A 576,716-nucleotide genomic window follows, 5' to 3' on the forward strand; every position below is an offset into this window, starting at 1 on the left:
ATTCTTCTAAACTCCAGAGAATAGAAGCCCAATTTAGACAGCCCGTCACCATAGGACAACCCCATCATCCTAGGGACCAATCTAGTGAATCTTCAATGTACTGCCTTCAATGCAAGTATATCCTTCATTAAAATGGAGAGCAAAACTGTACATAGTGTTCCTTATGTGGTCTTACCAAAGCCCCGTGCAATTGCAGCAAGACTTCTTTATTCCTGTGCTCCAACACCCTTGCAGTTGCCTGATATTGTATCCATTCAGTACCCACCCTGACACACTGCACCTATTGCCACTCAGTACTCACCCTGATACTGCACCCACCCGGTACCCACCTTGAAACAGTGCACCCACCGTGACACATTGCACTCACTCACCCAGTATGCACCCTGATACTTCACCTACCCACTACCAACCTGATACTGCACCCACCTAGTACCCACTCTGACACACTTCACCCACCCAGTACCTACTATAACATACTTCAGCCACCCAGTACCCACTCTGACACATTGCATCCATCCAATACCCGCCCTGCTACTGCACTCATCCAGTACCCAACTTGACACACTGCACCCACGCAGTATCCATGCTGACACATTGCACTCACCCACTATCCAACCTGGCACGCGACACACAACCAGTATTTGCTCTATATGCTTCACACACCTGCTACCACATGGTGCCGCCTCATAAACAATACTGCAGGGACACCTGCCGGTTGCCATCTCTCTTGAGGCTAAACCCATCCAGAACCCATCTGCTGCCAACTGGTGCCTGCACTAATATACTGAATCAAAGACATAGCTTGAAATAAAAACAAAAAATACTGGAAATACTCAGCAGGTCCAGAAGCATCCATGGAGAAAGAAACAGAGTTCATGTTTCAGGTCAATAACCAGAGAAGAAGGTGAGAGAGACTTTTTTTAAGGTTCATTTACATGATGTGGGCGTTGCTGGCTAGGCCACCATTATCACCCATTCCCAATTGCCCTTGGGAAGGTGGCGGTGAGCTTCCTTCTTGAAGACCTGCAGCCCCTGTGGTGTAGGTACACCCACAGTGCTGTTAGGGTGGGAGTTCCAGGATTTTGATCCAGCGACAGTGAAGGAATGACGACATATTTCCAAGTCAGGATGGTGAGTGGCTTGGAGAGGAACTTACAGGTAGTGGTATTCTCATGTATCTGCTGCCCTTGTCCTTCTAGATGGTAGTGGTAATGGGTATTGCTAACTCAAACTGAGTTTCTGCAGTGCATATTGTAGTTGGTACACACTGCTGCTACTGTTCGTTGGTGGTGGAGGGAGTGAATGTTTGTGGAAGGGATGCCAATCAAGCAGCCTGCTTTGCCCTGGATGGTGTCAAGCTTCATTGAGTGTTGTTGGAGCTGCACTCATACAAGCAAGTGGACAGTATTCCATCATACTCCTGACTTGTGCCTTGTAGATTGTGGACAGGCTTTGGGGAATCAGGAAGTGAGTTACTGGCCACAGGATTCCTAACCTTTGACCTGCTCCTATAGCCACAGTATTTATATGGCTAGTCCAGTTCAATTTCTGGTCAATGACAACCCCCAGGATGTTGATAGTGGAGGATTCGGCGATGATAATGCCATTGAATGTCATGGGGTGATGGTTGGGTTCTCCCTTGTTGGAGATGGTCATTGTCTGGCACTTGTGTGGTGCAAATGTTACTTGCCACTTATCAGCCCAAGCCTTGATATATTTAGGCTAAACCCATTAGGAACTCATTCCCAGGATTTCCCTTTTAACAATATTGGAGACAATCACTCATTACCTTCACATTATATTATCTCCTCTCAAAACATTTCCAATTTTGGTGGTGCCCTGCACTCTGTCTTGGTCCTTCAAGTAGCTTTCTCATTAAAAATTGCTGATGAAGGTTTGGAAATTTAGATGGTTTGTGAGTTACTCCTAAGTGCTTCCACTAAAGATGGACGCAAGCAGAATGTGAATATTTGTGTGTCTATTTCTGCTCACCTCCAATTCTGGCCTTTTGCATATGCTCAATTTCCTCCTCTCCGCCATTGGTGGCCATGTCTTTAAATGCCTAGACCCTAAGCTCTGGAATACCCTCCCTAAAACTTTTTGCCTCTCCACCTCTCTTCAAGTTGCTCCTTGAACCCTACTGCTTTGACCAAGTTTTTGGTCACTTGTCCTAATATCTCCATATGTGGCTCAAGTCAAATTTTATTTGGTTACACTCCTGTGAAGTGCCTTGGGACATGTTGCAATGTTAAAGGTGCTATATAAATAAGGGTTGTTGTTGTATGTGGTTACACCACTTATTATGGAGTGGGAAAGAGTCTGAAGATCTTGGTTGAGATCTTTAACCGTGGGTAGAGAGAAAGATTTATGCAGGTATATTTCTATACAGTGGCAAGTGCATGGCATCCTGAGCCAGTCAGGGGTCCTGACCAGATCCGGTGAAAGGTGACCTACACAATGGTAATAGCTGATTCTTGATTCTTTTGCAACTAATTTCATATTACGTTTTGCAAACATGCTTTTTCTCAAACATGTGCAGATTGGACACCAGATTGATAGGTAAAATTTAGTATTATTGTCCAGTAAATTGTATAGGCCACTCCTATGGACATAGGCTATTTTAATTTTTGTTGGCAAACATGCTCACTTCTCAGTTGCTAGAGATAGCAGAATATACTTGTTACCTACAGGCTGATTTTGAAATCTGGGGATGGAGGCAAATTGCAGCTTTTTTATAGGAAAAGTAAGGAATCAATAACCTAATGGACTGATATATCCCTCACTCTACCATTACCACATAGCAAGGGATTCAATAAGGAGTGTAGAAGAGCACAGCAGGAGCAGCATCAGGTATCCCTAAAAATGAGATGCCAGCCTAATGAAGCTACAACAGAAGACTGCCATTGATGCTAAACAGTGGAAATAGCATACTACAGACAAAGCTATGTAATCTCACAGCCAACTGATCAGATCAAAGCTCTGCAGTCCTATCACATCCAGACGTGAATGGTGGTGGACAATTAAACAACTGACCAGAAGAAGAGGCTGCACAAACAACCCCATTCTCAATGATGGCAGGCCAGTGCAAAGACAAGGCTGAAGCTTTTTCAAACATCTTCAGCCAGAAGTGACAAGTGCAGGATCCATTGCGGGCTCCTCCTGAGGTCCCCAGCAACATAGATGTCAGTCCAATCAATTCAATCAACTCCATGTGATATCAAGAAAATGCTGAAGGCACTGAAATCATAACCTATGGGCCCTGACAATATTCCTGCTGTAATAATGAAGACTTGTGCTCCAGGACTAGCTGCGCCCCAGCCAAGCTGTACCATTACAGCTGCATCACTGGCATCTAACCAACAAAGTGGAAAATTGCCCAGGTATGTCTAGAATTAGAACAGGTGCAAGAATTCAAATGTTTAGGAAGCATAACATCTGCAGATGGATGATGCAACAAAGAAATAAGAACAAGGTTAGCATTGGGAAAGGCCAAACATTGTCAGACAGCTGTTAACTGGAAAGCTGAATAAATAATTCAAGAAGTGACTTTTAAAGAGCTTGATTTGGAGTGTTGTTTTGTCTGGATGTGAGACTTGGACCTTTACAGAAGGATGAGACCAACTTGCTAAATAGCTTTGAAATGTTGGTTTGAAGGTTAAAGAAAAGGATTATCTGGACAGAAAAAGTGACAAATGATGAAATGTGAGGAGAGTGAATGAACAAAGAATTTTGTTGAACATAAGTAGGCAAAGACAGAGGGCAGAATTTTCCATGCATTTTGGCATTGGGCATCATGTGGGCGTGAGTGGTCAACATGTGGGAAGGCCAAAAGTTAGTTTTGTGACGTCGTCAAACCCATTTGCAATCATCTGCTCCACCCATCAATGGTGGGCTGCGTTTCCCACACCGCACATCGGGAATTTCATTTTACAACACCTGCATATCATTCAAGGCCCAGGTTAAAGGATCAGCTGGGCTCATTGACATGAATGCACGCCAGCATGTTTCACAACTGCATTTATAGGGTGTGCACCTGGTGAGCTGCGCTTTGAGGGGAACTCGGTGTGGAGTGCACAGTAACATTGTGCAACGCTCACAAGAATTGCCTGCTGGACCTCAAAGTTGAGGTGCCGTACATTCAGGCGAGGGTACAGGCAAGTCCCTTTTTCCCGGTTGGCTGACACTGGTGCCGGGGCAAGGGCTGCCCTGCGGTTAAGGCAAGTTGGCGAGAAGGACGAGGACTGCACTGTGGTTGAGGGGAGTTGGGGGGGGGTGTTGGTGGGCAAGGGCTGCACTGTGGTTGAGGTAAGCTGGGGGGTTGGGCAAGGGCTGCACTGTATTGAGGCAAGTTGGGGGGCAAGGGCTGCCCTGCAGTTTAGGTGAATGGGGGGGGGAGCAAGGGCTGCACTGTAGTTGAAGCAATTTGGGGTGGCAAGGGCTGCACTACAGGTAAGGTGAGTTGGGGGGGCAAGGGCTGCACTGTGGTTGAGGTGAGCTGGGGAGTGTTGGATCCAGTGCCCTTGGTTGTTTTGAGGTGGTCGAGTTGGTACAGAGACAGAGAACATCAGAAGATGATTGTTAATACTGCTTATTTACAAACTAAACTCAGCAGCTACACTTGTGCTCACAACATAAAACTCTGTCTTCACTCATCAGTGTCTAACTCAAGACTCTCTCACAAAGAGATAGCCCACACTACCCTGCTATTGGATATTAAGATCATGTGACCTTAAATTACGATACTTGTCTTAAAGGTAGATGACATATCAGATTATGACAAGGGGGGGGCAAGGGCTGCAATGTAGTTGAGGAGAGTTGAGGACAAGTGCTGCACGGTGGAGGCAAGTTGGGGGCAAGGGCCTCACTGTGGTTGAGGTGAGTTGGGGAGGCAAGTGCTGCACTGTGTTTGAGGCAAGTTGGGGGGTGGGGCAAGGGCCTCACTGCGGTTGGGGAGAGTTGGGGGGGGCAAGGACTGCATTGCCACTGAGGCAAGTTGGGAAGGGGCAAGGCGGAACTACAGTTGGTAGTAGTGCACAAGCACGTGCCGGGGGTTGGTGGGGAAAGGGTTGAAGGAAGTGGCCACACATTAGGGACACCTTGTATAAATTGACCAATCCTCTGCAGCTGAGACAGTTCAGACACAGCCACGTTGACATGGGGGAGGTGATGGTGTAGTGGTATTGTCACTGAATTAGTAATCCAGAGACCCAGGGTAATGCTCTGGGGACCTGGGTTCGAATCCTGCAATGGCAGATGGTGGAAGTTGAATTCAATAAAAAAAAATCTAGAATTAAAAGTCTAATGATGACCATGAAACTATTATCAATTGTTGCCCCTTTACGGAAGGAAATCTGTCTGGCTTATATGTGACTCTTCAATATCCTCTGAAATGCCTAGCAAGCCACCCAGTTGTATCAAACTGCTACAAAGTCACAAAACAATCTCAGCCCTGTTGACCCTGCAAAGTCCTCCTTACTAACATCTGGGGGCTAATGCCAAAATTGGGAGCACTGTCTCACAGACAAGCCAAGCAACAGCCTGACATAGTCATCCTCACAGAAACATATCTTACAGATCATGTCCCAGACACCACCATCATCATCCCTGTGTATGCCCTAACCCACTGGCAGGACAGACCCAGCAAAGTGGCAGGTACAGTGGTATACTGCTGGGTGGGAATTGCCAAACACGGGCAAAGGACCCAATGGCATATTACCATGTACAGCCCTCCCTCAGCTGATGAATCAGCACTCCTCCATGGTGAACATCACTTGGAGGAAGCACTGAGAGTGGCAAGGGTGCAGAATGTACTCTGGGTGGGGGACTTCAATGTCCATCACCAAAATTGGCTTGGTAGCGCCATTGCTGGCCAAGTCCTAAATGACACAGCTGTTAGACTGGGTCTGCAGCAGGTGGTGAGGGAAAAACATATTTGACCTCATCCTCACCAGCCTGCTGCAGATTCATCTGCCCATGACAGTATCAGTAGGAGGGACCACTGCATAGTCATTGTGGAGATGAAGTCCTGCCTTCACACTGAGGATAGCCTCCGTCATGTTGTGTGACACTACCACACTAAATGGGATAGATTTCGAACAGATCTAGCAACTCAAGACTGGGCATCCATGAGGTGCTGTGGGTCATCAGCAGCAGCTGAATTGTACCCAAATACAATATGTAACCTCATGGCCCAGCGTATCCCCCACTCTACCATTAGCATCAAGCTAGGGGATCAACCCTGGTTCGATGAAGAGTGCAGGAGGGCATGCCAGGAGCAGCACCATGCATACCTAAAAATGAGGTGTCAACCTGGTGAAGCTATAACACAGGACTACTTGTGTGCCAAACAGCATAAGCAGCAAGTGATAGAGTTAAACGATCTCACAACCAATGGATCAGACCTAAGCTCTGCAGTCTTGCCACATCCAGTCGTGATGGTGGTGGACAATTAAACTACTCACTGGAAGAGGAGTCTCTGCAAATATTTCCAATTTCAGTGATAGAGGAACCGAGCACAGCAGTGCTGAAGATAAGGCTGAAGCATTCGCAACAATCTTCAGCCAGAAGTGCAGAGTGGATGATCCATCTTGACCTCCTTCAGGGATCCCCAGCATCACAGATGCCAGTCTTCAGCCAATTCGATTCATCCCACGTGATATCAAGAAACGGCTGAAGACACTGGATACTGCAAAGGCTATGGACCTAGACAATATTCCAGCAATAGTACTGAGGACTTGTGCTCCAGAACTTGCAGTGCCCCTAGCCAAGCTGTTCCTGTATAGCTACAACACTGTCATCTACCCGGCTATGTGGAAAATTGCCCAGGTATGTCCTGTACACAAAAAGCAGGACAAATCCAAACCGGTCAATTACCGCCCCATCAATCTACTCTCGATTGTCAGTAAAGTAGTGGAAAGGGTCATCAACAGTGTTATCAAGTGGTACTTGCTTAACAATAATCTGCTCACTGATGATGCCCAGTTTGGGTTCCACCAGGGCCACTCATCTCCTGATCTCATTACAGCTTTGGTTCAAACATGGACAAAAGAGCTGAACTCCTGAGGTGAGGTGAGAGTGACTGCCCTTGACATCAAGGCAGCATTTCACAGAGTGTGGCATCTAGGAGCCCAAGCAAAGCTGGAGTCAATGGGAATCAGGGGGAAAACTCTCCACTGGTTGGAGTCATACCTAGCACAAAGGAAGATGGCTGTGGTTGCTGGAGATCAGCCATCTCAGCTCCAGGACATCACTGCAGGAATTCCTCAGGGTAGTGTCCTCAGCCCAACCATCTTCAGCTGCTTCATTAAATGAGCTTCCTTCCATCATAAGGTCAGAAGTGGGAATGTTCGTTAATGATTGCACAATGTTCAGCACCATTTGCGACTCCTCGGACACTGAAGTAGTCCATGTCCAAATGCAGCAAGACCTGGATAATATCCAGGCTTGGGCTGACAAGTGGTAAGTAACATTCGTGCCACACAAGTGTCAGGCAATGACTATCTCCAACAAGAGAGAATCCAACCACTGTCCCTTATGTTCATTGGCATTACCATCATTGAATTCCTCACTATCAACATCCTGGGGGTTACCATTGACCAGAAACTGAACTGGACTAGCCATATAAATACTGTGGCTACAAGAGCAGGTCAGGGGCTAGGAATCGTGTGATGAGTAACTCAACTCCTGACTCTGCAAAGCCTGTCCTCCACCTACAAGGCACAAGTCAGGAGTGTGATGGAATACTCTCCACTTGCCTGGATGAGTGCTATTCCCACAAAACTGAAGAAGCTTGACACCGTCCAGGACAAAGCAGCCCACTTGCTTGGCGTCACATCCACAAACATTCACTCCTTCCACCACTGACACACAGTAGTAGCAGTGTGTACCATCTACAAGATTCACTGCAGGACTTCAAGGCTTCTTAGACAGCACCTTCCAAACCCACGACCACTACCACATATAAGGATAAGAGCAGCAGATAGATGGGAACACCACTACCTGGAAGTTCCCCTCCAAGCCACTCGCCATCCTGGTTTGGAAAATACATTGTCGTTCCTTCACTGTCGCTGGGTCAAAATCCTGGAACTCCCTAACAGCACTGTGGGTGTACCTACACCACACAGACTGTAGAGGTTCAAGAAGGCAGCTCACCACCATCTTCTCAAGGGCAGCTAAGGATGGGCAATAAATGTTGGCCCAGCCAGCTGAGCCTGCATACTGTGAATGAATTTTTAAAAATGTTTTGAGTCAGACATCTAGCTTATCTGCATTCTCAAGCCAAGCTGAGGTCTGAAAGTGCCACCAAATACTCCAGAGCTTTTCATCTCTCGGGCACAGGCTGTAAACTAATGATCTTTTAGTGGATTGTTGGACAATAGGATGACTGCGCATGTTATGCAATCTCTTTGATAAAGCTGGCCATGGAGCAGTCACTGGTGGAGGAGCTCACAGACCCTTGCAATGTCATCATCCCGGTTTGGACCAGTGTCCCCCATGGTTCAAGCTAACAATGCAGCCTTGCAGTGCAGGTTAGGAGAATGTCTGTGCCTGAGCTGAGAGCACAGCATGCAGTTCAATGGGCAAAATTGCTGCCAATCGGTCAGGTGGAGTGGGGCAGAGGAAGGTGGAATTTTGGCCAGCCATGCAGCGCACTAAACTCTGACCATCCAAGTGGTGGCCAGCACTCTCCGGGATGCGTTAAGGGGCATTCAGGCTTAACCAAGAAAGGTTCTTAGAATACTCAAGCTAACTCATACATCTCTCTCTTTCATTCTGCAGGATTACATCAGGAGCATGGAATCTGGTGACCTAGCTGTATGCCTCATGGCTTACAGAGAGTGGGAATGAAGGAGAAGAGAACGATGGAGGTGCGTGGTTAGGAGCAGCACCCTCAGGAAGAAGGGGCGGCTGGGACTCTCGTGCACGCTGCTGAAGAGCCACAGTGAGCTGTCGCTGGTCGGCACCTAGCTAGACCCAGGGTCTATAGACAGCGCTTATCATTCCTGCATATGTCCGAGAACTAGTATCGCTGAAGACTGCGCAGGTCTAGGGAACTGGTCGGTCACGTCTGCCACCTGCTGCAGGATTTGGTGCCACAGGGACATGGAGGGCATCCTCTGCCAGTGGCAGTGAAAGTGACCATGGCGCTCAATATTTACGCCAGTGAGTCCTTTCAGGGCTTCACAGGTGTCCTCTGTGGGATATCGTAAGCCTCCACCTACAAAGGCATCCATGAGGTCATGAATGCCATCTTCACGAAGGCACAGATCTTTGTGCATTTTGCCTGGGATCCAGAAATTCAGGATGCAAGAGCACTGGGAATTGCCCAGATCTTGGGTTTTCCACAGATACAGGGTGCCATCAACTGCACTCACATGGCACTCAGATCTCCGTGGCAACAAGCGGTCAATTATGTCAACTGAAAGCGATTCCACTCACTGAATGTTCAGATGGTGTGCAACCACCACAAACACATCCTGCAGGTCTGCACAATGTTCCCAGAGAGCGTCCATGAATCCTACATTCTCAGTCGGTCTCAGGTCCCTGATGTCTTCCGGGGTCCAGAGAGACTGCAGGGTTACCTGCAGAGGATGTGGCTGATGACACCTGTGCAGTGGTCTCAGAGTGCAGCAGAGTGAAGGTACAATGAGGCTCATGCTGCAACTCGCACCTTGGTGGAACAAATCATCGGAATGTTGAAAATGAGGTTTCAGTGCCTGGACCGGTCTGATGGAGCCCAGCCCGGTCTGATGGCATTCATGACCTCATGGATGCCTTTGTGGGTGGAGGCTTACGATATCCCACAGAGGACACCTGTGGAGCCCTGAAAGGACTCACTGGTGTAAATATTGAGCGCCATGGTCACTTGCACTGCCACTGGCAGTGGATGCCCTCCATGTCCCTGTGGCACCAAATACAGCAATACAGTCCACAGAGTGTGTCACACATCATTGTCGCCTGTTGCATCCTTCACAACCTGGTGCTGCAACATAGAGAGATGAGCTGGCTGAGGAGGAGATGGAGGAAATGCATTTCTCCTCCATTGAGGAGGACGTCGATGGGGATGGGAGTGAGGAAGTCTTCAAAGGGAAGGATGAGGGCGATGAGGCTTTTGAACTGGCCAGACGAGGCAGGCATGCTCGAATCTAGCTGCTAGATTCATGGAGGATGATGATGACATGCAGTGATGCCATAGATCCTCACATTACATCTGTGAATATTTGACTCCTGCCTGGCTGATGGCAGCACACATTACCTCTGTGATAAGGCTCCTGTCATGGAGACACAGAGGATGCCCATAGTTCCTACATTCCAGGAGGATGATGACAACATGCAGAGGGAACACTCCAGACCTTCGCATAGCTTTATGTGAATGTCTGACACCTGTCTGGCTGATGGCACCTCGTTTGCACTCTGTGAACAGGGTCATATCATGGGGATGCAGCTGGAAACTTTTACTTCTTCTGATCCTATGGCATCCTTTGTGAGCTGAACCTTTCAGGACCACACTGTCACCGAACACAGATGCTAATGAAATGAGGGACCTCAAAGGTGCTGGGAGCACACAGAGAGAATGGCAGAACTCTGTGCCGCTGGCCTAGGACATTCTGGCAGCAATGATAAATCCCATCAAGTTGCAGCATGACTAATGTGACCACTCACAGTGAAGGCACACATCAGTGTGCTGGGAAGGTTGCACAAAGCACAGGGAAGAGGCTCTGGACTGAGACATCTGCCTTTATCTTGTGCAGAAAGGTTTCACATCTGAGTGACACAAACGCTTCTCATCAGAACAAGGAGCTGTAGGTAAGGAGACATTCTTGGGAGTTTATTAACAAAGTGAACAATGTGATTAACACCTGTGTTCAGGATGTGTAACTACATCTTCTTCATCTTCCTAACCCTGCAGCTATGTCTTGGTGCTCCCCAGACATCCACAGCAGAGGCAGAGGCAGCCTGCTGACTGCTAAGCTCTGTCTGTGATGACCTTGACAGGCGTCCTCTGGAAGGCTGAGACTTGGAGGGCACTGGCCTGCTTTTGGGGCCCTGCTGTGTGGCAGTGGCACCCTCCTCGGCCTGTGGAGCTGGATTTGCTGGGCTCAGATGAAGAGGGGATTCAGATTGGCTGGATACTCCTTGAGTCACCTGGGTAGATGGCGCTGGGGTGTGCACCTGCTGAACCTCCTCCTTACCTGCCTGAGGGCACATGGCTGACTCCTTGAGAAGAAGGGGCAACTGGAGTAAGATCGAGCTGCCCCACACTCCTCTCACACTTTTGGAGGCCAACTATGGCATCAGCGATGGATTTGAGCCCACACAGCAGTGCAGGATCGATGTCCTGGACCAAGGTCTCCATAATGGTCGCCATCCTACCAGTGTTGACCTCGGTACATTGGCATGCCGGTGCTATTACCTCAGACTGAAGGTGGATGGACTCCTCCATCATGCCTTGCAATCTGAAGAGTGCAGTGGACATCCCTTCCTAAGCCTTTGCAGCTCCAGCAACTGAGGTATGACTGAGTCCAGAAGCTCGTCATCTGACTGAGACTCAGCAGATTTCTGGTCTCCAGCGGTCCTACGAGTGCCAGAAACATGGGAAGTCCCTACCTCTGCGAATCAGACAGTGCAATGTGCTCACCAGGTTGTGACCCCGAGGCTACTGTAAAGCTTGGTCCCACTTTCTTCTGTGTCTCTGCACTGGTGGAGGGTGTGGGTGGGCGCTGGGTCAGATCTTCAATGATGGTTTCAGCAGATTCCTCTTCTGAGGTGTCTTTGGGGCTTGAGTCAAAGACCTTGACAGTGGACTCCCAGGTGTGCCTGCAAGAGCAAGGGGGCATAATTAGTGCATGGCAGTGGACTGTGAAAGAGGACACATTGCTCACAGCATGGTTGTCTGATGGCTGTTGTGCTGCTGGATCCTCACTTCTTAGAGTGCCGCCGACCTCACCGTCAGCCTGGCATGTGTGGGCGGTGAATGGTCCCTTGGGATGAGGACAATGAGGATGTGTTTGAGAGAGTGAATGGTGATGTCCCTTCAACTGGCAGTGAGTGAGATCCCTGTGGATGTGTGATCGGTTTGTGAGTATGTGAGTTGAAAGTGATAAAAAGGGTGACTTACCCTGGTGGAATGGAGGAGATCACTTATCCTCTTTCATCCCTGGGTAGCTGTCCTCTTTTGCAGGGCGTTGGCATTGACCACCAATGCCACCGCCTCCCAAGCCAGATTCTAATGTTGTCACACCTCCTGCAGCCAGAGAGGATGTAGAAGACATTACGGTGGACCTCCACGATGTCTAAAAGGTGTTCCAGGGATGCGTCACTGAATCGGGGGGGCTGCAGTCTTCTTGCTTTTCAGGGCTATGTCTTCTGTGCAACAGTCCTGGGCTGGAAGAATTGAGGGGTGAGCGCGCAGTTGCACTTTAAAAATAGCATCCGGTCTAAGAAAGCAGCGAGGTGACTTTTATGACACAACTGATGGCAAATGCTGAGTTGTTCAAATCCCAGAGGGAAACTTGAAACAACTGGTATAACCTATTTTGCAATCTGTATGTTTCAAGAAGCAGGCTTTGAATTCTGTAGTAATAAGACACCGAATCTGAAGAGGATTTTATAAAACTAAGTTAAACATTTATTAATACAAGAAAGATTGTAGGTACATACATATGTCTACAAGGTTACTAATATAATAACTACAAAAATCCCCTAATTAATCTGATTCCTAGTTAAAACTCCGTTAAGGCAACAGTAAAACACAAATTTAAACAGACCCCTGGTAAAGCACACTTTGGACAGTCAAATTCAAAATGAGTTTCTTTCAGTTCTAGGTCCTTGCAGACAGCAGCTTGAGGCTTACAGGTTGGAGGCTTTAGATCTTAAAATCTCTCTCCCTTTTACCAACAGCCTTCTCTTCCTTTACACATATTTTTCCCTTTGAATGCAAATTCTCATTGTATCACTAGGCTTTTTGAACGTCATCTCTTCTAACAATAAAACCCCTTTCATAGCACTAATTTTATTAGTGAGCTTCGGGGAAAAAAATAAACCCATTGTTTAGCTTATTCTGGCTAGGTGTGATATTTCACCCATTCTTTTATATAAAAATACAAATTTCCCCCTTTTCACTTCACCTTGTAACTTCCCTATGTTTACATAATTACCATTTCAAACCTTCTATACATCATGGCCTCTAAACCAGCTGGCTTTAAACCAGTTAAGACACACACACATATACATAAGCACAGACACCACTAAACTCTACTTAAAAATAATTTCCAATAACATTATTACATCTTCTTGACATGATGGCGTGGTGGGTGAATTGGAGGCTGCCCACCAATGAAACGGCGTGTTTCCCAGGAATGCCTGATTAATGAGGCGGGATTGGGACAAACAACACAAAAAGCTGCCATTGTGGCTGGCAGGTAAAATGTTCTTTTTCCCACCCGCTACCACACCTAGTGCAAATCTGGGGCAATTCCGTGCAGAGAGCCTGGGTAGGGCACATTTTAAGAAGAAATTGATATGTAAGAGATGTTATGGAGGGAAGATTCCAAGGAAAAAGAGGAAGAGGAAGGAAGAGAATATTAATGTTGGATGGCTTGAAAATTGAAGAAAGTTATTAGAAAATGAAAAGACTGGCGTAGGTTAGAGAGATATGGAAAAACAACTATGATCCAAGGACCTGCCTTCAGGCAGAGCACACATGATGATGATGATGATGTCCGGTCTACAAAAAAAGGACAAATCCAATAGGCCAAATTCTGTCCCATCAGTTAACCCTCAATCATCAGCAAAGTGAAGGAGGGTGTTATCCACAGTGCTGTCAAGTGGCATTTACTCAGCAATAATCTTATCACCAACACTCTGTCTGCCAGGGCCACTTGCCACCAGACTTCATTAAAGCCTTGGTACAAACATGGATAAAAAGTCTGAGTTGTACAGGTGAGGTGAGAGTGACTGCCCTTGACGTCAAGGCAGCATTTGACTGAGTGTGCCATCAAGGAGCCCTAACAAAATTGAAGTCAATGGGAAGCAGGGGGAAATCTCTCCACTGGTTGGAGTTATACCTAGCACAAAGGAAGATAATTGTGGTTGTTGGAGGTCAATCATCTCAGTCCCAGGTCATCGCTGAGTTCCTCAGGGGAATGTCATCGGCTGAACCATCTTTAGCTGCTTCATCATACCTTCCCCTCCATCGTAAGGGCATAAGTCATAAGGATGTTTGCTGATTATTGGAGCGTTCAATTTCATTTGCAACTCATTAAATAATAAAGCAGACCATGCCTGCGTGCAGCAAGACCTGGACAACATTCAGGTTTTGACTGATAAATGGTAAGTAACATTTGTACCACACGAGTGCTAGGCAGTAACCATCTCCAACACGAATCTTACCATCTCCCCCTCACATTCAATGGCATTAATATCCCTGAATACCCAACATTAAAATTCCTGGGGTTACCATTGACCGGCAAGTGAACTGGACTAGCCATATAAATACTGTGGCTACTTGACCGGGTCAGAGGCTGGGAATTTTTTAAAATTCATTTTCGGATGTGGGCATCGGTGGCTAGGCCAGCATTTACTGCCCATTCCTAATTGTCCTTGAGAAGGTAGTGGTGAGCTGCCTTCTTGAATCGCTGCAGTCCACATGGTGTAGGTACACCCACAGGGCTGTTAGGGAGGAGTTCCAGGATTTAGACCCAACAACAGTGAAGGAATGGTGATACGTTTCTAAGTCAGGATGGTGAGTGGCTTGGAAAGGAATGCCCAGTTGGTGGTGTTCTAATATATTGTATCTGCTCCCCTTGTCCTTCTAGGTGATAGCGATTGTGGGTTTGGAAGGTGCTGCCTAAGAAGCATTGGTGAGTTTCGGCAGTGTATCTTGTAGGTGGTACACACTGCTGCCAGTGTTGTCTGTGGTGGAGGGAGTGAATGTTTGTGGAAGGGATGCCAATAAAGCAGGCTGCTTTGTCCTGGATGGTGTTAAGCTTCTTGAGTGTTGTTGGAGGGACACTCATCCAGGCAAGGGGAGAGTATTCTGTCACACGCCTGACTTGTGTCTTGAAGACAATGGACAGACTTTGGGGAGTCGGGAAGTGAATTACTCATCACACGATTCCTAGCCTCTCACCTAATCTTGTAGCCACATTATTTATATGTCTAGTCCCATTCAGTTTCCGGTCAATGGTAACACCCATTGATAAAGGGAGATTCAACGGTGGTAATGCCACTGAATGTCAAGGGGTAATGGTTAGATCCTCTCTTGTCGGAGATTGTCATTGTCTGGCACTTGTGTGGCATGAATATTGTTTGCCACTTGTCAGCCTAAGTCTGGATATTGTCCAGGTCTTGCTGCTGTTGGACATGGACTGCTTCAGTATCTCAGGAATCGCAAATGGCACTGAACATTGTGCAATCATCAGTGAACATCCCCACTTCTGATCTTATGATGGAAGGTCATTGATGAAGCAGCTGCAGATGGTTGGGCTGAGGACATGACCCTGAGGAACTCTTGCAGTGATGTTCGTATGTAAATTGTACCACTGTAGCACCTTCTCATTAACCAGCATGCAGACTAGAAGCTCCCATATACATCTGTATGATTCACAGGCTGGGTTTCTGATGCACAGGGTGTGTGTGTGTGCGCGCTCTCGCCACTCACGTGACTAGTTTGTGCGTGGGCCGCAATGGCCCATGGGAATTGTAGTCGTTCACCTATTCGCGTGTTGATAAAGATCGTTTCTTGCCCGGGGTCCAACTCCGCCTTATTTACAAAGTATAAAAATGTTCCACCCGTCGGTGTGTAAAATTAGGAATGTGAAAGTAAACGGAATTTAAAGCAACTACACTAGACAGAATGCAGTGCGGAAGAGGTAGTTAGGTCATGACGTAACTTCCACCGTGGAGACGTGGCCTAAAAAAACGAAAAGATGGTGAGAGGGAGAAGAGCCGGTTCCCTGGGCATTGATAACAGAGAGGAGCCCGGCCCACAGTGACTGCACTGACTCGGGGGCTGCTGATTAACGGAGGGACACCCCGTTCACAGCTCCCGTCCCGGAGAGTGTGCGGGGAACGCGCCTCGCGCTGCTCCCGTCCCGGAGAGCGTGCGGGGGACCCGCCCCGTGCCGCTCCCGTCGCGGAGAGCGTGCGGGGAACCCGCCTCGCGCTGCTCCCGTAGCGGAGAGCGTGCGGGGAACCCGCCTCGCGCTGCTCCCGTAGCGGAGAGCGTGCGGGGAACCCGCCCCGCGCTGATCCCGTTCCGGAGAGCGTGCGGGGAACCTGCCCCGCGCTGCTCCCGTCCCACAACGGGTGATTGAGGCCAGGACTCTTGAACTTGCTTCGGCGTCTTCCCGGTAACTTTGTGGGTATTCTGGGATGGAGTGCCTAAGGAACCTTCTTCATTTGAAGCTGAGCTGTGAAATCTGCTTAAAGTCTTTTATTTTTGAGAATTATTTTTGTTTCGCCATATATTTCAGAATGCTAACTATTCGGTCACTATTGATTTGGGCGTTCTAACTTCAGCATCTCCCATCCTACAATAATTTTGAATGAAGACAGATTTTCAGTTTTTTTTTGAAGCTGTGTATATGTGATTGGACTTCTGTATTGCGTATGAATGTGGCCTTTTAAAAATGCTTGTTCCATCTGATTTTGGAGTACAGGGGAAGCTGTATATGGCAGCACTAATTGTAAATCCCTTTGCTTCTGTGAATGGACATCCAAACTTGGGTTAATGGTATTAAGGTTGCTTTGTGGTGTTTGTGGTGTGCACAGTGAATTTCCAGTGAGTATGAATCCAGTTCAAAATCAGGAAGACAGAACCTAAATAATAATAATCTATATTTATATAGAGCCTTTAAGGTAGAAAATGTATCAGTGTGCTTCACAGAAGTGTAATCAGCCAAGAATTGACACTGAGTTTGAGGAGGAGTTATCACTTTTTGGCCATTGCCATAGGATTAGCTTGCTAGTTTGGCCACTTGCTGTTTTGTTTGATCTAGAGCTGAGCTTCAAACCCCAGTCCCAACCATCACCACTACTGCTGAAAGCATTCTGCTGTCCTTGGATCCTATTTCTTTAATGTTTTACTTAACTCCAGCTTGCATCCTCAATAGACTAATATATACTGTTTTAGTAACAATCTTGCTATTGGAGTCTGTTGTGCAACCTTGCAAAAAGAGGATTCACCTCCAGTTATTTCATAAATTGAGGCTTTTAAGCCTACTTGGCTGCACTCTATCCTGTTCTTGAAGCTTAATGCGAAGCTTTTTTATTCCCTGTGACCTGTACCTCTACAACTTTTAGTCCTTTCAAAATACTTTGAGAAGGATCTGCCCGTAATGTTGGGTTATATCGATCTAATGTCTTCATTGAAGTCCTTGTGAAAATCACCTGAATCGTGAGAGACCCTCTCCCATGGGGTAGTCTCATCACTTCAGCTTCATTATCCTTCAAAAGGAATGTTTGCTATCATTAACAACTTTTAATGCGGAGCCATGACCTCCCCCACAGATTTCTTGTGAAAATTTAAGTACCCTGTAGTACTGAACACTAGGGAAAGAGCCTTAAATATGACCCTGAAAGAAAATAATTTCTGTTACTTCAACAAGTAGTAGTCTCAAATCAATACACAGCTGACTTAATCTTTGCTATGGTATTGGTGTAGGATTTACTTTTGGTTTGATTTTTTGCTTTCTGTTTTCACCTTTACCTGCCAATGGATGGAGAGTGACTGAGCCCAGGTCTTTACAGCTGCCACAGAATAGCCCATTCACACTTACAATACAGTTTTTCAGGTCTCCTTTCATTTATCTGTTTCAAAAAAGTTAGAATAGCACCAGGTGAGTTCAAAAGTGGTCTCGTGATTCTTGAAGTTTGGAAATAAATTCAGCTAGGCTGCATGCTGCTTGAAGTAAATCAGTGCCAGATCATTAGGAGGCATTCATGGAAGAGATGGTGAGGGTTCAGAACAAGTTTGTTCCCCTGAAAAGAAAACACAGGGCTAATAAATTCAAAAGCCTCTCTGCACCAAGGGGCTTAAAAGAGAGGATAAGGTAAAAGGGGAAGCTAATGGCAGATCATAGGATCCAATACTGCAGGAAACCTATAGAAAAGTGTAAGGGTGAAATTAAAAGGAAATTGAGGACAAAAAATATTGGTAAGTAAAACCAAGGAAAACAATTTTTATATAAATGCATAAAGATCTTGAGGATAGTTAAAGAATTAGAGACTGTGGGTAAACTCTGGAGGTAGAGGACATTGGTATTGTTCTTAATATTTACTTTGCATCTGTTTTCACAAAAGAGAGGGAATGTTGCAGAGATTGCAGTCAGCCAGGAGGAGTGTGAAATAATTAAATGAAGGAAGTATGAAGTGTTTTAACATCTTTTGAAAGTGGAGAACTCCCCAGGCCTGAACAAAATGTCTCCTAGGCTGCTACAGGAAGAAAGAGGAGGTTCTGAGCATTATTTTCTAATCCTCTGGCTGCAGGTGTGGTGCCAGAGGACTAATATACTGTTGTTTAAAAAAGGAAAAAGTAATTGCAGGTCAGTCAGCCAGTGGTGGGAGAATTATTGGAAATATTTCTGAGGGACAGGATAACTCATCATTTAGAAAGACATGGATTAACCAAAGAAAATCATAGATTTGTTAATGGAAGGTTGTATCTGACTAACATGATTGCCATTTTTGAGGTAACAAGGAAGATTGATGGGGGTAGTGGATTTGTTGTGCATTTGAATTTTAGCAGGGCTTTTGATAGGGTCACACATGGCAGATTGGTCACAAAAGTAAAAGTCCATTTGATCTGAGGCAAAGTGGATCAGAGGCACAAGCAAAGGGTAGTGCCCGATGGGTATTTTTGTGACTGGAAGGCTATTTCTAGTGAAATTCTGCAGAGTTCAGAAAGAGGTGCCTTGCTTTTTGTGGTATATATATCAATGATTTGGACTTGGATGTAGGGATATGATTAGGAAGTCTGCAGATGATGCAAAAATTGGCCTTATGGTTAATAATGAAGAAAGCTGTAGACTGCAGGAAAATATCAATGGACTAATCAGGTGGGTGGAACAGTTGCAAATGGAGATCAATTCAGATAAGTGTGAGGTAATGTATTTGGGGAAGGCTAGCAAGGCAAGGAAATACGCAATAAATTGTAGGATACTGAGAAATGTGGAGGAACAGAGGGACCTTGGAGTGCATCGACAGGTGGTCAAAAAGGCGTACGGATACTTGCCTTTATGAGCTGAGAGGTTATGCTGGCACTATATAAAACGCTAGTTAGGCCACAGCTGGAGTAGTGTGTGTAGTTCTAGTCACTACATTATGGGAAGGATGTAATTGCAGTAGAGAGGGTACAGAGGAGATTTGAGGAAGTTGCTTGGACTGGAGAATTTTAGTTATAAAGGAAGATTGGACGGGCTGGTGTTGTTTCCTTTGGAACAGAGGAGGCGGAGGGGAGATCTAATTGGAGTTTATAAATAGTGATGGGTCTAGGTAGTGGATAGACTCTGTTCCCCTTGGTTAAGGGGTACATAAGCAGGGTGCATAGATTTAAAGTAAGAGGTTTAGACTGGATTTGTAAGAAACCCTCATAACATTTAAGAAGTACTTGGCTATGCACTTGAAGTGCCCTACGGGCCGTGCTCAAAAGTTGGATTTGATTGGATGGCTACTTGTTGGCTGGCACTGCCACCATGGGCCAAATGGCCTCTTTCTGTGCTGTAAGTTGCTATGATTCCTATTCATTGACCCCTGATATGCACGTGGATATCAGCTAAGGACAGGATTGGCTTTGGTAATGATGTTTTCCACAGTACAGTGACCTTCTCAAGATTTACTGTCTAACCTGATGAAGAATGGTAACTTGGACAAGATAATGAGAATTAAGGCATTTATGGAACTATAGAGTGTTGTGTGTACCACTGATGTGGTATATTAATTGCATACATGTTTTTGTTTTTCAGGAGCTGGAGGCTATGACTAGATACACAAGCCCAGTCAATCCTGCTGTCTTTCCACACTTGACAGTGGTTCTTCTTGCAATTGGCATGTTCTTTACAGCATGGTTTTTTGTGTATCCTTTTCAGACTGTCACTGGTTAATGCACTATGTTGATGACAGGATGATCCAGTGGGTTAGGATATTCACCTTTCACCCCTGGGACTGAGGTTCAGTTCTAACCTAGAACAATAGACAGAAGATTCTCCCTTGGTTGAAATGAATTTACTGTGCCCTCAACCTAGTTGTTGGGTGACAGTCTTTGGCACAAGCTTTATTTATTTCTCACCTACGTGCTGAACTCAGTGACATCATTTTCTTTATTCATTCATGGGATGTGGGCTTCGCTGGCTGGGCCAGCATTTATTGCCCAGACCTAATTGCCCTTGAGAAGGTGGTGGTGAACTGCCTCCTTGAACAGCTGCAGTCTTTGTGGTGTAGGTACACCTACAGTGCTGTTAGGAAGGGAGTTCCAGGATTTTGACCCAGGGACCATGAAGGAATACTTCCAAGTCAGGATGGTGAGTGATTTGGAGGGAACTTCCAGGTGATGGTGTTCCCATCTATCTGCTGCCCTTGTCCTTGAAGGTAGTGGTCGTGGGTTTGAAAGGTGCTGTTGAAGGAGAATTGGTGAATTCCTGAAGTGCATCTTGTAGATGGTACACATTGCTGCTACTGTGTGTTGGTATTGGAGGTAATATTTATGGATGTGGTGCCCATCAAGCGAGCTGCTTTGCCCTGGATGGTGTCAAACTTCTTGAGTGTTGTGGGAGCTGCACTCATCCAGGCAAGTGGGGAGATGGACAGGCTTTGGGGAGTCAGGAGGTGAGTTACTTGTCACAGGATTCCCAGCCTCTGACCTGCCCTTGTAGCCACAGTGTTTATATGGCTAGTCCAGTTCAGTTTCTGGTCAATGGTAACCCCCAGGATGTTGATAGTGGGGGATTCAGTGATGGTAATGCCATTGAACATCAAGGGGGCAATGGTTGGATTCCCTCTTGTCAGAGATGGTCATTGCCTGACACTTCTGTGGCACGAATGTTACTTGCACTTGTCAGTCCAAGCCTGGATATCGTCCAGGTCTTGCTGCATTTGGACATGGACTGCTTCATTATCTGAGGAGTCGCGAATGGTGCTTAACATTGTGCAAGCATTAGCGAGCATCCCCACTTCTGACCTTATGGTGGAACGAAGGTCATTGATGAAGCAGCTGAAGATGGTTGGGCTGAGGACACTACCCCGAGGAGCTCATGCAGTGATGTCCTGAAGCTGAGATGACTAACCTCCAGCAACCACAACCATCTTCCTTTGTGCTAAGTATGACTCCAACCAGTGGAGAGTTTTCCCTCTGACTCCCATTGACTCCAGTTTTGCTAGGGCTCCTAGTTTCCACACTCGGTCAAATGCTGCCTTGGTGTCAAGGGCAGTCACTCTTACCTCACTTCGTGAGTTCTGCTTTTTTGACCATGTTTGAACCAGAGGTAATCCAAAGCTCTGTCTGAAAATGCAACATCAGTTTTCTGGTCCCTCTGGTTTCGACCCCCAATTCTACCTCAACACCACCTCTTGCCTCCTCCACTGTTGCTTAAATTATCAAACTATTTGTCCAATATCCAGCATTGGAAGAGCAGAACTTTCCTCCAGTTAAATCTTAGGAAGACTAAAATAATTGTCTCCAGTCCCTGCTACAAACTCTGTTCCCTTGCTTCCAACTCCGTCCCTTTCCTTGACAACTGGATGAGGCTGAAACCCGTCTTTTCACGACTTGTGTCATATTTGACCTTGAAATGAGTTACTGACTACGTATCCCTAAAACTGCCTGTTTCCACCTCAGTAACATCTCTGTCCCACCTCAGCTCATCTGCTGATGAAACCCTCATCCAAACCTTTGTTACCCCTAGCCTTGACTATTCAAATGCACTCCTGGCTAGCCTCCCAAATTCTACCTTCCATAAACTTGAGGTAATCCAAAACTCTGCTATTTGTTTCCTTACGCCAAGTTCTGTTCGCCCATCACTTCTGTACTTGTTGACCTATATTGCTTCTGGTCAAGCCACTCCTTGATTTCAAAATTCTTATTCTGTTTTCAACTTCCTCTATTGCCTTGCCTCTCCCTAACTCTCCCTCTCTAGACCCCTCAGATAAATGCATTCATCTAATTCTGACCGGTTGTGCATCCCGATTTTTAATTGCTCCACCAATGCTGGCAGTGCTTTCAGTTGCCTTTGCCTTAAGACCTGGAATTCCCTCCCTAAACCTATCTACTGTTATTTCCTCCCTTATGGCATTCCTTAAACCGGAACTCTTTGATCTAGCTTTTGACCATCTTCCCTCATATAGTTTTAGGTGACTCTGCTAAAGCTTGCTTTGTACAAAGTGTGAAGCACTTTGGGGCATTTTATTATGTTCAAGGTGCTAAATAAATATACGCTATTGAAAGTGCTTTTTGCTAAAAGTGGAATTATTCTATTCCTCAGCAATGGCCTCCCTCATGTCATCTATGATCAGCATAATTTCACTGTTGCAGATATTGTCAAAATTACTTTGAAAGGACTTTTAAATCTGGTTACTGAATATTTAAAAGTATTGTAAATATGGAATGGCTCCATGAACAAATATCACTTATATTATTGAGTCATACAGAGCAGGAAGATTCCTAATTTAGCTGGTCTCCGGGCAGTGAGACTGCAACCTTAGGCCTCTGCATCATGTACTACCAAAGGCATAGAGTCAGCATTCCCATGCCTGGAAGTACTTATGTAGGCTTTGGGTAGGAATAGGATCAGACTTTGACACTATAGTGTTACATAGCTGAGTAACTTGTCCACACTATCTAGGTTCACATGAAGAATTGTGTGGTAGCACACAGGATGGCAATGATATGTGGATCCATGGTTCAGTCTGAAACACTATCTTCAGTAGTATCCTGAGAGGCTAAAAAAGTGGAATTCATGTGAAGCTTTGGGGATTTGATTTGTAGGATGTTTATGTCCTTATGTGTATTTTTGAGGTGCATCTTTTGCATGTAAATTTTGGCCTGCACTCTTTTTAAAGAGCTAGTTATTGCTGGTTTCTTCTGATCTTGGGAAGGATTCACAAGCAGATCTCACCTACAGAGAAACTTCTCCAGCAGCTACTCTCTGGATGTGCCATGTGGCCTTAAAGACACAGACCAGGTTGCTGCTCCATCCTTAGCAGCAGAATAATACACTGTATTGCATGGTACAATTCTCATGTTCATATGAAGTATCGTATCTTCTGAGATACCACGGGCAATAAAGAGGAGATTTTCTAGTGCTTACAATGCCTGCTCCTCATTGCATATGGTACTTCCACCAGAACCTGAGCTGCAGAAACGAAATCCAATTACCAACCATTTTTCCTGAATTGTTTTATTAGATATGAGGTAACATCTACCAAATACACACGGGATATCTACAAAGAACTGCTGATTTCCCTAGTGGCTTCTCTTTTTATGGGATTTGGAGTACTTTTCCTTCTCCTATGGGTCGGGATCTATGTTTGAGGACAGCTGTAAGTGTGCAAGGAAGGTAAGGAGCAGCTTCTGTTTCCTTTTATGACTATAAGCCTTCAGGTGATTGTGTAATACACTAACAAATTGCACTTAAACCTGGACACTTGAATATTGTGTGGAATGTTACTTGAGTGCTATATTGCCCTAATGTCCAGTTGTAATGTATTAAGGCCCTAGTTTTCCTTTTTCAACCCCACACCACAATTTTCTTCTTTCCTGAAGGTACTAGAGTATGTGTTTTCGGGTGTCAGGGTGCAGACTCATAGGTTTTGGATGGCCTTTGGTACTTTGCACAGTTGTGATCTCAGAGGCTAAGAATAGAGTTTTTGACACCGAAGGGAATCAGAGCTGAGTTACCTGATGTCTTTGCATGCACACTTTCCAGCAGGGGTCACTGGATAGTGAAAGAGGGTGGGAACCCAGAGCCATCAATCAGACTAATTGCATTTCCCCCAACTGAGATCAGCCAACTGGGAATCAAATGGCACGCTCCTCCTATCTTTTACAAGTAGTAATAAAGCAAGTTTATTTTTACTGCATGCATGACTGAAAAACTAATTTCACAATAGGTTTACTAATTCTGCTTTGAAAGTTGTGTGCTGTTTCTAAATGTACTTGTATTTTTTCTTCACTAAATTTGTCTATTATGCCAGCTCTGTATGGCTTGTTGTCAGTCACTGTGTCTGAAAGGGTGTTGTGTCGATAAGTAGGTGGGTAGAAGTGCCCAGCTACAATCCACATTCGCAGTAGTTGTCCTGATGAGGATGATAGTCCTTGTGGGGTTAGCAGTCCTGATGGGTTGTTCAGTGCCACTCCATATTGCCAGTTATATTTGAAACATACTACTGTAGATATACTGGGGGTGGGGAGGGCGGTATGTGGGAGAAGGGGGCTTGAAAATTGAAGATAGTTGCCTATTTTCACACCCTTTGCTCCTAGTCATAAAGTAACTACAGCATTGGGCTTAAGGGCCTGTCCTCTTCCCAGAAAATATTTTTTTAATTCATTCATGGGATTGGGCTGTGCTGGCTAGGCCAGCATTTATTGCACATCCCTTGTTGCCCTTGAGAAGGTGGTGGTGAGCTGCCTTCTTGAACTGCTGCAGGCCCTGTGGTGCTGTTAGGGAAGGAGTTCCAGGATTTTGACAAGGTGATATATTTCCAAGTCAGGATGGTGAGTGGCTTGGAGGGGAACTTCCAGGTGGTGGTGTTTCCATCTATCTACTGCCCTTATCCTTCTAGATGGTAGTGGTCGTTATTTTAGAAGCTGCTGTCTAAAGAGTCTAATTCCTGCAGTACATCTTGTAGATGGTACACATTGCTGCTACTGTGTGTTGGTGGTGGAAGGAGTTAATGTTTGTGCATGTGGTACCAATCAAGCAGGTTGCTTTGTCCTGGATGGTGTCAAGCTTCTTGAGTGTTGTGGGAGCTGCACTCATCCAGGCAAGTGAGGAGTATTCCATCACACTCCTGACTTGTGCCTTTGTAGATGGTGGACAGTCTTTGGGGGGTCGAGGAGGGCTACTCATCACATGATTCCTAGCCCCTGACCTGCTCTTGTAACCACAGCATTTATATGGCTAGTCCAGTTCAGTTTCTGGTCAATGGTAACCCCCAGGATGTTGATAGTGGGGGATTCAGTGATGGTAATGCCATTGAAAGTCAAGGGACAATGGTTGGATTCTCTCTTGTTGGTGGTGCATGATGCTGTATGATTAGGGTGAGATGAGAGTGGAAAAGAAAATTTAAATGCAGCAGTGATAACTCGTTTGATAAATCCGCCACCTAGTAAGGGCCTAAACCTGTCAGATCAGACCGGCCCAGATCAATGCTCCAGTTAGTCGATTTCTCATTGGGTAGCAGTGTATTGTAATTGGCCTCAATGCCTCAAAATAGAGGAGCAAGAGTAGGCCATTCAGCCCATCGAGCCTGCTCTGCCATTCAGTGCGTTCATTGCTGATCTTCCACTTTAATGCCCTTTTCCCACACTATCCCCATATCCCTTTGTCATTGGTATTTAAAAATCTCGCAATCTCTCTTTTAAACATATTCAATGATAGCTTCCATGGCCCTCTGGGGTAGAGAATTCCAAAGACACTCAAGCCTCAAAGTAAAGAAATATTTGCTCATCTTGTTCCTAAGTGGCTTCCCCCTTATTTTGAAATTGTGTCCCCTGGTTCTAGACTCTCCAATCAGAGGAACACTTTACCTGCATCCACCCTGTCTATCCCTTTAATTATTTTGTAGGTTTCAATGAGATCACCCCTCATTCTTTGAAACTCTAGAGAATACACGTCCAGTTTCCCCACTCTTTTTTCATAGGACCTTCCTGCCATCCTAGGAACAAGTCTGTTGAAGCTTTGTTACACTCCCACTATGACAGTAATATCCTTCTAAGGTAAGGGGACCAAAACTGCACACACTACTCCAGGTGTGGTCTAACCAAGGTTCTCTATAATATGATTGAAACAAAAAACATGCCTGATCACAGGTGAAGATAAGTGAAGACAAGTGCAGATTCGGCTGTGATGCCTTTTGCTCTCCGATGTCCTCCAGGTGGCTCCAGTGTGGGTTTCTCTGTAAAAAATGGTCTTATAATACATACTGAAGGACTGCCAGCATCTGCGGGACTGTGCTGCAGTGCAAGGCAACACCTTTAGAATAAGTGGAGAGAAAATTGGAGTGGAAAAGAGGCATATCTGATTCTAAAAGTGTATTGCTAGTTCTGACGAATGAAGAGTTTAAAAAAAATACATCTTGACAAAATGTAATGAACAAACTCAATGAATTGTGCTTTTTTATTTCCACCCTCGTCTCTAACAAATATTTTTGATATTTATCCTGACTGGTTGTGCTTTTGTTTTAATCCTTAAGTGTAAATCTCTCTCTAGTCTAGCCACTTCATCTCTAATCTCTTACAGTGCTACAGTCTCCGAACTCTGTTCTGTAGACTCTGACTCTGCATCCCATCTCCCTTCTAAAGGTAGCCATGACTTCAGCTGCCTATGGCTCACCCTGGAATTTCCTCCCTAAGCTCCTCCGCCTCTATTTCCTGCTTAAAATGCAACTCTTTGATCGAGTATTTTGTCACTACTCCTAATCCTCTACCCTTTGGCTCACATTTGTGTTCCCATGAATCTTGGGTACATTTTTCTATATTAAAGGCAACATTAAAGCACAAGTAACAATTATCCATTTTTAACTTGTCTGTTTTCTATCCTGTATAGAAATATGAGGGACCATTCCAGCAGGAGGTGCTGTTTCCACACTGACTTCACTGTAACCCCTATGTAACCAGCTATTAAAGAACGGGAGCTCTTCAAGAGCCATTGAGTAGCACCTGGACTTTGTACAGAATATGTTCTTATAAAACCAAAGGATAAAAGCTTTGACATTTTTGTTTGCTGTTTATTTTGAAATGTTTCTTGCTGTTCTGTCTGGTTTGTTATGCCTTTTAATTAGTTCCTCTTTCAAGATCTGAGGCCACATCTGCCATTTCAGGTGGACATAAAAATGCCATAGCGCTGTTTTGAAGAAGTGAAGGGGCATTTCCCTGGTGCCCTGCCCAAATTTTATCCCTCAACCAACATCACTGAAGACAAATTCTGATCATTATCACATTGCAGTCTGCGGGATCTTACTGTGTGCACATTGGTTATCATAGTTCATTCTAAGGAGTGGATGATCCATCTCTGCCTCCTTAGGCACCCTCACCCTTTCTATCTCAGTAATCTCAAGCAGCTCTTCAAAACCTCAAGAACTCTTATGTACCACCTCCAATTCCACATTCTGGAATTCTCTCCCTGAATCTCTGCCTCCCTCAGACTTTCTTTAAAACTTAACTTTGACCATACCTTTGGGTACCTGTTCTAATATCTCCTGCTTTGGCTTAGTGTCTGTGAAGCTTGCTTGGGACTTTTTGTATTTTAAGGCATTATTTTAATGCAGTTGCTGGTGATGTTTAAGAGCCAAACAGACCATCAACTCCACTTCTTTAGAATGTCTAGTCTTTTCTCCCACCTTTAACCTTGATATGGCCCTGCTCTAGAAATTTCAGCCTTTTAATTGGGCATCTCAAAACAAAGATGTGCTATGCCAGGTGAATGGTGAAAATGGAGTATTATCACCCATAGCCAATCAAGAGACTCTTTCCCCCAGGCTCTATCAATACATGGATATGTTACAGATACTGAGTGTCTTTGTAATTCCATGTTAGGTGCATTTTTAGGCATCTTTAACAACCTTAGGTCAACCCACAGTGCAATTTATCCAATGCTTGACATGGAACAAGCAGGTCGATAACACGGACAGTGGAAGGATAAACAGATGGTGGAGAGATGGAACTGGGTGTTGTCAGAAAAGGTGAATGCTATCTCCATACAGTTGAGGTCGCCAAAGGGCAACACAGAGGAGTAAGAGGAGTGCCCAAGGATAGAAACTAGGGAAACCTCTGAAGGTAAGCCAATTGGACAGCATCACTATGAAGCTGACTAAGCAAGCACAGTTTTGTTAGAAAAACTTCTTATAATTTGTGGTTTTGCATTGGTGTCAGAATTGCATAGAATATAAACCAGGCCATTCAGCCCAATTAGTTTGTGCTGGTGTTTATACTCCATATGAATCTGCATCATCTCAGCCTTTTAGCACATCTTTCTATTCCCTTTTCTCTCGTACTTGTCAAGTTTCCTTTGAAAGCATCAAAGCTATTTTCCTCAACCACTTGCGATGGGCAGTGGGTTTTGCATTCTAACCACTGAATAAAGAAATTTCTCATTCCTTATTACATTTATTGGTAACGATCTTGCATTTATGGCTTCTAGTTCTGGATGTTTTAACAAATGGAAACATTTCAAATTTAATCTGTCAAATCTAATTTTAAAGAGCTCTATCAGGTCTTTCAAAAGGACCCAATCTGTCAGAATAGCTGGAATCTCTCCGTTCTGCTATCATCCTTATAAATCTTTGCACCTTTGCCAGTGCATCTATGCCCTTTTATAGTCGAGACCAGAATTGTATACAGTATTAAACAAATTTAACATAACTTCACTACTTTTGAATTCCATATTCCTAGAATTAAATCCCAGTGCTTTGAGTTTTTTTAATGCTTTGCTGACCTGTGATGCTGCTTCAATGACTTGTTCAGCTATATCCATAAATCCCTCTGTTCTACCCCATTCTGTCTTATTTTCGAAATGATGTTTCTGTTTATCCTCTCTGCATCCCCTCAGAATTATCTATGTTAAAGTTCGTTTGCCACTTAACCGCCAGTCTGCAGGTTTTAATATGAATTAGGAGCAGGAGTAGGCCACTCGGCCCCTTGAGACTGCTCCAGCATTCAATAAGATCATGGCTGATCTCATTGTAACCTTCTGCCTACCCCCGATAACCTTTTACCCCCATGTTAATCAAGAATCTATCAAAGGCTTTGCTTCCACTGTCTTTTGAGGAAGAGAGTTCCAAAGACTCTCTACCCTCAGAGAGAAAAAAATTCTCATCTGTCTTAAATAAGTGACCCCTTATTTCTAAACAGTGACACCTGGTTCTAGATTCTCCCACATGAGGAAACATTCTTTTCACATCCACCTGTCAACACCCCTTCAGATCTTAAAGGTTTCGATCAAGTTTTTTACTCTTCTAAACTCTAATGGATACAAGCCTAATCTGTCCAACTTTTCCTCAGGACAACCTGCCCATTCCTGGTATTGGTCCAGTAAACCTTTTCTGAACTGCTGCTAATGCAATTACATCTTTCTTTAAATAAGGCGACCACTACTGTACACAATACTCCAGATGTGGTCTCACCAGCACCCTGTACAACTGAAGCATAACCTCCCTACTTTTGTAATCAATTCCCCTCAATAAATTATAACATTCCATTAGCTTTCCTAATTACTTGCTGTAACTGCATACTAACCTTTTGTGATTCATGCACTAGGACATCCAGTTCCCTCAATTTCAGAGCTTTGCAATCTCTCACTATTTAGATAAGTTTTTTTTTATTCTTTCTGCCAAAATGAACAATTTCACATTTGCCCACATTATACTCCCTTTTCCAGATCTTTGCTCACTCACAACCTATCTATGTCACTTTGTAGCTTCCTAATGTCCTCATCACAATTTACTACCTATCTTTGTGTTGACAGCAAATTTAGCAATCATTCCTTCGGTCCCTTCATCCAAGTCAATTATGTCAATTGTAAAAATTGATGCCCCAGCGCTGATCCCTGTGGCACATCACTTGTCACATCCTGCCAACCAGAAGACCATTTATGCCAAGTCAGCTCCCTGTTAGCTAACGAACTTTCTATCCATGCCAATATGTTACCCCCTGCACCATGAGCTTTTATTTTCTGTAATAACCTTTGATGTGACACTTTTCTAACATTTTCTATTTTTATGTTGCATTCTTCCTCAGTGTTAGCTAAAGAACAATTTTCCGGTAGTATTTTCTGACTTGCTAACCGGAAAAGATAGCAAGCAGTTTTACAGACGTTTCACTTGTCATCTTTTCCCTTGCATTCTAACCCAATTCTGGTCATGCTTCCTGGTTACGATTCTATAGCACTAGTAACCCTAAGACAATTTCATGGTGAAATCGAGAAGCAAATTACAGTATATCATGTTCTTAATAATTGAAGCAGCAGCCAATCAATGCTAGCATGTAGAGCTGAAGAAGATTACAGAAGAAGGAGGCATTTGAAGACAAGGATGGAGATTTTGAAACTAACAGTGGAGAAAGAGTCAGTGTAAATGGATGAAAAATGTGATATTTAATGCAGGATAGAATGTGAGGTGCTGAGTTCTGGGTGAGTTGGTGTGTGCAGAGTGGAGCTGAGAAGATTATCTACCCCTATAAAACATGGGAATCCTGCAGATAGAGGTCTGAATGGTGCAGAGCATTGCCAGCAAATTTGAAAGGTGTGGATTCTCAAAGCAAATCAACATCAAGAGATATAAAGATAATATGCTTTATTGTTAAATGCCAAGTAAAAAAATTATACAAATCAACTTCATAATTAACGTTTCAAATTAAAATCTTTCTTCAATAAGAGATGTAAAAAAAAGGCTTAGTGGTGTGTGTTATCTCAAGCTATAATTGACAGTTGAATATATCATGAACCACAGGAATGTTTTATTTAAAAATATTTATTGCATATTAACAATTGCAGTGCTATTTGGTAAAAGATAATGAACATATTCAACAGTCACAATGTGTTTTGTCAAAAGAACAATTCCTAGTGTTGCAACAGAAGGGGTGAAACAATTGGAGTATATAATAATGAACCACCTTTTTCAAATAATTAGCCACCTTAGCTAGCTTTGTGGTCCCACCTCTGCATTAATACTCTGGATTCGATTAGCAAAAAGTTAGTGTTTGATGGGTGGGGAGGTAGAACTATATTTTTTAATGTTTCTCCTATTCCAGAAGGAGATAGATGACTGTTCTTTGGGGTACAACTGTACAACTCCATTGCATTATTCCAGTTTTCTGACCGTAAATGACATAAGAATTTGCTGCCTTCTATGCTGCATAATGCAGGCTGGATACATTGTACTGTAAATAAAACAGCAGGAACACACTCATTGACAAAAAATATTCTTTTACAGGGGATTTTAAGTGAGGATTCCTTTGTTCTTTTAGGGAGTGTACATGATATGTTTTTGCAATGCAATGAGTTGCATTTTGACAAAGAAAAGCCTTTTAAAAACTAATAAAAAAGGATAGCCCCTTTTTAAGAAAGGAAACCTGGCCATCTTTCAGTGGTTCTGAAACAGTCATCAGTCCACTTAATCCTGTTTCCCGCCTTTCACCAGTGTACAACAGAACCATAGGGGTGCTTAGATATTGGGGGTTGTAAAATCTAGCATGGCTGACTATCAATAGTATCCTGCACTTGTTATTTCATCCCTAATGTTTAGACACACTATTGAAAGAAAGCTTTGCACTAATCCGAGGGTCTCTAATCACACACACAGATAAACAAAAGCAGTCAGCTGTCCAGAAGTCAGTAGAGAGCAATAAATATATTTGCAATAATACAAAGAACCTCAAATACATTGAAGCTAAAAAAGACTAGCAGAAATGTATCTGTAAGCCTAGCTTACATACAACCCACAGCAAAAAACACAGAAAATCCTATTAACAGGTAAAAAAAATCTAACATACGTACAGTGATTAACAAGTGATTGTAAAAATAAAATAAAAAATTAGTGCTTTAAGAAATGATTGCAACAGCAATTAAAATACATAATATTTACAGGAGCTTTGAGCTATTTTTTTATTTAGCAATTTATATTTTTAAAGGTACAGTTATTGTGAACTTTAAGCAGTGGGGAGCAGTGAAACCTGCTAGTGTTAATCAAGATGCCACATAGCCTGACCTTTTCTCAGCAGTCAATTGACCTCTTGCGATTGATACAATCTAGTTTTCTTGAAAATCTTCATTTATTTTTTAAAAAAGGCCTTTATATGTAAGTCCTTAATGTGAATTTATTTTATAAGCCCCCTCCATTCACCTCCACTTTTCTTCCCTCCTGAAGGTGTCAACTTTGGGCTGAGGCCCACCCAAGTGACCCTTCCTCATGAGTGAGACCAGAAATCATCAATTAAAATCACATTATCAAAAAGAAAAATTAAATTAATATGGTGATGGAGAAAATATGGAACATTTTTGGTAGAGGCACAATGTGAAATTCGCACCAGGAATAAGATGGGCAGATATCAGGGAAGCTATTAGACAGGGCTTTCCAGTGCAGCATAAATGTGTGGTTCAGTTACGAGGCCCAAAGGAAGGAATGCCCAAGTAGAGGAGAATTCTGGATTGTTGAGGAAGAAGCAGCTTTTCTTTCTGCACTGACTTTCCCCTCCCTTTCGCAGTTTTCTCCTCTCATTTCCTGAAGGTGCTGTCTGCCTCTGGGATTCCAGTTCCACAAGTGCCAGCTGCCCTTGAGTACCTTGCCCAAGCAACAGTGTTTATGTATGAGGCTAGACAGTGAGGGGTATGGCCATGGAGAATATTACAGCTAAGTCTGATCCCATCTTCAACTTATGTCTCTACACAAGCACTTTCCAACAGGATCATTGGATAACAACAGGAATAGGAACTGGCTGACAGTTCCTTTCTCTGAGTCAAATGGTAGCATCCCTACTGCTAAGATTAGGATACTAGGAATTCAAAACTATATGTTCTCACACTCAAACAGGTCACTTGCTCCCAAGTAAGACTATTAAAAAAGGGGATTAACAAATTCTTTGTTACAACAAAGGAAAGCTAAAGCTAATCCATTCTGATTCAGTAACAGTCACATTATATGCACTGGATATAGTATCGCGCGAGTTATTACACTCTTAATAACTGGTGTTCTTTCCTTTAAAATACCATTTACATTAGGGAATATTTACAACAGTCACTCTAGACAGTAGTTAAAATTATGATATCCCAGATTCACAGGAATGGAGGCTAAATCTATTCATCCAAACAGGATTCATGGAATGTTTCACAGGCACATTGAGAAATAGAACCTGCAGGGTGACACTGTTCTTGCAGGTTATTTGAAGCAGTAATGTAAATTAGGCAAAGGGTAAATTTTTTCTTAACTCCCTCCCACCCCCTTAATATTTTTCAATGACTTTTTGTGAATGTTTGTGCTTATTGAGGTGAGGAAGGTTAGTGCTGAAGAATTGGAACACTTTCTACATTGGGAATCAGCATCAAATTCTCCAAGGAACACTCAGATAAGGATTAAACCTCCCCTCAAGTCTGCTTTGGTCCCTTGCCCTGGATTGCAATTGCTCAAATTCATTTCAAATACAACTGTTCCAGCCAGGAGACTGAGCCTTTCATCCCATCAGTTTGAATCTGGGCTCAAGAGGTGAAAGGCCAGTGTCTAATCCTCACTGCCACCCAGTTACCAATTTAATTGATCTTTGAGTACTTGTGCCCAAAATGCCATTGGACAAAGTGGTGCTAAGACCTATACATTTTATGAAATACATAGTCTCTGCAGATCATTGCAAGAAGTATTCCAGTTTTGCAACGTTCTGCACATTCTCAATTTATAAATGTGAGATAAGTCTCCATCCATAAATTTAATACAAATAAGATTTTATGATGTTTTTAGGACGATGTGCTAGAAATAATAACATGTTCAAATGAGTGATGTAACCCGTGATAACCCTGGAGGCCAATGCTGTCACAAAATACACCACAGTATGAATGCATTGCAATGTCAACATAAGTGTCCCTATGTTCCAGAACATTCTAAATTATTGCTGTGTACATAAACCATCTAGCATGGTTGACTCAACTACATGGAATTATGGAAGGATTTAAATCATTTCAACATTTTCCTTGTAACTCTTTTCTGCTCAAAGGTACTTTTTTCTTGTGGGGACTGTATCAACAGTCAGAGCAGCAGTTTTCAATCCCTCCTGACTAGTGTAAGACTGTCAGTACTTTATATGGACCCGTTTACTGCTTGACTGACTGAAATCCAAACAAGCACCCATTACTTCATCCCTCCTCCATTGATAATTGGTAACCCCTACTCCCCTTAGCCAATACACACCATTCTTATTCCATTGTCAATTTTCCTGCTATCTTTGAAGGATGGATTCTCGTTGGACTGCGTGTCTGCAGGTTCCAATATTCCTTCTAATACCTCAGCCAAGTGGCCAAACTTCACCTGTGAGCTTAGACGGTGAACGTTGACAAGTAATTTTACTGTGGAAGTCATTGCTGCTTATTCCCGTCTCCATAAATGGACTTTGGAATAGGGTCACTGGACAGTGACTGGATGCTGGGTCAGCAACTTTTGACTTTTTTTTCCCCTTGTTCAGGGCACTGCAACTAATAGTGCCACAAATATAGCTGTGGCAGAGATCAACGCAAACTATTTTTAATACCAACATATGGACCATCTTAATTTTGTGTGATGGACTGAGTAAGGTTAATGGTGACACCTGCTAATTATACAACCTCCATACTGTCACTGCTATTTAGTGCACAGCTGGGAAAATTTGGCTTTAATGCTGCAATTTCAAAGTGTACACTACTTAAAATCACAATCTACAAAAGCTCTAAGATCCATTTGGTCTGAGCCGCCAAGCAGCACAAAATCATTTTCTTTGACTATCTTTTCACTAAACTGTGTTTTTATTACAACAGCCTGTACTGCACAAAGTATTTCATCCCAAAATTTATTTGCAGGAAACAGAAAATTCCCCCCCCCCCCCCCACCCCCACACACAAAGTGTAAAAGCTCCTGTCCCAGCAGGAAGGTGAAGTGGTAAGTGCAGGTTGTGGGTGTGTGATGTGTAGAACTTCTTAATCACACCAAACATCTCCTTTGGTCATTCTGAATAACTATGTTGTCCTGGACCAGAAAAGATTCCTCGTTGACAGTGTATCTCTTCAAGAGGAGAACTAGTGATCCATCTCATGAGGGAGCCCTTTTCTGTTCAATTGCAGACTCTGTAGAAGTGGAAGCTGTATTGTGTGAAGGTCTCTCCTGCAGAGGTGCTCTCGCTGTTGCATGTAGCCTGGCTCTGCTGAGAGGATGAGATAATGTTGTAGTCTGGTCCGCACAAACAATCACAGCAAAGTGCAAGCAATACAAGACTACAGCTGAGACTGTGTCATGTACGAAGAGTGTGTTGCAAACAAGGCAACAGTAAGATGGGATCATGCCCACTGCTGCTCTCAGTACTACCCAAACTTGAGATCATCAGTGGTTGGCCAACAGATAGCCAAGCCATTAAGGCGCATTTTGGGTGCCTGCCAGTCCCAAGCTGCCAGAAACTCCAATACCAGAGAATCCAAAATGTGCCATCTTAAGCCCCATAGTTAAGGTTTCAAAAGTAATTTTACCATATTTGGCAGTCCCTGGTCTGCTTCCCCTCACACCTGTTGGGCCCATTTGTACCATTCTGCATACCAATATACTTCATTTGATAGCAGCAGCAAACCGTTGGAAGTTTCTTGACCACCCCATCAGCCCGGCTGGCCTGGTAAGGGGCAAATAGAAGCTACTTGGATTTCCTATGAGATTGGGATCCTTTTCCTGAGGCATTCTGCCAGATCCCAATCAGAATGGCTGAGGGAATTTGACCAGAGGTTAACAGAAAGCTGAAACTGATTTATATTTAGGATAATAGGGACCTGGGAAATGTCCTATGTACAGGATAACAGAGCTGGGGTTTATATAAAAGATATCAGGGAATGTGTTAGATTTAATTTAGCAGGGAGCTAGAAATGTTTTACATCCAGGATAATTGGCATTTGAGAATTTGTTATGTAAAGGTTAGGGGAGCTAGGACTGCAATATGGATAGGCCAGAAGTGAGCAGGGAATGCTTCATATTTAAAACATCAGGGAATTGGATAGTGTTTTATGTATAGAATAGTGGAGCTCAGACCATTTTATGGTGGAAAATTTCTCAGGTACATCCTGGCCAAAATAAGCAACACAAATTAATCCAGTTAATTTTGTTTTCTCTCAATCATCGGCAAAGTGATGGAAGCAGTCGTCACCAATGTGGCACTAACTAATAATCTCTCTCTGATGCTCAGTTTGGGTTCCACCAGGACAACTCGGATGCAAACATTGGATAAAAGCTGAATTCTGCTGGTGAGGTGAGAGTACCCTTGATGTCAAGGCAGTGTTTGAGCGCAAATGGCATCAAGAAGCTAAGATGTAAAGGGAATTTGCATTTTTAGATAGATGAAGGGGGATTTAAATTTCAAAGGGGTTAATGAGAATAGTAGCAACATAAAAAGATTATATTGTGAAAAAGGTAAAAGTTCCAAAGACATATGGAAACAATGGAATTTACATATTAAAAAGGGAGAAATGTGTATAAAAGGAGAATGAGGCTATGTTTCTGGGGAAGGCATTGTAGAATCTAGCAGAAGTGTGTGAAGCCTCCAGTTTTGGTGCATAAAGCTGCTGTCTACAGAAACCAAAGCTAAAGAGACCCATTTTGAATTCCACTCTCCAGGGTATTATGTTAACTTGCTTGGATCTGTTTACAATCTAAAATCTATTTTTGGACTGTGCCTTAAAGGGGGTGTAACTGGGAGTCAGGTTAATTAGGGATTTTAGGAGTTATTACAGTAGTCATTTGTAGACCTATGTATGTGCTTGAAATCTGTTCTTTTGTTAATAAATATTTTAATTTAGTTTTTAAAAAAATCTCAAGTCTTGGTGGACTTATTACTTCTGAATTCAGTGCACAGATCTTGAAATTAATACAAATTGCAAGACCGTTGTGATAGCGTGATCAAGTTTCCCTCGTGGATTTGATATGACTTGGCAGATGTGTGCCAGGCAGAACAATGGGTAGGAGGTAGGCAGAGTTAAAACTTGCAGCACATTCACTTAAAAACCTAAATCAGAGGAATAGAACCTATGTTAGAATACTCCACACATGGGAAAGTAGGAGATAGTCCGATAAAATGGTGAGGTACATGGAGAAGGAAAACCATATAGGAGGATCAAAGGATTGCAAATTCCCTTCAGGACTGTATTTATGTTAGAGATTCACTGGGATACTCACAGGATCAGCCACACGGAAGTGATAGGTGATGTCATAGTATGGTGCAACCACCAGTGACCATTTATGTGTTGTTCCCTGTGGTAGAAAGAGGAGAGAGTAATGGTAAATACAGTGTTAACCCTAATGAGATTTCAAACCCCATTCTTTTGCCTTTCTTTAATATCAACTATTTAATTCAGAATTGTTGGCTTCTTTACCAAAATGTTAGCTGACCATTTATGGCATTGTTCCCATATTATTGGCAGTGATCTTTATTTCCATGAAGCAATGTTACCAACAAAAACTGGCTAATGCAACGTAATCTCCACTTCTATTTATTCAGTGTTAAAATACTATGAAAACCCAGACTGTGTTTATATATTTAACTTGGATAATTTATCCAAAACCTTATTTTATTCATCTGATGTCAACAGGTGATTGATGGTTGGAAGTACCTTGGCATAGATATGCTAGCTGACAAAATGGGGTTCAGTATGGCTCCTTGGTAGGAAAAATGGAGGAAATGGAACTCAGCCCTGCTTCAGGAAAATAATTCTCACTGGGTCAGAATTATAGCCAGAAACTTAGGTGAGACACTTCCAGGCAATGGTCTTGGGTGTAGATGCCGAAAAGTAGTGGAACACCTGGGAGAGGTGGAGCTCAGCTTTAGGGTGAGAAACCTCAAGATGCAGCCAAGTTCCTCAGTGAGATACCTCAAAGTGATAGTTCAGCCAGCTTTCTGGGTGGGATATCTGAAGGAGATAGAGTTCAGACAGGTTCCTTGGTCATTACCTGAAGGTGGTGCAATCATTCTGGTCCTTAGTGTGAAATCTTTGAGGAAATGGATCTTAATTGGGATTCTGGGTGAGATTCCTCCTGGAATTGAATGTGTGATGTTCCACAGTGAAGTCTCAAAGAGACCAAGTGTCACGACTCACTGGGGATAGTGCACTGTAATATCAAGCCCCACTGTTCCCTGAGCTGTGACAACTGTGAAAAGTTTGACCAAACCACCAAATTTCCCCAATTCTATCCATCTGTTTAATTTAGGTTAGCAGAATACAAGCACCAGGTTTGTAAACTTAATGAGTAAATAAGTAAATGAGTTTATTGAACAGTTAACCAGTGGCAAAAGAAAGAAATATGAACTGCTAATTTCTAACTTTATAACCTAAATTCTACCCCTTCTTAAATCCCTATATACATACATACAAACAAACAAAAAATGTGGATTTTAAGGGTGGGATAAAACAATTCAACAGCAACAATTCTGGAGTTCAGGATTCGCTGGATTGATTTTGATCAATACCTTCCAGACTCCTTTCAGTTCTTGTTGATGACACGAGGTGGTCTTCCAGCACTTTCAGTATGTAGTTCACTGGTTGAGCATTTGCCTTTCAATGTCTCTAACAGTGATTTTCCCCTTTGCCTCTTAACAGGGGTTTGAGAGAGCAGGTTATAAAGATATGAGGAGAAAAAGCCAGCTAGCTATTATTGTGGAATTACTGGAATCTTCCACTTACAGGAGAAAGAGGTTTTAGGTCTTGTTCCTTTCAGGCTAGGAGATATTCAGCTGCACTGCTTTCACACAAAACCTGGTCACCTGGTCAGGAGCCAATTTAAATGTTGTTACCAGACAGCTCCCTTCATCCAGGACTCCTTTCCGGCATCATCTTGTCTTTCATGGTACACTCTGTTCCAGGACTGCAACATTGGGTTGAATCTCCGGCTCGGTGGGCAGGACTATGGCCCACTTGCCGAGGCGTAAAATGACAGGATGATGTCGGGCATGTGTCCCGATGTCACCACGCGTCATTTAGATTTTCAGCTCAGCAGGCGCACAACCAACTCGGCTGTACGCCCGCTAAACTGTCAAAGGCCTGTTAAGGCCGTTAATGAACTAATTAAGCCCATTGAGAAAGCTGCCCATCTAACCTTAAGTTTTTTACGGGCAGGCGAAAAGCCCTGGCTGCCTTTGCATTTTTCATGGAACCTCATCCACGGGTGGGATGAGGTTTCACGAAGGGTTTATAAATTAAATAAATTTTTCCATTAAAGTTCATTGACATGTCCCAGCTCATGTAACACTGTCATATGAGGGGACATGTCTTAAAAATTTGTTTTCTTTATTAAAATTGTTGGAACTTAAACTAATATCCCTGAGGCAGCTCTGTGCAGGGAGATTTCTGTGCTCCTTTGCACGCATGTGTGAAAGAGTGCAGGCCCTGACTCAGGGAACCCCCACCCCACATAGGGAGCGCTCAGTGCTTCCGGGTGCACGTCACACTGGGCGGGCCTCAATTGACCCGCCCACGTAAAATGGCAGCGTGGACCCGGTTAGGGGCGCCGATCCCCCACACAACCTATCCGATGGGGGGAAAGTTCTACCCATTTTATATATCTCTCATCCTGTTCCAGTGGACATGTCTTTCAAACTGCAACCATTGTAATTTTAATCCACAGTCCAAGAGAAAATTAAAAGATATGTTCTTTACAACAGTCCAACATAAATAAAAAGATATGTTCCTTACACTAAGCTTAGAAGGGCTTCTGAGTGGAATACCTTAAGGTTATGGACCTATAAGCCCCTTAAAATATATGCTAACCCCACCAATTTAATAAGGAGCCCCATTTCCAGAAAGGTTTACTCACCCAGCTCTTGTAATGGCCAAAAATACAACAATGTTTTAAAGTGACAGGGAAAGCATAAAAAATGAAGATTAAACATATTGTATGTTGCAGCTTTTAATCTACCTGGGTCATTGATATTTCAGTCTTCAAGCCAGTGTTTGAAATACTCCCACATAAATTGCCGTAGTTGACACTGCACAGGTAAATAATCAGAGGCAACGAGGTCCTATCAAAAACAAAGGAAAAACATTAAGGGTAACAGGATGGAAAGAGATACTTGGGTATGTTCCGCCTTTGGGACCTGACCTTTAATCTCATCCAAACAACTCGAGAGGTTGAGAAAGTAGTTAATTAGGCATTTGGGATCCTGAACTTTATATAAATAGAGGCACAAGGTACAAAAGCAAGGAAACACTGTTTTGGCCTCAGCTGGAATATTGCGCCCAATTCTGGGCGCCACACGGTAGGAAGGATGTGAAGGCTTTAGAGGGGGTGCAAGAAAAAATTACGAGGATACTTTCCAGGATCAGACTTCAGTTATGAGAATAGATTGGAGAAACTGGAGTTGTTATCCTTAGAAAAATTTGTGAGGAGCTTTAATAGAGGTGTCTCAAGTCATGAGGAGTTTAGACAGAGTAGATAGCCAGAAACTGTTCCCTTAGTAGAAGGCTCGAGAATCAAAAGATAAAGATTTAATGTGTATAGGAAAAGAACCAAAAAAGTGACGAGAAAACATTTTTTATATACATCAAGCGGTTAGGATCTGGAATGCACTGCTTCAGAGGGTGTTGGAGGCAAATTTGATTGTGGTTTTCAAAAGGGGAATGGATATTCACCTGAAGATAAAACATATGCAGCACTATGGGGAAAGGGTGCATAAGTGGGGCTAGCTGAACTCCTTTTGCAGAGATCCAGCACAGACTCGATGGGTCAAATGGCTTCCTTCTAGGCTATAACCATTCCATGATTCCATGACCTGTCTGTTGGCAATCAGGCTCCAATGTGAAACGAGTCTGACTCCATCCCAGTCTAGTTCTTACTAAATCTGCGTACAGAATATAAAACACTCATAATATGACACAAATTGTCTATCTCATTCAGAAGTGCAATATGGTCAACTGATGTGATATAGAAATATAAACACTTCTGCAAGGTGCTATTTTTAGGTTAAATTTGTTAGCCGTTGAGGCAAGATCAATTCAAAATGTCAAAACTGAGATCGAAAGACTTTTGCTAGGTAAAGATATTAAAGCTTATAAAGCCAAGGTGGCTAAAAAGCGTTAAGATACACACCAGCCATGATCTAAATGAATGGCCTACTGATGTTTCGATGTTACTGCTGAGCACAGAGAAACTGTATCTAACCTATGTATTCTTTGTTTTTTTTAAAACTCAGAAAACCAGGTGAAGGATCAAAGTTCACAGTGCAAGACAGCTCCAGATATGAAGAGAGTCAAATAGAAGGTAAATCTGGAAGCAGTGACAGTTTACAGACTATAAAAGGAGTTAGAAAAACCTCAGTTACAGGGCCTTCATTCCCACCATCTGGATGTCTACACTTACATAACTTCATTATGAACAGCCCATGTAATAACTTCGTTCTCAGTCAATGACGTATCATATTGGTTAAGAGTAATACAGTGGACCTAAGGTGACAAGACTCTGAGACCCTTGGAAGATTATAGTGGAATTTATTTTTCCAAAAGTGCCCAGTCATCTTCCCCAATGCCTAGTGGGCAAATATACCAGAAAGTATATCAGCCAGAAGGTTTAATTCATGGCCTCTGCAGAGTTGGCTGATGTCAGCCAAAGTTGCAGTGATGTTCCTACAATAAGGTTTCCTGATCCTATCCAGTGACACCTGCTGGAAAATCCAAGTGTGAAAGCAAAAGAGGACAGGATTGGGCTTAAGATTTCTCCCATAGATGACAACCTCAGTAAACTACGCTTAGTGTTTTTAACATTGCAAAACATCCCAAGGCTCTTCACAGGAACATTAGATAAAATTTGGCACCGAGCCATAAGGAGATATTGGACGTGTGGCTATTGTCTTCAGTCCATGCCAAAAACTCCCTTCCCTCTCCATTGACTTCACCCTTCTCCTTGGTAACTGGCTGAGGCTGAACCAGACTATTTGTAACCTTGAACTGGAGATGAACTTCCAACCACAAATCCCCACCATCACTAATTCCACCCCTGCCTCAGCATATCTGCTGAAACCCTCAACCATGCCTTTGACACCTCTAAACTTGTCTATTCTAATGCAGTCGTCGTTGGCCTCTAAACTTCCATCCTTCATAAAATTAAACTCATCCAAAACTCACACCAAGTTCTATTCACCTATCATCCCATGCTCACTGAACTGCATTGGCTACTGGTTAAAATGCCTAAATTTTTTTTCATTCTTCAAGTGCTGAGATATTTTCTTGTGGACTTCCGGGGAGGGGATTGGGGGGCTACTTTCCTGTTGTCAGGCATTTAATGCTGGGACTCCGCATCAGGAAGGGAGGGGTCTGCTGAAAGCACCCTCCTCAGCCTTTGCCTCCGGCCCCTGTGACTCCTATACAACCCCCACCCCACCCTCACTCACCTATGACCTGTGTCCCACACAGATCCTGGGCCTCTGGTGGGTGAATTGCTGGAAGCTACCACCACTCCTACAATGGCCCTGCCTGCAATGAAGACCTGCCAGCCTCTGATTGGCTGGCAACTCTCGGGGGTGGGATTTCCAACCCTGGAGTCCTTCATCCTGGGAAGGCCTGGCACTGGCCACTTAAGTGCCTGATTGGTACTTAATTCAGTTGGGGGCCTTCCCCAAAGGGGATCATGCGATGCTCTCGTCGGCTGTCTAGGTGGTGGGCGACATACCGTCACTTGGATTAAATTCTGCTCAGTGGCTGCTTCCCCTACTCTGACTTAATTTTTCTCATGACTACATATCATTTCCCAACTTTCAAACCACTTATCAATTTTCATGGTTTATCCTGAAACTCCACATTTTGAATTTTAAGTTTTTCATGTAGAACTTGATCAAAATCCTTTTGTAGTCAGGATACACCATAGCATTGGGTTTACGACAATACACTCAGGTTGTCACTTTTTTCAGAGTAGTCAAGGAGGTCAGGCAGGATTTTCATCTTGTGAACTAGATTATTGTTCGGATAATCCTTAAATTGGTTCCTGATAATTGATTCCATCACTTATATGAAATGGAAGTACTTCTATTTGGTCTGGACAAAAGCTTTGGCTCTTTACTACAACCATTATCACTCCCTTTGCCTTTTGCTCCATGACATCTTTGTCATTTAATCTCTTCTGCCCTCTACCCTATCCCAGACATTCCATCTTGTTCTTCCTCCCTTTCCCACTTTTGACGTCATAAAACCCATTACATTTCTACCCTCCTTCAGTTCTGAAGAAGTCATATTCAACTCAAAATGTTAACTCTGTTTCTTTCTCCACAGATGCTGCCAGACCCACTGAGTGCTAGACTTTCTGTTTTTATTTCAGATTTCCAGCATCTGCAGTATTTTGCTTTTATTAAAGTCTATTTGGTCCCTAGTTGTCTATGTCTGCTTTGCCACCTTTTTTGAAAATAGCCATCACATTTGTCCATTTCTAATCTTCTGATTTCTCCAACCCCAATGTCCAAAAAGACTCCCTTGTAATGGTTATCAGCAGTTGATAAATCTCTGCCCTGGTCTTTTCAGCACTCCGGGATAAATACCACTGATAAATGCCAGGTATTATTGAGTTAGCTCATCTCAACCGGGGAAGCAGCAGAGGGCTTCAATTGACCTTAGTACTCTTGAGCTAGGGAAGGCAAACATAGTCATCTCCTGATAGTTAGACAGCAATTTCTGTTTGGAAGTCAATGTCCGTGAATTCTGGGGAGGAACAGGATTGGCTTGCTTGTGATTTTCAGTTAAATATCCTAAGAATTGATATGATTTAGGCTCATGTGAAGATTTGCCGTTTTGTTGAAGCATTGCCATCTGGCAAGGACCAATGTATTTATCCCTGAAAAGCTAAAGGTTTTTGTTCAAATTTACAAGGAGCTCAAGAGACACATCAACAACCGAAAGCTCAATTTTCAAGAAAACAACTCACTTACTTCATTTGAAGAGTGATGGTGACATCCATGGGTGTGGTCTTGCTGACTGGGATTGAGTAAGTGTAATTCCCTGAGCTACAGGAAAGAGCAGAGAACAGTTAGTGCGCAAACAGGCGATGGCAGCTGCAGACACTGCAACTCCTTTTTTTACAATCACAGTTTTGGGCTGTTTTGTAACTTGTTTGGGCATCAGTGCAGTAACCATTATATTTGATATATAAATACAGGATTGATAATACTGTCACTGCCATAGAACCAAATGGATCACTCTGGTAAAAGCTGCATTTCTGCCTTGTCCCGATCCCCAAAATGAGGAGGCAAGTCCTTTTAAAACATCTGGAACAATGATCATGCAGTTCCTTTCCTTATTTCACATGCCTTTTTGTGTTTCAATCAATTTTCTCAATCTTTACTCATTACAGATACCAACTCCAGTAGAGATATAAAATTGACCCAAGCTAACCTTTCAAATCATGTCATCAATAAAGTTCAGGGACAAAACAACAGCTTTCTCTGAAAATAAAAGCAAAATTCTGCAGATACTGGAGATCTGAAATAAAAACAAAATACTGGGAAAACTCAGCAGATCTGGCAGCATCCGTGGAGAGAGAAACAGAGTTAACGTTTTGAGTCCAATTTGACTCTTTTTCAGAACAGCTATCTCCTGGTTTCTGCTACTGAGTGCACATTTTCTAAAAGATACAAATACTTTAAAAGATGCTGAAACACAACAGCGATGTTGAGCTTAAATAGAAAAAAAAGCCCAGGCTTCTCTATCGGGTAATCTATTGTTTTAACTTAACTCAAATATTGCTGTCTTCTACAAACTCTTTCATCCACTCTGTGCATCAATAGGGAAACTAATGCACCATACAGCATCCATTAAGTGTATATAAAGTAGCATATGTAAATATAGAAACACCAATAAATATAATACACCCTGTCAGTGTATAAATAGGGCCACTGTTCTAGTGTACATGTAGGTTTACTGATCCATCTACCACCCCAAATCCAGGTATTTTTAGTGAATCTTCTTTAATATACCACATCCAGTCTGTGCATACAGGTACCCTGAGCTAGTGCACCCAGTCATTGTGCAAACGGGACTCCGATCCAATAAAAGCTGATCTATAAAATGCTCCATCTAGTACCCTGACTGAGAACTCAGGCCTGAATTTTCGCTCCCAAGTTCAAAGTGCAGAGTTGGGAAAATTCCCCAATTCTGCAAACCTGAGTTGGGAGAAAGTGTCCCGGGTGGTCTGATTTTGGGGGTGGGTTCCGGGGTGGGGAGGCATTGGAGGTGGGTGTTAACGGGAGTCAGGCCTGCTAACACCATAAACAACGTGAAGGGAGTCAGAGGGACTGCCAGGTGCAAAGGCAGGCTGTCTGAAAGGCTGGCCTCAGTGTTCCGGCACTTTGGTCCAGCTGTAAAAAAAAACAAAAATCAGCCCTCTAGCCCTCACCCCCAAATTCTCCCCAAGCCCCATACATACCAACCCATGCCAACTCATGGCCCCCACCCACCCAATGGTCCCTCGTACCCTCTGAGCTAACCTGTGCCCTTTCACCCAACCCCATAACCCCTCATACCTTCCATGTCAATGTACCCAGTAACCCCATGGGCTGTGATGCAGAGATGAAATAAAGTTTTCAGAGTGTCTACAGATAATAATTATTTACAAAAAAATCTCATTGATAAAAACCCATTCACTATATTTAATTTCTTTCAACTACTTAATCCTTTATAAAAACAAACATTTGTATTCATCGCCTCACATCAAAGACTTTATAACCATTTGGAGCTGTCATTCAAAGTGTGAATTGACTGGCACCCCACTGATAATGATAGGTTGTGGAGTCAACCATGCAGCACAAATCCTATAACAACAGTGATCGGGCTCATGTCAGAGTGAAATAGCAAGCACAGATTTTCTTTAAACTACAGATTTAAATGTTTTGACAGCTTGACAGTTCTAAGGAGATTTAAATGCCTTTACAGCTTCACAGTTCCAATGTGTTTATTCACTTTTTATGCATATTTATGTCTATATTTTAACAATTCTAAAGGGCACTTGACCTATCCCAAAGGGCATTTGACCTTTTCCATAGGGTACTTGACCTCTCCCAAAAGTGTCCCTGGACCTATTCAAAATAGTTCCTTACCCTTCAAAAGGTTATCCTACCTCTCCAAAGAACTCCAGTAAGTTTAGAGCTTCTCCTGAAAAGTGTAAAGTGCACAAGTAATGTTTTGGGCATCCCGCTAATGAAAATTGGGCCTGTTTGAAGGCAGCTGCACCTTAACATGTGAAACTGCCTCATGAACCATGGATGTGCAAAGTATAACCTGCCTCTGTTCTCCACCTCCCATCCCCGCCAACCTCCCAGCCACACTGGTGAAAATGATGGGTGCCAGTTCAAGGGTTGGACTTCCAGAATGGGTGCCATTTTGGCCAAGCTGGAGACCCTCTTCTTCCTTGTAAAAATTCAGGCCATATTGTCCATCTGCATATATGAGCACACAAATTAATATGCCAAACCTGTCCCTGTATGTGTACATATGGGGCTTCATCAAGCTTATTACACACATTGATTGTGTATACACAGGTCTGGTATATCTTCTGTATTTGCTTCCCCGTCCCCTCCCCAATGTATGAAGGAACCCTGATCCCATATAGCTAAACTGTGGAGAGTTCAATCTTCTACCCTGACTGAAAACTCAATTCTCCTCACTGTTATTGTCCTGCTTTGACACTGATATTTGACCGCATTCCAGCCGCCACAAGAATCTGATGCTGTTGATATTTCTTACCTGCAGGATCCTTGCTTCAGACAGTACTGGTCTGAGATCACCAGGCCATTCTCAATGATCTGAGCGGAAGCCAATGTGGTGTTCTTCCCTTTTGGGAGGAGAAATGGAATAGTTACATTCTGCTCAGAAAAAAATATGCCTCTGTGTACAATGTGTGACACATAGGGTGTCTAGATGCAGTTGTTTTAAGGTAATGTGTATATAATTGTGTGCATTAATGTGTGCTGTATAGTTAATGTTGAATGTGTAGTGTGCAATGAGCTGGTGTTTTCAGCGTGTTTGTATTTAGGAATGGAGATATATACTTATTGCATTTGCAAATCCAATTAAAATATGAAAAAAATAAAAGAATGATTCATCAAAGATAAATCTACTCCTCTAATTCAGATCTCTGCAGTCATTTCCCTACAACTACCTACTGTCGTATTGATAAGAAAGCACAGATATGTTTCCTTCTCAGTCATGTACAATTTATCACATCTTAGACTTTACCCCGGCCTTTTAATCTCCTGATCCCCAAAGATAATCAAGTAAATTGCAGACATGCCCCCAGTAGCAATAGGAAGGTTAAACAGGTTTTGCATGTTGGGAATGAAACACTTTTCCATTACAGGCACCCAGTGTAAGTATCCAGTGCTCCCCGGATCAGATATAGCATTGTTTTTGCAGAGTAAAGCTCCTACTTTGTCCCAACACTGCACCTCAGTCCTAACCTCAACCTACTACACTGATGTGACATTTTTCCATTTCCCACCACAGCCAGCCCGTGACCTCTCTCTGTGCGATTGCTGTTTGATGCCAATTAGTCCCAATTAGAAGCAATTTTGTACTAAGGTCCATGCCCATGGAGAACTGAATGAAAATTGTGCAAATTTGCACCAGACCAATCTACTTGCTATCAAGACCAAACTGCATTGGGCTAAACAGTTGGTTGTTCTGCAACATATACTTTCTCCTCTAACGTACACCATAGTCAAGCACATCAGCAATAGACAAATGTGCGTAGCATCAATATGGATATAGCTCACGGTCTGGGTTGCTGTTGGTAGGTTCCATTTGCTCTGTGCTTCTTTGTCTCCTTGCATGCAAGCTGGGCAGTTTATTCTGCGTACTGGCATAACGAGGAGGAAATTTTGATTTGCCGTGGATGTTGGTGATCTGCGGCGGTGGAGGACTGTAACTGTTTGAGCTGGATCCAGAGGCGCTAACCCCATCCCTGGGAGATGTCTGCCTGCCATCATAGCCATTCTTATTCTCATTTATTGAAGATTTTGCTTTGATGTTGCTGGTGAAGGATATGCCAGTTTGATCTGGAATTACCAAGGATAGTAAACAAAGAACACCAGTGTTTTGTTTTTAAACCGTGCACCACACAAAAGAAAATAAAGTGTTTATTCCTGGAGAGGGAAAGGCATCTGCACTTACCAGCAGTGGTACGGTTAGTGCTAGATGAAGAAGAGGAGGTCAGTGGGATGGTAGTAACTGGCAGGATGCTACTGGCAGGTGGATTTGTAGAGTTAAGGGGGCAGCACAGTACTTCACACGGATGGGTGTAGCAGATACTAAGTGGCCGAGGGAAATGGGACGCAGGAGAAGCAGGTGAAGGCATATAAACTGCAAATAGAAAGAAAATGTTTGTAACATAAAAAGTGATGCAAATTTAGCAATGATTAAAAATCTATATAATTCCAACTATGAAATGTGAAATAAAACATTATATACTAAAGTGCTTCAGGAGGGACAGAAATACATGTACTTCTCCATGCACATCATGCTTAGTGTGAATCAAAGGAAATGATTCACACCCTCCCAATACTGTACAACTTAAATATACTCTGTCAGCTCCTGTACAGTATGCCACAGTTAAAAGGAAATGATTCAGTCTATTATTACAGCGCACGTATACCTCAATGTTAGCTCCTATATCTGTGTCGGTACTTCTACAAGGAAAGGAAATGGGGCTATTGAATTTGTGTGCAGCCCAGATAGAGGAGTAAATATCTACTTTGTCTGCTGGATGCATTCATCTTCTCTGATCAATGTTGGGGCAGTCACAGAATAGCAGAAAACTGCCAATTGTTGGGGCACAGATTTGCATTAAATTAACAATTTTGTCAGAGACCACAGATAGCCATTAAAGGAAATGACTGACAGTCGGGTGTGCTGTTTTCATATTAATGGTTGGGATGGTTCAAGGAGCCGAATCCCAGAATCTCATTGTTTCTCCCTCTCCTGCTTCATGCTGTCTTATCTGTTTGATGTGCAGTAGTTATTGATTGGAATGCCAGGAAAGGGACATGCCGAGGGCTTCAAGCCATACATCTGGTAATTAGCATGAGGTCCCAGAGACCTCGGCAATTTCCATCTCACTCCCTCTAGTTTTCCTTTACTTCATCAATGTTGGGGTTTTACGAAAGCTGTTTCAGTCCGAGTAAGTGGCTGGAAGAGGAGATGGAGTGTCTGACTAAGAGTGGATTTTACAAGGGCCCAAAAACAGTGATTTTGATCTTCCTGAAGTTGAGCTGAAGGATGCTGTTCATTGACTAATATCAGACTTGCAGCCTGACAGAGGTGACCACTGCTGTTGAGGGAAGTAGTGAGGAGGTAGAACTAAGTGCCACCATTATGTATTTAGAAGCTGACTCAGTGCCTATGGGCAATGTTACAGTAACAGAGTATATAGTTCCACTTTGGTCAGGCCAATCTTGATTCTGTCAAGAGGACAGAAGCCAAACTAAAGTGGTTTGGGGAGAGGCGAGTATCTTTGCTTCTATATCCCCTCTTCCTTCATCTTTCCACTAGTCCCCGCCCTCCTATAACCCCTTTCTTCCTGTCACTTTGCAAATCCCTCCCCCTTTGAACTCCCTGCGGACCCCAAGTATCCTTTACACCTTAAGAAAATGCAAAATACTGCAGATGTGGGAAATCTGAAATAAAAACAGGAAATGCTGGAAAAACTCAACAGGTCAGACAGCATCTGTGGAGAGAGAAACAGAGTTAACGTTTCGAGTCCATATGACCACAGCCTCAAACGTTAACTCTGTTTCTCTCTCCACAGATGCTGTCAGACCTGTTGAGTTTTTCCAGCCTTTTCTGTTTTTATTATCCTTCTCACCCTCTCACTTTGCTTTTGTACTATTGCCCTCATGCCCTATTTGCTTATCTTGAGGGTAAACAATGAGGGGCCAGAAACCCTTAAGCCTCTACCTCTTGCTCTCTTATCTTACTTTCCTTTGCTCCATTCCTCTTTTCTCTCCCTTTTCCTAACCCCTCACATTGTACCCTCCGTGCTGTCCCTCAGCCTTGTAACTCCTTGTTACCCTACAAAATTATCCCCTTGCTGATTCAACCCCCTAACTCGGGCAATCCTCTCCTACATTCCTAACCTCATACTGGCCCATCTCCCCATCTGATATTCTCACCCATTCAACCAAAAGAACGTGAGCAAAGCCAATTCCTCAACAGTAAGCTAAGAATTTGTTTTGGAAACACTATAAATCAAACACAGTACGTTGAATGCTTTCAAAATATAATTCCCTGTATGCAGATAAGAAAGCATTGAAGAGCGAAGGCTGAGACTGGACAGGGATTGGGGATGGGTGGCTCAAGATTGGGTGGGAGAGCTCGAATGGCCAAGCAAGGGAAGTGTAGATTAGCCAGGGAGGGCAAGAGAAGCAGAGAGGCTTGAACCAAAGCAGTAGGATTAGACATGGAGCAAAGGTGGGCAGCAGAGACATGATAAACTGACTTGAGACCCAATCATGGAGCTACAGAAGGAGAACAAAGCTTGAAGACAGTCATTGCCAACATATATCTTTTAATTAAATGATATAAAATAAGGTCAAATCTCTAAATCATGTTATTATAAATATCTACAACAAATTATATTTATAATAGCACCTTTAATGTAATAAATATGCTTCATGTGAGTGTTATTAAGCAAAATTTAATACCGAGCCATACAAGTCCATCTACAAGATGCATTTCAGGAATTCACCAAGGCTCCTTAGACAGCCCCTTCCAAACCCATGACCACTACCATCTAGAAGGACAAGGGCAGCAGATAGATGGAATACCACTACCTGGAAGTTCCCCTCCAAGTCACTCACCACTCCGACTTGGAAATATATTGCCATTCCTTCAGTGTCACTGGGTCAAAATTCTGGACCTTCCTTCCTAACGGCACTATGGGTGTACCTACAATACATGGACTGCAGCTGTTCAAGAAGGCATCTCACCACCACCTTCTCAAGGGCAATTAAGGGTGGACAATAAATGCTGGCCCAGCCAGTAAAGCCCACATCCCTTGAATGAATAAAAAAAAGGCAATATTAAGGCAAATGGCCACAAGCTTGCCAAAGGGGTAGGTTTTAAGGAGGGTCTTATAGGAGGAAAGAAAGGTTCAGAGACAGAGTTTTAAGGAGGGAATTTCAGAGATTAGGGCCTAGGCAACCAAAGACACAGCTACCAGTGGTGGGACGATTAAATTCAGGATGCTCAAGAGACCAGAATTAGATGAGCACAGATATCTCGGAGGCTTGTAGGGCTGTAGGAGATTACAGAAATATGGAGGGGTGAGACCACGGAGGAACTTGAAAACAAAGAGGAAAATTTTTACATAATACAATGCTTGACCAGGAACTCATCTTGGTCAGTGAGCACAGGGATGATGGGTGAATGGGATTTGGTATTAGCAAGGACATGGGTAGCAGAGATTCCGATGACCTCAGGTTTACGGAGGGTAGAATGTGGGAGGCTGGACAGGTGAGCATCGGAATAGTCAATTCTAGAGGTAACAAAAACAGGATGAGGGTTTCAGCAGCAGACAAGCTGGGGCAGGGCAAAGTTGAGTAAAGTTACTGATATAGAAACAGGCAGTCTTAGTGATTGTGTGAATATGTGGACAACAGCACATTTCAGACTCAAATATGTCATCAAGGTTGTGATCAATCTCTTTATGTTGTTTAGATTGTTAATATTACAGATGGAGATGGAAGATCTAGTATTGGGTGGTTTGTAAGGTAATTACAGTGGCAAACATATGAAGTCATTCTTAGTTTAAAATCATTTCTTGGAGTTAAAGCCAGTGTGACTGGTTTCAGTTTAAAAGTACTTTGTAGGCTCCTCCCCCATGAGGGGTGCATGATTACAGCATACAAATCAGTCCTGTTACCCTGGCATGATTGCCAGCTGTGTAGGAATTGTGATGCAGAAAGTGTAATAAATTGGGTGTGTGCACTCCAACCAAGAGTTTTAAAGTGTTATAGATATCAATGGCCAATATTCCAAATGCAGGTTTACAGCAGGAAACCTTGCCCACAGATTGTGAAATCAGAGGCATGATTTTCCTTCTGATAATTTTATCAAACAGGAAGCTGTCTGGACAATGCCCATGTTACGGGTTCCAGGCTCTAGGAATGGACACTCAGGACTTTGGCTCTATGGTATCCCATTCTCCAGCCCCAATTTCAGCTTCAGTTGGTATCATACAGGGTTAACCTACCCGGCTGCTGAGCTGTAATTGTGCCCTGTGCTCCTAGAGGCGTCGGCCAATGATTTTCTTTCGAGGTTGTATCTGGATTGATATTTTCAAGTGGTCTGCACAGCAAAAAAAACATGTAACACTTATCATAATGGTGGGTGATTCGATAACCTGATGAAGCTATTGACAGCATAACCTCAACTAACATTATTGAGAGAATTCTCATGGATAATGGGAGCCTACTGGGAGTTGAAGGTTTCCTGAATTGTTCTTTTCACTTGCTTCCATTGCTCCTGTTGATGAGGTCCAAAACTCCAATTACAAGACCGATTTCTGACCTGTAAGAAGGTCACTTCAAAGTTTTCCACAACCATCCTCATGTGATGGACAGTGGCAACATTTTCCTTTGGGGAAAGGTGAGATGGCACCTGGTCATGTATTTGGGATTAATTCTCTTATGTGAAGAGGAAGCCGCTCTACAGACAGTTTTGCATGCTTTATTAAAGAAAGCAAAGTATTAAGTGCTTCACAGATAAAGACGAAATGTAGTGACTGTTATGGAGAAATAATACAACAGTCATTCTGCACACAGCAAAGTGCCTCACGATCCAAAAGGAAAATGACCATTGCTGCATTTTGTTACTGAGCTCATGTTGTCCTGGACACCAGCAAGCTCTCTGCTTCATGTTACCTCCATAGTATCTTTCAACGTTCACCAGAACTCACAGGGCTTCAGTTTGATATCACATTCAAAGCCAGCATCGCCGATAATGTAGCACTCCCTGAGTACTGACAGCCTAGATTATGTGCTCAAGTCTTGGAATGGAACCTAAATCGCCAATGCTGTCTCAGACTGTCACATTTTTAAAAATGTCACATTCAGTGCACCCACAAACCTCAATCTACAGCCCACTTTATGTTAAGTAATGAGATATTTAACAGGTTCCCTCGAATTTGTTGTGTCTATGATCTTCCATAATGATAACTTTATGAAACAGAACAAAGAAATAATATAAATCTAGAAAAGGAAAGTAGATTCCAAGTATAGACATACCTAGGATAAACATAGGAATGGGAGTAGGCCATTCAGCCCCTTGAGCCCATGTTGTCATTCAATGAAATCACTGCTAATCTATATCTGAATTCCATTAATCACCTTGGCTCCATATCCTTTAATATCCTTTTCTTGCAAAATTCCACTGATCTCAGACTTAAAATTCTTAATTGAGCTACTATCTTTTGAAGAGTTCCACACTTATACCATCCTTTGCATGAAAAAAGTGTTTCCTAACATCTCTCCTGAATAGTGTGGCTCTGATTTGAAGATTATGTCCTTCTGTTCTAGACTACTCCATATCATTTCCTTTCAAAATCCTAAAAACCTCAATCATACCACCTCTTAACCTTCTATATTCTAAGGAATACACACCTATTTTATGTAATCACTTCTCAATCTAATTCTTGGAGCCCTAGCAACACTCAGGTAAATCTGTACTGCACTCCTTCCAAGGCCAATATATCCATCTTAAGGTGTGGTGTCTGGAACTGTACACAGTAGTCCAGGTATAGTCTAACAAGGGCTTTGGATAGCAGGAACAAAGCTTCCCCCTATTATATTCTAGCTCTTTCAATACAAATGGTAACATCCCAGTAGCCGTTTTGTTTCTTTTTTTGTACTTGACCACTATATAATTACTGGCCAGAGACTAAGTTCTCCCCATAGTCACTGATGTCCCTGTTCTCTGTAAAGGAGATAATGTAGACTGTAGCCATGTTGACTACATTGTAGGGACAAGCCAGTGGTGACTGCATAGATAGATATACATGAATGTTTGGGAGGGAGAGAGGGAGAGGAGAGAAAAAAGATTAGAAAAATTAATGCATAATTAAAATAACTGTCCATGTGGAGCTCCAGAGCAGTGTTTTTGCTTAAACTCTAGTTAGACATGGCGTTATGGGCAAGTACCAGAGAAAAGCAGGTGCAATAAGACACAACTGGTAGCGGACAGCACATCAATACATAATTACAATGCTGTCTGGATGGCAGTTTTAATATTCAAGTTTTTGACATTCTCACTGTACTAATTTCTTTCAAAGAGTATGGACCAGCAGACAATTATTTAGACTCTGACTTGGTAACAGTGAGGGCTTTAGTAAAACTAATATTTGCATTAAGATACATTGGAGAACTTCATCTAAGAGATCGAGGTTTAAAACAAATGGGGAAAAATGACAACATCATCCATTGCCCGATTTCAATAGCAAGGCTCGAGTTGATGAAGACTTCAAGTTGATTTCCATGAAACACATCATGAATCCATAAAAGGGCAACAATCATCTTGATCTCTCTACAATTTCCTGCTCATGTATTTCTTGACAAGAGAGTCTAAAGTCATCTCACTCCTCTGAGACTCAAAGTTCCATTCCACCTACCCATTGCCATCTGTCCCATCATCATTGCGTAAGTTCAGCACGTAGAGGGTTGACATGGATATTACACTGATGAAGAAAAAGACACCAGTTTAATTCAAGACTCAATTTAAGAAAACTTACTCTGGGCTAAGTTCATTATTCCTGTCACTGGAGGACTTCAGCATTCTCAAAAACACTCAACAGCCCAATATTTATAGCTTTCAGAAAATGGTAATGAAAATGATTTTGGAGGCAGTGATTTTTCTCGATAGCTGGAATGCAATAAGCTGAAGCTCTGTCATGTTGGAGTGAGTGTCACAATGAGTTAAACACTTTGATTTCACTTCTGGAAACAAACTTAAGTCCAGCCCAGACTATGGAACAAAAAAGTGGGACCATGTGGGGATGTTCACTGATGGCTGAGCAGTGTTCAGTTCATTCCTCAGATAATGAAACTGTCCATGCACAAATGTTGCAAGACCTGGAAACATTCAGGCTTGGACCGAGAAGTAGCAAATAACATTTGTGCACAAAAATGCTAGACGAACCATCTCCAAAAAAGAGAGAATCTAAACCCATTCCCTTGACATTCAATGACATTATCATTGTTGCATCCCCCACCATCACTGTTCTGAACTGGACCAGTCGTATAAATACTGTGGCTACAAGAGCACGTGAGAGGCTGGGAATTCTGCAATGAGTAACTCACCTTCTGACTCCCCAAAGCCTGTCCAGCATCCATAAGGCAACACTCAAGCAGCTCAACACGATCCAGGACAAAGCAGCCTGCTTGATTGGCAACCCAGCCACCAACTTAAAGATTCATTCCCTCCACCACTGGCACACAGTGGCAAGTGTGTACCATCTATAAGATGCACTGCAGGAACTCACCAAACCAGCTTCAACACCTCCTTCCAAATCCACGACCTCTGCCACCTAGAAGAACAAGGGCAGCAGGCACATGGGAACACCCAAACCACATCCCCCTGTGTTGGAAATACATCACTGTTCCCTCACTGTCACTGGGTCAAAATCTTGGAACTCCCTCCTGAACATCACTGTGGATGTACCTACACCACACAGACTGCTGATGTCAAGAATCAGCTCACCACGATATTCTCAAGGGCAATTATGGAAGGAAAATAAATTCCGGTCTTGTCAGTGATGCTCACATCAGTTAAGAGAATTTTTAAAAAAATGACTGCAATGTGGGATCCAAAGGGGCTGGGATGAGGGCTCCAGTGTGATAACAGGGCTGGGATGAGGGATCCTTTGGAATATAATAGCTGGGATGTGGGATCCTGTGTCATTTTGTGGCTGGGATGTGGAATCCTGTGGGATATCCGGGCCAGGATATGGGATATCAGGATTGGAATGTGGGATCTTGCAGTGGTTTTTGTGTAGAAGATCTCACTATGCCTTATATAACTGTGACTGTTGGTGTCTTATAGTGAGCCAGGACAGGACAGTGTTGGAAATATACACATTCTGAGTGTTTCACAAGGCTCTTCTTGAAACCCGAGTGCTGCAGGATACCTTACAAGGCAACCTTACACTTAGACCTGAACATTGCAAGAACGAGGCTAAATGTGGAAAGCCTTAATCCTTACCTGAAAGCCATGATTATAACGAGAGCTATGATGGTGCCTTGGAGGAACCTCTGGCTGAGGCAACCCTGTTCTGTTGGGTTAGAGTGAGCCTGGAGATAGAGACACACAAGTGTTACCTTTGGGAGATTGTCTATGTTACTGGATGCACCTAAATTATAATTGCAAACAATTTGAAAAGTCATAGAGCTGGTGGCAAATATGACTGTGATCCTAATGTGAGAGATTCCAGCACCTGGAAACTTTATTCTAATTTTCTTTCTCATTTATCCTGTAAGTGTTAATGCTGTCTAGTATGGGTTTCACAGGCACTAGACACACTCCAGTACTTCATCCAAATCTCCATGCTTCATGTGTAAGACTAGACATTGAGCATCAGACTATTTTGATCTGAGCACAGCAGAGCCAAATATATGTGTTCGTCTGATGACCACATGTGCTTTTGAACTGGAGTGACTCACAGGATCTTAAATCTTGGCTCAATTTTGTCTCTTTCGCAGATCCAGGGCAGCAAGGACAATTTTTATCACATGAACGGTTATGGTTATCTAATCCAGCAGTGACCAGAAATCAAAAAACTGGGATATTCTGTCCTGCATGGCCACAATAGGCAGTGCATTTACTCACTGAGCCAGAAGGGGTGGGTGGGGGGCACTAAATGGAAAAAGGCATCAATCACTTGTGGTCAATTCAGGTTGAGCACCTGAAATTCTGTTCATCAGCCACAATGCATTCTGGTTCTGGTTATTTTGAGTTTGTTTTCCATTTATGATATGGCTCATTTAACTTCTGAACAGATTTTCAATGAGCAATTATGTGTGGGTCAGATAGAACTAAACAGAAAAAGACCAAGATATACTTATCCCATAGAGATAGAGGTCTAGAAAAATTGAGGCACAGGTACAGTGAAGTAATTGCAAGCAAAAAGTTCATTCTCAAGATGTGGGCATCATTGGCAAAGCCTGCAATTATTGCCCCATCTCTGTTATCCTGCTTGATGCAACTAAGTGGCTTCTTAGTCCATGTCAGAGGGCAATTAACAGGCAACCACACTGGTTTGTGGCTGGAGTCACATATCGGACTGGACCAGGTAAGCACAGCAGGTTTTCTTCCTTAAAAGGACATGAGTGAACTGATTCAGTTTTTAACAACAATCTGACTGATACTAACTTCCCAGATTTTTAAACTGAATTTAAATTCTCAAACTGCCATAATGGGATATAAAACAACACAGAGATATAGTGAAAAACTAAAAGATAGAGAGATTGAGGGAGACAAAGTCCGACTGACTGAAAAAAAATTAACTTCTTACCATTCTTATGGATCCATACCTTATTGCCAACCTTTGGGTGCCTTTTCTTATGTGGCCCACTTCCTGCCCGACTAAAATGACTGCCAGCTTGGCTGTAAGTGAACAGAAGCATTTCCTAATTGCACAGTTCATGGAAGTGTATTCTTTTGTAATGAACACAGTGGGGCCGATAGTCTGATAACTGATGCCCACTGTTCTGAAGTGTATCACTGCTGAAGAACCCAGTGCTCAATGTGTCAACTGGGTGTGAAGGCCTGAGGCCTACTCTGTGCCCAATGTACCCAGCGTATTTGCAGCCAGAGTGAGCATAAAGCACTGGGAACCTGGGCACAATCGGTGAATTGGGTTCATATAGATCTCAAACCCTGTTCAAATTAGGGCTGCTCCCCATCACAGGTACTGAAGGGGGAAACCTAATTTAAAGTTATTTTGCTGCATGGCCTTGACTAAGCACTAGGGCCATTTGGCCTACCTCCAGCTGACCTGTCAGGTCGCAAAAGATTCCTCTGGCATTGTGCTATGCACTCCTTATCAACTGCACTTTTGTCTATAGGCGCCAGTTGCCATTTATGTGCCAATATCCTGAGATCCGATCGACAGTGCCCTTGTGGTGCACTGCCACAGAGTGAGGTAGTTTCATTCAAGCACTTGCACTCATGGTGCTTTGTCCTATGGTATAACCAGGATTGTATTAATGGCCCCAGAAACAACAAATATAAAAAGGATACTCTACACTGGATAGGTACAAACTTCTGTCAACTATTACTGCATAAACACTGAAAAGTGCTCATATTAAATTCCTCTCTAGGCTATTTTAACATAAATGCTCTCATTAAAATAATGGTGAGCAAATTTTGATGCAAATATATTAAGCATTCATATAACATTGTTGACAAGTAATTTTTATCTTTGTGTAACTTTCTCACGAGACAGGTTGTAGAACATAGATGCTGCCCCATATTCAGCATTATACACCAACATTTTTGTCACATCACCATAAAGCAGTGTCATTTTAGCTTTCCCAGTAGCCAGTGGTAGATTCTGGACAGTGCCACAGGATTCTCAGATAGATATTCCATCCTCCCATGGCACCCTGTCTGAGAGGACGGGGTTGGGAATGGGGGCAGGCCTTTTCCTGCATTGGAAATATGGTCATAACCACACCCAATCTTCCAGACTTGCAGCCATTCGCACTTTAGCCAACCTCGGGCAGACTTTGCTAGAGCAGGTCTGTTGCAGTCTGGGGAATGAAGGCAGCCTCTGTTCTGCCTGAAAATGTGTATTTTAAAAAACAGGTTCTGGGGGCCATTCTTCAGGCAGCAGAAACCCCTGGGAGGAGCTACCAAAAAAACTACTGGGTCCCCACCACCTCCAGGAGAACGCTGGATGCCTGAACCTCACAGGCATCATGTGCCCAGCATTCAAATCGGAAGAAGTCTATAATATATGGGCATCTGTGTCTATTATCATAGGGCTCAGTGTGTGAAATAAGAGTAGGGGCTGCAGTCAATACTATAACAGCTTCTCCATGGGCCCACCTGCTTCAGGGTCATTGAAAAATTAACAATGGTGGCAGAAAAGCTGGGTCATTAAGTCCAAAAAGTACAGTCCAGTAGTCTGAAGTAATTCACAGACTCTCTTTTAACCTAGAGAAGGTTCTCTCTATATTTTTGCTGCCCTCTACTAATCACATCCGTGGAGATCTTCTTTTCCATTTTCCCTTTGGTTTCTACCTTAAAACTGTGGAAACCCCTCACCTTTTTCAGTCCAACAACTTTTGAAACCCAAGCGTAATGCCACCTGATCACTCCTTCCTGACCTACTCTACCTTTTTACCGTTTTTTCAACTTTGGCACTTTCCTCCATTATGATCAGAGTCCTTCATCTAGGTATCACAATTCAAAAACACTGTGGATAATTGTAGTGACTGTAGCCAGTACTTACCTTCACAATGTTTGTTTCATATGTTCACACACACACACCATTTGATGAATAGTAGGGAAGTGTTGGAAGAATTAACAGACTGATTATAATCCTGTTGAATTGTGTCATGTACAGTCCTTCCATGGCTAGGAAGTCCTGGAGTGGTATTGGAACCTGGGGCTCCTGGCTCAGAGGCAGGGGCAGGGGCACTACCTACCGAGCTACAGGACCTCACACTGATAATATCCTTACTAGTTAGCTAGGTTATGAGTGAGAGAAACAGTAACCTGAGTAATATTCTTTGCTTATTTCAACAGTTCTGTTCCAGACCTCTCAATGCATTCTAGTACTAGTACCTGAGAGTCCCTCCACTGACTGTGGATTTCATACTGTCCAGTCGCTTCAGTTTGGCCAGTTTTCTGCTCCACGTCTCCAGCTCGTTGATTCGTGTCTCGAGGTTATCAGTCAGCTTGCAAAGTTCTTTGACAGCCCCCACATTCTCCATGAAAATCCGCTCCTGCATGGAACAAGGAGGATGAAAAGAAGAAACTTATATCCATCAGGTATAACACTCTAACACTTATAATGATATTGCATAGTTAAACTCACATGAAAAAACAAGGATCAAACTTGCTCTTTAGCCAACATATTATCACGGATTCTACTGCGATCAGTATAATCTTCTGCACAAAATTGCCTCAAAAGGTAAGTTAAATAACCTCATGACCTTTAAAATTCAGCTCCATCCAACCTTATTTCACAGATGAGATTTCCTAGGACTGTCACACTTTTACATTACTATAAATACTAGAACAAATGACTAAGCTCCTGTGGCACACGGACAAAATTAAAATTAAGATGCTTCTTCCTTTTTGTAATCGAGCCCTTGCTTATTTTTTCATCGCTTCACTGCATCTTTAATTGGCTAAAAGCTTGGCAGCATTGAAAATAGTGACTGCTGGGACCAGGAATAATGGATTCCCAGTTATTTTCAATCCAGCCAGCAGAGGCCACTCTACCTTATTAACCACAAGGAAGTTCTCAATGGTCTCTCCGTTGGCACACACCACATCCCCCGACTCCTTCACTGCCTCGGGCAGAATTTCCTTCACCTCTTGTGCGATAACACCTAATGGGAAATTACATTATGTATCAACATTACTAATATTAGGATATTAAAACAAACCCCACTAGAATTCTACCAGTATTTTTATCCGTCTTCTCTGCGGAAAGGCTGAAGAAATGGATGACATTGGGAATAGTGCAGGTATATGCTAGACAGTTTCACTCCAATTAATGGCTTACCCAGAATCACAGAACTATTACAGCACGGAAGGAGGCCATTCGGTCCATTGTGACTGCGTCAACTCTCCGAATGTGCGATGCATCTAGTGCCATATTCACCCAATGTTGGTCCTGTCAGCTTTAGGACTGGTGTGTTTCATTACATCATGTACTCCCAGCACCTCCACCACCACCACCACCACCACCCTCCATCCCTCCTACTCCCCCCTCCTCTCTCCACCCCCCCACCCCCCACTGCAACTCACAGCCAACCCTCCTTTTCCTTTTCCCTTCTGAAGGTACTGATTATTGCTCGATTACATTTCCAATTGCATACACACACTCATGTAATATTCTTGCAGGGATGGTCAGCTTGGCTATTTACCTCTCTTGGGCACTGAATCAAAGGGGAGCCTAGTTGTGATCAGCTAACTCCATGCAGAATGAGAACTGAATCTCAAACATGCCCAGTTTGTAAAGCTCAGAATTTACTGAATCTACCGAAGACCCTCGGTTTATCCTCAAGAGTTCCCCACCATTTCCTGGCTTGGGTGACTTGCTCCCTATGGCTGTCAGTCAGTTGATAGCAACTGAGAGAGAGAAGGTCTTGGGTCACTTGCCTGCCACTGGACATGTCAAGTCCAGGACCCCAACTCCATAAGGAACGGTGGGCCCAATATTGCACTATTTCCCACCCACTTTCCAATCTGTTGGTGCCTACCTGTCTCGGATGCATTCTCTATGCCTGCTGTGGCAGCAAACTCGGGTTTGTATTGATACTGAACCAGCCGCATCTGTGTGATCCTCCTCAGCTGCTCTGTGGTGTCTACCTGCATTAGCAGAAAGGTAAAGTTGGAGCCAAAAGCAAGACTGTTTTAATGAAATCTTCAAACTGAGGTTGTGTCTCTCCCTAACCAATGACACTGGAAAGCACATTAAGTGGAGACTGGATGATGCAATGGCACAGACAGTGGCTTTTCACATCAGGGAAATGGGTCAAAATCCAGCCCAGATTAAAAGGGATGATAGAACAACAAAAATGCCATAAATGCATCTCAGCTCCATCAGCAATATTCCCTCTTAGCTACACAGGTGCGTGGCTGCACAGCAATCTGGAATGTACTGCACAGTACAATAAACAGGACACACAAAACCAATGTTCCCTCAAGATGTGTCAGTGCACAGTAATAAGCAGGCCTTGCACGATGAGAAAAAATTAGAGAGCACATTTTTCATCAGTATCTGTAAAGAGAAAAGACATTAATATTTCAAGTATCACCTCACACATGGGCTAGGGCTTTTCCTATGGCAGGCGGGCTGGACAGGTTGGGCGGGGTTGGGCACAGAGCCAATCGCTGCCTGCGATCAGCTCCGTGCCATCATTTTATGCGGGCAGACCAATTAAGGCCAGCCCAGCGTAATATGCAGCCGTTAGTGCTCAGCGCTACCTGTGCTGGCGGGTGGAGGAGTTAGAGTTAGGGCCTCTGCTCTTTCACGCATGCGTGCAAAAGAGCGCAGCAATCTCCCTGAGGCACAGAGTACCTCAGAGAGATTGAATGGATATTAAAATAATTAAAGAATCGATTTAAAAATTTATTTAAACGTGTCCACGAGTGGGGACATGTTTTTATATGTATGAAAATTAATTTATTTAATAAAAGCTTCAGGAAACCTCATCCCACTCGTGGATGAGGTTTCCTAAAAAACATGAAGGCTGCTTGGGCTTCCTGCCTGCCCGTTGACTTTAAGGTTGGATAGGCAAGGTTCTCAAGTGGCTCAATTGATTTCTTAATGGCCTTAAAAGGCACTTACATTTCAGTGGGTGTGCAGCTTTGGCGAAAGCCTATCGAATGAAATATCGTGATGACGTCGGGACGCACGCCTGACATCATCGGGCATCATTTGACATGTCAGTGTGTCAGGCCCCTCCCACCCCGCATGCCTACCAGAAAATTTTGCCCATGATTAGCCTGAAACATTAACCTGTTCTTCTTTTACAGCTTTTGACAAATAAGTTTTTTAATTCCTTCTTGGGTTATGGGCGTTGCTACCAGGCCTAGCATTTATTGCCCATCCAGAATTGTCATCGAGGAGATGGTGGACCTTCTTCTTGAATCACTGCAGTCTGGGTAATGATGAAAGTAGTGCTGAGTAGGAAGTTCCAGGATTTTGACCAAGGAATGATAAAGAATAATAAGAAAATGAGAAATAGGAGCATGGATAGGCCATAATGACCTTTGAGCTTGCTCTGCCATTTAATAAGGTTATGGCTGATCTGCTACGTCATCTCCATTTCCTGCCTTAATCCCATATCACTTGATTTCTTTAGTATCCAAAGGCCAGGACTTTCCGTGCCCACCGGTGTCACGCGTGTTTGGTGGCATGAGCGGACAATATGGCATGATCGGTTTCATGATGGCGTGAAACCAGTTTGCAATTGTCCTGCTCAACCCATTGATGGTGGGCCGTGTTCCCCGCCCTTGGACATCAGGAACCTCATTGTAATGCATCAGCGTATCATTATTAGGCCTGCCCACCAGAATTGTTTCCTCCTCCACCTCCCCACCACCCGGCTGGGTCATCCACCTGCATCAGCAGGAAAATACCGACGTGCTTCACAACAGCACATAGATGATGTGCACTTGGCGGGCTGCACTTCACTCAAGGCTTCGAGGTTTGTTTGCCTACCTTGCTTCGGTCAGCACTCACAATCACCAGTGCCAGGCTTCACAGATAGCACCACATCACTTTTAGGGGTAGCTCACGGCCAGGCCTCTATCTACCAGATCAGCAATATATGGGTTGCTTTTCAGTGGCTGCAGGGCTAGGGCTTGCTTGGCGAAGGGGGAGAAGTGGCCTCAGGCAAGGGAAGAGGCTGCAGGGCGAGGGCTGTACTGGGGAAGGAGGGTATCCCAGGGTGTGTGAGGGGGCACATGTTGATCTGTGCAAGTGGCCTCAAGATGGTGAGGGCTGAGGAGGCAGTCTCCAGAGGAGATGAGGCCAGATGGACACGTGATGGTATGTGTGTGAGAATTGGTGATGATGTCCCTTGAGCTGGCAATGAGCGAGATGACAGTGAATGTGTGATGGGCTTGAGTATGTGAGTTGAATGATGAGATAGTTGCCATACCCTGGCTGCATGGATGAGATCATTCATCCTCTGTCTGCATTGGATAGCCAACCTCTTCTGTGCAGCACTGGCAATGATCACCACTGCCATCGCCTACCAAGCCGTAGTGGTAATGTTGCTGCCCCTCCTGCGGCCAGAGTGAGGGTAGAGGACATCATAACGGTCCTCCGTGTCATCCAAAGGGCTTCTTGTCTTTCAGGGCCATGCCTTCTTTCCTGCAGTCCTGGGCTGGAAGCAGTGAGCATGGCTGTACTTTAAATGTGGTGCCTGATGTGATGAAACAGTGAGATGATGGTGTGGTAGGTGAATTGGACCCTGTCTGCCATGGAAGAGTTGTGTTTCCTGGCAATGCATAAATAATATGGCGGGTTTGGGATATGGCATGAAAACCCACCTTCGTGGCTGGCGGCCGCCCACTACTGCACTTAGTGCAAATCTAGGGCGATTCCACCCAAAATTTTTCGATCTCGGTCTTGAATATACTCCTCAGCTGAGCACACATAGCTCAGTTAGAGAATTCCAAAGATTCACAAACCTTTGAGGGAAGCAATTTCTCTTCAGCCTTCCAGCATCTACGCTGCCAAGTCTCAAGGATTTTATAGGTTTCAACGAGATCACTTCTCACTCTTTTCATCTCTTGGGAATATAAGTCTATCGTCTACTAAATCTCTCTTCATAGGACAACACCTGCATCCCAGGAATCAGACTAGTGAACCTATGTTGCATTCCCTCTAAGGCAAGGTAAGGAGATCAAACAGTGCACTGTACTCCAGCTGTAGCCTCATCAAGATCCTGCACAATTATACAAAAACATACTGACTCTTATACTCCAACCCCTTTGTAATAAAGGCTAACATATCAGTTACTTTCCCAATTGCTTGCCATTCCTGTGTGCTAATTTTTTGAGATTCATGTACAAGATCACCCAGATCTTTTTGAATATCAAAATTCCCAATCTCTCATCACTTAAAAAATGTTCTGTTTCTCTCTTTTTCCTATAAAAGTGGATAACTTTGCATTTCTACATACTATATTTCATCTTCCACATTCTTGCCCACTCACCTAATTTTTATCCTTTTACAACCTGTATGTGTTCTCCTCACAGCTTACTTTCCCATCTAGCTTTGGATCATCAGCAAACCTTTTTCCCTAGTCTAATTTATGGATATTGATTGTAAGTAGTTGAGGGCCCAGCACTGATCCTTACAGCACCCCAGTGGTTACAGACTGTCAGCCTGAAAATGACCCATTTATTCCTCGTCTCTATTTTCTGTCCATGAACCGATCCTCAGTTCATGCTAATGTATTACCCCCAATCCTGTGAGCGTGAATCTTGTAAAACAATCTCTTGTGCGGCACATGGTTGAATGCATTCTGGAAATCTAAGTATACTACATCCACTGGCTCCCCTTATCTACTCATTCTCATCCTCAACAAGCTCTAAAAGATTTGTCAAATACAACTGCCCTTTAATAAATTCATGTTGACTGAAAATGCAGCACATAACATCACTAAATTTGGCATTAATTGGCAATCTTATTCAGAAAAGCCAAAGGATAGGTGATGTGGAAAACAGAAAATGTCGCTTGAGAACAATGAGATCTTTGGTGTGAGGCACATTTTGGAGCAGTAGAATCATTGAAACATAGGGCTTGATTTTTAATTTGGAGTCAGGAATGCAATGTTTCCGGATCCTGACACCCCACTGCATCTGCATTATTCAGATGATGCTATCTTAAAATGTAAATGCCCTAATTGGGCTGGAGGTGAGTTTAGCACCCAGTAAGTGATGTTGAGCATTACCAAAAGGCAGGAGTTGCCTTCAAAGTGCCAGCAGCAAAGGTAGATGGCAGCCATGATGAGGCCTGACACTGCCTTGCTCAAGAGAGGAGGCAGTACAGCAGAGGGTCAACAGCTTCAACACACATAAGTAGCCAAAACAGCCAAGTGAAAAGGAAATAGCTTGATCTGGTGCAAGATCACCTAGGTCCCAAAATTTTTAAGCATATAAAAGAAAACCTTTCACTTATGTCTGCATTGAACCCAACAGCTGTGTACTAATGTGCACTAGACTGTTTGGGTTCGGTGATTTACAAATTGAAAACCTCCTTCTCACCCTCCCCAGCCCATTAACAAGCCCCTCAAGGAGCTTAACAGGCCATTAAATGGAAGTGTGGGGGTTTATGACACTCCCCCAACCCCCCTCAATTTGCATCCTGGAGGCAAAGGGGCACTAACACACCATCAGGGAGCACTATTTTCAAAGTACCTCCTTTCCTGTTCTTGTCCCCATGGGCAATTGAAAATCCAGCCATAGAATTTTACAATGCAGAGTGAGGCCACTCAGTCCATCGTCATGTGGCTCATGTGCCACCTCATTGAAGGAACTAGCCAACCAGTTCCACTCCACTATTCTTCCCCCATAGCCCTATGCTTTTTTAACTATATATTCAATTCCCTTTTAAAAATCATCATTGAATCGGCTTCAAACACCCTTTTAGGCAGTGCATTCTAGACCATAAAAACATAAGTAAAATAATACTGTTGATGTTAATTATTCTAGTCAATATACACTCCAAGACTGGGTTGCCAAGTGCAGCCAGAAATGTTCCTGGAGGTATGGTAAAGGGAGTTTGACTCTCACTCTAACCCTCCAAACAGAAAACTGCCAACAAATTGGGAATTCCATACAAAGAGGCCACAGAGATGGCCTGGGTGCCAGTTAAGTTTGTTCTCAGCTATCTCAAATATACACGTCTACTGTTTACCAAGCTAGCGAAGTGAAATACCAACTGTTTCATCACGGTGAAGATACTTATTACTGGCTGCAACAAAATGTCACCAACCTGAGACATTGATCCAACCTTCTTCCCTCCAAGATGCTGCCTGATTTGCTAAATATTTCTAGCATTTTCCACTTTTAAAGCAGATTTCCAGCCTCCGCAGTATTTTACTACGTTGTGTATTCTACCTCTGTGCAGAGAAACCTCTCCTTGACCTAATGAGAGAGTGGCCAGGGGCTATCACTCCCCTGGTGAATGAGCCTTCCCATAGCTTGAGGTCAATGTGCCATCAGCCTGTAAAATATTGACAGGCACAAAGTGTGTCTGACAAGGTGGCTACTCTTGTTGAACAGACAAAGGTTGGATTGAGTGGACTGGAGGCACACCGCAACAACTCAAAAGGTATAGCCAATGGCCCATATTAGAGAGGGCCAAGTGGTTATATAGCTTGAGGGACACCACTCCACATTAAACACAAGGAAGGCAAGGAGGCTGGCATCCATGAACTACAACAGCAGGTACAGGGTTTGAACTTACATCATTCTGTATTACAATCTAGCCATCTAGCCAACTGAGCTAACTGACCTCCACAGAACAAGTTGAAAACAAATAGTATTTTCAATGTTTTTTTACTTTACTTCAGGATCCTCTTGAGAAATTTGATTACTCATACCTTTATTTAAGGAAGGCCTTGTGGCGCATTGGGTAGTGTCCCTATCTCTGAGCTAAAGTCCTACTCCAGGACTTGATGATCCAGGAAGATATGTTCATAATATGGCTAAACAGGTTGAGTATCAACCTGTAAATCCTTTCAACACACAATGGCAGGTGGGTGAGATTCCTGGTCAGCCATGAAAGGAAAGTTGGAGCCTCTACCATCACTATCCATTGCTCCAAACTACAACATGCATGAAAAAGTGCATGTTGCCACAGCAACTCAGACTCCCTGAGTGAACTATAACACACCACCACCTTTATTTAAGAAATAGAAATTCCCCTCTAGTTTAATTACATCATAACTGATGAACGTTTTTATGTGTGGTAAACAGGGTACATCAGTGACTGACACCCTCTACTCACCTCCTGGATGTTCTCCTTTGCCCGTGCATCTGATGGGTGCATTAATGAGCCCATGACTTTCACGTTGCCATGGACGACCAGCGCTTCATCGGGACGGTCTGTGTTAATGCCAACTCGGCCATGATGGAAGACAGTATCGGGAAGCTGACCACGCTGCCACAGGACATCTGTGTCACTCTCAAACTGTCCAGGGTTTGAAGCCTGTGGAGAATATGGACAAAATGAACCTGGACTTTGTTTCCCAGCTAACCTCAAAGCAGTACTCAATCTTTTTTCCTGTAGGCCTGATTATCTCCTTAGATTTCAGAGGCCCGGTTTCAGTTAAAATTAGCTACCTGTAAAGCTCAGGCGAATTGTATAATTAACCATATCAACAGAGGGTGCTGGGCTTGATCCACCTTGAGTCCTTGCTCCATCTGCTGAATTTACCTCAGGAAGAACATGGACGGCTACAATTAACTTCAGCTCCCCCCACCCCCAACCCTGGCTTTGGCAGTGAAAAGCAGCCAAAGTCCCTGCTCCTCGTCATCAGCAAATGGCTCTTGCTGGAAGTGGCAGGTGCAATGGATATCAGGGATTAGACATAACTATGAGATCTTCCCTAGTCAAGTAGCCTATCAGTGTTCACTGTCTTGGCTTAGACATGAAACTGGGGGAGGTGCCAGAGGGCAGCCAATATCCATGGAAACATAATCAGACAAGATGGGAGAAAGGGTGTGTTAGAACATACCAACCCTGCACCGAATAGCATCATGAGTGGGCACACTCCAAGATGAGACTGTATCCAACCACAACAAACCAGCAGGAGTGCCCTGACCCTATTGGCACATCCCCAATAAGTAGACATTTTTACCCGATTTACAACCACATAAATGGGATGAATCATTTCAATGGCAACAAGAGCACTTTTTGGTACCTTGTTGCCAACATGGGGTAATTTATTTTCAGCTGTATACCAGTAGAGTTTGAACTGTGCCTGTGAGGGCTGGTGCACAGCAGAGGACTAGTTACAGGTTGACAGCATTTAATTTTAAACACTTCCATTAAGAGACTTTTGATCTTGTAACTATACTACTGGAAACATTTTATTAATTAAAAAGCAGAATAAGAGAAAAGGAAATCAGTTGGTAATTCAATCTTTAAATACAGCCAAGAGATTGGAGTCCATTTTAAAAATAATTTATCATTCCAATTTATCAGAAGTCTACAATATGACAACAGGGAAGAGTTTTTCTCGGGTGGCCCCCCCGCTGCTAGATTCTCAGCAAGAGGAATCACCAGATTTACACTCATCTGCTGACAGTGCTGCCCCCTGCCTGCAATTAGTATATGCAATATGCTGATATCAGATTGTCAAAGTGTCTCACTAAATACATTACTATGTACACGGTGAATACCATCTCAGCAGCTTCCAAGCTGACACCATCTACTGGTGCAGTCTGGGAGGCAGAAGAGACCAGTCACATCACCTGTACACATCCATAACAGACAACTAAACTGCAGTAAGCATCCAGTTCATTCCAGAATGTTAACAGAGCACAGGACTCTCCCCAGATCGGGGCACAGGAGGCACATTTGATGCAACAGGCACTCCCCTTATCTGCTTTTAAAAATGCACTGACTCCATGAAAAAATACTTAGCAAACTTTTTTTAATTATATTCAGGCAAGGAGAGATAGACAAGTCATGTTCCAGTTTGATATTATACACAAACAATGCAACAATGTGCTTAAATTTTGTTTGTGCCAGTTTTCAGTGATAAACAAACAAAAACAAATTGGCCAAACATTTTTTGTGAATCCATAAAATCCCTTGAAGCACCTGCTGAGTTCTTTACTGGTGAGTCAAAAGTTATCACAAGATGCCCAATATGTCACAATTACAGGGCAGTAGCAGCAGCAACACAGGGCTGGCTCACATTCAAAGCTGCAGGATAACACCATTCTGAAGGCATTTTGTTGAAGGTCTATATGCATGTGTGTAAATTGGTTAGAAAGGGAGACATACAAAAATAGCAAGAAACGCACATGCGCACACACATGATAGGTGACAATGACAGATGGAAGGTAGGAAACACTGACAGATGGAAGTTGGTGTTAAGTATATTGGATACAATTATTTGTTGTACACAATTCTCTGCTTTTACCTGCAAAAAAAAAAATGGAACCAGTAACTTGAAAGTTTACCATCCCCCTCAAACCCACCCATAGCGACTGATAATTAACCTCCTCCCGTGCTATAAAACTCTATATCTGTGCTAAGAAACTCTCCAGATCCACAACTCATAAAAATGTCTATAAATCTGCATCGTTATGAAGCCCTTCAGAAGGGTTTATGAGTGTGGATGTAGGGCACATGCTGCCATAATTATGTCACTCTTTCCAGCAAGCACAGTGAAACAGAACTAGGATGTTACTATCTGGATTCTTTCGTTTCAACGCAGCATGTGACTTAAAAACATGTCAGGGAATCTGTTGGTGAATGAACTATTAAGTTTAGCAGAGAAGAGTTTATGCTTGGACTCTGGCATGGCTATGTTGGCCTGTCCACAAATCTGTCTATACTTGTACAAATTGTGATGCTACCCAGGAAACAGCCACTCTTATAAAAAGTACATGGTGTTTGTTCACTTCAAAAGAGGCAGCATTATGGATAGTGCAATAAACTACCAATACAAATGAATATCTGATTAGGATCAGGATTATGTATTAAGGGTAAATAGAAAGAAAGATAGAACCAACTGCTGTGTAGAACATGGTGGTTCCTGGGTTGCTGAAAGCATGGAAATGTAATGTTAAGGAAAGTGGGTCAAGGAGGAATAATTTAGATGGTTATTGGGTTCTGGACTTCTGTGAGATCTATCTTTTTGAGGAAGGGACAGTGAGGAATGTTTTCAGAACATTCCTCTGGAGATTAAATGTGTTGATAGCAATTTGATAGGGTAGAATGTACATGGCCCCAGGTTTTGCGGTCAGTGGCAAAGTGACAGTATTTGCCACGGACCTTGAAGAAAGCTGACCATAAAGATTTAGTGATCTCTGTGACATGGATTTCCCCTTTCCTGACATTAATTTTATTCTGGTGCCAGCTACAAGGGATTTCAGGCATCCAGCAACAGTGATGTCATCAAACAGGTTAAGCAGCCAATCACATTGAAGAATTCTAATACACAGTAAACCGGAAGTAACAAGTAGGTTTTAGCATTTTTATAATTTGACAGGAAGTGAAATAAAGATTGGGACATACACATGTAATTAAGGTAGAAGCTGAAATATCATAAACAAGCTTTTAAAAAATTTTCAATAATCTATGGAATTTTTAGCATGAAATGGAAAAATCTGCCATTCTGCAAATATAAAAATTAGTTAGGGCCAGATAGATGTTCAGGAGTAATTATGACTCAGTAACCTGTTAAAACCCCAGATACACCTTATTCTACAAGGGTTATATGAGACTGATGACATAAAAAGCGGAAGTTCTTGTCAGATCAGTGCTTTCTAATTGATTTCAAGGATTTTAAAAAAACACACCCTGTGGAGAAGCAACTTCTAGGGCTGAATTTTTGAAGGTAGAGGGGTTTCTCACCCCTCCACCTGAAGAGTTGGCGGGGAACACATTCATGCAGATTCCCACAGCCCCGCAGCAATTGGCTGGAGACGAGGTTCCATCTGTCATGCCTCAGAGAGCTATCAGCCAATATGATTGCCTGGAAACTCTGTAGTCCCAGCAGCACCATCAGGTTCCAAGTCCTGGAGCTAGGATGGAGCTAAGTGTGTGGGTGTCTTGATGGGAGTGGAGGTGCTGGGGTAGGGGGTGGGAGGGAATAGTGGAAGGTCTTGGGGGGCATGCCAAATGTGGAAAGGGGGGGAAAGAGAGTGAGCAGGCTGATCTGCTGTTCTTCCCCCTCTCCCACCCACCTCTGATCTCCTCCCACTGGCCTCAAAATCACTGCTGGGTGGGAAGCAGCTCTTAAGGGGCCATTAATTGGCCACCCTAGGCCTCGCCTGCCCCTACTCCCCCACCCATAAAATTGAGGACAGATCTGAGGCAGGTTGGAGGGCGTCAGGAAGGCCACCCAGGGAATTTTATGCCTCCTCCAGCTGCAAAGCCGCCATCAGGGAATGCTAAAATTCTGCCCTTGGATTTCCATGTTCAACTTCCAATGTGTGGACACTAAATTACTGAGAGTTTCACAAAGTATTGTTGGTAAGTGCTGACAGTTGCGCCATCATTATGCCTGCAAAATCCAGGCCCATGGGCTAGGGAAGGAACATTGCTGACAGGCTGAATGGGCTATCTCCATTCTGTGCTTCAGTATGGCCTTAATGCACACATTGTGTTGCAACTAAACCCCTTATGTAATAATCATTTGGCTACCCTGACACTTCAGTTTAAGAATAGAGTAACTGTTTGGCATTTTCTCCTCATTCCTTAGCTGGATATCTCTGCACCACACCATAACCATAGCTGAATAGTTGGGACAGAAATCTCCTTCTTTGCTAATGTCTTCTTCTAGGAATTAGGAGGAGCAAGAACGCAGCCTGAAGTGACTCTTCCTTTCTCCCTGTGGAAAATATTTCAACACTATCAACAGTCCACCGCCTCAGAGTTGGTTGAGGGGGTTTTGGATATGGCAGGCAAAAGCATGCTTTAGCCATCTCAGACTTGCCATCCAATCACAAGAATCCCTTTAGAACGTGAGAGTGATCCTGCAGGCGGCAGCCCCAGGTGTCAGCTGTCAATTTTGGAGTTTGGAATCACCCTGCTGTCCGTCCCAGATTTGATTCCATCAAAAGCTTGTGGCATCAAGGGACAGTTTAATCTCTGTTTGGATTTTTGTGTCTAAAGTTATGGCAGGAATCATTAGTCATTAAGAATTTGCTGGCTGTAAACTACCGAGTCCCACCCTGCTACCTCAGACAAGTGACAAGTGAGATTGATTGGATAAAATAGAAACAATTTATAAATTGCTTACAATGCAGTGGGACCATTGGTTGTTAGATCAGTGATTTGTCCCCCAGTTGTCCACTCATTATACCAGTTTGACTAATTCCAGTTGGAGGAGAGATAGGACTTAACCACAAAGAAGAGGGAGATCAACAGAAGCATTAACATGCATCTTAATGGCTGGTTTAGAATGCTGTCAGGCTTGGGTCAACATAACCAAACATCCAATTGGAGGAAAACATGATAAAAATAACATTAAGAAGTTTGAAATGCAGGTTGGAGAATGTTCCGGTATTTTTGGCAATATAAGGCTAGAAATGATTATGGTGGACCAAAGAGTCAACTGAGTCTAGATTAACCTTCCCCAGCTATCTGGTGAATTCTGTTTACTATTTTACTTGCTGACTGTGCATCCAAACAGTTGGCTGCATTTTGGGGCAATGCTGGTTTGAAATAAGGGTTAGACATGCAATCCATGTGTAAACTGACAGCGTTGGAAAATGGTGCAAGGATTATTGAAGTGTCAATTATGCTAGCGTTAGTGAGCTCAACAAGGATAATGTCAAGCTTCAGCATTATTGCAGTGAGAACCCATTTCCTATCAACATTAGCAGGTTAATAAATACAGTTCAAGATGAGCTGCTCTGTATTCCCATATTTACTAGTGCTGGAATTTCAAATAGTACTAGCATTTATTTCAGCAGTATCAGTAATTGTCAGGCTATAGTTTCACAGCTAGCCTCTGAACAATGACCATCTCTACAAACTTGAAATAGAGGGTGGAATCTATTTATTAATGTTATTCAGATAAACAAGTACAGGCTGTCTTCCTCTTCATCCATCATGTTGACTCTCTAATCTAATTCATTCTTTCTCAGGATGTAAAAACTGTGGAACTCTTTACCTCCCTGAATGCTTTCTTCTTTGTATAATCTACTAGCTTTTAAAACTAAATCTAGTTTCATCTAATCTCTACTTCCTTATTTCCCTTACCTTCCATGCTACTCTTTTCAATTTTGGTAGTTTATAAGCAGTATAAGGATTGCTCCTTCGCTGGAGTTTCTCTAAAAATAAATGCCTTTGAGGTCATGGTACTAGTATATCAACTATAAAGAAAGATTTTCATTTACATAGAGCCTTATCACATTCTTCAGAAACGTCCTAGCTCACACAAAGAATTACATTGTGCAGTTGCTGTTGTTGTGCAGGTATACATGGTAGCCAATTTTCACACAGTAAAGTCACACAAACCACAATGGGATGATGGCAAGTATGTTGCTTAAGACTGGAATGTTGGTCAGGTTTTCCATTAACTTCAATGGGACAGAAATCAGGCAGAGTGTAAAAAATTATCAAAATATGATTGAAATATTCAATATACTTTTCAGATACCACAGATGACAGTGGACACTCAGGTCACCTGAGCATCCTTTGGAAACAACATCCTGAATATTGAGAAACTGTATGCAGGATGCCTCCATGACTTGCCAACGTTTAAATGAAGTATCGGCCTGTTTTGAGTCGTTACTTCCTATGCCAATGGTCACCACCTCAGAAAACAACATTCTATAATGTGCAGAGTTTTAATTTACTCTTTTACATGGGGCAGCCAGCAGCAGAAAGTCTCAGCTTATGCGTATTTTACAGTGCATGAATGAGATTTTCCCATCAGCACAATCCCTATGGTTTGTAGGGTGGAGTGTGAATCACATCCACCCAATGTCACTGACCCTGTCTGAATTTCTAAGTCCCACACTTTAATATTTTGGGCAATCTCCAGGCTTCAGAGAGACTTCTGATTGGGCTCTCACCTGTGGAATGTGAGAAATAGTTTACAGCTACAAGGTTTAAAGGCCTGCAGTAAATTGAAGAGGTAGGCATGACTAGAACTGATTTTGTTGGATTTGGAAAAAAGGTGTATCCAGTCAGAAGAAAGGTGGTGAGCCTCCACATTCCTCAAAGCAGATCAGGTCAACAAAAGCATTAGACACAAGGCAAGCTGCCCAAGAGCATTGGAAAGAGATGAAAAGACAATGACCAGGATTTTCTGGCCCCACTGTGGAGGGACCCGCTGTGGGAGGTTCGACTGCCCAGCCAAAAGTCCATTGAAAATCCCGGCGGTGGGTGGGACTGAAAAATCTCACCCAATGAGTGCAAAATCAACCACCCCATGGATATTTACTCAGCATGTGGAAAAACATTTAATAACAGCTTAGACTGAACCCCTTGTTGCCTCGGGTGACCTTCGTCCTCTAGGTCTCTTGGTAAAACAATACTGTGCAGTATGCAGCACACGAACACAATCTTGGAACCCCTACATGACCATATTGTAAGGTACACTCAAATCAATCAATGCATCTGAGATGCTCAATTATTGTTCCTGTGCATGGATGGACCTAGTCAGTATTCAGCTCAAGTCCTGGTAAATGCTCAGGTGTAATCATACATGACTGCAGAGAATAGCCATGATGTCTCAGAAACCAACCCGAGGTTTTCCATTAAGGGTGAGGGAGTACTAACAAAACGGTCACCTTCAAATGAAGGCATTGCGGCATCCCCCATGGAAATAACAATTCGCTTGCATGATGTGATTACAAACAAACTGGTTTCACCAGGCTGCACATTGAAAAATTGGAACCCTTTACTGTTAATCTAGATAGTGGCATTAAGCAAGGGAAGTCAAAATAGTTGACAACTGCAACAAAAAACAAAGTGAGCCAGAAATACAATGTGAACTGTATAAATGCTGATGTTGGACTCTTTAAATTCTCTTCCTCATTATGTCAAGTGTCTAAGAACTTGAGGAATTATTTCTTCTCTTGCCTGAAGTGAATAAAACAGTGCAAATGAAGCAAAAATAATGATAACCCAACCTAGAATGCCTTCCATACTGTGTTTTTTTCTTAAATTATTATTGAGAAAGCCAAGTGAAACAGCCAAGGCAAGAAATTACCAGGTTTGCAGAGAAAAGATGATGAGGGAAATCAGAATGTAGCAGTCAAGTGACAGCAAGGTTGGGTTTAAAAACCCGTAGACTGTAGAGAGAAGGGAAGATTGAGGAGCATGAGGAATTTCACAATTTCTAGGTTCTAAAAAAGATGAGTTAGGATTGGCGCCAATATGTTGAGTCTTCATATCTACACAGTAAGGGAGAAGGGAGAAATTTTATTTGAAGCTTAAGATGATCAAGAAAGGAAAGTTGGAACAGCATTGATCATATAGTACCTATGCAACAGTCAAACATGCAAGACAGAAAGAGTTTGATTAGAGATGAGAAAATTGACCACTTAAGATCTACATATGCTTAAAAAATATGGTTAAATTGGACCTGAAACAGCTAAAAGAAAGACCTTCTGCATTACAGGAGAAAGAAAGAACTCTGTATTACAGGAGAGCGCCAAGCCCCACTGCTAGAGTCAGAAAGATCCATATTACAGCAGAGAGAGAAAGTTCATTATTGTAGGGGAGAGCCAAGTCCCATTGCTACTGCCTTACTCTTTCCAAACATTTATCTAAACTTAGTTTCCTTTTCCAAACATAGAGTCCTGTTCAGGAAATGTAGATATAGAGAGATTTCCTACACAGCTTCAAAAGTGTGGACAGGAAATCTACACAGTAGCTTTGGTCCTATTCTGCTGACAGGAGACCGACCTTGCCCTATTTCCAGAGTGAAAGGGTTTCCCTCCCCCTCAGACAGCTGGTAATTATTAACAGCCATAATTTGTCTGTGACTTTATAAAAAGCCAAGAACACGAGTGTTTATATATTGTTTAGGGCTTTTTAAAGACTCACTTCTGGCTGTTACCATCCCATTAATCTATTTGCACTGGAGCTGATTCAAGATTCAATCTGTCACTCCATTGGCAACAGTACAATATAATCTTTTCTCACTTATGGATCTCCCCATTTGAACTGTGTATGTGTGTCTAGAATTGAAGCCTCTCAGCCTCATCTAAGCTTTCTTTTCTTCATTTTTCCCCATTTCCTTTCCTGATGACGATTGGGCAGATTTTTTGCACCTGAATGTCTGGATGCAATGCAAGAAAGAAAATCTAGTGGGAAGAAATACTTTAAAGGCCATAAGGAACTCAACCCAATGCCATGCCCATTTAAACCACTGAACAAGAAAATCAGGTGAGTTCCTATGTATGCAATCCTGGGCACGCAATTCTCCATCATATACTGTGTCCAGACAATTGAATGTGTTGACACTAGGACAGAAAAATTTTCCTCAAAAACTGCTAGATGGATATGGTTCTTGAGTGTATTTATACTCTGGGGCATCTCACCCAGGTGCAGTTATTCTTACTGCTTGAGTTTAAATAGTTAAGTTAATCAGAAAACCAACTTTGGGAGGTATTGCAGCTGTGTTGTCCTGTCCTCACTTGATGTTCATAGATGTGTACTTTGCAGCACACCTGACAGATTTTCTCACCCTTTCACTCAATTGCAGCTCCAAGCCAAATCAGCTAACTCACCACAGAAAAGAAGATTTTGTGGTGTTTATGATTCAGCAACATGAGGGGGTAGGCAACAACCTGCTTCTGGATCTCTGCCTGTACTGATTTTCCACGGGAGCAGTACAGGTTCCCTCATACCCTTGATTTCTAAATCACACTCAGTAAAAGGGGCTCACTGCTGTGTCTGCACACATGAACATGAGAGAGAAGGAAGGAGGCAAGTCCTATAGCACCAATGGCCAGTGAGCTAGGATAACAGACCACACTATCAGAGCCAACTCACATCTCAGGTATTTTAATCCTAGATTGTTCATAGTATAATAGCCCAAATTCACATGTGCAACTAGTGACATGACTCAAGAGAAATCAGACTAATTTAGAACTAGAGCTGGACCCTTTACAGCAATTTCTTACAGGGTGGGTAAGAGATTGAAGAACTTGTACAACTGTTCAAAACAGTGGTGAAAAATTAGCAAAATCCTTAGTCCTACAGATTGAGAGCATGGACTACATTTCTGCCACAGCAACACACAGAAAAAGAGGTAATGAGAGGGCAGACAGGAAGTGATAAAATCCAGAAAAGAAAAATGGAAGAATAAGGAGGAAGAGAGATGCAAAGAAGGACAGACAGAGAGAGAAAGCCTTGCAATCTTAAAATACATGGAAAGAGAAATGGGGAGGGAGAGCAAACTGGAGTGAAAGAGATGGATGGAATGATATGGAAAAATATGAGACACACAAATGGATAAATAGAAAGGCAGAAAGAGAGAAAAAGAGAGAGAATGAAATAGATGGAAGAGAAGAGACAGAAAGGCAGAGGTAAGAAACAAAGGGTGGGAAAGGAAAGAAACAAAAGACAGCAAAATAAGGGAGAGTAAGACACAAGAGAGACAACACATGGACACAAGAGGTGAGAGAGTGAGAATATGGAGGAAAGAACACAGGGAAAGGGAGAACGAGAAACAGAGACGAGAAGAGAGATCGAGGATAGAGAAAAATGAGAGGTCATGACAGGGAAGATTGTGCCCCAGAACTTGAGAAACAGGAGTCAGTGATAAAGAGATGAGAGAGACAGAAGGAAAGCAACAAAAGTGAGAAAAGAAAGATAGGAGTGAGGGATAGAATGAGAGAGACAGGGGAGAAAGAAGAGGACAGAGTAGGAGAGGAGTTAAAAATGTGATGAAGGAAAGAAAGGACAATGAGGAGAAATAATGAAAGGGCAGTGAGAGAGAGAGGGAAGAGAGAGAAAAAAAATAAGCGAGACAAGAAAAAGCATGTTTAAGGACAGTCAGACTACTAAAGCCTACTGAAGCTTTATATTTATGTTGTTGTTCTGTTACACAGAAAAGCCCTGATCTTGGAGACATCCATTCCTTGTATTATTATAGCGAATACCTACTCCATCACCAATGCTACTTGTTCTGCTCTCAGATTTTGATGCATTTACTATGGTATGCCTGAAAGTTACTAGATTTACAACATACTATTAGATGCCAATGAGGTATCAGGTTTTATTGAGTAAGTATTGTTAAGGAGCTGTATCAAAAAGTACACAAGTGATGTACCAGAAAGGAGTGAATTGTCAGATTATTGCCAGGGCTGTACAGTAACTTTGAACAAAATGCCTTCAGTGCAGTGTTAACCGATACAGTGGAGCCTGTTTATTATCATACCTCTATATTCCATCACATATAAATTGTTCCAGAACATGAGACCATTGCTGTCATATTATCACAATCATTGAACCAGACATTTTTGCTTTCAGTTGCTCAGTTAGCCACATTGATGTAATGCTCTCTATCGTCTGATCTTTTCACCCATTCTCTGACAGGCATATAGAAATTGCCTGCATTTCTCACCTGTTAAGCAATATTTTTGCCCCCTCAGTTCTGAAACTTACCTCCTTCCTGTACAGCTCTCTTTAGTTACTGATAATAAAGGGCTCCACTGTACCTACGCTCTGAAATAGTCTCCTGTGTGAGTGTTTTAGCATTAAAATGTCTCACCTGTGCCGTGTTCTGTGAATGAAGAACAGAGGAATCAGAGACAGCTGCAGATGATGCTCTACACACAGTCAATAATAATCCAGGGCTAGGAACTACCCCTTATTATTATCCACCCATTATCTGTAACCCCATCTGTTGCTGGCAATAACTGTACCTATGAATTATTAGTAATTTCATTACTAGTATTGATCCACTGTTCATAATAATACTTAGTCACAGTGCATTATTACTACAAACCCATTGTTAGTAACCACCTATTGCTGCTAATAAATTGTTAGTAACTCTTGTTATCCAATCATCCAATGTTACTAAAATTTTGAAGTAGCTTCAGCTATTAACAATTTGTTGGTAGCAACTGCCCATTGTTAGTAACTATCCAATGCTAATAACTATCTAGTAACTTTAATAATGACTAATTGTTAAGTATCCATTGCCAGTGATAATCCATTCTTAGTATTAACCCACACTTTTTAACAACTCTGTGTACAACTAATCTATTTTAGTTTCTTTGATTTCCAGTTATTTGGCATGTTCATTTTATTTTTCAGCTTTTTTTTTACAATGTATTTGTTTTTAGTAATTGAACAGCCAGGCATGTAATTAAATCCCTCATTGTTTTTAGGTAACAACATGTTTTGCACACAGGAATGTAATGTCTACCCAATTCTGGGTCACTTGATGAATTCCAACAGCATTTTATTAAGAACAGTCAGCCTGCCAGAAGGAGGACATGTGTCAATTGTATAAACTTCACCTGTAGCATCCATTCCCATTTTAGGGAATTCCCATGCCCCCACCCTCCATCCCTATCCTTTCCCACCACCACTGTAGCCACTGGACTATTGTGGCTTTCAAAACAAACATTTGGGTGAGCCACCAGCGCCAAGCTCCAACTTACTACATCTGCTCTCCAGATTCATTGAGAGGAATGAAAGTGAAGAAGTAAAGGGAAGCTGAGTCAGTGAAAATGGACGGGACAGCATAGATATGGAGAGCACAGCAAACTCATTAAACACTCCTGAGCAAAGTGTATTTTATTCACTCTGTGTGGGAGTTATAAAAACTCCACATCCACCACTTATAAAAACCAGACATAACCAAGTCACCATATCTTGTGCATGATCTAAGTAATCCTGGCAACTGATAGTGCAATGATCCATAATGCTAAATCCAGTAAAAACTGATAATTCACTCTCATGTAGTGATGTATAACTTGTGAGTGACTCAATGTTAGTTCCTGAATGTGTTAAGTACTGGGCAAAATGTAACGAATGAATTCACTCCTATCAGCTTTAAGGGTTTGTGTGTGACTTGGTGTCAGCTTCTGGACATACACAGTGCACACCAGCTAAAAAGAAACTATTCACTCCCGTCTGATACTGCATTGCTTAAGTGCATCTTAAAGTCCGCTCCTGCACAATACTCAGTAGGCTGGATAAGGTGTGTATGTGCTCAGGTAATTATATTGGAAAGCAGTACATGATATTTTCTTAATGAGGGAACAGTAGTGATTTGCATAGACCTCATAAATGCAGCAATTAAACATAGAAGAAAATGTCCAGCATGCAGGTGTGAGTATTCTCTATAAAAGGGGTTTATTCCTACTGTCACTGTCAGCTTCTACATGTGGAAACAAAAGGGGGCCCCAACTGAAATTGTAGGTATGATCTCCACTAGTGGCTCAGTGTATTAAACACCTCTTGCTTTAGTACTGAACAGGACAGACCTGAAATGTAACAGGTTCCAAACCACATTGTGCTGAGATGACCAATCTCAGCCAGGGCAGCAGTGACAGTGGTTAGTCCTCAATGTGCACAAGTTAGGGAGGGGAAAAGTCCACCCAGGTCCTCTCTCAATGGATATATGATGACTCCTTCTGGAAAATATCTCTATGTGGGAATCAGGTGTGGACAGAACAGCCTTAGCTGAGATGCTTCTTACAGTAAAATAGTCTGTAGATAGTCTCTGCCCACACTTGTACAAAACTTGACACTCAGATGAAGTATCAGAGAGCTAATAATACCATAAGATCAGCAAGAAGGCACAACCTGCTGCCAACATGGTCACGGGAAATCATATGCTGCTGATGACATCCCAATAGTCTCACAAATGTTGACACAATGTAACATCCCATGGCTGATATCCTTGCTATCCCATGATTTCCTGCAGACAGTAGCAGGATTCTACTGGAAATATCCTGCATGCTCACGTGACATATGCATTAGCCCACACACAGTTTACTGAGTAACAACTCTCAGAGCAACAACAGAATAAGGCATAACCACTGATACAGTTGGTTCCTAATGTTGTATACTATCACTCAGAAATATTTCAGAAAACAAGAACATTGTGAACAAAGAATTTGAAGGTACAGTGACAGCTGTGACCTAAGATCATGTGGTATTCCAGAAATCACTAAAATAATAACCAGGCACAGAGTGCTGTCATTTAAATTACATAGACCATACATCTGTAAGTAAGAAATAGTCTTACCCGAACAATGATTCTTTCAGAGATCTGAGCAGCCACGAGGTGATTCTGATTCTGGGCCTGAACTTGAAGGGCTACCACCAGCATGAAGTACCTGTGAGGGGTGGGGAGGGAAACAAAAAGAGGGAGAGATGAATGAGAAAAGGAGTGGGAGGAGAGAGTCAGAGACAGATTCAGAAAAGGGATCATGAGATAAGAGAGAAAAGGGAGAGAATGGAAGAGAGAAAGGTGGAAATAGATCAGATGTGGAAATGAGGGTTAGAGATGCATGGAGTGAGACAAAGGAAGAGGGAGAGAGAAAGCAATAGGGAATGAATGAGTGAGAAAAAGGGTGAGAGGATTGACAGTACAAGAGAATATAAATAAACAATATCTGTATAAATAACATTTATTGATATATATATATCTGTATGTGGTTGGTGGGTGGCGTGATTAGGTCAACTGTCCAATATTCTTAGCAAGAGACCTCAGTCTTTCTGATAATGTGACCATATTTACATTGGATTGTTGAGCTGTAAGCACTGAACAGGGATCACAGATTGTGGAGTTTGGAGGAGTGGGGATGCAGGGGAAAGAATTTGGTGGGTGGCAGTGGAAGTGGTGAAATTTGGCTCCTTTATGGAGCCAAGCTGCAGGGCCCCGAGTGGGGTGTGAGAGGACCCACAAAGGGACTGGCCGTGGGTTAGAATTCATCTTTCTTTTATCCTCACCAAGATTACTTTGAAAATGTAACTGTACTGTTTCTATTGCAGATAACCTACATCTAATAGCACTGGGTGGAGGATGTGTAGCACACATTCCGCCCATTGATACTTGAAATTCCTGGTAGCGCTTTCATATCCTTAGGAGATCCCAGGAGATCCCAAAGCGCTTAAAAGCAGCACTGAAGATACGCCAGCATTCATGAACCGAAAGCCCAGCACAAATCATCACCTTCAGGTTCCTCAGTAGCAGCTGAAGATTACACCAGGGTCCTGTCAATTTGTCACAGGATCCCATTCCACCAGCCAATGTGAGATCCATGTGTAGGTCTGCTTTGAAAGCATATGGTTTAGGAGGAGGTCACCAACATTGGGGACACGATTTTCAAAATGTTCATCACTCCAATTCCATGCTTCAAAAATCAGTTCCATGAACCAAGGGATGTCTGCCATTTAAATCTTAGTTTTCATGGAACATGGTTCACGTCTGAGAATCCTGAGGAAATGCAATTTAGACAGATTTACTTCGCGCCTAACTTTACTAATCCTGCACCTCTATCCCATGAAGCTCTAAAGTATTTATCTTAATTCCTCTTTACTCATTTCTGTTACTTTTCTCTCTTCTGATGTTGACTCTTGCTGGGGTATGGGCTCATGACTGCTGGCTGCAATCCTGACACCTCTTCTAGTGCTTTGGGATCTCAAGAGGATGTGAAAGTTCTACATAAGTGCAAGTTATTCCATTCTACATCTGCAAACCCACCCAGGGAATGTTGGCTTAGTATTTACACATGCAAGATATCACTGGCACAGGAACGTAACTGACGTTTCGTCTCCATGGAACAGGGATGCATTGACTTTCTTCCTGGTTTACAGTCATATAAACCAGGGCACATCAGTAGAAATGGGAATCCAAGCAGCCTTTGCAGAATACAATGACACCCATTATAGTATTCACCTCTGGTCTGGATTGGGTTTGCCTTTCTTCCTCATGTTGTTAGCTGTTGTTTCACTGAAATGTAACCTTCCAACAGTGACCTTTGTGACCTGATCAGAAGGGATGTTAATCCTGTGAAACCAAAAACATCCATCAACATCTTATATCTCTCAATATCCCTTAGTAAGTGATTATACCATCACCGTCTCTCCAGATCCCTTAGAATTTCACAAAATCCGCCACCATCTCTCGTTATCCCACAATATCCCTATTTTTCCCACATCATCAATAGTTCTCAAAATCCCTAAATATTCATCAGCATTTCTAAGCATCACTCATTCATATGCACCTCTTATCATTCCTGCCTAATCTTCAAGTTCACTGATAACTTAGACATTCTTCAATAGCCATGAAAGTTTATTGTTTACTTTTGATCTTTACCTTTCTGTACATTGCCCAATTTCTCATTTGAAAGCAAGGAAACAGTCCATAATGTGCAATATAAAAGGATAGTATCATTGCTGAATGAACTTAGTGAAGTTATCAACTTTCCATATTGTGTGTGTTCTTTGTAGCTACTGGAGACAACACAAGATATTACCTGTCACTCCCAACAACAATGTAACTGTTTTGAGTTGACTGAGGGGTTTAAGGTCCATTCAACTCCTCATTCTGCGAGGGTAAAGTGAGGGAGACTGCAGCCAGTGCTGGTCTATGCATAGCAAATAGCTGGTAAAAGAAGGTTTTAAGGACTAGGCTCTTGGTAGCTTAGTACCATCTGAAAGAAAGACTTGCATCTCTTAATTCATATCCCTTAAATACCACAAAGCTCTTGGATTCCTTTGAAGAACAGTGACGATTGTACATGGGCAAAAATATCAACCATTTTGGGCACAGTAATATCCCATATCAATAGCAAGGTTAGTTTCAAGTTAACCTCCCTCTTAGTTGTAATTTTGAGGGAAAAATCTCGGCCAAAAAACCAGGAGAATTCACTACTCTTGCTCAAAGAGAACCATTTGATCATAACACCTTTAAACTTCAGTTTCACCAACGTTGCAATCAAAAAAGCTGGTCAATAGAGCAGTACTTTAGTATCACAGCATTGGTCTGAATTTCATCCTCCAGGTAGGTAGCAGGAGTTAGGAAATTCCCAACTCTACCCGCCTGCCTGGGGAGAAAATGCCCACAAGAATGGGATTTTCATTGTGGGGGTGTGGGTGTGGGCTGGAGCCAGGCCAGCTGACCTGGAAAAAAGTTCAGAGGCAGGCACAGGGGCTGCTGGGTGCAGAGGCAGGCTGTTTAAAAGGCCCGCCTCGCTGCTGTGGGACTTGGTCCGAGTTAAAATAAAAGCAGAAAGGCCCTCCAGCCCTCAACCCCAACAACTCCACATACCCCAACCATATCACCTCTTGTGTCCACCCACTGTCTATAGCCCCTCATACCCCCATGCCAGACTGTGTCCCTCCACCCACCCTTACAGTCCCTCATGTCTCCCTGGCCCCTCATGCTCCCATGCCAAGCTGTGGCACTTCCATGCCCACTGACCAAGGTTAAGAGGTTTCAAGTGCTTGCAGTTTCAGCTTTTGAAACTTTACATAGTCTGGATGATTGACACTTTTATCTCGCAGTAGTAAAATATTTTCTTTAAACATAGTTGAAAGTTATGAATGAATGACTTTTTTAAAGCTTTTTTAAAATACATCCTATTGTCACTATAGAGTTCTTGGTTCTATACAATTTATCATGGGTCAATGGACATGGAAGTGCCTTAGCTTGGCATAGGGGGCATGAGGGGCTATAGGGGTGGGTGGAGGGGCACCTCTTGACACCTCTGAGGTGCTGTGATCTACAATTCATTGAAAACCTGGCCCAAATCCAAGAAATTTGCAGAGGACTAGGGCATGCCTATTCCCACACTGGACCGTGCCAGGCACGGTGTGGGCTTTTGACCCAAACCAGCCCGCACCCTTAAAAGGCACTCCTGAAAATTGGAAATCCAAGGAATGGGGTTGGGAATCCCGGAAATGGGATCATTTTTTAAAGGGCTCCTGAGTCATTCCGACCCGATGAAAATCCAGACCGTAGTGTCTGCTTGCAAGTCCTCGAACTGGGCTTGAACCCACAACCTTCTGACAACTGTTGACTGAGCTAAACTGGTATCTTTATGGGCAAATAAAAGTGACTCTCCATCGATAGGAAGAGTTGTTCCAATTCCTGAAATGCACAATGAATGTGGCTTGTACTTACGTGACTGGATTGAATGGCCGTTTGCTACGATCTGACTGTGACTGTTCAATGTTGATACTCTGGTTCATTGCCTCCAACTACCAAAGAACAGTATTAAACAATCAGCAAAGAAATATACATTCTTGCTCTTTTTCAAGCTTACTGATCTGCAAAAGAACTCATTTCCAACTAAACTAATTTAATCCACAGGGATAATGTGAGAAAGGGCCTTGAAATAGTTCGAAGGCGACTGTCTCCTGTCACTTCAAGGGGCAACAATTCCAATCTGATGAGTAACTTCAAAGTGAATTTGCATCTTTATTTTATTTTAAATTTCCAATCCTGCAACCTTCATGAGAAATAATTAAAGTAGCTTACAATGGGCATTAAGTGGAACAGCATACTGCCCTTATCACCAAGGGACATGAGTTTAAAACTATTCCAAACTAATGATAGTTAGGTTTCAGTGTCGGCTACATGGATTTACAACCAACTCGACAATGAATTCACAATCTCACTAATTCTCCCATCCAGCTCCTTAAACATTAATTCTGTCCACCATAGTGGCTGGACTATAATTAAGGTGCACTGCAGCAACTCTTCAAGGCTTCATCAAAAACACCAATCAAACTTGCCACCTTTACCACTCAGAAGGACATGCATGGTAAAACCATCACTTCAAAGCTGCCTCCAAGTCATACCACAACCTGACTTGGAAATATATCACCATTCCTTCGTCATCATTGGGCCAAACTCCAGGATCTGCCTCCTCATCAGCACTGTGGAAGTAACTTCACCACACGGACTGCATGCATTCAAGAAAGCAGTTCACAACTACCTTCTCAGAGACAACTAGGGATGGGTTAATAAATGTTAGTCTTGCCAATGAAGCCCACACGATGGGAATTAATTAAAATAAAAAGAGGCCACAGGATGGCTGTGTGGGGAGCAGTAAGATGTCACACTGATGGAGCAGCATGCTCTTTCAAGAGCAAAATGAACCAAGCATGCAGTGGACGAAGCAATTGTACCATCTGCCCAAAGGCAGTAACCAAAATCATTTTCATAATCGGGCTTTACTTGAATTTACTTGGCAAGCTATTGATACTCAAAGACCGCTAACATGCAGTTTGTTGATCATGGGAGATTGTGGGGCTGGAAATTTGGACCAGTTTCCCACATGTTGTCCCTGGCTAAGGTCACAACAACTTTCTGGACAGGCAGTCATTCACAAAAATCCATTTTGTCTTCAGACTGACTTCTTTGGTAAGATTGGTAAATGGAGGAAACTGCACTCAAGGGCCAAATATATCCATAGCAAAGCTCTCTTTCTCCCACACCTCCCCCACTAACAAGTATAAGAACATAAGAAATAGGAACAGGAGAAAACCATACAGCCCATTGAGCCTGCTCTGCTATTCAATATGATCACATCTGATCTTGGGCTTCAACTCCACTTTCCCACTCGCTCCCCTGAATTCTTGATTTCCCAAGAGACCAAAAATATGTCTATCTCAGTCTTAAGTATATTCAATGGCAGCGCATCCACAACTCTCTTTGGTAGAGAATTCCAAAGCTTCACAATCCTTTGAGTGAAGAAATTTCTCATCTTAAGCATCACCCACCTTTACACCATGCAACTTCAGGAAGAAACAATCAATTGGTTTGAGGCCCTCAGGGGTTTTCACATATTTGGGGTCACCCATCATGCCAACATAAACAGTGACCTGGAAGTGGTTCTTCTTCTGGCAAACAAAAGCATCATCAGGTACAGAGAAGTTAAAGCCTTTGTCAGCATCTACTCTGTAGCTAGGATTGGGTCTGTAAAAGAAACAAAGAAATTCAGAACAGATACTAACACCATTAATATATAACTATAGGCATTGGCTCACAATGAGTTATATTTACATATTGCCTTTAATGTTGAGAATGTCACATGGGGCTAGATTTAACAGAAAGCCAAGGTTGCTGGTCTCCTAGCAGAAAAGTTGGGGGAAGGTTGGCCCCTACTGTGGTGACTCAGCCTGCAGGCATTTAACTCAGAGGGGTGTTAATTGATTTATGATAAGACTTCTACCCTCTGATCTGTGGAGGAAGTCAGCCAGCCAATCAATCAATCAGCAACTTTACAGTCCCAGAGGCACCACCAGGAGCAGTGGCCACCACTGTGATTACAACAGTCTCCATTGCCAAGAAGCCCGAGCCGGAGTGAAAGGTAATAACCAGGGGAAGGCTATTACTGAGGCCAGGAAATGGGGGGAGAGGTGTTGGGCGCTAGGGTAGACACACACCAGGGAAGGAGGGGAAGCTGAGGAGGGGGAAATGGCCTGGGGGTAGGGCCCTTGGATGGGACCAAAGGGCCCATTAAGGAGATGCACCTGCTTGCCCACCATCTGTCCATGCAGTGACAGTGCTGGGCTGGAGACTTGAGAGGCTCAATTGGCCCACAGGCTGATGAGCCTCCTACTGATTCCCCCGCACTTGTTAAAATTGTAATGGGGTAAGGATAGGCGAGTAGGCAGCAGGCATGGTACCCATGGCATTTTACGGGCCTGCCCACCTTCAAATCCGCCACTGGGAGCCATAAAATGCAGCCATGGTTTTTTATAGGCATAAGGACTAAAGCTATGTCACTTTTTCTGAAAATATCTAGATGAACATCAGCGCAACCCAGGGATATTAACAAAAAGCCCTTGCTCCATACACCAGCTACTAAAATATATCACCTGTTGACATATGATTCTCCTTTTTTATGAATGGCAGACTAGATGAACACTCTTATTAATTTGAGAGATAGGCATGAATCAACATATAGTTTTTGATTGCAATCGAAATGAAATTGGCTGGTTTCTATAGCAGGGAGATCTGCAAAACCATTTTTGGTTTTACAATGTGCAGTGGTATTGTCACTGGACTGATATTCCAGGGAACTAGGGTAATGCTCTGGGGACACAGATTCCAATCCCACCACGGCAGTTGGTGGAATTTGAATTCAATAAAAATCTGGAATTAAATGTCTAATGATGACCATGAAACCATTGTCATAAAAGCCCATCTGGTTCACTAATGTCCTCTGGCCTACATGTGATTTCAGATCTGCAGTAGTGTGGTTGACTCTTAAACGCCCTCTGAAATGGCCTAGCAAGCCACTCGGTTGTATCAAACCGCTATGAAACCGGGCCAACCACCCGGCACTAACCTGGGCACTGGAAATGACAACGCAAACCCAGCCCTGTTGAGCCTGTAAAGACTTCATTACTAACATCTGGGGGCTTGTGCCAAAATTGGGAGAGCTGTCTCCCAGGTTCGTCAAGCGACTTCCTGGCATAGTCATACTCACAGAATCATACCTTACCAATGATGTCCCAGACACCACCATCAACGCCCCTAAGTATGTCTTGTCCCACTGGCAAGACAGACCCAGCAGAGGTGGCAGCATGGTGGTATACAGTCAGAAGGAAGTTGCCCTGGGAATCCTCAACATCGACTCCGGTCCCCATGAAGCCTCATGGCATCAGGTCAAACTTGGGCAAGGAAACCTCCTGTTGATTATCACGTACTGCCCACTCCACCACCCCTCCCACCACAGCTGATAAACCAGTACTCCTCCATGTTGAACACCATATGCAGGAATGATTGAGGGTGGCAAGAGTGCAGAATGTACTGGGGATGGGGGACCTCAATGTCCATCAACTGGATAAAAACAAAAAACTGCAGATGCTGGAAATCCAAAACAAAAACAGTTCTGTCGAAGGGTCATGAGGACTCGAAACGTCAACTCTTTTCTTCTCCGCCGATGCTGCCAGACCTGCTGAGTTTGTCCAGGTAATTCTGTTTTTGTCCATCAATTGGAGTTGCTTGGTAGTGCCATGATAGACCAAACTGGCTGAGTCCTAAAGGACATAGCTGCTAGATGGGGTCTGCGGCTGTGAGGGAACCAACAAGAGAGAAAAACATTCTTGACCTCATCCTCACCAACCTGCCTGCCACAGATGCATCTGAGCATGACAGTATCGGTAGGAGTGACCGCCTTACAGTTGTTGTGGTGATGAAGTCTTGCCTTCACATTGAGGATACCCTCCATCGTGTTTTGTGGCGCTATCATCATGCTAAATGGGATAGATTTCGAACAGATCTAGCAACACAAGGCTGGGCATCCATGAGGCACTGTGGGCCATCAGCAGAAGCAGAATTATACTCAACCATAACCTGTAATCACATGGCCCAGCATATCCCCCACTCTACCATTACCATCAAGCTAGGGGATTAACCCTGGTTCAATGAAGAGCGCAGAAGGGCATGCCAGGGGAAAACCAGGTATACCTAAAAATGAGGTGTCAACCTGATGAAGCTACAACACAGGACTACTTGCATGCAAATAACATAAGCAGCAAGTGATAGACAGAGCTAAGCAATTCCACAACCAACAGATCAGATCTAAGGTCTGCAGTCCTGCTACATCCAATCGTGAATGGTAGTGGACAAGTAAACAACTCACTGGAGGAGGGGGCTGCACAAATATCCCCATCCTTGATGATGGAGGAGTCCAGCACATCAGTGTAGAAGATAAGGCTGAAGCATTCACAAAGTTCTTCAGCCAGAAATGCCGAGTGGATGATCCATCTCGCCTTCCTCCAGAGGTCCCTAGCTTCACAGATGCCAGTCTTCAGCCAATTCTATACACTCCATGTGATATCAAGAAATGGCTGAAGCCACTGGATACTGCAAAGGCGATGGGCCCTGACAATATTCTGGCAATAGTACTGAAGACTTGTGCTCCAGAACTTGCCTCACCACTAGCCAAGCTGTTCCAGTACAGCTACAACACTGGCATCTACCCAGCTATGTGGAAAATTACCCAGGTATGTCCTGTACACAAGAAGCAGGACAAATCCGAACCTGGCCAATTACCGCCCCATCAGTCTACTCTTGATCATTGGTAGAGTGATGGAAGGGGTCATCAACAGTGCTATCAAGCTTGGCAATAACATGCTCACTGATATCCAGTTTGGGCTCCGCCAGGGCCACTCAATTCCTGACCTCATTACAGCCTTGGTTCAAACATGGACAAAAGAGCTGAACTCCAGAGTTGAGGTGAGAGTGACTGCCCTTCACATCAAGGCAGCCTTTGACCGAGTGTGGCATCAAGGAACCCTAGTAAAACAGAAGTCATTGGGAATCAGGTGGAAAACTCTGCACTGGTTGGAGTCATACCTAGCACAAAGGAAGATGGTTGTGGTTGTTGGAGGTCAGTCATCTCAGCTCCAGGACATCACCGCAGGAGTTGTTCGGGGTAGTGTCCTAGACCCAACCATCTTCAGCTGCTTCATCAATGACCTTGCTTCCATCATAAGTTCAGAAGTGGGGATGTTCACTGATGATTGCACGATGTTCAGCACCATTCTCCTCAGATACTGAAGCAGTCCATATCCAAATGCAGAAAGACCTGGAAACATTCAGGCTTGGGCTGACAAGTGGCAAGTAAAACTCATAACAAAAACAGAATTACCTGGAAAAACTCAGCAGGTCTGGCAGCATCGGCGGAGAAGAAAAGAGTTGACGTTTCGAGTCCTCATGACCCTTCGACCGAACTCATGCCACACAAGTGCCAGGCAATGACCATCTCCAACAAAAGAGAATCTAACCATCACCTCTTGACATTCAATGGGGTTACCATCGCTGAATTTCCTACTACCAATATTCCAGGGGTTACCATTGACCAGAAGCTGAACTGGACTAGCCACAGAAATACTGTGGCTCCAAGAGCAGGTCAGAGGCTAGGAATCCTGTGGTGAGTAACCCACCTGCTGACTCCCCAAAGCCTGTCCATCATCTACAAGGCACATGTCAGGAGTGTGACAGAATACTCTCCACTTGCCTGGATGAGTGTAGCTCCAACACACTCAAGAAGTTGACACTTCTAAAACAAAGCAGGCCACTCCATTGGCACCACATCAACAAACATTCACTCCCTCCACCACATTCACTTCCTCCACCACTGACACACAGTAGCAACATCTACTGTGTACCATCTACAAGATACACTGCAAAAAGTCACCAAAGCTCCGTAGGCAGCACCTTCCAAACCCACAACGACTGCAATCTAGAAGGACAAGAGCAGCAGATACATGGGAACACCACCACCTGGAAGTTCCCCTCCAAGGCAATCACCATCCTGACTCGGAAATATATCGTTGTTCCTTCACTGTCGCTGGGTCAAAATCCTGGAACTCCCTTCCTAACAGCACTGTGGGTGTACCTATGTCACATGGACTGCAGTGGTTCAAGAGGCAGTTCAGCACCACCTTCTCTAGAGCAATTAGGGATGGGCAATAATTGCTGGCCCAGCCAGCAACGCTCACATCCCGTAAATGAATAAAAATATCCCGGGTAGCAATTACCTTACTGCATGAAAAGAGAAATAAATAAAATACTAAAAAATCACTCCAACTTTCTATTATAATCATTCTTGTTTCTATATTATCAAAACGTATATTTAACGTTTCTCTAATTTTGTCATGAAGATGTGTTTTATGCCAAATAATGATTATTAATCCACTGGTTGGGAGCTTGAATTGAACTATTAAAGACAGACTTTTTAAAAATACACAGCCTAATGTGATTTGAACTTACAGCCCAGGATGGCTAACCCCAATATGCATTACTATAACTTTCCACATTTCAGTTCATTGTAGTGGAGCCAGTCTATCTGTAATATCCATCAACGCCAACGGCTTCAGGGAAGTGTGAAGGACTTACATCTCCTATCTCATTAGCAAGGCATCTATGGCAATCATCTGAGGTATTCAGCAGTTGGAGATGGGCCATTTAGACTGATTGTTTGGACAATGGAACCCCAGCTAAGTTAGCTTCCAGATATAAGATAATCAAGTCACCTTTGGTATAATGGACAATGTCTCTTTCTTTTGAATTCCCCTGGCAGTTGGAGAAGGAAGGTCAGATGTCAAGCCAACACTTTGTATTTTTCAAGCAAACATTTTCTCAGCAAAACTGAGGACAAGTAGCTTAGGGAGAAGATCTAAGTGGAGTCCCTCCTGCCTCCCTTTTTCCCTCTATATACCTGGTAAACTTTGAGCCCTGTTTGTAACTGTGATCATCCAGGGACAGACATCCTGTTGTAGACAGAGATTTCTTAAAAAATCCAAACTAGAACTACCATCTCCCAAAGAACAACCAACTCAGTCACCTATATCTTTAAATTGGAAGCATTGAGACCATCAAATTCAGCTTGAAGACAGCCAAGTCACCAAACTACAGGCTGTATACTCTTTTACTTATTTTTAAATTGACTCTAATTTGGCCAACCAATCCTTCAAAGCTGGGAAATCTGAATTTGTGTCTGTGTGAACTTCAAGTGTGTGTGCATGCAAAAATTGTTGCAGATTTTATTATTTTACTTTGATTGGTTTACGTATAATAAAGCTAACCTCTAATAAGTATCTTATAGGCTTGGGCAAGGCTAACCAGGCAACTCAAGCTCGCTGCTGGAGAGCAGGTGAAATCAGCAAATTACGTAACTGGCCTAATCTGGCTCTGTAATTGTCAGATTCATCTGAATCTCAGTAGTATAAGTTAGAGAGTTTAAATGCAAAGTCACAGAGTGTTACTGGGACACAGTAGAATTGCTGTGAGTTCGGTGAGGAGGGAGTTCAGTGAGGAGGGGAGGAAGTGGCTCTTTTTTTAATTGTTTCTCTATCTTTCTCAGCATGCAGGAGACCAGGGGTTGAAAAACTGCACAAGAGGGCTGAGCTTTGAAAACATTCAAGAGTGACATCACAGGGGAAACATAAGTTCATTGGTTGGTGAGAAACTGCTGTTTAAGGAGGGTCTTCATGTAGCTGAGAATTAGAAAGACACATTCTTTTTAAAAGAAGGGGCTATTTAGATTTCAGTAAGATACACAAGCAATAGCAAAGTTAAGTTGAGGCCAGGTAAATTAAAGTAGTATAAGTAAACCAAAGTAAAATTAAGTTAACATAAGGGAAGTAAATTGAAGCCATGGCAGGACACCTCGGTCATGTGGAATGTGTATCCTGTAATATGTGGGACGTCCTGGACACTACCACTGTCCTAGACGACTACATGTGCAGGAAGCGCCACCAGCTACAGAACCCTGAGCTCCCAGTTTCAGAGTTTGAGCAATGGCTGGAGTCACTGTGGCACATCTTTGATCCTGAGAGCTACGTGGATAACATATTCAGAGAGGTGGCCACAATGCAGCTTAGGAGTCTGAAGGCAGAAAGGGAATCGGTGACAGCTATGCAGCCCAAGAGAACTAGGCAAGTAGTGCAGGAGTCCCCAGGGGTCCTGCTCGCCAATTGGTTTTCCGTTTTGAATACTGGCGAGGGCGTTAGTTCCTCAGAGGAGTGCAGTCAGAGTCAGGTTTGTGGCACCACAGGTGACTTTGCTGTACAGGAGGGGAGGAAGAAGTGGGGAAGAGCAGTAGTGATAGGGGATTCATTAGTTAGGGGAACAGACAGGCATTTCTGTGGCCGTTGAGGTGACTCCAAGGTGATATGTTGCCTTCTTGGTGCCAGGGTCAAAGATGTCACAGAGTGGCTGCAGGACATTCTTCTGGTGGAGGGTGACCAACCAGAGGTTGTGGTCCATGTTGGTATCAATAACTTAGGTAGGATGAGGTTCTGAAAACAGACTTTAGGGAGCTAAGAAGGAGATTGAAAAGCAGGACCTTTTAAAGCAGTAATCTCAGGATTACTTCCAGTCCCACGTGCAAGTAATTATAGAAATAGGAGAACAGAGTTATTGAACACGAGGCTGGAAAGCTGGTGAAGGAGGGAGGGCATCAGGTTTCTGAGGCATTGGGACCGGCTCAATGGAAGGTGGGACCTGTATAAACTGGATGATTTACACCTGAACAGGACTGGGACAAATATCCTCGCAGGGAGGTTTGCTGGTGCTGTTGTGGGGGTTTATACTAGTTTGGCAGGGGGATGGGATCCTGAGGGCAAATTCAGAGTAGGGAATGGGAGAAGGAGAATTAGTGAGTGACTCTGAAAGACAAGCAGCACAGGTTAAAAGTGTACAGCACAGGAATTTGGCAGTGTTAAAAGGTGTACATGTGAATGCAAGGAGTATAGCAAATAAAGCCGAAGAGCTGAGGGCATAGATAGATACATGGCAGTGTGACATCATCACTATAATGGAAACTTGACTTAAAGAGGGGTAAAAATGGCAGCTCAACATCCCTGGATGTAGACTTTTTAGGCAGGTGGAGAGAGGGCTAAGAAAGGTTGGGGTGTAGCATTATTAGTTAAAGAAATAATTACAACTGTGAGGAGTTATTAAATGAAGCATCAAATGAGGCCATATGGTTGAGCTCAGGAATAAAAAAAAAGACAGCCACATGGCTAGGAGTGTACTATAGATCCCTAAATAATGGAAAAGAGTTAGAAAAGCAAATATCTAGGTAAATTTCTGAGTGCAAAAATAATTGGGCAGTAATAGTTGGGAGATGTCAACTACCCTAATATCAATTCGGATACAAACAGTGTGAATGGCCCAGAGGGCACAAAATTCTTGAACTGCAACAAGTACTTTTTTAGCCAGCACATAACAAACTCAATGAGATGGAGCACAATTCTAGATTTAATCTTAGGAAATGAAGCTGGGCAAGCGGATGAAGTAACAGTGGGTGACTTTTTTGGAGACTAGTGACCATAATAGTTAGATTTGGCATCATTATGGAAAAAGACAAAGATAAAAAAGGAGTAAAAGTTCTAAATTGGGGAAAGATAATTTTTACAAAGCTGAGAGGTGAACTGGCAAAAAGTGGACCGGATACAGCTACTAGAAGGAAAACAGTGTCAAATCAGTGGGATGCATCCAAAAGTGAGATTCTCTGTGCCCAGTGTAGACATGTACCCAATAAAGAAAAAGGGCAGTACAGCCAAATCTACAGCCCTGTGGTTGTCCAGAAGCATACAGGGTAAGATAAAGCAGAAAATGAGAGCTTATGACAGTCACAAAAAGCTTAATACTGTGCAAAGCCTAGGGGAGTATAAAAAGTACAGGGGTGAAGTAAAAATGGAAACTAGGAAAGCAAAGAGAGGATATGAAAAAATATTGGCAGGTAAAATCAAAGAAAACCCAAAGATGTTTTCCCAGTACATTAAGAGTAAGAGAATAACTAAGGAAAGGGTTGGGCCTATCGGAGATGTACATGGTAACTTGTGTGGATGCTGAAGATGTGGGCAGGGTTCTCAATGAGTACTTAGTCTCTGTCTTCACTAAGCAGAGGAATGATGCAGACATTCTAGTTAAGGAGGATGAGGAGGAGTATGAAATACTAGATACAATAGGCATAGTGAGAGAGGAAGTACTGGAGGGACTGGCATCCTTGTAGGTGGATAAATCACCAAGGCTGGATAGTTATATCCCAGGTTGTTAAAGGAAGCCAGGGAGGAAATAGCTGATGCTCTGAGGATCATTTTCCAATCTTCACTAGACACAGGCGAGGTACTAGAGGATTGGAGGTCTGCAAGAGTTGTACCAATATTTAAAATTATAGGCTGGTCAGTCTGACTGGTGGGCAAATTATTGGAACTAATTCTGAGAGGTAGGATAAACTGTCACTTAGAAAGGCACAGATTGATCAAGGATAATCAGCATGGTTTTGTTAGAGAAAGATTGTGGCTTACTAACTTAAAATAATTTTTTGAGGAAGTAACAAGTAGGATTGATGAGGGTAGTGCAGTGGATGTTGTCTTCGTGAATTTTAGTAAGGCATCTGACAAAGTCCCACTTGGCAGACTGGTCAAAAAAGTGAGATCCCATGGGATACAGGGAAAGGTGGTGAATTGGATACAAAATTGGCTCAGTGACAGGAAACAATGGTTGATGATGTTTTTGCGAATGGAAAGCAGTTTTCAGCTGTGTTCCACAGGGCTCAGTGTTGGGTCCGTTGCTGTTTGTTGTATGTATTAATGATTTGGGCTTAAATGTGGGAGGCATGATTGGGTAATTTGCAGATGATACAAAAATTTGCCATGTATTTCATAGTGAAGAGGATAGCTATTGCTTCCAGAATGATATCAATGGTTTGGTTGAGTGGTTGGAAAAGCGGCAAATGGAATTCAATCTGGAAAAGTGTGAGGTAATGCATTTGGGGAGGGCAAACAAAACAAGGGAATGCTCAATAAACAGGAGGACATTGAGAGGGGTTGAGGAAATGAGAGACCTTGGAGTGCATGTCCCTGAAGGTGGCAGGACAGGTGGATAAGGTGGTAAAGAAAGCATATGGAATGCTTGGACGAGGTATTGAATAGAAAAGCAGGGATGTAATGATGGAACTGTATATCACGCTGGTTAAGCCACAGCTGGAATTTTGTGTACAGTTCTGGCATATTGCTGGAAGCAAATAATTGCTCTGGAGAGAGTGTAGAAAAGATTTACAAGAATGTTACCGGGGCTCGAAAATTGCAGCTATGAGGAGAAATTAGATAGGCTAGGGTTGTTTTCCTTAGAACAGAGATGGCTGAGGGGTGACCTAATTGAAGTGTACAAAATTATGAGGGACCTAGATAGGGTAGACAGAAAAGAGCTGTTTCACCTTGCTGAGGGATCAATTACCAGGTGGCATAGATTTAAGGCTATTGATAAAAGGATAAAAGGGGACATGAGGAAAAACTTATTCATCCAGAGGATTGTGGGCATCTGGGATTCACTGCCTAAATTTGTGGTTGAGGCTGAAATGCTCAACTCATTTAAAAGATACCTGGATCTGCATCTGAATTGCAGTAACCTGCAAGGCTATGGATTGGGTGCTGGAAAGCGGGATTAAAAATGAGCAGCTAGTTTCTTTTTCTCTTTTTTTTTGCTGGTGCAGACACGATGGGCTGAATGGCCATTGTCTGCACTGTAACTCCTAAGACCATAAGACTTAGGAGCAGAAGTAGGCCATTCGGCCCATCAAGTCTGCTCTGCCATTCAATGAAATCATGGCTGATCTGATAATCCTCAACTCCACTTTCCGGCCTTTTCCTCGTAACCTTTGATCCCCTTACTGATTGAAAATCTGTCTATCTCAGCCTTGAATATACTTAACAACTCAGCCTCTACAGCCCTCTGTGGTAAAGAATTCCACAAATTAACTACCCCCTGAGAGAATAAATTCCTCCTCACCTCTGTTTTAAATGTGCTCCCCCTTACTCTGAGATTATGCCCTCTGGTCCAAGACTCTCCTACGAGGGAAAACAACCTCTATGCACGTACCCTGTAAAGCCCCCTAAGAATCATTATGTGTTTCATCAAGGTCACCTCTTATTCTTCTAAACTCCAATGAGTACAGGCCCAACCTACTCAACCTCTCCTCATAAGAAAATCCCTCCATACCCGGGATCAGCCTAGTGAACCTTCTCTGGACTGCCCCCAATGCCAGTACATCTTCTATGGTTCTATTTGTCAAACTCAAGAAAACCTGTCTTATTTGTTCTCTGATGATCATAGCATGTAAGTTGCAAGTATATAATTTTCAATCAAAAAAACTTGCGGTCAAACGAAGAAGGGCAAAGAGGGGAGCCATTCGCCCCACCTCACCTGGTCATAACAACTTTCTTCTCTCACACTTTCTCACCTGCAAGTACCCCAGTTTCCACACTTCCTTCTTCCATTGTCATTGCATTGTCTCCTACTATAACCCATTATTCCCAAAACTGAAAACCCCCTCTGTCAGTCTTCTCCTTCTCCTCTTTTAAAACCTAAGCTGGGTTTTCCATAGCCATTTCTTCCTGATTTACCCCCTCATGTGTCCTGATCTTTTCAATTTTGGTGGTATTGTGTGCTGTGAGCTTTGACCCTTCAAGTGGGCTTCTCAGATAATCTTCACATCCATATGCAGGCAAAGCTCAATGTCCACCCAGGAGAGAGTATTAGATTTATTGTAGAAATTAAAGCTAACTTTACAATAAAATAGGCTCTTGACCTTTATAAAGCAGAATGATTATTTCTGACCAAAGTCAGTAACTGGGCAGGATCTAATTCCATTTTCTTGTTGAATGTGAGGACCCTGTAACTGAGAGGAGCTTTGTGGATCAGCAACTCTCAGTCTATATAGTCATTATTCTGAAGATATCCAGTTTTACTGTGCGATCAAAACAACATGTGGAGATCAAAAGTGGTTTGTAGCAACACTCAATGATATATTGGGTCACAGAAAATCGTACAGGCTTTGAGATTGCCTTTGTGTGGTTTCGCAATAAATAGCTGCAATGGAAACAACATGATGCCATTTATTTTGTCCTGTGCAGTTTTATAGTACTCTGTACTAGAACATGTTAATGCACTAAAGCAAAATAGTGCAACATAACCAGATTTTATTTTGACAGAACCAACTTTTCCAAAATATATACTTGCTAAGTTCACCACCTTTAAAATAAAGAGGTGCAATATGGGAACTGTCAGGCCCAACACTTAGGGACTTGTATTGGAGCATGACATGATGAGATAAACCTCTGAAGAGCAGCTCGCTTCAACACTAGACACACCAAAACAGGACACACAGCCCATCATTTCCATGCAGTCTGACTGAATAATCAGTTCCATTGCTAGGCAGGCAAATGAGTGTATTAACTCATTCCTAGATTAATACTAAGTATAATCCACAGACAAGCATTGCAGAGACCGTCACATATATGGGATTGCATTATAGGCTGGAAGTTAATTATAGGATTCAAATAGTTTATATGTATGTGTGTATATATACATATATATTTTTACATATATATCGGGGATACATTTTGGGAGGCCTCAGTTGGGATCAGAGAAGGGAGGTCTAAATTAGTTTAAAAAAATGCAAAAGCAAATAGAGGTGAAGTGGATCCCTGGAAGGTCAGTTCATTAATGATGTAGAAATATTTGACAGTTCTGTCGAGAGTGGCACTGCACCCAAAAAAATGCAAGGAATGTTCCTACAGCAAGTTCACAACCAGTTGCTAGGAAACCAACCCCAATATTCCCCAGACCAGCCAAGAAACCACAACTCCAATGGGAATGTTTAAGCTCACATCGAACCACACGTCAGCTATACAGACAGCACTGAGCATGTGTTCTCTGTCAATCAGCAGCATTTAGAACAGACTGCCAACCAAAAAGAAAATTACAGCTAAGTCACCAAACAGTTCCTCAAACAGGCCACATACAACACCGACAGACAGCCAGGAGTTCACATGCAGCCATTTGTCATGTAGTCACTCTACAGAAAAACTCAGAGGGTACCTTCTTGTTCATTCCTCTTTTTCTCCCTTTTGCTCTCTCTCATTTTTAACCTGTTTAAATACCAATTGCAGCTTTCAACCCTCAGCTGATGTACATTTTCAAATTCTTCCTGTTCCAAGCTGGATTAGATTACCTTTTGCAGTTAATTTATTAGACATCACTAAGTTTGTGTTCGAGTTACTCAGGTCCTGTAGCAGCTTGTGTCAACTCCTGCACATGTAGTACACAACAGGTATAAGGGAACAGTTCAGTTCACCGCTGCCTCATACTGTATGGCTCATGTGCGCCTTAATGTTAGTTCTTGCATGTGAACAGTACAAGTGATAAAACAGAGGCCAGTGATGCATCTGTCTGCCCTAAGTATTCATTTGGCCCCTGCAGCTCCATTCAGTTTGCTGACAGAATTATGTATACTAGCACAGTGCAACCACAACACAGAAAGCTGTGAATTCTGGTTAAAAATTCTTTCTCCATCAGGACTTTGTCAAACTTCATCTCTCACTGAGTGTTTGTAGAGGAAAAGGTGATGGGATTTAAACCACATACTGCAGCCCCCATGTCCCATGTGTAATGCACATTAATAAATGGGTATGACAGCAACAAGGAGCAGCTGTGTGGAAACTCTGAGTAGCAACCTCAACAAAATCAGCGAGCAGTCAGTCATCACTATGCTGATCTATAAAAGGTTTAGGATGAGGAACGCACATGCTGAGCAAAAGAAAAAGGGGAAGGACAATGAAAGGTGTGAAGAGAAATTTAAGAAGCGGAAAGAGAAAATAAAGGAAAAAAGAAAGGGGGGAAAAGAGAAAGGGAGGTCACTGCACTCAGTGCCTGATTGAGGGTCCTGTCATTGGGGTGGGGGGGGAGGGTGGGGGTAGGTGGTGGGGGGATATTCTGCTGAAAGCCACCTCCCTGCCCTCATTGCTGACCACCCCCTCCCTCTGGCTGGCAACCCCTCACCCCACAACCCACTCTCACTCACCTGTGGCCTGTCTCCCTTGCCAACCCTAGACCTCTCACTGGGTGTATTACCAGCAGCTGCCACCACTCCCAGTGGCATTGCCAGCAATGGAAAACTGCCAGTGTCTGATTGTCCAGCGGCATGCGGGGCTTGGTAGGCAGGGCAGGGGGACTCCTACCCCAGGGTCCAGGGTCCTAAATCCTAGCGATGGTCCAACACTTGCCAATTAAGTAACTATCGGGCACTTGTTCCATCAGCCCTCCCCAACAAAGGCGATGCAGGACTCGATCCCACTGGTTCTCCGACCAGCAGGTGAGACCCCCATTGCCAGAATTAAATTCCATCCATGGTGTGGGTTGGAATACACGCAGCCGAGGCTGTGTGTAATCTGGTTTAGTCTGAGATTGTGAATGGCTTTTGGTCTTCCCAGCCTAACAAGTAGTGATGTCACCAAGTGGCAGTATGTGGGTGACAAAGAGGTGTGGTCATTGATAGATCCTTGGGGGACCCCATGGCTGACAGTGTGGGGGTAGGGAAAGGAACAATATTCGAAATACTCTGACTGTGATCGGACAGGTAAGAGTGCAAGCAAGCTGAACAATGGAGATAGTTATCGGTGGAAGTGAAGAAGGAGGAGGCAGAGAATGAAGCAAAAACAATACCCAGGTTTGGCCGACAAGCACAGCGGGAACCATGGCAGCAATTGGTGGGAGCAGGAGATGATGAAACAAGAGCAACTTGTGGCTCAATTAAAACTTGCAACAATCAAACTGAACAACCGAACAGTCTCCATTAATGACATTTTCTGAACCATGCAATTAGATCTCAGTCTCTAAATGACCTGTGGATATTCCTGACTATCCATTAAGGTATATATAAATCATTGAAACTCTTCTTTACAATTTTAAACAATCCAATCAAGACATGTGACCCCCTTAATGTGTTGACTTGAAGAGGCGTTGTCTTTGGGAACATGTTTGGGATCTTTATTTCGGCTTGAAGAAGGAAAAGAATCAGGCTAGCTTTGTATCATTTTTCTCACTTTGATGGCATCTACAAGTGATGTAATGACATGTTTCCAAAGCAATTTATGTCACGATACTGTCCTCAAACACCGGAAAGAGCTTTTAGCAAACATTTTAATATAGCTGGATAAATTAATCATTATGATTAATATCAGTTGCTAGCAATAAGCACTGTCAGAATTGCATCGCATGGTATCTCTTTACAATTGTTCACACTAAAACATTGGGCGATCAACAAGAAATTACTCCCCACCACCCCCCACCCCACTTGTTCTAACAAACCCACAGGAATTTAAGGAGTTGTAGGGAGGAACATCTCCTTAGGCTCTGCTGATCGCTGGGTGCCTGTGTCTTTTCATCCATCATTCCCAGACATTATTGTCTCCAGGTTTCTGAGAACTTCCTGACATAATCCTGGGGCCGCTTTACATTTTGCTCATTTTTAAATTTTTTGCTCAAAAACATGCTTGGGAATGAAATAATTTATTTTCCACTCGATGTCAGCATCAAGACTCCCCGCTCATGTTCATTTAAGAATTGGGTGGAAAATGAAGTTCCCTTTGCACTAAGCCCTCAAATATTCTTGGGTTAGCCAAACAATATGCCAATGTTAAATGCTTCTACTTCCCACACCAACTATCCTGTGGCATCTGTCATAATGGGACTGAATCTTCTGGCTGGCGTACGGGTGGCGGAGCCCGCATGCCAGTGCGTAAAATGTCGCACGAGCGACCCGACGCTAGCGTTGCGATATTTCGGTCAGCGGGTCCATTATGCAGCGGGGCGCCATTAATTAAAGGCCTCGTTAAGGCCCTTAACTTGCCAATCGTCGACGATTTTGAGGGGCCCGTGCGAACTTTGGCTTGGCTCACGGGCCAACGGGCAGGTGTGTAGGTGATTTTTTTTACAAACCTCATCCAGTGGCAGGATGAGGTTTGATAGCGGTTTTAAAAACATTTAATAAAGTTTTTGTTTATTTCGTGTGACATTTTCACATGAGGGGGACATGTTAATGAATTTTTTATTGTTCTATTTTTTATATTTGTCAGCCTTTCAGCGCATGCGCGTGAAAGAGCTCACTCTGACAGTTGGGGAATCCCCCACCCCCTGCACAGGAAGCGCAAAGTGCTTCCCGTTGGGCGGCTGGCTGGGCGGGCCTTAATTGGCCCGCCCACTTTAAATGGCAGCGGGGCCCGTTTTGGTGGCAGCGATTGGCTGCCCGCCCGCCGCCGAGCCGGTGGGGCCCGCCCACCCATCAAGGGCAAAATTCTGCCCATAGAATACCAATCTGCTGTCAATTATTGCTGAGTTAAGAGCAAGTGTTATTCAGTGCCCGAAGGATCAGGTTTGAGACTGCCCAATTTTATTTCACATTACTCTGCTACAGTCAATGGTGAAAGGAGATTTCAATTCCATAATTCTGGGCTGAAATTGAACCTTGTTCCCAGAGCCCATGGGATCCAAAGCAATTTGGCAAATTGGATCCAGAATTGGCTGAGTGGCAGGAAGCAGAGGGTGATGGTCGAGGGGTGTTTTTGTGACTGGATGCCTGTGTCCTGTGGGGTTCTACAGGGATTGGTGTTGGGTCCCTTGCTATTTGTGGTATATATAAACGATTTAGACTTGAATGTAGGAGGGTTGATCAGTAAGTTTGCGGATGACATGAAAATTGGTTGGGTGGTAAATAGTGTGGAGGATAGCCTTAGATTACAGGAGGATATAGACAGGCTGGTCAGATGGGCTGATCAGTGGCAAATGGAATTTAATCTGGATAAGTGTAAGGTGATGCACTTGGGCAGGACAAACAAAGCACGGAAATACACGATGAATGGTAGGACCCTGGGAAGTACCGAGGATCAGAGGGACCTTGGTGTGCATGTCCACCGGCCCTTTAAGGTAGCAGGACAGGTAGATACGGTGATTAAGAAGGCATATGGGATACTTGCCTTTGTTAGCCAAGGCATAGAATATAAGAGCAGGGAGGTTATGCTGGAACTGTATAAAACGCTGGTTAGGCCACAGCTAGAGTGTTGCATGCAGTTCTGGAATCCGCATTATAGGAAGGATGTGATTGCACCAAAGAGAGTGCAGAGGAGAGTTTTAGTTATGAGGAGAGATTGGATAGACTGGGGTTATTTTCCCTGGAGCAGAGGAGATTGGGGGGAGACATGACTGAGGTGTATAAAATTATGAGGGGCATAGATAGGGTTGACAGGAAGGAACTTTTCCCCTTGGTGGAGGGATCAATAACCAGGGAGCATAGATTTAAGTAAGGGGCAGGAGGTTTAGTGGGGATGTGAGGAAGAATTTTTTCACCCAGAGGGTGGTGGGAATCGGGAACTCTGCCTGAAAGGGTGGTAGAGGCAGAAATCCTCATAACATTTAAAAAGTATTTGGATGTGCACTTGCGAGGCCATGGCATACAAGGCTATGGACCTAGTGCTGGAAAATGGGATTAGAATAGTTAGATACTTGTTTGACTGGCACAGACAGAATGGGCCGAAAGACCTTTTTCTGTGCTGTAGACCTCTATGACTTCATTACTCTAGGTGAAAGGTTAATATCTAAACTGTCATTCTTTATTTTCTGTTCAAATTTAGATTTCAAAGAAAGGTGACAATTTTTTCACTCTGTGGGATTATAACGTGTATTGTGCATTGGTTTCCTCTGGCAACAATGAAGTTGCTTGGCAACATCCACTTAAAACTTGGCTGAAATCTTCTTCTAAATTCCTGAAGCACAAACAATATTGTGACAATGGAACATAAAATGGAGGTTGAGAGCAGAAGGTCTCTCCCTAATTCTGGACTGACACCCACCACGTGAATAGCTGCAATGGAGTTATATTGGAGAAGCTCACACTGGCTGTTACTTACAAGTCTTTGCAATTGACGTCACAGAGAGTGGTCCACTTGTTCTGCTGGTGTGGCTGCCATTTTATGCACTGGTAGTTGGGGTCCAGGTAGGAGCCATTCAGACTGTCGTTGTCCTGCATCAACCCTGAAATAAGATGGGTAAGTAAGAGGCTTGATATCACAGTAAACCAGGATAAAATGTTTGTCAATGGCTGAAATTTGTTCCCCTGAAATTATAGTTTCCAAGATTTAACATTTCAGAGAACCTCCAGTGTGACTGCCTTTTCTGACAATAGAGGTTTTTTTCCCCCCAGATTTCTTGAAGCTGGGATATGATTCCATAGGTGTTAGACACTCTTTGGTGTCTTTTCCAATCATCCATTCTCCGTGTATGAGCCCAGACAGTGAGACATGAATGTTCTCGGTTGGTCCATTAACAGTAGGGTTGTTCTGACACCTTCCAAGGTAACTGTGAACTCACTGCCATAGATTCCCAGAACCCTTGTTATCCAGGGCAGAGCACTAGGGCCCCAATAAAGGCTGCAACTAGCAACATGAGAAATATGGTAGAAGGAGTAACAGCTTTGGGAGAGCTGGGATCCTCCAGAATTTTTTATAAAACAGTGGAGGTGCTGCTGGCAAAAGGGAGTTCTAGGAGTGACAGTCTGATGGACACTGAGACTAGGAGGCCTCATAAAGAACTGGTGTTGGCTGTATAAAGGAAGATGGCAGAGGTAGTGGGCATAACCTTCAACATCCTAAGAACTGCTGACAATGCATAAGGAGATTCAATGACCTCAGAAGAATGGCCAAGATAAGTCAAGGCTCTGGTGCCAATACATATCCTCCACTATTCATACAGCTTTTGTCACCTCTTTACCTATCATATCCTTTCTCTCTCAGCACTTAGGTGTCAGGGCAACTGTTCCAAACACTCATGTATCTTCTTTGCAAAACCAATCTCTTAACTCTCTGTCCTTGCCACAAGGACATCTGCTAGTTTTCAAGGACACTTATTTTAAAGGAACCATGAGTTTTCTTGTAACCAGGCAAACTGCACCTCTCATAATAATGGCCTGACCTCTTCTAGGGCAAGTCCCCATGACATTCTGAGGTTTGTAACATCCTTCCAAAGGAAAGAAAGGACACACAATCAACACAGAAGGACAATCAGAGGAAAATCATCTAGAATCCAGGAGGAAGGGAGGCATTTACACAAGAGAACCTGTAGGAGAGAAAAAGGTTGATAAGTGTAATCCTAAATTATCTTATTGAAGTTGGTTTTAAATTGTGTTTGCTAGAAAAATGCCAGGGAGAAACAAAATGGCGGCATGTCCAAATATAGGCTAACTGGGCTATAGTGTCACCGACTGGCAAAGTGAATGGTGTCATAGTCACATTAATGTTATATAGAGTTGTGGTATATAAAGATCTGTCTCAAGAATAGTTGAAGTCAGAACAAATGATCAGAAAGGATTAACACATGGTTGCCTGATCTCCAAAGGATTGGGCAAAATATTGATCATTTGTATTTAGTGCCTTGTTACCACAGGTGAATTGAAAATATATCTTAAGTGTATTTAGTAATGGGATGTGGGTGTCATTGAAAGCATTCATTGTTCATTCCTAATTGCTCTTGAGTAGGTGGTGGTAAGCTGCTTTTTTGAACTGCTGCAATCCATGTAGTGAAGCTACTCCAACAATGATGTTAGGTGGGGAGCTCCAAAATATTGATCCAGTGATATTATAGGAACAGGAACATATGTCTAAGTTAGGACAGTAAGTGATCTGGAGGGTAACGCGGAGATGATGGTATTCTCACACGTTCTTGCTGAGCTTGTTCTTCCTTGTGGTACTCATCTTGGGTTCAAAGCTGCTGCTGAAGAAGCTTTTGTGAGTTGCTGCAATACATCTTGTGAATGGTATACACTGCAGCTACAACGTGTCAGTGAGGGAGGCAGTGAATGTTTGAGATGGCTGATAGAGTGTAGATCAAGAGGGCTGCTTTGTCCTGGATGATGTTGGTACTGCACTCATCAAGGTAGCTGGAGAATATTTCATCACACTCCTGACCTGTGCCAGGCGTAGAGTGAACAGGCTTTCGAGAGTCAGGAGATGAGCCACTCTCCACAAAATAACCAGTCTCTGACCTGCTCTTTTAGCCACAATACATATATAGCTGGTCCAGTTAAGTTTCTGGTCAATGGTGATATCAAGGATGCTAATGATTGAGAACTTATATGATGTTAATGTATTTGAATGTCAAAGGGAGGTGGTTAGACTCTCTCTTGGTGGAGATGATCATTGTTTGCAGTGGTGTAGCATAAATGTTACTTGCCACTGATCAGCCCAAGCTCGGATGTTGTCCAGGTCCTGCTGCATATGGGCACAGACTGCTTCATTAGCCAAGAAATTATAAATGGAACTGAACACAGAACTGATTACTGCCATATTGGTTGTCTTGTTGAAGTGATCTACATCAAGTCTGAGAAAGGCTCATTATGTGCAGCTACAATTTCTTGTGCTTTCTTAAAGTATTTCAATGCCCTGAACACTGACATGCAATGTCTTCAAATGTTATAAGTTGCACAACTAACAAAGCTCTTATGGCTTTTACATCATACAGGATGCCTTGGAGGAAAAGGCTAACTCAATAACTGCTCAGGCACTTTCATATCCACAGCTGCTGCCCCTTTATCCCCTGATCCATCCAATCCACCAAGGCCTTGCCTGTGCAAGTACCAACACAGAGCAAGTACCCATCTGTGAACATTTATTTTGACAGTTGAATGTTAAAACACTGAACGCTAGTGAAAATGAGGACCATGGAATTGTAGTATAAGGGGTTAATTCTAACTGTGTGACAGGTTAATAAGACAGTACACATCATCTCAAGAAGTGATGTAATGTCTCTCATATTAATGTCATGACAAGGAAGACATTGTAAGGTGTTTCTTGATAAAATTAATGTTTTCTTTACCTCCGAGAATCTGTAAATATTCTGTTAGCACAACAAGACCAAGAAAGGTTATGGAAGAAAATAAAAGTTCATAGTGTAAGGGGTAACATATTAGCATGGATAGAAGATTGACGGACTGGCAGAAAACAGAAAGTATGCATAAATGGGTTTTATTCTGATTGGCAGGATGTGGTAAGTAGAGGGGTCTGTGCTGGGGTGTCAACTTATTACAATTTACATCAATGACTTAGATAAGGGGAGCAAAGGCATGGTAGCTAAGTTTGCAGATGACACAAAGATAGGTAGGAAAGTAGGTTATGAAGAAGACATAAGTAGGTTGCAGACAGATATAAATAAGTTGAGTGAGTGGGCAAAAGACTGGCAGATAGAGTATAATGTGGGAAAATGTGAAGTTGTTCATTTTGGCAGGAAGAATAAAAAAGTCAAAGTATTACTTAAATGGAGAATGGCTACAGAATTCCGAGTTGCAGAGGGATCTAAGTGTTCTAGTCCATGAGTTACAAGAAGTTAGCATACAGGTACAGCAAGTAATTAAGAAGGCTAATGGAATGCTATCCTTTATTATGAGCGGAATTGAACATAAAAGTAAGGATGTTATGCTTCAGTTATATAGGGCATTGATGAGACCGCATCTTGAATAGTGTGTGCAGTTTTGGTTTCCTTATTTAGGGAGGAAGTAAATACATTGGAGAAAAGTTCTCTTTAGCCATCCTTCATAAAGCTACAGGGGCCTGGAGGTATAGAGCTCAAGGTTATAGAATAGTAAATGCGTTGGAGCTCAGAGGAGGTTTACTAGATTGATCTGAAGAAGGGTCGTATGGAATCGAAGCAACAACTCTGTTTCTCTCTCCAGAGATGCGGTCAGATCTGCTGAGTTTTTCCAGCATTTTCTGTTTTTGTTTCAGATTTCCAGCATCCACAGTATTTTGCTTTTATTTTACTAGATTGATACCTGGAATGAGTGGGTTGTCTTATGAGGAAAGGTTGAACAGACTGGGCTTGTTTCCACTGGACTGAGAAGTGTGAAGGGTGATTTGATTGAAGTATACAAGATCCTGAATGGTCTCAGCACGGTGGAAAGGATGTTTCCTCTTGTGGGAGAGTCCAGAACTAGGGACACTGTTTTAAAATTAGGGGTTGCCCTTTTAGGACAAAGATGAGGATTTTTTTTTCTCTTTGGACTCTCTTTGGAGCTCTCTGCTTCAGAAAGCAGTGCTGGCGGGGTCATTGAATACCCAAAGAGAAGGTGGAAGTATTGATACGTTTATAACAATCTGTATAGATATGCAGAGAATGTGAATAAGGCAGCTTAAAGGAAGAACTAATCTGGTAAAGAAGGAAATGAATGGGAAGAATCCACTGTGTGCAAATGTTTCTCATGACCTGCAGGACACCTTAGGATCTGTGGCAGTCCAGGTGAAGGTGCCAAGAAAAGCTTCTGGAATGCCATCCACTCATGCTTCAAAACATGCTTTGAGCAGAATAGCTTCACAGGGTTTACAAGATATAACTGGGACTATTTAATCTGTGACAATACCAGTCAGAAGCATCTCTGTGCCCATACCCAGAGCCAGTTAGATGCAAATGTCACTGTCAATGGACCCACTTCCTGAAGGTCTCCTTACAACTGTAACCGCCAGGTTGATGGAAGTTGGTCCTCCTGAGCCAACAGCCACCCTGAAATTAGCCATCTCAGGTCTCTAAGGTAATCCTCCCAGCCACCTGCTGCTTAATCTCATGTAGCTCAAGGAGCACTACATAGGACTAGCAGATTAGGAAAAAGAGTAAGTAAGATAGCTAGCGCAAAGGGTAGCTACAATATTAAATGTCTGCAAATAGGGATCCTCTGGTATGTTCTGGTGAATGGTATGGTTGAAAGTTATCACAATTTGATCAACATATGAGTTAAGAGTTCATTTCTGTGTCTACTTTCAGCTTTTGGCAGTTGGACAATACCAGGGAAATATAAACTTCTGCCTTATGAAGGACTTGGCAGAAGTTTTGGATAGTGATGGTCTTTGTGCAAGGGTGTGGGAGCAAAACAGATAGATATGAATGGATTTTATTTAGCGAGTCACCTCTTAATTATTCAAAGTTCGAGATGCTCATTCATACTTTCCTTCCTCTGACAGCAAGCTTCCTTTCCACTTACTGTCCCCTTCCAACCTGCTGATGCAATGGGAATACTTAAGAAAGACCCTTCTAGTCTGTAGAGCCTGGTGAGTAAATGTATATGTTTAGGGAAAAGGTAACATTGGTGTTGCCTTAAGATAAGAGCCTCCAACCTATCCTCTTCCATGTGTTCATCCTCCTCCTCTTCATAATATCAGAATGATGCATTCCCATTTGGAAATCCACAGTTAGAGTGGAAAACGTTATTTTGAATACAGCCAAATAAAAGTAGCAACAAAAGTCCTGACTTAACCTTCCAATGTACTAAAATGAACACTTTGTAGGCAAGGAAACATCCACAACACTGTCTCCTCAATATGCCATCTGCCTCAGGATTGCCACAGCAGCCCTTTACACGACTGATAATTATTGAGTTGCAGGGTGGATGGGACATGGCGGTGGGGAGAGATTGGCATAGAAATGGAAGGAATTGGTCAAGTCAAGCCTCATCTTTTTGACCTCATTTTATGAAGGTTCATCAAACTAACTCCTCGGATGGAGTGATTGTACTATGAGGAAAGATTAAATAGATTGGGCCTTTATTCTCTGGAGTTTGGAAGAATGAGGGATGATCTCATTCAAACATACAAAATTCTTTCAGGGCTTGACATGGTAGTTGCAGGAAGAATGTTTCCCCTGGCCGAAGGGGTCTAGAAACAGGGAACATAGTCTCAGGGTAAAGGGAAGGCCATTTAGGACTGAGATGAGGAGGAATTTCTTCACTCAGAGTGGTGAATCTTTGGAATTCTCTGCCCAAGAGGGCTGTGGAGGCTTAGACATTGAGTAAGTTCAAGGCTGAGATTGATAAATTTCTACATCTTAAAAACATCAAAGGATATGGGGTTACTGCAGGAAAATGGTGAGGAAGTAGATGATCAGCCATGATCTCATTGAATGGTGGAGTGGGCTCCATGGGCTGAATGGCCTACACCTGCTGCTATTTCTCATGTTCTTATATTCTTATTTTAATGTGGTGGAATAGGCTTGTGGTGGGCCTTAAAGGGAACTGTTGTTTTTTGAGGTGGTAGCCTTTAAGAATGCAATTTCCTCCGTTTATCAGTTCAAATTCACCCCAAAATGGGGAATAGCTGAGAGGAGAATCCAGGCTGTCAGTAGGGCCATTACAGACAAACTTGTTCCGATCTTCATCTAACATCCATTTGCACTTGCATTCCTGAAAAAGTTTACTGGATAAGATTAACAGGAAGAATCCTGCCTGACTAGCTCCCTTCCTAGCCCATGAGCACTTATCCCCTAACTGTGAGGAATCAACTGCAACCTTAGCTGACATTAGCTAGCGCAGCAGTGATTGAACCTGAATCTGCTTCTTCTGTGGCTCAACACCACATTGGCCAATGCATTTAGCACTGAATTACTAGAGAAGCTCTACATCAGCACATTCAATGATAAAACATCGACATCTCCTCTTCCCTCAACTGAAAAGTAAATATGTCAGGTAATTATTACTCTAAACTAGAGCTGAAGTCATTACCAGCTGGAATGGAAACAAGGATGAGGCTCCTACCTGGCTCCTGCTTTATCATTCCATTCAGTATCTGAGTGTTTAAAGTATTTGGAGGAGAGTCTGAATGTTTCCGCTTCTTGGCTGGATGCACAGGAATACCACTGTAGAGACGAGATATCATTAAGGTCAAATGGCAGAAGGGTGTGGCTATGAGAGTGAGAGATAAGTCAAAAGATATGTCTAAAGACAAATTTCATTCATGCGTTCTTATCAGAAAGCTCTTCCTTACTGGGCCCAGAATTAATGATCATTAGCAACTCAGATGCTTCACAATATTCACTCCAAAATCAGGACAAATAGGATGGATTTTACAAAAAAGTCAGGGCAGCTCCCAAATTAGCTGCAGCAAAAATGCTAACAGCATATCAGTAATGTTATTTAACTGTTCAGTTCCCTTTTTTGCTCTCGATGGGAACAAATACACTCAGACTGCAATCAGGAATAATAAATATTCGAAGTTTGATGATTGTGAAGACTACTGTGTGTTGAGTGGTTGAATAAAAATAGTAGTTGGTCTCAGCAGCACACAAACACGCACAAGCGCCCACACACACACACACATACATACACACCCCCACACACTCACACACACTCCTCAGCTGCATCTTACTCTGATCCATGATGTTGCAGAAGCTGGTGAAGCATTTGTGACTGCTGGGCTTGATGGAGCTCATTTGGAGATATTCCTGATACTGGATACTGGGGCATCATTGGCTCAGGCTTCATGTACATCTCCCGTGGCACATTGGGATAGTGGGTGTTGGGTGGCTGATGAGGGTGTGGTGGTTGGAGATGTGCTTGTGCAGGATGTTCCAGACGAGAAGGAGGCGTCATATGACATAAATGCTCAGGGGTCATAGTGCGAAGAAGATGAGACTCTGCTGAAAGAGATAAGCAAGTTTTAATGCTTTATGAATTTGTATACTTGAGCAACTTCCTTTCATACTATGTGTCATTGCATTGTGGATTTGTTTGTAACAGGTTTAAGAATTGGACCTGCAAAATGACTGACAGTGTCCACATTGCTGTTACCCTGGGTGATTCTAAATGAGTAACAAACTTGTGAACATTAGAGCAAGTTAACCAAGGCCTGAATTTTCACTTCTGAGCCGGGAGTGCAGTGTCAGGAAAATACCTGACTCTGCAAACCTAACTCGGGAGAAAGTGCCTCAAATGTTCTAATTTTCCATCCTGGGAGTGGGAGTGAGTGAATGTTAATAGGAATTGGGCCTGCCATTCTCAGAAACCTTATGGAGGCAGCCAGAGGGACTGTCGGGTGCAGTGGTGGGCTGTGTGAAAGGTCAGCCTTGGTGCTCCAGCACTTGTAAGAAAAAGATTAAAACAGACAAAAGTCTCTAGCCCTCACCCTCCCCCACACTCACTATGCCTCATCTATGTCAACTCATGCCACCTCATGCCCCTCTACCCATGCCCAAGGACTCTCACACCCTCCATGCCAACCTATGCCCCTCTACTCACCCCTCTATGGCCCCCTTTAGCCTCCATGAAAACCTAAGCACCTCTACCCAACCAATCACCTCCTTTACCTTCCATACCAACCCATGCCACTCTACCCACCCAAGGTCCTTAACAGCCCTTATGCCAACTTAAGACTAACTCATGCCAACCCATGCCCTCCCACCCACCCTTTGCCCATACAGCCTTTATGCCAACTCATCTAGTATCCACCCTGGGCATACCTCAGGACCCTTGCAGAGATTAGAAAAAATAAAGTTCTAAGTATCTATTGATGACTTCACTATTTAAAGAAGACAATTTCATTGATTAAAAACTCATTCACTACATTTAAATTATTTCAATCACTTAATCCCTTATAAAAACAAACATTTCCTTCAAATACTTAATCCCTTATAAAAACAAGCATTTGTATCCATTGCCCCCATTATAAAGTCCAAGACTTTATAACTACTTGGAGCTGTCCATCAAATTGTGAAGTAACAGGTACTCCATTGTGATAATAATAGATTGTGAAATCAGTCATGCATAATCCTATAATGATAATCCTCAGGCTTATGTCAATAGCCAGAGTGAAATAGCAAGCATTTATTTTATTAAACTGCAGGCTTTTTAAATTTTATGGTCAGGAAATTTAAATGCATTGACAGCTTGACAGTTGCAATGCATTTATCAACATTTTACACACATTCATGTCTAATTCTAACAATCCCAAAGAGCACTTGACCTCTCCCAAAGGACACTTGACCTCTCCCAAATGGGATTTGGCTTCTCCCAAAGGTGTCCCTGTACCTGTCCAAAAGGATCCCTTACCTCTCCAAAAGGTTACTCTACCTCTCCAAAGAACACAAGTAAGCTTAGATCTTCTCCTGAAAAGTGTAAAGCACACAAGTTGCACTCTGGACATCCCACTAATGAAAATTGGATCTGTTTGAAGGCAGTTGCACTTTTACATGTGCAGCTGCCCTCGTGAACCACGGATGTGCAAACTACAACATGCATCTGTTGCCCTCCCTGGTGAAAATGGTGGGTGCCAGGTTCAGGGGCAGGAGTTCCAGAATGGGGCATCAGTCCCATTTTGGCTAAGCAGGTGACCCTTTCCATCCCTGTGAAAGTTCAGGCCCAAGCCTTGACCAGTTTATACAATGCAACTCTCTTCCAGAGCACATGGACGCAACCCTCTTTCCTGTTAATCAGTTCCAATCATATCCAAAGATTCTTTTGGAGACTAGGTGTATTGGCTCCAATTAGTTTCTCTATAAAGTTTTATTGTCTTGTCAATTTTCTCCCCTCTGACTGGAAGAGTGCTGATTCCTTGGTTTCATAGGAGCTAGAGTCCTCCAATTCTCAGGTGTGAGCCTAGACTCTGAATGTTGCTGAATTGGTGGGGGGTGTGTGGAGATAGATGCACAGGAATTGCAATACATTCAGGCCTAACCCAAACTTCAACCACAAATGCATACTTTGTATCAAGGGCAATGGCACCAGTTATAGTATCCCACCAACCACCCTGGCTCAGATTAGTTAATCAGTCCAAACTACAGGTACAAGCAGGATTTGTATTTTAGTCTTTCCCCAAACTTTTCTCCTGAAGGTGCTGGCACATGTTGATGCATGATACTTCACACGTGACCATTCTTTAAGTCAGAGGATAGACAGTTAAGTGGTGGTAGTCTATTAAATCATAAAGGCCATCATAGCTGAACCTTGTCTTGTAGTCAGGTAAAGCTCACACAGATACACTTACCAGTCAGAATCACTATATACAGTGATCATGAATGAAAACCCCAACTGAGCTTCTCCTCTCTAACCCAGGGTTGCTGAGGCCAACTTTAGAACCACAATGGTTGCCATGATTGAGATCAGTTAACTCACTACAGAGTGACAATCGAACCTGAGACCCAGGTCTATATGGTGTAGTATCATACCATTATTATTATTATTATTAGACAGTTATTCACCCAGTCACTGAAGGAACATTCTTAAAATGTTCACATGACTATTTCTGTGTAGCTTAAGCAGAGAAGCTCCAAAAGCAGTTCTACCTGAGATCAATTAAAGCCCACTGTCCAGTTGTGCTGGAACTCGTACTGAACATCCAGAGATGTTCAGTTGCAAGAAAGCAAATCCAAACTATTGTTTATCTTCACCAATCTACAGCATCTTTCCACACATGGAACATTATTGTTACTCACGCTTAAGGGTCACACTTGAAAATGATGTAGCATACAGCACAGTAGATTGATGGAACCTGCGTTTGCATCTGATACTACTCACATGCTAAGCTCCTATTTTCAATCATGCCACTGTAGGCAATTGTCAAGTGCTCATTTTACGTACAAGATAATGATGCGATAGCCCCATCTCTTGCTTTCCCTGACTGAACAAAACAAGGAGGAGGCACAGCACTGACTCCTAGCTTCATTAGGAGCCAACTGGGCTATGAGTGAAGCTCCAGAAACAACAGTGAGGAAGTCATCTGATGAAGGCCACAAGTAAGGGGGAAAGAAAGGTGTAGGAGTGGATTTTGGTGGGTGGGAACACTGAGAGTGGGGGTTGCCACTAACAAAAGCACTGGCAGGAGTTTTCTCAGGGGCAGGTTTATAATGGACAGAAAGGCACAGAAGATTGGAGTGGAAAAAAGGGAGCAGCAAGTGTTGGCAGAAAGGAACAAAAATAGAGGGAGATTAGGTGGCTGGTAGCGGAAATTACAGTCACAGCTAGGTGGAGGGGGTGGAAGAAGAGGATTGATTTCTTAAAAGGGTCTTCCCAGCAGTGACTTGGAGGAACCCATCTGATTTAAAACAGATACTGCTGAGTATTTATTTGAAATAATATACTTTGTTTCACCATGTCACTGCCAGGAAAATGCTCTGAACAAGTTTCCACCACATCCTAATATAAAAAACCCCTCCCCACCATAACTGACCTCAAGCTTTGAGCCACAAATCATGGTGACATGGACAGAGTCAGCAGCATACAGCTATAAGCCCAATTTTAGAAGCTTCAAGGTGGGAGCTGGTATAGAGAACAGTGTCAGAATGCCACCTATTGTAAGGTGCGGCTATGACGCCTTCGAGTTAAGTAAACAACAGCATGACCTGCCTTGGAGGACTGAATCCAAGGTTAAGTAAAACGAATAAGTAACCTTGGTTATGACACAGAAATGACAGAGAAGCTGGATTGGCAGACAAATAAAAAGGAAAGATTTGCATTTATTTAAGATGGACACTATTGTGATAGAAGTTGGATGATAGAAAACAAAGCTGTTAAGTGATACCTGATAGGATGTATGCATCTAGGCAAGGCTTTTAATATATTATTAGTAATTTGCATGTTGTGGGGTATTTTTATATACAAACTGGTGATGTAGTTGGCAGAGATACTTGCTCCAATGGGTGACTAGAGACTAACAACAGTGTGACAGTTGGCAAAGTAAAATCAAATAGAAAATGTTGATGTTGTGATTTAGAATGGTATATGTTTTCAGGCATGGATCAAAAATCATAACTATAGAAAATAATGGCTCTCAACAGAAAGTGTATGCCCCATGTAAATATTTAGGCATTGCTGCAATGCAAAATGGGATATTTAATCAAGGCGTCTGATGAGCAAACTTTTCTTTCCCATGTCTTTTTCGTGTGATATCAATTAAAGAAAAATGGCAGGTAGCTTTTTAGTTTGCTTTCCAAACAAAACTGTGTTGAAGACTTCCCTTTTAATGTTGACTATGATCTTCAAAAAAGGTGCTACAATTGCTCAGTTGTGTAACTGTCTTTTCGATGAGACGGTAAACTGAGCTACCCTGCTCAGCTGGGTGTAAAATATCCCATGGCACAATTTTGAAGAGCAGCAAGGGAGTTGTCACCATTTCCTGGCCAATACTTATCCTTCAAATCTACATCACAAAAGCAGATTGTCACATTGCTGTTTGTGAGAGTTTGCTGTGCACACATTGGCTGTTGTGTTTCCTACATTACAACAGTGACTACACTTCAAAAGAGATTAATTGGTTGTAAAGTGTTTTGAGATGTTGGTTCACTGTGAAAAGTGCTATATAAATGCAATTCTTTCTCTTTATACAAGTGAGAAGGGCTCTGTTTTAACCCAAGTTCTGTACTAGTCTGAGCTGAGCTGGTGCTTGGTTTCATTCACCCTGGAAGGGTGAGGAGGGAAAATAATCACTGAGAAACTTCCAGTTCAAGTGCTGAACAGATCCATGGGAGAGGAAAGCTTCCTTTAATTGATCTGTTCCCACGGGGTAACTATCAACTGACCCCAGCGGAAAAGTGGATGTTGGTGAAGGACAGGAGTAAACCTGGCTGCGATGAACCCAGAATCCAAATGCCAATACCCACAAGTTGAGTTTCATACATGAAAGGTAGCTATTTAGGTGGGGAACCAGAGGATGAAATCGTGAAGAGTTTGTTTATTCAGAAGAGGGGAAAATATATATTTCTAAAATCTTGGGTGACTATAAAATAGATTAAAATATGTTTTTGTATCTAATCCAAATGGGGAGGAGAAATGCAAGCAATATCAGAAAGCTGGAGCAATTTGTGGAAATTGCTATGAGGTTTACAGTATCCCAAATTTTATTATGTTTGTTCTGGCTCTCTGCCAATCTAACGCAGGGAGTTTTTCCTTGACATTAGCACATTACAAAGTGTACTGTTTCTTATCATTCTGAATAACTCTCTCACTTTTAAAAACACAGTTTCTTAAACAAACAGTTGTTATAAATTGCCTCTCTAATCTGGATAAACCTCTTAAAAATACTCTTGCAACAAGTTCAGGGAATCAGTTCAGATTCTCAACATCTTTCTGAATTTTTTATTCTTTACCTTAGTGAATTCTGTGCATTACAATGAGTGTCATTCTGTTACGGAACAGAACTGGATGCCCAGTAGAAGAATCAAGCACTCCCAGGTCATATACAGCAGATGTGAAAAACCTGTGGCGTGCATAGGGCTAGAGTCTGGAACTCCAAAATTTCGAACCCCCCCCCCGCAAGAAAATTAATCCTGTTTGCACTCACACTTTAACCAATGGTTTGTCTAGTTTGTATTTCGTGGAACCTGATGTTCAAAAAGGACTTTTTTTTTTAGTGCAATTGCCTATGTAGCGGTTAAATGCGAAAGCAGAACACCAAGATCTACTAGCATCTGCAATTTGTGATATAGAAAGGTTATTGAGAACGTGGATCCAGGATCTCCCCCACCCCTGCCATGGCTCCATGCTATACACCTGTGGGGCTCCATGAAGATAAAAGATTGTCCATTCTTGAGGAACAGCACAGTTTACAAAATGAGTAAAGATCCTCTATCTAACAATGTGCCTTTGCTCTATCTCTAATGCAGCAGAGTGACATTTTTATTTTCTCTACCTTTCCATAGTCCTTCTAGACATTATCTTCAAATTGGTGACAATCAATGGTAGCTTTGTGGCATAAGGAAGTGGTTTGAGACTTCTCAAACCCATGTGCAAGGAACAAAGCGCTAGAAATTTTGGTGCCCTTATTTTTGGATGCAGAGGTCAGAATTTGCCCACACCGGTTCTGATGAGCAGCACCTAAATTTGGTGCAGCAACTTCATTGCATGATTGCAGCATGTCCTGTGATGCTTCCTTCTTCTTTGCACTGCCTCTGAACTCAGTAGAGAGGCAGGCATTAGGCCCTTAAGGATCACCCATAGAAGAGAATGGGAGCAGGTGGCCAGAAAGTCAATTCCTGGTATCTGGACCTGAGGATCTGGCACGAATAACATTTCCTACCCACTACATCCCCAGTCTCTCAATGCACAAGACGCCCCCATCACTCACCCAGCAGCCATCCCTGGCACTCAGGACTCATGCCTAACATTCAGATACTCCATTTCACCCCACACACCTACCAATGCTTTCAGCCTTACATCCACTTCCCAATGCCTCCACATGCCTCCAGCTATTGAACTGTGGCAGGCACCCAAACACAGTGTTACACAATCACTGATATTCTGCCCTCTTCCCTGCAATTAAGGTGGTGTATGATAGAAGAGAGCAGATACAGTGGGAGACAAGGATTCTGCAAGTCCTGAGCCCTATGGGGGAGATGGCTGCCAGCATCATGGGGTTGGCTGCAACAGAGCCCATGGCATCCAGTATCTCTGAGAACATTGAGGAGGATGGTATGTTACTGCCTTGTGCCCCTTCTCGACTCCCAGCTCAATTGCATCTTGATATCAGGCATGATGAGCAATCTGCTGATGGTCTGACCATGGACCCTTCCCCTTCTGATTTCCTGCTTTCAGATACCCAAGACGTGTTGCCTGTCCAGCCACAGCAGCCCAAGGAGGAAGACAGAGCAACAGCACAGTGCTGATGAAGAGGCCCTGCTACTTGATCTGATACTTTGAACCACCAGCTCAGGCACTGGCACTGCATGTTCCTTGGAGGCAAATACAGAATTGGTGTCAGCATATGCAAAGTGTCTATAAATATGATTATAGAGTAAGTAGCAGATTCCAAGTCTACCATCCATTTCCCCGGTTAGCCTTAAATGGATTTGACTGGCTGATGCAGCAGTTAGACACTGGCCCTTCCTGTCTGGAAGTGAGTTCAAATCCAGTCCACACAGATGGTATTAAAGTAACACTGTGGGAAATGTGTTTGGGATAGCCTCAATCTAGCTCCTAGAGAGCTCAAAGCTGAACCAAACTTCAACACAAATTGATGTTAACTGGACGTTACTGTTGGTTGCAAGTTAGACATTCTGGTGCATTGAAATTAAGACATGATGTTGGGGCAGTACAGACAAAGCTTTACCTGATCCTGACCTGGCCACAATCGATGGGTGATGTAGGGGGAGTTTTATTGTTCATTTAAGCACATGCAGAAATGGATGTCAGGGTGCATAGTTTGCTAGTGAGAGCAAAACTTGGGAACATTTTCCTACATTGATAGCTCTCACTTGATGAGTTCAGTAAATACTAACACCCCTCACATCAGCCTATATGCACATATACACCAATACAGTTGATACAGAGGTAACATTATAAGGTACAGTAGGATAGTTTTCCATTTCCAACACCAGCCGTCCCATGGTCTCTCTGAGTTGAAGAATTTGAACTCTTCCTGATCCATGGGAAAGCAGATAAAATGAAGGGTTTCTATGCTCACCAACTTCCTGGTTTAAGGGCAGATAAGCTTCCTGTCAAATTTTGATGAAATCTCAATAAATAAATTAATATGTACATTTACATACAAATCAGGATTCATGACATACATGGAACCCTGATGTTAATCTGACCATCCCCTGAGTAGGGCATTGCCACAGCTGCCCTCGAAGGAAAGTTCTCAGCTGCCAGTCAGGCTCTCTGCTGTTCCTTCTCTTGGTTCCAATGGGTAGCCTTTTTTTCTTTATTCTTTCATAGCATGCCACTAACATTTGTTGCCCATCCTTAGTTGTTCTTGAACAGAGTGGCTTGCTCAGCCATTTCAGAAGGTAGTTAAGGGTCAATTACATTGCTGTGGATCTGGAGTCACATGTAAGCCAGGCTAAAGGACATTAGTGAACCAGATGGGTTTTTATGACAATTGCTGATAGTTTCATGGCCACCATTACTGAGACTAGCTTTATATTCCAGGTTTATTAACTGCATTCAAATTCCATGAGCTTCCATGGTGGGATTTGAACCCATGTCCTCAGAGCATTAGACTGAGTCTCTAGTTACTAATCCAGTGACATTGCCACTACACCACCACCCCCTTGGAGTGTCCATGCCTGATCTAGCATGGGCACAGTGAACAGCTGTCAAATGTATGCACAGCAAGCAGATCATGGTAATTTGATGTCAGTACTTCCATTTTGCAGCTCAATGCTCCAGCTAATGCCCTCTCTTAATCTTGGACAGTGGTATGTACATTCAGCAGCAGGGAGGATTCCTCCACATATGCTATTTAAAGGTATTATTATCTACTTACAGTTTGCTTGCTGGTTGATTTCTTCTTGCTGTTGCTTTGATTCTACAAGAATCACATAATTGTTACAGTGCAGAGTGAGGCTGTTCAGCCTGTAGTGTCTGCACTTGCTCTCTGAATGAGCAATTCAACTAGTGCCACCCGCTGCCTTCTCCCCATAACTCTGCACATTCTTCTTTTTCAGAAAATAGTCTAATTCCCTTCTGAATGCCTTGATTGAACCTGCTTCCACTGCACCCTTAGGCAGTACGTTCCAGAACTTAATCACTTGCTGGGTGGGAAAGTTTTCCTCATGTCGCTTTTGCTTCTTTTGCCAATTACTTTAAATCTGTGCCCCCTCATTCTCAATCCTTTCACGAGTGGGAACAGTTTCTCCCTATCCACTCCTTCCAGATCCCTCATGATTTTGAACACCTCTATAAAATCTCCTCTCAGCTTTCTTTTCTCTAAGGAAAACAGTCCCAAATTCTCCAATCTATCTTCATAACTGAAGTTCCTGGAACCATTCTCATGAATCTTTTCTGCACTCTCCCCAATACCTTCACATCTTTCCTAAAGTGCAGGGCCCAGAACTGGACACAATACTCCAGCTGAGGCCAAACTAGTGTCTGATACAAGTTCAACATAACCTTCGTGCTCTTGTACTCTATGCCCCTATTATAAAACCCAGGATACTGTATGCTTTATTAACCACTCTCTGAACCTGTCCTGCCACCTTTAATAACTTTTGCTCATATACACCCAGGTCCTGCTGCTCCTACACCTTCTTTAGAATTGTACCCTTTATTTTATACTGTCTTTCCATGTTCTTCCTACCAAAATGAATCACCTCACATTTCTCTGCATTGAGTTTCATCTGTCATCTGGTCCACCCATTCCACCAACTTACCTATGTTCTTTTAAAGTTCTACACTACCCTCTTCACAATTTACAATGCTTCCAAGTTTCGTATCATCTGCAATTTTTGAAATTGTGCCCTGTACACCAAGGTCTAGGTCATTAATTTATATCAGGAGGCGCAAAGGTCCCAACACTGACTCCTGGGGACTCCACTACAAACCTTTCTCCGGCTAGAAATACAGCCACTACTGGCTGTTTCCTGTCGCTCAGCCAATTTTGTATTCATGTTGCTACTGTCTATTATTCCATGAGTTATAACTTTGCTCACAAACCTGTTGTACAGCATTGTATCAAATGCCTTTTGGAAGAGCATGTACACCACAGCAACAGCATTGCCCTCATCAACCTTCCCTGCTTCCTCTTCACAAAACTCCAGAAAGTCAGTTAAACATGATTTTCCCCTAACAAATCTGTGCTTGCTTCCCTTAATTAATCCGCATTTGTCCATGTGACTATTAATTTTGCCCCAAATTATTGTTTCTAGAATTTTCCCTACTGTCAAAGTTAAACTGATGGGTCTGTAGTTACTGTGCTTATCTTTACATCCTGTTTTTGAACAAGAATGTAACATATGCAATTCCCTAGTCTCCCGAGTCTAAAAAAGACTGGAAAATTATGGCCAGTGCCTCCGCAATTTCCACTCTCATTTCCCTCAGTATCCTTGGATGTATCTCATTTGGTCCTGGTGCTTTATCAAATTTAAGTGTAGACAGCCTATCTAATACCCCGTCCTTATCAGTTATAAATCATTCTAGTGTATTAGTTACCTCCTCCTCTTTCACTATAGCCTGGGTAGCATCTTCTTCCTTGGTAAAGACAGATGCAAAGCATTCATTTAATACCTCAGTTATTCCTTTTGCCTCCATGCGTAAATTCCCTTTCTGGTCCTGAATCAGTCCCACTCCTCCTCCTACCAGCCTTTTGCATTTCATGTGCCTATGGAAGACTTTGGGATTCCCTTTTATTTTAGCTGCCAGTCTTTTCTCATACATCTCTTTGCTTCCCTTACTTGCTTTTTCACTGCCTCTCTCAACCTTCTATATTCAGTCTGTTTCTCTATTGTAATATCCACCTGACATCTGTCATAAGCATACTTTTCCTTCTTCATCTTAATCGCTATCTTTTTTGTCTTTTAGGGAACTCAGGATTTGTTTACCCTACCTTTTCCTTTCGAGGGAATATGCCTTGATTGTGTCCGAACTCTCTCTTCTTTGAAGATAGCACATTGTTAAGCTATAATTTTTCCTGCCAATCTTTGCTTCCTATTTATTCAGCCCAGGTCCATTATTACCCCAGTGAAGTTGGCTTTCCCCCAGTTAATTATTCTTGCTCTAGATTGTTCGTTGTCCTTTTCCATTGCTAACCTAAACCTTATGATACAATGATCACTGTCCCCTAGATGTTCTCTGACTGATATTTGCTCCACTTGGCCCATCTCATTCCCAAGAACCAAGTCCAGCAATGCCTCCCCTCTCATTGGGCTGGAAACGTACTGCTGTAGAAAGTTTTTGTGAACACAAAGTGTTTGGTACTTTCTATAGTTGTTTAAAGTCGCCAAAGTATAGGGAGTTTTGTGACAGGCGCTGAAGGAGCTTTTGCCAACTTCTGCATGAACCAGCTGCTTCCAGGCATGTACACACTAGATACTCCCCTTAGAACCCAGCACAACTTGGAGAATGAACAGAGGCCACACATGGCGGACAAGCTACTAGAAGAGGGAGGATGAGACGGGTAAAATAGCTCTCTGAAAGGAGCAATGCTTCTACCTCAACCTCAGCAGGAAATAATGGCCAGGATTTTCTGGTCCTGCTGCCAGCGGGCATTGTCGCGGGTGGGACAGGAAAATTTGGAGAGCCATTGACTTTTAATGGCTCTCCAAATTTTCCTGTCCCGCCCGTGATGGTGCCTGCTAGCGTCGGGGCCGGAAAATCCCGCCCAATATGTGAGGCATCTGTGCTTCACTATGGCGTCCTCACTGAAATCTGCCACCTGCAATCTCAGAACAGGGCGAGGGCTGCATTGCCATTGGCTGTGAAGATAATCCTGGTGATGAAGTCTTACACATCAGGCTCCTTCCAGGCTAGAGCTAGAGGTATTCACAATACCTTACAGTTTGCCATCCACTGTTGCATGAGAGAAATCACAGACATTCTCTATTCATTGAAAGCTCACTACATTTCATTCTCTCTAAGAAGAAAGCAGATGATTAAGCAGGCTGCCCATGACAAGCATACAAATGGCTTTTGGGCACCTCATATTAACTCTGAGATCCGCCATAACTGGAATGCATTCCAATCACTCAACATCCAGCTAGCGTGCGACTACACGTAGTATATCACGCAGGTCAATGCCAGGGACCCTGACAGCAGTCACAATGCTTTCATTATGTGCCACCTGCATTTGAGCCACCATAGCAAACCAAAAGTTGGCCACTGGGCAACAAGGACTATCCACTGACCATATAACTGATGACTCCAATGTGCAACCCACACAGCACATGCACAGCATGCAGGCAATGAAAGCCATGTTGCCATGGGAAATGTTATAGAACAGAGTTGAAACAATGCTTTCACTGCCCGGATCATTCTGGAGTAACCCTGCAGTACTCGGCTGACTGTGTCTCAAGATTCTTGGTGGTCTGTTGGATGCTGTATCTCGCCATCATAAAGGGATGGTCCTTGTCTCCAACTATACAGCAAGCAGCTCAGGGGCAGGAGCGTGAGGAAGGGAGAAACCTAGGCAACCCCTTTCTGGCCAGGCTGTCCAAGAAGCACTCATCTGAATGTGATACCAGTAATCACAATCCCAATTTCCCATTTACTAACAGTTCCACATCTTATCTTCTCTCTGTCACTAATCACCACAGTGTCCATTTGATCATAATACAATAAAGCCAACACAAAATAAACATTCCAAACCAATTTCTAAATCAAATCATGCCATATTGCTTCAAAATATCAACTAATTACCCTTGCACATTTCCTTAGTGCCTGTCTTCCATGTGCCTTCCCTGTCTTTGTGCAACTACACAGTGCTACCCAGTGGCTGCAGAATGCCTGGGGAAAGGCTGATTAATTCAGCAGGGGAGACTGCAGGGTGCCATGGAGAAGAATCTTGAGCAGCTCTGGCTCCAGAAGGCCCAGCCATAGACTGCAGCATTTTGATATTGATAGCAGCTGCCTGGGCTGACTGGCTGACAGGAAACAGCCAGGGCACTGGTCGGGGGTGGGGGGATGGGGCAGTGGTGGGAAGACAAATGCTGTCATCCTGAGAGGGGGTAGCAGGGTTGTGCTCCATGAAGACACTGCTACTCCCTGAGAGCAGCACCTCAGCAATCCTAGTAATCTGTTGGCGGACAGAATGCTGAACTGCTGTAACCCCCTGACTGCTGGACCCTGCGAGCCCCTTTGCATACTGCAATCTACTGCAGTCTGAACTTACACTACAATAAACAACCTTCTGGGTGGAAGCTGTTCTGCTGTCCTGAAAGTTGAGACATTGGCCATTAGCTGCTGCATCATGTTTGGGTCCACAAGTGTGTTGATACAGTTGGCTACCACTTTCATGTTGGACAGGACGGGTCCCAGGTTCTATGTAAAATCTTGTGTCAAGTCGGTGCTAGATTCCTCCATACCACTGACATTGAACACAGACTTTCTGGCAGGCCTGTCAATGCACCAAGCATTTAATTGTGCATACCCATCAGCTGTCTTCAGTATATTGCCAGATCAACGTGCTCACCTGAGTCCTCCACAGCAGAATTTGTGTGCAACTTCACCCTCTAGTGAGCTGGCACTTGTGTTATCCTTGCCCTGTGCCCTGGCTGCAGGTTACTCATTCCCTGTGTTTCACCACATGCAGATTCCACTTCTATAATATTCTCTAAAGTATGTGTGGTGTCAGTATGTGAGCTGGTGACTGCGAGATTGAAATTTATTGCCCATCCCTAATTGCCCTTGAAAGTGTTCCTCCACTGCCGGGCCATGTCGTATCTCTTAGGTATCTGAAAGGAGAAATAAATAAGTAAGATTATGGTGAAGGGAAGAAGGAAAATAAGAGATGCATGCTTTCACTACCCGCAGCTTGTAAATAAGAGGAGATTGTGGGATGAGGGAGAGATGGGATGTGAGATGGAGGATTATGTATGACTATACCATCATCTTTGATGGTTTCAGCACCTCCGTTGTCCATGGCTTCAGAAATGGGTGTCACAATATTGGCCAGCATTGGGATAAGGACAAGAAGCCTTGCCTGTTCCTGTCCAGTTAACTTCTGCTGCCTCTAGATGTACAGCATGAGAGGAGAAAATGTGTCAGTGAGTCTGATACAATCTGTTTGGCTGATGTAGATGTCATACTTGAATAGCTGGCAGTGTAAGAAAGGTGTGGATGTGAGGTTTGCAGCAATGTTAAGTGCATGAAGGTACAATGAAGCATATGGAAGTCAGATATGAGTAATAATGTTAAAGAATGTTGATGGGTGAGTGATGAGGATAATCTTATTGAATGGTGGAACAAGTTCGAGGAGCCAAGTGCTGCTGCTAATTCATATGTTCTGATGGTATGTGATAAATTGAGCAGTATCTGAGGCTAGTGGTGCAGTTGGTGGGATATGACATTTGAAGGCGCATTCACTAACCTTGCCATTCGAGTGAGGCCCTGAGCATTTTGTGGCACCACATCCAGGTCCTCGGGATCTGACTCCCGGCATTGACCTCCACGGCTATCCACTCCCACTGCCTTCTGAGAATGTTTCAGGAGGGTCTCCTGCCTCCTCTAGATACAGGACACCTTTTCTCCTTTGCAGCTCCTCCACCAAGACCTCTAGTGTAGCATTTGCAAACATTGGAGCCCACACTCTTCCTTGGTGTGCCATATTCTTCTGTCTTTCCCAGGTGAGATTCAGTCCGTACAGGTGTCCAAGCACCTGCTCCAGCCACAAGGCACCTTTAGCTAGTGCAGGCTGGCTTTAATCAGTGCAGGCTAGCTTTAACTTGTGCTAGTCATTCACACCATTGGCTCTTGCTCAGGTGTCCAGCCAATCAACAGAATGATTAATACTGTAAATCCTATAAAACAGCAGGCAGCATGAGGTTGGGGTACTGCCAGTCAATGGGCATTGGTTAATTGGGGATCCTGATTCCTGCACTAGGTTTTGGGGGCTGTCGAATTTAGCCTCCTAATATTTGGCTGTACATATGTTACCTACAGTCCAGGCTCTATCACACCAAAGTGCTATACCTGCTACTCTACCAAAGGTGCACTTTCTGCTGGTGACCCTTCCTGAGGGCTATGATTCCCACAGGCATGGATTCCCTCCTCTACGTTACAGCTAGTGACCTTCCCTGAAACTGCAATCACTTCTGTGTTACTACTTGCCCATGCAACTAAAACTGGGACCTCACCGACAATGGGTTAGATTTTTGTCTTTATTACCTGGGCATTGTGCATCAACTGCTGAGGGGGAAATCTTATAGGGAGGACCACGCACTTACACCAGAACCTGCCTGATTTTCCTTCCATTTAAATTAATGGTACTCTGGCAGGTCCTGCAAAGGGCGTGTGATCCTCCCTTCAAGGATTTCCTCCCTGCATTCCATCCACTCAATCTACCTCCGTATCTCTGCATTCATTTGCAACTCCCAACTAGAGTGTCAGCTTGACACAATTGCAGCATTCTCAGGGGATACTATTTGAAATGTGTTTGAGGAGGGCCTTGCAGCCTACCTGAGTTCATCCATACAGATCTGTCATCGTGACATCCAATTGTTTCTTTTAATGATTCAAAGTTTTTGCCATCACTGCTTTATCCAGAAGTCCATTCTATTATTGATTATTCTTTGCCTGAAGAACTTTCTGACATTATCCTGAGTTTGCCTTTTAATAAGTTGAACCTTGGCCGCATGACACTGTCGCAGTTTAGTTTGAAATAATTTTCCGTACCTCCTTTCTCTCTACTATTTATTAGCTTGTACATAAGGCAGTTCTTGCTGAAAAGTTCAATTTCCTCCAGTCGGGCCCCATTACCTCAAATTTATGTCATTAGAGATCTGTTTTGTAGCTCACTCCTGTATCACCTCTGAGGCCTGAATGTCTTCACGGTACTTCATGGGGCAGGCTAATTGCAGTATTCAAGGTGTTGCTGACCAGGGCACTGTATCATTTCAGCATAACTCCCTATGAATTATCCTGCATTGGTTTGGTTCAACATTCTGTTTGCCTCATTGGTTCTACAGTGACATCCGTGTGTCAAAAGATTCAAGGTTCAAGCTCTAGTGAAAGACTTTGACACATTAGATGGCTCTCCGCTGCAGTACTGATGGACTGCTGTACTGTCAGAGGGGTCACCCTGCGGATGAAATGTTGAACTGATGCCCTATCTGCCTGTTCCATTGGTTCAGGTAGATGTTACCCATGTGCCATTGGAGGAATAGAAAAAAGTTTTTTCTTGTGCCCCCCCAACGACACCATCAAAAACAGATTAATCAATCATTTATCTGATTATTACTTGTTACGTGGCTGCCATGTTCACCTACATGACAACCGTCTCTGCACTTTAAAGTATTTCATTGTGATGTGCTTTGGAACATTCTGGCAGGCACGATAATGCACAACATAAACACAAGTCTTTCGTTTCTGATTTTTGTGTTTGCAACCAAACATCTTAGAATTTTAAAATCCATTAGAGAAAGCGTACTCCCTGATCAAACTCTAATTTCATCGATAATGCCACATTGCATATCAGGATGCGAAAGATAAAACCTGCCCCACTCTCCCTGCAACTTGCTGGCTACGTGCAAGTGATCTCCCCCACTGCCAGCCTGCCCTCCCTTTGAAATATTTTGCTTGTTTTAGACTGCTGCACTTTGCTGCTGCCTTATTGGGACTGGAAGTCGGAAAATACTTGTAACAATTGACACAGAATGCAATAATGGTCTTATAGATGACTCACATTTCCCACAGAATTAACAGTGAGCCCCTCTGCACTTCTCCTGCTCTCCAACATCAAAAAATTAATTGCATTCCCTCCAATTACAACAGCAAGGCCCAAGTTTTCACAAGCGCTACTATCTCCTCAAAGGCTGATATCCCACACAACAGGGCTGTGTACGTTTTACCCACTGACAGAAACTGTACTCTTGTGACCTCGTCTACACTTCCTTCTATTGGTTCTTTTTTTCATTCCAAGACTTTGACTTCCTTTGCCTCCTCTCTCACTCTGTCCTCGCGCTCTCTCCATTTCTTCTCACTCTGTGTTCTCTTTTCTTCTCCCTTCTGCTTTCTTCCTCTTATTCTCACCCACCTTTCGATCTGTCCCTGCCTTTATTTTTCCTATCTTTCCTCCTCAATCAATTCACATCGCCCTTCTCTCGCCAGGGCTTAAACTTCTTACACAGATTCACAAAGACAGGTCAATAACTTGCCAACAACCTTGAATTTGCAGGATATCTGACAAAAAGAATATTCGATAAGCATAGCAACACAACTCAAACAACACAAGAAGCGTGGGCAAAGCTCAATGAAGCCATAAGAGTCAGTGAAAGGTACTCGCAACAAGCAGAAACTCTTACTTACCATCTAGGCTCTCTTTTTTTTAACTATTTTGGCTTTTTCCCTTCAGTCTGCAGCACACCATTTCAAAGAGTGCCACTGACCAGTAATTCTCTTCCCTACAGGTTCCTAGTGTTGCTACTGCAGTTTTTCTCATTTGCTAGCATTGTTTACTCACTAATTTTAGCATGGCAAGCCTTTCAGTGAACTGCAGCACTAAACAAAAGCTGAGAGCTTTGATAATATTTATAAATGGCTGCTTTCACTGATAATTCAGGCATGCGGTCACACCTTTATTCAGACAGAAGCTTGGTAGAGCCTAGAGCAAACCAATTTCAAACAGGAAGACATGGAGCTTACCATTCACCTGTTGAGGGGAGTAAGGCTCGGATCCAGAATCAGGAGGAGATTCAGGTAAAGTGCTGAGAAGACAAAAGTGTTGCACGACATTCAATTACACGATAAAAAATAATTAAATGCTATGACTTAACAGGTAGCCTAACTTAAAAGAGATTCTAACAGATATAATATTAAATACTTAACCCTTTCTTGACCAAATGGCAGGTTGGAATTGCATTCCTACGTCAAATTTAGGAACAAATTAAACCATAGGAATATCAAAGGCCACTTAAAAAATAAATGTGTTGTTGTGTTTTCTTTTAATTGTTTCCTCCCTTTTTATTTAGAACCTAAAACTGTGTACATTCCTTTTAGCTTCAAAATTTTCTTCCTTGTGGCTATGGCAATCTTTAAAGTGACAATGTGTATGGGCAAGGGCTGGGCTGTTCATAAAGCTGCCTGTTTAGGACAACAATTCTCACAAGATTCCTGATAAAAGGAACACTCAGTAAGCATGGCACAAGGGTCTGGCTGGTCAATCAAGCGGATGGACAAGCTTTGAGCCAATGATCCTTCCCATTGTGAATTCTGTATGGTGGTTGATTTGACATTGAGACTGACAGGCAGACAATATTAAGGTGCCCACCTTCCCTCATGTCTAGGAGTTACTGAAAGACACAGAAGCAGGGGATGTTCAAAGTAGGAGACAAAATAAATTTCTAAAAATGGCAAGGCGAGGAATGGAGGCATGGTGCCAGACAGGCTGGATTTTAACATGGTAAGTTTTGAACAATGTGTTTTATAGGGTTCTCAATCTTCTTTCAAAACAAGTATTGAGACATTGAAAAGGAATTTATCATGCAACTCCCAGCAACCTGGCTCAACCTTTTTAATATTGAGAAACCTAAGTGAAAGTATTTATATTTCACTAAGACCCGAGGTGCAGATTACCAAGATTAGGAGAGAAAATGGATTAGGTCAAGGTAGGTGAAATCAAGTGTTACAACCAGGATGGGAGGAGTGCATGAATTATCAAGCCTTACTACTCTACAGGCCGTACCATTAATCTAAATATTTAATGTTCTCACTATAATAGCCAATTGTATACCTATACCTCTGGTACCCAGAAGAAAAAAGAGACTCTGACAGGCTTCTTTCAAAAACTCAGAATGATTAATTTATTTTAAAACAAGACTTCTTTTAACAAGTCTCAAGTACTGGTTAACACACAATTGTAATCGGGAAGCATAACTATCTATCTCTTCCTAGAGAATTCCCCAGCACACATACGCAAATAAAGGACAGACAAAGTGGGGGGGCTCTGCAGAGGTGGGCTTTGGAGGATGAGCTTTATAAAATAAAGATTAAAGTCTGCAGGGTCTTAACGTTGTTGACCCGGAGCTTTCACATGCGAAGACGGGCTGCTGGTCCCTGTGGATGCCTGGAAGTTCTCACCACTGATCTCAGCTTTGCAGGTCCAAATGCAGACTGGTTACACTCAGATGAGGGTTCTCTGGTTATAGGTTGACAGCCACACAATTTTAGGCAAGGTAGAGAGAGGGAGCCAGTCAAGGTAGCCTTCTTTCCTCAATCTGTTCTCCAATAAAAACTACCTTCAAAACAAGTAGGTTTCTTTTCCTCTCCCATGTGATTGCCTTTTAGTCTCCCAGCATTTGATCAATTAAAGTTCTTAGCAGTTCAACACAAACAAACAACTCCTTCTCAAGCACCATATAGGTCAGGTGATTTCTTGGAAGAGGCCTGCTTGTTTACAGTTCCAAGGTGAAAGTATGACCTTCTTTTCAAAAAAAATCCCAGGTTAGCATCCACATGTCCAGATCATGCCGAATACTTCCATTTTGTAAAATAAAACTTCAGTCCAGAGAGATATGGTTTTAACACCAGCTTGGGCTAAACTGTCCAGGGGAGAGTTGTATCAGTCCTAATGAAGCAAATATGGAGTCAGGCAGTAAAATATATGAAAAATGGCCAGATCAAACCTTGAAATTTGGATCAAGCAAAGGAAGTAAATGCCAAAAGTATCATTAGAATGATTTGAACTGATTTATCACAAAATAGCTATTTACATCCACGTTACCAATTCTCTCCATTAGCTCCATGCATTACATTGATCCAGATGAGAATGGCTACACTTTCTGAGTTTCTCTTTCCATTGTACAATGATCAGAATCTGGAATTGTCTTTGTTACTTGGACTCCTATGCACTTTCTCACCATCTTTGTATAAGTGCAGTGCCCCAATCTGAAGGTGATACATCTGCTGAGAATTTCCTCATGACTTCTCCCAGTTGACTGCTGTTTACACATCTAACTAGTTACACTGGTTAATTGGGAAATTCCACGAGCAAGTTCCTGCTGCATATTTGGACTAATTAATAAAGTGTTTTATAAAGAATTAGCATTAGTTCCTTAGATTCACTGGTGACAATTTTAACTTCTGGCACACTTTGAGTGTAAGTGCAGTAATCAGGCTGCCATCCAATAGCATTGGAGAGGTTCACTCAAATCTGACTGGAGCACTGCCTGCATGTTTCCATAATGATGAACAGCTCACTGAAGGACAGGATTTCTAGTGACCCTGGTATTTAGTTAAAGAATGCTTGAGCCTCTTAAAAGCGAGCAGTCACTAGTTCTGCTGCAACATTTGTTGCAAGTTCAAGATGTGGGGTGATAGATATCATTTTCAAGAGCACCAAGGTTTAGTGACTCAGCACTGGAGTCTTCATGGGGTAGGTGAGAGCTCACAAACTATGTCTCTTCCCACTGATGTCAAGGCAGACACTGAAGTAGTCTTGGACTGAGATAGCAGACAATAGAAATGACAGAAGCAGCACTCCCGGAATATGGGATCAAGGCTGCATGAGGATCAAGGAGCCTACCCAAACAGCAAGAGTGAGAAATATGTTTTGCTGTATCTGTTTTTCAGCATCATCAGCACGTCCTTCCTCTCATACTCCAAACACTTCCCTCCCCACTCTCCTTGCTTGCCCTGCAATCACATGGGCCTGAATTTCCCCTCGTCGGGCGCATGCAGTCAGCAGGCCCAAGAACAGTCAGGAAATGGGCCGCTGACCACAATTGGCATTGCACTCCAGCCCGTCCAATTAACGGGCAGCCAGCATGAAATGCGCACTAAAAGGCTCAGCGCTGCTGGGGTGGGGGCAGGAAGATGGCAGGCAGCGACGTCACCGCAGGTGCAGGTGTGGGTGAACGCTTCGGGAGAGCTCCCTGACGGCAGACAGCTGCCCCAGGGGGCTGCTGACCTGCAAACAATAAAATAAAGTTCTTAAAAGCTGCAAAAAATGTCCATGCAGCACAATCAAGCACCAGAGAGCATACCTCATAAAAATGCTGCCCCCAGATATTTCTTCTTACTTTATTCTGGAATGGACATTTCATCCCACCCTTGGAAGAGATTTCATCAAAAATGTAAAGGCTGCCTGGCCGATTGGTCCGTCTGCCAGCCATAAGGTTGGATGGGCCATGAAAAATTGTGCCATTGATGGGCTTAATTGCACATTTAAATTGTCAGCAGGTGTGCTTCCACCTGCCGCACATGCCTGCTGAGCAAAATATCGTGCAAGTGTGTAACAACATCAGGATGCTCACCTGATGTCATCTCACACAATTTTACCCCCGTTCGGGTATGGTGCCTGCCCGCGGAACATAAAATTCTGCCCCATGAAGATGCTGCACCGACCTCCTCATCCTAATTGCACGTTCACTTGTTTTCTTCCCAACTGCACAAATAGCATCTGCTTTAGCCGGTAGCAACTAGAAAGCCTCTGTTAGCTCTTCTCACACAGGAGCCACTTCCTTGCACAATACCTACTCACATATTGCTGCATCCTCCCTCTCAGTATACCTCCTAACTGAAGATGCTCCACACATCTGCACAATCCTTTACAGGAACCAGGCACTAACTCACTACTACTCTTTCTGCTGGATAAACTAACCCAAAAAAGCTGGGAGAAGACCTGAACTGACAGAGGGTCAGCCTTCGCTTAAGGTGCAACTTGACTGCAGACAATCATACCTGCACTTGCGGGAGGTCTGCTATATTAGAAGAATCTACAGCCCTTTCCTGCTAGCTCCTGGTGTTCCTGAGGAACACAATACACTGGTTGGCCTTGACAAAGAGGGTTTCAGTTACTTGCTCGATGCAGTCATGGCCTGTATACTGAGCAATATGACTGATATCAGCTGCTGGAATCTGGAAAGTCCTTGAGGCAAAATGATCTGAGGGCTGTAGTGACTTTCACTGCTCCAGGCAATGTTTGGCCAACTGTGGGAATGAGGTACAGGTCTTGCCATACGTGGTTTCATTACCTTCCTGATGAATAGTAGTCTCCTCATCCAAGCAGTCTCCTCCTTTATGGATTCCTAACTGCTCCAACTGCAACTTCCTGAGATTCCCCCACTTGATGCCGTTGCTCTTCCTCCAACCAGAATGGAGGGACCAAGACAAATCCCATCTTCTGAATATCCAGAAACTCCCTGAGTTTCTTGAATTCTTTGTAGCAAATTGTACCATATATCCATCACTAGTAATGTCTGCAATATCATTACGAAGCAAGAAAGGTTTTTTTCTCCAAACAAATGCCAATGACCCAAGTACTCGCAGTTGAGTGGCCCTTTAAATAGCACTTCAAATGGTTTCCTCTGGTTTGTGCCGATTTCAGGCAAAAAAACAGCTTCAACCTTGTGAAGGCCCCAATCAAAATAAGGATGGACTGATTGGGAAGGAAAGTCGGAAAGTTCAGCACTGTGATTTTTGAGCAAGAGAGGCTGTTCACACCTGGTGGAGGCTTTGAAATTGAGCCCCACAATCTATCTATCCGGTAATTAACACACCCAGAATTGTATTTGTGTTCTGTTCCTCACTGGGGAAGCTTCGATGCTTCGATGGATAGCCAAGTATTATACCAGGGATTTTTTTGTACTGATTTCATTTAAGGGTTTGCTCTTCAAGCTGTAATCACATTTGTTATTTTACTGCCAATGTGTGCTACTTAATATCTTTCAAATTTGTATGTCATCTATGATTCTTCTGTTCTATAGTTAATTCTCTATTTTCCTGTACTCGTCTGAATCTTATCCTTTTTTTTGAGCCCCCATATAATTTGGTGTCAGAGACATTGTAATCTAATACTTTATAAATATCATGATCGGTAACAGTTCCAGCATTGTTCACTGGCAAAAGCCCTATAAAGCTTATTGATTGCTGTCCTTGTTTCCTATTAGGAAAGTGGTTTCTCAGCTTTGAGAGCTCAGGAGAATGAACTAATCTGGGGAAAGGTAAGAGGTGAGCAAAGTTCAGTCTGTTCTATGATTTCTTTAATTTTGCTGTGACCTCTCCAATGTCCGTTTCCTCTCACTCCTGGGCCATTGAGATAGAGAAAATCCACTCAGGAGGGCCTGCAGAAAAAATCCAGTGCTTGAAAAAAAAAATCAGTCAGAATCAGTCTAATTGAAAGCTAGTAATTCAGTTAGAGCTCCACGGGTTAAAAGTATCTGTATAAAAATTGACCCCTTTAATTAATTGCACTTAGACCACACAGTCTGTTTTGATTCACGCTCTATGATGTAAAGGTCTATCAGATATAAGGTTTTTTTAAAAGCAATGTTTGCATGGTGGATACAAGTTAAACATTGGGAGCTAGTCTGTACCAGGCTAACAAAGTGGACTTAATCTACATCCCTCCACCAGTGGGGGAGGGGAAACTTCCTTTAAAAGCACCATTTCTCAATTGTATATGTCCAGGTTCAAAGTTTAAAGAACAAAACTACCACTACATAAAACATACAGAGGATCTCACATAGTATTCTGGTCATCATACTTAGTAATAGTTATGAAGCTGTCAGTCCAGAGATTCTCTGACAAATAGTTTCCCACCAGAACTGCAGCAGCAGGAGGCCAGTGAAACCCCCAGCTAATCAGTGGGGATTTGGTTGTGCTGGTGCTCCAGTTTCTGGGTGGCCCCTCAATGCCTTGTTAGGGGCAGAACAAGATAAATTACAGGGTGGGCAAGAAAGGTCTCCTCAGGCTCAATTGGGAGCCAGCATTGCAGCGACAGAAGGTATGATAAGTGAGTGGAGGTGTACTGGACTCCACATGGGCAGATCTTGGCCCACTGATAGGAGTCCAGATCTGGCAAGCAACTTGGACAAAAGAGTCTCAACATAAAAGAGTAGGGCAGGAAAGTGGAGATGATGTAGAAGTTCAGCCAAGATGTTATTGAATGGTGGAGCAAAAGGTTGTGTGTCTTGAGTACTTACTGACCTTCCAGCTAGGCTCAGAGCCATAGTGCTGCTGATGATTTGTCAGCACTGATGCATGCTGTTTCCTATGTCAATGAGCCACTGGCATTGGCTGTTGAGGTCAACAGTGCCTGATCTCTCTTTTGTCCTTACAGCAGAAATGGGCACATAATGCCTTAGGGAGGCCCAGACAGATGGGGGGACTCCATACCTGCACGTCTTCACAACAATGGAAGAGGGAGTCATGGAGATCAGCAGGGTCATTGACCATGAGAATGTTGGGGAAGGGAAGATGGACATCTGTGGTGGAGAAGGTGATTAGAGAGTGCAATGTGTACTCTAAGGAGATTCACTGCACTCCAGCCCATCCAACAGCTTGCTGAAGACTCGGCCGCATTGGGGAGCCTCAGCATTGCAGAGACATCTGCTCTCAAAGGCTCATTCTGCTGATGTTAAGGCGCTATGATCGACTCTGTCACCATCACTGAGCCAATCTGCTACAGCAGACCTCAGAACAGCTCCGTCACATCTTACAAGTGCACTGTTCACCAGCATAGATACAGTTACCTCAGTGGGTCCTTGTGCCTGTTTAAATATGGTGGCACTGGGTGATAAGCATGTCATGAATGTGCAGGAGGAGGTGACAGTGCCAGAAACAGCAATGGACTGTCCTCCTTGGAGGATGTGTGAGAGTGACTGCTCTTGACATCAAGGTAGCATTTGACCGAGTGTGGTATAAAGGAGCCCTAGCAAAATTGAAGTCAATGGGAATCAGGGGGGAAACTCTCCACTGGTTGGAATCACACTGAGCACAAAGAAGCTGGTTGTGGTTGTTGGAGGCCAATCATCTCAGTCCCAAGACATTGTTGTAGGAGTTCCTCAGCGTAGTGACCTAGGGCCAACCATCTTCAGCTGCTTTATCAATGACCTTCCCTCCATCATAAGGTCAGAAGTGGGAATGTTTGATGACGTTTGCACAACGTTCAGCACCATTCACAGCTCCTTAGACACTGAAGCAGTCCATGTCCAAATGCAGCAAGACATGAAAAATATTCAGGGTTCAGCTGATAAGTGGCAAGTAACGTTCATACCATACATGTTCCAGGCAATAACCATCTCCAACTAGTGAAAATCTAACCATCTCCCCATGACATTCAGTGACATTACCATTACTGAATCCACCATTATCAACATCTGGGGGTTACCATTGACCAGAACCTGAACTGGACCAACCATGTGAAAACTGTGGCTACAAGAGCAGGTCAGAGGCTAAGAATTCTGAGGTGAGTAACTCACTTTCTGACTCCCCAAAGCCTGTACAAGGCACAAGTCAGGAGTGTGATGGAATACTCTCCACTTGCCTGCATGAGTGTAGCCCCAACAACATTCAAGAAGCTCAACATCATCCATGGTAACATAGCATACTCGATTGGAGCCCATCCACCAACTTAAGCGTCCACTCTCTCCATCACCGATTCACTGTGGCAGTAGTATGTACCATCTACAAGATGTACTGCAGCAACTCACCAAGGCTCCTTTGACAGCCCCTTCTAAACCCGTGACCTCTACCACCTAGAAGGACAAGGGCAGCAGATGCATGGGAACACCACCACCTGCAACTTCCCCTGCAAGGCATACACCCATTTTGACTTCGAACTTTATCGCTGTACCTTCACTGTTGCTGGGTCAAAATCCTGGAATTCCCCTCCTAACAGCACTGTGGGTGTACCTGCACCAGATGAACTCAATTGTTCAAGCAGCAGCAACAGGCATGCTCCCTCACATCAGAGTTCCCTGAGGCAGTGTGGGGTCATGTGCTGAGAATGGAGAAGTCCATTCAGTTCATGTGCATCACCACGACTCAGGGCTTTGAACGCATGTGCTCCGCTATTGAGAGAGTGGCCAACATCATTGAGAGCTATATGCAGCAGCACTTGGAGTGAATGAAGGAACTGAGCACTGGCATTAACAGGATGTAGTTTTGACCAGTGAGTGGCACTAATGGTGTAGAGATATTTGGCATGTATACCAGTTTTGACCCAGCTGGTGCTCTGGTCTAGCAATCCAGAGTGCCACCCAAGGGCTGTTCCATGGCCACAGAGGATGAGGGTATTATCCCTCATGGGGCACCATTATCATTGGTTTCCTTGGCCTCTCTGACTGAGGGATCATTTGTCAGTAAGGCCTAGTGACTGAGGCTGCCCCTGCACTGATGCTGGTGGAACAGCCTCTGGTGGTGCCCCCACCAGCACTCCACAATGAGGATGACCAGTACGTACATCTCAGCCTTAAACAGAGACACATGCGCAGGCTACCTTCACCTCCTCCCAGGCCACATGGAGCACATCATGTAGAAGTGGCTGAGAATGGAGGACATCACATTGAGCAAAACACTGAGTGGGTCACTGGGGTGTCTATCACTTGTAACTATGCACTTTTTGTCTTTTGGAGCACGCTGTAAATATTGACATGTGAAGCCAGACTTGTGAGCCTCCTTTTATTAAAGCCATTAAAGAAAAAGGGATGAAGTGGTGCAATGGTGACAGTGAAACCTCTGGACAGGTGTGCTTCCTTCATTAGTGGTAAGAGTTTATATGCTCTGTGTCTTCAATGGATGTGTTCTTACAATCAGTTAGAAGCGAGTTCCACACCATACGATTCCTCCTCGGTTAGAAGGGATCAGTTGAAACATGCCTGGATTGAATGATCCATCTTGTCGACAGTATCCTGACAAGGCATTCGATCTCCAGGCAAGGCCCAGCCAGTTCCCTCTGCAGCCAGGGCACCCCTTGTTCTAAATCTTCCTCCTCAGCTTCTTCTTCCACCTCCTACTCCACTTTCTGCCCCTCTAAGGGCAGAATCTTCTGGAAAATGACACGCAGTGACGTCGGACAAACGTCATTCTGATCTTCCTTTCAGCAGGCGGCGCACCGGCGTCGGCTCCTGACCGGCCCACCCGACGGGGAGAAAATTCTCCCTTGTCCCTTAGAAGTGATGTGGTTTGGGGGATAGAATGAAGAGCTGAAGCAGCCTTGAATGCCAGAAGATGAAGGAGTCATGACAGCTGTCAGAAAGAGCACATATATGCAGGAAGCTCTTGTGGTTGCAAACCAGTTGAATATTGATGAAATGGAAGCCCTTCCTGTTGATGAATCACTGGGTGCCTTGAAGGGCAAATGGGTACAATCGGTGATGCCCTGCACCTGGGGAATCCAGCAATGGAGGCCAACATCACTGCCCTTGGTACCTGCATAGCACTGTCAGGTATTGCATATACTGTCCAGGTTTTGCAGAGAACATCTGTGACCTGTGAGATGCAACGGTTTGCGAGACACCACCAAGGTCCTCAAATAATACTTGGGAGAAGCCAGAGACAAAGAAGTTGAAGGCCACATTGACTTTGCCGGCCACTGGCAGGCCATGGCAAACAAATGCTGCCAGGTGTGAGGTTTTTGACCACAAAGACACAAATCTCTGCGACCATCTGCCTGGAGAGTCGCAGTCACGCACTGGTTCTCAGTCATCTCAAGGTAGCTCCATCTTTGAAGGTAGATCCTCTGCTGAGGATATGGACTGCACGTCCTTCTTGTCTCATGTCCTTCCTGTCTCTTGTCCATCTCCTCTACAGCCACCTCCCCCCCACCCCCAATGCCCAGCGCTCTGCCCTTTCTGCGGAGCTTGTAGTTTCTCATTGCCACTGGACATAAAAATCTGATCGTCGTGCTTCCGTTACCAGCTCCTGCCTTCCTTGTGCTCAGGAGCACCCTCACCACCCACCCCCCTCCCCCAATTGCATTTGGAATCATTGCTCCTTGCTCTTATGCCCCTGCAATGCCAGGAGGGTGATGTCATCCTGCTCAAGCACTTACTGGTCATTCTCCCTGCAAACTCCACTGACCCGATGGGAGCTGTGTGACAGTGGCAGATTCCCCTCGACACCATTCTCTCTTTCATGGGGTCCACCTAATTCTCTAGACTGGCCTTAATGGCGTCCCCACTGTGTTGCTGCCTCAATGCACCTGACCTGCCCAGACACGCATCCAGGAGCCCCCATCAAAATCTGAACATGGCCCTCAGTGAGCTGTCAATGAACTCTTCAACTATCTTAATTATCATTATTACTGGGTCAGGCAGGATTTTTTTTCTTTATTATTTTCATGGGTTCTGGGTGTCACCGGCAAGGCCAGCATTTGTTGCCCATCCGTAATTGCCCTTGAACTGATGGCTTACTAGACTATTTCAGAGGGCAGTTAAGAGTCAACCACATTGCCGTGGGTGTGGAGTCACACGTAGGCCAAACCAGGTAAGGAAAAGGCATTAGTGAACCAGGTGGGTTTTTCATGACAATCCATGATAGTTTCATATTCACTAACTAGCTACCAACTCCAGACTTTATTAATTGAATTTAAATTCCACCAGCCTCTGTGGTGGGATTTGAACCCATGTCCCCAGAGCATTAATCTGGGTCTCTGGATTACTAAAACAAAAACAGAATTACCTGGAAAAACTCAGCAGGTCTGGCAGCATCGGCGGAGAAGAAAAGAGTTGACGTTTCGATTCCTCATGACCCTTCGACAGAACTTGAGTTCGAGTCCAAGAAAGAGTTGAAATATAAGCTGGTTTAAGGTGTGTGTGTGGGGGCGGAGAGATAGAGAGAGAGAGAGGTGGGGGGGAGGGTGTGGTTGTAGGGACAAACAAGCAGTGATAGAAGCAGATCATCAAAAGATGTCAACGACAATAGTACAATAGAACACATAGGTGTTAAAGTTAAAGTTGGTGATATTATCTAAACGAATGTGCTAATTAAGAACGGATGGTAGGGCACTCAAGGTATAGCTCTAGTGGGGTTTTTTTTTAATAATGGAAATAGGTGGGAAAAGGAAAATCTTTATAATTTATTGGAAAAAAAAGGAAGGGGGAAACAGAAAGGGGGTGGGGATGGGGGAGGGAGCTCACGACCTAAAGTTGTTGAATTCAATATTCAGTCCGGAAGGCTGTAAAGTTCCTAGTCGGAAGATGATCCGACTAGGGACTTTACAGCCTTCCAGACTGAATATTGAATTCAACAACTTTAGGTCGTGAGCTCCCTCCCCCATCCCCACCCCCTTTCTGTTTGCCGCTTCCTTTTTTTTCCAATAAATTATAAAGATTTTCCTTTTTCCACCTATTTCCATTATTAAAAAAAACCCCCACTAGAGCTATACCTTGAGTGCCCTACCATCCGTTCTTAATTAGCACATTCGTTTAGATAATATCACCAACTTTAACTTTAACACCTATGTGTTCTATTGTACTATTGTCGTTGACATCTTTTGATGATCTGCTTCTATCACTGCTTGTTTGTCCCTACAACCACACCCTCCCCCCCACCTCTCTCTCTCTCTCTATCTCTCCGCCCCCCCACACACACACCTTAAACCAGCTTATATTTCAACTCTTTCTTGGACTCGAACTCAAGTTCTGTCGAAGGGTCATGAGGACTCGAAACGTCAACTCTTTTCTTCTCCGCCGATGCTGCCAGACCTGCTGAGTTTTTCCAGGTAATTCTGTTTTTGTTTTGGATTTCCAGCATCCGCAGTTTTTTTGTTTTTATCTCTGGATTACTAGTTCAGTGACACCCGCTACACCATCATCTCGGAGTCTCCCGCCCTGGTGAAAGTCACCGGTGCTAGGAATGGTGACAGGAAGTTGGTGCCAGTATTTTCACTGCCTCTGTTCCCACCTTGGTGGATCCTCAAAATTTAGGCCCAGTTCTCCATTTTCATTGTGTTGCCTTTAGATTCCTGGAACTTCCCTTGAGGAGAAGTAGAGTGTATGTACCTAAACAGGAACAATCAAAATATTGCTTTGGTAACCGCAGAAAAAAGTCTTCACGTTCACTGGCAGGCTGACGAGATGAAGGGGAGAAGACAGCAGGATGGGGAGGAGGCAAAAGGACAAGTGAACCTATTTTTTTCCCCAGCCACCTCATGGATCTAAGGACAACAGCCAGGTGGCTCTGTAACCGAAATGGCTGTATATCTGACGCCTGTTTCAAGGCACAAGCTCTACCAGGGAGTGGGCCTGTGTCAAAGTTATGTCTGACATAGGGTAGTGAATTGAACTCAAAGAAAAGTGAAAGAACCTGCATTTATATTGCATCTTTCACAACCTCAGGATGTCCCAAAGCACTTCACTGCCAATGGAGTATTTTTTTAATTGGAATGTCGTCACTGTTGTAATGTAGCACAGCAAGGTCCTACTAACAGCGTTGTGATAAGGACCAGGTAAACTGATTTCTGCTAATGTTGGTTGAGGGACAGTGGGAGAACTGCCCTGTTCTTTTTCAAATAACGCCAAATTATCAAACGTCCTCTTGAGAAGGCAGACAGGGCCACAGCTTAATGAAGAATTTCCCTGCTCTACCCAGAAATAGGAGTGAATTCAGACCATTGTATCTAGAACACCCTTGATGTGTGCTTTTCATGCCTGTTTCCAAGCAAAGGAGAGTCAGGAAAATCAAACTCTACCTGCTCTTATTAGAAAGAAGATATTCTTTTTTTCCAAATGAGGAAGTGAGTTTTAATACATTATTCTGCTGTGAGAGAAAATGAACCAAGCCCAATCAAAACTTCATCTGATATCAACATACATCCATTTTCTAGAGACTATATACAAATGAATAATTAATATCCAGTTTATTACCCATAATCTGGGACAACTAACAAAGCATTCCCATATAAAAATTGGAAGTAGGTACCAAAAGTACACATTGAAATGGACACCCATCCCTCAAGAATGAGCATTCTAAATACTAATCATTCTTCATAATTGGACTTTGATTTCAATTTGACAAAGTCAATATGAATTGAAGATTGTAACAGATGTGAAAACTTCTGCAGTAATGCTTATGTAAAACTTAAGTAAGAAATAAATACAGGTGTATGTTTCTTCTTTTAACTTCTCCCAGGCATTAGGTTGCTTCTGGTAATGATGTTCCCATGCCTTTTCCACTCCATATCTAGCTACAAGAAGCTTGGAAAAATTGGCTCATTGTGATTTTCTATCCAACTCCATGAGGCAGTCCCTGGCCTCTGTGATTCTCATTGCTTACTTTTTGGTACTGGAAATGTGTGGGAAAACAGGGAGATGAAGACTGATCCTAGCACTCTGTCCGTGTGTTGGACCTAGTGCTTCAATTAAATATTTTTTTTCCAATTACATATTTTTTAATTCATTTTTAGTTCTTCCAAATATTGTGAATTTAAATTGGAACATTTTGGCTGTACTCTGAAAGGAACTCTTTGGTCTAAGGTCACTAGTTATAGATAACAGCTGCAGCTAACAATTAGTTTCAAAGGAAAGGCAACTCGCCTCATATTAATGTTATTACTCATAAACTAAACCCAAGCAGAACTGGGCTGTCTGACTAATACCTTGGACTTGTGAAAAAACAATGTACATAAATTTGTCACTGAAAGTTGAAATTGAGCTGTGATTACTACAACTGAAGGGATTATGCCAGATGGAATTTGCAAAAGGCTTGGGGCAGACCTGGGGCAAAATTTTACAGCACCGTCATGGCGGGGGCAGGGCCATAAAATGCAGAGAGGTGTTCAAAAGTCCATTGGCTTCGACAGGCCCACAACATCCCGCCCCTGAACTCTTGAGATAGTTGCAAGAGTTGGGAGTCTCATTCCCACCTGTTTGACTGATAGAAATAATTATTATAAATATTGCCTGTTGAGAAAGACCACATTTTCAGTGTGAAAGGTTTCCCTTGAGGCGCAGTGTCGAAAGCTTGCTTGAATTAAGTGTAGCTGGCTCTTCACATTCTGCAGTTTAGTCGTTTCCATCATTTATTTAAAAATCACAGCAGAAAGACGGAACCCCAAGGGTGCAAAGATGTGTACGATCTGAGGATTCACAGACTCAGTTGAAAGATTCTTAAATTCTAAGTAACTTGTACTTATAGCCTGGAAGATATGGTCTGAAAGTGTGATATGCTTCCACCCGTCAGAGGGAACAGGATTGCACCATAAACCACATAGCCTCGGGTGTGAAGTATCCCAATCAAAGAGCAATGGTTAATCGTGAGGCATGGAACAGCTTAAAATTAAATGGAAAATTATCCTCTTCAGTATGGAATATCTTCTGCATGTTTGCAAACTTCCACAAATCATTTCCCTTTGCACTGTTTACTAAGATTGTAGATTTCAGATCATAGTGAATAAAGACCCAATTATTGAAAGTGTAAATTAATGCAAATACAAATAAAAATAATTGGGTAAAAGCCAACTTTGTCATAGAAATGATTATGGCAACAAAGAAGAAGGAACATGATTTCCATAAGTCCTTCATGTGCTCAGGCAATTCAAAAGAGTTTCACAGCCAGTTAATGACTTTTGAAACACAGGGCAGTATTTAATGGAGGTGTCGGAGTTCACACATTTCCTCCTCTCGGGAAGGCCTGCTGTATTAAGTGCTTCCTAGGCACTTAACTGAACAGCACTGCATTAGATCAAGGACCCTGGTGGAAATCCTACCCCCAAGAGCTACCAGCCAAACAGAAATGACGGCTGTGCATTGTTTGGCAGTGCCAGCGAGAGGGTGGCTGCTGCTGGCAACGCACCCACCTGAGGTCCAAGATCGCTGAAGGACCCAGGCTACAGGTGAGTGATGGCGGAATGGGGGTCACGGGAGAGGCAGGGACAGCTGTCAGTGGGCACCCCCCCCCCACCGTTCCTGATGCCAAGCCCCTTGATCAGGCACCGAGTGCCTTTGAACGAGGGACCCCCAACACCCAACCCCACCCCCCACCCCCTCAAGCCTCCCTTGGAAGCTCACATGCAACCCTTACAAGATTTGATTTTTGGGCTTCCTGCATGACAAATTCCCTGCCTACTGCTGCGTTAATACCAGTAACAACAGGATGAGGCCCTTAAGCAAGCATTAATTGACAACTTAAGGACTTGAATTGGTGGCAGGGTGGGAAGGCTGTCCATATGCCTTCCTGCCCTGGATTTAATTGGGGCAGAGGCGGGAAAGCATGGGATCTCCACCCACCACCTGCCCCCTGCCACCAAACCTGCCATGGGGTTAGGGCACTAAATTCCGTCCATGGTCACTGATATTAACTAGGCAAACATTACAGCTATGTGCACAGGGAAAGTAGTTAACCAAAGAATAAATGTTGCACATAACAAATTCTGTGCTCTTCTTTGAATGATACCATAGGATCTTTTATGTCCACCCGAACATGCATCTGTGCTTAATGTCAAATCTGAAAGATGACATTGCCAACAGTGTAGCACTCCTTTGTATAGCAATGAAGTGTCAACCTAGCTCATCTGCTCAAATCCCTGCAGTGCGATTTGAATCTATGACCAACCCGGCTCAGGCCTTAATGCTAGCAGCTGCTAACACACTTTTTGTTTTACCTGTACTGTCCCAAAAGACAACTAACAATTTGGTTCCACTTCCTTCCAGGTTGCACTGCCATAATGTTACTGCTCTACTTCTCACCCATGGAAGTTTCTGTTACTGCAATTTGATCAGACTGTGGACCAGCTTGGAATTTAATAGCAGTTAATAACTATAATGTTTGCATATTTTAACCACCAAGAAAACAAGGTGGATAATTGGTGATAATTAGAAACTTCCTATCTGCTTTGGAAATTCAATTGAAAAAAATTCAGAATAGAATGAGGAAAAACCTTCTCTCCTGCTTGGTCTCCTCTCAATCTCCCCTTCCATATGTCTGTCAGCCTGGCTTGCTCTGTGATAGCAGGAATTAGAATGTTTAAATTTTCTGTACACATTATAGAACTTATAATTTAAGACTTTCTGTTAAAAAAAGAACTAAATTGTTTTTTTTTCCTTCTAAAAATGAAGTAAAATAAGGATGAGTAAAGGCACACTGGGTGTGAAATGGCCTCAATGTCAGAATTTTATGCCCTGTGGGCAAACGCGTGCCTGACCCGAACGGACGTGAAGTAGTGCGAGATGGCGTCGGACAAGAGTCCTGACATCGTTGTGCACACGCATGATATTTCGCTTGGCAGGCACACCCATTAATGATACAATTAACACCGATTTTACGTGGCCCATTCACATTTATGGTTGGCGGACAGGCCATTCTTCCAAGTGGCACTCACATTTTTGCTCAAGCCTCAATCCAGGGCGGGATGAAATCTCCGTGGGGAAATTAAATAAAAAGAAATAGCTGGGGGCTGGTTTTTTATGAGGTATGCTTTCAGGTGCTTGATTGTGCTGCATGGACATATTTTGCAGCATTTTTGTCATTTCCTTCAGCCTGTGGAGGTCTGCAGCTCCCTGGGGCAGCTGTCTGCCTTCAGGGACCTCACTCGAAGTGTTTACTCACACCCTTAGTTAGGTTGACGCCCGCCCTCTTTCCACCTCCATCCCTGCAGTGCTAAGCATTTCAGGGCGTGTTTCATGCTGGCTGGCCATTAATCGGCCAGCCGGCGTCAAATCGCGATCAGGGGCCGATTGCAGCCAGAGGCCCATTTCCCGTCTGCGTCTGGGCCCGCTGATTGTGCAAGCCTGACAAATGAAAATTCAGGCCCATGTAGCTGTGCTATAGGGGACATGCATCTTTCTACTTGTTTGCTCCGAACCACCGGCTACTTCTTGCAAGGTGTTGTGGATATGAAGGGCAGATGCAGGCTTTGGCCCCCTGTGTCCACTGGAAGACTGTGAGCCGGCTGATGTGATGCAAGGATTCCACATTTGGTCAATGAATACGCAGGCAGATTCTTTGTTATTCACTCTGCAAACAAAGGTGAAGCTGCAAGATGGGCCCTGTCCCGGCTAGGGCCAAGCACCCAACTTGCAGCAAGGTAATGATTTGGAACATTTTTGATCACAAAGTGTCTGGATGTACCCTGGAGTGTTCTTGGAAGTGTATTCCTAAATCGTTCCTGCCATAGAGTGTTGCTGCATCCTCATAGAAGCGACCACAGGATCAAGTAACCTGTGCACACAACGGCTTCAACGGATAGGGGGCAGCAGTGGTAGTGCCTCTGGATCTACTGCATTTCAGAGAGATGGAGCAGATGCTGCTGAAAGCAAGTCCATTCCTTTGTGTGGTTAGAGCCAGACTTCTCCATGTTCCTTGATAGTGACAGGAGGCAGTCTGGCAGGTTAGCCAATGCACCCAGCAACTTGGTGTGATTGCCCATTTAGTGTGCTCTTGTATTGTGCACATCAATTTCCTAATCTGAGTCCTCCTCAAAAACACTTGTCTGTGACCTTGCCCTCCAGTTAGCTGGCAAACAAACTATCCTTTACCCTTGGCCTGGTTACAACCCACTGTGCCTAACCATGTGCTGATTTCAACTCTGTACCAGACTCCAAGGTAAGTGCAGTATCAGTGTCTAAGTTCGTAGCTGTGAGTGCCGGATCAATGCTGTGCTGATGTTCTCTTTCCCCCTCCTGGTGCTCATGAGGCTGGACAGGCAAGCCTAACAGGCTTGGTTGTCTGAAAGCAGGAATTCAGAAGAGGAGAATTGGTGTCTGGGAAGGGGATTGGGGTGGAAAGCAGGAGATCCATGGCCACACATCTGCAGAGGGGAAATAAGGCAGGAACATGCCATCCTCATCAAAGTTCTCAGGAATGCCAGGGGCTCTGTCACACCCAGCCCTTTGATACAGAGAACCATTTCCCCCATAGAGCTCAGGAGATGCAGGTGTCCTTGTCCCTACTTGCTCTGCTTTGCTCCTTTCTATAGTGTGCCACCTTGTACTGCAAGAGAAGACAGAATGTCAGAAATTCTATTTCACTGTACTGTTCCTGACTTAGCTGAATAGCTGGAGGTATGTGGAGGAAATGAGAGGTGGTGTGAGGCTGATAACATTGGTAGGTGTATCAGTGTGAGGTGAGATATCTGGATGTTAGGTGTGAGTCCTGAGTGCTAAGGAGTGCTCCTGGGTGAGTCACGGGGTGTTGCGTATTGAGCAGCGTGAGAAGCTGGAGATGTCATGTAAAAATACATTCATTGATCTTGACCACCTGCATGAGGCAGGGCCTCTTGGGTCCAAATGGTGGGAATTGACCTCGACCTCCTGCTCCTATTCCCTTCTGAGGGTCTCCTAGCTCTGGAGGGAACATAGCATCTCTCCTCCTGTCCACCTGCACCACCAATTCCTCCAGCACCACATCCATCACCACATAACTCTCTCTGTCTCAGTCTTCATTGTAAAATATTTACATTGCAGCAATATTTAAGCGGCTTCCCTTTTAAGTCCAGCCTGTCTTTAAGAAGAGCTGTATCACGTATTCAACAAATAATTCTGCTGGTACCCCCTGCTGATCACAGATGCAAGCAATCCACACCCAAAAGGCAGGGCTATCCAATGTCTAGCTCGCTCTCTCTTTCCCTGCTTAGTGACCCTGAATGTCTGTGGGGGTTCTAACAGCCTTTTACTAAACTCTGCCAAGAGGCTGGAATAAACCCCGTTGAATTTCAGGGTTGATTTATTTTTTGTAGTTTATAGAACCAAAAATAGCTGATAAACAGTCATTCTCTTAAGTCTAGACACCATCTCCATTTGTCATTAAAAACATTCAAACAAAATTTACATGAAACAAGCTTTTGAAGATTGTCATGGATTTTATTTCAAATATATTTTGAAAAACAACTAAGCCAAAACTGTTTGGAGTTACGCTACACATGCTTAGACTACACAATCTGCATTCATAAGAACAGGAATACGCCATTCAGTCACTCGCGCCTGTTCCACCATTCAATCAGATCATGGTCGATCTCTACCCCAAATCCATTACCCATCTTTGTTCCATATCCCCAAAACTATTATTAACAAAAGTTTATTCATCTTGGTCTTGAAGATTTCAGTTGACTCAGCATCCACAAGCAATTTGGGGGTGGGAGTTCGAGATTTTCATTATCCTTTAGGTAAAAGGATGCTTTTTTTTATTCTTTCATTTGGGCGTTGCTGGCTAGGTCATCCCTAATTTCCCTTGAGAAGGTGGCAGTGAGCAGCCTTCCTGAACTGCTGCAGTCCATGTGGTTTAGAAACCCAGATTTTGACCCAGCGACAGTGAAGGAATGGCAATATAGTTTCAAGTCAGGATGGTGGGTGGCTTGGAGGTGAACTTGCAGGTGGTGCCCTTGTCTTTCTAGGTGGTAGACGTCGCGGGTTTCTAAGGTGCTGTCGAAGGAGCCTTAGTGAGTTGCTGCAGTGCATCTTGTAAATGGTACACACGGATGCCATTGTGTGTTAGTGGTGGAGGGAATGAATGTTGAAGGTGATGGATGTGGTGCCAATCAAGCGACCTGGATGGTGTTGAGCTTCACGAGTGTTGTTGGAGCTGCACTCATCCAGGCAAGTAAACATAGAAATATAGAAACTCGGAGCAGGAGTAGGCCATTCGGCCCTTTGAGGCTGCTCCAACATTCATCATGATCATGGCTGATCATCCAACTCAATAGCCTGCTCCCGCTTTCTCCCATACCCTTTGATCCCTTTCGCCCCAAGAGCTATATCTAACTCCTTCTTGAAAACATACAATGTTTTGGCCTCAACTACTTTCTGTGGTAGAGAATTCCACAGGCTCACCAATCTCTGGGTGAAGAAATTTCTCCTCATCTCTGTCCTAAATGGTCTACCCCGTTTCCACAGACTGTGACCCTTGGTTCTGGACTCCCCACCATCGGGAACATCCTTCCTACATCTATCCTGTCTAGTCCTGTTAGAATTTTATAGGTTTCTATGAGGTCCCCCCTCATTCTTCTGAACTCCAGCGAATATAATCTTAACCGACTCAATCTCTTCTCATATGTCAGTCCCACCATCCCAGGAATCAGTCTGGTAAACCTCTGCACTCCCTCTATAGCAAGAACATCCTTCCTTAGATAAGGAGGCCAAAACTGCTCACAATATTCCAGGTGTGGTCTCACCAAGGCCCTGTATAATTGCAGCAAGGCATCCCTGCTCTTGTACTTGAATCCTTGCTATGAAGGTCAACATACCAGTTGCCTTCTTTACCGCCTACTGCACCTGCATGCTTACCTACAGCGACTGGTGTACAAGGACACCCAGGTCTTGTTATACTTGCCCCTCTCTCAATTTATAGCCATTCAGATAATAATCTGCCTTCCTGTTTTTGCTACCAAAGTGGATAACCTCACATTTATCCACATTATACTGCATCTGTCATGCATTTGCCCACTCACTCAGCTTGTCCAAATCACACTAAAGCATCTCTGCATCCTCCTCACAGCTCACCCTCCCACCCAGCTTTGTGTCAAATGCAAATTTGGAGATATTATATTTAGTTCCCTCATCTAAATCATTAATATATACTGTGAATAGCTGGCTCCCAGCACCGATCCCTGTGGTACCCCACTAGTCACTGCCTGCCATTCGGAAAAAGACCCGTGTATTCCTACTCTTTGTTTCCTGTCTGCCAACCAGTTTTCTATCCATCTCAATACACTACCCCCAATACCATGCACTTTAATTTTCCATGCTAATCTCTTATTTGGGACTTTGTGAAAGAAGTCCAAATAAACCACATCCACTGGCTCCCCCTCATCAATTCTACTAGTTACATCCTCAAAAAATTCCAATAGATTTGTCAAACACGATTTCCCTTTTGTAAGTCCATGCTGACTCTGTCCGATTCTACTACTGTTTTCCAAGTGCTCAGCTATTAAATCTTTTATAATGGACTCTAGAATTTTCCCCACTACCAATATCAGGCTGACTGGTCTATAATTCCCTGTTTTCTCTCTACCTCCCTTTTTAAATAGTGGGGTTACATTAGCTACCCTCCAATCTGTAGGAACTGTTCCAGAGTCTATAGAATCTCGGAAGATGACCACCAATGCATCCGCTGTTTCTAGGGCCACTTCCATAAATGCTCTGGGATGTAGATTATCAGGCCCTGGGGATTTATCAGCCTTCAATCCCATCAATTCCTCCAACACCATTTCCTTAATACTGCTTTCTTTCAGTTTGTCCCTCTCACTAAGCCCTGTGTTCCCCAACATTTCTGGTATGTTATTAGTGTCCTCCTTTGTGAAGACAGAACCAAAGTATGTATTTAGTTGGTCAGCCAATTCTTTGTTCCCCATTATAAATTCCCCTGCTTCTGATTGTAAGTAGAGAGTATTACATCACACTCCTGATTTGTGCCTTGTAGATGGTGGACAGGCTTTGGGGAGTCAGGAAGTGAGTTACTCCTTGCAAGATTCCCAGCATCTGACCTGCTCTTATAGCCACAGTATTTATATGGCTGGTCCCGTTCAGTTTCTTGTCAGGATGTTGATTGTGGGGGATTCAGTAATGGTAATGTCCTGAATGTCAAGGGGAGATGATTGGATTCCCTCCTGTTGGAGATGGTCATTGCCTGGCACTTGTATGGTATGAATGTTACTTGCTATCAGCCCAAGCCTGAATGTTGTCCAGGTCTTGCTGCATATGGGCATGGACTGCTTCAGTATCTAAGAAATCAAGAATGATGCTGAATGTTGTGCAATCCATCAATGGATCTCCACTTCTGACATTATGATGGAAGGAAGGTCATTGATGAAGCAGCTGAAAATGGTTGGGCCTAGGACTCTACCCTGAGGAACTAATGCAGTGATATCCTGGGACAGAGATGATTGAGGTCCAACAACTCCAACCATCTTCCTCTGTGCTAGGTATGACACCAACCATTGGAGAGTTTTCCCCCTGATTCCTATTGATTCCAGTTTTGCTGGGGTTCCTTGATGCCACACTCAGTTAAGTGCTGCCTTGAGGAGAGGCTGAGACCTTCAATAACAAAGACGTTGAAAGGGACCAAAAGGACAATTCAATGGACAAATCTAATCATGTTATTGTACTTGTGTTATTTTTCAATTTTATTTGATGCTATATGACAGGTGTAGGATTTTTGGTTGCTACGAAAACCAGAAGGTGAAAATGACTTTTTAAGCATTTAAGCATTTTGAATGATTTGTGGTGTAACAGTAACAGGCAATGGATTCTGGTAAGTCTAAACATTTACATTAGAATTTCCATTAAAATGCATTCCAGTGTCAAGCAAATTCCGTATTTTCACTTACCCGGGTGCATAGGAAGGCTTTGGTTCCACTTTGATAGCAGTTGTGTTGCAAAGGGTGCTGGGATAGCTTTTGGCTAGCATTCCATTGTTGCCATTGCAGTTCACGTGGCTGCTGAGGTTTGGGCCACAAGATATAGGGTTTGGCACAAGACCGCCATGTCTAGCTGCAACTGGAATACAGCTGGTGGTTACATGACAAAGATGGTTGACTCCACTGGTGGAAGGGCTGTTTAAATGGCCTGTGTTCACAATGGCGCTGGGGATAGCATGGCCGACTGGAGCACTGCCGGATGCTTGGGGGTTGGAATAACTTACTGAGACTGGAAGATCTGGAAAACAGCTGCAGAGAAAGAAATCATGGAATACAGCACCATTCTTTAATAAATAACAAATATAACTACTGTATTTAACAAAGATATACTTCTGATGACCTCTATTTCCTTTTAACTTTAGGCTACCTATGCCTTATCTAAAAAGCTGGAGACAATTGCCATAGTATCACCAATCACAGAACGATCTCTGTAATTGGTGCAGAAATTTTTGTTGGCCAGTCAAAGTAGGCACTGATAACATATTGTCATTGGCTATTCTCCACTTAAAGTTGTAACCATTTTTTAAAAAAAGGCAGGGATTTAAACTTCTGTAAGTAAGCCACTTCCATTTAATAAAAAATCTTCTGCATGCAAAGGCAAAATCTGCCTTATACTGCAAAGGGTTTTGTGCTTGTTTTCACTGTTGATTTCACATCTCCACCATGTGGTCTGGGGAACTGGGCTTGAAAAGTTAAGGTTCTTCCACAAAGAATCTTTGACAAAGTCAGAGGAACAGTCACTCTGTCATTTATGAACACCGCCCCATACCTAAAGTGGTGGAAGGTAAAGAATCACTGAAAAAAATACATTGATATTAACTGGCATGAATAACCTCTAAGATTGCTACACCCTTATCCATATAGGTGCTCATGTGTCACGGTTTCTCCTAAGGAAGAACGTTTGTTTTTCAAAATGCTAGAAATAAGAATTGTCAGTCCTGGTCAATAAGCACCTTTATATGACACCCTTTGTCGGCTATTTTAACAGAGACCTTAACCTGTTTGTATTAAGTGCAGCACATCTACCAAAGAAGCAAAAGGAATGTCATATGAAGACGCCAAGTAATTTTTCAAGACCTGATTCAAACACAGAACATTACTAGCAATGAATGTGGGTAGAAAATCGGGGGTAATGTTGTACACCCATTCCCACTACTGCAGTCCCTGTTGATAAGGCTTTGCGCCAAGTGTGGTGCATCAAATAAAGTAGTCTCCAAAGTTAACAGACAAGCCTGGAATGATTAACTAATCCTGTAACTATTAAAAGATACTAATTCTTCATGAAGAATGGTTGCTGTACCATGTTTCAGTGCCAATTGTCAGATGACAGAAAAGTTTTTGATGACAGACTGAGGAGGTGATTACTATGTACATGTTTAAAAGCCAAAACCTTGAAGATATCTGAGACACACAAGCATGGGTACTGCCAAGCAAAGAAGAAACTATAGTGCTCATTTTCCTGACCAGCATATGACTGCACCCCCTGCTGACTCCCCCAATTACCCTCAAGCCGACTACTCCCCCCACCCGCTCCCACAATCACCAGCTACCACCACTGATGCCCTGACTAACTGCTGCCCACCCCCTGCATCATTGCCCTCCTGGCCACACTACCCCCATGATCACCCGACTAACCCCCGACCAGACCTGACTACTCCCTCCACACAGCTACTCCCCCGCCAACCTGACATGACTAGCCCCCAAACTGACTACCCATTCCGACCCGACCAAACTATCCCCCGACCTACTCACCTCACCCACTTGGTCCATCTGCCAACTACCACCTCACATAACTGCCACCCTACCCGTTTGCCACCTCACCCACTTACTATGCTAATCCACTTGCCACCTCACCCACCTGCCGCCCTACCCACCTGCCACCTCACCCACCAGCCACCTTACCTTCGAGCTCACTCACAACCTCAACCAGCTACCCACCCAGCACCCTACCCATTCATCCACTCATTCATTCACCAACATTCAAAGTGGGCCTTTAAACTTTCCATTCGGCATCTACGCTGTAAAAACGGGGCGTGTGTTGCCTTCCCAGACTTGACAGAGCTGGGACGGAGCTCTCGGAGGTTCACTACACTCTGAATTTAATAAAGCTGGGCTCGGAAGACCCAGTAAGAAATGCGGATCAGTATTGAAACGGGGGAAAGTTCGAGCAGAGTGGCAATCCCACGATGACTGCCGCTCCTTGGAAGATCTGGGCAATCACCTCAAAACAGTTAAACTCTTTACCTCCTTTTAAAATCCAAGCTTGTGTTAGAATGGCCGGGGTTTTCAATTTCCCACAGGGCTGGAACAAGAGCGGGTGCATTTTGAAAAGTGCACTCCTGCATGGTGTGCCAGTGTCCCAACAAGTCCAGGATGTGCCCGAATTTTCGAAGTGAGGGTGGGGAGTTGGGAACATGCCTCACCTCCAACTGATGGCCTTTTGGCTCAACGAGAAGCTTGTTAGTAGGCTGGGGAGATCCAGAAGGGGATTTTCAATTTGTTAATTGCCAAACCATCTGGTGCAGCTTAGTGCACAGCTGCTAAGTTCAATGCAGGGAGAAGTTAAAGGATTTTTTCTGCTGAACAATTCTGGGACCTACAGCATCTTGCACAATACCTTACATTTGGCCATTTTGGCCACTTTTGTGTGCACTGAATCTGCTGGCCCTCTGAGGTACTGCCTCCTCTCTTCAGCAAGGCAGCAGCAGGCCCCATCATGTCTACCATTTGCCTTTGCCACTTGTGCTCTGCAGGCAGCTCCCACCTTTTGGTAATGCTTGGTACCACAAATTGGGCACCAAGCTCACTTCTTGCTCAATTAGGTCATTTACATTTGAAGATAGCATCGCATGAGTGACACAGATGCAGCACGGGTCCGGATTTTGAAACTATCTGGGTGTCGGGTTCCAGACCCTGAATTAAAAATCAAGTCCATAATCACCACTTCTTGATTTATTTTATTTCTTCTTTTTGATCTTGTGAAATTGGTGTTTCACTACAGCTTATCAATTTAAGAAAATGAATTGTGCAAGTTCTAATGATGGTTAGGTAGCATACGCAATAAATGATTAAAGCATCCTCCCTGCTAGCTTTTACGTGGTTACAGCCTTGGTGGCAGTGTAATTTTGGTGTAGCCTTGGTATCATTTCAGTTGACATCTTGCCAAATATTCTGCTGTAGGTGATCTATTGTCATAATATCAAGAACGTGTAATATTATCAGTCCCTTCCCGCACTTTGAGTGATTCAGCTAATAAGCACATTGCTTAGCGTAGACATAAGTTAAACAGACCAAACAGTCCAATGTTCTGAACTAGCTGATTTAAGCCAGGGCTTTGAGCTGTTATAGTTGGAAATAGTGTCATTAGGGTGGGGAAGAAAATATTTAGGCAGGACAATTGCTCCTAATACTGGAAATTGTGCAAGAGTGGTGTAATATAAGAACATCACTTGCATTCATATAATGCCTTAAATGTACTAAATTGTCCCAATACTCTTCACAGGAGTGTTATCTAACATATTTTGACACTGAGCCTCAATAAGGAGATATTAGGACATTTGACCAAAAGCCTGGTGAGAGATAGGTTTTAAGGAGCATCTTACAGGAATGGAGAAAAGTAGAGAGGTTGAGCATGAGAATTCCAAAGCTTAGGGCCTTGGAAGGTGAAATGTGGAGAGGTGGAATTTGGGATTGCACAAGAAACTGGATTGGAGGAATGCAGGGACCTTGCAGGGTTGTAGTAATGATAGAATTAACCATAATCCAATCTATGGTACTCAGCATGAAACAGCTTCGAGAGAGGAGGAAACAAGCAAGGAATGACAAGCAACTATTGCTCTCACTGATTCCTCAAAGGCGTCAGAAAGGGAAAGGCTCCAATAGGCCCATAAGTTTGCTTTTGTGATTTCTTTGGTGGAGAACAGGAAAATGTGTTCATGTCATGAATGGAACACATCAGTCAAAGGCATTACCCCACAGATCAACCAGACATGTATGTGTTGCCTGAGGCCTTGGCAGCAGGCTTGTTACTCCCCTTACCCAGGGAAGGGCTGACATAACACCCTAAATCAAAGAGTGAGGGAAGGGACTTCATCTTGCAGCCAGTGAGGTGGGGTATATTTTTTTCTAAAAAAATGCTATGTAGCATAATGCTGATTGCTTTATCTAACAAAAAAAGAGACCTAACTGCAGAATTCCTGCCATCATTTTGAAGTATCCTCAGTGATTGCTTTTGCTATAATTATCTTAAATATTACATTAGGAGGGAGCAGAATATTTGTAAAATGCTCCAAACTCAACAAAACCATGCTTTTAAAATATAATTACTTTGAGCCAATCAGAACACTCCTGTTGGATTAAGGGAGAAAGAAAATTGTCAGTACTAGAATCTAAAATAAATGAAAAAAGAATGATTTGTATTTATACACAGTTTTCACAATCCCCTGCTGAGATAATTATAGCTTTTGAAACTTAACCAAACATTCATAATGATATAACTTTTGGAGATATGTCAATGAATCCCTCTACTGAAACTGCGCAAACATAAATATATTTTTTTCTAACCTATACCACATGGCAATTCATTCAAAGCAGCCTGACAGGATTTTTTTAAACTCTCACTTACAGTTTCAGCATTTTTTAACATATAAAGAGCAGGGTATTTAAAAAAAACTTCAGATCACAATACTTAAACAGGCCTTATCTGCCCTTCAAGAGTGTTAACATATACTCCATCAATTCATGACTCCCACACCACAGGTTAAGGTCCTTGCAACAGCCAAAATGGGGTCTGTTTGAACTCAGCACTAAGTTCAAGTGGCTCTGCTGTGCTCTGATTCCCCGCCTGTGTGATTCATTCCCTGACCCCTTCGCTGCCAGCAAAAAATTAGATCTGTTGGAAATGGGGGCTCGACATCTGCATCTGGATCCTGCACATTTTTAAAGGTCCAGGGAGTCTTCCCAGATCAGTGATATCTGGCCTCAAGTCACAATAACACTCCAGTAATAACCCCAATTGGTTATTCTTCATGTATAAGCCAGCAGTGTGATTGTTGGAAGGTAGTTTGACCAGGAACAACTTCACAGATAAGACTGGTCCTATTATTAGTCAACATCCACCAATTTTCCAGCAGGAGTCACTGAGTAGCTAATATTAGCAGAAACACAGGCTATTTTTTACCTTCTCTAGTCCTGGCCCAAGGATGCCGTGCCTAATTGTAGCATCCTTATTATCATCTTCACTTGATCAGCTAAATCAGCTTGAACTAAATATCAAACTTACTGGCCTCTGAAGTTCAGTGACACACAGCATTTACTCACTGTGCTCTCAGAAGCCAACAGGGAACTGTATGCACACTGCAGCGAATGTCAGTAAAAGTTACTTTCAGTGCTGTTAAATGCCTGTCTTAATATGCTGTCAAACCCTTCATCACATCTCCATAAAACAGCAGATATTAGACATTAATATTACTTACTAATAAAAACAGAAGCTTTAAAACATTATTTAATGACACGTGTATGTGTTTTAGCGACAGAAATTTTAGTTTATAGGTTTTCTTTTGCTTTTTGAGCAGTGTACCTTATGTCCTCTCAATGTTTTCTCATTGTATAAATCTTTTTAGTAATTTGATTGGTTTTGTGACAAATGCCACTAGGTTAGAGGTTATTGTAGCAGATTAATGCTTAAATGCCAACCTATAAAACCAGCAAAACTGACCATTTCCAGAAACGTCCTTTTAGTACCATATTTGCTAAGATTCTTTGGGAACAAACTAAATAAAACAAATGTAACTGCACCTCGCAAAAACCTTCAGCTCATCCTGAAAGCTTTATGCCACAAGTTTGTGTTCAACCAACAATGAGAGAATGATTGGCTTTGACAGCATTCATTGACTCTAATTCAACTGATTGCTTCTTAGAGTCTCCAGTTCTTAACTGATCTGAATGGTTGATATTGATGACCTCTAATCCCAGTGTAAAAGGTGATTTTTCTTGTGAATCATTATAACTTTGGCAAAAGATGGGTGATTTTCCAACTATGCGCCTTTAGTGGAGTGCTTCACCTGCTGGTGGAATTTCAGGCACAGTCATACCAATATTTTCAATCTGCACTTCCAGCAAGCAGGCTTTCTGTCAAGATTGCCTCGTCTGAAAATTGCCCACTTGGTTTGAAATTCTGTCATCTTAAAATGCTGATGGTTGGCATGTATGCCAAGGTAGTTAGTTACCCCAGGTACTGAATCTGATTTTGAATGGGTGCAAAGTGGGTTTGTACAAAGTTAAATTTTTGAAAACTGCACTACACTACTTTAGTTGGTAAAACATGCAAATATTTAATTTACTTTGTAAATACTCAACTTTTAAATAAACATTTTTAAAAATTATATTTTTGTAAGTGCTCATGTTGCATTTGTAAATTGCTCTTCCACCTCGCAGGGGCATGTGAGGAGCAGATGAATAATTCTAGTAACGGCCAGGAAGAGCAAACTTGGTGGCAACGAATGGGAGTGTGCCCAGTCAATAGCATCCCCACAACTCTGGGTATCACATTCTGTATGCAAACAGTGAGGTTCCCCTGAAGACTATTAACGTGATATCACCAGAACAGAAAGCCTCTTTGGTAAATCTTCCTCTGCAATGATATTTATTGCAAGGGGAATTGAATACAAAAGTAGAAACATTATGCTTCAGTTGTACAGGGCACTAGTGAGACCACATCTGGAGTACTGTGTACAGTGTTGGTCACCTTATTTAAGGGAGGATGTAAATGCGTTGGAAGCAGTTCAGAGAAGGTTTACCAGACTAATACCTGGAATGGGTGGGTTGTCTTATGAGGAGAGGTTGGACAGGCTAGGCTTGTATCTGTTAGAGTTTATATGAGTTAGAGGCAACTTGATTGAAACATATAAGATCTTGAGGGGACTTGACAGGACAGATGTGGAGAGGATGTTTCCTCTTGTGGGAGAATCTAGAAGTAGGGGTCACTGTTTCAAAATAAGGGGTCACCCATTTAAAATGGATACGAGATGAAATTTTTTCTCTCAGAAGTTTGAGAGTCTTTGGAATTGTCTTGCTGAAAAGGTGGTGGATGCAGAGCCTTTGAATATTTTTAAGGCAGAGGTGGATAGATTGTTGTAAGCAAAGAGGTGATAGGTAATCGGCGGAAGGTGGGATGCAGATTTCAGGTTTCTATCAGATCAGCCATGATCTTATTAAATGGTGGAGCAGGCTCAAAGGGCCGAACGATCTACTTCTGCTCCTTGTTGGTACGTTCGTATATCATCGGTATTGAATATGTGTGACATAACTGCAGTGACTATCTAATGAGAGGACATGGGCCTAATTGTTTGCTTCCAGGTTGGGAGCACAGAGTCAGGATAATTCCCGGCTCCTCAAAGATGACCCTGGAAAAAATGCCCCGATGGTCAGATTTTCATTCTGGAAGGGCAGGGTCAAATGGAAGCTGGGTCTTCCGCCCTGGAAATAGTTGGGCCTCAACACATGGGCTGTCGGAGGCAGAGACAGGCTGGGTGAAAAGGCCTATCTCAGCATTCTGGCATGGCAAAAAAAAAGAATGAAACCAACAACAGCCCTCCAGCCCTCACCCGAACCATCCCACACACTCCCCATGCCCATGTCAACCCATGCCATCTTATACCCCCAGCCCTGCCCATGGCCCTTTATGGCCCTTATGCCAACCTGTGCCCCTCCACCCATCTCTTTGGCCCCTTATAGCAACTATGCCACTCCCTACCAACTCCCTACAGTCCTTCATACCCTCTATACCTTTGCCCCTCCATTCACACCCCATAGCCCTTTCAAGCCAAATTACTCCAACACACCAACCACCCTTTTTCCTTACACCCTCTATACCAATTCACCCAGTATCAACCATGAGCACCCCTCGAGACCCATGCTCAAATTAAAGTTCTTAAGTGTTTACTGATGAATTCACTGTTTTAAAAAATGCTCTCATAGATTTTTTTAAAAACCCATTCAATACATTTAAATTCATTTAATCCTCTATAAGAACAAGCATTGGTGTTCATAGTCCCACTTCAAAAGCTTATTGGTACTTGGTGATGTTAATCAAATTGTGAACCGACAGACACCCCACTATGATAATGATAGGTTATGAAATCAGTCATGTAGCATTGGAATGGTGGCCCTCAGGCTTTTGTCAACAGAATGAAATAGCAAGCATTATTATTTTTCCAATATTGCAGATAGTTTTTGAAATATTTAAAAGGCAGGAGATTTAAATGTCTTGATGGCTCCTTTTTACAGCTGCTTTGACAATTCCAATGAACTTCCCAGTTCCAATTAGTTTATTCATCTTTTACGCATATTCATGTCCAATTTTAACAATCCTAAAGGGCACTTTCCCTCTCCCAAAGGGCACTTGACCTCTCCCAAAGTGTCCCAGTACCATATCCAAAAGTGTACCTTACATCTCCAAAAATGGTACCCTATCTCTCCAAGAACTCTGATAAGTTTAAACCTTCTCCTACTGGGTCTAATGTGCACGTTATATTTCCCACTCCGTCCTTAAATCAGATCAGACTGAAGGCAGCTGCAATTTAACATGTGAAGCTGCCTCCTTGAACCACTGATGTGCAAAGTTTGACCCATGCCTATTTCCCCTGGGGGCTGAGTTTGGAGGTGGGACTTCTGGATTCATGCTTCAGAAGCCATTTTTAAAAAGATGGAGAGCTTCTCTGTGCAAAAAGTGCCTCTTTACATTTCAGAACTCTATTTAAAGATTTCCTATTTTAGACACTCCCAAATCCAAGAGGATTTTTTTATAAACCTTTTTTGGTGAATTTACTATTTTAAAAATAGGTGATCATCTTAAAGATGTTTGTTAAAGTTGCCCATTGGTTTATAGTCAATTTAAAACTAAGTAGTGCACAACTTTAAGGCCAAATCTTTAGGATCAATGGGGGTCAGGCAATAGTTGATACAATGGTCAATACAATGTTAAAAACACCATATCCCATTATGGCTTAGTTTATAAAATCACTGCCAGGCATGGTATCAATCCATTCATGTCATGTCATAAGGTCACTGGGTGGACTTACATGTCTGTGGAGTCTTCCTTACTGATGTATTCCTCCAGAATACTTGTATCAATGTTGGATGTATCAAGAGCCCCATTGATTTCGTGTCCTTAAAACAGAAAAATATATTGATGTTACCAGAAGGGCTAATGAGATAACCCATCAGAGAAGCAGGATGGCCTCTTACTGACCATGAACATTGTCCAGATCAGGATCAAGTTAAGCTTGTGTTTTTTTTTGCCCCCAGCCAGCATTGCTGGGGACATTTTCACATTATCTGAACTGGTGTCACAAGGAAGAGGCCAAACAAAGTTACGAAAGAATGGAAGTTTTATCCACCTTGTCTAGTTTGGATTTGAGCCCAGATCCTAGAAGTAGAAGGATGGTGATTTGAGCAATAAACATGAAAGGGACGAAGAAAGTCCACAGCTCATCAAGCCTTGCACAGGCTAGCCATTTAATTTTATAAGGAAAGAGTGTGCAAACTTCTACATCCCCTCCCAAGCAAATTCAGTTCCTCTCCATCATTTATTAACAATTCATTGCCCTCTTTTGCATAATGCTTCCATGGTTTGAGCAACTCAGGAATGATTTTGTTCCATGTACTATTAATCATCACTTTCTCTCAGTCCTCACACCAACCTCCAAAACTAGCAAAAGCTGAAACAGCTTCAAATGAACTGAAAACATATAGGAAGCTCTGATACATAGGCCAATCACATGTGACAACAAATAGTTACATCAGAAGTGCGGAGTGAAATTGGATTGTTGTGAATTACACTTTAGTTTTACCTAATATTCAATCACTTGAGTGAGAAGAACAAAAATTAAATACTTGTAGCTTTTTTATGATTAAGCACTGATAACACAAGGTATATTTGCTTAGAGGGACCATAGGATACATAACATACCGATATGTGAAAGCATTTAACACTTTTTAGTTACATATGAACTCTATTATATGATATTTTTCAAGCCAAAAATAGTTCATCCTGCATAAGATACAGGTATTTTAAACATGAAAATAAAGACATTGTTTACACTTCCTACAACTTTACAGGGTCCAATTCCTATACTTTGTATTTAAATCAATGTGGCAACCATTTGCATTTTATGTAGACAGCCAACATTGAAGCATTAACATAGATTTAAATCCCCACACTGCTCTTAGTTCAATCTTAAAAATGAAGTGAAAAAAAAACACAAAGCGAGATACTAGATCACAACTGATTCTCTTTTGCTACCATGAAGGACAGGATGACTTGCAAAATCTCAGAACAGGACGAGATAGCAAGAGGTAAGAGTGGTATCAAAGTGGAAAATAACAGAGAACCTGGTACAACACAGGAATCCAGGAATGGAATGGGTAGGCCTAGATACAGTCCAGCAAAATACTTAAGATTTACACAAATTAAGTACAGACCCATCACCACCCAGTAAATTAATAAGACTATTGGGAAACCGGCATTACATCTGTTCCACAAGCTGCAACAGGCTCTCTTTGCCATACCGTCTATTTATTCCCACAGACTATTATTGCATAAAAAATACACTGTTTGCAATGGGATCCCAATAATTATAGACATTCTGCTAACAGGCTTAGGCCAATCTCATGACATTGAGCAGGAACAAACTGCAATGAAACAATAACTCATTGCCTCACAACCATTCCTGCAATTTCAGCAATATTTTGTTATGTTTGAAAAGCTTCTCTCTCTCCTCAACCCCTCCCCACCCCACTCTGCCAGTAACACTTACCCCTTGCCCAATCTTACAATGCAAGGTCTCTCATCACTAACAAAATATAGGGCTTTGTCATTAACCATTTTTTATTATGGATCTGTGACTGATGAGGCCTTTAAATCTCAGCTGAGTGACTGACAATTCCTGATGCTCTGGGAACATGTAAACCAGTAGCACATCTACAGATAAACTGATCCACTGTAGATCATGGGAAGACCTCAGGAACCTGTATCCTGGATATATTCACAAAATGTGAGCAAGTGAACACCAGGTTTGAAACATACATATACAATTATTCACTTACTCTAAGATTCCTTTAAAATCATTATAGCTTTCAATTAACTCTTGAAATGGCATGGTACTTTTGGACAGGAACAATGAGCCCTTCAGTGGTGCTCAAAACACCAACTGTTATATGGTTGTTCCCTAACTATCCACCCAGAGGCACCTTTTCCCTCCAATTCCTCTGTTCTTAGAGGTAGACTTACCCCACTTTGTACATTGAGGCACCTTCCTTCCCAGATCACAGGGGCTCCCAGTTCATTGATGCATAATTTATTTCTTTCTCCTACTGTGGAGACATTTCCTCAATAAATGAACACACTCTCTCCCTATCCCCCTGTACCCCTCCTCGGATCAGGCACTCTTTATCTTAGTTCACAAAGGCAGCTCCCCCCACTCCATTCACAAACACACATTGCCACCCCCAAAAGTTCACAATAGCATTCTTCCCCACTCCCATTCTTGAGTCCAAAAATATTTTTAAAAGCTACATAAACATTTATTGATATAAGTGATGTAAAATCAGTTTGCAATACAAGTGCAGCATAAATGTTACACGTATGAAGCTACACTAAGTTTGCTTCATCCCCTTGCTATCCTGGCCCAAGGTCTGCTATTATGCCAATGCACCAACAGGAAGAACACTGCAATTATGATAATGTCAAAACGCTTGCAATGACGGAGTATCCTTGAGAAAACCTTGCTTCAGAGGAAGGTCACAAATAAAAGTAATTTAAACTCTGGATTCCTGTGAGGGTGAGTTCTACATATGGACCTTCATGGTACTTTCTCTGCACTTTCTCTGTACAACAGCAGCTTGCATTTATATAGTGTCTTTAATAGGCACTTGACCAAACATAATCAATCAAAAATAGATAGCTGGATACATAAGGCGAGTATACTTTATCCGAAACTCTTGGGGCTAATTGCGTTTCCATATTCAGGTATTTTCAGTTTTTGGATCTACCTAATATAAGGTAGGTCTAGGCCTCCTTACATTGTAATAGCCTAAGCCTAGGCTAGCCATAGTCTACAAATACCATGTTGTTTCTCTGTTGGCCAATTCTCACACATCCTACTTTTTAACCTGTTAACACTTATTACACCTGTTATATAACATTATATTGCTTTATTAACATACAAATTAACCGCATAGCTGTTCAAGAAAAGTTGTTTTTGGATGTGTTTGGTTTATGGATGTATGAATAAAGGACATTCGACCTGTACTAGGACAGGTGACACTGCATTGATAGATGGCTGGGTAAGGTACAGACAGTGCCTATGGAACAATACCACAGTGAAGCAGAGAAATTCGGAGGGATTTAGTTTCTTCTGTTTTCTCCTTTTTCCATGAAGGTGCTAAATCTTTGCCAGGATACACCTCCTCAGGACAAAAACAGAAACAGAAATACCTGGAAGAATTCAGCAGGTCTGGCAGCATTGGCGGAGAAGAGCACAGTTGACATTTCGAGTCCTCATGACTCTTCAACAGAACTTTTTTTTAAAAAAGGGTGCAGTAAGTTCAGAGAGAGACAGGTTAGAATGGGTGAGAGGAGCAGAGAAATTGAGACAACTAATGTCACGCTGACAGTTCTCAATGAAAAGATCAAGAGAAGGTAAGAATCCAGAGGGAGGGGTCCAGGTGGAGGGAGAATATTGGAGGTGGGTAAAAGGATCCGTTGAACGGGGAGAGGACTCCTGCCCAAAGAAGTGAGCACGGAGATGAAAGCGGCGGAAGAAGAGCTCAGCATCGTGCTGAGCCCGAAATTCATTGAGATGAGGGCGTAAGGGTATGAAACTAAGTCCTTTGCTAAGCACTGAATGTTCAGCATCGGAGAGGGGAAGGTCAGGGGGTATAGCGAATACACGGCCGGGGTTGGGATTGGAAGACGGGATGGGGACAGAGGGACAGGCAGGGGTGGAGGATCCTGGATGGGTGTTGGTGTCGATGAGTTGTTGGAGCTTGCATTCCTTAGCACTTGAGAGAAAGAGAAAAATTTTCTTGTTGAGGCATCGGATAAGACGAAGAATAAAATGAAACTGGGGGCGTGTGCAGCTTTGAAAAAGGCTGCGGTGGTGCTGCTGGAGGGAGAGGTCGAGTGTGTTCATATGGCGGAGGATGGCACTGAGTGTGGATCTCAGAATGCGACAGGAACAGCAGTCTGAGGAACGTTGTATGTCCCAGAGATACCTGTAATCCTGGGTGGGTTCGAAACATGAGGGATGGAATTTCTCTTGAAATTCACGTGAGGTAAGTCAGAGATGGAGACAGTCACTGAGAAAGGAGATATGGCTGTGAAAGCGGGTTTTAGTAAACACCTTGTCAAACACCAGGAGAGAAATGGAAAGCAATGAAGGTGAACAAGGCAAAAGAGAGATACGAAAATCCTGACGGAGAGTAGAGCAAAACTTCTTCAAAGTAGGCATTTCTTGAAGAGAAAAGGCAGTCAATAAACACAGAGATAAAAGCAAAGAACTGCAGATGCTGGAAATCCAAAACAAAAACAGAAACAGAAATACCTGGAAAAACTCAGCGGGTCTGGCAGCATCGGCGGAGAAGAGCACAGTTGACGTTTTGAGTCCTCATGACCCTTCAACAGTACACCTCCTCAGGCTCTGGGCAACCTCTTTGTACTTTGGCAGTGGTCAACATTCAGCATTGAGTGAAGGCAATGAGTATTTGACCCAGCTACTCGATGGATAAACTCAAGGAATCATTAGAGGAACTGGAAAGAATTTAAAAATACAATATCAACTAACTATTCTTTCTAAAAATTTGTTAAGTCTCCAAGCAGGGAGAAAATTATCCGACCATAAAATTCCAGAATATTGAAGGTTTCTATTTTGCCTTATCATGGTATATATTTACAGATTTGCTATGGTTAATCAGTTATTTAATCTCAAAAGTCAGGTGACAGAGTGACACACACCCAAGTGACTTACGAAGGTCACCTGCTAAAAATTATATTACAGCCTCATTTTCTTTTCTATCTGTTGTGGGATATATAATGTAGTTGAATAAAATAAAAATAATGCCAATAAAGGTTACAATAGGATTATTGTGCGGGGTGTACTTTAGATGTTAGCGTGCTACTAGTCAGCATCAGTTTGAGTCATGGTCTGCTCAGTTTCTATTCTAATGCACTTTGAGCAAACAGAGGCTGCCTCATCTTTAACCAGAGCAGAGAGATGTGGGTTAAAGAATTCATCCCAGGAAGTCTCTGTCACATTCATTCTGGTGGCTGGCAACAGCAGTCATTGACAGTAACTGGGGAAAATGGCCAGTACCCTCCTTCTTTAGTCAGATGAAGAAAGAAGAGGGAGTCTCATTGAAAAACCTTGTACTAAATGGGCTAATTGTGGAAGATAACTGTCCTGTCATCACCACTGGATATTACAGCCATATGACTCATACGGGGATGTAGTAGAATAATGCAAATCTTGTAAATTATTAGATTGATAATTACTTACATTGAGATTGGGGTCAACTACATTTACCCACTCACTTTCAAAACAAAGTCAGTTGTTTTAACTAGTGGATCTCCCATGGCACAGCTCGCAGTATGCCAGGAAATATGTTTCTTTACAACAAGAAGTGTTATATTATGTAATGCACAATTCTGCTACTGATGTGTTTACCCAGATCTGGCCTTTTACCTATTGTAAATCCTGAGGCCAATTAGTGGTTAACTACAGTTGAGGAGCGAAGATTGCAGATAGACTGGTGTTTGTAAAGTTGCAGTTCCAGATGAGATGAAATCAGCATAAATTTGACCTGGAATTTTTGTTCTCTAGATATTAAAGTGTGAAAGGGATATATGCATGACTTTTATAACTACTAGCAAATTTCCCATGGTGAGTCAGAGGATATGCCTTTTTCATCCATGTAATATCTAAAATAGAATCAGGGCCAATGATTTGTACTGATAAAAACAAAAAACTGCGGATGCTGGGAATCCAAAACAAAAACAAATACCTAGAAAAACTCAGCAAGTCTGGCAGCATCGGCGGAGAAGAGCAAAGTTGACGTTTCGAGTCCTCATGACCCTTCAACAGAACTCGCATGGGGAGGTGCCGTAGGTGGGGGTTGAGGAGTAGGGGTTGATGGAGGAGTGGACCAGGGTGTCACGGACAGTTCTGTTGAAGGGTCGTGAGGACTCGAAACATCAACTTTGCTCTTCTCCGCCGATGCTGCCAAACCTGCTGAGTTTTTCCAGGTATTTCTGTTTTTGTTTCCAATGATTTGTAGTAATTGAAAAGCTAAATGGATTGTTAAGCACAATGGATTGTAGTGACATTACTGATGTTTTTGGATTTGAACTTCTGGTTCGAAAATTTCAATTTAAGCTTATGACAGATGAGATTCCCTGCCAGGAGACTGAATTCGTAACATTACCCCTTTAATTGATTTTTTTTATATACTGAAGATTTTGTACATAGCCTGGTACTTAATATCTACAAACTATACTTGCTTGCTGTCATGAGTTTGAATTTCATATTTATGTCACCATTTAACATTAAAACTTCATGCCAACATTTATGATGGGAAAATCACATCTAAAGAGGCAAACATTTCTTTAACCATTTGAATTTGAAGCAAAATGCAGGCGCAATATTTCCTGCAATTCCTAATCTTCAATTCAAAAACTAGGTTTTTAAACAAAACTTTTTCAGAGTTCGTAATAGCAGGATTCAAGTTGGCCACAGAATTGTATTTTATGCCTTTTAATAGCTACTGTAAACTTTTACTTCTAGACCTTGGCCTCTCTCAAATGGCTATTATTACCTCACAACAATGAGAAAGATTTCGTTCTGAGCATTTGCTGTTTGCAGAATTTCCCAGCATGTAATCTGTATCACTACAGGAGCCAAAGGATACAAGAACATCTTCCTTTATCCTGTGGGGATTTGAGAGCTTATTTGCTTTTTCTAAAAGACCTTAAGAAATGGAAGATTGAGCCCTCAAGTTCTATTTCAGGTGGATGGTGACTTCTATTACAAAAATACTGTTTCCTGTTATGAACTGCTCACAAGCAAAATGTGTGAGAAATGGCACTTAACAAATAGAAACACCTGTTATTGTGGTTTTTTGTTATTAGGAAAGATTGCCAAGATAGAATAGATTAATATTTATTGTTATTGAAAATTCAGTTAAAAAATTCACTTCTAAAACCATTTTTGGACCTTAAACTTAAATTTGGGAAACAAGAAACACAATGAACTTCTGAGTATATTACTTACCTTTTCTTTGTTTAAAAGAAATTTATATTTCCTGTATACTGTGTAAACTAAGTAAATTCACTAGTAGTGCTCTAGAGGGTATTCTGTCTTTCAAGGGAGGAATTTTGCGGCCCCAGCACAGCGAAAGCAGAGCCAGGGCTGGAATATAAGGCGAGCCTTTTTAATCTCCATTAATTTCAGAGGGAATGGAATATCCCACCAGCGGGAGGGGCCATAAAATTCGGCCCCATGTTCCTGACAAAAATCAGGAGCCCATATCAGAAATCTATGCACTCCCAGGGCCATATTTTTGTGCATTAATTTTAAGGTGCAGAAATTTAATCATAAATGTTTTAAGGCAAGAAGATGCGAACAAGAACCGGCTGATGAGGAATTTTGAAGCTATGGCAGACAGGTTGAGATAGGAAACATATGGGAGGAACATGGTAGGACATTGGGGTCAACAGCAGCAAAGAGCAGTTTGCATCCCTTTCTCTTGAACCCCATCCCCCAAAACAAGGAATACTGACCCAGCTCTCTCACTTCATTAAAATAAAGGGCCTTCCCCTTTACATTCCCAGAAGCTATTTTGCAGCCCCTCACCTCAGTGCTCAAAAACTTCCAATCCCCATTTTCAGTGCCCCTATCAGGAATACTCCCATAATGCAAGACTCCTCAATGAACCCATACCCTGCGAACATCAACCTTTCCCTCAAAATACTACTCGACCCTGAGACTCTCTACCAGTAGTGCCAAATCCCAGGGCCATCCTGTGCTATTTGGCATAACATCAATGTTCATACAATACCTATAACAACAGTCAACAATGCCATGGGTGAATAGTTAGTATATTATATAAACAGATACAGTCAGGAAGTGGGTGCCAAAGACTGTTTCTCAATGAGATATGGGAAGAGGCATGACCCCTGAAACTGCTCTAAGTGCATTTGAAAACTACATCGACAAAGTGGTGTACTGGAGGTAGAATTGTTTAAGGTTCATGAAGTTGGAATGTAGGAAGAAAACAAGTTAAAAAGAGAAAACTTTGTGATCAAATACAAAAATAATTAATAGGATTCAAAATAAAGAGCATTGTTTGGCCACCTGGGCATGCCCACTGACAATTAAAAGACCTATTAAGGCCATTAAAATCCCAATTAGATGTTATTTTTCACTGCCTGTCCGACCTTACGGTTGACAGGCAGGCAAAAAGGCCAAGCAGCCTTTGCACTTTTTAGGAAACCTCATCCACCAGAGGGATGAGGTTTTCTACAGCAATTAAAAATAAAATAACAATGTCAACATTTCACTAAGAGCATGTCCCTGCTTATGTGACAGGAAGGAAGGTCATTGATGAAGCAGATGAAGATGGTTGATGGCACATGAGAGTGAGTAAGGATGTTAGGATCATGAGAGCTCTCTGGGAAGCACGCACACATCTGCACGATCTGTTTGAGGTGATCACAGAGCAGCTGCACACTGAGAGATTCGAAGCTCTTTCAGTTCATGAAGGCCATCAGATAATCCCAGGGAGTTCTTAGCACCACATGTGTGCTTGCACCTGGGCAAATCCAAACATGGCACCAAATGCCACAACTCTGGCTGCGAAGCTCTCAGAGTCTGTGGTGAATCGTACAAATTCATTGGCTCTTTTCAGCAGGACATTGGTGACCTCCCTGATGGATTTGCAAGTGGCTGACTGTGAAGTGCCACTGAAATCCCTCCTCAGCCCCGGGAATGAAATGGCAGCATAGAAATTCAATGCCATGGTCACTTTTAAAGCTACAGCAATGGTTGCCTCCCAATCCATGAGGACGTAGATTCTGACCCATCTTGTCAGCCATAGGTGAACTATAAACACAAGGAAATCAAAGACCTGGTCAGCATAGTCTTTAAGGCTGCCCCTCCTGACCTGGGCACTTTTTACCAATGGTGGGCCCTATACTTTGCATTGGCCACACTTTGCTCTCCACCCACTCCACTGTGAACAACTCCTCCTCGACCTGTACTCCTGGAAACTTCTTCTTGTTGCAACTATGTCCTTGTACACTCCCATAGTGACCCAGTAGCTGGAAGCCATCACCTTGCATCGTTCCTAAGTCACCTTTGACCTTTCCTACATCACCCCAACCCTTGCTCCATCACCCTTGCCCTACCTTCAATGGCCCTTGTCCCACCCACCGTCATTCTAGATCAACTATCTTTCAATCTCAAGCTGCCTTGTGACACACTGGAACTATTCCGCCCTCCAACCCCCATTGAACTTGACCTGCCATCTGTCATCCTTGACCCTCCCTCTATCACCCTTGACCTACTCTGAACCTTTAGCTTTCAAGACCTCACCATTGAACCTCCCTCTGCAACCCTTGATCTCCCTACCATCATGCTTGACCACCCCCTGTAGAGATTGACCCTCCCAGCTTCCTCCTTGTGTCCCCCATAAGCCTTTGTGTGTTTACCACCTCCCTCTGTCCCCCTCTTGGTCAGCCACATCCTGGTCTCCTTTCACAACCACCAGCCTCCTTCCCTTGTTTAGCCATGCCCTGTTCCCCTGCAGAGCAGCCACCTGATCCCCAAGCATCAATGTCTCCTCCCCCGGTTCAACAAAGCTCCCCATACAAGAAAAGCAACTCCTACTCAGTCTAAATCCGTAAGGAAAACTGCTTCTCCAACTGCACGCCATCATTAATCAGTCATGAGTCTGAAGGCATGTATGTCTCGTTTGCTGCAGCCTTAATGGCAAAGGCACAATTTAATCCAGCGAATTAGTGTTTGCAAGTTTGCACGACACACTAATAGATTAAAAATAGGTTCCTGTCACTTGCTGCTGGGGTGCACGATCCTCCTTCAATCCACCACCAACTCAATTGCCAACTTTCACCCCGCCATCAGGAAGTTGACATTTCACCTCCCGCACAATTAAGTGCGCTCGCCCGCCTTGGTTCCTGCTCCAGGCAGGAGCACAAGATTCCAACCAAACTCTTAAGGTCAGGACTAACATAAAGAATGGTAATTTAAGTGTGGGTATAGATGGTAATCAGCCTCAGTGAAGCTGGCTCCTTGAAAGAATCGGGGGAGGAAATTGGAAAAGAAAATAAAGGAAAAATACTTTATTGTCCTGTGAGACATTTTTTCTTCATCTGCAGGCACGGTGCTTAAATGGTGATATAGTGAGCCTAATCTATGGGTACTGATAGGAGCCATAGCATCTGGCAGACTGTCTGAAGTCCAGCCAGGATTTCCTTGGAGTTCTCAGCACTGTTAGTAAACACTATGGTGCAGAGTTACAGAGTCTTGGCTTTAACAGCAAGAGCGGAATACTCCTCTCCACTAATTCCCCCACAAAAATTGAGCTCAATTTCAATTGTGAATTTTTTTAACTTGCCTAGCTGTTTCCTTATCTAAAGGCCAATTTTCTTCTCCCTGCTCAGGCACCAGGCTGTAAATTGGAGGGTGTACTTTGCCTATAAAGGATTGACAAAATTTATCAACTGTTTTGTTGACTTCGCTGGGAACAGAGCATTCTCCTGGCACAGCAAAGAGGAACATCATCCCTCCACTCTCATTCCCCAAAGGCTCAGTTCATAAATGCACAGCCAGGCATGGAACTTAGGTGCACACATCAAGGTTCCAGCACCCAAGTCATGAGTTAGTTGTTCTCTGGGCTGGCACTCATGGTATCACAATCAAGCTCTGTGTTCCTGAGCTTGGGAGTGAGAATCATAAAGGCTCCTGCTCCTGATTGCCAATTTCTGCTGGATGAGGTGAGGACAGAATCAGATGAGGAAAGAAACAGATGAGAACAGAATCGGGCTGAGTCGTGTAGCCCCACATGACCAAATAGTCAGTCAATGTTAATGATCCAACTCATGCACTAAGAATTACCATTTGGATAAGGTATGCGGTGTGTCAGTGCCCATGAAATCACACCCCACCACGTTCGTGCCTTCAAAGAGGGGAGTTTTTTCTCTAAAAAAGTCATCTTTCCTTCTCATTTTACATGATTTTCTTAGAGGTTCTAGCATTTAGGGTGTTTCACTGGGATTATGAAAAGACATGTACCTGATTCACAATGCAATTGAATCATCACAACCCCCAATTATGTCTGCATTAAGAATAAATACAATTTCTTGATAAGTGCACTGCACAGCCAAATAAAAAGCACATCAATATGTTTGCATTTTATTTTGTCAATACTAAATGCTTGGGACAGTGAAAATTGAGTTTTTGGAGCAGCCATGCCTTCCTGGTTCAACATGTAGCAGTCAGTAAATGTTTTCAACACGACTTAAAGCAAAAGTTGTAGCTCCAGGTGTAAGCTGCATAGAAAATTTCACTATATTGGCAGCTGGATAACAGCATGTACCTTGACAACAAGCATCAAGATCTGCAGAGCCCAGAGTAAATGCCGCTAATTTGTTTGACCTCCCTCAAAAACAATGGTCTACACTCAACAGGACCTGCACTCTCCATGCACATCTCCTAAACAAATGGACTTTCAAGAACAGCCCAGCGGATGACTGTGGTTACCCAGATCAGACTTTTCCTCACATTGTGAATGACCTACAAGACTTTGCCACAGGATTCACAGGATCAGCCTAACAACCCACTGTGCTGTGACTTAACTGTTCAACTTGGACTTGAACTTGTAAAGCTAAGACATCATACACAGGGAGGAAGGAATTGCAACATTGTCAGATATTGATCATTAAGGTACTGATTCCATCTTACACAAACTGATCCAAAACATTCAAATTTATATCTTTAGAATTGTTTATTAATGTCCTTTGATGATGTTCCATAGTCCCTTTGCTGCTTCCTCTAGGACTACATTGGAGCACAGATGATAACCAAGTGCGATCCTTTGGAATGCCAGCTACCAAATTCAGTATTTTATGTTCCCATATCAGATACAGGATGGAGAGATACACTACACTGTGTCACGATCATGTGACCTGTGCATGAGTGATATCAATCTGTAATTTCACTGGCTGATCAAACATATATTGAACTGTTTAAAAAGGACTTGTTAAAAAAGCAAAGAAAGACACTGGCTTAAGATGGCTGCCAAAAGTTACCTAACATCTGGTATTGCAAGTGGAGTTTCTGGAAAGTTCCAGAGTGAATTACAATTCAGACATGCCTAAGCATCCTCATGGAATTTCACACTTGCTGACGTCAAGAACTACTTCAAAAGGATTTACTGGAAACTGTACTGGACCTCACATTTGCATTTCTATAAGGTTATCTCTCAAGCAAGACAGAAAGCCTACTAGGACAATAGCTATGTGGAAAGGTGTTTTTCCTATCTCATCAAGATGGATAATGAATCATTGAGAAGCTAATGACTGGGACATTATAAGCCATGGGACAATAGCCACAATCTGTTCAAACATCAGCAAGGTAAATATCTTCTGAAATCATTATGGGGAGAGATGGCATGTGACTGGAATAGCCATTTTTGAAATCTCTTTTTGTTACAAGATGCAAGCTACTCAACAGGAGTCTGAAAAAACTGTCAATGAAGCAGCAACAATTCCCTTCTCTTCTCTCCCAAGTTAAGACCCTATCTCTTACAGTTTAAAACATCTAGCACAGAGATAGTGAATTTCCATCGAAAGGAACCTCAGGTACAAAAATCATTGACTCCTGGAAAAGATGGATCAGGTTTAAAAAGGGAAATTGCAGTTTTACATGGCCTTCAACTCCTGAAATCTCAACACCACCATGGAGAAAAATCTGCTGCCGCCAAGGACTCAAACAGTGAACTGTCAATTTTTTTTCACAACAGAAACAAAAATACCTGGAAAAACTCAGCAATTTTTTTTAACCTTTCAGCAGTGAACTTTAATTTAGTTAAGAAAGTAACTATCCACTGTATAGCTTGTAATTCTGTGTGTGTGTGTGTGTGTGTGTGTGTTTGTGCATGTGCGTGCACGTATTGCAAAGGTCAAGATGCAGGTTTACCTTCTTAAATATTTTTATCTCTTTACTGGAGAAATGCAAACGTAGTTCCATTGTTTGAAAAAGGATCAAAGTAAATGCCAAACAATTAAAGGCCAGTTAGTCTTACATTGGTGGTGAGCAAATTAGTGGAATCAACCCTGAGAGACAGGATTAACTGTCACGTGGAAAGGCATGGACTAGTCAGGGATGGTCAGCATGGATTTGTTAAAGGAAGATCTTGCCTCCCAAATTTGATTGAATTCTTTGAGGAAGTGACAAGAAAGGTTGATGAAGGTACTGCAGTGGATGTTGTGTACATGGATTTTAGCAAGGCATTTGACAAGGTCCCATATGGCAAATTGGTCAGGAAAGTAAAAGCCCATGGGATTCAGAGTAATGTGGCAAACTGGATAAAAGGTTGACTTTGTAACAGGAAACAAAGGGTAATGGTCGATGGATGTCCTTGCAAATGGAAAGTTGTCTCAAGTGGTGTTTCACAGGGCTCAGTGTTGGGACCCTTGCTGTTTGTGTTATATATTAACGATTTGAACGTGAACATGGGGGGCACGATTGGGAAATTTGCAGATGACACACAAATTGGTTGAATAGTGGATAGTGTAAAGGATAGCCAGAATCTCCAAAACGATATAGATGGGTTGGTGGAGTGGGTGGTAAAGTGGCAGAAGGATTTTAACATAGAGAAGTGTGAAGTCACACATTTAGGGAAGTCAAACAGTTACAGGGATTACAAAATAAATGGGTATATACTAAGAGGGGTTCATGAAGTGAGAGACCTTGGTATACAAGTACACAGATCCCTGAAAGCAGCAGTTCAAGTAGACAATGTTGTAAAGAAGGCATATGGAATGCTCTCCTTCATTGGCAGAGGTATAGAATATAAAAATAGGGATATAATGTTGTAATTGTATAAAACACTGGTGAGGCCACAACTGGAGTATTGTGTGCATTTCTGGTCACCACATTACAGGAAGGACATAATAGCTCTGGAGAGAGTGCAGAGGAGGTTTACAAGAATGTTGCCAGGGTTAGAAAAGTGGAGCTAAGAGGAAAGATTGGATAGGTTGGGGTTATTTTCCTTAGAACAAAGAAGGCTGAGAGATGACTTGATTGAGGTGTACAAAATTATGAGGGGAATAGATACAGTGGACAGGATAAAATTGTTTCCCTTGATGGAGAATTCTAGAAACAGGGGACGTAGATTCAAGATAAGTGGCAGAAGGTGTAGGGGGGACATGAGGAAGAACTTTTTTATGCAGAGGGTAGTGGGTGTCTGGAATTCACTGCCCAAGTTGGCGGTAGAGGCAGAAACTTTAAACTCTTTTAAAAAATACCTGGATCTGCACCTAAAGTGCTGTAAGCTGCAGGGCTATGGGCCGGGTGCAGGAAGGTGGGATTAGAAAGGGCACCTGGGTGTCCTCAGGCTGGCATGGACAAGATGGGCCGAATGTCTTTCTTCTGTGCTGTAACTTTTCTATGGTTCTATGGTACTGGATGGGTTTTTATAACTCAATAAAACCAACTCCTTTTTTGTTTAAAACTAAAGAAAAGCCTGCCAAACTAGTTTCTTTGCAATCACCATGTGAATGGTTAAGCACAGACATTGAATAATTTCTCTCATTCTCTCTAAGTTCACCACAAATACCCTCTTGCTGTCAGATTTTGAGTGGTAGGACAGAGGAGTCATTTTTACCCTTCCTCATGTGTTCATAACAATTGTCACATCAAGCACCTCTGGTCAGGTACAGCACAATCAAACATAGAGAAGTTACACGAACAAAGAAAAGTACATCACAGGAACAGGCCCTTCAGCCCTCCTAGCCTGCGATCATCATATTGCCCGTCAACTAAAACATTTTGCACTTCCGGGGTCCGTATCCCTCTATTCCCATCCTATTCATGTATTTGTCAAGCTGCCTCTTAAACACCACTATTGTACCTGCTTCCACCACCTCCTCTGGCAGCGAATTCCAGACACTCACTACCCTCTGCGTAAAATACTTGTCCCGCACATCTCCTCTATAGTTTTCTCCTCTCACCTTAAATCTATGTCCCCTAGTAATTCACTCTTCCACCCTAGAAAAAAGCTTCTGATTATCTACTCTGTCCATGCCACTCATAATTTTGTAAACTTCTATCAAGTCATCTCTCAATCTCCGTCGCTTGAGTGAGAACAATCCGAGTTTCTCCAACCTCTCCTCATAGCTAATAACCTCCAGACCAGGCAGCATCCTGGTATACCTCCTCTGTACCTGGTAAACCTCCTCTGCACCCTCTCCAATGCCTCCATATCCTTCTGGAAATGTGGCGACCAGAATTGCACGCAATATTCCAAGTGTGGCCTAACCAAGGTTCTATACAGCTGCAGCATGACTTCCCAGCTTTAAACTCAATACCCCTGCCAATGAAGGCAAGTATGCCATATGCCTTTCTGACTACCTTATCCACCTGCGTTGCCACTTTCAGTGACCTGTGGAACTGTACACCCAGATCCCCCTGCCCGTCGATGCACTTAAGGGTTCTGCCATTTACTGTATAATTCCTGCCTGTAATAGACCTTCCAAAGTGCATTGCCTCGCATTTGTCCGGATTAAACTCCATCTGCCATTTCTCTGCCCAAGTCTCCAACCGATCTATATCCCATTGTGTCCTTTGACAATCCTCTTACCTGTTACTCTGCCCCAACAAAGTGGCCAACCTCCAAAACTGTGCACAAGTTCTAGCATCAGTGAAAAGCCCCCAGTTTTCCAGTATGGCATTTTTCCATTTCTCACACCAGTCCAAACATTTTAATCTAAATCCACTGGGTGGGTTTAGGTGGAATGCTAGTTTCACACCCCATTCCAATATTACCCTCCATTTAATATTTCCCAAATGACAGATTAGGTTAAATTGCTGGTGAATGGATTCTGAATGGGATGGCCAGTGCCTGTTTCTAATTATAGGTTTGCATTGGTGAGGCTCCCCTGGGTGGTTCAGTGAGTAGAAACACTGTGTGGTACTCAGTCATACAGACCAGAGGGGCTCCAGGTCTGACTGCTGGTTTGAGCTGAATTAGCACAGCTGAGGTGAAGCTGGTTGCAGTTTATTTTAGATTGATTCTGAGAAAGGAGCAAGTTAACAGGTGAGGACGAGATTAGATTTAGAACATTTATGCTCCTAGGTTATATAGCACACTTTCTAACTCACTGTCAAAGCTTCTAGGAGAATCTTGGCAGAAATAAGGAGGTCAGAGTTTACCAAGTTATTATCAGGGGAATCAGAAAAAATAATGAAGTTTGTAATTTGTGCAGTGAGACTTTGGTGAGAAAAAACAAAAAGTCACCAAAATATGACAAAATTTTGATTTTTGCTTTTCCATCAGTTCCCAAGTGTGTAGTTATGTGGCTGTAGGTCAACAGCCACAGTACAAATAATGTTCAGAGAGCAGTCACGAGGTGCTCCCTCTTCTGAGTAAGACTTCAGCTGTTTACATTTCTCCAGGGCAACCATCCAGCAATTCTTGTGGCAACTTGAAAGCCACAGATTGGTAGAATAAAATGACAGAGGGTTCACCAGTTAGGAGAGAAATTCAACCTAATCTTACACATCTGTTTGCAGTAAAATGAGGGAGAAAAGTATCAAAATCAGGTCATGATTTTGTTCAGCTGGCCCTCAGGGGCTGCCATATTAGATTGGGCAACTTCAAGCCTTCAGGAGTGCCAGGGCTCTAAAGACTGGCATGGCTCTATCAGAGGCTCGAACATGTCATTTTTCTGCTTGCTTTACTCACCAAACTGGAAGGATCTATCAGCACATCAGTTATCTCATCTATGTTGCTGGCAGCCGGGTTGTGCCAAGAGGAGATAACTTCCTGTGTTATGGATGATCTTCAATAACCTGCTACCAAATCTTGACCAATGCAATCAGATAAACAGCCACTAGGAGCCATTGGAATACTTTAAGCAGTGAAAGCCACTTAATGCCTCACGGCACAGTGAATCATCAAGCATGACTGCTTAAAGCTGACAGTCTGCAAAGTAGAGTGCATCAGAAAGCCAATGAGTGGTGCCATAGGATAGAAGGCACTTGGGTTCAAGCCTCCACTGTATTTCCCAATCTTGGTTATACAGCTATGGTCAAAAAAAGGGCAGTAACCTTCCATGGAGGCAGGAGGATGGATTTGGAGGCAAAGACAACTCCCTGGAGCACTCTTCCCAACTGTAGAAAGGGGAGGCAGTGGCATTGTGGTATTGTCACTGGACTATTATTACAGAGACCCAGGGTAATCCTCTGGGGACCTGGTTTCAAATCCCACCATAGCAAATGGTGAAATCTGAAGCCAACAAAAGTCTAATGATGACCAAGATTGCTGATTGTTGTAAAAACCCACCTAGTTCACTAATGTCCTTTAGGGAAGGAAATCTGCTGTCCTTACCTGGTCTGGCTTACATGTGACTCCAGACCCACAGCAATGTGGTTGACTCTTAAATGCCCTCTGAACAAGGGCAATCAGGGATGCGCAATAAATGCTGGCCTAGCCAGCAACGCCCACAGCTCATGAATGAATTTAAATAAAAGAAAGTACAGGGCTTGACAGGAAATCCAATAAGTGGAGAAATGTTGGGTTTACAAAGTTACATACCTTAAAGGGAAGATCTTTTCTCTGAATAAAATTCCAGCATTTATATATAACTGCTTTAGAGCAAAGAACACTAGGAGCAGTGAACAAGTCTTTCAACATTCCTGGCATATGTTACAGGGACAAGGGAATGATCTAAATCAATAGACTCCATTTAAGTGAAAATATTCATGATCTCAAAAAAAGAGGAGATAATTCCTTACCTATATAGCCTTTAACATTCTACAAATGTCAACATTGGTAATTTCCCTCCCCACTCCCTTGGAGCTAACTCTCTACACCTCAATACATAAAAATCATTTTTTTTCCTTTATTTCCCGCTCTAGATGGCACTGCCCCCTGCCGGGGTTTGGTTCCACAATCTAAGCTACACTCAGGTGCCTTCCCAAATGGTCATTCTCTGGGTATCTACCTAAGAAATGTCCACAGTATATTCCATTATGGAGGTCATTGCAATGAGCCTGATCATGTTTACCCCCAACATTCACACAATGCACACTTCCAGCAGATATCAATAGATAGTAATCAGGAAGGTAAATTTTGGCTGGCACTCTCCTCCCTAACTCAGTTGTGCCCTGGCTGAGATTGAGAGCAGGGTATTGCTGAAGTAAGTTTTGATGCTCTTCACTAGCACTGCTACAAAATAGTTGAGCATTTTTAAGATAAGTAAATTCCAGGGGCTGAATAAGATGCCCTGAGGATCCCTGATGGAATAAGAGAGGAAATTGCAGGAACTCTGGCACAATTCATCCAGAAATTACAGAATACTGGAGAGGTGCCTGGGGAGTGCAGAAAGGCAGATGTTACTCATTTCATTAAAAAAGGTAGAAAAAAATGACTCAAGGAATGAACATGGGGTATTTGGATAGAAATAAAACATAAATGATATCTAATATGGATTATAAAGGTGATTCCCTGTCAATGGGAATCAGGAGGAAAACTCTCCTTTGGTTGGAGTCAAACTTAACACAAAGGAAGATGATTGTGGTTGTTGGAGGTCACTCATCTCGGCTCCAGGACATCACTGCAGGAGTTCCTCAGGGTAGTGTCCTCATCCCAACCATCTTCAGCTGTTTCATCAATGACCTTCCTTCCATCCTAAGGTTAGAATTGGGGATGTTCACTGATGTTTGTACATTGTTCATCACCATTTGCAACTTCTCAGATACTGAAGCAGTCCATGTACATACACAGAAAGACCTGGACAACATTTAGGCCTGGGCTGATAATTGGCAAGTAACATCTGTACCACAGAAATGTTAGGCAGTGACCATCTTCAACAAAAGAGAATCTAAACATCTTCCCTTGACATTCAATGACATTGCCATTGCTGAATCCACCACCATCAATAATGTGGGGGTTTCCATTGACCATAAACTGAACTGGCCCGGCCATATAAATACTGTGGCTACTAGAGCAGGCCAAAGGTTGGGAATTCTGTGGCAAGTAACTCACCTCCTGATTCCCTCAAGCCTGACTGCCATCTACAAGACACAAGTCAGGAGTGTGATGGAATACACTCCACTGGCCTGGATGAGTGCAACTCCAACAACTCTCAAGAATCTCAAAACTATCCAGGACAAAGAAACTTGCTTGATTGGCATCCCACCCAGCACCTCAAACATTCTCTCTCTCCACCACCAACTCTCAGTCGCAGCAGTGTGTAGCATCTACAAGATGCACTGCAGCAACCTCACAAAGGATCCTTTGACAGCACCTACCAAACCTGGGCCCCCTACCTTGAGAAGGTCATGGGTAGTGAAATCAAGGGTCAGTGCCAGTCCTGTGAAGGTAACCAGCTATTAAAGAGCTGAAATTGCACTAGTAAGTAGAGGCTGGAGTGCAGACTCGGAAGTCCAGGGGTATGGAGTCTCAGGAGATGAGATTGAAACCGTGGGAGGTGTGCAGTCGTCGAGATAGTCCAAGTTGGAACAGTTTTGAGCAAATTCGGAAGTTTGTTTTTCAGAAGTATAAAGTTTGAATTCTCTCGTGAGGGAGGCAGAGTTTCAACGAGATTGGTTGGCTCAGAGTGTTTACTGACGTCTGGGTGGGTTGCTGAGAAATCCATGGGATCTGTCTTGGTCACATTTGCTATTTATTTGCTGTGTGGTGTGTCCACCAGTTTGCCTGTTAATTCACATGTACCTCATATTAACTCTGAACGTTAAGAGTATAAGGTTGATTGTACATTGCTTTATCTTTTTGACCTTGTATAATAAAATTTATTCTTGTTTGTTCAAACCCTATAGAATCTTGTGGCTTTATTCTAATAGCAAGTGTCTTGAATCTCAAACTTTGTCTACTTTAAACAAACATTACTGGTCCCTAACCTGATCTTACTAAAATCTTGGGGGTCTGGTCTAGGATTGTAACACCAGATAATTGGTTTTGTGATGTTGTTTAAGGGATAAATATTTGCCAGGACATATGGGAGTTATCCCTGTTCCGCCTTGAATTACTGCCCATGGAATCTTATACGCCCGCCTGAGAGGGCAGTTAGGGCTTTGGTTTAATGTCTCATTTGAAAGACAGTACCTCTGATAGTGCAACATTTCCTCAGTACTACACTGGGTGTCAGCATAGATTTTTATTCTGAAGTGGTACTCGAAACACAACCTGCTGGCTCAGAGGCAAGATGCTACCAGTTGAGCCCTAGCTGCCAATGTAAAACTTCCATCCTCTACATTTGTTTTATTTGTTCATGGGCTGTGAGCATCACAGGCAAGGCCAGCATTTGCTGCCCAGACTAATTGCCCTTGAGAAAAAGCTGGTGAGCCACATTCTTGAACCCCTGCGCCCTGTCTGATTTAGGTACATCACAGTGTTGTTTGGAAGGGAGTTCCAAGGTTTTGACCCAGAGATGATGAAGAAATGGTATGTGACTTTGAGATGATATTGCAAGTAGTGGTTTTCCCATGTGTCTGCTGCTCTTGTTCTTCTAAATAGTAGAAGTCACAGGTTTGGAAAGTGCTTTTAAAGAAACCTTATTAAGATGCTGCAGTGCATATTGTAGATGGCACACACTTCTGCCACAGTGTGCTGATGGTGGAGACAATGATTGTTTAAGGTGGTGGATGGGTTGCTGATCAAACGAGCTGATTTGTCCTTGATGGTGTTGAGATTCTTAAGTGTTGCTGAAGCTGCCCTCATCTGGCAGTTGTAGAGTATTCCACCACACTCCTGACTTCTTGTGTTTTGTAGATGGTGGACAGACTTTGAGGAGTCAGGAGGTGAGTTACTTGTTGCAGAATACCCAACCTCTGCTCTGTTCTTGTATTTATATGGCTAGTCCAGTTCAGTTTATGGTCAATGGTAGCCCAGGATGATGATGGTGGGGAATTCAGTGATAGTAATGCAGTTAAATGTCAAGGAGAGATGGTTTGATTCTCTCTTATTGGAGATGATCATTGCCTGGCACTTGTGTGGCGCGAATGTTATCAGTCCAAGCCTGAATGCTGTCCTGGTTTTGCTGCATGTTGGCAAGGACTGCTTCACTATCCAAAGAGTTGCAAGTGGGACTGAACATTGTGCAATCGTCAGCAAACATCCCCACATCTGACCTTATGATGAGAAAAGGTCATTGATGAAGCAGTTGATGATGATTGGACCTTGGACACTGGGACTGAGGTGATTGGCCTCCAACAACATCTTCCTTTTTGCTAGGTATGATTCCAGCCAGTGGAGAGATTTTCCTCTGATTCACATTGACTTCAATTTTACAAGGGCTCCTTGATGCTACACTTGGTCGAATACTGCCTTGATGTTAAGGGCAGTCACTCTCTTTTCACCTCTGAAATTCTGCTCTTTTATCCAAGTTTGGACTAAGGCTGTTAAGTGGTCTTAAGCTGAGTGCCTACTGTGGAATTCAAACTGAGAATCCTTGAGCAGTATATTGCTGAGTTAGTGCTGTTTCATTGCACTGTCGACAACACCTTCCATCACTTTGCTAATGATTGAGAATAGATTAATGGGTTGGCAATTGGCCAGACTACATTTGTGCTGCTATTATGGAAAGAACATACCTGGGTAATTCTCCACATTGTCGGGTGGATGTCAATGTTGTGGTTGTACTGGAACAGCTTGGATTGAGGCATGGTGAATTCTGGAATGCGTCTTCAGCATTACAACCGGGATTTTGTCACGGCCCAGTGTCTTTGCTATAGTCAGTGCTTTCACCTGCTTCTTGATATCACTTGGGGTGAGTCAAACTGGCTGAAGACTGGCATCTGTGATGCTGGGGACCTGAGGAAGAGGCCAAGATGAATCATCCATTTGGCACTTCTGGCTGAAGATATAGCCTATTTTGCACTGATGGTCTGGGCTACATCATTGAGAATGGAGGTGTTTGTGAAGCCTCCTCCTCTCCCATTGGTTGTTTAATTGTTCATTACCTTTCACAACTGAATGTGTCAGGACTGCAAAGCTTTGATCTGATCCATTGGTTGTGGGATCACTTAGCTCTGTATATAGCATGCTGCTTCCGCTGTTCAGCATGCAGGTAGTCCTGTGTTGTAGCTTCACCAGGTTGGCATCTCATTTTAGGTATGCCTGGTGTTGCTCCTGGCATACTTTTCTACACTCCTCATTGAACCAGGGTTAGTCCCCTGGCTTGATAGTAATGGTAGTGTGAGGGGTATGCAGATTATGAGGTTGCAGATTTTGGTAGAATACAATGGTAGAATGCTGATGGCCCACAGCACTTTATGGATGCCCTTTTTTGAGCTGTCAGATCTCTTCTGAAGTCTATCCCATTTAGCAAGGTAGAAAAACCACTCAGCACAATGGAGGGTGTCTTCTATGTGAAGGAGGGACTTTGTCTCCACAAGGACTTTGCAGTGATCACTCCTAACAATACTGTCCTGGATAGATGCATCTGTGATAGGTAGATTGGTGAGGATGAGGTCAAGCAGATTTTTTTCTTGTGTTGGTTCTCTCACCACCTGCCGCAGCCCAGTCTGACAGCTGTTTCCTTCAGGGTTCATTCAGGAGTGGTTCTACTGAGCCACTCTTAGAAACATAGGAACATAGGAGCAGGAGTAGGCCATTCAGCCCATCAAGCCTGTTCCACCATTCAATATGATTATGGCTGATCATTCACTTCAAGGCCCTTTTCCCGTCACTATCCCTATATCCCTTCAAGTCATTGGTATTTAGAAATCTGTCAATTTCTACTTTAAACATGCTCAATGACTGAGCTTCCACAGCCCTCTGGGATAGAGAATTCCAAAGATTCACAACCCTCTGAGCAAAAACATTTCTCCTCATCTTGGCCCTAAGTAGCTTCCCCCTTATTTTCAAATTGTATCCCCTGGTTCTAAACTCCCCAACCTGGGGAAACCCCTTACCTACATCTAGCCTTTCTATCCTTTTAAGTATTTTGTAGGTTTCAATGAGATCACCTCTCATTGTTCAAAACTCTAGAAAATACAGGCCCAGTTTCCCTAACCTCTCTTAATAGGACAGTCCTGCCATCCCAGGAACAAGTCTGGTAAACTTTCGTTGCACTCCGCCTTTGGCAATAATATCTTTCCTAAGGTAAGGGGAGCAAAACTGCACACACTACTTCAGGTGCGGTCTAACCAAGGTTCTATACAACTGAAGCAAGACTTTGGTACGTCTGTACTCAAATCCTCTTGCAATAAAGGCTAACATACCAGTAGCCTTCCTAATTGTTTGAAGCACCTGCATGTTAGCCTTCAATGATTTATATGATGAAGACATCCAGGTCCCTTTGTACATCTAATTTCTCATCATTTAAGAAGTACTCTGCACATCTGTTCTCCTGTCAAAGTGGATAACCTCACATTTTTCCACATTATATTCCATCTGCCATGTTTTTGCCCACTTGCTAAGTCTCCTTAAAGTCCTTTTGCATCTTCCTCTCAACACACATTTCCGTCTAGCTTTGTGTCATCCGCGAGCTTGGAAATATTACATTTGGCCCCCATATCCAAATCATTGATATATATTGTGAACAGCTGGGACCCAAGTACTGTTCCTTGCAGTACACCACTACTCACAGCCTGCCAACATGAGAATGACCCATTAATTCCTACTCTATTTTCTGTCTGTTAACCAATCCTTAATCCATGACAGTATATCACCTCCTATCCCATCTAATTTAATTTTGCTAACCAACCTCCTGGGGGGCACTTTATTAAAAGCCTTCTGAAAATCCAAGTATACTACGCCAACCGACTCCCCTTTATCAATTCTGTTAGTAACATTCTCAAAAAACTCCAACAGGTTCGTCAAGCATGATTTCCCATTCATAAATCCATGTTGACTATGCCCAATCAGATCATTATTATCCAAGTGTCCATTTATGTCACCCACGCAGAGTAAATTCTGTGTCCTTGCTACCCTCAGAGCTTCTTCCAAGTGCTGTTCAACACATGGAAGAGTATTGATTCCTCAGCTGAGGGAAGGCAGTAGGTGATAATTCACAGGAGGTTGCCCTGTCCATGTTTGACCTGATACCATGAGACTTCATGGCATTTGGATGTTGAGGACTCCTAGGGCCACACCCAGGGATGGGGATGACAGAACCTGGGATGTTGACTGAAAGGTTTCATTCTGTGAGTTTGTCTATGTCAGACTGTTGTTTGATTAGTCTGTGGGACAGATCTTCCAAGTACCCAGGTATTAGTGAGGAGGATTTTGCAGAGTCAACTGGGCTGTGTAAGCCTTCATCATGTCTGGTACCTAAGTCGATGTCAGCTAGTCTTCCTGATTTTATTCTTAGTATACTATATGTAGTAGATTTGATGCAACTCAGTGGCTTGCTTGGCCATTTCATATGGCAATTAAGAGACAAGCACATTGCTCAGAGTCTAGAATCACATATAGACCTGACCAGGTAAACATAGCAATTTCCTTCCCTAAAGGGCATTAGTGAATCAAATGCACTTTTAAGACAATCTAGTAGTTTCATGGTCACCATTACTGATGGTAATTCTTTTTTAAATTCCAGATTTATTTAATTAACTGAATTTAAATTCTCTAGCTGCTGTGGACTCTGGGATCATTAGTCTGGGTCCCTGGATTACCAGTCCAACCACATGATCACTGTGCTACCATATGGACTCCCCCACAAGTGGAAACATCTTCTCTATGTACAACCTATTAATCCTCTTCATGATTTTAAAGGTCTTGATTGGCCTTCTCCAACTCTCATTCCCATCTCTCAAATCTGCGCTCCTGGAACGCAGTCTTAATAGATTTGTCCTCACATCACTGTGTCCCTGTCTTTTTTTAAACTTAAGCCGGGTAGAGGGTGAACTAGATGGACCTTGGACATCCGTCACCTAGCTATGCCTATGCTTCTAACAGAGCAGAGCAGGGATCGAACCTGGCATTTTGTGGCTCAATATCATGCGAGGCAATGTCTTCATTCAGTAGACCGGCACAGGAGCCTAATTGCACTTGTCTTAAATGAACCACTGATATTACTTGGATGGAATATATTTATAGATTCAATTTCATGAAGCTCAAGATGGTGCCACTTTTGATTGCTGCCTCAACTATGGGTTCACAGAGTGAACATCTAATGAAAGAGGGGTGATGCAAGGAAAAAAAAACAGCAAATGAATAAAGTGTGGAGAGTGTTAGTAACAAGATTTGTTCTGAGAAGATAAGCATCTGGTTCCTGAAACTACGTGGCTCTTCCAGCAGAGTCCTGTTGTAACTTACTCCTTCCCAGGATCTCAAGTTGTGGAATTCCTCACCTCTCTCCATTTTCCCTTTCACCTGTGATTGCAGGCTGCGGCAAATCAGATTGGGTGGAGAAGGAATGGCAGGGTTGGAGGGCTCAGCTGTGCTATTTATATATAATGGCAGTAGGAAAAGGGGACCTAGCTAAAAGAAAGATAGAAACAAAATCCATTTGAATCGAAATAAAAGATATGGGACCAATCAAGCTAACAGAGGTATAGTACAGACCGCCCAAAAGTGAAAAGGAGATGTAGGAATAAATATGTAAGCAAACATGTGAAATGAAAAATGCCATTAAATAATAATCAGAGATGATTTTAACTGCCCCCAAATAAACCGGCAAGAAGATGTAGTGAAAAGGCTACTGGGAATGGAGTGTTACAATATTTGCAGTACTCCATTCTTTCCCAGTTTGTAAAAAGCCCAACAAAAGAATGGCTACTGCTGAATCTAGTAATGGAAAGAAAAGTAGAACAGAAAGAGAAGTAAGTATAGGGAAACATCTAGGCAATAGCCATCAACAACAACCTGTGTTTGTTGTAAAGCTGTTTGCAATGGCCTGAGGTCATGAAAGGCTTTTTATAAAAACATTTTTTTTATTTATACGGTGTTTTGATTGTATTACAAGGTCCCAAGACACTTCATGAGTGTTATAAAATGATATTGAGCATGGGTTTCCAAAAGGAAGGTCATGCTTGACCAATCTTATTGATTTTTTTTGAAGAAGTAACAGAAAGAGTAGACAAAGGTTATATAGTAGATGAGATATAATTGGACGTTCTAAAGGCCTGCAATAAGATAACTGTAGACTCATGAATAAGGCCGGAACATGTGGGGCCAGATTTTCAAAGCAGGGTCAGGATTCTGACATCTGGATGAATCCTGGAGCTTGACCCTACAGGATTCATGCAACAGGATCCAGAGATGATCCAGAGTTGGGAACATGATTTCTAAATTGAGCCTGTGCAATATCCCAGCCCTGCTGGCAATTGAAAGTCCAGCCCGTGGAGAAAAGGTTTAACTAGCAGAATGGATAGCAAGCTGGCTACAAAATAAAAGGAGGAATAGAGGTTAAAAGTTATAATTCAAATTGTCAAAAGATGGCAAGTAGTGTTCCACAAGGATCGGCGCTGGAACCACTGTGGTCTACTAAAGGATTTGACTTAGAATGTCAAGGTGCAATTTCAAAATTAGCAAATGACAGTAATTGAGGTGTATAGAGGAGGACTGTGACAGGTTACAGAAAGACCTTAAGAAATTTAGAGAATGGGCATGTATTTGGCAAAGGACCTTCAGTATATGTAAGGTGATGTATTGCAAAGAGACCTCATACCCTTCAGAAAATAAGTGTCCAACTGGGGTAGAGGAGCAGGGGGATCTGTGGGTACAGATACATAAATCAGTAAAAGTAGAGGTACAGGTACATAAGGTCATTTAATAAAAAAACACTGATGTTCATTTTTAATGTGATAGAATTGAGAAACAGAGATGCTATGTTAAAGTTAAATAGAACCTTAGCTAGACCACACTTGTAGTACTAAGAGCTGTTCTGTTCTCCATAATGATAAAAAGGACATAGAGGCGGTGGAGAATGCACAAAAAAGAATTCTAGGTTGATACTAGAACTGAGAAGTTATACCTGTCAGGAAAGATTGAACAGGCTGGGGCTTTTTCCTAAAGAGAAGACTGATAGAGGTCATCAATATTATGAAAAGGTTAGATAGTGGAGAAGTAGATATGATGTTTCCACTTGTATGCGAGACCAGATGTAGGGGCCAGAAATACAAGCTAATCACTAACAAGTCCAAATAGGTAATTCAGGATAGACTTCTTCACCAAGAGTTAATAAAATGTGGAATTTATTGCCACAAGAAGTATTTTAGTTGAAATAGCATAGACACGTTTAAGGCGAAAATGGGTAAACATATGAGGGAGAAAGGAACAGAAAGATATGTTGCTGGGGCTAGATGAAGAAGAATGGGAGGAGGCTTGTATGGAGCATAACCACCAGTATAAATCTATTGGCAAAAATACTATGTAATGGTCCATCGGCTTATAAAACCCAAGCCTGGCATTAACAAGCTGCCATTTTCTAATTTCTCTCACCTCCCCTTTTGCTTTCCTTAACCCCGTTGGTGCCCTTGACCCATCACAAGTTGATATGAATGAGGATGGCCGTTTTGTCGTTTATTCATTTAAATTGATTCCAGTCTCCACATCATGCTATCCAATTGTTTTTCTGAGTGATTAGAGGGTTTTTGCCCTCACTATCCTGCCCAGAAGAACATTTCCTGTGTTGATCACCCCAAAAGACTGATAAAGAAATCGCATCTCTCCCTCACTGCATTGTCATTATTCAAATACATAACCCTTGCCCCAAATACATCAGATACATAACCCCTTCCCCCACTCAAATACACCAGATAAATAACCCCCTCCCCCAAATACCCACATACATAACCCCTTCCCCACTCAAATACACCACATACATAACCCCTTCCCCACTCAAATACACCACATACATAACCCCTTCCCCACTCAAATACACCACGTACATAACCCCTTCCCCACTCAAATACATCACATACATAACCCCTTCCCCACTCAAATATATAACCCCCTTGTCCACTCAAGTGATACATAACCCCCTCTGATACATAACCCCCCCCCAGCCAAATACACCAGATAGATAAATCCCCCTCCCCCACTCAAATACACCAGATAAATAGCCCCCTCCCCCAGTCAAATATACTGGAGGCATAACCCCTTGCCTCATTCAAATATGCTAGATACATATATCCCTCCCTCACTCAAATATACTGGATACATAACCCCTTCCCTCACTCAAATGCACCAGATACGTAACCCCCATCCCCCACTCAATACACCTGATAGATAAGCCCCTTCCCCAGTATACCTGATAGGTAACTGCCCTTCCCCACTCAACTACACTTGATAGATATTGCCTTCTCCCTCCAGCAGACTGTGATCTATCATGTGGTTCCTTGCTAGCTATACTGGTGCAGAAGCATCACCCCCTTTCTCTGCCGCCTTGGCACCAGAAGCTTCACTCCTTCCCATCCAACTTTGGTTCCAGAACATCACCTCTTCCCTACTACACTGGTGCCATACTGACACCAAACCTCAATCCCATTACACTGGCAGCATTTAAAACATTAAATCTACATTTTCCAAATCCGAATCAAATCTTTTCCTACTTCTTGCTCTGGAGCTGAATCTCTTTACATTCCAGATGCCTGACACTTACGGAATTAAAAAACTCAGTGATTGAGGGAATTAAATGTTGGATAATTTTTTCTGGGCTGTGTGCCCTGGAATATTGAAAGATTAAAAAGTGTTTTGCAGATTCTCCAGTTAGCATGAAATGGATTTTCTGATTTGAGTTGTGCAGTCTGTCTCTGTCTCTGGCCCACATTCAATAAGCCCAGTTGTCTATAAATAAATTTGCTATGATACTTGTCAGCTTTGGACAAAATAGCAGCAATGACTTCAGAAGAACTGCAATTGATGAGACAGAGCCTGAGAAATCAGGTATGAGATCTTCAATTGTGAGTGTCAAACCTGGGGAACTACCTCATACCAAGTCGTCAGACCCGATTTTAACCTAACTTGTGGCAGATTTGAGTCGGACACCCAATTCACACTCTGTCCAATTTTATCGCCGATTGAAGATATAAATCTGGTTAAAACAGAGAAGCTGCATCTGTCAGTGACTCCAGGAGACAGCCAAGTAGTATTATTCAGTATTTGTCTTCCCTCCGTTATGAACACTTTTACTTTGAAAATCACAGCTGAGGGCAAACATGCCATCAAAAGAGAGACAGCGTCCTATAATATTTAACAGAATCTGCCTGAGTGATGAGTTTTTACAGCAAAGAATGTTTAATAGAAACATTGATGGGTATATGTTTAATCCATTTTAATCTCCTCTCATCAAGGCACCTAACACCAATTATCAGCTGAGATTCCTTTTCAGTTGTTCTCCCTATCCCTGATGAAGGCAGCGATTCCTGCTGAGCCTTCAAAATGGTCATTCAAGCAGCATGAAACTGGACATGAGTGTTACAACTTCTGGTTTGTGGGGGCCTGCTCTCTTTATCAAGTCTCCCAGATAACTAGGCATGGGCCATTGGTTAATGAGGGATGGACAATAAATACTGCCTTTCCAGCATTCCCCACAGAAGTTTTTTTTAAGGCACTTTTCAGTGGGGTCACTGTCTAGCAATAATCAATGAGAAGTCTGGGTACTTATCACATTCCAGCCTGTGAGCAGTGACAACAATTGTCACTTCTCTGAGATCAGTTAACTCAACAATAATCAGGATGAAAACTGGAAACTCTCTGGCCCGAATGCCTTGTATTGTTCCTTTAGCTATCAGAGAGAGCTGAAATCATGATGGAACTCCACTGTCAATGGATGAAATTAAGGCATTTAAAGTTTGTTGGTTATTTCTTATCTGATCAAAAGATTCTGATTGCACAACAAATAATTAAAGATAATTCTATGTCATTGTAGTGCATTTGGAAATAAATGAAAACACATCTTCATGAATGTATATTCCCTTAGAACAGTATCAAGAAAAATAATTGTGAATACTATGCTCATCACGATGAACAGTATTGGTATTCAGGAAGGGAACACTTTTTCTATTTTATGCACTTAGAATCTCCCAAATCAGTCTTCATATCTGACGAAGGATGTACACCCAAAATGCCATACCATGTTTTTATTCTCTTTATCAATGCTGATTAACCTGTGTACAACATCTACAGTTCTTTTTCTTTTTCACTTGCTCAAGCCTATCCTCAGAAGAGCGCCAATATAACCTATTCCATATCAGCCATCCTAAGACTTTGTGGAGTGAGAGTGCATCTTACTTTGGGCCCACAATGGAGACTTTAAATCCAGCAACCTAGGCGGGATTTCAAACAAGAGATGAAAGAAAGGCCACAGATCAACCCACAGTGCCAGGACATTTTTTTTTAACCTGCAGCACTGTCAAGGTTTTAGACAAAGTGCTACGTTAAGTAAATTAAACTAGTCTGCACTTCTAGTCCTTCTAAGTAGGAGTAAGTGTCAGAAATCGCACTATATTGTTATTACATAAAATTCACAGCACAGTAACAGGCCATTCAGCCCACCTGGTCTATAATGGTTTCATTCACAACATGAACCTACTTCATCTAACTTTATTGGCATTTACTTCTATTCCTTCCTCCTAATGTACTTATCTGGCTGCCCCTTAAATGAATTTATGCTATTAATCTCCACTAGCTCTTGTGGTAGTGAGGACCACATTCTAGCCACTCTCTGGGTAAAGATGCTTCTCCTGAATTGTATATTAGATTTATTAGCAACTATATTACAATTGTGTCCTGTCGTTTTGGATTGCCCACAAGGGGAAACATTTCGATGTTTACCCTATAAAACTCCATCATAATTTTAAAGACCTATTAGCCTGCTCGGACACGCTTTCTCATGTAGTGAATCTGCTTTACTAGAGTACAGTCACATCACTGTCACTGTCTTTTTACCCTGACTGCTGTACATAGACAATAGGACTGTTGTGAATTGAGTAATTCACTCTGATTTCTTGTTGCATGATAGCTGCAGTTTATGTACAATACAAGCTGAGCAAAGGAGAATGAGTCAATCCCATCTAGCACTGCACAGTTTGTGTGTGTGTGTGTGTCTGCAAAGTAAAGGTTAATCTGTGGCAGGAATGTGCACTGAGAAGGAGCTGGTGATGTGTGATTGCGGTGAGTTATTGCCTCACTGTACAGATTAAACACTCAAGCTATTGCTGCTCACTGAAGTGACATTCATATGAATCCTGTTTGACTCACACTGGATGGGGCCTTCCATTAACATTCCATTCCAGCTTGGCTTCTTGTACAGGCTGCTCCAGATTTCAACACAAAGATGTTAGGGGTTTCCCACACTATATTATAGCTGAGCGACACGGATAAAGGTCTCTTTCTCTTTCTTCTGTTCCAATTGGGCATGTCAAACTGTACCAATTGTCAATGCCTACTATAAATCGAGCTGAGATTCGCTCGGTCTGATTTTTCTTTAAATCAGAAAGACAGAGAGCGAGAAAAGGAAGTGCTCATCCTCTTATACCTGCTCTCTGGGTTGAAGTTTAACCCAGGTTGCAGAGGTGAAAGATAGGAGCTCAAATCACTGTGCTACTGAGTCTGCCTGGGCGAAATCTGTTTGGATTGGAATTTAATGAAATTTGACAAAGTCTTACATGAAAATCTGCTAGTGAGAATTCAAAATATATCTTGGCAACGTTGGAAAACGTAGGCTGAAAGGCAAGATTACTTCTTAGAGGAGTTATGTCGGGGTGAAATTCTGAGTGGCATGCCCAGGGATTGCTGTTCTTAATGTGCACTAAAACCAGGATTCAGAATATTGATGCAAACTGGTCAAATTTGGAGAGGTTGTTAAATCTCGGATGGCTTGGGAATATGACATGAATTGGAAAAGCTGGAAGAAGGATGTGGAGGTGAAATTTAATATAGACAACTAGTGTAATGAATATAGGAGAAAAACTGAAGCATTTCATGCATGGTGTTAAAAATAGCAACAGATAAAGTTGAAAGGGAACTGAAGTTTTACTGAAGTTGTCCCAACATGGTAGAATGGTAAACCAAATTCAGTCATTAAAATACTGAACTATGTAGCCAACGGTAGAGTGCAAGACATGGAAGAAGTCATGCTCAAACAGGTCAGACGGCACATTCAGCGCTGTGCCCAGTTATGGTCACTAAAACAAAGGAGAAACATTCAAGTCCTTCAGGCAGTGCCAAGAACAGTCACGAGGCTGATCCTTCAGCGTTGGAAATCAGAGTTATGCGGAAAAATTGGAGAGAATTTGGCTTTTCTGCCTTTAAAGGAAGTGGCTTAAAGTTGATCTTTTTGAAGTCTTTACAAGACTAAATGGTATGAAAAAGTATATCCAGAATTCCATTGTAAACTAACTTGATGGTAAGCTAAGGGGATACAAACTCAAACTAGTAAAAGGAATTCTTAATGGAGTATCTGAGGCTAAAAAACTTGGAATTATTTAAGAAACAGTTAGATGACATGATTGAAATTTTAGAATGGGAGATGTGAAGGACATTTGCATTTTTAGATAAGCCCAAGTAGTGAATTTCAAAGAGATGGTAAGGCGTTACACCTAGACAACAGAGGCTAAGCCAAACAGTGTATTTATTTGTCCTAAAGACTACTGATAATATGAGTGCTATGAAAGATTTATAAGGGTAGGATGGGAAGTGACCAGTTATCTGCTCCTTGGGATACAGCTTCCTCTCACTGCTAACTGCTTAGTGAAGCCAACCAATTCTATGACATTCTGCCAGCTACAGTGAGCGCTCTGTGCATGGGTTTAAAACCATTGCACCCAGGAAGCTTATTCTATTCTTATATTACTAGGATTTGTTTTGATTCTTAATATAGACCATTTTGGATATTACTACCATACACCATGAAGTACAAACTATACAACCCGCACTGGAAGTTGCGTACATGTGCTGGTGACTATTGGCTGCTGTATTACTAAACTTTTAAGAACTGAAAAGTGCAGGTTTAAAACTCAACGGAGCTTATCTTGAGCAAGAGCCTCAGAGCCTCTAATCTTGGGAGTTGGAAGGCAGGGGGGTTCCAGCTGTTGACTGCAATCCTGGTACTCCTGTTGGAATGTGCATCATCACGAGTGGGATGAGGTTTCCTAAAGCGTTTACGAATTAAATTTAAAAAAATTCTGAAAAATAAAACATGTCCCATCTCATGACACAGTTACATGAGGGGACATGTTCATTAGATTTTTATTCCATTTATTTTTTTTTCTAAAGCACTTCAATCTCCCTGAGGCAGCTCTGTGCCTCAGGGAGATTGAAGCACGCGAGCGCAGGACCCGATTCTCCCTCCTCCCCCCGCCCGCACAGGTAGTGCTCGCGTTTTACCCTTAATTGGCCCGCCTGTGTAAAATGGCGGTGCAGAGCCGATTGCAGGCGGCAGTCGTCTCCGCGACTGCCCCTGTCCACTCCCGCCGACGCAGGTAAAATTCAGGCCTAGGTGATGTCAAAAAAAATGAATTAGGCAAGCAAAGGGGGAGTAAGTTATCATGGACCATAACAAAATAGTAAGATATTCCTACAGGCATATAATTAAAAAATGAAAGTCTAGATGAAAATAGGACCAATGAGGTGGCCAGGTTCAATCAAAGGCAACACTAGCAAAATGGCAGAAATATTAAATAATAACTTTGGTTCAGTGTTTACCAGGGATAAAGATCAGGTGGACATGACATCAGAAGTGGTTAGAAATGATATAACTACATCTAAAAATAGAGATAAATATTAAATGAACTAATAAAACCTAGAGGATAAACCCTGGTCCAGATGGATTGTATCTGCACATTCCAAAAGGAGGCACTATTACACATTAGAAAAGGGTGTTGTGCCTGAGGACTGGAGAATAGCTAACATCATACCTATGGTTAAGAAAGGAGATAGAACATGCCAAGTACACTATAGGCCAGTCAGCTTAACTTTGATTGGAGGAACAAATAATAAAATCCCGGCTTCAAAGTGGTGGATGAAATGGCTTCTGTTCCCAAACCTTTATAAACCAAGGATGACATCAGACATCACATGACTATGGCAAGCCTAAGGCCACATTGCACAAAGGCACTTCTCCAAATATCCTCCTTTTCATAGAAAACCCTGCGTATACTATCATTTCCAGTTGCAAGTCAGGCACATGAACGGTCTACAATGAAAACCATCATGTACCATCATGTACATAAAACTGGTCATTCTTGCCTGATTCATTTTCGTTTGCACACATAGGACAGGATTTTGTGGCAGCGGGATTTTACATTCCCGCCGAAGTCAATGGTGTTTAGAATGGCTCACCATGTTTTACGGCCACCTCCCCGCCCCAACTGGGCCATAAAAGTCCAGCCCATAATCCTTAAAGCGTTCAGGACTCTCTCTTATAGTACGCATGCAGGGTGTTATTGGCCGTTAGTCTGGTGTCTGCTCACTCCTGAGGTGATGTTGCCTCTCCGGGGAATTTCGCTGCCATGGCAAGTATTACTGCCCTGGTAACTGTTTAAATGTTCTGGATGCTATTTGGGAGGTACAGATGATTGCATATGCTGTTTGGCATTTCTACTGCTCTTGAAGAGAATCAATGCCAACAGCATGAGATAGTGAATGATCTTCCGGGAGTGGAAGCATTCGTGGCTCATCCGCTAGTCTGTGGATGTGGAGTTATGATGAAAGAAGCCATCGCAGACCATGATCAGAATCTAGTGAGACTGCCAGAGAGAGCTCACCAGATGAACCTGAAGCTGAATAAGAAGAAACTGCAACTGATGATGAGTGAAGTCAAGTACATCGGTCATGTACTGACAGTGAAAGGAGTTTGCCCTGATCCTGATAGGGTGAGAGCTGTAGCAGAGGTGCAGCAACCAACAGATTTGAAGGTGGTGCACCTACCAAGCAAAGTTGTTGCCCAATTTGTCATCAGAGTGTGAACTTCTGCACAAGCTCACTGCAAAGGATGTTCAGTGGGACTGGGGCACAGAACAAGGAACCATTTTCACTTGCATCAAACAACTAGTGATGACAATGGCAGTGCTGAGGTACTACAGTGTTAATGATGAGGTCACCCTGCAGTGTGATGCCAGTGAGATAGGACTTGGAGCAACCCTCAAGGACAACCAGATGCATTTGCATCCAGAGTGTTAATGCAAATAGAACGATGCTACACACAGATCAAGGGAGAGTGCCTGGCTATTGTCTTTGCTTGTGAGCAGTTTGATCAGTACCTATTTGGGAGCAACGAAGTGACTGTAGAGTCTGACTACAAGTCACTTTTCAAAGCATCCTTCTCAAACCACTTCTATCTGCTCCAAAGTGTTTGCAAAGTATGTTACTTCGTTTGCAGAGATATCATCGATAAGTGAAGTACAAGCAGGGGAAGTGGATATACATTGCCCACATGCTGCCAAGAGCTGCAATTCCTCTGAAGAAAGTTGCTGATGCTAGCACAGAGTGTGAAATCTTCCAGATTCAACAAGAAGGAAGAGCACAAAATTCTCTGGAAGCCCAACCCAGGAGAGACTGTAGGCCTCAACTTCCAAGCTCCTAAATCGTATTGGGGGTTACCCCAAAGCTGCCCTGGGGAATCCCCTTCGTAAGTTCCCAGGTAAGGTTTGCACAGCAATTGCCAAGAAGTGCAAAGCTCCCCTGGGCAATTGCTCTACACTGGGAGCCATCCAAAAATGTGATTTAAGTCACAAACTTGGAATGGATGCACATTGGAATGGCTACATCCAGTGGTTTAGTGGGAAATTTTGAGGCGCAGGAGCTCTAAGAAAATGTGTTGGATGTATCATTTCTAATCTAATATTATGTTGTTTTCCTATGTATTAATCAATTGAGTCCACAAACATCAGTAAAACTATGCTTTTTAAGTGAAAAATATTAGTGCCGGTAGGCAGTAGGCATTTGATTTTGAATCGTGTGGCATTTTGAACCATTAGTCTTTAGTGTAGCTAGAATTTCATTATTCAAGATTTTACTAGTTGAATATCCTTTATCCAAAATCCTTGGGGCCAATTGTTCTTCAATTTCAGATTATTTTGGTTTTCGGATACCACATTTAGGCCTGGGCCTACTTGCATTACAATGGCCGAAGCCTAGGCTAGCTGTAGTCTAAAGTAAATAAAATGGCTAGAGAAGTAAGATGTATCACTGATTAATAAATACAGGGTACCTGTAATAAGTTCCCATCCATGGTGCCATCTGCGATCCTGCTTGTAGGTGAGGGTTCACAGTGACGATGTACTCTTTTGGGAGGCATTCTTGAATAGTTCTACCAACTACAACTGCCTCATCAACATTGGTTTTTGTTTCATAAGTTTGCCTCTTACTTTGTAGATTGACAATATTTATTGCTCACTTATAAATGCCTGTTGCTCGAGTGCATCTATCAATTCGTCATCTTAATAATATGGGCACTTTCTCTACTGGATTCATTGTGTCATCCTCATCATCACTGTTTTTATCATTTACATTTCATGGCCCGAAAATTGCCTTGGTTCATTGGCTGAATTAGTGTCGTAACGTTGGGTTTGGAGATTTTAGAAATTGTCCTGTTTCCTGTCAGCAGTTGTTAGCAACTCTGACTGAGGCCTTTCTCCCTTCAGGCTGGCAGGGAGTATGGAGTAGGCCAGTGGATTTTACACTGTTTTATTTTATAGGCTGTTAACCTGCCACTTTGAGGTGTTAAGAGCCAGGAGTCAGGGGAATAAAGACAAAATACATAGGCCAGAATTTTTCACTCTTCGGGCGGGCGCGTGCCTGATCCAAATGAGTGTAAAATGATGCATGATGATGTTGGGCGAGCATTCCGATGTCATTGCAGCACTCGCGGGATGTTTCAGTCGGCGGGCACATGTGAGAGTCAGCAGCGTGCCTGTTGCCAATTAACAGGCCTATTGAGGCCATTAAAGTTATAATGGAATTAAATTAAATGGCAAAAAGGCCAAACGGCTTTTGCATTTTTTAGGAGGCCTCATCCATGGGCAGAATGAGGTTTCCAACAGCAATTAAAATTTAAATTAAAATATTAACATTTCATTAATAACATGTCCCTACTCATGTGACAGAGTCACATGAGGGGACTTCTTAAAAACATTTTACAATTGTTTATTTTTAATTTTCAAAACTCTTCATCTCCCTGAGGCAGCTCTGTGCCTGAGGAAGCTTTTCCTGTGCGCACCCGCATGCATGCGCTAAGTTCCACGTTCACCCTCCTCCCCTCACCCCATAGGCAATGCTGCAGCGCGCGTTTCACATTGGGCAGGCATTCATTGGTCCGCCAGTGTGAAATGGCGGTTGCGGCCTGATTGTGGACAGCAATCGGCTTCCCGGCCACTTCTACTCACCACTGCCACCCTGCCTGACAAGGGCAAAATCCTGGCCACAGATGCTAAACGGGCAACCCAGCGGCGCCAGAAACAGAAAGTAGTTTTGGCACGTTGTTCACGTCGAGTGTTTCAATTGCACCTTCAGCAATTACTCTGGATTTCCACATACACTCAAGCTTCATCTTCCAAGCACGCTTTCAGCGAGGTGAGAGTAACTGCCCTTGACATCAGCGCTGCATTCGACCGAATGTGACTTCAAGGAGCCCCAGCAAAACTGGAATCAATGGGAATCAGGGGGAAAACTCTCCACTGTTTGGAGTCATACTTAGCACAAAGGAAGATGGTTGTGGTTGTTGGAGGTCAGTCATCTCAGCTCCAGGACATCACTGCAGGAGTTTCTTAGGGTAGTGTCCTCAGCCCAACCATCTCCAGCTGTTTCATCAATGACCTTCCTTCCGTCATAAGGTCAGAAGTGGGGATGTTCGCTGATTTTTGCACAATGTTCAGCACTATTTGTGATTCTCCTCAGATACTGAAGTAGTCCATTTGGACATGGACTACTGGACAATACCCAGTAACATTTGTGCCACACAAGTGCCAGACAATGACCATCTCTAACAAGAGAGAATCTAACCATTGCCCCTTGACATTCAATGGCATTACCATTACTGAATCTCCCACTATCAACATCCTGGGGGTTACCATTGACCAGAATCTGAACTGGGCTAGCCATTTAAATATTGTGGCTACAACAGCAGGTTAGAGGCTATAAATCCTGTGGCAAGTGACTCACCTCCTGACTCCCCAAAGCTTGTCCACCATTTACAAGACACAAGTCAGGAGTGTGATGGAACAATCTCCACTTGCCTGGATGAGTGCAACTCCAACAACACTCAAGGAGCTTGACACCATCCAGGACAAAGCAGCCCGCTTAATTGGCATCACATCCACAAACATTCACTCCTTCTACTGCTGAAGCACAGTAGCAGCTGTGTGTACCATCTACAAGATGCACTGCAGGAACTCACCAAGCCTCCTTAGATAGTGCTTTCCAAACCCATGACCACTACCATCTGGAAGGACAAGGGCAGCAGATAGATGGGAACACCACCACCTGGAAGCTCCCCTCCAAGCCACTCACCATCCTGACTTGGAAATATATCGCCGTTCCTTCACTGTCGCTGGGTCAAAATCCTGGAGCTCGCTCCCTAACAGTGCTTTGGGTGTACCTACACCACATGGACTGTAGTGGTTCAAGAGGGCAGCTCACCACCACCTTCTCAAGGACAATTAGGGGTCGGCAATAAATGCTGGCCTAGCCAGTGAAGCCCACATCCCGTGAAAGAATTAAAAAAAAAACATAAATTCAAGTCCGGTTCCAGTACTTCAGCATATAATCCACACTGAAACTTCAGTGCAGTCCTGAGGGAGCACTGCACTACTTGAGGTGTCAGAGTTTGGTCAGACATTAAACTGAGGCCCCATCTGTCCCCTCAAGTGAATGTAGAAAAGAGCAGGTGAGTTATCTCCCCCATGTCAGGCCAATATTTATCCTTGAACCAACACCTAAAAAGCAGATGATCTGGTCATTTGACGCACCGTTTGTGGGACCCTGCTGTGCGTAAATTGGCTGACATGTTTCCCATGTAACAACAGTGATTACAGTGACTTTATGAGAAAGATGCATCATTCGTGGCTATAAGCAAATTAAGAGTGGTAACTGGATGTATAGTCACTCCCTCCTGTCAATCAATCACAGGTCATGTGAGGGGCTCCGACCAGTGAGCTCTTAATCCGTGCTATCTGCAGAGCGAGGTTTTTCCAATGAGAGATCTGAGCAAGTGTGCAAACACTGAAAATATCATGTAATAAACTGTTTAACAGTTTGTTGATGAAACCAGTTGCTCCATAGAGTCAACACGTTTGGCAGTGAGGGTAAAATGACTCTGTACCTTGTCCTGTTACTGTGAGTAAATCAAATTTTTAAAAAATTGGCCACCAGTCATGCTGCTGTTTGGAAGAATCGACCCATATGATGCTAATATTGAAAGTTGGAGCCAGTATGTTGAGCGCCTCGGATTTTACTTCGTAGCAAATGAAATAACCACTGAAGAAGAGTGTAAAGTGATCCTCTTACGTGTGTGCGGCAGTAAAACATATAACTTGATTCGTAACCTGACTGCCCTGATTGCACCAAATTCCAAGTTAAATAGCGAATTAGCAGACCTAGTGAAAACACACTTCCAGCCACAGCCATCTGTGATAATGCAGTGCTTTAAGTTCAATTCTAGAGTTCGGGCTCCAGGGGAGTCCATCGCAACCTATGTAGTGAGCCACAAACAGTTAACAGAATATTGCGACTTCAGAGACATTTAAACAATATGCTGTGGGACCAATTGGTGTGTGGAGCCAAGGATGACGCCCTTCAGTCCCAATTGCTTGCCAAGGTCGATACCGATTTTAAACATGCCCTAGAAATCTCCCTCGCCATGGAAAGAGCTGCGAGGGACTCACAGGCTTTGCGGCACATGGATAATGGCGCTGTACTTCATGTTGGGCGGGAACCTCTCACCGAACGTGGTGCGACAGCCGGGCCTGCAGAATTAAAGCGCAATTCAACGGCCACTGTGAGAAACATCAAGAAGCTTAACAGAAATGTTTCATTGTCGGTTTCAAGACAAAATTGCTATCGATGTGGAGGTGACCACGGAGCAGATACCTGTAAATTCAAAGAGGCAGAATGCCACTACTGTCATAAGAAGGATCATGTGGTTAGGCAATGCCGGAGAAAGTTGAAGCCATCTGCGAAACAGAAAATAAACATGATAGAAGTAATGGGTACAGCAAAGGCTGAAGGTGCTGCTCCTGATGTTTACTCCTTATATAATGTAACTGCTGTGAAGACTGAGCCTATTATGGTGACTGTACAAGTGAATGAGGAGCCACTAACAATGGAAGTGGATACTGGTGCTTCAACTACAGTGTTAGGAGAGCGCACTTTCAGGTTCCTTAATGAAGGAAGACAGCCAATAAACTTGGAGTGGGCAACCACTCACTAAATTAAGAACTCACACAGGAGAATCCGTTCAAGTAAAGGGCATCGCCACTGTCCCAGTCTCTTACAACAGACAGCCCAACTGCCTGTAATAATAGTGAAAGGAGAGGGACTCAGTCTCTTGGGTCAGGATTGGCTACAGAAGATTAAACTAGACTGGTCTGAGATACTTCACCTAAAATCAGGAATCCCAGAACCACTAAGAAAATACAACATGGGTTCTCAGGATGAGTTAGGGAAAATGGAAGGACCTTCACATGCTACAAGGATCTCTCAGGTCTAAGTGTGTTCCTCTGGAAAATTATGAAGAGAAGCAAGATGAATTTAATGCCACTCTGAACAAACTGAAGAAACAGTTGACAGAGAAGACTCAGCAATATTCATTAGTCCAGGAGGAGGCTAAGAGATACAAGAAAGAGAGTGAGGAACTGAAGAATCAGCTGAATGAAACAAAAGAGTCCTTGAAAGGAAAAATCGTGGAACTTTCCAAGATGCGAGTGGATAATGAAGCTATGAATAGCACAATTACAGAACTGAAGCTAGCTAAGAATTCACAGGAGAGAGACCTGGCCAACTGTGGAACCAAAATGAAGGACAAGCTCTGCTGCAGACAGAGAAAGAAAAGATAGAAATAAGATTGGAAAATGTAAATCTGACACCGAATCTCACGGAGCTGGAATAAAAAGCACTGAATGCCTCAAACATACTGAGAACCATTGAATTGTTCAACATGAAATGGCTGAAATTGTGAAATAAGTGGAAGTAAAGGTTCGATTTTTGAGACATCTAGCAGAACATGACAGATACCGTGGAAAAAGGGAAATGCCAAACCGACAAATTCCCTGCAGTAATTATGGTTTTATTTAGCATCCAATATAGCTTTAAGGATAATATGTGTTAAGGAAGATCACATGATCTGTAGTAACCAACAGGAGAGTAGTGCAGGCTACCTCATTGGGCAGTGCAGAGATGGAGTTGGAGTTAAAGGCACACATGTGGTTCCTGCTGAGTATATTGTAAATAAACTAAATGTTTCCACCCAAGAAGTGTCTGCTGATCAACTGTATCATTAATAATACAACTCAGCCACCCCACAACAAGTTGGCAATGAGGGTAAAACAGGATTGAATAGAAGAAATCTAGTTAAAAAGCAAGGATGATATGCTCATCAGGTATGCTGTCGCTTTAGGTTAAAGAAAAAAATAGGCCCTGATCTAAATTTATGAGAAATCTCCCAGCACACTCCTCATATTGAAAGAATAGTACCAGGGTTGTAGGACCCCAGAGTGAGAGTCTACAGGATGGGTGAGCAAAACATTGGAAAAGGGAGAGAATCTGTACTTACATTGTGGAGTGGGTGGCAGCCCCGCAGGCTCAGTGGGTTGGAGAGGCTGGCGCACAGCTTGCAGGTTAAAGGGAAAGCAATCAGAGAAGGAAGCAGTGCTGCAGTTTTAAAATAAAAGAACACAGCCAGCTTTGTCTCCTGAAATGAGGGACATCCATCATCAAAACAGCCTGTGGAATAAAAGGAAAAAACCCTGCAGAATTGCCCAGAGAAGGGAGAAGAAATTGCTGCTGTGTTTTTTTTTCAAACAGGGACGAAGTTTTACAAAGTTAGAAGAGAGGGACACTCACGATCATGGGGATCCCGCCAAAACTCAAAAAGTGCGGGAAACACAGCAGAGGAAAGCCGACAGCTGCAGAGACAGCCCGTGTTGAAAAAAAAAGTGACTGCTCTTAAAGCGGCAATACATTTAAAGTGGTAAATACAAGAAAAATGGCTATGGAAGGAAAATTAGAAGAGAGCCCAGAGAGGCCAACTCTGCCGAAGGGAAGAAGAGACCCCAGAGAGGGAGCAACTCTCTCGAAGAGGACTCAGGAGAAGCCCTGGTAATCCAAGGGGGCTCAGGAGAAGCCCTGGTAACCAGAGAGGGTTCGCAAGAAGCCCTGGGAGTTGTGTATAGCTGGGTCCAGCCAGGAGACAGGAGTCTGGATAAACTCCAAGGCAGTGCCAGCTCAGTGAAGCGAGCTGGCAAGCAAAGAAGAATCAGCTAAATGAAGCCAAAGAGGCTTTGGAAGCAAAAGTCACAGAATTTCCCCAAGAAGCAGACAGATAATGGAATTTTGGGAGACTCAGCCACTGAGCTCAGACAAGTTGAGCTCACATCTGAGAGAAGTCTGGCCAATTGTGAAGTCAAAAAGAAGGCCGAGATTAAAGTCTGTGCTAGAAGGAAGAAGGCATGTAGAAAGAAGATACAGAAATACTAATAGCGTCTCCACCTGGTTGAGGAGAAAGTGAGAGCCATAAGAGAGGCACCTGCACCAAAGAACGCCTCAGAGCTCAAATCGTTCCTAGGAATGATCAACTATTAGGGCGGTTCTTGCCCAATTTGTCTACAGTGCTGGCCCCCCTGCATTCCCTACTCAAAAAGAACCAACTTTGGTCTTGGGAGGCGCCCCAGAAAGAAGCTTTCATAAAGATGAAACAATTGTTGCAATTGTTCAATCTATTAGTGCATTACGACCAGATGAAAGAATTGGTGCTGACATGTGACGCATCTCCCTACAGGGTGGGAGCAATGCTCTCTCATCGGACGAATGATGGCACGGAATGGCCAGTAGGCTATGTATTGAAAATGCTCACCAAAGCGGAAAAGGGATATTCGCAGATAGAAAATGAAGGCCTGTCCAGTATCTTTGGTGTCAAGAAATTTCACCAGTATGTACATGGCTGTCATTTTACAATTGTTTCAGACCACATACCATTGCTAGGATTGTTCAGTGAGGACAAGGCTATACCACCCATAGCCTCAGCAAGAATATGATGGCCTTTCATTCTGGCAGCATATGAATACACTTTTGTATATAGGCCTGGCAAGCAAATCGTAAACGCCGATTCCGTTAGTCGTTTGCCTTTACAAGAAAATGATGAGCACGTGCCAGTTCCACAGGAACTTGTTTTACTGCTAAATTTCTTAGATTCCTCGCCGGTATGTGCTCAACAGATCAGAGACTAGATAAGTTGGGACCCAGTCCTATTTGAGGTATGAGAACAAATGCTACATGGTTGGTTACAGGAGCCCATATCTAATGAAATGAAATCGTACTTCAACAAAAAGACATGAAATAACCAGCCAGGATGGCATCTTATTGTGGGGAGCACGAGCCATAGTTCCTCTAAAGGGAAAGGAGCCACTTCTAATTGAACTATGCAATGCCCATCCAGGAATTTCCCAAATGAAGGCCATAGCACGCAGCTATCTATGGTGGCCTGGGATAGATGGCAAAATATAAAGTTTAGTAAAGCACTGTGTGCAATGTCAGCAACTGCAAAAGTTGTCAGTGACACCCATGGGACACCTAGCTCCGTTACACCCATGGGAGTGGCCAGGTAGACCCTGGATATGATTACACATTGACTATGTTGGACAATTCCTGGGAACGTTTCTGCTCATTGTCGATTCCCATTCAAAATGGTTGGATGTATATGAGGTGAAGTCACCAACGTCAGCCGCTACAATTGAGAAACTACATCAGAGTTTTGCCATTCATGGACTACCAGAAGTAGTCATTTCCAATAACGGCACGGCATTTACGAACACTGAGTTTCAACGGTTTATCAGCCTCAATGGTATCACTCATGTAAAACTGCACTGTACCACCCTTCCTCAAAAGGACTGGCCGAAAGGGCGGCTCAAACGTTCAAGACAGGCATGACAAAGTTAACTGATGAATCCTTAGCAACCAAGTTAGCATGCTTTCTTTTTGATTACAGGACTACCCCTCACACAACAACAGGTGTCACACCTGCGGAGTTATTGTTGAAACGTCATCTCAGGATGGGATTGAGCTTAATAATGCCGAATTTAGAGGGGAAGATGGAAAGGAGTCAGGAAAGCCAGAAAACTAGACATGATTGGTATTGTCGTGAGAGGAAATTTACCATGGGAAAGCTGGTATACTTGAAAAATTTTGGGGAAGGACCAAAGTGGTTACCGGGTGAAATAAGTGCAGTGATTGGACCTCTATCTTATCACATGGAGATGTAAGACCGGATCATTCATATGTGGACCACTTATGGAAGAGAGAGACAAATGACCAAGATTTGGTTCTGCCAGTGATCATGACCGGGTCCGTGTTTCCTGCTGAGAATACTCAACCCAGGACTGACATGCCTGATGTTCCTGGAAAAGTTGAGGATAGAGAATTGCAAGTGCCCACTGAAGCATCTGATGTTCAGGCAACTCCAAGAAAGGAGGTTCCTGACAAAGAATCTGAAGCTGTGGAGCTGTGATGTTCCAAACGTACCAGGAAACTACCTGAAAGACTGAACTTGTGAATTCCTTACCCACTGTAAATATGTTGTCTTAAATAACACGTATAGCCGAGTTAAAGGGGGAGGGATGTAGTAATTATGGTTTTATTTAGTGTGCAATGTACCTTTAAAAAAATTACTTGTTAAGGGAGGTCACGTGATCTGTAGTAGCCAGTAGGAGAGTAGCACGAGCTATCTCATCGGGCAGTGCAGAGTTGGAGTTGGAGTTGAAAGCATACGTGTAGTTGTTGCTGAGTATATTGTAAATAAACTTAATGTTTCCACCCAAGAAGTGTCTGCTGATCAACTCTATCATTAATAGTACAAATCGGCCACCCCATGACAATCCCCCAAAGTGACTGAGAGTGCCGTTCTTCCAAATGTGACAGAATGTGTTCTAGAAGGATTGTCTGGGCTCTGGGAGCCATTGTTTCAGAGACTGGTCCATTATCTTTCCAAGTACAAGTGGGAGATGGAATCATCATAAGCACATAGATCACATCCATGCCAGAGAGACATTCCAACAATTAACTCATCAACCTGAGATTAATGTTGAACTGTCGACTTCTGAAGTGTGTGATCAACCTAGAACAGACATTCCAGAAGAGTTGCCAAATCCTGAACTGCCCAGTTCCGATGATGTGTCTCATAGTGCAACTCCAGATTCTGTCAATCCTGTTCAAGAACGTCCAGCGGTAGAGCTACGCTGCTCTAACTGTTTAAAAAGAGCACCTCAGAGATTTGATTTATAATCACCTGAAATTGTATATGTTTGTCTAAGAAGAGCACCTCAGAGATTTGATTTATAATCACCTGAAATTGTATATGTTTGTTGGATTGTTTAAATGTTTTTCTGTAAAGAGTAATTGTGAAAAACTAAAGGGGGAGGATATGTGGTAATTGGAAGTATAGTCACTCCCTCCTGTCAATCATGGATCATGTGGTATACTGTGGAGGCTTCGAACAGTGAACTCTTAGCGCAGGCAATCCGCTGGGCGGGGCTTTTCTGATGAGAGACCTGGTCGAGTGTACAAGCATTGAAAACATCTCTGTAATAAAGTTTAACTGTTTTTTGATAAAACCAGTCTACTCCAGAAAGTCAAAACAAAGGACTTCAAAGATTAGGGGTAACCAAGAATATTGGGAAAATTTTAGAAGCCAGCGAAAGATGACTAAAAAAAATAAAGAGGAAGAAATTAGAGCATGAGAGGAAGCTAGCAAGGAATATAAAACCAAGCAGTAATAGCTTCTACCATTATAAAAAAAGGAAAAGAGTTGCTAAAGTGAACATTGATCCTTTAGAGGGTGAGACTGGGGAATTAATGAGAAACAGGGAAATGTTAGAGACTGTGAAAGAATATTTTGTATCTGCCTTCACAGGAGAAGATATAAAAAGCATCTCAAGAATAGTGGAAAATCAAAAGGAAAAAGAGAGGGAGGAACCTAAAACAATTACAATCACTACAGAAAAGGTACTGGCAAAACTAATGGGACTAAATACTGACAAGTCCCCTGGACCTGATAGCCTGCATCCTAGATAGAGTCTTAAAAGAGGTGGTTCAGAGATAATGGATTCTTGGGCTGTAAGCTTCTAAAATTCCCTAGATTCTGGAAAGGTCCCAGGAGATTGGAAAACTGCATATGTAATACCTCTATTCAAGAATGGAGAGAGACAGAAAGCAGGAAACTACAGGCCAGTTAGTCTACCATCCATCATGTGGAAAATGCTAGAATCCAATATTAAGGAAATGTAGCAAGACATGTCGAAAATCTTAAAACGATCACACACAGTCAACATCATTTTGTAAAAGGGAAACAGTGTTTGACAAATATATTGGAGTTCTTTGAAGATATAACAAGTAGGGTAGATAAAGGGGAACTCGTCGATGTGGTATATTTGGATTTCCAAAAGACATTTGATAAGGTAATACATAAAAGGTTACAGTACGACATAAGCAGAACTGGCTAACTATCAGGAAATAGAAACAAAAACAAAAACAGAATTACCTGGAAAAACTCAGCAGGTCTGGCAGCATCCAGGTAATTCTGTTTTTGTTTTTGTTTTGGATTTCCAGCATCCGCAGTTTTTTTGTTTTTATATCAGGAAATAGAGTCAGGATAGATAGGATATTTTCAGGTTGGAAAACTAACTAGTGGAGTGCCACAGGATTCAGAGCTGGAGCCTCAACTGTTTACAATCTATATTAATAACTTGAATTAAGGGACAGACTTTATTGTAGCCAAATTTGCTGATAGTACAAAGTCAGTTAGGAAAGCAAGCTGTGAGGATGATACAAAGTGTCTCCAAAGGGGTATAGACAGGTTAAGTGAGTAGGCAAAATTTTGGCAGATAGAGTAGAACATGGGGAAATATAAGGTTGTCAACTTTGGCAGGAAGAATAGAAAAGCAGAATATTATTTAAATGGAGAGAGACTGCAGAATGCTGCAGTACAGAGGGATCTGGGTGTCCTTGTAGATGAATCACAAGAAGTTAGCATGCAAGTACAGCAAGTAATTAGGAAGGCAAATGGAATATTGGCCTTTATTGCAAGGGTGATGGAGTGTAAAAGTAGGGAAACCTTGCTATAACTGTATGGAGCACTGAAGTGAGACCACACCTCGATGACTGTGTACAATTTTGGCCTCCTTACTTAAGGGGGGATATACTTGCATGGGAAACAGTTCAGGGAAGGCTCACTAGGCTGATCCTTGGGATGAAGGTGTTGTCTTATGAGGAAAGTTTGAGCAGATTGGGCCTGTACTAATTGGGGTTTAGAAGCATGAGATGTGATGTTATCGAAACACGTAAGATTCTCAGGAGGCTTGACAGAGTAGATGCTGAGATGATGTTTCCTCTCATGGGGAATCTAGAACTAGGGGGCGCAAAAGGGGTTGCCCATTTAGGATGAAGATGAGGATGAATTTCTTCTCTCAGAGGGTCGTTAAGTCTTTGGAATTTTCTTCCAGAGAGCAGTGAAAGCTGAGTCATTGAATATATTCAAGGCTGAGTTAGACAGATTTTTGATCTACATGGTGGTGAAGGGTTATGGGGTCAGGCAGGAAAGTGGAAGTAAGGCCATAATCAGAGCAGCCATGATCTTATTGAAAACAAAAACAGAATTACCCGGAAAAACTCAGCAGGTCTGGCAGCATCGGCAGAGAATAAAAGAGTTGACGTTTCGAGTCCTCATGATCCTTCAACAGAACTGAGTGAATATTAGGAGAGGGGTGAAATATAAGCTGGTTTAAGGTGGGGACAGTGTGGGTGGGGGGAGAGAAGTGCGGGGGGGGTGGTTGTAGGGACAAGCAAGCAGTGATAAGAGCAGATAATCAAAAGATGTCACAGACAGAAGAACAAAGAGGTTTTGAAGGTGGAGATATTATCTAAATGAATGTGCTAATTAAGAATGGATGGCAGGACACTCAAGGTGCAGCTCTAGTGGGGGTGGGGTGGAAAGGCTAACAGGGCATAAAAGATATAGATTTAAAAATAATGGAAAAAGGTGGGAAAAGAAAAATCTATATAAATTATTGGAAAAAACAAAAGGAAGGGGGAAGAAATGGAAAGGGGGTGGGGATGGAGGAGGGAGTTCAAGATCTAAAGTTGTTGAATTCAATATTCAGTCCGGAAGGCTGTAAAGTGCCTAGTCAGAAGATGAGGTGCTGTTCCTCCAGTTTGCGTTGGGCTTCACTGGAACAATGCAGCAAGCCAAGGACAGACATGTGGGCAAGAGAGCAGGGTGGAGTGTTAAAATGGCAAGAGACAGGGAGGTTTGGGTCTTTCTTGCGGACAGACCGCAGGTGTTCTGCAAAGCGGTCGCCCAGTTTACATTTGGTCTCTCCAATGTAGGGGAGACTGCATTGGGAGCAACGAATGTAGTAGACTAAGTTAGGGGAAATGCAAGTGAAATGCTGCTTCACTTGAAAAGAGTGTTTGGGCCCTTGGACGGTGAGGAGAGAGGAAGTGAAGGGGCAGTCGTTGCATCTTTTACATGGGCATGGGGAGGTGCCATAGGTGGGGGTTGAGGAGTAGAGGGTGATGGAGGAGTGGACCAGGGTGTCCCAGAGGGAACGATCCCTATGGAATGCCACCGGGGGGGGGGGTGAAGGGAAGATGTGTTTGGTGGTGGCATCATGCTGGAGTTGGCGGAAATGGCGGAGGATGATCCTTTGAATGCGGAGGCTGGTGGGGTGATAAGTGAGGACAAGGGGGACCCTATCATGTTTCTGGGAGGGAGGAGAAGGCGTGAGGGCGGATGCGCGGGAGATGGGCCGGACACAGTTGAGGGCCCTGTCAACGACCGTGGGTGGAAAACCTCGGTTAAGGAAGAAGGAGGACATGTCAGAGGAACTGTTTTTGAAGGTAGCATCATTAGAACAGATGCGACGGAGGCGAAGGAGCTGAGAGAATGAGATGGAGTCCTTACAGGAAGCGGGGTGTGAGGAGCTGTGGTCAAGGTAGCTGTAGGAGTCGATAGGCTTGTAATGGATATTGGTGGACAGTCTATCATCAGAAATTGAGACAGAGAGGTCAAGGAAGGGAAGGGAAGTGTCAGAGATGGACCATGTGAAAATGATGGAGGGGTGGAGATTGGAAGCAAAATTAATAAATTTTTCCAGGTCCCGATGAGAGCATGAAGCAGCACCGAAGTAATCATCGATGTACCGGAGAAAGAGTTGTGGGAGGGGGCCGGAGTAGGACTGGAACAAGGAATGTTCCACATACCCCATAAAGAGACAGGCATAGCTGGGGCCCATAGCCACACCTTTTATTTGGAGGAAGTGAGAGGAGTTAAAGGAGAAATTGTTCAGTGTGAGAACAAATTCAGCCAGACGGAGGACAGTAGTGGTGGATGGGGATTGTTCGGGCCTCTGTTCGAAGAAGAAGCTAAGGGCCCTCAGACCATCCTGGTGGGGGATGGAGGAGTAGAGGGATTGGACGTCCATGGTGAAGAGATCTTATTGAATGTTGGAGCATGTTCAATGGGCCGAATGGCCTCCTCATGCTCCTATTTCTTATAATCTTATGATTACACTTTAAAAGTGCCTCCATGTGTCCTGCAATTGTGAAAGACGCAAGTTTTTTTCTTTTTAAATAATGAGTTAAGCAAAATAGATATGAAGCTATTCAAGGAGGTGAAAATAATTCAAAGTTTCCAGGCAGAAGTGAAAAACTCCTTTAAGAAGTCAAATCTTAAAGGCCAGTTGTGGGCGTTTTACATGGATAAGCAGCAGTGGGGACAAAGGAGGTAGGAGAACACTCCAAAATAATAAACTTCTGTGTGAGACATGTTAGTACAGAAATTGAAGGGTGATTGAGCCTCATGCAAGACAGCAGGGCAGTCCCAGTAAACGGTAAGCTATTTTGAATCATGAAATGCAATGCACTGTGAACTGGGAACGCAAACCTCTGTGCCAATTCTGTGGCCCACACTTGCAGCCATGCAACAATTACCATCTAAAAGTTTATTTTTAAATGCAAATCCACTTTTTTTTCTTATGCCTATGCTTTCATGTGGAGTGTTAAATATTAGCGTTATATTATATTTCAGCACAGTGCAAATATCAAAACTCACAGTGGTCCTACCTATTCCCCGCCCCATCATGATTCAAATTTAACAACTTGAGAGAACTTCCCATGACCAGCTGGGCAACATCTTGTTTTTTAGTCTTTTTTCCCCACTGCCATCTTAATTGCAGCTCCTGAGATTTCCAGAAGCAAATCAAGTGTGTCTCAGCTAAGAGAAGGCAGATAAACTCCTGCTCTACAACATAACTACTAATAACACCAATCTGGGGCATATTATCCAGTCTCAGCCTGATCAGTGGTCATTGAAATACCCCTAAACTAGGAAGGGAGACATCATCCAGGGATCCTGATGCTTGAGGGACAGCACACTTGTGACTGTCACGTGATAACAAGATTGATTTTGGCTATGATGCCGCTCATGGTCAGTAAGGCAACGAACACTAACAGTTGCTCATAAACATACCCAAGCAAAAACCCTATGTTTTCAGGAGAGAAAGAGAGGGAAGGAAAAAGCACAGGCAGAAAATGTGTTTGTCCGTCATGGGGTTAACAATGTGATTAAGTACTTAACATTCACTTGAGTGTCATGTGTCTGCTGATTGGGTACAGCTAGTGACACAGAGAGGATCAGCATAGGATCAGGGTCAATGAGATTAGGGTACAAAGCAACTCACATCTCAGCCTCACTCAGACAACCCAGCTGAAAGAAAACAACAGAACACACATGAAGTCAAATTGCCCCCAGAGTGGCAGGTCACTCAGCATTCCCAGCAGGATTCCCATTAACATCCCATTCCACACTTTACTAGCATTGTACAAAGTCAGACCTAACTGAGGGAGGGAAGGAGTGTAAGTGTGCAGGGACACACACACACACAAATGACAGACAGACTAAGCAGCTAAGAGAGCTCAATTTCAGTATTCAAACAGAACCTGTTTATCTCAGAATCTAATTTTTCTCTCATGACCAACAGAATTTCAGGAAAACTAAAACTAAAATTTTGCTTAATTCATGCATTCTTAATTAGTGTCATTGGTAAAATTTGATACATTGAAGAAAGTAAAATGGCCATTGCTAGGTTGTTGGCATTGAGACCCCTCAATGACAGACCTGCGTCCAGCAAGAATCTCACTTGTGCGACTCTGATCGCCCATACTCCCACCTCAGGATCGTGATCTCACGCCTGCATGTATCAGGAATTCTCAACATTGCTCTTGCTGGAGAGTAAAATAAAAACACTGACAACCATCTGTGAGAAATAGTAGAAGACAAAAGAGTGACTAAAGAAAGACAGAAAAAGTGAAAAGGGGAGAGGAAAATGAAGAGGTATCCAGATTGCTTTTGACCTTCCATCTGGCCCACATGATGGGCAGAGCCTTTATGAATATTTATAGGCAAAATATTGCCGTTGGCGTGTGGGGGTGGACCCAACATGGCGACGTGCAAAATGATGCGCGATGACATCGAGTGCGCACCCCGACATTATTGCGCATCCTTTCGACATTTCATTTGGTGGGCGCACCAGAGGCAGCTGCGCATCTGCTGAGCTGTCAACAGCCTACTAATGCCATTAAAAAAGCAATAAACCTTGTTAAGAACGCTGCCCATCCAACCTTAAGGTTGGCGGGCAGGTGAAGAGCCCAAGCGACCTTTGTGTTTTTCAGGAAACCTCATCCACGGGTGGGATGAGGTTTCTTGAAGGGTTTATAAAATAAATAAATAAGTTTTGCAAGCTTCACAAACATGTTCCAGGTCATGTGACACTGTCACATGAGGGGACATTTTTAAATAACTTTTTACTTTATTTATTAAAAAGTTTTGTTGTCTACTTAATCTCCCTGAGGCAGCTCACAGGCAGTAATTGGCTCTGCGCCTGCCCCCACCTGCTCTTGTCCAGCTTGCCCGCCATAGGAAAAATTCTCCACCATCTTTTAGATGCTGAAACTTGTTGGAGTACAGTTGGGGTTATTTTAACTTTGAACAGGGGTGCAAAGTGAATAATAAATTAAAATGGCAGCTCAGTTGACATCCCTCCTGAGCTTCCCTTCTATTGACTACTACACTCACACCTGAAGAATGGTAATTCAAGCAAAGCATCAGAGGTCAATGTCTGTGGAACCATATACCAGCAAGGAGCCAGCAACTTCACAGGGAGAATTTGGGGAGGGAGAAATTAGAGGAAAAAGCAAAGAATTTCCTTAAGTGTTAGGCTTTCATTTGATATTGTAGGGAGAAGTTTCCTGCTGAGCTACACTGTTTTCACATTTTAACTTGGGTGGAAAATTAGGCAGACCTTTCCCACTGGTTCACTGCCCATTTCTGACCCATTTAGCAATCTTCTGGTGTCACTTTCACCAAGAGCCTGAAGTGCCCTCCAAAAACAGGAAAGGGTAACAAGATAAGGTAATAACAATAATGTGACAGCATATGGAACCTTCTCCATTGTCCAATCATAGCAACACTGGAGACTGGTAACATCAGCAATGTAACTGGCACCCAGCATTGAGAAGTTCAGCATAATAGGGAAGGCAAATGGAACGTTGGCCTTTATTTCAAAGGGAATGGAGTATAAAAATAGGGAAGTCTTGCTAAAACTATACAAGGCACTAGTTAGACCACACATAGAATACTGTGAACAGTTTTGGTCCCTTTATCTAAGGAAAGATACATTGGCATCAGAGGCAGTCCAGAGAAGGTTCACTAGGCTGATCCCAGGTATGGAGAGATTTTCTTATGAGGAGAAGCTGAATAGGTTGGGCCTGTACTCATTGGAGATTAGAAGAATGAGAGGTCACCTTATTGAAACATATAAGATTCTTAGGGGGCTTGACAAGGTAAATGCTGAAAGGTTGTTTCCCCTTGTGGGAGAGTCTAGGACCAGAGGTCATAATCTCAGAGTAAGGGGTTGCCCATTTAAGATAGAGATGAGCAGGAATTTCTTCTCTCAGAGGGTAGTGAATCTCTGAACTTCTTTACCACAGAGGGCTGTAGAGGCTAGGTCATTAAGTACATTCAAGGCTAAGATAGACTGATTTTTAATCAGTAAGGGAATCAAGTATTACGGGGAAAAGGCAAGAAAGTGAAATTGAGGATTATCAGATCAACCATGATCTCATTGAATGGCGGAGCAGACTCAATGGGCCAAATGGCCTATTTCTGCTCTTATGGTCTTATAGAGAAAGCAGGTAGAGGTGGGGAACCTCTTAAACATGTAAAAGCCCACCCCAAAGAATGAAACTAAGTTGATTGCCAAAGTCCAACAGTAGCAGGGACTTTCCACAGCACATCCCACCCCTTCTCCTTACCCATCCCATAACATTCTCCCCAGCACAGACAGAAATCCTGCCAGGAGTCCACCAAAAATATCCAAATTAACTAAGCCAGAACATTCTGAGACCAGTAGTAGAACTGTTGGGTAGGCCCAATTCATGTCCCATTATACTAGAGAGAAAAGCTGGAAAAATTAAGTCATCATGTCTGCCAAGTTTCTAAAATGGCCATCAAGATTGTTAGAAACTTTTCTTGGCCAAGAAACACATGGAGACAGTTCAATTATTCAATTATTTTTCTTCATTTTAGCAGTGAGCCCCATAAAGTGATAACAGAACAGCTTGGTCAAAAGGTAGGTTTTAAGGGGTATCTTAAAGGAGGGAAGAGTGGTAGCAAGGTAGGTGAAGAGGATAGGGAGGGAAGTCCAGAGCTTATAGGGCTCAAGCAGTTGAAGACATGATCACCAATGGTGGAGTGGTGAAGTTGGGAATGCAGAAGAAGCCAAAATTGGAGGAGTGCAGACATCTTATTGTGGGGGGGGGTGGAGTTGTAGGGCTGGAGGACTTACAGAGATAAGGTTTGTGCCTGCAGGTTCCCTGGATAGCGACTTTCTAAACTCAGCAAAGGACAGCACAAGATAGAGGTTAGATATAGAGTGAAACTAATCCAGGAAATAACTCCTATGTTGATAAATAGAATAGGAAATTGCAATTACAGGAGACCCCATGATTAAGGAATAACAGGGGCAAACGAAGGGGAAAGAAGTGAACAAAGTAATGAATTATATTTCTCATTAGAACAGTCATTCAGATAATTAAAGGACAGTTCCATTAATAACTGTAACCTCACTACTGATAACACTCTTATTTTAATCACCATAATATGATATGTGAAATATCCATTGTTCTCCTGTGTTTATCTTATTGCCACCTGACCTGCTCAGGAGAGACCTTATCAAAGTTCTGTACAAATCATGTTTGCATTTGAAGGTCACACAATCATTCACACCCCAGTTATACTGAGACTTAATTCTAGTTCAACTAGCTGTCATCAGACCCAACTGACCTCTATTCTGCCCACTAGTGCTCAAGGAACTGGCTTGTGCAATTTGTCAACATCAGACAATAGGCCAACCTGCTGTAAAGGAGGTAGTGCAGAGCATGCAAAAACCAGATTCAAATCCACTTACTTATTTGTTTTCTCTCTTTTATTTTCTCTTTTCCCTCTTCTCCTTAATTAAAGCACCAAGCCTCATTGGGGAGAGGTACAGTCCCACAGGGAGTGGTCACCCTCCAGTCCCTGGTCCAAGTTTCCATACTTTGTGTCAATCAAAATAGTGAATGTTCACAAACTGCACAATAGAATGAGGTTATCAGATCCAAGTTCAATCCAGTATCCCTATACTTTGAGAGCAATCAGGTGTCAAATGCAATGTCCATCAGGCTGGTCAGAAGAAGGAAATCATCAGTCAGGACTTGAGAATTCCTCTTCCTTGTAAAGTGCCCTAAGAGAGCATCAGCAGCCATGGATTTCCATGCTTGGCAAAGTACAGCAGCTGTTTGCCATTTGCTGTATTGCTGACTAGGGCACTCTCCCATTCTTGCCACCTGCTATCAGGAAGGATTTACAAGCTGATAATCAACCTTTTTGGCCACATTATGAACACACCTTCCATAGCCTCAAGTGGGATTTGAACCCAGAATTTCTAACCCAGAGGCAGGGCTGTTACCACTGCACCAGAAGGCCTCCCTGATTTGGAGCTAAGCTGCATAATGCAATGGAATCAGGGTTAAAGGAAAGCAGTGTTGGAAGATTATTAGATTTGAGATCTTACTCTTTGGTATATACCACACATTTTGTCCTTTGCTGCCAGCCACTCAAACACACTCAAGCACATATACACATATATATCTTGAAAAAATAGGAATGTAGAGGACCAAAAGCGACCAGCACTGTCTATTTCTGAGCAGTGTTTAATTTGTGATGAATCTGCTATTTTTCTCATACAATGTGATAAGTTTTGAGGGGTTAGCCCAATGTTCCTTCTCCCTGGCTCTTGCTACAGCATGGCTTTTCAGCCACTTAGTCCTTCAGTACTTCAGCCAAGTGGCCATTCATCATATATAAGCTGAGGGAACAGTAAGCTATTAAACTTTAGCTGGTATCCCGGGCAAGCCTGAGTTTGTCCTCATTGCAACATCCACAAACACACTTTCCAATATATGTCATTGAATGGTGATCAACAGCAGTAACTCTGGTTGATTTTTTTTTAATTACACGTTACCAAAGATAGCATCTATGCTCCTGTATGACTGAGATCAGAGATTGGGTTTAATACACGGGTGTATTTACCATCCGTGGAGCTCCTAATGGCTATACTTAAGCTTTAATCTGCATCTAAGGCTTCAAACCTAAATAAAAACAATCTTGCCCTCAACTCTGACCCTAAAAACTGTGAAGGTTTTCTTTTGCTTATATTTCTCCCAAGTCAGGCTCTCAATGTAACTAAGCATAAATGTCATATATACACACCCTTCTCCTGAAATCATGCATCTAGCTTTCACATAGTACTCCACTCTGTTTAAGAATTCCAGGAATCCTATTGTTTATGTTGGATCTCTCTGGTTTTCCCTTGAAACTTCTAGACTCTAAATAATGGAGCTTAGGAGGGTGTTGCTACAGTACAGTTTCAGGGATTCCCGCAATTCCTTGACGGGCCCTCAATTAGTTCCAGGTGACACCGTAAATATTACGTGGAAATGTGCATACCGGAGTGGACAGATCATTGAATCAATCCATTAATCACCCAACATTTGTTACCATTTAGATATTTAACTCACCCACCACCTGAGAGAGGGGGGTGGGGTGGGTGCAGAGGACATTGACATGGTTCTTCATTAAGCTGTGAAGGAAATAGAGTGGGGACTTCCCGAAAAGTTTATTATATCCCGCCTAACTTACACTATTGCCTATTGCAAGTATTCTTCTCCCTCTTTGACATGAGTTGCCTTGTCCATCTTGCCCACCTCTGAATAACACTGTGATTGACTTTTCTATATATCCAGGCGGGTAATGGTGCTATCGTCAGGCATGATGTACAATACACCTGCATCTCTCTGGGCAAAGGTGCAATGGTTGATTGTGTTCTCAGATACGATAAAATCAAAGTGAAAAAATACGCAGGGCAATTTTTTGACTCCCCCTTCTGGTGCTAAAGAGCCTTTGAGGTGGCCAAGATGGGGTCATGAGCTGAAATGTTGATTTAGCCCGCGTTTAGCACAAGACACCATTTTGATAAAGGAGTTTAAGATTGTACAAAGAACAGCCACTCAGACATTTGTTAAGGGGCTGATTGCAGTTAAATTGCCTGGTAACTCATTAATGAGGTTTCGCACCATTTTGGTGGAGAGTGTGCTTGATCCAATGCCCCTAACAGCTGCTTGGGAGTAATCAAATCACTGCTAAGGATTTTGAGCACAAGTTAAAGGTATATTGTCTTTCACTGTTCACTTGCTGCTGAAGATTTGCAGGGGACTTTTAAAGCACATTGGGAGTCTTTGTGGGACACTTTGTCAAGTCTTCAGTGACGCTATCAATATTTAGTCCAAAAACCTAATGAGGAATTCCTCTAAAAAGCTGAAGTACTGCTCTACCTTATTGGACACCTTGTAGGAATCACCAGGAGAAAGGGAGTACTTGGTCATGGGCACCTTCCTACAGTTCCCACTTGGTTGGAGTGAGGAATTGGAGTAGGACATGAACGCAGGTAGAGCAGCACCAACTCCTCCCCCACCAGTACCTCCAGTGTCATGTCTGAGAACCTGTGCATTTTCACTCAGACTCTGAGCCATCTGACACTAGCTAGTGTGTCAGCCTGCACACTCTACACATTCAAAGGAAGTGGCTGTGTGGCGTTCACATAAACTGCTCAATGAAAATTGCATCTACCCAGCACTTGAATGCTGAACCTGCAGGTGTCTGATTTAGCACCTCCAGCAAGTTCAAATTATGATAATCAGCAATTTAGGCCCACAATTGATGCTAAAACCATACGGTCCTTCGCCCAACTGATCCAATTTTAATTTGGCAAGTAAGATTGTCAGCAGGGTCATCAGCTGCAGAAGGGGATGGGGTCACTCACAGCCACACTTGATCCTACCTTCCTTCTAGTGTTAACTTCCACTGGTTTCCATCACTCTCAGCATCCTGAAACACTGGCCAAATTCCTCTTCCCCAACTTCCCAGCCCAGAAATGCTGTGGCCATTCGTAGTGCCAGGCTGCATCCTCACCTTAAATCAGGGTTCAGACCTGGGTCTTCCATACTCTGTATGTGTTCACACAGATGTGTGGAAGAAGTTCCCAAGGTGGGCATTTCAAATGAATAGTACAAATGAATAATTAGATGTTCTTTGGGAGAGAGGAGAAATTGGATGTTGTGCTATGAAGGTAAGTTTAAAAATTAGTCCTAATCGTTTCCATTTCCTAAAAATTCTTATGTTATTATGCACTTCTCCCCAAAGTGCATTATCCATGAGTTCCAGGGAACCTATGTTATCATACTAATATCAGACTCATTCCAATTTGACCACAGCACTGGTAGGGCAAACGTCAGTGGAAGATATGTTGAGCACATCACAAAAACTACATCCAAACATGTAAACTGCTAGACATATAAATACCACAAAAGGTATACTTACACCATGCAAACTGTAAACTGTACATAACATATGTATATCTTGAAAACTACAGATTCAGACGCATTCTCATCCCACATACTACACGTGATCTAGAATTGATAGATGGGTAAATGTAAGGGGAACTCTGTATCCCACTTTGTTACTCTTCCTATTCAAGTGTTATCTAATTAATCCTTAAGTGTTGTGTTGGGGCAGGATTTTGCGGATGGCAGGTTTCCTGCCCCAGCACCTGAGGAGGTGAAGGGGAATGCATCCCTGCTGATCACAGCAGCACTACAGATATTTGGCTGGAGACGGGATTTACGCACAAGACAGGGGCAGAATTCCGCCTCAGAGAGCTGCTGGATTCTAAGTTCCAGAGTCCAGGAGCAGATAACTGCAGGTGGTTTTATGGGGGGAGGGGTCGGGTGAGGGGGGGAAGGAGAAGTGAGGCCTGGGAGGTGGTGAGGGTTAGACAGAAATGGGATGAGGGGCTTGATGCAGAGGCAAGGATGGGAGAGAGCACTCGCAGGGGATGGGGATGCAGACCTTGGGTTAGGGTAGGTATCCAATGTGCAAAAGAGGCCCTTGAGGGAGACACCCCCCACCTGCCCACCTGAGGCCAGAGCAGGATGATCCATCAGACATCCCCCTTTCCGCCCCTGAACCCCTCCTGCCGGCCTCAAATTGGAGGAAGTGGCCCTTAAATGACCAATAAATGGCCATTTTATGGCCTTAATTGGTATGAGGACAGGTAGACCTTCTGCAGTCCATGTAATATTGCAGACTGGTTGGGGGCGTACAGGAGCCGATGGGGGACTGTAAAATTCTGCTTTTGGTGTCAGTAGCCACTTGATAGGATAATGTATGGCCAGCTGAGTATTATATCTGAATTGCTCTGTGCCTAACCTGGGACTGATTGAAATATACTTGCACTGCTTTATGTCTGACCTGCGGGTGCTTTTTGCTCTTGTTTTGTAGAAATTCTCAGATAATTAAGCAACTTTGTCTCTTTAAATATGATCAACGTGTTGAAATATTGTGGCATCCATAGTGCAATAGCTTCTGTGAGTAGGATAATGAGTTAACCAGCAAAGTCTTGAAGGAAGAAGCATATTGCTATGGTTACACTTTACAGTGTCTATAGCTCCAATATATGTTTATTTTTGTTAGTATGAAAACCGGGCTTCACTAATTTCACAACTGTTACACCAGAATTGTGTCAGTACATCCAGCATGGATGCCTTATGGTTGGGTTACATGCCTGGCTCCTTCCTGACATTCAAAGACTTGAACCTGATTAGAAACCCCCTTATCATATGGCACAACCCCATTTCATGGCACTACCCATCTAGAACCAGACCACACCTGTGGGAAGACATCTGATCTGTCAATTCTTCAGTTAGTGCAATGCAGCCAGTATTTGCAATCCACTTATTTCATCCTGACTCAGTACAATAAAACACTGCACTATCTGTGAAGGGTGCACATCCTGTATCAAACTTCCTTAATATGGCTGACCAAACTGATGTCTCCTGCACTGTATCAGACAGGTCAATATACCCGATGTGCTGCTCCCTTCACACCAACATTGTTGTGGCTAATGATTTCAAAGTCTGCCTGAATTTTTACGAGTTCGCACAGTTCCTCCTGAAGTTACTGCAGCTGGGTATCTTAAGTTGGGTGGAGAGGGCTGTAAAAGTGGACACTTGCCATCTTGTTCAATGACCAAGTAAGATTACATTTTTCAATGACGGAGGGCAGAGGACTGTCATGAGGGCAGAAGGGGGAAAAGAGTAAATCGAGGATAGCAACAGAAACATTTTACAAACAACCACTGATGGCATCCAGCTGCTTTGCTTATCTACCAGCAACTTCCTGAGCTTGAATTTACATAGTTATCTAATTCAGCTCCCAATTCTTCCAAACCCAGTCTCTTACTTGTTTGTCTTTATAGCAACAGTGACTGAACTGCAAAAGTATTGTATGCTCCAAGTAAATAACAGTTCTGTACTCTATAAATACCACAGACACAGTCTGAATAGAGACAAGATTTATCTGGATTGTCTGCCCATCTACCATGCCCTGATCCATGTTTCAATCACTGCCTTCACTGCAGGACCCCTTCATGTTGCATGTATGTGTGGGCAGATATGCTTTTTGTGCATGCACAGCACTTTTGGAAAACATGTCTACAATCCAGGCCTGAATACTAGGATAGAAATTCTCACACCTATCCATCTTGGAGGCCAATGTCCTCTGCCAAAAGAATGCATGAAAGACATCTGACCCAATATTTGATCAACTTATTTTTCAGACAACTTTAATAGATGTTAGGTCTCTTATATTTATAAATGGGGGGCCTATTTTAGGCCCCTTTAACCAAATTGGACACTGTGGACCAGGAGCCAGTCCTATTCCACCTACTGGGATTCTTTGGTAACTGCATGTCACTAAAAGATTATTATATAAAAAAAAAACGTCCCTGTCGAGCCAGGAGATACAGAAGTGCTCCACCAATTTAGCAGTATCTTAATTGGCTGAACCTGCACCCATTGCAGCTCCAATCCCCTGATTTTATCTTCAGGTAGCAGCTGGTTGGTTAAGTGGTCCAAAATTAAGCTTTTTAAAATGGGTGAGTTGCTTTTGGAGATGCAAACCCAGCTCACCCAGGTAATGTTAATGAGGTCTGTGGCCTCTCAGTCAGGACCCAGCCCACTTCAGGCCTGAAAACAGGCCAAGAGAATTATCACATCGTGTTTTGTTCTAGTCTGGCTTTCAACAGGGCAGAAAATGGCCATCCTACCCTTCTGTAACAATATGTGTTTGTTGTTCAAAATAATAGTTTGTATGGTCTTTCTTTTTCACAAAGGACAGTAATGAAGATGGTATAATTAAGTGTAGTGGTTGCAGTACTGAACTAGCAGTCCAGTGGAGATGATCCAAATCCATGGCAAATTGTGAAATTGAATTCAATAAATCTGTAATTTGTGGACTGGCTTTGGAAAACTGCCAGATTGGTGTAAAAGAAAGAAGAGAAAACTTTATATAATACCTTTCACTTCCTCAGGACATCCAAATGTACTTTACAGCCAAATAAGTCACTGCTGTAATGTAGGAAATGTGATGGCCAATTTGCACTGAACAAGCTCCCACAACCAACACTGTGATAACGATGAGATAATCTGTTTTTAGCAATGCTGGTTGAGGAATAAATATTAGCTGAGACATTGAGGATAACTCCCCTGTTCTTCAAAATACAGCCACCCACCTGAGGGGGCCTTGGTTTAAAAACTCGCCTGAAGGACAATCCTTTGACATTGCAGTACTCCCTCAGCAAAATTATAGGACCAAAGATAGACAAATTTCCAGGACCTGATGGTTTCCATGTTGAGGTCTTAAAAGAAACAGATGGGGAAATTGCAGATGCATTAGTCATCATGTGCCAAAGGTCCCTAGATTTGCGAATTGTGGCTTTGGATTAGAAAATTGTAAATCTCACTTCATTATTTAAGAAAGGTGAGGGGAGAAGCCAGAAAGCTTACAGGCCTTTCAGTTTCACATCAGTTGTGGGAAGTTACCGGAATCTATCATCAGGGACAGAGTGACTGAGCGTTTGGACAAATATTAGCTGATTAAAGAGAAACAGTATGACTTTGTTAGAGTCTACAGGAGAAAAGGGGATTAAATTGGAATAATACAAAATTTAAAAAAGGAAACTAAAAGAACTGGACCCACTTATTTAGGGAAGCTGCCAGTACATAACATAGATAAGCCTATTCCAACACATTGACTGTTGACCCCTCCCCCAGTTTTCATGTTTGATCATTGGCAGTAAATATGCCCAGTAACTCCAACAGCGCCCAGACATGAATTGAGCAACTGGGCAACTATAACTAATGAGGAAAAAAAATTAGTTTCGTCCTTAGCTCAGTGAAAGGAGTAATTATTGTCTGAAGAACTTTAAGGTCAACAAGCATGGATCTCTGATAAGCAAAACTACTTGATGAGCCCTTGGGATAATGAGTTGGGATTGTGCACAGTTGACGCTATTGATACAACGGAGCAGGCGTAATCTGAAACTGGGATGATACTGGAGCCTCTACTTACAAGAATCTCGCCTCTCCCTACAACACGGCTGATATCTCGTCTCCCACTGCCTCACCAATCCTCATTAACCACCGTCTTCAGGGTTAGCAGGGGGATCGGCTGACAGCTTTTCTTGGTGCCTGGGACCCACTGTGTAACAACTTCCAGATGTTTGAGTGGAAAAGTGGCAGCGCCTCAGCCTACTGACACTGGGAGAGGTCATAGGTCAGGAGTTAGCAGCCAGCTCTGCAAGGAGTGCGGTGGCTGCTCCTTGGGTCGAGAGCTTTAACTAGCTGAGTGCTGAATGATACATGCACAGGAATCGCAGTAAAGATTTGTTTACAGCTTAAAGCTTCTGATTTATACAGTGGGTGTAAGCAGTTCCACAATCTGAGCCAGTTCTCATGCTTCTGAGCTCCCCCTCCCCCACCCTCTCTATATTGTGAGCCAGATATTTGACAACCTTGGAACAACAGCATATGGGCAAGATTTGTGAAGTTGGTTAAAAGTCAACTTTACAATTCTGACCAATTATGCTAAGGAAGGAAAATCCCTGAAGATTAGTTAACCACTCAGGGGTCTGAACCTACCGGCTCAAAATCATATGATCGTACAGCACAGCAGAGACCTCTCAGCCCATCGAGTTCACGCTGGTTCTTTCAAAGAGTAATCCAGTTAGTCCCACTCTCGGAAATGGGTCCAATCCAGATCAGTGCTTGTGTCAGTGGCCTCAAGCTTTTCCCTTCTGGTACATGTGTTTTTTTCAAAATTCAGTGTCAGGGTGTATTTTCTTCAAAAGTTGTGTGACCTCCCTGATTTAACTCCAGCAAGCAGAGAAAGAAAATTTAATGAGAAGCTGTTCCATCAGTTCCACACCAGCCAGCCTGTGCATCAAATGTGCCCATCCAGCTTTAGATAAGTATAGTATACCAAAATGTGCTATACTATAATAAAATAAAAGCAAAATACTGCAGATGCTGGAAATCTGAAATAAAAACAAAATTCTGATATAACTCAGCAGGTCTGACAGCATCCGTGGAGAGAGAAACAGAGTTAACATTTTGAGTCCACATGCCTCTCCTTCAAAGCAGTGTATTACTGGCCTAATTCTATAGAATAGGGTAGTTGATTTAAATTTATACAGCCCCAAGGAAGTGTAGGCTATAAATGGACAACTAATTACACTCCCTCTGCCCCAGCTAGTTTTGTCAACGTATTTTTAAAAGATTTCTTTGCTGCCCTTTGCCCTTCCAAGCACAGTTAGCAACCTTAATGGTGTTGAAGTCAGCAGGAAGATCCCATGTTCCTTCCCGGTGTGGTGATGTGTTAAACGATGTCAGGTGGGCAGCTGTTGTGGTGCTACAATTGCCCCAGGGGTTAGAGAAGGCAAAATCAAGCAAGGTTTCTGCTCTGGATCATTATCCAGTGACTTCTAATGGAAAGTGCATGTGTGTAAAAGTCAAATAACTCCAGGATCGGGGAGAGAGAAAAATGCAGGGGAAGAGTCAAGAAAAAAAAGGGGAAAAATAGTGAGTGCAAAAGTTTCAGCAATTCGGCAGCTTAATTTAAATGATTGGGAACTAAATGAGGCCGTGAAGTCTTTCATCTCCTTCACAGTCTCACACTCGAATGGAACGCAGAACACCCTCTGCACAAAAATTTCCCCAACCTCCCAGCCCCCATATCTGTTAGCGAAAGTGACTTACAGTCTGTATTAGAGCTGTGTTTGTGTGGCTCCTTAAGCATCCTGGATACGTACACAGACAGATAAACACACCCTGGACTTGAGCTTTCCTGCAAACTCAGCACATTTCTGATTATTGCATGCTAATCCCATTCACTGTGACCACTGACTGGAAGCCGTCCTGGAACATGTACTCAGACAAATGACAGCCTGTTCCATGGGCCTGTCTCACCCCCTCTCCCTCCCCCTCCCCCAGTATAAAACAACTAGTCCATAATATCAGGCTAGCCAGCTACTGAATTCCTTCCATTATGGCATGACATCGGTTACTGTGCAAAATTCCCAGTGTTTGAATATGTGATTACGAATATAGTAATATATAAATTTATTGCGTCTGCCACATTGTTTCACGCCTAATTGTGGCCTCCCATGAAGATAATAAATTCTCCACCATCTCCACATAAAGCTGCTGGAGAGTTAAATGATCACAGCTCTGCACATCCCCTCACACAGTGCATTAGTTTTCAAATGAAGGGGGAGTGAGTTGGACAGAGGGAATAGGAGGAGAAGTGAGAGAGGAAGTGAGAGGGGCTGGGAGCAGGAGGCAGAGTGCAAGTGAAAGGACAGAGTGGGATGGAGAGGAAGACAGTGGAAGGAATGAGAGACACATAGGAGAGAGAGCGTAGACCTTAAAAAGAAAGGAGAGTGGCCAGAAGCAGTGAAAGGAAGTGGAAGAGTGAAAAAGGAGGAGATGGAGAATTGAAAAGGAAAGTGGGAAATGGGAGCAAAGTGAAATGGAAAGTGAAATGTGGAAGAGAGATGATTTAGGAGAGTCGCTAAGAAAATGACGTGGGAGTGGTGGATAGGAAAAGGAGGGAAAAAGAAGGGATAAAGGAAAGGAAGAGTGAGGGAATGAAATGGGAGGAATGTAAGAAGGTGGGGTGTGAAAGTAGATGAAGCAAGAGGGAGGAATGAGAGTGAGGTTGGGAAAAGGATGGACAAGAAGTGTGAAGAAAAGGAATACAGAGGTGAAAGAACAAAATGGTGAGAGAGGAGAGATAAGGTGAGTAAAGAAAGGGCAACATAGGAAAAGCATGGGTAAAAAAGAAATAATATGAATAGGTGACAGATATGAGGGGGGAAATAGCGAAAAGGAGGTGGGAATGGGAAAGGAAGCATGGCAGAGAGTGAACGGAAGAGATGAGCAGAGGGAGAGAGAGTGAGTGGGAGGGGCCGTTATCAGAAGTAGGAGCTGCGCTCACAAGAGGCAGAACAGCTGTGTTTAAGCAGAGCTCCAGAATACTGACTGGACGATTACTGAGTGTGTGACAAGCACAGACAGATATAGGTAAAAAAAACCTTTCACTCTGGAAAGTATTCTGAATTTCAGTTTAACTTCCGGTGATACATTGTTTACTGACACAGCAAAGGCTATGGGCTTCGACAACATCCCAGCTGTGGTGCTGGAAACCCAAACATCAGAATTAATAGCTTTCCTGGTCAAGTTGTTCCTGCACATGTATGACACTGGCATTTACCTGACAGTGTGGAAGATTGCCCAGGTATATCCCATTCACAAAAAAACAAGTCTAAGCCAGCCAATTTTTGCCCCATCAGACTACTCGCAATCATCAGTAAAATAATGAAAGGAGGCTTTAATTATGTCATCAAGCAACACACACTCACCAACAACTAGGTAACTGATGCTCAGTTTCAGTCTGCCATATTCTACCACCTCCAGACTTCATCACAGCTTTTATCCAGATACAGAAGCAAGCTGAATAACAAAGGAGGGCTTAGTAGTTGTCCTTGAAATCAAGGCAATATTCAACCAAGAATGACACCAAAGAGCCCTAGTAAAACTGAAGTCAATTCAGGTCAAAGGGAACATCCTACAATGGATTGTTATATCTGACGCTAAGGAAGATGGTTTTGATTCTCAGATGTCAGCTATCTCTGCTCCAGGCAGGAATTCCTCAGGGAAAGGGGATAGATTCTTGGTAAGCAAGGGGGTGAAGATTATCAGCAGTAGGTTGGATGCAGATTTCAGGTTATTATCACATCAGACATGATCTTATTAAATGGCGGAGCAGGCTCGAGGGGCTGAATGGCTTACTCCTGCTCCTTGTTCATATGTACCACTGCCTGGAAGTTCACCTCCAAGCCACTCACTAGCCTAACTTGGAAATATATCGCTGTTCCTTCACTGTCGCTGGGTCAAAATCCTGCACTCCTTCCCTAACAGCACTGTGAGTGAACCTACCACCACATGGCGGCAGCAGTTCAAGAAGGCAGCTCACCACCACTTTCTCAAGGACAATTAGGGATGGGCAATAAATGCTGGCCTAGCCAGCATTGCCCACATCCATAAAAATGAATTTAAAAGTGTCCTTGGCCCAACCACTTCAGCTGCTTCATTAATGACCTTACCTCCACAATAAGACTCAGCACAGAAGGAGGCCATTCAGCCCATTGTGTCCGCACCAGTCAACAAAAAGGAGAAGTGGAGCTGTTCACTGATGATTCAGTAGTGTTCAGCTTCATTCACAGCGCTTCTTATTATGAAACAACCCTTACCAGCTTACAGCATATTATGAATAATATCCAGACTTGGGCTGACCAGTGGCAGGTAACATTCACACCATATAAGTGCCAAGCAATGACCATCTCGAATAAGAGAAGGCCCAGCCATCTTTACTTTCACCAACAACACATGACTGACATCACCTCCTTAATATCAATATCTTGGGGGTCACTGGTGACGAGAAGCTGAAATGGACCAGCCATAGATGCATTTGGTTGTTATGAGTGGTTCATGAGTGGTCTTGATTCCTCAAAGTTCCTCCATCAACTTAAAGGCTCAAGTCAGGAGGGTGATGGAATATTTAATTCACCTGGTTGACTGTAGCCGCAATAAGACCCAAGAAGCTCAACACCATCCTGGCCAGAGCAGGTTGCTTGATCGGTGCCCATGTCACTGGACCTCAAAATCCAGCCCCTCCACCACCAGTGCACTATGACTGCAACTTGTGCCACCTACAGGATGTAATGCAAAAACTTACCAATGCCATTGGGACCCAACATGCATATGTAAAACCAAATAGGCCTGCTGGCTTTGAGTGGGGGATGTCCTTTCTGCCTTCTCAGTCAACCAGATTAAATTTTAGAATAATGATTTCCTGGCAACTTCCTGGTGGATAAGGAACCTGGACAATTTTACCTACCCACCTACCCAGTGTCCACCACGCAGCTAGGGATAAAATTGTTCCATTGTATTAGTAGGTCCCAAATGGTTAAAGTTACAGAGAATTAAGATCACATAATTCAACACCCCACCACCAACCCCACCCCCTCCCCCCACCCCCCACCCCCTCCTCTCCCCCAGGCCTGCTGACACCTGGCTGTTTTGGCTTGAGTTACCCCATTGTCACTCACTGATTCTCTGTCCTGGCCAGCACACAGGCCTTTTGTCCAGCTGCTGAATTTTCTAGTCACTGTCATCGTGTCAAAACACTGCTTGTGAATTGAAGAAAAAATGCACCATTATCAGCAGCAAACAAACAACTGTCAACATTCCCAATGCTGCAGCCTGACCGCCTGCTGCACCCGCCCCCTCCCCCACCCCACCACCACACCTCTCCCTTACAGCTTGTGGAGAGGCCATTTAACTTCTAACTGACTGGATGCTCACCCCATTTACTGAAATTAGAATGAGGGCTCGAAGTACAGGATGCACCAATAATGCCAGGGCTGGCAAAAGCACGGCCACATTAAATGAGGCATGACAGTAACACAAGGAGTGACCATGGGTGTCCTGCATTAGTAACCTGAGGCATAATACACACCATAGCATGGGTCTTCTGCATCAGTGTATAGGAAGGCAAATGAAAGCACCGTCCTTTTGTACAATGGAACATGAACCTGTTGTAGCCTTGCGTAGTAGGACTGTGACAGTCTCAAGATCAGGCCCTACATTGGTCCAAAGTTGTCCAAAGGTCCCAGGTGGTTCAAAGGATTTTTTCTGGCCATCCATGTGAACCAAGTACCTTAGGAAAACAAGACTTTTAAATAAAAGATCAATGAGAACTCCTTTTTTTTAATGGGTCACACTTTTAAATATAAGTATTTTCCTTGACTTTCCTTCCTATTGCTAGGTTACAGTTCTGCAAACACCAGCCCCTCTCTGGTACCCAGCCTCTTTCATGTATAAGACTGGAAAATGCGTGTTGACTAGCTCTTTTAACACAGGGGTAATGCATGCTTTCTGCATCTGATGTCCACACAGATGCTCTAGTAACTGGAATAACTTTTCCTCTCAGCTCATTGTAGAATCCCACCTGTTTCCTCATCTGATACCAGCACAACTAAGAATTGAACCTCAGCCATTCCAATGTGTATGTCTTAGCATTCACTAACTCAGCCATTAGGAAACACAGAACTGTGTGTTAACACTGCTGCAACAATTTAAGTTTGTTCACATAGTGTAGTTGCCTTGGTTTTACAGTTTAATACTGCAACAGCAATGCATTTCTCTCCCTACAGTGACAAGCTCTTAATAGAGGTGGCAAATTGTGCTAGGAACCTGAGCCAATATTTTAATGAGGGCCAACTGTGGTTTAGAACATTTTTCTACTTTAAAGACACTATGAAAATGCAAGTTGTTGTCATTGCCATCTCTACATAGATACATAGAACCCTTTAAGAGGGAATTCATTATTCAGTGAAGCTGAAGCCAGGCAAATGGAGATCAGTGGGATTGGTACTGAGGTGAGCTGAGAGAGGGAGACTGGGGAATGGAGTTGGGGTGGGCCAACACTTCCTGCACAAACAGCAACAGCAGCAACGTTATGAGTGGGAAGGAGAGTGAGAGCGCTGCAGCCTGTTAATGGGTGAGTGAACTCCTTCCAGGAGTTGAAGGTTAATCACCAGGCCACTGCTTCGAGCAGCTCACCACCAACCCCCGCTCCTGTTGCTGGATTGTCCATCCATGGAGGGAAAGCATGCTGACGTGTTTCACAACAGCACATATGCGATGTGGAACTGGGGGCCTGCACTTTGAGGGGAACTCGGAGGGGAGTACACAGTAATGTTGTGCAGAGCTCGCCAGAGTCACCTGTTGGTTTTCAAGCTTGAGGGGAGCTGGAGGGTCGGGAATAGCCCTACCATTGGGCGACTTGTGGGTGGGGGGATGCAAAGGCAGCCCTTCCATTGAGGCAACTTGTGGGCAGGGGGTGGGCAAGGGCTTGCCGCTGAATATAGCGCACAAGCATTCGGGGTGGACGGTAGAGTGGGCGAGGCAAGAGGCCACGCATTAGGGAAACCTAGATAAAGTGACCATTCCTCTGCAACTGAGACAGTTCAGGCGCAGCCACATTGATTTGATTGAAGTTGGGCTTCTAGCTTATGTGCCCACTCAAGCAATGCAGAGGCATCAAAGTACCACTCCAGAGCTTCCCCCCTACCCCTGGCACAGACTGCAAATTCCTGAGCATTTTAGTGGACTGCAGAAAGGTTGGGTGACTGCACATGTTATACAATCTCCTCGCTGAAGCTGGCCATGGAGCAGTTGTTGGTGGAGACACTCAGCCCCTTGCAATGTCATCATCCTGGTTTGGACCTGTCTCCCCCATGGTTCAAGCTAACAGTGCAGCCTTGCAGTGCGGGTGTGGAGATTGCCTGCGCCTGAGCTGAGAGCACAGCATGCAGTCCAGTGGGCAAAGCCACCACCAATCGGTCAAGTAGAGTGGGGCGAAGGTGGTTAGAGTTATGGGCAGACATGCAGCGCACTAAGCTCTGCCCATCCAAGTGGTGGCCAGCACTCTTGGGGATGCGTTAAGGGGCCTTCACACTTAACCAGTACACCCAAGCTAACCACGTGTCTCTGCCTTTCATCCTGCAGGAGGAGTACATCAGGATCATGAAGCCTGGTGAACTAGCTGTATGCCTGATGGCCTACAGAGAGTGAAGATGATGGAGGAGAGAGCAACTAAGGCTCCTGGCTTCACAGAGGCAGGAGCGGCAACCTCAGGAAGATGTGGTGGGCTGGGCTCCCAAACAGGCCACCGAACAGCCACAGCAAGCCGTTGCTGGTCGGCGCCTAGCGACACCCAGGATCTATAGATGCCACCTGTCATTCCTGCAGATGACTGAGAACCAGGGTTGCTGAAGGCTGTGCATGTCTAGGGAACTGGTTGGTCACGTCTGCCAGCTGCTGCAGGATTTGGCGCCACAGGTCTATAGAGGGCATCCATTGCCAGCGGCTGTGAAAGTGACAACAGCGCTCAATTTCTATGCCAGTAGCTCCTTTCAGGGCTCCACAGGTGACCTCTGTGGGATCTTACAAGCCTCCACCCACAAATGCATCCATGAGATCATGGATGCCATCCTCGCGAGGGCACACAACTTTGTGCATTTTACCTGGGACCAGGGCAGCAGGATGCAAAGACCAGTTGGATTCTCCCAGATGTTGGGCTTCCCACAGGTGCAGGGTGCCATCGACTGCACTCACGTAGCACTCAGATCTCCATCACAACACACGGTCAACTACATCGACCGCAAGGGATTCCATTCGCTGAATGTGCAGCTGGTGTGAGACCACCACAAACGCATCCTGCAGGTCTGCACATGGTTTCCAGGGTGTGTGCACATCCTCAGTTGGTCATAGATCCCTGGTGTCTTCCAGGGTCCACAGAGGCTGCAGGGATGGCTCCTCGGGGACAAGGGGATATGGCTGATGATACCCGCACGGCAGCCTCAGACTGCAGCAGAGTAACAGTATAATGAGGCTCATGCAGCAACTCGCAAATTGGTGGAGCAAACCATCGAGATGCTGAAGATGAGGTTCTGGTGCCTGGACCAGTCTCGTGGAGCCCTGCAATACAGTCCACAGAGGGTGTCATGCATCTTCGTCATCTACTGCATCCTTTACAACCTGGCGCTGCAACAGGGAGAGGAGCTGACTGAGGAGGAAATGGAGGAACTGCACATCTCCTCCGGTGAGGAGGGCGCTGACGAGGATGAGGGTGAGGAAGTCCTCAGAGGCGACGATGATGGGGATGAGACTCTCATACTGGCGAGATGAAGCAGGCACGCTTGGGAGGCTCTCATAACTGCTAGATTTGTGGAGGATGATAACGTCATGCAGTGAGATTACCCCATAGATCCTCACATTGCATCTGTGAATGTTTGACTCCATCTAGCTTATGGCAGCGCAAATACCCTCTGTGAGAATGCTCCTGTCATGGAGATGCAGTGGAGGCCCTAATAGTCACTTGATTGCAGGAGGATGATGACGACAAGCAGTGAGGACACCCCATAAATCTTCACATAGCCTCTGAGAATGTCTAACTCCTGTCTGGCCGAGGGCAGATGGCTTGCGCTCTGTGATCAGGGTCATATCATAGAGGTACAGCCATGAAACTTTAGAATCATCTGATTCTTTGTCCACCTTTAGCATCTGAGCCCTTCAGGAGCACAGTGTCACTGGTCACAGATGCTGAAGAGGTGGGTGCTGATAGCACACTGAGCGAATTTGGAACTCTGTGGCTTCTGCCCACTACATTCCGGCAGCAACGACCAGCACCGCTGAGGTGCAGGCATCAGTAATGTTTCCAGGGAGTATGAGGCTGGACCATCACTTTGGTCTGAAGACTACACAAAGCGCAGGGAAGAGGTCCTGGACTGAGACACCTGTCTTTATCTTGTGCAGAAAGGTTTCACGTTTGAGTGACAAGAATACTGCTCATCAGAACAAGGAGCCATAGGCAGCGAGCTATTCTTGGGAGTTTATTGGCAATAGTGAACAGTATGTACAAGTGATTAACACCTGTTCTCAGGCTATGCAACTACATCTCCTTAACTTTCCTAACGCTGCCGCTACGAATTGTTGCTCCCTGGACATCCACAGAGGAGGTGAAGACAGCCTGCTGACTGTGACGCCCTGTCTGTGATGACCTTAGCAGCTGTCCTCTGGAGAGCTGAGACTTGGAGGGCCGCAGCCTGCTTTCGGGGTCCTGCTGTGTGGCAGTGACATCCTGCTCAGCTTGGGGAACTGGAGCTGCTGAGGTCACAGGAAGAGGGGAGTCAGATGGGCCAGACACTCCCAGAGTCACCTGGGTGGATGGGTCTGGAGCGTGCACCTGCTGATCCTCCTCTCTATGGGTGCCCAACGGCCCCAGGCTGACTCCGTGAGGAGTAGGGGTAGCTGGAGTGAGATTGAGCTGCCCAGCATCCCTCTCACGTACATACTATTGGAGGCCAACCATGGCATCAGCTTTGGAGTTAAGCCTGCGTAGCAGTGCAGGAACAATGTTCTGAACCAAGATCTCAGTGGCAGTCGCCATCCTGCCAGCGTTGACCTTGGTGCATTGGCATGCCGGTGCTATCACCTCAGAGTGAAGGCAGACAGACACCTCCATCATGTCTTGCAATCTGAGGAGTAGAGTAGACATCCCTCCTGATGTTCCCGAGCTTGCCTTTGCAGCTCCAGCAACTGTGACATGACCGAGCCCAGAAGCTCCTCATCTGAATGGGCTAAGTTCTGGCCTCCAGCAATGCTCTGAGTGCTGGGACCTGGGAAATCCCTGCCTCCACCTGCTGTGGATCAGAGAGTGTGATGTGCTCACCAGATTGTGATCTCAAGGCTGTCCTAAAGCTCAGTCCCATCGAGGTGTGTGTCTCTGTGCTGGGGGATGGTGTGGGTGTGCACTGTGACGGGACTTCAGGGAGGGTGCCTTCAGATTGCTCTTCAGAGGTTTCTTCGGGGCTTGATTCAAGGCCCTGAGTTGTGGACTCAGTTGGCTGTTTGGCAGATGTGCCTGCGAAAACAAGGGGAGATAATGAAACAGGACACATCACTCACAGCATGGTTGTCTGATGGATGTTGCACTGCTGGGTCCTCACTTGGTAGAGCACCGCCAACCTATCAGCACAGGACTGGTCCAGATCCTTGCTGGCCAGCTGGATGGCTCTATTTTCAAAGTCCATAAGGACTTTGATTTCAGGCATTCCGCCACCAGTCTGAAGCCTCTCCCTCTTGTTGTGTGCCAGCTTATCCTGCATGAATAGAGATGAAGAAAGTGTAAGCAGGATGTCTGCCAGGTCAGATGATAAGTATGTCTGGCCTATGTGGGTGGTGAGTGATCCCATGGATGGGATGAGGACAATGATGGTGAGTGTGAGAGAATGAATGGTGATGTCCCTTGAACTGGCAGTGAGTGAGGACCCTGTGAATGTGTGATGGGTTTGTGAGTGTGTGAATTAAGAGTGATGAGAATTGTGACTTACCCTGGCGGAACGGAGGAGATCATTCATCCTCTTGCATCCTATGGCACTGGGTGGCTGTCCTCTTTTGCAGGGAATTGGTGCTAACCACCGCTGCCACCACCTCCCAAGCCAGGTTAGTACTGTGGCTGCCCATCCTGCGGTCAGAGCAGGGGTAGAGGAAATCCCGAAGGGCCTCCACGGCGTTCAAAAGTAGCTTGAGAGACAAGTCGCTGAACCTGGGGGCGGCAGTCATGTCTTCCATGCAACACTGGTGAGCTGGAAGCAATGAGCTCTGTGTTTGCAGCTGAACATTAAACATGGCGCCTGGTGTGCTGCAGCAGCGGGGTGATGACAGGCGAGTGAACAAGAGCCCGCCACCATGGAAAATAGCGTGTTTCTCGGGAGTTCATAAATAATGTGGCGAGCTTGGGACGATACGGCATGAAAACCCACTATTGCGGCCGGCGGGTAAAACGTTGTTTTACCCTCTCGCCACCGCACTTAGTGCAAATCTGGGACGATTCCACCCTACACCCCCCGCCTCTAAATTTGAACTATGAGGGAGATTTTATCAGTAGTGTGCTGTTCCTGATGGCATAACTGGATGTGTACTCCACTTCTCCGTGCACTCTTTTTGTTGTTTCCCAGGCGATTACAATTAAAATTTAAAGTTCCACCAGCATGCAGGGGAAGCACGTGTGACCATACGGTGGGAATGCTTTTCATTGGTGAAACCGTCCATCAGCTGACACTGCTGCAGCTACAGGTGGGCTATAAAGGAGCCTCCTGATCAAACAGGGAGGCTCTGCACCACGGCCAAAACCTTCCTGCCCAACTCCATTGTCACTAACATAAGGCTTGAGAGCACAAAGTTGGCACGGGTATTTTTCAAAATTAAATTTCACTTGCAGCTATTTCACATTACACTGTTTTCACTTTATTCATGTGTACATCATCATTTATTAAGACTAGCTTACTTGGAGAGCTAAATGTACTGGCATGCCTCATGGTTGGAATGCATTGATGGTTACAGGAGAGTTAGAGACATTTTCTTTATTGTGGAAGGAACAATGTTTTTTAATTGACTCTTTGTTGAATGTTCATGTTAGGGTTAGACTCACCACTCTGTGGGACACGGCTAACTTACAGGCTCAGCTGGCCCTCACCACACCTCCCCCCAGCTCTTCTATACATTGCAAAGAACATTGTCAGAGATCACTCTCAATGGGGATAATTAAAATTTTGTTGGTGAACTCAAAGCCTTATAAGGGCTCTGCCAACCAAAACCCTGAGATGGACACACATTCGGACAGTCCTGTCACTGCCCTATAAGCCCCTTATTTTCTTACCTTGGCCGAGTGACCCATCAGCCCCCTCCCACCACACCCAAATCGCAAGGCCTTTCCAGCTTTAATCCTCCATGCCCCTGATTCCATCCTGTGTCCTCTCCTGGATCCCTCTTCCACTCTTCCATGCCACCAACCCCACTCCAGAACCCACCCACCACCCACTGACTCTCTTACACGTCTTGAGCCTCCATGCAAGCTGCCATTCTCCTCCCTTGTGTTATAGAGTTAAACAAGGAAAACAGCTGACCTTACACACAACTGCACAAAGCTGACAGGTGCACACCACCTTTAAAGAAATGTGAACCAGGATTCTCGTGTGCCGCTAACTTTATCCCGAGGGTATAACCTGTTAAAAACTGTTTTCCACTAATGAGTACTCATGGCATGCAAATATATTACAAGTAGGAACCTGCCACAGGCCAGTGTGAGGCTTGACACACCACAATCATATCACTGACTTTATCTCTCCATCTCAACCCACTATCACAAAATCAAAATTTCACATCCCACCTAATTAAGTCACCTGCACGCTACGTTTCCAGCTCTTGAGCTCCATTAAACCCCCCATATAATTTTCTCCTCACTCACTACACTCTACTCCTCTTCTACACATCTGCCTTTCCCTCACCTCCCTCTACTGGTGTCCTGTGCCCTCACCTGACCAGCAACCATCGGCTCACTTACACCAATAAAGATTTAAGCTCTTCCATAACTTTCAATTTGGTGATTGCTTCTAAAATGAGCTAAAAACAAATGAAGGGAACGAGAGGGTTCCTGTAGCTCCACTAACAAGGCTGACATCATAAAATCAGAGCTGCATTTGTAGTTGGATTATCTGAGTTCTTGCGACACTATCTCAAAAAAATCTAGACGAGGAGTTAGGGGCCATAGCATAGGACACCACCAAAAGAGTTGAATAGTTGGTGGTAAAGCTGTGAATCTCCTCCTGCTTTTAGCAATTGTTACTGACAGATTGGGCTTATCTGAAGCCTTGTTTCTGACCCTTCATCTGTGGCTATCTGTAGCAGTTAGTTATTGTGACTGACTGTCAATTTGAGAGCACTTGCAGTCGGTGTGTAATTAGCTGACCATCGCTATCTCAGCATCTTGTTAGGGTACCCTGTCCATCACTATCCTCAAGGATAGATCAGAGATGTTGAAAGAATTACAATTTGAAGTTTATTTTTCAATAGCTAACCTGGTGTGATTGCTGGCTAATTTTTGTCCCGATTTTCCCCTCCTCTGACCACTGGATTAAAAATTAGCTGATGCCATGCCTGCTTTACAGGTGCCAGAGTCCAATGTGGCAGAAGTGCACTACCTACCATATTAGAAAGGCTGATTCATTAGCCTCCAGGGACCACCCGTAAAACAGGTGTTACATCCTCTGCATAAGGAAATTAAGACTCTAACCCTTGTTTCAGGAGCCCTTCCTGAATTTGGGTTGTGCTGAATACACCCAGCAATGGGCCAGCTGTGCTCAGGGAAACAAAGTCTTTAAGTGGCCAAGTTCATTGAAGAAACATGTGGAGCTGGGAAGATCAGGAGTTGCCAGCCCCCTGCTCAGGCACAACTAAACATTTCAACTTCCCGAATTCCTCCCTCATTCCAGGACTAACTGGAGGGTTGCTGAGGGATGTGTACCAAGCACCTGCAACTCACCAGCCTGCTTTAAGCAAGATCCAAGGCCCATTAGCCTAAGTCCCTGTGTCCAGTTCATGCTGGCCCTATTCAATATCACCTCATGCTTATTTGTGTTGGGACACAGTTGCATCGGTGCTATCAGCCCACTAATACCTCACCTAAGTGAATATCATTCATGTATGAGGTGTGCTGTTAGGTGATACCATCATGGAAACAATGACAGCCATATCCCAATCCAACAACCATCCTTCATTTGACACTCATACACACCAATTTTCCATCAGGGCTCCAGCTGGCAGTAACTCTGGATAACATCTCTTCTAGAGCAGTGGCAGTGAGGTCAGTAATCGAGATCAGCTAAGCCAGTACTGGCTAGCAATCGGAACCTGGGATTCTCTTGAGAAATTCTGCATGATTTAGTACCACATTGAGGGGATTTAAAGACTGAGACATTGATGATTGTGATCAATTTTATGATGCTGAAATTAAGTTTGTTGTTATAACTCAGAGTTCAAATAAGCTTCAACAAGGAGATACCAAAGCTGCATAGTCTCATGAATCGACAATGATAAACAACCAGCAGCAATGTGAAAATAATTAGCCTTATTCCCAACAATAACAAAAACATTTGTATAACACCTCAAAATACTTTACATTCAATGACTTATTTTGAAAGCAAACGTATTGTACCAGCAACACTGCATAAAGATGAACAAAGTGAATGATCAGTTCATCTGTTTGTGGTGGTATTAGTTGAGGGAAAATGTTGGCTAACATACCAGAAGAACTCCCTGCTCTCCTTCAATGTCCAGCTGAACATGTAAAAACCTCCATTTAATGTTTCATCTGAAGGACGGCAGCTCCAACGATGCAATACACCCTTGGGATTGCCCTGAAGCAGGGCTGGATGACAGGCTCACACTCTTGATATGTGGCTTAGGCCCACAACCTTGTAACACAGAATGGAGAGCACTAGCAACTGAGCCCCAAGCTGACACACATGATAAGATGAATGATGAATGATGGTTGTGTACTTCATGGTTTGCAGTTTCGTGATACTCTGTGCATCATTTCTCATAAAGGAAGGCACACCTCTGAAAATCTAACATTCCTTCACTGCTGCATTGAAGTTACAATTAGATTATGGGCCAGAATCTCTGCCATGAGCTTGAACACACAGACTCGCCTAATAGAATGAATCTGTGCAGTGCTAGCAGGGGAGGCCAGTCCAAAGATACAGTGCCTGCTATTTCACTTGAAGTCACTGCATGCACTGCAACATTTCTTTCGACCATTCCCATTGTACAAAATTCCAGTAAAATAAGCATTCTATTCAATTCCACTGTTCAAAATTCTAAAAACCAAACCCCTGGTAGCACTGAGTATACCTCGTGCAACTAATGCAATATTCCACTTGTTAGCAGGCCTTCTCTGTAGCTGTCCCAACTCACCTGCTACGAACGTCAGCTCCAAATCTCAGTGGTTGTGCTCGCTGCTGAGTCAAAGGTTGTGATCTCAATTTCCAACCTAGAACTTGAGCACATAATCTAGGCTAACACCACACTGGCATTACAGCAGGGAATGCTGCATTGTTGGAAAAGCTGTCCTTTGAACAAGATGTATCCATGTGTTCAATACATGTTAAAAAAATCCCATGGTACTAGTTTGTAGAAGAATAGAGTTCCCCAGGATCCCAGTCCATAATCTATCTTTCAATCAATACCTACCAAAACAAATGACCTGCTTATTTATCTGATCTGCTGTTTGTGGGCAAGCTGTAACACAATGACTACACTTCAGAAATGAATAATAAGCTGCAAAGTGCTTTAGGGTGTGAAATGTACTAAATCAATATACATTCATTCTCTCTTGCTTCAATAAATAGAGCTGCTGTTGTAGAAATCAAATCAGGGCATGATTCAAATAGCTCACAGCTCAAGAAGCATTTTCATACTATCACCAAAGAAATCTTGCCAGCAAATGACAGACTCAGCCCCTTATGATCAGATCGTATAGATTGTGATGGTCAATTAAATTTTATTTTTGAAAGTACAGTTGGTTTTCTTTCCCAAAAACACTCCCAATAATTGTTAACAATTAATGATCCATTGCTGAGCAGCGTGATTGAGAAAATATTGAAATTTATGAGATACATTAACAACAATGTAATGTGGCACTGCACTGCTTTTAGATTGTTGGACCCAAGACCCAGCAATCCTGCTGCCGAGGTAGAAAGTAGGAGGTAGCCCTGCTTCAACGGGGAGTGGGACCTGGGAGTTGCATTTTTCCAGCAGCAGCCAAGTGAGTGGCTGCCACCAGGGCTGCCATCCTATTAAGAACAATGGATTACCCCCAAGAACTGCCAGCCAATCAGAGCACTGGCGGCTCTGTAGCACCACCATTGGTGGTGGCCACTGCTGGGGATGCACCTTCAAGATCAGGGTACGTCAATGGCCTTGCACCCTTGAAGCCAGGTAAGTGGGATCTGGAACACTGGGGCTAAGTAGGCAGGCTGGGTGAGTGGAAGGGTGTTTCAGTGGAGAGGCACCATTGCCATGGGCCCCGGGGCACCTCCATAGGCCAAAGAGTGCCAAAAATGGAGGCTTCCCCTGAAGTCCACTGGGAGAACACCAGGGTTTACTTGATAGTCTCCCCACATGTCAATGTGCCCTCCTGCCTGCTGGCAAAATGCCCATGGAGTGGGAAGTGACCCTTAATTGGCTACTTAATTAGCTCATTTCAACTGTCCATGGGTGGCTGATCTGCCACCTTTCCCGCAGTTGGCAAAAGAGTATGGAGGTGGGAGGATGTCAGGCATGCCAATTCCCGCAGAAAAACAGAAAATGCTGGAAAAACTCAGCAGGTCTATCAGCATCTGTGGAGAGAAAAAGAGAGTTAACATTTTGAATGTGTATGACTCTTCTTCAGAGTTAAAGAGAAGTAAAAATGTGATGAAATTTATACTGTTTAAGGAGGGGTGGAGCAGATGAAGCTGGATAGAAGGCCAGCAAAAGTTGGGGGTGAAGGAGAGATTGCCAAAGATGGTCAAAGGGGGTGTTAATGGCAGTGGTAGTGGCTAAAAGAGTTGCTGATGGTGACATTAAGGTCAGAAAGCAGAATGTGATAAAAGCAGGACAAGGGTAAGCACTCTGGAAAGAACGACATGAACAAGTGACAGATGGCCCTTGTGGGATTGGGGTGGGGAAGAGGATGGTGGTGGGAAAAAAGATTGAAAATAGGATAAAAGGTGGGGATAAAACAATGACTAAGAATGAAAATAAATAAAAGTAAAAATAAGTGGATAAAAAATAAAAATAAAAAATGAAAATGAATATTGAAAAATGAGGACAAAAAGGGGATAAAAATGAGGATGGAGGAGAGAGTTCATGGTCCTAAGTTGTTGAACTCAATGTTGAGTCCGGAAGGCTGTAAAGTGCCTAATCGGAAGATGAGGTACTGCTCCCCCCGGTTGCATTGAGCTTCACTGGATCATCGCAGCAGGCCAAAGACAGACATGTGGGCATGACAGCAGGATGGTGGGTTGAAATGGCAAGTTACAGGAAGGTCTAGGTCATGCTTGCGGACAGACTGAAGGTGTTCCGCACAGCGGTCACCCAGTCTGCGTTTGGTCTCTCCAGTGTAGAGGAGACCACATTGGGAGCAGCAAATGCAGCAGACCAAATTGCAGGAGGTGCAAGTAAAGTGCTGCTTCACCTGAAAGGATTAATGCCAATTCCTGCCCCATTTTTACCAGACTTCCCTCCTCCCAGTCTATCCCAAAGAGTTGGTAAAATTCAGCCTATCCACTCTTGAATTTCTGCTTCTTTCCCCCTTCCAATCTTCTCCCTCTGCCTGCTGGAACAACAGTTTCACAGTTGCAACTCAACCAATGGCAGGCTACCGACAGAGTACTCAACAACCGGTGGTATCAGAACCAAACCTGAACCTGTCATCATCCAACATGGATGCATATGCACCTCCCAGATCAGTACTGGATCATGGTTAAGAGTGGGAACCTGGCTGATCTCCCCATTATTTGCCCAACGGACACTGAATTCAATTTTAGTTCATAAGATTGCATTTGTATAGCACCTTACCACATCGGGTTGTCTCAAATAACTTTACAATAAGATATTTTTCAAATGTGCGATTGTTATGTTGGCAAATTACTACTCATTGACTTTGATTGTGCATGATATCCAAATCATTGAATCAATTAAAGACCCAAACATGAGCAGCAGCTAAATCTATTTAACCACTCCCCCTGTTCTGCAGTCTTAGTAACACTGAGCCAAGCTAGGTTCTAAATCTAGAGATAGAGAGACATTAATCCAATAGGAAATCATTGTGGAGACTGGGACACCATAGGATAGACAATGCCCCTTCGCTGCTAGCAGCTAGGTTCAAATCCAGTGACAGTCTCCATGTAGCTATGAATGGATATAAGTTAAGAAAATTTAGTCTTCATTTAGTAATGAACTTGTACTAAAGTTGCCAGTTCATACAGTAAGGACACAGGATAGCTGGTGTTGGAAATAGCAAATAACACATTGGCACAATAGGGGAGTGTTCATTTGAGGCTGGGGCACAATGCTGAAGCAAAATAATCTATGTACTGGGTGAATTATAACAATCATTGTGCTTCAAGTTAATTCAGAATGTGAAGTACTTGGAGCATTTGATTTTTAACTCACAACTTGTCTGCTGCTAAAGCTGCGTTATTCCAACCCGATAAGAAAGTATGTTCCAACCTCTATCTCTCTCCCTTTTTAGCGGAAACTCAAATCTGTATGTTCATCATCTGAAGCATTGGTTTCGCTAAAGCTCTCCCCATCCACTTTTCACCCTTTACAAGCTATAACCCAAAACTCTGTAGCTTGAAACTCTCTCATAGAAAGTCCAGTCACTGCCACCATTTCCATCCTTGCTAAGCTCCTTATCCCCTAACTTACCAAATTCTTTCTAATCCTTTCCTGGTCTTACTTCAACAACAAGCTGTTTTTAAATAGTGTAAAAACCTTGTACAAAATTAAAGATGCTACAAAAAGGGAAAATGGATGTTAAAGAGCAGTGATAGAAATCACGGTCACATCTTCCTCTTCCTCCAATCAACTACCAGGTGCTGATCCTCCAGCAACTTCACTCCTGCTCTGAAGAGGAGTGTTGGACTCAAAACGTTAACTCCGTTTTCTCTCCATATATGCTGCCAAACCTGCTGAGTTTTTCCAGCACTTTTTTTTAATTTCACTCCTGCTTCTCCTATTCGACCACATTACCTTTCTCTTCCTCAAAGTCTCTTCAAATCCTATCTCTGCAACTATGCTTTCAAACTCCCACCTCATTTTTCCCATCTCATGCTCAGAGTCCTCCACACCCTCTTGTAAAGTACTCTGGAAAAGCATTATAAACACACAAACATTATCACACCAGAGCTGGAAGTGCTTGCTGCTCACACCAGGTCCCTAAGGTGGAAAGTTGCATACTTCGGTGCTGAAAAATACCTTAGCTCAGTGGTAGTAATCTAGCCTTGGAGTCAGATGGTCATGGGTTTAGGTCCCCACTGATGACACTTCAACAAGCACTGCAATGTCTGAGGTGTCTTTCAGATGAGATGTTTAACTGAGGCAATAGCCAAGGTGTGATGTTATTTCTGGCCCGGCCTCTGAGGTAGATGTTAGAGATTCCATGGTACTATTCAAGGAAGAGCAGAGGAGTTTTTTTGATGTCCTGGCCCAAGTTTATCCTTCAATCTCATCATTTTTAAAAAAATTATCCAATTATTCATCTCATTGCTGTTTATGGAACTTTGTGTGTATAAATTGGCTGCTACATCCCCCTATATTACAACAGAGAGTGCACATCAAAAAGTAGTTAACTTGCTATGAAACATGTTGGGACTTCCTGAGGATGTGAAAGGTTCGATAAAAATGCAGGATCTTGCTTTCTCCTTTCTTTTTTTCTTAAGCAAAATTCACAAAAAGTTGAAAGAAAAGAAAGAAAGCTTCTGCTGGTTTCACTGAAAGAATGATCCAGGATAAATCCAGCAGTGAAGGACCAAGCAAACAAGGGCTTATTTTGCCTTTAAAAATTAATCCTCATCCTTGCCCAACATCACAGAGACTCTACTCTTGCATGCTCAACAACTAACAACACAGATAAAAGTAGACGGCAGAACAATTACATTTTGTGGGCTCTGTCTCATGGCTTTAACAAAGCAAGTAGTGCTGGCTCATGGGGTGCTCTTTAATCATCTGTATTGACTATAATGTGATTCTAATTGATGACTCCATTGATAAAGTAGGGGTGGATTGTGGTGCAGTGATAGCATTCCTACCTCTGAGCTAGAAGCTTATGAAAGTGCCTTCATAACGTGGCCAAATGGATTGGTTATAAACCTGCAAATCTTTCCAATGTGCTAATGGCAGGCAGTAGGAGAATGGTCAGCCAGAGCCTTCAGAAAGCAATGGCAAACCATTGCAGTACCTTGCCAAGCATTACCACGGACTAACACATGGAAGTCCATCGTAGCCAATGCCCTCTCAGGGCATGGTACCTGAAGAGAGAGAGAGAGATTGATAAAGCAAGTGTTTATATAAACAGTCCCTTCAAGAACACAAGAAATAGGAGCAGGAGTAAACTATATGGCCCGTCGAGCCTGCTCCACCATTCAGTATGATCATGGCTGATCTGGGGCTTCAACTTCATTTTCCTGCCTGCTCCCCATTAGTCTTAATTCCCTGAGAGACCAAAAATCTGTCTATCCCAGCTTTAAATGTATTCAACAATGGAGCATCCACAACAATTCCTGGTTTGTTAGCTAATGAGGCTGCTACAGTCAACATTAGCACACCTGAGGGAGGGCTGGCAAATGGGCTAGAGTTCCTGATCACCATAATTCTGTTATACCTACTATGATATGTGTAATTGGTGGTCAGGTGAAGGTAGGATTGTGATTGCTTGTAAGGTTTGCATGGTCATATAGCACACCAATATAGACAGACTGCGGGGGTGGCTGTAGAGGCAACTGATACCGGTAGACCATACTTCAGCAAACAACTGGTATCTTCAGGAAAGAAGAGGCTAAATGAAATTCCAGGCATCCTGGTTCCATCAGTATAAGTGTGAAGGAAAGGAACACCTGACCGCTGTCTGCCAAGGTCAGAGCTCCATTTGGATAGTGAGTTGAGCGGGGCCACTGGTGCCTAAAAGGGCACATCAGCAGTGAGCACCCTGCTCTGAGTGGATTTGCCCTTCCAAGGCAGAGTAGAATCTTCCAAAGGCAAAAAAAAGCAACAGTCTTCAGGCCCCACGGGGAGAATACTGACTGGAGAAGATAATCATCAATTGCCTTATTTTAGTAAAGGTTTGGGGCCTTTCAAGGTGGATTCCATGGAGAAGGCCAAGAGCTCCTTCCGACACACCCCCTTGACATTAAGTGTCTCGGTGTATCTACTCATCCCCCAGAATTTAAAGGTCGGCTCTAAATTGTCTGGAATCCTAGCCAAGCTGAATCTGGCCCATATTCTGGGTAACAAAGGGACATACATCATATGTAACTCTATGAGCTTCAAGGCCCTAACCTCCTTTCATTTAATGGCGCAATATTTCAGCCCAAGTGCAGTCAATGTCAAGCTTTAACAAACTCAATACAGATGCCTGCACAGGTTTATAGCAGCTCCTGGGTGGGGAGTAAGGCGTGTTTGAAATTCTCTACTCTGGAAAGTCCGCACACAGCAGAGCTTCTATGTTATAAATTTCACATAAAGACAATTTGTGTTTGAGAGATCGAGCTGCTCACCACTTGATCCTGTCGAAGCTTGTTACTATAGTGATATCACCTAGGTCTCCTAGAGAAAGGCTGTTATGTCATTTGTTTATATTCCAGATCCTGACAATTTACTTTGGTTGACAGTGGGGGAGGGGAGTTGGAGAGAAGAGATAAATGTAAAAAGTTTGAATTGTGAGCCAGACTGATGGAAAATAGAAACAAAGAAGGAAAATGGCTGCTGGGGAAAGGATTTGGAATTAAGTTCTTCATTCATTTCATGGGGACAAATTGTAAGAACAAGTGGTACACAGGAAACTAGTGAGAAGATTGCTGAGGGACATCAGGAAGATATCATAAACCCACAGGAGCAATCCCTGATTTTATACAAAGGAGAGAAGAGAGGGTATAATTTGTATTGTGTGTGACTCCATGTTGCCATTCACCTGCAGAGTAGCTCATCTTTCCTCCCCTTGCTTACTATTGTACCAGACCAGGAAGATCTCACACAACTGGTATCGGCTGGTTTAAAAGTGCAATCTCAATACTTCAGTGTGTGCATACTGGCTATCCTGCAGACCCTGCCATCACCAGGAACAAGCTGGATCATATCAATGAGAAACAAAATCGCTTGTGACTCTGAAATACTTCACAAAGTTATTCTGCAAAGAAAAAATGGTCCCATAAGGTGGAAGCTGGGAGTTCAGCACAAGAATACTAAACCATGTATCCATAATACACACCACAGAAAAGATAGGATGGTTTCAAGGCACCACTGTCCAGCTAGTCCCCCCCTGTCATGCTCCCCTGCCAATCCTGAAGGACGAACCCCAGCTGTGCTGGAATCATGTTGTTATGATCAGCCAGACCCCGGGGCATGGGGGGAAAGTCCAGTTGTGGACAATAAGGTTTTGTTTGAAGTAGATAAAGTTAAAGATTCAAGACACTTATTATGTGGATAAAGCCACAAGATTCCATGGGTTTTGAACAAACAAAAATAAACTGTACTGTACAAGTTCAGAAAGATAAACCAACTTACAATATCTATATTATATTCTAACATTCAGAGTAAGTATGAGGTACATGTGAATTAACAGGCAAAGTGTGATCAGACACACCACAATACACAATAGCTGACAGATGTGACCAAAATAGATTCCTCAGATTTCCTAACAACCCACCCAGATGTTTGTCACATTGTGAGCCAACCAATCTCACTGAAACTTCATCTTTCTCATGAGGGTTTCCAATCTCCACATCTGAAGATCTTGCCTTGGAATTCTCTTCAAAAATCACTCACACTTGGACATCTTCAACAACGACCCACCTCACAGAGTTTCAATCTCGCCTTTTGAGATCTTTTTTCCCCCTGGATCTCTGAGTACACTCAAGCTTCACTTTCCACACACAAATTCAGATATTTAGCTGTGCCAAGCAGAATGCCACTGCTCCAAAAGAGTACCTTTGCCCCAAGGACCCTCTTTACAGAGTCACCAAACTTCAGCAGAATTCTCGGATCTTCAGTGCACCTCTCATGCCCACTTCACTTAAACTCTGCTCTCTGCAGCCTTCTTGAATTCAGAGCCTATTACTCCACTCCTTTAACTTCACATAACAAAACCTATTCCTGTCCCTATCTTCATCCCTTAACTGGAACTTCCTTTTGGGACCCCTCCCTGTCCCCTTCCCTGGCTTGGGAACTTCTCCCTCTCATGTCCTGCTCCCTGGGACACCTACAAGACAATGGAGCTCCACATAAGGCTATCTGACCTGCATTTTTACGCTCTTTGGTTTCTCTTCTTCTGCACAGGCAGTCCTCGGCCTGAAAAGCAGAAGAAACCTAAATTGCACACGTGCGGCCATTTCCCAACCGGTACATGCACAAGAGGCCCGAGGTTTGTCAGGAACCAGAGTTCCCGACCTACAAATTAAAGATGGTAAGTTTAGGTTTCATCACAATATACAATTGTGTTAACAGCTTCAATGCATCAACAATGTTCCTATAAGTAACACAGAGACAAAATTTACAAGGAAACATATGCATAGGCCACTGTCAATTTTTTTTAAAGCTATTCCTTTTCCAAATTGATTTAAAAAATTATAAGGAGGGTGGAGTTCAGCTTCATCTTAAACTCTCTTAGATGGACACTAATATTACGGTATAATGTTGGGCGAGACAGTTTGCCACATTTCCACCTCCTTCCTAATTATCATTCACTGAGCTAGACAGATCACAGCGGGTCCCGCTCTTTACTGAATTAGGTAATCTCAGTTGCAGCAACAAGTGTGTCAGCTTTTTAAATTATGACGGTTCATTTCTCAATAATAAGGGAGGTGTGATGAAGGTATAATAATTTTCATATTTTTCTGCTTTAGTGTAAAGTAGGTTTATGGAGGGGGTAGTTGTGTTGTTCTGTGTGTGTGATTTAATTATTTCTTGTAGCCAAACAGACTGCAGATTGAAGTCATCAAAAGAGGTAAGTTGTAGAAGTGTCTTTAATATGTTAATGACTAAACTAAGCATGTAAGGTGTAAAAGAAATTTGCATTTTTAGATAGAAAGGGGGGTTTGGTTTTCAAAGGGATCTCAGTCCATTTATGAACAACCAGACAAGCAAGTTAAGGAATGTGTTTATTTTTTCTCAATGGTTATTGACAATATATAAGTGGCAATATGAAAAAATTTATATTATGAAAAAGGTAACGTTCCAAAGACATATGGACACTGGTACTTACACATTAAAAGGGAGAAACATGTATAAAGGAAATTGAAGCTATGTGTCAGAGGAAGGCATTGTAAGATCTAACAGGAGTGCAAGAAACCTTCAGTATTTGTGCATTATGTCTGCTGTCTATAGAAACTGAAGCTGGAAAAAGCCCTGTTCAGGGTATAGTGTTAACTTGCTGGATCTGTTTAAAATCTTTTTTCTTTCTGTTGCCTTAACAGAGTTGTAACTGGAAGCCAGGTTAATTGGGGGTTTTAGGAGTTATTGCAATAGTAATTTGTAGACCTATGTATGTGCTTGAATTTTTTTTCTTTTGTTAATAAATGTTTAACTTAATTTTTTTAAAATAAATTCTGATGTCTTGGTGGACTTATTACTTCTGAATTCAGGGCACACATCTCAAAATAAATACAAATTTCAAAACCATTGTGGTAACGTGATCAACTTACCCTCGTGGATTTGATGTGCCTAGCACACATCATCTGCCACGTCATAACAAATTGGGAGGTCTTTGCGGGATTTTTGAAATTCCTTGATTGGTTTGGGGTTGGGAATCTTAAGGTTACGAGTACGAGAAGCACTTTGAATTGGTGTGAGGAACTTTTAAAGTGTTGAGACTGCAAAAGTGACCATATCCATGGCTAAAACTTTTTGGGAGTAGAAGATATAACTTTGATTGGGTTGGAAGGGTAAGTTAACATGGTTGGTGAATAAGTTGCAGTTGAGGTTACCTGTAGGGGCAAAGAAAGCAGACATAGTTGAGGTAATAGCACAGCGTTTAAAACTGGAAGGGATACTAGAGAGGCCACATTCTCCATGGGGTGAGGCAATTGAGTTGGCTAAATCCAGTTGCAACATGAACATGAAAAGGAACTGAAAAAACTTGAATTGGAGGCAAAAGGAAAAGGAACGGTAAAAGAGATTGTTTCAAAAAGAAATGGAAATGCAAAACCTTGGGCCAGGATTTTACTTATGGCAGGCTGGGTGGGAGTGAGCGTGGAGCCGATCACCGCCCGTGATTGGCTTCACGCCGCCTTTTACAGGTGAGGTTTCCTGAAAAACGCGAAGGCCGCTAACCTTAAGGTTGGACGGGCAGCGTTCTAAAGTATTTTAATTAATCCCTTAATGGCCTTAGCAGGCCCTTAACATTTCAGCAGGTGCACAGCCGACTCTGGGGTGCGGCTGCCGAACGAAATATCGCAATCACGTCGGGACACACACCTGACATCATCGAGCAACATTTTTACACATTGGCGTGTCGGGCCTGCCCCCGTATGCCGACTGGAATATTCAGCCATTGATCTCCAGAGGGAAAAGTTGGCAACGGAGGAGAAAGAGAAGGAAATAGAAAGAGAGTGCCAGCTTAAAAAGCTGGACTTTAAAAAAGAGACCTTAGATGCTGAGGAAAGTTCTGGTGATGAAAAAACCTTTAATCTAAAACCCAGTGGGGAGATGTTTAAATTTGTGTAAGCTCTTCAAAAGTTTGAAGAAAGAGAAGCAGAGGTATTCTTTATTTCATTTGAGAAGATAGCTGAAAAGATGAAATGGCCACAAGGAAACTGGACATTAATGTTACTGTCTAGGTTACTGGATCATGAGGCTTATGCATCACTGTCAGAAAAAATGTCAGTGGACTATGGTGTGGTGAAAAAGGATATTTTGAGTGCATATGAGTTGGTTCCTGCAGCATACAGTCAAAAATTCAGGAATATAAGAAAACAGCCTGGACAAACTTATATTGAGTTTGAGAGAATAAAAGAAAGTAATTTTGACCAGTAGATACCTGCTTTAAAAATAGAGACAACATATGCAGCTCTTAGGGAAGTAATTCTTTTGGAAGAATTTAAAGATTCAATCCCTTCAGTAGTGAGGACTCATGTAGTTCATGGATCTAAACTTTTATTTCAACACCCTTTTGAATCAGAGGCTAGAAAGTGGGACGGTGAAAAGAAGGTGGGTAGTCAGGGAAGAGAAGGAGTAGGCGGATATTCCCAGGAAGTTTTTTCTCAGATTAAAAAGGAAGATGCTGAGGGTAGAAGTGACACTCAAAATTGAGATGTTTCCACTGCAATAAAGTTGGGCACATGAAGTCAATGCATTGGAAATTACAGGGAAAATCTGTTGGAATTATTAGAATGCAGAAAAGCTCTGGAAATAAAAGTACCATGGGTTCTGTGGTTCAGGCACAGGAAAACCCAGTCGTTTGTGTACAGGTGAAATAGGAAGAATCAGTGATAGGTAAAGAAGTGGGAATGTGTTCACAATTTACCCAAGGGAGTTCTGAGGATCTGCAGAAATGTTTAAAGATTTTGTATATGAAGGGAAAGTTTGTCGATGTGTACAGGGTGGAGTAGGTAAATATATTAAAATTTTAAGAGACAAGTATGTTAATCAATCCTTAATATTGTGGGATAGTGATATTTGTTGTTCAGAGGGAGTATTACAGGAACAGGTATTAACAAGTGGGGTTCATGGAGATGCTAACCCTATTCCATTCTGGAAGGTAAATTTAAAGAGTAAGTGGAAAACAGGTGAGGCGATTGTTGGAGTAGTAGAAAAATTGCCCATTGCAGGTGTTCAAATTATGTTAGCTAATGATATAGCTGGGTCACAGATGTGGGTGATGCCTGTCATAGTTCAGCAGCCTGTAGAGGTGTTTGCAACAGAAGTGTTGCAGAAAGAGCATCCTGGATTGTTTCCAGATTGTGTGGTGACAAGGTCACAAGCTCACAGGTTGAAACAGGAAGAAGAGGAAGTTAAAAGGCAGGAAAAAGGTGTTGATGTTCAATTATCTGACACTGTCTTTGATAAGATTGTTCAGGAAGAAAGAATGGAAGAGAATGTAGCTGAGGCATTTAGCTCAAGGCAGTTGGTAAAGTTACAGAAAAAGGATCCAGAAATAAAACAGTTATATCAGGCAGCCCACTCAGAAAGAGGGGCAGAATGTAATCCAGAATACATCAACACAATAAGGGTTATGTGTTGATGAGAAAGTGGCAGCCATATCAGATTTCAGCAGATGAAAAACTGGATGGAAGTACATCAGATTGTTATACCATTTGGATATAGAAATGGGATACCAAGAAAAGCTTATGAAATTCCAATGGCGAGACATTTAGGAATTAGAAAGACACAGGCAAAACATTTTTATTGGCCTGGATTTCATAGCGATGTAGCCAAATTCTGTAGAATGTGTTAAAACATGACGTGATAGGGAAACCACAAGTAGTGCTTAAGCTGGCACCTTTAATTCCAATTTAAGCATTTGAAGGACCTTTCACTAGGGTCTTGATTGATTGTGTAGGATGCCTCCCCACGGTTAAAAGTGGAAATCAGTACTTACTGACAATAATGGATGTGTCTACAAGGTTTCCTGAAGCAATACTTTGAGGAATATTACAACAAAGAGAATTGTGGAAGAGTTGACTAAGTTTTTTTCAAGATGTGGTTTACCAAAAGAAGTACAATCAGATCAGGGTTCAAATTTCTTGTCACAGCTGTTCAAGGGAGTAATGAGCAGTTTGGAGATAAAACAATTTAAGTCAACAGCTTACCATCCTGAAACACAAGGGGCTTTAGAAAGATGGCATCGAACATTAAAAACTATGATGAGGGTGTATAGTCAGGACTATCCACAGGATTGGGATGGGGAATTCCATTCGTGTTATTTGCTATTAGGGCTGCTCCTAATGCATTGGCTGGATTTAGTTCTTTTGAATTAGTCTATGGTCATGAGGTAAGGGGGCCACTGAAATTGATTCATGAGAAATTGGTGGGTCAAAGTTCAGAAACTACTCTTCTGGATTACGTATCAAGCTTCAGAGAAAGATTGGCAGAGCATGTGAGTTAGCTAGGGAACATTTAAAGATATCACAGCAAGTGATGAAAGTGGAGGCAGAAAGGAGAGCTATAGCTCATAGTTTTGTTGCTGGGGAAAAGATGTTAGTTTTATTACTCATTAAAAGCAAGGTTTAGTGGGCCTTACAGGATTGAAAAGAAACTGAGTGAAGAAAATGTTTTAATAAATACTCCAGATAGAAGAAAGGAGCAGATGGTGTGTCATGTAAATATGCTTAAGTATTACTTTGACAGGGAAGAGAACACAAAGGAGGTATTAGTAGTAGTAGATAAAGTGAAAGAGGTAGGAATGAAGGATTCTGAAATGATTTTCCTCCAATCAAATTGGATAATGAGCGGAAGTGTAATATTTAGTTACCTTCCAGACAAGTGTCAAAGTGATTTGGAGAAGCTATTGTAGTCACATGAAGCTATTTGTGGGAATAAAAGGGGAGGACAAATTTAGCTACACATGATGTGAGTGTAGAAGGTTCATCTTCGATATGGCAACCTCCTAATAGATTAAATCTAGAAAAGTACAAAAAGAAATTGAATTAATGCTTCAAAATGATGTCATTGAGTCTAGTTGCAATAACTGGAGCTTGCCTACAGAGATGGTACCAAAACTGGATAGAACACAAAGACTGTCAGTGGACTATCGAAAGGTGAATGCAGTGACAAAACTGGATTCATATCTGATACCACAGTTGAAAGATTACATTGAGAAAGTGGAACAATCCAAAGTGTATCACAAAGATTGACTTGCTGAGAGGATATTGGCAAGTACCGCTATCGGAGAGAGCAAAGGAGATATCGGCTTTTGTGATGCTAGATGGACTATATCAGTTTATGCTCATGCCATTTGGTATGAAAAATGTACCCACAACATTTCAAGACTGACAAACAAAGCAACTGCAGGACTGAGCAATTGTGCTGTTTATATTAACAACTTGATCTTTTTCAGTCAAACGTGGGGGGAGCATTTACAACATCTAGAAGAATTATTTAGTCGACTACAAGAAGCTACTTTGATGATGAACTTGGCTGAAAGTGAATTTGCAAAAGTGCAAGTTACATATCTAAACCATACCATTGGACATGGTAAGATGGCTCTGAGAGATGTAAGAGTCAAAGCTATCATGGATTTCCCCATGCCTACAACGAAATGAGAAATTTTGAGATTTCTGGACATGAATGGGTTTTACCGGAAATATGTACCAAGGTTTAGCAGGGTGGTTGCTCCACTGACTGATCTATTAAAAAAAAGAACAAGAAGTTTCAATGGGCACAGAAGTGTCAGAAGGCATTTGATAGTTTAAAAACTGTATTGACTACAACACCAGTTTTGGCAGTGCCAGGTAATTTTAGTTGGCCATTGACACAAGTGATATAGGCATTGGGGCTATACTGTTGCAAGATGAAACTGGAATTGAGAAACCAATAGGGTATCTTTCACAGAAATTGAATGTACAACAGAGAAAATATTCAATGATCGAAAAGGAGACTCTGGGTCTGGTTGTTGGCATTGAAGCATTTTGAGGTCTACGTCACAAACAATTCGTCACAAACAATTGTTTATACAGACCACAATCCTTTAAAGTTTCTGGACAAATGTCAAGACTGAAGTGCAAGGCTGTTCAAAAGGAGTTTATTACTACAACCATTTAACCTACATATTATACATGTGGCTGGACAAGAAAATCTAATTGCAGATGCATTGTCAAGAGTTTAAAGCTCAAAGGGAAAATGGACATTTAAAACCTGGACACTGGACTGAAATGACTTCTGTTGATACCAAGGATTTGTATATCTACTGTTATGTTAACGCATGCATCTGGTAATGTAATAATGTGAGTATATAGATAAGTATAGAAGGTCGTGTAAGATGGGTTAAGAAAATAGAATCATCTTTTTAAATTATGACAGTTCATTTCTCGATAAGAAGGGAGGTGTGATGAAAGTATAATAATTTTCATATTTTTCTGGTTTAGTGTAAAGTAGGTTTATGGAGGGTTGTGTTGTTCTGTCTGTGTGTGTGATTATAATTACATCTTGGGGGTTGTGTTGTTCTGTCTGTGTGTGTAATATTATAATTACATCTGTATCTTGTAGCCAAGCAGACTGCAGTTTGAAGTTCTCAAAAGAGGTAAGGTGCAGAAGTGTCTTTAATATGTTAATGACTAAACATTGTCGGGGTCTTAGCATGTAAGGTGTAAAGGGGATTTGCATTTTTAGATAGAAAGGGGAATTTGGTTTTCAAAGGGATCTCAGTCTGTTTACAAACAGCCAGACATGCAAGTTAAGGAATGTGTTTATTTTTCTCAAGAGTTATTGATAATATATAGAAAGTATAATAATTCTCATAATATTGTTGTGATTTATTGTAAATTTAGGTTAATAGTGGGGTTTGGATAGTTTCTGTGTGTGTGGGGGGGGGGGGTTAATTGAATTGGAGACAGCTGGTCTGGAGGCTTTGACTCATCAAAAGAAGCTAGGTTTGAAATGCTAAATACGTAAACATGGCTGAAGTTTTAGAATGTAAGGTAAGGAGAATTTGAATTTTTAGATAAATCAGGGTAATTTGTATTTCAAAGAGATGATAGGATATTACACCCAGTCAGAGAGTCTAGGCCAAGCAGTGTGTTTATTTTTCCCCAAAACTTACTGATGCTATTAGCATCATCAAGAGATTTCTATTATGAAAAAGGTAAAGTTCCAAAGACATCTGAGAACAATGCAATTTACATTAAAAGGGAGAAACATGTATAAAGGAGATTGAAGCTATGCGTCAGAGGAAGGCATTGTAAGATCTACCAGAAGTGTGAAAAGGACCAGTATTTGTGTATTAAGTCTGTTGTCTACAGAAGCCAAAGCTGGGAAAAGCCACTTTGAATTCCACTGCCCAGGGTATTGTGTTAATTTGCTGGATCTGTTTAAAATCTATTTTTTTTACCGTTGCTTTAACAGGAGTATAACTGGAAGGCAGGTTAATTAAGGATTTTAGGAGTTATTATAGTAGTAATTTATAGATCTGTATATGTGCTTGAAATCTTTTATTTTCTTAATAAATGTTTAATTTAGTTTTTTAAAAAATCTCTGAAGTCTTGGTGGACTTATTACTTCTGAACTCAGGGCACACATCTCGAAATTAATGCAAATTGCAAAACCATTGTGATAGTGTGATCACGTTTCCCTTGTGGATTTGATCCACCTCACACACATCATCTGTTGCATCATAACTCTAGAAGGAAATAACTCACATTTATTTTGCACCTTTCACATTCAAGGTGGCTGTGACTGGGGCTCACAGCAGATAACTGCTGGAGGGAAAAGCTGCTTAACAAGGCCTTCTTGTTCCATCAGGTCCTTCCTACCCCAGGGACTGGCTGCAGGCATTACCCGGTGATCCTGATGGACAGTGGAAACGGGCAGTCAAGAAGGAGATGGTAAAACATCATTTTTCATTTGTATGAAGCGGCTGCAATGGAGCAATCTTGGCAAGTAGGATGGAGGGACATTCAAATTGTGGTAATCAGGTGACCCCAGGTTTTGCCACCCAATTTTTACCCTCTTTACTGCTTTCCTGATATTCAAGGAAATTTCAGCCTTGGCTGTTTCCAGTCACATGTGAAGAATTCTCACTTGGGGATAATACTGGAGGCTCTCACTGACCATACCCCAGGAAGAGTCGGTGCATTGAGAAGAAGAGACATAACTGGGGAGAAAACCAGCCAGCCTAGAATTGGGACACACTGAACTGTCTTCTCAGTACTTTAATAGATCTTTGAGTGCAGTTTTGCAATAACAGCATAGAGGAGATTTCTGCAAGGTAGAACCATATATTGAGATCAATGTTCACACAGGGAGTTACTCAACTGAGATCAATCCTACACACTCAGCCCACATTTGCAGCTGTGCTGCCAAAATAAAAAGTGGTCTCCTCGCCTTTATCTTCAGACTTCAAGCAGTGGCTGACTGTCACTCCCCCTCAAGTGATTAGGGGTCAAGTAACCTTTGGCCTCTGTCTTGCCCTAGACTGTGTCGACTACGCAAGCTGAGGTAGTGTTCTCGATGTTAACCTCCCCCAGGCCCATCATTCACTTGCACTGAGTTGGTTGTGTATATCTGTGTGTTTCTTTCACAATGGCCATCTTTCTGCTAATCCTAGTTTAAGTCCAGTTAGCTCAGCTCCCTCCAACTTTTAACTCTTGCAGGATTGGGAAAGGTGCTGCTACACACCATTCAATGATGGAGCAGGTGAGAGATGTTAGTCCTAATCTCTTATCAGGCTATTACTTCCAACCATATTGAATCTTTTGAATTAAATCAAAAGAGGTTTCCGGTTCAGGCTGATGCAAAATCCGCAGCATAGCTAGAACATAGTTGTACCCAAATCAAATCCAGCCAAAGCCTCAGGTATGGAATGATAATGTGCTGAAAGAAGTCCAAGGTCTATTTCATTACCATTGGTCACAGCTGGAATCCTTTCTACAATTCTACATTAGCCATTATCCACAAGTTCAGGGATGGTAGTTCACAACTGAGATCATGAAAGACGCTGCAAAAATATAAACTCTTTCTTCCATTAATTGAATAAATGACCCAAATAGACCACAGAATGATCAGTTAAAGATCATACAGATTCCCAAAATTCCAGCCACTTTGAATGAACTCACATTTGACAGCATCATTAACAAAGTAAGTCACAGTACTTTCTTCCCCAGCCTTAAGAGCTTTTGTCTGTAATCCAACCCTCAAACCCTTCAACAAATCCCTGCCTTTTCTATAAATAGGTCAATCCACGTGACACAAATATTAGCTTGAGGAATGTGCTTCGAGGGCAACACCTCAGCCCCAATTTTAACTTGGGGTATGATCGTGAATGGGAGGCAGCATGACAACACTGGTATAAAGCCAAGGCCATTTCAAACCCTGGCCTCGTTACTTTGTTGAGGAGTGTCTCCTGCCCAGAACTGGTGGGAGTCAAGAGTTGGCCAGAATGGTCCCAGGGACTAAGGTGGTGTTCTTGAGGTGACTGCAGTCGGGGAGGGGAGAGGGACGCCCAGGGCAGGAGGAGTTCACTGATATCATGACTGCCAACACACTCCCTGCGGCCTTCACTCTGCTACCTTCCAGGCTGTCATGTGTCTGTTTTAGCAAATTTTCAAATCTGGACGGTTTATTCACTGGACTAAATAATGCTCTAAAGATATTCAGTGAGCAATCACATAGGACGTCTCAAACTGCAATTTAGCTTCAATTGTTGCCCATAAGGAATGGAAGGCGGCAAGTGCCACCAAACTATGCCTCAGTTGCATAAAGCATTCTAGCTTTAACACCCTCTCCCCCACCTCAAACAAAATCGTGAAAAGTCAATCTAGCATTTAATCAGTGGACAAGAACTTTTAGACCTTAGATTTTGGTACTGTTTTTTATTTAGCCAGAAGTAGATGGATCAGCTTGGGCCCTTGAAAACTGAAAGCAACAAATGGGACAATAAAGGATTCATATGGTGTTACTCTGTTTAAGCTTCATGAGTCGCTATGTTTATGGTCCATTCAAGCAACCAAAATCTGACGGGTGTTGCCCAGTAGGTGCCATGGCTGTTTGTGATGACGATTAGCTGGAGATTAAGAACGCTATTAGTTCTGCTGGGTTGCCTGTGAGGCATCACTGCAGTGACAAGGTTGTCCCATTAACTGAATTTAACAGACTGATTAAACAGAGAATTGTTTATTTATTATGAGGTAAGATTGGGGTCTCTATATCATCATCTATACCAACACCCCATTCAAATCTGTCAAAAAAGACACCATTTTACTCCTTACAGAGGAGCCCAGTCCCTTGAAGCTGTGATGACCATTCTAAAGTGTACTTCATGACCACTGGGCACCCCAGAGCACTTCACAGCCAATGAAGTACCTTTTGAAGTATAGTCACTGTTGTCATGTGGGAAATGGAGCAACCGATTTGTGCACAGCAAGATCCCACAAACAGAAATTTGAAATAACCAGATAATTATTACAGAATCAACATCACAAAAATATGTTTCTCTTGCACAATAGCAGGGATTCCTCACTAATAAGAATTACTGTCTTAAAGGTACATTGTCTCCTATGAAGAAGTGCCTCACCTTATAAAAGCCAGAACAGCCATTTTTGTCAAAGTGATAATATTCATGGTTGACCTAGGCAAAGAGCCAAGATGTAAGAATGAAGGGAAGACAAGGCAAGCCAATTCTGTTGAAATGTCATTGATCTAAAACGTGAACTCTTGGATTGAATCTGCCAAGGTGTGGCAATCACCATTGGATTGCCACTCCGTTCCTATTTACTTACCTTGCACCAAAGCTCCAAATTTCTTGCTTGGACTTCTGAACCGGGCCTCCTGAAAAACGTCCTGCACCTGGAATCCTTCCTTCATAGTATAGGACTGTCAGCAGAAGCCAGGCCAAGCCCCCTTTTTACAGCACTGGATGCTATATACTGGTAAGTTCAAATGTCCCTTTGTTTAAGTGCCAAGCCAGGGAGAGAAGGTAAGTGTGTAGGTAAGTGGGTGAGGGGTGTTTGGGGTTGGGGGATGTGGTTGGGAGGGGGGTATAGTCAATTCGTGGGGTAGCCAGTGGGTGGAGGCATAGTTGGGTGGTCGGGCGGTGGGTCAATCAAGAGGTACAGTGCAGAGTCGGGGGATTCACTAATATAGTTACCAAGGGACTAGAACTGGTTTTGAACTGTCTAACTTTTCCTGGGTAACTATTCTGCTAAATGAGTTGGAACCATTCAAATTCTCCGACTTTAAATTGGAGTATCAGAGGGTTCCTGGTGCAGGGTAATTGCCCAATGGAAGTTGAAACTTCCTGGGCAATTTCTGTGTAGTCAGTGCATGGGGGACTGAGAGGTCCCCCAGCGCATCTTTTGGGTACCTCTGGGGTTCAACCATCTGGAGATCGGAAGATCTGGCCCCATGTTTCTCTCCAAAGATGATGGTTGACCTGCTGAGTGCTTCTCACAATCTCTGTTTTTATTCAAGTCAATAAGAAATGGTTAGGTGATGCCAGACATAGATTTTAAAAACCTTAGACTACAGAGAGAAGGAAAGACCAAGGAGTTCCATCTTTTTGAGCCCTGGGAACAAATGAATCAGATAAAATTTTGTGTGAAGACTCTTGAAATCAAGTGATGAGGTGGCCAATTAAAATTGCTGCTCCATTTCTGCAGTCTGCAATCTCTTCTGGGGAGGTGGCAAAGGCACCTTCCCAGATGGGATGGTCCTTCCTTAAGTATGTGGAAAGCTGGCCTGACCTGGACAAGATATTGTGGCTTCCTCACCAGATGAAGACAAGCCAAACAAAGAGGAGCCAGGCCAAGAAGAGGCAAAAATAGGTAAGTTTTTTTTAAAAAAATGAAGACACTGGAAATAGTCAGCAGGTCTGGCAGCAACTGTGGAGATAGATACAGAATTAACATTTCTAGTCGAATATGACTCTTTCGAAGCAAGGATCCCAGGGGCTGTGGTCTCGCCCATTGAGAGCTGTTGGCCAATCAGCTGGACAGTAGCATAATTGGGGAGTCAGTGGCTGCTGCCGAAATAACACCCACTCAAAGCTTAGGGTTGTTGGTGGATCCCAGATCACAGGTGATGGTGGTAGGGATTGGGGGAGGGGTTTTTACAGGGGAGTGGGTGAAAGGTGTCAGCAGCAAGAGCAGTGGGTGGCTCTCAGCAAGCCCCTCCCCAATGCTGGGTTCCTCGATCAGGCACTGAGTGTCTTTGAACAAGAGACTCTCCCTTGGAGCTTGCAAGCGACCATGGTGAGCCCCCCGCCTGCTGCTGGGTTAATACCAGCAGCGGTGGGATGTGGCCCTTATGTGGGCATTAATTGCCCACTTAAAGACCTCAATTTGTGCTGGGGTGGGATGGCTACCCACGGGCCTTACCCCCACAGACTTAAGTGGGATGGAAGCAGTAAGGCGGCAGGGTCCCTACCTGCCACCTTCCCACCACAAATTTGCCATGGGGAATGATCCCACATGCAGTCTCCCCTGTTTCCTGATCTTAAGATTCCTCTCTTCACTGTGATTTACTTGATTGCCAAAGACTGCTCCCCTCTGTTTTGGACATGGGTTGCACTTAACGTCTTGCGCATCCACATGGTTGGAAATTAGATGCAGAACACCCTGGCCACATTTGAATATGTAAAGAAAATTCTACCTGTTTCAAATAGGAACTTCAAACACTTGCTTCAACTCTGACTGGGTAATTTATGATGCTTAAAATGTGAGAATCAGTCACGGCTGGAGCAAACTGTACAGCTTCAACATCTACCCTAGTCAGCTCGAATAGCTTTGCACAGGCCCTGAATTGAACTGACCGATTGACGGAAACTCTTCAACAATGAGGGGGATAGTGGCATCTCAACAATATTGTGGTGGGATCCCAGGAGTTTACACACTGCCTTCATCAGCTGTCCCTTGATCCAGGATGATGTCTACTCAGAGTCGCATGTTTCTGCCATGGGTCTTCATGTGACTGAACAGGCCGATTCTTGACCTGCAGATCTTTGGACACTTGGGGCAGAATGTCCCACAAAATAGTGGAATACAGAGTGCAGGATTGCTTCCTTTTCTTTCCTTCCCTGCTGCTGCTCTACGTCATCACTAAGACATTTGGACTCATAGCATGACACAAGTTGTTGTCATTTTGAACAACTGGTAGCAAGTTTTTCTCAGTCATTAGTGTCAATGCAGCCATGTTTCAAAGAGAGCTTCAGAATGTCTTTGAAGCATTTTCTTTCTCCTTCACTCGAACATTGAGTGTTGGGGAAACAGGACCTGGCAGGGGCGATGCTTTTCAGCCATCCAGACACAAAGTTCACTGCATCAAAGTTGCTTTTGTAGGAGTTTTGCCTGAATGCTTGTGGGGTTGGCTTCAAGAAGGAGACTAGCGTTTGTTCGATAGTTCTTCCATTGAATTCCGAGGAAGCGGCAGACGCATTGCTGATGAAATTTCTCTAGTGCTTTATGTGTCGCTGATACACAGTCCAGCTCAGTCTCCCAGCAGTACAGGAGCATGGTGACAACAATTGCTCTGCAAACTGGAACCCGCTTTGTTGACTTGCAGAGGTCTTTGTTGTCAAACATTCACTGCCATCGTTTGTAGAAGGCTGAGCTGGCACAGCTGATTGGGTGTTGGATCTCCTCATCAATGGTGGCCTTTTGAGAGAGGTGCTGCCAAAGTATGGGAAGTGCTCCAGAGTGCACATCTACTTATGAGCAATATTATACATGAATGGTACATGACAAAACATACTTTTGAGTCTATGATGAGTTTTTTTTTTAAACTCACAGAAGGAAATTTTCAAGGAAACAAACCCCAGTTCAATTCCAGGCCAGCTATCTGTGGTGTTCTTAATAAGTGTGAATCAATAAGTCTAAGGACAATTGTAAGCTCCAGGTGTCAATTGGGTAAAGCTATCACATTCAGATCTTTGCCTCTGTCAAAGATTATCGCTATTCAAAATTGATGAATAGCTATTTGTTTTAATGTAGTTCTCAAAGGTACAGTAGTCTGTCCATGTTCAATGCATCAGTCAGGACTGTTTACAATCTACCTTGTCACAGATTATCAGAATATCTATATCCTGGGGTACTGACTTTGTTTGCCAGCTCCTTCTTTGGCCTTTTGAGAACAGGGCAAGTTCATTAATTGGCTGGAATCTTCTCTCATAATCAGTTTGACATTAAACAGCTTTAGAAATGTGAATTTCTGAAAATGTCAGTGCAGAACTAACCATGGGAGTAAGGCTAGAGCAAGTGTACAGTAATTTGATATTTATTTAAGGTTCCTGTTTAACCAGAACAGCAGAGAGGAACCTATGAGATTATACTTTTATGTATTCAAGGAGGATAAAAATATGTATTTCACTGTATTCCACTGGTAGCTATTCATTCATCTATGGAACTAAAACCATTGGTGATCCACAGCCTGGATACTGATTTGGTAAGGTTGTGGCCACAAAATCTGATTGTGATGTGCATGTACTTTTGGCAGTTTGCATGCCTTTTTTTTCAAGTTCAAAGTGGTGTCTGTGCCACAGGTGCACACTTCTGGTGCTGGCTGCACTGATTGTCATTCAGGGTAGATCATTGCATGGGCACCAGGAGTGTGCACAGGAAATATGTAGAATAGATAGATTGTGATGTCAGTCAGCGTGTAATGCTGATTTGATGCCAGTGGTGCCAATTTCAACCTGAATGCTCCATCCAATGTCCCCTCTTGATCATCAACTACTTTCAGCTTAGTTTCAGATTGATTTTTACTGGCTGTTGCTGAGTTAGTAGAAGTCTTTAGTAGTTTAGGCCATTATTTAAAGTTGCTGAAGTCTGTGGAAGTGATTAAGCACATGGTGTTGGCCTTGGTTCTAACTTCAAGGGTTCAGCTTAGGCCCCTTGCTCTCAGTCATGGGTGCAGTGGTTTGTATCCCTGTTGAGATGCAACATGAGAGGGAGAATGAGCAGAGGCAACACGGAGGAGGGGAAGCTGCCTAAAGAGGGAGGAGGGCTCCAGCAGGAGGCCATGTCCACACAGGGTTTTCAGTAAGCAATTCTTCTTCCTTGACCTCAGTGAGGAACAATGTGGATGACATCTCTGCTTCAATAAGGAGACGCTCAAGTAAATCTGCCTTTTTGTCCTGCTCTCAGAGAGAACAAGGATAGCATTTCCAGTGGCTGTGAAGGTGACAATGGCCATGACTTCTTTTGCGTGGGCTTCTTCCATGCTAAAGCAGGTGAGATTAGTAATATCTCCCAGCTTGTCATCCACCATTGTGTGAAGGAGGTCACTGGGAGCTGAATACATTTCATCCTTTCCTGTCAGAGAGAAGGGGTGAGCACATGTTTTCACAAGGATTGCAAACTTCCCCATAGCGCAAGATTCCACTGACATTGCTTTGCGGTATTGCATGTAAAGTCAGAGATGGACCAAACTAGAAGGGATTCTAATCCTTCAACATCCAGCTGGTGGGTGACCATACAGCATATCATACAGGTCAATACCCAGAATCCCAGCAATGGTCATGATGCCTTCATTCTGCAGCAGTCCACTGTACCATCATCATTAGAGCCACCATGAGAAACCACCTGGCTCATGTCTTTGGTTTCAAACTTCGCATATGTGCGTAGCATTCATATAACAAGAGCCATGCTGCACGTGAAATGTGATCAAAGAAAGCACTGGGGTGCTTGAGCAATGCTACTGCAGCCTGGACAGCTCTGGGGGAGTTCTGCAATTTGTCATGGTTTGCTGCATCTGCAGAATCCCAAAATCAAAAGAGAATAGACCCTACCACCAAATATATGTCAAGCAGTAAGGAGGAGGTGAAGGAGGAAGAGGAAGGGAGGAAGGAATACCCCAATCTGTCCAGACTATATTTGATTCACTGATCTAACTGCAACACCAGTGAACACAATCCGAGTTCCCATTAATCGACAGTTATCCAGGTTACCATCCTTCTATTACAGAGTCCTCTTGGCTTAATGCTGAAATAAAATCCACCCAACAAACATTCCAAACCAACTTTATCAATAAAACCATCCAATATTCCTGGCAGAACTGAACTAATCAGCCTTTGACCATTCCCCTTACTGCCTGTGCTTCTGTTTCTCCTGGCACTCCTACTCAGTGCTACCCCCTTGGCTGGTGGAAGGCTGCTGTCTTTCAGTGGAGGGGGTGGGGGCGGGGGCAACTCTAGGCCTAGAAAGCTCAATTTCAGACTGCATCAACTTGGTATGGGGCATTGTAGCAGCAGTCTGGGCTGGCTGGCTAACAAGCAACAAGGGCACTAGCTGGTAGAGCAGTAATGCTAGGAGGACACATGCAGGCATCCTGAGAGAGGACAGTAGGCTTGTGCTCCATGGTGCTACTGCCACCTCCCTTGGGTGCCGTCTCAGCAATCCTAGCAATGTGTCGGAGGACAGATTGTGGGATTTCTGTGAGACCCTGCAAGCCCCTGTGAACACTGACATAAGAATAGGAGTAGGAGTAGGCTATTTGGCCCTTTGAGCTAGCTCTGCCATTCAATATGATCATGTGAGCTGATCTAATCTTGAACCCAACCCATTTTCCTGCTAAGCCCTGAACCCCCACCTCCCCCCTCCAATAGCCTTTGATTCCCTTGTTGATCAAAAATCTGTCCTTGAATATATTGAATATACCCAACCTCCACTGCTCTCTGGGGAAGAGAATTTCAAAGAGTAATGATCCTTCGAGAGAAGAAATTCCTCCTCATTTCCATCTTAAAAGACCTCTGTGCTTACAGTTCTAGATCAATTATGAGGGGAAAACAGCCTCAGCATCTACCTTGTCAAGCCCACTCAGAATCTTATATGTTTCAACAAGATCGCTTCTCATGCTTCTAAACTCTAAAGCATATCGGCTGAACCTGCTCAACCTTTCCTCCTAAGACAACCCCTTCATCCCAGGAATTAACCTAATGAACCTTCCCTGCACTGCCTCCAATGCAAGTATATCTTCCCTTAAACAAGGAAACCAAAACTGTACGCAGTACTCTAGGTGTGCTCTTACCAATGCCCTGTACAGTTGTAGCAATATCTCCTTATTTTAATGCTCCATCCTCCTTGCAATAAAGGTCAATTTCCATTTGCCTTCCTAATGACTTGCTGTACCAGCATGCTAATCATTTGTGGTTCACGTACAAAGATACTTGGGTTCCTCTGTACCATAGCATTCTGTAGTCTCTCTCCATTTAAATAACATTCTGTTTTTCTATTTTTCCTACCAAACTGTGGCATAACCTCACATTTTCCCACATTATACTCAATCTGCCAAACTTTTGCCCATTCACTAAACCTGCCTATATCCTTCTGCAGACACTGTGTCCTCCTCACAAGTTGTTTTCCTACCTGTCTTTATATCATCAGCAAATTTAGCTACAATACATTCGGTCTCTTCATCCAAGTCATTAATATAGATTTTTAAATAGTTGCGGCTCCAGCACTAATCCCTGTAGCAGCCCATTAGATACAGTTTTCTAACCAGACTCTGGTTTCTGTTAGTTATCCAATGCCCTATTCATACTAATATATTACCCTCAAAGCCAAGCCCACTTATCTTGTGCAGTAACCTTCAATGTGGCACTTTATCAAATGTATTTTGGAAATCCAAATACACTACATTTCTTGGCTCCCCTTTATCTGCCCTCCTTGTTACATCCTCAAAGAACTCTAATGATTTTTTTCAAATTCAATTTCCCTTTCACAAAGCCATGCTGACTCTGCTTGATTATATTATGATTTTCTAAATATTCTGCTACTATACCCCTTAATAATGGATTTCAGCATTTTCGTAATGGCAGATGTTAAGCTAACTGACCTACAATGTTCTCATTTCCAAGTTTCCATAGCCACGTTAGCAGCCGTCTGAGCTTGTGTGGCAAAAGACTGTGCTTACATGACTTCAGTCTAAAGCTTCCTTGCAGTCAAAGCTGAGACATCATCCATTAGATGCTGCATCATGAATGGGTCCACAAATGTCCGGCTGGAGCTGGTCACCACTTACACACTGGAAAGGAAGGGTTCCACACTCTTGGCAAAGCCCCTGTGCAAGGTTGGTGCTGGATTCCTCCATGCTCCTTGATAGTGACGGTTGGCTTTCTGACAGGCCCACCAATGCAGCAAGCCTTTCTGTGTGCGTACCAAGCAGCCTTTTTCTGTACACCATCCCATCTACACCCTCATCTGGGTCCTCTGCAGTAGAACTTGTGTGCAGTCTTGCCTTCTGGCATGCTGGCACCTGCACTAACCTCTTGGCCCTGGTTTCAGGCCACTCACAGCCAGTGTGTCACCACATACAGATCCCGCCTCTAAACTAGCCTCTGAAGTACTCACAGTATCAGTATCTGAGCTGGTACCTGACAGTATGTGATTGAGTAATAGTGTTTCTTCATCATCAGTATCTTCTTCTTTAACTTCTACTGTCTAGTCAGGTTGTAGCTTTCTTGGGTATTTGAAAGGAGAAAGGCACGGGGTAAGGTGAGGGGAGGCTGGGGGGCAGGGGGAGGGGGAAACAAAAGGCGGATGCTTGGACCATCTGTAGCTTCAACATCGGAAGACACTGTAGGATGAGGGAGAGGTGGGATGTGAGAAGGAGGATTAAGTATGAAGGTACACTCATCTTCTTGGTTTCAGCCCTGGTGCTGGTCATAACCTCAATCATGGCCACTTCAATGATGACGAGCACCACCTCCTCCACTGAGCTGAGCACATTGCAGCCAATGTTACTGCAAAGCTGAGTGGGTGCACTGCTGCACCACAACCTGAAACGGACAGCGCAGGCCTTCTTCTGTGAGGAATAACACATGTATGTGGCTGCCAAAAAGAATTTAAAGGGACTGTACATGCTAAATTTTAAAGGCAACATTGCATTCAACCTTATCTGCTCCCCATCAGTTAGATACTGCAGCTGGGGCTGTTCACCAATTTGCTCTGCAAGAGTGAGGCAAGTGTGTCAATGAGTGTGGTGCAATGTATTTCAGTGATGTGCCTGTCATGGTTGAATAACCAGCAGTGAATGCAAGCTTGGAGCTAGACTACTGGCATTGACCATGAGAGTTATCTGTTCCTACTGCCTTCGTAAAGCTTAGCTGGAGGACTTCCTGATCCCCTGTGAATAGAGGACCTCTCTCTCCGCCTGTCCACATCCTGCATCAAGGCTTCTAGTGCCATGCCAGAGGACCTCAGAGAACATTCTCTGCCCTGTTGCACCATTTTTCAGTGCTCTTTCTGCTGAAACACATTTCCCCAGCTGTTTCTTGTACCTATTGCAATCAGAATGCACTTTTTAAGAGCAGGTTAATTTTAAGCAACGTTAGATTGTCTGGATTTTACAACCCCTGCTCAGGTGTGCAGCTACTCAACAGTGTGCTTAGTGCTGGCTGCATGCTACGATCATGATAATCAGCAGGCTGCACAAAGTTTGTTTGCTGCCAGCATCAGAAGCTACAGGTGCAGGCATGTATTATTGAGTATTGTGATGCCCGCTTACAAAAATTTTCAGGTCTTACTGAATTTCACAGACTTTATACCCAGTCTGCTTTTGGAGAGATAAGAGAATCATGTGGCTAGAAGCAATACATTGCAGGAGCTAATGTACAGAATAAGGGCTTTATGTTGCAATCTTTATCATTTGTCAAGGTATAGGGTGGAAAAAGTGTTTGAGTTTTGAAATGCAACAGTACTACATGTCCAAATGGGCTTGCCACAGTCACGTGACCTCTGCCATTAAGCAGTCTCTCTGTAAGCAGGCATTTCACATCAGTTCACTAAAAACTCTCACAGAGAAAGCACTGCCTTCTTTGAACACAAGACATGATGGCAGAAGCAGATTTAAAATAAAGTTTTGAAACCCTGCAAATGCTCCAGAAAAGCCACAGCTCAGAAAGGAACACAGAAATGTTCAAATCTGCTAAAAGTTGCTGAAAAAGGACAAGGAAAAGTGAGCTCAAACCAAAGGCTGCAATTAAAATATTGGGTTAGTTAACGTGGCTATAAACCTCCCCCCTAGCTCCTGTCAAAATGAAAGGCAATATGTGGCAGAACTGGTAGTTTTTCCACTTGCAATGGCAAGAATACAGGATTGCAACAGATTTAATTAACAAGCCAGAACTGATTCAAGTAGCCACACTTCTAACATTGCTGGGGAGGTACTGCTACAAATTGTATTCCACCCTAAATCTATCCAACGAACAAAGGAAATAGACGACAGAGATTTTGAATGCCTTGAATGCACATTTTTGAACCCCAAACGAACATTACTTATGAACAGTATGTATTCAACACTAGAGCTCAAGATGTAAAAGAACCCACTGAATAATATGTGACTGCAGTAACACAGCTTGCAGAATCATGTGAATTCAGGCAGCTAAAAGATATCTGATTTAAGATAGAACTCTCTTAGGCTTACAAGACCCCTCAGTGAGAGCAAGTCTACTGCAATAGGAGAAACTTAGGCTCAGGAAAGCAATAGATGTGTGTAATATGAGTTTGTAAAACGTTAGCTAGAACGCACATATGGCAGAGCAGACCAGGAGATACATAATGCTGAGAGACATTCCAGGCCGAAAGAGCAGAGCAATCGCAGACAAAAAGCAGGATGCAAATACTGTGGAAGAAATCATACAAAGAAAAAGAAGGATTGCCCAACATAGGGAAAGCAATGTTTTAACTACAAGAAGCCAAATCATTTCGCACACAAGTATTTGGTTAGAAAGAAGCAAAACAAGCTTATGCAGACAGCCACTGGAGAGATATCAGCAGAAGAGTCTGATGAAGCATACATCATGAAGTACACCATACAACAAGTTAGTTCTGTCGAGTATATAGGTGATGAATGGTTTGTGATTGTTATAATGATGACTGCAGAAGGAGAGTATCAAGTGAACATGAAGTGTCAAATAAACACTGGGGCGTCATGCAACATCATGACTTTCACAGACTCGTGCCAAGTGGCTCAACATGGTGATCCAAAAATGAAGTCCTCGAAAGTAAGGTTGAGGCTATTTGATAGCACAATACTCATACCGAGAGGACAAATTAGACTGAGAGCCCAATGAACTGGGAGAGAATCATCTAGAAGTAGATGAGAGTGTAAGGCCAATTCAGTATCTGCCAAGTAGAATTCCAGCTGTCCTCAAGTCAATCCTGAAAGAGAAGATTGAAGTGCTGGAAAAGAAGGGAGTAATCAAGAAAGTGACAACTCCTACAGACTGGATTAGCAGCGTGGTAGCAGTGAAATAACTGGAAAAGCTGGAAGTATGCTTAGGCCCAAAGGATCTAAACAAAGTGCTGAAGAGATCTCACTGTTCCATGTCAATCATGAAAGGAATTTTGCCACAACCTGCCAAGGCAAAGATCTTTACTACCTTAGATACCAAGGATGGTTACAGGCAAGTGAAGCTGGATGAAAGCAGCAGTTTACTAACCACATTCTGGACACCATCTAGGAGATACAGATGATTGCGCATGACATTTGGCATTTCCATGGCCGCACAAGAGTATCAACACAGACAGCATGAGATAGTTGGTGATCTTCCTGGAGTGGAAGCCATTGCGGATGATCTAGTATGTGGAGACACAATGGAAGAAGCTATAGCTCACCATGAGCAAAATTTAATACAACTGCTAGAGGAAGCTCATCAGGCGAACCTGAAGCTGAACAAGAAAAAATTGCAATTGAAGATGCCAAAAGTGAAGTACATAGGTCATGTACTGAGAGCAAAAGGTCTTTCCCGGATCTTGACAAGGTGAGAGCTGTAGCAGCGATGCAGTGACCAACAGATGTGAAAGCAGTGCAACAATTTGTTGGGTTTGTGAACTATTTAGCAAAATGATTCGCCCAATTTGTCATCGGTGTGTGAACCATTCCGCAATCTCACAGCCAAGGAGGTGCAGTGGTAATAGAGCACAGAACAAGAAGCAACGTTCACTAAAATCAAACAACCAGTGATGACAACACCAGGGCTGAAGTACTACAATGTCAATGATGAAGCCACATTGCAGTGTGATGCCAGCAAGCCAGGTCTTGAAGCAACCCCAATGCAGCAAGGACCCCCAGTCACAACTGTACCAAGGGCACTAATACAAATGGAATGATGCTACACCCAGGTCAAGATAAAGTGCTTGGCTATTGTTTTTACTTGTGAGCATTTTCATCAATACCTGCTTAGGAGACTCAAGGTAACAGTGGAGTTTGACCAGAAGCCACTTCAAAGCATTTTCCTCAAACTGCTACTATCTGCTCCAAAGCATCTGCAAAGAATGTTACTTTGTTTACAGAAGTATCATCTGGATGTGACATACAACCAAGAGAAACAGATGTACATTGCTGACATGCTGCCAAGAGCAGCAGTGCCCATGAAGAAAGTTGAGGATGCTACAATAGGATGTGAAATCTTCCACTTTCAACCTGAGGCAGCAGCTTGACATGGTCTGGAAATCATCAACCCAGCAGAGACACTGAATCTGATAGACAAATGCCTGGCTCAAATCAAGCAAACTACCCAACACAATGCAACTCTCCAAGCACTATAAGAAGCAGTGATGAAAGGATGGCTTGAGAGCATCAAGGACACACCTGTGGTCACAAAAGAATATTGGGCATACTGAGATGAATTGACAGCTTAAGATGGCATCCTGTACACAGGAAACAGAGTCAACATCACTAAGGAGATGAAAGGAGAGATCCTGAAGTGCATTCATGCAAGCCACCAAGGAATTGAATCAAGTTTGAGAAAGGCAAGAGAAGTGTTCTAGTGGCCAAATGTGAGCAATGAAATTGAAGATCACATTGGTCAGTGTGATGCTTGTAATGAGTACCAAGTTAAACAAGCTAGAGAGCTGCTGATGACACATAACATCCCAGACGCACCATAGATGAAGCTGGGAGTGGACTCATCACTATTGCAGGAAATTATCTTGTCACTGTAAAGTACTATTCTGGCTACTGGGAGTTAGGCCAGCTGACTTCAACGACAACAGGAAAAATAGTAGAATGCCTGAAAGCACACTTCAATTATTATGGCATTCCAGACATTGTGATGTGTCAAAATGGCCTTAGTTCATGAGTGAAGAACTCAGCCGCTTCACAAAGGATTGGGAAATTCAATACTACACCTCATCTCCACACTATCCCCAGTCAAATGGAAAGGCTGAGGCGGCACTGAAAATCACCAAAGGAAACATCAAGAAATTGAGCAAATCTAGCACTGATGTATACAAGGCAATCCTTGAGTAGAGAAATACAACGACTGAAGACATGGAAAGCAGTCCAGTGCAAAGACTAATGTCACGCTGCACACAAACTACTCTTCCAATAGCAAAAAAGCTACTGAAACCAGAAGACATGAGTGAAAAAATGAAAGAGGAACAGCAGAAAGCCAAATTTCATTTTGACAAGACTAACAAACCATTATCAGAGCAGAACATTGGTGAGCCAGTCAGGATGCAAACCTTCAACACTCTCAACAGGAGTCAGCCCACATGGAAACTTGGGACATTCGTACAGAAATTGTCACCTTGATCATATGCAGTTGAAGTAAACAGCCAAATATACCGGCGCAACTGCAGGCATATACGCACATCTAGCAAAGCTGTTCCTTCACAGCAATCGGCCGGTCAGGGAGAAGGGGTCTCACCAGTTGTACTGAGTACAGAATTACCATCAATCCCAGAGGTCCACGTGTCACCAACAATGGAAATGGAACAACAACAGTTAGCACAGCAACAAATGCCACAGGAATGAGATTCCCAGAGAGGAAACATTATCCCAGTGAGCAGCCAATGACAACAGGCATGCGCACCATTAAGAGATTTGCATGATTTAAAGACTATGCATGCAATGCAGGTGCAGAGACTGACTAGTAGAACAAACAGCTGTTAATAACATGAGAACAGTGGGTGTATAGTGGATAACTTGGGTAACTCATAGTTACAAATTATTGTGCATGCAAATTTATCTTTTGTTCATTAGGAAAAGGGGGATGTTTGTGTCTTCTGTTCATTATGAAAAGAGGAATGCTTGGGTTTTGAAATACAACAGTACTACATGTCCTATCAGACTTGCCGTAGTCATGTGACCTCTGCCATGAAGCAGTCTCTCTGTAAGTGGACATTTTACATCAATTCAATAAAGACTCTTCGTGAGAAAGCACTGTGTCTTTGAACATGAAACAAAAAGGTTCATTCTGCTTAGAAGAGGTTGTCAGATTCACTTACAGAAGGCCAGTGATATGGAATCCAAGAAAATATCTAGTGTGGAACCCCAAAACATGACAGTTTCAAATTAAAATTAAATAGGAACATTTAACTTTACAAAATACCATAAGGTGAAATTGATGTTCAGTAATTCATTACACATACAGTTTTGCCTTTTCTGAGCCTTAGGAGCTCAAGTATGAGTTCTATTGCTCTGTCTCAGGCCACAGCATTCTGAAAGCAAAGCTGAGTGAAAACTTACTTCAAATAATGGAAATTACGCAGGGATGGACAGTTAACTCAATTTGTAGTGTGTCTCTGTTTAACTAGATAAGGCCTTTTCTTGGGGTATTCTGTTACAGGAGGATAATATACAGACAATACTTTCAGTATATTGTCTACCTAATAATGATCACAGAAAAAACGTCTATCTTTAAGAGAGCTTAATCTTTTTAATTTTTTTTATTTAATTCTCAAAAATGTACAGTCACATCTAATGACACTTCTGAATACATTTTGAAGCCATTGTATGAGTAAGGGTACATTCATGTTAATACTTTATAAGGTCATTTTATATGTATGCTCCCATACTGAAGTTATGGAATCAAGGCACTTCCTGACTATGGCCAAATCAGGCTGATTGCACTGGGAACCATACAGGTCATCAGGCTGAGGCAGATTGCTTAGCCCTGGGTTATGAGATGAATTAGTTGGAGATGATGTAGAGGATCCTAAATACTGGTGGATGATTTGGTTACAGAGGTGCCCCTCATGGATGGTGAATGGTTTGTCATGTTGAGGGGGTTGTTTGTGTTGACTGGGCCTGAGACAGCCTGTTCTTTCCACAGTTCCTCTCACATTTCACCCATAATTCCTCCAGCTGCCTCAGTTCTACTTTCTGGCATTCCTACCCTAAACTTACACCTTTCTACCTTCTATTCATCCTTTACCTCTCATTAAAAACCTCCGGTCACCTGTCCTAATATTTCCTTTTAGGTTTGTCATCTATTTTTTTTAAATGACATCTTCATGATGTGCCTTGCGTAATTTTGCTATGTTAAAGTTGCTATATAAATGCAAGTTGTTGTTATCTGCAGCTCTCTCCCCCACTTGGGAAGTAGATACAGAAGGGGAATGCATGATGCCATCTTTTCAGAGACAAAACACTCATCCTGGTTATGACCCAAGCCCTAAGTGGGATATAGCAAATTGCAATGTTGAATCCAGTGCACTATCCTGTCAGAGAGAAATCTATGCACCTTCAGTCTAAACTGTATTTAAAACAATGTTCAGATCATATTTTTTCTGTCTCAACCCACAACACCTCCCAGCTAGCCTCCATTTTCACTCATTCCTTCACTTTTTTGGTAATACTCGCATTCTACTCTCCACCTTTCCATGACCTCCTCAGTTCTTCCTATAACTAGAGCTGAAATCACAAAACAAAAAACAAAATACCTTAAACCCCACCGAGGCCACACCTTAGTGGAGAAACTGCTCCAAATATCTATCACACCCAATATTTACCAAGAGATGAAGGGAGGGGCTTGACTCAGCATTTGCTTCCCCTGTGCAGCTACCTCATGACAAGAAGCGATGTTGTAAAAGCATTATCTCTCCCTCCCAATTCTAATGTCTACCCTCATTTCTATGATCCTCCTCCTTCATAAAGCAGCTGGGAGTTCAGCACCATTGAGCAGATATCTCAACAAAAGATCCATAAATTTGCTGAACAAGATTATTTCCTACTTGAGAACATTGGGAGTAGGAGGAAAATCTTCATCTGTTATAAACAAATACAAAGTTAATCATTGTACAGCTGCTACTGCAAAATACTAGCTTGACTACTGATGTAACCAGCTCAAAGTCCAAGGGCAATGCTTTTGCATATTAACTGCAAAGGCTGCTGAGTGTGGCCTACCCAGCATGCCTTGCACCAGACCTTCTCAATACACAGTGATAGAGAGTGGCTTCTGGGAACAGTGGCTCAGGTCTTCTTTTGACTGCTCATTCTCACTGCGTGCACGTGTCAAAAATTTGTAGCTTATCTTATTCAAAGGAATACTGTCCAAACAGTCAGGAGACATTTACAAAACTCAGTGGTTAGGAGAAGCCTCCCGCCAATTGGTCCTGCAAAGATTAGAGATGAGGCAGACAGGTGAGGCCATATAATGGGGCGGGAAGGTTCAGAGTGGAGGACCTGTCGCTTTCCTTATTGTGTCCTATTAGGTCTCCCTCCTGCTCAGGCATCCTGTGCCCACCGGAGGGAACCAACAGCAGCAAGGGCCATCCCTGCAGGAATACACCACTGCGCCCTGTTGCCCCCATCCCTTGCTGGTCTGCCTGATTGACCCGGATACTCTCATATCCTATCTTCTCTTTCTTTAATTGTTTCTTTGTCTTCCTTTGCTGAATTTTAAAATCCTCCCAATCCTTGGACTTGCTACTCTTTTTGGCCTCTTTCATTAATCTAATGCTATCTTTAACTTCAATTGTTAGCCACAGGTGGACCACATTCCCTGTGGGGTTTTTGTTCTTTACGCAAATGTATAATCATTGCAAATTATGAATGAACTCTTTAAACTTTTGTCATTGCCTAGCTACTGTCTTACTTTTCAATCTAGTTACCCAATTCAACTTAGCCAACTCATCCCTCATTTCTATAAAATATACTTTGTTCAGATTTAAGATGCTAGTTTTGGGTTAAACTCCCAAACTCTTCCATTCCAACAAGATTATTAATTAAGTCTGTCTTGTTGCACAAAACTAAATCTAAAATAATGTATTCTCTACTGTAGTTGGTTCTTGGACATAGTGATCTCGAAATCTATTTTGAATGCATTTCATGTATTCATCCTGCAGAGTTTGTGTAAAGAATATATTCCTGGCATAAAGCTTCAGGAATAAATTGAACTGAAATTTTGAAGGGGAGTGGGATAGGAGAGTTCAAAATCTGCTTGAAGTTTTGTGGTTTCCAAAGCTGATAAAATACTATGTGAGTAGCGGTGCACAATAGTCAACCTGTTTTCAGCAAGCAAGGCTATACTGATACTTGTTAAGTGTAAGAGATAGGTACCCTGTAATATAAATTGGGGTCCATGCGATCTCCTGGATTAGTTTTGATTGATGAAAGGTCGGAGAAGGCTTTTCAAGATCTTTTCCTTGAAAGGCCTTGAGTTTTAACCACTGTCATCCTTCGTTTCTCGATTCTGAACCACATTTGTTGCAGTATGCTAAGTCTTTGATGTCTTGGTCGCAGAACTGCTAACCACATTCCGCTCATGGATGATGGCCAGGATTTTCCCCTCGATGATTTGGGGGCGAGGCCCGGTCGCCGAGGGGAAAATGACGTGGGATGACATCGGGGGGAATCCCCGACGTCATCCTGGGTCATTTAAATTTTTAGGAAGGCGGGCAGACAGTGAAATCAGCTGTCCGCCCGCCGACCTGTCAATGGCCAATTGAGGCCATTGACAGGCTATTTAAAGTAATTAAAGACCTGCCCGTCCAAGCTTAAGGCTGGTGGGCAGGCCAGGAGCCCCAGTAGGCTCCAGTTTATTGATGAAACTTCATCCACTGGCAGGATGAAGTTTCATGTCCGTATTTTAAAAAATTAATAAAGTTTATGTGGTCTTTATTAACTTGTCCCATCTCGTGTGACATTGTCACATGAGGGGGACATGTTAATAATTTTTTAATGTGTCTATTTTTAATGTTTTTGGCACTATCAGTATTCTCCCTTAGGACTTTGCCTCAGGAAGAAGTGCACTCTTTCGCACGCATGTGCAAAAGAGTGCTCTTTGAAAGCAGGGGATTCCCCGCCCCCCCCACCCCGCCCCTGCACAGGAAGCACATAGTGCTTCCCATCAGTGATGCCGCTGGACAGGCATTAATTGGCCTGCCCACTTAAAATGGCGGCGGGCCCCGTTTCAGTGGTGGAGGTCAGCTCCCCGCGCGCCGCCGAGCCGGTGGGGCCCGCCCGCCATCCGAGGGCAAGATTCTGCCTGAGGTTTCCTGAAAAACGCAAAGGCCGCTTGGGCTCTTATCCTGCATGCCAACTTTAAGGTTGGACAGGCAGTGTGGTTAACTACTTTAATTGCTTTTATAATGGCCTTAATAGGCCATTGACAGTTCGGCGGGTGCACAGCTACCTCCAGCGTATGCCTAGAGATAAAAACAAAAAAGGGCGGATGCTGGAAATCCAAAACAAAAACAGAATTACCTGGAAAAACTCAGCAGGTCTGGCAGCATCGGCGGAGAAGAAAAGAGTTGACCTTTCGAGTCCTCATGACCCTTCAACAGAACTAGGTGAATCCAAGGAGAGGGATGAAATATAACCTGGTTTAAGGTGGGGGGGAGGGGGAGAGAAGTGGACGGTGGGTGGTGTGGTTGTAGGGACAAGCAAGCAATGATAGGAGCAGATAATCAAAAGATATCACAGACAAAAGAACAAAAGAACACAGAGGTGTTGAAGTTGGTGATATTATCTAAACGAATGTGCTAATTAAGAATGGATGGTAGGGCACTCAAGGTATAGCTCTAGTGGGGGTGGGGGAGCATAAAAGATTTAAAAATAATGGAAATAGGTGGGAAAAGAAAAATCTATATAAATTATTGGAAAAAACAAAAGGAAGGGGGATGAAACAGAAAGGGGTGGGGATGGAGGAGGGAGTTCAAGACCTAAGGTTGTTGAATTCAATATTCAGTCTGGAAGGCTGTAAAGTGCCTAGTTGGAAGATGAGGTGCTGTTCCTCCAGTTTGCGTTGGGATTCACTGGAACAAAGTGCATGGGCCCAGCTATGCCTGTCTCTTTATGGGGTATGTGGAACATTCCTTGTTGCAGTCCTACTCTGGCCCCCTTCCGCAACTCTTTTTCCGGTACATCGATGGTTACTTCAGTGCTGCTTCATGCTCTCGTCGAGACTTGGAAAAATTTATTAATTTTGCTTCCAATCTCCACCCCTCCATCATTTTCACGTGGTCCATTACTTCCCTTCCCTTCCTTGACGTCTCTGTCTCAATTTCTGGTGATAGACTGTCCACCAATATTCATTACAAGCCTACCGACTCCCACAACTATCTCGACTACAGCTCCTCACACCCCGTTTCCTGTAAGGACTCCATCCCATTCTCTCAGTTCCTTCGCCTCCATCGCATCTGTTCTAATGATGCTACCATCAAAAACAGTTCCTCTGACATGTCCTCCTTCTTCCTTAACCGAGGTTTTCCACCCACGGTCGTTGACAGAGCCCTCAACCGTGTCCGGCCCATCTCCCGCGCATCCGCCCTCACGCCTTCTCCTCCCTCCCAGAAACATGATAGGGTCCCCCTTGTCCTCACTTATCACCCCACCAGCCTCCACATTCAAAGGATCATCCTCCGCCATTTCCGCCAACTCCAGCATGATGCCACCACCAAACACATCTTCCCTTCATCCCCCTTGGCGGCATTCCGTAGGGATCGTTCCCTCCGGGACACCCTGGTCCACTCCTCCATCACCCCCTACTCCTCAACCCCCACCTATGGCACCTCCCCATGCCCAAGCAAAAGATGTAACACCTGCCCCTTCACTTCCTCCCTCCTCACTGTCCAAGGGCCCAAATGCTCCTTTCAAGTGAAGCAGCATTTCACTTGCATTTCCCCTTAGTCTACTGCATTCATTGCTCCCAATGCAGTCTCCTCTACATTGGAGAGACCAAACGTAAACTGTCCGACCACTTTGCAGAACACCTGCAGTCTGTCCGCAAGAATGACCCAAACCTTCCTATCGCTTGCCATTTTAACACTCCACCCTGCTCTCTTGCCCACATGTCTGTCCTTGGCTTGCTGCATTGTTCCAGTGAAGCCCAACTCAAACTGGAGGAACAGCACCTCATCTTCCGACTAGGCATTTTACAGCCTTCCGGACTGAATATTGAATTCAACAACTTTAGGTCTTGAACTCCCTCTTCCATCCCCACCCCCTTTCTGTTTCATCCCCCTTCCTTTTGTTTTTTCCAATAATTTATATAGATTTTTCTTTTCCCACCTATTTCCATTATTTTAAAATCTTTTATGCTCCCCCACCCCCACTAGAGCTATACCTTGAGTGCCCTACCATTCATTCTTAATTAGCACATTCGTTTAGATAATTTCACCAATTTCAACACCTCTGTGTTCTTGTGTTCTTTTGTTCTTTTACCTGTGACATCTTTTGATTATCTGCTCCTTTCATTGCTTGCTTGTCCCTACAACCACCCCCCGCCCTCCCAACCTTAAACCAGCTTATATTTCACCCCTCTCCTTGGATTCACCTAGTTCTGTTGAAGGGTCATGAGGACTTGAAAGGTCAACTCTTTTCTTCACCGCCGATGCTGCCACACCTGCTGTGTTTTTCCAGGTAATTCTGTTTTTGTTCCGGCGTATGCCTGTTGGATGAAATATCAAAATGATGCGCGATGACGTCAGGACGCACGCCTAACATCATCCCGCATCATTTTAAGCGTCAGCATGTCGGGCCCACCCCCGCACGCCGACGGCAATATTCTGCCCCAGGTGTGTCTGTTGTGTGCCAAAACTGAACAGGGCATTATTGAGAGACTACATGATTAAAAAAAAACAAATTCATTGCTATAGCGATGACAACTGGAAATGATTTGCCTGAAAAATTAACTCACTCTCCTTCAGAAAATTGGAAGCTTGCCTCTGCAAAGGGAGTCATTTTGTATATGTGTTCACTGGCAGAAGGCCCATTACTAACATCTCTTTTTTTATTCATTCATGGGATGTGGCCAGTATTTATTGCTCATCCCTAATTGCCCTTATTCAGAGGGCATTTGAGAGTCAACCACATTGCTGTGACGTCCGGAGTCACAAGTAGGCCACACCAGGTAAGGACAGCAGATTTCCTTAGTAAACCAAATGGATTTTTATGACAATCGACAATAGTTTCATGGTCATCATCAGACTTTTCATTCCAGATTTTTATTGGATTCAAATTCCACCATCTTGCTGCAGTGGATGCGAACCCAGGTCCCCAGAACATTACTTTGGGTTTTTGGATTACCAGTCCAGTGACAGTACCACTATGCCACCACCTCAAATCCTAACCACTGCAGTATTCTCACTGCTTATTTAACTAACAACTTTATTCAGATGGTGATTCTCCGAGTGATTCAGAATCCAGTAGCATATCCAAATCCAATTCCCAAGAATTACACATGAACAGAGGGAGTCATCACTCACCTAGCTTGTGCATTATAGGTGGTAGAGAGGCTTTTGGGGAATGAGGAGGTGAGTTATTCAACATCTAAAACCCAATCACTGACCTGCTCTTGTAGGTATAGTATTTATGTGGCTGGATCAGTTAAGTTTCTGGTCAATGTAACCCCCAGGATATAGATGGTGCTGGATCAACAGTGGTAATACTGTTGAACGTCAAGGGGAGATGGTTAGACTTGCTCTTTTTGGAGGTGGTCATTGCCTGGCCCACATGTGGCACAAATATCCCTTGTCACTTACCAGCCCAAGCCTGGAGGTTGCACAGGTCTTGTTGCATGCACGAATAGACTGCTTCATTGACTGAGGAGTTGCAACTGATACTGAACATTGTGTAATCATAAGCAAACAGCCTTACATCTGACCTTATGATGCAAGAAAGATCATTGATAGAATTATAATAATACTCGGGCCTAGGACACTGCCCTGAAAATCTCCTGCAGTGATGTCCTGCTACAGACATGGAGGATTGCCTTAATAAGTTAATGACTACATCACTTTGAAAGATTCAACTCCATTGCACTTCCAGTGGTACTGTTGCACTGCATCTCTACCCTAACTTATTTTGCAGATACCAATAAAAAAACTCTCATTTCACAGTATCTCTTAACTTCCTTCCTTCATCTTTCACAGGGTCTATGACTTCTTTCTCATCATAGCAGCTCAGCCATCCTCTAATCCACAGTGAACAACACCATGAGAAGTCAGGCCAATAAATATTAGAGGCCCCTAGTCACCTAGATCATCTGACAGGTCACCTCTCTCTCACCTCTGGCCTCCTACCTCTCATTTTCCATTCAACTTTCCTTATTTCTTGATTAAACTGTCACTACAATGTTTTTCTACAGATTTCTTTCTTGGTCCTCCTATGCACCAATATGTCTTACGTTCTTCCTCCTCCCTCTAGCTTCATTATGTTGAAATCAAGACATATGCTGAGGTCTCCTACACTAATTCATTATTTTCCAAATATCCAGAAATGTGGAATTCGTAATGAGCCTCAGTCTCCCCCCCACTTCCACAAATTCTCTTACATTGTCTTCTAATCTCCCATTTTAAATTGTGTATATAGCCTGTGATATAGACCTCTGCCCTTCAACTAACATTCTCAATTTTAAGTGCACAGAACATGAGCAAGGTGCCCCCAGGTCCATTGCACCACTATGAGGCAGTAGCAATGCGGAAGCTCTGGAAATCTTCCTTCATTAATCTTACCTCATCAGTCGTTTCAGCCACATGTGACAAAACAAAGCCTCTCACTGACAGACTGATAAGGAGACATATAACTGCCCTATTCATTCCTGAATATCACACTATCACTGTTAATCTTTAATAAACCCATTTTGTCCCTGCTAAGACTCACTATCATAATAATACTGTGATGGCTTTGTCTGCCTGGCCAAGGCAGTAAGCATTTACTGTCAAGTTACATGTAGCCTTTCAGGCCAGCAACAAGGCCCAACATCACGCACACTTTAAGGAATTTTTAGATCTCAGTGTAAAGAATTTTAATTTTGGGTCTCACAGGGTCCAGCATCAGCCAGGGCTAGCCTATGGGTGGGCAATGCAGGCAACTGCCCAGGGCACATCGGGATGAAAGATGCCATGATGGGAACCCCATTGGAAACAAATTGGATGAGCAGAACCTTCCTTGCTCCCTATTCCCACACCCTTCAACAGGAAATTGAAAGAGCAGGCTGCCAGTTTGTGTGATTGACAATTAACCCTCCCATCAGGAATGTGGATCAGACTGGTGAGTGAATGGGCAGCAGCTGGAGGATGGTTTGATGGGAGGCCAGAGCAAAATGCGGCTGTCACGTATTCAGCACAGAGTGGGCTGGGGATCTCACCAAAGAGGAGCACTGAGAGTGGCATGGTGATTGCCAGATACATCCACAGTCACCAAGGCTAGTGGTGGGAACTAGGTGAATTCAGGCAGACTTCTAAATAAACCAGTTACTCTGTAAAGTAAACAAAGAACCTCTATTTTTAATCCACAGGCTTTTAATGAGCCTTGAAAGCGGGGAGCAGTTTTTAAAATATTTAAATATGTTGCAATTGGGAGCGAATCACTCTAACTGCTGTTCGTCATAGGTGAAATTTACCTAGAGAATGCAACCCTGTTGTCAGGTTGGCTTTATTTTTAATGGGGGTAAGAGGGTTTAGGCCCATAAAAATGGGATTTATTTTCGCTAATATTACTACACGCTTTAGCCCAAAGGAAGGACACCAAAATACAAGTTCACCCAGGGCACCAACATTCCCCAAGGCCAGTCATGGCCTCAGCTGTGTCTGACCTGGGGTATGCTTGATGGAGCAATATTAAGGGAGGTTTAGTCAGTATCTAACCCCCTGATGTACCGACAATAGATTGTAGGATAAAGAAGAACAAAGTGAGCCTGACTCCGTATTCAACATTGTTTTACTGGCACTGGAAATACTTGATGCCAACACCAGGTTCCAAAGTGGAAATGACACTACTCTCCCTAATCAAATAATTTATTACTAAGAAAAATAACTCAAAAGACAATGAGATAATACTTAAGTTACTAGTATGACAAAATGGTTTCAAAGCCTATACTTTTGAGATTGCCCCTAACTGAAGCAGAAAGTAGGTCCAGGTTTCTGGGGAAGAGAGGTTTGTTAATTGGATTTTCTGGCTGTGACTCACTTCTGGGAGATGAGCCTGTGCCTTTGGCTGCTAGGGAAACTGAAGTTAATTGGGAAGAATAAACCAAGTTGCGAGATTGGATTTCACCCGGTGATCATTACAAATATAAATGCTCTTAGCACTCAGTAAACATCAGCCAGTGGTCAAAACAGGATAGAAGCTCTGAAAATCTGTGTGAACAGTGCAGCAATGCTGAGGAATTGGGTGTTTTTTTTAACCAGATCCAACCATACCGTGTACCAGGTTGGTCTTGATTGGTTAAATTAAGGTGATTCTGGGAAGCTGCACCATCAGGACTGTTGCCAACGAAGTGAAGGAGGGTTGGTAGAAGTGTGCCTTATTGGTGATAACCGTATCCATGGAACTTGGATGAAGCAAAGTTGTTGTCAGAGGCTACCCAATGATCAAATACTGCGTGATGAAGAGCGGTTGAACTCTACCGGAGGAAGATAGAGGTGGAATGGACATTGGGACTACACATGGTACCACATATGTGCTAAGAGGACTAGCTGAGAAATCAGTGAGAATTACCTTTCTTGTATCAGCTACTTAAAGTGCAATTTATTGTTTCTACTGAATATAATTTGCTTCTTAGTTCATATTTACTTTATGTTTTGGTTTGATTGGTCCAGTTTAAAGTGAAATCTTGTCCATTAGTTTCTTACATTGGGGTCATTTGGGAAGTTCAGTTCTTTCACGTTATTAATCTTCGCAGGCATCGTAACACAAGTAATTTCTGGTCAGTGCTGAGATACTGATTTCAGCTAGGGAACTTTTCAGCACTACAATTAGTCTCAGCAACCACCTTGTCAAGGGCAATAAATGCTAGCCTAGCCAGCGATGCCCACATCCCGTGAATTTTTTAAATGTTATGGCGAGGATTCCTAGTCCTCATTTTTATTGACAGGCCCCTGTTTGACGTGCTCATGTACGGATAATGACAAAATCGGCCTCTTAGTGTATTGACACGGGCTTAGCTGTATGAGTGAGCAGATAGGCTCAGCTTGTCTGTACAGCTTAGACTTCACAGCTCTACATCTCAATCCTGCCTGCACAGCTCAAAGCTGCCTGTACAACTCAATCCTGCCTGTACAGCTCAGGGCTGCCTGAACAGCTCAATCCTTCCGCAATAGCTTAAGGCTGCCTGTACAGCTCAATCCTGCCTGTACAGCTCAATTCTCCTTCCAGTGTAGCTCAGACTCCTACAGAAGGCCCAAATTTGATTTTAATACTGCTTGCGTGTACAAATATAGGAATAGAGCAGAACATTGGGCAGATGGTGTCACAGTGGTGATGTTACTGAACTAGTAATCCAGAGAACCAGTCTAATGCTCTGGGGGGGCATGAGTTCAAATCCCACCATGGCAGCTGGTGAAATTTAAATTCAACTAATAACATCTTAATTAAAAATGAGTCTCAGTAATAATGACTACAAAGCTATCATTAATTGATATAAAAACCCATCTGGTTTACTAAAGCCCTTTAGCGCTACACGTAACTTCAGATTCACAATGTGGTTGACTTTTAATTGCCCTGGAAATGGTCTAGCGAGCCACTCAGTTCAAGTTCAAGGGTAATTAGGTACCAAATGCTGGCCTTGCCAGTGACACCCTCATCCCATGAAAGAATAAATAAAAATGGAACCAGCCCTTCGAGACTGTTCCGCCTTTTAGTTAAATCATGGCTTATAACTATCTTAGACCTTTGCCAGAGTTCCTGGACCTTATGTTAGAACAAAAAGTTGTATAATTTGTAAAGTGCCTTTCACATCCTCACAAAGTACAAAGCAATACACAGTTACTGGACTACCTCTGAAGTACAGTTGTTATGTAGGCAAACACAGCAGCTTATTTTGCAAACAGGCAAGGTCCCACAAAGGAGAATGAGATAAATGATCAGTTTTATCTTTATTCATTCATCAAATGTGGGCTTCACTGGCTTGTTCAGCATTTATTGTCCATCCCTAATTTCCTTTGAGAAGGTGGTGGTGAGCTGCCTTCTTGAACCACTGCAGTCTATGTAGTGTAGGTACACCCACAGTGCTGTTAGGGGAGGAATACCAGGATTTTGACCCGGTGACAGTGAAGGAATGGTGATACATTTCCAAGTCAGGATGGTGAGTGACTTGAAGGAAAACGTCCAGGCGGTGGTGTTCCTATCTATTTGCTGCCCTTGTCCTTCTAGATGGTAGTGGTCGTGGGTTTGTAAAGGTGCTGTCTAAACAACCTTGGTGCCTTGGTTACAATGTTGTTTGTGGTGTTTGAGGTATAAATTTTGGAGAGAACATTGGTAGAACTCCCCTTAGTTTTGAATAGTTCCACAAATAGCAATAGATAAAATGACAAGTTAATCTATCTTGTATGGGTTGCTTAAAGAAGTGTTAGCAAGGATACAATCCCACTCTCAACTGAAGAGCATCACGAGAACTTTTACATTCTCCGGTGTGGGCAGATAAGGCATCTTATTTAAAAGACAGCACTTCCAACAATCAATATTCCCTCAGGCCTGCGCCAAAGTAATTGCCTGGATTATGTGAAGTCTTAGAGGGGAACTGAACCCACAACCTTCTGGCTTTTTTCTTCTTTATTCATTCATGAGATGTGGGTGTCACTGGCAAAACCAACATTTATTGTCCATCCTTAAATGTCCTTGAGAAAGTGATGGTATGCCACTTTCTTGAAACATTGTACTCCTTACGGTGTAGGTATACCTAGAGTACTGTTAGGGGATGGAATGCCATGATTTTCATCAAGTGATAGTGCAGGAGTAGCAATATAGTTCCAAGCTAGGATGGTGTGTGGCTTGGATGGAAACTTGCAGGTGGCGGTGCTCCCATGCATTTTTGCTCTTGTCCTTCTGGCTGGTGGAAGTCGTAAGAAGGACAGGAAAAGGTGGAGGGGTAGCTCTGTTAATTAATGATGGTATTAGTACAATAGAGAGGGATGACCTAAGTTCAAGAAACCAGAATGTAGAAGCAGTTTGAGTAGACATGAGAAATGATAAAGGTAGAAGTCACTTGTGAGAGTGGAATACAGGCCCCCTAACAGTAACCATACGGTAGGGTGGGGTATAAAGGAAGAAATAATGGGAGCTTGTCAGAAAGATATGATGATAATCATGGGGGATTTTAATCAACAAAGAGACTGGAAAAATCAGATGAGCAAAAGTAGCCTAAATGAAGAGCTCATAGAATGTTTTCAGGGTAGTTCCTTAGAATAGCAGGTTCTGGCACCAAACAGACAGCAAGTTATACTACACCTGGTATTGTACAACAAGATAGGATAAATTAATGATCTCATAGTGAATGTGCCCCTAGGTAGCAGTGATCATAATATGATTGAATTTTGCATTCAGGTTGAGGGAGAGAAGAGTGGGTCTGAGACCAGTATTTTAAACTTAAATAAGGGCAATTATGAGGGCATGAAAACAGAGCTAGCTAAAGTGAACTGGCAAATTAGGTTAAGGGATAGGTCAATAGAGATGCAGTGGCAGACATTAAAGGGATATTTCAAAATACACAGAATAGATACATTCCAACAAGAAAGAAAAATTCCAAGGGGAGGACCCTCTATCTGTGGTTAACTAAACAAGTGAAAGATAGTAACAAACTTAAAGAAAACCATATAATTACGAGAGAATGCTACTTATAAATATAAAGACAGATAGTAAGAGTTTCTTTAGATATTTAAAAAAAAGAGTTAAAGCAGGTGTTGTACCTAAAGAAAGTGTGTCTGGGGAATCAATAATGGAAAATAAGGAGATGACAGAAGAATTGAACAGGTATTTTGCATCGGACTTCACTATAGAGGATATAAGTAACATCCCAGAAATGACTGTAAATCAGGAAATGGAAAGGAGGGAGGGACTCAGGAAAATTACAATTACCGGGGAAGTGGTACTGAGCAAATTGTTGAAGCTGCAGGCTGACAAATCCTTGGATCTTGATGGCCTTCAATCTAGGGTTTTAAAAGAAGTGGCATTGGTTGATGCATTGGTTTTAATTTTCCAAAACTCCCTAGATTCTGGGAAGGCTCGATTAGATTGGAAACCAGTGAATGTAACTCCTTTATTCAAAAAGGGATGGAGACAAAAAGCAGGAAACTACAGGCCAGTTAGCTTAACATCTGTCATGGAGAAAATGTTAGGGCACTTCGATAAATCCAAGGCAATCAGGCAGAATCAACATGGTTTTGTGAAAGGGAAATCAAGTTTAGGCAATTTATTGCAAATCTTTGAAGGAGTCACATGTGCTGTGGATAAAGGGGAACTGGTGGATGTACTGTACTTAGATTTCCAGAAGGCATTTGATAAGGAACCACATCAAGAGGTACTGTGGAAAATAAAACCTCATGATGTAGGGGATAACATATTGACATGGATAGATTGCTAGCTAACAGGTATAAATGGGTCAATTTCTGGCTGGCAAGATGTAACGAATGATGTGCCACAGGGATCGGTGCTGGGGCCTCAACTTTTTACAATTTATATAAATACTTTGATGAAGGGACCAATGGTATGATTGCTAAATTTGCTGATGACACAAAGATAGGTTGGAAAGTAAGTTGTGAAGAGGACATGAGAAGGCTACGAAGCGATATAGATAGGTTAAGTGAGTGGGCAAAGATCTAGCAAATGGAGTATTATGTAGGAAAATGTGAAATTGTCCATTTTGGCAGGAAGAATAAAAAAGCAGTATATGATCTAAATGGTGAGAGATTGAGGAGCAGGATCTGGGTGTCCTAGTGCATGAATCACAAAAGGACAGCAAGTAATTAGGAAAGCTAATAGAATGTTATTATTTGTGAGGGGAATTGAATACAAAAGTAGGGAGGTTATGCTCCAGTTATACAAGGCATTGGTGAGACCACATCTGGAGTACTGTGTACAGTATTGGTCTCCTTATTTAAGGAAGGATATAAATGCATTGAAAGCAATTCAGAGAGGGTTTACTAGACTGATACATGTTTTATGAGGAAATATTGGATAGGCTAGGCTTGTATCCATTGAAATTTAGAAGAGTAAGAGATGACTTGATTGAAATGTATAAGATCCTGAAGGTTCTTGACAGGGTGGATGTGGAAAGGATGTTCCTTCTAGTGGGAGAATCTAGAACTAAGGATCACAGTTTAAAATAAAGGTGTCACCCATTTAAGGCAGAGATGAGGAGAATTTCTTTCTCTGAGGGTTGTAAGTCTTTGGAACTCTCTTCCTCAAAAGGTGGTGGAAGTAGAGTATTTGAATATTTTTAAGGCAGAGATAGATAGATTTTTGATAAGCAAGGGGTGAAAGGTTATCAGGGAATGAGGTTACAATCAGATCAGCCATGATCTTATTGAATGGCGGAGCAGGTTCAAGCAGCCAAGTGACCTACTCCTGCTCCTAATTCGTATGTTCCGATGTAGGATGGGGAGGTGCTGTCAAAGGAGGGTTGCTGAATTGCGGCAGTTCATCTTGCTAATGGTACACACTGCTGCAACTGTGTGCTGTTGGTGGAGGGAGTGAATGTCTAAGATGGTAGATGAGGTGCCAATCAAACGAGTTGTTTTATCCTGGATGGTATCAAGCTTCTTGAATGTTGTTAGGGCTGCACTCATCCAGGCAAGTGGAGAGTATTCCATCACACTCCTAACTTGAACCTTGGAGATGATGGAGAGGTTTGGAGGAGTCAGAAGGTGAGTTACATGCCACAAAATACCCAGCTTCTGACCTGCTGTGACTCTTGTAGCCACAGTATTTATGTGGCTGGTCCAATAAAGTTTCTGGGTACCAGGGTGTTGATGGTGGGGGATTCAGCAATGAAAATGCTGTTGAATGTCAAGGGACGATAGTTATATTCTCTCTTGTTGGAGATAGTCTTTGCCTGGCATTTGTTGGGTGAATGTTACTTGCCACTGGCCACAGGCCAAGATCCTAAGGACCTCTGCTCTTGCCATAACATACTCAACTGCAAAATACTGTGCCCAGAATGGTACTAATGTGCCCCCACAAAACTGATCGATGTGCAACTCAACCCAACAATGTATCTCATCTCAAGTACTCTTGCATCAACTCACCTTCCCTGGCTCCCAGTCCTGTGCAACATTTCCCTTCCTCCATTAGGACAGTAATTGCAACAGGCAAGCTACTGGAGAAAGTCTACTCTAAACCAAGCCTGTTCTTTTCAATGACCTCCTTAACCCACCTGCAGTATGCACCCCCCCACCGCCCCCCCCAACTCATGCCACCCCATATTGTTAAACCCACCATACTGAGGAGTAACAGCTGAGGACTTATGGCGGGAGGATTGGCAGGAGAAAACATCACCAGAAAGTAGATCCCACTGCTCATCCAACCAGCTTTGACCTACCATAGCAACACTGGGTCCTTTTAAACCGTTTCCAGTCTGGCCAAGGCCTCTGTGCAGCCACCCAACACCCGTGGAGTCACCAAGACCATCCGAGCTGCAGCTGTGTTGCTGTGCAAACAACGACTCACATTGTCAAGGAGTGTCCACTGAATAAATTTAAAGGCGGGCTTAAGAACTACATCTTGCCACTGATGAGGCTATTGCTTAATTCTATGACAATGCACACATTAAATAAAAAATAACTTGCCACTTATCAGCCCAAGCCTGGATATTGTCCAGGTCTTCCTGCAAATGGGAACAGACTGCTTTACTGTCTGACAAGTTGCGAATGGTGCTGAACATTGTGCAATCATCAGCTTCATCAACGAACATCTCCACTTCTGACCTTACAATGGAGGGAAGGTCATTGATCAAGCAGTTCAGCGAGAAACAAGAAAAGTAGCTGCCTTCTTCATAATAAAGTAAATCTACAATAGCAGAAGTCACTAGGGGAAATTTTTGGTTCAGGCCCAAACCAGAAAGGATAATTGCTGCATGTCCACGACACCTGCACAAAACCACAGTCAGGTGCATGAACCAGTTTCAAGTTTGTGTTGTATTTTATCCACGAATTGCAGATACCAAGCAGTCCCTCTGCTGCAGCTCATCGCTTCACCACTACAGAAAATTGGTGATGCTCGCTGACAGATAGGGTGCACTGTGGGGGTGGGAGTACGGGAGTGTACAGGTGGGTGAAAAATGGGCTGGAAAGGGCCAGGTTTTTGTGTGGGCCAGGAAGAGCATGCTATTTCTGTTCTCACAAACAACAGCATTTACCTTTTCTGAGCAGCCTCCAGTAGTCCCTTTGAGGACTGTTGATAAGACCTCCCAGTGCTGGGGAAAAAGGCAACTAGTAAGCATTTCCATTCTCCATCCTTTTCAGGATGAAAATTGCAATCGGGCTCTTGCACCCAGTGTAGCACCATGGTGTGCTTATTTAAACAGCCTCACACTTGTTTTAGGCACGAGTGCCAAGTGCCTATTTAAGCGTCTGGCTGAAAATCAAATCAAGCAATCAAATAAACAGACAGGGTTCCAGCCAGATTTTTTTCTGCTGGTCGCCATTTTTCTGGTAGGAAACAAGATGGTTGTCAGTTGAAAATCATCCTCCCCTCCCCATTGAGTCTAGCACCATTAATTAATCTCCTACAACTTTCTCCTCCCCTCCAATCAATATTGCCTGTTTATAAACTGCTATGTGGCAAAAAAGAACCACTCAAGTAAATCACTGCCCTAAGTCATCAGTTATTTGTGCATTAAGGGCAGGGGAAGGCTGGTAACCATGGATGCAATGTTCCACCTGAATGCTTATGATGCCATAAAATTACTTATTTACAACAAACATTTGTGATGTTTGGTCAAAGTAAGATACAGCAAATATTATTAACACACAGATGCAAAGGAAACAAGGAGCTGACCCGAAACTTTGTTATTGCAGAGTTATCCCATCAACCTTATAGGGTGTTTACTGCTGGTCACTACACATCTTCTTGAATAGGGTGTATAAGTTGCAATACGTAAAGGCAGCACATCACCACCAGCAAGCAAATCAGTCACAAAATGTCCTCACTGAACACTTGCAACATGGCAACCTGGCAGTCTGAAGACAAGGGTGTAACAGAGGAATGGAAAGAGAGACAGGGGTAATGAGAAAGATGCTACGCACTTACACACGTAGAGAGATAAACATTGTGTACTTACACAAATAGAATGAGACACACACACAGTGCATTTACTCAGGCCCACAGGGACACTGCACACCCATATGAATAAATGGAGACAACTTATGAAAAAAAGATACAAATAAATATATACTGAGACAGATGGAGAGAAAATAAGTAAAAAAGGACCACACACAGAGACACATTGAGGTGAGGAAGAGCAAGGGGGGCCACTCATGATTGAAAAGGCAAACATAGTCAAAGACATTGTGTGCTTACACAGATACAATAGGGGGAGCTTGGGTCAGAGAAAGGCAGAATGAAAGAGACACAGAACATGGGAGCAGGAATAGGCCATTCAGCTCCTCGAGCCTGTTCCGCCACTTTACTAGATCATAGCTGATCTTCTATCTCAATGCCTTCTTCCCGCACTATCCCCGTATCCCTTAATGTCATTGGTATCTAGAAAGCTATTGACATCTGCTTTGGACATATTCAATGATTGATCCTCACAGCCCTCTGGGGTAGAGAATTTACCACCCTCTGAAGAAACTTCTCATCTTGGTCCTAAGTGGCCTGCCTCTTATTCTGAGACTGCGTCCTCTAGTTCTAGACCCCCTAACCAGGGGAAACATCCTTCCTGTATCTATCCCGTCGAGCCCTGTAAGAATTTTGTACACTTCAATGAGGTCACTCTCATTCTTGTAAACTCTAGAAAATATAGGTGCAGTCTCCTCAACCTTTCCCCATAGGACAATCCAGCCATCCTGGGCATTAGTTTGGTGAACCCCCATTCCACTCCCTCTTTGGCCAGTATATCCTTCCTTAGGTAAGGAGACCAATACTGCACACAATGCTCCAGGTATGATCTCACCAAGGCTCCATACAATTGCAGTAAGATTTCCTTATTCCTGTACTCAAATCCCCATGCAATAAAAGCTAACATACCATTTGCCTTTCTAATTGCTTGTTGCACCTGCCAGACAGGTTGCACCTGCAAGTCAGGCAACTTGCTTAGGAGAAATACAGACACTTAAGAGTGAAGCTGCTGCAATGACCTTAGATTGGTGTTAGTATCATCGGTTTTCAGTGCAGAAGACCTGCAAGATGCCAGATGCTGGTAACCTATAGTTGCCAAATTCACTAAGTCTGGCTGCTGATTAGATCTGTTTGTTGCTAGGTCTGCCAAATGGCTAAAGAGGTGAATGTGGCAACTTTACACTGAGATTATCACTAGCTGCATGAGACCTGTGTGTGTGCAGTGTAAGAGCAACTAGAGGTACAGAGCCAGAGAGAGCAACACAAGGAAAAGCCAAAAACAGTTTTGGAATAAATGCATGTATGTTCTAAGCAAAAACAAAAATACCTGGAAAAACTCAGCAGGTCTGACAGCATCTGCGGAGAGGGATACAGTTGACATTTCGAGTCTGTATGACCCTTCATCAGAACTAAGACATATAGAAATGAGATGAAATATAAGCTGGTAGAAGGGGGTTGGACAGGAGAGTTCAAAAGGGGGCCAGTGATAGGTGGAGGCCAAGAAGAGACTGCCGAAGATGTCATAGAAAAAAGGACAAAGGGACAAAGAGGTGTTGAAGGTGGTGATATTATCTAAAGGATGTGCTAATGGGGACATTAAGGGAAGCAAGCTAGTGGCAGATGGCCCTAGTGCAGGTGCGTTTGGGGGGAAGGGATCAAAATGGGCTAAAGGGTGGAGATGAAACAACAGATCGAAATAAATTTTAAAATAGGAGGGAAAAGAAAAAATATAGTTGTAAAAAAATTATAAATTATTGGAAATGGGGGATCAGAAAGGGGGTGGGGATGGAGGAGAGAGTTCATGATCTAAAATTGTTGAACTTGATGTTAAGTCTGGAAGACTGTAAAGTGCCTGGTCGTAAGATGAGGTGTTGTTCCTCCAGTTTGCGTTGAACTTCACTGGAACATTGCAGTAGGCCAAGGACGGACATTTGGGCATGAAAGCAGGGTGATGTGTTGAAATGGCAAGTGACAGGGAGGTCTGGGTCATGCTTGCAGATAGACCGATGGTGTTCCACAAAGCGATCACCCAGTCTGTGTTTGGTCTCTCCAATGTAGAGGAAACCGCATTGGGAGCAGCAAATGCAGTAAAATAAATTGAGGGAAGTGCAAGTGAAGTGCTGCTTCACTTGAAAGGAGTGTTTGGGCCCTTGGACGGTGAGGAGGGGAGAAGTAAAGGGGTAGGTGTTGCACCTTCTGCGGGAAGGTGCCATGGGAGGGGGTTGAGGTGTAGGGGGTGATGGAGGAGTGATCCAGGGTGTCCCAGAGGAACGATCCCTGCGGAAAGCCGCTGGGTTGGGGGGAGGGGAAGATGTATCATCATGCTGGAGTTGGCGGAAATGGCGGAGGATGATCCTTTGAATGCGGAGGCTGGTGGGGTGAAAAGTGAGGAAAAGGGGGACCCTATCATGTTTCTGGGAGGGAGAGGAAGGTGTGAGTGTGGATGCGCGGGAGATGGGCTAGACACGGTTGAGGGCCCTGTCAACCACCATGGGTGGAAAACCTCAGTTAAGGAAGAAGGAAGACATGTCAGAGGAACTGTTTTGGAAAGTGGCATCATCAGAACAAATGCGATGGATGCGAAGGAACTGAGAAAATAGGATGGAGTCCTTACAGGAATCAGGGTGTGAGGAGCTGTAGTCAAGGTAGCTGTGGGAGTCGGTAGGCTTGTAATGAATATTGGTGGACAGTCTATCACCAGAAATTGAGACAGAGAGGTCAAGGAAGGGAAGGGAAGTGTCAGTGATGGACCACGTGAAAATGATGGAGGGTGGAAATTGGAAGCTAAATTAATGAATTTTTCCAGATCCAGATGAGAGCATGAAGTGGCACCGAAGCAGTCATTGAATGTTCTAAGCATTCTGCTTTAAAAAAGACCTCAACCGAAAATAAGGAATATATATATTGTGAGATTTTTTAAAATTAATTCATGGGATGTAGGCTTCGCTGGCTGGGCCAGCATTTATTGCCCATCCCTAGCTGCACTTGAGAAAGTGTTGGTGAGCTGCCTTCTTGAACCACTCCAATCCATGTGGTGTAAGTCTACCCACAGTGCTGTTAGGAAGTGAGTTCCAGGATTTTGACCCAGCGACAGTGAAGGAGCGGCAATATATTTTCAAGTCAGGATGGTGAGTGACTTGGAGGGGAACTTCTAGGTGGTGGTGTTCCCTTCTATCTGCTGCCCTTGTCCTTCTAGATGGTAGTGGCCATGGGTTTGGGAGGTGCTGTCGAAGGAGCCTTGGTAAATTCCTGCAGTGCATCTTGTAAACGGTACACACTGCAGCTACTGTGCGTCGGTGGTGGAGGGAGTGAATGTTTGTGAATGTGGTGCCAATCAAGTGGCTGCTTTGTCCTGGATGGTGTCAAGTTTCTTGAGTGTTGTGGGGGCTGCACTCATCCAGGCAAGTGAGGAATATTCTATCACACTCCTGACTTGTGCCTTGTAGATGGTGGACAGGCTTTAGGGAGTCAGGAGGTGGGTTACTCATTGCACAATTCTTAGCCTCTGACCTGCTCTTCTAACCATAGTATTTATATGGCTAGTCCACTTCAGTTGCTGGTCAATGGTAACCCCCAGGATGTTGATAGTGGGGGATTCAGTGATGGTAATGCCATTGACCATCAAGGAGCGATGAGTCGATTCTCTCTTGTTAGTGATGGTCATTGCCTGACACTTGTGTGGTGCAAATGTTACTTGCCACTTGTCAGCCAAGCCTAGATATTGTCCAGGTCTTTCTGCATTTGGACATGGACTGCTTCAGTATATGAGGAGTCATGAATGGTGCTGAATATTGTGCAATCATCAGCGAACATCCCCACTGATAATTGCACAATGTTCAGCACAACAGGTGTCACGAACTGACTTTATACCCTGGTTAAACTATTTGTTCATAGTTTTGTACAAAACTTAAAAAGCAGTAACCCGGTACCGTATTCTAAAGATTCAAATTCAAATAGAAAAAGGATTATGAATTGTGGGTTCTTGCTGCACAACAGATTCTATAACTGTTGAACTGGGACAGCACCAATGGGAAATTCAGTGCCCTGGAATAATCACATCTGTTGTTCAGAGTAAATGCATAATTTTTAATTGTTCCTCAACTTCATCCACAGTAACGTCCAGTCACTTCACATTGACACTTATTGATTGAATAATCTAACTAAATGCCCTTTTTAATATATCTCTCTTATGTACCATCTTCATACTATATTCTTCAATTTTTTCTCTGTAACATATCTAACTGTACATTGAATTCCAGAACTCAGATTATCTTTTGTGAAAAATGTTCTTTTCTCATTCCTAACTTGTACATTTTTATTATGTGTCGCTTGTTATTAGAAGCCTTAACTGATTTTGCTGGCTCAATGCTGGAGGTCACCATTGAACAGAAGTTTAACTAAACCAGCTACTTATCAATATGGCAACTATAAGAGGGCAGAGGCTGGGTAGTCTGTGATGGCTCAACTCCTAGCCTCTCAAAACTTTTGCACAGTCAGCAAGATTCAAGTTAAAATGTGGCGGGAATACTCACCATTTGCCTGGATGAATATAGCTTAAAAACACACAAGAAATTTGACACTAACCACATGTTGTTTGCCTGATCATTGCCCCCATCACTGGACTCAATATCGACCACCTTCCAGCAACAGCACACTATGTTACAGTATGTACTATCTGCATGATACACTGCAGCAACTCGCCAAGCTTACTTCAACAGGACTTCCTTCATCAGTGACCTCAACCACAAAGAAGGACAGGAGCAGCAATATCATGTGAACATCAGCAACTCCAAATTCACCCAGCCTCACTCTTTTCCGAAGTCATACACCATGCTGACCTGGACATCTGTTGCCATTCCTTTGGAGAAAATGGGTGGGATTTTCCTACTGCTGGGATCATCGGATCCTGTTGGAAGACAATGGACATTTGGCTGGCCCCCCAGATCTCCGGCGGTGGGTCCCGCCACGACGGGGCCAGAAAATCCCAGCCGATGAGTCAAAATCTTGGAATTCCTTACCTGACACCATCAAGGAGCACTTTCACCACAAGATCTGTAATGGTTTGAACAGAAGACCCACCAGCACCTTATCAGGGCAACTAAAGATAGACAATAAATGCAGCTTTGCCAAAATTTCCCAAATCTCACTCACGCCCCAAAGAAACCCATATCATATTGATAATTGATCACCTCAAAGTCTACTCATTCTCAAAGGAACATGAATTTCATGGATCTGATCAAACTATTAGACAGCAGTAATCCTTGCAACATCTTGCTTCACATTGTTGAAAATGCTTTGTAACTATTACACAGCATTTTCCTTTGTACTGTGAGGGCACAGGATACAAGTAAAAATACCATTCATGGGAACCCAAGTAGGAAGAACTGCTCTAAAATAATCTGTGCTCTTATATTGTAATTTTGTTTTTACACATTATCTTTAGGGTGTACGTTTATCTGCTCCCAGATCTCTAACATTCCATGTCATTTGAAAGATCAAACATCACCTGGGTGAATGAGTCTTCAATGCTTTCTAACTCCTGTAGAGAAGCACTTGTTGTGCATGATACTCAGACATAACATAACACGGTGCAGCTTCAAGAATCTCTGAGCTGTTTTTGAGAATAGCAAGAATTAAAAGGTGGGCGAGAGAAAGATATGGAGATTGGGACATAGACATAGATACAGAGATAGATATAGATAGCAAGAGAGGGAAGCACCTGACAGAGTAAATTCACTAATCACAAGTGCCCTATGAATGGTGCAATCAATGAAGAAGGAGATACAAAAGAAAGAAGGATTAAATGAATTGCACAAAATGTTTATTTGATTGAGACAGTGCAGTGACTAGATAAAATAGAGTCATAGAATCATAGAATGATTACAGCACAGGATATTCAGCCTGTACCTCCATGCTAGGATTCTGCAACAGCCTCCCTTAATAGCTTCGTAATCTACTCCATAAAGAGCAGAGGTGATCTCTTCCCAATTGTCATAGCTGATCTGTGCTCTTCCTCAAGGTATTAGTACTGGCAGACCTATAATATAGCGACTGCTTCTCTGACTTTCTCTCTTGTTCTTCTTCAGCACTAAGTACCTTGCTTACATCTATGATTAGTTACCTTGCCCTACACTAAATCTCTGATCTGATGAACTGAAGCCAATGATTTAATGCCTGAACTGTCACTTTGATTGACTCAACATAGAGGGTAGATAAAACCTAGGGTCTTCTTATCTGTATGGGCTCAAATCTACACTAGGCAGTGCTTTTAACCACTGAGCTATTACAGGTGCTAAACTGATGCTATTATTGAATGTTATAAGTACTAGAGTTCCTCACACTAGCACCATTGTGCAAAAAGGTCCCAATGAGCAGCCTTTTCAAATATATGCTATGACCCACTCAGCTGCACGCTTTTCAAAAACTGCATGTGTTGCAGTCATGGGGGTGGGGTTGTGGAGGAGAAGGATCCCACAAAATTTAAAAACCCTGCCTAAAGTCAACATAAAACATTCTAACATACATTGATGAATTTCATGGGGCTGTCCTGTCTTCAGAGATTCCATGCAACAAATGCAGCCCATGAAAGATGTAGAAGCTACTTAACACCTACAAACAAACATACAGGGCAAAGCAAAACATTAATGACAGGTAGAAAAACTGCAAACATGCAAACAGTGGAAATAGACAGCAGGTCAGGCAGCATCTGAACTAGAAAAGACAGATGGACATTTTGCACATACTGACCCTCAGATCCCTGGAGGATCAGATGCTGAGGGCCTGGTGTACATTTATAGCAGATTCTGTTCTTAATTTCAATGAAACAATCTTTGTACAGGACGTTAGAAAGTGTTAAGGTACATATGTGATGCTGACCTGTATTGTAATGTCTGAAGGGACCGTCTGCATAAGCCATTCTGGAGTGCGCTACCTCTTGGTCTGTGTACAAGTGAGAATAGATCATAAACAAATGTATCAATTTTCATCACTTTCTCTCTTTCCCTCCTCTTTCAGTTTCTGCCACCTGAAAACGTTGCCTCTCCGAGGGATACAGTTCCTCAGGTGTCAGCAGCCCTCTGGTAACTTTCATTAATGCAAGTTCCTCATGTGGGAGTGCAGCTAGTGTTAAGGGCAGCAGTGTTCCTGCCCTTGCCTGGTGCCCATATATAGAGACCTTCCAGCAAGGTTTACTAGATAATAATCCAGAGCAGAAATTTCCTCGCCTGGTCCAGGGCCACTAAGGACAAGTGAGTTGGGATCAGAAAAACTTGGGAACAGAATATGGGACCTTCCTGGTTTATCCAGTTCTATATTCCAACTAGACCAGGAACTGCCCTAAGTAACTTGGATTGACCCTCTCAGGTGGGAAGCAGGGTGGACCAATGCAACACGTCACTGAGTAGCAGGGTGGAATTGCATATTTCCCTAAGCTATCAGTTCCTGACCTCAGACAGATCATTTGGAGATTAGCAATTAGGAAACACCTAGAAAGGGGACACGATAAACAGGTGGTAGGCAAGTTGCAAACCTGCTATTCAGCTTCCTGCCAGTGCTGCTCTAAATCCAGCCCCTAAGAGTTACCCTTAAAGTGCTCAGCAATGAGTCTCCTTCCAGTTCCAAGCACCCGCTCCCCGTCCCACCCATGGAGGACAGTCTGGGCTCCGCTCAGCAGGTCTATATATTGCTAGATATGGAAGTTCCTTGGCTTCAGGAAATCACAAGTCCCCTTCCCTCAGTGTGCAGAATGTTCAGCCAACCTGATAAATAGGCACAAATTTTTAATTTGGGGCTCAGCAAGTTACCCTGCATACATCTACTGTGAGCAACATTGGTAGCGACCTTGGAGTAGGCAGTCAAGCTGCCATGACATTTAGGGATGATACACAGCAAGGGAAGGAGGCAGAATCTAAAGGCATGGAGAAGAAAAACACATTTTTATTTAACAGACAAGTTTTACCCTTCAGAACCTACAATACATTTCTACATCAACCGATGATAATCTCAGACAATCACATTGGTTGCATCCGTCCCTGCAATACGTTGCATGAAGTACTGGCTTTATTTCAGTTTTCCCCACTCCTCTCCTAAAGGTGCTGGCTCTTACTGCAGTAAAGTTCAATGGTGATAGGCACCTCAAGTGACCATTCCTCATGTGTGAGTTAAGGCCCAGGAGTGAGCACTCTACAGGGACTGGATGGAAGGCAGGGAAGATGCTGCTGGGGTTTCTGCCAATGCTGCTGTAAGTCCACTTGTGGATTGTTGATTGACCATTCAACTTTGGGAGCGGGGGGGCACCAAAACTGATCCTGATCCTGTCCTCATCCAGCAGCTGTAGATGGACTTTCCTGTAGGAATCACTGAACAAAGCAGATGTCAAGCCTCAGCCCTTCTGGTTTTATGACTCAGGAAAAAACCAAGAGATACAAAAAACACTCTACAATTGAATCCATTCCTCTGATTCAGCTCCAGAACAGCTTCTTTAACATGATACTGCACCCTCTGGTTTGTCAGCATTGCACCAAAAGGAAGAGTGCAGCATTTAAAAACTGGAGGTGAATGGAGGGCTTTGAAGGATCACAGCTTCATGTTCTTGGCAAATCTTTCTTTGTTTATTTACAAACAGTAAATAAGGAGCATTGAACTGCATCCTCCCATTACTGAGGCCATCTTTGTAAGAATGAGGCTTGGCCCTTTTTTCTGCTTTCCCAAACATTGAAAAAGTTTACCAAACCATCTTTTTCTCACATGACCCATTTATAGATAAGGCTCTCAACATCAGCTTTAAAAAGGAGGCTTGATGGTCAGCCCAACTTTGGGAGGGATCCTAATAGTAAGAGTCCCTCTTTTAACAGTGTTCCTAATAGTGAGAGTCAATTTTAGGAGTGCTCCTTTTTATAATGCAGTCTTGATACTGAATATCCCACTTTAAAAGAGATCTGAATGAGAATACACACTTTTTTAAAAGGGATAGTATTCTGATGGTGAGGCTCCCTTAATGCAGTGCCCCACCTGAATAATCTGGCATGAAAACTTGAATTAAAATTAATATAAAAACAAAAAAACTGCGGATGCTGGAAATCCAAAACAAAAACAGAATTACCTGGAAAAACTCAGCAGGTCTGGCAGCATCGGCGGAGAAGAAAAGAGTTGACGTTTCGAGTCCTCATGACCCTTCGACAGAACTTGAGTTCGAGTCCAGGAAAGAGCTGAAATATAAGCTGGTTTAAGGTGTGTGTGTGGGGGGCGGAGAGATAGAGAGACAGAGAGGTGGAGGGGGTTGGTGTGGTTGTAGCGACAAACAAGCAGTGATAGAAGCAGAATATCAAAAGATGTCAACAACAATAGTACAATAGAACACATAGGTGTTAAAGATAAAGTTGGTGATATTATCTAAACGAATGTGCTAATTAAGAATGGATGGTAGGGCACTCAAGGTATAGCTCTAGTGGGTTTTTTTTTTATATAAAATTAAAATTAATACTTTAGTGTAGTAATGGCAGGGATAATGATGAATACAATTCCTAACACTGCAGTAATTAACTTCTAACCAGCTATTTTTCAACTGCAACACTGAAAATCAAAACCATAACAGAAATGATCAGAAGCACACCAGCAGATCAATCAGCAAAGAAATACAGAATCCAGAAAGGTAATTCCTGGCAATTCCTCTTTACAGATGACTGACTTGTTATTGTATTTCCAGTGGTTTCTATTGTGACAGATAGTCAGGCAATCCAACTGAATAAGGTCGATAAGATGCTGCAAATATTAGAGAGACGCTGAGCAGAATAAGAGGTGTGCAAGAGGAAATATGATAGAAAATGTGAGAGGAGGAATGTGAGAGTGGATGTGTGAGACACTGTGAAAAAGAGTGAGGTAGAGAGAGAGAGCGAGAGTGCAAGCAATGGAGAGAGAATGACTGTGTCGGTGAGAAGACATAATAGAACAAGCAAAGTGTGAGAGAGAAAGAACACAATAGAAGAATTAAATGTTGACATTATTTTTAAAAAGATGAAGATAGAAAGGATGAGATAAAAATTAAAAAGCAAACGGGGAAAATATAGAAAGAAGAAAATGATAGAATAAAGCAGAGGAAGGAAATAGAGAAAAAAGTCAGAAGAACCTAGTAGTTTTTTTAGTTCCAACCCTTCAGGTATCCCCCATTCCAGAAATAAAACAAATAGAACACATTTAATACCAACAGAGTGAATTCTTGCAGACATACAGGCTGATTACCATTGGACAGAGTGAATACCAGTGCACAGAATATGAAACATCACTCCTGAACTAACAGTCATTGGTTTTTTTTCCAATCAATTGCCCATTTTTAAAGATAGATATTTTATGTTTTTATAATAATCACTAGGGGTAATTGCTTGATAAATCTTAACACGAATTATTAGCAATTTACAAGTCCATTAGCTACAATTTTCATAAGTGTGAAAATTAATATATTACTGAGAAACTGAGACAAATAGGAAATAGCAATGTATGAGGCAGAGAGATGGACAGATAACTGTAGAATATATTATACAGAGAAAGATCAGAATTATACAGCTAAGCGTGCACTGCACTCTGCCCAATGACAAAGCAGCTCTGCTCATGATCAGTCATGTATGTGTGTAGTGCTACTTCCTGCCTTTTTTTAAATGTTAGAGATGACATAGAAAAAAGAATGGCAGAATAAACTTAATTGTTAAGAAACTAAGGTTTTTAACCATACAGCAGAGACTAATTCTAAATTAAATTTGAAAAGTCTCCAGACTGATTAATAGGTCAGAGCACTTTAAATGTAGTGTTATATGGCCCTGGGGTCATACTAAACTCAGTGCAATGACTAGAAAGAAATATTTGTATCCGTATAGCTCAGTGAAATATCTCAAGGCAGGCAATCAACTATGTTTAAAGTGTAGGGACGAGAAGAGTAGAGGCAAAATACAGCAGCCATTATCCTCCACAGAGTTATCAGATGGTTGACTAGTTCATCTGCTCATGCTGATGTTGGCTACTCCACCAGGGCAGCTGCATGCTCCTGTTCAAGTAACCACACAACAACTTCAACAGCCATCTGAACCCTAGAACTCTGGTTAACTGGCATCTCAAAGCTGGAAGCTCTGGTGTCCAATAATGGGAGGAGTGTGGCTGGGAGACGATGGCTGACCACTCCTAAATGACACTGTCACTTTCATGTGGATGCACATCTGACTGTCCTGTGTCAATGGCCACACAGTTAAACAGCCCAGTTAACACAGATCTGTGTCCAGTGCGAAATCATCATTCTAGGATTAGAATATTGAGTAACAGATATCAGTCACACTGGTCACTCAAAACTGGGTGTATAATTATAAATTTTGAAATCGGTTGAGTTTCAGAATCTATCCTCAGTCAACTTGTAGGGATAAAGATAAAAAAACTAACTGCTGGGAATCTGAAAGCGAGAAACATTCAAAAGCCATCTGGAAAGAGAAAATACTTCTTAATATCTCCCAACAGCGGGTTAACAAGAAATAACCAACGTGGAGTCTTTGAAACCAAGTATATTCCGGTTTCATTTTAAAAATTGAATCTCCTTTCTAAATGAATTCAACGTTAATGCTGATAAAGAGTCTCTATGCGAAGCATTAATCTGTATTTTCTCTTTTCGGTTGCTGGCTAGCCTGTTCGTGTATTTCCAGCAATTTGCTGGTTGTCTCTGGCTTTATGGAGAAATAATCACCTGTGTGCTTTAATGCTGTCTAATATACTTCTGTGTCTGATACTGTTAATGCATCACCTCAAATGACTCCTCATGATCCCACCACTAGCCATCCTGAGGTTCTTCCGCTCAGGACACTGTCCTGATAAGTGCTAGACACCTTTCTGTAAAGTTAATTGTTAGCACTCACTAGCATCTCAGTCCCATAGTCGGGGTTTCACAGATAGCAAAAATCCATTTCCATTTTACAGACCCTGGCAGGAATTTCCTCAAGCCTTAGCCCCCATCTCCCTCCGTAAATTCGGCGGAAGCTCATCAGAAACCCATTCTCTGACTACCCGAGATTTCCAACAACGTTACGAGTGCCGATCGGGGGAATATCCCAAGGAAATTCTCAGTGTTTTTGAAAAACCTGTTCAAACACCCTGCCCCTCTGCTCTCTTCCCCCATTGCCCTGCCAACCTGCCATATTCAGGGGGATAATCAATTTCTTTTGGAACTGTACTGCTGAATCTGCGCCTACGATATTTCCAGACTGAGCAGGCCAAGTCTCGGATCCTGCTCCGTCCCAGGGGAACACCCAGGGTGATCGGCAATTCCTCTCTCGCCTTCACTCCACAAACTCTGTCACTTTGTTACATCTTTCCACCCCTCCCCTGGCTGACACTACTGCAGTCTGTGCACCTCTAAGCTCACCTCAGCCATCTTCTAGTTTGTAAATATCCATCTCCACATCTTCCACCTCCCAGCATCTTCACTTCTGTGCAAATCAAGGCTTGTTTTGCCATTCCCTACCCTAACTCCTCACTTTCCTCAATAGTGGGGAACTCCTCACATCCTCCAGCCACCCTTTCCTCTACACTCAAAACTTACTGCCACTTCATCACTAACCCCCCCATCCTCTCCCTCTTGACTCTGTGCTGTCCTGTTGGGATTAGGTGTTTCAATAATGAAAAAAGGTTGACTTCCAGCGCCCCGCCCCCGGGACAGTTCCCAGAGGAATTTCACATGACAAGTGTCCCAAACCGGTCAGTAAAGGAATATCAGTCACTCCAGCTCTCAAGAGTTAAATCATACCATCCCAAAGCAACTGGACTGCAGAAGGCAGACACATCGCCTCAGGTTTTCTTGAATATTCCACTCCTCTTGGTTGTGCGCTGTCTGGTGAGAAATTGGACACAGTTGGTGATCATTGGGCCTGGCAGGGCCTGTAAAACTGGACACAACCTTAAAATCTCTTTTTAATTAACAGGGAAAGCAAATGAAATGAGCCCTAACAATCAGAAACCTTTCAGTAATAGAAAAAACAACTTTTGAATACACGTGGCTTGGCGAGGACTCCTTCCCCACTACCTGCTGAAAAACAGTTTACCAGAAAAAATGTTTCTGACACAATTTCAGTTTTATAAATTGGATTTTTTTCATGTAACTTCAATTTATCTCACACTCCTTAACATTTGCCAGTTAATATAAATTAAATAGATTATGCTAATCACCTGTCTGCGATGTTCTCTCTCTCTCTCGCCTCAACCACTGTCACTTTAGGTCTAACAGAATGATGTCTCTCCAACAGCTCTGTTTTTCCGTTTCAAGCCCAAACTCCCTCGGTCAATGCGATTTATTCCCGAGAGTTGCAGGGAGTTAGAAGGGGGATTAGCGCGTGTGTGTGCGAGAGTCAGAATCGGAGTCATATGCTTGCTCTGTACCAGCTAGACTGATCACATTCTCCGCAAGCAGATTCATTTAAGTACATGTGGAAATCTCGAAGTTAAGTCCAGCCACAAAACCAGTAAATCCCACAATCACAAGAAACAAAATAAGGACATTAGGGCAGGCTAGTTAACGGAGGCATTTAGAAGGCGTGATTTTTACAACGGTTTGTGTCAAATAAGTGAATGAAACCCAGAAAGTTTAGGGAAACAAACTATTTTCCCCAATAAATATTCCAAATTTATTGTTAAAAATACAAAATAAATCTTGATTTACGTCAAACAGGTCAGGTTTGAAATGATAAATCCCGTTATCTTTAAATAATATATATTAAAGTAGTGTTTTTAAAATGCCGATCGGAATCTGGTATGTTGCTAGAATTTATCACGTTAAATCGGATAATTGTTACACTTTGCGTTTGAAATAAATACATACAGTGCTGCAAAACTGCAGGAGTTATTGTTGATCAAATTCGGGTTTCACTTTTGCACGAAGTGGAAGTAGTTAATTCCGATACATATTTAACTCCAAAATGAATTATTTTAAAACGTTTTGACACGCTTTAGATCCAGAGACACAGTAAAGAACTCTCAGCACAAACCAGCAGCAGTCCTACCTCGGACCTTCAATCCTTTTTTGTGTTTTGCTTTTGTTTTCTCGTTTTTCAGGAGACTGCATTCACTTTTGACATAAAAACATAACCGATCAGAATCTCTTAGAATTATGTTAGAAAAGCCGGAGGGGGAAAAAATCCCCACTTTTTTTACCTTCAAAAAAGCGTTGCAAAGCTTCAGTCTCGTCAACCACTTCCATTTCTCTATCAGCTAGCGACTCCTCCCCGACACATCCATGTAAAGAGATCGCCTGCTTCCCAGGACTTCAAAACATCAGGGATTTCCCACAAAAATAAAACATACAAGCAAAGATTCAACTGAAGGGGGGGGGGGGGGGGGGAACAAGACTAGAAGCCCCTACTAGCGCCTTCTGGTAATCCACAGTCTCGCACCTCCTCAATGTACCTGCGGGAGGTCAGTTTCACGAGTCAGTTTCGTGCTGGCCAACTCTTCAGATTCTTTTCAAACCAACTTTCTCTTTATTTTGTGTTGGCCAAAACTTTAGCACTAATATAATGTCAGACCTGCCGGTTTTTAATACCTCTCACTTCTTCAAGAAGGTCCACTGAGGGGGGAGGGGGAAAATGAAACCTTTCTCCTTTAATAAAGCAAAAAATACTGCTCAGGATTGCCGGTTCAGATTCCTCCCCCTCCTGCTTCCCCCCACCCCACCCCCCATTTCGATGGGATTTTTTTCTCTCTCTCCACTTATCGCTCTGCCCGCCGATGTGATGTCAGCTAAAACATAACGTCACTCATTCGCCGACGTGCTGGACAATAACCTCTGCAATTGAGCAATAGCAGTACGGAAACATGCAGGTGGCAGAATTAGTGGGATTTTATAGTGTGTGGTATGTTTGCTTCATAAAGTACAAATATAGTTATTTTAATGTTTGGCCAACAAGTCAAAGGTCGCTTCCTTAGCAAATAAAAGTCGGACAAGGTTTTCTCTAGTCTTCAGCCTGTCACATTTCCTTGCTGATCTGCTTTGATCAGACGACTGTGGGTGTTGCTCATCAAACCCTTTCCCCTTAAACTCCAAATACCCCACCCTACAAACCCTTCCCAATCGGTCGTTTCTCCTCCTTTCAGACGCTCTTTAAAACTTACCTCGTTGGCCAGGCATTTCCTCACCCGCCCAAATGCCTCCTTTCTTTAGCTCAGGGTATCATTTTTTTTTTGGCCGATTACACCTTGAGGTTTTTTAAAACTATGTTAAAGGTGCTGGATAAATGCAAGTTGTTGTACTGAAATCAAGGCTTATTTTATATTACCCTACTCTAACTCATCTTGAGCTTGCAACTGTGGAACTCTTCACCTCTCTCGGTTGTCCCTTCATCATACAAACTGCAGGCATTTAAACAGCATACTGAGTGTCACTAAGGCACCAGTTCCTAATTTACTTCAGCATCTCCTTTTATTAGCCTTACTTGTTTATTCTGCACTCAAGGTCCAGCCCTTCACTTCCATTTCTAATTTTAAATACACAATATTAAAGGGGTGCTTTTATTATTTGCAAACACAAATGATGCACAAGCCATACAGACACCTGGGTCTTCTTTGTTCCTCCGTTCCCTCTCCTTAAAATAAGTGTGAGAGGTCTGTTCACCTTTGTGTTTAAAGAAATGCGGACATAGGTATGAAATGAACTAGCCTGAAGTAGACTAGAAATGACAAAATCTTCTTTTCATGGACTGTACTGGATACATGGGATCAATTCCCAATGTGTTGATAAATTCCTTTTAATAGAATTCATTCAATATCTGTTAGGTGATGGGATTGAAGTTTATAATAAGGATAAATGACCTCTTAGTGGAATTATTACATTATTGGCTGTAAAACTGGATTCAGATCTTGGAGTTTTATTCAATGGTCTTTGAATAGTGAAGAGAAAACTTTACCTGAGATTTATCTTGCTGTGCTTGGTTTTCCCTTTTAGGAGATTGGGTGTAGCCTGGATCGTTTTACAGGAAAAATTGGACACGGGCTGTGGGGGGATTTGGGTTGACAGACCAAATGATCGCTTCTTGCTTTTTACTTCCTTATGTCAGATGACTTGATTTTAAGATACAAACTTATTGGGCAGTACCAAATAATTTTTAACAAATAGCATAACTAACAGTATCAGCTGTGGTTCAATTGGTAACACTCCTACCTCTGATTCGACAAGATTCTGAGTTCAAGTCCCACTGCAGGACTTAGGCAAAAAAACATCTAGCTGACACTCCAGTGCAGTACTGAAGGAGTGCATTTTTTTCAGGTGAGATTTAAACTAGGGCCCCATCTGCTTACTCAGGTGGATGTAAAAGATCCCATGATTGTATTCTGAAGAGAAGGGGTGTTCTCCCTGGAGTCCTGACTAATATTTACCCTTGATTCAACATCACAAAAACAAATGATCTGGTCATTACCACATTGCTGATTGTGGGACTTAGCTGTGCATAAATTGGCTATTGTGATTCCTACATTACAACAGTGATTATACTTCAAAAGTTCTTAATTGGCTGTAAAGTGCCACGAGATGGTGTCATGAAAAGCATTATATAAATGCAAGCTTTTTTCTATATTTATAATTTATATAAAATGTATACTTATCACCTATGGTTAGTTTAAATGTTAATACTAAATAACTCCTTTTGGAAATACTGTTCCTTTGTTGGTTCCCATGCTGATAGGACAGAGAATGGCATCTTGAACTTCATAGACTACTAAAGATCATCCTTTTGTTTAGTTTCTCGGACAGATCCACTCGCTTATATTGACTTTGAATAATGGCATGGCAAAATGCAGGCAAATCTTATTGTAATATCCTGTGTGGTCACAGACCATAGTAAAAGAGGCAAAGATTGAGAAATCCGTGAATGAAGTGCTGGGAGAAATTCTGGAAGATCTGGATCTCTCAGTGCACAACACTGCACTGACCTTTGGATGCTGGTCAATCTCGCATGGTATTACACATTAAGAGTCAAGAGCAAATATAGTCTTCAGATGAAATGGGGTTAAGAGGTGGGAATAACTAGACATGGCTTGCAGATGTATTTCAATCCCCATTTAAAAGTCATTGATACTGAATTTTTTTATAGTACTTCAATTTTTTATTTATCATTAAATGGTAATACATATGACAATTTGAGATGTAAAGTTGGTTAGAACATAAATGTTTCTCTGCAGCACAGGCTGAGGAGCAACAGCCCCACCACTGGCAGAGTGTTTAATTACAGTGTGACAAGTTTACATTGGGCAGTTTCTAGTTTAAGTGTGGACGTAGAAATTTATAGTGGAAAAAGTTGACAACAGGATGTAAGATCTTATAGACAGGAAATTTATGCCTCTTATTCTAAACATATAAAAATGTTGTATCCAGTACATCCACCACACATGTAATGTCTGTGCCAAACTTGTTTGGTTCAAATATCATATTAATGAAAGAGCAAAAATAAAATGTAATTGAACAGATAGAAAATACGTGATTGGCCAGGTTACACATTAAAAGAAAATTTAAAAGGAGATGAAAGCCAGTTGTTTCCTGATGATTTCTTCTAACTTTAATAATTTGACCTCTCTCCAAATAGAGAAATCATAAATTTAGAAGCAGCTGCAGATCTAGATACAAAGTCTTGAGAGCAAGATAACCTCATTGATTGCATCAACCTAGTCAGGTATCCCCTCTGTGCAGCCAGAAACTGAGCTTTTTTTTTTAACCAGAGGGATGCCTTCTCTGACCTACGTAGGATCACCCTCCTTTCACGCACTTTCTGCAGTAGGGACCTTCCAAGCCTTCAGCATCTATTGCAGCATTTTTCTTCACACATTTCTCCTTTGTCTACTTTTCAGCCAATACTAAACTATTCCTTTAAAGACGAGTTGGAGCTATTTACTAGCTTCCACTTTACCAGATTTTGCCACTACCCCTGCTCTCTGTACTACAGGTCAAGCTCCATGGGCATGTTTTCTCATGTGCTGAGAGTCTTTTCAAATTAGGGGAAAATTCACCAAGGGCCAGTCTTTCAATTTAGCTGCTTTTACAAAATTAAGAATATAAGAAAGCAAAGAATAAAAAAGGTCAGCCAGTCATTCAACACATTGCTTCCATAGGAAACATATGGGCCTGGATTTTGTGGTAGTGATGATAGTGAAACTGCCAGTATTCACTGTCATTATTCCTCTGAAACTGACAGTATTTTCACGATTCCACATGTATAATTAAACACTGAACTTCAGAAGTTGCTGTCAGTGATTCTATACTTCTCCATAGGGTGTGCTGTTAAAGTCGTTCCAGACAGCAATCAAGTAAAAATCATTGAACAGCTAAAAACTGGTCCATTTTTGCGATTAGTCTCTTTGTAAAATCCCTTGAAAAAATTACACTTTGTTGAATGGGGTATGACTGGGATATTAAGGGTGTACTAAGTTCATAATTATTGCTAAATAGCCTTAGCGGCCCTGAAAACCATTTTTTATTCATTCACGGGATCTGGGCGCTGTTGGCTAGGCCAGCATTTGCTGCCCATCCCTAATTGCCCTTGAGGAAGGTGGTAGTGAGCTACCTTCTTGAACTGCTGCAGTCCATGTGGTATAGGTACACCCACAGTGCCGTTAGGGAGGGAGTTCCAGGATTTTGACCCAGCGACAGTGAAGGAACGGCAATACAATTCCAAGTCAGGATGGTGAGTGGCTTGGAGGGGAACATCCAGGTGGTGGTGTTCCCATGTGTCTGTTGCCCTTGGCCTTCTAGATGGTAACGGTCATTGGTTTGGAAGGTGCTGTCTAAGGAGCTTTGATTAGTTCTTGCAGTGCACCTTGTAGATAGTACATACTACTGCCAGTGAGCATTGGTGGTGGAGGGAGTGCATGTTTGTGGATGGGATGTCAATCAAGTGGGCTGCTTTGTCCTGGATGATGTTAAGTTTCTGGAGTGTTGTTGGAGTTGCACTCATCCAGGCAAGTGGAGAGTATTCCATCACACCCCTGACTTGCGTCTTGTAGACGAGGTTTGGGGAGTCAGGAGGTGAGTTACTTGCTGCAGGATTCCTAGACTCTGACCTGCTCTAGTAGACACTTATTTATATGGCTAGTCCAGTTCAGTTTCTGGTCAATGGTAACCCCCAGGATTTTGATAGACAGAGATTCAGTGATGGTAATGCCATTGAATGTCAAGGGGTGATGTTTAGATTCTCTCTTGTTGGAGATGGTCATCGACTGTCACTTGTGTGGCATGAATGTTACTTGCTACTTGTCAGCCCAAGTCTGGATATTGTCCAGGTATTGCTGCATTTGGACATGGACTGCTTCAGTATCTGACGAGTCAGGAATGGTGTTGAATATTGTGCAATCATCAGCGAATATCCCCATATCTGACCTTATGATGGAAGGAAGGTCATTGATGAAGCAGCTGAAAATGGTTGGGCTGAGGACACTACCCTGAGGAACTCCTGCAGTGATGTCCTGGAACTAAGATTATTGACCTCGAACAACCACAACCACCTTCCTATGTGCTAAGTATGACTCCAACAAGCGAAGAATTTTTCATATTTATTTCAAACAAAAATCAACATTTTTAAATTAGTTTTATATAAGTTTTTCATGGCATTTCAGCTTCTATCTTTATCCCGTTTGTATGTCCTAATCATTTATTTCCCTCTCTGTAGAATTTTATTTGAAAGTTAAAAAGCCAGTAGTTTTCATTGCCTAATTTCCTGGCTGTGAGAATACTTTGAAGTTACTGGCTGCTTACCTTGCTTGATAACATCACTGTTGCTGAATGCCTGATGATCCCCTTAACTTCGCATCAGATTCAAACTAACATTGGGAAAGAGGCATCCACATCACAGAAATCGGCAAGTACCACTGACCACAGAATCTGGGCCATTATCTGGTGTATCATGGAGAACTAATTTATTTAATCTCTTGAAAGTTCTGTGACATTTCTCACTGAACTCACCACCTCAAGGCATTGATCCAAATTCCAGAACACCTGTCCAAGTAAATTATTCCATCCTGGCCTACCTACTTTTCCTGCTTTCTTCATGCTCATGGCAGCACAGGATCTAAAATATTCTGTGGAGACATTCTGCCACATCATTTATTCTGTTCCTAAACAGATATCACCCTAGTTTTGCTAAAGGTGTTAATTGATACAATATGAGCCGCTTTAAGTGGCAGGCTGTCCTACTTAATTGATATTTTGTAAGCCAAGATTCTTCTCAGCCCATGACCCATTTGAAGATCATTTACTTTGCACTTGCATTCCTAGCTTTTTGTTTACAGTCCAATAATCAGTTTCCATTTGCTTCATCCACGTCTCTCAAAGTTTTAAATAACCGGGTGACCTTGGTCAATCTTTTTTACACCAATGAAAACAAATTCAGTCCGAGTCTCTCTTCATAATATAGAGCCCTATTCTTACATCCTCCCTCTGAGACTTTTAAAGTCAGACTGCATAAAATTATACACAATCGCTGCAGTTGTTCTCTCCAGCGGAATTTTGGCCTAAACCTGGCACTGAGTAAACTTTGTGCTTACTCTATTATCCACATTTTTTTTATCAGGAGGCTAGCAAGATTTCTGGTTTTGTTAGGGAGACTGCTTGGATGGGGTGGAAATTGGCTGTGGCATGTTTTGGGCTGGTGGTCTCCAGGACCAGAAAATTCTTTGAAAATTATCTCACCATAATAAATATAATCCACTCCCTCCTCCTCCCATCCCATGTACCCCCCCCCCCCCCCCCCCCGCCCCCCCACCACCCCCACTCAGTGGTTGGCTGTTTCAAGCAAGGTGGCCCTTTAACTTTTAAGTTTATCCTTATTCTACTCTGACAACCAGAAATTAGTTTCTAACAGGCAGCATTGCTATTGAATAAATGATTGACACACATCGCACAAGTGATTGACTTAGGTCGGTCACTAGGAAATCAATGGGATGAAAATCAGGTGGATTTTACAACACCCAGATGATCTGTTCAGTCATATTGTCAACCAGCAGTAAAGGTGGCAATTACTCATGTTAGCCCACTGATCAGACGCCCCTTAGAACCAGTGGCTGGAGCCTTCTAACATGTAGTTACTGCTTCTTAGAATAGCAACATTTGCCATGTTTCCGATCCACTTCTCAGAGGCTGAAAGGTCAGGTTATCCAGGCAATTGAACAAGTGCAGCACCCATCAGGTCCTTCCCATGAATTATCTGACCTGAGATGATCAGCTCAAACCCACAAAGTTCTTGTACCATTCCATCATTCTGCTACCTCCTATGACTTTGACTCTCAAGTAGCACTTCGACACAGCCAAGAGAAAAGTATTAGAAGTTCAGCCAGGGTAAACACTGCAATAAAATATAGGTCCACATACTGTTTGTAAAATAATATGATGTTGCTCTTTGACCTTTGTTGCTCGATAAGCACCAGAGATATCATGAGATTTGGTTAAGATAAGTGACATATTTGGAAGAGTTAAAGTCAGATATGTAAATATTGGAAAGATGTAGCAATGTGGTGAAGCCGCCTCTGCAAGTTCTTCCTAGGTTTTCATTTCCAGCCCTTTCCAGGCATATCATGTGGGGCAGCTGACACAAAGCTGGGTTGGGGAAATGGGGGCCGCAGTGGCAGTGCCTCTGCATCGGCAGTACGACAGGGAGATGGAGCAGACACTGTAGCAAGAACAAGCTCTGCCAAATTCTATGACAGTGGCAGGAGGCTGTCTGACAGACCAGCTAATGCACCCAGCATCTCAGTGAGCATGCCCATCAGCATTCTTGTGTATGCTGCTCCATCGAGTTACTCATCTGAGCCTTCCACAGCAGATCGCATCTGCAACCTAACCTTCTGGCAATGAACCATCTTTTCCCCCCAGCCTGGCTGCAGCCCACTCATGCTCACTAACTCAGCATGTGCAAATCCCAATTCTATCATAATCTCCAAGATTCGTGCAGTGCCGGAACCTGCAAGTGTCAGATCAAATAACTGGGCCTCTTCATCAGTGCTGTGCTATTGGTGTCTCTCTCCCTACTTAGACTGCTGTATCTGGACAGGCAACAGATCCTGCATGTCTGAAAGCAGGAATTCAGAAGGGGAAGGTTGGTGTGAGGGAATAGCGATGGAGTGGGAAGCAGGAAACCCATGGCTACATCTTCTGCAGCTTACACATTACTACCAGATAGCTGAATGAGACTTTAAAAGGAGACTAAGGCAGAACCTATGCATTCAGCACAGGTAGTCAGCAGTGTGTAGTGGAAGTCAGCAATGCAACCCACACTCAGCCTGTTGCTACAATTGTGATAATTGTACATGCTGCCCATCTCCAACAGAACCGTTGTGGGCAGGTCATGAATCGCAGCCTGAAAAATGGAGTAAGCCAATTTTTAGTCCGGAATACCTTCTCATTTGCAGCTAGCAAACAGACGGAAGTAAGAAATGGCTCCTTTTGGTTGAAGCCAAAATCTTGATAGAATGAAAATGTATTTGTAGTTTTATAAGATGGTTATGTTTGAAACTGTCTCTTTAATTCAAGATAAATGGAGTAATGAAGATGGACATGTGATCTGCTACTAGTTCTGTCCCACAATAAACCTGTGTGACCTGGTCACCATGGGGGCAGGAGGCCCATGTTAAGCCTTATTGAAAGCCAGCGGCCAGGTTTAACACCTGAACACAAAGGACAGAGCATCTGGATTTGCTATGAGCAGATTTACAGACTGTCAGTCAGATACAGATACCATGAAGAGAGAGGGAGATTCTGCTGGGTGTGTGAAAAGCAGCAAAGCCATTGCTGTGAGAGCAGAATTCTGGTAAAAATGGATTCCCCATTTGAAAAGATGAACCTTGTAGAAATTTAAAGACTGAGAAGTTACCAATAGGTGCCTTATTGCTGGAAATCAATTCGATTATGCTCAGGAAGATTGAGTGAAGGTACTTTTAAAAAGACTGAAAAACTTGCACTGGAATAACAGGGAAAAGAGAGCCTGTGGAAAGACCAGGAGGAATTCAGGACTTTAACAACAAGACTACATTTCTGCTGAGAGTGCGACATAATGTATGAACATAGCATGGGATTATCAGTCGTGTTGTGATGAGAAACTAATAAGAGATATCTTTTCTGTAGTTTAGTGTATTAGTTGCCTACTAAGTAATGTTTAGTTGCTGTTGATTTTAGTTTGTTTGTTACAGTGAAAGTCTTAAAACATGAATTGATGATTGGGAATTCAAATCTCTTTTTAAAAATCTAAGTAGATATCGTAATAGTTGGTCCCACCCAAAGATTTGACTTTTAAAGTGGAGGTACATTCACATTGCACACGCTATGCCAGAGACCAAGCAGCAGTAAGAAGCAATGGTTCTTCAATAAAAATAGAAAATAATGTTCAATTCGATGAAGCTAAGAGCTCCTTAGTCAAACCCTGTCATACCTGTGCTGCTCTTGAGCTGCTCTGCTTCTGTAATCTTTGACCACCTTCTCCTTAGTCAGAGCATGTTGCATTGCTTTACCCATAAAGAGGTGTAAGCCTCTTTCCATATCTATAACATTCAACATGCAACACATCATTACCATGCATTTAACTCTCCACTGAATATTGCAAAACATCCCTGTTGCAATCCAAATATTTCAACATTTGTTTCATCATGGAAAACATCAGCTTGTTTAGGTTGCTGTCTTTACTTGTGCTTCATTGTTGGATCTTTGCTGTGGGGGTTGAGGGAGGTGTGGGGGGCTGGTTGGCGGCAGGGGAACAGTTATATAGATGTACCATGAGCCATGCTTTGATACTAGTGAAGCATATTCCCAAGAGGCAATTGTTCAACCTGTTGTCCTAGAATAAATGGGCAACCCTTGAGTACTTCAATATATGGGCATCATGAGCAATCCTGAAGCTACAGGGGAAGTTTTAAACCATTTTGTCCAGTGGGAACAGAGGAGCCTTGCAGTTGAAATTACCTCCAAAAATGTAATGCCTCCATTCTGACCAACTGCCATTGGGCCCTTTTTTATGTAGCTGATATGCCCATCTGACTCAGACAGAAATGTCATTAATATTTGCAGATTGTGATCCTATGATGTCATTAGGATTTTATGGCATTTGCTCTGCCATGACCTCCTCACTCAGTGAAAGCTGGTCTGCAGGAAGAAGCTGCTTTGTAAGGCAAATGTAAAACTTTCCTTCATTGGAGCAGGAGGAGCCAGAGTGCCCATCAAGTCCCCACAAGTCTTTACTGAATTAGCTTCATCTACCTCCCACCTTGCAGGACTTCTGTGTCTGGGCTATGATCTTAGGCTCCAATACTCATTCAGTGCTTGGCGTGAATCCACTCTGCTGCTGTTTTTTCTTACTTAAGCATAGATCTTCCAAAAATTGTGTATGTTAAGGCTTTTTTTTTGGAACTATCAGGAGGTTGATTCTTCTGTAATTTTCACATATGGTTTTGCCGGCTTTACCTTCCCAGGTCGAGGTTATTTCTTTGCCTCTGGTGAATATTTGGTAGTCCACTGGTGCCACAATGTCAGAAACCTGGAAATCAGAAGCCACACAGCTCAACCTGCTGTCTCCAAAACTATCAGCCTGCAACTGCAACTATTCGGTCCTATTGCTCAGAATTTGGTTCTGCAGGCTTCCCAATTAAGTTCCATTCACATTGGCATCAATCTTAAGGCTGATGAAGAACCACTTAGATTCATGCAGTCATGCAGGACCTGAAAAAGCTCAATGTCACCATACACTATATGTAGGAGATAGAAGGCTGGAAATATTGTGCCCACTACCACATTCCCATTGGTGCAGTGTGTGCTCAACAGTAGCAACACTTGTGGTTACTGCTGGTGGTAGCTGGTTTCAGGCTGGTTGTATTTGGCAGTTAATTGCCTTCTTGGTCTCTGTGACTTAGCTTCTCATTAGATAAAATGACTGAGTTATCAAGGAAGCATTTGTAGTGTGTATTATTTGTATAGTATGTTTTACTAGCCATGAATTAGTAAACATGCCATAATGTGCCAATAAAAGTGACAGCAATCTAAAGGTCAGAAAATGGGTGGTGTGTGCCCAAGTTTCTGGCATGCTGATGTCAGGCATGGGTCCATGCCAATACCGCTGACTCATAAAATCACTCCAATCATTTACCCTCTAATTTACAACTGCCTACCAGTGCCCCCTCCCCCCTGCCCCGCCAACATTCTCATTTAAGTACGCCTACTAACTCTCTCACATCTGTGAGAGCCTCAAGTAGGAAGTCACAATGTTGCATCCCCTTGCTAGAGAATGCAAGAAAACGGATAAATGCTAAGGACGTGAGACTATCCAAGCATGCATAGCACTATGTAGGTAGATGTTGAGAAAATTTTCTATCAAGTCTAAAAGTTTTGCTCTGCTTCTATAACAAGAGAAAACACTTACAATTCCCGTTGCTAAACACTGAGCATAGAGGAAATACAGAAGAAAAAAAAGAGTGAAAAAAGAGAAGAAGAAGACATGGGCATTGGAAATAGAAATAAGAGACAGAAAGAGAGAAGAAAAATAATTAATACCCCTTCATTGCACCCTTCAGTTTATGCAAGAGATACAAATTGTGACTTTTAACCATATGGACATTTCTCGTTAGAGATGACACTTGAGCTATAGGTTCACAACTGGAGATCTCATGTTCCTCAATTTTGACAGCTTTGCTTTTAATTGATTTATGATGTATCTTACATAATAATCCCCTCATGAAGCCAAAGATATGTATAAAATTGCTGCAAAGTAATGCTGTTTGTGCAGAAAGTGTTCTACTTCCTCTTTAGAAATACATTGGGTAATCAATAAATGTTTCTCACAACTATTTTTTAAAGGTGATTATCAGGTTATTAAGTCCCACCTAACAGAGGCACCCCATATGCACACACCAGTTTCTCTGACCGAATATTATTTTAATGTGCTTTAATATGTGTCCTCAGTGACATTAAGGCTCCATGTTCTGGTGGATTGACATTGCCACTCACCACGCTATCACTGTCAGTATGCTGAGTTGAGTTCCTGGGTTGGATTCACGTTGTATGTAAACTGGGTACCCAACAGGATTTTAGCCATCAAGAGGCGAGGCAACCCCGCCACCCACCCCCCACCCCACCCACCCCATTGCTTGGCCACATCATCTTGTTGGTGATGCAGCAACACATGAAATTATCCATGAATATTTCATTAACATCCCTGACGGAGTTTCTTTGTCACCAAAGTGTCATGATTGCCTTTACTAACTCTTTTATTTTCATTAATTCTTAAAATGATTCACTGAAAGATTCTAGTTCCCCTTCATGTTTCTGGATGGCTATATTACAAGCAAACTAACAGTTGGGTTGGTACGAATAATGCATTGTCTGACTAATGCCTGACTGAAGCCCTGCTTGGAAAACCTAATGGACTATGTCTAAACAGTTCCAAGTATCAATAAACAAAGAAAATGAGATGTGGGATATTTGTGTGTCAAATCAGTTCAGTGCAAGTCAACAGCAGCCCTGGGTTAGGCTATACTAGGAGAATTTAAGATTCTCCTGGATTACATAGGAGCCTCCATGAATGGAAGATTGAGCCCCCAGCTACTGGTGCGAGGAACTCAAGAGAGAAGTCATAGAGAAGTAAAGTTCATGCATAGGGAAATGGACTTTCTTTTTCCTGCTTGTGGTGTTCTAGCATGTCCACATTGGCAGGCTCTGTCTCCCTTTGTTTGAAATGAATGCAAGTTCCTGTCTGGTGATCAGAAGTCCAGGGGCCTTTTTAAACAGCACCTAGACAGGCATCCGCTTCCTGCCAGCCAGCAGCATCATTCTGCCTGTGTTGGAGGAGGATTTTGAATTTGAACTGTTTCCAGCCCCTCCCTGCCTCACTTGGATCCCTGGAGCTGCAAGCCATTACCCTACATCCTCCCTCATTCACCTTTGACCTTCCCTCCATTACCCTCAACCCTCCCTCCATTACCCTAGCCCTGCCTTCTGTGAACGTTGAGCCACCCTTGTCAACTGCCTGTCAACCTAGAGCTCTGCCTCTATCACCATCAAGCTGCCCCTAGAAACCTGGATCTGCCAACCTCCATGACCCTGGACCTGCCAACCATCATCCTCAACCCTCTCTCTATCACCCTTGACTTGCCATCAGTTATCCTCGACTCCCAGCCTCACCAGTGATCTGCCCTATGTCACCCTTGATCTCCCCTCTATCATCTCTTCAGCAGAGATTGACATTTCCTCTGTTGTTCAGCACCCTCTCTTCTGGCTCCTACGACCCTTCTTAGGTCCGCCATGACCCAACTTCCCTCCCTGGACAGCCACCACCCGAATTCAATGCAATAGCTCTATCTCCTATCCTCTGGTCCAACAATGTTTCCCATACAAGCAAAGCAGCTCCTACTCATTCCAAATCCACCAGGAAGAATACATCACCTCTTGCATACCACCTTCTGAAGGCACATGTTTTTTGTTTGCTGTCAACTTAATCACAAAGGTACAATTTAATCTCCAAACTTGTGTATTAATTGTGTGCCTTTAATCGGCTGCCAACTTACTTCCCAACTTTCATCTTGCCATTGGGAAGCTAATATTTCACCTCCCGCACAATTAAGTGCTCCACCCACTTCATTTCCCACTACCAGGAGATTAACTAGATTCTGCCCATGATCTTCCCTTAACTAATTCATGCTGACTACCATTGATTAATTCCTGACTTTCTAAATGATGGTTTATAATGTCCCTCAGAATTTTTCCAATAATTTGTCCACAGTGAGATTAGGCTGACTGATACTGTAATTATTCAGTTTATCCCTTCCTCCATTTTTGAACAACAGTAGAGCATTAGCAGTTCTCTGGTCTTCTACCTGCACCATGCCTACAGCCAGAGAGGATTGGAAAATGATGGTCAGATCCTTCGCTATTTCCTCACTTATTTCTTTTAGCAGCCTGAGATACACTTAATCCAGGCCTGCTGATTTATCCACTTTCAAAGATGCTCCTTAATATTTTCTCTCTCACTCTGTTTACACCATACAAAATTTCACAGTCCCTTTTCTTAACTACAATGTCTTCATTGTCCCCCTCTTTTGTGAAGATACAAGCAAAGTATTTATTAAGAACCATATCCACGTCTTCTGCCTCCACACACGTTATCTTTTCATAATAATTTAGGCCATTATGCAACTACAGAGATTCCAGCTGGACTACGATATATAAAATGCTATTTTCTCATCTTCCAGGTTGCAGTTGCTTCTTTCAAATGCAGGAAGTTTGAACAAAGGTACATCTTATATCACAGGTAAATACTACATTAATCTCTCTAAATTATATGCATTGGAATGCAAGTGGCAGATTAACAGAATCATGGAATAGAGGAAAAAACAATTTAAAAATGGATAGAAACAGAGAATGTGACAAACAGGAGACTGAATTACTAAAGAGAGTATCTGTCAATGACAAAGAATAAAAATAACAGGAGACAAATGGGAGTAAGTAATGGAGCAATAGGTAGAGCAAAAGTAAAGCTGTAGAGAGATGTGAAGTATAACGGATTTGCACATATCCCCAGTACATTATTGAGAAGTGCATGCTCCCCATGTATGGTGCTGAGATGCACCTGCAACATAAAGCATTTAGTTTTCTTTCCAGTGACTCTCAAAAATTGTTTATCTTGCAGTAAATTAGCAATCTTATATAATGTTACTATGAAAATAAATCATCATGTGTTCAATCATGACATGATCAAACCTCCAGGAATACGTCCAATTTCTGTTGGCAACCCAAGAGGTCTGTATACTATTCTTCTGACTGAAACACAAAGTGGTATCCAGGTCCCAGAGGCAGAAGGAAAGATGATTCCCAGTGTTTGAAGCAAGATCTAAGAGAACAATTTGACAAGTGAAGGGTCTGCAACCTTGAAATGAAGTATCTGAGGGGATTTCATAACAATATGTACGTTATTTAATAGAATATAGAATATAAATCTGAAACAATATAATGAACCAGTGGTGCAAGGTGGCACAGATTGTAGATTGTGAAGGGAAAGTTTAGGAAGGGTGTCAGGAACCATTTTCTTTAAATGGAGAAGTATCTATAACTGGAATGAGTTGCTAGGAAGGTTGTTTTTGGCTGACCAGGCCAGGACATGGCACTCATTTAGGACAACAAGATGTTATAACGGGAAGACAGTAAGGTTGATATTCTGATGGAATGAGATCAAACGAGGTTAAGGGAAATCTTCAACCAAAATACATGTCAACCATGGCTCAGTTGATAATGCTATCACACTGTGTCAGAAGATTATAGATTCAAGAACCAATCCAGAGATGTGAGCGCAAAATTCTAGGCTGACACTCCAGTGCAGCACCGAGGGAGTGCCATCTTTCAGATGAGATGTTAAGCTGAGACCCCATCTGCTTTCTTAGGTGGATGTTAAAAAAAAGAGCAATGGTGTCCTCCCTGATGTGCTGTCCAATAATTATCACTCAATCAACGGTTGACAATCAAAATCAAATTATATGGCCATTAACACATTGCTGTTTGTGGGACCTAATAGTGCACAAATTGGCAGCTGTGCTTCCTGCATTTTAACACTTTGAAAGTATTTCATTGGCTGTAATGTGCTTTAGAGGTGTTGAGGTTGTAAAAGGTGTTAAATATGTCTTATATAAGTATGTCATTTTTTTTTCAAAACACCTTGTGGTGTAATGAAGGACAAGATGACAGCAGCTCCTGAGGAACCATTGTCTAGCAGCAGTTTGCACATTCAGGAGAAGAGGGGGTAAATGAAAAATGAGACGTAAAAAAAGCATTGGAAATAAAATCAAAGTAACTCTTGAAATCCTGCCTGTGGTTAGTGAATTCCATGATGGATACTTCAGTCTGCTTTGAGTAGGAGGCAGTTGTTAGCAAACAATGGCAGAAATGAAGTGTGACACACATTGGAATGAATAGAGCTGAACCACTTCCCAAACATACTTCTGTGGAGACTGACAAGATTACCCAGTCAAGCACAACGCTCTGAGCTAAAAAATATTTTCAAAAATAAGCCAATCTGCTAGAGGGTTTCTTCATTTCTGAACCTGGGCACAATGCCAGCAAGCGATTCACCCACCCCCTCCCAGACCTAGGGACTTTAGGCTAATTGGAGCACCTGAAATGCCTCCAAGTTGAGGGCAGCTAATTCCACAAAACTGAGCTAGAGACTTTCTGATCTATTTGGCTCAGTTACAAACTGCCTTTACAGTGAAGAATCACTGTTCCATTTGGTGTCTGTTGCTATCCACTTGCCGTAGCCACCCAGTGTACTAGGAGCACTGTCTACATCATTTCATCAGCACATAGCCTGCTTAACCCCATCCAAACATAACCCAGAATCCATGATACAGAACCAAAAGCCAACAGACTTTGGCCCTAGAGGAAAGTGCAACCATTCATCCCGTCACTGCTATCACTCCACAGAAATGTCAGATCTATCCACAAGCAGCTTTGTAAAAGTCACATATCAGCTCTCTATACCATATATACCACAGCATTGTGTACACTGTGTGGCTGAAGAAAAGGGAATAAAAGGGTATGGGAACTAGCCTTGGGACCACTGCTCACACATTGAATAATCACCAAAGCACTGATTGGGTCAATCAGCCTGTTTCCATGTTGTACTTTCAATCTAATTCTATGTAATGGATGACACTATGTGGCAACTGAATTCAAATTAAAGTCCATTCTGCAATGTAAGGCTGGATGAGAGGTAGTTTATGTTAGGTGGAACTCAGGAGGCCAGCAAGTTGAATGTTGGAGTAGTCAGGTAAGAAAAAAGTTTCAGAGAGTTTTAATCAAGGGTAGAACTGGATAACATTGTAGATTGTGGAGAAAGCTCAGAGACAGCTGAGATATAGGCAGCTAAACAAAAAATCCAGGGGCTCCACGCAATTCACTTTGGAGGTGAGGGTAGAGGAGTGGCAGAAGGATGTCAAAGGAGCTGATGATTAATTGAGAAAATTATGTCACAGATAAACACTATGTTCAACTCCTGAATTATATGCATTGGAATGAAAGTGGCAGATTAATAGATTCATGGGATAAAGCAAAAAAAAAATTGCAAATTGTTAGAAACAGAATCAGTGACAAGTAGGAGATCAAATTACTTAAGAAAGTATCTGTCAACTGACTTACAAAGAAGGAAAATGGCATAAAGCAGTCCTTACTCTCCTCGGTAATCTTGGACTCGTATTTTTGGCAGCTCAAGCCAGCTGAACATACTCTGAAATAACACAGGAACACAGGAATTGGAATAGGTCATTCAGCCCCTTGAGCCTGGTCCACCATTCAATGACATCATGGCTGACCTGCAATCTAATTCCATATACCTGTCTTTGAACCATATTCCTTAATAACTCTGGTTAACAAAAATCTATCAATCTCAGATTTAAAATTAACGATTTACCTAGCATCAACTTCTGTTTGCAGAGGAGAGTTCCAAACTTGCACTGCCCTTTATGTTAGAATTGTCTTTTAACTTTACTCCTGAAAGGTCTTGTTCTAATATGAAAGCAAAATACTACGGATGCTGGAAATCTGAAATAAAAACAGAAAATTTTGTAAAAACTCAGCAGGTCTGGCAGCATCTGTGGACAGAGAAACAGACTTAAGGCTTTGAGTCTATATGACTCTTCTTCAGAGCTAAGAATCATACAGATTCAAAACCTTAACTCAGTTTCTCTGTCCACAGATGCTGCCAGACCTGTTGAGTTTTTCCAGCTTTTTCTGTTTTTATTATATAGGCCTTGTTCTAATATTTAGGCTATGTCACCTAGTCCTAAATTCTGCAAACAGCAGAAACAGTTTCTCCTTATCTACCCTATCAGTTCCCAATTGAAAATTTCAATCACCGCAATCTTCTAAATTTCAAGAAATACAATCCTAGTTTGTGTAATCTTCCCTCATTATTTAACCATTGGAGTACAGGTATTATTCTAGAAAATCTGTGCTGCATTCTTTCCAAGGCAAATATGTTCTTCCTAAACACAGTACTCCAGTTGTGATCTAACTAGCATTTTGCATAGCTGCGGTCTGACTTCCATTCCCCTTGTATTCTCTTCCTCTAGATGTAAAGGCCAGAATTCCATAAACCTTTTTGATTGTTTTTTCCATTTGTCGATGACATTTTCACAATCGTGTATATGGACCCGTCAGGTCTCTTTGGGCCTCCATTGCTTCTAGCTTTTCACCATTTAGAAAGTACTCTGATCTCTCCATTTTAGAGCCAAAGTGGATGACCTCACACCTGCCTACACTGAAATCCATTTGCCAAGGTTTTGTCCATTCACCTAATTTATTAATTTTTCTTTGTAATTTTCTGCTTTCATCTACACTGCTGCATAACATGCCGCCTACCTTTGTATCACCGAGAAACTTGAATTTGTAGCTTTCTATCCCATCATCTAAGTCATAAGTAAACACAGTGTTTCGTTGAGGACCCAACGCAGATCTCTACGCAGATCTCTATTGGACATCACTGGTCACATTCTGCCAATTGGAGTACCTGCCCATTATCCTTAAGCCAATTCCATAACCAGGTCAATAGTTTACCCTCAGTTCCATGGGCTCAAACTTTAGCTAACAGTCTATGGTGAAGAACTTTATCAAATGCCTTCTGTAAGTCTGTAAATAACATGCGTCAAGATTCCCTTGTTCATTACTTTATCTCAGTGAAGACTAGGGTCAAACAAGGTGTGTCATTGCACCAACTCTTTTCTCAGTTTTCCTCACAGCAATACTGCACCACACCTCCAGCAAATTACCTACAGGCAGGGAGATAATCTACAGAACTGACAGGAAACTCTTCAACCTACACCGCCTTCAATCCAAAACCAAAACCAAAACCATTCCAACCTCCTGCAGATGTGTGTGCTCACTCAGAAACTGATCTCCAGATCATTATCAATTCTTTCTCTGAAATATATGAGAAAAATGGACCATTCGCTAAACACCTGGTGCAGAATTTTTCATTGAGCGAGCGGGCATGCGTCTGACTGCTCGAGCGTAAAATAGTGCATGATAACATTGGATGAGCGTCCCAATGTCATCATGCACACACCTGATATTTCAGTCGGCGGGCGTGTGCAGGAGTCAGAGCCATGCCTGCCTTCAATTACGAGGCCTGATAAGGCCATTAAAAGGACAACGAAGGTAGATTTACATTGCCCTTGTGATTTTGTGCTTGTGGCACAGGCAAAACAGGCAGGCGGGCAGCCGACATTTTGCAAAACCTCATCCAAGGGCAGCATTGCCAGTGTGAGTAATGAGGAGTTTTGGAGATAGTTTGCAGTCGTTTGCTTATTGGTACTTAGCAGCTTCATCTCTGTTCGGGGCTTCGTTCTTAGTATTTCCAGACTTCATTTCAGGACTTATTGGTGTCTCCGAGGCCCTCGGAGGATTCGGACCATGTGGACCCTATCCGGTGTCAAGCTGCCTTCCGTTACCCTGGTAATGGGGATTGTGGTCTCTGTTGGAGACACCTCCTCTGAGGAGGAAGAGAGGGGCAGAAGGGAACGGAGGCCAGGTGCCCCTATACGGCTTCCAGGGGAGGGACCTGTGGGAGGAGAGGCACAGGCACAAGGGGTGCAGGGCCAGCTGGAAGTCCAAGGTGGAAGGGGCTACAGAAGATGCCACTATCCTGCTGCCAGGGTTTACAGGCTGTGATGCAGCTACCTCAATATATCTGAGATGAAATGCTGAAGGAGGCTCTGTCTCCCAAAGGAGACTGCGATCTTCATTTGTCAGATGATTGGGCCTGAGATCAGCTCTGACTGTGTGGGTAGACACTCCATGCCAGTGGCTCTGAAGATCACAGTAGCCCTCAACCTCTATGCCTCCAGCTCTTTCCAGGGATCAGTGAGGGATCTGTGTGGAGTTTCCCAATCAGCTGTCCACAGTTGCATCAAGCTGGAGACAGAAGCTCTGTTCAGGCGAGTACTGACCTTTATTCTTTACCATATGGGCGAGGCCAGCCAGGCTGAGTGAGCCAGAGGCTTTGCAGCGATTGCTGGGTATCCCCATGGCCAGGGTGCAATAGACTGCACACATGTGGCCATCAAGGCACCAGCAGGTGAGCCCGGTGCTTTTCTCAAATGGAAGGGCTTCCACTCCATGAACGTGCAGGTAGTGTGTGATCACAGGATGCTGATTCTACAAGTCTGTGCAAGATACCCTGGCAGCTCCCATAACACTTACATCTTGAGACATTCCCAGGTGCCAAGGCTCTTAAGTGCTCCAGCCCGACTAAACAGATGGCTGCTGGGTGACAAGGGCAAGGGCTATCCGTTGAAAAGGTGACTTATGACACCTCTCTGCCACCCAAGAACAGAGGCAGAGCAGCGTTACAATAGGAGTCATGCCTCCACAAGGGCAGTGATAGAGAAGACCATAGGTTTTCTCAAGATGTGCTTCCGATGCCTGGACCATTCAGGGGTGCATTACAATAACCTCCAGAGCAAGTATCACTGATAGCGGTTACACGCTGCACTCTCCACAATCTGGCACTGGCAAGGGAGGACCCACTGGAGGAAGAGGATTTTGACCCAACTGCACAGGTCACAGATGATGAATCCAGTAGTGAGTCAGAAGAGGAACATGGTGAGGAGAACACTGAGGGTGTGGAGGTAGACTTTGGTCCAGGGAGGTAGGGACACCAGGGACAACTTGAGTGAATGCTCCTTCAGCTAGGCTGCCAAAGAGCTGCTTCCACCTCATGCCATGGCTGTCACTTCCATTCTGGATGTCTGAAATGGCCCTTTCATTTGAACCCAAAGTCAACTCAGCACCTATGCAATAAAGTATCCAGCCACTTACGTCCAGCATTACGAACTGGCGTACCCTGCACCAGAAAGAAAAAGGGTGAAGCATACTCAGGCCATCAGAAGCAAAGCAAATTTAATGTTATTGTCACATTGAATGTATAATGACATCACCATTACTGGTGTTGATGTCCAGACCAGCAGACATAGAGACCTAACATAAATGAACAGAAAATTACCCATGAACTGTCCCTCTTGTGCTCATGGTGCCTTTAACATATGTTTCCGAGGGTGACCCCCACACCTCCACCCTGCTTGCTGGCACCAGCATTGGAGGCAGCCTGCTGACTCTGCTGTCTTGTTGGCCTTAATGACCTTGGCAGTCGTCCTCTGGCCAGTGGAGCCTACGTTGGCCTCGCTGGGAGGGAGCAGCCAGTGCCGTGGTTGGCGACTACCCAATCATTGCAGCCTCATCAGATGTAATGTTTACTGTCAGAGGGGCAGAGGAGCTGCTGCCATCATCCAGAGTGCCCTGAGAGGAGCCCGCAGAGACAACAGGCAGTTCATGCACCAACGTGAGGTCAATCAGGACCTCCCTGCTCACCATTGATGGATGGGTATCTAGCTGGGATAGTGGGTGCCTCATCCATCTCCACATGGACACTGACCACCTGAGGTCATTGCCTGCGTGAGGGCTTGCAGGTCTGAGCACAGCCCTGGGAATGGCTGATTCTCTCCCTGGAGCTGCTTCTCCATGAGAGTTGCCACTCTCTCAATGGAGGAGGCAGTGTGCTGGGCTATGAGGGTCATTGCATTGTTCTTATTCCGCATGGACTCCTGGACAATGGAGACCATGGCATGCAGGCCCTCTTGTATCTCTGCCAGATCCTCCCACACATCCCGCTGGACATCCAGCATCTGTCGCCTAATGGCCAACTCCATAAGACCATAAGACATAGGAGCAGAAATTAGGCCATTTGGCCCATCGAGTCTGCTCTGTCATTCAATCATGGCTGATAAGTTTCTCAACCCCATTCTCCCGCCTTCTCCCCGTAACTTTTGATCCCCTTACCAATCAAGAACCTATCTATCTCAATCTTAAATACACCCAATGACCTGGCCTCCACAGCCTTTTGGCAATGAATTCCATAGATTCACCACTCTCTGGCTAAAGAAGCTTCTCCTCATCTCTGTTCTAAAAGGTCTTCCCTTTACTCTGAGGCTGTGCCCTCGGGTCCTAGTCTCTCCTACTAATGGAAACATTTTCCCCATGTCCACTCTATCCAGGCCTTTCAGTATTCTGTAAGTTTCAATCAGATCCCCCTTCATCCTTCTAAACTCCATCGAGTATAGACCCAGAGTGCTCAAACATTCCTCATATGTTAAGCCTTTCATTCCTGGGATCATTTTCGCGAACCTCCTCTGGACCCTCTCCAGGGCCAGCACATCCTTCCTGAGATACAGGGCCCAAAATTGCTCACAATATTCTAAATGTGGTCTGACCAGAGCCTTATAAAGCCTCAGCAACACATCCCTGCTTTTATATTCTAGTCCTCTCGAAATAAATGCCAACATTGCATTTGCCTTCCTAACTACCAACTCAACCTGCAAGTTAACCTTGAGAGAATCCTGGACTAGGACTCCCAGGTCCCTTTGCACTCCAGATTTTTGAATTCTCTCCCCATTTAGAAAATAGTCTATGCCTCTCTTCTTCCTACCAAAGTGCATGACCTCACACTTGCCCACATTGTATTCTATCTGCCACTTCTTTGCCCATCCTCCTGATCTGTCAAAATCCTTCTGAAGGCTCCCCACCTCCTCAATACTACCTGTCCCTCCACCTATCTTTGTATCATCTGCAAACTTAGCCAGAATTCCCTCAGTTCCTTCATCTAGATCATTAATGTATAAAGTGAAAAGTTGTGGTCCCAACACTGACCCCTGCGGAACTCCACTAATCACTGGCCGCCACCCTGAGAAGGACCCCCTTATCCCCACTCTCTGCCTCTTGCCAGACAACGAATCTTCTATCCATGCTAGTACCTTGTCTCTAACACCATGGGCTCTTATCTTACTGAGCAGCCTCCTGTGCGGCACCTTGTCAAAGGCCTTCTGGAAGTCCAAGTAGATAACATCCATTGGCTCTCCTTTGTCTAACCTAATCGTTACCTCCTCAAAGAATTCTAACAGATTTGTCAGGCATGACCTCCCCTTGATGAAACCATGCTGACTTTGCCCTATTTTACCATACACTTCCAAAGGCTCATCATCTGCCTTCGACTGAGTCCCCTGACTGCCGACACCCTGGGCACTCTCTGCCTCCTCTTGCACCTCAAGCGAGTGTGAACTGCCCTCACCAATGTGCACCAACATTCTAGCTGCCATTCTAATGCTGTTACCTGCACTGGTGCCTGGTTCAGAGAGTGGGTGTGACGCAGATGCAGATGAAGGCCAGTGGTCCTCCGGCGTCAGGGCTGGCCCTTCGGGGTACAGCGATTGAATGTGTGCTGACAAATCTAAGGGGGAACAAGGACATATCATTAGTTAAAGTCATTACACTGTCACTGTGCATGCCAAGCACCCTGAGACAATGGAGACCTGCATCATGGTGCCATAGTCTTCCAGTGGTCAGTGGAGGCTCCAGGTTTGAGGCTCACATCAATGAAGAGACTACACTAGAATGGTTGCACAATCTGAAACTCTCACCTCTGTGCACTGCACTCTTACCTTTGTCAGGCACCCCCGCCTCTCCATGCCCAGTTGCACATGGAGTTTGCTGGCTCTCCAGCTCAAGGCATCCTGCTCGAACCTGGTGAGCAGCAGAAGGTTGGATGGGCCACCGCCTGTACATGATCTCTCTGATTAGTTATGGCTCATCTTCTCCTGAAGGGACAGAGGAGCGTTGATTAGTCCACTCTGTGCCTGCAGCGCCATTGCAGCATGGCCAACCCAAGCTGAGGAGCACCTGGCAGGGCACAACCAAGTCGTGGCCCTTGAGCCGCAAGGCAGTCAGTCCGGCACCCAGGGCTCACCCCCTTGGCCAGTTCTGGCATCATTGACAGTTGGCACTCAGTCTCTAGCACCCCTGAGGCCACACCTTAACACTTCTGCACACTGGCCCATGCCAACTTGGTACTCACCCTTCCTGAGCGCAGCAGTTCATTGAACCTCTTCCAGCACTGCACCCATGTGCACCGCACCATGTCATGGCTGCTAACCAGCCCTACAAACTTCCCCCATGTCCTCTTTGTGAGTTGCGGAGGCCTCCTCCTCCTCTCATCTTCCCAACCAGTGGAGAGCCGTGTTTCACAATGGGTGGTCCTTAATTCACCAGTGTGAAGTCCAAGGCAGGGGCCGATTGTGGGTTGTGGCCCATTTCCTGGCCGATCCTGGGCCTGCCGACCCCACCCGCCGAACTCAAAACTCTGCCCCTAGAAAATAAATTTCCTCTTCCAACCGGCTCCCATAGAAAAACACCCCCTCCCTCATCGATTAAGCTTAACAACAAGATCCTGGAAAAGGTGAACCATTTTCTGTATCTTGGGAGCCTCCTCTCAACACAGGCAGATATAGGCAGCAAAACTCATCATGGCCTCCAGAATGCCAGCTTAGCATTCGGCCCACTGAGGAAGCGTCTTTAAGGACCAGGATCTCAAACCCAACACTGAGGTCATGGCTTTCCAGGCAGCAGTGATTTCCATGCTCCAATTGCTTTGGAGGCAGCATAAAGCAGGTACCTCAAAGCACTGGAGAAGTATCACCAGCAGTGCCTTCGCAAGATTCTCCAAATCCAGTGGCAAGAAATGCAGGCCAACAACAATGTTCTCTCCCAAACCAACATGCCCAGCATCACTAATCACTCAAAACCAGCTCCGCTGGGCAGGACATGTAACTTGCATGACTGACCCCAGATTCCCGAAGCAACTGCTCTACCTCAAACTTGATCAAAGTAGGAGACTCGCAGGAAAACAGAGGAAACACTTTCAGGATATCCTCAAAACATCCCTGAAGAAGTCAAAAGTCCTTGCCAACTCATGGGCTTGTGACTGACCAAAATGGAGAAGGCTCATCCCAGAAAGCACTGAACACATCAAGAAACTTCATTGGGAACACACAGAGGCAAAGTCCAGACATTGGAGGGAGTTCACAAAACTCCCAACAAACTAGCTACCCAAGCTTTCAAGCATCACTTTGGGCAACATGCAGCAGAGTCTGCAGGCTGCACACTGGACTCATCAGCTAGCTCAGAACCCATCAAACCATAGCGGAAGCAAATTATCCTTGATCCTAAGGCACACCCTAAGAAGAGAAGAGACTTTAGTCACCTCTTCAGAATAATCAATCAGGCATGATCCTACCCTTTACAAATCAACCCTGGCTCTCTCATGTCCTGTTTGATTCCAAGCTGAACTTATTGAGCCCCAGATCCAAGTCTCAATAGCTAAGACCACTCATTTCCACATTCACATCTCCTCCTATTTCACTTCCACTCCTTCTGAAACTCTCACCCATGCTCAACTCCATGCTTAACCACTTTAGCTTAGTACTCGCTGTTCTCCTGAGTTCCAGCCTGCATTAGCAACAGTCCATTCCTGAAGGTGCTGACTCTCCCTGGGTTACAGGCACCACCTGCATTTTTATGTGATATTTTTATTAGGTGTCCCTCTTTCTGCATGAACTCAATCTTTCCCCTGTCCTGACAAGCATTTATCTAAACTATATATAAAGAATGATGAATACCAGGGAGGGAATCACAAACCTGAAAACAATGGAGGGCTTCAGATGAAGTAATTAACCACTGAAGCAAATCTTGAGCACTTTTATGTCCAATAGATAAACATATCCCACTTCACTGAAGCATAACCTAGTCATTTTTTCACAGCCAATTCCCTTTCCTTTCTCCTGAAAGTACTGATTCTTCCTGGGTTTCAGCTGCAGGGATATCATCAGCCCTTCATTACACCACTCAAGAGCCTATTTTTCATATGTGAGTTTTGACCGGGTTTTGAACAGTTGGAAGAATTTGTGGTCAAGCTTGATCCTATTCTCACCAACTGCGCACAAAACAGGAGGTGCTGAACAGAACTCAGGAACAAAAGTCCAGTTGGTTTTCCTTTCTCCTCATTCAGCATTGCTAAGGTCAATTGTAGCACCCCCATCATCACCCTCACTGAGATCAACCAACAGTATACAGCTTATGGGAATCGCCACGATCTGTATAACTTAGTGCAAAGCTCCACAGTGCCTTTATTCACCAGACCAGCAAGATGATTTTTAAAAAATTACATAATGCTTACATTTCCTCCCCCACACCAATGTCACTACAGTTTTTAACTGAACAGCCAATCGGGTATGGTTAAAATCTGAATCTGCCATCCACAACCTCACACCACTATTTTCCATTTGCCTCTGGAGACACTATTTAGCAATGATGAGAGGGCTATGTATTGCTGCTATGTCTTATCTGTGGCAGCCCCCTGTTTCTTAAGATGATGGTTTGCATCGTTGTGGTCAATTCTGTGTTAAGCATTGCTGGTGTGGCTCAGGAGCCCCACCCTGGCATGGCGGTCTCTGCCACGTTTGCCACAGAGGAAGGCAGTGGGCTGAGAAGGTGCTGATTCACTGGCTTCTGTATTCTCTGGACTCTCTTCTCAGCCAGCTGAGCTTTATGTTTCTATTCAGCTCTCCCAAAGCCCCTCCAAACAATCAGCTTCTAAAGGCCATGGCTATCAGTGACTGTTCCACAGTTGTCAGTGAGAACCTCCATCTTTATATCTCATTTACAGGTGTCCTTGTAACAGAGGTACGGATGACCAGGAGGTTGTAACCCAGTGGCCAATTGACCTTACAGAACATCTTTGGATATATGGCCATCATCCACCTGATGAATGTGGCTGAGCCAATCTTTGGTTTACCAATAAGTTAATACTGATGGAACAGAATGCTCCAGGACCTCTGAGTTAGCGACCTTGTCTTGTCAAGAGATACCGAGGATACATCTGAGACAGCAAAGGTGGAAGCTGTTCATCATTTTCTCCTGCTTAGCATATATTGTCCAGGTCTCACCACTGTAGAGTAGTGTGCTAAGGGCACAGGTTTGATAAACTTTCAGTTTGGTGTTCTCAGTCAGGTTGCTGTTGTTCCACAATCTCTCACTCAACTTAGTATAGCAGCTGCAGCTTCTGTGATGATTGTATTAATTTCAGCATCAAGTGACAGATTGCTGGTGCTTGTGAATCCTAGATATGTGAAGCAGTCAATGACCTCCAGCATTACATTGTCAATATGGATAGATGGCAGTATGACAACATCCTAGACCATGACATTAGTCTTCCTGATGCTGATGGTCAAACCAAACTCTTTACAGGCATGAGGGAGTCTGTCCATTTGCTGCTGCAAGTGATCCTCATTATGGACTGTTAGTGCAGCATCATCAGCATAGAGCAACACTCTGATGTTGACTTGGTGTACCTTTGTCTTGGATCTCAGGTGAGCAAGGCGGAACAGCTTTTGGTCAGTTCTGGTATGTAAGTAGACATCCTCAATAAATTACCAGAAGGCATATGACAGCAGCAAAAAGAAGAAAATGCCAATGACTGTCGATGCCAGAGCACAGCCCTGTTTGACCCCACTGCAGATCTCAAAGTGTTCTGATGTTGCTCTGTCATAGCTGACCTTACCAATCATGTTGCCATGGAATGAGGAAATCATGTTGAGCAGCTTCAGCAGGCAGCCAATTTTGTCCATTAGCTTAAATAGACCACCTCAGATCACATGATCGAATGCCATGGTGAGATTGATGAAGGCAACGCATAGCGGTTTCCTCTGTTCACAGTATTTCCCTTGCAGCTGCCAGACTGAGAAGATAATGTCAAATGTAGATCTTCCATTTCTGAAACATACTAGGATTAGGGATGGTTGCATTCAGCCAGGATCTGCAGTCTGACAAGGGCAACGTGGGCAAATACTTTTCCCACGGTACTCAGCAGGGAGGTGCCTCAATAGTTGTTGCAACTGTTGCAGCCTTGTTTTTGTACAGTCACAATCTTTGCATCACACATATCCTGGGGCACTGCCACAGAATTCCCAGCCTCTGTCCTGCATTCGTAGCCACAGTATTTATGTGGCTGTTTCATTAAGTTTTTGGTCATTGGTAGCCCCCAGGATATTGTTGGTGAGGGATTCAGCGATGGCAATGCTGTTGAATGTCAAGGAGAGATGGTTAGATTTTCTCTTGTTAGAGATGGTCATTGCCTGGCACTTGCCACTTATCAGCCCAAACCAGAATGTTGTGTAGCTCATGTTGCACTCGGGTACAGACTGCTTCAGTATCCAAGGAGTTGCGAATGCTACTGAACATAGGAACATAGGGAGTGGAGCAAGAGTAGGCCCTTGAGCCTGCTCCACCGTTCAACTAAACCATGGCTGAGCTTCTACCTCATTGCCATATTCCCGCACTGTCCCCATATCCCTTAATGACTTAAATATCTAGAAATCTATTGATCTCTGTCTTGAACATAATGACTTGGATAGACAATTCCAAAAAGATTCACCACCCTCTGATTGAAGAATTCCTCCTCATCTCAGTCCTAAATGAATACACTGCAATCATCAATGTATATCCCTACTTCTGGCCTTATAATGGGAATGAAGCAGCCAAAAATGGTTGGTCTAGGACACAACCCTGAGGAACTCATGCAGCGATGTCCTGGACTGAGATGATTGGCCTCCATCAAGAATGGCCATCTTCCACTGTGCTAGGTTTGAGTCTAACCAGTGAAGTGCTTTTTCCCTGATTCCCACTGGTTTCAATTTTACTCAGGCTCCTTGATACCACACTCAATTGCCACCTTGATGTCAAAGGGCTGTCACCCTCACCTCATCTTACCTACTTGTATGAAAGCATCAAACTAGAATAGGTTGCAACTCCACTCTGATGTCTAGTCTCACACTTAAAAAATAAGCACTTGGTGTTACCAAAGGGTCACTTAACCTCAGCATGAAGTGCATACCTCTGGAAGAAGAGGAGAGAAAAGAGCAGTCTTGTGTGGGTTTTAACTGATACACCCCACATACACATATGGTTTTAAAATAAGGTAAATAATCCAGTGGGTGATGCTTTTGACCCCCAGTGACCTTAGGTCATGTGACATCAGCCAAATCAATTCCAGGTGGAAAATAATCCTTGCAAATAAGTCTTCTGATTGAGTCAGTGTTGGGGGATATGGCTGTATTACTCCTTTGACAAATTATTATTGTCATCGGCTATTAATGAAAAGTTACATCAGCAGAATAACTTTCACCGCAACTTTTCAACTACACCAACCGTATTGAAAATATTTTTAAACCATAATTCATTTATTAGGAGCCAGCACCCTGTGCTGTGAGGAGAGGCTTTCTGTTAGTCACAGGGCTGTTTCTCGCAGTCTAAGACTATCTGACACACCTTCTCACTCACAAAACACAAACCAGATGCCAAAAAAATTCAGTTTAATCAAGGGTGAGCCAGTTCAGAATGCCTTCTCCTAAATCTTTTCAAATAAATTATTTGCAATGAATTTGCTGGATTCTGTTCAAAAATGTCACTTTAAGGGCCAAGAAACTTCAAACAAAATTTGTATTTTTAATGGTAATCCAATTCGCAATTTACTGTCATGACTGACAGATAGAAAGAAGCTCAACTCTCACAGCTGAGGTATAATTTTCATTTGATTCCTCACTTGATCTCAGTATCTTTCTTCTCCCTATTCCTCCCCCATTCCTCACATCAACAGACCGATACATGAACCCATGGATGACTTTGACCCTCCAGCTTGCATGCCATTGTGCCTCACACTGTGAGGGAGCGATACTTTTGAACCATTTTTCCCACTTTCTGGGATCGTGCTCAGCCCCTCACTGATGAGCTGGTGCAGACTGTGGATTCAGCAGTGTGCATATTGCTCCACTTTTGAATCTAACACATGCCTTTTCTTCATTAGAAATGAACCAAATTGACTCAATTCAAGTATCATCAATTTGTCTGTAAACTTGATGAAAAAACTTTAATTATGCTCATACCTCAGTAAAACAAGCATTTGCATACAAAAATATCTTTCCATTCCTGGTCCCAAAAATTCTCAAGGTGGCAAGTGCATCATGGTTTAACTCAAACCCCACATAACAGTCAGGACAAGCCCACCCACAGCGTCTACCCCACCAAAGTTCAAGGGATAAGGAAGAAAGGCCACAAGGAGTAGGCCATCAGCAATTTCAGAAGACATCTAGAGTGCACTGTGTCAAAGTCACTGGAAAGTCCAATGGAAGTCCCCAGTGCTGTGTCAAGGGCCATGTAAAAAAAGCATTTTCCCAGTCGTCTTCAAGGATCCAATTCCCCATTCTGGACACTAGATGGACCCCATATCCACTGGAGATCTTCCCTCTACTGCCTCCAACTTCATAGTTCCCTCAGCCCAAACCACCGGCTTCCATCTCCTTCCCAAGCTTCATAAACATGACTGGCCCAGTTGATCCATTGTTACAGCCTGTTCCTGTCCCACTGAACTTATTTCTTCCTATCTCGACTCAATTTCTTCTCCCCTTATACAATCTCTTCCCACCTCCATCTGCAACTCTTCTGATGCCCCACATGTTCAACAGTTTCCAGTTTCCTGGCCCTAACCACTTCCTCTTCACTATGGACACACAATCTCTCTACACCTCCATCCCCCGCCAAGATGGTCTGAGGGCTCTCCGCTCCTTCCTCGGAGGCCCAATCAGTCCTCATCCACCATTACCCTCCTCTGCCTGGCTGAGTTTGTTCTCACTCTGAACAACTTCCTCTTCAATTTCACTCACTACCTTCAAATAAAAAGTGCTGCCATGGTTACTTGCATGGGTCCCAGTTATACCTGCCTTTTTGTGGGATATCTGGAACATTCATTATTCCAATCCTACTCAGGCCCCCTCCCTCACTTTTTCCGGTACATTGATGACTGTATCAATGCCCCTTCCTACTCTAGCCATGAACAACAAAATTTCATTGACTTTGTTTCCAGTTTCCACCCATCTCTCACCTTCACCTGATCCATCTCTGACTCTTTTCCTCAACTTCCCTGTCTCCATTTCTGGAGATAGGCTATCCACTAATGTTCCCTACAAACCCATGGACTCCCACTTACTTGACTACACTTCCTCGCACCCTGTTTCCTGTAAGTACTCCATTCCATTCTCTCAGTTTCTCCAACTCTATCACATCTGTTCTGATGATGCGACCTTCCACACCAGCATTTCTGACATGTCTTCCTTTTTCCTCAAATAAGGATTCCCACCCAACGTGGTTGACAGGACCCTCCATCATATGAGATCCATTTCACACACTTCTACTCTCACCACCACCATCCCCAGAACCATAATAAGGTTCCCTTTGTTCTCACCTTCCACCCCACCAGCCTTCATATTCAACTGATTATCCTCTGCTATTTCTGCCAGCTCCAGTATGGTGCAACTACTAAACACATTTCCCCCCCTCCCTGCCCTTTCAGCATTCCTTTTGTTGTTGGACTATTCCCTCCATGACACCCTAGTCCACTCCTCAGTTGCCCCTAACACCCCTCCCTTCCCTGTGGGACCTTTCTGCAGAAGCTGAGTCTGCTTAACTGCAGCGGTTCAAGAAGGCAGCTCACCACCACCTTCTCAAGGGCAACTAGGGATGGGCAATAAATGCTGGCCTAGCCAGCGATGCCCACATCCCATGAACGAATAAAAAAAAGCGCAGGAAATGCAATACCCACCCTCTCACCTCCCCCTTCTCACTGTCCAAGGCCCCCAACATTCCTTCCAAATGAAACAGCGATTTATTTGTACTTCTTTCAATTTAGTACACTGTATTCGATGCTCACAATGTAGTCTGGGGAGATAAAACGCGGGCTGGGTGATCGCTTAGTGGAACACCTCCGTTCAGTCAGCAAGCACAACCCTGAGCTGTTCCCTGTCAATTACAACTAAACAGTAGCATGAAGAAAATTTTTTAAAACCATCAACCTCAGTATGGAAATTCCCCATTCCTATTCTTGTGACCTGCAGACTCAACAGAAATGGAGAGGGCGAGCTCATTAATGTTTACAAATAAGCATCAAATGACACAGTTCAAGTTTCATTGACATTTTTAACAGTTTGCTACCACCAGTTAATCTATTGGCCACAAACCCAAGAAGTGATCTTTTCCAATAGTACTTTAAACAATTTCTCTCCTGCTCTTAGCCAAAATGCTTAAAAGGTTTTCTAATATAAAAAATAAAGAGTTGTATTTATATAGCACCTTTCACCATCACTGGACATCCCAAATCACTTTACAACTAATGAAGTACCTTTGAAGTATAGTTACTGTAGCCACCATTGTAACATAGGAAATGTGACAACCAATTTCGGTACAGCAAGCTCCCACAAACAGCAGAGTGATGATGATCAGATAATCAGTTTTTGTAATGTTGATTGAGGGGTAAATCTTGGCCAGGATACTCGCAATAACTCCCCTACACTTCTTTAAAAGAGTGAAGGGATCTTCTAAGTCCATCTGATAGGATAGATGAGGCTTCAGTTTAACATCTCATCTGAAAGACAGTTCCTCCAACAATGGGGCACTCCCTTGGTACTGCACTACTCTGTGAGCCTTGATTCTTGTGCTCAAGTCCAGAGTGGAGCTTGAACCCACAACCCTCTGACTCAGAGGTGAGAGTGTTACCAATTAATTGGTGTAATAGTATAACATTATATTGAATAGTGTAATTTTGCCACTTAGCTAATTTTAAAGTGCTTGCAGCAGCCACACAAAATTCTGAACTCTTGTGGCACCTTTATTTTCATGGAAGTGCTCCTCGTAATTCCCCTTTTGTTCAGTAACATCATCTCCCTCCCTCAGAGAGCTGGCCCCTGCCTTAGGGGTGACAGCAAATGGGACTGGCTGGTTGAGAAAGAGCTGGGAGTTGGTGGGGGGGTAGAGAAGATGAGACAGATAAGGAATACATGGGAATGGGTTGAAAGAGATTGAACAGAAACTTGTGAGCAGGGGCATTAGGACTCGGAGAGTGGGTGGTCATAAACTAGGAGGCTTCAGGTCAGGGGAGAGAGTAATAGCAATGTGGAGCAGGGACAGTTGGGAGTAGGGCGACAGTTTTAGGGAAAAGGAATCAGGGAGGGATAGAAACAGAGGATTGTGGATCAGAAGATTGTGGATCAGGAGGGGAATAGGGAGAGTGAGAAATGGAGATCGTGAGACTGGAGTTCATCCAGGCAGAGAGCGAGAGAGGGGGTAGACAGGATTGGGGTTAGGGTAATGGGGTACTAGAGATGGACATTAGGGAATGGGGTTGGGGCGGACCCAGCATTTGCTACAGTCAGGACCAGCAGCAGGAGCAATGTGGTGAGTGGGAGAGTCACTGAAAGAGGAAATTGTTTCCACTGTTGGTAAATGGGGAAGCAGGGGATGGAGATTGAATTCTCACTGGAAGAACCAAGGGTTGAAGGAATAATGAAGGCTTTTGAACTGAGAGCTATTGAAACATAGGTGGGTGTAGGAGGGGGTGTGATGGCTAGAAATTCATTTGCCCTGATTTTTGGGCCCGGAAGTTGTTATTCACGACGTGCCTACACCCATTCAGATCAATGTGGGCAATATGCAAATTTTGTGTAACCATCTCATCAGGATGATTGTAGGGCTAGCTGGGGTGTCCCCAACACTGATCTCAGCTCCCTAATACTGCACTACCTCTGCACACAGCAGGACAGCCCAGTAGCATTTTTGCCAATCACCTGGTACAGACAGTCTGCTCTACTTAAAGGCAGGCTGCACTTAAAAGGGAAGATGCACAAAAGGATTGCAGCCATGGAAATCTTTGGAAACAAAACATTAGGGCAGAGAGGGAACCATGACCACAGATTGCCGTGCTGGAGTCATTAGTGGTGCAGTTGGGCAGGAGGAGGGAGGCCATGGGCTGGAAAGGGCCATGGAAAACCTCAACCAAAACCCTCAGAAGGAAGTGGGAGCAGGTGGCCAGGGAGGCCAATACCTGGATGAAATTTAATGAGCCCTGTAGGAGGGGGACACAAAGCAGGCGGGGGGAGGGTGTGGGGGGGTGGGAGTTGAAATCTCAGTTTCCCAATGTCTGGCTGAGCTAGAGAAATTCAGTTAGCGGCAAAGTGACCATCAAGCCGCCTATTGGCGGGAACCTATTCACCATGTATTTGCATACCATGAATACTCGTTAAATGGCAGATTCATCAAATTAGATTAGCAGCGCAGGGGAAACTCATGCCTCCTGTTCCCCAACAGCTTTAAGGTGGCCTGTGCCAAGCGAGGTTGTTAAATCTTTGAATCTAAGGTGAGGCTTTGCCTTTTCTAACTCTGTGGCGCAGGGGAGGGGAGCAGGAGAAGCTGGATGGTCTGGTAGCGGCGAGGATGGGATCAGGGGAAGAGGGTAGTGGCGGTCAGGTCTTCAAATGGCATTATGGCAAGGCACAGGCATGTATGGAGGCAGGGAGGGAGGAGCTGTTCAATAGGAGCCAGCTCCGGCCTATAGGGTGGGGTCTGTCGTTGTAGAGGTCTGGTCCTGTGTTTCCAAGGATGGGGGTGCAGCTGCACCACTTGTGGCAGATCAACAGTCAGACATCAAACCTGAGGCAGGGCAACTGAGGGGAAGGCAGGTGAAGGGTCTCTAAGGGATAGTCGAGGGATACCAAGGAAAGGTCAAGGATGATGGAAGGAGGTTCCACAATGAGACAAACAGGTCAAGGGTGAGGAGGGGGAGGACTGAGGATGAGGGATGGAAGGTTGAGGGTCACTGGCTTGAGGTCAAGGATGATAATTGGAGGAAGGAGCAGGTGATATTGGAATGATCAAGGGCAATGGGGGGAAGCTCGAAGGTGACAGGGAGGTTGGAGGTGGATGGGCTCCATTGTGCATAAGACCATAAGACATAGGAGCAGAATTAGGCTATTCGGCCCTTCAAGTTTGCTCCGCCATTCAATCATGGCTGATAGGTTTCTCAACCCCATTCTCCCGCCTTCTCCCCGTAACTTTTGATCCCCATACCAATCAAGAACCTATTTATCTCAGTCTTAAGTACACCCAATGACCTGGCTTCCACAGCCTTCTGTGGCAATGAATTCCATAGATTCACCACACTCTGGCTAAAGAAGTTTCTCCTCATCTCTGTTCTAAAAGGTCTTCCCTTTACTCTGAGGCTGTGACCTCGGGTCCTAGTCTCTCCTACTAATGGAAACATCTTCCCCACATCCACTCTATCCAGGCCTTTCAGTATTCTGTAAGTTTCAATCAGATCCCCCCTCATCCTTCTAAACTCCATTGAGTATAGACCCAGAGTCCTCAAACGATCCTCATATGTTAAGCCTTTCATTCCTGGGATCGTTCTCGTGTACCTCCTCTGGACCCTCTCCAGGGCCAGCACATCCTTCCTGAGATATGGGGCCCAAAATTGCTGATAATATTCTAAATGTGGTCTGACCAGAGCCTTATAAAGCCTCAGCAACACATCCCTGTTTTTATATTCTAGTCCTCTCAAAATAAGTGCCAACATTGCATTTGCCTTCCTAACTATCGACTCAACCTGCAAGTTAACCTTAAGAGAATCCTTGACTAGGACTAATAAGTCCCTTTGCACTCCAGATTGCTGAATTCTCTCCCCATTTAGAAAATAGTCTATGCCTCTATTCTTCCTACCAAAGTGCACGACCTCACACTTCCTCATGTTGTATTCCATCTGTCACTTCTTTGCCCATTCTCCTAATCTGTCTAAATACTTCTGCAGCCTCCCCACCTCCTCAATGCTACCTGTCCCTCTACCTATCGTTGTACCATCCATTGACATGGGTGCTGACACAGGTTGAGCTGGCAGGAGATCAGGTTGTTTTGGGAGGGGGTTGCTGTAGGATGGGAGGCCTTGGTGTGGCCCATGGGAGGGTCTTGTGTTCCCATTGGTCAAGTGCAGCTGCTTTAAGAGTGAAGGTCATGTGCACAGAGGTGCTCCTATCTTTGTTTGCCTCCTTCACACAGTTCACTTTGTGGATTCGCAATGACCCTCATACATCAATATTTTTACAACTTGGTGGAGAGGATTTGCCAGGGGAAGACTGTGTCGCATAACAACATAGCCCACAAGGCCATCAGCTGACACCAGCTGAGGGGGAGGGAGGTCAGGAAGAATCCAGCCAGGGCCGTCATCGCTGAAGAACATTGGCGCATCAGCGCTTGTTCAGAATGTGCACCAATTACCTCCAAATGTCTTAGAGGAAATGCCAGAGACAGCTAAGGCCTTCACAGGAGGTGGTTTCTGACCTACATGTGCTCCCACAACAAGACCTGCAGGTCCTGCAGCTTTAAAATTCTATACCAGAGACTCATTCCAGAAGTCAAGGTGTGGCACTTCCCAGGCTGCAACACATAGGTACATAAGGAAGGTGACCAATGCCCTGTTCAAAAGGGCCAACAAATTAATTTGATTCCCAGCAGATGCTGATAGCCAGGCCGTAGTGGATTTTGAGGCCATCATTTACTTTCCACAGGTACAGGGTGTGATTGAATGCACCCACGTGGCCATTTAAGTTCTCTGTGAACAACCAGCTGCATTTGTAAATCTGAAGGGATTTCACTCCCTTAACATTTAAGTTGGCTGTGACCATTGGAAAAGAATTATGCAGATGTGTGCTGGTTTCCCAGGAAGCTCTCATGACTCACACCTTTTACGCAACTCCCAGCTGCCACAGCTATTTGAGGCCCTTGCTCAAGTGCAAGGTTGGATCTTAGATGATGAGGGCTATTCCCTCAGAATGTGCTTCATAACACCAGTGCATTATCCCACAGGCCTGCGGAGGAGCATTACAATGCAGCACATGGATCAACCAGGGCAATCATAGAGCAGACCATTGGCCTGTCAAACATACGCTTCTGCTCCCTTGACCGGTCTGGTGGAGTATTGCTATATGGGCCAGAGGGCGTATCCAGGATTGTCAGGGTCTGCTGTGCACAGTCTGTTGTGCATCACACAACATTGCATTCCCAAGAGGAGAGGAATTGCTGTCCTCCTCAGATGATGATGAGGAATATAAAGAGGATAGAAATACCACGGCACATTTCCAAGTTGCAGGAGCCATGGAGAAATTGTAGGGTTATCAGAGACAGCCTCACCTTTAATCAGTTTGCACAGGAATAAGGCATCTACATGATCATCTGTGCCTCACCCACAAACTATTGTCTGCTCTGAATGTGCATCCACCTCTCTCTGCTTCCATCCAGAGCTACCTCACTATCTAAGTCCTCTACCTCCAGAAGTTCATGGGGAGCAAACCTTTCTCACACAGGATGAAAAGAGATGACTGCCCTCAAGGGTACAGGCTTCACACTGACAAATAAGTCATTGAAGCTTTTATGAGCCATCTTTTTGCTCCTTGCCACAGTGACAAGGCCATGAGTACACGAGCGGCACATCACTTCTCACACTCATAAGTAATCTTGACCAGCCTCCTTGGCATCTCATTTATAGGGAGGTCAGCAGTGGCTGCATGTTCAGCCATGTTGAATTGCCTTGTGACTATAAATCAAGTCACACACCTTATCTGCCAATAAAGACTGATCTCTAACACACCGCCACATTGTTGCCCACACAAGAAAGATGCAGCAAACTTGCCTCTCCCTGCCTGCAGAGGCTGGATACTTGCACCAGTGGGCCTATTATAGCCTGCCCCAACCTGGAATTGAGTCAGCTGATGGCAGGGCAGACACTTCCTGTCTGCCCCCACCACGTAATTGCGTGTTGAGTACGTGCCCGCTGCACATATTTACATTTTGCATCATCATTTTACACTTAGCAGCTCCCACTATATGAGCAGAAGTGGTGCCCACTTCTGGTCCTGCTGTCGGGAGCCACACTCTTCTTATTAAATTTCACTCCTGGAGTCTGAACCCCAGGACCTGGCAGCAGAGCTACAAGAGACTAATGACCAAATGGGGTGGTCAAGGTCAGCAAATGCATCTTCACATGACACTTCTCACCCTGCTCAATGCACCACACCCCCTCACTTACCCAGCAACTCTCGCTGGCATCCAGAACACAGGCTACTGTCCAGATATGCTACCCAACTCTCACATACCACCAATACTGCCAACTTCACACCCAACTATCACGACCTTCACATACTTCCAGCTATTCAGCTATGGCAGGAATATCACCAAACATAATGCTATACAGTCACTGACATGCTGCCTTCTCTTTCAGGACAAAGTAATACATAATAGAAGGGAGCCAAGCAGAACCTGTGGGAGACAAGGATGCCTGCATTTCCTGAGCCTGACAGAGGCGATTGTTCTTTACAACATGGTATAGTTTGCAAAGGGGCTCATAGCACCTGACATTGCTAAGAAAAATGAGGGTGATGGCATGTTCCAGACTTATTCTCCTTCTCAATTCCCAACTCACCCTTATCCTGTTATCAGGCATAGTGAGCAAGGTGCTGATGGTCTTACCATGGACCTCCTGCTTCCCACTCTAAACCCTTTCCCTCATACCAACCTTCCCCCTCTCCAACTTGGCAAAGAACATGGCACAGAGCTGCCCTCCCTGCAGCCCCATCTCCCTGTCACACAGCAGACTCGTCAACAATGACACTGCTGCTCCCATAGCGGTTGTAGCTTTTTTGTGGACAGGTCACCTCCTACTTGGCCATTCCTGTGGACGATTCAGCGGCTACCTCTTGCAAATGGAGGAACTCACCAAAACACCTTTGAAAATATCCCAGAGTGCTTCTAGACAATTTGCAACAGAAAATGTTCCAGAAATTTAACTCATCTGCAATCAGGGTGTCTGGCCCTTTAAATGACACAACTGCGGAGCCCATCTTTCTGTTTCATTCTTTTTTTTAAAGAGTAGACGACATAGACATTTTCTGAACCTGCATTGTCCAAAGTTGGAATCCTTGTTATGACCAATCAGACAGTTGATGGGGTGTGTGATGTTAGGATTGTGTCAGTTCACACAGGAGACACACTTGCAGGCGACAATGTCCTCGGAGAGCACTGCACCTGGAAAACCTTCAGGAAATGCTTCACATATGAATTTTCGCAGCCAAGATTTTTCACCACAAGCGGCTGTTAAGGTAGAGACAAGAATATTGTAGTACTTATAGTTTTTATAAACATAGGACTGTAGCTTTGAGAATAATCCTGTTGTAAGATCACATGATCTGTGTAACCAATGGATTTGTACAGCGGGGAACCTCTAAGAAAGAGTTCTTCTTTAGTTATAGAGCTAGATGCACACATGTAGCTGCCACTAAGAAAAGTTGCCTGTAAAATTGACTCTATAACCAGCTGGAGATGAGGATAAATCAGATCTGGTGCTGTCCCTCACTCAGCAGTGAGTTAAGATAATTAAAAGGAAAAGAGAATTATACTCATCTGAGATGCCACAGTTTGACACTATTGATCCCTTTGAGCCAGCCACAGATGACTGGTCTCAATATATAAAATGCCTTGGGTGCTACTTGCAAGCCAACAAAATCACGGGGGAGTAAAAGAGGAAAATGATTCTCCTAAGTATTTGTGGGAGCAAGGTCTACAGTTTAATTCAAAGCTTGATGGCCCCAATGCCCTTGATTTGAAGACTTTCAGTGAATTAGTGGACCTCGTTAAGGGACATTTTCGACTGAAGCCCTCAGTCACAATGCAGAGGTTCAGGTTCAATTCACGGAATAGAGCCCCGGGAGAGACCATTGCTACCCACGTTGTGAAATTAAAACAATTAACAGATTATTGTGATTTTGGTGAAACCCTGAATGATATGCTCAGGGGTCATTTGGTCTATGGTGTGCAAGATCATGTTATTCAGTGAAGATTGTTGGCTGAAGTGGATCTTGATTTTAAGAAAGAGTTAGAAATAGCGCTTGCGATGGAAAATGCTGTAAGGGATTCACAAGTGATTCAAGGTGCATAAAATGGCGCCATTTTCCTAGTTGGGTGTGAACGGTCAGCTGAAATTTGTGCGAAAAGCCAGGACTCTGTCGCTAAGCGGGAAACAGCCCCCACTAACCAAAAATTTAGAGGAAACAGCTCAACAGCAATTCAAAAACTAATTGTTATCAATGTGGAAACAATTGTACTCCTAACAATTGTCGATTTAAAGAGCTGGAGTGCTATTTTTGCCATAAAAGAGGGCACACATTGAAACATTGCAAAGTGAGATTAAAACAGGCTTCCAGGCAACAAACAAGTCAAATGAAGTATATAATGTGGAAGAAACAGAAATAAACAATTCTGACACTTATTCCTTATTCAACATGAAAGTAGGGAAGACAGAGCCAATTACTGTCACTTTACAGGTGAATGGGAAACCCTTAAAAATGGAAGTAGACACTGGTGCTTCTACCACTGTAGTAGGAGAACTCACCTTCAGATATTTAAATAAAGGTGCTCAACAGTTAAATTTGGAATAAACTGCTGTTGAACTGAAAACATATACAGGCAAAGAAATCCAAGTAAAAGTTATTACCAGTCTACCTGTTTATTATAAACACCAAACAGCACAACTACCAGTGACGGTGGTAGAAGGTGAAGGACCAAGCTTTCTAGGTCGTCATTGGTTGAAAGAGATTAAATTAAACTGGTCCTAAATCTTCCAGTTGCAATTAGGAGGACTGCCAGAGCTGCTAAAAAAAATGACACCATCTTCCAGGATGAGCTGGAGAAAATCAAAGGCCTACAGGCCAAGATTTATATTGACTCAGAAGCAACTCATTGCTTTTTGACAGCAAGATTGGTGCCATATGATCTGAGAGAGAAGGTTGACACTGAGTTGAACCAGCTAGAGAGGCTGGGTGCCATAAAATGGTTCAGTTCTCAGAGTGGGCAGCACCTATAGTCCCTGTCTTACAACTAGATCAGACCGTCTGGATCTGTGGGGACTATAAGTTAACGGTCAACAAAGCAGCCAAACTGGACAGGTGCCCTATTCCCAAGATTGAAGATCTCTATGCCAAACTAGCAGGAGGGACAACAGATACAAAGCTTGATATGAGTCACGCATATCAGCAACTGGAACTAGATGATGCCCACAAAGGGTTATATCGATACACACGCCTGCCCTTCTGTGTTTCTTCACTGCCATTTTTCAGATGATGATGGAGAGCTTGCTACAAGGACTGCCTCAAGTTGTGGTCTACCTGAACGATGTACTAATAACTGGATTCACGGAAATGGAACAGTTGGCTAATTTGGAGGAAGTCCTGAAACAAATTTTAGAAACAGGAGTGAGCCTAAAGAAGGAAAAATGTACTTTTCAGGTGAATAAAGTCATTTATTTGGGCTACTGGGTAGATGCCCAAGGGTTACACTGTGTTGAAGAGAAGGTTAAAGCTATCAGATAGGCACCTGCACCTAAGAACGTCTCTGAACTTAAATCATTTTTAGGGATGGTAAACTATTGTGTCGATTCCTACCCAACTTATCAATGGTTCTAGCCCCTCTACATTCACTGCAGAAGAAAAAACAGTGTTGCGTTTGGAAGCCATCCCAGGAAGAAACCTTCATGAAAGTCAAACAGCTCTTGACTCTTCAAATTTGTTGGTACACTATCATCCGGGAAAGGAATTGGTGCTAATCTGAGATGCAACCCCTATGGAGTAGGGGCGTACTATCTCACAAGATGGACGACAAGATAAGCTCTGTGTCTAGGACACTTACCACAGCCGAATAAGGTTATTCTCAAATTGAAAAGGAAGGTCTGTCAATTATTTTTGGTGTAAAAAAGTTCCACCAATACATGCATAGGTGACACTTCACGACAGTATCAGACCACAAACCACTTTTGAGTCTGTTTAGTGAGGAAAAAGCCATTCCTCCCAAACCTTCTGCATGAATCCAAAGAAGGGCCCTAATTTTAGCGGCATATGAATACACTTTTGTGCATTGACCAGAGATTCATGTAGACATGCCTTAAGTCACCTTCCTTTATAGGAGAACAATGAACATGTCCCAATTTCCCAAGAGATTGCATTAGCGATGAATCTCCTGGATTCCTCACCAGTCTGTGCCAGACAGATAAGAAACTGGATGAATCGTGATCCAGTCCTGTCTCGAGTGAGAGACCAATTGTTGGATAGATGGTCCCAGGAACCAGTCCCTGATGAATTGAAGCCATTTTTTAACCGAAGAAGCTAAATGAATAGTCAAGATGGTATCCTGGTTATAGGGTGCACGAGTAGTAGTTCCTTCACAAGAAAGGACACTGCTCTTAGTAGAGTTGCACAGTGCCCACCCTGGAATCTCAAGAATGAAGATGATCGTGCAAAGTTATCTTTGGTGGCCGGGGATGGATGGTGATATTGAAAAGGTGGTTAAACACCGTGTGCAATGCAGGCAGCAACCCCATTACATTCATGGGAGGCCTGGTATACTCTCTGTGAGATTGCACAAAGATTACATTGGTCCTTTCCTTGGAACCATGTTTCTACTGATTATAGATGCTCATTCCACGTGGTTAGACGCCAAAGCTTTTCTATCCAAGGTTTGCCAGAAGTAATCGTCTCAGATAATGGTACTGCGTTTACTAGCACTGAATTTCAAAGATTTGTCAGGCTAAATAGTATCAACAATGTGAAGACTGCACCATACCATCTATCATCTAATGGACTGGCGGAAAGAGCAGTACAAACTTTTAAGGCGGGAATGAAAAAATTAACAGGTGAATCATTGGAAACTAAACTTGCTCATTTCCTATTTCATTACAGAACAACCCCCCCACACTACGACAGGTGCAACACCTGCAGAGTTACTGATGAGGTGGCGTCTTCAAACAAGACTAAGCCTGATGCTTCCCAATTTGGAGGGGAAGGTGGAGAAAAGTCAAGGGAACCAAAGCGCGACTCATGATTTGCATTGTTGTGAGCATGAATTTACTGTTGGAGAAATAGTATATGTAAGGAATTTTGGTGGAGGACCAAAGTGGTTATTTGGTAAAGTAAGCTCTGTGACCGGACCATTGTTGTACCACGTGGAAGTGGAGGGCTGGATCACCTGCAAACATGTGGATCATTTAAGAAGAAGGGAGAGACCCCCAACAAAATGATGTTCCACCTGTAACCATTCTTGTTCCTATGGTTCCTGTCGAAATTGTTCAACCAAGGACAGACATGCCCAATGTCTCTGTCGGAGAGGATGACACTGAACTGCCTGTGCCTAATGAGGTACCTGATGTTAATGCAACTCCAGAGAATGTGGTTCCTGCCTAAAAATTTGGAAGTCGTAGAGCTATGACATTCCACACGGATCAGGAAACCATCTGAAAGACTTATAATTTCATGACCTATGTAAATATTGTAATGTCATGAGATAAATATCCTTGTAAATACAAAATGTACAGAAAAGTTAAAGGGGGAGGAATGTAGTAATTATAGTTTTGATACACATAGAACTGTATCTTTAAGAATAACCCTGTTGTAAGGTCACATGATCTGTGTAAACCAATCAGTTTGCAGAGTGGGAAACCTCTAAGAAAGGGTTCTTTTTTAGTTATAGAGTTAGATGCACACATGTAGTTGCAGCTGCTGTCTTGTAAATGAAGTTCAATATTTCCACCAAGAAAAGTTGCCTGGAAAATCAACTCTATAACAAATTTAGTTCAAAAGGGAATGGGATAATTATTTGAAAAGGAGGAATATTCAGGGACCTGGGGGAATGGAGAGAGCTCTGGCACCAGCACCAGGGACCAAATGACCTCCACACTGGATTGTAATTTCTACTTTTCTGTTAAAACTCTTATTTACTGAATCTGAACACAGGAAGAGGATTATAAATGTTGATGCTGAACTGAGTTGAGGTTGTTTACCCTGTGAGAAGTGCTCCAAACATCTAGCCCAATGCCCTTTGTGCAACTTTTCAGTTTGATTCAGGTCAGTGTTGGCCAGGTTAGCTCTGTCTGAGGTTCCCACTCCAGATTTGTCACTGTTACAGAAAAGTTGAGTCTAAAGCAGAATCCAAGAAGATAGGGAAAAAGATGGGGCCTGTTAAACATGGCATCCACAGGGGAGCCTGACCACACTTTTTGAACTGCAGGGGATTTTAGTTGTATTCAGAGGATATCAATGGCTCATAGGGTACTACTAATTACATGTAAGATATCAGGATTTTATTACTGGTTACATCAATGAATTCTTGCATTATTGTTAGGGGATGAGTGTTCTCATTACTACTAGTTATCAGTCCAATTTCAGTGAGATACTATTGGTTACTGATTGAATCAAATCTCCTCCTATCTCTATTCCAGGATGCAATTCCATACCCACGTTCGGTTTCCCATTACCTCCGCTCTCACTTTCCCACCTTCATCCACTTGTAGGTGGCATCCTGGTTCTCTTAGCTTCTCACACAACAACTGCTGACACAAAACCATGGGAAATGATAATCAACTGCAGGAGCCCCAACCTCTTGTAGGGGTAAGATAAATGCAATGACTTTAGAAACTGTAATATGATTAGATGTCATGTGGTCAGACGTCACATAATCAAACCTCCAGGCATACCTCCAACCGGAGTTGACAACCCTACCCTATATATCATAGTTGTTCTGCATGCAGAAGGTCCTGTGGACACACTGGTCGAATTATATTGTAAGATACCCCATTATCTGTCCAAGCATTTGAGTGCTCTTTCTAGATGCTCAAAGTATGCTCAATAATGATCCTGGTGGCTATGTGGTGTAGCAAGGATATGACCAATAGTTGCATTGGGTGGCCTTGGTCTCTTAGAAACAATCCTTCTAGTCTTTCTTCTCCTTTAAAGAAGCCAAGAATAGAGGGAATACCTTATAATAAAGGAATCAAGGCTACTGCCTGGGGATTAGTTGTTTACCTGCATTGTCATGTGTGGCTGATCACTGACCACCCGAACATTTATGGATTCAAATCCCTTCTGATTGTGGAATGAAACAAATTTCTGTATGGAGGCCTGAAAGGTCACATGGATACTTTAGTAACACCCTGAACTTTGGGGAATTCTATGATGCAGAAACGTTGCGGTGCGCTCTTGTTCTGCTGCTGGGGGGATCAGGATGAGGTTTGTCATTTAAATGAAGCCCTCACATATTCTGTGCATGAGCATTTTAAGTGAGAGTGTGTGGTAAAATAGATCCCACACCTGATTCCTTGCTTCTGCCCCCTCCACTCCCCCCACCATTGACTGAAAATCCATCCTAGTGTTCCAGCTTACTGCAAACCCAAATCCCAAACCATTTCGAAATGAATGTATTACTGAGAGAAATAACTGGGGCTGGGTTTTCCATGGGGAAACTGGTATAGGTGTTTGCACTGTAAGATTCCACATTAGTGAGCTAATTGGAGCACAGAAGTTAACTGCCTTGGTGACCTTCCCTACTCCTGTGGCTGAAATTGGCTGCAAGTCAAATTCCAGGACAAGGTAAACTCAAGTCACCATTCTCTTGGTGAAGTGCCTCCTGTGAAGCCAAACATTCCCAAGAAGAAGTCCTGGACCTGTATAAACAGTTTGTTGGTCAGGATGAATGTGGATAGTCCACCCTTGATAAAAGCACGCCTGTCTTATATCCTTCCTTTCATCCTCTACCAAAAATTTCAGACAAAAAGGAAAAGCCATTGTGCCATTCATATTCCAACTTTAGATTATAGCAATCAAAAATTCTGCTTTAAGTACTCACTTGCTGAAAGGCCAGAGTGTCACTGCCCTTTATCGTCCATTTATGTTGGCAAGCTGAGTACTCAGGGATTTCCCAGCGAGATTGGGAAATCCCACAAGGACTCAGTTGCATTGCATCAGGATGAGGTTTATCATTTAAATGAAGCCCTCACATATTCTGTGCATGAGCATTTTAAGTGAGAGTGTTTGGTAAAATAGATCCCACACCTGATTCCTTGCTTCCACCTCCTCTACTATTGACTGAAAATCCTCCCTAGTGTTCCAACCTAATGCAAATGCAAATCTAAAACCATTTCTAAGTGAATGTATTACTGAGATAAAAAATAATTGGGGCTGGGTGGTCCATTCAGTACTGGAATCTAGGATATTGACTTTTCTCTACTGGCTGTAAGTGTCCTATGGGAAATGAACTTGGATAGCCGAAACCAGTTCCAAGTGGGTGAGCATTCACAAATTCGTACTAAGTTACCAGACTCTTGAAAGACCATTAAGATGAAAAAAAATCACACTGAATTTGTAAGAAGTTGGCATGTGTCAGGATTGTTAGCTATCTGCCCTAAAAGGGATTTTGGATCCAATCACTTTAGGATAATGCTGTTAAGTTAAATTCAGCCCACAAAGATTAAAAGTATAAGGCAATGAATGTGGACTAGATTGAAATGAGGGAGCTGTCCAGAGTGGTGTTTCCAGTGTACCACATCAGCTTCACATCTGCTCCACATCAGCTTGAGAAAATGGAGGTACATTAAGATAGTCCAATAAACATTCATGCATTCATGTGATTTCAGTGGGGGGGGGGGGGGGAGTTCCTAGAAGCCCACATTGTGGGGGTCAACAACAACAACCTGTATTTATCTAGCACCTTTAACATAGTAAAATGTCCCAAAGCGCTTCACAGTAATGTTATCAAGAAAAATTTGACACCAAGCCACATAAGGAGTTAGTAGGATAGATTACCAAAAGCTTGGTCAAAGAGGTAGGTTTTAAGAAGTGTCTTAACGGACATGAGGAGTAAAGATGCAGGGAGAGATAGGGAGGAAATTCCAGAGTTTGGGGCCTTGGCAGCTAAGGCGTGGCCATCGATGGTGAAGCAAATAAAATCCAGAATGCTCAAGAGGCCAGAATTGGAGGAGTGCAGATATTTTGGAGGGTTGTAGAACTGAGTGAAGTTACAGAGATAGTTGATGGGTGAACGGGACTTGGTGCGAGTTGGGACACAGGAAAGAGAGTTTCGGATGATCTTAAGTAAACTAGGGAATCCAGCCTGGAGTGCATTGGAATGGTCAAGCCTTCACATTCCTCCATGGCCTTGTTCCTTCCTATCTCTGTAACTTCCTTCAGCTCAACAATCTTCCAAGATATCTGCACTCCTCCAATTCTGGCATCTTGAGCATTCTAGCTTTCATTTGCTTCACCATTGATGGCCATGCCTCAGCTGCCAAGGCCTTAAGCTCTGGAATTTCCTCCCCCTGCCTCCAGTCCCACTGATGGACAGCAGTGCTGTAACAATACATCCACCGATTGCATATCTCTCCATTGATTTCCATCAGATCATGTCTTCCCATTCATCAGCAAGCAACTGAAAATATAAGTTGCCATCTGGCAATCACGAATGGACAATATGGGAAAGTGGTGCAAAGTAATACATTTTACATAATTCTAGTAAACAATGGAAACTTAACAAATGCCCATGTGAATATCCTTCTCGAACTATAATGCTTTTCTCTTTTTTTCTACTGTTACTACATGGTGCCTGCCCCATGAATTCAGTAGAGGTAGAGGCAGATTGCTCAGATCTCTGCTCTGACTGTTGAGATACTCTTGGCCGACAACCTCTGGGTATTGAAGCCCATGAGGGCTCCATCAATAACTACTCTGCCTGCACATATATAGGTTTAGACTGAGGTCTTGTGGCTCAGTGTGTAGTGTCCCTGCCTCTGAGTCAGAAGCTCTGGGTTTGAGTCCCACCCCAAGACCTGATGACCAAGCAAGGTGTGTTCATAACACGGCCAAACAGGATGATTATCAAACTGAAAATCCTTCCAACACATGCCAGTCACAGACGGTAGGAGGAGAAATTCTGGGTCATCCGTGCGATGGAAAGAAAGTTGGAGCCTCTACTGTCACTATCCATATGTCCAAGCTACTACATGCATGTAAAAGTGCACGTTACGACAGCAACTCAGACTCCCTGAGTGATCTGTAACACACACCAGGATGCACCCTCTTCCGTTACGGGGGGGAGGGGGGCTTGATGGCATGCAACCCACCATCATGTCTGGGTGCCATATTTAAAGGGCGCTTGGAAACTACAATGTCAGACCAAAAACAGAGAGATGTCTGCAAGGTGATCCATCAGCCCAGCTCCAAAATTTAGTGAAGCCTCCCTGCCCGTCCTCCTGGACTATGTCGAGGTGCACAGGAATATGCTGTACCGCCTAATGGGAGGAAGAGGTTAAGCAGGGATACAGACACTGCATGGGCACAGGTGACCCATGCCGTCAGTGCCCAGGAGGTGCACAAGGAGTTGGCAACACAGTGCCGAAAGAGGATGAATGACCTTATTCGTTCCAACAGGGTAAGTCTCATCAGATGGTCACATAAACCACAAAGACTCCAATATGTCAGGATCCACGGCCCAGTGGCAACAGTGTGTTCTGCCTCACATCCCAGTTCAGTGCATCCACGCTGCGGCGGAGTGCCCACTGTGCCTCCCTCACCCTTCAGCAGACATGAAACACTGCATGGAAGGCGGGTGGGGGTGTGGCTGGGGAGGAAGGGAAGGAACCAGCTTTAGGCACAGATGGAACCAGCAACCTCCACAAATCACATGCCTGGCTGAGCCTTCCCCTTGCATGTGTTATTCAACCCCTTCAGTTGGTCACAACAAGGTTAATTTCAAATGGATTCCTTCCCTCGTGGATCCCCTTTCCTTTTTTCCCAGCCCAAATGTATTTATGTATTTATATTTAACCAGGCTTTGTTGAGTTAAAGAAAGAGTAAGTTTATTAGTTGTGAAAGCATGAGAAAAAAATAATAAAAATGCAACACACAGATTAGAAATGATAAGTGAGCTCAGAAATAAAAATTAAAAAGATATACAAATCAATCTTTGGCTTGTCCGTGTGGAGTAGATGGTGAAACATTACGGCCGTTAAGTTGGGTGATTCTGGTAGAGATGACTTTGGCAATTGAGCAGTTGGTTTGGACGTTATTGGTTCTGTAAGTTAGCTGAAAGGAGTTGTCCTGTTTCTTTTCGACTGTGGCTTTGCTGATTTGTGACTTGCTTCTAGCAATCAGAGAGATTTTTTTGCCTGCAAGTGCAAGGATGCCTAGTTGATGTTCTTCAGCTGTGACCTTCACAGCACACTCTCATACACCAGGCCTGGAACACAACAACACAGGCCAGGGTTGCAGTTGGCTTTTAACTCCTTTTTTTGTGTATTCCTGGAAAGGGAAAAAATAAACATGTCTTTTGCCCAGATCTGCTTTCTTTTCAACTCACATCATGTCCACAGTCTAGGATATAACTTACAGGAGATGGTTCTGCTGAGATGGTAATCAGCCTTCATATCCCCACAACCACAGGAGATTACAGTTCAGTTTTGCCTTGCATCTTTTCCTTTGAATTGTCTCTGTCTGAAGTAGGCCTTGACATCTTTTTGGGTGCGACATTCTGTTCTCCGGACACGGTCAAGTGTAATCCACATAGGAATTTTCCAGCAAGTGGTTACTTTACAGTCTCAGCCAGATTTTGCTTGTATGTCCTTGTTTTAAAAAACACACGTCTTACTTAAAAGTTCAATATATCTAAGTAATTTGGGGCTATGCTCCTTGGTCAAGACACCAGAGATGTGCCAGGAGGGAGTGGAAAAGGAGAACTCCATACCTGTGGAGGCGCCACAGTGGTCACTTGCACCCTCCACCAGCTCAGGAACATACATCTTGGTGGGTATTAGTACTAATTTAGGAAGGGGCTCACAATCTGGTGGTCACCGCAGAGACACGTGTCCACAGCAGGAGGAGGCAGCTCAGAGGACTGCTGGGGAAGAGGCATCTGTGAGGTCCAAGTCAGATGACAAACCTCTGGAATCGGCCTTGCAACTCAAGGCGAAGAGTCAGCAGGAAGGGGGGGTAGTTGGGGAAACATCTCGCAGAGATGTTGGAAGCCCTCAACAGAATCAGAGGAGACTGACCGCCTGCTCTCTGATGAAGTTGTGCCCACATGTACCCACATGGAGGTCTCCATGGGGAAGAAGGCAGGCGCCATGGAGACCATTGTCCAGCAGAATGTCTAGTTTCTACTGGAGATGTGTGCCATGGGTGAGTTCATGCAGTGGCTTTGTGAGAGGGGAACGGACCATCTCAATGTCCTTCTAGGCGTCCCTTCCCTCAAGGACCCAGGCCCTTGGGCACCCAAAAGAAGGAGGAGTGGCAGCAGGGCAGCCCTGGGCTATCCACTCAGGACTCACAAAGGTTAGCACAATCCCACCTTCACTCCTTGCTCCCCTAGACATCTTCCTCCCCTCCTCCCAAATTCACCCCCCCCCCACCCCACCAATAACTTTGCCTCCCCCACCTCCCAACTTCACAACCCTGACATCTTTGGCCCATGCCCATCTTCACTCCCCGGACACCTTTGCCTCCCCTCCCAGCTTCATACCCCCCCCTCCCTAAGACAGTCCTCTCCCACTCACACCTAAACCTTCCTCTCCCCCACCCCTCTCCCGCCAATCATTCTAACCAACCCATGGAGAAGTCTATAACCAGAACTGAGGCATGAACCAAGACCACAGAAGATGGTGTGAGCCCATGGTGAAGGCTGTGAAATTCCAAAGCAGGTCCAGAGCATCAGCAAAGTCCATGAGGAACTGAAACCTCAGTGAAATTGAAGCTGCTGTGTGGAGAACACCCACCTTTCATGAGCTGCTTTGCGGCAGAGCCACATCCATGAGAATCCACCCAGCATGTGATGTACGTTTTCCTCCAGGGTCCAGTAGCAATTGGGCTCCAGCATCTTCTTCTCCTTGGATGTCCATGATCTGAGCAAGGCCCTAAACCTGAGTCCTGACTTCTGCACGTCACGCTTGTCCAGATGTGCTCTGGGCCGGTGTGTCTTCCCGCCAGCATAACAGAACATTGGACGTTGTGGGGGGGGGTGGGGGAGAGAGATTCCAGTTGGGCCTTCATTTGCATTCCATTAGAGGGATGCAAATCGGCTTCACATCAGCTTCCAGCAAGATTCCCAATCCGCCGTGGCAGGCAGCATCAGAAGATCCCGCTGATAGTTCATGCTGGTGTGAAACCAATTTTTGGGTCTCCTGATGAATTCTCCCCCCCCCACCCCCCACCTCCCAGCCCCCCTCCCCCACAACCCCACCCCCCTCACACCCCCTCCGCCACCACCCCCCTCACACCCCCTCCGCCACCCATACATCCCTCTCTGACCCCCTCCCCCACCCCCAGCCATTGATCCCACCAGCGGAGGCATGGGAGAATTCTGGCCAATGGTTCAATTACAGATCAACGCTTCCATTAGCTCATTTTACCAGTTCTATGGTTTGGACACTACAATTGGGCACAATCGGTAATGAATGAAAAGTGAACAGTAGAAATAATGTTGCCAGGGTTCCTATTCCTTATCATCATATAATGATCCCTACTGAAGTGTCTGTGTGCGGGGGTATGTGCGGGGGTGTGTGCGTGTGTGTGTGTGTGTGTGTGTGCGCGCGTGCGTGCGTTTGACAGGGCAGGCAAGGCTGTGATATTCTTCACAATTGACTAAACTGCTGACATTCACTGTCCAAGATTACACCTGAAGTTTGGTTACTTGGCTGAGGTACAGCAGGTCTGAAGGCACTGAACCCCAGCATGAGTCAGCACCTTAAGGAGAAACTTGCAAAGAAAAAAAATTAAATTACTTTTGGCTTCTGGGAGCTATTTTACGTTATTTTTCATTATCTAATGGTGTGTTTATAGTTTAAAATGGTTGCTGTCCATTCTGGCACTCTTTATTCAAAACATTCATCTCATTCTCATACCACTCCTCTGTCAAAAATGTGAATGGTTGCTTACAACTGTCAGGTGGGAGTTGCTGCAGACTTGAACCTGCATTCAAGTTCATCCAAAAAATGTTCTGCCGGATTAGGGCTGCATGAGTCACCAAGCATCTCCAAAGTTTTTATTTAAACTGAAATTCTTCTGTGGGGGGGGGGGGTGGGGGGGGGGGGGGGGGGGGGGGGGGGGGGATGGAGAAGTGAGAGAAATCCTGAGGTGCGAGTGGAATTTCTGCAGAAGTCTTCCCTTCAATCTGAGGGACATTTATCAGAAGGCTTTTGCTGAGGCAAGTTTGCTTGCATACATTCATGCTGGGAAACAATTGGTGCCTTCTTGTAGCTCTTAAAAATGATCGTTCTTCATATGAGACCTTAACAGTGAGTATTGCAACATTAAGTTTTTAAGGAGGGCCTTAAAGGAGTTAAGGGGCAGAGGAGTTTAGAGGGGTAATTCCTGAGTATGGGGCTTACATGCCTGAAAGCAAGGCCACCAAGGCTGGTGCAAAAGATGAAGAATGCATGAGAGGCCACAATCAGAGGAATGATGGGTTATAGTACCTTGGAGGAGATAACAGAGCTAGGGAGGGAAGGGACGACAATAAGAAGGCATTTATACACTACAATCACAATCTTAAATTTGAAGCACTTAGTGAGTGTGGAGGGAAAGGGAGAGGGATTTAAAGAGAGGATAGAGAAAGGAATCCAGAGCTAACTTCTCTCCAGAGTGATCCTGGAGTAATGGGTGCCATTCTCAGTAGCAATTGAGACTTACTAATCCTTGACATGGTCTAGCCAGATGTGGTGAGGATAGTTAACTCAGCTGTGTGTGAGATAGGCTCAAGTCTTCAACTCCCCCCACCCCCACTGAGCTATACCTTGAGTGCCCTACCATCCATTCTTAATTAGCACATTCGCTTAGATAATAACTTCAACACCTATGTGTTCTTTTGTTCTGTTGTCTGCGACATCTTTTGATGATCTGCTTCTATCACTGCTTGCTTGTCCCTACAACCACACCACCCCCCTCCACGTCTCTCCCCCCACCACCCCCCCCCCCCACACACACACACACACGCACTTTAAACCAGCTTATATTTCACCCTTCCTTGGATTCACTTAGATCTGTTGAAGGGTCATGAGGACTCGAAACGTCAACTCTTTTCTTCTCCGCCGATGCTGCCAGACCTGCTGAGTTTTTCCAGGCAATTCTGTTTTTGTTTTGGATTTCCAGCATCCGCAGTTTTTTTTTTATCAAGTCTTCAGCCCTTGGATTTGAGGAAGCAAAAGGAAACCTGCCAGGATGGGATAGAGCAAACAATTCACTGGGGACAATGCATTTCCAATATAGAGGGGCATGAGTGGCTGAGCAGATTGACTGCTGCAGAGGTATTACGATAAACATCTAGACTGTTGACAGCTTGAATGTGCAATTGCAAGTGATCAGGGAGAACTTATCAGATAGGTTCACAGGAGCAGATAAAGAAGTTAGCGTTGGAAGTGAGTGAAACCTGTGTGGGATGTGAGGAAATGCTCTTGGACAGTGAAATCAGAAGAGAAAGGTCAAGGTGAGTTGATACGAATATCGAAATCACTTAGGATAAGGAGTTACTTGTTGCATTGGCGGAGACAGTATGAAAGAAGATATTCCGGTGAGAAAATCAGATGGGATATGGGGGTTTGGGGTAGGGGGGTTGGTAGTGAACATGGATTTTAAAGAAGAGATGAGAGTGGAGGAACAAGGTGAAGTGTTTGAAGGAGGAGAATATGCCAGGGCAGAAACCATGAGGTGAAAGGACCACACTGTCATTGCAGTAATTAGGACAGGAAGTGGAGAGAATAAATTCTCCTAATTATAATCAGGTGGACAGACTTAAGATAGGGTCAAGGTGTTGTCATCTGTGATATGACTGATGCAATTGGTAAAGTGGAGTTATTTAAAAATCCCTGAGGGACACTTTAAACAACTGTCATAACCTTGAATTTTAAGTGTTATGTTTGAGACGCGACTCTAAATTCAGGAATCAGACCACCAGTTCTCGAGGCTTTACATTAAACTAAATGAAACATTTTATAAACTTAGACAGGCTAAAATATATATACACACATGGCTTCAAATTACTACTACCATAACTTATAACAAATTCCCAAACTAATCTCCATTGAGGCAACAACAACCCATAAACTTAACCAAACACCAGGCAAAGCATTTTCACCTTACGAATTCAAAAATGAAGTTCTTTTCACTTTGGTTCCTGTGAAGCCAGTTGGAGGTTTACAGCTGCCTTTTGATCTCACACTGCCTCTGCTCTGCACACCCAAAAACTGAAGTTATACCTATCACTCCCATTGAATGTTAATTCTCATTGTATCAACAACCTTCGAACTAAACCTCTCTAAAAATAAAACCCCTTTCACAGCACCAATTTTATTAGTAATATAAACATATTGCTTGGTAGCTGTCAGAAAGGCATCAAGTTTTCACCCCACTTCTTGAATGCTCTATTCAAAAAATGCAAATGCACACTATCTCTCTTCCATATCAAAACTAGTACATATCAAAGCACCCAAACTAGCTGGCTTTAATTCAATTAAGACACACCCACAGACTAAATCTGTAATTTAAAAGAAAAATCTTTTCCAATAATATTATATACATTAGTAGCTTCATGACATCTGTCTGTCAAAACCATGATGTCAATTTAATCATTCATAATAATGCCCTGAATGACAACAGCCTTGATCGTAAGTGAGCAGACATTTAAAACTTACAATTCTCCTATCTGAATAACATCTCACTTATTGCAGCCACTGTCTCAGTTCCCTCTGGCAAATATCTAGCAGAGCATGCTTGTGTGGATACAAATTTTTACAATCTTTGAGGATTTCGAATTGGCAAGATCAAGTTGGGAGGCATCTTGAAAATGTTTGACGGCCCATCAGAAGAGAAAGACTATCACCATGCACAGCAGCAACAAGGTGCTGTGGTGGGATCAGCAGGTTCACAGGCAAGGGGTGCACAGGAGGGAGGTGGACAGAAGATAGATGCACAAGGTTCACAGACAGACACTCAGCTTTCTTGATTTCTCAGATGATCAGTGTTTCTGCAAGCTGAGATTGACATATAAAGGTGGTGGGAGACATCTGCAGCTTCCTAGAAGAAGACTTGTTTCCTAATGAACCTGGTGGCCATGCATGTGGCTCTGCAGGTCACCACTGCCCTCAATTTGTCTGTCTCTAGATCCTTCCAGGATGCTACCAACAACATGCCCAGGATCTTCCAATCAGCTGCGCATAATTGCATAGGCAGGGAATTGATGGCCTGTTTGCCTGGGCCAGGAATGATATGCATCTCCTTTGTGGCTTCCAATGGCCAGAATAAGTGTGAATTTGGATTCACCTCTCTGGCTAGATTACCTCAGTTACACTATGCCATGGACTGATCAAAGGTGGTAACCTGAGCACCAGCACAGTAACCAGGGGCTCAATTTAAAGGGACACCAGCGTCCCTGCCCCTTAGTTAAAAAGTCAGGGGGACCCTGCCCAGGGGAAAATGGCTGACTTGTGGTGCAGCCATTTACCGGCCGATTGAAGGTGGAAGACTGGAGGCCAGGAATTCCGCCCCTCAGGAACAGGAAGTCCTGCTTCAGAGAGCTGCTGACCAATCAGAGACTGACAGCTCTCCAGGCCTGGCAGCCCTGCTAGGAGCACTGGCCACTGCTGGTATCACACTAGGGCCTTCACCAGGGATCGTCACTGGATTCCTGGTGAGGGATAAATATGGGCAGGACAGGGTAGCAAGAAGGGGGGCACTGGCAAGGGGGCAGAGGAGCCACAAGACCAGGGAGCAAGGGGAACTTTGTGACAAAGTTACATCTTGGGGCAGGGTTGGTGCTCTAATGGGCCTAGGAAGCCCTCTGTCCCACTCAAGGGCCTCAATTGACCACTGACAGTCAGGCTGCCCAATGCCCAATCCCCCATCCTGCTGCTAGTATAATTGTAGTGGGCTCAGGGATCAGCAGGTAGGAGGTGGGCAAGCACCTTTTGGATTTAACATGTCCGTCCTGCATTCAAATATGCTGGTGGGGGTGCATAAAATCCATCCCCAGCAGTTTTTATAAACCACAGAGTAACTTTCTAACTGGACCGAACAAAATTCAAGTATCTGCACTGAAGCATGGCTGTATGTCATATGACAGTGCACCCTCAGAAGGAATGAGGACCTCTGAGGAGTCAGCTTCATGGATGTCCTATGACACTTGCTGTATGTGTGAAGACTTTGGAAGACAAGAGGAAGGGATATGATTTAGACATGGCAAAGTCACAAACATGACAGTCACCAGCCTTTTCATAGTGCAATCATTGATGAAACAAAATCAGAGATATTTATAATTCTGCAAGCTCTCCATCGCCGACTGACAGGGTCTCAGGTGTATCACTTATCTTTATGGCCTCCTCCATGATGCACGTGTCTCATAGTCGGCTTCACATTGAGGGTGAATATAAGACACGTACATCACATTGCAGCAGGATCGGGATCAACAGGGAGGTGATGAAATGGTGGAAATGATGAAAGGCTGGTCAGCAAGTATGAGGAGTGATTTGATGGCAAACACTTAGCCTAACAAAGTGAAGTGGGTGAGGCTTAAACCACAGGATACAATTGAGTCAGGAAATGTACTCACTTTTGTTGACTTAGTTAGCTCATTGAACTGTTTTCAACATTGCACCAATGGCTTGGGCACAACGTTTCTGCTGTTCACCTCCTCTCCTACTTCTAATCACTCCTTAGCAAGAGCAACAGTGTTCTTCCTCCCATTGCTGGGGATGTGTATGCCCTTCCTGCTCCTGTTTGTAGTAATTCCAGGAGTACATCATTAAACCTGGCCTGGATCTATGTCCAACATCTATCCTGAACACCTTCAATTTCAATTAGTGGACTGCCTCTTTAAATACAGCCAAGATCATGTTCTAAGGATGTGCATCACATTCAATATGCAGCTTGGAAATGCAAAATCTGGAAGTCAAAATAAATGGATACAACTGAGTTGAGATGCAGATTCTGACCAGTTCAGCTGACTTCTGAGTTTCCCACATGCAATTCCATCCATCCCCTCCATCACTCAGAAGCCATATTCAAAATAATATCTAGGCCCAAGGTTCAAGGACTAAGGGAGCTCCAATGGAGCTCCACTCTGAATGGAGTTAGAAATTCTAACTCTCTGTGGAGTTAGAATTTGAGTCTCTTGTAGTTAAGGTGCAAAGAGTACTCTAAGCTTTTAGAAGCTGTGATATAGACTCTCCAAGGTCTGTAATTGCAGTGATAGATAGTGGAGGAAAACAATGATATCTTTGGCATTAGAGGAAGGGTTCTATTGAGTTAGGGAATGGGGTAGTCCCATTTGCTTGAAAGGGGCGTTAGAGCCTCCAATATCACTGCTATTTGACTATGGGGGACATCATAGTCCACCCTGTCCTCCGCCAACAATTTGCAGTAAAGAGGTTAGTGAATGGTAATTAGGAGCTAATTTTCCTTTTCCTAACCAAAAGGCTAGTTACAGCACTCAGTAGTTTGTCATTTTGAATTGCTAATTTATTTTCAAGTCAAACTTACCAATAGAAATCCTCACTGTCTCTATAAAATAACAGATTTGAAAACAAGGGGCAATGCAGCCCCTCACATAGTACTCATTGTTGACTATAGCACAATGTGTGTACACACACAACAAGGTCCTGCTTTCTGCTGAACAGTTACCCTATCAGAAGCTAATTGCAATGGGTTTATTATGCACCCTTGGCCAGCTGCATTCCTCAGAGGCTCCTGCAAATGCAGGAGGCTTGTCAGCAAACTGAACAATAAGCTGCTGCTCTCATTGTTTTATGCCCAGAAAATGTTCATGCTTTGAGAACTGCTCTGTCCTTTCAAGCCTGGGCTGAATCATTGCAAGCTTTGTCTGTTCATTCTAGTTTGCTTGCACAAAACACTATGGGTGAAGGCTGCCAATTTACTCCTGACTGGTGCTCTGTGATTAATCTATGCTATGCCTCATTATCGGCTCCTGTAAACGTACACAATACTCTAGGTGAAAAACAATGGATCACTCCTATCCAGTACTGTGTGCAGCTGAAATCCATGACCAGTAACACAAGACTAATATAAAAACAAACAATATATTATGATGTATTGCCACGATAATTAAATTATAAAACAAGAAATGCAATTCTTTTTCTGTATCACCTTGGTCTGACCACATCTAAAATACTGAGAGTGATTTACATGTGTCTGCAGGATGGCCAGTGGAATCAATGTGGGAGCAGTGCAATATTGATGGATGGATCTCATTTCAGTGGAGTCAACCAGAAACCAGAATGAAGGGTGTTGATGTTGCCAGAAAATATTTATTCACCACATCTGCCAAGTCTTCAATTCTTCACAATTGGATTTCTCCCTTCATCCTTGAATGATCCTACCCTTTCTAATTAATTACTTACTTTTCATATGCTTAGATAAGGCCTTACTATTTCCCGTTTGTCATTTACTAGCCTTTTATTCATATTGCCTTTTAGCCACTTTAAGGTGAATAGCAAGAAAACAAAGGTGACATGGGCAGCAGAGTTTTAGATGACTTCAAGTTTACGGTGGGTGGAATGTGGCAGACTAGCCAGGAATAAGCTGGATTAGTCAGTTTTAGAGGTAACCAAGGCATGAAAGAGGGTGTTGGTGATGGCACAAATATGAGGTCAGAAGCTCATCCCGGGATCAAATGTGGCATCAAGGTTTCAAGCAAACCTGCTTAATTTCAGACAATCGCCAGAGAGAGAGAGATGGAGTTGACAGCCAGGGAATGGAGTATGCAGTGGGGATAGAAAATAATGACTTCAATCTTCCCAATATTTAACTGGAGAAAATTTCTGCTCAACCGGTGCTGGATGTCGGATGTCACAATGGGCCAAATGGTCTACTCCGTGTGTGGTAAACCTCTATGAGTCCATGATTCCTAAACTGTTAAAAACAGTAATTATATCCTGTGCTCCATTTCAGGAAGTGTCCTGTTGAGAAATGACAAACATTGGCTACATCTGTTGCTCGGCAGCCTTTTAGGCTCCAAATTTGAACCCCTGCGTTGTGCAGAACAGTACCAATTCCATTATGCAAGTTGAACCTTGGCAGATGAAATAAATTTCAACAGCTCTATAAGTAACGTGTTCAAACTGAGCACATAATATTCCTAAGGCAAAGTTCAGATTTTAACGGAATTTTTTTGTCATGAGTCTTTCAGCTCTTCCATCTCACAAACAGATATGCTGAATCACAGGAACATACCCAATGACCTTATTATTTGCACTGCATGTTATTGGGAGTGAGTGCATTATTTAGAGCACTTTACAATGAGGAAAGTCTTCAGTTGCAAGTCTATAGGATCACCTGTTTCCCCACAATCAGATATGTGGATTTTTCCACTTTCAAGACTCTTCCTGCTTCTTCTTCTGCTGTAACGTCAGCTCTGAACAAACATCAATAACGTTACTTTCCTCACAAGTCAAGCCATAGGAATTCAGGAAGGAACCCTTCTATTTCTACTTAGCAAACTTGTGTCACAGATTTGGATCTGGCATTGATACTTTCTTGAGTTCAGGAGTGTCAAAGGAGCTCCCAGAAGAAATCCAAGCATCTGACTCAGACCTGTCCTCCATTTATTTATAAGATAGCATGATTGAGGGGCGTAACAACGGTACAGTCTTGTGATTTAAACCAGATATTCAAGTCTGCCACACAACCTACAGAACTCTACAGTGTTTCTGAAAGAAGATCAAGAAAATAGTAGCTGAGATATGAGCTACCTTATTTTACAGTAAATTCAAAACATTTGAAAACAGCAGTTATGATTGGATTCACTCATTCAATCCTTAAATACCAAAATACAAATAAAATTCAAACTTATCTTTGTATGGTGTTACAAAATAAAGGACATACCAAATGTTTCCATATCAGTGAGTTGTCCAATTGGTTTTAACAAGATGAAGGTGATTTTATGGGGGAGAAGGAGGGTGAGGGGGGAACCTCTTTCTCGTCCCCTGGTCGAAAAGTCAGTCGGCACCTCACTGACATTAAATCTGGCTGCACTGCAGCGATCATATACTGGAGCCGGCTTTAATGTCTTGAGAATGGGACTTCCACCCCTGAGGGACAGGACATCGTGCCCTCTAGAGGTGCCAGTATTGCCAACTGCTGGGACTACAAGGAGCCCCATGAAGAACTGAACATGTGCTCCAGACCTGAGGTAGGTCTGGGCATTTTGGTCAGGTAGGGATTGGAGAGCCCGGCGAGGGGCAGGAGCAGGTTGTGGGGGGGGGTGGTGAGGTTGGGTTTTATAGGCCAGGTGAGGAGGCACAAAGGGTGGTCATCACCCTTCATAGGGTGCCCCCAATGGGCACAGGGAATTCCCCAAAGGAGGTACCTGCATCTTCCGACATCTTTAGCCCTTGTAGTGAAACCAGCCAGGCTGGTCACCTTCCTACCACCTTCCGCAGCCACTTATATTATAGCAGCAGAGGTGAAAAAACTTAAGAGCTTCAATAGGCCTAAGGGTGGGCGGACTGCCTGACGCCTTACCCACTGCACCCCCGCACCACCCGCCGCCCCCCCCCCCCACCCCCCACCAATATGGCAGATAGGTCAGGGGTGAGCAGGGAGGCAGTAGGCTTGCCACCCATTTTGTTTCAGTGCCTCCCTGCCTTCAAATATGCCCCAAGGGGTTGTAAAACTCACCCCATGATTTTTAACTGGGCTTCAAATCTCTAACCACTGAGGCTCACCTATAGGCCTCTCAACTTTCTTTTTAAAAACTGACTGGCCACATGTCTGTCTTTGTTCACCCATCCTCTTTCTTGCCCTGCGGATGTTGGGTCTTGGTTCCTGATCCCACTTTCTGTTCAGAAGGATGGTCAGAAGAGCTGATTTCAAACACCACCTCCCTTTGAAACTGGTTTCAATAGAGAGCGACATTCCAAATCCTCGATAAGGAAAATGTCTGTTCGAAACCTCCTGCGATGAGATACAGCCCCTTCATGGGTAACAATGTCAATTTCTGGTTTAATACAGAACTTCCAAATGCATTTCTTTTTAAACTATGTAAATCGGCTTGTCCAGCCTTTGTGGGTGAGGGGCCACATTTCAATTCTTTTCTTGCTCAAAGGGCTGATGATCAAATTTTGGTAAGGTAAGATTAAACATTAAACATGAATTAAAACAAAAATCAATGTCAAAGCAATAAATTGATCATTTCAAAAAGGAGTAATTAATAAAAATGTCCATCAAAAAGTGCGAAGTAGCAGAGTTCACCAATAAAACCCTTTTTGTCCTTTTGCTTAAGAAACAGAGCTAGAGAGAGACAGACAGGGCACCAAGTCCTGGTCACCAGGGAAGGGGTAGGGAATGGGCCTGAGATCTTCTTATCGTGTCCACGGACAGTCTATACATGGCGCAGTCAGAATTGGACACATTCTAACACCTTGTTGAATTCGGCAAGATCTGCAAAAGTGCAGGGTTCCTCTAGTGATTGACATTGCAGGAGATGTTGCATAGTCTGTGGCTCAGATCCACATTCACAAGTTGTCGGGCAGGTTGTATATCCCCATTTGCTTAGTGACACCTTTGAACAACCTACACCAGTCCTAAGATAAGGATAAAGGCAAGAAACTGCAGTTTTTTGCTTTTATCTTAGTGTTTAATTGATTGCCACTTCTCTTCAAGGAATGCCTACCTTGAAGAAGTATTGCTTTCCTCTCCAACAGGATTTCCGTATCTCTCTTTTGTCTTGTTATCTCCACCTATCACTGGCCCTTTACCCAGCTCTACCACCACCCCCCACCCCCTTAAACCAGCTTATATTTCACCTCTTTTCTATTTTTACTTCTGTTGAAGAGTCATACGGACTCGAACCGTTAACTGTGTTCCTCGCCGCAGATGCTGCCAGCCCTGCTGAGTTTTTCCAGGTATTTTTATTTTTGCCTAAGATAAGGAGTTGGGTTTAACGAACACTGACCTTACATTCACCCCTGGTGGTACACAATCCGCACTGGCCTCGCTGGAATTCATACAAAAGCAGGGAGCGGGTTGCCATTCAGCCTGGGTTTTCCTCCTCTCCCGGCCTGCTTTGGAAATAGGTTTTTGGGAAGGGAGGAAGAGGAAGGCAGGGTGTCCAGCTCACTCCCAGTCTCGGGCTTCTCATTCTCTTACATAGACTCACTCACACACAGACTCTCACACACACGCACAGACTTAAAACACACACAAAACACAGACACACAGACTCAAAACACACACAAATGCAGGCTCAAAACACACACACACACTCAGACTCACACACAGAGGCCTGAACCTTACCTTTGGTGGGCGCGCACGATCAGCGGATCTGGCCAGTGTGAAACGCACACTGAAAAGCTCAGCGCTGCCTGGGTGGGGGGGGGACGGAAAGTAGGTGGGTGATGATATCACCGCAGGCGCAGGTGAGCACTGAGCGAAAGCTCCCGGAAGGCAGAGAGCTGCCTCAGGGAGCTGCAGTCCTGAAAACCATCAACTAAAGCTTTGAAAATCAGAAAAAAATTCTCCAAGCATCACAATCAGGCACCTGAACATAAAGATGATAAAAATGGTCTCCACAGATTTACTTAATAAAAGAAATTTCACTCTGCCCTTGCACAAGGTTTGATGAAAAATGCTGAGTTCACCTGGCTGATTCACCCATCCGCCAGCCATAAGGTTGGAAGGGCCACGAAGAATCTGAGACCATTGCACCGTTAATGGGCTTAATTGCTCTCTTAATTGTCAGCAGGCATGCTTCCGACTTTAGTGCGGCCTGCTGAGTAAAATATCGCGCGAGAACGGGATAACGTCGGGACGCTCGCACAACGTCTTCTCGCGCTAATTTACACCTGATCAGGTCAGGCACAGGCCTGCCCGCAAGGTGTAAAATTCTGACCAAAGACTCTCACATACACAGACTCACTCCACTCCCGGGCGCAAAGTTTGGATATTTTACCTCAGGCGGAATCGATCAGGAGGTGATGGCTGGGCCTTCCTCCCATTTGATGGGACTTCACAACCTCTCTCTGTTCCAGGGACCATCCCCACCTCCACCCACTCCGCAGACCTTCTCGGCCCCAATCTGCTCCGGAGGCTTTCCCGACCTGCAGAGGAGAGCAGGAGTTACACAGTTTGAAACATTGAGAGGAGAGCCAGGAGTTTAATAGTTTGAAAAAGTGAAAGGAGAGCAGGAGTTTCACAATTTGAAAGAGTGAGAGCAGAGCCGGGAATTTCACAATTTGAAACAGTTTTAGGTGAGCAGGGAGGTTCACAAATTAAAAAAGAAAGAGGAGAACAGGAGTTGCACAATTTAAAACAGTGAGATGAGTGCCGGAGTTTCATACCTTGAAATAGAGAAAGGAGAGTGGGTATTTCACAATATGAAACAGTAAGAGGAGAGCGGGAGTTTCAGAATTTGAAACAGCAAGAGGAAAGCCGGCAGCTTCACAGATCGAAACAGCAAAAGGAGAATGGAAGGTTCATAGTTTAAAACAGTGAGAAGAGAGCGGGAGCTTCACAATTTGAAACTGAGAGGGGATCGGGAATTTCACAATTTGAAAAAGTGAGAAGAGCATGGGAATTTCACAATTTAAAATAGTGCGAGGAGAACCGGGGCTTTCACAGTTTGAAACAGCAAAAGAAGAGTGGGAGTTTGATAGCTTGAAACAATAAGAGGAGAGCAGGAGTTCCACAATTTGAAACAGTGGGAGGAGAGTGGGAGTTTCACACATTGAAACAGTGAAAGGAGAATGGGGATTTCCCTCTTTGAAACAGTGAGAGGAGAGCTGCGAATTTCACAATTTGAAACAGTGAGAGGAGAGCAGAAGTTTCATACCTTGAAATAGTGAAAGGAGAGTGGGAATTTCATAGATCCAAACAGGGGGAGGAGAGCAGTGAGTTTCACAATTGGAATCAGTGAGAGTGCAGCCAGCAGTTTCACAAATTGAAACAGTGAGAGGACAGCAGGAGTTTCATACCTTGAAATAGCGAAAGGAGTGTGCAAATTTCACAGTATGAAACAGTGAGAGGAGAGCCGGGCGATTCACAATTTGAAACAGTGTGAGGAGAGCAGGAGATTCAGAATTTGAAAAAGAGAGAGAAGAGCATTGAGTTTCACAGTTTGAAACAGCAAGAGGAGAGCCGGCAGCTTCGCATTTCGAAACAGCGAAAGGAGATTGGGAGATTCACAATTTGAAACAGTGAGAAGAGCATGGCAATTTCACAATCTGAAACAGTGCGAGGAGAACGGGACCTACACAGACTGAAACAGTGTGAGGAGAACCAGGGCTTTCACAGATTGAAACAGCAAGAGGAGAGCAGGAGTTTAATAGCTTGAAACAATAAGAGGAGAGCAACAGTTCCACTATTTGAAACAGTGAGAGGAGTGCCAGGAGTTTCACCATTTGAAACAGTGAGAGGAGAGCGGGAGTTTCACACTTTGAAACAGTGAAAGGAGAGTGGGGGTTTCCCTCTTTGAAAGAGTGAGAGGAGAGCTGGGAATTTCACAATTTGAAACACTAAGAAGAGAGCCGGGAGTTTCACAGTTTGAAACAGTGAGAGGAGAGCAGGAGTTTCATATCTTGAAACAGCGAAAGTAGAGTGGGAGTTTCACAATTGAAAACAATGAGAGGAGAGAGGGAGTTTCACAATTTGAATCAGTGAAAGGGGACCCGGCAGTTTCACAATTTGAAACAGGAAAAGGACAGCGGGAGTTTGGTAGCTTGAAACAATAAGAGGAGAGCAGGAGTTCCACAATTTGAAACAGTGAGATGAGAATGGGAGTTTCACACATTGAAACAGTGAAAGGAGAGCGGGGGTTTCCCTCTTTGAAACAGTGAGAGGAGAGCCGGGAATTTCACAATTTCAAACAGTGAAAAGGGAGCCAGGAGTTTCACAGTTTGAAACAGTGAGAGGAGAGCAGGAGTTTCATACCTTGAAATAGCAAAAAGAGAGTGGGAATTTCACAGTATGAAACAGTGAGAGGAGAGCGGGAATTTCACAATTTGAAACAGTGAGAGGAGAGCAGGAGTTTCAGAATTTGAAAAAGAGGGAGAAGAACGGCGAGTTTCACAGTTTGAAACAGCAAGAGGAGAGCCGGCAGCTTCACAGTTTGAAACAGCAAAAGGAGAGTGAAAGTTTCATAGTTTAAAACAGTGAGAGGAGTGCTGGTGCTTCACAATTTGAATCAATGTGAGGGAAGCTGGCTGTTTCACAATTTGAAACAGTGCGAGGAGAGCGGGAGTTTCACATTTTGAAACAGCAAGAGGAGAGTGGGAGTTTGACAGCTTGAAACAATAACAGGAGAGCAGGAGTTCCACAATTTGAAACAGTAAGAGGGGGAGTGCCTGGGGTTTCACAACTTGAAACAGTGAGAAGAGTGCGGGCATTTCAGAAATTAAAAAAGAGGGAGAAGAGCGGCGAGTTTAAATTTGAAACAGCAAGAGGAGAGCTGGCAGCTTCACAGTTCGAAACAGAAATAGGAGAGTGGGGGATTTACAGTTCAAAACAGTGAGAGGAGAGCGGGAGTTTCATACCTTGAAACAGCGAAAGGAGAGTGGGAGTTTCACAGTTTAAAACAGTGAGAAGAGAGCGGGAGCTTCACAATTTGAAACAGTGAGAAGAGCATGCGAATTTCACAATTTGAAACAGTGCGAGGAGAACTGCAGATTTCAGAGCTTGAAACAGCAAAAGAACAGTGGGAGTTTCATAGCTTGAAACAATAAGAAGAGAGAAAGAGTTCCACAATTTGAAACAGTGAGAGGAGTGCCAGGAATTTCACAGTTTGAAATAGTGAGAGGTGAGCAGGAGTTTCCCTCTTTGAAACAGCGAGAGGAGAGCCGGTAGGTTCACAATGTGAAACAGTGACAGGAGAGCAGGAGTTTCATATTTGAAACAGCGAAAGGAGAGTGGATGTTTCACAATTCAAAACAGTGAGAGGAGAGCGGGAGTTTCATACCTTGAAACAACGAAAGCAGAGTGGATGTTTCACAATCTGAAACAGTGTGAGGAGAACAGGACCTACACAGATTGAAACAGTGTGAGGAGAACTAGGGTTTTCAGAGATTGAAACAGCAAGAGGAGAGCGGGAGTTTAATAGCATGAAACAATAAGAGGAGAGCAACAGTTCCACTATTTGAAATAGTGAGACGAGTGCCAGGAGTTTCACACTTTGAAACATTAAAAGGAGAGTGGGGGTTTCCCTCTTTGAAAGAGTGAAATGAGAGTGGGGGTTTCACAGTTTGAAACAGAGAGAGGAGAGCCGGGAATTTCACAGATTAAAACAGTGAGAGGAGAGCAGGAGTTTCATATCTTGAAACAGCGAAAATAGAGTGGGAGTTTAACAGTTCAAAACAGTGAGAGGAGAGCGGGAGTTTCACAATTTGAATCAGTGAAAGGGGACCCGGCAGTTTCACAATTTGAAACAGCAAAACAGTAGCGGGAGTTTGATAGCTTGAAACAATAAGAGGAGAGCAGGAGTTCCACAATTTGAAACAGTGATACGGGAGTGGGAGTTTCACACATTGAAACAGTTAAAGGAGAGCGGGGGTTTCCCTCTTTGAAACAATGAGAGGAGTGCCGGGAATTTCACAATTTGAAACAGTGAAAGGAGAGCAGAAGTTTCATACATTGAAATAGCGAAAAGAGAGTTGGTATTTCACAGTATGAAACAGTGAGAAGAGAGCCGGGAGTTTCACAACTTGAAACGGTGAGAGGAGAGCGGGAGTTTTAAAATTTGAAAAAGAGGGAGAAGAGCATCGAGTTTCACAGTTTGTGACAGCGAGAGGAGAGCCGGGAGCTTCACAGTTCAAAAAAGCGAAAGGAGAGTAGGAGATTCACAGTTTAAAACTGTGAGAAGAGAGTGGGAGCTTCACAATTTCAAACAGTGAGAACCAGGGCTTTCACAGTTTGAAACAGCAAGAGGAGAGCAGGAGATTGATAGCTTGAAACAATAAGAGGAGAGGAGCAGTTACACAATTTGTAACAGTGAGAGGAGAGTGGGAGTTTCACACATTGAAACAGCGGAGAGTGGGGGTTTCCCTCTTTGAAATAATGAGAGGAGTGCCGGGAATTTCACAATTTAAAACAGTGAGAAGAGAGCAGCGAGTTTCACAATTTGAAACAGTGAGAGGAGAGCAGGAGTTTCATACCTTGAAATAGTGAAAGGAGAATGGGAATTTCACAGATCCAAACAGTGGGAGGAGAGCGGGAGTTTCACAATTTGATTCAGTGAGTGTGCAGCCGGCAGTTTCACAAATTGAAACAGTTAGAGGACAGCAGGATTTCATACCTTGAAACAGCGAAATGAGAGTGGGAGTTTCACAGTACAAAACAGTGAGAGGACAGCGGGAATATTCACAATTTGAAACAGTGAGAAGAGTGTGGGAATTTCACAATTTGAAATAGTGCGAGGAGAACCGGGGCTTTCACGGTTTGAAACAGCAAAAGGAGAGCGGGAGTTTGACAGCATGAAACAATAAGAGGAGAGCAGCAGTTACACAATTTGAAACAGTGAGAGGAGAGTGGGAGTTTCACACATTGAAACAGTGAAAGGAGAGCGGGGGTTTCCCTCTTTGAAAGAGTGAAATGAGAGCGGGGGTTTCACTGTTTGAAACACAGAGGAGAGCCAGGAGTTTCACAGTTAGAAACAGGGAGAGGAGAGTGGGAGTTTCACACATTGAAATAGGGAAAGGGGATTGGGAATTTCACAGTATGAAACAGTGAGAGGAGAGCGGAAGTTTCACAATTTGAAAAAGTGACAGGAGAGCCGGGAATTTCACAATTTGAAACAGTGAGAGGCGAGCGTAAATTTCACAATTTGAAAAAGTGAGAAGAGCGTGGGAATTTCACAATTTGAAATAGTATGAGGAGAACCGGGGCTTTCACAGTTTGAAACAGCAAAAGGAGAGTGGGAGTTTGATAGCTTGAAACAATAAGAGGAGAGCAGGAGTCCCACAATTTGAAACAGTGAGAGGAAAGTGGGAGTTTCACACATTGAAACAATGAAAGGAGAGTGGGGGTTTCCCTCTTTGAAACCTGAGAGGAGAGCTGGAGTTTCATACCTTGAAAGGAGAGTGGGAATTCCACAGTATGAAACAGTGCGAGGAGAGCCGGGAATTTCACAATTTGAAAAAGAGAGGGAAGAGCTGCGGGTTTCACAGTTTGAGACAGTGAGAAGAGAAGAATGAGTTTCGTATCTTGAAACAGTGAAAGGAGAGTGGGAGTTTCACAGATCAAAACAGTGAGAGGAGAGCGGGAGTTTCACAAGTTGAATCAGTGAGAAGGGAGCCGGCAGTTTCACAATTTGAAACAGTGAGAGTAGAGTGGGAGCTTCAGAATTTGAAAAAAAGAGAGAAGAGCGGCGAGTTTCACAGTTTGAGACAGCAAGAGGAGAGTCAGGAGCTTCACAGTTCAAAAGAGCAAAAGGAGAGTGGGAGTTTCACAGTTTAAAACAGTGGGAAGAGAGCGGGTGCTTCAGAATTTGAAACAGTGAGAGGGGAGGGGAAGTTTCACAATTTGAAACAGTGAGAAGAGCGTGGGAATTTCACAATTTGAAATAGTGCGACGAGAGCGGACCTTTCACAGTTTGAAACAGCAAAAGGAGAGTGGGAGTTTGATAGCATGAAACAATAAGAGGAGAGCAGGAGTTCCACAATTTGAAACAGTGAGATGAGTGCCAGGCATTTCACACATTGAAACAGTGAAAGGAGAGTGGGGGTTTCCCTATTTGAAACAGTGAGAGGAGATCCGGGAATTTCACAATTTGAAAGACAGAGAAGACAGCCGGGTGTTTCACAGTTTGAAACAGTGAGAGGAGTGCAGTGGTTTCATAACTTGAAATAGCGAAAGGAGTGTGTGAATTTCACAGTTTGAAACAGTGAGAGGAGAGCCAGGAGTTTCACAATTTGAAACAGTGAGAGGAGAGCCGGCAGTTTCACAATTTGAAACAGTGAGAAGAGAGCGTGAGTTTCCGAATTTGAAAAGGAGAGAGAAGAGCGGCGAGTTTCACAGTTTGAAACAGCAAGAGGAGAGCCAACAGCATCACAGTTCGAAACAGTGAAAAGAGAGTGGGAGATTCACAGTTTAAAACAGTGAGAAGAGAGCAGGAGTTTCACAATTTGAAACAGTGAGAAGCGCGTGGGAATTTCACCATTTGAAACAGTGCAAGGAGAACCACGGCTTTCACAGATTGAATCAGCAAGAGGAGATCGGGAGTTTGATAGCTTGAAACAATAAGAGGAGAGCAAGAGTTCCACTATTTGAAACAGTGAGAGGAGTGCCAGGAGTTTCACAGTTTGAAACAATGAGAGGAGAGTGGGAGTTTCACACATTGAAACAGTGAAAGGAGAGCAGGGGTTTCCCACTTTGAAACAGTGAGAGGAGAGCTTGGAATTTCACAATTTGCAACAGTGAGAGGAGAGCAGGGGTTTCATACCTTGAAATCACGAAAGGAGAGTGGGTGTTTCACAGTTCAAACAGTGACAGGAGAGCAGGAGCTTCACAATTTGAATCAGTGAAAGGGGAGCCAGCAGTTTCACAATTGGAACAATGAGAATAGAGCGGGAGCTTCAGAATTTGAAAAAGAGAGAGAGGAGTGGTGTGTTTCACAGTTTGAGACAGCAAGAGGAGAGTCGGGAGCTTCACAGTGAGAAGAGAGCAGGAGTTTCATACCTTGAAATAGCGAAAGGAGAGTGGGAATTTCACAGTATGAAACAGTGAGAGGAGAGCGGGAGTTTCACAAATTGAAACAGTGAGAAGAGAGCGGGAACTTGACAATTTGAAACAGTGAGAGGGGGCGGGAGTTTCATAAATTGAAACAGTGTTAAGAGTGTGCGAATTTCACATTTTGAAATAGTGCGAGGAGAACTGGGGCTTTCACAGTTTGAAACAGCAAAAGGAGAGTGGGAGCTTGACAGCTTGAAACAATAAGAGGAGTGCAACAGTTCCACTATTTGAAACAGTGAGAGGAGAGCCTGGAATTTCACAATTTGAAACAATGAGAAGAGAGCCGGGAGTTTCACCATTTCTAACAGTGAGAGGAGAGCGCGAGTTTCAGAATTTGAAAAAGAGAGGAGAGCGGCGAGTTTCGCAGTTTGAAAGAGCAAGAGGAGAGCCAACAGCTTCACAGTTCAAAACAGCGAAAGGAGAGTGGGAGATTCACAGTTTAAAACAGTGAGAAGAGAGCGGGAGTTTCACAATTTGAAACAGTGAGAAGAGCGTGGGAATTTCACCATTTGAAACAGTGCGAGGAGAACCAGGGCTTTCGCAGATTGAAACAGCAAGAGGAGAGCGGGAGTTTCACAAATTGAATCAGTGAAAGGGGAGGCGGCAGCTTTGCTACTTAAAATGGTGAGAGGAGAGCGGGCGTTTCACATTTTGAATCAGTGAGAGGGGAGCCGGGAGTTTCACAACTTGAAAGAGCGGGAGATTCACACACTGAAGCAGTGAAAGGAGAGCGGGGGTATCCCTCTTTGAAACAGTGAGAAGAGAGCCGGGAGTTGCACAATTTGAAACAGTGAGAGGAGTGCAGTGGTTTCATACCTTGAAATAGCAAAAGGAGAGTGGGAATTTCACAGTATGAAACAGTGAGAGGAGAGTGGGGGTTTCACAAATTGAAACAGTGAGAGGACAGCAGGAGTTTCACAGTATGAAACAGTGAGAAGAGAGCGGGAGCTTCACAATTTGAAGCAGTGAGAGGGGGACGAGAGTTTCACAAATTGAAACAGTGATAAGAGTGTGGGAATTTCACAATTTGCAATAGTGCAAGGAGAACCGGGGCTTTCACAGATTGAAAAAGCAAAAGGAGAGTGGGAGTTTGACAGCTTGAAAAAATGAGAGGAGTGCAACAGTTCCACTATTTGAAACAGTGCGAGGAGAGCCGGGCGTTTCACAATTTGAATCAGTGAAAGGGGAGCCAGCAGTTTCACAATTTGAAACAGTGAGAGGAGAGCTGGTGTTTGATAGCTTGAAACAATAAGAGGAGAGCAACAGTTCCACTATTTTAAACAGTGAGAGGGGTGTCAGGAGTTTCACAGTTTGAAACAGTGAGAAGAGCATGGGAATTTCACCATTTGAAACAGTGCGAGGAGAACCAGGGCTTTCGCAGATTGAAACAGCAAGAGGAGAGCGGGAGTTTCATGTTTTGAAAGAGCGAAAGGAGATTGGGAGTTTCACAGATCAAAACAGTGAGAGGAGATCAAGAGTTTTATATCTTGAAACAGTGAGAGGGGAGCGGGAGTTTCCCATTTTGAAACAGTGAGAAGAGCGTGGGAATTTCACAATTTGAAATAGTGCGAGGAGAGCAGGATTTTCACAGTTTGAAACAGCAAAAGGAGAGCAGGAGTTTGATAGCATGTAACAATAAGAGGAGAGCAGGAGTTCCACAATTTGAAACAGTGAGAGGAGTGCCAGGAGTTTCACAGTTTGAAAGAGTGAGACGAGAGTGGGAGTTTCACACATTGAAACAGTGAAAGGAGAGCGGGGGTTTCCCTCTTTGAAACAATGATAGGAGATCCAGAAATTTCACAAATTGAAACACTGAGAAGAGAGCCGGGAGTTTCACAATTTGAAACAGGGGGAGGAGTGCAGTGGCTTCATACCTTGAAATAGCGAAAGAAGAGTGGGAGTTTCACAGTATGAAACAGGGAAAATAGAGTGGGAGATTCACAGTTTAAAACAGTGAGAAGAGAGCGGGAGCTTCACAATTTGAAACAGTGAGAGGAGTGCAGTGGTTTCATACCTTGAAATAGCGAAGGAAGAGTGGGAGTTTCACAGTATGAAACAGTGAGAGGACAGCAGGAGTTTCACAGTATGAAACAGGGAAAAGAGAGTGGGAGATTCACAGTTTAAAACAGTGAGAAGAGAGCGGGAGCTTCACAGTTTGAAACAGTGAGAGGGGGACGAGAGTTTTACAAATTGAAACAGTGATAAGAGCGTGGGAGTTTCACAATTTGAAATAGTGCAAGGAGAAGCGGGGCTTTCACAGATTGAAACAGCAAAAGGAGAGTGGGAGTTTGACAGCTTGAAAAAATGAGAGGAGAGCAACAGTTCCGCTATTTGGAACAGTGCGAGGAGAGCCGGGAGTTTCACAATTTGAATCAGTGAAAGGGGACCCGGCAGTTTCACAATTTGAAACAGCAAAACGATAGCAAGAGTTTGATAGCTTGAAACAATAAGAGGAGAGCAACAGTTCCACTATTTTAAACAGTGAGAGGAGCGCCAGGAGTTTCACAATTTGAAAGAGTGAGAGGAGAGTGTGAGTTTCAAACATTGAAACAGTGAAAGTTGAGCGGGGGTTTCCCTCTTTGAAACAGTGAGAGGAGAGCAGGAATTTTATATCTTGAAACAGCGAAAGGAGAGTAGGAGTTTCACAGTTCAAAACAGTGAGAGGAGAGCGGGAGTTTCACAATTTGAATCAGTGAAAGGGGAGCCGGCAGTTTCACAATTTGAAACAGTGAGAGTAGAGCAGGAGCTTCAGAATTTGAAAAAGAGAGAGAAGAGCGGTGAGTTTCAGTTTGAAACAGCAAGAGGAGAGCTAACAGCTTCACAGTTCAAAACAGCGAAAGGAGAGTGGGAGATTCACAGTTTAAAACAGTGAGAAGAGAGCGGGAGTTTCACAATTTGAAACAGTGAGAAGAGCATGGGAATTTCACCATTTGAAACAGTGCGAGGAGAACCAGGGCTTTCACAGACTGAAACAGCAAGAGGAGATGGGGAATTTGATAGCTTGAAACAATAAGAGGAGAGCAAGAGTTCCACTATTTGAAACAGTGACAGGAGTGCCAGGAGTTTCACGATTTGAAACAGTGAGAGGAGAGTGGGAGTTCCACAAATTGAAACAGTGAAAGGAGAGCTTGGAATTTCACAATTTGAAACAGTGAGAAGAGAGCTGGGAGTTTCAAAGTATGAAACAGTGAAAGGAGAGCCGGGAGTTTCACAATTTGAAACAGTGAGAGAAGAGCCTGGAGTTTCACAATTTGAAACAGTGAGAGGAGTGCGGGAGTTTCAAAATTTGTCACAGTGTGAGGAGAGCATGCGTTTCACATTTTGAAAGAGTGAGAGGAGAGCCGGGAGTTTCACAGTTTCAAATACCAAAAGGAGACTAGCAGTTTGATAGATTGAAACGATAAGAGGAGCGCAGGAGTTCAATTTGAAAGTGAAAGGAGACCGAGGATTTCAGTTTGAAACACAGAGGAGAGCAGGAGTTTCATACCTTGAAACAGTGAAAGGAGAGAGGGAGTTTTCAGGTTAAAACAGTGAGAGGAGAGAGGGAGATTCACAATTTGAGTCAGTGAGAGGGGAGCCGGAATTTTCACAGTATGAAACAGTGCGAGGAGAGCAGGAGTTTCACAATTTAATACAGTGCGAGGAGAGCAGGAGATTCAGATTTTGAAAATGTGAGAGGTGAGCCTGGAGTTTCATAGTTTCAAATAGCAAGAGGAGAGTCGGAGTTTGATAGATTGAACCAATAACAGGAGAGCAGGAGTTCACAATTAGAAACAGTGAGAGGAGAGCGGAAGTTTCACAATTTGAAACAGTGAGAGGAGAGCTGGAGTTTCACAGTTTCAAATAGCAAGAGGAGAGTGGGAGTTTCATAGATTGAAACAATGAGAGTAGAGCAGGAGTTTCACAATTTGAAACAGTGAGAGGAGAGCTGCGAGTTGCACAACTTGAAACAGTGAGAGGAGACCAGGAGTTGCATATCTTGAAACAGCGAAAGGAGAGTGGGTTATTCACAGTTCAAAACAGTGAGAGGAGGGTGGGTGTTCAAAATTTGAATCAGTGAGAAGGGAGCCAGCAGTTTCACAATTTGAAACAGTGAGAGAAGAGCAGGTGTTTCACAGTATGAAACTGTGAGAGGAGAGCGGGAGTTTCAGAATTTGAAACTTTTGAGTGGCGCACGGGAGTTTGAAAATTTATAACAGTGCGAGGAGAGCGGGAGTTTCACATATTGAAACAGCGAGAGGAGAGCCGGGAGTTTCACAGTTTCAAATAGCAAGAGGAGAGTGGGAGTTTGATAGATGGCAACAATAAGAGGAGAGCAGGATTTTCACAAATTGAAACAATGAGAGGAGAGCTGGAGGTACAAAATTTAAAACAGTGAGAGGAGAGCGGGAGTCTCAAAATTGGAATCATGAAAGGGGTGCCGGCAGTTTCACAATTTGAAACAGCAAAAGGAGAGCAGGAGTTTGATAGCTTGAAACAATAAGAAGAGAGCAGGAGTTCCACAATTTGAAACAGTGAGAGGAGTGCCAGGAGTTTCACAATTTGAAACAGTGAGAAGAGCGTGGAAATTTCACAATTTGAAATAGTGCGAGGAGAGCGGGACTTTCACAAATTGAAACAGCACGAGGAGAACCAGCCCTTTCACAGTTTGAAACAGCAAAAGGACAGCGGGAGTTTGATAGCTTGAAACAATAAGAGGAGAGCAGGAGTTCCACAATTTGAAACAGTGGGAGGAGAGTGGGAGTTTCACACATTGAAACAGTGAAAGTAGAGCGGGGCTTCCCTCTTTCAAACAGTGAGAGGAGAGCTGGGTATTTCACAATTTGAAACAGTGAGAAGAGAGCCGATAGTTTCACAATTTCAAACAGTGAGAGGAGAGCAGAGCAGAATCTTCACACCTTGAAATAGCGAAAGCAGAGTGGGAATTCCATAGATCCAAACAGTGGGAGGAGAGCAGGAATTCAACAATTTGAAACAGTGAGAGGAGTGCCAGGAGTTTCACAATTTTAAACAGTGAGATGAGAGCAGGAGTTTCACACTTTAAAATAGCGAAAGGAGAGTGGGAATTTCACAGTATGAAACAGTGAGAGGAGAGTGAGAGTTTCACAGTTTGAAACATTCAGAAGTGAACAGTAGTTTCACAAATTGAAACAGTGAGATGAGAGCCAGGAGATTCACCATTTCAAACAGTGAGAGGAGAGCCAGGAGTTTCATAGTTTGAAACAGTCAGAGGAGAGCGTGAGTTTCACAATTTGAAACAGCGAGAGGAGAGCTGAAGTTTCAAAGTTTGAAACAGCAAGAGGAAAGAGAGAGTTTCACAGCTTGAAAAAGTAAGAGGAGAGCCGGGAGTTTCACAGGTTGACACAATGAGAGGAGTGCAGGTGTTTCACAGTTCTAAAAAGTGAGAGCAGAGCCAGGAGTTTCAAAACTTGAAAGAGCGAGAGTAGAGCTGGGAATTTCACAGTTTGAAACAGTGAAAGGAGAACGGGGGTTTCACAGGTTGAAACAGCGAGAGGAGAGCCGTGAATTTCACAGATTGACACAGTGAGAGGAGAGCCGGAAGTTTCACAGATTGACATGGTGAGAAGGGAGCTGGAGTTTCACAGTTTGAAACAGTCAGAGGAGAGCTGAAGTTTCAAAGTTTGAAACAGCAAGAGGAGAGAGGGAGTTTAATAGCTCGAAACAATGAGAAGATAGCAGGAGTTCCACAATTTGAAACCGTGAGAGGAGACCCAGGAATTTCACAAGTTGAAAACGTGAGAGGAGAGCCAGGAGATTCAAAATTTGAAAACATGAGAGGAGAGCCAGGAGTTTAACAGTTTGAAACAGGAAGTTGAAAGCCGTTAATTTCACAGTTTGAAACAGTGACAGCAGAGCAGGAGTTTCACAATTTGATACAGTGAGAGGAGAGCCAGAAGTTTCACAATCTGAAACAGTGAAAGGAGAGTCGGCGTTTCACAGTTTAAAGCAGTGAGAAGATCGTGGGAATTTCACAATTTGAAACATTGTGAGGAGAATGGGGATTTCACAGTTTAAAACAGCAAGAGGAGATCGGGAGTTTGATAGCTAGAAACAATAAGAGGAGAGCAGGATTTCTACAATTTGAAGCAATGCGAGGAGTGCCAGGAGTTTCACAGTTTGAAAAAGTGTGAGGAGATCTGGAAGTTTCACAGATTGAAGCAGTGAGAGGAGAGCAGGAATTTCACAGTTTAAAATAGTAAGAGGAGAGCAGGAGTTTCAAAACTTGAAACAGCGAGAGTAGAGCTGGGAGTTTCACAACTTCAAACAGTGAGAGAAGATCCAGGAGTTTCAGAATTTGAAGCAGTGAGAGGAGAGTAGGAGTTTCATAGCATCAAACAGCGAAAGGAGAGCAGGAGTTTCACAGTTTAAAATAGTGAGAGGATTGTGGGAATTTCACAATTTGAAACAGTGGGAGGAGAGCAGGGGTTTCACATTTTGAAACAGTAAGAGGAAAGTGGGAGTTTGATAGATTGAATCAATAAGAGATGAGCAGGACTTCCACAATTTGAAACAGTGAGACGAGTGCCAAGTGTTTCACAATTTAAAACAGTGAGAGGTGAATGGGAGAATCAAAATTTGAAAGAGCGAGAGTAGAACCGGGAGTTTCACAACCTGAAACAGTGAGAGGAGAGCAGGAGTTTCAAAGTTTGAAACAGAAAGAGGTGAGAGGGAGTTTAATAGCTCGAAACAATGAGAAGAGCGCAGCAGTTCCACAATTTGAAACAGAGAAAGCAGAGCGGCAGTGTCATAGTTTGAAACCGTGAGACGGGAGCTGGGAGTTTCACAATTTGAAAACGTGAGAGGAGAGCTGAGATATGAACAGTTTGAAACAGCAAGTGGAGAGCCAGTAATTTCACAGTTTGAAACAGTGAAAGGAGAGCAGGGAGTTTTGCCATTTGAAACAGCCAGAGGAAAGTTGGGAGTTTCACAGTTTAAAACAGTGAGAGGATTGTGGCAATTTCACAATTTGAAACAGTGTGAGAAGAGCAGGAGTTTCATAGATTGAAAAGGTAAGAGGAGAGACGGAGTTTCACAGTTTTAAACAATGAAAGGAGAGCAGGGAGTTTCAAAGTTTGAAACAGGGAGAGGAGAGCTAGGAGTTTCACAGATTGAAACAGTGAGAAGAGAGCAGGTGATTCAAAACTTGAAAGAGCAAGAGAAATGCCAGGAGTTTCACAACTTGAAACAGTGAGAGGAGAGCCGGAGTTTCACAGTTTTAAACAGTGAGGGGAGAGCCAGGAGTTTCACAATTTGAAACAGTGTAAGGAGAGCAGGGAGTTTCACAATTTGAAACAGCCAGAGGAGAGTCAGGAGTTGCACAGTTTGAAACAGCGAGAACAGGGCAAGAATTTCACAATTTGAAGCAGTGAGCGGAGAGCCAGGAGTTTCACAGTTTGAAACAATGAGAGGAGAGCAGGAGCTTCACAATATGAAACAACAAAAGGAGAGGAGTTTCACAGTTTGAAACAGTGAGAGGAGAGCATGAGTTTGACAATTTGAAACAGTGAAAGGAGCGCGCGAGCGTCACAATTAGAAACAGTGCGAGGCGGGCGAGAGTTTCAAAGTTTGAAACAGTGAGAGGAGAGCTGGAGTTTCACAGTTTTAAACAATGAGAGGAGAGGGGGGATTTCAAAGTCTGAAACACTGAGAGGAGAGCGAGGAGATTTACAATTTGAAACAGTGAGAGGAGAGCCGGGAGTTTCACAGTTTGAACAGCAAGGGGGGAGCCGGTAATTTCACAGTTTGAAACTGTGAAAGGAGAGCAGGGAGTTTCACAATTTGAAACAGCCAGAGGAGAGTCAGGAGTTTCACAGTTTGAAACATCGCGAGCAGAGCATGAATTTCACAATTTGAATCAGTGAGGGGAGAGCTCGGAGTTTCACAGTTTGAAACAGTGAGAGGAGAGCTGAAGTTTCACAATCTAAAACAGTGAAGGGAGAGTGGGGTTTTCACAGTTTAAAGCTGTGAGAGGAGAGCCAGGAGTTTCACAATGTGAAACAGTGAGAGGAGATCCAGGAGTTTCACAGATTGAAAGACCCAGAGGAATTATCGGGGGGTTCACAGTTTGAAACAGCACGAACAGATTGGAAGTTTGATAGCTTGAAATAATAAGAGGAGAGCAGGAGTTTTAGAATTACAAACAGTGAGAGGAGAGCCAGGAGTTTTGCAGATTGAAACAGCAAGAGGAGAGAATTTATTAGCTCGGAACAATGAGAAGAGAGCAGGAGTTCCACAATTTGAAACACTGACAGGAGAGCGAGGAGATTCACAATTTGAAACAGTGAAAGGAGCACGGGAGTTTCACAGTTTGAAACATTGGAAGCAGAGCGGAAGTTTCATTGTTTGGAACAGTGAAAGGAGAGAAGGGAGATTCACAATTTGAAACAGAGAGAGGAGAGCTGGGAGTTTCACAATTTGAAAACGTGAGAGGAGAGCGGGGAGTTTCACTATTTGAAAATGTGAGAGGAGAGCCGGGAGTTTAACACTTTGAAACAGCAAGTGGAGAGCCGGTAATTTCACAGTTTGAAACTGTGAAAGGAGAGCAGGGAGTTTCACAATTTGAAACAGCCAGAGGAGAGTCAGGAGTTTCTCAGTTTGAAACAGTGAGAGGAGAGCGGGAGTTTCACAGTTTCAAACAGCAAGAGTAGAGTGGGAGTTTCAAAGTTTGAAACAGTGAGAGGAGAGCAGGAGTTTCACAGTTTAAAACAGTGAGAGGAGAGTAGGTATTTCAAAACTTGAAAGACCGAGAGTAGTGTCGGGAGCTTCACAACTTGAAACAGTGAGAGGTGTGCCAGGAGTTTCACAATTTCAAACTGTGAGAGGAGAGCCAGGAATTTCACAATTTGAAACAGTGTGAGGAGAGCAGTAGTTTCAGAGTTTGAAACAGTGAAGGAGAGCCAGGATTTTCACGGTTTGAAACTGAGAAAAGCCAGGAGTTTTGCAATTTGAAACAGCAAGAGGAGAGAGGGAGTTTAATAGCTCGAAACAATGAGTTGAGAGCAGGAGTTCCACAATTTGAAGCAGTGCGAGGAGAGCAGGAGTTTCACAATCTGAAACAGCACAAGGAGAGTGGGAGTTTCACAGTTTAAAGCAGTGAGAGGATCGTGGGAATGGCACAATTTGAAACAACGAGAGCATTATCGGGTGTTTCACAGCTTGAAACAGCACGAGGGGATCGGAAATTTGATAGTTGGAAACAATAAAAGGAGAGCAGGAATTCCTCAATGTGGAGCAGTGAGAGGAGTGCCAGGAGATTCACAATTTAAAACAATGAGAGGTGAGTGGGAGTTTCACAGTTTGAAACAGCGAGAGGAGAGCGGGAGCTTCTCAGTTTGAAACAGTGAGAGAAGAGAAGGGAGATTCACAATTTGATACTGTGAGAGGAGAGTCGGGAGTTTCACAACTTGAAACAGTGAGAGGAAAGCTGGAGTTTCAGAGTTTTAAACAGTCAGAGGAGACCCAGGAGTTTCACAATTTGAAACAGTGTAAGGAGAGCCAGTAGTTTCACAATTTGAAACAGCAAGAGGAGAACCAGGAGTTTCACATTTTGAAACAGTGAGAGGAGAGCAGGAGTTCCACAATTTGAAACAATTACAGGAGACCCAGGAGTTTCACAATTTGAAACGTTCAGAGGTGAGCAGGAGTTTCACAGGTTGAAACTTTGAGAGGAGAGCAGTAGTTTCAGAGTTTGAAACAGTAAGAGGAGAGTTAGGAGATTTATGATTTCAAACAGTGAGAGGAAAGCGGGAGTTTCACAGATTAAAACAGTGAGAGGAGAGCGGAAGTTTCAAAGTTGAAACAATGCGATGAGATCTGGGACTTTCACAGTTTGAAATAGTGAGAGGAGAGCCAGGAGTTTCACAATTTGAAAACGTGAGAGGAGACCCAGGAATTTCACAAGTTGAAACCATGAGAGGAGAGCCAGTAGATTCAAAATTTGAAAACGTGAGAGGAGAGCCGGGAGTTTAACACTTTGAAACAGCAAGTGGAGAGCCGGTAATTTCACAGTTTGAAACAGTGAAAGGAGAGCAGGGAGTTTCGCGATTTGAAACAGCCAGTGGAGAGTCAGAAGTTTCACAGTTTGAAACAGTGAGAGCAGAGCACGAATTTCACAATCTGAAGCAGTGAGGGGAGAGCTGGAGTTTCACAGTTTTAAACAGTGAGAGGAGATCCAGGAGTTTCACTGTTTGAAACAGTGGGAGGAGAGCAGTAGTTTCAGAGTTTGAAACAGTGAGAGGAGAGCGGGAGTTTCACAGTTTCAAACAGTGAAAGGAGAGCAGGAGATTCAAAGATTGAAACAGTGAGAGGAGAGCAGGAGTTTCACCGTTTAAAACAGTGAGAGGAGAGCAGGTGTTTCAAAACTTGAAAGAGCGAGAGAAGAGTCGGGAGTTTCACAACTTGAAACAGTGACAGGAGCATGGGAGTGTCACAATTAGAACCAGTGAGAGGAGAGGAGGGGGAGTTTCAAAGTTTGAAACCGTGTGAGGAGTGCCGGGAGTTTCGCAGATTGAAACAGCACGAGGAGAGAGTTTAATAGCTCGAAACAATGAGAAGAGAGCAAGAGTTCCACAATTTGAAACACTGAGAGGAGGGCGAAGAGATTCACAATTTGAAACAGTGAGAGGAGATCCAGGAGTTTCACAATTAGAAACAGTGAGAGGAGAAAAGGGAGATACACATTTTGCAACCGTGAGAGGAGAGCCAGGAGTTTCACAATTTGAAACAGTGTAAGGAGAGCCAGTAGTTTCACAATTTGAAACAGCAAGAGGAGAACCAGGAGTTTCACATTTTGAAACAGTGAGAGGAGAGCAGGAGTTCCACAATTTGAAACAATTACAGGAGACCCAGGAGTTTCACAATTTGAAACGTTCAGAGGTGAGCAGGAGTTTCACAGGTTGAAACTTTGAGAGGAGAGCAGTAGTTTCAGAGTTTGAAACAGTAAGAGGAGAGTTAGGAGATTTATGATTTCAAACAGTGAGAGGAAAGCGGGAGTTTCACAGATTAAAACAGTGAGAGGAGAGCGGAAGTTTCAAAGTTGAAACAATGAGATGAGATCTGGGACTTTCACAGTTTGAAATAGTGAGAGGAGAGCCAGGAGTTTCACAATTTGAAAACGTGAGAGGAGACCCAGGAATTTCACAAGTTGAAACCATGAGAGGAGAGCCAGTAGATTCAAAATTTGAAAACGTGAGAGGAGAGCCGGGAGTTTAACACTTTGAAACAGCAAGTGGAGAGCCGGAAATTTCACAGTTTGAAACTTTGAAAGGAGATCAGGGAGTTTCGCAATTTGAAACAGCCAAGGGATAGTCAGGAGTTTCTCAGTTTGAAACAGTGAGAGGAGAGCGGGAGTTTCACAGTTTCAAACAGCAAGAGTACAGCGGGAGTTTCAAAGTTTGAAAAAGTGAGAAGAGAGCTGGGAGTTTCACAGATTGAAACAGTGAGAGGAGAGCAGGAGTTTCACAGTTTAAAACAGTGAGAGGAGAGTAGGTATTTCAATACTTGAAAGAGCAAGAGTAGAGTCGGGAGTTTCACAACTTGAAACAGTGAGAGGCGTGCCAGGAGTTTCAAAGTTTCAAACAGTGAGAGGAGAGCCAGGAGTTTCACAATTTCAAACTGTGAGAGGAGAGCCAGGATTTTCACAATTTGAAACAGTGTGAGGAGAGCAGTAGTTTCAGAGTTTGAAACAGTGAGAGGAGAGCCAGGATTTTCATGGTTTGAAACTGAGAGGAAAGCCAGGAGTTTCACAATTTGAAACAGCAAGAGGAGAGAGGGAGTTTAATAGCTCGAAACGATGAGTTGAGCGCAGGAGTTTCACAATCTGAAACAGCACAAAGAGAGTAGGAGTTTCACAGTTTAAAGTAGTGAGAGGATCGTGGGAATGGCACAATTTGAAACAACGAGAGGATTATCGGGGGTTTCACAGTTTGAAACAGCACAAGCGGATTGGAAATTTGATAGCTGGAAACAACAAGAGGAGACCAGGAGTTCCACAATGTGGAGCAGTGAGAGGAGTGCCAGGAGATTCACAATTTTAAACAGTGAGAGGAGAGTGGGAGTTTCACAGTTTGAAACAGCGAAAGGAGTGCGGGGGTATCACAGTTTGGAACAGCGAGAGGAGAGCGGGAGCTTCACAGTTTGAAACAGTGAGAGAAGAGAAGGGAGATTCACAATTTGAAACTGTGACAGGAGAGTCAGGAGTTTCACAACTTGAAACAGTGAGAGGAGAGCTGGAGTTTCAGAGTTTTAAACAGTGAGAGGAGACCCAGTTGTTTCACAATTTCAAACAGTGTAAGGAGAGCCAGTAGTTTCACAATTTGAAACAGCAAGAGGAGAACTGGGAGTTTCATATTTTGAAACAGTGAGAGGAGAGCAGGAGTTTCACAATTTGAAACAGTTACAGGAGACCCAGGAGTTTCACAATTTGAAACATTCAGAGTTGAGCAGGAGTTTCACAGGTTGAAACTTTGAGAGGAGAGCAGTAGTTTCAGAGTTTGAAACAGTAAGAGGAGAGCCAGGTGATTTACGATTTCAAACAGTGAGAGGAAAGCGGGAGTTTCACAGATTAAAACAGTGAGAGGAGAGCGGAAGTTTCAAAGTTGAAACAATGAGAGGAGATCCGGGAGTTCCACAGTTTGAAGCAACAAGAAGAGAGCAGGAGTTGATACCTTGAATCACTAAGAGGAGAGCAGGAGTCCCACAATTTGAAATAGTGAGACTAGTGCCAGGAATTTCACAATTTAAAATAGTCAGAGGAGAACGGGAGTTTCACAGTTTCAAACAGCGAGAGGAGAGCGGCAGTTTCACAGTTTGAAACAGTGAGAGGAGTGCAGGAGTTTCAGAATTTGAAACAGTGAAAGGAGAGCAGGAGTTACATAGCTTGAAACAGCGAAAGGAGAGCAGGGGTTTCACAGATTGAAACAGCGAGAGGACTGCAGCAGTATAATAGCTTGAAACAATAAGAGGAGAGCATAAGTTCCACAATTTGAAACAGCGAGACGAGTGCCAGGAGTTTCACCATTTAAAATAGTGAAAGGAGAGCGGGAGAATCAAAACTTGAAAGAGCGGGAGTAGAGCCGGGAGTTTTGCAACCTGAAACAGTGAGAGGAGGGCAGGAGTTGCAAAGTTTTAAACAGTGAGAGGAGAGCCGGGAGTTTCAAAGTATGAAACAGTGAGAGGAGAGCCAGGAGTTTCACAATTTGAAACAGTGAGAGGGAAGCCGGAGTTTCACAAGTTGAAACATTGACAGGAGGGCAGGTGTGTCACAATTAGAAACAGTGCAAGGAGAGCAGGATTTTCAAAGTTTGAAACAGCAAGAGGAGAGCCGGGAGTTTCACAATTTGAAACAGTGAGAGGAGAGCCAAGAGTTTCACCATTTAAAACAGCGAGGGGAGAGCATGGGTTTGAGAGTTTTAAACAGTGACAGGAGACCTGGGAGTTTCACAGTTCGAAACAATGAAAGGAGATCCAGGAGTTTCACAATTTTAAACAGTGAGAGGAGAGCGGTAGTGTCACAATTAGAAACAATGCGAGGAGACCAGGAGTTTCAAAGTTTGAAACAGCGAGAGGAGAGGTGGGAGGTTCGCAGTTTGAAACAGCAAAAGGAAAGAGGGCAGTTCATAGCTTGAAACAAAGAGAGGGGAGTAGGAGTTCCACAATTTGAAACACTGAGAGGAGAGCCAGGAAATTCACAATTTGTAACATTGAAAGGAGAGCGGGAGTTTCACAGTTTGAAACAGCGAAAGGAGAGCAGGAGTTTGAAACAGCAAGTGTAGAGCTGGTAATTTCACAGTTTGAAACAGTGAGGGGAGAGCCAGGAGTTTCACAGTTTTAAACAGTGAGAGGAGAGCAGGAATTTCACAGTTTGAAACAGTGAGAGGAGAGCAGCAGTTTCATAGCTTGAAACAGCAAAAGGAGAGTGGGAGTTTCATAGTTTAAAACAGCAAGAGGATCATGGTAATTTCACAATTTGAAATACTGTGAGGAGAGTGGGAGTTTCACAAATTGCAAGAGCGAGAGGAGAATTGGGGGTTTCACATCTTGAAACAGCAAGAGGAGAGCAAGTGTTTGATCGCTTTAAACAATAAGATGAGAGAAGGAGTTCCACAAATTGAAACATTGAGAGGAGAGCAGGAGTTTCAAAACTTGAAAGAGCGTGAGTAGAGCCGGGAGTGTCACAACTTGAAACAGTGAGAGAAAAGCTGGAGTTTCACGGTTTTAAACAGTGAGAGGAAGGCCAGGATTTGCACAATTTGAAACAGTGAGAGGAGAGCAGGAGTTTCACAATATGAAGCAGCGAGGGGAGAATCAGGGGTTTCCCATTTTTAAACAGTGAGAGGAGAGCAGGAGTTTCACAATTTGAAACAGAAGAGTGCCAGGAGCTTCACCATTTAACACAGTGAGAGGAGAACAGGAGTTTCAAATGATGAAACAGTGAGAAGAGATCTAGCAGTTTCACAATTTGAAACAGTGAGAGGAGATCCAGGAGTTTCATAATTTGAAACACAGTGAGAGGGGAGCCGGGAGTTTCACAGTTTTAAACAGTGAGAGGAGAGCCTGAGTTACACAGTTTGAAACAGTGAGAGGAGAGCCTGAGTTACACAGTTTGAAACAGTGAGAGGAGAGCTGGAGTTTCACAAGTTGAAACATTGACAGGAGCACAGGCATGTCACAATTAAAAACTGTGCAAGGAGAGTGGGATTTTCAAGGTTTGAAACTGCGAGAGGAGAGCCGGGAGTTTCACAATTTGAAACACAGAGAGGGGAGCCGGGCGTTTGAAACATGAAGTGGAGAGCTGGTAATTTCACAGTTTGAAACAGTGAGAGGAGAGCAGCAGTTTCATAGCTTGAAACAGCAAAAGGAGAGTGGGAGTTTCATAGTTTAAAACAGCAAGAGGATCATGGTAATTTCACAATTTGAAATACTGTGAGGAGAGTGGGAGTTTCACAAATTGCAAGAGCGAGAGGAGAATTGGGGGTTTCACATCTTGAAACAGCAAGAGGAGAGCAAGTGTTTGATCACTTTAAACAATAAGATGAGAGGAGGAGTTCCACAAATTGAAACATTGAGAGGAGAGCGGGAGTTTCAAAACTTGAAAGAGCGTGAGTAGAGCCGGGAATGTCACAACTTGAAACAGTGAGAGAAAAGCTGGAGTTTCACCGTTTTAAACAGTGAGAGGAAGGCCAGGATTTGCACAGTTTGAAACAGTGAGAGGAGAGCAGGAGTTTCACAATTTGAAGCAGCGAGGGGAGAATCAGGGGTTTCCCATTTTTAAACAGTGAGAGGAGAGCAGGAGTTTCACAATTTGAAACAGTGAGAAGAGTGCCAGGAGCTTCACCATTTAAAACAGTGAGAGGAGAGCAGGAGTTTCAAAGTATGAAACAGTGAGAAGAGATCTAGCAGTTTCACAATTTGAAACAATGAGAGGAGATCCAGGAGTTTCATAATTTGAAACACAGTGAGAGGGGAGCCGGGAGTTTCACAGTTTTAAACAGTGAGAGGAGAGCCTGAGTTACACAGTTTGAAACAGTGAGAGGAGAGCTGGAGTTTCACAAGTTGAAACATTGACAGGAGCACAGGCATGTCACAATTAAAAACTGTGCAAGGAGAGCGGGATTTTCAAGGTTTGAAACAGCGAGAGAAGAGCCGGGAGTTTCACAATTTGAAACACAGAGAGGGGAGCCGGGCGTTTGAAACATGAAGTGGAGAGCTGGTAATTTCACAGTTTGAAACAGTGAAAAGAGAGCCACGAGTTTCATAATTTGAAACAGCCAGAGGAGAGTCAGGAGTTTCACAGTTTGAAACAGTGAGAGGAGAGCAGGAATTTCACAATTTGAAACAGTGAGGGGAGAATCAGGGGTTTCATAGATTGAAACAGGGAGAGGAGAATTGGGGGTTTTGCATTTTGAAGCAGCAAGAGGAGAGCAGGAGTTTGATACCTTGAATCACTAAGAGGAGAGCAGGAGTCCCACAATTTGAAATAGCAAGACGAGTGCCAGGAGTTTCACAATTTAAAACAGTCAGAGGGGACCAGGAGTTTCACAGTTTGAAACAGTGAGAGGAGTGCAGGAGTTTCAGAATTTGAAACAATCAAAGGAGAGCAGGAGTTATACAGCTTGAAACAGCGAAAGGACAGCGGGAGTTTCACAGATTGAAACAGCAAGAGGAGAGCGGCAGTATAATAGCTTGAAACAATAAGAGGAGAGCATAAGTTACACAATTTGAAACAGCGAGACAAGTGCCAGGAGTTTCAGCATTTAAAACAGTGTGGGGAGAGCGGGAGAATCAAAACATGAAAGGGCGGGAGTAGAGCCGGGAGTTTCGCAACCTGAAACAGAGGAGAGCAGGAGTTTCACAATTTGAAACAGTGAGAGGAGAGCTGGAGTTTCACAAGTTGAAACATTGACAAGAGCGCAGGCATGTCACAATTAGAAACAGTGCAAGGAGAGCGCGATTTTCAAAGTTTGAAACAGTGAGAGGAGAGCCGTGAGTTTCACAATTTGAAATACAGCGAGGGGAGCTGGGAGTTTGAAACATCAAGTGGAGAGCTAGTAATTTCACAGTTTGAAACAGCGAACAGAGCCATGAGTTTCGTAATTTGAAACAGCCAGAGGAGAGTCAGGAGTTTCACAGTTTGAAACAGTGAAAGGGGTGCAGGAATTTCACAATTTGAAACAGTGAGGGGAGAATCAGGTGTTTCACATTTTGAAACAGTGAGAGGAGAGCAGGAGTTTCACAGTTTAAAGCACTGAGAGGATCGTGGGAATTTCACAATTTGTAGGAGTGTGAGGAGGGTGGGAGTTTCATAGATTGAAACAGCGAGAGGAGAATCGAGGGTTTCGCATTTTGAAACAGCAAGTGGAGAGCAGGGGATTGATAGCTTGAATCAATACGAGGAGAGCAGGAGTTCCACAATTTGAAACAGTGAGACGAGTACCAGGAGTTTCACAATTTAAAACAGTGAGAGGAGAGCGGGAGAATCAAAACTTCAAAGACCGAGAGTAGAGTCATGAATTTTGCCACCTGAAACAGTGAGAGGGGTGCAGGAGTTTCACCGTTTTAAACAGTGAGAGGTGAGCCGGGAGTTTCAAAGTTTGAAACAGTGAGAGGAGTGCGGGAGTTTCACAATTTGAAACAGTGAGAGGAGAGCAGTAGTTTCACAGTTTGAAACAGTGAGAGGAGGGCCAGGAGTTTCACAGTTTCAAACATTGAGAGGAGAGCAGGAATTTCACAATTTGAAACAGTGAAAGGAGAGTGGGAGTTTTACAGTTTAAAACAGCGAGAAGATCATGGTAATTTCACAATTTGAAATACTGTGAGGAGAGCGGGAGTTTCACAAGTTGTAAGAGCGAGAGGAGAATTGGGGGTTTCACATCTTGAAACAGCAAGAGGAGAGCAGGAGTATGATCGTATTAAACAATAAGAGGAGAGGAGGAGTTCCACAAATTAAAACATTGAGAGGAGAGCGGGAGTTTCAAAACTTGAAAGAGCGTGAGTAGAGCCGCGAGTTTCACAACTTGAAACAGTGAGAGAAAAGCAGAAGTTTCACAGTTTTAAACAGTGAGAGGAAGGCCAGGATTTTCACAGTTTGAAACAGTGAGAGGAGAGCAGGAATTTCACAATTTGAAGCAGCGAGGGGAGACCCAGGAGTTTCACAATTTGGAACAGTGAGAGGAGAGCAATAGTTTCAGATTTTGAAACAGCAAGAGGAGAACTGGGAGTTTCACAGTTTGAAACATTAAGAGGAGAGCAGGAGTTTCACAAATTGTAACAGTGAGAGGAGAACCAGGTGATTCACAGTTTGAAACATTGAGAGGAGAGCAGGAGTTTCACAAATTGTAACAGTGAGAGGAGAACCGGGAGTTTCACAGTTTGAAACATTGAGAGGAGAGCGGGAGTTTCACAAATTGTAACAGCGAGAGGAGAGCGGGAGTTTCAAAGTTTGAAACAACGTGAGGAGAGCCGGATGTTCCAGATTTTGAAACAGCAAGAGGAGAGATGGAGTTTCATTCTCAAAACAATGACAAGAGAACAGGACTCCCACAATTTAAAAAACGGAGAGGAGAGCCAGGAGTTTCACAGATTGAAACAGTGAGAGGAGAGCAGGAATTTCACAATTTGAAACAGTGAGAGGAGAGCCAGGAGTTTCACCATTTCAAAAAGTGATGGGACAGCAGGTGATTCATAGCTCGAAATAGTTAGAGGAGAGCCAGGATTTTCACAATTTGAAACAATGTGAGGAGAGCTGCAGTTTCACAGTTTGAAACAGTGAGAGGAGGGCCAGGAATTCCACGGTTTGAAACAGTGAGAGGCGAGCAGGAGTTTCACAACTTGAAACAGTGTGAGGACAGCAGTAGTTTCACAGCTTAAAACAGCAAGAGGAGAATCGGGAGTTTTGCATTTTGAAACAGCAAAGGAGAGCAGGAGTTTGATACCTTGAATCACTAAGTGGAGAGCAGGAGTCCCACAATTTGAAATACTGAGACGAGTGCCAGGAGTTTCACAGTTTTAAACTGAGAGCTGAGCCGACAGTTTCAACGTTTGAAACATTGAGGGGAGAGCGGGTGTTTCACAAATGGAAACAGTGAGAGCAGTGCCAGGAGTTTCACAATTTAAAACAGTCAGAGGAGAACAGGAGTTTCATAGTTTCAAACAGCGAGAGCAGAGCAGGAGTTTCACAGTTTGAAACAGTAAGAGGAGAGAAGGAAATTCACAATTTGAAACAGTGAGACGAGTACCAGGAGTTTCACCATTTAAAACAGTGAGAGGAGAACAGGAGTTTAACAGTTTCAAACAGCCAGAGGGGAGCGGGAGTTTCACAATTTGAAACATTGAAGGGAGAGCAGGAGTTACATAGCTTGAAACAGTGAAAGGAGAGCGGGAGTTTCAGATTGAAACGGCAAGAGGAGAGCGGCAGTATAATAGCTTGAAACAATAAGAGTAGAGCAGAAGTTCCACAATTTGAAACAGTGAGACGAGTGCCAGGAGTTTCACCATTTAAAACAGTGAGAGGAGAGCGTGATAGTCAAAACATGAAAGAGCGGGAGTACAACTGGGAGTTTTGCAACCTGAAACAGTGAGAGGAGAGCAGGAGTTTCAAAGTTTTCAACAGTGAGAGGAGAGCCGGGAGTTTCAAAGTATGAAACAGTGAGAAGAGATCTAGCAGTTTCACAATTTGAAACAGTGAGAGGAGATCCAGGAGTTTCACAATTTGAAACACAGTGAGAGGGGAGCTGGGAGTTTCACAGTTTTAAACAGTGAGAGGAGAGCCTGAGTTACACAGTTTGAAACAGTGAGAGAAGAGCTGGAGTTTCACAAGTTGTATCATTGACAGGAGCGCAGGCATGTCACAATTAGAAACTGTGCAAGGAGAGCGGGAGTATCAAGGTTTGAAACAGCGAGAGGAGAGCCGTGAGTTTCACAATTTGAAACACAGAGAGGGGAGCCAGGAGTTTGAAACATCAAGTGGAGAGCTGGTAATTTCACAGTTTGAAACAGTGAAAAGAGAGCCACGAGTTTCATAATTTGAAACAGCCAGAGGAGAGTCAGGAGTTTCACAGTTTGAAACAGTGAGAGGAGAGCAGGAATTTCACAATTTGAAACAGTGTGAGGAGAGTGGGAGTTTCATAGATTGAAACAGGGAAAGGCAAATCGGGGGTTTTGCATTTTGAAACAGGAAGAGGAGAGCAGGAGTTTGATACCTTGAATAACTAAGAGGAGAGCAGGAGTCCCACAATTTGAAATAGCAAGACGAGTGCCAGGAGGTTCACAATTTAAAACAGTCAGAGGAGACCGGGAGTTTCACAGTTTGAAACAGTGAGAGGAGTGCAGGAGTTACAGAATTTGAAACAATCAAAGGAGAGCAGGAGTTATACAGCTTGAAACAGTGAAAGGAGAGCAGGAGTTTCACAGATTGAAACAGCGAGAGGAGAGCGGCAGTATAATATCTTGAAACAATAAGAGGAGAGCATAAGTTACACAATTTGAAACAGCGAGACAAGTGCCAGGAGTTTCAGCATTTAAAACAGTGAGAGGAGAGCGGGAGAATCAAAACTTGAAAGAGTGGGAGTAGAGCCGGGAGTTTTGCAACCTTAAACAGTGAGAGGAGAGCAGGAGTCTCAAAGTTTTCAATAGTGAGAGGAGTGCCAGGAGTTTCAAAGTATGAAACAGTGAGAGGAGAGCCAGGAGTTTCACAATTTGAAACAGTGAGAGGAGAGCTGGAGTTTCACAAGTTGAAACATTGACAAGAGCGCAGGCATGTCACAATTAGAAACAGTGAGAGGAGAGCGGGATTTTCAAAGTTTGAAACAGTGAGAGGAGAGCCGGGAGTTTCACAATTTGAAACACAGAGAGGGGAGCCGGGAGTTTGAAACATCAAGTGGAGAGCTAGTAGTTTCACAGTTTGAAATAGTGAAAAGAGCCACGAGTTTCATAATTTGAAACAGCCAGAGGAGAGTCAGGAGTTTCACAGTTTGAAACAGTGAGAGGGGAGCAGGAATTTCACAATTTGAAACAGTGAGGGGAGAATCAGGGGTTTCACATTTGAAACAGTGAGAGGAGAGCAGGAGTTTCACAGTTTAAAGCACTGAGAGGATCGTGGGAATTTCACAATTTGTAAGAGTGTGAGGAGGGTGGGAGTTTCATAGATTGAAATAGCGAGAGGAGAATCGAGGGTTTTGCATTTTGAAACAGCAAGAGGAGAGCAGGGGAGTGATAGCTTGAATCAATTCAAGGAGAGCAGGAGATCCACAATTTGAAACAGTGAGATGAGTACCAGGAGTTTCACAATTTAAAACAGTGAGAGGAGAGCGGGAGAATCAAAACTTCAAAGAGTGAGAGTACAGCCATGAGTTTTGCAACCTGAAACAGTGAGAGGGGTGCAGGAGTTTCACCGTTTGAAGCAGTGAGTGGTGAGCCGGGAGTTTCAAAGTTTGAAACAGTGAGAGGAGAGCAGATGTTCCACAATTTGAAACAGTGAGACGAGTGCCAGGAGTTTCACCATTTAAAACAGTGGGAGGAGAACAGGAGTTTAACAGTTTCAAACATTGAGAGGAGAGCAGGAATTTCACAATTTGAAACAGTGAAAGGAGAGTGGGAGTTTCACAGTTTAAAACAGCGAGAAGATCGTGGTAATTTCACAATTTGAAATACTGTGAAGAGAGCGGGAGTTTCACAAATTGTAAGAGCGAGAGGAGAATTGGGGGTTTCACAGCTTGAAACAGCAAGAGGAGAGCAGGAGTATGATCACTTTAAACAATAAGAGGAGAGGAGGAGTTCCATAAATTGAAACATTGAGAGGAGAGCGGGAGTTTCAAAACTTGAAAGCGCGTGAGTAGAGCTGCGAGTTTCACAACTTGAAACAGTGAGAGAAAAGCAGTAGTTTCACAGTTTTAAACAGTGAGAGGAGAGCAGGAGTTTCACAGTTTGAAACATTGAGAGGAGAGCGGGAATTTCACAAATGGTAACAACGAGAGGAGAGCGGGAGTTTCAAAGTTTGAAACAACGTGAGGAGAGCCGGATGTTCCACAGTTTGAAACAGCAAGAGGAGAGATGGAGTTTCATTCTCAAAACAATGACAAGAGAACAGGACTTCCACAATTTAAAACACGGAGAGGAGAGCCAGGAGTTTCACAGATTGAAACAGTGAGAGGAGAGCAGGAATTTCACAATTTGAAACAGTGAGAGGAGAATCGGGAGTTTTGCATTTTGAAACTGCAAAGAAGAGCGGGAGTTTGATACCTTGAATCACTAAGTGGAGAGCAGGAGTCCCACAATTTGAAATACTGAGACGAGTGCCAGGAGTTTCACAGTTTTAAACTGAGAGCTGATCTGACAGTTTCAACATTTGAAACATTGAGAGGAGAGCGGGTGTTTCACAGATGAAAACAGTGAGAGCAGTGCCAGGAGTTTCACAATTTAAAACAGTCAGAGGAGAACAGGAGTTTCACAGTTTCAAACAGCGAGAGCAAAGTGGGAGTTTCACAGTTCGAAAAAGTGAGAGAAGAGCCGGGAGTTTCACAGATTGAAACAGTGAGAGGAGAGCGGGAGTTTCACAAATGGTAGCAATGAGAGGAGAGCGGGAGTTTCAAAGTTTGAAACAGTGTGAGGAGAGCCGGATGTTCCAGAGTTTGAAACAGCAAGAGGAGAGATGGAGTTTCATTCTCAAAACAATGACAAGAGAACAGGACTTCCACAATTTAAAACACGGAGAGGAGAGCCAGGAGTTTCACAGATTGAAACAGTGAGAGGAGAGCAGGAATTTCACAATTTGAAACAGTGAGAGGAGAATCGGGAGTTTTGCATTTTGAAACAGCAAAGGAGAGCGGGAGTTTGATACCTTGAATCACTAAGTGGAGAGCAGGAGTCCCACAATTTGAAATACTGAGACGAGTGCCAGGAGTTTCACAGTTTTAAACTGAGAGCTGATCTGACAGTTTCAACGTTTGAAACATTGAGAGGAGAGCGGGTGTTTCACAGATGAAAACAGTGAGAACAGTGCTAGGAGTTTCACAATTTAAAACAGTCAGAGGAGAACAGGAGTTTCACAGTTTCAAACAGCGAGAGCAGAGCGGGAGTTCCACAGTTCGAAAAAGTGAGAGAAGAGCCGGGAGTTTCACAGATTGAAACAGTGAGAGGAGAGCGGGAGTTTCACAAATGGTAACAATGAAAGGAGAGCGGGAGTTTCAAAGTTTGAAACAGTGTGAGGAGAGCCTGATGTTCCAGATTTTGAAACAGCAAGAGGAGAGATGGAGTTTCATTCTCAAAACAATGACAAGAGAACAGGACTTCAACAATTTAAAACACGGAGAGGAGAGCCAGGAGTTTCACAGATTGAAACAGTGAGAGAAGAGCAGGAATTTCACAATTTGAAACAGTGAGTGGAGAGCCAGGAGTTTCACCATTTCAAACAGTGATGGGACAGCAGGTGATTCATAGCTTGAAACAGTTAGAGGAGAGCCAGTATTTTCACAATTTGAAACAATGTGAGGAGAGCTGCAGTTTCACAGTTTCAACCAGTGAGAGGCGAGCAGGAATTTCACAACTTGAAGCAGCGAGGGGAGACCCAGGAGTTTCACAATTTGAAACAGTGAGAGGAGAGCAATAGTTTCAGAGTTTGAAACAGCAAGAGGAGAACCGGCAGTCTCAGTTTTAAACAGAGAGAGGAGAGCCTGAGTTACACAGTTTGAAACAGTGAGAGGAGAGCTGGAGTTTAACAGTTTTAAACAGTGAGAGGAAGGCTAGGATTTTCACAGTTTAAAACAGTGAGAGGAGAGCAGGAATTTCACAATTTGAAGCAGCGAGGGGAGACCCAGGAGTTTCACAATTTGGAACAGTGAGAGGAGAGCAATAGTTTCAGAGTTTGAAACAGCAAGAGGAGAACCGGGAGTTTCACAGTTTGAAACATTGAGAGGAGAGCAGGAGTTTCACAAATTGTAACAGTGAGAGGAGAACCAGGAGTTTCACAGCTTGAATCATTGAAAGGAGAGCAGGAGCTTCACAAATTGTAACAGCGAGAGGAGAGCGGGAGTTTCAAAGCTTGAAACAACGTGAGGAGAGCCGGATGTTCCACAGTTTGAAACAGCAAGAGGAGAGATGGAGTTTCATTTTCAAAACAATGACAAGAGAACAGGACTTCCACAATTTAAAACACGGAGAGGAGAGCCAGGAGTTTCACAGATTGAAACAGTGAGAGGAGAGCAGGAATTTCACAATTTGAAACAGTGAGAGGAGAATCGGGAGTTTTGCATTTTAAAACAGCAAAGGAGAGCGGGAGTTTGATACCTTGAATCACTAAGTGGAGAGCAGGAGTCCCACAATTTGAAATACTGAGACGAGTGCCAGGAGTTTCACAGTTTTAAACTGAGAGCTGATCCGACAGTTTCAACATTTGAAACGTTGAGAGGAGAGCGGGTATTTCACAGATGAAAACAGTGAGAGCAGTGCCAGAAGTTTCACAATTTAAAACAGTCAGAGGAGAACAGGAGTTTCACAGTTTCAAACAGCGAGAGCAGAGTGGGAGTTTCACAGTTTGAAAAAGTGAGAGGAGAGCTGGGAGTTTCACAGATTGAAACAGTGAGAGGAGAGCTGGAGTTTCAAATTTGAAACAGCGAAAGGAAAACCGGGTGGTTCGCAGTTTGTAACAGCAAAAGGAGAAAGGGAGTTTCACAGCTCGAAACAATGAGAAGAGAGCAGGAGTTTCAAAATTTGAAATACAGAGGAGAGCCAGGAGATTCACAATTTGAAAGAGTGAAAGGAGAGCCGGGAGGTTCACAGATTGAAACAGTGAAAGCAGAGTGGGAGTTACACAGCTTGAAACAGTGAAAGGAGAGCGGGAGATTCACAATTTGAAACAGTGAGAGGAGAGCCAGGAGTTTCAGAATTTGAAAATGTGAGAGGAGAGCCGGGAGTTTAACAGTTTCAAACAGCAAGTGGAGAGCCGGAAACTTCACAGTTTGAAACAGTGAGCGCAGGGCAGGAATTTCACAATTTAAAGCAGTGAGGCGAGAGCCAGGAGTTTCACAGATTGAAACAGTGAGAGGAGAGTGGGAGAATCAAAACTTGAAAGAGCGGGAGTAGAGCCGGGAGTTTTGCAACCTGAAACGGTGAGAGGAGAGCAGGAGTTTCAAAGTTTTCAACAGTGAGAGGAGAGCAGGAGTTTCAAAGTTTTCAACAGTGAGAGGAGAGCAGGAGTTTCAAAGTATGAAACAGTGAGAAGAGATCTAGGAGTTTCACAATTTGAACCAGTGAGTGGAGATCCAGGAGTTTCACAATTTGAAAGACAGTGACAAGGGAGCTGGGAGTTTCACAGTTTTAAACAGTGAGAGGAGAGCCTGAGTTACACAGTTTGAAACAGTGAGAGGAGAGCTGGATTTTCACAAGTTGAAACATTGACATGAGCGCAGACATGTCACAATTAGAAACAGTGCAAGGAGAGCGGAATTTTCAAAGTTTGAAACAGCGAGAGGAGAGCCGGGAGTTTCACAATTTGAAACAGTGAGAGGGAAGCCGGTATTTTGAAACATCAAGTGGAGAGCTGGTAATTTCACAGTTTGAAACAGTGAAAAGAGAGCCACGAGTTTCATAATTTGAAACAGCCAGAGGAGAGTCAGGAGTTTCACAGTTTGAAACAGTGTGAGGAGAGCGGGAGTTTCAAAGATTGAAACAGAGAGAGGAGAATCAGGGGTTTCGCATTTTGAAACAACAAGAGGAGAGCAGGAGTTTGATACCTTGAATCACTAAGAGGAGAGCAGGAGTCCCACAATTTGAAATAGTGAGACGAGTGTCAGGAGTTTCACAATTTAAAACAGTCAGAGGAGAAAGGGAGTTTCACAGCTTCAAACAGTGAGAGGAGAGCGGGAGTTTCACAATTTGAAACAGTGAGAGGAGAGCAGGAGTTTCAGAATTTGAAACAGTGAAAGGAGAGCAGGAGTTACACAATTTGAAACAGTGAGAGGAGAGCAGCAGTATAATAGCTTGAAACAATACGAGGAGAGCAGAAGTTCCACAATTTGAAACAGTGAGACGGGTGCCAGGTGTTTCACCATTTAAAACAGTGAGAGGAGAGCGGGAGAATCAAAACTTGAAAGAGCGGGAGTAGAGCTGGGAGTTTCACAACCTGAAACAGTGAGAGGAGAGCAGGTGTTTCAAAGTTATCAACAGGGAGAGGAGAGTCTGGAGTTTCAAAGTATGAAACAGTGAGAGGAAATCCAGGAGTTTCACAATTTGAAACAGCGAGAAGAGATCTAGGAGTTTCAAAATTTGAAACAGTGAGAGGAGAGCTGGAGTTTCACAAGTTGAAACATTGACAGGAGCGCAGGCGTGTCACAATTAGAAACAGTGCAAGGAGAGCGGGATTTTCAAAGTTTGAAATGACGAGAGGACTGCTGGGAGTTTCACAATTTGAAACAGTGAGAGGGGAGCCGGGAGTTTGAAACATCAAATGGAGAGCTAGTAATTTCACAGTTTAAAACAGTGAAAAGAGAGCCACGAGTTTCGTAATTTGAAACAGCCAGAGGAGGGTCAGGAGTTTCACTGTTTGAAACAGTGAGAGGGGAGCAGGAATTTCACAATTTGAAACAATGAGGGGAGAATCAGGGGTTTCACATTTTGAAACAGTGAGAGGAGAGCAGGAGTTTCACAGCTTGAAACAGCGAAAGGACAGCAGGAGTTTTACAGTTTAAAGCACTGAGAGGATCGTGGAAATTTCACAATTTGAAACAGTGTGAGGAGAGTGGGAGTTTCATAGATTGAAACAGCGAGAATCGGGGGTTTTGCATTTTGAAACAGCAGGAGGACAGCAGGAGTTTGATAGCTTGAATCAATACGAGGAGAGCAGGAGTTCCACAATTTGAAACAGTGAGATGAGTGCCAGGAGTTTCACAATTTCAAACAGTGAGGGGAAAGCAGGAATTTCATAGCTTGAAACAGTGAGAAGAGAGCGGGAGTTTCACAGTTCCAAACAGTGACAGGAGCACGGGAGTGTCACAATTAGTAACAGTGCGAGGAGAGTGTGAGTTTCAAAGTTTGAATCCGTGAGAGGAGTGCCGAGAATTTCACAGTTTCAAGAACAGCAAGAGGAGACAGAGATTTTCATAGCTCAAAATAATGAGTAGAAAGAGGCTGTTCTACAATTTGAAACACTGAGAGGAGAGCCAGGGGATTCACTATTTGAAACAGTGAAAGGAGGGCGGGAGTTTTACAGTTTGAAACAGTGAAAGCAGAGCAGGAGCTTCACAGTTTGAAACATTGACAGGAGTGTAGGAGTGTCACAATTAGAAACAGATAGAGGAGTGCCAGGAGTTTCAAAATTTCAAATAGTCAGAGGAGAGCAGGAATTTTATCGTTTGAAACAATGAGAGGAGAGCCAAGAGTTTCACAGTTTGAAACAGCAAGTGGAGATCCAGTTGTTTCACAATTTGAAACGGTATAAGGAGAGCAGTAGATACACAGTTTGAAAGAGTGAGAGCAGAGCAGGAATTTCACAATTTGAAGCTGCGAGGAGAGACCAAGGAGTTTCACAGTTTGAAACAGCAAAAGGAAAGCGGGAGTTTCACAGGTTAAAACAGTGAGAGGATCACGGAATTTCACAATTTGAAACAGTGTGAGGAGAGTGGCAGTTTCACAGATTGAAACAGCGAGAAGAGAATAATGGGTTTCACATTTTGAAACAGCAGGAGGAGGGCGGGAGTTTAACAGCTTGAAACAATAAGAGGAGAGCAGGAGCTCCACAATTGGAAACAGAGAGACAGGTGCCAGAAGATTCACCATTTAAAACAGTGAAAGGAGAGGGGTTTCATAGCTTGAAACACTTGAGAGGACAGTGGGAGTTTCACAATTTGAAACACAGAGCGGAGCCGGGAGTTTCACAACCTGAAACAGTGAGAGGAGAACCAGGAGTTTCACAGTTTGAAACATTGAGAGGAGAGCAGGAGTTTCACAATTTGAAACAGTCAAAGGAGAGCCAGGAGTTTCACCATTTCAAGCAGTGAGAGGAGAGCCAGGAGTATCACCATTTTAAACAGTGAGGGGAGAACAGGAGTTTGACAGTTTTAAACTGTGACAGGAGATCCAGGAGTTTCAAAGATTGAAACAGTGAGACGAGAACCGGGAGTTTCACAGCTTGAACCTTTGAGAGGAGAGCGGGAGTTTCACAATTTTAAACAGTGAGAGGAGAGCGGTAGTGTCACAATTAGAAACAATGCGAGGAGAGCAGGAGTTGCAAAGTTTGAAACAGCGAGAGGAGAGCCGGGAGTTTCACAGTTTGAAACAGCAAGAGCAGAGGGCGGTTCACAATTTGAAACAATGAGAGGAGAGTAGGAGTTCCACAATTTGAAACACTGAGAAGAGAGCCAGGAGATTCACAAGTTGAAACAGTGAAAAGAGAGCAGGAGTTTGAAACAGCAAGTGGAGAGCTGGTAATCTCACAGTTTGAAACAGTGAGGGGAGAGCCAGGAGTTTCAGACTTTGAAACAGTGAGAGGAGACCCAGGAGTTTCACAATTTGAAACAGTGAGAGGAGAGGAGGAGTTTCACAATTTGAAACAGTAAGAGGAGAGCAGGAGCTTCACAGTTTTAAACAGTGAGAGGATAGCGGGGAGTTTCAAAGTTTGAAACAGTGAGAGATAGCGGTTGTTTCACAGTTTAAAACAGAGTGCAGAGCAGTAGTTCAAGAGTTTGAACAGTGAGAGAAGGGCCAGGATTTTTACAGTTTGAAACAGTGAGAAGAGAACCAATTAGAGATTCATCATTTCAAAGAGTGAGAAGAGAGCCAGGAGTTTCACCATTTCAAACATTGAGGGGAGAGCAGGAGTTTCATAGCTTGAAACAGTGAGAGGAGGGCGGGGGTTTACAGATTAAAACAGTGATAGGACAACGGGAGTATCACAAATTGAAACAGTGAGAGGGGACCGGGAGTTTCACAACTTGAAACAGGGAGAGGGGAGCGGGAGCTTCACAATTTGAAACAGGAATACGGCAGTGTCACAATTAGAAACAGTGCGAGGAGCACGGAGTTTCAAAGTTTGAAACAGTGAGAGCAAAACTGGGAGGTTCGCGGTTTGAAACAGCAAGGAGAGAGAGGGAGTTTCACAGCTCAAAACAATGAGAAGAGAGCAGGAGTTCCACAATTTGAAAACGTGAAAGGAGAGCTGGGAGTTTAACAGTTTCAAACAGCAAGTGGAGAGCCAGTAACTTCACAGTTTGAAACAGTGAAAGGAGAGCAGGGAGTTTCGCAATTTGAAACAGCCAGAGGAGAGTCGGGAGTTTCACAGTTTGAAACAGTGAGAGCAGAGCAGGAATTTCACAATTTGAAGCAGTGAGCTGAGAGCCAGGAGTTTCACAGTTTGAAACAGAGAGGAGAGCAGGAGTTTCAGAATTTGAAACAGTGAGAAGAAAGCAGGAGTTACATAGCTTGAAACAGCGAAAGGAGAGCAGGAGTTGCACAGTTTAAAACAGTGAGAGGATCATTGTAATTTCACAATTTGAAACAGAGTGAGGAGAGTGGGAGTTGCACAGATTGAAACAGCAAGAGGAGAGCAGGAGTTTAATAGCTTCAAACAATAAGAGGACAGCAGAAGTTCCACAATTTGAAACAGTGAGACGAGTGCCAGGAGTTTCACCATTTAAAACAGTGAGAGGAGAGCAGGAGAATCAAAACTTGAAAGAGCGGGAGTGGAGCCGGGAGTTTCGCAACCTGAAACAGTGAGAGGAGAGCAGGAGTTTCACTATTTGAGACAGTGAGAGGAGATCCAGGAGTTTCACTATTTGAAACAGTGGGTGGGAGCTGGGAGTTTTACAATATGAAATAGTGAGAGGAGAGCTGGAGTTTCACAAGATGAAACATTGACAGTAGGGCGGGCATGTCACAATTAGAATCAGTGCAAGGAAAGCAGGATTTTCAAAGTTTGAAACAGTGAGAGGGGAGCCGGGAGTTTGGAACATGAAGTGGAGATCTATTAATTTCACAGTTTGAAACATGAAAAGAGAGCCACAATTTTCATAATTTGAAACAGCCAGAGGAGTGTCAGGAGTTTAACAGTTTGAAACCGTGAGAGGAGAGCAGGTATTTCACAATTTGAAACAGTGAGAGGAGAATCAGGGGTTTCGCATTTTGAAACAGTGAGAGGAGAGCAGGCGTTTCATAGCTTGAAACAGCGAAAGGAGAGTGGGAGCTTCACAGTTTATGGTACTGAAAGGATCATGGGAATTTCACAGTTTGAAACAGCAAGAGGAGAGCAGGAGTTTGATAGCTTGAATCAATACGAGGAGAGCAGGAGTTCCACAATTTGAAACAGTGAGACGAGCGCCAGGGGTTTCACAATTTAAAACAGTGAGAGGAGAGCAGGAGAACCAGAACTTGAAAGAGCGAGAGTAGAGCCAGGAGTTCTGCAACCTGAAACAGTGAGAGGAGAGCAGGAGTTTCACAGTTTTAAACAGTGAGCGGTGAGCCAGGAGTTTCAAAGTTTGAAACAGTGAGAGGAGTGCAGGAGTTTCACAATTTGAAACAGTGAGAGGAGAGCAGTAGTTTCACAATTTGAAACAGTGAGAGGAGGACCAGGAGTTTCACAATTTTTAGCAGTGAGAGGAGAGCAGGAATTTCATAGCTTGAAACAGTGAGAAGAGAGCCGGGAGTTTCACAGTTTGAAACAGAATGAGGAGAGTGGGAGTTTCAAAGTTTGAAACAGCGAAAGGAGAGCCAAGAATTTCACAGTTTGAAACAGCAAGAGAAGAGAGGGAGTTTCATAGCTCGAAACAACGAGTAGAAAGCTGGTGTTCCACAATTTGAAACTCAGAGTGGAGCCAGGAGATTCACTATTTGAATCAGTGAAAGGAGAGCAGGAGTATCACAGTTTGAAACAGTGAAAGCAGAGCACGAGTTTCACAATTTGAAACAGTGAAAGGAGAGCGGGTGTTTCACAGTTTGAAACAGTGAGACGAGAGATGGGAGATTCATAATTTGAAACAGTGAAAGGAGAGCCGGGAGTTTAACAGTTTGAAACAGCAAGTGGAGAGCCGGTATTTTCACAGTTTGAAACAGGGAAAGTAGAGCAGGGAGTTGCGCAATTTGAAACAGCCAGAGGAGAGCAGGAGTTTCCCAATCAGAAACAGCAAAAGCAAAGTGCGAGTTTCAGAGTTTAAAGCAGTGAGAGTATCGTGCAAATTTCACAATTTGAAACAATGTGATGACAGTGGGAGCTTCACTGCTTGAAACAGCGAGAGGAGTATCAGGGGTTTCACAGTTTGAAACAGCAAGACGAGATCGGGAGTTTGATAGCTTGAAACAATAAGAGAAGAGCAAGACTTCCACAATTTGAAACAGTTAGAGAAGTGACAGGAGATTCACAATTTTAAACAGTGAGACGAGAGTGGGAGTTTCACAGTTTGAAACAGTGAAAGGAGCGTGGGGGATTCACAGTTTGAAACAGTGAGAGGAGAGTGGGAGTTTCAAAACTTGAAAAAGCGAGAGTAGAGCCGGAAGTTTTATAACTTAAAACAATGAGAGGAGAGCCGGGAGTTTCACAATTTGAAACAGTGAGAGGTGAGCAGTAGTTTCAGTGTTTACAACAGTGAGAGCGGGGCCAGGATTTTCACAATTTGAAACAGCAAGAGGAGAACCGGGAGTTTCACAGCTTGAAAAATTGAGAGGAGAGCAGGAGTTTCAGAACTTGAAACAGTGAGAGGACAGCAGGAGTTTCACAATTTGAAACAGTGAGTGGAGAGCAGGAGGTTCATAGCTTGAAACAGCAAAATGAGAGCGGGAGTTTCAGAGTTTAAAGCACTGAGAGGATCGTTGGAATTTCACAAGTTGAAACAGTGTGAGGAGAGTTGGAGTTTCACAGATCAAAACAGTGAGAGGATAACCGGGGGTTTCGCATTTTGAAACAGCAAGAGGAGAGTGGGAGATACATAGCTTGAATCAATAAGAGGAGAGCAGGAGTTACACAATTTGAAACAGTGAGACAAGTGCCAGGAGTTTCACCATTTAAAATAGTGAGAGGAGAGCGGAAGAATCAAAACTTGAAAGAGCGAGAGTAGAGCCATGAGTTTCACAACCTGAAACAGTGAGAGGAGAGTGAGAGTAGAGCTGTGAGTTTCACAACCTGAAACAGTGAGAGGAGAGCAAGAGTTTCACAGTTTTAAACAGTGAGGGGAGAGCAGGCGTTTCATAGCTTGAAACAGTGAGACGATAGCGGGATTTTCACAGTTAAAACAGTGAGAGGAGAGTGGGAGTTTCACCATTTGAAACACAGAGGGGAGCCAGGAGTTTCGCAACTTGAAACAGGGAGTGGAGAGCTGCACTTTCACAATTTGAAATTGTGACAGGAGCACGGGAGTGTCACAATTAGAAACATTGCGAGGAGAGCGAGAGTTTTAAAGATTGAAACTGCGAGAGGAGAGTCAGGAATTTCACAGTCTGAAACAGCAAGAGGAGAGAGTGAGTTTCATAACTGGAAACAATGAGAAGCAAGCAGGAGTTCCACAATTTGAAACACTGAGTTTGAAACAGTAAAAGGAGAGCGGTGTGTTCACAGTTTGAAACAGCAAGTGGAGAGCCGGTATTTTCACAGTTTGAAACAGTGAAAGGAGAGCAGGGAGTTGCACAATTTGAAACAGTCAGAGGAGAGTCGGGAGTTTCACAGTTTGAAACATTGAGAACAGAGCAGGCATTTCACAATTTGAAACAGATAGAGGAGACCAGGAGTTTCACAATCTGAAACTGCGAAAGCAGAGTGCACGTTTCACAGTTTAAAGCAGTGAGAGGACCGTGCGAATTTCACAATTTGAAACAGTGTGAGGACAGCAGGAGTTTCCCAGATTGCAACAGCGAGAGGAGTGCCAGGAGTATCACAATTTAAAACAGTGAGAGGATCGTGGGAATTTCACAATTTGAAACAGTGTGAGGAGAGCGGGAGTTTTACAGCTTGAAACAGCAAGAGGAGTATCGGGGGTTTCACAGTTTAAAACAGCAAGAGGAGATCGGGAGCTTGATAGCTTGAAACAATAAGAGAAGAGCAGGACTTCCACAATTTGAAACAGTGAGAGGAGTGCCAGGTGATTCACAATTTAAAACAGTGACAGGAGAGCGGGAGATTCACAATTTGAAACAGTGAGAGGAGAGACGGGAGTTTCAAAATTTGAAAATGTCAGAGGAGAGCCGGGTGTTTAACAGTTTAAAACAGCCAGAGGAGTCAGGAGTTTCACAGTCTGAAACAATGAGAGCAGAGCAGGAAATACACAATTTAAAACACTGAGTAGAGGCAGGATTTTTACAATTTGAAAAAGTGAAAGCGGAGCAGGCGTTTCACAATTTGAAATGGTGAAAGCAGAGCAGGGGTTTCACAGGTTGAAACAGTGAAAGGAGTGCGGGGGTTTCACAGTTCGAAACAGTGAGAGCAGTGGCAGGAGTTTCACAATTTGAAACAGTGAGTGGAGAGCACGAGTTTCAGAGTTCAAAACAGTGAGAAGAGGGCTAGGAAGTTCCCAGTTTGAAACATTTCGAGGAGAGCAGGAGTTTCACAATTTGAAACAGTGAAAGGAGAGCTGGGAGTTTCGCAATTCAAAACAGCAGGAGTGTCGGGAGGTTCACAGTTTGAAACAGTGAGAGGAGAGCCCAGAGTTTTAAAGTGTGAAACGGTGAGAGAGAGCGGGTGGTTCACAGTTTGAAACAGTCAGAGGAGAGCCAGGAGTTGCACAATTGGAGACAGAGAGTGGACAGCAGTAGTTCCAGAGTTGGAACAGTGAGAGGAGAGCAGGAATTTCACAATTTGAAACAGTGAGGGGAGAATCAGGGGTTTCGCATTTTGAAACAGTGAGAGGAGAGCAGGAGTTTCATAGCTTGAAACAGCGAATGGAGAGCGGGAGTTTCACAGTTTAAAACAGTGAAAGGATCATGGGAATTTCACAATTTGAAATAGGGTGAGGAGAGTGGGATTTTCACAGATTGTAACAGCGAGAGGGGAATCGGGGTTTTGCATTGGGAAACAGCAAGAGGAGAGTGTAAGTTTAATAGCTTAAAACAATAAGAGGAGAGCAGGAGTTCCACAATTTGAAACAGTGAGACAAGTGCCAGGAGTTTCACCATTTAAAATAGTGAGAGGAGAACGGGAGAATCAAAACTTGAAAGCGCGGGAGTACAGCCAGGAGTTACGCAACAGGAAACAGTGAGAGGAGAGCAGGAGTTCAAAGTTTTCAACAGTGAGAGGAGAGCTGGGAGATTCACAGTTTGAAACAGTGAGAGGTGAGTGGGAGTTTCACAGTTTGAAACGATGAAAGGAAAGCCAGGAGTTTCACAATTTGAAATGGTGAGAGGAGATCCAGGAGTTTCACAACTTAAAACAGTGAGAGGAGAGCAGGAATTTCATAGCTTTAAAGAGTGAAAAGACAGCAGGAGCTTCACAGTTTAAAAAAAAGTGAGAGGAGAGCGGGAGTGCCAGAATTTCGAACAGTGACAGGAGCACGGGAGCATCACAATTAGTAACAGTGTGAGGAGAACGGTAGTTTCAAAGTTTGAAACAGTGAGTGGAGAGCCGAGAATTTCACAGTTTGAAACAGCAAGAGAAGAAAGGGAGTTTTATAGCTCGAAACAATGAGAAGAAAGCTAGTGTTCCACAATTTGAAACACAGAGGAGAGCCAGGAGATTCACAATTTGAAACAGTGAAAGGATAGCACGAGTTTCACAGTTTGAAACAGTGAAAGCAGAGCAGGAGTTTCAAAGTTTGAAACCGTGAAAGGAAAGCGGGTGTTTCACAGTTTGAAACAGTGAGAGGTGAGACGGGAGATTCACAATTTGAAACAGTGAGAGGAGAGCAGAGAGTTGCACAATTTGAAACAACCAGAGGAGAGCAGGAGTTTCACAATCAGAAACAGTGAAAGCAAAGTGCGAGGTTCACAGTTTAAAGCAGTAAGATTATCGTGGGAATTTCACAATTTGAAACAGTGTGACAACAGCAGGCGTTTCACAGATTGAAACAGCGAGAAGATTGCCAAGAGTTTCACAATTTAAAACAGTGAGAGGATTGTGGAAATGTCACAATTTGAAACAGTGTGAGGAGAGGGGGAGTTTCACAGCTTGAAACAGCGAGAGGGGTATCAGGGGTTTCACAGTTTGAAACAGCAAAACGACATCGGGAGTTTGATAGCTTGAAACGATAAGACAACGGCAAGAGTTCCACAATTTAAAATAGTGAGAGAAGTGCCAGGAGATTCACAATTTAAAACAGTGAGAGGAGAGTAGGAGTTTCACAATTTGAAACAGCGAAAGGAGAGCGGGAGTTTCACAATTTGAAACAGTGAGAGGACACCCAGGAGTTTCACAATTTGAAACAGTGAGAGGAGAGCAGTAGTTTCAGAGTTTAAAACAGTGAGAGCGGGGCCAGCATTTTCACAATTTGAAACAGCAAGAGGGGAATCGGGAGTCTCACAGTTTGAAATATTGAGAGGAAAGCAGGAGTTTCAGAATTTGAAACAGTGAGAGGAGAGCTGGAGTTTCATAGCTTGAAACAGCGAAATGAGAGCAGGAGATACCCAGTTTAAAGCACTGAGAGGATTGTTGTAATTTCACAATTTGAAACAGTGACAGGAATGCAGGAGTGTCACAATTAGAAACAGTGCGAGGAGAGCGGGAGCTTCAAAGTTTGAAACAGCGAGATGAAAGCCAGGAATTTCAGTTTGAAACAGCAAAAGAAGAGAGGGAGTTTCATAGCTCAAAACAATGAGAAGAAAGCAGGAGTTCCACAATTTGAAACACAGAGGAGAGCCAGGAGATTCACAATTTGAAACAGTGAAAGGAGAGCGGGAGTTTCACAGTTTGAAACAGTGAAAGGAGAGTGGGGGTTTGACAGCTTGATACAGCAACTGGAGAGCCGGTATTTTCACAGTTTGTAACACTGAATGGCGAGCAGGGAGTGGCGCAATTTGAAACAGCAAGAGTAGGGAGGGAGTTTCACAGCTCGAAGCAATGAGCAGAGAGCAGGAGTTCCACAATTCGAAACATTGAGAGGAGAGCCAGGAGATTCACAATTTGAAACAGTGAAAGGAGAGCGGGAGCTTCACAGTAGTTTCAGAGCTTGAAACAGTGAGAGGAGGGATAGAATTTTCACAGTTTGAAACAGTGAGAAGAGAGCAGGAATTTCACAATTTGAAGCAGCGAGGGGAGACCCAGGAGTTTCATAGCTTTAAATAGAAAATGAAGAGCGGGAGTGTCACAATTTGAAACACAGAGGGGAGCCGGGAGTTTCACAACATGAAACAGTGAGAGGAAAGCATGAGTTTCACAATTTGAAACAGCAAGAGGAGACCAGAAGTTTCACAGCTTGAAACATTGAGAGGAGAGCAGGAGTTTCACAATTTGAAACAGTGAGAGGAGAGCCAGGAGTTTCACCATTTCAAACAGCGAAGGGAGAGCAGTAGTTTCATTGCTGGAAACAGCAAAAGGAGAGTGGGAGTTTCACAGTTTAAAACAGCAAGAGGATCATGGTAATTTCATAATTTGAAATACTGTAGGAGAGCGGGAGTTCCACATCTTGAAACAGCATGAGGAGAGCGGCAGTTTGATCGCTTCAAACAATGAGGAGAGCAGGAGCTCCACAATTTGAAACAGTGAGAGCAGTGCCAAGAGTTCCACAATTTAAAACAGTGAAAGGAGAGCGGGAGTTTCAAAACTTGAAAGAGCGAGAGTAGAGCCGGGAGTTTCACAACTTGAAACAGTGAGAGCAGAGCCAGTGGTTTCACTATTTGAAACAGTGAGAGCAGAGCCAGGAGTCTCACAGTTTAAAGCAGTGAGAGGAGAGCGGAAGTTTCAAAGTTTGAAACAGTGTCAGGAGAGCCGGATGTTCCACAGTTTGAAACAGCGAGAGGAGAGAGGGAGTTTCATACTCGAAACAATGAGAAGAGAACAAGACTTCCACAATTTAAAACACTGAGAGGAGAGCCAGGAGCTCTAAACAGTGAGAGGATAGCGGGAGTTTCACAATTTGAAACAGCAAGAGGAGAGAGGGAGTTTCATAGCTCAAAAGAATGAGAAGGAAGCAAAAGTTCGAAAATTTGGAACACTGAAAGGAGAGCCAAGAGATTCACAATTTGAAACAGTGAAAGGAGAGCGGGAGTTTCACAGTTTGAAACAGTGAAAGCAGAGCGGGCATTTCACAATGTGAAACGGTGAGAGGAGTTTCAGGACTTTAGCAATTTGAAACAGTGAGAGGAGAGCAGTAGTCTCGCAGCTTGAAACAGTGAGAGGGGGGCCAGGATTTTCACAGTTTGAAACAGTGAGAGGAGATCCAGGAGTTTCACAATTTGAAACAGCAAGAGGAGAGTCAGGAGTTTCACCATTTCAAACAGCCAGGGGAGAACAGGAGTTTGACAGTTTGAAACAGCGACAGGAGACCCGGGAGTTTCAAAGTTTGAAACAGTGAGAGGAGAGCCGGTAGTGTCACAATTAGAAATAATGTGAGGAGAGCAGGAGTTGCAAAGTTTGAAACAGCGAGAGGAGAGCTGGGAGTTTCACAGTTTGAAACAGCAAGAGGACAGAGGGCGGTTCATAGCTTGAAACAATGAGAGGAGAATAGGAGTTCCACAGTTTGAAACATTGAGAGGAGAGCCAGGAGATTCACAGTTTAAAACAGTGAAAGGAGAGCAGGAGTTTGAAACAGCAAGTGGAGAGCCGGTATTTTCACAGTTTGAAACAGTGAAAGGAGAGCAGGGAGTTGCGCGATTTGAAACAGCCAGAGGAGAGCAGGAGTTCCACAATCAGAAACAGTGAAAGCAAAGTGCGAGGTTCACAGTTTAAAGTAGTGAGAGGATTGTGGAAATTTCACAATTTGAAACAGTGTGACAACAGCGGGCATGTCACAGATTGAAACAGCGAGAAGATTGCCAGGAGTTTCACAATTTAAAACAGTGAGAGGATTGTGGAAATATCACAATTTGAAACAAACAGTGTGAGGAGAGGGGGAGTTTCACAGCTTGAAACAGCGAGAGGAGTATCGGGGGTTTCACAGTTTGAAACAGCAAAACGACATCGCTAGTTTGATAGCTTGAAACAATAAGAGAAGGGCAAGAGTTCCACAATTTAAAACAGTGAGAGAAGTGCCAGGAGATTCACAATTTAAAACAGTGAGAGGAGAGTGGGAGTTTCACAGTTTGAAACAGTGAAAGGAGAGCGGGGGATTCACAGTTTGGAACAGTGAGAAGAGAGCAGGAGTTTCAAAACTTGAAAGATCGAGAGTAGAGCTGGGCGTTTCACAATTTGAAACAGTGAGAGGAGACCCACGAGTTTCACAATTTGGAACAGTGAGAGGAGAGCCGGGAGTTTCACAATTTGAAACAGTGAGAGGAGAGCAGTAGTTTCAGAGTTTAAAACAGTGAGAGCAGGGCCAGGATTTTCACAATTTGAAACAGCAAGAGGGGAATCGGGAGACTCACAGATTGAAATATTGAGAGGAGAGCAGGTGTTTCAGAATTTCAAACAGTGAGAGGAGAGCAGGAGTTTCATAGCTTGAAACAGCAAAATGAGAGCAGGAGATTCACAGTTTAAAGCACTGAGAGGATCGTTGGAATTTCACAACTTGAAACAGTGCGAGGAGAGCGAGAGTTTCACAGTCTGAAACAGCAAGAGGAGAGAGGGTGGTTCATAGCTTTAAACAATGAGAGGAGAGTTGGAGTTCCACAATTTGAAACAGCCAGAGGAGAGCCAGGAGATTCACAATTTGGAACAGTGAAAGGAGAGCAGGAGTTTGAAACAGCAAGTGGAGAGCTGTTAATTTCACAATTTGAAACAGTGAGGGGAGAGCCAGGAGTTTCACAGTTTGAAGCAGTGAAAGGAGAGAAGAAGTTTCAGACTTTGAAACAGTAAGAGGAGAGCAGTAATTTCAGAGTTTGAAACAGTGAGGGGAGAGCCAGGAGTTTCACAGTTTGAAACAACGAAAGGAGAGCAGGGAATTGCGCAATTTGAAACAGCTAGAGGAGAGTTGGGAGTTTCAGAGTTTGCAACAGTGAGAGCAGAGCAGGAATTTCACAGTTTGAAACAATGAAAGGAGAGCAGGGAATTGCGCAATTTGAAAAAGCTAGAGGAGTATCGGGGGTTTCCCAGTTTGAAACAGCAAGAAGAGATCAGGAGCTTGATAGCATGAAACAATAAGAGAAGAACAGGAGTTCCACAATTTGAAACAGTGAGAGGAGTGCCAGTAGATTAACAATTTAAAACAGTGACAGGAGAGCAGGGGTCCCACAGTTTGAAAGTGAAAGGAGAGTGGGCGTTTCACAGTTGGACACAGTGAGAGGAGAGCCGGGAGTTTCAAAGTTTGAAAGAGTGAGAGTAGAGCCGGTAGTTACTCAATTTGAAACAGTGAGAGAAGGGCCAGGATTTTCACAGTTTGAAACAGTGAGAGGAGAGCCGGGAGTTTCACAGTTTGAAACAGTGAGAGCAGAGCAGGAATTTCACAATTTGAAGCAGTGAGGGGACAGCCAGGATTTTCACAGTTTGAAACAGTGAGAGGAGAGCAGGAGTTTCAGAATTTGAAACAGTGAGAGGAGAGCAGGAGTTACATAGCTTGAAACAGCGAAAGGAGAGCGGGGGTTTCACAGTTTAAAACAGTGAGAGTAGAGCGGGAGTTTCAAAACTTGAAAGAGCGAGAGTAGAGCCGGGAGTTTCACAACTGAAAACAGTGAGAGGAGAGCTGGAGTTTCACAGTTGGAAGCAGTGAGAGGAGAGCAGGAGTTACATAGCTTGAAACAGCGAAAGGAGAGCGGGGGTTTCACAGTTTAAAATAGTGAGAGTAGAGCGGGAGTTTCAAAACTTGAAAGAGCGAGAGTAGAGCCGGGTGTTTCACAACTGAAAACAGTGAGAGGAGAGCTGGAGTTTCAGAATTTGAAACAGTGAGAGGAGAGCAGGAGTTACTTAGCTTGAAACAGCGAAAGGAGAGCGGGGGTTTCACAGCTGGAAACGGTGAGAGGAGAGCTGGAGTTTCACAATTTGAAACAGTGAGAGGAGAGCAGTAGTTTCGTAGCTTGAAACAGCGAAAGGAGAGTCGGAGTTTCAAAGTTTAAAACAGCAAGAGGGTCGTGGGAATTTCACAATTTGAAACCATGTAAGGAGAGTGGGAGTTTCACAGATTGAAACAGCGAGAGGAGAATCAGGGTTTTTGCATTTTGCAACAGCAAGAGGAGAGCAGGAGTTTCACAGCTCAAAACAATAAGAGAGCAGCTGTTCCACAATTTGAAACACAGAGGAAAGCCAGCAGATACACAGTTTGAAACAGTGAAAGGAGTGCGGGAGTTTCACAGTTTGAAGCAGTGAACGGAGAGCGGGGTTTCGACAGTTTTAAACAGTGAGAGGATCGTGGCAATTTCATAATTTGAAATATTTTGAGGAGAGCTAGAGTTCCACATCTTGAAACAGCATGAGGAGAGCAGCGCTTTGATGGCTTCAAACAATAAGAGGAGAGCAGGAGTTCCACAATTTGAAACAGTGAGAGGAGTGCCAAAAGTTCCACAATTTAAAACAGTGAGAGGAGAGCCGGGTGTTTCAAAACTTGAAAGAGTGAGAGGAGAGCAGGAGATTCACAGTTTTAAACAGTGAGAGGAGAGCAGGGGTTTCACCATTTCAAATAGTGAGGGGAGAGCAGAAGTTTCATAGCTTGAAACAGTAAGAGGATGGCGGGAGTTTCACAGTTTAAAACAGTGAGAAGAGTGCAGTAATTTCACAACTTGAAGCAGCGAGGGGAGAGCCAGGAGTTTCAGAGTTTGATACAGTGAGAGGAGAGCAGGGGTTTCCTAGCTTGAAACAGCAAAAGGAGAGTGGGAGTTTCACAGTTTAAAACAGCAAAAGAATCGTGGTAATTTCATAATTTGAAATACTGTGAAGAGAGTGGGAGTTTTCCATCTTGAAACAGCACGAGTAGAGTGGCAGTTTGATCACTTCAAACAATAAGAGGAGAGCAGGAGTTCCACAATTTGAAACAGTGAGAGCAGTGACAAGAGTTCCATAATTTAAAACAGTGAGAGGAGAGCGGGAGTTTCAAAACTTGAAACAGTGAGAGGAGAGCATGCATTTCACAGTTTATAACAGTGGAGGAGAGCAAGTGTTTCACAATTTGAAAAAGTGAAAGGAAAGTGGGTGTTTCACAGTTTGAAACAGTGAGAGCAGAGGAAGGAGTCTCACAGGAGAAAGCAGTGAGAGGAGAGTGTGAGTTACAAACTTTGAAGCAGCGTGAGGAGAGCCGGATGTTCCACAGTTTGAAACAGCAAGAGGAGAGAGGGAATTTCATACTCGAATCAATGAGAAGAGAACAGGACTTCCACAATTTAAAACAGAGAACAGCCAGGAGTTTCACAGTTTGAAACAGTGAAAGGAGAGCAGGAATGTCACAAATTGAAACAGTGAGAGGAGAGCCAGGAGTTTCACCATTTCAAACAGTGAGGGGACAGCAGGAGCTTCATAGCTCGAAACAGTGAGGACAGCGGGTGTTTCATAGCTAGAAACAATGACAAGGAAGTAGGAGTTCAAAAATTTGAAACACTAAGAGGAGAGCCAGGAGATTCACAATTTGAAACAGTGAGAGGAGAGCCGGGAGTTTCACAATTTGGAACAGTGAGAGGGGAGCCAGGAGTTTGACAGTTTGAAACAGCAAGAGTAGAACCGGAAGTTACACAGCTTGAAACATTGAGAGGAGAGCAGCAGTTTTACAATTTGAAACAGTAAGAGGAGATCCAGGATTCTCCCAATTTTAAACAGTGAGACGAGATCAGTAGTTTCAGAGCTTGAAACAGTGAGAGTAGGGCCAGGATTTTCACAGTTTGAAACAGTGAGAGGAGAGCAGAAATTTCACAATTTGAAGCAGCAAGGGGAGACCCAGGAGTTTCATAGCTTTAAACAGCAGAAGGAGAGCGGAAGCTTCACAACCTAAAACAGTGAGAGGAGAGCATGAGTTTCACAGTATCAAACAGTGAGAGGAGACCCGTGATTTCCAAAGTTTGAAACAGTGAGAGGAGAGCGGGGGTTTCACAGTTTGAAAGAGTGAAAGGAGATCCAGTAGTTTCACAATTTGGAACAGTGAGAGGAGAGCAATAGTTTCAGAGTTTGAAACAGTGAGAGGAGGACCCGGAGGTTCACAGTTTGAAACAGTGAGAGGAGAGCCAGGAGTTTCAAAGTCTGAAACAGTGAGAGGAGAGCCAGTAGCTTCACAATTTGAAACAGTAAGAGGAAATCCAACGTTTTCCCAATTTGAAACAGTGAGAGGAGAGCGGGAGTGTCACAATTAGAAATAATGTGAGGAGAGCAGGAGTTGCAAAGTTTGAAACAGCGAGAGGAGAGCTGGGAGTTTCACAGTTTGAAACAGCAAGAGGACAGAGGGCGGTTCATAGCTTGAAACAATGAGAGGAGAATAGGAGTTCCACAATTTGAAACATTGAGAGGAGAGCCAGGAGATTCACAGTTTAAAACAGTGAAAGGAGAGCAGGAGTTTGAAACAGCAAGTGGAGAGCCGGTATTTTCACAGTTTGAAACAGTGAAAGGAGAGCAGGGAGTTGCGCGATTTGAAACAGCCAGAGGAGAGCAGGAGTTCCACAATCAGAAACAGTGAAAGCAAAGTGCGAGGTTCACAGTTTAAAGTAGTGAGAGGATTGTGGAAATTTCACAATTTGAAACAGTGTGACAACAGCGGGCATGTCACAGATTGAAACAGCGAGAAGATTGCCAGGAGTTTCACAATTTAAAACAGTGAGAGGATTGTGGAAATATCACAATTTGAAACAAACAGTGTGAGGAGAGGGGGAGTTTCACAGCTTGAAACAGCGAGAGGAGTATCGGGGGTTTCACAGTTTGAAACAGCAAAACGACATCGCTAGTTTGATAGCTTGAAACAATAAGAGAAGGGCAAGAGTTCCACAATTTAAAACAGTGAGAGAAGTGCCAGGAGATTCACAATTTAAAACAGTGAGAGGAGAGTGGGAGTTTCACAGTTTGAAACAGTGAAAGGAGAGCGGGGGATTCACAGTTTGGAACAGTGAGAAGAGAGCAGGAGTTTCAAAACTTGAAAGATCGAGAGTAGAGCTGGGCGTTTCACAATTTGAAACAGTGAGAGGAGACCCACGAGTTTCACAATTTGGAACAGTGAGAGGAGAGCCGGGAGTTTCACAATTTGAAACAGTGAGAGGAGAGCAGTAGTTTCAGAGTTTAAAACAGTGAGAGCAGGGCCAGGATTTTCACAATTTGAAACAGCAAGAGGGGAATCGGGAGACTCACAGATTGAAATATTGAGAGGAGAGCAGGTGTTTCAGAATTTCAAACAGTGAGAGGAGAGCAGGAGTTTCATAGCTTGAAACAGCAAAATGAGAGCAGGAGATTCACAGTTTAAAGCACTGAGAGGATCGTTGGAATTTCACAACTTGAAACAGTGCGAGGAGAGCGAGAGTTTCACAGTCTGAAACAGCAAGAGGAGAGAGGGTGGTTCATAGCTTTAAACAATGAGAGGAGAGTTGGAGTTCCACAATTTGAAACAGCCAGAGGAGAGCCAGGAGATTCACAATTTGGAACAGTGAAAGGAGAGCAGGAGTTTGAAACAGCAAGTGGAGAGCTGTTAATTTCACAATTTGAAACAGTGAGGGGAGAGCCAGGAGTTTCACAGTTTGAAGCAGTGAAAGGAGAGAAGAAGTTTCAGACTTTGAAACAGTAAGAGGAGAGCAGTAATTTCAGAGTTTGAAACAGTGAGGGGAGAGCCAGGAGTTTCACAGTTTGAAACAACGAAAGGAGAGCAGGGAATTGCGCAATTTGAAACAGCTAGAGGAGAGTTGGGAGTTTCAGAGTTTGCAACAGTGAGAGCAGAGCAGGAATTTCACAGTTTGAAACAATGAAAGGAGAGCAGGGAATTGCGCAATTTGAAAAAGCTAGAGGAGTATCGGGGGTTTCCCAGTTTGAAACAGCAAGAAGAGATCAGGAGCTTGATAGCATGAAACAATAAGAGAAGAACAGGAGTTCCACAATTTGAAACAGTGAGAGGAGTGCCAGTAGATTAACAATTTAAAACAGTGACAGGAGAGCAGGGGTCCCACAGTTTGAAAGTGAAAGGAGAGTGGGCGTTTCACAGTTGGACACAGTGAGAGGAGAGCCGGGAGTTTCAAAGTTTGAAAGAGTGAGAGTAGAGCCGGTAGTTACTCAATTTGAAACAGTGAGAGAAGGGCCAGGATTTTCACAGTTTGAAACAGTGAGAGGAGAGCCGGGAGTTTCACAGTTTGAAACAGTGAGAGCAGAGCAGGAATTTCACAATTTGAAGCAGTGAGGGGACAGCCAGGATTTTCACAGTTTGAAACAGTGAGAGGAGAGCAGGAGTTTCAGAATTTGAAACAGTGAGAGGAGAGCAGGAGTTACATAGCTTGAAACAGCGAAAGGAGAGCGGGGGTTTCACAGTTTAAAACAGTGAGAGTAGAGCGGGAGTTTCAAAACTTGAAAGAGCGAGAGTAGAGCCGGGAGTTTCACAACTGAAAACAGTGAGAGGAGAGCTGGAGTTTCACAGTTGGAAGCAGTGAGAGGAGAGCAGGAGTTACATAGCTTGAAACAGCGAAAGGAGAGCGGGGGTTTCACAGTTTAAAATAGTGAGAGTAGAGCGGGAGTTTCAAAACTTGAAAGAGCGAGAGTAGAGCCGGGTGTTTCACAACTGAAAACAGTGAGAGGAGAGCTGGAGTTTCAGAATTTGAAACAGTGAGAGGAGAGCAGGAGTTACTTAGCTTGAAACAGCGAAAGGAGAGCGGGGGTTTCACAGCTGGAAACGGTGAGAGGAGAGCTGGAGTTTCACAATTTGAAACAGTGAGAGGAGAGCAGTAGTTTCGTAGCTTGAAACAGCGAAAGGAGAGTCGGAGTTTCAAAGTTTAAAACAGCAAGAGGGTCGTGGGAATTTCACAATTTGAAACCATGTAAGGAGAGTGGGAGTTTCACAGATTGAAACAGCGAGAGGAGAATCAGGGTTTTTGCATTTTGCAACAGCAAGAGGAGAGCAGGAGTTTCACAGCTCAAAACAATAAGAGAGCAGCTGTTCCACAATTTGAAACACAGAGGAAAGCCAGCAGATACACAATTTGAAACAGTGAAAGGAGTGCGGGAGTTTCACAGTTTGAAGCAGTGAACGGAGAGCGGGGTTTCGACAGTTTTAAACAGTGAGAGGATCGTGGCAATTTCATAATTTGAAATATTTTGAGGAGAGCTAGAGTTCCACATCTTGAAACAGCATGAGGAGAGCAGCGCTTTGATGGCTTCAAACAATAAGAGGAGAGCAGGAGTTCCACAATTTGAAACAGTGAGAGGAGTGCCAAAAGTTCCACAATTTAAAACAGTGAGAGGAAAGCCGGGTGTTTCAAAACTTGAAAGAGTGAGAGGAGAGCAGGAGATTCACAGTTTTAAACAGTGAGAGGAGAGCAGGGGTTTCACCATTTCAAATAGTGAGGGGAGAGCAGAAGTTTCATAGCTTGAAACAGTAAGAGGATGGCGGGAGTTTCACAGTTTAAAACAGTGAGAAGAGTGCAGTAATTTCACAACTTGAAGCAGCGAGGGGAGAGCCAGGAGTTTCAGAGTTTGATACAGTGAGAGGAGAGCAGGGGTTTCCTAGCTTGAAACAGCAAAAGGAGAGTGGGAGTTTCACAGTTTAAAACAGCAAAAGAATCGTGGTAATTTCATAATTTGAAATACTGTGAAGAGAGTGGGAGTTTTCCATCTTGAAACAGCACGAGTAGAGTGGCAGTTTGATCACTTCAAACAATAAGAGGAGAGCAGGAGTTCCACAATTTGAAACAGTGAGAGCAGTGACAAGAATTCCATAATTTAAAACAGTGAGAGGAGAGCGGGAGTTTCAAAACTTGAAACAGTGAGAGGAGAGCATGCATTTCACAGTTTAGAACAGTGGAGGAGAGCAAGTGTTTCACAGTTTGAAAAAGTGAAAGGACCGTGGGTGTTTCACAGTTTGAAACAGTGAGAGCAGAGGAAGGAGTCTCACAGGAGAAAGCAGTGAGAGGAGAGTGTGAGTTAGAAACTTTGAAGCAGCGTGAGGAGAGCCGGATGTTCCACAGTTTGAAACAGCAAGAGGAGAGAGGGAATTTCATACTCGAATCAATGAGAAGAGAACAGGACTTCCACAATTTAAAACAGAGAACAGCCAGGAGTTTCACAGTTTGAAACAGTGAAAGGAGAGCAGGAATGTCACAAATTGAAACAGTGAGAGGAGAGCCAGGAGTTTCACCATTTCAAACAGTGAGGGGACAGCAGGAGCTTCATAGCTCGAAACAGTGAGGACAGCGGGTGTTTCATAGCTAGAAACAATGACAAGGAAGTAGGAGTTCAAAAATTTGAAACACTAAGAGGAGAGCCAGGAGATTCACAATTTGAAACAGTGAGAGGAGAGCCGGGAGTTTCACAATTTGGAACAGTGAGAGGGGAGCCAGGAGTTTGACAGTTTGAAACAGCAAGAGTAGAACCGGAAGTTACACAGCTTGAAACATTGAGAGGAGAGCAGCAGTTTTACAATTTGAAACAGTAAGAGGAGATCCAGGATTCTCCCAATTTTAAACAGTGAGACGAGATCAGTAGTTTCAGAGCTTGAAACAGTGAGAGTAGGGCCAGGATTTTCACAGTTTGAAACAGTGAGAGGAGAGCAGAAATTTCACAATTTGAAGCAGCAAGGGGAGACCCAGGAGTTTCATAGCTTTAAACAGCAGAAGGAGAGCGGAAGCTTCACAACCTAAAACAGTGAGAGGAGAGCATGAGTTTCACAGTATCAAACAGTGAGAGGAGACCCGTGATTTCCAAAGTTTGAAACAGTGAGAGGAGAGCGGGGGTTTCACAGTTTGAAAGAGTGAAAGGAGATCCAGTAGTTTCACAATTTGGAACAGTGAGAGGAGAGCAATAGTTTCAGAGTTTGAAACAGTGAGAGGAGGACCCGGAGGTTCACAGTTTGAAACAGTGAGAGGAGAGCCAGGAGTTTCAAAGTCTGAAACAGTGAGAGGAGAGCCAGTAGCTTCACAATTTGAAACAGTAAGAGGAAATCCAACGTTTTCCCAATTTGAAACAGTGAGAGGAGAGCGGGAGTGTCACAATTTGAAACATTAACGAGGGGAGCCGGGTGTTTCACAACCTGAAACGTGAGAGGAGAGCTGGGAGTTTATCAGTTTCAAACAGCAAGAGGACAGAGGGTGGTTCATAGCTTGAAACAATGAGAGGAGAGTAGGAGTTCCACAATTTGAAACATTGAGAGGAGAGCCAGGAGATTCACAGTTTAAAACAGTGAAAGGAGAGCAGGAGTTTGAAACAGCAAGTGGAGAGCCGGTATTTTCACAGTTTGAAACAGTGAAAGGAGAGCAGGGAGTTGCGCGATTTGAAACAGCCAGAGGAGAGCAGGAGTTTCACAATCAGAAACAGTGAAAGCAAAGTGCGAGGTTCACAGTTTAAAGCAGTGAGAGGATCGTGGGAATTTCACAATTTGAAACAGTGTGACAACAGCGGGCATTTCACAGATTGAAACAGCGAGAAGATTGCCAGGAGTTTCACAATTTAAAACAGTGAGAGGATTGTGGAAATATCACAATTTGAAACAAACAGTGTGAGGAGAGGGGGAGTTTCACAGCTTGAAACAGCGAGAGGAGTATCGGGGGTTTCACAGTTTGAAACAGCAAAACGACATCGCGAGTTTGATAGCTTGAAACAATAAGAGAAGGGCAAGAGTTCCACATTTTAAAACAGTGAGAGAAGTGCCAGGAGATTCACAATTTAAAACAGTGAGAGGAGAGTGGGAGTTTCACAGTTTGAAACAGTGAAAGGCGAGCGGGCATTTCACAATTTGAAATAGTGAGAGGAGACCCAGGAGTTTCACAATTTGGGACAGTGAGAGGAGAGCCAGGAGTTTCACAATTTGAGACAGTGAGAGGAGAGCAGTAGTTTCAGAGTTTAAAACAGTGAGAGCAAGGCCAGGATTTTCACAATTTGAAACAGCAAGAGGGGAATCGGGAGTCGCACAGTTTGAAATATTGAGAGGAGAGCAGGTGTTTCAGAATTTGAAACAGTGCGAGGAGAGCGAGAGTTTCACAGTCTGAAACCGCAAGAGGAGAGAGGGCGGTTCATAGCTTGAAACAATGAGAGGAGAGTAGGAGTTCCACAATTTGAAACAGCCAGAGGAGAGCCAGGAGATTCACAATTTGGAACAGTGAAAGGAGTGCGGGAGTTTCACAGTTTGAAGCAGTGAACGGAGAGCGGGGTTTCGACAGTTTTAAACAGTGAGAGGATCGTGGCAATTTCATAATTTGAAATATTTTGAGGAGAGCTAGAGTTCCACATCTTGAAACAGCATGAGGAGAGCAGCGCTTTGATGGCTTCAAACAATAAGAGGAGAGCAGGAGTTCCACAATTTGAAACAGTGAGAGGAGTGCCAAAAGTTCCACAATTTAAAACAGTGAGAGGAGAGCCGGGTGTTTCAAAACTTGAAAGAGTGAGAGGAGAGCAGGAGATTCACAGTTTTAAACAGTGAGAGGAGAGCAGGGGTTTCACCATTTCAAATAGTGAGGGGAGAGCAGAAGTTTCATAGCTTGAAACAGTAAGAGGATGGCGGGAGTTTCACAGTTTAAAACAGTGAGAAGAGTGCAGTAATTTCACAACTTGAAGCAGCGAGGGGAGAGCCAGGAGTTTCAGAGTTTGATACAGTGAGAGGAGAGCAGGGGTTTCCTAGCTTGAAACAGCAAAAGGAGAGTGGGAGTTTCACAGTTTAAAACAGCAAAAGAATCGTGGTAATTTCATAATTTGAAATACTGTGAAGAGAGTGGGAGTTTTCCATCTTGAAACAGCACGAGTAGAGTGGCAGTTTGATCACTTCAAACAATAAGAGGAGAGCAGGAGTTCCACAATTTGAAACAGTGAGAGCAGTGACAAGAGTTCCATAATTTAAAACAGTGAGAGGAGAGCGGGAGTTTCAAAACTTGAAACAGTGAGAGGAGAGCATGCATTTCACAGTTTATAACAGTGGAGGAGAGCAAGTGTTTCACAATTTGAAAAAGTGAAAGGAAAGTGGGTGTTTCACAGTTTGAAACAGTGAGAGCAGAGGAAGGAGTCTCACAGGAGAAAGCAGTGAGAGGAGAGTGTGAGTTAGAAACTTTGAAGCAGCGTGAGGAGAGCCGGATGTTCCACAGTTTGAAACAGCAAGAGGAGAGAGGGAATTTCATACTCGAATCAATGAGAAGAGAACAGGACTTCCACAATTTAAAACAGAGAACAGCCAGGAGTTTCACAGTTTGAAACAGTGAAAGGAGAGCAGGAATGTCACAAATTGAAACAGTGAGAGGAGAGCCAGGAGTTTCACCATTTCAAACAGTGAGGGGACAGCAGGAGCTTCATAGCTCGAAACAGTGAGGACAGCGGGTGTTTCATAGCTAGAAACAATGACAAGGAAGTAGGAGTTCATAAATTTGAAACACTAAGAGGAGAGCCAGGAGATTCACAATTTGAAACAGTGAGAGGAGAGCCGGGAGTTTCACAATTTGGAACAGTGAGAGGGGAGCCAGGAGTTTGACAGTTTGAAACAGCAAGAGTAGAACCGGAAGTTACACAGCTTGAAACATTGAGAGGAGAGCAGCAGTTTTACAATTTGAAACAGTAAGAGGAGATCCAGGATTCTCCCAATTTTAAACAGTGAGACGAGATCAGTAGTTTCAGAGCTTGAAACAGTGAGAGTAGGGCCAGGATTTTCACAGTTTGAAACAGTGAGAGGAGAGCAGAAATTTCACAATTTGAAGCAGCAAGGGGAGACCCAGGAGTTTCATAGCTTTAAACAGCAGAAGGAGAGCGGAAGCTTCAAACCTAAAACAGTGAGAGGAGAGCATGAGTTTCACAGTATCAAACAGTGAGAGGAGACCCGTGATTTCCAAAGTTTGAAACAGTGAGAGGAGAGCGGGGGTTTCACAGTTTGAAAGAGTGAAAGGAGATCCAGTAGTTTCACAATTTGGAACAGTGAGAGGAGAGCAATAGTTTCAGAGTTTGAAACAGTGAGAGGAGGACCCGGAGGTTCACAGTTTGAAACAGTGAGAGGAGAGCCAGGAGTTTCAAAGTCTGAAACAGTGAGAGGAGAGCCAGTAGCTTCACAATTTGAAACAGTAAGAGGAAATCCAACGTTTTCCCAATTTGAAACAGTGAGAGGAGAGCGGGAGTGTCACAATTAGAAATAATGTGAGGAGAGCAGGAGTTGCAAAGTTTGAAACAGCGAGAGGAGAGCTGGGAGTTTCACAGTTTGAAACAGCAAGAGGACAGAGGGCGGTTCATAGCTTGAAACAATGAGAGGAGAATAGGAGTTCCACAATTTGAAACATTGAGAGGAGAGCCAGGAGATTCACAGTTTAAAACAGTGAAAGGAGAGCAGGAGTTTGAAACAGCAAGTGGAGAGCCGGTATTTTCACAGTTTGAAACAGTGAAAGGAGAGCAGGGAGTTGCGCGATTTGAAACAGCCAGAGGAGAGCAGGAGTTCCACAATCAGAAACAGTGAAAGCAAAGTGCGAGGTTCACAGTTTAAAGTAGTGAGAGGATTGTGGAAATTTCACAATTTGAAACAGTGTGACAACAGCGGGCATGTCACAGATTGAAACAGCGAGAAGATTGCCAGGAGTTTCACAATTTAAAACAGTGAGAGGATTGTGGAAATATCACAATTTGAAACAAACAGTGTGAGGAGAGGGGGAGTTTCACAGCTTGAAACAGCGAGAGGAGTATCGGGGGTTTCACAGTTTGAAACAGCAAAACGACATCGCTAGTTTGATAGCTTGAAACAATAAGAGAAGGGCAAGAGTTCCACAATTTAAAACAGTGAGAGAAGTGCCAGGAGATTCACAATTTAAAACAGTGAGAGGAGAGTGGGAGTTTCACAGTTTGAAACAGTGAAAGGAGAGCGGGGGATTCACAGTTTGGAACAGTGAGAAGAGAGCAGGAGTTTCAAAACTTGAAAGATCGAGAGTAGAGCTGGGCGTTTCACAATTTGAAACAGTGAGAGGAGACCCACGAGTTTCACAATTTGGAACAGTGAGAGGAGAGCCGGGAGTTTCACAATTTGAAACAGTGAGAGGAGAGCAGTAGTTTCAGAGTTTAAAACAGTGAGAGCAGGGCCAGGATTTTCACAATTTGAAACAGCAAGAGGGGAATCGGGAGACTCACAGATTGAAATATTGAGAGGAGAGCAGGTGTTTCAGAATTTCAAACAGTGAGAGGAGAGCAGGAGTTTCATAGCTTGAAACAGCAAAATGAGAGCAGGAGATTCACAGTTTAAAGCACTGAGAGGATCGTTGGAATTTCACAACTTGAAACAGTGCGAGGAGAGCGAGAGTTTCACAGTCTGAAACAGCAAGAGGAGAGAGGGTGGTTCATAGCTTTAAACAATGAGAGGAGAGTTGGAGTTCCACAATTTGAAACAGCCAGAGGAGAGCCAGGAGATTCACAATTTGGAACAGTGAAAGGAGAGCAGGAGTTTGAAACAGCAAGTGGAGAGCTGTTAATTTCACAATTTGAAACAGTGAGGGGAGAGCCAGGAGTTTCACAGTTTGAAGCAGTGAAAGGAGAGAAGAAGTTTCAGACTTTGAAACAGTAAGAGGAGAGCAGTAATTTCAGAGTTTGAAACAGTGAGGGGAGAGCCAGGAGTTTCACAGTTTGAAACAACGAAAGGAGAGCAGGGAATTGCGCAATTTGAAACAGCTAGAGGAGAGTTGGGAGTTTCAGAGTTTGCAACAGTGAGAGCAGAGCAGGAATTTCACAGTTTGAAACAATGAAAGGAGAGCAGGGAATTGCGCAATTTGAAAAAGCTAGAGGAGTATCGGGGGTTTCCCAGTTTGAAACAGCAAGAAGAGATCAGGAGCTTGATAGCATGAAACAATAAGAGAAGAACAGGAGTTCCACAATTTGAAACAGTGAGAGGAGTGCCAGTAGATTAACAATTTAAAACAGTGACAGGAGAGCAGGGGTCCCACAGTTTGAAAGTGAAAGGAGAGTGGGCGTTTCACAGTTGGACACAGTGAGAGGAGAGCCGGGAGTTTCAAAGTTTGAAAGAGTGAGAGTAGAGCCGGTAGTTACTCAATTTGAAACAGTGAGAGAAGGGCCAGGATTTTCACAGTTTGAAACAGTGAGAGGAGAGCCGGGAGTTTCACAGTTTGAAACAGTGAGAGCAGAGCAGGAATTTCACAATTTGAAGCAGTGAGGGGACAGCCAGGATTTTCACAGTTTGAAACAGTGAGAGGAGAGCAGGAGTTTCAGAATTTGAAACAGTGAGAGGAGAGCAGGAGTTACATAGCTTGAAACAGCGAAAGGAGAGCGGGGGTTTCACAGTTTAAAACAGTGAGAGTAGAGCGGGAGTTTCAAAACTTGAAAGAGCGAGAGTAGAGCCGGGAGTTTCACAACTGAAAACAGTGAGAGGAGAGCTGGAGTTTCACAGTTGGAAGCAGTGAGAGGAGAGCAGGAGTTACATAGCTTGAAACAGCGAAAGGAGAGCGGGGGTTTCACAGTTTAAAATAGTGAGAGTAGAGCGGGAGTTTCAAAACTTGAAAGAGCGAGAGTAGAGCCGGGTGTTTCACAACTGAAAACAGTGAGAGGAGAGCTGGAGTTTCAGAATTTGAAACAGTGAGAGGAGAGCAGGAGTTACTTAGCTTGAAACAGCGAAAGGAGAGCGGGGGTTTCACAGCTGGAAACGGTGAGAGGAGAGCTGGAGTTTCACAATTTGAAACAGTGAGAGGAGAGCAGTAGTTTCGTAGCTTGAAACAGCGAAAGGAGAGTCGGAGTTTCAAAGTTTAAAACAGCAAGAGGGTCGTGGGAATTTCACAATTTGAAACCATGTAAGGAGAGTGGGAGTTTCACAGATTGAAACAGCGAGAGGAGAATCAGGGTTTTTGCATTTTGCAACAGCAAGAGGAGAGCAGGAGTTTCACAGCTCAAAACAATAAGAGAGCAGCTGTTCCACAATTTGAAACACAGAGGAAAGCCAGCAGATACACAATTTGAAACAGTGAAAGGAGTGCGGGAGTTTCACAGTTTGAAGCAGTGAACGGAGAGCGGGGTTTCGACAGTTTTAAACAGTGAGAGGATCGTGGCAATTTCATAATTTGAAATATTTTGAGGAGAGCTAGAGTTCCACATCTTGAAACAGCATGAGGAGAGCAGCGCTTTGATGGCTTCAAACAATAAGAGGAGAGCAGGAGTTCCACAATTTGAAACAGTGAGAGGAGTGCCAAAAGTTCCACAATTTAAAACAGTGAGAGGAAAGCCGGGTGTTTCAAAACTTGAAAGAGTGAGAGGAGAGCAGGAGATTCACAGTTTTAAACAGTGAGAGGAGAGCAGGGGTTTCACCATTTCAAATAGTGAGGGGAGAGCAGAAGTTTCATAGCTTGAAACAGTAAGAGGATGGCGGGAGTTTCACAGTTTAAAACAGTGAGAAGAGTGCAGTAATTTCACAACTTGAAGCAGCGAGGGGAGAGCCAGGAGTTTCAGAGTTTGATACAGTGAGAGGAGAGCAGGGGTTTCCTAGCTTGAAACAGCAAAAGGAGAGTGGGAGTTTCACAGTTTAAAACAGCAAAAGAATCGTGGTAATTTCATAATTTGAAATACTGTGAAGAGAGTGGGAGTTTTCCATCTTGAAACAGCACGAGTAGAGTGGCAGTTTGATCACTTCAAACAATAAGAGGAGAGCAGGAGTTCCACAATTTGAAACAGTGAGAGCAGTGACAAGAATTCCATAATTTAAAACAGTGAGAGGAGAGCGGGAGTTTCAAAACTTGAAACAGTGAGAGGAGAGCATGCATTTCACAGTTTAGAACAGTGGAGGAGAGCAAGTGTTTCACAGTTTGAAAAAGTGAAAGGACCGTGGGTGTTTCACAGTTTGAAACAGTGAGAGCAGAGGAAGGAGTCTCACAGGAGAAAGCAGTGAGAGGAGAGTGTGAGTTAGAAACTTTGAAGCAGCGTGAGGAGAGCCGGATGTTCCACAGTTTGAAACAGCAAGAGGAGAGAGGGAATTTCATACTCGAATCAATGAGAAGAGAACAGGACTTCCACAATTTAAAACAGAGAACAGCCAGGAGTTTCACAGTTTGAAACAGTGAAAGGAGAGCAGGAATGTCACAAATTGAAACAGTGAGAGGAGAGCCAGGAGTTTCACCATTTCAAACAGTGAGGGGACAGCAGGAGCTTCATAGCTCGAAACAGTGAGGACAGCGGGTGTTTCATAGCTAGAAACAATGACAAGGAAGTAGGAGTTCAAAAATTTGAAACACTAAGAGGAGAGCCAGGAGATTCACAATTTGAAACAGTGAGAGGAGAGCCGGGAGTTTCACAATTTGGAACAGTGAGAGGGGAGCCAGGAGTTTGACAGTTTGAAACAGCAAGAGTAGAACCGGAAGTTACACAGCTTGAAACATTGAGAGGAGAGCAGCAGTTTTACAATTTGAAACAGTAAGAGGAGATCCAGGATTCTCCCAATTTTAAACAGTGAGACGAGATCAGTAGTTTCAGAGCTTGAAACAGTGAGAGTAGGGCCAGGATTTTCACAGTTTGAAACAGTGAGAGGAGAGCAGAAATTTCACAATTTGAAGCAGCAAGGGGAGACCCAGGAGTTTCATAGCTTTAAACAGCAGAAGGAGAGCGGAAGCTTCACAACCTAAAACAGTGAGAGGAGAGCATGAGTTTCACAGTATCAAACAGTGAGAGGAGACCCGTGATTTCCAAAGTTTGAAACAGTGAGAGGAGAGCGGGGGTTTCACAGTTTGAAAGAGTGAAAGGAGATCCAGTAGTTTCACAATTTGGAACAGTGAGAGGAGAGCAATAGTTTCAGAGTTTGAAACAGTGAGAGGAGGACCCGGAGGTTCACAGTTTGAAACAGTGAGAGGAGAGCCAGGAGTTTCAAAGTCTGAAACAGTGAGAGGAGAGCCAGTAGCTTCACAATTTGAAACAGTAAGAGGAAATCCAACGTTTTCCCAATTTGAAACAGTGAGAGGAGAGCGGGAGTGTCACAATTTGAAACATTAACGAGGGGAGCCGGGTGTTTCACAACCTGAAACGTGAGAGGAGAGCTGGGAGTTTATCAGTTTCAAACAGCAAGAGGACAGAGGGTGGTTCATAGCTTGAAACAATGAGAGGAGAGTAGGAGTTCCACAATTTGAAACATTGAGAGGAGAGCCAGGAGATTCACAGTTTAAAACAGTGAAAGGAGAGCAGGAGTTTGAAACAGCAAGTGGAGAGCCGGTATTTTCACAGTTTGAAACAGTGAAAGGAGAGCAGGGAGTTGCGCGATTTGAAACAGCCAGAGGAGAGCAGGAGTTTCACAATCAGAAACAGTGAAAGCAAAGTGCGAGGTTCACAGTTTAAAGCAGTGAGAGGATCGTGGGAATTTCACAATTTGAAACAGTGTGACAACAGCGGGCATTTCACAGATTGAAACAGCGAGAAGATTGCCAGGAGTTTCACAATTTAAAACAGTGAGAGGATTGTGGAAATATCACAATTTGAAACAAACAGTGTGAGGAGAGGGGGAGTTTCACAGCTTGAAACAGCGAGAGGAGTATCGGGGGTTTCACAGTTTGAAACAGCAAAACGACATCGCGAGTTTGATAGCTTGAAACAATAAGAGAAGGGCAAGAGTTCCACATTTTAAAACAGTGAGAGAAGTGCCAGGAGATTCACAATTTAAAACAGTGAGAGGAGAGTGGGAGTTTCACAGTTTGAAACAGTGAAAGGCGAGCAGGCATTTCACAATTTGAAATAGTGAGAGGAGACCCAGGAGTTTCACAATTTGGGACAGTGAGAGGAGAGCCAGGAGTTTCACAATTTGAGACAGTGAGAGGAGAGCAGTAGTTTCAGAGTTTAAAACAGTGAGAGCAAGGCCAGGATTTTCACAATTTGAAACAGCAAGAGGGGAATCGGGAGTCGCACAGTTTGAAATATTGAGAGGAGAGCAGGTGTTTCAGAATTTGAAACAGTGCGAGGAGAGCGAGAGTTTCACAGTCTGAAACCGCAAGAGGAGAGAGGGCGGTTCATAGCTTGAAACAATGAGAGGAGAGTAGGAGTTCCACAATTTGAAACAGCCAGAGGAGAGCCAGGAGATTCACAATTTGGAACAGTGAAAGGAGAGTGGGAGTTTCACAGTTTGAAACAGTGAAAGGAGAGCAGGAGTTTGAAACAGCAAGTGGAGAGCTGGTAATTTCACAATTTGAAACAGTGAGGGGAGAGCCAGGAGTTTCACAGTTTGAAACAGTGAAAGGAGGGAAGAAGTTTCAGACTTTGAAACAGTAAGAGGAGAGCAGTAATTTCAGAGTTTGAAACAGTGAGAGGAGGGCCAGGAGTTTCACAGTTTGAAACAATGAAAGGAGAGCAGGGAATTGCGCAATTTGAAAAAGCTAGAGGAGTATCGGGGGTTTCCCAGTTTGAAACAGCAAGAAGAGATCGGGAGCTTGATAGCATGAAACAATAAGAGAAGAACAGGAGTTCCACAATTTGAAACAGTGAGAGGAGTGCCAGTAGATTCACAATTTAAAACAGTGACAGGAGAGCAGGGGTCCCACAGTTTGAAAGTGAAAGGAGAGTGGGCGTTTCACAGTTCGAAACAGTGAGAGGAGAGCCGGGAGTTTCAAAGTTTGAAAGAGTGAGAGGAGAGCCGGTAGTTACTCAATTTGAAACAGTGAGAGAGGGGCCAGGATTTTCACAATTTGAAACAGCAAGAGGGGAATCGGGAGTCGCACAGTTTGAAATATTGAGAGGAGAGCAGGAATTTCACAATTTGAAGCAGTGAGGGGACAGCCAGGATTTTCACAGTTGGAAGCAGTGAGAGGAGAGCAGGAGTTACATAGCTTGAAACAGCGAAAGGAGAGCAGGGGTTTCACAACTGGAAACGGTGAGTGGAGAGCTGGAGTTTCACAATTTGAAACAGTGAGAGGAGAGCAGTAGTTTCGTAGCTTGAAACAGCGAAAGGAGAGTTGGAGTTTCAAAGTTTAAAACAGCAAGAGGATCGTGGGAATTTCACAGTTTGAAACCATGTGAGGAGAGTGGGAGTTTCACAGATTGAAACAGCGAGAGGAGAATCAGGGTTTTTGCATTTTGCAACAGTAAGAGGAGAGCAGGAGTTTCACAGCTCAAAACAATGAGAAGAGAGCAGCTGTTCCACAATTTGAAACACAGAGGAAAGCCAGCAGATACGCAATTTGAAACAGTGAAAGGAGTGCGGGAGTTTCACAGTTTGAAAAAGTGAACGGAGAGCGGGGTTTTGACAGTTTTAAACAGTGAGAGGATCGTGGCAATTTCATAATTTGAAATATTTTGAGGAGAGCTAGAGTTCCACATCTTGAAACAGCATGAGGAGAGCAGCGCTTTGATGGCTTCAAACAATAAGAGGAGAGCAGGAGTTCCACAATTTGAACCAGTGAGAGGAGTGCCAAAAGTTCCACAATTTAAAACAGTGAGAGCAGAGCGGGTGTTTCAAAACTTAAAACAGTGAGAGGAGAGCAGGGGTTTCACCATTTCAAATAGTGAGGGGAGAGCAGCAGTTTCATAGCTTGAAACAGTAAGAGGATGGCGGGAGTTTCACAGTTTAAAACAGTGAGAAGAGTGCAGTAATTTCACATCTTGAAGCAGCGAGGGGAGAGCCAGGAGTTTCAGAGTTTGAAACAGTGAGAGGAGAGCAGGAGTTTCCTAGCTTGAAACAGCAAAAGGAGAGTGGGAGTTTCACAGTTTAAAACAGCAAAAGAATCGTGGTAATTTCATAATTTGAAATACTGTGAAGAGAGTGGGAGTTTCCTATCTTGAAACAGCACGAGGAGAGCGGCAGTTTGATCACTTCAAACAATAAGAGGAGAGCAGGAGTTCCACAATTTGGAACAGTGAGAGCAGTGACAAGAGTTCCACAATTTAAACAATGAGAGGAGAGCGGGAGTTTCAAAACTTGAAACAGTGAGAGGAGAGCATGCATTTCACAGTTTATAACAGTGGAGGAGAGCAAGTGTTTCACAATTTGAAAAAGTGAAAGGACAGTGGGTGTTTCACAGTTTGAAACAGTGAGAGCAGAGGAAGGAGTCTCACAGGAGAAAGCAGTGAGAGCAGAGTGTGAGTTTCAAACTTTGAAGCAGCATGAGGAGAGCCGGATGTTCCACAGTTTGAAACAGCAAGAGGAGAGAGGGAATTTCATACTCAAATCAATGAGAAGAGAACAGGACTTCCACAATTTAAAACAGAGGCCAGCCAGGAGTTTCACAGTTTGAAACAGTGAAAGGAGAGCAGGAATGTCACAAATTGAAACAGTGAGAGGAGAGCCAGGAGTTTCACCATTTCAAACAGTGAGGGGTCAGCAGGAGCTTCATAGCTTGAAACAGTGAGGACAGTGGGTGTTTCATAGCTAGAAACAATGACAAGGAAGTAGGAGTTCAAAAATTTGAAACACTAAGAGGAGAGCCAGGAGATTCACAATTTGGAACAGTGAGAGGAGAGCAATAGTTTCAGAGTTCGAGACAGTGAGAGGAGGACCAGGAGTTTCACAGTTTGAAACAGTGAGAGGGGAGCCAGGAGTTTGACAATTTGAAACAGCAAGAGGGGAAACGGAAGTTTCACAGCTTGAAACATTGAGAGGAAAGCAGCAGTTTCACAATTTGAAACAGTAAGAGGAGATCCAGGATTTTCCCAATTTTAAACAGTGAGACGAGATCAGTAGTTTCAGAGCTTGAAACAGTGAGAGTAGGGCCAGGATTTTCACAGTTTGAAACAGTGAGAGGAGAGCAGAAATTTCACAATTTGAAGCAGCAAGGGGAGACCCAGGAGTTTCATAGCTTTAAACAGCAAAAGGAGAGCGGAAGCTTCACAACCTAAAACAGTGAGAGGAGAGCATGAGTTTCACAGTATCAAACAGTGAGAGGAGACCCGTGATTTCCAAAGTTTGAAACAGTGAGAGGAGAGCGGGGGTTTCACAGTTTGAAAGAGTGAAAGGAGATCCAGTAGTTTCACAATTTGGAACAGTGAGAGGAGAGCAATAGTTTCAGAGTTTGAAACAGTGAGAGGAGGACCAGGAGGTTCACAGTTTGAAACAGTGAGAGGAGAGCCAGGAGTTTCAAAGTCTGAAACAGTGAGAGGGGAGCCAGTAGTTTCACAATTTGAAACAGTGAGAGGAGATCCAACATTTTCCCAATTTGACACAGTGAGAGGAGAGCAGTAATTTCAGAGCTTGAACCAGTGAGAGGAGGGAGAGGATTTTCACAGTTTGAAACAGTGAGAGGAGAGCGGGGGTGTCACAATTTGAAATATTGCGAGGGGAGCCGGGAGTTTCACAACCTGAAACGTGAGAGGAGAGCCGGGAGTTTATCAGTTTCAAACAGCAAGAGGACAGAGGGCGGTTCATAGCTTGAAACAATGAGAGGAGAGTAGGAGTTCTACAATTTGAAACATTGAGAGGAGAGCCAGGAGATACACAGTTTAAAACAGTGAAAGAAGAGCACGGGTTTGAAACAGCAAGTGGAGAGCCGGTATTTTCACAGTTTGAAACAGTGAAAGGAGAGCAGGGAGTTGCGCGATTTGAAACAGCCAGAGGAGAGCAGGAGTTTCACAATCAGAAACAGTGAAAGCAAAGTGCGAGGTTCACAGTTTAAAGCAGTGAGAGGATCGTGGGAATTTCACAATTTGAAACAGTGTGACAACAGCGGGCCTTTCACAGATTGAAACAGCGAGAAGATTGCCAGGAGTTTCACAATTTAAAACAGTGAGAGGATTGTGGAAATATCACAATTTGAAACAAACATTGTGAGGAGAGGGGGAGTTTCACAGCTTGAAACAGCGAGAGGAGTATTGGGGGTTTCACAGTTTGAAACAGCAAAACGACATCGGGAGTTTGATAGCTTGAAACAATAAGAGAAGGGCAAGTGTTCCACAATTTAAATCAGTGAGAGAAGTGCCAGGAGATTCACAATTTAAAACAGTGAGAGGAGAGTGGGAGTTTCACAGTTTGAAACAGTGAAAGGAGAGCGGGCGATTCACAGTTTGGAACAGTGAGAAGAGAGCAGGAGTTTCAAAACTTGAAAGATCGAGAGTAGAGCTGGGCGTTTCACAATTTGAAACAGTGAGAGGAAACCCGGTGGTTTCACAATTTGGAATAGTGAGAGGAGAGCCGGGAGTTTCACAATTTGAAACAGTGAGAGGAGAGCAGTAGTTTCAGAGTTTAAAACAGTGAGAGCAGGGCCAGGATTTTCACAATTTGAAACAGCAAGAGGGGAATCGGGAGTCTCACAGTTTGAAATATTGAGAGGAGAGCAGGTGTTTCAGAATTTGAAACAGTGAGAGGAGAGCGGGAGTTTCATAGCTTGAAACAGCAAATGAGAGCAGGAGATTCACAGTTTAAAGCACTGAGAGGATCGTTGGAATTTCACAACTTGAAACAGTGCGAGGAGAGTGAGAGTTTCATAGTCTGAAACAGCAAGAGGAGAGAGGGCGGTTCATAGCTTGAAACAATGAGAGGGAGAGTAGGAGTTCCACAATTTGAAACAGCCAGAGGAGAGCCAGGAGATTCACAATTTGGAACAGTGAAAGGAGAGCGGGAGTTTCACAGTTTGAAACAGTGAAAGGAGAGCAGGAGTTTGAAACAGCAGGTGGAGAGCTGGTAATTTCACAATTTGAAACAGTGAGGGGAGAACCAGGAGTTTCACAGTTTGAAACAGTGAAAGGAGAGAAGAAGTTTCAGACTTTGAAACAGTAAGAGGAGAGCAGTAATTTCAGAGTTTGAAACAGTGAGAGGAGGGCCAGGAGTTTCACAGTTTGAAACAACGAAAGGAGAGCAGGGAATTGCGCAATTTGAAACAGCTAGAGGAGAGTCGGGAGTTTCACAGTTTGCAACAGTGAGAGCAGAGCAGGAATTTCACAGTTTGAAACAATGAAAGGAGAGCAGGGAGTTGCGCAACTTGAAACAGCTAGAGGAGTATCGGGGGTTTCCCAGTTTGAAACAGCAAGAAGAGATCGGGAGCTTGATAGCATGAAACAATAAGAGAAGAACAGGAGTTCCATAATTTGAAACAGTGAGAGGAGTGCCAGTAGATTCACAATTTAAAACAGTGACAGGAGAGCAGGGGTCCCACAGTTTGAAAGTGAAAGAAGAGTGGGTGTTTCACAGTTGGAAACAGTGAGAGGAGAGCCGGGAGTTTCAAAGTTTGAAAGAGTGAGAGGAGAGCCGTTAATTACTCAATTTGAAACAGTGAGAGAAGGGCCAGGATTTTCACAGTTTGAAACAGTGAGAGGAGAGCCGGGAGTTTCACAGTTTGAAACATTGAGAGCAGAGCAGGAATTTCACAATTTGAAGCAGTGAGGGGACAGCCAGGATTTTCACAGTTTGAAACAGTGAGAGGAGAGCAGGAGTTTCAGAATTTGAAACAGTGAGAGGAGAGCATGGGTTACATAGCTTGAAACAGCGAAAGGAGAGCGGGGGTTTCACAGTTTGAAACAGTGAGAGCAGAGCAGGAATTTCACAATTTGAAGCAGTGAGGGGACAGCCAGGACTTTCACAGTTTGAAACAGTGAGAGGAGAGCAGGAGTTTCAGAATTTGAAACAGTGAGAGGAGAGCAGGAGTTACATAGCTTGAAACAGCGAAAGGAGAGCAGGGGTTTCACAGTTTGAAACAGTGAGAGCAGAGCAGGAATTTCACAATTTGAAGCAGTGAGGGGACAACCAGGATTTTCACAGTTTGAAACAGTGAGAGGAGAGCAGGAGTTTCAGAATTTGAAACAGTGAGAGGAGAGCAGGAGTTTCACAGTATCAAACAGTGAGAGGAGACCCATGATTTCCAAAGTTTGAAACAGTGAGAGGAGAGCGGGGGTTTCACAGTTTGAAAGAGTGAAAGGAGATCCAGGAGTTTCACAATTTGGAACAGTGAGAGGAGAGCAATAGTTTCAGAGTTTGAAACAGTGAGAGGAGGACCAGGAGGTTCACAGTTTGAAACAGTGAGAGGAGAGCCAGGAGTTTCAATGTCTGAAACAGTGAGAGGAGAGCCAGTAGTTTCACAATTTGAAACAGTGAGAGGAGATCCAACGTTTTTCCAATTTGAAACAGTGAGAGGAGAGCAGTAATTTCAGAGCTTGAAACAGTGAGAGGAGGGAGAGGATTTTCACAGTTTGAAACAGTGAGAGGAGAGCGGGAGTGTCACAATTTGAAACATTGCGAGGGGAGCTGGGAGTTTCACAACCTGAAACGTGAGAGGAGAGCCGGGAGTTTATCAGTTTCAAACAGCAAGTAGAGAGCCGGTAAATTCACAGTTTGAAACAGTGAAAGGAGAGCAGGGAGTTTTGCAATTTGAAACAGCCAGAGGAGTGTCAGGAGTTTCACAGTCTGAAACAGTGAGAGCAGAGCAGGAATTTCACAATTTGAAGCAGTGATGGGAGAGCCAGGATTTTCACAGTTTGAAAGAGTGAGAGGAGTGCAGGAGTCTCAGAATTTGAAACAGTGAGAGGAGAGCAGGAGTTACATAGCTTGAAACAGCGAAAGTAGAGCGGGAGTTTCACATTTTCAAACAGTGGGAGGATCATGAGAATTTCACAATTTGCAACTGTGTGAGGAGAGTCGGAGTTTCACAGATTGAAACAGCAAGAGCAGAATCGGGGGTTTTGCATTTTGAAACAGCAAGAGGATAGCGGCAGTTTAATAGCTTGAAACAATAAGAGGAGAGCAGAGTTCCAAAATTTGAAACAGTGAGACGAGTGCCAGGAGTTTCACCATTTCAAACAGCGAGAGGAGAGCCAGGAGTTTTACCATCTCAAACAGCGAAGGGAGAGCAGGAGTTTGACAGTATTAAACAGTGACAGGAGACCCGGGAGTTTGAAAACTTGAAAGAGCGAGAGTAGAGCCGGGTGTTTCACAACTTAAAACAGTGAGGAGAGCCGGGAGTTTCAAAGTTTGAAAGAGTGAGAGGAGAGACAGGAGTTTCACAATTTGAAACAGTGAGAGGAGAGCGGGGGTTTCAAGTTTGAAACAGCAAGAGGAGGGCAGGAATTTCACAGTTTGAAACAGTGAGAGGAGAGCTGCACTTGCACAATTTGAAACAGTGGTAGGAGCGTGGGAGTGTCACAATTAGAAATAGTGCGAGGAGTGCGGGAGTTTCAAAGCTTGAAACGGCGAGAAGAGAGCTGGGAATTTCACAGTGTGAAACAGCAAGAGAAGAGATGGAGTTTCATAGCTCGAAACAATGAGAAGAAAGCAGGAGTTCCACAATTTAAAACACAGAGGTGAGCCAGGAGATTCACAATTTGAAACAGTGAAAGGAGAGCCAGGAGTTTCACAGTTTCAAACAGTGAAAGGAGAGCGGGGGTTTTACAGTTTGATACAGCAACTGGAGAGCCGGTATTTTCATGGTTTGTAACAGTGAATGGCGAGCAGGGAGTTGCACAATTTGAAACAGCCAGAGAGTCGGGAGTTTCAGAGTTTGAAACAGTGAGAGTAGAGCAGGAATTTCAGAATTTGAAGCAGTGAGGGGAGAGCACGAGTTTCACAGTCTGAAACAGTGCAAGGAGAGCAGGGGATTCGCAATTTGAAACAGTGAGAGGAGAGCGGGAGTTTCAAAACTTGAAAGAGCGAGAGTAGAGCCAGGAGTTACACAATTTGAAAAAGAGAGGAGAGCAGTAGTTTTAGAGTTTGAAACAGTGAGAGCGGGGCCAGGATTTTCACAGTTTGAAACAGCAAGAAGTGAACCCGGAGTTTCACAGTTTGAAAAAGTGGAAGGAGAGTGGGGGTTTCACAATTTAAAACAGTGAGAGGAGAGCAGGATTTTCAAAACTTGAAAGAGCGAGAGTAAAGCCAGGAGTTTCACAACTTAAAACAGTGAGAGGATAGCTGGAGTTTCACCGTTGGAAACAGTGAGAGGAGAGCCAGGAGTTTCACCATTTCAAACAGCAAGGGGAGAGCAGGAGTTTGACCATTTTAAACAGTGATAGGAGACCTGGGAGGTTCACAGTTTGAAACAGAGAGAGTAGAGCAGGAATTTCAGAACTTGAAGCCATGAGGGGAGAGTGGGAGTTTCAAGACTCGAAAGAGCGAGAGTAGAACCAGGAGCTTCACAATTTGAAACAGTTAGAGGAGAGCCAGAGTTTCACAATTTGAAACAATGAGAGTAGAGCCGGAAGTTTCAAAGTTTGAAACAGTGAGAGGAGAGCCAGGAGTTTCACAATTTGAAAAAGAGAGAGGAAAGCAGTAGTTTTAGAGTTTGAAACAGTGAGAGCGGGGCCAGGATTTTCACAGTTTGAAACAGCAAGAAGAGAACCCAGAGTTTCACAGTTTGAAACAGTGGAAGGAGAGTGGGGATTTCATAGTTTAAAACAGTGAGAGGAGAGCGGGAGTTTCAAAACTTGAAAGAGCGAGAGTAGAGCTGGGAGTTTCACAACTTAAAACAGTGAGAGGAGAGCTGGAGTTTCATAGTTGGAAACAGTGAGAGGAGAGCCAGGAGTTTCACCATTTCAAACAGTGAGAGGAAAGCCAGGAGTTTTACCATTTCAAACAGTGAGGGGAGAGCAGGAGTTTGACAGTATCAAACAGTGACAGTAGACCCGGGAGTTTCAAAACTTGAAAGAGCAAGAGTAGAGCCAGGAGTTTCACAACTTAAAACAGTGAGGAGAGCCGGGAGTTTCAAAGTTTGAAAGAGTGAGAGGAGAGCCAGTAGTTTCACAATTTGAAACACTGACAGGAGAGCAGTAGTTTCAGAGTTTGAAACAGTGAAATCAGAGCATGAGTTTCACAGTTTGAAACAGTGATAGGAGAGCCGGGAGGTTCGCAATTCGAAACTGCCAGAGGCGAGTCAGGAGTTTCACAGTTTGAAACAGTGAGAGGAGAGCTGGGAGTTTTAAAGTTTGAACCAGTGAGAGAGAGCGGGTGTTTCACAGTTTGAAACAGTGAGAGGAGAGCCGGGAATTTGACAATTGGAGACAGAGAGTAGAGAGCAGTAGTTCCAGAGTTTGAACAGTGAGAGAAGGGCTAGGGTTTTCACAGTTTGAAACAGTGAGAGGAGAACCAGGATATTCACCAATTCAAAGAATGAGAGGAGAGCCAGGAGTTTCACATTTTTCAAACAGTGAGGGGAGAGCAGGAGTTTCATAGCTTGAAACGGTGAGGAGAGCGGGTGTTTCACAGATTAAAACAGTGAGAGGACAGCGGGAGTATCACAATTGGAAACAGTGAGAGGGGAGCCGGGAGGTTCACAACTTGAAACTGAGAGAGTGGAGTGGGGGCTTCACAGTTTGAAACAGTGAGAGGAGAGCGTGAGTTTCACAATTTGAAACAATGAGAGGAGAGCTGCAGCTTCACAATTTGAAACAGTGACAGGAACACGGGAGTATCACAATAAGAAACAGTGCGAGAAGAGCAGGAGTTTCAAAGTTTGAAACACCAAGAGAAAAGCCGCGAGGTTCGCAGTTTGAAACAGCAAGGGGAGAGAGGGAGTTTCACAGCTCAAAACAATGAGAAGAGAGCAGGAGTTCCACAATTTGAAACACTGAGAGGAGAGCAAGGAGATACACAATTTGAAAACGTGAGAGTAGAGCCGGGAGTTTAACAGTTTCAAACAGCAAGTAGAGAGCCGGTAATTTCACAGTTTGAAACAGTGAGAGCAGAGCAGGAATTTCACAATTTGAAACAGCCAGAGGAGAGCCAGAGATTCACAATCTGAAACAGCGAAAGCAGAGTGCGAGTTTTAAAGTTTAAAGCAGAGAGAGGATCGTGCGAATTTCACAATTTGAAACACAGTGTGAGGAGAGCAGTAGTTTCAGAGTTTGAAACAGTGCGAGCAGGACCAGGATTTTCAAAGTTTGAAACAGCAAGAGGAGAACCAGGAGTTTCACATATTCAAACATTGTGAGAGCAGGAGTTTCAGAATGTGAAACAGTGAGTGGAGAGCCGGAGTTTCATAGCTTGAAACAGTGAAATGAGAGCGGGAGTTTCACAGTTTAAAGCACTGAGAGGATCGTGGGAATTTCACAATTTGAAACAGTGTGAGGAGAGTTGGAGTTTCACAGATTGAAACAGCAAGAGGAGAACCGGGGGTTTCGCATTTTGAAAAAGCAAGAGGAGAGCGGGAGTTTGATAGCTTGAATCAATAAGAGGAGAGCAGGTGTTCCACAATTTGAAACAGTGAGACAAGTGCCAGGAGTTTCACAATTTAAAATAGAGAGGAGAGCGGAAGAATCAAACCTTGAAAGAGCGACAGTAGAGCCAGGAGTTTCACAACCTAAAACAGTGAGAGGAGAGCAGGAGTTTCACAGTTTTAAACACTGAGAGGTGAGCCGGGAGTTTCAAAGTTTGAGACAGTGAGAGGAGTGCGGGAGTTTCACAATTTGAAACAGTGAGAGGAGAGCAGTAATTTCACAGTTTGACACAGTGAGAGGAGGGCCAGGAGGTTCACAGTTTCAAACAGTGAGGGGAGAGCAGGAGTTTCATAGCTTGAAACAGTGAAATGAGAGCGGGAGTTTCACAGTTTAAAGCACTGAGAGGATCGTGGGAATTTCACAATTTGAAACAGTGTGAGGAGAGTTGGCGTTTCACAATTTGAAACAGTGACAGCAGCGTGGGAGGGTCACAATTAGAAACAGTGCGAGGAGAGTGGAAGTTTCAAAGATTGAAACAGCAAGAGGAGAGCCAGGAGTTTCACAATTTAAAACAGTGAGAGGATCGTTGGAATTTCACAATCTGAAACAGTGTAAGGAGAACGGGAGTTTTACAGCTTGAAACAGCGAGTGGAGTATCGGGGGTTTCACAGTTTGAAGCAGCAAGAGGAGATCGAGAGCTTACTAGCTTGAAACAATAAGAGAAGAGCAAGAGTTCCACAATTTGAAACAGTGAGAGGAGTGCCAGGAGATTCACAATTTAAAGCAGTGAGACTAGAGTGAAAGTTTCAGAGTTTCAAACAGTGAAAGGAGAGCAGGGGTTTCACAGTTTGAAACAGTGAGAGGAAAGTGGGAGTTTCAAAACTTGAAAGAGTGAGAGTAAAGCCAGGAGTTTCACAACATAAAACAATGAGAGGAGAACTGGAGTTTCACAGTTGCAAGCAGTGAGAGGAGAGCCGGGAGTTTCACAATTAGAAACAGTGAGAGGAGATGCAAGATTTTCCCAATTTGAAACAGTAAGAGAAGAGCAGTAGTTTCAGAGTTTGAAACAGTGAGAGGAGGGCCAGGATTTTCACAGTTTGAAACAGTAAGAGGAGAACTGGCAGTTTCACAGTTTGAAACATTGAGAGGAGAGCAGGAGTTTCACAATTCAAAACAGTGAGAGGAGATCCAGGAGTTTCACACCTTGAAGCAGCGACGGGAGAGCCAGGAGTTTCACAATTTGAAATACTGAGAGGAGAGGAGGAGTTACAGAATTTGAAACAGTGAGTAGAGAGCAGTAGTTTCATAGCTTGAAACAGCGAAAGGAGAGTGGGAGTTTCATACTTTAGAACAGCGAGAGGATCGTGGTAATTTCACAATTTGAAATAGTGTGAGGAAGTGGGAGTTTCATAGATTGAAACAGCGAGAGAAGAATCGGGGGGGGGGAGGGGTTCACATTTCGAAACAACAAGAGGAGAGCAGGAGTTTGATCACATCAAACAATAAGAGGAGAGCAGAATAAGATGAGAACCGGTATTCCACAATTTGAAGCAGTGAGAGGAATGCCAGGAGTTCCACAATTTGAAATAGTGAGAGGATATCCAGGGGTTTCACCATATCAAACAGTGAGAGGAGAGCAATAACTTCAAAGTTTGAAACAGAGAGGAGAGCAGGAGTTTCACAGATTGAAACAGAAAGAGGAGAGCCAGGTATTTCACAATTTAAAACAGTGAGAGGATATCCAGGAGTTTCACCATATCAAACAGTGAGAGGAGAGCAATATTTTCAGAGTTTGAAACAGTGAGAGGAGGCCCAGGAGTGTCACAGTTTAAAATAGTGAGAGGAGAGCGGGAGTTTCACAATTTGAAGCAGCAAGCGGAGACCCAGGAGTTTCACAGTTTGAAACAGTGACAGGAGAGCAGGAGTTTCAGAATTTGGAACAGTGAGAGGATAGCAGGAGTTTCATAGCTTGAAACAGCAAAAGGAGAGTTTCACAGTTTAAAACAGTGAGGGGATCGTGGGAATTTCACAATTTGAAACAATGTGAGGAGAGTGTCAGTTTCACACTTTGAAACAGTGAGGAAAGCAGGAGGTTTGCAGTTTGAAACAGTGAAATGAGAGCGGGGGTATCACCGTTTGAAACAGCGAGAGGAGGATCAGGGGTTTCGCATTTTGAAACAGCAAGGGAAGAGCGGGAGTTTGATAGCTTGAATCAATAAGAGGAGAGCAGGAGTTCCACACTTTGAAACAGTGAGACGAGAGCCAGGAGTTGCACAACTTGAAACAGTGAGAAGGGAGTCGGGAGTTTCACAATTTGAAGCAGTGAGAGGAGAGCTGGAGTTTCACAATTTGAAACAGTGACAGCAGCAGGAGTATCACAATTAGAAACAGTGCGAGGAGAGCGGGATTTCCAAAGTTTGAAACACTCAGAGGAGAGCCAGGAGTTTCACAATTTCAAACAGCAAGGGGAGAACCGGGAGTTTCACAGTTTCAAACATTGAGAGGAGGGCTGGAGTTGCACAGTTTAAAACAGTGAGAGGAGACCGGAAGTTACACAGTTTAAAACAGTGAGAGGAGAGCGGGAGTTTCACAATTTTAAACAGTGACAAGAGTGCGGGAGCATCACAATTAGAAACAGTGCAAGGAGAGCGGGAGTTTCACAGTTTGAAACAGCGAAAGGAGAGTGGGGTTTCACAGTTTGAAACAGTGAGAGGAGAGATGGGAGATTCACAATTAGAAACAGTGAGAGGAGAGCTGGAGTTTCACAATTTCAAGCAGTGACAGCAGGAGTGTCACAATTAGAAACAGTGTGAGGACAGCGGGAGTTTCAAAGTTTGTAACAGTGAGAGGAGAGCCGGATGTTCCACAGTTTGAAACAGCAATAGGAGAGAGGGAGTTTCATACTCAAAACAATGAGAAGAGAACCGGACTTCTACAATTTAAACAACTGAGAGGACAGCCAGGAGATTCACAGTTTGAAACAGTGAGAGGAGGGCAGGAGTTTCACAATTTGAAACAGTGTGAGGAGAGCCAGGAGTATCACCATTTCAAACAGTGAGTGGAGAGCAAGAGTTTCATAGCTTGAAACAGTGAGAGGAGATATGGGGTTTCACAGTTTAAAACAGCAAGAGGATCATGGTAATTTCACAACTTGAAATACTGTGAGGAGAGCGGGAGTTTCACAGATTGAAACAGCGAGAGGAGAGTCAGGAGTTTCACAATTTGAACCACTGAGAGGAGTACCAGGACTTCCACAATTTAAAACAGTGAAAGGAGAGTGGGAGTTTCAAAACTTGAAAGAGAGACAGTAGAGACGGGAGTTTCACAACTTGAAACAGTGAGAGGAGAGACAGGAGTTTCACAATGTGAATCAGTGAGAGGAGGGCCAGGAGTTTCACTATTTCAAACAGTGAGAGGAGAGCCAGGAGTTTCACAGTCTGAAACTGTGAGGGGAGAGCAGGCGTTTCATAGCTTGAAACAGTTAGAGGAGAGCTGGAGTTTCAAAGTTTAAAACAGCGTGAGGAGAGCCAGGTGTTCACACTTTAAAACAGCAACAGGAGAGAGGGAGTTTCATACTCGAAGCAATAAGAAGAGTGCAGAAGTTCCACAACTTGAAACAGTGAAAGGAGAGCAGGAGTTTCCAAATTTGAAACAGTTAGAACAGAGCCAGGAGTTTCGCAATTTGAAACACCAGGGGAGAGTTGGGAGTTTCACAGTTTGAAACAGTGAGAGCAGAGCAGGGGTTTCACAATTTGAAACAGCGAGAGGAGAGCAGGAGTTTCACAATCTGAAACAGCGAAAGAAGATTGGGAGTTTCACAGTTTAAAGCAGTGAGAGGATCATGGGAATTTCACAATTTGAAGCAGTTTGAGGAGAGTGGTAGTTTCACAGATTGAAACAGCATGAGGAGATCGGGAGTTTGGTAGCTTGAAACCACCAGAGGAGAGTGGGAGATTCTCAGTTTGAAACAGTGACGGAAGCAGGAGTGTCACAATTACAAACAGTGCGAGGAGAGCGGGAGTTTCAAAGTTTGAAACAGCGTGAGGAGAGCCGGGTGTTCCACAGTTTGAAACAGCAAGAGGCAAGAGGGAGTTTCATACTCGAAACAATTAGAAGAGTGCAGGAGTTCCACCATTTAAAACACTGAGAGGAGAGCCAGGAGTTTCACATGTTGAAACAGTGAAAGGAGAGTGCGAGTTTCACAGTTTGAAACAATGAAAGGAGAGCGGATGTTTCACAGTTTGAAACAGTGCGTGGAAAGCGGGAGTTTCACAGTTTAAAACAGTGAGAGGAGAGCGGGAGTTTCAAGATTGTGAAACACAGAGGGGAGCTGCGAGTTTCACAACTTGAAACAGTGAGCGGAGAATGGGAATTTCACAGTTTCAAATGGTCGGAGTAGAGTTTCATAATTTGAAATGGTGAAAAGATAGCGGGGGTTTCACAGTTTGAAACAATGAGAGGAGTGCAGGAATTTTACAATTTGAAACTGAGAGGGGAGCCGGGAGTTTCACAACTTGAAACAGTGAGAGGAGAGCCAGCAATTTCAAAGATTAAAACAGTGAGATGAGAGCAGGAGTTTCACAATTTGAAACAGTCAAAGCAGAGCGGATGTTTCACAGTTTGAAACAGCGAAAGGAAAGTGGGAGTTTCACAGTTTAAAGCAGTGAGAGGATCATGGGAATTTCATAATTTGAAACAATTTGAGGAGAGTGGGAATTTCACAGATTGAAACAGCATGAGGAGATTGGGAGTTTGATAGCTTGAAACCGCCAGAGGAGAGCAGGAGATTCTCAAATTGACACAGTGACAGAAGTGGTAGTGTCACAATTACAAACAGTGCGAGGAGAGCGGGAGTTTCAAAGTTTGAAATTGCGTGAGGAGAGCCGGGTGTTCTACAGTTTGAAACAGAAAGAGGCGACAGGGAGTTTCATACTCGAAATAATTAGAAGAGTGCAGGAGTTCCACCATTTAAACCACCGAGAGGAGAGCCAGGAGTTTCACAGGTTGAAACAGTGAAAGGAGAGTGCGAGTTTCACAGTTTGAAACAGTGAAAGCAGACCGGGGTTTTCACAATTGGAAACAGTGAGCGGGGAGCGGGAGTTTCACAACTTGAAACAGTGAGCGAAGAACAGGAATATCACTATTTCAAATGGTGGGAGTAGAGCAGGAGTTTCACAGTTTGAAACAGTGAAAAGAGAGCCAGGAGTTTCACAATTTGAAACAGCCAGAGGAGAGTCGGGAGTTTCAGACTTTGAAACAGTGAGAGGAAAGCAGGAATTTCAGAGTTCAAAACAGTGAGAGGAGGGCCAGGCATTTCACAGTTTAAAACACTGAGAGGAGGGCCAGGAGTTTCACATGTTGAAACAGTGAAAGGAGAGTGGGAGTTTTACAATTTGAAACAGTGAGCGGAGAGCGGGAGTTTCACATTTTAAAACAGCGAGAGGAGAGTGGGAGTTTCACAGTTTGAAACAATTAGAGGAGATAAGGACTTTCACAATTTGAAAAAGTGAGAGGAGAGCCAGGAGTTTCACCATTTCAAACAGTGGGAGGAAAGCCAAGAGTTTCACCATTTCAAAACTTAGAGGAGAGCCAGGAGTTTCACCATTTCAAGCAGTGAGCGGGGAGCCGGGAGTTTCACAATTTAAAATAGTGAGAGGACAGCGGAAATTTCACAGACTGAAACAGTGAGAGGACAGCAGGAGTTTCAGAGTTCAAAACAGTGAGAGGAAGCCCAGGAGTTTCACAGTTTAAAACACTGAGAGGAGGGCCAGGAGTTTCACATGTTGAAACAGTGAGCGGAGAGCAGAGGTTTCACAGTTTAAAACAGCGAGAGGAGAGCTGGAGTTTCACAATGTGAAACACAGAGGGGAGCCGGGAGTTTCACAACTTGAAACAGTGAGCAAATAATGGGAATTTCACAGTTTCAAATGGTCGGAGTAGAGTTTCATAATTTGAAACAGTGAAAAGATAGCGGGTGTTTCACAGTTTGAAACAATGAGAGGGAGCCAGGAGTTTCACAATTTCAAACAGAGAGAGGAGAGCGGCAGTTTCAGAGTCTGAAACAATGGGAGGAGTGCAGGAGTTTCACAGTTTGAAACAGTGAGAGGTGTGCAGGAGTTTCAAAGTGTAAAACAGTGAGAGGAATTTCCGCGAGACTCACAATTTGAAATAGTGAGAGGAGAGCTGGGAGTTTGAAACAGCAAGTGGAAAGACAGTAATTTCACAGATTGGAACAGTGAAAGGAGAGCCAGGAGTTTCACAATTTGAAACAGTGAGAAGAATGCAGGAGTTTCACAGTGTAAAACAGTGAGAGGAATTTCCGCGAGACGCACAATTTGAAATAGAGAGTAGAGCTGGGAGTTTAAACAGCAAGTGGAGATCTGGTAATTTCACAGTTTGAAACAGTGAAAGGAGAGCAGGAATTTCACAATTTGAAGCAGCGAGGGGAGAGCAACAGTTTCATGGCTTGAAACAGTGAAAGGACAGTGGGAGTTTGACAGCTTAAAATCGTGAGAGGATCGTGGGAATTTCACAATTTGAAACAGTGTGAGGAAAGTGGGAGTTTCACAGATTGAAACTGCGAGAGGAGAATCAGGGCTTTCACATTTTGAAACAGCAAGATGAGAGCGGGATTTTGATCGCTTCAAACAATAAGAGGAGAGCGGGAGTTTCTCAATTTGAAACAGTGAGAGCAGTGCCAGGAGTTCCACAATTTAAAACAGTGAGGGGAGAGCAGGAGTTTCATACCTTTAGACAGTGAGAGAGTGGGAATTTCACAGTTTGAAACAAGGAGAGGAGAGCAGGAGTTCCACAATTTCAAACAGTGAAAGGAGAGCGGAAGTTACAAAATTTGAAAGAGCGAGAGTAGAGCCAGGAGTTTCACAACTTGAAATACAGAGAGGAGAACAGGAGCTTCACAGTTTTAAACAGTGAGAGGAGGGCCAGGAGTTTCACAATTTGAAACAGCAAGAGGAGAACCAGGCATTTCACAGTTTGAAACATTGAGAAGAGAGCAGGCGTTTCATAGTTTGAAACAGTGAAAGCAGAGCGGGACTTTCACAGTTTGAAACAGTGAAAGCAGAGAGGAGTTTCACAGTTTAAAACAATGAGAGGAGAGCCAGGAGTTTCAAAGTGTAAAACAGTGAGAGGAATTTCCGTGAGACTCACAATTTGAAATAGTGAGAGGAGAGCTGGGAGTTTGAAACAGCAAGTGGAAAGACAGTAATTTCACAGATTGGAACAGTGAAAGGAGAGCCGGGAGTTTCGCAATTTGAAACAGCCAGAGGAGAGCAGCAGTTTCATAGCTTGAAACAGCGAAAGGAGAGTGGGAGTTTGATACCTTCAAACAATAACAGGAGAGCAGGAGTTCCACAAGTTGACATAGTGAGAGGCGTGCCAAGAGTTTCACAATTTAAAACACTGAGAGGACAGCCGGGATTTTCACAGTTTCAAATACCAAGAAGAGTGCGGGCATTTCACAATTTGAAGCAGTGAGAGGTGAGCCAGGAGTTTCACAATTTGAAACAGTGAGAAGAATGCAGGAGTTTCACAGTGTAAAACAGTGAGAGGAATTTCCGCGAGACGCACAATTTGAAATAGAGATGAGAGCTGGGAGTTTGAAACAGCAAGTGGAGATCTGGTAATTTCACCATTTGAAACAGTGAAAGGAGAGCAAGAATTTCACAATTTGAAGCAGCGAGGGGAGAGCAGGAGATTCATAGCTTGAAACGGTGAAAGGACATTGGGAGTTTCACAGCTTAAAATCATGAGAGGATTGTGGGAATTTCACAATTTGAAACAGTGTGAGGAGAGTGGGAGTTTCACAGATTGAAACTGCGAGAGGAGAATCAGGGCTTTCACATTTTGAAACAGCAAGATGAGAGCGGGATTTTGATCACTTCAAACAATATGAGGAGAGCGGGAGTTTCTCAATTTGAAACAGTGAGAGCAGTGCCAGGAGTTCCACAATTTAAAACACTGAGGGGAGAGCAGGAGTTTCTCAATTTGAAACAGTGAGAGCAGTGCCAGGAGTTCCACAATTTAAAACAGTGAGGGGAGAGCAGGAGTTTCATACCTTTAAACAGTGAGAGAGTGAGAATTTCACAGTTTGAAACAAGGAGAGGAGAGCAGGAGTTCCACAATTTGAAACAGTGAAAGGAGAGCGGAAGTTTCAAAATTTGAAAGAGCGAGAGTAGAGCCAGGAGTTTCACAACTTGAAACAGAGAGAGGAAAACAGGATCTTCACAGTTTTAAACAGTGAGAGGAGGGCCAGGAGTTTCACAATTTGAAACAGCAAGAGGAGAAGCAGGCATTTCACAGTTTGAAACATTGAGAAGAGAGCAGGAGTTTCATAGTTTGAAACAGTGAAAGCAGAGCGGGAATTTCACAGTTTGAAACAGTGAAAGCAGAGAGGAGTTTCACAGTTTAAAACAATGAGAGGAGAGCCAGGAGTTTCACAATTTGAAACAGTGAGAGGTGTGCAGGAGTTTCAAAGTGTGAAACAGTGAGAGGAATTTCCGCGAGACTCACAATTTGAAATAGTGAGAGGAGAGCTGGGAGTTTGAAACAGCAAGTGGAAAGCCAGTAATTTCACAATTTGAAACAGTGAGAGGATAGCAGGAGTTTCACAATTTGAAACAGTGAAAGGGAGCCGGGAGTTTCACAATTTAGACCAGTGAGAGGAGAGCAGTAGTTTCAGAGTCTAAAACAATGAGAGGAGAGCACGAGTTTCAGTATTTGAAACAGCGAGAGAAGAGCTGAGATTTTCACAGTTTCAAACAGAAAGTGGAGTGATGGAGTTTAATAGCTTGAAACAGTGAAAGGAGAGCAGGATTTCCACAATTTAAAACAGTGAGAGGAGAACCGGCTGTTTCACGGTTTGAAACATTGAGAGAAGAGCCAGGAGATTCACAATTTGAAACAGTGAGAGGACAACTGGGAGTTTCACAGTTTGAAACAGTGAAAGGAGAGCAGGAGTTTCATAGCTTCAAACAGTGAGAGGAGGGCAGGAATTTCACAATTTGAAGCAGCGAGGGCAGACCCAGGAGTTTCACAGTTGGAAACAGTCAGGAGAGAGGACGAGTTTCACAATTTGAAACAGTGAGAGGAGAGCAGTAGTTTCAGCGTTTGAAACAGTGAGAGGAGGGCCAGGAATTTCACAGTTTGAAACAGTGAAAGCAGAGCGGGAGTTTCACAGTTCAAAACAGTGAAAAGAGAGCAGGAGTTTCGCAGTGTGAAACAGTGAAAGGAGAGTGGGGTTTCACAGTTTGAAACCTGAGAGGAGAGCCAGGAGATTCACAATTTGAAACAGTGAGAAGCAAGCAGGTGTTTCACAGTTTAAAAGACTGAGAGGAGAGACAGGAGACTAACAATTTGAAACAGTGAGAGGAAAGCCAGGAGTTTCTTACAACAAGTGGAGAGCTGGTAATTTCACGGATTGAAATAGTGAAAAGAGAGCCAGGAGTTTCTCAATTTGAAACAATGAGAGGAGAGCAGGAGCTCCACAGCTTTAAACAGTGAGAGGAGGGCAGGCATTTCACAATTTGAAGCAGCGAGGGCAGACCCAGGAGTTTCACAGATTGAAACAGTCAGGGGAGAGGAGAAGTTTCACAATTTGAAACAGTGAGAGAAGAGCAGTAGTTTCATAGCATGAAACAGCGAAATGAGAGTGGGAATTTCACAGTTTAAAACAGCGAGAGGATCGTGGTAATTTCACAGTTGGAAACAGTGTGAGGAGAGCGGGAATGTCACAGATTGAAACAGCAAGAGGACAATCGGGGGTTTCATGTTTTGAAACAGCAAGAAGAGAGCGGGAGTTTGATCACTTCAAACAATAAGAGGAGAGCAGGTGGTGCACAATTTGAAACAGTGAGAGGCGTGCCAAGAGTTTCAAAATTTAAAACACTGAGAGAGAGCCGGGATTTTCAGAGTTTCAAGTAGCAACAAGAGTGCGGGCATTTCACAATTTGAAACAGTGAGAGGTGAGTGGCAGTTTCACAGTTTGAAACTGTGAGAGGAGAATCTGGGCTTTCACATTTTAAAACAGCAAGACAAGTGCGGGACTTTGATTGCTTCAAACAATGAGAAGAGAGCGGGGGTTTCTCAATTTGAAACAGTGAGAGGAGTGCCAGAAGTTCCACAATTTAATACAGTGAGGGGAGAGCAGGAGTTTCATACCTTTAAACAGTGAGAGGAGAGTGGGAGTTTCACAATTTGAAACAGTGAAAGGGAGCCGGGAGTTTCACAATTTAGAACCGTGAGAGGAGAGCAGTAGTTTCAGAGTCTAAAACAGTGAGAGGAGAGCAGGAGTTTCAGAATTTGAAACAGCGATAGAAGAGCTGGGATTTTCACGGTTTCAAACAGAAAGTGGAGTGATGGAGTTTAAAGCTTGAAAAAATGAAAGGAGAGCAGGAGTTCCACAATTTAAAACAGTGAGAGGAGAACTGGCTGTTTCACAGTTTCAGACATTGAGAGGAGAGCAGGAGTTTCACAATTTGAAACACAAAGAAGAGCCAGGAGATTCACAATTTGAAACGGTGAGAGGACAACCGGGAGTTTCACAGTTTGAAACAGTGAAAGGAGAGCAGGAGTTTCATAGCTTGAAACAGCGAGAGGAGAGCAGGAATTTCACAATTTGAAGCAGCGAGGGCAGACCCAGGAGTTTCACAGTTGGAAACAGTCAGGGGAGAGGAGGAGTTTCACAATTTGAAACAGTGAGATAGAGCCGGGAGTTTCACAATTTCAAACAGAGAGAGGAGAGCGGAAGTTTCAGAGTCTGAAACAATGAGAGGAGAGCAGGAGTTCCACAATTTGAAAAAATGAGAGGAGAGCAGGAGTTTCATACCTTGAAACTGTGCAAGCAGAGTTGGAGTTTCACAACTTGAAACAATAAGAGGAGACCAGGAGCTACACAATTTGAAACAGTGAGAGGTGAACCAACAGTTTCACAATTTGAAGCAGCAAGAGGTGAACCGAGAGTTTCACAGTTTGAAACAGTGAGAGGAGAGCAGGAGTTTCACAGTTTGAAACATTGAGAGCAGAGGCAGGTGTTTCACAATTTGAAATTGTGAGAGGAGCACCAGGAGTTTCACAATTTAAAACACTGAGAGAGAGCCGGGATTTTCAGAGTTTCAAGTAGCAACAAGAGTGCGGGCATTTCACAATTTGAAACAGTGAGAGGTGAGTGGCAGTTTCACAGTTTGAAACTGCGAGAGGAGAATCTGGGCTTTCACATTTTAAAACAGCAAGACAAGTGCGGGACTTTGATTGCTTCAAACAATGAGAGGAGAGCAGGGGTTTCTCAATTTGAAACAGTGAGAGGAGTGCCAGAAGTTCCACAATTTAAAACAGTGAGGGGAGAGCAGGAGTTTCATACCTTTAAACAGTGAGAGGAGAGTGGGAGTTTCACAATTTGAAACAGTGAAAGGGAGCCGGGAGTTTCACAATTTAAAACAGTGAGAGGAGAGCAGTAGTTTCAGAGTTTGAAACAATGAGAGGAGAGGAAGAGTTTCACAGTTTGAAACAGTGAAAGCATAGCGGGAGTGTCACAATTTGAAACAGTAAAAGGAGTGCGTGAGTTTCACAATTTGAAACAGCGAGAGGAGAGCCGGGATTTACACAGTTTCAAACAGAAAGGAGAGTGATGGAGTTTAATAGGTTGAAACAATGAGAGGAAAGCAGGAGTTCCACAATTTGAAACAGTGAGAGGAGAGCAGGAGTTTCATAGCTTGAAACATTGCAAGCAGCATTGGAATTTCACAACTTGAAACAATAAGAGGAGAGCAGGAGCTCCACAATTTGAAACAGTCAGAGGTGAACCAACAGTTTCACAATTTGAAGCAGCAAGAGGTGAACTGGGGGTTTCACAGTTTGAAACAGTGAGAGGAGAGCAGGAGTTTCACAGTTTGAAACAGTGGAAGCAGAGCCGGAGTTTCACAATTTGAAACAGTGAAAGCAGAGCGGGAGTTTCACAGGTTGAAACAATGAGAGGAGAATCAGAGCTTTCACATTTTGAAACAGCAAGACGAGTGCAGGACTTTGATCGCTTCAAACAATAAGAGGAGGGTGGGGGTTTCTCAATTTGAAACATTGAGAGGAGTGCCAGGAGTTCCACAATTTAAAACAGTGAGGGGAGAGCAGGAGTTTCATACCTTTAAACAGTGAGAGGAGAGACGGGAGACTCACAATTTGAAACAGTGAGAGGAGAGCCGGGAGTTTGAAACAACAAGTGGAGAGCTGGTAATTTCACGCATTGAAATAGTGAAAAGAGAGCCAGGAGTTTCTCAATTTGAAACAATGAGAGGAGAGCAGGAGTTCCAAAGCTTGAAACAGTGAGAGGAGAGCGGGAGTTTCAGAGTCTGAAACAATGAGATGAGAGCAAGAGTTTCACAGTTTGAAACAGTGAAAGCATAGCGGCAGTGTCACAATTTGAAACAGTGAAAGGAACACGGGAGTTTCACAATTTGAAACAGCGAGAGGAGAGCCGGGATTTCCACAGTTTCAAACAGAAAGGGGAGTGATGGAGTTTAATAGGTTGAAACAATGAGAGGAAAGCAGGAGTTCCGCAGCTTGAAACAGTGAGAGGAGAGTGGGAGTTTCAAAACCTGAATGAGTGAGAGTAGAGCCAGGAGTTTCACAACTTGAAACAGTGAGAGGAGAGCAGGAGTTTCACAATTTGAAACAGTGAGAGGGAGCCAGGAGTTTCACAATTTAAAACACAGAGAGAGCCGGGATTTTCAGAGTTTCAAATAGCAACAAGAGTGCGGGCATTTCACAATTTGAAACAGTGAGAGGTGAGTGGGAGTTTCACAGTTTGAAACAATGAAAGCAGAGCAGGAGTTTCACCGTTTAAAACAGTGACAGGAGAGCGGCAGTTTCACAATTTGAAACAGTGAGAGGGAGCCGGGAGTTTCACAATTTGAAACAGTGTAAGGGGGGGGTGGAGTTTCACAGATTGAAACTGCGAGAGGAGAATCAGGGCTTTCACATTTTGAAACAGCAAGACAAGTGCGGGACTTTGATCGCTTCAAACAATGAGAGGACAGTGGGGGTTTCTCAATTTGAAACAGTGAGAGGAGTGCCAGGAGTTCCACAATTTAAAACAGTGAGAGGAGAGCAGGAGTTCCACAATTTGAAACAGTGAGAGGAGAGCGGGAGTTTCATAGCTTGAAACAGTGCAAGCAGAGTTGGAGTTTCACAACTTGAAACAATAAGAGGAGAGCAGGAGCTCCACAATTTGAAACAGTGAGAGGAGAGCCAACAGTTTCACAATTTGAAGAAACAAGAGGAGAACCGGGAGTTTCACAGTTGGAAACAGTGAGAGGTGAGCGCGAGTTTCACGGTTTGAAACAGTGGAAGCAGAGCGGGAGTTTCACAATTTGAAACAGTGAAAGGAACGCAGGAGTTTCACAATTTGAAACAGCGAGAGGAGAACCGGGATTTTCACAGTTTCAAACAGAAAGGGGAGTGATGGAGTTTAATAGCTTGAAACAATGAGAGGAGAGCAGGAGTTCCATAGTTTGAAACAGTGAGAGGAGAGCAGGAATTTCATTAGTTGAAGCAGCGAGGGCAGACCCAGGTGTTTCACAGTTTGAAACAGTGTGGGGAGAGGAGGAGTTTCACAATTTGAAACAGTGAGAGGGGAGCAGTAGTTTCATAGCTTGAAACAGCGAAACAAAAGTGGGATTTCCACAGTTTAAAACAGCAAGAGGATTGTGGTAATTTCGCAATTTGAAACAGTTTGAAGAGAGATGGAATGTCACAGATTGAAATAGCGAGAGGAGAATCAGGGGTTTCATGTTTTGAAACAGCATGAGGAGAGCGGGAGTTTGATCGCTTCAAACAGTAAGAGGACAGCAGGTTTTGCACTATTTCCAATAGTGAGAGGAGTGCCAGGAATTCCACAATTTAAAACAGTGAGAGGAGAGCGGGAGTTTCATAGCCTGAAAGAGTGAGAGGAGAGTCAGGAGTTCCACAATTTGAAACAGTGAGAGGAGATCCAGGAGTTTCACAATTTGAAACAGTGAGAGGAGAGCAGTAGTTTCAGCATTTGAAACAATGAGAGGAGGGCCAAGAATTTCACAGTTTGAAACAGTGAAAGCAGAGCAGAAGTTTCACAGTTTGAAACAGTGAAAGCAAGCGGGAGTTTCACAGTTTGAAACAGTGAAAAGAGAGCAGGAGTTTCGCAGTGTGAAACAGTGAAAGGAGAGTGGGGTTTCACAGTTTGAAACATGAGAGGAGAGCCAGCAGATTCACAATTTGAAACAGTGAAAGGAGAAGGGGGATATCACACTTTGAAACAGTGACAGGAGAGCCAGGAGATTCACAATTTGAAACAGTGAGAGGAGTGCCAGCAGTTTCACAATTTGAAACAGTGAGAAGCGAGCAGGTGTTTCCACAGTTTAAAAGACTGAGAAGAGAGGCAGGAGACTCTCAATTTGAAACAGTGAGCAGAGAGCCGGGAGTTTGAAACAACAAGTGGAGAGCTGGTAATATCACGGATTGAAATGGTGAAAAGAGAGCCAGGAGTTTCTCAATTTGAAACAATGAGAGGAGAGCAGGAGTTCCACAGCTTGAAACAGTGAGAGGAGGGCAGGAATTTCACAATTTGAATCAGTGAGTGCAGACCCAGGAGTTTCACAGTTTGAAACAGTCAGGGGAGAGGATGAGTTTCACAATTTGAAACAGTGAGAGGAGAGCAGTAGTTTCATAGCTTGAAACAGCGAAATGAGAGTGGAACTTTCACAGTTTAAAACAGCGAGAGGATCGTGGTAATTTCACAATTTGAAACAGTGTGAGGAGAGCGGGATTGTCACAGAGTGAAACAGCAAGAGGAGAATCGGGGTTTTCACGTTTTGAAACAGCAAGAGGAGAGCGGGAGTTTGATCGCTTCAGATAATAAGAGGAGAGCAGGTGTTGCACAATTTGCAACAGTGAGAGGAGTGCCAGGAGTTCCACAATTTAAAACAGTGATAGGAGAGCGGGAGTTTCAAAACCTGAATGAGCAAGAGTAGAGCCAGGAGTTTCACACCTTGAAACAGTGAGAGGAGAGTGGGAGTTTCAGTGTCTAAAACAGTGAGAGGAGAGCAGGAGTTTCAGAATTTGAAACAGCAAGAGAAGAGCTGGGATTTTCATGGTTTCAAAAAGAAAGTGGAGTGATGGAGATTAATAGCTTGAAACAATGAAAGGAGAGCAGGAGTTCCACAATTCAAAACAGAGAGAGGGGAACCGGCTGTTTCACGGTTTGAAACATTGAAAAGAGAGCAGGAGTTTCACTATTTGAAACACAGAGAACAGCCAGGAGATTCACAATTTGAAACAGTGAGAGGACAACTGGGAGTTTCACAGTTTGAAACAGTGAAAGGAGAGCAGGAGTTTCATAGCTTGAAATAGCGAGAGGAGAGCAGGAATTTCACAATTTGAAGCAGCGAGGGGAGATCCAGGAGTTTCACAGTTGGAAACAGTCAGGGGAGAGGAGGAGTTTCACAATTTGAAACAGTGAGATGAGAGCAGTAGTTTCATAGCTTGGAACAGCGAAATGAGATTGCGACTTTCACAGTTTAAAACAGCAAGAGGATCGTGGTAATTTTACAATTTGAAACAGTTTGAGGAGAGCAGGAATGTCACAGATTGAAACAGCAAGAGGAGAATCGGGGGTTTCATGTTTTGAAACAACAAGAGGAGAGCGGGAGTTTGATCGTTTCAAACAATAAGAGGAGAGCAGGTGTTGCACAATTTGCAACAGTGAGAGGAATGCCAGGAGTTCCACAGTTTAACACAGTGATAGGAGAGCGGGAGTTTCAAAACCTGAAAGAGCGAGAGTAGAGCCAGGAGTTTCACAACTTGAAGCAGTGAGAGGAGAGCCAGGAGTTTCACAATTTAAAACGGTGATAGGTGAGCGGGAGTTTCAAAACCTGAAAGAGTGAGAGTAGACCCAAGAGTTTCACAATTTGTAACAGTGAGAGGGGAGCCAGGAGTTTCACCATTTGAAACACTGAGAGGAGAGCAGTAGTTCCAGAGTTTGAAACAGTGAAAGGAGCGGCAGGAATTTCACAGTTTGAAACAGTGAGAGGAGAGCCCGAGTTTCACGGTTTGAAACAGTGGAAGCAGAGCGTGAGTTTCCCAGTTTGAAACAGTGGAAGCAGTGTGGGAGTTTCATAGATTGAAACAGTGAAAGGAGAGTTGGAGTTTCACAACTTGAAACAGTGATAGGAGAGCGGGATTTTCACAGTTTGGAGCAGTGAAGTCAGAGCTGGGATTTCAGAGTTTGAAACAGTGAGAAGAGAGCCAGGAGTTTCACAATTTGAAACATTGAAAGGAGAGCAGGAGTTCCACAATTTGAAACAGTGAGAAGAGAACCAACAGTTTCACACTTTGAAACAGCAATAAGAGAACTGGCAGTTTCACAGTTTGAAACATTGAGAGGAGAGCAGGAGTTTCACAATTTAAAACACTGAGAGGACAGCCGAGATTTTCACAGTTTCAAATATCAAGAAGAGAGCGGGCATTTCACAATTTGAAACAGTGAAAGCAGAGCGGGAGTTTCACAGTTTAAAACACTGAGAGGGAGCCAGGTGTTTCACAATTTCAAACAGTGAGAGGAGAGCGGCAGTTTCAGAGTCTGAAACAATGAGAGGAGAGCAGGAGTTTCACAATTTGAAACAGGGAGAGGAGTGCCAGGAATTTCACAATTTAAAACACAGAGAGAGAGAGCCAGGATTTTCACAGTTTCAAATAGCAAGAAGAGTGCGGGCAATTCATAATTTGAAACAGTGAAAGGTGAGCAGGAGTTTCACAGTTCGAAACTGATAGCAGAGCGGGAGTGTCACAGTTTAAAACAGTGAGAGGAGAGCGCGAGTTTCGCAATTTGAAACAGTGAGAAGAGAGCGGCAGTTTCAGAGTCTGAAACAATGAGAGGAGAGCAAGAGTTTCACAATTTGAAACAGTGAAAGGAGCGCGAGAGTTTCACAATTTGAAACAGCGAGTGGAGAGCTGGGATTTCCACAGTTTCAAACAGAAAGGGGAGTGATGGAGTTTAATAGGTTGAAACAATGAGAGGAGAGCAGGAGTTCCACAATTTGAAACAGTGAGAGGAGAGCAGGAGTGTCATAGCTTGAAACAGTGAAAGTAGAGTTGGAGTTTCACAACTTGAAACAATAAGAGGAGAGCACGTACTCCACAATTTGAAACAGTCAGAGGTGAACCAACAGGTTCACAATTTGAAGCAGCAAGAGGTGAACCGGGGGTTTCACAGTTTGAAACAGTGAGAGGAGAGCAGGAGTTTCACAGTTTGAAACAGTGGAAGCAGAGCGGGAGTTTCACAATTTGAAACAGTGAAAGCAGAGCGGGAGTTTCACACTTTGAAACAGTGAGAGGAGAATCAGGGGTTTCACATTTTGAAACAGCAAGACGAGTGCAGGACTTTGATCGCTTCAAACAATAAGAGGAGAGCGGGGGTTTCTCAATTTGAAACAGTGAGAGCCGTGCCAGGAGTTCCACAATTTAAAACAGTGAGGGCAGAGCAGGAGTTTCATAGCTTTAAACAGTGAGAGGAGAGCGGGTATTTCACAATTTACATGTGAGAGGAGAGCAGGAGTTTCAAAATTTGAAAGAGCGAGAGTAGAGCCAGGAGTTTCACAACTTGAAACAGTGATAGGAGAGCAGGATTTTCACAGTTTAAAACAGTGAGAGGAGAGCGGGAATTTCACAGTTTACATGTGAGAGGAGAGCAGGAGTTTCAAAATTTGAAAGAGCGAGAGTAGAGCCAGGAGTTTCACAACTTGAAACAGTGATAGGAGAGCAGGATTTTCACAGTTTAAAACAGTGAGAGGAGAGCGGGAGTTTCACAATTTGAAACAGTGAAAGGCGAATCGGGAGTTTCACAATTTCAAACAATAAGAGGAGAGTGGAAGTTTCAGAGTCTGAAACAATGAGAGGAGAGCAGGAGTTTCACAATTTGAAACAGTTAAAAGAGCGCAGGGGTTTCAATTTGAAACAGTGAGAGGAGAGCTGGGATTTCCACAGTTTCAAACACAAAGGGGAGTGATGGAGTTTAATAGGTTGAAACAGTGAAATGAGAGTGGGGGTTTCAGAGTTTGAAACAGTGAGAGGAAGGCCAGGATTTTCACAATTTGAAACAGCAAGAGGTGAACCGGCAGCTTCACAGTTTGAAACATTGAGAGCAGAGGCAGGTGTTTCACAATTTGAAATAGTGAGAGGAGCACCAGGAGTTTCACAATTTAAAACAGTGAGAGGAGAGCGGGAGTTTCATAAGTTGAAACAGTGAGAGGGAGCCAGGAGTTTCACAATTTCAAACAGTGGGAGGGGTGCCCGGAATTTCACAATTTAAAACACAGATAGAGCCGGGATTTTCAGAGTTTCAAATAGCAACAAGAGTGCGGGCATTTCACAATTTGAAACAGTGAGAGGTGAGTGGGAGTTTCATAAGTTGAAACAGTGAAAGGAGCGTGGAAGTTTCACAATTTGAAACAGTGAGAGGAAGCCGGGAGTTTCACAATTTCAAACAGTGTAAGGAAAGCGGTGTTAGTAAGAACTGCGAGAGAAGAATCAGGGCTTTCACATTTTGAAACAGCAGGTCAAGTGCGGGACTTTGATCGCTTCAAACAATGAGAGGAGAGTGGGGGTTTCTCAATTTGAAACAGTGAGAGGAGTGCCAGGAGTTCCACAATTTAAAACAGTGAGGGGAGAGCAAGAGATTCATACCTTTAAACAGTGAGAGGAGAGCAGGAGTTCCACAATTTGAAACAGTGAAAGGAGAGCAGGAGTTTCATAGCTTGAAACAGTGCAAGCAGAGTTGGAGTTTCACAATTTGAAACAATAAGAGGAGAGCAGGAGCTCCACAATTTGAAACAGTGAGAGGTGAACCAACAGTTTCACAATTTGAAGCAGCAAGAGGTGAACTGTGGGTTTCACAGTTTTAAACAGTGAGAGGAGAGCAGGAGTTTCACAGTTTGAAACAGTGGCAGCAGAACGGGAGTTTCACAATTTGAAACAGTGAAAGCAGAGCGGAGTTTCACAGGTTGAAACAGTGAGAGGAGAATCAGGGGTTTCACATTTTGAAACAGCAAGACGAGTGCAGGACTATGATCGTTTCAAACAATAAGAGGAGAGCGGGGGTTTCTCAATTTGAAACAGTGAGAGGAGTGCCAGGAGTTCCACAATTTAAAACAGTGAGGGCAGAGCAGGAGTTTCATAGCTTTAAACCGTGAGAGGAGAGCGGGAATTTCACAGTTTACATGTGAGAGGAGAGCAGGAGTTTCAAAATTTGAAAGAGCGAGAGTAGAGCCAGGGGTTTCACAACTTCAAGCAGTGATAGGAGAGCAGGATTTTCACAGTTTAAAATAGTGAGAGAAGAGCGGGAGTTTCACAATTTGAAACAGTGAAAGGCGAATCGGGAGTTTCACAATTTCAAACAATAAGAGGAGAGCAGAAGTTTCAGAGTCTGAAACAATGAGAGGAGAGCAGGAGTTTCACAATTTGAAACAGTTAAAAGAGCACAGGGGCTTCACAATTTGAAACAGTGAGAGGACAGCCGGGATACCCACAGTTTCAAACACAAAGGGGAGTGATGGAGTTTAATAGGTTGAAACAGTGAAATGAGAGTGGGGGTTTCAGAGTTTGAAACAGTGAGAGGAAGGCCAGGATTTTCACAATTTGAAACAGCAAGAGGTGAACCGGCAGTTTCACAATTTGAAAGATTGAGAGCAGAGGCAGGGGTTTCACAATTTGAAATAGTGAGAGGAGCACCAGGAGTTTCACAATTTAAAACAGTGAGAGGAGAGCAGGCGTTTCATAAGTTGAAACAGTGAGAGGGAGCCAGGAGTTTCACAATTTCAAACAGTGGGAGGGATGCCCAGAATTTCACAATTTAAAACACAGAGAGAGCCGGGATTTTCAGAATTTCAAATAGCAACAAGAGTGCGGGCATTTCACAATTTGAAACAGTGAGAGGTGAGTGGGAGTTTCATAAGTTAAAACAGTGAAAGGAGCGCAGATGTTTCACAATTTGAAACAGTGAGAGGGAGCCGGGAGTTTCACAATTGCAAACAGTGTAAGGAAAGCGGGAGTTTCACATATTGAAACTGCGAGAGGAGAATTAGGGCTTCACATTATGAAACAGCAAGATAAGTGCGGGACTTTGATCGTTTCAAACAATGAGAGGAGAGCGGGGGTTTCTCAATTTGAAACAGTGAGAGGAGTGCCAGGATTTCCACAATTTAAAACAGTGAAGGGAGAGCAGGAGTTTCATACCTTTAAACGGTGAGAGGAGAGCAGGAGTTCCAGAATTTGAAACAGTGAGAGGAGAGCAGGAGTTTCATAGCTTGAAACAGTGCAAGCACAGTTGGAGTTTCACAACTTGAAACAATAAGAGGAGACCAGGAGCTCCACAATTTGAAACAGTGAGAGGTGAACCAACAGTTTCACAATTTGAAGCAGCAAGAGGTGAACCGGGAGTTTCACAGTTTGAAACAGTGAGAGGAGAGCAGGAGTTTCACAGTTTGAAACATTGAGAGCAGAGGCAGGTGCTTCACAATTTGAAATCGTGAGAGGAGCACCAGGAGTTTCACAATTTAGAGCAGAGAGAGGAGAGCGGGAGTTTCATAATTTGAAACAGTGGGAGGGGTGCCCGGAATTTCACAATTTAAGACACTGAGAGCCGGGATTTTCAGAGTCTCAGATACCAACAAGAGTGCGGGCATTTCACAATTTAAAACAGTGAGAGGTGAGTGGGAGTTTCACAGTTTGAAATAATGAAAGCAGAGCGGCAGTTTCACCGTTTAAAACAGTGAGAGGAGAGCCGCAGTTTCATAATTTGAAACAGTGAGAGGGAGCCGGGAGTTTCACAATTTCAAACAGTGAGAGGAGAGCAGACGTTTCAGAGTTTGAAACAGTGAGAAGAGAGCCAGGAGTTTCACAATTTGAAACAGCAAGAGGAGAACCGTGAGTTTCACACGTTGAAACATTGAGAGGAGAGCCAGCAATTCCACAATTTGAAACAGTGAGAGGAGTCCCAGGAGTTTCACAATTTAAAACAGTAAGAGGAGAGCGGGAGTTTCGCAGTATGAATCAGTGAAAAGAGAGTGGAGTGTTTCACAGTTTGATACAGTGAGAGGAGAGCCGGGATTTTCACAGTTTCAAACAGCAAGAGGAGTGCGGGCATTTCACAATTTGAAACAGAGAGAGGTGAGCAGTAGTTCCCAATTTGAAACAGTGAGAGGAGACCAGGAGTTTCATAAATTTAAACACTTTGAGAGGAGAGCCAGGAGATTCACAATTTGAAACAGTGAGAGAAGAGCCAGGAGTTTAAAATAGCAAGTGGAGATCCGGTAATTTCACAGTTCGAAAGAGTGAAAGGAGAGCCAGGAGTTTCACAATTTGAAACAGCAAGACGAAAACCGTGAGTTTCACAGATTGAAACATTGAGAGGAGAGCCAGCAGGTTCACAATTTGAAACAGTGAGAGGAGACCAGGAGTTTCACAGCTTGAAACAGTGAAAGTAAAGTGGGAGTTTCACAGTTTGAAACAATGGAAGGAGAACCGGGAGTTTCATGACTTCAAAATGTGAGAGGAGAGCCGGCAGTTTCACATTTTGAAACAGCCAAAGGAGAGTCGGGAGTTTCACAATTTGAAAATGTGAGAGTAGAGCCAGGAGTTTCACAATTTGAATGAGCCAGAGGAGAGCCGGGAGTTTCACAATTTGAAAAGGTGAGAGGGTGTCCAGTAATTTCACAGTTTGAAACAGTGAAAGGAGAGCCTGGAGTTTCACAATTCAAAACAGCCAGAGGAGAATCGGGAGTTTCCCACTTCGAAACAGTGGGAGGAGAGCAGAAGTTTCACAATTTTAAACACTGAGAGGAGAGCCGGGAGATTCACATTTTGGAACTGTACAAGGAGAGCAGGAGATTCGCAGTTTGAAACAGTGAAAGGAGAGCAGGGTTTCACAGTTGGAAACAGTGAGAGGAGAGCCAGAGAATTCACAATTTCAAACAGAGAGGGGGCCCAGCAGTTTCACAATTGGAAAGAGTGAGAGGAGAGCAGCAGTTTCATGGTTTGAAACAGTGAGAGGAGAGCTGGCAGTTTCACAATTTGAAACAGCAAGAGGAGAGCCGCTGGTTTCTCAGTTTGAAACATTGAGTGGAGTGCCAGCAGTTTCACAATTTCAAACAGCCAGAGAAGAGCTGGGAGTTTCACAATTTGAAAAGGTGAGAGGGTGGTCAGTAATTTCACAGTTTGAAACTGTGAAAGGAGAGCCTGGAGTTTCGCAAATCAAAACAGCCAGACAAGAGTTGGGAGTTTCCCACCTTGAAATAGTGGGAGGAAAGCAGAAGTTTCACAATCTTAAACACAGAGGAGAGCCAGGAGATTCGCAGTTTGAAACAGTGAAAGGAGAGCAAGGTTTCACAGTTGGAAACAGTGAGAGGAGAGCCAGACGTTTCACAATTGGAAATAGTGAAAGGAGAGCAGGGGTTTCACAGTTTAAAACAGTGAGAGGGGAGATGGGAGATTCACAATTTGAAACAGTGAAAGGTGAGCCGGGAGTTTCGCAATTTGGAACAGCCAGAGCAGAGTCGGGTGAGGACAGCAGGAGTTTCCTAGTTTTAAACAGTGAGAGGATACCCAGGAATTTCACACTTTCAAACAGTGAGAGGAGGCCCGGGAGTTCCACCCCTTCAAACAGTGAGCAGAGAGCGGGAGTTTAACAGTTTAAAACAGTGAGAGGAGAGCAGCAGTTCACAGTTTGAAGCAGTGAGAGGAGACCAGGAGTTCCACAGTTTGAAACATTGAGAGGAGAGCCAGCAGTTTCACAATTTGAAGCAGTGAAAGGAGAGCAGCAATTTCAGAGTTTGAAACAGTGAGAGGAGAGCCAGGTATTTCACAATTTGAAGCAGTGAGGGGAGACCCAGGAGCTTCACAGTTTGAAACAGAGAGGGGAGAGGAGGAGTTTCCAAATTTGACACAGAGGGGAGAGCAGTAGTTTCATAGCTTTAAACAGTGAAACAAAAGTGGGACATTCACAGTTTAAAACAGTGAGAGGTGAGCAGGAGTTTAACAATTTGAAACAGTGAGAGGAGACCAGGAGTTTCATAACCTGAAACAGCAAAAGGAGAGTAGGATTTTAACAGTTTTAAACAGTAAGAGAATCACGGCAATTTCACAATTTGAATCAGTGAAAGGAGAGCGGGGGGTTCCACAAATTGAAACAGTGAGCAGAGAGCGGGAGTTTCACTGTTTAAAACAGTGAGAGGAGAGCAGGAGTTTCACAGTTTGAAACAGTGAGAGGAGAGCAGGGGTTTCACAGTTTGAAACAGTGAGAGGAGAGCCAGCAGTTTCACAATTTGAAACAGTGAGAGGAGAACCGGGAGTTTCACAATTTGAAGCAGTGAAAGGAGAGCAGCAGTTTCAGAGTTTGAAACAGTGAGAGGAGAGCCAGGAGTTTCACAATTTGAAACAGCAAGAGGAGAACCGCGAGTTTCACACCTTGAAACATTGAGGAGAGCCAGCAATTCCACAATTTGAAACAGCAAGAGGAGTGCGGGCATTTCACAATTTGAAACAGTGAGAGGTGAGCAGTAGTTCCCCAATTTGAAACAGTGAGAGTAGAGCAGGAGTTTCATAAATTTAAACACTGAGAGGAGAGCCAGGAGATTCACAATTTGAAACAGTGAGAGAAGAGCCAGGAGTTTAAAATAGCAAGTGGAGATCCGGTAATTTCACAGTTCGAAACAGTGAAAGGAGAGCCGGGAGTTGCACAATTTGAAACAGCAAGACAAAAATCGTGAGTTTCACAGATTGAAACATTGAGAGGAGAGCCAGCAGTTTCACAATTTGAAACAGTGAGAGGAGAACCAGCAGTTTCACAGATTGAAACAGTGAAAGGTAGGCCGGGAGTTTCACAATTTGAAACAGCCAGAGGAGAGCCGGGAGTTTTACAATTTGAAAACGTGAGAGGAGAGCAGAACTTTCACAATTTTAAACACTGAGAGGAGAGCCAGGAGAGTCACATTTTGGAACTGTGCAAGGAGAGCAGGAGATTCGCAGTTTGAAACAGTGAAAGGAGAGCGGGGTTTCACAGTTGGAAACAGTGAGAGGGGAGCCAGAGGTTTCACAATTTGAAACAGAGTGGGGACCCAGCAGTTTCACAATTGGAAAGAGTGAGAGCAGAGCAGGAGTTTCACTGTTTGAAACATTGAGAGGAGAGCCAGCAATTCCACAATTTGAAACAGTGAGAGGAGACCAGGAGTTTCACAGCTTGAAACAGTGAAAGTAAAGTGGGAGTTTCACAGTTTGAAACAATGGAAGGAGAACCGGGAGTTTCGTGACTTCAAAATGTGAGAGGAGAGCCGGCAGTTTCACATTTTGAAACAGCCAAAGGAGAGTCGGGAGTTTCACAATTTGAAAATGTGAGAGTAGAGCCAGGAGTTTCACAATTTGAAAGAGCCAGAGGAGAGCCGGGTGTTTCACAATTTGAAAAGGTGAGAGGGTGTCCAGTAATTTCACAGTTTGAAACAGTGAAAGGAGAGCCTGGAGTTTCACAATTCAAAACAGCCAGAGGAGAGTCGGGAGTTTCTCACTTTGAAACAGTGGGAGGAGAGCAGAAGTTTCACAATTTTAAACACTGAGAGGAGAGCCGGGAGATTCACATTTTGGAACTGTGCAAGGAGAGCAGAAGATTCGCAGTTTGAAACAGTGAAAGGAGAGCGGTGTTTCACAGTGGGAAACAGTGAGAGGGGAGCCAGAGGTTTCACAATTTGAAACAGTGAGAGGGGACCCAGCAGTTTCACAATTGGAAAGAGTGAGAGGACAGCAGGGGTTTCACAGTTTCAAACAGTGAGAGGGGAGATGAGAGATTCACAATTTGAAACAGTGAAAGGTGAGCCGGGAGTTTCACAATTTGAAACAGCCAGAGCAGAGTCGGTAGTTTCACAGTTTGAAACAGTGAGAGGAGAGCAGGAATTTCACAATTTGAAGCAGCGAGGGGAGAGCAGGAGTTTCACAGCTTAAAGCCGTGAGAGGATCGTCTGAATTTCACAAATTAAAACATTGTAAGGAGAGCTGGAGTTTCACAGATTGAAACAGCAAGAGTAGAATTGGGGTTTTCACAATTTGAAACAGTGAGAGCAGATCCAGGAGCTTCACAATTTTAAACAGTGAGAGGAGAGCAGTAGTTTCACAATTTGAACCAGTGAGAGGAGAGCCTGGTGTTTAACAGTTTGAAACAACAATTGGAAAGCCAGTAATTTCACAGATTGAAACAGTGAAAGGAGAGACAGGAGTTTCGCAATTTGAAACGGCCAGAGGAGAGTCGAGAGTTTCACAGTTTGAAACAGTGAGAGGAGAGCAGGAGTTTCATAACCTGAAACAGCGAAAGGAGAGTGGGAGTTTAACAGTTTTAAACAGTGACAGGATTATGGCAATTTCACAATTTGAATCAGTGAAAGGTGAGTGGGGGTTTCCACAACTTGAAACAGTGAGAGGAGAGACAGGAGTTTCACAATTTGAATCAGTGAAACAAGAGCGGGGATTTCACAACTTGAAACAGTGAAAGTAAAGTGGGGGTTTCATCGTTTTAAACAGTGAGAGGATACCCAGGAACTTCACACTTTCAAACAGTGAGAGGAGGCCCGGGAGTTTCACACTTTCAAACTGTGAGCGGAGAGCAGGAGTTTCACAGTTTGAAACAGTGAGAGGAGAGCAGCAGTTTCACGGTTTGAAACAGTGAGAGGAGAGCAAGAGTTTCACCATTTGAAACAGTGAGAGGAGACTAGGAGTTTCACAGCTTGAAACAGTGAAAGTAAAGTGGGAGTTTAACAGTTTGAAACAGTGAGAGGAGAGCTGGCAGTTTCACAATTTGAAACAGCAAGAGGAGAGCCGCTGGTTTCTCAGTTTGAAACATTGAGCGGAGTGCCAGCAGTTTCACAATTTCAAACAGCCAGAGAAGAGCTGGGAGTTTCACAATTTGAAAAGGTGAGAGGGTGTCCAGTAATTTCACAGTTTGAAACAGTGAAAGGAGAGCCTGGAGTTTCGCAATTCAAAACAGCCAGACAAGAGTTGGGAGTTTCCCACCTTGAAATAGTGGGAGGAGAGCAGAAGTTTCACAATTTTAAACACAGAGGAGAGCCAGGAGATTCGCAGTTTGAAACAGTGAAAGGAGAGCAGGGTTTCACAGTTGGAAACAGTGAGAGGAGAGCCAGACATTTCACAATTGGAAATAGTGAGAGGAGAGCAGGAGTTTCACAGTTTAAAACAGTGAGAGGGGAGATGGGAGATTCACAATTTGAAACAGTGAAAGGTGAGCCGGGCGTTTCGCAATTTGAAACAACCAGAGCAGAGTCGGGTGAGGAGAGCAGGAGTTTCCTAGTTTTAAACAGTGAGAGGATACCCAGGAATTTCACACTTTCAAACAGTGAGAGGAGGTCCGGGAGTTCCACCCCTTCAAACAGTGAGCAGAGAGCGGGAGTTTAACAGTTTAAAACAGTGAGAGGAGAGCAGCAGTTCACAGTTTGAAACAGTGAGAGGAGAGCCAGGAGTTTCACAGTTTGAAACATTGAGAGGAGAGCCAGCAGTTTCACAATTTGAAGCAGTGAAAGGAGAGCAGCAATTTCAGAGTTTGAAACAGTGAGAGGAGAGCCAGGTATTTCACAATTTAAAACAGCAAGAGGAGAGCCAGGAGTTTCACAGTTTGAAACAGTGAGAGGAGAGCAGTAATTTCACAATTTGAAGCAGTGAGGGGAGACCCAGGAGCTTCACAGTTTGAAACAGTGAGGGGAGAGGAGGAGTTTCCAAATTTGACACAGAGAGGAGAGCAGTAGTTTCATAGCTTTAAACAGTGAAACAAAAGTGGGACATTCACAGTTTAAAACAGTGAGAGGATCATAGTAATTTCACAGTTTGAAACAGTGAGAGGTGAGCAGGCGGTTAACAATTTGAAAAAATGAGAGGAGACCAGGAGTTTCATAACCTGAAACAGCAAAAGGAGAGTGAGGGTTTAACAGTTTTAAGCAGTAAGAGAATCACGGCAATTTCACAATTTGAATCAGTGAAAGGAAAGCGGGGTGTTCCACAACTTGAAACAGTGAGCGGAGAGCGGGAGTTTCACTGTTTAAAACAGTGAGAGGAGAGCCAGCAGTTTCACAATTTGAAACAGTGAGAGGAGAACCGGGAGTTTCACAATTTGAAGCAGTGAAAGGAGAGCAGCAGTTTCAGAGTTTGAAACAGTGAGAGGAGAGCCAGGAGTTTCACAATTTGAAACAGCAAGAGGAGAACGGCGAGTTTCACACCTTGAAACATTGAGAGGAGAGCCAGCAATTCCACAATTTGAAGCAGTGAGAGGAGACCAGGAGTTTCACAGCTTGAAACAGTGAAAGTAAAGTGGGAGTTTCACAGTTTGAAACAATGGAAGGAGAACCGGGAGTTTCATGACTTCAAAATGTGAGAGGAGAGCCGGCAGTTTCACATTTTGAAACAGCCAAAGGAGAGTCGGGAGTTTCACAATTTGAAAATGTGAGAGTAGAGCCAGGAGTTTCACAATTTGAATGAGCCAGAGGAGAGCCGGGAGTTTCACAATTTGAAAAGGTGAGAGGGTGTCCAGTAATTTCACAGTTTGAAACAGTGAAAGGAGAGCCTGGAGTTTCACAATTCAAAACAGCCAGAGGAGAGTCGGGAGTTTCTCACTTTGAAACAGTGGGAGGAGAGCAGAAGTTTCACAATTTTAAACACTGAGAGGAGAGCCGGGAGATTCACATTTTGGAACTGTGCAAGGAGAGCCAGGAGATTCGCAGTTTGAAACAGTGAAAGGAGAGCGGGGTTTCACAGTTGGAAACAGTGAGAGGAGAGCCAGACATTTCACAATTGGAAATAGTGAGAGGAGAGCAGGAGTTTCACAGTTTAAAACAGTGAGAGGGGAGATGGGAGACTCACAATTTGAAACAGTGAAAGGTGAGCCGGGAGTTTCGCAATTTGAAACAGCCAGAGCAGAGTCGGGTGAGGAGAGCAGGAGTTTCACAGTTTTAAACAGTGAGAGGATACCCAGGAATTTCACACTTCCAAACAGTGAGAGGAGGCCCGGGGGTTCCACCCCTTCAAACAGTGAGCAGAGAGCGGGAGTTTCTCAGTTTAAAACAGTGAGAGGAGAGCAGCAGTTCACAGTTTGAAACAGTGAGAGGAGAGCCAGGAGTTTCACAGTTTGAAACATTGAGAGGAGAGCCAGCAGTTTCACAATTTGAAGCAGTGAAAGGAGAGCAGCAATTTCAGAGTTTGAAACAGTGAGAGGAGAGCCAGGTATTTCACAATTTAAAACAGCCAGAGGAGAGCCAGGAGTTTCACAGTTTGAAACAGTGAGGGGAGAGGAGGAGTTTCCAAATTTGACACAGAGAGGAGAGCAGTAGTTTCATAGCTTTAAACAGCGAAACAAAAGTGGGACATTCACAGTTTAAAACAGTGAGAGGATCATAGTAATTTCACAGTTTGAAACAGTGAGAGGTGAGCAGGGGTTTCACAGTTTGAAACAGTGAGAGGAGAGCCAGCAGTTTCACAATTTGAAACAGTGAGAGGAGAACCGGGAGTTTCACAATTTGAAGCAGTGAGAGGAGAACCGGGAGTTTCACAATTTGAAGCAGTGAAAGGAGAGCAGCAGTTTCAGAGTTTGAAACAGTGAGAGGAGAGCCAGGAGTTTCACAATTTGAAACAGCAAGAGGAGAACCGCGAGTTTCACACCTTGAAACATTGAGAGGAGAGCCAGCAATTCCACAATTTGAAACAGTGAGAGGAGAGCCAGGAGTTTCACAGTTTGAAACATTGAGAGGAGAGCCAGCAGTTTCACAATTTGAAGCAGTGAAAGGAGAGCAGCAATTTCAGAGTTTGAAACAGTGAGAGGAGAGCCAGGTATTTCACAATTTAAAACAGCAAGAGGAGAGCCAGGAGTTTCACAGTTTGAAACAGTGAGAGGAGACCCAGGAGCTTCACAGTTTGAAACAGTGAGGGGAGAGGAGGAGTTTCCAAATTTGACACAGAGAGGAGAGCAGTAGTTTCATAGCTTTAAACAGTGAAACAAAAGTGGGACATTCACAGTTTAAAACAGTGAGAGGATCATAGTAATTTCACAGTTTGAAACAGTGAGAGGTGAGCAGGCGGTTAACAATTTGAAACAGTGAGAGGAGACCAGGAGTTTCATAACCTGAAACAGCAAAAGGAGAGTAGGATTTTAACAGTTTTAAGCAGTAAGAGAATCACGGCAATTTCACAATTTGAATCAGTGAGAGCGGGGGGTTCCACAACTTGAAACAGTGAGCGGAGAGCGGGAGTTTCACTGTTTAAAACAGTGAGAGGAGAGCAGGAGTTTCACAGTTTGAAACAGTGAGAGGAGAGCAGGGGTTTCACAGTTTGAAACAGTGAGAGGAGAACCGGGAGTTTCACAATTTGAAGCAGTGAAAGGAGAGCAGCAGTTTCAGAGTTTGAAACAGTGAGAGGAGAGCCAGGAGTTTCACAATTTGAAACAGCAAGAGGAGAACCGCGAGTTTCACACCTTGAAACATTGAGAGGAGAGCCAGCAATTCCACAATTTGAAACAGTGAGAGGAGACCAGGAGTTTCACAGCTTGAAACAGTGAAAGTAAAGTGGGAGTTTCACAGTTTGAAACAATGGAAGTAGAACCAGGAGTTTCATGACTTCAAAATGTGAGAGGAGAGCCGGCAGTTTCACATTTTGAAACAGCCAAAGGAGAGTCGGGAGTTTCACAATTTGAAAATGTGAGAGTAGAGCCAGGAGTTTCACAATTTGAAAGAGCCAGAGGAGAGCCGGGAGTTTCACAATTTGAAAAGGTGAGAGGGTGTCCAGTAATTTCACAGTTTGAAACAGTGAAAGGAGAGCCTGGAGTTTCACAATTCAAAACAGCCAGAGGAGAGTCGGGAGTTTCCCAGTTTGAAACAGTGGGAGGAGAGCAGAAGTTTCACAATTTTAAACACTGAGAGGAGAGCCGGGAGATTCACATTTTGGAACTGTGCAAGGAGAGCAGGAGATTCGCAGTTTGAAACAGTGAAAGGAGAGTGGTGTTTCACAGTGGGAAACAGTGAGAGGGGAGCCAGAGGTTTCACAATTTGAAACAGTGAGAGGGGACCCAGCAGTTTCACAATTGGAAAGAGTGAGAGGACAGCAGGAGTTTCACAGTTGCAAACAGTGAGAGGAGAGCAGTAATTTCACAGATTGAAACAGTGAAAGGAGAGCCAGGAGTTTCGCAATTTGAAACAGCCAGAGGAGAATTGGGAGTTTCACAGTTTGAAACAGTGAGAGCAAGAGTTTAACAATTGGAAACAGTGAGAGGAGAGCAGGAGTTTCATAACCTGAAACAGCGAAAGGAGAGTGGGAGTTTAACAGTTTTAAACAGTGAGAGGATCACGGCAATTTCACAATTTGGATCAATGAAAGGTGAGCGGGGGGTTCCACAACTTGAAACAGTGAGAGGAGAGCCAGGAGTTTCACAAGTTGAATCAGTGAAACGAGAGCGGTGGTTTCACAACTTGAAAAACTAAGAGGAGATCAGGAGATTGATAGTTTTAAACAGTGAGAGGATACCCAGGGGTTTCATCCTTTCAAACAGTGAGAGGAGGCCCGGGAGTTTCACCCTTTCAAACTATGAGCGGAGAGCGTGAGTTTCACAGTTTAAAACAGTGAGAGGAGAGCAGGTGGTTCACAGTTGAAACAGTGAGGGGAGAGCAGGAGTTTCACAGTTTGAAACAGTGAGAGGAGAATAGGAGTGTCACAGTTTGGAACATTGAGAGGACAGCAGGAGTTTCATAACCTGAAATAGCAAAAGGAGAGTGGGAGTTTAACAGTTTTAAACAGTGAGAGGATCATGTCACTTTCACAAATTGAATCAGTGAAAGAGAGCGGGGGGTTCCACAACTTGAAACTGTGAGAGGAGATCGGGAGTTTCAGTTTTAAACAGTGAGAGGATACCCAGGTGTTTCACCCTTCCAAACAATGAGAGGAGTCCCGGGAGTTTCACCTTTTCAAACAGTGACAGGATAGCAGGAGTTTCACAATTTGAAACAGTGAGAGGAGAGCATGAGTTTCACAATTTGAAAATGTCAGAAGAGAGCCGGGAGTTTCACAATTTGAAACAGCCAGAGGAGAGTCGGGAGAGGAGAGCAGGAGTTTAACAATTTGAAACAGTGAGAGGAGAGCAGGAATTTCATAGCTTGAAACAACTAACGTAGAATAGGAGTTTCACAGGTTTAAACAGTGAGAGGATCATGGAAATTTCACAATTTGAAACAGTGAGAGCAGATCCAGGAGCTTCACAATTTTAAACAGTGAGAGGAGAGCAGGAGTTTCACAGTTTGAACCACTGGGAGGAGAGCCTGGATTTTAACAGTTTGAAACAGCAATTGGAAAGCCAGTAATTTCACAGATTGAAACAGTGAGAGCAGATCCAGGAGCTTAACAATTTGAAACAGTGAGAGGAGAGCAGGAGTTTCACAGTTTGAAACAGTGAGAAGAGAGCAGGAATTTCACAGTTTGTAACAGCCAGAAGAGGGCCGGGAGTTTCACAATTTGAAACAGCCAGAGGAGAGTCGGGAGAGCAGAGCAGGAGTTTAACAATTTGGAACAGTGAGAGGAGAGCAGGAGTTTCATAGCTTGAAACAACTAACGTAGAACAAGAGCAATTGGGAAGCCAGTAATTTCACAGATTGAAACAGTGAGAGCAGATCCAGGAGCTTCACAATTTGAAACAGTGAGAGGAGAGCAGGAGTTTCACAATTTGAAACAGAGAGAGGAGAGCCGGAGTTTCATACCTTGAAACAGCAAACGTAGAGTAGGAGTTTCATAGTTTTAAACAGTGAGAGAATACCCAGGAGTTTCACCCTTTCAAACAGTAGGAGAGCAGGAGTTTCACAGATTGAAACAGTGAGAGGAGAGCAGGAGTTTACACAGTTTGAAACAGTGAGAGGAGAGCAGAAGTTTCACAGTTTTAAACAGTGAGTGGAGATCCAGGAGATTCACAATTTGAAGCCGTGAAAGGGGAGCAGCAGTTTGAGTTTGAAACAGTGAGAGGAGAGCCAGGAGTTTCACATTTTGAAACAGCAAGAGGAGAACCATGAGTTTCACAGCTTGAAACATTGAGAGGAGAGCCAACACTTTCAGAATTTGAAATAGTGAGACGAGACCAGGAGTTTCACAGTTTGAAACAGTGAAAGTAAATCGCGGGTTTCACAGTTTGAAAAAGCGGAAAGAGAGCCAGGAGCTTCACAATTTGAAAATGTGAGAGGAGAGCCGGAAGTTTCACAATTTGAAACGGCAAGAGGAGAGTCAGGAGAGGAGAGCAGGAGTTTAACAATTTGAAACAGAGAGAGGAGAGCAGGAATTTCACAGTTTGAAACAGTGAATGGAGATTCAGCAGATTCACTATTTGAAGCCGTGAAAGGAGAGCAGGAGTTTGAGTTTGAAACGATGAGAGGAGAGCAGGAGTTTCACAATTTGAAACAGCAAGAGGAGAACCACGACTTTCACAGTTTGAAACAGTGGAAGGAGTGCCAGGAGTTTCACAATTTGAAAACGTGACAGGAGAGCCGGGAGTTTCATAATTTGAAACAGCCAGAGGAGAGTCGGGAGAGGAGAGCAGGAGTTTAACAATTTGAAACAGTAAGAGGAGAGCAGGAGTTTCATTGCTTGAAACAGCTAAAGTAGAGTAAGAATTTCACAGTTTTAAACAGTGAGAGGATCATGGGAATTTCGCAATTTGACAGAGGAGATTCGGGAGTTTCACAGTTTGAAACAGTGAGAGGAGAGCAGGAGTTTAACAATTTGAAGCAGTGAGAGGAGAGCAGGAGTTTCAGAGTTTGAAACAGTGAGAGGAGAGCCAGGAGTTTCACATTTTGAAACAGCAAGAGGAGAACCATGAATTTCACGGCTTGAAACATTGAGAGGAGAGCCAGCACTTTCAGAATTTGAAACAGTGAGAGGAGACCAGGAGTTTCACAGTTTGAAACAGTGAAAGTAAAGCGCGGGTTTCACAATTTGAAAAAGTGAAAGAGAGCCAGGAGTTTCACAATTTGAAAATGTGAGAGGAGAGCCGGGAGTTTCACAAATGTAACAGCCAGAGGAGAGTCGGGTGTTTCACAGTTTGAAACAGTGAGTGGAGATCCAGGAATTTCACAATTTGAAGCTGTGAAAGTAAAGCGGGAGTTTCTCAGTTTGAAACAGTGGAAGGAGAGCCAGGAGTTTCACAATTTGAAAATGTGAGAGGAGAGCCAGGAGTTTCACAATTTGAAACAGCCAGAGGAGAGTCAGGAGAGGACAGCAGGAGTTTCACAGTTTGAAACAGTGGAAGGAGAGCCGGGAGTTTCACAATTTGAAACAGCCAGAGGATAGTCAGGATTTTCACAATTTGAAACAGCCAGAGGAGAGTCATTAGTTTCACAGTTTGAAACGGTGAGAGGAATGCCAGGAGTTTCACAATTTAAAACAGTGAGAGGAGAGTGGGAGTTTCACAGTTAGAAACAGTGAGAGGAGAGTCAGTAGTTTCACAATTTGAACATTGAGAGGGGAGTCAGCAGTGTCACAATTTGAAACAGTGAGAGGAGACCGGGAGTTTCACAGTTTGATTCAGTGAAAGGAGAGCGGGGGGTTTCACAATTTGAAAAACTGAGAGGAGAGCCAGGAGTTTCACAATTTGAAACAGCCAGAGGAGAGTCGGGAGAGGAGAGCAGGAGTTTAACAATTTGAAACAGAGAGAGGAGAGCCGGAGTTTCATACCTTGAAACAGCAAACGTAGAGTAGGAGTTTCACAGTTTTAAACAGTGAGAGGGGAGACGGGAGATTCACAATTTGAAACAGTGAAAGGAGAGCCGGGACTTTCACAATTTGAAAATGTGAGAGGACAGCCGGGAGTTTCACAAATTCAAACAGCCAGAGGAGAGTCGGGAGTTTCACAGTTAGAAACCGTGAGAGGAGAGTCAGTAGTTTCACAATTTGAACATTGAGAGGGGAGTCAGCAGTTTCACAATTTGAAACAGTGAGAGGAGAGCGGGAGTTTCACAGTTTGAAACATTGAGAGGAGAGCAAGCAGTTTCACGATTTGAAACAGTGAGAGGAGAGCAGGAGTTTCACAGCTTGAAACAGTGGAAGGAGAGCCGGGAGTTTCACAATTTGAAAATGTGAGACGAGAGCCGGGAGTTTCACAACTTGAAACAGTGAGAGGAGAACAGGAGTTTCACAGTTTGAAACAGTGCGTGGGGATCCAGCAGTTTCACAATTTGAAGCAGTGAAAAGAGAGCAGCAGTTTCACAATTTGAAGCAGTGAAAGGAGAGTAGCAGTTTCACAATTTGAAACAGTGAGAGGAGAGCAGGAGTTTCACAGTTTGAAACAGTGAGAGGAGAGCAGGAGTTTCACAGTTTGAAACAGTGAGAGGAGAGCAGGAGTTTCACAGTTTGAAACAGTGAGAGGAGAGCAGCAGTTTCACAATTTGAAACAGCCAGAGGAGAGTCAGGAGAGGAGAGCAGGAGTTTAACAATTTGAAACAGAGAGAGGAGAGCAGGTGTTTCATACCTTGAAACAGTAAACGTAGAGTAGGAGTTTCACAGTTTTAAACAGTGAGAGGATCATGGGATTTTCACAATTTGAAACAGTGTGAGGAGAGCAGGAGATTCATGGGAATTTCACAGATTGAAACAGTGAGAGGAGTATCGGGGGTTTCACAGTTTGATACAGCAGGAGGAGAGCGGGAGTTTGATAGCTTCAAACAATAAGATCAGAGCAGTTCCACAATTTGAAACAGTGAGGGGAGTGCCTGGAGTTTCACAATTTAAAACAGTGAGAGGAGAGCAGGAGTTTCACAGTTAGAAACAGTGAGAGGAGAGTCAGTAGTTTCACAATTTGAACATTGAGAGGGGAGTCAGCAGTGTCACAATTTGAAACAGTGAGAGGAGACCGGGAGTTTCACAGTTTGAGTCAGTGAAAGGAGAGCGGGGGGTTTCACAATTTGAAAAACTGAGAGGAGAGCCAGGAGTTTCACAATTTGAAACAGCCAGAGGAGAGTCGGGAGAGGAGAGCAGGAGTTTAACAATTTGAAACAGAGAGAGGAGAGCACGAGTTTCATACCTTGAAACAGCAAACGTAGAGTAGGAGTTTCACAGTTTTAAACAGTGAGAGGATCATGGCAATTTCACAATTTGAATCAGTGAAATGAGAGCGGGGGTTTCACAACTTGAAACAGTGAAAGGATATCAGGAGTTTCATAGTTTTAAACAGTGAGAGAACACAGGAGTTTCACCCTTTCAAACAGTGAGAGCAGAGCAGGAGATTCACAGATTGAAACAGTGAGAGGAGAGCAGGAGTTTACACAGTTTGAAACAGTGAGAGGAGAGCAGGAGTTTCACAATTTGAAACAGCCAGAGGAGAGTCGGGAGAGGAGAGCAGGAGTTTAACAATTTGAAACAGTGAGAGGAGAGCACGAGTTTCATAACCTGAAACAGCGAAAGGAGAGTGAGAATTTAACAGTTTTAAACAGTGAGAGGATCATGGCAATTTCACAATTTGAATCAGTGAAAGGAGAGCGGGGGTTTCACAACTTGAAACAGTGAAAGGATATCAGGAGTTTCATAGTTTTAAACAGTGAGAGGATACCCAGGAGTTTCACCCTTTCAAACAGTGAGAGCAGAGCAGGAGATTCACAGATTGAAACAGTGAGAGGACAGCAGGAGTTTACACAGTTTGAAACAGTGAGAGGAGAGCAGGAGTTTCACAGTTTTAAACAGTGAGTGGAGATCCAGGAGATTCACAATTTGAAGCCGTGAAAGGGGAGCAGCAGTTTGAGTTTGAAACAATGAGAGGAGAGCCAGGAGTTTCACAATTTGAAACAGCATGAGGAGAACTGAGAGTTTCACCATTTGAAAAAGGAGAAGAGAGCCAGGAGTTCCACAATTTGAAACAGCAAGAGGAGAACCACGACTTTCACAGTTTGAAACAGTGGAAGGAGTGCCAGGAGTTTCACAATTTGAAACAGCCAGAGGAGAGTCGGGAGAGGAGAGCAGGAGTTTAAAAATTTGAAACAGTGAGAGGAGAGCAGGAGTTTCACAGTTTGAAACAGTGAATGGAGATTCAGGAGATTCACAATTTGAAGCCGTGAAAGGAGAGCAGGAGTTTGAGTTTGAAACAATGAGAGGAGAGCCAAGAGTTTCACAATTTGAAACAGCAAGAGGAGAACCACGACTTTCACAGTTTGAAACAGTGAAAGGAGTGCCAGAACTTTCAGAATTTGAAATAGTGAGACGAGACCAGGAGTTTCACAGTTTGAAACAGTGAAAGTAAATCGCGGGTTTCACAGTTTGAAAAAGCGGAAAGAGAGCCAGGAGTTTCACAATTTGAAAATGTGAGAGGAGAGCCGGGAGTTTCACAATTTGAAACGGCAAGAGGAGAGCAGGAGTTTAACAAGTTGAAACAGAGAGAGGAGAGCAGGAGATTCATGTTTGAAACAGTGAATGGAGATTCAGCAGATTCACTATTTGAAGCCATGAAAGGAGAGCAGGAGTTTGAGTTTGAAACGATGAGAGGAGAGCAGGAGTTTCACAATTTGAAACAGCAAGAGGAGAACCACGACTTTCACAGTTTGAAACAGTGGAAGGAGTGCCAGGAGTTTCACAATTTGAAAACGTGACAGGAGAGCCGGGAGTTTCACAATTTGAAACAGCCAGAGGAGAGTCGGGAGAGGAGAGCAGGAGTTTAACAATTTGAAACAGTAAGAGGAGAGCAGGAGTTTCATTGCTTGAAACAGCTAAAGTAGAGTAAGAATTTCACAGTTTTAAACAGTGAGAGGATCATGGGAATTTCGCAATTTGACAGAGGAGATTCGGGAGTTTCACAGTTTGAAACAGTGAGAGGAGAGCAGGAGCTTAACAATTTGAAGCAATGAGAGGAGAGCAGGAGTTTCAGAGTTTGAAACAGTGAGAGGAGAGCCAGGAGTTTCACATTTTGAAACAGCAAGAGGAGAACCATGAATTTCACGGCTTGAAACATTGAGAGGAGAGCCAGCACTTTCAGAATTTGAAACAGTGAGAGGAGACCAGGAGTTTCACAGTTTGAAACAGTGAAAGTAAAGCGCGGGTTTCACAATTTGAAAAAGTGAAAGAGAGCCAGGAGTTTCACAATTTGAAAATGTGAGAGGAGAGCCGGGAGTTTCACAAATGTAACAGCCAGAGGAGAGTCGGGTGTTTCACAGTTTGAAACAGTGAGTGGAGATCCAGGAATTTCACAATTTGAAGCTGTGAAAGTAAAGCGGGAGTTTCTCAGTTTGAAACAGTGGAAGGAGAGCCAGGAGTTTCACAATTTGAAAATGTGAGAGGAGAGCCAGGAGTTTCACAATTTGAAACAGCCAGAGGAGAGTCAGGAGAGGACAGCAGGAGTTTCACAGTTTGAAACAGTGGAAGGAGAGCCGGGAGTTTCACAATTTGAAACAGCCAGAGGATAGTCGGGATTTTCACAATTTGAAACAGCCAGAGGAGAGTCATTAGTTTCACAGTTTGAAACGGTGAGAGGAATGCCAGGAGTTTCACAATTTAAAACAGTGAGAGGAGAGTGGGAGTTTCACAGTTAGAAACAGTGAGAGGAGAGTCAGTAGTTTCACAATTTGAACATTGAGAGGGGAGTCAGCAGTGTCACAATTTGAAACAGTGAGAGGAGACCGGGAGTTTCACAGTTTGATTCAGTGAAAGGAGAGCGGGGGGTTTCACAATTTGAAAAACTGAGAGGAGAGCCAGGAGTTTCACAATTTGAAACAGCCAGAGGAGAGTCGGGAGAGGAGAGCAGGAGTTTAACAATTTGAAACAGAGAGAGGAGAGCCGGAGTTTCATACCTTGAAACAGCAAACGTAGAGTAGGAGTTTCACAGTTTTAAACAGTGAGAGGGGAGACGGGAGATTCACAATTTGAAACAGTGAAAGGAGAGCCGGGACTTTCACAATTTGAAAATGTGAGAGGACAGCCGGGAGTTTCACAAATTCAAACAGCCAGAGGAGAGTCGGGAGTTTCACAGTTAGAAACAGTGAGAGGAGAGTCAGTAGTTTCACAATTTGAACATTGAGAGGGGAGTCAGCAGTTTCACAATTTGAAACAGTGAGAGGAGAGCGGGAGTTTCACAGTTTGAAACATTGAGAGGAGAGCAAGCAGTTTCACGATTTGAAACAGTGAGAGGAGAGCAGGAGTTTCACAGCTTGAAACAGTGGAAGGAGAGCCGGGAGTTTCACAATTTGAAAATGTGAGACGAGAGCCGGGAGTTTCACAACTTGAAACAGTGAGAGGAGAACAGGAGTTTCACAGTTTGAAACAGTGCGTGGGGATCCAGCAGTTTCACAATTTGAAGCAGTGAAAAGAGAGCAGCAGTTTCACAATTTGAAGCAGTGAAAGGAGAGTAGCAGTTTCACAATTTGAAACAGTGAGAGGAGAGCAGGAGTTTCACAGTTTGAAACAGTGAGAGGAGAGCAGGAGTTTCACAGTTTGAAACAGTGAGAGGAGAGCAGCAGTTTCACAATTTGAAACAGCCAGAGGAGAGTCAGGAGAGGAGAGCAGGAGTTTAACAATTTGAAACAGAGAGAGGAGAGCAGGAATTTCACAGTTTGAAACAGTGAATGGAGATTCAGCAGATTCACTATTTGAAGCCGTGAAAGGAGAGCAGGAGTTTGAGTTTGAAACGATGAGAGGAGAGCAGGAGTTTCACAATTTGAAACAGCAAGAGGAGAACCACGACTTTCACAGTTTGAAACAGTGGAAGGAGTGCCAGGAGTTTCACAATTTGAAAACGTGACAGGAGAGCCGGGAGTTTCACAATTTGAAACAGCCAGAGGAGAGTCGGGAGAGGAGAGCAGGAGTTTAACAATTTGAAACAGTAAGAGGAGAGCAGGAGTTTCATTGCTTGAAACAGCTAAAGTAGAGTAAGAATTTCACAGTTTTAAACAGTGAGAGGATCATGGGAATTTCGCAATTTGACAGAGGAGATTCGGGAGTTTCACAGTTTGAAACAGTGAGAGGAGAGCAGGAGCTTAACAATTTGAAGCAGTGAGAGGAGAGCAGGAGTTTCAGAGTTTGAAACAGTGAGAGGAGAGCCAGGAGTTTCACATTTTGAAACAGCAAGAGGAGAACCATGAATTTCACGGCTTGAAACATTGAGAGGAGAGCCAGCACTTTCAGAATTTGAAACAGTGAGAGGAGACCAGGAGTTTCACAGTTTGAAACAGTGAAAGTAAAGCGCGGGTTTCACAATTTGAAAAAGTGAAAGAGAGCCAGGAGTTTCACAATTTGAAAATGTGAGAGGAGAGCCGGGAGTTTCACAAATGTAACAGCCAGAGGAGAGTCGGGTGTTTCACAGTTTGAAACAGTGAGTGGAGATCCAGGAATTTCACAATTTGAAGCTGTGAAAGTAAAGCGGGAGTTTCACAGTTTGAAACAGTGGAAGGAGAGCCAGGAGTTTCACAATTTGAAAATGTGAGAGGAGAGCCAGGAGTTTCACAATTTGAAACAGCCAGAGGAGAGTCAGGAGAGGACAGCAGGAGTTTCACAGTTTGAAACAGTGGAAGGAGAGCCGGGAGTTTCACAATTTGAAACAGCCAGAGGATAGTCGGGATTTTCACAATTTGAAACAGCCAGAGGAGAGTCATTAGTTTCACAGTTTGAAACGGTGAGAGGAATGCCAGGAGTTTCACAATTTAAAACAGTGAGAGGAGAGTGGGAGTTTCACAGTTAGAAACAGTGAGAGGAGAGTCAGTAGTTTCACAATTTGAACATTGAGAGGGGAGTCAGCAGTGTCACAATTTGAAACAGTGAGAGGAGAGCGGGAGTTTCACAGTTTGATTCAGTGAAAGGAGAGCGGGGGGTTTCACAATTTGAAAAACTGAGAGGAGAGCCAGGAGTTTCACAATTTGAAACAGCCAGAGGAGAGTCGGGAGAGGAGAGCAGGAGTTTAACAATTTGAAACAGAGAGAGGAGAGCCGGAGTTTCATACCTTGAAACAGCAAACGTAGAGTAGGAGTTTCACAGTTTTAAACAGTGAGAGGGGAGACGGGAGATTCACAATTTGAAACAGTGAAAGGAGAGCCGGGACTTTCACAATTTGAAAATGTGAGAGGACAGCCGGGAGTTTCACAAATTCAAACAGCCAGAGGAGAGTCGGGAGTTTCACAGTTAGAAACAGTGAGAGGAGAGTCAGTAGTTTCACAATTTGAACATTGAGAGGGGAGTCAGCAGTTTCACAATTTGAAACAGTGAGAGGAGAGCGGGAGTTTCACAGTTTGAAACATTGAGAGGAGAGCAAGCAGTTTCACGATTTGAAACAGTGAGAGGAGAGCAGGAGTTTCACAGCTTGAAACAGTGGAAGGAGAGCCGGGAGTTTCACAATTTGAAAATGTGAGACGAGAGCCGGGAGTTTCACAACTTGAAACAGTGAGAGGAGAACAGGAGTTTCACAGTTTGAAACAGTGCGTGGGGATCCAGCAGTTTCACAATTTGAAGCAGTGAAAAGAGAGCAGCAGTTTCACAATTTGAAGCAGTGAAAGGAGAGTAGCAGTTTCACAATTTGAAACAGTGAGAGGAGAGCAGGAGTTTCACAGTTTGAAACAGTGAGAGGAGAGCAGGAGTTTCACAGTTTGAAACAGTGAGAGGAGAGCAGCAGTTTCACAATTTGAAACAGCCAGAGGAGAGTCAGGAGAGGAGAGCAGGAGTTTAACAATTTGAAACAGAGAGAGGAGAGCAGGTGTTTCATACCTTGAAACAGTAAACGTAGAGTAGGAGTTTCACAGTTTTAAACAGTGAGAGGATCATGGGATTTTCACAATTTGAAACAGTGTGAGGAGAGCAGGAGATTCATGGGAATTTCACAGATTGAAACAGTGAGAGGAGTATCGGGGGTTTCACAGTTTGATACAGCAGGAGGAGAGCGGGAGTTTGATAGCTTCAAACAATAAGATCAGAGCAGTTCCACAATTTGAAACAGTGAGGGGAGTGCCTGGAGTTTCACAATTTAAAACAGTGAGAGGAGAGCAGGAGTTTCACAGTTAGAAACAGTGAGAGGAGAGTCAGTAGTTTCACAATTTGAACATTGAGAGGGGAGTCAGCAGTGTCACAATTTGAAACAGTGAGAGGAGAGCGGGAGTTTCACAGTTTGATTCAGTGAAAGGAGAGCGGGGGGTTTCACAATTTGAAAAACTGAGAGGAGAGCCAGGAGTTTCACAATTTGAAACAGCCAGAGGAGAGTCGGGAGAGGAGAGCAGGAGTTTAACAATTTGAAACAGAGAGAGGAGAGCACGAGTTTCATACCTTGAAACAGCAAACGTAGAGTAGGAGTTTCACAGTTTTAAACAGTGAGAGGATCATGGCAATTTCACAATTTGAATCAGTGAAATGAGAGCGGGGGTTTCACAACTTGAAACAGTGAAAGGATATCAGGAGTTTCATAGTTTTAAACAGTGAGAGAACACAGGAGTTTCACCCTTTCAAACAGTGAGAGCAGAGCAGGAGATTCACAGATTGAAACAGTGAGAGGAGAGATGGAGTTTACACAGTTTGAAACAGTGAGAGGAGAGCAGGAGTTTCACAATTTGAAACAGCCAGAGGAGAGTCAGGAGAGGAGAGCAGGAGTTTAACAATTTGAAACAGTGAGAGGAGAGCACGAGTTTCATAACCTGAAACAGCGAAAGGAGAGTGAGAATTTAACAGTTTTAAACAGTGAGAGGATCATGGCAATTTCACAATTTGAATCAGTGAAAGGAGAGCGGGGGTTTCACAACTTGAAACAGTGAAAGGATATCAGGAGTTTCATAGTTTTAAACAGTGAGAGGATACCCAGGAGTTTCACCCTTTCAAACAGTGAGAGCAGAGCAGGAGATTCACAGATTGAAACAGTGAGAGGACAGCAGGAGTTTACACAGTTTGAAACAGTGAGAGGAGAGCAGGAGTTTCACAGTTTTAAACAGTGAGTGGAGATCCAGGAGATTCACAATTTGAAGCCGTGAAAGGGGAGCAGCAGTTTGAGTTTGAAACAATGAGAGGAGAGCCAGGAGTTTCACAATTTGAAACAGCATGAGGAGAACTGAGAGTTTCACCATTTGAAAAAGGAGAAGAGAGCCAGGAGTTCCACAATTTGAAACAGCAAGAGGAGAACCACGACTTTCACAGTTTGAAACAGTGGAAGGAGTGCCAGGAGTTTCACAATTTGAAACAGCCAGAGGAGAGTCGGGAGAGGAGAGCAGGAGTTTAAAAATTTGAAACAGTGAGAGGAGAGCAGGAGTTTCACAGTTTGAAACAGTGAATGGAGATTCAGGAGATTCACAATTTGAAGCCGTGAAAGGAGAGCAGGAGTTTGAGTTTGAAACAATGAGAGGAGAGCCAAGAGTTTCACAATTTGAAACAGCAAGAGGAGAACCACGACTTTCACAGTTTGAAACAGTGGAAGGTGTGCCAGGAGTTTCACAATTTGAAACAGCCAGAGGAGAGTCGGGAGAGGAGAGAAGGAGTTTAACAATTTGAAACAGTGAGAGGAGAGCAGGAGTTTCATAGCTTGAAACAGCTAAAGTAGAGTAGGAATTTCACAGTTTTAAACAGTGAGAGGATCATGGGAATTTCGCAATTTGACAGAGGAGATTCGGGAGTTTCACAGTTTGAAACAGTGAGAGGAGAGCAGGAGTTTAACAATTTGAAGCAGTGAGAGGAGAGCAGGAGTTTCAGAGTTTGAAACAGTGAGAGGAGAGCCAGGAGTTTCACATTTTGAAACAGCAAGAGGAGAACCATGAGTTTCACGGCTTGAAACATTGAGAGGACAGCCAGAACTTTCAGAATTTGAAATAGTGAGACGAGACCAGGAGTTTCACAGTTTGAAACAGTGAAAGTAAATCGCGGGTTTCACAGTTTGAAAAAGTGGAAAGAGAGCCAGGAGTTTCACAATCTGAAAATGTGAGAGGAGAGCCGGGAGTTTCACAATTTGAAATGGCAAGAGGAGAGTCAGGAGAGGAGAGCAGGAGTTTAACAATTTGAAACAGAGAGAGGAGAGCAGGAGTTTCACAGTCTGAAACATGAAAGTAAAGCAGGAGTTTCACAGTTTGAAACAGTGAGAGGAGAGCAGGGATTTCACAGTTTGAAACAGTGAATGGAGATTCAGGAGATTCACAATTTGAAGCCGTGAAAGGAGAGCAGGAGTTTGAGTTTGAAACAATGAGAGGAGAGCCAGGAGTTTCACAATTTGAAACAGCAAGAGGAGAACCACGACTTTCACAGTTTGAAACAGTGGAAGGAGTGCCAGGAGTATCACAATTTGAAAATGTGACAGGAGAGCCGGGCGTTTCACAATTTGAACAGCCAGAGGAGAGTCGGGAGAGGAGAGCAGGAGTTTAACAATTTGAAACAGTGAGAGGAGAGCAGGAGTTTCATAGCTTGAAACAGCTAAAGTAGAGTAAGAATTTCACAGTTTTAAACAGTGAGAGGATCATGGGAATTTCGCAATTTGACAGAGGAGATTCGGGAGTTTCACAATTTGAAACAGTGAGAGGAGAGCAGGATTTTATAGCTTGAAACAGCTAAAGTAGAGTAGGAATTTCATAGTTTTAAACAGTGAGAGGATCATGGGAATTTCGCAATTTGACAGAGGAGATTCAGGAGTTTCACAATTTGAAACAGTGAGAGGACAGCCGGGAGTTTCACAGTTTGAAACAGTGAGAGGAGAGCAGGAGTTCAACGATTTGAAACAGTGAGAGGAGAGCACGTGTTTCATAACCTGAAACAGTGAAAGGAGAGTGAGAATTTAACAGTTTTAAACAGTGAGAGGATCAGGGCAATTTCACTATTTGAATCAGTGAAAGGAGAGCGTGGGTTTCACAACTTGAAACAGTGAAAGGATATCAGGATTTTCATAGTTTTAAACAGTGAGAGGATACCCAGGAGTTTCACCCTTTCAAACAGTGAGAGGAGAGCCAGGAGTTTCACAGTTTGAAACAGTGAGAGGAGAGCAGGAGTATCACAGATTGAAACAGTGAGAGGAGAGCAGGAGTTTCACAGATTGAAACAGTGAGAGGAGAGCAGGAGTTTACACAGTTTGAAACAGTGAGAGGAGAGCAGGAGTTTCACAGTTTTAAACAGTGAGTGGAGATCCAGGAGATTCACAATTTGAAGCCGTGAAAGGAGGGCAGCAGTTTGAGTTTGAAACAATGAGAGGAGAGCCAGGAGTTTCACAATTTGAAACAGCATGAGGAGAACTGCGAATTTCACCATTTGAAAAAGGAGAGGAGAGCCAGGAGTTCCACAATTTGAAACAGCCAGAGGAGAGGTGGGAGAGGAGAGAAGGAGTTTAACATTTTGAACCAGCAAGAGGAGAACCATGAGTTTCACGGCTTGAAACATTGAGAGGAGAGCCAGCACTTTCAGAATTTGAAATAGTGAGACGAGACCAGGAGTTTCACAGTTTGAAACAGTGAAAGTAAATCGCGGGTTTCACAGTTTGAAAAAATGGAAAGAGAGCCAGGAGTTTCACAATTTGAAAATGTGACAGGAGAGCCGGGAGTTTAACAATTTGAAACAGTGAGAGGAGAGCAGGAGTTTCATAGCTTGAAACAGCTAAAGTAGAGTAAGAATTTCACAGTTTTAAAGAGTGAGAGGTTCATGGGAATTTCGCAATTTGACAGAGGAGATTCGGGAGTTTCACAGTTTGAAACAGTGAGAGGAGAGCAGGAGTTTAACAATTTGAAGCAGTGAGAGGAGAGCAGGAGTTTCAGAGTTTGAAACAGTGAGAGGAGAGCCAGGAGTTTCACATTTTGAAACAGCAAGAGGAGAACCATGAGTTTCACGGCTTGAAACTTTGAGAGGACAGCCAGCACTTTCAGAATTTGAAACAGTGAGAGGAGACCAGGAGTTTCACAGTTTGAAACAGTGAAATTAAAGCGCGGGTTTCACAATTTGAAAAAGTGGAAAGAGAGCCAGGAGTTTCACAATTTGAAAATGTGAGAGGAGAGCCGGGAGTTTCACAAATTGTAACAGCCAGAGGAGAGTCGGGTTTTTCACAGTTTGAAACAGTGAGTGGAGATCCAGGAATTTCACAATTTGAAGCAGTGAAAGTAAAGCGGGAGTTTCACAGTTTGAAACAGTGGAAGGAGAGCCAGGAGTTTCACAATTTGAAAATATGAGAGGAGAGCCAGGAGTTTCACAATTTGAAACAGCCAGAGGAGAGTCGGGAGAGGAGAGCAGGAGTTTCACAGTTTGAAACAGTGGAAGGAGAGCCGGGAGTTTCACAATTTGAAACAGCCAGAGGATAGTCGGGATTTTCACAATTTGAAACAGCCAGAGGAGAATCAGTAGTTTCACAGTTTGAAACGGTGAGAGGAGTGCCAGGAGTTTCACAATTTAAAACAGTGAGAGGAGAGTGGGAGTTTCACAGTTTGAATCAGTGAAAGGAGAGCGGGGGGTTTCACAGTTTGAAATAGTGAGAGGAAAGCCAGGATTTTCACAGTTTCAAACAGCAAGAGGAGGGTGGGCGCTTCACAATTTGAAAGTCAGAGATGAGCGGGAGTTTAACAATTTGAACAGTGAGAGGAGCACAGGGGCTTCATAACCTGAAACAGCGAAAGGAGAGTCGGAGTTTAACAGTTTTCAACAGTGAGTGGATCATGGCAATTTCACAATTTGAATCAATGAAACAGAGCGGGGGGTTCCACAACTTGAAACAGTGAGAGGATATCAGGAGTTTCATAGTTTTAAACAGTGAGAGGATAGCCAGGTGTTTCACCCTTTCAAACAGTGAGAGGCGACCATGGAGTTTCACACCTTCAAACTGTGAGCGGAGAGCGGGTGTTTCACAGTTTGAAACAGTGAGAGGATATCAGAAGTTTCACAGTGTGAAACAGTGAGAGGAGAGCAGGAGTTTCACAGTTTGAAACAGTGAGAGTATATCAGGAGTTTCACAGTTTGAAACAGTGAGAGGAGAGCAGGAGTTTCACAGTTTGAAACAGTGAGAGGAGAGCAGGAGTTTCACAGTTTGAAACAGTGAGAGGAGACCAGGAGTTTCACAGTTTGAAACATTGAGAGGAGAGCAAGCAGTTTCACGATTTGAAACAGTGAGAGGAGAGCAGGAGTTTCACAGCTTGAAACAGTGGAAGGAGAGCCGGGAGTTTCACAATTTGAAAATGTGAGACAAGAGCCGGGAGTTTCACAACTTGAAACAGTGAGAGGAGAACAGGAGTTTCACAGTTTGAAACAGTGCGTGGGGATCCAGCAGTTTCACAATTTGAAGCAGTGAAAAGAGAGCAGCAGTTTCACAATTTGAAGCAGTGAAAGGAGAGTAGCAGTTTCACAATTTGAAACAGTGAGAGGAGAGCAGGAGTTTCACAGTTTGAAACAGTGAGAGGAGAGCAGGAGTTTCACAGTTTGAAACAGTGAGAGGAGAGCAGCAGTTTCGCAATTTGAAACAGCCAGAGGAGAGTCAGGAGAGGAGAGCAGGAGTTTAACAATTTGAAACAGAGAGAGGAGAGCAGGTGTTTCATACCTTGAAACAGTAAACGTAGAGTAGGAGTTTCACAGTTTTAAACAGTGAGAGGATCATGGGATTTTCACAATTTGAAACAGTGTGAGGAGAGCAGGAGATTCATGGGAATTTCACAGATTGAAACAGTGAGAGGAGTATCGGGGGTTTCACAGTTTGATACAGCAGGAGGAGAGCGGGTGTTTGATAGCTTCAAACAATAAGATCAGAGCAGTTCCACAATTTGAAACAGTGAGGGGAGTGCCTGGAGTTTCACAATTTAAAACAGTGAGAGGAGAGCAGGAGTTTCACAGTTAGAAACAGTGAGAGGAGAGTCAGTAGTTTCACAATTTGAACATTGAGAGGGGAGTCAACAGTGTCACAATTTGAAACAGTGAGAGGAGACCGGGAGTTTCACAGTTTGATTCAGTGAAAGGAGAGCGGGGGGTTTCACAATTTGAAAAACTGAGAGGAGAGCCAGGAGTTTCACAATTTGAAACAGCCAGAGGAGAGTCGGGAGAGGAGAGCAGGAGTTTAAAAATTTGAAACAGAGAGAGGAGAGCCGGAGATTCATACCTTGAAACAGCAAACGTAGAGTAGGAGTTTCACAGTTTTAAACAGTGAGAGGATCATGGCAATTTCACAATTTGAATCAGTGAAATGAGAGCGGGGGTTTCACAACTTGAAACAGTGAAAGGATATCAGGAGTTTCATAGTTTTAAACAGTGAGAGAACACAGGAGTTTCACCCTTTCAAACAGTGAGAGCAGAGCAGGAGATTCACAGATTGAAACAGTGAGAGGAGAGCAGGAGTTTACACAGTTTGAAACAGTGAGAGGAGAGCAGGAGTTTCACAATTTGAAACAGCCAGAGGAGAGTCAGGAGAGGAGAGCAGGAGTTTAACAATTTGAAACAGTGAGAGGAGAGCACGAGTTTCATAACCTGAAACAGCGAAAGGAGAGTGAGAATTTAACAGTTTTAAACAGTGAGAGGATCATGGCAATTTCACAATTTGAATCAGTGAAAGGAGAGCGGGGGTTTCACAACTTGAAACAGTGAAAGGATATCAGGAGTTTCATAGTTTTAAACAGTGAGAGGATACCCAGGAGTTTCACCCTTTCAAACAGTGAGAGCAGAGCAGGAGATTCACAGATTGAAACAGTGAGAGGACAGCAGGAGTTTACACAGTTTGAAACAGTGAGAGGAGAGCAGGAGTTTCACAGTTTTAAACAGTGAGTGGAGATCCAGGAGATTCACAATTTGAAGCCGTGAAAGGGGAGCAGCAGTTTGAGTTTGAAACAATGAGAGGAGAGCCAGGAGTTTCACAATTTGAAACAGCATGAGGAGAACTGAGAGTTTCACCATTTGAAAAAGGAGAAGAGAGCCAGGAGTTCCACAATTTGAAACAGCAAGAGGAGAACCACGACTTTCACAGTTTGAAACAGTGGAAGGAGTGCCAGGAGTTTCACAATTTGAAACAGCCAGAGGAGAGTCGGGAGAGGAGAGCAGGAGTTTAAAAATTTGAAACAGTGAGAGGAGAGCAGGAGTTTCACAGTTTGAAACAGTGAATGGAGATTCAGGAGATTCACAATTTGAAGCCGTGAAAGGAGAGCAGGAGTTTGAGTTTGAAACAATGAGAGGAGAGCCAAGAGTTTCACAATTTGAAACAGCAAGAGGAGAACCACGACTTTCACAGTTTGAAACAGTGGAAGGTGTGCCAGGAGTTTCACAATTTGAAGCAGTGAGAGGAGAGCAGGAGTTTCAGAGTTTGAAACAGTGAGAGGAGAGCCAGGAGTTTCACATTTTGAAACAGCAAGAGGAGAACCATGAGTTTCACGGCTTGAAACATTGAGAGGACAGCCAGAACTTTCAGAATTTGAAATAGTGAGACGAGACCAGGAGTTTCACAGTTTGAAACAGTGAAAGTAAATCGCGGGTTTCACAGTTTGAAAAAGTGGAAAGAGAGCCAGGAGTTTCACAATTTGAAAATGTGAGAGGAGAGCCGGGAGTTTCACAATTTGAAACGGCCAGAGGAGAGTCGGGAGAGGAGAGCAGGAGTTTAACAATTTGAAACAGAGAGAGGAGAGCAGGAGTTTCACAGTCTGAAACAGTGAAAGTAAAGCAGGAGTTTCACAGTTTGAAACAGTGAGAGGAGAGCAGGGATTTCACAGTTTGAAACAGTGAATGGAGATTCAGGAGATTCACAATTTGAAGCCGTGAAAGGAGAGCAGGAGTTTGAGTTTGAAACAATGAGAGGAGAGCCAGGAGTTTCACAATTTGAAACAGCAAGAGGAGAACCACGACTTACACAGTTTGAAACAGTGGAAGGAGTGCCAGGAGTATCACAATTTGAAAATGTGACAGGAGAGCCGGGAGTTTCACAATTTGAACAGCCAGAGGAGAGTCGGGAGAGGAGAGCAGGAGTTTAACAATTTGAAACAGTGAGAGGAGAGCAGGAGTTTCATAGCTTGAAACAGCTAAAGTAGAGTAAGAATTTCACAGTTTTAAACAGTGAGAGGATCATGGGAATTTCGCAATTTGACAGAGGAGATTCGGGAGTTTCACAGTTTGAAACAGTGAGAGGAGAGCAGGAGTTTAACAATTTGAAGCAGTGAGAGGAGAGCAGGAGTTTCAGAGTTTGAAACAGTGAGAGGAGAGCCAGGAGTTTCACATTTTGAAACAGCAAGAGGAGAACCATGAGTTTCACGGCTTGAAACATTGAGAGGAGAGCCAGCACTTTCAGAATTTGAAACAGTGAGAGGAGACCAGGAGTTTCACAGTTTGAAACAGTGAAATTAAAGCGCGGGTTTCACAATTTGAAAAAGTGGAAAGAGAGCCAGGAGTTTCACAATTTGAAAATGTGAGAGGAGAGCCAGGAGTTTCACAAATTGTAACAGCCAGAGGAGAGTCGGGTGTTTCACAGTTTGAAACAGTGAGTGGAGATCCAGGAATTTCACAATTTGAAGCAGTGAAAGTAAAGCGGGAGTTTCACAGTTTGAAACAGTGGAAGGAGAGCCAGGAGTTTCACAATTTGAAAATGTGAGAGGAGAGCCAGGAGTTTCACAGTTTGAAACAGTGGAAGGAGAGCCGGGAGTTTCACAATTTGAAACAGCCAGAGGATAGTCGGGATTTTCACAATTTGAAACAGCCAGAGGAGAGTCAGTAGTTTCACAGTTTGAAACGGTGAGAGGAATGCCAGGAGTTCCACAATTTAAAACAGTGAGAGGAGAGTGGGAGTTTCACAGTTTGAATCAGTGAAAGGAGAGCGGGGGGTTTCACAGTTTGAAATAGTGAGAGGAAAGCCAGGATTTTCACAGTTTCAAACAGCAAGAGGAGGGTGGGCGCTTCACAATTTGAAAGTCAGAGGTGAGCGGGAGTTTAACAATTTAAACAGTGAGAGGAGCACAGGGGCTTCATAACCTGAAACAGTGAAAGGAGCGTCGGAGTTTAATAGTTTTCAACAGTGAGTGGATCATGGCAATTTCACAATTTGAATCAGTGAAAGAGAGCGGGGGGTTCCACAACTTGAAACAGTGAGAGGATATCAGGAGTTTCATAGTTTTAAACAGTGAGAGGATAGCCAGGTGTTTCACCCTTTCAAACAGTGAGAGGCGACCATGGAGTTTCACACCTTCAAACTGTGAGCGGAGAGCGGGTGTTTCACAGTTTGAAACAGTGAGAGGATATCAGGAGTTTCACAGTTTGAAACAGTGAGAGGAGAGCAGGAGTTTCACAGTTTGAAACAGTGAGAGGAGAGCAGGAGTTTCACAGTTTGAAACAGTGAGAGTATATCAGGAGTTTCACAGTTTGAAACAGTGAGAGGAGATCAGGAGTTTCACAGTTTGAAACAGTGAGAGGAGAGCAGGAGTATCACAGTTTGAAACAGTGAGAGGAGAAAAGGAGTTTCACAGCTTCAAACAGTGGAAGGAGAGCCGGGAGTTTCACAATTTGAAAATGTGAGACGAGAGCCGGGAGTTTCACAACTTGAAACAGCCAGGGGAGAGTCAGGAGTTTCGCAGTTTGAAACAGTGAGAGGAGAACAGGAGTTTCACAGTTTGAAACAGTGTGTGGGGATCCAGCAGTTTCACAATTTGAAGCAGTGAAAAGAGAGCAGCAGTTTCACAATTTGAAGCAGTGAAAGGAGAGCAGCAGTTTCACAGTTTGAAACAGTGAGAGGAGAGCAGGAGTTTCACAGTTTGAAACAGTGAGAGGAGATCAGGAGTTTCACAGTTTGAAACAGTGAGAGGAGAGCAGCAGTTTCGCAATTTGAAACAGCCAGAGGAGAGTCAGGAGAGGAGAGCAGGAGTTTAACAATTTGAAACAGAGAGAGGAGAGCAGGAGTTTCATACCTTGAAACAACTAACGTAGAGTAGGAGTTTCACAGTTTGAAACAGTGAGAGGATCATGGGATTTTCACAATTTGAAACAGTGTGAGGAGAGCAGGAGATTCATGGGAATTTCACAGATTGAAACAGTGAGAGGAGTATCGGGGGTTTCACAGTTTGATACAGCAGGAGGAGAGCGGGAGTTTGATAGCTTCAAACAATAAGATCAGAGCAGTTCCTGGAGTTTCACAATTTAAAACAGTGAGAGGAGAGCAGGAGTTTCACAGTTAGAAACAGTGAGAGCAGAGTCAGTAGATTCACAATTTGAACATTGAGAGGGGTGTCAGCAGTTTCACAATTTGAAACAGTGAGAGGAGAGCGGGAGTTTCACAGTTTGAAACAGTGAGAGGAGAGCGGGAGTTTCACAGTTTGAGTCAGTGAAAGGAGAGCGGGGGGTTCACAATTTGAAAAACTGAGAGGAGAGCCAGGAGTTTCACAATTTGAAACAGCCAGAGGAGAGTCAGGAGGGGAGAGCAGGAGTTTAACAATTTGAAACAGAGAGAGGAGAGCAGGAGTTTCACAGTCTGAAACAGTGAAAGTAAAGCAGGAGTTTCACAGTTTGAAACAGTGAGAGGAGAGCAGGGATTTCACAGTTTGAAACAGTGAATGGAGATTCAGGAGATTCACAATTTGAAGCCGTGAAAGGAGAGCAGGAGTTTGAGTTTGAAACAATGAGAGGAGAGCCAGGAGTTTCACAATTTGAAACAGCAAGAGGAGAACCACGACTTACACAGTTTGAAACAGTGGAAGGAGTGCCAGGAGTATCACAATTTGAAAATGTGACAGGAGAGCCGGGAGTTTCACAATTTGAACAGCCAGAGGAGAGTCGGGAGAGGAGAGCAGGAGTTTAACAATTTGAAACAGTGAGAGGAGAGCAGGAGTTTCATAGCTTGAAACAGCTAAAGTAGAGTAAGAATTTCACAGTTTTAAACAGTGAGAGGATCATGGGAATTTCGCAATTTGACAGAGGAGATTCGGGAGTTTCACAGTTTGAAACAGTGAGAGGAGAGCAGGAGTTTAACAATTTGAAGCAGTGAGAGGAGAGCAGGAGTTTCAGAGTTTGAAACAGTGAGAGGAGAGCCAGGAGTTTCACATTTTGAAACAGCAAGAGGAGAACCATGAGTTTCACGGCTTGAAACATTGAGAGGAGAGCCAGCACTTTCAGAATTTGAAACAGTGAGAGGAGACCAGGAGTTTCACAGTTTGAAACAGTGAAATTAAAGCGCGGGTTTCACAATTTGAAAAAGTGGAAAGAGAGCCAGGAGTTTCACAATTTGAAAATGTGAGAGGAGAGCCAGGAGTTTCACAAATTGTAACAGCCAGAGGAGAGTCGGGTGTTTCACAGTTTGAAACAGTGAGTGGAGATCCAGGAATTTCACAATTTGAAGCAGTGAAAGTAAAGCGGGAGTTTCACAGTTTGAAACAGTGGAAGGAGAGCCAGGAGTTTCACAATTTGAAAATGTGAGAGGAGAGCCAGGAGTTTCACAGTTTGAAACAGTGGAAGGAGAGCCGGGAGTTTCACAATTTGAAACAGCCAGAGGATAGTCGGGATTTTCACAATTTGAAACAGCCAGAGGAGAGTCAGTAGTTTCACAGTTTGAAACGGTGAGAGGAATGCCAGGAGTTCCACAATTTAAAACAGTGAGAGGAGAGTGGGAGTTTCACAGTTTGAATCAGTGAAAGGAGAGCGGGGGGTTTCACAGTTTGAAATAGTGAGAGGAAAGCCAGGATTTTCACAGTTTCAAACAGCAAGAGGAGGGTGGGCGCTTCACAATTTGAAAGTCAGAGGTGAGCGGGAGTTTAACAATTTAAACAGTGAGAGGAGCACAGGGGCTTCATAACCTGAAACAGTGAAAGGAGCGTCGGAGTTTAATAGTTTTCAACAGTGAGTGGATCATGGCAATTTCACAATTTGAATCAGTGAAAGAGAGCGGGGGGTTCCACAACTTGAAACAGTGAGAGGATATCAGGAGTTTCATAGTTTTAAACAGTGAGAGGATAGCCAGGTGTTTCACCCTTTCAAACAGTGAGAGGCGACCATGGAGTTTCACACCTTCAAACTGTGAGCGGAGAGCGGGTGTTTCACAGTTTGAAACAGTGAGAGGATATCAGGAGTTTCACAGTTTGAAACAGTGAGAGGAGAGCAGGAGTTTCACAGTTTGAAACAGTGAGAGGAGAGCAGGAGTTTCACAGTTTGAAACAGTGAGAGTATATCAGGAGTTTCACAGTTTGAAACAGTGAGAGGAGATCAGGAGTTTCACAGTTTGAAACAGTGAGAGGAGAGCAGGAGTATCACAGTTTGAAACAGTGAGAGGAGAAAAGGAGTTTCACAGCTTCAAACAGTGGAAGGAGAGCCGGGAGTTTCACAATTTGAAAATGTGAGACGAGAGCCGGGAGTTTCACAACTTGAAACAGCCAGGGGAGAGTCAGGAGTTTCGCAGTTTGAAACAGTGAGAGGAGAACAGGAGTTTCACAGTTTGAAACAGTGTGTGGGGATCCAGCAGTTTCACAATTTGAAGCAGTGAAAAGAGAGCAGCAGTTTCACAATTTGAAGCAGTGAAAGGAGAGCAGGAGTTTCACAGTTTGAAACAGTGAGAGGAGAGCAGGAGTTTCACAGTTTGAAACAGTGAGAGGAGAGCAGGAGTTTCACAGTTTGAAACAGTGAGAGGAGAGCAGCAGTTTCGCAATTTGAAACAGCCAGAGGAGAGTCAGGAGAGGAGAGCAGGAGTTTAACAATTTGAAACAGAGAGAGGAGAGCAGGAGTTTCATACCTTGAAACAACTAACGTAGAGTAGGAGTTTCACAGTTTGAAACAGTGAGAGGATCATGGGATTTTCACAATTTGAAACAGTGTGAGGAGAGCAGGAGATTCATGGGAATTTCACAGATTGAAACAGTGAGAGGAGTATCGGGGGTTTCACAGTTTGATACAGCAGGAGGAGAGCGGGAGTTTGATAGCTTCAAACAATAAGATCAGAGCAGTTCCTGGAGTTTCACAATTTAAAACAGTGAGAGGAGAGCAGGAGTTTCACAGTTAGAAACAGTGAGAGCAGAGTCAGTAGATTCACAATTTGAACATTGAGAGGGGTGTCAGCAGTTTCACAATTTGAAACAGTGAGAGGAGAGCGGGAGTTTCACAGTTTGAAACAGTGAGAGGAGAGCGGGAGTTTCACAGTTTGAGTCAGTGAAAGGAGAGCGGGGGGTTCACAATTTGAAAAACTGAGAGGAGAGCCAGGAGTTTCACAATTTGAAACAGCCAGAGGAGAGTCAGGAGGGGAGAGCAGGAGTTTAACAATTTGAAACAGTGAGAGGAGAGCACGAGTTTCATAACCTGAAACAGCGAAAGGAGAGTGAGAATTTAACAGTTTTAAACAGTGAGAGGATCATGGCAATTTCACTATTTGAATCAGTGAAAGGAGAGCGGGGGTTTCACAACTTGAAACAGTGAAAGGATATCAGGAGTTTCATAGTTTTAAACAGTGAGAGGATACCCAGGAGTTTCACCCTTTCAAACAGTGAGTGGAGAGCAGGAGTTTACACAGTTTGAAACAGTGAGAGGAGAGCAGGAGTTTCACAGTTTTAAACAGTGAGTGGAGATCCAGGAGATTCACAATTTGAAGCCGTGAAAGGGGAGCAGCAGTTTGAGTGGGAAACAATGAGAGGAGAGCCAGGAGTTTCACAATTTGAAACAGCATGAGGAGAACTGCGAGTTTCACCATTTGAAAAAGGAGAGGAGAGCCAGGAGTTCTACAATTTGAAACAGCAAGAGGAGAACCACGACTTTCACAGTTTGAAACAGTGGAAGGAGTGCCAGGAGTTTCACAATTTGAAGCAGCCAGAGGAGAGTCGGGAGAGGAGAGCAGGAGTTTAAAAATTTGAAACAGTGAGAGGAGAGCAGGAGTTTCACAGTTTGAAACAGTGAATGGAGATTCAGGAGATTCACAATTTGAAGCCGTGAAAGGAGAGCAGGATTTTGAGTTTGAAACAATGAGAGGAGAGCCAAGAGTTTCACAATTTGAAAATGTGACAGGAGAGCCGGGAGTTTCACAATTTGAAACAGCCAGAGGACAGTCGGGATTTTCACAATTTGAAACAGCCAGAGGATAGTCAGGATTTTCACAATTTGAAACAGCCAGAGGAGAGTCAGTAGTTTCACAGTTTGAAACAGCCAGAGGAGTGCCAGGAGTTTCACAATTTAAAACAGTGAGAGGAGAGTGGGAGTTTCACAGTTTCAATCAGTGAAAGGAGAGCGGGCGGTTTCACAGTTTGAAATAGTGAGAGGAAAGCCAGGATTTTCACAGTTTCAAACAGCAAGAGGAGGGTGGGCGCTTCACAATTTGAAAGTCAGAGGTGAGAGGGAGTTTAACAATTTAAACAGTGAGAGGAGCACAGGGGCTTCATAACCTGAAACAGCGAAAGGAGAGTCGGTGTTTAACAGTTTTCAACAGTGAGTGGATCATGGCAATTTCACAATTTGAATCAGTGAAAGAGAGCGGGGGGTTCCACAACTTGAAACAGTGAGAGGATATCAGGAGTTTCATAGTTTTAAACAGTGAGAGGATAGCCAGGTGTTTCACCCTTTCAAACAGTGAGAGGCGACCATGGAGTTTCACACCTTCAAACTGTGAGCGGAGAGCGGGTGTTTCACAGTTTGAAACAGTGAGAGGAGAGAAGGAGTTTCACAGTTTGAAACATTGAGAGGAGAGCAGGAGTTTCACAGTTTGAAACAGTGAGAGGAGAGCAGGAGTTTCACAGTTTGAAACAGTGAGAGCAGAACAGGAGTTTCACAGTTTGAAACAGTGCTTGGGGATCCAGCAGTTTCACAATTTGAAGCAGTGAAAAGAGAGCAGCAGTTTCACAATTTGAAGCAGTGAAAGGAGAGCAACAGTTTCACAATTTGAAACAGTGAGGAGACCAGGTGTTTCACAGCTTGAAACAGTGAAAGTAGAGCCAGGAGTTTCACAGTTTGAAACAGTGGAAGGAGAGCAGGAGTTTCTCAATTTGAAACAGTGAGAGGAGAGCCAGGAGTTTCACAATTTGAAACAACAAGAGGAGAACCGTGAGTTTCATGGCTTGAAACATTGAGAGGAGAGCCAGCAGTTTCAGAATTTGAAACAGTGAGACGAGACTAGGAGTTTCACAGTTTGAAAAAGTGGAAAGAGAGCCAGGAGTTTCACAATTTCAAAATGTGAGAGGAGAGCCGGGAGTTTAACAATTTGAAAGAGCCAGAGGAGAGTCAGGGGTTTCACAGTTTGAAACAGTGAGAGGTGAGCAGGAGTTTCATAATTTTAAACACAGAGGAGAGCCAGGAGATTCACAATTTGAAACAGTCAGAGGAGAGCAGGGGTTTCATGTAGCAAGTGGAGATCTGGTAATTTCACAGTTTTAAACAGTGAAAGGAGAGCAGGTATTCACAGTTGCAAACAGTGAAAGGAGAGACAGAGGTTTCACAATTTGAAACAGTAAGAGGGGACCCAGCTGTTCCACACTTGGAAAGAGTGAGAGGAGAGCTGGGAGTTTCACAATTTGAAACAGCCAGAGGAGAGTCAGGAGAGGAGAGCAGGAGTTTAACAATTTGAAACAGAGAGAGGAGAGCAGGTGTTTCATACCTTGAAACAGCTAACGTAGAGTAGGAGTTTCACAGTTTGAAACAGTGAGAGGAGAGCAGGAGTTTCACAGTTTGAAACAGTGAGAGTATATCAGGAGTTTCACAGTTTGAAACAGTGAGAGGAGAACAGGAGTTTCACAGCTTCAAACAGTGGACGGAGAGCCGGGAGTTTCACAATTTGAAAATGTGAGACGAGAGCCGGGAGTTTCACAACTTGAAACAGCCAGGGGAGAGTCAGCAGTTTCGCAGTTTGAAACAGTGAGAGGAGAACAGGAGTTTCACAGTTTGAAACAGTGCGTGGGGATCCAGCAGTTTCACAATTTGAAGCAGTGAAAAGAGAGCAGCAGTTTCACAATTTGAAGCAGTGAAAGGAGAGCAGCAGTTTCACAATTTGAAACAGTGAGAGGAGAGCAGGAGTTTCACAGTTTGAAACAGTGAGAGGAGAGCAGGAGTTTCACAGTTTGAAACAGTGAGAGGAGAGAAGGAGTTTCACAGTTTGAAACATTGAGAGGAGAGCAGGAGTTTCACAGTTTGAAACAGTGAGAGCAGAACAGGAGTTTCACAGTTTGAAACAGTGCTTGGGGATCCAGCAGTTTCACAATTTGAAGCAGTGAAAAGAGAGCAGCAGTTTCACAATTTGAAGCAGTGAAAGGAGAGCAACAGTTTCACAATTTGAAACAGTGAGGAGACCAGGTGTTTCACAGCTTGAAACAGTGAAAGTAGAGCCAGGAGTTTCACAGTTTGAAACAGTGGAAGGAGAGCAGGAGTTTCTCAATTTGAAACAGTGAGAGGAGAGCCAGGAGTTTCACAATTTGAAACAACAAGAGGAGAACCGTGAGTTTCATGGCTTGAAACATTGAGAGGAGAGCCAGCAGTTTCAGAATTTGAAACAGTGAGACGAGACTAGGAGTTTCACAGTTTGAAAAAGTGGAAAGAGAGCCAGGAGTTTCACAATTTCAAAATGTGAGAGGAGAGCCGGGAGTTTAACAATTTGAAAGAGCCAGAGGAGAGTCAGGGGTTTCACAGTTTGAAACAGTGAGAGGTGAGCAGGAGTTTCATAATTTTAAACACAGAGGAGAGCCAGGAGATTCACAATTTGAAACAGTCAGAGGAGAGCAGGGGTTTCATGTAGCAAGTGGAGATCTGGTAATTTCACAGTTTTAAACAGTGAAAGGAGAGCAGGTATTCACAGTTGCAAACAGTGAAAGGAGAGACAGAGGTTTCACAATTTGAAACAGTAAGAGGGGACCCAGCTGTTCCACACTTGGAAAGAGTGAGAGGAGAGCTGGGAGTTTCACAATTTGAAACAGCCAGAGGAGAGTCAGGAGAGGAGAGCAGGAGTTTAACAATTTGAAACAGAGAGAGGAGAGCAGGTGTTTCATACCTTGAAACAGCTAACGTAGAGTAGGAGTTTCACAGTTTGAAACAGTGAGAGGAGAGCAGGAGTTTCACAGTTTGAAACAGTGAGAGTATATCAGGAGTTTCACAGTTTGAAACAGTGAGAGGAGAACAGGAGTTTCACAGCTTCAAACAGTGGACGGAGAGCCGGGAGTTTCACAATTTGAAAATGTGAGACGAGAGCCGGGAGTTTCACAACTTGAAACAGCCAGGGGAGAGTCAGCAGTTTCGCAGTTTGAAACAGTGAGAGGAGAACAGGAGTTTCACAGTTTGAAACAGTGCGTGGGGATCCAGCAGTTTCACAATTTGAAGCAGTGAAAAGAGAGCAGCAGTTTCACAATTTGAAGCAGTGAAAGGAGAGCAGCAGTTTCACAATTTGAAACAGTGAGAGGAGAGCAGGAGTTTCACAGTTTGAAACAGTGAGAGGAGAGCAGGAGTTTCACAGTTTGAAACAGTGAGAGGAGAGCAGCAGTTTCGCAATTTGAAACAGCCAGAGGAGAGTCAGGAGAGGAGAGCAGGAGTTTAACAATTTGAAACAGAGAGAGGAGAGCAGGAGTTTCACAGTTTGAAACAGTGAGAGGAGAGCAGGAGTTTAACAATTTGAAACAGAGAGAGGAGAGCAGGAGTTTCACAGTTTGAAACAGTGAGAGGAGAGCCAGGAGTTTCACAATTTGAAAATGTGAGAGGAGAGCCGGGAGTTTCACAAATTGTAACAGCCAGAGGAGAGTCGGGTGTTTCACAGTTTGAAACAGTGAGTGGAGATCCAGGAATTTCACAATTTGAAGCAGTGAAAGTAAAGCGGGAGTTTCACAGTTTGAAACAGTGAGTGGAGATCCAGGAATTTCACAATTTGAAGCAGTGAAACTAAAGCGGGAGATTCACAGTTTGAAACAGTGGAAGGAGAGCCAGGAGTTTCACAATCTGAAAATGTGAGAGGAGATCCAGGAGTTTCACAATTTGAAAATGTGAGAGGAGAGCCAGCAGTTTCACAATTTGAAAACGTGAGAGGAGAGCCAGGATTTTCACAATTTGATACAGCCAGAGGAGAGTCGGGAGAGGAGAGCAGGAGTTTCACAGTTTGAAACAGTGGAAGGAGAGCCGGGAGTTTCACAATTTGAAACAGCCAGAGGACAGTCGGGATTTTCACAATTTGAAACAGCCAGAGGAGAGTCAGTAGTTTCACAGTTTGAAACAGCCAGAGGAGTGCCAGGAGTTTCACAATTTAAAACAGTGAGAGGAGAGTGGGAGTTTCACAGTTTCAATCAGTGAAAGGAGAGCGGGCGGTTTCACAGTTTGAAATAGTGAGAGGAAAGCCAGGATTTTCACAGTTTCAAACAGCAAGAGGAGGGTGGGCGCTTCACAATTTGAAAGTCAGAGGTGAGAGGGAGTTTAACAATTTAAACAGTGAGAGGAGCACAGGGGCTTCATAACCTGAAACAGCGAAAGGAGAGTCGGTGTTTAACAGTTTTCAACAGTGAGTGGATCATGGCAATTTCACAATTTGAATCAGTGAAAGAGAGCGGGGGGTTCCACAACTTGAAACAGTGAGAGGATATCAGGAGTTTCATAGTTTTAAACAGTGAGAGGATAGCCAGGTGTTTCACCCTTTCAAACAGTGAGAGGCGACCATGGAGTTTCACACCTTCAAACTGTGAGCGGAGAGCGGGTGTTTCACAGTTTGAAACAGTGAGAGGAGAGAAGGAGTTTCACAGTTTGAAACATTGAGAGGAGAGCAGGAGTTTCACAGTTTGAAACAGTGAGAGGAGAGCAGGAGTTTCACAGTTTGAAACAGTGAGAGCAGAACAGGAGTTTCACAGTTTGAAACAGTGCTTGGGGATCCAGCAGTTTCACAATTTGAAGCAGTGAAAAGAGAGCAGCAGTTTCACAATTTGAAGCAGTGAAAGGAGAGCAACAGTTTCACAATTTGAAACAGTGAGGAGACCAGGTGTTTCACAGCTTGAAACAGTGAAAGTAGAGCCAGGAGTTTCACAGTTTGAAACAGTGGAAGGAGAGCAGGAGTTTCTCAATTTGAAACAGTGAGAGGAGAGCCAGGAGTTTCACAATTTGAAACAACAAGAGGAGAACCGTGAGTTTCATGGCTTGAAACATTGAGAGGAGAGCCAGCAGTTTCAGAATTTGAAACAGTGAGACGAGACTAGGAGTTTCACAGTTTGAAAAAGTGGAAAGAGAGCCAGGAGTTTCACAATTTCAAAATGTGAGAGGAGAGCCGGGAGTTTAACAATTTGAAAGAGCCAGAGGAGAGTCAGGGGTTTCACAGTTTGAAACAGTGAGAGGTGAGCAGGAGTTTCATAATTTTAAACACAGAGGAGAGCCAGGAGATTCACAATTTGAAACAGTCAGAGGAGAGCAGGGGTTTCATGTAGCAAGTGGAGATCTGGTAATTTCACAGTTTTAAACAGTGAAAGGAGAGCAGGTATTCACAGTTGCAAACAGTGAAAGGAGAGACAGAGGTTTCACAATTTGAAACAGTAAGAGGGGACCCAGCTGTTCCACACTTGGAAAGAGTGAGAGGAGAGCTGGGAGTTTCACAATTTGAAACAGCCAGAGGAGAGTCAGGAGAGGAGAGCAGGAGTTTAACAATTTGAAACAGAGAGAGGAGAGCAGGTGTTTCATACCTTGAAACAGCTAACGTAGAGTAGGAGTTTCACAGTTTGAAACAGTGAGAGGAGAGCAGGAGTTTCACAGTTTGAAACAGTGAGAGTATATCAGGAGTTTCACAGTTTGAAACAGTGAGAGGAGAACAGGAGTTTCACAGCTTCAAACAGTGGACGGAGAGCCGGGAGTTTCACAATTTGAAAATGTGAGACGAGAGCCGGGAGTTTCACAACTTGAAACAGCCAGGGGAGAGTCAGCAGTTTCGCAGTTTGAAACAGTGAGAGGAGAACAGGAGTTTCACAGTTTGAAACAGTGCGTGGGGATCCAGCAGTTTCACAATTTGAAGCAGTGAAAAGAGAGCAGCAGTTTCACAATTTGAAGCAGTGAAAGGAGAGCAGCAGTTTCACAATTTGAAACAGTGAGAGGAGAGCAGGAGTTTCACAGTTTGAAACAGTGAGAGGAGAGCAGGAGTTTCACAGTTTGAAACAGTGAGAGGAGAGCAGCAGTTTCGCAATTTGAAACAGCCAGAGGAGAGTCAGGAGAGGAGAGCAGGAGCTTAACAATTTGAAACAGAGAGAGGAGAGCAGGAGTTTCATACCTTGAAACAACTAACGTAGAGTAGGAGTTTCACAGTTTGAAACAGTGAGAGGAGAGCACGAGTTCAACAATTTGAAACAGTGAGAGGAGAGCACGAGTTTCATAACCTGAAACAGCGAAAGGAGAGTGAGAATTTAACAGTTTTAAACAGTGAGAGGATCATGGCAATTTCACAATTTGAATCAGTGAAAGGAGAGCGGGGGTTTCACAACTTGAAACAGTGAAAGGATATCAGGAGTTTCATAGTTTTAAACAGTGAGAGGATACCCAGGAGTTTCACCCTTTCAAACAGTGAGAGCAGAGTAGGAGTTTCACAGATTGAAACAGTGAGAGGAGAGCAGGAGTTTACACAGTTTGAAACAGTGAGAGGAGAGCAGGAGTTTCACAGTTTTAAACAGTGAGTGGAGATCCAGGAGATTCACAATTTGAAGCCGTGAAAGGGGAGCAGCAGTTTGAGTTTGAAACAATGAGAGGAGAGCCAGGAGTTTCACAATTTGAAACAGCATGAGGAGAACTGCGAGTTTCACAGTTTGAAACAGTAGAAGGAGTGCCAGGAGTTTCACAATTTGAAACAGCCAGAGGAGAGTCGGGAGAGGAGAGCAGGAGTTTAAAAATTTGAAACAGTGAGAGGAGAGCAGGAGTTTCACAGTTTGAAACAGTGAATGGAGATTCAGGAGATTCACAATTTGAAGCCGTGAAAGGAGAGCAGGAGTTTGAGTTTGAAACAATGAGAGGAGAGCCAAGAGTTTCACAATTTGAAACAGCAAGAGGAGAACCACGACTTTCACAGTTTGAAACAGTGGAAGGAGTGCCAGGAGTTTCACAATTTGAAACAGCCAGAGGAGAGTCGGGAGAGGAGAGAAGGAGTTTAACAATTTGAAACAGTGAGAGGACAGCAGGAGTTTCATAGCTTGAAACAGCTAGAGTAGGAATTTCACAGTTTTAAACAGTGAGAGGATCATGGGAATTTCGCAATTTGACAGAGGAGATTCGGGAGTTTCACAGTTTGAAACAGTGAGAGGAGAGCAGGAGTTTAACAATTTGAAGCAGTGAGAGGAGAGCAGGAGTTTCAGAGTTTGAAACTGTGAGAGGAGAGCCAGGAGTTTCACCTTTTGAAACAGCAAGAGGAGAACCATGAGTTTCACGGCTTGAAACATTGAGAGGACAGCCAGCACTTTCAGAATTTGAAATAGTGAGAGGAGACCAGGAGTTTCACAGTTTGAAACAGTGAAAGTAAATCACGGGTTTCACAGTTTGAAAAAGTGGAAAAGAGCCAGGAGTTTCACAATTTGAAAATGTGAGAGGAGAGCCAGGAGTTTCACAATTTGAAACGGCAAGAGGAGAGTCAGGAGAGGAGAGCAGGAGTTTAACAATTTGAAACAGAGAGAGGAGAGCAGGAGTTTCACAGTCTGAAACAGTGAAAGTAAAGCAAGAGTTTCACAGTTTGAAACAGTGAGAGGAGAGCAGGGGTTTCACAGTTTGAAACAGTGAATGGAGATTCAGGAGATTCACAATTTGAAGCCGTGAAAGGAGAGCAGGAGTTTGAGTTTGAAACAATGAGAGGAGAGCCAAGAGTTTCACAATTTGAAACAGCAAGAGGAGAACCACGACTTTCGCAGTTTGAAACAGTGGAAGGAGTGCCAGGAGTTTCACAATTTGAAAATGTGACAGGAGAGCCGGGAGTTTCACAATTTGAAACAGCCAGAGGAGAGTCGGGAGAGGAGAGCAGGAGTTTAACAATTTGAAACAGTGAGAGGAGAGCAGGAGTTTCATAGCTTGAAACAGCTAAAGTAGAGTAAGAATTTCACAGTTTTAAACAGTGAGAGGATCATGGGAATCTCGCAATTTGACAGAGGAGATTCGGGAGTTTCACAGTTTGAAACAGTGAGAGGGGAGCAGGAGTTTAACAGTTTGAAGCAGTGAGAGGAGAGCAGGAGTTTCAGAGTTTGAAACATTGAGAGGAGAGCCAGGATTTTCACATTTTGAAACAACAAGAGGAGAACCATGAGTTTCACGGCTTGAAACATTGAGAGGAGAGCCAGCGCTTTCAGAATTTGAAACAGTGAGAGGAGACCAGGAGTTTCACAGTTTGAAACAGTGAAAGTAAAGCGCGGGTTTCACAATTTGAAAAAGTGGAAAGAGAGCCAGGAGTTTCACAATTTGAAAATGTGAGAGGAGAGCCGGGAGTTTCACAAATTGTAACAGCCAGAGGAGAGTCGGGTGTTTCACAGTTTGAAACAGTGAGTGGAGATCCAGGAATTTCACAATTTGAAGCAGTGAAAGTAAAGCGGGAGTTTCACAGTTTGAAACAGTGAGTGGAGATCCAGGAATTTCACAATTTGAAGCAGTGAAACTAAAGCGGGAGATTCACAGTTTGAAACAGTGGAAGGAGAGCCAGGAGTTTCACAATCTGAAAATGTGAGAGGAGATCCAGGAGTTTCACAATTTGAAAATGTGAGAGGAGAGCCAGCAGTTTCACAATTTGAAAACGTGAGAGGAGAGCCAGGATTTTCACAATTTGATACAGCCAGAGGAGAGTCGGGAGAGGAGAGCAGGAGTTTCACAGTTTGAAACAGTGGAAGGAGAGCCGGGAGTTTCACAATTTGAAACAGCCAGAGGACAGTCGGGATTTTCACAATTTGAAACAGCCAGAGGATAGTCAGGATTTTCACAATTTGAAACAGCCAGAGGAGAGTCAGTAGTTTCACAGTTTGAAACAGCCAGAGGAGTGCCAGGAGTTTCACAATTTAAAACAGTGAGAGGAGAGTGGGAGTTTCACAGTTTCAATCAGTGAAAGGAGAGCGGGCGGTTTCACAGTTTGAAATAGTGAGAGGAAAGCCAGGATTTTCACAGTTTCAAACAGCAAGAGGAGGGTGGGCACTTCACAATTTGAAAGTCAGAGGTGAGAGGGAGTTTAACAATTTAAACAGTGAGAGGAGCACAGGGGCTTCATAACCTGAAACAGCGAAAGGAGAGTCGGTGTTTAACAGTTTTCAACAGTGAGTGGATCATGGCAATTTCACAATTTGAATCAGTGAAAGAGAGCGGGGGGTTCCACAACTTGAAACAGTGAGAGGATATCAGGAGTTTCATAGTTTTAAACAGTGAGAGGATAGCCAGGTGTTTCACCCTTTCAAACAGTGAGAGGCGACCATGGAGTTTCACACCTTCAAACTGTGAGCGGAGAGCGGGTGTTTCACAGTTTGAAACAGTGAGAGGAGAGAAGGAGTTTCACAGTTTGAAACATTGAGAGGAGAGCAGGAGTTTCACAGTTTGAAACAGTGAGAGGAGAGCAGGAGTTTCACAGTTTGAAACAGTGAGAGCAGAACAGGAGTTTCACAGTTTGAAACAGTGCTTGGGGATCCAGCAGTTTCACAATTTGAAGCAGTGAAAAGAGAGCAGCAGTTTCACAATTTGAAGCAGTGAAAGGAGAGCAACAGTTTCACAATTTGAAACAGTGAGGAGACCAGGTGTTTCACAGCTTGAAACAGTGAAAGTAGAGCCAGGAGTTTCACAGTTTGAAACAGTGGAAGGAGAGCAGGAGTTTCTCAATTTGAAACAGTGAGAGGAGAGCCAGGAGTTTCACAATTTGAAACAACAAGAGGAGAACCGTGAGTTTCATGGCTTGAAACATTGAGAGGAGAGCCAGCAGTTTCAGAATTTGAAACAGTGAGACGAGACTAGGAGTTTCACAGTTTGAAAAAGTGGAAAGAGAGCCAGGAGTTTCACAATTTCAAAATGTGAGAGGAGAGCCGGGAGTTTAACAATTTGAAAGAGCCAGAGGAGAGTCAGGGGTTTCACAGTTTGAAACAGTGAGAGGTGAGCAGGAGTTTCATAATTTTAAACACAGAGGAGAGCCAGGAGATTCACAATTTGAAACAGTCAGAGGAGAGCAGGGGTTTCATGTAGCAAGTGGAGATCTGGTAATTTCACAGTTTTAAACAGTGAAAGGAGAGCAGGTATTCACAGTTGCAAACAGTGAAAGGAGAGACAGAGGTTTCACAATTTGAAACAGTAAGAGGGGACCCAGCTGTTCCACACTTGGAAAGAGTGAGAGGAGAGCTGGGAGTTTCACAATTTGAAACAGCCAGAGGAGAGTCAGGAGAGGAGAGCAGGAGTTTAACAATTTGAAACAGAGAGAGGAGAGCAGGTGTTTCATACCTTGAAACAGCTAACGTAGAGTAGGAGTTTCACAGTTTGAAACAGTGAGAGGAGAGCAGGAGTTTCACAGTTTGAAACAGTGAGAGTATATCAGGAGTTTCACAGTTTGAAACAGTGAGAGGAGAACAGGAGTTTCACAGCTTCAAACAGTGGACGGAGAGCCGGGAGTTTCACAATTTGAAAATGTGAGACGAGAGCCGGGAGTTTCACAACTTGAAACAGCCAGGGGAGAGTCAGCAGTTTCGCAGTTTGAAACAGTGAGAGGAGAACAGGAGTTTCACAGTTTGAAACAGTGCGTGGGGATCCAGCAGTTTCACAATTTGAAGCAGTGAAAAGAGAGCAGCAGTTTCACAATTTGAAGCAGTGAAAGGAGAGCAGCAGTTTCACAATTTGAAACAGTGAGAGGAGAGCAGGAGTTTCACAGTTTGAAACAGTGAGAGGAGAGCAGGAGTTTCACAGTTTGAAACAGTGAGAGGAGAGCAGCAGTTTCGCAATTTGAAACAGCCAGAGGAGAGTCAGGAGAGGAGAGCAGGAGCTTAACAATTTGAAACAGAGAGAGGAGAGCAGGAGTTTCATACCTTGAAACAACTAACGTAGAGTAGGAGTTTCACAGTTTGAAACAGTGAGAGGAGAGCACGAGTTCAACAATTTGAAACAGTGAGAGGAGAGCACGAGTTTCATAACCTGAAACAGCGAAAGGAGAGTGAGAATTTAACAGTTTTAAACAGTGAGAGGATCATGGCAATTTCACAATTTGAATCAGTGAAAGGAGAGCGGGGGTTTCACAACTTGAAACAGTGAAAGGATATCAGGAGTTTCATAGTTTTAAACAGTGAGAGGATACCCAGGAGTTTCACCCTTTCAAACAGTGAGAGCAGAGTAGGAGTTTCACAGATTGAAACAGTGAGAGGAGAGCAGGAGTTTACACAGTTTGAAACAGTGAGAGGAGAGCAGGAGTTTCACAGTTTTAAACAGTGAGTGGAGATCCAGGAGATTCACAATTTGAAGCCGTGAAAGGGGAGCAGCAGTTTGAGTTTGAAACAATGAGAGGAGAGCCAGGAGTTTCACAATTTGAAACAGCATGAGGAGAACTGCGAGTTTCACAGTTTGAAACAGTAGAAGGAGTGCCAGGAGTTTCACAATTTGAAACAGCCAGAGGAGAGTCGGGAGAGGAGAGCAGGAGTTTAAAAATTTGAAACAGTGAGAGGAGAGCAGGAGTTTCACAGTTTGAAACAGTGAATGGAGATTCAGGAGATTCACAATTTGAAGCCGTGAAAGGAGAGCAGGAGTTTGAGTTTGAAACAATGAGAGGAGAGCCAAGAGTTTCACAATTTGAAACAGCAAGAGGAGAACCACGACTTTCACAGTTTGAAACAGTGGAAGGAGTGCCAGGAGTTTCACAATTTGAAACAGCCAGAGGAGAGTCGGGAGAGGAGAGAAGGAGTTTAACAATTTGAAACAGTGAGAGGAGAGCAGGAGTTTCATAGCTTGAAACAGCTAGAGTAGGAATTTCACAGTTTTAAACAGTGAGAGGATCATGGGAATTTCGCAATTTGACAGAGGAGATTCGGGAGTTTCACAGTTTGAAACAGTGAGAGGAGAGCAGGAGTTTAACAATTTGAAGCAGTGAGAGGAGAGCAGGAGTTTCAGAGTTTGAAACTGTGAGAGGAGAGCCAGGAGTTTCACCTTTTGAAACAGCAAGAGGAGAACCATGAGTTTCACGGCTTGAAACATTGAGAGGACAGCCAGCACTTTCAGAATTTGAAATAGTGAGAGGAGACCAGGAGTTTCACAGTTTGAAACAGTGAAAGTAAATCGCGGGTTTCACAGTTTGAAAAAGTGGAAAAGAGCCAGGAGTTTCACAATTTGAAAATGTGAGAGGAGAGCCAGGAGTTTCACAATTTGAAACGGCAAGAGGAGAGTCAGGAGAGGAGAGCAGGAGTTTAACAATTTGAAACAGAGAGAGGAGAGCAGGAGTTTCACAGTCTGAAACAGTGAAAGTAAAGCAAGAGTTTCACAGTTTGAAACAGTGAGAGGAGAGCAGGGGTTTCACAGTTTGAAACAGTGAATGGAGATTCAGGAGATTCACAATTTGAAGCCGTGAAAGGAGAGCAGGAGTTTGAGTTTGAAACAATGAGAGGAGAGCCAAGAGTTTCACAATTTGAAACAGCAAGAGGAGAACCACGACTTTCGCAGTTTGAAACAGTGGAAGGAGTGCCAGGAGTTTCACAATTTGAAAATGTGACAGGAGAGCCGGGAGTTTCACAATTTGAAACAGCCAGAGGAGAGTCGGGAGAGGAGAGCAGGAGTTTAACAATTTGAAACAGTGAGAGGAGAGCAGGAGTTTCATAGCTTGAAACAGCTAAAGTAGAGTAAGAATTTCACAGTTTTAAACAGTGAGAGGATCATGGGAATCTCGCAATTTGACAGAGGAGATTCGGGAGTTTCACAGTTTGAAACAGTGAGAGGGGAGCAGGAGTTTAACAGTTTGAAGCAGTGAGAGGAGAGCAGGAGTTTCAGAGTTTGAAACATTGAGAGGAGAGCCAGGATTTTCACATTTTGAAACAGCAAGAGGAGAACCATGAGTTTCACGGCTTGAAACATTGAGAGGAGAGCCAGCGCTTTCAGAATTTGAAACAGTGAGAGGAGACCAGGAGTTTCACAGTTTGAAACAGTGAAAGTAAAGCGCGGGTTTCACAATTTGAAAAAGTGGAAAGAGAGCCAGGAGTTTCACAATTTGAAAATGTGAGAGGAGAGCCGGGAGTTTCACAAATTGTAACAGCCAGAGGAGAGTCGGGTGTTTCACAGTTTGAAACAGTGAGTGGAGATCCAGGAATTTCACAATTTGAAGCAGTGAAAGTAAAGCGGGAGTTTCACAGTTTGAAACAGTGAGTGGAGATCCAGGAATTTCACAATTTGAAGCAGTGAAACTAAAGCGGGAGATTCACAGTTTGAAACAGTGGAAGGAGAGCCAGGAGTTTCACAATCTGAAAATGTGAGAGGAGATCCAGGAGTTTCACAATTTGAAAATGTGAGAGGAGAGCCAGCAGTTTCACAATTTGAAAACGTGAGAGGAGAGCCAGGATTTTCACAATTTGATACAGCCAGAGGAGAGTCGGGAGAGGAGAGCAGGAGTTTCACAGTTTGAAACAGTGGAAGGAGAGCCGGGAGTTTCACAATTTGAAACAGCCAGAGGACAGTCGGGATTTTCACAATTTGAAACAGCCAGAGGATAGTCAGGATTTTCACAATTTGAAACAGCCAGAGGAGAGTCAGTAGTTTCACAGTTTGAAACAGCCAGAGGAGTGCCAGGAGTTTCACAATTTAAAACAGTGAGAGGAGAGTGGGAGTTTCACAGTTTCAATCAGTGAAAGGAGAGCGGGCGGTTTCACAGTTTGAAATAGTGAGAGGAAAGCCAGGATTTTCACAGTTTCAAACAGCAAGAGGAGGGTGGGCGCTTCACAATTTGAAAGTCAGAGGTGAGAGGGAGTTTAACAATTTAAACAGTGAGAGGAGCACAGGGGCTTCATAACCTGAAACAGCGAAAGGAGAGTCGGTGTTTAACAGTTTTCAACAGTGAGTGGATCATGGCAATTTCACAATTTGAATCAGTGAAAGAGAGCGGGGGGTTCCACAACTTGAAACAGTGAGAGGATATCAGGAGTTTCATAGTTTTAAACAGTGAGAGGATAGCCAGGTGTTTCACCCTTTCAAACAGTGAGAGGCGACCATGGAGTTTCACACCTTCAAACTGTGAGCGGAGAGCGGGTGTTTCACAGTTTGAAACAGTGAGAGGAGAGAAGGAGTTTCACAGTTTGAAACATTGAGAGGAGAGCAGGAGTTTCACAGTTTGAAACAGTGAGAGGAGAGCAGGAGTTTCACAGTTTGAAACAGTGAGAGCAGAACAGGAGTTTCACAGTTTGAAACAGTGCTTGGGGATCCAGCAGTTTCACAATTTGAAGCAGTGAAAAGAGAGCAGCAGTTTCACAATTTGAAGCAGTGAAAGGAGAGCAACAGTTTCACAATTTGAAACAGTGAGGAGACCAGGTGTTTCACAGCTTGAAACAGTGAAAGTAGAGCCAGGAGTTTCACAGTTTGAAACAGTGGAAGGAGAGCAGGAGTTTCTCAATTTGAAACAGTGAGAGGAGAGCCAGGAGTTTCACAATTTGAAACAACAAGAGGAGAACCGTGAGTTTCATGGCTTGAAACATTGAGAGGAGAGCCAGCAGTTTCAGAATTTGAAACAGTGAGACGAGACTAGGAGTTTCACAGTTTGAAAAAGTGGAAAGAGAGCCAGGAGTTTCACAATTTCAAAATGTGAGAGGAGAGCCGGGAGTTTAACAATTTGAAAGAGCCAGAGGAGAGTCAGGGGTTTCACAGTTTGAAACAGTGAGAGGTGAGCAGGAGTTTCATAATTTTAAACACAGAGGAGAGCCAGGAGATTCACAATTTGAAACAGTCAGAGGAGAGCAGGGGTTTCATGTAGCAAGTGGAGATCTGGTAATTTCACAGTTTTAAACAGTGAAAGGAGAGCAGGTATTCACAGTTGCAAACAGTGAAAGGAGAGACAGAGGTTTCACAATTTGAAACAGTAAGAGGGGACCCAGCTGTTCCACACTTGGAAAGAGTGAGAGGAGAGCTGGGAGTTTCACAATTTGAAACAGCCAGAGGAGAGTCAGGAGAGGAGAGCAGGAGTTTAACAATTTGAAACAGAGAGAGGAGAGCAGGTGTTTCATACCTTGAAACAGCTAACGTAGAGTAGGAGTTTCACAGTTTGAAACAGTGAGAGGAGAGCAGGAGTTTCACAGTTTGAAACAGTGAGAGTATATCAGGAGTTTCACAGTTTGAAACAGTGAGAGGAGAACAGGAGTTTCACAGCTTCAAACAGTGGACGGAGAGCCGGGAGTTTCACAATTTGAAAATGTGAGACGAGAGCCGGGAGTTTCACAACTTGAAACAGCCAGGGGAGAGTCAGCAGTTTCGCAGTTTGAAACAGTGAGAGGAGAACAGGAGTTTCACAGTTTGAAACAGTGCGTGGGGATCCAGCAGTTTCACAATTTGAAGCAGTGAAAAGAGAGCAGCAGTTTCACAATTTGAAGCAGTGAAAGGAGAGCAGCAGTTTCACAATTTGAAACAGTGAGAGGAGAGCAGGAGTTTCACAGTTTGAAACAGTGAGAGGAGAGCAGGAGTTTCACAGTTTGAAACAGTGAGAGGAGAGCAGCAGTTTCGCAATTTGAAACAGCCAGAGGAGAGTCAGGAGAGGAGAGCAGGAGCTTAACAATTTGAAACAGAGAGAGGAGAGCAGGAGTTTCATACCTTGAAACAACTAACGTAGAGTAGGAGTTTCACAGTTTGAAACAGTGAGAGGAGAGCACGAGTTCAACAATTTGAAACAGTGAGAGGAGAGCACGAGTTTCATAACCTGAAACAGCGAAAGGAGAGTGAGAATTTAACAGTTTTAAACAGTGAGAGGATCATGGCAATTTCACAATTTGAATCAGTGAAAGGAGAGCGGGGGTTTCACAACTTGAAACAGTGAAAGGATATCAGGAGTTTCATAGTTTTAAACAGTGAGAGGATACCCAGGAGTTTCACCCTTTCAAACAGTGAGAGCAGAGTAGGAGTTTCACAGATTGAAACAGTGAGAGGAGAGCAGGAGTTTACACAGTTTGAAACAGTGAGAGGAGAGCAGGAGTTTCACAGTTTTAAACAGTGAGTGGAGATCCAGGAGATTCACAATTTGAAGCCGTGAAAGGGGAGCAGCAGTTTGAGTTTGAAACAATGAGAGGAGAGCCAGGAGTTTCACAATTTGAAACAGCATGAGGAGAACTGCGAGTTTCACAGTTTGAAACAGTAGAAGGAGTGCCAGGAGTTTCACAATTTGAAACAGCCAGAGGAGGGTGGGGAGAGGAGAGCAGGAGTTTAAAAATTTGAAACAGTGAGAGGAGAGCAGGAGTTTCACAGTTTGAAACAGTGAATGGAGATTCAGGAGATTCACAATTTGAAGCCGTGAAAGGAGAGCAGGAGTTTGAGTTTGAAACAATGAGAGGAGAGCCAAGAGTTTCACAATTTGAAACAGCAAGAGGAGAACCACGACTTTCACAGTTTGAAACAGTGGAAGGAGTGCCAGGAGTTTCACAATTTGAAACAGCCAGAGGAGAGTCGGGAGAGGAGAGAAGGAGTTTAACAATTTGAAACAGTGAGAGGAGAGCAGGAGTTTCATAGCTTGAAACAGCTAGAGTAGGAATTTCACAGTTTTAAACAGTGAGAGGATCATGGGAATTTCGCAATTTGACAGAGGAGATTCGGGAGTTTCACAGTTTGAAACAGTGAGAGGAGAGCAGGAGTTTAACAATTTGAAGCAGTGAGAGGAGAGCAGGAGTTTCAGAGTTTGAAACTGTGAGAGGAGAGCCAGGAGTTTCACCTTTTGAAACAGCAAGAGGAGAACCATGAGTTTCACGGCTTGAAACATTGAGAGGACAGCCAGCACTTTCAGAATTTGAAATAGTGAGAGGAGACCAGGAGTTTCACAGTTTGAAACGGTGAGAGGAGAGCAGTAGTTTCACAGTTTGAAACAGCCAGAGGAGTGCCAGGAGTTTCACAATTTAAAACAGTGAGAGGAGAGTGGGAGTTTCACAGTTTGAAACGGTGAGAGGAAAGCCAGGATTTTCACAGTTTCAAACAGCAAGAGGAGGGTGGGCGCTTCACAATTTGAAAGTCAGAGGTGAGCGGGAGTTTAACAATTTAAACAGTGAGAGGAGCACAGGGGCTTCATAACCTGAAACAGCGAAAGGAGAGTCGGAGTTTAACAGTTTTCAACAGTGAGTGGATCATGGCAATTTCACAATTTGAATCAGTGAAAGAGAGCGGGGGGTTCCACAACTTGAAACAGTGAGAGGATAGCCAGGTGTTTCACCCTTTCAAACAGTGATAGGCGACCATGGAGTTTCACACCTTCAAACTGTGAGCGGAGAGCGGGTGTTTCACAGTTTGAAACAGTGAGAGTATATCAGGAGTTTCACAGTTTGAAACAGTGAGAGGAGAACAGGAGTTTCACAGCTTCAAACAGTGGAAGGAGAGCCGGGAGTTTCACAATTTGAAAATGTGAGACAAGAGCCGGGAGTTTCACAACTTGAAACAGCCAGGGGAGAGTCAGGAGTTTCGCAGTTTGAAACAGTGAGAGGAGAACAGGAGTTTCACAGTCTGAAACAGTGAAAGTAAAGCAGGAGTTTCACAGTTTGAAACAGTGAGAGGAGAGCAGGGGTTTCACAGTTTGAAACAGTGAATGGAGATTCAGGAGATTCACAATTTGAAGCCGTGAAAGGAGAGCAGGAGTTTGAGTTTGAAACAATGAGAGGAGAGCCAGGAGTTTCACAATTTGAAACAGCAAGAGGAGAACCACGACTTTCGCAGTTTGAAACAGTGGAAGGAGTGCCAGGAGTTTCACAATTTGAAAATGTGACAGGAGAGCCGGGAGTTTCACAATTTGAAACAGCCAGAGGAGAGTCGGGAGAGGAGAGCAGGAGTTTAACAATTTGAAACAGTGAGAGGAGAGCAGGAGTTTCATAGCTTGAAACAGCTAAAGTAGAGTAAGAATTTCACAGTTTTAAACAGTGAGAGGATCATGGGAATCTCGCAATTTGACAGAGGAGATTCGGGAGTTTCACAGTTTGAAACAGTGAGAGGGGAGCAGGAGTTTAACAGTTTGAAGCAGTGAGAGGAGAGCAGGAGTTTCAGAGTTTGAAACATTGAGAGGAGAGCCAGGATTTTCACATTTTGAAACAGCAAGAGGAGAACCATGAGTTTCACGGCTTGAAACATTGAGAGGAGAGCCAGCGCTTTCAGAATTTGAAACAGTGAGAGGAGACCAGGAGTTTCACAGTTTGAAACAGTGAAAGTAAAGCGCGGGTTTCACAATTTGAAAAAGTGGAAAGAGAGCCAGGAGTTTCACAATTTGAAAATGTGAGAGGAGAGCCGGGAGTTTCACAAATTGTAACAGCCAGAGGAGAGTCGGGTGTTTCACAGTTTGAAACAGTGAGTGGAGATCCAGGAATTTCACAATTTGAAGCAGTGAAAGGAGAGCAGGAGTTTAACAATTTGAAACAGAGAGAGGAGAGCAGGTGTTTCATACCTTGAAACAACTAACGTAGAGTAGGAGTTTCACAGTTTGAAACAGTGAGAGGATCATGGGATTTTCACAATTTGAAACAGTGTGAGGAGAGCAGGAGATTCATGGGAATTTCACAGATTGAAACAGTGAGAGGAGTATCGAGGGGGTTTCACAGTTTGATACAGCAGGAGGAGAGCGGGATTTTCACAATTTGAAACAGCCAGAGGAGAGTCGGGAGAGGAGAGCAGGAGTTTCACAGTTTGAAACAGTGGAAGGAGAGCCGGGAGTTTCACAATTTGAAACAGCCAGAGGATAGTCGGGATTTTCACAATTTGAAACAGCCAGAGGAGAGTCAGTAGTTTCACAGTTTGAAACAGCCAGAGGAGTGCCAGGAGTTTCACAATTTAAAACAGTGAGAGGAGAGTGGGAGTTTCACAGTTTCAATCAGTGAAAGGAGAGCGGGCGGTTTCACAGTTTGAAATAGTGAGAGGAAAGCCAGGATTTTCACAGTTTCAAACAGCAAGAGGAGGGTGGGCGCTTCACAATTTGAAAGTCAGAGGTGAGCGGGAATTTAACAATTTAAACAGTGAGAGGAGCACAGGGGCTTCATAACCTGAAACAGCGAAAGGAGAGTCGGTGTTTAACAGTTTTCAACAGTGAGTGGATCATGGCAATTTCACAATTTGAATCAGTGAAAGAGAGCGGGGGGTTCCACAACTTGAAACAGTGAGAGGATATCAGGAGTTTCATAGTTTTAAACAGTGAGAGGATAGCCAGGTGTTTCACCCTTTCAAACAGTGAGAGGCGGCCAGGGAGTTTCACACTTTCAAACTGTGAGCGGAGAGTGGGTGTTTCACAGTTTGAAACAGTGAGAGGATATCAGGAGTTTCACAGTTTGAAACAGTGAGAGGAGAGAAGGAGTTTCACAGTTTGAAACATTGAGAGGAGAGCAGGAGTTTCACAGTTTGAAACAGTGAGAGGAGAGCAGGAGTTTCACAGTTTGAAACAGTGAGAGCAGAACAGGAGTTTCACAGTTTGAAACAGTGCGTGGGGATCCAGCAGTTTCACAATTTGAAGCAGTGAAAAGAGAGCAGCAGTTTCACAATTTGAAGCAGTGAAAGGAGAGCAGCAGTTTCACAATTTGAAACAGTGAGGAGACCAGGTGTTTCACAGCTTGAAACAGTGAAAGTAGAGCCAGGAGTTTCACAGTTTGAAACAGTGGAAGGAGAGCAGGAGTTTCTCAATTTGAAACAGTGAGAGGAGAGCCAGGAGTTTCACAATTTGAAACAACAAGAGGAGAACCGTGAGTTTCATGGCTTGAAACATTGAGAGGAGAGCCAGCAGTTTCAGAATTTGAAACAGTGAGACGAGACTAGGAGTTTCACAGTTTGAAAAAGTGGAAAGAGAGCCAGGAGTTTCACAATTTCAAAATGTGAGAGGAGAGCCGGGAGTTTAACAATTTGAAAGAGCCAGAGGAGAGTCGGGGGTTTCACAGTTTGAAACAGTGAGAGGTGAGCAGGAGTTTCATAATTTTAAACACAGAGGAGAGCCAGGAGATTCACAATTTGAAACAGTCAGAGGAGAGCAGGGGTTTCATATAGCAAGTGGAGATCTGGTAATTTCACAGTTTTAAACAGTGAAAGGAGAGCAGGTATTCACAGTTGCAAACAGTGAAAGGAGAGCCAGAGGTTTCACAATTTGAAACAGTAAGAGGGGACCCTGCTGATCCACACTTGGAAAGAGTGAGAGGAGAGCTGGGACTTTCACAATTTGAAACAGCCAGAGGAGAGTCAGGAGAGGAGAGCAGGAGTTTAACAATTTGAAACAGAGAGAGGAGAGCAGGTGTTTCATACCTTGAAACAGCTAACGTAGAGTAGGAGTTTCACAGTTTTAAACAGTGAGAGGATCATGGGATTTTCACAATTTGAAACAGTGTGAGGAGAGCAGGAGATTCATGGGAATTTCACAGATTGAAACAGTGAGAGGAGTATCGGGGGTTTCACAGTTTGATACAGCAGGAGGAGAGCGGGAGTTTGATAGCTTCAAACAATAAGATCAGAGCAGTTCCACAATTTGAAACAGTGAGAGGAGTGCCTGGAGTTTCACAATTTAAAACAGTGAGAGGAGAGCAGGAGTTTCACAGTTAGAAACAGTGAGAGGAGAGTCAGTAGTTTCACAATTTGAACATTGAGAGGGGAGTCAGCAGTTTCACAGTTTGAAACAGTGAGAGGAGAGCAGGAGTTTAACAATTTGAAGCAGTGAGAGGAGAGCAGGAGTTTCAGAGTTTGAAACAGTGAGAGGAGAGCCAGGAGTTTCACAGTTAGAAACAGCAAGAGGAGAACCATGAGTTTCACGGCTTGAAACATTGAGAGGAGAGCCAGCACTTTCAGAATTTGAAATAGTGAGACGAGACCAGGAGTTTCACAGTTTGAAACATTGAAAGTAAATCGCGGGTTTCACAGTTTGAAAAAGTGGAAAGAGAGCCAGGAGTTTCACAATTTGAAAATGTGAGAGGAGAGCCAGGAGTTTCACAATTTGAAACGGCAAGAGGAGAGCAGGAGTTTAACAAGTTGAAACAGAGAGAGGAGAGCAGGAGATTCATGGGAATTTCACAGATTGAAACAGTGAGAGGAGTATCGGGGGTTTCACAGTTTGATACAGCAGGAGGAGAGCGGGAGTTTGATAGCTTCAAACAATAAGATCAGAGCAGTTCCACAATTTGAAACAGTGAGAGGAGAGCGGGAGTTTCATACCTTGAAACAGCAAACGTAGAGTAGGAGTTTCACAGTTTTAAACAGTGAGAGGGGAGATGGGAGATTCACAATTTGAAACAGTGAAAGGAGAGCCGGGACTTTCACAATTTGAAAATGTGAGAGGGCAGCCGGGAGTTTCACAAATTGAAACAGCCAGAGGAGAGTCGGGAGTTTCACAGTTTGAAACAGTGAGAGGAGAGCAGGAGTTCAACGATTTGAAACAGTGAGAGGAGAGCACGAGTTTCATAACCTGAAACAGCGAAAGGAGAGTGAGAATTTAACAGTTTTAAACAGTGAGAGGATCATGGCAATTTCACAATTTGAATCAGTGAAAGGTGAGCGGGGGTTTCACAACTTGAAACAATGAAAGGATATCAGGAGTTTCATAGTTTTAAACAGTGACAGGATACCCAGGAGTTTCACCCTTTCAAACAGTGAGAGCAGAGCAGGGGTGTCACAGATTGAAACAGTGAGAGGAGAGCAGGAGTTTACACAGTTTGAAACAGTGAGAGGAGAGCAGGAGTTTCACAGTTTTAAACAGTGAGTGGAGATCCAGGAGATTCACAATTTGAAGCCGTGAAAGGGGAGCAGCAGTTTGAGTTTGAAACAATGAGAGGAGAGCCAGGAGTTTCACAATTTGAAACAGCATGAGGAGAACTGCGAGTTTCACCATTTGAAAAAGGAGAGGAGACCCAGGAGTTCCACAATTTGAAACAGCAAGAGGAGAACCACGACTTTCACAGTTTGAAACAGTGGAAGGAGTGCCAGGAGTTTCACAATTTGAAACAGCCAGAGGAGAGTCGGGAGAGGAGAGAAGGAGTTTAACAATTTGAAACAGTGAGAGGAGAGCAGGAGTTTCATAGCTTGAAACAGCTAAAGTAGAGTAGGAATTTCACAGTTTTAAACAGTGAGAGGATCATGGGAATTTCGCAATTTGACAGAGGAGATTCGGGAGTTTCACAGTTTGAAACAGTGAGAGGAGAGCAGGAGTTTAACAATTTGAAGCAGTGAGAGGAGAGCAGGAGTTTCAGAGTTTGAAACAGTGAGAGGAGAGCCAGGAGTTTCACATTTTGAAACAGCAAGAGGAGAACCATGAGTTTCACGGCTTGAAACATTGAGAGGAGAGCCAGCACTTTCAGAATTTGAAATAGTGAGACGAGCCCAGGAGTTTCACAGTTTGAAACAGTGAAAGTAATCGCGGGTTTCACAGTTTGAAAAAGTGGAAAGAGAGCCAGGAGTTTCACAATTTGAAAATGTGAGAGGAGAGCCGGGAGTTTCACAAATTGTAACAGCCAGAGGAGAGTCGGGTGTTTCACAGTTTGAAACGGTGAGAGGAGTGCCAGGAGTTTCACAATTTAAAACAGTGAGAGGAGAGTGGGAGTTTCACAGTTTGAATCAGTGAAAGGAGAGCCAGGAGTTTCACAATTTGAAAATGTGAGAGGAGAGCCAGGAGTTTCACAATTTGAAGCAGCCAGAGGAGAGTCGGGAGAGGAGAGCAGGAGTTTCACAGTTTGAAACAGTGGAAGGAGAGCCGGGAGTTTCACAATTTGAAACAGCCAGAGGATAGTCGGGATTTTCACAATTTGAAACAGCCAGAGGAGAGTCAGTAGTTTCACAGTTTGAAACGGTGAGAGGAATGCCAGGAGTTTCACAATTTAAAACCGTGAGAGGAGAGTGGGAGTTTCACAGTTTGAATCAGTGAAAGGAGAGCGGGGGGTTTCACAGTTTGAAATAGTGAGAGGAAAGCCAGGATTTTCACAGTTTCAAACAGCAAGAGGAGGGTGGGCGCTTCACAATTTGAAAGTCAGAGATGAGCGGGAGTTTAACAATTTAAACAGTGAGAGGAGCACAGGGGCTTCATAACCTGAAACAGCGAAAGGAGAGTCGGAGTTTAACAGTTTTCAACAGTGAGTGGATCATGGCAATTTCACAATTTGAATCAGTGAAAGAGAGCGGGGGGTTCCACAACTTGAAACAGTGAGAGGATATCAGGAGTTTCATAGTTTAAAACAGTGAGAGGATAGCCAGGTGTTTCACCCTTTCAAACAGTGAGAGGCGACCATGGAGTTTCACACCTTCAAACTGTGAGCGGAGAGCGGGTGTTTCACAGTTTGAAACAGTGAGAGGAGAGAAGGAGTTTCACAGTTTGAAACATTGAGAGGAGAGCAGGAGTTTCACAGTTTGAAACAGTGAGAGGAGAGCAGGAGTTTCACAGTTTGAAACAGTGAGAGCAGAACAGGAGTTTCACAGTTTGAAACAGTGCTTGGGGATCCAGCAGTTTCACAATTTGAAGCAGTGAAAAGAGAGCAGCAGTTTCACAATTTGAAGCAGTGAAAGGAGAGCAACAGTTTCACAATTTGAAACAGTGAGGAGACCAGGTGTTTCACAGCTTGAAACAGTGAAAGTAGAGCCAGGAGTTTCACAGTTTGAAACAGTGGAAGGAGAGCAGGAGTTTCTCAATTTGAAACAGTGAGAGGAGAGCCAGGAGTTTCACAATTTGAAACAACAAGAGGAGAACCGTGAGTTTCATGGCTTGAAACATTGAGAGGAGAGCCAGCAGTTTCAGAATTTGAAACAGTGAGACGAGACTAGGAGTTTCACAGTTTGAAAAAGTGGAAAGAGAGCCAGGAGTTTCACAATTTCAAAATGTGAGAGGAGAGCCGGGAGTTTAACAATTTGAAAGAGCCAGAGGAGAGTCAGGGGTTTCACAGTTTGAAACAGTGAGAGGTGAGCAGGAGTTTCATAATTTTAAACACAGAGGAGAGCCAGGAGATTCACAATTTGAAACAGTCAGAGGAGAGCAGGGGTTTCATGTAGCAAGTGGAGATCTGGTAATTTCACAGTTTTAAACAGTGAAAGGAGAGCAGGGAGTTTTGCAATTTGAAACACTGAAAGGAGAGCAGGTATTCACAGTTGCAAACAGTGAGAGGAGAGCCAGAGGTTTCACAATTTGAAACAGTAAGAGGGGACCCAGCTGTTCCACACTTGGAAAGATTGAGAGGAGAGCCGGGAGTTTCACAATTTGAAACAGCCAGAGGAGAGTCGGGAGAGGAGAGCAGGAGTTTAACAATTTGAAACAGAGAGAGGAGAGCCGGAGTTTCATACCTTGAAACAGCAAACGTAGAGTAGGAGTTTCACAGTTTTAAACAGTGAGAGGGGAGATGGGAGATTCACAATTTGAAACAGTGAAAGGAGAGCCGGGACTTTCACAATTTGAAAATGTGAGAGGACAGCCGGGAGTTTCACAAATTGAAACAGCCAGAGGAGAGTCGGGAGGTTCACAGTTTGAAACAGTGAGAGGAGAGCAGGAGCTTAACAATTTGAAGCAGTGAGAGGAGAGCAGGAGTTTCAGAGTTTGAAACAGTGAGAGGAGAGCCAGGAGTTTCACATTTTGAAACAGCAAGAGGAGAACCATGAATTTCACGGTTTGAAACAGTGAGAGGAGAGCAGGAGTTTAACAATTTGAAGCAGTGAGAGGATATCAGGAGTTTCATAGTTTTAAACAGTGAGAGGATAGCCAGGTGTTTCACACTTTCAAACAGTGAGAGGCGGCCCGGGAGTTTCACACTTTCAAACTGTGAGCGGAGATCGGGTGTTTCACAGTTTGAAACAGTGAGAGGAGAGCAGGAGTTTCACAGTTTGAGACAGTGAGAGTATATCAGGAGTTTCACAGTTTGAAACAGTGAGAGGAGAGCAGGAGTTTCACAGTTTGAAACAGTGAGAGGAGAGCAGGAGTTTCACAGTTTGAAAGATTGAGAGGAGAGCAAGCAGTTTCACGATTTGAAACAGTGAGAGGAGAGCAGGAGTTTCACAGCTTGAAACAGTGGAAGGAGAGCCGGGAGTTTCACAATTTGAAAATGTGAGACGAGAGCCGGGAGTTTCACAACTTGAAACAGCCAGGGGAGAGTCGGGAGTTTCACAGTTTGAAGCAGTGAGTGGGGATCCAGCAGTTTCACAATTTGAAGCAGTGAAAGGAGAGCAGCAGTTTCACAATTTGAAACAGTGAGTAGACCAGGTGTTTCACAGCTTGAAACAGTGAAAGTAGAGCCGGGAGTTTCTCCCTTTCAAACAGTGTGCGGAGGGCCAGGAGTTTCACAGTTTAAGACAGTGAGAGGAGAGCTGGTGTTTCACAGTTTGAGACAGTGAGAGTATATCAGGAGTTTCACAGTTTCAAACAGTGAGAGGAGAGCAGGAGTTTCACAGTTTGAAACAGTGAGAGGAGAACAGGAGTTTCACAGTTTGAAACATTGAGAGGAGAGCAAGCAGTTTCACGATTTGAAACAGTGAGAGGAGAGCAGGAGTTTCACAGCTTGAAACAGTGGAAGGAGAGCCGGGAGTTTCACAATTTGAAAATGTGAGACGAGAGCCTGGAGTTTCACAACTTGAAACAGCCAGGGGAGAGTCGGGAGTTTCACAGTTTGAAGCAGTGAGTGGGGATCCAGCAGTTTCACAATTTGAAGCAGTGAAAGGAGAGCAGCAGTTTCACAATTTGAAACAGTGAGGAGACCAGGTGTTTCACAGCTTGAAACAGTGAAAGTAGAGCCGGGAGTTTCGCCCTTTCAAACAGTGTGCGGAGGGCCAGGAGTTTCACAGTTTAAGACAGTGAGAGGAGAGCTGGTGTTTCACAGTTTGAAACAGTGAGAGGAGAGCAGGAGGGTCACACTCTGAAACATTGAAAGGAGAGTCAGCAGTTTCACAATTTGAAACAGTGAGGAGACCACGTGTTTCACAGTTTGAAACAATGAAAGTAAAGTGGGAGTTTCACAGTTTGAAACAGTGGAAGGAGAGCAGGAGTTTCTCAATTTGAAACAGTGAGAGGAGAGCCAGGAGTTTCACAACTTGAAACAGCAAGAGGAGAACCATGAGTTTCACGGCTTGAAACATTGCGAGGAGAGCCAGCAGTTTCAGAATTTGAAACAGTGAGACGAGACTAGGAGTTTCACAGTTTGAAAAAGTGGAAAGAGAGCCAGGAGTTTCACAATTTCAAAATGTGAGAGGAGAGCCGGGAGTTTAACAATTTGAAAGAGCCAGAGGAGAGTCGGGGGTTTCACAGTTTGAAACAGTGAGAGGTGAGCAGGAGTTTCATAATTTTAAACACAGAGGAGAGCCAGGAGATTCACAATTTGAAACACTCAGAGGAGAGCAGGAGTTTCATATAGCAAGTGGAGATCTGGTAATTTCACAGTTTTAAACAGTGAAAGGAGAGCAGGGAGTTTTGCAATTTGAAACAGTGAAAGTAGAGCAGGTATTCACAGTTGCAAACAGTGAGAGGAGAGCCAGAGGTTTCACAATTTGAAACAGTAAGAGGGGACCCAGCTGTTCCACACTTGGAAAGAGTGAGAGGAGAGCCGGGAGTTTCACAATTTGAAACAGCCAGAGAGTCAGGAGAGGAGAGCCGGAGTTTAACAATTTGAAACAGAGAGAGAAGAGCAGGAGTTTCATACCTTGAAACAGCTAACGTAGAGTAGGAGTTTCACAGTTTTAAACAGTGAGAGGATCATGGGATTTTCACAATTTGAAACAGGGTGAGGAGAGCAGGAGATTCATGGGAATTTCACAGATTGAAACAGTGAGAGGATTATCGGGGGTTTCACAGTTTGATAGCTTCAAACAATAAGATCAGAGCAGTTCCACAATTTGAAACAGTGAGAGGAGTGCCTGGAGTTTCACAATTTAAAACAGTGAGAGGAGAGCAGGAGTTTCACAGTTAGAAACAGTGAGAGGAGAGTCAGTAGTTTCACAATTTGAATATTGAGAGGGGAGTCAGCAGTTTCACAATTTGAAACAGTGAGAGGAGAGCGGGAGTTTCACAGTTTGAATCAGTGAAAGGAGAGCGGGGGGTTTCACAATTTGAAAAACTGAGAGGAGAGCCAGGAGTTTCACAATTTGAAACAGCCAGAGGAGAGTCAGGAGAGGAGAGCAGGAGTTTAACCATTTGAAACAGAGAGAGGATAGCCGGAGTTTCATACCTTGAAACAGCAAACGTAGAGTAGGAGTTTCACAGTTTTAAACAGGGAGAGGGGAGATGCATGATTCACAATTTGAAAAAGTGCAAGGAGAGCCGGGACTTTCACAATTTGAAAATGTGAGAGGACAGCCGGGAGTTTCACAAATTGAAACAGCCAGAGGAAAGTCGGGAGTTTCACAGTTTGAAACAGCCAGAGGAGAGCAGGAGTTCAACGATTTGAAACAGTGAGAGGAGAGCACGAGTTTCATGACCTGAAACAGCGAAAGGAGAGTGAGAATTTAACTGTTTTAAACAGTGAGAGTATCATGGCAATTTCACAATTTGAATCAGTGAAAGGAGAGCAGAGGTTTCACAACTTGAAAGAGTGAAAGGATATCAGGAGTTTCATAGTTTTAAACAGTAAGAGGATACCCAGGAGTTTCACCCTTTCAAACAGTGAGAGGAGAGCGGGAGTTTCACAGTATGAAACAGTGAGAGGAGAGCAGGAGTTTCACAGATTGAAACAGTGAGAGGAGAGCAGGAGTTTACACAGTTTGAAACAGTGAGAGGACAGCAGGAGTTTCACAGTTTAAAACAGTGAGAGGAGAGATGGGAGATTCACGATTTGAAACAGTGAAAGGAGAGCCGGGAGTTTCACAATTTGAAAATCTGAGAGGAGAGCCAGGAGTTTCACAATTTGAAACAGCCAGAGTAGAGTCGGGAGTTTCACAGTTTGAAACAGTGAGAGGAGAGCAGGAGTTTCATAACCTGAAACAGGAACAGGAGAACCATGAGTTTCACGGCTTGAAACATTGAGAGGAGAGCCAGCAGTTTCAGACTTAGAAACAGTGAGACAAGACCAGGAGTTTCACAGTTTGAAAAAGTGGAAAGAGAGTCAGGAGTTTCGCAATTTCAAAATGTGAGAGGAGAGCCGGGAGTTTAACAATTTGAAACGGCAAGAGGAGAGTCAGGAGAGGAGAGCCAGGAGTTTCACAATTTGAAACAGCAAGAGGAGAACCACGACTTTCACACTTTGAAACAGTGGAAGGAGTGCCAGGAGTTTCACAATTTCAAAAGGTGAGAGGAGAGCCGGGAGTTTAACAATTTGAAAGAGCCAGAGGAGAGTCGGGGGTTTCACAGTTCGAAACAGTGAGAGGTGAGCAGGAGTTTCATAATTTTAAACACAGAGGAGAGCCAGGAGATTCACAATTTGAAACAGTCAGAGGAGAGCAGGAGTTTCATATAGCAAGTGGAGATCTGGTAATTTCACAGTTTTAAAGAGTGAAAGGAGAGCAGGGAGTTTTGCAATTTGAAACAGTGAAAGGAGAGCAGGTATTCACAGTTGCAAACAGTGAGAGGAGAGCCAGAGGTTTCACAATTTGAAACAGTAAGAGGGGACCCAGCTGTTCCACACTTGGAAAGAGTGAGAGGAGAGCCGGGAGTTTCACAATTTGAAACAGCCAGAGGAGAGTCAGGAGAGGAGAGCAGGAGTTTAACAATTTGAAACAGAGAGAGGAGAGCAGGAGTGTCATGCCTTGAAACAGCTAACGTAGAGTAGGAGTTTCACAGTTTTAAACAGTGAGAGGATCATGGGATTTTCACAATTTGAAACAGGGTGAGGAGAGCAGGAGATTCATGGGAATTTCACAGATTGAAACAGTGAGAGGAGTATCGGGGGTTTCACAGTTTGATACAGCAGGAGGAGAGCGGGAGTTTGATAGCTTCAAACAATAAGATCAGAGCAGTTCCACAATTTGAAACAGTGAGAGGAGTGCCTGGAGTTTCACAATTTAAAACAGTGAGAGGAGAGCAGGAGTTTCACAGTTAGAAACAGTGAGAAGAGAGTCAGTAGTTTCACAATTTGAACATTGAGAGGTGAGTCAGCAGTTTCACAATTTGAAACAGTGAGAGGAGAGCGGGCGTTTCACAGTTTGAATCAGTGAAAGGACAGCGGGGGGTTTCACAAATTGAAAAACCGAGAGGAGAGCCAGGAGTTTCATAACTTGAAACAGCCAGAGGAGAGTCGGGAGAGGAGAGCAGGAGTTTAACAATTTGAAACAAAGAGAGGAGAGCCGGAGTTTCATACCTTGAAAGAGTAAATGTAGAGTAGGAGTTTCACAGTTTTAAACAGTGAGAGGGGAGATGGGTGATTCACAATTTGAAACAGTGAGAGGAGAGCCGGGAGTTTCACAAATTGAAACAGCCAGAGGAGAGTCGGGAGTTTCACAGTTTGAAACAGTGAGAGGAGAGCAGGACTTCAACGATTTGAAACAGTGAGAGGAGAGCACGAGATTCATAACCTGAGACAGCGAAAGGAGAGTGAGAATTTAACAGTTTTAAACAGTGAGAGGATCATGGCAATTTCACAATTTGAATCAGTGAAAGGAGAGCGGGGGTTTCACAACTTGAAACAGCGAAGGGATATCAGGAGTTTCATAGTTTTAAACAGTGAGAGGATACCCAGGAGTTTCATCCTTTCAAACAGTGAGAGGAGAGCGGGAGTTTCACAGTTTGAAACAGTGAGAGGAGAGCAGGAGTTTCACAGATTGAAACAGTGAGAGGAGAGCAGAGGTTTACACAGGTTGAAACAGTGAGAGGAGAGCAGGAGTTTCACAGTTATAAACAGTGAGTGGAGATCCAGGAGATTCACAATTTGAAGCTGTGAAAGGGGAGCAGCAGTTTGAGTTTTAAACAATGAGACGAGAGCCAGGAGTTTCACAATTTGAAGCAGTGAAAGGAGAGCAGCGGTTTCAGAGTTTGAAACAGTGAGAGGGGAGCCAGGAGTTCCACAATTTGAAACAGCAAGAGGAGAGCCGCTTGTTTCACAGTTAGAAACAGTGAGAAGAGAGTCAGTAGTTTCACAATTTGAACATTGAGAGGGGAGTCAGCAGTTTCACAATTTGAAACAGTGAAAGTAAAGCGGGAGTTTCACAGTTTGAAACAGTGAGAGGAGAGCAGGAGTTTCACAGTTTGAAACAGTGAATGGAGATTCAGGAGATTCACAATTTGAAGCCGTGAAAGGAGAGCAGGAGTTTGAGTTTGAAACAGTGAGAGGAAAGGCGAGCTGGGAGATTCACAATTTGAAAATGTGAGAGGAGAGCCAGGTGTTTCACAATTTGAAACAGCCAGAGGAGAGTCAGGAGTTTCACAGTATGAAACAGTGAGAGGAGAGCAGGATTTTCATAACCTGAAACAGCGAAAGGAGAGTGAGAACTTAACAGTTTTAAACAGTGAGAGGATCATGGCAATTTCACAATTTGAATCAGTGAAAGGAGAGCGGGGGTTTCACAACTTGAAACAGTGAAAGGATATCAGGAGTTTCATAGTTTTAAACAGTGAGAGGATACCCAGGAGATTCACCCTTTCAAACAGTGAGAGGAGAGTGGGAGTTTCACAATTGGAAACAGTGAGAGGATACCCAGGAGATTCACCCTTTCAAACAGTGAGAGGAGAGCAGGAGTTTACACAGTTTGAAACAGTGAGAGGAGAGCAGGAGTTTCACAGTTTTAAACAGTGAGTGGAGATCCAGGAGATTCACAATTTGAAGCCATGAAAGGGGAGCAGCAGTTTGAGTTTGAAACAATGAGAGGAGCGCCAGGAGTTTCACAATTTGAAACAGCATGAGGAGAACTGCGAGTTTCACCATTTGAAAAAAGAGAGGAGAGCCAGGAGTTCCACAATTTGAAACAGCAAGAGGAGAACCACGACTTTCACAGTTTGAAACAGTGGAAGGAGTGCCAGGAGTTTCACAATTTCAAACAGCCAGAGGAGAGTCGGGAGAGGAGAGCAGGAGTTTAACAATTTGAAACAGTGAGAGGAGAGCAGGAGTTTCACAGTTTGAAACAGTGAATGGAGATTCAGGAGATACACAATTTGAAGCCGTGAAAGGAGAGCAGGAGTTAGAGTTTGAAACAATGAGAGTAGAGCCAGGAGTTTCACAATTTGAAACAGCAAGAGGAGAACCACGACTTTCACAGTTTGAAACAGTGGGAGGAGTGCTAGGAGTTTCACAATTTGAAACAGCCAGAGGAGAGTCGGGAGAGTAGAGCAGGAGTTTAACAATTTGAAACAGTGAGAGGAGAGCAGGAGTTTCATAGCTTGAAACAGTGAGAGGAGAGCCAGGAGTTTCACATTTTGAACCAGCAAGAGGAGAACCATGAGTTTCACGGCTTGAAACATTGAGCGGAGAGCCAGCACTTACAGAATTTGAAACAGTGAGACGAGACCAGGAGTTTCACAGTTTGAAACAGTGAAAGTAAATCGCGGGTTTCACAGTTTGAAAAAGTGGAAAGAGAGACAGGAGTTTAACAATTTGAAACAGTGAGAGGAGAGCAGGAGTTTCAGAGTTTGAAACAGTGAGAGGAGAGCCAGGAGTTTCACGGCTTGAAACATTGAGAGGAGAGCCAGCACTTTTAGAATTTGAAATAGTGAGACGAGACCAGGAGTGTCACAGTTTGAAACAGTTAAAGTAAATCGCGGGTTTCACAGTTTGAAAAAGTGGAAAGAGAGCCAGGAGTTTCACAATTTGAAAATGTGAGAGGAGAGCCGGGAGTTTCACATTTTGAAGCAGTGAAAGGAGAGCAGCGGTTTCAGAGTTTGAAACAGTGAGAGGGGAGCCAGGAGTTCCACAATTTGAAACAGCAAGAGGAGAGCCGCATGTTTCACAGTTTGAAACATTGAGTGAGTGCCAGCAGTTTCACAATTTGAAACAGTGAGAGGAGTCCAGGAGTTTCACAGTCTGAAACAGTGAAAGTAAAGCGGGAGTTTCACAGTTTGAAACAGTGAGAGGAGAGCAGGAGTTTCACAGTTTAAAACAGTGAGAGGGGAGATGGGAGATTCACAATTTGAAACAGTGAAAGGAGAGCCGGGAGTTTCACAATTTGAAAACGTGAGAGGAGAGCCAGGTGTTTCACAATTTGAAACAGCCAGAGGAGTGTCAGGAGTTCACAGTTTGAAACAGTGAGAGGAGAGCAGGAGTTTCATAACCTGAAACAGCGAAAGGAAAGTGAGAATTTAACAGTTTCAAACAGTGAGAGGATCATGGCAATTTCACAATTTGAATCAGTGAAAGCAGAGCAGGAGTTTGAGTTTGAAACAATGAGAGGAGAGCCAGGAGTTTCACAATTTGAAACAGCAAGAGGAGAACCACGACTTTCACAGTTTGAAACAGTGGAAGGAGTGCCAGGAGTTTCACAATTTGAAAATGTGACAGGAGAGCCGGGAGTTTCACAATTTGAAACAGCCAGAGGAGAGTCGGGAGTTTCACAGTTTGAAACAGTGAGAGGAGAGCAGGAGTTCAACGATTTGAAACAGTGAGAGGAGAGCACGAGTTTCATAACCTGAAACAGCGAAAGGAGAGTGAGAATTTAACAGTTTTAAACAGTGAGAGGATCATGGCAATTTCACAATTTGAATTAGTGAAAGGAGAGCGGGGGCTTCACAACTTGAAACAGTGAAAGGATATCAGGAGTTTCATAGTTTTAAACAGTTAGAGGATACCCAGGAGTTTCACCCTTTCAAACAGTGAGAGGAGAGCGGGAGTTTCACAGTTTGAAACAGTGAGAGCAGAGCAGGAGCTTCACAGATTGAAACAGTGAGAGGAGAGCAGGAGTTTACACAGTTTGAAACAGTGAGAGGAGAGCAGGAGTTTCACAGTTTAAAACAGTGAGAGGAGAGATGGGAGATTCACAATTTGAAACAGTGAAAGGACAGCCGGGAGTTTCACAATTTGAAAATGTGAGAGGAGAGCCAGGAATTTCACAATTTGAAACAGCCAGAGGAGAGTCCGGAGTTCACAGTATGAAACAGTGAGAGGAGAGCACGAGTTTCATAAGCTGAAACAGCGAAAGGAGAGTGAGAATTTAACAGTTTTAAACAGTGAGAGGATCATGGCAATTTCACAATTTGAATCAGTGAAAGGAGAGCGGGGGTTTCACAACTTGAAACAGTGAAAGGATATCAGGAGTTTCATAGTTTTAAACAGTGAGAGGATACCCAGGAGTTTCACCCTTTCAAACAGTGAGAGGAGAGCGGGAGTTTCACAGTTTGAAACAGTGAGAGGAGAGCAGGGGTTTCACAGATTGAAACAGTGAGAGGAGAGCAGGAGTTTACACAGTTTGAAACAGTGAGAGGAGAGCAGGAGTTTCACAGTTTTAAACAGTGAGTGGAGATCCAGGAGATTCACAATTTGAAGCCGTGAAAGGGGAGCAGCAGTTTGAGTTTGGAACAATGAGAGGAGAGCCAGGAGTTTCACAATTTGAACCAACATGAGAACTGCGAGTTTCACCATTTGAAACAGGAGAGGAGAGCCAGGAGTTCCACAATTTGAAACAGCAAGAGGAGAACCACGACTTTCACAGTTTGAAACAGTGGAAGGAGTGCTAGGAGTTTCACAATTTGAAACAGCCAGAGGAGAGTCGGGAGAGGAGAGCAGCAGTGTAACAATTTGAAACAGTGGGAGGAGAGCAGGAGTTTCACAGTTTGAAACAGTGAATGGAGATTCAGGAGATTCACAATTTGAAGCCGTGAAGGGAGAGCAGCAGTTTGAGTTTGAAACAATGAGAGGAAAGTGGGATTTTCACAGTTTGAATCAGTGAAAGGAGAGCGGGGGTTTCACAGTTTGAATCAGTGAAAGGAGACTGGGGGTTTCACAGTTTGAATCAGTGAGAGGAGAGCCGGGATTTTCACAGTTTCAAACAGCAAGAGGAGTGCGGGCATTTCACAATTTGAAACAGTGAGAAGTGAGCAGCAGTTTCACAATTTGAAACAGTGAAATGAGCGCAGGAGTTTCACAATTTGAAGCTGCGAGAGGAGAGCCAGGATTTTCACAGTTTCAAACAGAAACAGGAGTGAGGGAGTTTAATAGCTTGAAACAATGAGAGGAGAGCAGAAGTTCCCCAATTTGAAAGTGAGAGTAGAGCAGGAGTTTCACAATTTGAAACAGTGAGAGGAGCCAGGAGATTCACAATTTGAAACAGTGAGAGGAGAGCCAGGAGTTTCATATAGCAGGTGCAGATCTAGTAATTTCACAGTTTGAAACAGTGAAAGGAGAGCCAGGAGTTTCACAATTTGAAACAGTCAGAGGAGAGCCAGCAGTTTCCCACTTTGAAACAGTGAGAGGAGAGCAAGAGTTTCACAATGTTAAGCACTGAGAGCCAGGAGATTCACATTTTGGGACGGTGCAAGGAGAGCAGGAGTTTCACAGTTTGAAACAGCAAGAGGAGAATCGGGGGTTTCACAATTTGAAACAGTGAGAGCAGATCCAAGAGCTTCACAAATTTAAACAGTGAGAGGAGTGCAGTAGTTTCACAGATTGAAACAGTGAAAGGAGAGCCAGGAGTTTAACAATTTGAAACAGTTAGAGGAGAGAGGAGTTTCATAACCTGAAACAGCGAAAGGAGAGTGGGAGTTTAACAGTTTTAAACAGTGAGAGGATCACGGCAATTTCACAATTTGAATCAATGAAAGGAGAGCGTGGGGTTCCACAACTTGAAACAGTGAGAGGAGAGCCAGGAGTTTCACAATTTGAATCAGTGAAACGAGAACAGGGGGTTCACAACTTGAAAAACTAAGAGATCAGGAGTTTCATAGTTTTAAACAGTGAGAGGATACCCAGGGGTTTCAACCTTTCAAACAGTGAGAGGAGGCCCGGGAGTTTCACCCTTTCAAACATTGAGCGGAAGGCCAGGAGTTTCACAGTTTGAAACAGTGAGAGGAGAGCAGGAGTTTCACAGTTTGAAACAGTGAGAGGAGAGCAGGACTGTCACAGTTTGAAACATTGAATGGAGAGCCAGCAGTTCCACAATTTGAAACAGTGAGGAGACCAGGTGTTTCACAGCTTGAAACAGTGAAAGTAAAGTGGGAGTTTCACAGTTTTAAACAGTGAGAGGATCATGGCAATTTCACAATTTGAAACAGTGTGAGGAGAGCAGGAGATTCATGGGAATTTCACAGATTAGAAACAGCGAGATCGGGGGTTTCACAGTTTGAAACAGCTGGAGGAGAGAGGGAGTTTGATAGCTTCAAACAATAAGATCAGAGCAGTTCCACAATTTGAAACAGTGAGAGGAGTGCCAGGAGTTTCACAATTTTAAACAGTGGGAGGAGAGCAGTAGTTTCACAGTTTGAACCAGTGAGAGGAGAGCCTGGAGTTTAACAGTTTTAAACAGCAATTGGAAAGCCAGTAATTTCACAGATTGAAACAGTGTAAGGAAAGCCAGGAGTTTTGCAATTTGAAACAGCCAGAGGAGAGTCGGTAGTTTCACAGTTTGAAACTGTGAGAGGAGAGCAGGAATTTCACAATTTGAAGCAGCGAGGGGAGAGCAGGAGTTTCATAGCTTCAAACAGCGAAAGGAGAGTGGGAGTTTCACAGTTTAAAACAGTGAGAGGATCGTGGGAATTTCACAAATTGAAACAGTGTGAGGAGAGAGGGAGTTTCACAGATTGAAACTGCAAGAGGAGAATCGGGGGTTTCACAATTTGAAACAGTGAGAGGAGATCCAGGAATTTCACAATTTGAAACAGTGCAAGGAGAGCAGGAGATTCACAAGTTGAAACAGAAGACGAGAGCCAGGAGTTTCATACAACAAGTGGAGATCCGTAATTTCACAGTTTGAAACAGTGAAAGGAGAGCCGAGATTTTCGCAATTTGAAAAAGTGAGGGGCCCCAGCAGTTTCACAATTTGAAACAGTGAGAGCAGAGCAGCAGTTTCACAATTTAAAACAGTGAGAGGAGAGACAGAAGATTCACAATTTGAAACAGTGAGAGGAGAGCCGGAAGGTTGATACAGCAGGTGGAGATCCGGTAATTTCACAATTTGAAACAGTGAAAGGAGAGCCGAGAGTTTCGCAATTTGAAACAGCCAGAGCAGAGTCGGGGGTTTCACAGTTTTAAACAGTGAGAGGAGAGCAGGAATTTCACAATGTGAAGCAGCGAGGGAGAGCAAGAGTTTCACAGTTTTAAACAGTGAGAGGATTGTGGGAATTTCAGAAATTGAAACATTATGAGGAGAGCGTGAGTTTCACAGTTTGAACCAGTGAGAGGAGAGCCTGGAGTTTAACAGTTTGAAACAGCGATTGGAAAGCCAGTAATTTTGCAGTTTGAAACAGTGAGAGGAGAGCAGGAGTTCCATAACCTGAAACAGCGAAAGCAGAGTGGGAGTTTTACAGTTTTAAACAGTGAAAGGATCATGGGAATTTCACAATTTGAAACAGTGAAAGGAGAGCGGGGGGTTCCGCAACTTGAAACAGTGAGAGGAGAGCAGGAGTTTCACAGTTTGAAACATTGAGAGGATATCAGGAGTTTCACAGTTTTAAACAGTGAGAGGAGAGCAGGAGTTTCACAGTTTGAAACAGTGAGAGGATATCAGGAGTTTCACAGTTTTAAACAGTGAGTGGAGATCCAGGAGTTTCACAATTTGAAACAGTGAAAGGAGAGTAGCAGTTTCAGAGTTTGAAACAATGAGAGGAGAGCAGGAGTTTCACAATTTGAAACAGCAAGAGGAGAAACAAGAGTTTCACAGTTTGAAACAGTGAGAGGAGAGAGGAGTTTCATAACCTGAAACAGCGAAAGGAGAGTGAGAGTTTAACAGTTTTAAACAGTGAGAGGATCACGGCAATTTCACAATTTGAATCAGTGAAAGGTGAGCGGGGTGTTCCACAACTTGAAACAGTGAGAGGAGAACCAGGAGTTTCACAATTTGAATCAGTGAAACGAGAGCGGGGGGTTCACAACTTGAAAAACTAAGAGGAGATCAGGAGTTTCATAGTTTTAAACAGTGAGAGGATACCCAGGAGTTTCATCCTTTCAAACAGTGAGAGGAGGCCCGGGAGTTTCACCCTTTCAAACAGTAAGCGGAGGGCCAGGAGTTTCACAGTTTGAAACAGTGAGAGGAGAGCAGGAGTTTCACAGTTTGAAACAGTGAGAGGAGAGCAGGAGTTTCACAGTATGAAACAGTGAGAGGAGAGCAGGAGTGTCACAGTTTGAAACATTGAATGGAGAGCCAGCTGTTTCACAATTTGAAACAGTGAGGAGACCAGGTGTTTCACAGTTTGAAACAGTGAAAGTAAAGTGGGAGTTTCACAGTTTGAAACACTGAGAGGAGAGCAGTAGTTTCACAGTTTGAACCAGTGAGAGGAGAGCCTGGAGTTTAACAGTTTTAAACAGCAATTGGAAAGCCAGTAATTTCACAGCTTGAAACAGTGGAAGGATTGCCAGGAGTTTCACAATTTGAAAATGTGAGAGGAGAGCCGGGAGTTTCACAATTTGAAACAGCCAGAGGAGAGTCGGGAGAGGAGAGCAGGAGTTTAACAATTTGAAACAGAGAGAGGAGAGCAGGAGTTTCATACCTTGAAACTGCTAAAGTAGAGTAGGAATTTCACAGTTTTAAACAGTGAGAGGATCATGGGAATTTCACAATTTGAAACAGTGTGAGGAGAGCAGGAGATTCATGGGAATTTCACAGATTAGAAACAGCGAGAGGAGTATCAGGGGGTTCACAGTTTGAAACAGCAGGAGGAGAGCGGGAGTTTGATAGCTTCAAACAATAAGATGAGAGAAGTTCCACAATTTGAAACAGCCATAGCAGAGTCGGTAGTTTCACAGTTTGAAACAGTGAGAGGAGAGCAGGAATTTCACAATTTGTAGCTGCTAGGGGAGAGCAGGAGTATCACAGCTTAAAACCGTGAGAGGATTGCGGGAATTTCACAAATTGAAACATTGTGAGGAGAGCAGGAGTTTCACAGATTGAAACAGCAAGAGGAGAATCAGGGGTTTCACAATTTGAAACAGTGAGAGCAGATCCAGGAGCTTCACAATTTTAAACAGTGAGAGGAGAGCCTGGAGTTTAACAGTTTGAAACAGCAATTGGAAAGCCAGTAATTTCAGATTGAAACAGTGAAAGGGGGGCCAGGAGTTTCGCAATTTGAAACAGCCAGAGGAGTGTCAGGAGTTTCACAGTTTGAAACAGTGAGAGGAGAGCAGGAGTTTAACAATTGGAAACAGTGAGAGGAGAGCAGGAGTTTCATAACCTGAAACAGCGAAAGGAGAGTGGGAGTTCCACAACTTGAAACAGTAAGAGGAGAGCAGGAGCTTCACAGTTTGAACCAGTGAGAGGAGAGCATGGAGTTTAACAGTTTGAAACAGCAATTGGAAAGCCAGTAATTTCACAGATTGAAACAGTGAAAGGGGAGCCAGGAGTTTCGCAATTTGAAACAGCCAGAGGAGAGTTGGGAGTTTCACAGTTTGAAACAGTGAGAGGAGAGCAGGAGTTTCATAACCTGAAACAGCGAAAGGAGAGTGGGAGTTACACAACTTGAAACAGTGAGAGGAGAGCAGGAGTTCCATCGTTTTAAACAGTGAGAAGATACCCAGGAGATTCACCCTTTCAAACAGTGAGAGCAAAGCGGGAGTTTCACAGTTTGAAACAGTGAGAGGAGTGCAGGAGTTTCACAGTTTCAAACAGTGAGAGAAGAGCAGGAGTTTCACAATTTGAAACAGTCAGAGGACAGCAGGAATTTCATAGCTTGAAACAGTGAAGGTAGAGTATGAGTTCCACAGTTTTAAACAGTGAGAGGATCATGGGAATTTCACAATTTGAAACAGTGTGAGGAGAGCAGGAGATTCATGGCAATTTCACAGATTGAAACAGCGAGAGGAGTATCGGGGGTTTCACTGTTTGAAATAGCATGAGGAGATCGGGAGTTTGATAGCTTCAAACAATAAGATGAGAGCAGTTCCACAATTTGAAACAGTCAGAGGACAGTGGGAGTTTCACAGTTTGAATCAGTGAAAGGAGAGCGGGGGTTTCACAGTTTGAATCAGTGAAAGGAGAGTGGGGGTTTCACAGTTTGAATCATTGAAAGGAGAGCGGGGGTTTCACAGTTTCAATCAGTGAAAGGAGAGCGGTGGTTTCACAGTTTGAATCAGTGAAAGGAGAGCGGGGGTTTCACAGTTTCAAACAGCAAGAGGAGTGCGGGCATTTCACAATTTGAAACAGTGAGAAGTGAGCGAGAGTTTCACACTTTGAAACAGTGAAATGATCGCAGGAGTTTCACAATTTGGAAGCAGCGAGAGTAGAGCCAGGATTTTCACGGTTTCAATCAGAAACAGGAGTGAGGGAGTTTAATAGCTTGAAACAATGAGAGGAGAGCAGGAGTTCCCCAATTTGAAAGTGAGAGTACAGCAGGAGTTTCACAATTTGAAACACTGAGAGGAGAGCCAGGAGATTCACAATTTGAAACACTGAGAGGAGAGCCAGGAGTTTCATATAGCAGGTGGAGATCCAGTAATTTCACAGTTTGAAACAGTGAAAGGAGAGCCGGGGGTTTCACAATTTGAAACAGTCAGAGGAGAGCCAGCAGTTTCCCACATTGAAACAGCGAGAGGAGAGCAGGTGTTTCACAATTTTAAACACTGTGAGGAGAGCCAGGAGATTCACATTTTGGAACGATGCAAGGAGAGCAGGAGTTTCGCAGTTTGAAACAGTGAGAGGAGACCCAGAGGTTCCACAATTTGAAACAGTGAGAGGGGACCCAGCAGTTTCACAATCGGAAAGAGTGAGAGCAGAGCAGGAGTTTCATAGTTTAAATCAGTGAGAGGGGAGATGGGAGATTCACAATTTGAAACAGTGAAAGGAGAGCCGGGAGTTTCACAATTTGAAACAGCCAGAGCAAAGTCGGTAGTTTCACAGTTTGAAACAGTGAGGGGAGACCAGGAATTTAACAATTTGAAGCAGCTCGGGGAGAGCAGGAGTTTCACAGCTTAAAACCGTGAGAGGATCGTGGAGGTTTCAGAAATTGAAACATTGAGGGGAGAGCGGGCGTTTCACAGATTGAAACAGCAAGAGGAGAATCGGGAGTTTCACAATTTGAAACAGTGAGAGCAGATCCAGGAGCTTCACAGTTTGAATCATTGAAAGGAGAGCGGGGGTTTCACAGTTTCAATCAGTGAAAGGAGAGCGGTGGTTTCACAGTTTGAATCAGTGAAAGGAGAGCGGGGGTTTCACAGTTTCAAACAGCAAGAGGAGTGCGGGCATTTCACAATTTGAAACAGTGAGAAGTGAGCGAGAGTTTCACACTTTGAAACAGTGAAATGATCGCAGGAGTTTCACAATTTGGAAGCAGCGAGAGTAGAGCCAGGATTTTCACGGTTTCAATCAGAAACAGGAGTGAGGGAGTTTAATAGCTTGAAACAATGAGAGGAGAGCAGGAGTTCCCCAATTTGAAAGTGAGAGTACAGCAGGAGATTCACAATTTGAAACACTGAGAGGAGAGCCAGGAGTTTCATATAGCAGGTGGAGATCCAGTAATTTCACAGTTTGAAACAGTGAAAGGAGAGCCGGGGGTTTCACAATTTGAAACAGTCAGAGGAGAGCCAGCAGTTTCCCACATTGAAACAGCGAGAGGAGAGCAGGTGTTTCACAATTTTAAACACTGTGAGGAGAGCCAGGAGATTCACATTTTGGAACGATGCAAGGAGAGCAGGAGTTTCGCAGTTTGAAACAATGAGAGGAGAGCCAGAGGTTCCACAATTTGAAACAGTGAGAGGGGACCCAGCAGTTTCACAATCGGAAAGAGTGAGAGCAGAGCAGGAGTTTCATAGTTTAAATCAGTGAGAGGGGAGATGGGAGATTCACAATTTGAAACAGTGAAAGGAGAGCCGGGAGTTTCACAATTTGAAACAGCCAGAGCAAAGTCGGTAGTTTCACAGTTTGAAACAGTGAGGGGAGACCAGGAATTTAACAATTTGAAGCAGCTCGGGGAGAGCAGGAGTTTCACAGCTTAAAACCGTGAGAGGATCGTGGAGGTTTCAGAAATTGAAACATTGAGGGGAGAGCGGGCGTTTCACAGATTGAAACAGCAAGAGGAGAATCGGGAGTTTCACAATTTGAAACAGTGAGAGCAGATCCAGGAGCTTCACAGTTTGAACCAGTGAGAGGAGAGCAGGAGCTTCACAGTTTGAACCAGTGAGAGGAGAGCATGGAGTTTAACAGTTTGAAACAGCAATTGGAAAGCCAGTAATTTCACAGATTGAAACAGTGAAAGGGGAGCCAGGGGTTTCGCAATTTGAAACAGCCAGAGGAGAGTTGGGAGTTTCGCAGTTTGAAACAGTGAGAGGAGAGCAGGAGTTTCATAACCTGAAACAGCGAAAGGAGAGTGGGAGTTACACAACTTGAAACAGTGAGAGGAGAGCAGGAGTTCCATCGTTTTAAACAGTGAGAGGATACCCAGGAGATTCACCCTTTCAAACAGTGAGAGCAGAGCGGGAGTTTCACAGTTTGAAACAGTGAGAGGAGTGCGGGAGTTTCACAGTTTGAAACAGTGAGAGGAGTGCGGGAGTTTCACAGTTTGAAACAGTGAGAGGAGAGTAGGAGTTTCAAAGTTTCAAACAGTGAGAGAAGAGCAGGAGTTTCACAATTTGAAACAGTCAGAGGACAGCAGGAATTTCATAGCTTGAAACAGTGAAGGTAGAGTAGGCGTTCCACAGTTTTAAACAGTGAGAGGATCAGGGGAATTTCACAATTTGAAACAGTGTGAGGAGAGCAGGATATTCATGGCAATTTCACAGATTGAAACAGTGAGAGGAGTATCGGGGGTTTCACTGTTTGAAATAGCAGGAGGAGATCGGGAGTTTGATAGCTTCAAACAATAAGATGAGAGCAGTTCCACAATTTGAAACAGTCAGAGGACAGTGGGAGTTTCACAGTTTGAATCAGTGAAAGGAGAGCGGGGGTTTCACAGTTTGAATCAGTGAAAGGAGAGTGGGGGTTTCACAGTTTGAATCATTGGAAGGAGAGCGGGGGTTTCACAGTTTCAATCAGTGAAAGGAGAGCGGTGGTTTCACAGTTTGAATCAGTGAAAGGAGAGCGGGGGTTTCACAGTTTCAAACAGCAAGAGGAGTGCGGGCATTTCACAATTTGAAACAGTGAGAAGTGAGCGAGAGTTTCACACTTTGAAACAGTGAAATGATCGCAGGAGTTTCACAATTTGGAAGCAGCGAGAGTAGAGCCAGGATTTTCACGGTTTCAAACAGAAACAGGAGTGAGGGAGTTTAATAGCTTGAAACAATGAGAGGAGAGCAGGAGTTCCCCAATTTGAAAGAGTACAGCAGGAGTTTCACAATTTGAAACACTGAGAGGAGAGCCAAGAGATTCACAATTTGAAACACTGAGAGGAGAGCCAGGAGTTTCATATAGCAGGTGGAGATCCGGTAATTTCACAGTTTGAAACAGTGAAAGGAGAGCCGGGGGTTTCGCAATTTGAAACAGTCAGAGGAGAGCCAGCAGTTTCCCACATTGAAACAGCGAGAGGAGAGCAGGAGTTTCACAATTTTAAACACTGTGAGGAGAGCCAGGAGATTCACATTTTGGAACGATGCAAGGAGAGCAGGGGTTTCGCAGTTTGAAACAGTGAGAGGAGAGCCAGAGGTTCCACAATTTGAAACAGTGAGAGGGGACCCAGCAGTTTCACAATCGGAAAGAGTGAGAGCAGAACAGGAGTTTCATAGTTTAAATCAGTGAGAGGGGAGATGGGAGATTCATAATTTGAAACAGTGAAAGGAGAGCCGGGAGTTTCACAATTTGAAACAGCCAGAGCAAAGTCGGTAGTTTCACAGTTTGAAACAGTGAGAGGAGACCAGGAATTTAACAATTTGAAGCAGCTCGAGGAGAGCAGGAGTTTCACAGCTTAAAACCGTGAGAGGATCGTGGAGGTTTCAGACATTGAAACGTTGAGGGGAGAGCGGGCGTTTCACAGATTGAAACAGCAAGAGGAGAATCGGGAGTTTCACAATTTGAAACAGTGAGAGCAGATCCAGGAGCTTCACAGTTTGAACCAGTGAGAGGAGAGCAGGAGCTTCACAGTTTGAACCAGTGAGATGAGAGCATGGAGTTTAACAGTTTGAAACAGCAATTGGAAAGCCAGTAATTTCACAGATTGAAACAGTGAAAGGGGAACCAGGGGTTTTGCAATTTGAAACAGCCAGAGGAGAGTTGGGAGTTTCACAGTTTGAAACAGTGAGAGGAGAGCACGAGTTTCATAACCTGAAACAGCGAAAGGAGAGTGAGAATTTAACAGTTTTAAACAGTGAGTGGATCATGGCAATTTCACAATTTGAATCAGTGAAAGGAGAGCGGAGGTTTCACAACTTGAAACAGTGAAAGGATATCAGGAGTTTCATAGTTTTAAACAGTGAGAGGATACCCAGGAGTTTCACCCTTTCAAACAGTGAGAGGAGAGCGGGAGTTTCACCCTTTCAAACAGTGAGAGGAGAGCAGGAGCTTCACAGATTGAAACAGTGAGAGGAGAGCAGGAGTTTACACAGTTTGAAACAGTGAGAGGAGAGCAGGAGTTTCACAGTTTAAAACAGTGAGAGGGGAGATGGGAGATTCACAATTTGAAACAGTGAGAGGAGAGCCAGGAGTTTCACAATTTGAAACAGCAAGAGGAGAACCACGACTTTCACAGTTTGAAACAGTGGAAGGAGTGCCAGGAGTTTCACAATTTGAAAATGTGACAGGAGAGCCGGGAGTTTCACAATTTGAAACAGCCAGAGGAGAGTCGGGAGTTTCACAGTTTGAAACAGTGAGAGGAGAGCAGGAGTTCAACAATTTGAAACAGTGAGAGGAGAGCACGAGTTTCATAACCTGAAACAGCGAAAGGAGAGTGAGAATTTAACAGTTTTAAACAGTGAGAGGATCATGGCAATTTCACAATTTGAATTAGTGAAAGGAGAGCGGGGGTTTCACAACTTGAAACAGTGAAAGGATATCAGGAGTTTCATAGTTTTAAACAGTGAGAGGATACCCAGGAGTTTCACCCTTTCAAACAGTGAGAGGAAAGCGGGGATTTCACAGTTTGAAACAGTGAGAGGAGAGCAGGAGCTTCACAGATTGAAACAGTGAAAGGAGAGATGGGAGATTCACAATTTGAAACAGTGAAAGGAGAGCCGGGAGTTTCACAATTTGAAACAGTCAGAAGAGAGCCAGCAGTTTCCCACTTTGAAACAGTGAGAGGAGAGCAGGAGTTTCACAATTCTAAGCACTGAGAGCCAGGAGATTCACATTTTGGGACGGTGCAAGGAGAGCAGGAGTTTCACAGTTTGAAACAGCAAGAGGAGAATCGGGGGTTTCACAATTTGAAACAGTGAGAGCAGATCCAAGAGCTTCACAAATTTAAACAGTGAGAGGAGTGCAGTAGTTTCACAGATTGAAACAGTAAAAGGAGAGAGAAGTTTCATAACCTGAAACAGCGAAAGGAGAGTGGGAGTTTAACAGTTTTAAACAGTGAGAGGATCATGGCAATTTCACAATTTGAATCAGTGAAAGGAGAGCGGGGGTTTCACAACTTGAAACAGTGAAAGGATATCAGGAGTTTCATAGTTTTAAACAGTGAGAGGATAGCCAGGTGTTTCACCCTTTCAAACAGTGAGAGGCAGCCAGGGAGTTTCACCCTTTCAAACAGTGAGAGGAGAGCAGGAGTTTCACAGTTTGAAACAGTGAGAGGAGAGCAGGAGTTTCACAGTTTGCAACAGTGAGAAGTGAGCAGGAGTTTCACAGTTTGAAACATTGAGAGGAGAGCAAGCAGTTTCACGATTTGAAACAGTGAGAGGAGAGCAGGAGTTTCACAGCTTGAAACAGTGGAAGGAGAGCCGGGAGTTTCACAGTTTGAAAATGTGAGAAGAGAGCCGGGAGTTTCACAACTTGAAACAGCCAGAGGAGAGTCGGGAGTTTCACAGTTTGAAACAGTGAGAGGAGAACAAGAGTTTCACAGTTTGAAACAGTGAGTGGGGATCCAGCAGTTTCACAATTTGAAGCAGTGAAAGGAGAGCAGCAGTTTCACAATTTGAAACAGTGAGGAGACCAGGTGTTTCGCAGCTTGAAACAGTGAGAGGAGATCAGGAGTTTCATAGTTTTAAAAAGTGAGAGGATACCCAGGAGTTTCACCCTTTCAAACAGTGAGAGGAGAGCCGGGAGCTTTACAGTTTGAAACAGTGAGAGGAGAGCAGGAGTTTCACAGTTTGAAGCAGCGAGAGTAGAGCCAGGATTTTCACAGTTTCAAACAGAAACAGGAGTGAGGGAGTTTAATAGCTTGAAACAATGAGAGGAGAGCAGGAGTTCCCCAATTTGAAAGTGAGAGTAGAGCAGGAGTTTCAGAATTTTAAACACTGAGAGAAGAGCCAGGAGATTCACAGTTTCAAACATAAACAGGAGTGAGGGAGTTTAATAGCTTGAAACAATGACAGGAGAGCAGGAGTTCCCCAATTTGAAACAGTGAGAGTAGAGCAGAAATTTCATAATTTTAAACACTGAGAGGAGAGCCAGGAGATTCATAATTTGAAACAGTGAGAGGAGAGCCAGGAGTTTCATATAACAAGTGGAGATCCCGTAATTTCACAGTTTGAAACATTGAGAGGAGAGTCAACAGTTTCACAATTTGAAACAGTGAGAGGAGACCAGGGGTTTCACAGTTTGAAACAGTGAAAGTAAAGCTGGAGTTTCACAGATTGAAACAGTGGAAGGAGAGCCAGGAGTTTCACAATTTGAAACAGTGAGAGGGGACCCAACAGTCTCACAGTTTGAAACAGTGAGAGGAGGGCAGGAGTTTCACAGTTCAAAACAGTGAGAGGAGAGACGGTAGATTCACAACTTGAAACAGTGAGAGGAGAGTGGGAGTTTCACAGTTTGAAACAATGTGAGGAGAGCGGGAGTTTCACAGTTTGAAACAGCGAGAGGAGAGTGGGAGTTTCACCATTTGAAACAGCATACGATCGATACAGGTGTTAAGAAAATTATTTACAATAAAGTGCTGAGAGCAGGGAATTCTTCAAACATAAAGAGCAGGATACCAGAGTAATTAATTAACTGAAATACTATAGTGATGGCAGGATGGGGCATGTGTTGTCGCTGCAGCATGTGAGGGCTACTGGTTATCAAGGTGATCCAGAGTGAACAGATCTATAGCAAGCGTTTGCAGCTTGAGAAACTTCAGATCCGTGTTAAGGAGCTGCAGTCCAAGCTGCAGACAATGCTCCACATCAGGGAGAGGGTTTGTTACCTGGACACTTTGCTCCGGTGGAGGGTCACAACCCTCAGATTAGGTAATTCAAATTTGGTCTGTGATCAGGGACAAGAGGGTGTGACTGCAGGTGAGGCAAGTATGGGGACAGAGGGTAGCACTTGAGGAGCCTCAGCCCCTGCAATTGTCCAACAGTTATTAGGTTCTTGCAAGCTCTGTGGATGAGAGCGGGCACTGCAGGGAGGATGAGCAAACTGACCACAGCACTGCAGTACAAGGACCCATTCAAGTTGGGGGAGGAAATTGGATCGTAGTAATGATAGGTGACAGTATAATTAGGGGGATATATATTGTTCTCTGCAGCCAAGAGTCTGAGTCCTGAAGGCTGTGTTGCCTCCCGGGTGCCAAGGCTAAGGACATCTCCTAAGGGCTGGAGAGGTACTTGGAGTGGGAGGGGAGGGAATCCAGTTGTTGTCATCCTCGTTGGTACCAATGCAATTGATAGGACTGGAAAGGAGCTTCTGCTGAAAGAATTTGAACAGTTAGCAGAACCTCCTACGTAATAATCTTAGGATTACTACCTGAGCCACGGGCAAACTGGCATAGGGTAAAGAAAGTCGAGGAGTTAAATATGTGGCTCAAAGGAGGAATGGGTTTCAGTTCATGAGGCACTGGCACCAGTATTGGGGTAGAAGGGAGCCGTTCCAGTGGGACGGGCTTCACTTGAACCATGCTGGGACCAGTGTACTGGCGAATCAGATAAATAGGGCTGTAGAGAGGCCTTTAACCTAAATAAAGGGGGGGAAGGGTTCTGGAGAGGGGATACGTAGGTTTACAAAGCAAAAGGATATGGCAGCATTGCAGGGCAGCTATTTAGGTAATGATACCCAGAGTGTGACAGGAAGGGACAGAGTGTACAAATATAAAAAAACAGCAGCAAATAGGGTCAAAGGGGGAAAAATGGTAAAAAGACAAAATGAATGGCTCTTTACTTAAATGTACGTAGCATTTGGAACAAAATAAATGAATTAATGGCACAAATAGAGGTTAATGGGTATGATCTTATAGTCATTACAGAGACAGTTACAAGGAGTTCAAAGCTGGGAAATAAATATTCAGGGGTATGTGACTTATCGAAAGGACGGGCAGGAGGGAAAGGGTGGTGGGGTAGCTTTGTTAGTACGTAATGGATTACGTATTATAGCAAGAAATGATGTTGGACTGGAAGATGTAGAATTCACAGGGGTGGAGGTAGGATATAACAAGGGGAAGAAGACACTGATGTGAGTAGTCTATACGCCCCCAATCAGTAGCTATACTATAGGACAGAGAATAAATCAGGAGATAATGAGGGCATGTAAAAAAAGGCAGTACATTAATCATGGGTGACTTTAATCTTCATGTAGATTTGGAAAATCAAATTGGCAGTGAGAGCCGCAAGCAAAAATTCATAGAGTGTATACGGGACAGTTTGCTAGAACAATATGTTGTGGATCCAACCAGGCATCAGGCTGTTTTGGATCTGGTAATGTGTAATGAGGCAGGTTTAATAAATGATCTCAGAGTATAAGATCCTCTAGGAAACAGTGACCATAACATGGTAGAATTTAGCATTCAGTTTGAGAGTGAGAAACTTGGGTCGGAAAAAACTGTGCTAAACTTAAATAAGGGTAATTACAAAGGAATGAGGGCAGAGTTGGCTGGAGTGGGCTGGGAAAGGAGCTTAGCAGAAAAGACGGTTGATGAACAATGGCAGACATTTAAGAAAATAGTTCATTACTCACAACAAAGATATATCCCAGTGAGGAAGAAGGATTCTAGGAAGAGGATAAACCAACCATGGTTAACCAAAGTTAAGGATAGTATCAAATTGAAAGAAAAAGCATACAATGTGGCAAAGATTAGTGGTAAGCCAGAGAATTAGGAACATTTTATAAACCAACAAAAGATGACCAAAATAATAATAAAGAGGGAGAAAATAAACTTTGAGGTTAAACTAGCAAGTAATATAAAAATGGACAGTAAGAGCTTCTTTAAATATATAAAAAGGAAAATAGAGGCCAAAGTGAATATAGGCCCCTTAGAGAATGAGGCTGGGGAAATAATTATGAGAAACCAGGAAATGGTAGAAGAGATGAATAAATACTTTGCATCAGTCTTCACGGTAGAAGACACTAATAGCATTCCAAAAATACTAAATAATCAAGGGGGAAAAGTCGGGGAGGAAATAAATGCAATAACTTTCACTGGAGTAAAAGTACTAAGGAAATTAATGAGGCTAAAGGCAGATAAGTCATCTGGACCTGATGAGTTACATCCTAGGATATGAAAGAAAGTAGCTACAGAGATAGTGGATACACTGGTAGTAATCTTCCAAGAATCCTTAGATACTGGAAAAGTCCCAGAGGATTGGAAAACTGCCAATGTAACACCCTTATTCAAAAAGGGAGGAAGACAAAAAACAGGTAATTATAGGCCAGTTAGCTTAACATCCATCATTGGGAAAATGTTGGAGTCTATTATAAAGGATGTAATATTATAAAGGATGTAATTTAGAAATGCATAATATAATCAAGCAGAGTCAGCATGGCTTCATGAAGGGGAAATCATGCCTGACAAACTTATTAGAGTTATTTGAAGAGGTAACAAGCAGGATGGATAAAGGGGGACCAGTAGATCTAATATATTTGGATTTCCAAAAGGTGTTCAATAAGGTACCACACATAAAGCTACTTAATAAGATGAGTCCATTGTGTTGGGGGTAGTATATTAGCATGGATAGAGGATTGTCTAACTAATAGGGGACAGAGAGTTGGAATAGGGGGGGGGGGGGGCATTTTCAGGATGGCAACTTGTAAATAGTGGAATGCCACAGGGATCAGTGCTGGGGCCACAATTATTTACAATATATATTAATGGCTTGGATGAGGGAAGTGAATATACTATCGCCAAGTTTGTGGATGACACAAAAATAGGTGGGAAGCCAAGTGGTGAAGATGACACAAGGAATCTACAGAGGGATTAAGTGAGTGGGCAAAAACTTGGCAGATGGAATATAACGTGGGAAAATGTGACTTTATGCATTTTGACAGGAAGAATAGAGGAGCTGAATATTATTTAAATGGAGAAAGACTGCAGAAAGCTGCAGCACAAAGGGATTTAGGGGTCCTCGTGCATGAATCAAAAAAAGCTAGCATACAAGTTCAGCAGGTAATAGGGAAGGCAAATGGAATGTTGGCCTTTATTTCAAAGGGAATGGAGTATAAAAATAAGGAAGTCTTGCTAAAACTATACTAGGCAGTAGATAGACCACACCTAGAATACTGTGAGCAGTTTTGGTCCCCTTCTCTAAGAAAATATATACAGAGCAGGTTCACTAGGCTGATCTCGGGTATGGAGGGATTTTCTTGAGGAGAGATTGAGTAGGTCCGACCTGTACACAATGGAGTTTAGAAGAATGAGAGGCGACCTTATTGAAACATATAAGATTCTTAGGGGGCTTGTCAGGGTAGATGCTGAGAGGTTGTTTCCCCTTGTGGGAGAGTCTAGGACCTGAGGGCATAATGTGAGAGTGAGGGGTCACCCATTTAAAACAGATGAGGAGGAATTTCTTCTCTCAGGGGATATTGAATCTGTGAAATTCTTTACTGCAGAAGGCTGTAGAGGCTGGGTCATTAAGTGTAATCAAGGCTGAGATAGATCATTTTTAATCAAAAAGAGAATCAAGGGTTATGAGGAAAAGGCAGGAAAATGGAGTTGAGGATTATCAGATCAGCTATGATCTCACTGAATGGCGGAGCAGACTTGATGGGCCAAATGGCCTGCTTCTGCTCCTACATCTTATGATCTTATGATCAGACCTTCCCAACATTCCCTAACCTTCCCGACCTCCACCCGCTCCGCCGGCCTTCCCGACCTCCACCCGCTCCGCCGGCCTTCCCGACCTCCACCCGCTCCGCCGGCCTTCCCGACCTCCACCCGCTCCGCCGGCCTTCCCGACCTCCACCCGCTCCGCCGGCCTTCCCGACCTCCACCCGCTCCGCCGGCCTTCCCGACCTCCACCCGCTCCGCCGGCCTTCCCGACCTCCACCCGCTCCGCCGGCCTTCCCGACCTCCACCCGCTCCGCCGGCCTTCCCGACCTCCACCCGCTCCGCCGGCCTTCCCGACCTCCACCCGCTCCGCCGGCCTTCCCGACCTCCACCCGCTCCGCCGGCCTTCCCGACCTCCTCCTGATTGCTGAATACTTGTTGCTTCCTGGTTGCCACCTTTCCCACTGCCCATCTCCAGAGCCCTTGCTTGCTTCCCTTGCTTGGGACAGCCCGTAGAGCGGTCAGCTGATCAACACCATCAGGAAGCACCATGATTTCACCTCATGTTCTCAGTCAGCTCAACCATTGTGTATTTGCAGGTTTTGATATTTTATTGCAATTTTTAAAAAATATGCGACTCTGTTTCACTGGCCTGCTCTGCCACCTTGGCCTTGTGCTCCATCTGTGTAGGAGGGCAAGAGAGAGCACACACTCTGAAAAGAAAGGAGCAGCCACTCACCTTCACACTACTCACTGCTCCTCCAATCAGAGACTAGTTCTCTCCCGAATTTGCTGATAGCCAGTGAGCATATCAGCAGCAAACATGGGGGAAAGTGTCCTGTGATTGGAGGAGCTCCTTGAAGACCTTTCATTCAACTTACCCAAAGTTTGAACAGTGAGTTCACAGGCAGGATACAGAGGCTTCGGAGGCCAGGTTGTGGCCTGTGAGCCAGGCATGAGACAAGCCTTATGTAAATGAACTTTAAAAGCGCAACATTTAAATGTAACAATGGAAGTATAAATTTCAGTACATTGATGGCCTCAACCTTGAACAACGGTTCTATCCATCTCTGTAGTGGAGGTTGTCCACAGCAGTGATTGCAGTTGATACGAACAAGGAGCAGGAATAGACCATTCAGCACCTCGAGCCTGCTCCATCATTTAATAAGATCACAGCTGATCTGACAATAACCTGATTTCTGCATCCCACCTACCCGTGATAACCTATCACCCCCATGAATGCCAAGAACCTATCCACCTCTGGCTTAAAAATATTCAAGGACTCTGCTTCCACCTTCTTTTCAGGAAGAGAGTTCCAAGCACTCACGACCCTCTGAGTGAAAACATTTTGCCTCATCTCTGTTTTAAATGGGCGACCCCTTATTTTTAAACAGTGACCCCTAGCTCTAGATTTTTCCACAAGGATTTTCCACATCCTTTCCATATTCACCCTATCAAGTCCCCTCAAGATCTCATACGTTTCAATCAAGTCACTTCTTACTCTTCTAAACTCCGGCAGATACAAGCCTAGTTTGTCCAACCTTTCCTCATAAGACAACCTGCCCATTCCAGGTATTAGTCTGGTAAACCTTCTCCAAACTACTTGCAATGCATTTACATCTTTCCTTAAATAAGGTGACCAATACTGTACACAGCACTCCAAATGTGGTCTCACTAGTGCCCTGTACAATTGAAATATAACCTCTCTACTTTTGTATTCAATTCCTCTCACAATAAATGATAATATTCTATTAGCTTTCCTAATTACTTGCTGTACTTTCATATGAATCTTTTGTAATTCATGCATTAGGACACACCAATTTCTCTGCACCTCGGAGCTCTGCAATCTCTCACCATTTAGATAATTTGCTTCTCTTTTATTCTTCCTGCCAAAATGGACAATTTCACAGCAGCAGGTTTGTTCCCGGCTCATGGGTCTCTTAGCATCGAGATCCCAACAAGGTGAGGAGCTGCTGTTCATTCTGTGGCATTTGCAATTGGTTGCAGTTAGAGGTAGGGTGAAGGGAGGTAGGGAGGTGGAATGCCTCCAAGGGGCACAGCTGATGGAGGGCAGCCAAGTCACAGCTCAAACCTTCATCCTCCAAGTGAATGGTCATGGCTGACAAGGACGGATCGTGCAGTTAGTCTTCCTATGCTGCCAAGGCAATGGTCTCTCTATAGAGTTTTGAGGGTAGTGGAGACAAGTGGAAAAGTGTCCGCATGAGTGTCCTTGTGCATGGTTCTCATCACCCTTTTTTATTAATTCACGGGATGTGGGCTTCGCTGGCTGAGCCAGCATTAATTGCCCATCCCTAGTTGCCCTTGAGAAGGTGATGGTGAGCTGCCTTCTTGAACAGCTGCAGTCCCTGTAGGTACACCCACAGTGCTGTTAGGAAGTGAGTTCTAGGAATTTGACCCAGCAGCAGTGAAGCAACAGTGATATATTTCAAGTCAGGATGGTGAGTGACTTGGAGGGAAACTTCCAGGTGGTGGTGTTCCCATCAACTGCTGCCCTTGAACTTCTAGGTGGTATTGGTTGTGGGTTTGGAAGGTGCTGTCTAAGGGACCTTGGTGAATTCCTGCAATGCATCTTGTAGACGGTACACACTGCTGCTACTGTCCATCAGGGGTGGAGGGAGTGAATGTTTGTGGATGGGGTGCCAATCAAGTGGGCTGCTTTGTCCTGGATGGTATCGAGCTCCTTGAGTGTTATGGGAGCTGCACTCATCCAGGCAAGTGGGAAATATTCCATCACGTTCCTGACTTGTGACCTGTAGATGGTGGACAGGCTTTGGGGAGTCAGGAGATGGGTTGCTCGTCGCAGGATTCCTCACCTCTGACCTGCTCTTGTAGCCACAGTATTTATACGGCTAGTTCAGTTCAATTTCTGGTCAATAGTAACCCCCAAGATGTTGATAGTGGGGGATTCAGTGATGGCAATGCCATTGAACATCAAAGGGCAATGGTTAGAATCTCTCTTGTTGGAGATAGTCATTGCCTGGCAATTGTGTGGCATTAATGTTACTTGCTACTTGTCAACCCAAACCTGGATATTGTCCACGTTTTGCTGCATTTGGACATTGACTGCTTCGGTATTTGAGGAGTCATGTATGGTGCTGAATATTGTGCAAACATCAGCAAATATCCCCACTTCTGACCTCATGATGGAAGGAAGGTCGTTGATGAAGCAGCTGAAGATGGTTGGGCCGAGGACATTACCCTGAGGAACTCCTGCAGTGGTGTCCTGGAACTGAGATGACTGACCTCCAACAACCCCAACCATCTTCCTTTGTGCTAGGTGTGACTCCAAACAGTGGAGAGTTTTCCCCCTGATTCCCATTGACTCCAGTTTTGCTAGGGCTCCTTGATGACACACTTGGTCAAATGCTGCCTTGATGTGAAGGGCAGTCACTCTCACCTCACCTCTGGAGTTCAACTCTTTTGTCCATGTTTGAACCAAGGCTGTAATGAGGTCAGGAGTTGAGTGGCCCAGGTAGAACCTAAACTGAGCGTCAGTGAGCAGGTTATTGCTAAGCAAGTGCCACTTGGTCGAAGAGCAATGTCTCCCTCCGCATTCATGAATGAATGGAATGGGAGAAACAGACAGCTCTGGTTTTCCAGGATATTCTTTACATTGAAGGGGTTGGGTGGGGATGCCATGTCTAGATGGAGGCCAGGTGAAGGGATTAGCACTTGCTTGCTGGCTTTGAGATGGACGTGCTCCCTTAATATATCACTTCAATTCATTCACACATCCACTGAGGTGTTGATGCTGCAGGCTGCATCATCCAGATGAGGAGATGAAGGGCCCATCACTGGTTGCCACCAGGCTATCATCAGGGACAAGGGCCTGAGCAGCAAGAGGCAGTGGGGCCTCTATAGGATCAAGAGACTGGCAAACGTGAACCACTGCAACGGTGAGCATTGGCCTGCCCATGGGCATATCGCCTGTGGTGCTCTTATCTAGATATGAGTGAAAGGCAATGCCAGAGGCACCCTCGCTTGTCCCGGGATGTGGTTGCTCACATCTGTGAACTTCTCCAGTACGAGCTGCAGCCACAAGGACTCTGGAGGAGTAATGCGGAGCTCCTGGTCTGCAGCAAGTGAATGGCTGTCAAGGTGCTGTCTAAATATGGCACCAGGACCTTCGACCCCATAAGGTAACAGAGAGTTGGGCGACTTCCTGCCCACCCCACCATACAACTTGCTGAGCTCCTCGCTGATGCATAATTAATTAGCTGAAAGGCAGAAGATTGTGTGTGTTCACCTGCCCATTGCCCAGTGGGAATCATGCCGAATTTCCTGTCTGCCACCGGACTTCATCTCCAGAATGAAAAATTCTGTCTGATGATGCTGGGTTTGATTTTCCTCCATTATGTACTGAGGGGACACTCAGTTCCAGAGACTTAGATGTGGCTGGAGTGAGTCTCTGTTCTCTTTGTAATGCACTTCGATTTCTGGGATTTTCTCTATTAGGAGACAGACTATTTGCACTTGAAGAAGGTGCAGACATAATAATCTGATGCAAATAACGCAGCAGTGACATAATGGTGCCTCCCACCTCATTTTTCTCTCCCAACACGGTGCAGCAGTTTGAGTAGCAGTTGAAAGTCATGGAATCTGCTGTATTCGCTAGACTTCCACCACATTTAGAGGCACATAACTCTGCCATGAGGTGCTTAGGGCCTACACTAATGGCCTGAACCTACAAATATGAATGGGTTCAAAACAGGTTATTGGAGCATATTTCACGAGGCAATGCACTAAATAAATACCTGCTCATCTCACACCCATGGACACTGTAAATAACACAGGTGCAATTTAACTTCGCAGGAGTGCAAAACAGGAAATGACAAATCAATGGAAAAGGCAGCGGGTTATAAACCAGGCTGCCCATTAACAATCACCCATTTTTTCAACGGTTGAAGTCAAATTTCACCCCTGTACAAGTAATATGCAATGTATAAACTAAGGTAGGTCATGTACTGTCAATTATTTTATTTGTATACAATGCTGCCTGTTGGGTGGTATGGTTTGCCCAGGATAATGATGAAACATAGGGCAGAATTTTGCCCTCGTCGGGCAGACTCAGTGGGGGCAGGCGGGGGAAGCCACGCCCACAATCGGGGCCAAACCGCGATATTGCGCTGGCGGGCCAATTAAGGCCCATCCAGCGTGAAATGCACACGGTAGCACTCAGTGCTGCCTATGTCGGTGGTGGCGGGAGGAGGGTGAGCGCGCAACCTCCCGCATGCATGTGGGTGTGCGCTGGAAAAGCTCCCTGAGACACAGAGCTGCCTCAGGGAGATGAACAGTTTTGAAAACTAAAAATTAAAGTTTTTAAAAAGTTAGAGTCACATGAGGGGACATGTTTCTTTGTCACATGAGCAGGGACATGTTTCTTTGTCACATGAGCAGGGACATGTTAGAAATTACAATGAATTTTTAAGATTATTTTTAAAGACGGATTGAAACCTCATCTCACTCTTGGATGAGGTTTCGCAAAAAATGCAAAGGCCGCTTGGCCTTTTCACCTGCCTACCAACCGTAAGGTTGGACGGGCAATGAAAAATTTAACTCAATTACTTTGTTAATGGCCTTAATAGGCCTTTTAATTGTCGACAGACATGCTGCTAACGTCCACGCGCGCCCATCGGCCGAAATATTGCGCTTCTTTTTAAGTTCGAGTGGGTCAGGCGAGCACCCGCCCACTTAGCGAAAAATCCTGCCCATAAAATAAAAACAAAAAGCACAGGAAACAGAAAGGCCAGTCAGGGTCTGAAAAAGAGTGAATAACTGGCACTTGGAATGTTAACCTATCTTTTTCATGTGTTTCTGTTTTTATTTGATTTCTAGCTTTCCCAGATCTCCTTTTGATGTTTAATATTTAAATGTATTTGATTGTCTCTAGTTCTGCTTGTTGTGGTGTCAGTGAGAAGCCTTTTGTCTATATAACACAAGCACATTCTTTGCTTTTTATTTTTTTATCTGTCCTCCCTTCAACAGAGTGAAGAGATTCTATTGACCAGTGAGCTTCCACTCAGATAATAACATATCTTTGAATTTCCAATTACTCCCAATTACTTCATAAGCCAAATGAAGCCTTTTTGACAACAGTGTGTTATTCCTTGGGCTGAATGTATGAATCCCAGGGTTGTCTGTGTTGTTCAATGATTGATTGGAGTTGGTAATGTGTGGCAGCCAACATGAATATATTACTGCCCATTTAGTCTCTGTCATACACACAGGACAGCTCAGATGACTTTCTGTTTGGTCTACAGCTGCCAAAAACAATAATTTATTGATTAAGGTTTGCAAATAAGATCCCTTATAAGAACTTACACTAAGCAAACAAATAGGCCTTTCCCTTCTGTTCTGGAAATATTGCATTAAATGTATGATACAGTTTCTTGTGGCCTTAAAGTGACAGGCCATTTAAACAAAGCTTCACCATAGTAGCAGACAGCTTTATTCACAGCTGTGCCTTTTATGACTAATTAAGCTCCATCTAAACTTAAGTATTTTCTTCATTGTTATATAATGATACAGTAAAATTCCTTTTATCCGGAATTCTCTATTAACCGGAACTCTGGAGTCAGGTCTGTTTTTCGATTGGAGGCATCAAACTCACCGGTTATAGTTATTGGTGGCCTGTGCTCACTCTGGTCTCAACCTCCCACTGCTCTGTAGCATCATCTTACTTCGCGCTGCTCACTCGGTTCGCGCGCTCCCACACATCTCATGAGACGTCAAGACCTGCATGATCATCCTGCAGCTTTCTCATTGGGCGAAAATGCGGAAGTCACCTTATATCTCAGTTAACCGGCATATTTGATTAAGCAGCATCTCCCATTCTTAGAGCATTCCAGGTAACAGAGATTTGCCTGTAAATTTTGCATTACATCAAAAAACAGAATATCCTCTGACTTGCCTGAGCAACAGCAAGCGACGTCTGCTAATCACAAGTTTATTTTCCTCACCTTGGGACTATATGTAATGACGTCCCATCTAATGTGAGAACAATTACTGTCAGCTAACAGTTTGTAAATAAGCGGTCTCCTCAGACGCTGCTTTCCTCTGTGCAGGCATGACTATATGAAGTAACGAGGAGTAGCAGTTGATACTAACAGATGTCCTCTAGTCACAGTCTTGCTCCCATGTTATGTTGTGTGAAAATTGACCCATGAGATTGTTAAGGGACTGTAAGTCTTTTTTAAAGGATATTGAATAAAAACTTGTGTTGTTTTGCACAGGATGAGATAAGTATGAATAAGCTATGGATGTGAGTTTGTTTTATGGCTTATGAAAAAGATCTTAAAGATTCACAGCCTGACAGAAATTTGCAGTTCTACCGAACTTCCAGCCTCACAGCTCAGACACATTGCTGACTTATTGCACAGTGCAGAAGAAGATAGAGGAGAGAATGGAAAGATTATAGACAACATACCATTCACAGAATAAACTACCACACTCAGCAGATCTGTCACAACAAATGTACCAAGCAGGACTTTATGAAGGTGGCAGATAGCAAACAGCAAGGATGCTGTGACTTGCTGGTTCCACAGTAACCTGCAGGAACAGTGAACCAGCCACACAGCACTAATAATCACAATGAAGGCTATCATTGCCCTTAAGCTTTCTCAACAGAACCTATCCAGATACCAAAAAGTGTACATCACAAGGATCAGTTGCTCGCTCAACTACAACTTCATTAACGTACACAAAGATCTGTTTTACCATTCACACAACCACAAACACTTCAGCAGCAACCACAAGTAGCCTTTCACCACAATTTTAGCACTTTGTTCACTGTGTCAAGTACAGGGCATTATTTACTGTAAACCTGTAGCCATTTCACCAATCATGTGGCATTCCTAAAAAGGAAGGGGAATTACTCCATCAGTCTCTAACTAGTATGCCTTTTACCTGTTTCATCTTGTCTCAGAAGTACATGGGGTAGAAATTTCAATCAACAAAATTAACACACAAACTTACAGATCTGAATTTTCACCACAGAGAGTCAGAAACCCACCTCCAGTGGGAAACTGACTAAAATTAACATTTTCACAGGGTTTCCTGTTCAACTGGTGCCAGTGGAAGCAGGAATGGAAGTGGGTCAGATAAAGCATGGGAATGATTTACACTACCCCCGGCAGCCCAAGATCTGCTGATGTGCCAAAGCCTCCTGTAGCGCCAGAGGGAAGTGAGATGACACAGGAGAGCTGAAGATCTGGTACCTGGGGCAGGGCTGTCCTTTACTTCATCGATGTCGATCTGGGTCTAATGGAGCCTGTGGGGGAGAGGAGGGAGGCCTTCTTCCAGGATGTTGGCAGAAGAAGGCCACCTTGTCATGTGGGAAGGGCCCCTCTCTGTTCAGCATCATCTTCCTGCTTTTTTCTCCTCTCTCCTCCTGTTCCAGCTCCTCCATTAATGAGCTGTCTCCTCCCAGGGCCTCGCTGCCCTCGGGGTTCACACCTTTCTGGAGGGCCATGCTGTGGAGGATGCAGCAGACCAGCATGGTGACTGAGATCCTTGCATGAGTGTGGTGGAGGTCACTACTGGACTGGCTTAGGCACTGGAATCGCACCTTCAGAAGCCCAATGGCCAGCTCAATGGTTGTCTACTGAGCAGGTGGCTTTGGTTGTAATGCTCCTGTTCCTCTGCCTGGAGCTTCATAGGGAGGGGAGTAGCCAGGTCTTCAAGGGAGTTCCCTTTTCCTCTCAGGTCCATCCACACATTTTGGGGGTTGGATTAAAGATCTGAGCCAGCCTGGACTGCTGGAGCATAAAAGAGTCATGACAGCTATCTGGAAAATGAGCACACACAAGATGGAAGCTCTTGTGGTCGCAGACCACTTGGATGTTAAGGCAGTGGAAGCTCTTCCTGTTGATCAATCTCACTGGCCGGTCACTGGGTGCCTTAATGCTCTGGGTTTGAGTCCAACCCAAGGACTTGATGGTGAAGAAAGGTGTGTTCACAGCACAGCCAAACACATTGAGTATCAATCTGAAAAAATTTCCAATACATGCCAAAGGCAGGCAGTAAGAACAGGAGAGATTCCTGATTAGCCATATAATGTCATTAACATTGGAACCTCTACCATCACTATCCATAGCTCCAGACTACAAAATTAATGTAAAAATGAATGTTGCCACAACAACCCAGACTCCTTAAGTGAACTATATCATACCACCTCCACCACAGAGCTAACACTGACACTCTGGATGTTCAATTGTTCCTATGCAAATGCTCTTGATGCCTTTAAAGAGAAGCTGAATAAGTACAAAAAGGAGAAAGGAATAGAAGGATATGTTGATAGTCTGAAAGAAGGTAAGTTGGGAGGATGCTCATGTGAAGCATTAAACACCTGCATAGGACCAAACAGCCTGTTTCTAGGGTGTAAAATTCTATGGGTGAAATCATCCCAGATATCAGAAAAGTTCGATATTGGGCAGGGAAAGCGGCATTTGACCATTCAACGGCAATAGCGGCTTTTTCTGCCAAATTGTGCAGCACTTGGTTGGAACAATGCAGAGGCACAGTTTTCACATCGGATTGCTGGCAGGGAAGCCTCTGATTCGCCTGCCCCACCATCACCTCACACCTTTAGTAATGTGGGTGCCATATTTGAAGGGCACCCCTGCACAGAGCTAGCTCTCTCTAAGGGATCGGAAGCTGCTGGAAAGTCATGGCTGTCAAAAGGAGGAAATGTGCTGCCCCCAAATTAGCAACGCCTCCCTTGGGCACCTACTGGATGCAGTGGAGGTCGGTTGCGATGTCCTCTACCCACGCTTTGGGTGAAGACCAGCAAGCAAGGTCACCAAACCAGCATGAGAGACAGTGGCAGCGATTGTCAGCACCAACGCCCTGAAAAAGAGGACAACCACCCTGTGTTGAAAGAGGATGATGATATCTGTACCATCAGGGTAAAGCTCTCTTCTCAGCACTCTCAACTCTCACACTTACAAACACATCCACAGGGATCTCACTCACTGCCAGTTTAAGGGACATCACCATTCACTCTCTCACACATACCTTCATCTGTCCTGCAGATCGTGTCCTCATCCTGTCCATGGCACCACTCACCACTCACACATGCCAGGCATCCTTGTTATTTGACCTGGCAGGTGTCTTGCTGACATTCTCTCCATCATGTAGGACAAGATGGCACACAACAAAAGGGAGAGGTCTCAAACTGGTGGAGGAATGTCCAATATCAAGGTCCTCAAAGGCTTTGAAAATAGAGCCATCCAGCTGGCCAGCGAGAATCTGGGATGCTCCTGTGCTGACGGTGAAGTCGGTGGTGCTCAGCCAAGTGGGGGTCCAGCAGTGCAATATCCATCGGACAACCATGCTGTGAGTGAGCTCCCCTGTTCCGCAGTCCCCTGCCATGCGCTAATTATCTCTCCTTGTTTCCACAGGCACATCTGGGAAGCAGCCGAGGGGGGGTCCATGCCAAGGCAAGGTCCTTGACTCCAGTCCCGAGGATACCGGGGAGGAGGAATCCGCAGACACCAACATTGAAGGCCTGTCACAGTGCTCACCCACACCCTCCACCAGCACAGATACACACCTCGGTGGGACCTAGCTTTAGAGTAGCCTCGGGGTCACAACCTGGTGAGCACATCACACTGTCTGAACCACAGCAAACAGGGGCAGGGTCTTCCCAGGTTTATGACACTTGGAGGACTGCTGGAGGCCAGAAATTTGCAGAGTCCGAGTCAGATGGCGAGCCTCTGGACTCAGTCACGTCACAGTTGCTGGAGCTGCAAAGGAAAGCCCGGGAACATCAGGAAAGGATGTCCACTACACTCCTCAGATTGCAAGGCACGATGGAGGAGTCCGTCTGCCTTCAGACTGAGGTGATAGCACTGGCAAGACAATGCACTGAGGTCAACACTAATAGGATGGCAACTACCATGGAGACCTTGGTCCAGGACATTGGTCCTGCACTGCTGCAGGAGCTGTGCTCCATCACTGAGGCACTTTCAGCCATCCATCAGTGTCAATGTGAGGAGGGGGCAGGGCATATTAGGCTCACTCTAGCTGCCCCTTCCTCCCAAGGAGTCTGCCAGGGGCCCTCAGGCACCCAAAGGGAGGAAGATCAGCAGGTGCACATCTCATCCACCCAGGTGACTCCAGGAACATCCGGCTCATCCAAATTCCCTCTTCCTGTGACCTCAGCAGCTCCAGATCCACAGTCTGAGGAGGATGCCACTGTGGCACAGCAGGACCCCGAAAGCAGGCTGGAGCCCTCCAAGTCTTGACACTCTAGAGGATGCCCACCAAGGTCATCACAGACAACAGAATGTAGCAATCAGCAGGCCACCTCCACCTCCGCTATGGATGTCGGGGGAGCACCGTGACGTAGTGGCAGGGTTAGAAATGTCAAGAACATTTAGTTGCACAACGTGGGTATGGGTGTTAATCATTTGTACTTATGTTGACCACTGTAAATACACTCCCAAGAATGTCCCCTTGTCTATGGCTCTTTATTATGATGAGCAGTGTTTGTGTCAAGCAAAGGTGAAACCTTGTTTCCCGGACAAAATGAAGGCTGCTGTCACGGTCCAGGCCTCTCCCCTGTGCACAGTGTAACATTTTGACCACAGTGATTGTCCATCTTCAAAGTCACTCTCCAGATTAATGATGCGTGCAACTTGATGTGGCTTGTGTTTGCTGCAAGAATCTTGTGCCTAAGCTCAAGATCTCAGGAGAGTCCTCACTGCATCTCGTCATCATCCTTCTTGAATCTTGTGGCAATGAGGAACTCACAACTACGCCTGCCTTGTCTGGCCAGTGTAATGGCCTCATCACCTGCACCCTCACCTTCCAGGACATCATCATCCTCATCCCCTTCTTCTTCTTCTTCATCAGAGGAGACAGGCAGCTCCTGCATCTCCTCATCATCCAGGTCTTCCAACTTTGCAACGTCAGGTTGTGTAGCACACAGCAGGCCACTATGATGCATCCTCTGGGGACTGTACTGTCGTGCTCCGCCAGATCTGTCCAGGCACCAGAACCTTATTTTCAGGATGCCAATGGTGTGCTCAACCAAACCCCAGACTGCGGCATGAGCCTCACCAGGAGTCTGAGGCCGCCACACGGGTGTCATCAGCCATATCCTTTGTGGGTAGCCCTTGTCCCCAAGGAGCCAACTCTGCACCTGTGTTGTCCCTGGAAGATGTCAGGGAACTGAGGCCTGCTGACGATGGGTAAAAAAGGTCTTCCTCACATCCTCCCTAAACCTCCTGTCCCTCACCTTGAACTTATGTCCCCTCGTGACTGACACTTCAACTAAGGGGAATAGCTGCTTCCTATCCACCTTGTCCATACCCTTCATAATCTTGTACACCTCGAACAGGTCGCCCCCTCAGTCTTCTCTGCTCCAATGAAAACAACCTAAATCTATCCAACCTATCTTCATAACTTAAATGTTTCATCCCAGGCAACATCCTGGTGAATCTCTTCTGCACCCCCTCCAGTGCAATCACATCCTTCCTATAACGTGGCGAACAGAACTGCACACAGTACTCCAGCTGTGGCCTCACCAAGGTTCTATACAACTCCAACATGACCTCCCTACTTTTGTAATCTATGCCTCGATTGATAAAGGCAAGTGTCCCATATGCCTTTTTCACCACCCCACTAACATGCCCCTCCACCTTTAGAGATCTAGGGACACACACACCAAGGTCCCTTTGTTCCTCAGAATTCCCTAGTGTCATGCCGTTCATTGAATACTTCCTTGTCAAATTGCTCCTTCCAAAGTGTATCACCTCACACTTTTCAGGGTTAAATTCCATCTGCCACTTATCTGCCCATTTGACCATCCCATCTATATCTTCCTGTAGCCCAAGACACTCAACTTCACTGTTAACCACCCGGCCAATCTTTGTGTTATCCACAAACTTACTAATCCTGCCCCCCACATAGTCATCTATGTCGTTTATATAAATTATGAATAACAGGGCACCCACCAGCATTGATCCCTGTGGTACGCCACCTGGACACTGGCTTCCAGTCACTAAAGCATCCTTCTGTCATCACCCTCTGTCTCCTACAACTAAGCCAATTTTGAATCCACCTTATCAAATTACCCTGTATCCCATGTGCATTTGCCTTCTTTATAAGGCTCCCACCATTAAGAAATGTCAAGAAATGCCATTGAGAAATCACACCAACATGTGATTTAAATTTGACGTGGGGGGGATAATTGCGGCATGTGGCCACAATTATAAGATGCAAATTTATTAAAATTAAGTTCTCTTGATTCAACGGTGGAAAACACGGCCCACCATTGACGGTGGGCGAGGGGGGGACCAATCACATCCTGGATTTCCATCGTCAGGAAGCATGACTAGGGCCTTCTCGTGAGATTCTCCAATCTCACCAATGAACATGCCCGTCACGGGAAAATCCCAGCCTATATAATTCTATTCTGGTGCTGGCCATCTCCTCATGGAGATCCAGTGATCTGTCTGTGAATAGTACAATGCTGACAAGAAAAACTTGTATTTATAAAGCATCTTTGATAAAAGTTAAATCCAAAAGCATTTTGTGAAAATAACCAGAGACTCAACAGTGGTAGAAAGGAAGGATCAGAGCTTGTTTTTGAGGAGATTTTTGAAGATACGGTGACCGGCAACAAGGTAAACGTGTACAGGGAGAGTGTTCCAGAGTGTGGGCTGAGATAGCTGAAGTCTCTGTGGATGAAGGTGGCAGGGATAGAGTTTGTAAAGGTGACTACAGTCATATGGGCTGATGTCAAAGGTCATAGGGCTAAAGCAGGTTGGAGAAGTGGGGATGGCTGAGGCCACGGGGAGACTAGATTTAAATTGTAGTGCTTCAAATATTGCTTTGACCAAACAAAGCTGCACAGCCTGCCAATTCAATCAAAGCTTACAATACAAATGGATGGGTTGCTCACACCAGTAATCTCAGTGGGATTAGCCAAACCCATGCAAAAAAATTATGGAATTTTAAATGTAACTGAATTATGTCCCAAATCACTTAAATTTGTGTTTACTGAGAGCTTTTACACTGGTTTAAGATTCAATTTACTTGGATTAGGCCCCATCCACAAAAACTGGCCCCACCCAGGTTAAAATTGTGAAATTCCCCTGATTACGTGAGATTGGAAAGGTATTTTGAATTGTGTTCATTTTTTGAGGCACTAGTTGGCAATAGTTTCCTCACATCAAAAAAAATGCGAAGGAACTGACTAGTGTACACAAATTAAACTATTAAATGATTCAGTATAATGTTTTTAAGTCATTTTCAGTGATTTTAAATCAGGTTTCTCACAGGTGGAGGACAGGACAACCCTATCAAAAATGTTTATTTTTGATGATAAGCCCATTTTCGGTTGTACACTTCACTCTTAAATACACCAAAGACTTTTTGATGTTATGAATGGTAAAGGAACAGTCACGTTCCATTATGCTGTCTGAATGTGCTTGTTGATTGAAGATTTTATGTTTATGATTATGCAAAGAATTTTAGCAGAAACCTGAACTGTTATCTGACCAATGCAATTTGAAGTGCATTTTGAGAGCAATTTACCAATAGCATCCAAATCAGAAACTCAACCTCATAGTACTTTATTTCACAGACGGCTAGGTTTGAAGCAAGTTATCAAAGTGTACCATTGCTGGTCAATTTGAAAGCAATGGGATTGCGCCCCCTATGGCTTAGCTGGTAGATACACCATATATCATCCCAAGTTTAATCCCTGGGGCACAATATTGAGTTCAGCGGGCATCTGTGGTCGGCACGACCGAGAGCGGCTGGGGAATGGACCCCCGACCATGATTTCACGCTGGCTGGCCAATTAACAGCCAGCCAGTGTGACAGGCGCGCTGAAAGTCTCTTTCTTTTTCATTCACGGGATGTGGGTTTCGTTGGCTGGGCCAGCATTTATTGCCCACTCTTAAATGCCCTTGAGAAGATGGTGGTGAGCTGCCTTCTTGAACCGCTGCAGTCCATGTGGTATAGGTACACGCATAGTGCTGTTAGGGAGGGAGTTCCAGGGCTTTGACCCAGCGACAGTGAAGGAACGGCGATATGTTTCCAAGTCAGGATGGCGAGTGACTTGGAGGTGAACTTCCAGTGGTGGTGTTCCCCTGTGTCTGCTGCCCTTGTCCTTCTAGATGGTAGTGGTCATGGGTTTGGAAGATGCTGTCGAAGGAGCCTTGGTGAATTCCTGCAGTGTATCTTGTAGTTCTCAGTACTGCTGGGGTGGGGGAGGGAGGAGGGCAAGCGCTAAAGTCAGTGCGGGCACGGAGAAGCGTGGAATGAAAGGTGCCTGAAGACAGAGAGCTGCCTCAGGGAGCTGAAGAATTTAAATGCAAACAAATAAAGATTTTAAAAACTGGGGAAAAATGCCCACACATCAGAATCAGTCGCTGGAACATATGGATGATGAAAATTCTGTCTAAACATTTTTTTTAAACTAATGTCGGAAACCTCACCTCGCCCAATGGATGAGGTTTCCTGAAAAATGCAAAGGCCGCCTGGCTGATTCGCCTGCCCGCCAATAGGCATAACATTGGATGGGCACCAAAAAATCTCAGTTAATTACTAACTTCATGGCCTTAATAGGCCTCTTAATTGTTGGCAGGCATGCTTCCAATTGCCACATGCGCCCGCCAACCGAAATATCACACAAGTGCGCAATGATGTCAGGATTATTGCACAGTGTCAGCATGCATTATTTCACATTTGAATGGGTCGGGCGCTGCCCTCACGCCCAGTGAAAAATTCTGCCCCTGGTGTGTTTGAGGTGGCTGACCTCAATGGAGCAGAATAGCTTCCATGTCTCTGGAATAGGAAAGAGAAAACCTGTTAAAATTCCCAATCTTGATCCCCATCTAAATAGCCCTGCCAGAAAATATATTTGGGCGAATTTCATATGAGGATAAATTGGAATCAACTGTCCAAAACTCAGCAGATAGTTTGTGTGCATATGGTTTACTCTGATATCTAATGTATCCTTTCAATTTAATCCCCTGTGGGAAAATCTTCATGAATACTTCCTGATGCCCCTCCTGTCACTGATCTTCAAACAATGTCACTCCCACACTGCCTCTCTTCTTATTCAATGGCCTGCTTTCCTGAACAGGGGCCATTGTCAGTCATCCATTTCCTTACTGTCCCCCACATACTGCTGCTAGCAGAGGACTTGCTAGCGTTGGGGTGCTGCTCATGGGCCATTTCAAAAAGCCTTGAGACCTCGATTTAGGGTTGTTTTCAATCCCTTGGGAGTTTTAGGCGTTCTGTCAATTTTTCTGAAGCTGTCAGTCAGCTTTTGCCAGTTTTCTAGGCCAATATGTTGCAGTCACGTTGCCAGTTATTCCCATATTAGTTTTATGCAATAGGCCTATTCTCATTAGGAGCTGGATTATATCAGCCAGCTTCATTTTACATAGGATTCTTCCAGCCAGATAATACTTTCATTCTAGCAGATTGAGTCACACTTGAAACCAGATCACAGAGGTGAAAGGCCCTTGCCTAACCCACCAGTTACCAATCCACATTAATTTATGAAACAGTACACTGGAAACAGCACACTGAAGGACTTCACCTTCCTCCCCACCCCTACTTCTGTCCCCTTCCTCCCCTCCAACACCCCCCATCACCACCACCCCCCCCCCCCCCCCCACCTCCAGGTGGGACAATTTTGACTAACAGCTACACCCCCTGATGTAAAACTAAAAAATGTTAGAAGTACTCAACTAGTCTGTCAACAGCCTCAGAGAGAGGGAGCAATTAGCAAATCAGGTGTAGCCCCTTGATTAAAACTGGAAAAAAATTACTGAAGGGCAACATTTAAGAAAGAAAAAAGAGGTGGGGAAGAAAGTATGCACATATGAAAGAAGAAATACACATCTATCAAATGCTTTAAAGGAAAACAGAAGATGGTTAAATTATCTCTCTGTAATTTCTGTGTAACTGCATGTCATAGAAACTAAATTAAGGCCTGACCTTGAGCTGTTAACTTTTTTGAAAACTGTTGATTAGCTGTTGCTAATTCTCCAGTTCTCAGCCTGTACATTTAGCGCAGTATGGCTGTCCTGAAGTTACAATTTGAAGTCTATTTTCTAGCATTGTAAAGGAAGCTCTGAGTCACATTACTCCTGTGCCAGATTAGACCTCACACTGCCCAACATGGTCTGAAAGTGGAAAAATATTTCTCTTTTTGACACTTGCCTTAATGAACGTGCAGAATTCAAACAAAGTTCCAGATTAGTGGAGCCATTCAGAGACCCATTGTTAATAGTTCTGCTCAAGCCAGTAAGATTCCTGAAGGTATGTACACCCTGAGGAAGAGAAGAGAGAGGCTTGAGAAGATCAAACTTTGGACATTTGTCCTCATGTTTTTGCTCAAGTAGAATATTACACATCATACCACTGCTTTGGCAAAAGAGATCTAGTTGGGAAAACAACAGCTGCAGTATGCCATTCATTTCAGCATACAAGACAAAAAAGATCCTGCACAGAGCCTCCTTGTGTCAGAGCAGTGTTTGAGCAATCAGCAATTGACAAATTATTACTTAACAGCAAAGCATTCACCTCCAACCCACTGTTACTATTTAGTGCCTGTGACAGTTTAAATAATCTGACGTTTAACTGCATGATCTCTAAGGTCAATTGAACTAGGGTAAATTCTTCTCCCAGTTTTATCTTCTCTGAGGCAAGCGCTGTGATGTGATCTCCTACAGATGTGGATTTGTTTGGAACATGAGTTTCTGGGACCATAGAAATGTCCCTCCAGAAAGGCAACGGCCCAATTACTTACGGTGTAAATAAGGAGTGTAAGAGTTACAGTTCAGGACAGGTTCCCCCAATGCCTTTCTTGCACTCATTGCTAAACTTGTTTCTTTGAGCAGGCCAGTGAACCAGGAGCTGCATCCTTATATCATCTTTGTTGAGGTTAAATAGTCTAGGTCTAACCTCATAATGCATTAAATCACTTACTACACAATATGCGGAATGCCAGGAAGTGGAAGAATAAACCACTGCTAGGCAAATGTATACTGATTAAAACTATGGTCCAGATTTAGTTACAGGTAAAAATAATGCGCCACCACAAAAAGATCAGCAATGTACTGTTCTCTTTCTGGCAGCTATATGTTTCATGAGACCTTGGTGGTCAATTCTTTGTTCAGCGAAACTGGAGCGTCCCCTTCAGAGTGTAAGTCTGGGCAAAATTTATGGAGAACCTGGACTGGTCTCCCTCTTGACCTCCCTGGTTGGATTCAAAGTAATGCAGAGCACTACGTTTGGCACTGGCTGGGTTGCAGGTGTTGCCAGAAAGATGACACTAGTCTGCCTTTGGGCTCCACTCCAGGTTTTCTGCCAAGGTTTACTCCCTTAGTCTTCAGCTCTCCTGAGGTATCCACAAGGCAGTGGATTTGCTCACCCATAGCTGCGAGTTTGATTCATGCGAGGCAGGGTATGTCCACATGCCAGTGAGCCTGCACACTGTATGTCTGAGGGCCAAACCTCCTGCAAGTTCCTCTGAAGCTTTAGCCTGGAGCTGCGAGGGACCCAGTTTCCATGTGTCACCACGAGGAGGCACAGCTGAGGACTTGCCAATGGAGAGGCTGTGTATTGACAGGGAGAGACTTACATACTTGACTCTTTTTTTGCCGTAGCCAGCAGCATAGAAGCTGAAAATGAGAAGCAAACTAATACATAAAAAAAGGCAAGAAGCATGCCATCTCTCTCCACCCACGCAAGAGAAAAATCACGTCAAATTGTCGGACAGTGATGTCCTGACACCATCAACCTGTTTAAACACATTGGGGTAGAATTTCTGCTTGGTTGTGCTGATTCTTTTGTTGCAATTTGCCCAAAATCAGCATAATCCACATTAAAGATCAGAGAATTTCAAACACAAATTCCATTCAGTGCAACTTGGGCAACCGCATCTGGAATAATGTGTAAAAGTAAAAAACTGCGGTTGCTGGAAATCCACAACAAAAACAGAAACAGAAATACCTAGAAAAACTCAGCAGGTCCAGCAGCATCGGCGGAGGAGAGCACAGTTGACGTTTCGACTCCTCATGACCCTTCAACAGAACTAAGTAAAAATAGGAAAGGGTTGAAATATAAGCTGGTTTAAGTGGGGTGGGGGGTATTGTTGGGACAAGCAGCCAGTAATAGGTGGAGATAACCAAAAGCTGTCACAGACAAAAGAACAAAGAGGTGTTGAAGGTGGTGATATTATCTAAAAGAACGTGCTAATTAAGAGTAGAAGACAGGACAGATAAGGTACAGATAGCTCTAGTGGGGGTGGGGGAATACTAAAAGTTAGAGATAAACAATGGGTGGAAATACATTTAAAAATAATGGAAATAGGTGGGAAAAGTAAAATCTATATAAATTATTGGAAAAAACAAAAAGGAGGGGGAAGAAACGGGAAGTGGGTGGGGATGGAGGATAGAGTTCAAGATCTAAAATTGTTGAACTCAATATTCAGTCCAGAAGGCAGTAAAGTGCCTAGTTGGAAAATGAGGTGCTGTTCCTCCAGTTTGCGTTGAGCTTCACTGGAACAATGCAGCAAGCCAAGGACAGACATGTGGGCAAGAGAGCAGGGTGGAGTGTTAAAATGGCAAGCGGCAGGGAGGTCTAGGTCATGCTTGCGGACAGACCGCAGGTGTTCTGCAAAGTGGTCACCCAGTCTGCGTTTGGTTTCTCCAATGTAGAGGAAACCGCATTGGGAGCAACGAATGCAGTAGACTAAGTTGAGGGAAGTGCAAGTGAAAAGCTGCTTCACTTGAAAGGAGTGTTTGGGCCCTTGGACGGTGAGGAGAGAGGAAGTGAAGGGGCAGGTGTTGCATCTTCTGTGGTCGCATGGGAAGGTGGCGTGGGAGGGAGTTGGGGAGTAGGGGGTGATGGAGGAGTGGACCAGGGTGTCACGGAGGGAACAATCCCTATGGAATGCCACCGGGGGGGGTGAAGGGAAGATGTGTTTGGTGGTGGCATCATGCTGGAGTTGGCGGAAATGGCGGAGGATGATCCTTTGAATGCGGAGGCTGATGGGGTGCTAAGTGAGGACAAGGGGGACCCTATCATGTTTCTGGGAGGGATGAGAAGGCGTAAGGGCGGATGTGCGGGAGATGGGCCGGACACGGTTAAGGGCCCAGTCAACCACCGTGGGTGGAAAACCTCGGTTAAGGAAGAAGGAGGACATGTCAGAGGAACTGTTTTTGAAAGTGGCATCATCAGAACAGATGCGACGGAGGCGAAGGAACTGAGAGAATGGGAAGGAGTCCTTACAGGAAGCGGGGTGTGAGGAGCTGTAGTTGAGGTAGCTGTGGGAGTCGGTAGGCTTGTAATGGAGATTGGTGGACAGTCTATACAAGGGAGACCCTATCATGTTTCTTGGAGGGAGGAGAAGGCGTGAGGGCGGATGCACTGGAGATGGGCCGGACATGGTTGAAGGCCATGTCAACCACCGTGGGTGGGAATAATGTGTAGTTTTGGACTCCTTACTTAAGGAGGGATATACTTACATTGGAAGCAATTCAGAGAAGGTTCACTAGGCTGATTTCTGAGATGAAGAGGTTGTCTTATGAGGAAAGGTTACGCAGATTGGGCCTGTATTCATTGGAGTTTAGAAGAATAAGAGGTGATCTTATTGAAACATATAAGATTCTGATGGGACTTATCAGGATAGATGCTGAGGGGGTGTTTCTCCTTGTGCAGTAATCTAGAACTAGGGCTTACAGTTTAAAAATAAGGGGTCTTCCAATTAAGATGGAGATGAGGAGGAATCTCTACTCTAAGAGGCCATCATTAATCTTTGGAATTCTTGACTCTGGGTACAGTGGAAGCTGGGTCAGCGAATATCCTCAAGGCAAATTTGACAGATTTTTGATCTACAAGGGAGTCAAAGGTTATGGAGGGCAGGCAGGAAAGTGGAGTTGAGGCCACAATCAGATCAACCATGATCTTATTGAATGGTGGAGCAGGCTCGAGGGGCCAAATGACCTACTCCTGCTCCTATTTCTTATGATCTTGAAAGGGGCTATATAAAAGGAGGTATTATTATTTTGCTTTATTCATTAAAAGTTGCTAATAAAAAACAAGGTTGTTGTAAAGTCATAACAGGCCAAGTTTCTACTGCCATCTTGAATTTTGGCACACCGACTCCTTTCACTATGTCAATAGCTTTGGCTATTTTAATCTGTTATCATAATAGTTGTGCCCCCATTTTAACAGAATGACACGAGAATAGGTTCTTAAATCAGCTGACTACATAACAACTGTGACTGCATGTCAAAAGTAATTGAGATGGTATGTTAAGGTACCATGTCAATATAAGCACCTTCTTTTCCTTATTTGAGACATCCGACTCAGTTCTAAAGGTCTATAAGCCTAGCACTCTGCTTTCTCAGTCAACGCAATGTCTATCACACTCCTCTGTGTTACATGTGGGCAGAATCTTCGGCTGAACGAGCAGGGGCAAGGCCTGCCCACCAATGCATAAAATGGCGCGGGGTGATGTCAGGCATGCGTGCTGACATCACCACACATCATTTAGATGTTCAGTTCGGCGGGCGCGCAGCCGAGTCGGGTCCGCACCCACCCACACCTGCTCCTGACTGGCCCGCCCAACGGGGAGAAAATTCTCCCCATGAATAGTCATGATGTCCCCTTTAAGAATTTTCCATTCCTACTCATACAAACAAGGCTGGTAAGATCCATCAAAGGCCTTTGTTCTTTTATCTCTCTTTCCGAGGGAAGGGCTTAAGCAAATGTTTAGCAAGTTAGTCATTACCCAAAGTTCATTTTGTCTCATTCTGTTGTATACCTATTAACTATCCCAAAGTTCTGTGCTTTGTATACACAGAGAAGTGAAACACCTCATGATGCAACCTATGGGTCGTGGGATAAATGTCAATGAACTTCAAAGTATCAGGCTTCTCACCCCACACACTGCAACATAGATTAATGAAGTACTCGCACGCAATCATACAGAGTGCCACATGTTACAACAACAACAACAACTTGTATTTATATAGCAGCTTTAACATACTAAAACATCCCAATACACTTTATAGAAGCATTATAAAGCAAGATTTGACGCCAAGCCACTTAAAGCGATATTAGGGCAGATAGTCAAAAGCTTGGCTGAGGAGGTAGGTTTTACGGAGCATCGTAAAGGAGGAAGGTGAGGTACAGAAGTGGAGAGGTTTATGGAGAGCTTAGGGCCTTAGCAGCCACCAATGGCGGAACAATTAAAACAAGGGATGCTTGGAGAGTTGTGAGGCTGGAGGAGATCACAGAGATAGGGAAGGGCAAGACCATGGAGGGTTTTGAAAACAAGGATAAGAATTTTAAAATCAAAGCATTGTTTATCTGGGAACGAATATAGTTCAGCAACACAGGACGTGGAGTGAGTAAGGACATGGGCAGCAGAGTTTTAGATGATCTCAAGTTTACCAAGAGTAGAATGTGGAAGGCTGGCCAGAGTGTTAGAATAGTTAAGTCTAGAGGCAACCAAGGTAAGGCTAAGGATTTCTGCAGCAGATGAGCTGAGACAGGGGCAGAACGGGGTGATGTTATAGAGATGGAAGTAAGCAGCCTTAGAGGTGGTGCAGATATGTGGTCAGAAACTCATCTCGGAGTCAAATGTGACACCAAGGTTGCAAACAGTCTGGTTCAACCTCAGATAGTTGCCAGGGTGGGGGATGGAGTCAGTAGCTAGGGAACAGAATTTGTAGACAGAACAGAGCCAATGGCTTCAGTCTTCCTAATACTTGATTGGATGAAATTTCTGCTCTTCGACTACTGCATTTCGGAGCAGCAGTCTGTTAATTTAGAAAGGAGAGGAGTCAAGAAAGGTGGTGATAACCTAGGGCTGGGTGTTGTCAGCATACATGTGAAAACGAACACTGCTTTAGGGTGATGTCATTGAGGAGCAGCTTGTAGATGAGAAACCGGAGGGTGCCAAGGATGGATCCTTAAGGGGCATCAAAGCTAACAGTGCAGGTGGAGGAAGAGGAAGTGATGCTCTGAATAGGATTAGATAGATAAGAGGCGAGTGCAGTCTCATCCAGCTGAACAATGGTGGAGAGGCAAAACAAAAACAGAATTACCTGGAAAAACTCAGCAGGTCTGGCAGCATTGGCGGAGAAGAAGAGTTGACGTTTCGAGTGCTCATGACTTTTCCACAGAACTGGGAGAGGTGGAGAGGCATTGGAGAATCATGGTGTTATCAACCATGTAAAGGTTGCAGACAGGTCAAGAAGGATGAGTGATAGTTTACCTTTGTCACAATCACACTGGAAGTAATTTGTGACTTTGAGAAAAGCAGCTTTAGTACTGTGGTGGGTGGAAACTTGATTAAATGGATTCAAACATGAAATTCTGAGAAAGATGGGCACAGATTTGGGAGGCAACAGCATGTTAAAGGACTGAAAAGGAAAAGGAGGTTAGAAATGGGGTGGTAGTTTGCAAAGAATGGGGATCAGGGGTTTTTTGAGATGAGAGATGGCGGCAGATTTAAAGGGGAGAGGAGAAGTACCTGAAGAGAGAGAACTGTTAACAATATCAGCTAATTTGGGAACCAAGAATGGTCAGCAGGAAAATGCTGGAAAAACTCAGCAGGTCTGGCAGCATCTGTGGAGAGAGAAACAGAGCTAATGTTTCGCATCCTTATGACTCCTCTTCAGAGCCTAAAGAGAAGTAGAAATGTCTCTTCAGCATTGAGGAGGAGTCATACAGACTCAAAATGTTAACAGCTTCTCTCTCCACAGATGCTGCCAGATCTGCTGCGTTTTTCCAGCATTTTCTCTATAAATTGGTTTTTCCAGAGATAATGGGACAAGTACAATTTCATGAATTAAAAGCCGTAATCCCCCAAACCATGTTAGGAAGCATTGTTTCATTTGCTAATGTTTGCTGGACTGAATATGTAATGATGACATACAAAGAGCATTCATACTGAGTGCACAGTTCTGGACCATATGTAGCCCACCCCGCCTTCACCAGTGAGACTCACCAGACTTTAATTCCATGTGTTTCTGCTCACATCTTGCCTGCCTAAGATTTCCTCATCAGCTAAGATCAAAAGCAAGATGATGTTATTGTAAGGAAGGATTATTATAGCTTCCATTCAGCAAGTGAAAGAGGTTTATTAAACTATTTAATAGAGATATTAAACCTAGTTACAACTTTGGAGTTTCATACCATTATTTTGTCATTCAACAGTTTAGCAGCAGGTCCTATAAACAGGCCCTATTCCCATTATTCGGAAGCTATACCATTTCAATACTTTCTCATCATAATAATGCATATCCAAAGGTATCCCATCTACAGTTGTGTAATGGTACAAAACTCTTTGAGTTGCCAGATACCCCACAGAAAGAGGATTATAGACTAAAATCAAAGCATTATACATCACAGAATGAGGCCATTCTGCCCATCTCCTTAAAGAGCTATCTAATTAGTCCAACTAATTATCCTAGTCCCACTCCATACAATTAAGTACTAATATGAAACATAAATCTGTAATTCCTAAAAGCACATTGTACTGACACATAAAAAATGAGAAATGAGCTAACTATCCTTCATGAGAACACCCTTACATTGAAATTAAGTTTCTCTGGGCAGGATTTTCCGTGCCTGCTGGTGTCAGGCCTGTTCGGTGGCGTGAGCGGACAATGTGGGGAGAAGGCCAAAAATCAGTTTCACAATGTCATGAAACCAGTTTGTGATCATCGGCTCAGTCCATCGATGGCGGGCTGCCTTTCCTGCCATCGGACATTGGGAACCTCATTGTAATACATCAGCATATCATCATAAGGTCAACCCGCCGGACTTATCCCCCACACCCCACCACCAACCCGCCCCCCGCCCCCCCAACCCCACCTCCCCAACCGCTGGATCGTTCACCCAACACCCAAGTCAGCAAGATTGCATGCCAATGTGTTTCACAACAGCATATAAAAGGAGTGCACTTGGCGGGCTGCACTTTAAGGGGAGCTCAGAGGTGAGTGCACAGTAACATTGCACTCATGAGGGACGCCTGTTGGACTGCAAGATTGTGGTGCTTTGGGGCAGGGGGGGCAAAGGCTGCTCTGCGGTTGAGGCGGCTTTTGGGGGGGTGAGGTTAAAGGCTGCCCTACAGTTGAGTTGACTTCGGGGGTGGGCAAAGGCTGCCCTGCGGTTGAAGGTAGCGCACAACCACGCGTGGGGTGAGAGGGGGTGAGGAGTGAGGGAAGCGGCCATGCATTAGGGACACCTTGTATAAAATAACCATTCCTCTGCAGCTGAGGCAGCTCAGACACAGCCACATTGATATGATTGGAGCTGGGCTTCTAGCTTATCGGCCTACTCAAGCATTGCAGAAGCAAGTGCTCCAGAGCTTTTCACCACTTGGGCACAGACTGCAGACTAATGAGCATTTTAGTGAACTGCAGAACAGCTGTACAACCTCCTCGCTAAAGCTGGCCATGGAGCGGTCACTGATGGAGGTGCACAACACCTTGCAATGTCATCATCCCACTTTGGACCAGTCTCCTCCATGGTTCAAGCTAACAGTGCAGCCTTGCAGCGCAGGTTAGGAGAATGTCTGTGCTTGAGCTAAGAGCACAGCACGCAATCCAATGGGCAAAGCTGCCACCAATCGGCCAGGTGGGGCGGAGGAAGGTGGGGTTTTGAGGAGCCATGCAGTGATGGCCAGCACTCTCCTGGATGCATTAAGGAACCTTCAGAGTTAACCAAGAGGGATTCTTAGCACACCTATGCTAACACACGCATCTCTCTCTTTCATCCTGCAGGAGGAGTACATCAGGAGCATGGAGCCTGGTTAACTAGCTGCTGAATAGTCACTCGATTGCAGGAGGATAATGTCAACGTGCAGTGAGGACACTCCATAGATCTTCAAATGGCCTCTGAGAATGCTTGACTCCTGTCTAGCTGAGGGCAGCTTGCTTGCGCTCTGTAATCAGGGTCATATCATTAGAGACGCAGCCAAGAAGCATCTGATCCTTTGTCCGCTTTCAGCACCTGACCCCTTCAGGAGCACAACGTCACCGGTCACAGATGCTGATGAGATGGGGGCCAGCCCCACGTTATAGGTGCTGAGAGCACACAGAGAGAATGATGGAACCCTGTGACGCCTGCCCACGACATTCCGGCAGCAATGACAAGCACCATCGAGGTACAGGCACAGAAATATGTCCAGGGAGTGTGAAGCTGGGCCATCACTTTGGTCTGAAGGCTGCACAAAGCACAGGGAAGAGACTCTGGACTTAGGCACCTGCCTTTAACTTGTGCAGAAAGATTTCATATCTGAATGACATGGACACTGATCATCAGAACAAGGAGCCATAGGCAGGGAGACATTCTTGGGAATTTATTGACAATAGCGAACAGTGCGTACAAGTGATTGACACCTGTGCCCAGGCTGTGCAACTACAACTTCTTAACGGTCCAGGCAGCGGGCAATCGATGGGGGAGTCCCGCCCGATTGTTTGTCCCTCTTCCGCGGCTACGTTCGCTGCCGGATGTCCTTGGAGAGGGAGCACGCGGTGTCTGCTGGCACTCTCGAGGCCTTCTGTGCCCGGTGGGCACCACGGGGACTGGGGTGTTTTGTTGACCCCTTTAATCACATTTTAATTTAAAGTTTGTAAGTTTCCTTTAAACTTTGTTCTTGGTTCTACAGCTGACCTGAATTAGAGGCTGTGCATGATTTATCCCAATTTTGTTAATTTAGTTTAATTGTTTTGACTCTATAAGAGTTACAACTTCTTAACCTTCCTAACCCTGCTGCTACATCTTGGGCCCCCTGGACATCCACAGCGGAGCTGGAAGCAGCCCGCTGACTGCTACACCCTGTTTGTGATGAACTCAATGGGCGTCCTCTGGAGGGCCGAGACCTGGAGGGCTTCGGCCTGCTTTCGGGGTCATGCTGTGTGGCAGTGGCACCCACCTCGAGTCATGGAGCTGGAGGTGCTGGGGTCACAGAAAGAGGGGATTCTGAAGGGCTGGACGCTCCCAAAGTCACCTGGATAGTTGGCCCCGGGGTGGGGGTTAGGGGAAGGGAGCACCTGCTGATCCTCTTCCCTATGGGTGCCCGAGGGCCCCTGGCTAGCTCCTTGAGAAGAACAGGAAGCTGGAGTGAGGTCGAGCTGCCTAGGACCCCTCTTGCGTACACACTGTTGGAGGCCAACTATGGCATCAGCGATGGAGTTAAGCCTGAGCAGCAGTGCAGGAGTGAAGTCCTGGACCAAGGTCTCCGTGGTAGCAGCTATCCTACCAGTGTTGACATCAGTGCATTGGCATGCCGGCGCTATCACCTCAGCCTGAAGGTGGAGGGACTCCTCCATCCTGCCTTGCAATCTGAGGAGTGCAGCAGACATCTCTTCCTGATGTTCCCGAGCTTGCCTTTGCAGCTCCAGCAACTGTGACATGATTGAGTCCAGAGGCTCATCATCTGTCTTGGATTTGGCAAATTTCTGGCATCCAGCAGTCCTCCAAGTGCTGGAAACGTGGGAAGTCCCTGCTGCCACCTGCTGTGGATCGGAAAGTGCAATGTCCTCACCAGATTGTGATCCTGAGGCTACTGTAAAGCTAGATCCCACCAAGGTATGTGTCTCTGCACTGGTGGAGGGTGTGGGTGAGCGCTGTGATGGGACTTCAAGGAAGGTGCTTTCAGATTCCTCTTCAGAGATTCCTTCAGGGCTTGATTGGAGGCCCTGGGTCGTGGGCTCTGTTTGTCAGATGTGCCTGTGAAAACAAGGGGGGATAATTAGTGCATGGCAGTGGCCTGTGAAACAGGACACATCACTCACAGCATGGTTGTCTGATGGATGTTGCACTGCTGGACACTCATTTGGTAGAGAACTGCCGACCTCACCATCAGCACAGGACCAGTCCAGATCCTCTCCAGCCAGCTGGATGGTTGTTTTCGATGTCCGTGAGGACCTTGATTTCAGGCATTCCTCCACCAGTATGCGACCTCTCTCTCTTGTTGTGTGCCAGCTTGTCCTGCATAGAGATGGACAGACTGTAAGCAGGATGCCTGCCAGGCCAGATAATAAGCATGCCTGGCAAGTGTGGACAGTGAGTGGTCCCATGGACGGAATAAGGACAAAGGTGTGTATGAGAAAGTGAATGGTGATGTCCCTTGAACAAACAGTGAGTGAGGACCCTGTCGATGTGTGATGAGTTTGTGAGTGTGTGAGTTGAGAGTGATGAGAAGTGTGACTTACCCTGGCAGAATGGAGGAGATCATTTATCCTCTTGCGGCACTGGTTAGCTGCTCTCTTTTGCTGGGCATTGGCTCTGATCACCGCCTCCCAAGCCAGACTACTGAGGTTGCTGCCCATCCTGAGGCCAGAGCTGGGGTACAGAACATCACAGCAAGCCTCTGCTGCATCCAAAAGAAGCTCAAGGGACATATTGAACCTGGGGACTGTAGTCTTTTTTGCCTTTTAGGGCCATGTCTTCTTTGCAGCAGTCGTGGGCTGGAAGCACTGAGAGGCGTGCACGCAGCTCCACTTTAACCGTGGCATCTGGCACGATGAAGTGGCAAGGTGTTGGTGTGGCAGGCGAATGGAAATGGCGTGTTTCCTGGGAATGCATAATTAATGTGGCGGGTTTGGGACGATATGGCATCAAAAGCCGCTATTGCGGCCAATGGGTAAAACATCACTTCACCAGTCCGCTACCACACTTGGTGCAAATCTGGGACAATTCTGCCTTCTGTTTCTGGCTTTTCTTGGCCTAGAGCAGGCTGGGGGTAATTCGACATAAGACATGTTCCCTGTGCTGGAACAGGTTGGCCGAAGGCACACATGATATTGGGCCTTGAGCCTCATTTACCTGGGGCTGTCAAGCTGCGGACACCTAGTGGGTGTTCCTAGGGAATTTACCAGTGAAGAGGATTTCGAATTCGGACCTCTGCTTCACCAACAATTAAAAGGAATATTTGTCACACCAAGTGGCATTTATGTGGAGCGGACTCCCGATGAAAGTGTTCCTGCAGTGTCAATCAACCCTTTACAATAGATATAGGAACAGCTGTAAATGTGGGGATTAGGGAACGTGATCACCCTAGAGAACAATGTTAACATTACTCAACTGTGAGCACCATGGAAGAGAAACAATCCCACACACTCGCTTTTTCTCCTTAACTCTGCAAATTCTTCATCCTCAGCTACCTATTCCTTTCAAAATTATTTATGGGATCTGCTTCCACAATGTCTTCATATAATTGATCTAGATTCTGACAACCCTCTAAGTGACAAAATTTCTCCTCATTTCCCCTCTCGGTCTTTTCCCCTGAGTTTGAATCTATGATCTCTAGTTATTAATGCATTTGTCGGAGAAATTGTTTTTCACCATCTACTCCATCAAAACCTCTGAGCATGAAAACCTCTAGTGGGTCACTTCTTAACCTTCTCTGTTCCAAAGAGAGCAGTCCAGCCTTTTCCACCCTTTCCTCATAAGTGAAGTCCATCATTACTGGTAACATCCTGATAAACTTCCTCTGAACCCGTTCCAAGGCCTTTATATCTTCACTAAAGTGTGGGACCCAAATTATCCACGTACTTCAGCTGAGGCCTAACCAGTGATTTATAAATTTGTAGCATGATCTCTTTGCTTTTATATTCCATTCCCCTATTTATAAACCTAAATGATCCATATGCTTTTATTAACCACCTTATGAGTTTTCGCTGATACATTTAATGATTTGTGAATATGGACACCAAGGTTTCTTTGCTGATCTACACTTATCAATATCATGCCATTTATTTTCATACTTGTTTTCATACTAGTCTTTCCAAAGTCTTCACACTTCGCGATTGAGCCGCATCTGCCATGCTTCTCCCCATTTCACCCTCCTGTATATAATGTGGAGTCTACAACTATGCTCATCACCATCTACTCCATTGCCAAGTCTCATATAATCTGTAAACTTTATAACACTGTTCCCTACACATGAGTCTAGGTCATTTATAAAAATTGAAGTTTCATGGACCTAAAACTGATCTTTGCAGAACACCACTACAGACCTTTCGACCACCAACACCCTTGCTTCCTCGTCATTGAGCCAATTCCATCTCCATAAACTTTTCCCTTAATTCCATAGGCTTCCATTTTCTTCATAAGATTCTTAGTGGCACTTTGTCAAATGTCTTCTGAAAGTTTGTGTGTACAATGGCTGGAATTTTATATGAAAGCAGTGACCCTGCCCCCCTGGCTGAAAAGTCAGTGACGCGCCCACCTCTGCTTGGACGGGTTGTGCCACAGCCACTTAACAGTCATCGGGTTGTTAATTGGCTTGAGGCAGGATTCCACCCCCATTGAGGAGAAAGCCTCGCCTATAAGAGTTGCTGGCCAACCTGATGTCCGGCAGCTCTCTAATTCTAGCAGCACCACCTGGTGGCCACTGCTAGGACTACAGGGAGTCTCCAAACAAGAGGCCCAGACTTAAAGCTAAGTTTGGGGTTTCAACATGGGCTAGGTTGGCCATTAATTGACCACCTATGGACCTCAATTGGCCCATGGACAGGCAGGCCACCCAATGCCTCCATCATCACTGGTAAAATCCCAGAGAATGTGGGCAGACAACGGGCCTGGCACAACCATCATAGAGTCCAATTTTACACTCCCTCCACCTGCCAACATGCCCCAGGGGTGGTGTAAATTTTCAGCCAATATCTACTACACGATCTTGATCAACCTTCTCTGTTCCCTCATCATAGAATTCAATCACCTTAGTCAGACAGATTTGCCTTTAACAAAATTTATGCTGGCTATCCTTGTGTAACCCAAGCCTTTCCAAATGAAAGATTATTTTGCTCCTGATAAACGTTTCCAATAAGTTCCCCTACACTAATATTAGGCTGACCAGCCTCTTGTTTACAGTTGATCCCTCTCCCTTTGCTAGAATAGTGGCATAGTATTAGTAATCCTTCAGTCATCCTAGACTACCCCTCCATCCAATGAAGATTGAAAGAGTGTGATCAGCGCCTCTGCCATTTCTAGATAATTGGTTGCTGTGTTGATCACATCTGGGCCTGGCACTTAGGGGAAGAATTTTCCCCTGTCGGGGGGGAAGTTCAGGAGCAGGCGTGTCACCGATCGGTGCTCCCAATCGGGGGCACCACCATTTTACGTGGGCAAGCCAATAAAGGCCCGCCCAGCATGATGTCTGCCAGGAAGTACTATGCGCTCCCTGTGTGGACGAGGGGGGAGGGGGGATTCCCTAAACCGGGAGTGCGCTCATTCATGCATGCACGCGAAAGAGCACACTCATCTCCCTGAGGCTAATCGCTGCCTCAAGGAGATCAGCTCCAAATTTAAAAATGGTACATGTAGAGAAATGAAATTTCCCTGACATGTCCCCTCATGTGACACTGCCACATGAGTTGGGACATGTCCATCACTTTTAAGTAAACTTTTATTAAATTTTTAAACACCTACATGAAACCTCATCCCGCCCATGGATGAGGTTTCATGCTTTTTCTGAAGCCCGCCAGGGCTCCTGTCCTGCCCACCAGCCTTAAGTTGGATGGGCAAGTCCATTAACTAGTCTAATCACTTTTTAAATGTCCTCAATTGGCCATTGACAGGTCGACGGGCACACAGCTGATTCGGCTGAGCCCCTGCCGACCTGCGACTTGAAATGACACGGGGTGACCTCGGGAGTTCCGCCCAACATCATCCCGCGTCATTCTACATGTTGGCAAGCAGGTCCTCCCCCCGCCCCCCCCCCCCCCCCCCCCCCCCCCCCCCACCCAATCACCGACCTCAATATCCTGCCCTAGGAATTCGACAGGTTAGTTCAAATTCATTGTAATGTGAATCTGATGAAACAGAACACAGCCTCAATGCACAACATTATCAGTGGCTTTCCTGCGCTCCGGATAATGATATCCACAAGCAAATCAACTCATTAGATAATGGTTTGAATAAATAAACTCTTATTTTATTATGGCTGGTCAACAGATCAAATGCAAATATGTCAGCTTATTATTAAAACTGCCCAATGTTAAACACATAACATCTTTTAATGGAAAAAAATTAAAGCTGGGGCTCCCTATAGGAGATAATGTTACCAAGAATAAGAATCTTCTAGAAAAAATCTTAATGGTAATCATAAGAACATGAACAAATTTAATGACAAAATCCAATTGAAGCTTATCATGTTTCCATAGGCAAACTCTGCTATATCCCTCAGTCCCTCTTCTCCCCAGAAACATTTTCAATTTTTCTTGATCTTATATTTGCTGCCTATGTTCTTCCTTGGTAATATGTTCTAAATTAGCCTTTGTCTGGCATCCCAACTTTCAATTTGTGTCCTCTATAAGCCTCCAAGAGCTCTGCATCCTTTGAGCTCTGGATTCTTGCACATCCTCCACTCCCTTCAGCTCACCATTGGCAACTATGACTTCAATAGTCTTGGCCTTAAACTGTGGCAGTCCCTCCCTAACACACTTTGCCTCTCTATTCTCCTGCAAGAGCCTCCTTGAAGCCGACGTCTGTGACCAGGTCTGTCCTAATATCTCTTTATGTGGCTCGATGTCAAACTTTTGTTTGGTCATACTCTTGTGAAGTATCTTGGGATGATATGCTACATTAAAGGTGGAAAATAAATGCAAGTTGTTGTTGTCAATTGCTTTAAAATGAACACATCAGATGAGCTCCAGATAAAGAACTCTGTGCTGATCATCACATGCTAGCTGTATTTTAATAGAATAAACTACCTTATGAGTTCATGTATCTCAGGAGTGTCCAAATTGCAGTCCACACAAGTCACATTCTGGCAAACTGCTCAAGCAACTCTATCACAGTTGTGTTTATATTCCTTATTTGCTGGGTTGAATCTTGTGATACTGGGAATTCAATAAGGACTGGTTTTTATCTATGTTTACTTCCTTGCTGGCTAAATCCTAAATCAGAACAGTGGGATTTTTTTATTCATTTACAGGATGTGGGCTTCGCTGGCCAGGCCAGCATTTGTTACCCATCCCTAATTGCCCTTGAGAAGGTGGTGGTGAGCTGTCTTCTTGAACCACTGCAGTCCATGTGGTGTAGGCACACCCACAGTGCTGTTAGGAAGGGAGTTCCAAGATTTTGACCCAGTGACAGTGAAGGAATGGCGATCTATTTCTAAGCCAGGATGGTGACTGGCTTGGAGGGGAACTTCCAGGTGGTGGTGTTGCCAGCTATCTGCTGTGCTTGTCCTCCTAGATGTTAGCAGTCATGGGTTTGGATGGTGCAGCCTAAGGTGCCTTAGTGAATTCCTACAGTGCATCTTGGAGATGGCACACACTGTCGCCACTGTCCATTGGTGGTGGAGGAAGTGAATGTTTGTGGAAGGGGTGCCAATCAAGCAGGCTGCTTTGTCCTGGATGGCGTCAGGCTTCTTGAGTGTTTTTGGAACTGCTCTCATTTAGTCAAGCGGAGAGTATTCCATCACACTCCTGACTTGTGCCTTGTAGACAGGCTTTGGGGAGTCAGGAGGTGAGT

At 43.7% G+C, this 576,716-nt stretch overlaps 3 protein-coding genes and 1 long non-coding RNA gene across 4 annotated transcripts; 2 read left to right on the forward strand and 2 right to left on the reverse strand.

Annotated features, from left to right (window-relative positions):
• Window positions 1-15,797: 15,797 nt before the first annotated feature.
• tmem258 (transmembrane protein 258) lies at window positions 15,798-26,921 on the forward strand. The gene is made up of 4 exons (XM_041198088.1): window positions 15,798-15,932; window positions 19,965-20,074; window positions 23,398-23,549; window positions 26,760-26,921. Exons 1-3 carry the CDS (start codon window positions 15,930-15,932, stop codon window positions 23,522-23,524), a joined length of 240 nt encoding a protein of 79 aa, XP_041054022.1. The 5' UTR covers window positions 15,798-15,929; the 3' UTR covers window positions 23,525-23,549; window positions 26,760-26,921.
• Window positions 26,922-34,911: 7,990 nt separating this feature from the next.
• On the reverse strand, window positions 34,912-47,723 carry LOC121283598 (myelin regulatory factor-like protein). Its single transcript, XM_041198356.1, has 6 exons — window positions 47,651-47,723; window positions 46,623-46,710; window positions 43,814-43,888; window positions 39,823-39,925; window positions 37,090-37,164; window positions 34,912-35,080 (listed from the first exon to the last, which is right to left on the reverse strand). Exons 1-6 carry the CDS (start codon window positions 47,676-47,678, stop codon window positions 34,994-34,996), a joined length of 456 nt encoding a protein of 151 aa, XP_041054290.1. The 5' UTR covers window positions 47,679-47,723; the 3' UTR covers window positions 34,912-34,993.
• On the forward strand, window positions 36,043-46,870 carry LOC121283599. Its single transcript, XR_005944294.1, has 3 exons — window positions 36,043-36,166; window positions 41,096-41,163; window positions 46,629-46,870. It is a non-coding gene; the product is annotated as an uncharacterized LOC121283599 (long non-coding RNA).
• A 4,373-nt stretch (window positions 47,724-52,096) lies between the features above and the next one.
• myrf (myelin regulatory factor) lies at window positions 52,097-303,656 on the reverse strand. The gene is made up of 20 exons (XM_041196647.1): window positions 303,577-303,656; window positions 296,281-296,343; window positions 160,926-161,013; window positions 151,756-152,094; window positions 129,420-129,481; window positions 111,787-112,054; window positions 111,177-111,277; window positions 104,521-104,644; window positions 87,031-87,226; window positions 85,427-85,503; window positions 83,198-83,308; window positions 81,542-81,632; window positions 67,636-67,836; window positions 61,364-61,472; window positions 60,378-60,487; window positions 59,715-59,875; window positions 57,455-57,527; window positions 56,127-56,215; window positions 54,538-54,603; window positions 52,097-52,220 (listed from the first exon to the last, which is right to left on the reverse strand). The coding sequence occupies exons 1-20, from the start codon at window positions 303,620-303,622 to the stop codon at window positions 52,097-52,099; spliced, it is 2,499 nt and encodes an 832-aa protein (XP_041052581.1). The 5' UTR covers window positions 303,623-303,656.
• Between the last annotated feature and the right edge of the window lie 273,060 nt (window positions 303,657-576,716).

Source organism: Carcharodon carcharias, chromosome 10, assembly GCF_017639515.1.
Source record: "Carcharodon carcharias isolate sCarCar2 chromosome 10, sCarCar2.pri, whole genome shotgun sequence".
In the NCBI taxonomy this organism is placed as follows: Eukaryota; Metazoa; Chordata; class Chondrichthyes; order Lamniformes; family Lamnidae; genus Carcharodon; species Carcharodon carcharias.

What these genes read in the sequence shown, in the direction of transcription:
- LOC121283598 (XM_041198356.1), bottom strand. Translation starts at nt 47,678, where the DNA reads ATGGAACCTACCAACAGCAACCCAGACC. An exon ending in TACCAACAGCAACCCAGACC is followed by an intron (nt 46,711 to 47,650) that starts GTGAGCTATATC and finishes TCCTCCCAAAAG; the next exon opens with GGAAGAACACCACATTGGCT. An exon ending in ACTTCCGTGTGGCTGATCCT is followed by an intron (nt 35,081 to 37,089) that starts GTGAGTATCCCA and finishes TCCTCTCAGCAG; the next exon opens with AGCCAGGCTACATGCAACAG.
- tmem258 (XM_041198088.1), top strand. An exon ending in TTTACAGCATGGTTTTTTGT is followed by an intron (nt 20,075 to 23,397) that starts GTATCCTTTTCA and finishes TTGTTTTATTAG; the next exon opens with ATATGAGGTAACATCTACCA.
- myrf (XM_041196647.1), bottom strand. Translation starts at nt 303,622, where the DNA reads ATGGAAGTGGTTGACGAGACTGAAGCTTTGCAACGCTTTTTTGAAG. An exon ending in TGAAGTTGCATGGTGTAAAG is followed by an intron (nt 85,504 to 87,030) that starts GTGGGTGATGCT and finishes GTTCTTTGGTAG; the next exon opens with TTGGAGGCAATGAACCAGAG. An exon ending in GTTATAATCATGGCTTTCAG is followed by an intron (nt 54,604 to 56,126) that starts GTAAGGATTAAG and finishes TTTCTTCATCAG; the next exon opens with TGTAATATCCATGTCAACCC.